At 44.2% G+C, this 576,716-nt stretch overlaps 2 protein-coding genes across 4 annotated transcripts; both read left to right on the top strand.

Moving 5' to 3' along the window:
- The first annotated feature begins 100,254 nt into the window (after window positions 1-100,254).
- EEF1A2 (eukaryotic translation elongation factor 1 alpha 2) lies at window positions 100,255-148,518 on the top strand. Its single transcript, XM_069243205.1, has 8 exons — window positions 100,255-100,382; window positions 123,248-123,454; window positions 124,008-124,187; window positions 126,943-127,239; window positions 140,656-140,806; window positions 144,756-145,012; window positions 146,446-146,680; window positions 148,157-148,518. Exons 2-8 carry the CDS (start codon window positions 123,311-123,313, stop codon window positions 148,282-148,284), a joined length of 1,392 nt encoding a protein of 463 aa, XP_069099306.1. The 5' UTR covers window positions 100,255-100,382; window positions 123,248-123,310; the 3' UTR covers window positions 148,285-148,518.
- A 109,809-nt stretch (window positions 148,519-258,327) lies between these two features.
- KCNQ2 (potassium voltage-gated channel subfamily Q member 2) lies at window positions 258,328-570,744 on the top strand. 3 transcript variants are annotated; one of them, XM_069243202.1, is made up of 17 exons: window positions 258,328-259,822; window positions 407,182-407,272; window positions 415,610-415,736; window positions 422,990-423,165; window positions 440,186-440,311; window positions 448,395-448,505; window positions 455,048-455,143; window positions 480,493-480,587; window positions 487,650-487,673; window positions 494,621-494,689; window positions 501,066-501,095; window positions 535,154-535,383; window positions 538,520-538,625; window positions 540,297-540,428; window positions 543,758-543,844; window positions 554,113-554,236; window positions 557,508-570,744. In XM_069243202.1, the coding sequence occupies exons 1-17, from the start codon at window positions 259,524-259,526 to the stop codon at window positions 558,252-558,254; spliced, it is 2,670 nt and encodes an 889-aa protein (XP_069099303.1). In that variant the 5' UTR covers window positions 258,328-259,523; the 3' UTR covers window positions 558,255-570,744. The 3 variants fall into 3 exon arrangements, with proteins under 3 accessions (XP_069099303.1, XP_069099305.1, XP_069099304.1); XM_069243204.1 differs by lacking the exon at window positions 543,758-543,844 and adding an exon at window positions 524,249-524,302 and having other exon boundaries at window positions 538,496-538,625; XM_069243203.1 differs by lacking the exon at window positions 543,758-543,844 and having other exon boundaries at window positions 535,190-535,383.
- Window positions 570,745-576,716: the final 5,972 nt, after the last annotated feature.

The following is a 576,716-nucleotide window of genomic DNA, read 5'->3' as shown; positions in this document are numbered from 1 at the left end:
TGGTGTTGAGACACATTTATATCGTGCTAGCTTTGTTAATATAGGGAAATAAATTCATTAACTTTGAATGAACTGGTGTGGTTATTCATGGCCGAAAGGTCATGGTTCGCCGAAATGTTTTCTGGATTAATTGTGAAGTGTTATGTTGATCAGGGCATTGCTTATGTTTGTTATTGATTATTGATTTGATTAAATTGACTAATCTCGGGTGAAGAGAGCCCCACTTGGTCAAAAGATTCATCGACCCAAGAGCGTCCAAATACAGGTAATTTATTAGGACGGAACGCTCTACCATAACCAATATGCGTTTAAAGGTCATTTTTTAAAAAATTTACTGATGTGTGCGATTCACACTATATGGCATGCGAGGAGTATCTATTAACAAAGTGTTAGAGCTGTTAACATATTGTTTTTCGCCCAAGCAGGTCATATTAATGCAATTTTAAAAACGTACAGTTTGGGAGGGAATTCACAATTGAACGCTCACATTAAAGAAGTTGGTCAGAGTGCCAGTTTAACACCTGGATGGGTTATTTTGCAGGGTAACTGGAACTTCATGAGACTTTTGAAAGCCACACACAACTTCTGGCAGCCTCTGATTTCTCAACTTCTCGAATGCTAGGATCAGAAGCCCTTCACATGTGAGGAAAGTGAAAAGACCTTTGTCTGCACATTGCACTCTCTGTGCAGCTATGAGGCCTACACCTTCCCCTGAGAGGTTAGCAGAAGAAAGCAAGGCCCCATCTAACTCTGGTTCTCTTACCAGTTCCAGCTCGACAGGCAGAATCCGGCCCTGCTTCGTGAAATTGAAACCTACTCCGCTTTTATAGCAATTGTAGCTGTAGTGAGGCCTCCTCCCCTTGGCACTCTTTTACAGCCTCCCACTGCCACACCAGAGGTGTGAGCCGGCCTCTCTGCTTCTATGTTGCTTTAACTTATTCCTTAGGAGCCAGCAAGCTGGGTCTGTGCAGCCCTCTCTGACATGAAAGGTGTGCCCTGTCCTTGCTCAGTAGCTTCCATTATGCCCTGATCCCAACTTGCACATTAGGGAAGGTGGTAAATCTGCGTATGAATTTACCATTACCGTGTAGTAAATCTGAACCCATATCATGCAAAATGGCAATGAGTCAGGGTTGCATGGTACTGGTGGGGCAGTAAATTTGCCATTATTGTGTGGTTAGTATGCCCCACTACCATGCACTTTTGCTGGTTCAGAGTTGCAATACTGGCAGGGCGTTACATTTACAAAAATTTACTGTTACTGTGTGGTGAATCCTTGCCTGTACCATGCAATTACAAGTAAAGCCCCATGGAATGGGGAATTAATATGTGAGACTAGACTTATCAGTCGTAAAAGCACACAGAATTCCCAATGGGTTTCAGCTTGTCAACAGATTTGCCTTCAAAGTTCATCATTGGCAATGCCATTGTGGTGGGATGCATAATTTTTAGGTCGAGCGTGCACACCCTTTCTTTTCGACCTGTTATAAGTATTCTGTGGGCTTTTAACCACACTCATCTCATGCCCATCACTTTCACCCATTTGTGGGCTTGCCTTTCTAAAATCCCTTGATTTCATTGGTAAATGCTTTACGTTTGTCCCGTTTTAGGGCGGTTTCGTTACCGCCTTGCAGTCTGACCCTGTTACATGGATTATTGCACGATTTCCGATACACTGCAGCATGGGCGAACTATTTTTTTCTTTTGTTTCTCCCCTTCATGCTCCATGGTGGCCATGGCGCTCACAGCGCCGAACACTGTGAACTCCATTTGCAGTATTGAACCGCTGGTCACGTTGTTCACACTGTTACCTATTCAGAGTAATTTTTTTTGGTTCTCCCCTTCAGGCTCTATAGCTTTCACAAAAACACTTGTAATTGATGAATGCTTTACATAAAAAACACAGAAATCCTCAAAGCGGCTCTCCCGCCAATATTCACTGCACTCAGGAAACTCGCCCCATAATGCTTTGCAGGCCATTACTTTTAGAACACATTTTTGCTCATAACCCCTGGACAATAGGACCACCACCAAAACTTTCACTATTGCATGCTCTTTCTGTCTACATCATCTTTGGGTCCCCACACTACGCTGGTGGGGACCCCAAAATAATAACCCCTCCCACCATTCAGTGTTTTTTTTTTTCTCTCTCATTGCTGGAACTTTTGTTTTGCAGATGGGAGTAGTTTGTGTTTTAAGGTTCTTGTTTGTAATATCGTTGTAGTAGGCCTGGTAGCTCAGAAAATGTGTAAGGCCTATGCCCTGTAGGGATTAGATGTATGGTTATAGTGTGTTACTTCCTACTGTATTCTTTTCATGTGGTTATGCTTTCTAGGGGCTAAATATATGGTTACACTACCATGTTTTTTACCAATGCTATTTTCGTTGTGGTGTCCTCTAGGGGCTGTTCTAAGCATTATAGTCAACAAAGCAACTTAGTACAATATTCACGGCACGGAAACTCGCCCTTAATGCTTTGCAGGGTATTACTTTTGGGAAACATTTTTGTTCATAACTCAGCCCGTGGTGGTCCTAGTATATCAGGACCACCTTCAAAACATTCACCATGATGTGCTCTTTCAGTCTACACCATCTCTGGGTCCCAACATTAGGTTAGTGGGGACCCCAAAATAATAACCCCCCTCCCACCAATCAGTGTTTTTTTGTTGTTGTGTTTTTTTTTTCTGCGCTCATGGTTGTAACTTTTGTTTTACAGCTGGGAGTAGTTTGTATTTTACAGGACTTGTTTATAATTTCATTATGGTCGTCCTGCTAGCCCTACAAATCTATAATACACTATGCTCTCGAGGGTTTTAATGTATGGTTACACTGCATTACTTTCTGATGTTCTCTTTTCATGTGGTTATGCCGTCTATTGGCTAATTATATGGTTACATGACCATGGGCCAGATGTATCATTATTACCAATAGCGATTACCAAATTATGATATTTTGCGAAACGCAATTAAGTAATCACTATTGGAATGTATGAAACTCCAGGAGTTTCATTTAGTGATTTGCAAGGGTTCGCAAATGGACCTACCTCATTAATATTCGGGAGGTAGGTCACAATTTTCGACCCATGGCGAACGGCTACAATCACAGGGATGGTGGCCTGCAGGGCTCAGCAGACTATCATGTCTGTGATTGCTTTTCAAAAAAGCAATCTATTTTTAAATGCAGCCTGTTTTCCTTAAAGGAAAATGGGATGCGTTTAAAAAAGAAAAATGAAAAGTTTTATTTTCATTTTTTAAGAGTAGGCAGTGGTCCCTAGGACCACTGCCTGCTCTTAAAAAATGTTTTTGCAAGCATTCACAAAGAGGAAGTGGTCCCTTGGGGACCCCTTCCCCTTTGCAAATGGGTTACCACCAATTTGAAATTGGTTGTAACTGTGATTGTTTTGCAACGGCATTCGCAGTCACAAAACAATCATACATACCTCTGTGATTCATTATTAGGAAGGGACGCCCTTGACACGCCCCTTCCTAGTACCGAATCGGTATGTAATCACAAATCCAATTTGCGATTCGGTAACAAGTTACCGAATCGCAAATTGGATTTGATACATACCAAAATGCAGTTTTTGCAATCACAACCGGCCCATTGGGCCATTTGCGATCTCAAAACTGTTTGATACATCTGGCCCCATGTTTCTTACAGGTGCTATATTTATTGTGGTGTTCTCTAGGGGTTGTTCTGAGCATTATAGTCAACATACTGCAATAGTCACAGGCACCAAAATTCGCCCATAATTCTTTGAAGGGCATTACTTTTTGAAAAACATTCTTGCTCATAACTCAGCCTGTGCTGGTCCTAGGACAATGGGACAACCTTCAAAACACCCACCACAGTGTGCTCTTTCTGTCAACATCATCTGTGGGCCCTCACACTAGGTTAGTGAGGACCACAAAATAATAACTCCTCCCACCATTCAGTGTCTTTTTAAGTGTTCTCATGGATGTAACTTTTGTTTTACAGCTGGGAGTAGTTTGTGTTTTAAATGACTTGTTTGTAATTTTATTGCAGTAAATATAAATTTATGGTTACAGTGCATTATTTTCTAACTTTTTATTTTCATGTGGTTATGTTCTGTAGGAGCTAATTATATGGTTACATGAGCATGTTTCTTACAAATGGATGTTCTCTAGGGGCTGTTCTGGGCATTACAGTCTAATGCCAACGTTTATTTCTGATAAAGGTTTTTTATTGAGTATACATGATAATTGTATATGTTTTGTTAACCTTTCCTTATTGCAATTATGACCATGATTCAGCCCAACTTAACATTCTTATTACACTATGACTGCTTGAATACTCTTGATAGGTTTGGGTGACCCTTCTAGTTTATTTCTTTATTTACTCCTCTGTGGTTGTTTTGTGTCTTTTTTGGGGGGGACTTGTGTTAGCCAGCCAGCACCTCTGATGGTGGGATGGTATTCTATTGGAATTAGTATGGCAGATTTAAATTAGGATGCTAAATGGCAACATTTTCATTTTTGGCTGCAGATAGAGGGAGAAGGTAAATGGAAGGGCTTTAGTTATATGCAGGGCCACTGGAATTATGTGGCAGGAAAAGACCAAATTATGAGGCAGGGTTGGCCAATTTATGTGGCAAGAAACGTCCAGTTCTGAATTTACAAGGCCAATAGCTCTAACTCAAGCAAATGCAAGACCTATTGCATTGTAAATGCTTGTTTCTAAAGCTCTTGTTTAAAAACTATGATTTTTGCTTGATGTCTCTCAATGCAATGATTGAATCTGATGTACTAATGTTAAATACTTCTGCATGTAAAAGAAATTAACTTTTTTTGAATTTGAAGACACTTTATCATATTTGTACATGATATTTATTCCACGATTTATATCCTAACTATTTTTAGGGCTCAGCTCCTGTATGGGCTTTTAGGGGCCAGCCAGGCCCCTGGCTCGGCTCTGACTCTGATCTTCCTGTTAATTTGCTGCCTAGCCTAACTCTACTGCACTAGACAGCTGGGCCCTTATTGCTAGAAGGGTGCATTTTTCCTGTTTGTACCACAGCACACCATTAAGCATGTGTGCTGGGAGCAAACAGGGAAAGTGCCCCCTATAATGAAGAATGCGCTGCCCTCAGGGCAACCACAAACCTATGCTGCCTTGGGGGCAGCAGATTCAAGTGAAATACCTAGCAGCTGTTTAAAAACTACTCCCTGTTTCTCTGTGCAGACAGCAACATGCCTGCACTTTCAAAAGGCGTTAGAGATCCCCTTGCAGGAAGGTGCACTGATTGACTGCACCCTCTTGCTGGGGGATGTGTTGGGGGGTGGGGGGGGGGGGGGGGGGGAATTTCCAGGGGACCCTCTTTCTCCCCTTGAGAGGGCTGCCCTCACTGACAGTGTGCTACCTTTTTGTGATGCACTTTCAGTGCCCCTCCTAAGGGCATGTTTGCCTCTGCGACCACGTCAGTAAAATGGCACAGACGCAGGGGCAATGTGATTCCCTTCTTTGGTATGGGCCACGCCCCCATGCAAATAAAGGAACACCCCCCCCCATGATAGCGATGTTGCTATATGTGCGACAACACTCTCGGTATAACGAAAGGTGTCCTTTTTGTAATTCCAAAGTCCCCTGAGGGCAAGCAAAGTGGACGCACAAGCCTGTTGCACCCCTGGGGTACTTTCTTTAATATGGCCATTGGTCTGCAAACAACATGTTACAACCCGAGACCCCAATCGGTGTTTACAGGTCTTACACATAACAGGTATGTTTAATAAAAAAAGCATAACATATTATAATCATTTTATTAGTATTCCGAATATCCGCCTGTTAAACCTGTTTAACTCATTTTAATTATCAAAACGCTGGCAAGAGCTAAACCAGCTACTCTCAAGAGAGTTAGACCCCCTCGTGCTCGATGTCTTAAGTCAAATCTTTTTTTCTTGTCGGTTATGACGACCTATTTTTTTAACAAAAAATCCTGTAATTCTCCACGTGCTTTAAAACTACCAATATGTTAATTTCCTCTAGATTACCACTTGTTTAAGAAAATATGTGTTGGTCGATGCTACCACCTACTGGCAATTTTCTGTCCCACCAGCAGCCTGTTTGAATATTTAAACCTGTTTGTATGATTACTACCTCCCAGGCAGCTATTGGTAGTAGATATTATAACACGTGTAACTAGCACATACAATACAATGTTTTTTTTCTTCTCTGTTTAATAATAGGTACGATGATTAGCAAAGTCAATTGTATTAATTTGATTGAATTCAGAAGTATGTTTTCAACCTGTGAGGTTGCATAGAGCTTGTACATTGCAAATATGCATAAAACAAAATTACTATCTAATTCATCTAGCATTTCTAAGGCCGTAACCCAAATGGAAAATGATTCTACTGGTACTCAAGTGTATTATCACAAGCACATTGAGCTTGATTTTCATTTAGATGCTTTGACACTGATAAACATGCCACTCAGCAATTATACTATCTCGTGGAATAATTTTCAGAGCCCTGGAAAAAATGACATTTTGCCATTTGTGTGACCACTTTCTCTTACCAATAACACTTTATTTAAGCCATATTTTGTAGTCTGAAACACTGTAGTGCTTTTTTTGTGGAGCTCTATAAATCAGTTGCCTGCAGTAGCCTTAATGTAGCACCACCCCGGCACCCTTCCAATTGCAAGCTCTGATTGTGAAATAACCAACCCTGACAACTTGGCACGGCCATACGAGCTATAGAGTGCTATACAAATCTCTGATAACATGTATGGGATAAAGTACTCCTTACCGTACATTATGAGGCTATTGCAAGTCACCAAGGGGTTCCGTGACCATATAGAGGAACAAGGCTTTTGTAGGGTTATGGAACGCTGAGGTGAGTTGTAATATCCTTTTCTTGTATCGTAGGGGGTTGTTTATCCCATATAATACATGGTCACACGATCCTCCTTCCTACAAAGCGCTTAAATCATTAGTTTCCCATAAAAGAGAGAGAATGTTTGCAAGTATGAAGGATAATAATAACATAAAAAGCTGTTAGATATTTGTTTGAAAAATATCTTAGAATTAGTTTAATACAAATCATTTTTTTTAAAGTTGCAGTTGCTCGGAATGTGTAGAACCACAGCAGAATCCTAACCTTTTTATAGTTATCTGATGAGTGTAAAAAATAAACACGGTACTATAAATATCTCATTTGTACTTCCAATTGCAAGGTAGCAAAACAGCAGAAGAAAGAAAAGCAACATTTCCTTCCTGTTAATTATGCTTCGTGACCTTGCCCTAACTTTCACCTCTACTTCTGGCGGCAGGCATTGTGTTGTCAGAACTTGACTGTAATAAGTTATTACAGTTGAGTTCTGACGCCATGTTTTTTATAATCGGCGACTGGATGCTTCAGAAGTTGCCAATTATAAAAAAGTATTAGAGATAGCTTTTCAGAACAGGGGTTGCAGAATCTCATGTATTATAAATGTTACCGTAAGGATGAGCCAGATGGAAGCAATTTCAAAACAATGACTTTTGCAACAACAGTATTTACCCACTTTGGTATATTGATGAAAGTATTACACTCTGTACACGGATTACAGAGCCTTGTGTTTTGTGCTAATTGTAGTCAAGACCATTCTAAAAACGGACGCGTGTCATCCAAAATGGCTCCCTTCTCTTATGAAGTGTAATGCCTTTATGTGTGAACTGATCTTTTATTACTTCTGCTAACTCTTGAAACTGGTTTTCCAGGCAATGCATTACCCTCATTCATGGCATGCATGACATCACAAGAAATGATGTCAAGCTCTTAAAAAATCAGTTAATAGGTCAAAGGCCTATTTTACAAAGACAACAAATAGACATAATCACAACAGACAAAATCACAACATTTACTTTTTGTATATCACATCTGTTTTTGCAATTGCCACTTATCAGTTTTAACTGAGCTGCTTGAAATGGGTAATAATGACAATACTTTTCAACGTACATATGTGGAGCTTGGAAATTACATGGTTAAATTGCTTTTAGTTTTCTGTTCCTCAAATAAGAGACTAAAGGATTACCTCTCCTGGGCCATTCTCACAGATAAAGGGGAGGATGCCAGTGAAATGGAGGTTTACAAGCATTCTGAGGTTAGTGTTCACAACTCAGGCTGATGGGAATAGAGTCTCCTTTCTAAAAATAGTGGGGTGACATCGTCCACCACATCCATCCCCAACTTTTCCCTGCCCTCACTCCTATAAATCCAAACAAACACATTTTACAGATCAGAACTGAGCTGTGGTTTATGAAGACCTCAGCCTTTGAAGGTATCTGAGAGGGGTCTGGAAAAGATGGGTGTTAGTGGGACTATGCCTAACTGATGTCTGTGGATATAATTGGAAATGGTTGTGGGTAACATACCTGTTATATGTCTTCCACGAGCCCCACCATTGTTTCAGCTGCTCTAAAGGCCCTGGACCTGCAGGTGTGTTTGCTGTCCTTCACCGGGCCTGTCAACTCACATGGTGCTGCTGTGTGTCACACGGTGTCAGCACTCTTCACACCGACATCTGGTCAAGACAGTTCACAACCAGACGAACTTTATGGTAATCTGGAAACCCTTCACATGATAGAAGTCCATCATGTTTCTGAAGGCCTTACACTGTCCTGAGCCATTATAGCTTTTGGAGTATCCACAGGTCACGGTTGACGGCCACAGATACATTTGCCTGCGATGCGGGAAGTATAGCGGATAATGGGAACTCAGCAGAGTCTTTTGACGCATCTCCTGTTCCGTGGTTCCATGTTGTTTGCCCTACAATTTGATTGACTTCCCTGGATGTGAGTTGAAGATCACAAGTCTTTCTTTGTAGCCACAGTCCATCTATAGGCACTTTCATCTTTGGCAACAGATTTTGTGGCCATGGCCAGCGACAGTGGCAGGATTACGGTCTCAGACTCCTGCTTCCATCTTCACCACCCCTCCTAAGACATGGCTGTCAATCTCTTTCTCATGTTCTGCTTCGGATACTGATGGGCGCCCTTCTTTTGCATTTGTTGTAGTACTGACTATTGCTTGTCTCCAGTCAATGGGTGCTTCAGTTGTCGAAACAGGTTACTACATCAAATTCAAGACCCTATTGGTTTGGGACTGTTTCCCGCCATCACTCCACTCCCCTGTCAGGGATTCAGTCTTACTCAGAAATGCCATAACGTTTGTCCCAGTGGGTAGGGAGGTCACGGCATATATTCCATTTGGTTCCTTGTGGAGAACCCCATCAGTCACGTCTATCTGTTCATGAACCTAAATACTGTGAGGGCTGCCATCTCAGTTCTTGAATTCTGGAGGAAGCCAAAAACCTGCCAGGGCAGCTCCCCCTTCTAATCAGCACCAGCACCTCCTGGGTGAAATGAGTGTTCTAAAAGCACACAAAACATAACATAGCATAACATAACATAACATAACATAACATAGCAACGTAGCATAGCATAACATAGCATAGCATAACAGACCAAAACATAGCATTACATAGCATAACATACCATAACATACCATAACATAGCATAACATAGCATATCATAGCATAACATACCACCACATAACATAGCATAGTATAACATAGCATAACATAACATAGCATATCATAGCATAACATAACATAGCATAACATATCATAGCATAGCATAGCATAGCATAGCATAGCATAGCATAGCATAGCATAACATAACTGTCAACAAACATTTGCTTCACCATTCTGATGGCTCACGTTGTTGCTTGAACTAGAAGACACATACTACGAAGTCCTCAGTCGCTGCAGCCACTAGTGATTCATATGTTTTGTGGTGGTGGCATCACTACCAATTTCAGGTACTTCCTTTCAGGGTTTCAAATGGAGGAAGCTTACTGCCAGCTCTCTAAAGCTTTGCTTTGTAGTTACAGAGTCAGCACCTCCTGGGCTTGACTGCCAACCAAGTGCTCTGGGCTTGCATGAACTATCAGAGTGATCAGATCCTGGACCCTTGGACACAGAAGACCTTTTATTGGCCAGAGGCTCATCTCCTCTCTTTCGTGGTGTATCTTCTAGGGATGGAGAATGGACTTGCTCACCACCTCCTCCACCAGTTTGCCCAGTCATTGAAGTACTTCCTTCTTCCGGTAGCGTTCCCAAGATCAGTGCTTGGGAGGACGTCCAAGGGTGAACCTGCGTGCCCCTCTCGAGGATGATCTACGGTGCCTCACTTGTTCAATGGTTCCATGCCACCAGTCTTGGGGGGCTATGCTTTTGTTAGTTGATGGCCTCCAGGTTTCTTCACTGCCTTTCCTCTGGTTCCTTTCCTGTCTTCGCTTTGAGGGAGTTCAGTGGGAATGGGCAACTTGGTGTCAGTGGCTCCAGTTTGGCTCCATCACCCTTGGCTTCCAGACCTGTTGCACGATACCCAGCAATCACCTTGGCTATTGACCCTGCCTCAGTGTCCACTCTCTATTTTCTCTCCTGCTCCCAGTTCTTGTTCAGTGGCATCCCAGCATGGAGATTTGGAAGTTGCAGATTATGTGTCAGCACTTAGATTGCTCCAAGAGGTGGCTCTTTCCATTCAGTAGAACCTTCAGCCATTCACTCTTAAGTCCTGTGTGGAATACTGGTTGCAGTTTTCCTCGTGTTGTTTGTGCAAGTGTGTACACCCCGGCACTGTGACCCTTTGTGGATTCTTGATTTTTTGTGTGGAATTTGTCTTTCCTGGGGTTAGCAACCTCTACTCTTCTGGACCAATGGGCATAATTCCTACTTTTTAAGACCCTTCTTTAGAGGATTTCACCTTTCTGCTACTTGCTTCTCGCCTCCTGTGAAGTTGTAGTCACTAACGCCACCTGGTGCTTTCTCTTGTGCCCTCCTGGGATCTGCCAATGGCTTTGGGGTGGCACCTTTTGTGCCTGTGGCTTACATATCCTGGGAATTCTATTAGGTCCTTTTTCTTGTAGATCTTATCTCAGCTCATGCGGGGAAGTTTGAAGGCTGAGCTCCAGGTGTCTCATGAACTAATAATCTAGTTCTTTCTTGATGAAGTGACTCTGCTGCCAAGCCTCACTTTTCATCTGAAGGTGTCATCCAGTTTTGATGTCATTGAGGATTTTTTCACGCTGCTCTTTTCTTGGGCTTCGATGCTCTCTTTGACGCTTTGGTTCCTCTGGGAAAGTCGTCTGTGGCTACCCTCAACCATTGGCTTACATTTACTTTTCCACTGGCCTGTGCTTCCTCTGGTGCTCCTCTTGATTCTACAGATAGTTGTGGTGAGGGCATCTCATCTGGCTCTGATGCATTGGTTCTGGTTTGATGTGTGAAGTGCACATGTGTATGTAGTTTGGTAGTAAACCTTCATGGCACTGCCGTGCATTGGCTTCTGTGTAGTTCTGTTTTCGTTGTGCTGTTTGACTGTCTGCTACATATTCACAGGTGACAAAAAGATGGCAAAGTGGTACTGTCCTGATTATTTATTGATAATATTCATTACTTTTAGTCCAGCGTCCTTATCAGTCATTTATTCCTTTCCTATGATTTATCTGCCTATCTGTGTCTCTTGCATGGTCTCACAAAAAGGCATGTGCAAGAAGGAACTTATACGAGGAAGGGGAGAGCAAGAATAAATAAAAAAATGAAAAGCATGTTTTTAATTGGGGGGGCAGAGAATTGCCTGCCTCCAAAGCAAGGACTTCCCCCCCATTAGGACTGGTATGAGGAAACCAGGGATATGAGTAATGAAGATTACTAGTAAGACATTGGGTCATTTTACTATATGCATAAATGTATCTGACGCGACCCCAGACCTCCTGTCCTTTCAGGTGCCTGATCGTGTCCTAAAATCATTCCTTTTCCCTTCAGGGAGCTTGAATGTCACACTGCCATTCACTATACCCGATCCTATGAATGGAAAACCACCAGTCCAGACAATCTGCTGTGTAACTCGTCAATGTCCCTTGAAAAACAGTCTGCAGCACACTCTGCCCTGGGAATGTTCAGTGTTTATCAGACAAGGTGCGACGATTTAAAGCACTCCAGGCAAAATAAACATCTGTCTATTGCAGGGGTACTCACAAACATTTTCCCAGGGGCCAAAACGTTTGGCCTGTGATGTGCCCGAGGGCTGCACCTATGCCAGCCGGGTGGCGGTTGGGCGACAGAGTTTGGGCGATTTGCAGTAAAGTAGGTGTAGGCAAAGCAAAGGATATAAATCTAGTGGCTGAATTGAACTATGTGAAACCAGAAAACCTGGGATTAATCCCTACTTCCCCACTTTCCCAAACTGTGTGATCCTACGGAGTTGTTTATTTTCACTCACCCTCCTTTTTCTTCAAAATCACATATAAGAGGACCTCCAAATACATGATTTCAGGGTGTGCATTATACAAAACCTGCTCCTGTGTTTGATTTAATAAACTATAATTCTGTTCATGTATAATAGGAATCCAGGCCACCCAAAAGGTACACATAACTGACTGCCTCTTTGATTCATTATTGACATTGTTGTCAGGTTAGGGGGAAGCATCTATATTTCTAAATTCAAGTTTGAAAACTATCACTTTTAAAATTAAACATTCTCATTGCACTGATATAATAAATTGTACTGAAAAGGTCTGCATGTTAACTCAATACGCCTTTTGAATTTTGAAGCCACTGTAATATTTTTACACTTTTGCAGCAAGATGTTTTAAAAAATGAACTTGTTTATAAAGTGAAACACAGGTCTCCCTAGTTACTTCCTTTAAGACCCATTAAGCTTGAAATAGGTGATTGTCAGTCTACTTAATATCTTTTTTTTTATTTTTAGAGCTGAGTCGAGTAAACAGCAGCCCGATGTTCTTGTCACCCAAGGTGGCCGCATGTAGAGGTCAAGGGGGCCACATGCGGCCTCCGGGCCGTACTTTGAGTATCCAGGGTCTATTGCAGTGGTTCCCAATCTGTGAGCTGCGGCTCCCTGGTGTGCCGTCAAAACTAGCCAGGGGCACCGCACACTTTTTGGAAACCACTCGGAGGTGCTTTGAATCGGTAGCTTTCATCGTGGTATTGTAAATAGAACACCCTGCATTAATTACTGTGACCACCAGAGGGCGCCAAAGTACCATTAATAATATCCCTATGACAAAAGAACAAAAATAGTTTCCAATAAATGATTTTCAGCAACCTGAACGAGAGAATAAAGAAGACAAACTGTAAATAGGGTATGTACAGGTAAATAGAGACAGACATGAGACTCCAGAGCGCCCAGCCTCTGTGACAAATCTGAATGTGGGAACAATGAAACCAGAGTTCATTTCTCTGGCGCTGACAAAGCAAGACAGATACCAGAAAGACATAATGTATGAAGGTGTCTGAGAAGAAAAGAGAATATCCAAGAAAAACTGAAAAATAATAACTGACCCATTCTAGCACAGGAAGGAGATGTCAGAAGCAGCCGCCAGATGAGTTACATCCTTTCACCAGTTTTGTCAAAGGAGGAGATGTGGCCTAGCAGTTAGAACTGGGGAACCAGGCTGGAGTCCTGGCGTCAGCTACCATCTGTGCCTATTTAAAAAATAAAGCCTGACCCTATGTAGTGTCATCTGGTGCTCTTCTAAAGCTCTCTAATGCCCTCATCAGTTTCATCCCAATTATTTTCCAGGCTAAAAATGGTAGTACTCCCGAGGCTGGGATTACGTTCCCCCACCCGCCAAAAAAAAGTAACATAATGGGGAGCCGTGGCCAACACGGCCAATAGGTCAAAGGAGCCGGGGATCAAAAAAGTTTGGGAACCACTGGTCTATTGGAATGCTTCTCACACAGTGTCGAACCTTTTTTTAAATATTTTCAATCGACCACTAGATGGCAATCTAAGGCCATGATACCTCAAGAGGTGGAAGAATGTTATCTGGGGAGTGTGGTTCTATGTGAAAGAGGAGGTGGGGCAGGTATATCTACATTAATAATACATCGTGATATGTTGATCAAAATACTACTATGCAGTCTGAGTACGCCTGTATTTTAATTGTATCCCATACACTGACTGATATGTGCAATTGTCGAGATCTCCATGGAAGGAGTTCTCATGTTTAAGTCTATTTTAATTCTGTAACATGCAAATACGTCACTGTTGCAAGCTAATATCTATTTCCACTTGCATAAAAATAACTTAAACACGGATTATATGTTTTATTGCTGTAGATTGTTTCCCATCTCCCCAGCCCTTGACTGTGATTGATCCGTATATTATATGAAACTTGGTATCACGTCCATGTAAAGTGCCTTGAAACCGGGCAGGCCTAGATTGTGATATGTGAAACTACACACATGCATAAAATAGGAGCATATGAGCCTGACCTGAGATAGCCCCCATCAACCTTAGGTGGGGACTTTGCTCTGAAAACTGAGCTGAGGCCACAGTGGGCTAGGTGAGGGCTGGTGCCAAACCTTCAGCCAGTGCTTAATTTGTAAAAGATTAAGTGGAGGCCCAAACTTTTCATCAGAAGCCCACAGCTGGCACTGTCGGATGTCTGGAGCACCAAATACCAAGGTTATATAGTCTTGATTGTACTTCATGCCTCCTTAATATACCACATCATTCTCCCTGCCTTTTTATTTCACACCTTCAGCCTAGGGCAGGAGTTTGTTTTTTATCATATCCAGGTTAGCAATGTAACTGCAAAAGGTTATTGACAGACCTTGAAAAAAAGGAACAAAAGTTCTAAACCATAAGTTGGAAGAACTAGTGGTAGCACTGGGGCTCAGAAAGACGTTGTGTGGACCAGGACCATCTCAAGTGTGAAATACAGTACAGGGATACTCAAAGTACTGCCCGGGGGCCGCATGCGGCCCTCCTGACCTGTTAATGCGACCCCCAGATGAACAGGCTGCTGAGTACTTGACAGTGCACAAACGTTGAAAGCTGGTAAACAGACAAGCCTTAACTAAAGTGGGTAAACTTGATTTATCCTGGGGACCCTGAACATATGCTGGGAACGTGGCTGCCCCAATCTGTCCCGTGGGGTACCTGTACACTAGCTGGAAGCAATGTATACGATATATGTGTATATATATATATATATATATATATATATATATATATACACACACACACACACACACACACACACACATATATACTTATATATATTTATATTTGTATACAGAATACGATGTGTACGCTGACAGTGTACATTATTAAGGATGCTCCCCAATGTATGTGCATGCAAACGTTGCATATTGATGACTGCTTTGCATATTAAAAATGGCAATAAAGATATCTTTAAAAAAAACTAAAGTGGGTAAAAATTAAATCCTGCACAACTTATCTTTAGGAACTGTTTAACTTTTAAAGACATCTTGCACTAATCATGCAAAAATATGAGAAAATCCATTTACATTTCAGTGTATTTCATTCCCACGCAGTAGCGTTCCACCTCAGTACACCAGATTAAATCACTGCACTGAGGGGCCTATATTAGAAGTTGTAATTTTCAAGCATGAATGTATAAACATTAATGCCCCCTGTCTTGACAATGCCATTAGTGAACCAGGAGGCAAGTCATTGTCCAGCGCACCCTTTGTGTGGCCTACATTTAATTGAAAAAACATTATAGTATGAAATGCAAGAAAAGGTTTTAGAACATTGGAATGCTGGGGGCTCCATTGAAGACAATGGAGTGCTGCGGGCTTTTACTGGCCGCTAAAAGCCCGCAGCGCCAACATTCCAATGTTCGCTTTGTTCACAGCAGCAGCTGTGAACAAAGCCTCACGGAGCCCGAGGGGATTTTAATCCCCTCGGGCTCCGTGAACATTTTTTTTTTTAATAGAACATTCTGCCCTGACTGGCAGAATGTTCTAATAGCCTTAGAACCTGCCGTAGCGGGCTCTACCGGCTATTAAAGTCCCTCTCCCTTGTTAAATGCCCTCGCCTTCGGCTCGGGCATTTAACGCGGGGAGCGGGCCTTTAATAGCCGGTAGAGCCCGCTACGGCGGGTTCTAAGGCTATATTGAACAACACACATCCTGAGCTCAGTCTCTCGATGAGTATCTTTTTCGGTCCGAAGATTCACATCAAATGTTGCTGCTCTGTGTTTAATTCTTGGCACATGAGGTGGGACCGTGGGTGGCAGACAGAAGCCAGGTGAGGCTAAGTTTGTTGTGCACACCATGTACATGCTTCGATTTTCCCCTATGCCCACCTCACAGCGCCCGACCCTCACCCTGCTGGCATAAATGCAGCCCTCGGGCAAGCCACAGACTATACTTTTTGGCCCCAGGGGAAATGTTTGCAAGTACCCATGAAATACACCTAAGCCGATAATGTAGCCCTGGCACTGGTGAGTGGATGTTAATATTAGTTTTGGAGTCTGGACTTGGTTCCTGAAATGGACTTCATATTTAGTAATATTGCTGTCATACGTATATACTCTATTAGTTTTTATGAATCTTTGCCATTTCATTATAATATGTTTATTTTAGTCTTAACCTTTTACATATATAGAATAAATGCAAATATACAGAGTGTAATGTGCTATTTCTTTTTTAACAGAGCATTTCATTGGTTTTGCCTCACAGACATTAAGCATACACACACATCTGTAATGTTGTCAGCACTAAGCCATATAATCCCCTCCATCGCACTTGCCTCACGGATGCTTGACAAAAGCTCTGTAACCTCAGTCTCCTATTCTAAGCCCCCACCACTCGCGGCTCAAATCGGGCCTGACCCCAAAAGGTTTGGATTTCATCCTGCAGTGCCTGGGTCAGTTTGAAAAGTCTTTCCAGGGCAATCTCCCTGTCGTGCACCCAGGTCTGGTTCCAGGAATATATATCTGGATGGGCCAGTGGTGCGTTTGGGTGGGCCAATGTGTGCCAAATTTTCAACAATTCTGGATGTAGCCACCTCGACTCTGGTGCCACTGCACCTGCTGCATCATTGGCAGGTAAACCCCGCCTCCTCATCCCCAGCACACACCTCCGCCTGCAGCTCGCATCAGACATGAGCTAAGGTCATCACTGGGCTGTTTTCTTTTCAGGGGCGTGTCTCAGACAGTAGAAAAATAGGGAAAATCATCTAAAGGTAGTATTTTTCTCCCTATCAGTGCACAAGTAAAACAACTATTATTAAAACAATGCACAATAAAATATATTCTACAGATTTCTCGTTGCACCCTAACTGATAATTAAAGTAAACAAAAGAAAAGTGAAAAAAAAATCATATTTGCTGACATGGAGGAAGCACTTTGGGGCGTATTTATACTCTGTTTGCGCCGAATGTGCGTCAAACATTTTTACGCACATTCGGCGCAAACCGTGCACCATATTAAAACTTTGACGCCCGAGTCCGCGAATGCCAAAATCCCGTTGTGTGCGTCATTTTCTGGATGCAGGAAACCGCCTTGCGTTAATGACATGCAAGGTAGGCGTTCCCGTCCCAAAAAAATACTTAAACTCCTGTGCGCCTTATTTATGCTACCGCGTAAAAATGATGCACGGCCGGGAGGCGGAGTCGGAAAATGACGCACAACCCGATTTGCGTAAAAAAATAACGCCTGGGTCAGGGCAGGTGTTAAAATGGGGCAAACACACCTGTATTTAATGAAACCACACAGAAGCAACAGCAGAGCTCCAATAGGAAGACATGGAGGTGCTTTTCATCCAGCATGCACGCAGACACAGAGCACAGGAACAACAACAGCTGCTTCCACAACACCAGCAGGGACCCCAAAGGCAACGCAGAAGGCAGGAGAGGATATTCCGCACCAGGACAACCCTTATGGGACCCCGCCAACAAGACATCATTCACAGGTACAGGCTGAACTGGCAAGCCATTCAGCAGCTGCTGCACAACATTGAGACACCGTTGGCACCAAGCTTGCAGACACCCCGCACCATTCCACCAGAAACCAAGCTGCTAGCTGTACTACACATGTTGGCAAGTGGCACCTTTCAAACCACTGGCGCCCTGGCTTATGGGATCTCACAGCCATCATTCTCTGCCTTCCTCCCCAAGGTACTGGATGCCATCATCTCACTCACACCCCGCCACATCTGCTTCCCCAACACACAGCAGAAGCAGCTGGAGACAAAACAGGTGTTTTACCTAATTAATGGCTTCCCACACATCCTTGGTGCCATTGACTGCACACATGTACGCTTTGTGCCACCTGCTGCAACTGAACATCTATACCGCAAGAGGAAGCACACACACTCCATCAATGTGCAGCCCATTGTCGATCACCAGGGATTGATCACCAACATCGTGGCAAAGTATCCTGGGAGTCTACATGGTTCATTCATCTTCCGCCACTGCACCATCAATCAACACTTCCAGGATGGACGATATGGAAATGGACTACTTGTTGGTAAGTACAGAAACCTACTTATATACACACTGCACAGCAACCCTCTAGGACACACAACACATACACCACAACATCGACATGTGGACAGGAACACACAGAGGTTGTGACACCGCTAGGCATGTTTCATATCTTCACCCAATGGGAGACACACCTAGGGACAAATGACCGTTCCAAATAACAACTGATGTCACTGCACAGACACAAGGGAACAATTAAAAAACAACACAATGACAAACACATGGCCCCAACTGGCAGTACATCTGGGAAGAAGAAACTTTCAATATCACATCAATAACACTCAATCCAACACCCTTCAAATCAATACGTACTGTGTAATGAGTGTGTAATGTTTTTAGCTGCAGGTCAAACACCATGACACGCATAGCATGATGAGGAGTACAATGAAGGTCATGTTCAATCATTGAGGCCGTTCCAGTATCTCACATCACTCCTGCTCTTACATTGCCCACTACCAAGAAGCAAGTGGACTGTGCGAAGAGCACATCTTGATGGGACAATATTGAAAGTGCACATTCCTACACATAAGCATAGTGACAAATTAACACACACCCAATAGATCTACTACCATATGGACCTTCTGAAACTCTGAATGACAATCTCACAACCAAGTTAGCCATCGGAACCAGCAGATGTTCTGTAGTATAGGAACATGTAACAACCTGAGTCGACTTGGCAAGGGCAGAGAAATAGGTCTGCAGTGAACTTGCCACACATGTGAAACCAGTGTATAGTCAATTGTTAACACGTCAGTGCTCACAACGTATGGAGATGTTTTGCATAATGTCACCTTGCCAAATCAAAGGGTCTCACAGATGCTTAAATTAATCTATTGCATATGTCAAATTGTATGGGATGTCCAGGGTACATAGATGCAACCGTATTACCACCACTGTCGAATTGATTCTGTGTATGCAACTATCATCTCACCCCCAGTTAAGACACAGGGACACCTGTATCACAAGTCACAATGCAAGGGAGTACACACTGTACTGCAACTCTACAAAAATACTGCTGACATCCGGTCAACATCCAAACACCCGTTCAGATAAGGAAACAACCCAATGCTGATGGTACATCCTAGAAGCCTAGGAATCCACACAATAACACAACCACCAATGAGTCACAGACAACACAAGAGAACTACTGCCATACAAGGTGATATTTATGGGGCATGCTACATCAACATGTTCTCACTAATTTTCTCTTTCAGCTGATCAGGGGTATGGGATCCAGCCATGGATTATGACACCATTTGGCAACCCAACCACAGCATCAGAGCGTGCCTATAATGAGGCACATAGGAGGACACGCACCATAGTCGAGAGGACCTTTGGCATCCTGAAGTCAAGATTCATGTGCCTCGACATCACCGGAGGCAGCCTCCTATACTCACCAGAAATGGTCTGCAAAATAATTTTGACCTGTGCCATCCTGCACAACATATGTGTAAGAAGGAACATCCCCCTATATGAACCCGACCCACAAATGCCTGAAGAGGAGGAAGAGGAGGATGCTGGCCATCAACATGAGGGGAACCATCCAAACACAGCAGCAGGATTGCGTCGGAGACAACAGATTGCCCAAACTTTCTTCTGACCCTATTCACCAATCACCACTGTCTAACCATTTGTAAATAAACACCTTTACTAATCACCATATCATGGTCTGGAAATTCATTTTTGCATAACATTATCTCTAACTATCAGCTTCAGAGTGTAGCCTAATGGAGCATTGCTGTAATACCGATTAGGACACAGAACTTTGCTAAACTAGTTAGATGCGTATGAATGTACAGCCACATTCACTCACACTATAAATTACATATATCCTGTACATGTCACATTTGAAGGGCAATAGCAGAGGACCACACCTATTTCACACATACATGTTGGCAACAAGGTTCATTTCAGGATATGGCACACAACAAAGACACCATCAGTCAATAATGGAAAAAAAATCATCATACATAAGGCAGTGGATGTGCTATTGCATTAGTAACTGGAATGTATGACCAGACCCTTGACAGCAGTAACTGTTACATCACCTATCTTTGCAAGGACAATGTGTGACTAGATTTCCATATAAGCAGCAAAGTCATAGCACAAGTGCCCCAGGTATGACAAGCATTGCTCACATGACATCCCCTGCACATGTCAGCCCATGTCCTAAGTCCTGACACACCCATGTTCCCAGTCTCACCCCACCTGTCTTCAGCGGTCCCTGGAACGGTAATATGTGTACCCAGATAATACCTCCTCTACACACGCCCAGACTCACAATCTAAATCCAGTGTGCTTCACCTTTTAGTATGGTATGCCATAGTCATTGTACTTCTGTCTGCATGGACGTCACGTTAAATAATGCACTGGCTTGTAGTTTGTAAGACCTGTTATCACTTGTAGAGTGATTCCCATGTGAAAGGTACTGTTGGCCCTTTGAACTTGAATCTCACATACAGGACTTGTGAGAGACTGATGCTGCACACACCTGTGAGCACATCCATGGAGACCATCCATTTAAACATGCACCACCCTTGCTGATGCTTGGAACGGCATAGAAGCTGCCATTTTATCTATAACACTGTTATGCCTTGCCGTATAAATCAGCTGTGTAACACAGCCCTTTGGTTAATATCTTACCTACCAAAACACACGACAAACACAGTTTTCCATTTCAACTGTCTTGTTCCTCCTTTGACTAGTCTAGGTCTGACCACTGTGTATTTACCTTGTCAACTGTCTGGATCCTGATTGAGCCTGCATCCTGTTAGCCTGACTGGCTCCTGTCTTTGCGTTACCCTAAAGGTTCCTTGTGGCTACATTTGTATCATAGTTGCTTTCCAAAACCTCATATTGCTCCTGGGGTATTGTGTCAGGTGGGTCGACAATGCATACTCAAAAAAATGTATAGCATAATCAGTTTATTTATAGTACCATGGGTGGGAACTTTTCTCCAAATACCCGAATCATGAACTATCACTTGTCTGGGTCTCATGTATGTGTGAGTGATAAATTGTGACAGTCTACCATGGCTGTATGCAGGGATTGGGTATGGTGCCTCCAGCACAACAAACACCGTCAGATAATGTGCATGAAATGTCTACACATGTTAGGACCCTGACAGTCCACACGCTGATTCACATTGCTCCCAACATATTGATGGGGCGTGCGTGGTGAATGGCTGTGAAATTAATCAACACAGAGGCAATGATGTTCCCAGATGCAGTGTGAATTTTAGAGGCCAACCTGTGTACAAATGTTGTGATGACAGCTGCTGGTACAACAATCCTGATATATTAACTGTAACAGCACGCCTAGGTTGCCCTGTTGACAGTCTCATTACATGTCTGCAGTGACAGGGTTGGACCATCCCCATGTGTGTTCTCAAATCCTCATTGGCTTTACTTCTATGGATTTGCGAAGGATACTTCATAGATACAGGAAGTGGCGCCACAGACTCATGACTAGACCTTCACAAAACTGTGACAACATAGATCCTAATAATTATACAGGCGAAACATTGGCCCACACACATGAACCAGACACCTCTGTGCATTTGACCACTGGAAATATGTGAACACATGCTGCTTGGTCTGCTGGTCCTCCACTGCCACAGGAAAGACATGGCTCAATTATATGACCTCAACGGTGGCGTAACAATACAAATGTGGCTTATCTTTGGGTCTCCGTGTCACAAACACATTACCCACATAGTATGTACCCGTGCCTGACTCATGGTGGCTCAACAAACAAGTGCCTAGGAAGTAGTATCCAATATTCCAGGACATGTGATGGCCAAGTTTTGGACCATTGACATGAACAATCATCTGCTATCTATCCAGTGCATCCTTTGTAATTTGTGGTCTTTATGTTACAAAAAAACTATAAAGTGCACACAGGAGTTGTTGCTACATGTTTGACTAACACATGTCCTCTCTCATTTCCACACTGACTTGCATCTGAGTGTTGGACACAATGACTCCACATGCATTCAAGCATATTTGCTACAATGCATCTTGTGATGGTCACACAGTGGGTCAACAACAATAGTAGTAGCCAAATCACACACATTGATATAGGCATTGACTTATTGTACTTATGTGCGTCGCCTTGCCATCCTCTCTTGACGCCAAACATGCCCAAATTGGGTAATATATATTTGTAGGCCACACGTTTGGCCATCTATTGCGTCAGTGAAGAGTGAAAATCCTGTACACCAAGTAGCGGATCATGGTCCGCAGTAGTATGATCTGTCACATGTGCCCATACACCGTAATGCCCAAAGTGGGTGCAATCAGCCTATCTCTGTATTGTCACAAGTGTCATGTACCATTTAAATGGGAAAATGACCCAAACCCAGTTTATGTCAGAAATTTTGACGCATACACGTCAAAAAATGACGCACATGGGTCTAAAAATGATGCTTATGCTTAGACATATGACGCACAATGCCCTGAAACATCCATTGGCCCTGAGCGGTATTTCCCCCACTGTACCCCAGGACATTGGTTAAGTTGGAAACATTTTTTAACCATATGGATGCAGGGTTAAATTTACTCATGTGCGTCAAAAGAAAATGACGTGCAGACTGTAAGCGTCATAATATTTTGACGCATAACAAGAAAAACGCACCGCATTTGAGGCAGGAAGTGATGTAATAGGATATCCTGCTTACAGAATTGGTACAGTGGGTGTACTTTCACTTTCACTTTGCAGTCTGTGATATTTCCTGACTGTGTGGCTGTGTCTAGAATTGTCTCTTTGTGCATTTTGTGATTTTGTCTCCAGTGTGGTCTATAAATTGTCTTTTTGTGTTTCATAACTGTCTGTGGTATCCTGTCTGAGTGTTTTTGTGGTCATTTGTGTTGTCAACATTTGTCTTTGTTGTGTTGGGAGTCTGTTGTGGGTAGTGGTAGTTTGGGTATAGTTGGGCTGTGTTAGTTGTTTTTTTGCCTTTTTCCTGTCCTACTTTCTCTCTATTCTCCTTTTTTCCCATTTATCTCCTCTTTATTTTTCTCACATTATGTTGGGTACTCCTCGTCTGGGCAGGATGGGAGAGAAGGAGCTGGGTGGGTTCATTTGGCTGGTGTGCCATTTCCTACCCCTGATGATTGAGGCAGGTAATCGTGTGATCCAAGGTTATCACACAGAGGCACGGAGGCTACGGTGGGCAAAGGTGTTGCACCATCTGCAGAGGGTATATATAACACACCACGAAATAACCACCAGCTGAAGCACCGCTGGCCTGACCTTGTATCCAGGGAGCAAGATCTGCTGGACCACCTGGGCATTGTGATTGGTGGCCCTGTTGGTGAGTACAAATCAGGGTAAAGTGCATGTTTAAATGCTCTGTAGTGACAGTAGCTGATGTTTTCATATTCTTCTGGCAATGTTTTTGAACATGTGGAATGCTAGTGAAACATACAGGGCCATATTTCTACTTTGTTAGCACCGCAATTGTGAGCTGTTTTAAAGCAAGAGCGGTGTAAACTTAAAAAATGTAATTGTATGTAGTAAGTTTGCGCCACATTTGTGTCAAACAGCAACACAAATGTGGGGCAAAATATGTTTAGATATGGGCCACAGTTGCCTGTGAGGTGTAGAACTTTCCGACACATTACCGTCATTTGTTGACACAACAGCTACACTAACTTTATAAACACAACAGTAGCCAGACTATTAGTGCAGCCTTCACGTCAATTGATGATGGCAATGTGGCACAAACATATGTTTCATGTGTGGTCGGTGAGTGTGTCAGGAAACAGATCAGGGAAATCCTGAAAATTTTCATAAATATTGTGTCCCTCCATTTTTTTCGGATACATGTCTGAACTGGATTTGGACACATACGTAACAAGTTATAGCTGCGCTCAGCTAACATTTTAGACTGATATTTGGAGTTTGTAGTGCCACATTTCAATTAGGGTGGCTGGCAAAAGGTATGCACATGGGTTCATATCTCTATGGTTGGTGCAACTCACCATAGCTGTGGCACATCAATTGAAGAAAATGATACAAATTGAGGAGTAACACTGTCCCTGGCCCTCTGTACATTGTACCTGTGTGTCTAAAATTGGTTTTAGTCACAATGTCTGGGTGACTGGTATTGCTGTCCTCACGGAAAGAGGCTTTGGATGTCTCTCATGTATACACATGATGAGAGGAATACACTCCATGATTTTGTCTGCTCACTAATGAAGGAGCATGTTTGCCACGACATGTTAGTTAGGGCCACTGCATGTGTGCATATATGTGTGTATCACTCACTGGAGTATCCAGATCTGTACATGTTTGCAGTGGTAGGTAGGATACAGTATCATCATGTCTGAGAGGCTTTACTTTCTGAGTTCACATTACACATAGTATTTGTATTTTGAATTGTTGTACAGTGCACAGACATTGAGCACATTTCTCTCTTCCATGCCTTACAGGTGGACCGGCACCCTACACTATTGGAGCGGTGGCTCGATTTGCGGACCCAGACATCTCCAGTAAGTGTTGATATTTATGTTCTGTGTTGTGTTATCTGATGATGTGTGATTGACTCCTGTGTGTTGGACCCATAGCAAGGTGTGATGCGCTGGTCAATCATTTGTTTTGTTCCATGAGTGGAAGATCATTTTATCAGCATATTTGAGTTGGCCGATCCTTATCGTATTGTCATAATTAGGGGTTCTAGGTCAGTCCTGTAGGCACGGCAATGTGAATAGGGATGAGTCATGTGGATAAAACTTGAATCTGAAAAAGTGGCAGTGGACCAGATTAGTGAATTAGTCAGCCAGTCAGACCCTGATTCTCCCAGAATAGGGATGCCAAAGTGTTAGCCACAGACTTCAGCTTCCCTATTCACTAATGGACATGTTTGACTGTGTGTTAAACTTCCTAGCTGCATGTAGCTCCACATGTAGTGCTATGAGTATGAGGCACCTGAGTACAATGGCCTAGGTGTGCATGCAGCACATGGCCAGAGGTGTGCTTGCATCTAACTGTTTGTTGTAAGTCGTGGCTTAATGGTAGTAACTGATGTGGACAAAGGTATGCATTTCCAAAGATAAGTGTTGATGGGATTGTCCAAGGTTTGGGTGTATACTATTTGGAGTTCCTCCTTACCTGTGGTGTGCTGTCCAAACCCATGTACAGCTTTCCAAAGCTTCCTGGGTGTCCTTGTTGTTAGAAATTATTAGTTGATTGTCCACCCCCTCCCTCAGACACAGGCGTAGGGTTGGGAATAGTGTACCTAGGACTGATGATCCAAGTTTGGTACACAGACGTGTAAATCAGTAAATCACTTGTCCAAACCTAGGGTACCCACTCATTATTAGCACATGCTTTCTATACTGGCAAGTCCATTTACAACTCGCAGATCTTGTGGCCCTAGATTGCCATCCAGTATATAGAAATGTATTGGCCTGGCAGTGGTGGAGGATATGCAGCATGATTTTTACCTGACAACTGGCAGAACTATGATGCCAAATTCATTCCAGTTGTTATCCATCTTGTAGGGTTTGGATGTGCTATTTGATGATAAGACATTTGTAGACTGGCTTGCCATGTACTTCCTCAGGGACTGTCAGTGATCTGTATGATGATATGGGCTGTTACAGATACATTAGATGTAATGTCTGATTTACTTCTTGAGCCATTTCACTCAATGCAGTACCTGATGTTTGGTTTTCTATTTGTCCTAACAGCTGAAAATATAACTCCCATCCAGATTCATGAGTTTCAACGCCGGGCAATGCAATACCGCTACATTCTTGATGTTGAGTCTGGGTACTGCAGCATGGCAAGAAGATATCACCATGAAAGAGCCTCCGGAGTGTGGAGGGCATTTGCACAAGGGGGACCCTCCATGTCTACCACAGCCACCACCAACAGCACCACCACCTCCAGCCAGGTGACACCAACAGCAGCTGGAACCTTCGCGGGACCATCAACTGCAACAGCTCCAGCAGCAGTCACAACACCACTTGCCTCGCAGCCTACAGACATTGCCCCGACAAGGGCCCATTCTTCCTCGGCTGGCACCCAGACCACCCCTGCTGCATCCATAGACCCTGCAGCTTTTGCAGAGATGCAAAGGAAATTGGACCGTGTCCTAAGAAAGTCGACAAGACTGCAGCAGGAGGTGGCACAGGTCAACCAGCGGGTGTGTGCCATTAAAAAGACCCTGAGGAGGGCCAACCTGTAGGCATGAATGTGGACATGATTCCCTCCCCTCCCTCCTCTTTCCTGGTTCTTACACTTAGTGGGTTTAGGGGGCTTAGTGTTAGGTTAGTATGGGCTGTTAGTTTAGTTAGTAGTAGTGGGTGGGGGGTGCGGGTTTCAGAATCTTTCTACAGTTTTTTTATTATGTGTGTGGGTCAATGTTGGGGTTTTGGTGTTTAAATAAAAATATATACATATATATTTGTTTAGTATAGGATAGTATGTGTTTAGGTTAGTATATTTTGTCCTCCATGTGTCCCGTCTTATAAGGGGGTTGGGGGTTAAAGTTTAGGTTGTTTCGTTAAATGTGATAAGTAAGTTTAGCTTAGGTTAGTTAGGGACAGTTGTGGGTAATGTTTAGTGAGTAGATTAGATTAGGTAAGGTGTCTTCCCTAGTTTTAACTTCTGTTTTTACTCTTTAATAAATATGTAGGTAACCCTTTACAGTATGTGCCAAATGTTTGTAGATAAGGGCCTTGCCATGAGTGAACAGTGTCTCTTTTGTATTAGCTTTTGTGTCCCATGCTACAACCACATCCCAACTGAGCTGTTACATTGGCAGCTACCCCAAAGCTACTTAGCTAAGATTCAGCCATTCATTGCACCCACCACTCACGGTTACTATGGATCCTAAGGTGTGGTTATTTTGTGATGTATGTTTTCAATGTCACATACTGTGATACCAAAATTGGTATTGGGGACACTGTGTTAAGTCTGCCTGCAACCTGCTATCCAAGCAATTCCTTATAAGGTGAGTGGTAGTATGCTCTCTTGTAGTGTAGTGTACATAACTCATACATATCAATTGTTACAATGTGCAGCATGGTTAATTATTTATATGGAAACTCATACACATCCCTTCATGCAGTTTGGTGTGTGTTAGGTTTAAACTGGGGCAAATGTCAAATATGAATGTTTTCACTTTCAGCAACAATTGAAGGCAGTATTTTCTGGCTTAGACATCCCTTGAGGAAGCGTTATTCTGTCCAACACAGCATTATACTGTATAGTTTCTATTTCCCTCAGATTTAACCCTCAGGAAGGGCAGATGATGGTATGGTCACATACTGTGATACCAGAATTGGTATTGGGGACACTGTGTTAAGTCTGCCTGCAGCCTGCTGTCCAAGCAATTTCTTATAAGGTGAGTGGTAGTATGCTCTCTTGTAGTGTAGTGTACATAACCCATACATATCAATTGTTACAATGAGCAGCATGGTTACTTATTTATATGGAAACTCATACACATCCCTTCATGCAGTTTGGTGTGTGTTAGGTTTAAACTGGGGCAAATGTCAATTATGAATGTTTTCACTTTCGGCAACAATTGAAGGCAGTATTTTCTGGCTTAGACATCCCTTGAGGAAGCGTTATTCTGTCCAACACAGCATTATACTGTATAGTTTCTATTTCCCTCAGATTTAATCCTCAGGAAGGGCAGATGATGGTACAATCGAGGCCACTGTGTATAGTTATCAGCCCACATTATTTCAGGGCAGTTGTATTGACAATCTATAATCATTGACAGGAGCCAAACTTCACTGATCTGCTGCATCACTGTGTAATGTGATCTGTGTCACATTACACAGAGACAATGTGGTTGTGTAAGTGCTATTTATTTTAAAAGTGCTGTAGTGCTGTATGTACATTGTCCATGATTGTGAGTTAATTATTGTGACATCTTCCACTGTGATCAGACACATGTGCAAAAGGACATGTCATTGGACATGCTGGGGTGAAGTGTCAGACAGTGCAGAGGGACAGGATTTGCCAATGAGTTAGTGAAAGACAATCACCAGGCAGGATGACAAGATAAACAGTGGGTTTCAGAACAGTCATTGAGTAGAGTTGTTGTAAGACTGGCATGTTACAAAGCACAGGACCTTGGTAATATGTGGCCATGTGGCAGGGACTAGTGCTACCGGGTACTCTTACGTGTGAAGGTGATCCGTTCCACGTCTTCATCTTCTGATGTGTGTGTAGTCTCCTCTGCCCTTGGTGGTGGTGGTTGTGAAGGGGCAACACACACCTCAGTGTTTGAAGACGTGGAATCAGACATCCCGGTAGCTGCTACCTGTGGTGGTCTTAAGGGCAGTACTGCTGCATGGAGGATCTGCTGGTTCTTAAGAATAGCAGCCAAATCACGGTGGGGGCAGTCAGGTCGGCCCTGAGGGGTTCAATGTTGCATTCATGCACGCGTTGACAGGATTGCTGTTGTAGGTGTTGGGTCAACTGTATTACGGCTGTGCTGATTTCCTTCAACCTTTTTTCTACTTCCTGCAAGATAGTTGTACGCCCTTGCATAGCTGCTGCCTGTTCTTCAGTTGACATCATGCACAAACGCACCACCTCTAGGCTGGCTGCCATATTTTCCCTCCCCACCCGCACCTCCTTGGCCAGCTCCCGCTGTACTCCAATTACAGTTCTCTCAAAGCTGGTGCCAGTGTCATCAGAGTCCTCAGCTGTGTTGGAGCTGGTAGGTCGTACAATTGGAGTGGTGGGTGGGTCCTCTGTGATGGCTGCTAGTTCTGTGCTCCTCCTTGTGACTGAGGGTGGGGTCTGGAGGGTTCCAAGGACCTCTTGGAGGGTCTGCTGGCTGATGTTTGTCAGCTCATCATCCATGTCATCAGGGTAGTCTTGGACAGGCATATCTGCAGGAGAGCCATCGTCCTCTGCAATGAGGTATGGTACAATTAGTGTGTCAGTGTTGTGGGCTTTGTAATGTGACGTGCCTGCCTTCTGATTATTTTCACATTGTGATCTTGGTTCCTGTTCATTGTTCCTATCTTTCAGATTGGCATTCTCCCAGGCCTATGCCCCACCTGCATGTCACACGTATTGTGGTCAGTTAGTGGACTTGTCAGCATCATATACTCTAGGTGTTGGTTCAGGCCAAATAGTGAATTGCCACCTTCTTGTCCTACTCAACCCTCTGTCTACTTCCATTCTCATGGTGAGCCCTAGCACTGGCTGTGGGTGCTCTGATGGCACTACCACCACACGTAACAATCTGGACCTGCCCCAGTCTCTGATCTTTCACATCCACCTATATGTAGTTGAGATGTGGCATATACTATGTATAGCATTGTTATGGCACGATATGGATGTCAGCATTAGTAATGTGTACTGCTGATGTTGGGGAATGTGTGGTACATTGGATTGCACTGATAGTCGTAGCAGTGTCCTATTTCCTCCTCTGACTGTGCTGGTGTATTTCTGTGAACAGTTACATCTGTCCTCCCCCTGAATGCTGTTGTCTGAGCAGTATGACATTTGGGATGTTACACGGTGTCATTGGAGCTATAGTGACCCAGGCACAGGGTGGACCCTGACATATGCAGCATGGGTATGACATTAGTGCTGCGTACCTCCTAATGTTCATGACAATGGGTGAAGTTTGTGACAACTTTTGGCACTCACATTTGACACGATTGGCACATTTGTATTGATTTCAGGGGATTGATAACGTTGTCATCCTGTACCCTCTAATTTGGGTGTTTTTGATCCATGGGGACGTTAATGCCATTAGCTACTTGACCTGCACACACAGCAGAGGTGGTAGTTGCAACTGTTGTCAATGTTACATTCCACTTGCAGGTATGGCCAGAGCTTTTTAATTGGGCCCTAGTTCATGTAGGGAGTATACTGACTGACGTGTGACGGGCTGCCAGTTTTATGTTGTACACTGCCCTCCTGGCCTGGCTTAACCTTTGCAACATCCTTGGCATGGCAGCATACCCCCATGCAAAGGTTGTTGGTGTTGTGTAGTGGTGTGCCCCAGGTTTCCTCAGTACGGGCCATGCCCCCGTGCCGTGCCACTTCACCCATTCCACTCCCCGAATATCATGGCTGGCATGTATTGTGTAGTAGGTATGTCCAAGCCACCCCCCGCTCGGTTGCAGTTAACATTAGTGCATTTTAATTCCCCAGGCAACTTACCCTGCATGTGTGTTGTCTCATGGTAGTCTGCGCTGTCCTGTCCTCGAATCACAGTGACAATCTCCTAAGGGATGACGGCTGCGACCATCTCCTCCATGTGGTCCAGGGCCTCCTGTGGTGCTGGACTCCCACCTCCAGTCTGCAGTGCTGCCTTCCTGTTCCTGGGCATCTTTTCCTGGGCCCTGCGCTTGCAGTCATGCCAGCGTTTCTTGCACTCGACTGTTCTGCGTACTTCTGCCACACTGTTGATCTTGTCAACAATTTGTTGCCATATTGCCTCTCTCCTACTGATTGGCAACTTTGAGGTGACAAACAGTTGGTGCTGGTGTTCCGTCACCTCTTTCACCAGAATTTCCTGTTTCTCTGCACTGAAGCAACACTTTCTTTTCTTCTTCTCCCTCTCCTGGGTCTTTTGTGGGTCCTCCTGGCTGGTTCCTGGTCTGTTGTCATCTTCCTGGGGTCTGTGAAAGCATCTGGGATCCATTTTGGCTCTCCTCTGCACAAATTGCTGTGTTTGCTGCGGATTTTGACGCTATTGCATCAAAAAGGCCACATATCCGGTTTGCGGTGTCGTAAACCGGCTCACAGTAATTTCCGCTGCGTTAACGTCATTTTCCTTTACGACGTGACGCAGCGGTTTGAGTAAAAAAAAATGACTCACACCTGTGGTTTGTGCCGCCGTGCGTCAAAGTATAAATTTGACGCCCGCATGGTGCAAAGAAATGGCGTTAGCCGGCGGTAATATTTTTGACGCAAAACTGCGTCGGTGCAGTTTTGCGTCAAAAAGTATAAATTTGGGCCTTAATGTGCTTTTTCTGTGGCCTCTTTTGCTGTTACTGGGAGGGCCAAAGCTCATGTTTGGGTGGGCCTGGCCCACCTGGCTCACCCGCTAGAACCGTGCTGGCATGCACACATGCCGCCTATATTTTATATAATGTTTTTGTAGGCATCCCCATGCTGCCTAAATGGGGATCTCCAGGCTCAGGCACATGAATGTCATTTAGGGGTCACCAGGGGTCGCAGCTGCCCCTTGAGTTCCCTGGCACTGTCTTTGCGACCCCTGGGCTCAGAGTTGACAAAATCAGTGCCAGGAACACAGGGGCAGCTCGTCCTTATGGACGTTGCGTGACGCTCCACTTCCTTGTTTTCAATCAGTGTTTTATTACACTAATAGTGGATAATGTATTATTTACTATTAGTGTGATATACAAAATGGAGTCCAGTTACCTGCAATATGACTCTCTTTGTAGCTGAGGTAAGCAAAAAACATTTTAAATGTATGTTGTGTGCATGCTTGCGGGCGAGAATGCTTGTGTAAAAGAGAGTTGGTATGATTGAATGTGTGTGTATGTGTAAGCATGTGTGTGTGAGTGAAAGTAAAGATGAAATGGCGTGTGATGCCACATCTGCTACCCCTGGCATTTTGGTGAATTGACGTCCATGCTCATGTAGTGGCCCGCCCCTTTTCCCAACATTCCAGGGCTGGAGAGACCACACGTTTCCATTCTTTCACTATGTCCTTTAGCTACGACTACCTTGAGTAAACTTAGGGTCTCTGGGCAGTCTCCATCCTAGCACCTGCCCCAGACATGTGATCGCCCCCTTCCAAAAGGGAAGGTGTCACTGGCAGGTCCACACTGTTTGTAGTAGATCCCCCTCTCCGGTGCACATCTCAAGTAACGCGGTGATGTTTTTGCTCTCGTTTTTCCTTAGTTGGTAGTATTCAATGTAAACTCATGGAAATTCTTTAACTGAATTAGTCTGAATTGTGAGGCAATTCCCGAGGGAGACGCACACTCCTACCCCCAGTCATACTTTGTCAGGGTCCCCAGGTCTGTGGTCCAAGCTGCCCTCAATTGGCCAAATGTATCTTTCGAATTAAGCACTAGGGAGCAGAATACATTTATTATCTTGTAGGTAGATAGCTTTTCCAGTGAGATCTTTGCCACTAAGGGGCTATAGTCTAGTAGGTCTGTCAGCCCTTGTGATATGGGGTGCACTGGTATGGCGGAGCTGTAAACATCTAAAAAACTGGTTCCAGTGGAGTTCATATTCCTTTTGCAAGTCTGTGAAGCATATGGGCTATGGAGATAGCTACAGTGCCCTACTTTCTGAAGCCTTGCAAGACCACCACCTGTTTTAATGCCATCCCCCACTATAAGGGCAGGTCTCGAGTCAGGTGGTCCTTCCACCCCAGCACTGTGTGGGTGCCTCTTTAAGTCTGCACCACCAGTTGTGTGGCAAGGGAGAGGATCCGAGATAAGCACTGCCATAGAGCAGCTGCAAAAGGGGTATATCCGCCATCACCCATCGTTCAGATGCGAAGGCCGGATCTCCTGTGGTATCAAACCACCATTCATTTAATACTATCAGGTGCGAGGCTCTGTAGTAAAAGATGATATTGGGGGTGCAATACCACCATCGTGCATCAATTATCGCATTAGGATAGGGCTATTCTTTCAGTTAGATAATTCGAGGGGAAGTCCTGCAGGTCCTGCAAAAATCCATCTGTTTTCTTGAAGAAGGAGCGGGATATAGAGAAGGGATAGCTCTGCAACTGATAAAGCAGGCACAGGAGGACTTCCATTTTGTAAATGGATGAGTGGCCCAGGATAGACAGTGGAAACTTGGTCCGGACTCCAAGGTCCCTGCTCAACTGGTCTACTTAGGGCTGAATGTTCCAGTCCCATGCCGTCTGCAGATCTCCTGTAATATAGATACCGAGGTATTTAAAGACTTCTGTTATTATTGGTAGGCCAGTGGCCCCCTCTAGATCCTTTGTGGTAAAATCTATTGGTACACTGAAGATTTTGGTTTATTGACCGTGAACCATGAGAGTCAAACTAAAATATGGAGTATCTTGAGGGCCCAAGGTCCAAATTCTATTTGGTTGTACATAAAAAGCAGAAAGTCATTGCATATAATACTATCCTACCTGAAATGATTAGTGTCTAGTTCAGCCCCTTGACCAGGACATCTACCCACACCCATGTCGCCAAAGGTTTGATTACGATGGCGAATAGTAAGGGCGACACATCGCGTCCCCCTACTGATTTGAAATGCTTTGGAGAGAGAGCCACCCGTAATGTGCTATTTATTACTATTGTTGGTTGTAGAGAGAGGAAACCTCGAGTTGGCCAAGCCCCCCCCTCACCTCCCCCAGTGATGGTAATAAACAGCATATTGTTTAGTGGATTTGCATCTAAGTTTAATGCCATGCTAGATTTCCATGTGCGGTCATTATAAGCAAAGATATTCACACCTATCCACAGCGCATGTATTCAAGCGAGACAGAATCACGAGATTTAACCCTTGTGCGTTTGGTGCCAGTTGTGTTCTACTGTAAACTGATTCTAGAATGGGATCTGTGAATCTATAAGCGCTGGTTTTAGGTACTGCGCCCGTTAAAATGTCCCCTGGTAATAAATGAGAAAACGTGTTTGTGTACGTGTTGTTAACAGCATGTTTTATTGCTCCATAATTAAATTCACTGGCACGTCCTGAATATAATTATGCAGATTGTTATACTTGTATATGCAAAAATTCAGTAACCGTTATTAAAACAGAGAAAACAGTGCTCTCACCGAACTCCTACTAACAACATTTTTATCACCTATTACATTTCCTTTACAAGTTCAGTATTTTTTCAGAAAAGAAGATTTGGCCGAAGTGAAGTTTTGAAGATGCTGACCTGAGCCATATAAACAAACCACCAATCAGAGATATATCTTCTAACATCACATCCATATTCCGATATTTTTTCCGGAAAAGGCAAAAACCTTCCGAGATTATGTGTTTTTGTATTGCTTTTCATGCATACAAATTACCTTGTGCTGGGAGGCTCCATTACATTTTTGTTTTGGTTTGGAGTACTGCAAAATACCCATCTGTTTGGTGTAAACTGGGCAGGAATGTGATGACGGCAGCTGTTATTCCTCTTCTGTTTCTCCACACCTGTTCTGAGACGCTGGCAAATAGCCCAAGTTATTACTAAGTATTTGGAAGTTCAAGCAGTTAGGCCAATGGAATGAAGTGGAAAAAACAAAGGCAAGTGAGTCCAGCTCTGCATGGTAGCTGAGAAGGTGACTGACCTCCCTGAGATTCTTGGCCTACACATCCTTCTTACATGTAGTTGACCCACTCACCATCTCACATCCATACCATGTCCTCTCAACGTGCACCCACCATCTCTACTATGAATGGCCCATCCATCCTCTCACCATTCCTACTGCGATCTGACCCACCCACCATCTCACCTTTGCTACTGTGACTTGAGCTAATCAGATGTATGTGATTGGCTTAGGTCTGTGAACTTACACAATTTCCATCCCTACTGTGACCTGAACCACTCACCATCTCATATTATTTCTGTCACCTGGCAAACTCACCCTCCCTACTGTGACCTGGCACATTCACCACTTCGATAGAACCAAAGAATGGGGGGATTGGGAGGGATAATGGTCCAGTGTAGAGTCTCCCTAACTAGGTACTATGAAACAAAGATCAAGGTACACTGTTCCAAAAAAAGAAAAAGACAGGAGAACGAGAGTAAAGAAGTCCTAATATTTAGGAGCAAAAACCTCACACACCCAAATGGGTGTCATGCTTCATCATCGGCATTGCTCCTCGTCAGACCGGCGCTGCAATGTCTGACGGGCACACCCCAAAGGGGGGCTCTTTGCCGGAGATCTTTTCTCGATGATGCCACGACCCCGAAAGTGGGTTCGAGAAGGTAGAAGAAAAAGGAATACAATAGGATAAAATTGGCTCACAACCCTGATCTCAGAGTAACAGATTTATTAGTCCATACAGGGTATGGGCCAAGATAAAAAACGATAGGGAGAGTGCACCTGAAGCAATGATCAGGTACTCTCAATCATACTTGTTGAAATTTTAGGAAGGTCAGGCACTACCACACCTTTCCTGAAAAGAGGGTCAACATGTTTCGCGTCTCTGTGGTCCAGCTGGATCCCATGACGCTTCTTCAGGACCAAAAACAACATAATCTTCTCCTACCACAAATTGTTGAAATGATAAGGCTCCTATAACTTACAACCGTTAGTTATAATATCTCCAGTCACTTACATAAAGTCTGAGGTAGTATAGAATTTACTAATCCTAAACCTCACAAGTGACTTGCGTTCATTTGTTTGCAGGGCGACGTGTAGGATTAGTAAGTTCTATACTACCTCAGACTTTATGTAAGTAACTGGAGATATTATAACTAACGGTTGTAAGTTATAGGAGCCTGATCATTTCAACAATTTGTGGTAGGAGAAGTTTATGTTGTTTTTGGTCCTGAAGAAGCATCATGGGATCCGGCTGGACCACAGAGACGCGAAACATGTCTACCCTCTTTTCAGGAAAGGTGTGGTAGTGCCTGACCTTCCTAAAATTGCAACAAGTATGATTCAGAGTACCTGATCATGGCTTCAGGTGCACTCCCCTATCGTTTTTAATCTTGGCCCATACCATGTATGGACTAATAAATCTGTTACTCTGAGATCAGGGTTGTGAGCCAATTTTATCCTATTGTATTCCTTTCTCTTCTACCTTCTCAAACCCACTTTCGGGGTCGTGGCATCATCAAGAAAAGATCTCCGGCAAAGAGCACCCCTTTGGGGTGTGCCCGTCAGACATTGCAGTGCCGGTCTGACGAGGAGCAATGCCGATGATGAAGCATGACACCCATTTGGGTGTGTGAAGTTTTTGCTCCTAAATATTAGGACTTCTTTACTCTCGTTCTCCTGTCTTTTTCTTTTTTTGGAACAGTGTACCTTGATGTTTGTTTCATAGTACCTAGTTAGGGAGACTCTACACTGGACCATTATCCCTCCCAATCCCCCCATTCTTTGGTTCTATCTAGTACAGCAGCTTAGCTGTGGGATTCCATTAAAATACCCCGATATGGATAATTTCCAGGGGCTTAGTTTTGATGACGATATTGTGTCTGCTATTTTGCAGACCCCATCAATTTTAGGCAATGATGGTGCTGGACCTTCGGGTCCTTCCAAGGAAGAATAGGACAAATTGTCTTCACTTAAAAGGGACTTGATCAAAACGATCCTACACGGCACAATTATGTCTGAATATCTGAGAGCAAACATAGCCCCTAATGGACTACTGGTTTCTAACATGCCTAGAATCTTCCTACAAGACTTGGGGGGTCATTCTAACCCTGGCGGTAAAAACCGCCAGGGCGAATGACCGCGGTAGCACCGCCAACAGGCTGGCGGTGCACCGCTGGGCATTCTGACCGCGGCGGTTCAGCCGCGGCCAGAAACGGAAAGTCGGCGGTGTACCGCCGACTTTCCGCTGCCCTTGAGAATCCTCCATGGCGGCGGAGCGCGCTCCGCCGCCATGGGGATTCTGACACCCCCTACCGCCATCCTATTCCTGGCGGGTCTCCCGCCAGGAACAGGATGGCGGTAGGGGGTGCCGCGGGGCCCCTGGGGGCCCCTGCAGTGCCCATGCCAATGGCATGGGCACTGCAGGGGCCCCCGTAAGAGGGCCCCAAAAGGAATTTCAGTGTCTGCCGAGCAGACACTGAAATTCGCGACGGGTGCTACTGCACCCGTCGCACTCCAGCAACTCTGCCTGCTCCATTCGGAGCCGGCTCCATCGTTGCTGGGTCTTTCCCGCTGTGCTGGCGGGCGGCCTTTTGGCGGTCGCCCGCCAGCACAGCGGGAAAGGCAGAATGGCCGCCGCGTTCTTGTGACTGCGGTGCGGTCATTTGGCGGTAACCGCATGGCGGGCGGCGACCGCCGCCCGCCGCGGTTAGAATCACCGCCTTGATCTTTAGGAAAGATTGGGCTCAGATTGCATGGAAGTGTACCAGAGATTGGCTTGTTCTTATCATTAACACATCTAAACGTATAGCAGAGTCTATCACTGTTCAGATCAATTTAATGGAAAGCACACTCAAAACAACTGTTTCCATCTCAGCTTTTAAGAGTTGGTTGACGGAGATCAATTCCGAACTCAACAAGACGAAAGAGTTTTTGACTCAACAAAAGATCACTAAATTACAGAAGGACATAACAAAGTTCAGCAGAGAAAGGGTGTATCCTTACATCAAGGAAGCTTTCTCTGTTGATACTCAATCAGTCTCTTCAGACGAGTCATCTACTTCTGTTAAGAAGTCTCGGAAGTATAGCTTCAGCTCCTCCTCAGATGGATGGAGTACTGAAGATGACAGACCTCAACCTTATTTTCACTTCCCTCAGTACCCTCCAGGACAACCCCTAGCATGGCAGCAGCCCTTCCCTTTCTACCAACCACGGCCCAGGCCACCATACATGCCTTTTTTAGGCCGCGGCCGGGGCAGAGGAAGAGGCAGAAAGAGAGGAAGAGGCAGAAGGGTACATTGGGCTCAGGAGGAGCCTCAGATGGTGACCCGAAGCCAAGGGAAGAACCAACCAACTCGGACCTAGTAGTAAACCTGTCATCCAGAACACTCAGTCTGGATGAGACTAGGGTTCTTAATAGAGGTTTGGGCTTTGTGCCCACTCCGAAAGAGGACTTCTTCGTCTCCATTGTGAGCTTTCCCAATTTTTCAGAAAAATTAGACTTCATTTTTTCTTCAAGGACAGACCCCTTGACAATCAACCTGAGGACTCAGGTCTCAAGAAACCGTCCAAGTTCATGCCTCCTTCTGCATCAATGCCCTGCGAAGTTCTGGCATTTGAAAAAGCGATGTTAAATGATCTCTCTAAACTTCGCCCAAGACGTAGCTTTGTTAACATATCCAACAGAGAGAGGGATGCCTTGAAGTCATTGGAAATTGATACCAACATAGTGATCAAACCAGCAGATAAGGGCGGCGCAATAGTTGTTATGAATACAGTGGACTACAGACATGAGTGCTTCCGTTTATTAGGAGATTCCATGTATTAGGTTCAGATTACACAAGATCCTACTGAGAGACTCCAAACAGAGATACGAGGGATGATAGAAGAGGCTTCCAACAACTCGTGGATTTCTCAGAAAGAAGCTGAGTTTTTGGAGATCAAGGGGCATATTTATACTCAGTTTGCGCCGGAATTGCGTCGTTTTTTTTTACGCAATTCCAACGCAAAACTATCCATATTTATACTTTGGTGTTAGACGTGTCTAGCGCCAAAGTCCATGGAGTTTGCGTCATTTTTTAGCGTGGACACCTACTTTGCGTTAATGATATGCAAGGTAGGCGTTCCCGTCTAAAAAATTGACTCCGAGGCATGTGCGCCGTATTTACACTCCCGGGCAAAAATCACGCCCGGGAGTGGGCGGGTCAAAAAAAATGACGTACGCCCGCTTTTGCGCCGTTTTTTAGCGCCTGGACAAGGCAGGCGTTAAGGGACCTGTGGGCTCGGAAGGAGCCCAGAGGTGCCCTCCCATGCCCCCAGGGACACCCCCTGTCACCCTTGCCCACCCCAGGAGGACACCCAAGGCTGGAGGGACCCATCCCAGGCACATTAAGGTAAGTTCCGCTAAGTATTTTTTAATATTTTTTTTGTGGCATAGGGGGGCCTGATTTGTGCCCCCCTACATGCCACTATGCCCAATGACCATGCCCAGGGGACAGAAGTCCCCTGGGCATGGCCATTGGGCAAGGGGGCATGACTCCTGTCTTTGCTAAGACAGGTGTAATTTCTATGGGGGTTGGGAGTCGGAAAAAATGGCGCAAATCGGGTTGAGGCGAAAAATTTGCTTCAGCCTGACTTGCCCCATTTTTTGGCGCCCAAGCTCCATATCCCCCTACGCCGGCGCTGCCTGGTGTACGTCGTTTTTTTCCACGCACACCAGGCAGCGCCGGCGGCTAATGCCGGCTAACGTCATTGATTAAATACGGCGCCCGCATGGCGCTTCAGAATGGCGTTAGCCGGCGCTAATGTTTTTGACACAAAACTGCGTTAGCGCAGTTTTGCGTCAAAAAGTATAAATATGGCCCCAAGAATTCTCGTATTCCCTATTTTTACTGCCTCCCCAAGATTCATAAAGGGAGGACTCCGCCCCCTGGTCGCCCAATTGTGTCAGGGATAGGGTCTGTACTTGAACCTTTATCCACTTTTTGCGACCATTTTCTACAACCTATTGTACACGATTCAGCCACTTATTTGAAGGACACTAAAGATGTCCTCAATTTGATTGAATTAATCAATACGACCGTTCACGTACATGCACTCATTACTTTAGATGTGGAAGCGCCGTATACCAACATACCACAAGAGGCCACACTTAGAGTATTTGGTCGGCTCTTCTCTCTACTAGATCTGAGACAGTCACTCCAATCCACTTCATAATGCATTGTGCCTCTCTTGCCATGAAAGAAAATTATTTTCAATTTGAAGAGCTTATTTTCCATCAGATTCGAGGTACGTCGATGGGGAGTACGTTTGCCCCTAGTTTAGCGTGTTTATACATGTACGACTTTGAGAAGCATTTTATACTGCCTCACACCAACCCTTACTTTGGCAACATTAAATTGTGGCGACGATATATAGACGATATTTTGAAAGTCTGGCATGATCCGCTTTCTGAGGTAGAGGGATTCACTCTTTGGATTAATAGCTTAGATCCCTTCTTGAAATTCACCTCTTCGGTTTCTAGGACTCAGATTCCTTTTCTGGATCTATTGATTACCATAGATGCTGGTAAACTAAAGACCTGTACGTACCACAAACCTACTGATCGAAATCATTTGCTACTCTTTGAGAGTCATCATCCACGAGCACTCAGAGAGAATCTTCCTTATGGTCAATTCCTTCGGCTACGCCGAAATTGTAGTAATCTCTTTTCTTTTGAATCTCAAGCCAAGGATCTCGCTACTAAACTAAGTGAACGTCACTATCCTAGTCGTATGGTTTACACAGCCTACAAGCGGGCTAAACATTGTGATAGGGAGGCACTACTCACGGCGGTCCCTCGTTCCACAGACACGAGATTGACTTGTGTATCCACATTTACTCCTTTGTCAAATTCCATTAAGAAAGCGGTCAACAAACGATGGACCATTCTATGTAGCGGCGGAGAGGACTTTTCGAAACCTCTTTTTGTTTTCAAAAGGACCACTAATATAAAAGATATACTGGTTCACACATGCCCTCGAATGCGTACTGGTCCTCTCAGACAACGAGCCCTCTGGGACCTTCCTCCAGTCGTAGGCCACTTTCCCTGTGGTAGTTGCAATATATGTAACTTAGCGAAACGCACGGACACCCTGGAACTTGAACCAATAGGTACATGGCGATTATTGAGACATACGAACTGCAACACTCGCAATTGTATCTACTTGATTACATGCCCTTGTGAGTTACGCTATGTAGGCATGACTACCAGAGTGGTTAAATTGAGAATCAACGAGCATCGTAGTAATATCAGATGCCGTCGTGCTACAACCAAACTCAGCATACACTACATGGAGGTCAATCATAGTCCAGATGATATGTGGTGGGTGGTTCTTCAGACTAGTTCACCTAAAGGCACGAGATCCCTTTTCGAACTTGAACAACGCTGGGTGTATAGATTGAAAACCCACTTGAGGGGTCTGAATGACTATATCCCCTGGGTTAACCTATCACAGAGATGATTACTCCTGTGGCTCGGGGAAACGTGATCACCTGGTACTGGTTTGGTTGCTAATCTTGGCCTGGCTCTCTCTTTTTGGGCTCAGTACTGTTTTTCTGTCCTTGCTTTTTTATGCCCCCCCCATGTGGTATTACCCATGATTAGGACAGGTGGGACACTAGCGGAGAATCTACTCTGCATTCTGAAGTCTGTGTTTGATCAGCACTCGTTTGAAATTTTTCTAAATTCTGTTTGAGTGCCACAGATGACCACTCATTGTGTGTCTTGTTTCACATTGTCCCTTTTTATGTTATTGTATGTTATTTTCATATTCTTATTTTTATTGTTTTTTGAGGCCCCACTTTTTTGGTCTTTTCAAAAATAATAGGCGGATCTGGCTGCTCAAGTGAGCTGAATGACCACGTAATCTCCAATGTGTGTAGTTTCCATTCTCTTCTTGTCGTAATAATGAGGCCTGTTTCTATTTTCATGATCTGCTCCTTCCGCCGACCGAGATCGTAATGTGTTGCCTAGCAACGTGCACGTCAATACGGTGCTTTCACTTCCGCCACTCTCCTTTTTAAATCCTAAAGACCGCGTCCGTGCCCATTCATACGGGAGCACGGCCAGGGGTAGGTTACCCCGCGCGGTTTGCCACCAACACAAGTAAGTGACTTATGAGGGCCTGGAGACTGTGCGCCTCGAGCGCGCTCCTAGCCCCCCTTTTTGTTTTTGGTTTTTACATGTACTGACACGGCCGTGCCGGTCAAATTTCAATACATCTACATGATGCTCATGGATATGTACGTTTAGGTGTATGCCAACGACTAGCGTTTTTATTTTGAATACCGCGGTCATCTAATGAGCGTTATACATCATATAGTGACCAATACTCTGGAAAGCTTTTCCATACTGTTATCGGATTACTGCGATTATTACAGTTTCATTATTCTGGGCACGTTTACTTATCACTAGATCTGTTGTATATACAGAGGGAGGAGAGTACAGATATTTTTGATTTGTCCCCTTCCTGTTTTTCTGGACCTGTGGGTACTTGTAAATTGCAGATTTACTCTTTGTACCTTTAGATGTATATAACTTCAACCTGGTGGCTTTACTTAAATGTTTTTGAGTCTTTTCAGTACTGATACCCACTTGACCATTGGCTTTGTTTCGATTATACTACAGCCATCAATTCCTGATATGTGTTATAATTAAGGCTGTATCTCTCTCTTTGTCTACTCGACTATTAGTAATTTTGATGGCCGACCAGTGGCCCATGCAATCCCATGAAGCGCGTTCCTCAAATTAGGGGGGTAAGCATTTTTCTCTTTCTTTCGACATACTTACACCAGTATGCCACCTTCCGCACCATCACCTGATTGTTCACAGATTTACACATGTGTGTTGCACAATATCATTAATGAACTGATATTAACTAATTTTTATTGAACCTCACAAGTGACTTGTGTTCATTTGTTTGCAGGGCGACGTGTAGGATTAGTAAATTCTATACTACCTCAGACTTTATGTAAGTAACTGGAGATATTATAACTAACGGTTGTAAGTTATAGGAGCCTTATCATTTCAACAATTTGTGGTAGGAGAAGTTTAAGTTGTTTTTGGTCCTGAAGAAGCATCATGGGATCCGGCTGGACCACAGAGACGCGAAACATGTATACCCTCTTTTCAGGAAAGGTGTGGTAATGCCTGACCTTCCTAAAATTGCAACAAGTATGATTGAGAGTACCTGATCATTGCTTCAGGTGCACTCTCCCTATCGTTTTTAATCTTGGCCCATACCCTGTATGGACTAATAAATCTGTTACTCTGAGATCAGGGTTGTGAGCCAATTTTATCCTATTGTATTCCTTTCTCTTCTACCTTCTCGAACCCACTTTCGGGGTCGTGGCATCATCGAGAAAAGATCTCCGGCAAAGAGCCCCCCTTTGGGGTGAGCCCGTCAGACATTGCAGCGCCGGTCTGACGAGGAGCAATGCCGATGATGAAGCATGATACCCATTTGGGTGTGTGAGGTTTTTGCTCCTAAATATTAGGACTTCTTTACTCTCATTCTCCTGTCTTTTTCTTTTTTTGGAACAGTGTACCTTGATGTTTGTTTCATAGTACCTAGTTAGGGAGACTCTACACTGGACCATTATTCCTCCCAATCCCCCCATTCTTTGGTTCTATCTAGTACAGCAGCTTAGCTGTGGGATTCCATTAAAATACCCCGATATGGATAATTTCCAGGGGCTTAGTTTTGATGACGATATTGTGTCTGCTATTTTGCAGACCCCGTCAATTTTAGGCAATGATGGTGCTGGACCTTCTGGTCCTTCCAAGGAAGAATGGGACAAATTGTCTTCACTTAAAAGGGACTTGGCTACACGGTACAATTATGTCTGAATATCTGAGAGCAAACATAGCCCCTAATGGACTACTGGTTTCTAACATGCCTAGAATCTTCCTACAAGAGTTGATCTTTAGGAAAGATTGGGCTCAGATTGCATGGAAGTGTACCAGAGATTGGCTTGTTCTTATCATTAACACATCTAAACGTATAGCAGAGTCTATCACTGTTCAGATCAATTTAATGGAAAGCACACTCAAAACAACTGTTTCCATCTCAGCTTTTAAGAGTCGGTTGACAGAGATCAATTCCGAACTCAACGAGACGAAAGAGTTTTTGACTCAACAAAAGATCACTAAATTACAGAAGGACATGACAAAGTTCAGCAGAGAAAGGGTGTATCCTTACATCAAGGAAGATTTCTCTGTTGATACTCAATCGTCTCTTCAGACGAGTCATCTACTTCTTTTAAGAAGTCTCGGAAGTATAGCTTCAGCTCCTCCTCAGATGGATGGAGTACTGAAGATGACAGACCTCAACCTTATTTTCACTTCCCTCAGTACCCTCCAGGACAACCCCTAGCATGGCAGCAGCCCTTCCCTTTCTACCAACCACGCCCCATGCCACCATACATGCCTTTTTTAGGCCGTGGCCGGGGCAGAGGAAGAGGCAGAAGGAGAGGAAGAGGCAGAAGGGTACATTGGGCTCAGGAGGAGCCTCAGATGGTGACCCGAAGCCAAGGGAAGAACCAACCAACTCGGACCTAGTAGTAAACCTGTCATCCAGAACACTCAGGGGGTCATTCTGACCCTGGCGGCCGGTGGCCGCCAGGGCCACCGACCACGGGAGCACCGCCAACAGGCTGGCGGTGCTCCCACGAGCATTCTGACCGCGGCGGTTCAGCCGCGGTCAGAAGCGGAAAGTCGGCGGTCCCCCGCTGACTTTCCGCTGCTCGGGGGAATCCTCCATGGCGGCGGAGCGCGCTCCGCCGCCATGGGGATTCTGACACCCCCTACCGCCATCCTGTTCATGGCGGGAAACCCGCCATGAACAGGATGGCGGTAGGGGGTGCCGCGGGGCCCCTGGGGGCCCCTGCAGTGCCCATGCCAATGGCATGGGCACTGCAGGGTCCCCCGTAAGAGGGCCCCGCAAAGTATTTCAGTGTCTGCTTTGCAGACACTGAAATACGCGACGGGTGCAACTGCACCCGTCGCACCCCTGCAACTACGCCGGCTCAATTCTGAGCCGGCGTCCTCGTTGCAGGGGCATTTCCTCTGGGCCGGCGGGCGCTCTTTTGGAGAGCGCCCGCCGGCCCAGAGGAAATGTTTGAATGGCCGCCGCGGTCTTCTGACCGTGGTGCGGTCATTTGGCGGCGGTACCTTGGCGGACGGCCTCCGCCGTCCGCCAAGGTCAGAATCAGGGCCTCAGTCTGGATGAGACTAGGGTTCTTAATAGAGGTTTGGGCTTTGTGCCCACTCCGAAAGAGGACTTCTTCCGTTTCCATTGTGAGCTTTCCCAATTTTTCAGAAAAATTGGACTTCATTTTTTCTTCAAGGACAGACCCCTTGACAATCAACCTGAGGACTCAGGTCTCAAGAAACCGTCCAAGTTCATGTCTCCTTCTGCATCAATGCCCTGCGAAGTTCTGGCATTTGAAAAAGCGGTGTTGAATGATCTCTCTAAACTTTGCCTAGACGTAGCTTTGTTGACATATCCAACAGAGAGAGGGATGCCTTGAAGTCATTGGAAATTGATACCAACATAGTGATCAAACCAGTAGATAAGGGCGGCGCAATAGTTGTTATGAATACAGTGGACTACAGACATGAGTGCTTACGTTTATTAGGAGATTCCACGTATTATGTTCAGATTACACAAGATCCTACTGAGAGACTCCAAACAGAGATACGAGGGATGATAGAAGAGGCTTCCAACAACTCGTGGATTTCTCAGAAAGAAGCTGAGTTTTTGGAGACCAAGAATCCTCGTATTCCCTATTTTTACTGCCTCCCCAAGATTCATAAAGGGAGGACTCCGCCCCCTGGTCGCCCAATTGTGTCAGGGATAGGGTCTGTACTTGAACCTTTATCCACTTTTTGCGACCATTTTCTACAACCTATTGTACGCGATTCAGCCACTTATTTGAAGGACACTAAAGATGTCCTCAATTTGATTGAATTAATCAATACGACCGTTCACGTACATGCACTCATTACTTTAGATGTGGAAGCGCTGTATACCAACATACCACAAGAGGCCACACTTAGAGTAGTTGAGTCGGCTCTTCTCTCTATTAGATCTGAGACAGTCACACCAGTCCACTTCATAATGCATTGTGCCTCTCTTGCCATGAAAGAAAATTATTTTCAATTTGAAGAGCTTATTTTCCATCAGATTCGAGGTACGTCGATGGGGAGTACGTTTGCCCCTAGTTTAGCATGTTTATACATGTACGACTTTGAGAAGCATTTTATACTGCCTCACACCAACCCTTACTTTGGCAACATTAAATTGTGGCGACGATACATAGACGATATTTTGAACGTCTGGCATGGTCCGCTTTCTGAGGTAGAGGGATTCACTCTTTGGATTAATAGCTTAGATCCCTTCTTGAAATTCACCTCTTCGGTTTTTACGACTCAGATTCCTTTTCTGGATCTATTGATTACCATAGATGCTGGTAAACTAAAGACTTGTACGTACCACAAACCTACTAATCGAAATAATTTGCTACTCTTTGAGAGTCATCATCCACGAGCACTCAGAGAGAATCTTCCTTATGGTCAATTCCTTCGGCTACGCCGAAATTGTAGTAATCTCTTTTCTTTTGAATCTCAAGCCAAGGATCTCGCTACTAAACTAAGTGAACGTCACTATCCTAGTCGTATGGTTAACACAGCCTACAAGCGGGCTAAACATTGTGATAGGGAGGCACTACTCACGGCGGTCCCTCGTTCCACAGACACGAGATTGACTTGTGTATCCACATTTACTCCTTTGTCAAATTCCATTAAGAAAGCGGTCAACAAACAATGGACCATTCTATGTAGCGGCGGAGAGGACTTTTCGAAACCTCTTTTTGCTTTCAAAAGGACCACTAATATAAAAGATATACTGGTTCACACACGCCCTCGAATGCGCACTGGTCCTCTCAGACAACGAGCCCTCTGGGACCTTCCTCCAGTCGTAGGCCACTTTCCCTGTGGTAGTTGCAATATATGTAACTTAGCGAAACGCACGGACACCCTGGAACTTGAACCAATAGGTACATGGCGATTATTGAGACATACGAACTGCAACACTCGCAATTGTATCTACTTGATTACACGCCCTTGTGAGTTACGCTATGTAGGCATGACTACCAGAGCAGTTAAACTGAGAATCAACGAGCATCGTAGTAATATCAGATGCCGTCGTGCTACAACCAAACTCAGCATACACTACATGGAGGTCAATCATAGTCCAGATGATATGTGGTGGGTGGTTCTTCAGACTAGTTCACCTAAAGGCACGAGATCCCTTTTCGAACTTGAACAACGCTGGGTGTATAGATTGAAAACCCACTTGAGGGGTCTGAATGACGATATCCCCTGGGTTAACCTATCACAGAGATGATTACTCATGTGGCTCAGGGAAACGTGATCACCTGGTACTGGTTTGGTTGCTAATCTTGGCCTGGCTCTCTCTTTTTGGGCTCAGTACTGTTTTTCTGTCCTTGCTTTTTTATGCCCCCCCATGTGGTATTACCCATGATTAGGACAGGTGGGACACTAGCGGAGAATCTACTCTGCATCCTGAAGTCTGTGTTTGATCAGCACTCGTTTGAGATTTTTCTAAATTCTGTTTGAGTGCCACAGATGACCACTCATTGTGTGTCTTGTTTCACATTGTCCCTTTTTATTTTATTGTATGTTATTTTCATATTCTTATTTTTTATTGTTTTTTACGGCCTCACTTTTTTGGTCTTTTCAAAAACAATAGGCGGATCTGGCTGCTCAAGTGAGCTGAATGACCACGTAATCTCCAATGTGTGTAGTTTCCATTCTCTTCTTGTCGTAATAATGAGGCCTGTTTCTATTTTCATGATCTGCTCCTTCCGCCGACCGAGATCGTAATGTGTTGCCTAGCAACGCGCACGTCAATACGGCGCTTTCACTTCCGCCACTCTCCTTTTTAAATCCTAAAGACCACGTCCGTGCCCATTCATACGGGAGCATGGCCAGGGGTAGGTTACCCCACTCGGTTTGCCACCAACACAAGTAAGTGACTTATGAGGGCCTGGAGACTGTGCGCCTCGAGCGCGCTCCTGGCCCCCCTTTTTGTTTTTGGTTTTTACTTGTACTGACACGGCCGTGCCGGTCAAATTTCAATACATCTACATGATGCTCATGGATATGTACGTTTAGGTGTATGCCAACGACTAGCGTTTTTATTTTGAATACCACGGTCATCTAATGAGCGTTATACATCATATAGTGACCAATACTCTGGAAAGCATTTCCATACTGTTATCGGATTACTGCGATTATTACAGTTTCATTATTCTGGGCACGTTTACTTATCACTAGATCTGTTGTATATACAGAGGGAGGAGAGTACAGATATTTTTGATTTGTCCCCTTCCTGTTTTTCTGGACCTGTGGGTACTTGTAAATTGCAGATTTACTCTTTGTACCTTAAGATGTATATAACTTCAACCTGGTGGCTTTACTTAAATGTTTTTGAGTCTTTTCCGTACTGATACCCACTTGACCATTGGCTTTGTTTCGATTATACTACAGCCATCAATTCCTGATATGTGTTATAATTAAGGCTGTATCTCTCTCTTTGTCTACTCGACTATTAGTAATTTTGACGGCCGACCAGTGGCCAATGCAATCCCATGAAGCGTGTTCCTCAAATTAGGGGGGTAAGCATTTTTCTCTTTCTTTCGACATACTTACACCAGTATGCCACCTTCCGCACCATCACCTGATTGCTCACAGATTTACACATGTGTGTTGCACAATATCATTAATGAACTGATATTAACTAACTTTTATTGAACCTCACAAGTGACTTGTGTTCATTTGTTTGCAGGGCGACGTGTAGGATTAGTAAGTTCTATACTACCTCAGACTTTATGTAAGTGACTGGAGATATTATAACTAACGGTTGTAAGTTATAGGAGCCTTATCATTTCAACAGTTTGTGGTAGGAGAAGTTTATGTTGTTTTTGGTCCTGAAGAAGCGTCATGGGATCCGGCTGGACCACAGAGACGCGAAACATGTCGACCCTCTTTTCAGGAAAGGTGTGGTAGTGGCTGACCTTCCTAAAATTGCACCAAGTATGATTGAGAGTACCTGATCATTGCTTCAGGTGCACTCTACCTATCGTTTTTAATCTTGGCCCATACCCTGTATGGACTAATAAATCTGTTACTCTCAGATCAGGGTTGTGAGCCAATTTTATCCTATTGTATTCCTTTCTCTTCTATCTTCTCGAACCCACTTTCGGGGTCGTGGCATCATTGAGAAAAGATCTCCGGCAAAGAGTCCCCCTTTGGGGTGTGCCCGTCAGACATTGCAGCGCCGGTCTGACGAGGAGCAATGCCGATGATGAAGGATGACACCCATTTGGGTGTGTGAGGTTTTAGCTCCTAAATATTAGGACTTCTTTACTCTCGTTCTCCTGTCTTTTTCTTTTTTTGGAACAATGTACCTTGATGTTTGTTACCTTCACCACTTCACCATTTGTAATATCACCGCACCTGGCCCAATCGCCATCTCACCATTGCTACTCTGACCTGGGACTATCACATCTCACTTCATTCTGTGATCTGACACACTCACAATCCCTTTTCTGACCTAGCTGACTCACTGTCTCACCATCTTCTTCGAACTGAGCAAGTCAATCAGATCCCCTTCTTTGGCCTGAAACACTCGCCTTCCATATTGTGACCTGACCCACTGACCAGCTCACAACCCTTGTATAACATGAGCCAATGACATTTCCACATCCTTCTGTGACCTGACACACCCACCATTCCTACTGTGACGTGCCCCACTCACAAACTCACCATTCTCCTTTGGCATGACCAGTTTACCATGTCACCATCCCTACTCTGAGATGGCCCACTCACTATCTCACATTGTTGCTTTGACCTTTCCTGCTGATACACTCACCATCCCTTATGTGACCTGACCCACCCATCATATCACCTACCCAACTAGGACCTGACCCACTCATCATCTTGCATTGTTGCTGTGACCTGACCCACTCACATCCTTTTGTGGCCAGACACACTCCTCATCCGACTCATTATCTCACTGTCCTTCAGTGACCTTCACCAATCGCATCTTACATTCATCTTTGGCCCTGGCCACTCATCAACTGATAGCTACAGTCAGATTTGACCTACACACAATCTCCCCAAGCGTGCTGGAGTGGCCTGACACACTCTGTCACCCAACGCACTCAGCCTATCCTTATCGTAACTTGAAAAACATGCCATTATACTTTCAACTTGACCTAGTAACAATCACAGCAGCGATGTATTGTGATCTGGCTCTCTCTCCATCCCACTATACTGTGAGCTTACTGTTCACCATTTCACATTTCTACAGTGTTGTGACACAGTCACCGCACACCAACTCCACTGAGACCTGAACCACTCACTACACCACCCTCCCCACCAGGGCCGGCTTTCTGGTGGTCTTTTTTTGGCACCTCCCACCCCATGACCACCTCCTCGGATTCCCGCACTACCACACGGTAAATGTGCCCCTCATCTCTCCATAGCCCCAGCTCACATTTCATTTGTTTTAAAGTGCTTGTAAAGGCTGGCTTTACTAATCCACTCAGCTATCCACATAAAAATATAGTTATGTTCTTTGCAGCAGGCACATTAACCCTCTGTGCTACTTTATGGCAAGTAAAAGCTGCTGCTAGACAAAACGCCCCTTTCTCTCCCTGGCAGGAACATTAATCGCAAGAGGTATCTTGACATTTTAATTGCTTCCTGAAGGCTGGACGCACAAGGAACTTTATAGCAGGAGCTTTTAAATCGCAAGTTTGGAAATTTATTGCTAAACACAGCGGCCCCCTAAGGTCAGTGCCCCCCAATCCACGTCAGCACCTTGTGCGGCCGCACGGGTCGCACCACCCTAAAGCCGGCCCTGCTCCCCACTGTGAACCTGTACTCTTACCATCTGAAATTTGCCACTTCTACTGGAACTGTCGCTCATCCCTATTCTCACCTGACCTGTTCATCATCTCTCAGCCTTACACACTCCTCCATTTCACTACCCCTCCAGTGGCCTGACACACTCAGCATTCCCCCCATCACACCTGTGACCCGTATGTCTCAACATCTAACTTTCTTTCTGCCTGACACACACCCACAGCATTTGTCTGTCTTTCCTGTCGTCTGACACACTTCCCATCCTCATGTTCTGCCTGAGATCCAGACCAGATAAATTCGTACTGTAATTTTACCCCCTTTCCATCCTTACTGCAACCTGACCCACTTACTGGTCCAACACCGGCCTTACCAACTAATCATCCTAAATCCAACATGACTCACCATCTCACCTGCATTGTGACCCACTCACTACTCTTGTTCCAACCTCGCCCACTCACCAACCCTATTGCAACCTGGCCCTCTCACTGGTCTAACACTGACCACACCTTCTCTCATTCCTACTGTAACCAGGTCCACTCTCTACTGTAACACAGACCTTACCCACTCACCATCTGGAATGCAACAATAGCCATTGATCCACACATCATCGTTACTGCAAACTGACCCACTCACTGGTCTAACACTGACCACACCTACTCACCTTCCTACTGTAACCAGGCCCAGTTTCTACTCTAACACCGACCTCAGCCACTCACCATTGCTACTGCTTCCTGGCCCTCTCACTGGTCTAACACCGACCTCACCTACTCACATTCCCAAAACCCAATTTGAGCCACTCACCATCCCTCCTGCAACCCGACCACTCATTCTTCTAACAGACCTCACTTACTCACTAACCCCAGTCCTGTATGAGGCACTCACAGTCAAAAATCCCTGCTGTAAAGACCCACTCACTATGTGTCCTCTTGCAGTCTTACACATGCACCGTTCCTACACCAGCCTGGCACCCTCGTCGTGACTCCCACGGCCTACAGGGCACTGCGGGAATCTGGGCTCCCTTCGCCTCTAAAAGGGGCTTCTCATTTATGCAAAGACAATGGAAGTCAGAGGTCCAAAATCATCATTGGTTCTGTACTTGTCATTCTGCGGGAGGCTCTGAATGATATATCTGTTTCTCTCTCTGCCCAGGTGACAAGATCGCCCTCCCTCACTCCCCGCCTCTGCCACTACCTCTATCTTTCTCTCCCTCCCTCTTAGTATCCCTAGTGCAGGGAAGGAAGCAGGCTGCATTCCTGCTGCTTGAATTATACAATATAGCAATAATCAGGGTTGACTGGGTCCGTCAGGCCTCTGGACCCGGTGCCACTGAACCTGCTTACCAATGGAAGCCACACCCCAGCTTTTCTGTGCTATCGATTTTTGTACCAACTTGCGCGGTGATTTCAATGTTATGAGCCAAGTCAGTTCTTCTGGGACGGATTTTAAGCCAGCCGAGCCGCAGCGGAAAGCTCCAGAAGGTTCGAGAGCGGCGCTATAGATGGGACCTTGCTGGCTGGCGCGCGGAGGCAGTTTTTAGCATCCTAGCTTCGTATTATCCGTTTATTTTTAATCCCTGGCACCCATCTGAAGGTGTCGGTGGCCTCGCGCACACCCCGGGCTATATTCCACCCGTGTCTCACTTCTCCCCTCTTGGCCGCTCCAGCAGAAACGGGAGAGGGTTTAGCAAAGCCTCGAACCGCAGGCAAGGGAGCGAGGGATCACAACTAGCTGGGTGGATGACTCAGTGGGTTCACTTCCTACTGTAAATCTATTTATGACCAGCAGGTCATATGTCCGGGGCTGACGGGGCTTGCTCAGCCTTTGATCCTTCTGAGGTCGATGAAATGGATTTCACCGAGTTGGGTGAGAATAACACCTATTGCCGAAGTGACACACAATTCAGTTTGTGGCGTACACTAGACAAATGGTGATTTTGGGTAGCCAGTATTATTTATTCTTTAGTATAAATATTAAACTGACAACCCTCTTCGACAGCCTTTGACCCCATGCTGGGAGTGAAGACCAGGAGCTGCGCAATGGAGGCAGCTCCGGAAGATGGGTCTCGGGCACTCCTGCTCACGAGGTAGGTCCTAAGTGGCTGCATCACTGGGCTAGTAATGCTAGGCCATTTGCTAAATAGCATCCGGTGACTGTTGTGGAAGCTGTGACATTGACGTTTGCATTCCATTTCCTTCTGCTCTCCCCAGGCTCGGGCTGGCAATCCTACCACTCTGGTAATTTCCCGGTGGGCTGAAGTTTTGGGGTCTGCTTTCGAAGCTGGATGAGCTGCGACAATCAATCCATGAGAGCCTCGGAGATCCCATTCCATTCCCAGAGCACATAACAACACTCCACTCCTGGAAACAACATAACACCCAGTGCATTGCACCGTACACATCCAGCACATCCGGACATTCCAAGATCACTGCTCTCACAGCAGCATCCAGAACAATAAACAGTGACACGCAGATGCACCCTGTATTTGAATGACACTGTAAGACTCAACAGAACCTGTTAGGTAGGATGCAGAGAGCACCCCAGCACGGTTCACACACTCACTAAAGTTGGGTATCGCCAGCATCCCAACATTACCAGCCAAAGCAACCACAACTCATCACCTTAGTCACAGCAAGGCGCATAGAGCCAACACAGCTCGGAGTCATCATTGGCCTCACCAAGCTTAAAACAGCACTGAAGTCCTTACAAGACAACATACCACTTCATAACACCACACACTAAAACCCTCACCCACCAAACACTTCCGAGGTAGTCTGGTTTACAGGGATACTGCGGATCCAACAGATCACCGCACACCTACAGAACACCCTTGACTCGATTACCTTGGCAATGCCCCTACCAATCCTCCCAGATGGCATGTACCTGAATTAGTAAAGACCTCTAGCTATGGAAACCAAACAAGGCTACCCAGGACACAGTTTACCCTTCACATGAAAACACCCCACGACTAATTATTCAAATCAAACAATCAGAAAACAGCCCTGGCATGTGACCGAATCCCCACTAGCATGGCACTAGAGTACTATAACTCATACAAAACTCTAAGGACACACTTATGGCCTCAGAACATAACAAAACTCACATCCACCCCGCGCAGTATGGGAGGAGCATGCAGGCCTCAGAGACAGGGCAGAATACTAGAGAAACGGGCAGGCATGTTTGTGTGGCAGCGATGGAATGCCAGCCAGCACGCACACCAGTGTGAGAAGCTGCAATGCTGGGCAGCTCGAGGAGCTGCACTATTGGTCAGTGGGTGAAGGCGGCACTCGTGCTCAATATGTGGAACTGAAACTGTTGGTCAGTGTGAGGTGCTGTCACGGACAGGGGGTGTGAAATGCTGGCACTCGTCAGTGTGAGAAGCTGGCACTGCAAGATATAAGCTGTCACTACTGGAAGTGCAATTGGTGTATGAGAAGCTGGCACTGAGGGGCAGGGAGGGCAGTATGAGAAGCTAACACTGGCAGCTTGTGGTGAGCTAACACTAGTGAGCAGTGTGAGGATCTGGCACTAAGAAGGTAGGCGAGAAGTTGGTTAAGGAGGGTGGTATGATAGGCGAGCACTTATGGGCAGTGCGAGTAGCTGGCACTAGTGAGTTGTGGGACACAGTAGACCTGGAGTGCGACATGAGGAGCTAACACTGGAGTGCAGTGTGAGAAGCTGGCACTAGTGGGAAGTGAGAAGATTGCACGTGGCAGCGTGAGAAGCTGGAACTACCAGGCTAGGTGAGAAGTTGGAGGTGGAGGGCAATGTGAGAAGCTAACACTAGTGGGCAGTGTGAGAAGCTAGTACTATTCGGCTGGGTGAGAAGGTTATTACAAGGGAAGTATGAGAAGCTAACACCAGTGGGCAGTGTGAGACACTGGCACTAGTTGGGGTGAGAAGTTCGATAAGTGGGCAGTATGAGAAGTTTACACTAGTGGGATGTATGGGAAGGTAACAGCAGTCAGCAGTATTAGCAGATGGCGCCGGTGAGTTGGGTGAGATGTTGGATCTGAGGTTCAAATGAGAAGCTAACACTAGTGGGCAGTGTGAAAAGCTAGTACCTTTTGGCTGGGTGAGAAGTTTATTGCAGGGAAGCTGGCACCAGTGGGCTGGGCGAGAAGATGGATCTGGAGGATTGCATAAGAAGCTAACCCCATTGGGCAGTGTGAGAAGCAAGTACTTGTTGGCAGGGTGGGAAGTTCGATATAAGAGCAGTTTGAGCTGTTAACACTAGTGCCCAGTACGAGAAGCTACTACTACTGGGCAGTGAGAGAAGATAATGTTAGTGAGCAGTGTGAGATGCTGGCACCAGCGGGATTTTGTGACAATTAGGACATTGAGAGCTGTGTGAGAAGTTAACACTAGTGGGCAGTATGAGAGAAGGTATGAGAAGTTAACACTAGTGAGCAGTATGAGAGAAGGTATGAGAAGTTGACACTAGTGAGCAGTATGAGAGAAGGTATGAGAAGTTAACACTGGTGGGCAGTATGAGAGAAGGTATGAGAAGTTAACACTAGTGAGCAGTATGAGAGAAGGTATGAGAAGTTAACACTAGTGGGCAGTATGAGAGAAGGTATGAGAAGTTAACACTAGTGAGCAGTATGAGAGAAGGTATGAGAAGTTAACACTAGTGGGCAGTATGAGAGAAGGTATGAGAAGTTAACACTAGTGAGCAGTATGAGAGAAGTTATGAGAAGTTAACACTAGTGGGCAGTATGAGAGAAGGTATGATAAGTTAACACTAGTGAGCAGTATGAGAGAAGGTATGAGAAGTCAACAGTAGTGAGCAGTATGAGAGAAGCTGTGAGAAGTTAACAATGGTGGGCAGTATGAGATAAGATATGATAAGTTAACACTAGTGGGCAGTATGAGAGAAGGTATGAGAAGTTAACACGAGTGGGCAGTATGAGAGAAGGTATGAGAAGTTAACGCTAGTGGGCAGTTTGAGAGAAGGTTTGAGAAGTTAGTAGTGGGCATTATGAGAGAAGGTGTAAAAAGTTAACACTAGTGAGCAGTATGAGAGAAGGTATGAGAAGTCAACAGTAGTGAGCAGTATGAGAGAAGCTGTGAGAAGTTAACAATGGTGGGCAGTATGAGATAAGATATGAGAAGTTAACACTAGTGGGCAGTATGAGAGAAGGTATGAGAAGTTAACACTAGTGGGCTGTATGAGAAGGTATGAGAAGCTAACATTAGTGGGCAGTATGACAGAAGGTATGAGAAGTTAACACTAGTGGGCAGTATGAGAAGCTAACAGCAGTGGGCTAGGTAAGAAGTTTATTGTGTGGGCAATGTAGGAGGGCAGAACTGCTGACCTAATACACACATACTTACTCTGTAGTGGGTGATTTTGAGTCCCAGTGACCTCAACCCAATTCGCCTCCGGAGCACTAAATTTGAACACTAAGGAGCGGATTTATCACCTCCTTGCGCCACATTAGCGTATTTCTTTTACGCTAATGTGGCCCAACGAGGCCAAAATCGCCTCCCCAAATTTACAAAGCGGGGCAATGTATGTATTATGCCACTTTGTAACCCTTTGTGCTACACTATGACTGGGCCAAGCATAAAGTATGCAAAGGGGACGTTCCCCCATTAGGGGGGCCGAATAAATGGCGCAAAGAAATCTAGGAGATTTCTTTGCGTCATTTTTTTGGCACTTTTAGCACCTGCCCAGAGCAGGCGTTACAATGAGGCACACGGTTATTCATAGTGGGCCTCAATGGGCTTTGCAGGATTAGCATCAACATTGTTTATGCTAATCCTGCAAAGCTCTGAACTAGTGTAACATTTTTTTTATGCTAGTTCCCTAACTATGGTCATGGTGCGCTGTATCTTAGATATGGCGCACACATGGTGGCGTTGGGGAGGGGGCACTTAGGAGCCCTAAATTCTCAAAAACATTCACAGTGACTTAGTCTATTATCAAAATAATGCATCATTTTGTTCTGGAAATGCTAGACGCCAATATGTAATCCCCATAATGATTCAAATGCTGCAGAATGAAGGATGCAAAAACATGACAGACATTTAAGATCAAAAGCTCATGTGCACAGAAAGGTTCTAGCATTGAGGCGGGAGAAGTTGAACTGCTCTGTTTGTAATTTTGACCTACCCTATGTTTCCCTCAATAAATTTAGGGAAGATATAACAGCCCCTAGCGCCACCGGAGCGTCACTTTTCATGACCCTCCGGTGGGGGTAACCTTTGCTCCATTTTTACAAGGAGGTGTAACACCACTTTTTTGTGGCGATATGCCTCCTTGTAAGTATGGGCGTCTCCGACACAGTTTTGTTCGTCAAAGAGGAGTGCAATGGGTGTTCTGCAGTACACATAGAAGAAGCAAAATGCCATGTTTATGTGCAGGAAGGTGTCTCTTCCTGCACATAAACAATCATTCCGAAATGACGCTTTGGTACTTCTTTGTGTGCTGCATTTTGCAGCACACATAAAAGTGCCAAATCGCCATAATAGATTGTTTATGTGCAGGAAGGGACACCTTCCTGCACATAAACAATGTTTACCCTCAATGCAGGCACCCTTGCACTAAGGTGGAAGGATGCCTGCGTTGGCACAAGCAGCATAATTTAGCGCTGGCGCAGGGGGAAATGTAGGGTTATGCCATATTCCTGCAAATATGTAGCATCCCTGAGTTTCAAAAGTGGCGCAGCGCGCCACTCGTATTTTTAGTGCAGCACCGTGCTGCACCACTTTACTCAAATCAGGGCTTTAGAATCTGTGCGTCCCCGGCAGGTGCTACATTATTTTTGAATGATGTTGTGGTGTGGGGGGGGGGATACCCTAGAGTGTGAAGGCTCCATCCATGCAGAGGACATAAATGCCCTCTGGGACAATCTGAAAGTAACAGTGGGAACATGGAGTGTCAGCAGGGCTTCTTCCGGACTTGACCCCGTACATCATGAGATGATGCTACTGAGACGAGAGAAGCTTGGCCTTCAAGGAAATGTGCTAAATTGGATCTTCTTGGATGAAATGGTAACAGTGCCAAGATTCACATTTGCTCTTCGCACCGCACGCCGTGGCACCCCAAAAAGGCTGAATCCTTTCTCCAACCCAGTTCAATGTTTATCTGGTCACTTATCAGACCTGGTCAGATGCTTTAATCCCCCAACGAGTACAGCTCCTCAGAAGACATGCACATCATTCTGAAACTGGGAACCCCTTTGGACACAGGTACATTCAGGCTCAATGAGTGCTTCTGTGCCACTGGTGAATGAATGATGGTAAACCACTTCAAGCACCATGCATCAAAAACTAGGGTAATGGCCTGTGAGCAATGGAACCACCGGGCTCCAGGGATGAGGCAAAGAGAACTGAGCGTCCACCAGCAACGTCAAAGGACTTAACAAACCTTGGATTGATCGTGGACTGAAGCCTTTACTTAATAGCATTTGTTAATGAAATGAAAGGAACTCAATCCAACAAAGCAAATGCTAAGGTGCTTTCTCTCCCATCTAAAGTATAATCAGAAACTACGGACCATAATCACACTTGTAATATCGATGATCAACTATGCAAATGCCCTGCTCTATGCACCCCCTACACCTAATACAAAAACTATAGAGTTCCATAAAACTGAAACCAGGCCATTATTACACCTCCACACAAGGGCACCGATGTCACTGGTGCTCCAAGTATTACACCTGTTGCCAGTAGCCCCACACACTCTGCCTTTAAGATACTTTGCATCATCCACAAACCATCTAAGGGATAGGCCTGCTGTATCAACAAATAAAACTCAAATTGTGCTCCCTAAATAGGACACCGCAATCCAGGTAAGAGCATCTATCTGGGCCCTCGCAGATCACAGCAGATGCTTCCAACAAAGGTTCACAGCAAGTACAACACTTCCCTAACGAACCACTCCTCTGTAGAGCAGTTTACTATGGACTCGAAAATAGGCTTTGGCACCCCGCAGTGGGGTATGAAGTGCTACATGAATGCAAGTGCAATACAGTACCAGTTAAGAAGTGCACCAAATTGTACTCTCACCTCTCACTGGGTGTGCTGTCTGCCCACTTACGCAACACTATCAGATAATTGGTAGTTGGTGGAAGCAAATGTATGATTCAGAGTGGCATGTCTTTTTTGCTACAACTCTACTGTAGAGGCTATTTACGGCCCTTCTATACAAAGTTTTGCAATCCACCATAACTGGCCTCCTTTCAGTCCCCAATAACTTGGTATGTGCATTCCCTCGAGTGTTGTGTGTTATGTGTGGAGTGGCATGTGCCACAGGTCTGTGGGCGCAAGAGGCTATCTGCAAAATGACTGATGACTATTTGGGACACAATTGCCGTGATTTATACTTTTTGGTGCAAAAGTGCACTAACGCAGTTTTGCACCAAAAGGTTTAGCAGTGGATTGCACCATTTCTGTGCACCAGCCGGGCACCATATTTATGGAATGGTGCAAGCCGGTGCAAAGGGTAGGCTGGCGGAAAAAAATGACGTTGGGACTGACGGTATGGAAGAAGGGGGTTTTGCACCAAACAATTACGTTAGGCAGGTTACAGTAACAAAAAAAGACTCTAACCTGCCTAGAGTCATTTTCTGACGCAAACCACATGACTCCTGTCTTAGAAAAGACAGGAGTCATGCCCACCACCCCAATGTCCAGCACAGGGGACCAGGGTCCCCTGTGCATGGCCATTGCACCCAGTGCCATGTAGGGGGGTCCATTTCAGGGCCCCCAACGGGACTTAAAAAAAAAAAATACTTACCTGTACTTACCTATACTAACCTGGGATGGGGTCCCCCATCCTCCGCTGTCCCTTTGGTGTGGCTGGGTGTGTCCCTGGGGAGGGCACCTGTGGGCTTATTCCATGGTGTTCCACCATGGAAATAGGCCCATCGGTCCCCTAACGCCTGCCCTGACCCAGGCGTTAAAAAATGGTGGAAAGCAAGCTTTGCACCATTTTGTGACCCCCTCCTCCCCCCTATGCGTGATTTTTGCACAGGAGGATAAATAAGGCGCTAGGGCCTTAGAGTAATTTTTTGAAGGGGAACGCCTTACTTTGCATCTCATTGACGCAAAGTAGGTTTCCATGTCCAAAAAATGACTTTAACTCCATAAATTTGGTGCTAGACAGGTCTAGCGCCAAAGTATAAATATGGAGTTAGTTTTGCACCAAATTTGTGTCGAAAAAAATTACGCAAATTCGATGCAAAACAAGTATAAATATGCCCCTCTATGCGTCAGCACCCAATATGGAGTTTCTGTGTAGGTGGGCTCCATTCCCAAGACTAGGACAACTGCAGGTATTTTGGATGTCAGGAGACAGTGCATTAGTACAGAGATGATGTTTGAGGTACAGGACATTGAAGATGGACAGGACTCCGCAAGAACCTTGCTACTGACACCTGTCCAGGCTTAGCAGGAAGCAGCACTGCCCAGAGAAGACTAGAGGTAGACATCACAAATCTCAGCTGACATCTGCTGTCTTGGGAGAAGAGGGAGTAGGCACAGTGCCATGGGAACCTTGTATCCTGGCCGGCCAGAGTACTCAAGAGACAACAATGATCATTTTATTCATTTTTAATCAATCCCACTACGGATCATTTCTTTCGGAATTACACAGAGAGCAGTACAGGCGGAGTCACTGCTGGGAGTATGGTTCAGCACTGTACCGGCTGCAAGGAAGCGGGAGACCTCGAGTAAGTGAGTATTAAATACTGATAAAGCGAATGCAAGGAGAGTACGGCCAAGCCTTGTATGATTAAAAAAGAAACACGTCGAATGCTTTCCAGTGAGGATTGTAGCGCAGACTCGGTATTGAATCTTACAAAGTGAGCAGAAGAGTATAAACTCTTTAAATATATCTAAATTTCTTAAAACATGTTGTTTGTGACCATTGCTATTAATGAATCCTACGCTGCTTTAAAAAGTATTTTTTGTGGAATTAGTTACTCACAGAGACTTTTTGGAGAAGGTTCTTGCATGGATTCTTCTTCGCTGGTTTCCATGGGTTTTCAGGGATATTCGGTGTTCGAGATCTTTTTTTGGTGGTGTTCTTTTGTGATGTTAAAGTATGATGCCTAAGTCTTGCTTGTTTGTGGAATCAGATTTAGGATTGCAGAGACCGGGGTGTGTCTACCCCCAATAAGGCATCTGAAGCTAAAATTCAAGATTTAAATGTTTGCAGAGGAAATGGGATATGAGCGAGGCACTGGACAGAGGAGGGATTTTCCTTGTTTTCATGTAAAATTTATAATTCATATTCCCTCAGTGTTTTCAAAATTTACAATAAACTTTCTTTTTCTTTTAACTATTCATATAGCGTTTTTGTGATATTGTTATGTTGTTAGTATCTTATTTTCCCCGTGTTAAACGAAAGTAGAAATCCTAAAATTATAAACTGTCTCTTGTGTTTCAGCAAAAGGGTCGACAAGACAGAATCAGGTGACTTTAAAGCAGTCTAACCGGTAACGTAGAGCTCAATGGCACCAGCATTCATTCTCTTTTGTTCTAAACATTTTATTAGTATTTTTGGTAAAACAATTAAAGCACAAAAACACCAACTGTCGATACACGGAGATGTGGGGAAGTGATACCAGCATTCATGCCAGGGCAGATCAGCCAGACCTTCAGCTGATGCCCCACGGTTGCCCAGCATTTTTTGAGCTACAGGCAAATTGCGTTTTGCCTTTTTACACCTCCCCACCCCTTCATAAACAATCATTTGCAATGCGATAGGTCTCGCTTGAGTTAGAGCTAGTGGCATTGTAAATTAATAACTGGACTTTTCTTGCCACATAAATCGGTTAACCCTGCCTCATAATTTTGTCTTTTTCTGCCATATAATTCCAGTGGCCCTGCATATAACTAAAGCACTTCCATTTACCTTCTTCCTCTATCTGCAGTAAAAAATGATCATAATGCCACACCAAAAACAATACATTATACTACAATCCTAAATCTTAAAATAAAAGTCTCCGAACAGAACCCTGTGTGGCAACAGAATGGACTATGAGACTAGAAAATACCATAAATGGACGTGCAGATGTGTTCAAAGCTACCAGCTTACTGAAAACCGTTCTCTGTGGGCCTTTCTCTCACACTTCTTCATCCACCAAACAGCTCAGTACTGTCTGTGTCCCATAACACGATAACTTCACCTCAGTGGTGATCATGCTTGACATAGAAACACTTCCAACAAAGGATCAAAACAAAGACAACAAAATTTCAATCATATATCATACATAGTTGTAGCATACTACCCATATAGTCAAGCACCTCAGTGCCACACACGTGTTAGTAAGCACTATGCAAATGTTGCAATACCCTGCAATGTAAACGCAGCAAGCTGACATTTGCACAGTGCCCATTTTCTCTGGGCCCTGCCGGTTGCAAGGGAAGTAGCCTACTCTTCCATTAGGAAGCCACGTCTCTTAAGAATGGCACATCCTGATATTGACACGTCCCACACAGCCTCCATGTGCATCTCTCTTCACGTATATGGTATGTATTCCAAGAGCATTTGATAGTGACATGCCCCCAGTGATAGACCAGACTCCCAAGGCATTCTCAGCCCCCCTCATCTGTGCACAGGCCTTCGGCCTGCTCCTCCCTGCCACGTCCCCATGCTTTTTCTTCAGGCAAAAGGGGGACCTGGGGCTCTGCACCGAGGCTCCAGGCACCTATTCCCCGGATATGGATCCTGACACTCGCTGCTGCTCCGGCATGGCGTGGGAGGAAATGAAGAAAAGAGGCTTACTGAGGCATCAGCCAGGAAAAGACAGGACCAGGAGACTCGGAGTTACCCTGCAACAAGAATCACTGAAGAGGGCAGTGATACTGTCACAGGAGAAAATGAAGTGCAGAGGGTGGGTGGGACATCTTTACAATAAGCAGGAGCCTGCTCCAGGAGCCTGATGGTAGGTGTAGTCATGCATGGAGGACAGCTCTGCCAATCAATGAGCAGCAATGTCAACATTCCACACTGGGAACACTAGGAAGAGTAGTTCATGATAGATAGGCATGCTACAAATTACTACAATAATTTTCAGTCTTTGTGGGTGGGTGTTCGTCCTAATCACAACAGACTGATGTACTTTGGGTTAAAGCTCCTTCTGAGGGTTTGGGCGCTGCATGGTAATAACACTTCTCAACATGCTCCTAATGGCCTATGCTCGGCTGTTTAAGATGTCCGGACCAGTATCCTGCTCACAGTGCCTGCTGGGAGATGTGATTATTTATGCCTCGGTATTCCCTAATCGTCTAGATCATAGTTGATGTTTAAATTGTTGGGTATCAGGGCCGCGGCCGCCGTTTGTTGCAAACCACAAACAGTTTTTCGTACATCATGCTGTCAAAAAAAAGTTAGCTCATAACCAGTGGTCAACGCGCATTAAAAAAAGCATGGGAACTGTGATGCAGCTGGCAAATGGGGGTGGGGTGATTGAGTGTGGAGACAGGGAGGAAGCGTGGCTGCTCTGAAACACGCACCCAAAGTGTAAGACGAGCAGGCAAAAAGTCCCCTACAAAAGAGATAAACAAAACAAAGTTTGGTTATATAGTAGTTGTTCCCTGCGCTGAAGAGAAAATGGAGGGACAAAGAGGAAGAACTGACCACTAGCGAGCAAGGATTTTTAAAGTACATTGCAGCCAACAAATGAAATCGCTTTAAACCCATAGATAATTATAATTAAAAGTATACACGAGGTCGAACGCTTACGCTCGACCTAAAAAGGGACATATCATCAGGTTCCTGGTGTGTAGACCCTGCTCAGTGCCCTCGCTGTTCCTGAATGACTATACCGATGATAACTAGCAACTCTAGGCAGAATGGGAAGAGAGTGAAGGAGAAAGATCAGAAGGGTGTTGCCTAGGCCTAGGATGGTGCGACCAGTGCAGATGCACCATGGGCGTAGCTTCAGGGGATGTTTGGGGCGTTACAGCCCCTCCTCTAAGAAATTTATTTTCTGACAAATAGTTGGGTAGAGGTGCTTTCAGTCGCGTATGGAGAGGTGTATGTCGGAGTTCAACAGGAAGTTTTCTATACACAGACATAAACGCACACCCGTTCCCTCTCTGTTTTGAAAGTCCTCCAAAATATTGGTTATTTTACAAAATATGGTGTTTTCTCTCTAGGTAGTCCTGCCAAACTGCATTCCTTTCCCTTTCCACTGCCCCTTGGGCCCCTTTCATGCATCCTGCTTGCCTTATATTGTGTTTAAATATTATATGCCAGCCTGATTGTTGGAAAATCTGAAGCTCCCCCTCCCCCCCACCAATCTTACTGACCAAGCTATGCCCGTGAGCTTCACCTGGCTAACCTTGGTAGGGGGCGTGCATTTAAAAATAACTTATGGGTTTAAAATAAAGTGGACTTCCTTGTGTGTCCAGCAGTTTTTAGGCAACAAAAAAAATGTAAAGATAACTCAGGTGACTAATGTTCCTGCTGTTGAGAGATTGAAAAGTTGTCTAGTGGCAGCTTTTGACTCATCTTAGTAGCGTAGAGGGTTAACGTGTCTGCTGCAAAGAACGTGTACCATGCAGATCACAGAACTGAGTGTGAGAGAACTACGAGTGGTGCTATAAAAATGAAATGTATGTCAGGGAGGGGCTGTGGAGAGATGTGGGCAATGCTGGAGGGTGGTAGTGAGGGAATCCGTGGAGAAGGAGGGCATGGATCGGGAGGGGGTCCCAAAGAAAGAATGTCGCACCACTTGCCACTAGTGCTAAAGCCGGCCTGGTGCTGCCTCTGGGCCTTAATTGGGCACAGGTCAGAGCAGTACAGGCGGAGTCACTGCTGGGAGTATGGTTAAGCACTGTACCGGCTGCAAGGAAGCGGGAGACCTCGAGTAAGTGAGTATTAAATACCGATAAAGCGAATGCAAGGAGAGTACGGCCAAGCCTTTGGCTAATTGGTATCAATGGTGAATGTTGCTGCAATGCACTCTCTTCCAACCAGGCTACCCAGAGGAGAATCCTGGATGCCACAGCAAACCAAAGTGGAGAAGAGCTGAGAAAGCAAGCCAGAAAGAGGCAAGGTAACCCAAGAGATCAGGCACTCAATGCAAGCAGAAGGGACAAGAAGTGCACACGAGGGAAGTGAAATAGGAGGTTAACAACAAGGTGAGGGACATAAGAATGGGTGTGAACTAGTACTAATGAAGAGCCACGACAACCAATGACATTGTCACTGCCAGGCATCCTCTACCAGTCTACCAGCAGATAGTTAATGGATCAAAGACCTCAATTTATAAAGGTTTTCACAAATGCTCCTGCACAATTCTTACTCTGCTCCCATAAGCCTTTACAACATATAGTAGATAGATTGTGCAGTTGTGCTACATGGCGTATTTTGCTTCATGCTGGTGCCCACAATTTTTTTTTTTTGGGGGGGCCAAAATGTCTTCTTTTCTTTTTGCTTTTAATTTTTTTTGTTTCTTCTGTTCCTCATTACCACTGTTTATACATTTGACCCTTGTGAGAGTATGTTAGGCCACAGAATAGTTTGTGCCCATTTCTTGGCATTCTTGTTGAATTTCTTCATCGGATCATTTCAAGTTTATGCCTGACACATGTTCATTCCGCTTCATCAAGAACCGTTCCATCCTATTTCAAATCAATTATATAATCTTTAGATTAATGTCCACGTGCGCATTATGCACACAAAACATTACACATCACATTTGTTTTCGTGCACATGAATTGAACCAACTTTCGTATACTTGGGCAAGAGGATTTTAGCCAAAGAATTTAATGGTGCAATAACAGAACAAATGGTTGGTTGAAACAATGATATTGATGATTGGGGACCACAAACTTTAATCCAAGCAAGAAATATTTTAACTCCCTCTGTAGGTAAGATACATTATTTTAATTTCTATTGTATCCACTGAATTTTCAATTTCTTCAACTACTTGAAAGCTGTGCAAAACAAATATTTGAATACCTATGGATTTTTGTTTTGGGGCCCCGGGACAGGCATATTTTGGTGCCCCAGTTGACCCCCAACTATCATTTTTATTGCCTATTTCTGCTAATTCATATATATCATATGCTGTTCTGAGCAAGCATGGATTTTATTGCCTATTTTCTGCTAATTCAAGCCTGCATCAATATTGAATAATATATCTATATGTATATTATCCAGTGGCAGCGGCTACTGACTAGCAATAGTTAGGATCGTGTTTCCAGTGGAAATGCCTTTATCTGATAGAGAAATCTAGTTGCGAATTCCTTACCTTAGAATTACCCACAGGCATTGGGGTGGATCCAGAGATTTTTCTTCGAGCAGTACCCCTGCATGCCGTTTGGTGGTGTCATTCGACTCTGCGTCCGTCATTGGCACCGTGGTCTCCAGGTATGGCGGCGCGGGTCGTATATAGGCGCCACCCCCGGTGCGCTGATGTCAGTTGTTTTCTGTCCTCTCCAGCCTACGTGCAGATCCGAAGAGAGCTACCCCTACAGTTTTTTTTGACTGGACTTTTGACTTTTTGGCAAAGTTTTTGACTTTTTGGTGTGTCAAGGATGTTGTGACGGAAAACTGGCTTCAAAACCCTGCAACTCCTGTCACTGGATGATGTCGGTGATGGATCTGCACCTCGTGTGTCTGTGGTGTTTGAAGCGCGACCACTACCCGAAGTCGTGCCCCGACTGCCCAGCCATGAAACCTAAAGCTTTAAGGGAGCAGCCGCTAAAGATTTTCACTGTCCGGCACCCAACTCTACATTGCTCCCAGTCTCGGTCGAGAGGAAGGTCCTGAGACTGCTCATGGAGCCATCACCACTCATCGTCATCCCATTCGAAAACGTTGGGACATTCGGGTAAGCACAAAAAGAAGGTAAAGAAGCACAAGAGCTCTTCAACTTCACCCCGTCGGTCGGATGGCATGATATGGGAGACGGAGCGTCCTCACTCTAGGCCCCTGTCTTTGGAGCCTGCTTCTGGGTCAGCTCCACGCCTCACAGAGTTTCCAGAAGCCGCAGCCACCCCTGCCCAATTGAAAGAATTTTACAAAGCCATGCACCTCATCTTTGGGTAGTCCGCCCCTGTCTGAGCGCCTTCGGGCCCCACAGGGTTAGAAGGGGCCTCCTTGGTTTCCGCGCCGGTGGCTTTGGCCTCAGCTCCAGGGGGCACTCATGGATCCGCTTCCGGATGCTGTCCGGACCTGCAGACGACATCGACCCATTCTCATAGCCGACTCCAACATGGAGCTGATTCCGCCTTTGCCGGGGACCTTGCTACCTAGGTTGGATCCTGACCCTTATTCTTATGGTCACAATTTTGGTGAGAGCATGGAGGGGTTGCTGAACCATTTATAATACCAGCTTGAAGACCCTAAGGACTGGGCTCACGAACTAGGCGAAGCCAGCGGTCTAGACACCTCCCCTGACACTGGCATGCTTTCTGCCCCTACAGTGGCTTCGGTGGAGGCAGCGTCTTATTAAGTGGTGGTGCATAGAGCGGCTGAGGTCTTGGGCCTTGAGCTGCCTTCGGTGGCTGTCAGGACTAACTTAATGACTAAGGTGCTTCAGCCTGGGGCTTCCACGTCCGAACCCCTTTTACCCTATAATGAAGCCCTCACTGATGTCCTGCTGTGGACCTGATCCAAACCCAGCAAAATGGCTCTTGTCAATAGGACAATAACCTGCCGAAATAGGCCTGGCCCTAATGACCCAGCTTTCCTGACCCAACACTCTACTCCCGAGAGCTTGGTCATCCAAGCCTCAACATCCCATGGTACATTCGCTTCCTCTCCTCTGGCTAGGAAATCCAGGAGGCTGGATCACCTTGGAAAGAAGTTATTTTCTTCCTCCAGCCTGGCATTGCGGTCCATGAACACCACATGCCTTTTGGGCTGCTACACCTATACATTATGGGACATGGTTGTGCAAGTGCTGCCACAAGTCCCGGAGAAGTCCCGGGCCATTCTCTCCCAAGCTGTTGCTGATGGGAGAGACGCAGCTAAGTTCACAATTAGATGTGGGCTGGATACGATCGACTCTTTTAGGCAGATCAGTCATGTCAACGGTGGCCTTGAGGCGCCATGCCTAGTTAAGGACATCTGGCTTTCCCATGGATGTCCAATCTACCCTGATGGACATGCCCTTTGATGGCACATGCCTCTTCAGAGACAAAGCAGATTCAGTGATTGAGTGCTTTAAGGAGTCCGGGCTATGGCCCGGTCCCTTGGCCTCGCAGTTGCTACCTTCCCCCTTCAGTCTGTTTTCACCACTTTCATGGCTGAGGAAGGGGCACCCAGCCACACGGCCATCCCCAGCCTGCCATTGTGCCATGTATGCTGCCCAGCCTCTGCGTGGCCGGGGACGTGGGATCCAGCGTCCATGTGGATCAGGAAATCAGTGGTCTAGCCAGCCAACAGCCCCTCCCTCATCCACAGCCTCCAAACCCTTCTAGTATGACGCTTCCACACCAAGGACTAGTCAGCGTCAGGATTCGCCATCACCTTCCCCACTGGTACACCATCACGTCAGACAGGTGGGTTTTGAAAATAGCCTGAAGGGGTTACTCCCTCCCCTTCGAGTCTACCCTTCCATCCATGCCATCATCCTACAATCGCATAATGAAGGATCATCTGGCACTTCTCTGCAAGGAGGTTATGGCTCTCTTGGCCACGGGAGCCATAGAGAGGGTCCCTGTAATAGAAGTAGGTCATGGTTGTTATTCCCACTACTTTCTAGTGCCCAAAAAGGACAAGGGTCTCTGACCTATCCAAGACCTCCAGTCCCTCCATCTCTTCTTCAGGAAGGTGAAGTTCAAAATGCTCACTCTGGCTCAGGTCCTATCTGCCCTGGACCCGCAAGACTGGATGATAGTGTCTGACTTGAAGGACGCATATTTCCATATTCCCATCCTGCCTGCCCACAGATGTTACTTGCAGTTCAGGGTAGGTCACAAGCATTTTCAATTTACCATGCTCCCCTTTGGCCTTACCAGAGCCCCTCAGGTGTTCACCTAGGTGATGGCGGTGGTCGCAGCTCATCCGTGCAGGTTGGGGGTTTCAGCCTTCCACTAGCTCAATGACTGGCTGTTGAAGGTGGGCTCCCCCCCAGTCTGTTGTCTCTCACTTCTAGACTATGGCGTACCTTCTGCATTCTCTGGGGTTCACTATAAACGTGCCAAAGTCACACCTAACTTCCTCTCAGATGCTCACTTTCATCAAAGCTGTTCTGGATACAGTGCAGTTTTGGGCCTATTCTCCTGAGCGGCGAGTCCAGGATATCCAGGCTATGATACCAATATTTTGGCCTCTGTCCTGGATTTCGGTTTGAATGACTCTGATTCTTCTGGGCCTCATGGCCTCAGCATCCTGTTGGGTGACACATGGCAGATGGCATATGCGGGCTCTGCAGTGGGACCTGAAGTTTCAGTGGGCGCAGGATCAGGGAAATCTTGCTGACATGGTCCAGATCTCAGAGGGGACTGCGCAAGATCTGCAGTGGTGACTTTCGAACCGCGATTGGGTCAGAGGCAGATCCCTCTCCCTTCCCCAACCTGATCTGACCATTGTGACAGATGGATCAGTCATGGGATGGGGTGGCCACATGGGTGAGGAAGAGATCAGATGTGACTGGTCTCTGGCAGAGTCTGAGCTCAATATCAATCTTTCGGAGCTCAGGGTGATCAGGCTTGCATTGAAACCATTTATTCCTTCTCTCAAAGGGAAAGTGCTGCGGATGTTTGCGGCCCACACCACTGCCATGGGTACTGCGACAAGCAGGGTGGGGTAGGGTTGTGGACCCTTTGTCAGGAGGCTCTGTGCCTCTGGACATAGCTGGAACACCAGGGCATATCCCTGGTGGTTCAACATCTGGAGGGTTCTCATAACGTCAGTGTGTACAAACACATCCGTCAATGCCTGGCTGATCATGAATGGCGGCTCCATTCGGAAGTAGTGCAAGGTCTCTTTCAGCAGTGATGAGATCCTTGAATAGATCTGTTCACCTCCGCAGAGAATGAGCAATGTCAGCTGTTTTGCACGTTGGAGTTTCCAAGGTGGCACTCGCTCTGTGATGCTTTTCATCTCGAGTGGAACTCAGGCCTCAATTACGCCTTTCAGCCATTACCACTTCTTCCCAGAGTTCTCAAGAAGATCAAAACTGACCGGGCCCAAGTCATTCTTGTGGCTCCGGACTGGTCATGAAGAGCACGGGATCCAGAGTTATTGAACTTGGTCATCGATCCTCCTATTAGACAGTCCCTTTGGGAGGATCTTCTGTCGCAGCAGCAGGTGAAAGTTCTGTAGCTGAACTTGTCCAGTCTCTGCCTTCTTGCATGGAGATTGAGCGGCGGCAGGTGACAGCTTTGACCTTCCTCCGAAGTCTTTAATGTTATCTTGGCAACAGGCATCTCTCCACCAAAACGGTATACACCTGTAGTTGAAACAAATTTGTGGCATGGCGTATAGACAAGTCAGTTGACAGCCTTTCTGCCCCTCTTTCTGTGGTCCTTTTGTTTGTTCTTTCTCTGGCCAGTAGGGCTCTGCTCTGGGCACCCTCAAGAGTTATTTGTCTGTCATCTCTGCTTTCCTTTGATTGCCTGACCAACCCTCTCATTGTTGGAAGATTTCTTAAGGGCCTTATCCATCTGTTTCATCCTTCTCCATTCATAATTCCCCAATGGGATTTGAACTTAGTTCTTACTTTTCTGAGGTGTGCCCCTTTTGAGCCTCTGCCCACTTTGCCTGCTTAATCTGAAAGCAGTCTTCCTTGTAGCCATCACCGTTGCCAGCAGAGTGAGTGAGCTGCAGGCTTTTTCTTCGAAGCCACCCTTCATAGCCATCCATCCTGACAAGGTGGTGCTTTGTACTACAACTTCCTTTCTACCTAAGGTGGTCTCACCCTTTGATTAAGGCCAAGTCATCACTTTGCCTACTTTTTAGGCACCCCCACATCCTTCTAAGGAAGAGGAGAATCTCCACTGCCTAGACCCAAAAAGAGCGCTGGCGTTCTATCTTGATAGTACCAAAGAGTCCCAGGTGAATGATCATCTCTTTGTGAGTTATGTGGGTGTGGAGAAAGGTTGGGCTGTGGAGAAGCGAACCATCTCTGGATGGGTTGTTCTTTGCACTAAACTGTGTTACACATTGGCTAAAAAACAACCCCGTAGGGCTTGTGCACTTACTCTACTAGAGCAACAGCTGCAACCACTGCATTAGCATGTGGAGTTCCAGTTCTGGACATCTGCCAGGCAGCAATGTGGGCATCCTTACACACATTTACCAAACACTACTTCTTGGACATTCAGGTCTGTAGTGACGGGTACTTTGCTCATTCGGTCCTGCAGGACTTCCTAGTACAATATTGGTTTGCAGACACTCCTCTGGGGGTGTTAATCCTTGGATATCTGTTCTAAGGTAAGAAATCTGCTACTAGAAGTCTGTATCAGATGAGCAAGTTACTTACCTTGGGTACCAAATTATCTGGTAGAGACATATTTTAGTTGCAGATTGCTTACCGACCCATCCTCCCCATCCTTCTGCAAACTGATTTCTAGGGACATGGACTTCCCTTTCAGGGTGCACTAGGGTCAGTGTTCTTCATGGCTCTCTGCTTCTGGCGTGGAAAGTCATGAAAATAAACTGACGTCAACACCTATATATGACCCGTGGCATCATATCTGGTGACCACGATGCCAACAATGGATGCAGAGTCGACTGATGCCACTTAGCGGCAATCTCCTGATCCAGACTGACACCTGGTGGAAATTCTAAGGTAAGGAATCTGTAACTAGGATATGTGTCTACCAGATAATTTGTTACTCAAGGTAAGTAAATTGTTCTTTGTGTTGCTAATAATTTTGGCACTGTAAACTAATTTCCACAAAATGTTCCAAAAAGGGGCTACTCTTTGACTAGTGTACGCTTGGATTGTTTTGGGTGATCCAACAAGCGCGGGCTGAGAAAAAGGGGGGTGTCCCAAAACGCATTTTCCCCATTCATTTTTCAATAGGAGCATCAGACACAGTTACAGCCCAAACCCCTGAACACATTTGCATCACATTTGTCAGAAAGCTAAATCTTGGTCCAGAAAGAGTGCTTTTTGTGATTTGGTGTATATCTGTTTAGCAGTTTTTGAGCAATTAATGCTTAAAAACTTTGTACATTTCACACTGTGGAGGATCCTCTGAGCTGGCAGATCTCTTGCTAAGATCTGATTACCTGCCACCACATCAACCAGGAAGAGGTGACAGCCATCTTTTGGACCAGAACTCAAGTGAGAGCTTTAAAAAACACAAAAAAGACATAGGGGGCAGGTCAGGCTTTGTGGTGGGGTCCCAGAGGGACCCCTCCTGGTGCCATAAATGTTTTTTTTGTTTTAAATGTTGCCACAGATTCATAGAAGATCCACAAACCTGCAGCAAGATTTAAATTAAAACAATGGTGAGCTCCCTGTTTGTATCAATAAAACCCCGGGGTGGGCAAGGGGCCGGTATTTGTTTTTATTTTGGGGAGTGGTGCCCATTAGCCCCCTCAGAGGCCCCAGGGACCCCATTTCCCAGGGCTGAAGTAAAACAAAAAGGAGGGGGTGCGTGGCCCCCCAGAGTCTAATTATTCCCCAGGGACCACTTCCCCAGGACCAATATGCATTAACTTGGGGAGCAGGGCCAGGCGGCCGCCCCTTCCCCAGCCAAAAAAGCCCACGGGACCCCATCCCCCAGTACCTAAATGAAGGGAGGAGGGCACGCTGCCCCATCCCAGAGCCTAATTAGGACCGGGTGACCACATCCCCTGGGGCTGGTTCAGTGACTGTGTCCTGGGGAGCCCACCCCTGAGACAATGTAGTTTCCCTACCCGAACCATATGTTTACTCCCTTCTGGCCGGATAATTTTTAAATCTCCTGCCTGCCAGGAGCAAATATGCAAGTCTGCTTCCTGCCGGTGGGAGAATTAAGCATGTTTCTGCCGACTAGGAGCAAACTTCTGTTTTGTTTCCCTAATGTGGGCAGGGACACGGAACACATGTTGCACCCATCCAGAAGGAGCAAGCAGAAAACAGCTGCTCCCTCCCAGGGGAGCAATGTTGCCTCCTGCATCATGCAGAGAGTGTGCTTGGGCTGCGAGGGCCCTGGCACTCCCCCCGTCATCCCCAAGGTGGTGGTTAGTGGGTGCACTGGGTGGGCACCAAGGTATCCACCTATAATTTAGAAATGACTTGGGGGATGGTTGTCCCGGGGGGAAAAATAGGTAAATATTCTTTCAAGAAGCCACAACAGTTGATTTTAAGCAAATGACATGGACAATATCAGTAGAGGCATTTGCCGCAAATATCAAGGGGTTGGGTGGGAGGACGTGGACGGGGGAAATAATAATAACAAAAAAGTACCTGTCTTGTCGCTGACACCCGTCTCACTCCTCTTCTCACTCCAGATGGTGTCCCAGCAGTCCCTGAGACACCAGCATAGTCTCCCCACGCAATCCTGGTACTGCTGTCATGCTATACTTAGCATGAGAGCAGCACCAGGATTGGTTTGAGTAGCTTGGTCTGCCGCTCAGACAGTGCATTGAAGTCTGTACTGTTCCTCCAACCTGGCTGTGCAACACAGCCCCGTTGGAGAAACCTGAGTGTGCATGAACGTTTGGCTGGCCTAAGACGTCCAGTCAAACTGCATGCACACTTAAGTTCACTCCACTCCTCCCCCCCCATCCCATGGTCCAGACCAGCCCCTCTCTGCACACACTGGATGCTCCATCAGCTGCAAAATAAAACTATAATAAGATATTTTTTATTTTTCAGCTGCTGGCTCTTAGCCAGTGGGGCAATGCTCCTTCACCATTCTGGAGGAGCTGAGGCTAAATACCAGAGGAGTAAGAGGCTGGAAGAAAGTGTTGAGGCAGTTACCTTCAAAGGGCACTCACTGCATGATTCATGAAAAAGTTGTAAATCGGCATCCATAAATTGGCCTTGACAAATACTCACAATAGTGTGGTTGGAAAGCTGTGCCAGGTACAGGTTTCCAGGCATACTGCTGGAATGTCAGATGACTGCTCCCTCTGGTACCATATCTTCTATGCAGAGTTCTATATAGTGCAAATGTCTGCACCACGGGAATGGTGTCTTCTGTGCAAATGGGTACTTTGTTTTTCTCCCTGCATTGAAAACATTTGTCCCTATGGAGATGGACCCTTCTCCATCCTCCATCGGTTGAGGAGTGGATATTGTCTCCCTACCATCCTGGCAGGAACATTATTTCAGCTCTTGGTTGGAGTATATCTCTGACATTTCCAGGGTGGGAACAATTAGCTCAGTATTTGAGAATGCTAACAAATATAAATGTATCTGGTTGTTGCAAAACATCCAACTCAAACTAAAGCTTGAAATGCCCATTTTCCAACCATTGAGTGGGATTTTTGAAAATGGATTTCTCCACACTCATGGGAGGATGTCTGATCTTGCAAACCATTTATGCAAATCTGGAATCCCTTTGTGGATTACAGAGAGGCATAAAAGAGTACTTTTGTTCCTGAGCTCACATTGGTGTCCAACTTTACCTTTATAAATAGGGAGCTTAATGCAGTGTGTTGTACTTTGAGGCTACTGAGATTGGTTAATGGAAATGCATTGATATTTTTTTAGACTGGTTCGGGGTAAGGCTAACCGGCACTTATTTTTGGGGACCAGAGTTACTTTTCTTCAACAGACATTAATCCACATCAAGAGAGAGAAAAAAACAAAAGAAGGAAAGAAGAGGGAAGGGAGAGATGGGAAAACATTGACAATGGGTGAAAGGAGGGATGAAGAAGACCCTACACCAGTGGTTCCCAACCTTTGACTCCTGAGGATCCCCACTGAATCATTACTGGAGGCGGGGGACCCCCAAGCAACTTGTATGATTTAAATTTCAAACATTAAAACAGTAATTTGCAAAAAATACACAGACAAGTACACACCAAACAAATACTCAAATTACAAAATTATTTTATTTTATTTTGAAAAAATATGCAAAATCAAAACATTTTAATGGGAAGGTTGGCGCTGCATCTTGGGGACTAACTTTTCAATGTTTAGTTTTATTTAGGAAAGCTGAATCCTCAGGTCAGAGTCAACATTTCCCAAGTGATTTCTCTTTTTATTTTTTAGGTATATAAGATCTGAGAATGTTTTTTCACATAAATATGTGCTGGGGAAAGGACGTAAAACCATAAGGGCCTCTAAACTTTCCATAGCTTCTACCACATTAAATTAATTTGTTTTACAGCACCTCTATACCAGTGTACGGTGTCAGAGCACTTTACAGGGGACGACAAGGTGTATGATTCACGTCATCCACACTGGAATGCATTTTATAAGAATGTTTGATCTGGAGAAGCACAAACTCAGCATTCAGAACACAACACAGTGGTTAGCATTGACTTTAATAATAGGAATGTATTTCTATGCAAGTACACCTTTTTTAGCAGTGTAAGGAAAATTAAAGTCTAGGGAAAAAAATAACTTTCTAATTTGTGCTTTGCAGTTTGCATGAAGCTCCGTAATGGCAGTTCATAGCTCATGTGTTAGATTATGATTGTATCTTGTGTACTGCACAATAACAAAAGAATCTGTGACTAAAGCAGTAACCCACTGTGCTATGCACCTAAAATACTGTTCTTTGCTTGATACATGTTCTTTGCAGCAGGCATATTAACCATCTGCGCTGGCGTTGAGTCAAAACTGCCACTAGACCAAACCCCATCTCTCTTGAGCAGGTACATTAATCACTAGAGTAATCTTGACGCTTTTATTTTTGTCCGAAAGCTGCTGGATGTAGAGAAGGTTTACAGTGCTTTAAAAACTGCTGCACACAGGAAAATATAAATATAAAAAAAACATGCAAGTGTTTCCCAGAGGAACCAGCTGGAGAAGTGCCTTCCACCCGGCACAAGCCTGAGGACCCCCTGGGAATGTGTCACAGACCTGTGGGGGTCTGCAGACCACAGGTTGGGAAGCACTGGCCTACACGATTGAAATAAAGAAACATGGAGTGTCTGAGGTAGATTAACAAGGTTTGAGATGGAATCAATACAGTGCAGCCTCGGTAATCAGCACCTCAATAGTCTGCTTCTGAGCAAAACTTCAGACCACTATACTTAGGGGGTCATTATGAGTTCGGCTGGTGGCACCGCCAACCACCGAACCCATTGCTGACATTTGACCGCCAGTGCGGTCAAGCCCCCGCCGGCTTTCTCGAGTTTCCCGCTGGGCCGGTGGGCAGAAACAGTGTTTCTGCCTGTCATCCCAGTGGGAAACAGGGACTTTACATTGACGCTGGCTCCTAATGGAGTCGGCGCCAATGTGGCGGTGCTGCGGGTGCAGCACCACCTGTTGCGCATTTCACTGCCCGTAATTCGGGAAGTGAAATGTGCGACACGGCTGTGCGTGGGGGCCCCTGCACTGCCCATGCCAAGTGCATGGCCAGTGCAGGGGCCCCAAGGGGGCCCTAAGTCCCCCATTCCGCCAGCCTTTCCATGGTGGTGTTAACCGCCATTGAGAGGTTGGCGGAATGGGACTCACAATCCCAAGGGCAGTGCTGTTTGCAGGGCTGCCCTGGCAGATTTGAAATACCAAGACCGCAAGGGAGCCTGGCAGTGGCGGCGTGTCAACAGTGGTGGCTCCGCCACAGTCATAGTTTGGTGGGCAGACTGCCTCTACCGCGGAGGTCTGCCAGGCACTACCGGGGCGGTCTGCCCGCCACCGTGAGTCTGGCGGTGCTTGGACCGCCAGACTCATAATGAGGGCCTTATTCTTTTACAAACTAAGCACTGTGTATGCAGGCCCGATTCTAAAATATAGTCTAAGACAACTATAGTGTCCTAAATTTAGTTTACAAAAATATCGCCTCACTGGAGTTGGTTATAGAAAATTCACACCAGTTGATTGGTTCTTGTTTCAGGTCATAATATTTCTATTATCAGTATTCAAGAATGGCACCCTGCATACTGTTATTAGATGCAGAAAGTTACAGTTATTATTGTAATATCCAACATGTCTACCATGGGACAATACCCATGGGGCGGGTCCCAACTGGTGTCAACATGGGGGACGAAGTTCTTTGCTGCTCATACCTGTGTTGTAATCCAAATAAGGCTTTATCCATAGCCTATTGCTTTTGAAACTTGTCTGGGAGTACTCTTCTGCCAACTTGGAGTAGCAACAAGCCGTTGAGATGATGTTTAATTATTTTTGAGCCCATAAGGCCCTGCTAGGCCATTGTAAAACTAACTTGGCGTATTGTGACGGTTCCTATTTCCAAGCTCCTCTCCTGAACCCAGAGGTTGGCTCCTGTGGATGGTATCAGCAGTGAAAGACATCTTTTGGAGGGAAGAACAGTATATTTGTTTTATGTCATAGTGGGCAAAGTGTCACATTTAAGTTGTGCTGAGTTTTACTGTTATATTTAGCTGATTTTTACAATGAAAAAATACAAAGTGCAAATCTAACCCCCTAAAGTCCAGCATTTTTCCTGATTTTGCTTATATTGTAGTGGAGCAGTAAATGTGTGCCCTCCAAAGTTCAAGACTTTCCCTACTGTTGTTTAGATTGGAAGAAGAGTACATTTAAACCCCTCAAAAGTCCAGGACTTTACCTACTTTTGGCTTAGATTGGAGTGGGAATAGTGAAACTAACCCCCAAAGGCCAACAATTTCCCTACTGTTGCTTGGGAAGGAGTAGGAATAGTAAATCTAGTTGACGCAAAATGTAACACTTTCGCAATCGCTGCTTACATTGGAGAGGGGATAGTAAATCTAACCCCTGCAAAGTCCAACACTTCTGCCTAAAATTGAGTTTGAATAATAAATCTGATTTCTTAGAAGTCCAGCACTTTTGCTAGTTTTGTTTATTTTCCATTAATGTTATTTTTTATTATTGCTTAAATTTTTTCTTTAACCCCTTGCATGTGTTGGACGGCTGGGAGTCATTCGACGCCATGGTGGGCGTGAGTGTAGGACAGCTCCAGCCGTGCTTGCACCCCCAGTGGGGTAGGGCTGACGCTCCCCTTGTGAGCTCTAAACTCCCCACCAGGGATGGCAGCGGAAGCGCTTCCGTTGCCATTCCCAACCCCTTCTTTCCCCTGAGGTGATCTAATGACTGAGTGCAAGGCGCACCAACATCATCAAAACCTGCCGGGACTGTGCTGGAAGGCATTTGGTTCCAGCGTGGCCAGAGGAAAAGGTAAGTATTTTCCTCCGGGGAGAATATGAGGCAAACAAAGAGGCATCTGGGAAAAAGAAAGGGTTTTCCTTTAACCTCAATGTCTCTTTGGAGTGCATTCCTGCTGCATGATTGTGCATGGAACCACGATTGTGCAGCAGGAATGCCCACTAGACACCAGAGATTTGTTTTGCTTTCAGATCTTGTTGTTTTGTCAGTGGCCTCCTGGGCAAGGGTCGATCCCCATTAGGGGACAATATTTTGGCAGTTTCTGCCCCCTTTGGGGGCAGATCGACCACATGTTTTACGACCATCTTCCCCCAAGGCAAGCAGAAGCCAGTAGACACCAGGGATTTCTTTTGCTTGCATATCTTGTTGCTTGGGAGGCAGCCCCTTGGGCAAGGGTCACTCCCCTTTTGAGGTCAATATTTTAGCTGTTTCTGCCCCCTTGGGGGCAGATTGGCCATATGCTTTAGGCCTATCTGCCCCTAAGGAGGGCAAAGGCCACTAGACACCAGGGATTTCTTTGGTTGCAAATCTTGTTGTTTGGGGAGCAGCCCATTAGGCAAGGGTCGCTCCCATTTTGGAGATCAATATTTTGGCTGGTTTTGCCCCCCTTTGGGACAGATCTGCCACATGTTTTAGGCCCATAGTTTCCCAAGCCGGGCAGAAACCACTAGATACCAGGGTTTTATTTTGCTTGCATATCTTGTTGTTTGGGAAGTGGCCTTTGGGCAACGGTCATTCTCCTTCTGGGGGGGCAATATTTTGGCTGTTTCTGGCCCCCTTGGGTGCAAATCAGCCATATGTTTTAGGCCCATTTGTCCCAAAGGGGAGTAGAAGCCACTTGACACAAGGGATTTTTAGCGAATGCGATTCTTGTTGTTTGGGGAGCGGCCCCTTTGGCAAGGGTGGCTCTTCTTTTGGGAGCGTATGTTTTGGCAATTTTTACCACATTGGGGGCAGATTGTCCATTTTGTTAGGTCCCTATGCCCCCCAGGGAACTGGAGTTCAGCTGACAGTCTGTGTGTACTGGCATTTGGCTGGCTGTGCATTTACTGGCATTTGCCTGGCGGTGTGCATAGACTGGCGCTCAGCTGATGGTGTATGTGGAGTGGTATCTGGCTGACGGTGTGTTTTGATGGGCTGGTGATGTGTGTGACTGGCATTTGGATGTTCATAGCGTTTTATTGTGTCAACTGTTTTATTTCTTGTCATCATTTGCATTTGTGATCATGTTTTATTTCTCCTTTTTACTCTAGTGCAAAGCTTTTGAATTCCTTTGCTGTGACTCCTGCTTGCAGTTTCAGCACTGGTAGATCTGCAGTTTGTCTAGTTGCTTGTGTTTGGTAAAAAAGAAAATGTTTGTATTGTTTACTCCACATAAGTGTCACTACCATGCATAAATGCTTTTTTTGCAAATGGTGTAATAATAGCAGCATATTTAGCCTTTGTTTTATTGTATGTGGAACTCTCCTTGGATTTGTGTATGATGTTTATTGTGTTGTCTTGTGTGTAATTTTCTTTTGTTTTCCCTTTCTAATGGGATATTATTGGTGCTTGTTATGTCTGTGCGGAGTAGGTGCCAGTGATCCTGAGTCTAGCTGTTTCTGGCACGTTAGTGGTATCGTATTCAAGTATAAAAGTTTTTGTGGACTTTGTATTGATTTTTCCCTCCAGGTAATTATATGCCAGTTTTTTACTTTCTGTTTGATAAAGCCATAGTTTGTTTACTACTAATTTTACACAGTGTTGGTTATTGTTGACTCATTTGACAAGCTACTTTTATTAGTAAGGATTAAGACTATCCGCAGGATTTCCACTTAGCAGTTTTTTTGGTATGCTTTTCGAATCTTCCTCTAACCATGATTATGAGATTCACTCTGCATCTGAGGCAGAGGAGGAAGTGCAAGATTCTGGTAGTGAATTTTCTGTCCGAGAGGAATCATCTGATGATGAAGCCACTCTCAGTGCGGAAAACGTTTCTCTTTTAGAGGAGGACAGTATGTGCTGATAGTGCAGCAAGAGGCATCTTGATTGCAGCCTATGTCTGAAAGGCTTTCCTTTGGAAGAGCTGAAATCTAGGTTCCCCCAAACATGGTGCAGCCGGGGTTGTCTGCCTTCACTGGTGTCGCAGGGCGTAGAGTGAATACTGAAAGTCATTTTGAGAAAATTTCTTTCAGTTGTTCATGGACGATGTATTTTTGGATGAAATTGTTGACCAGACTCATTTGTATGCTGAACAGTATTTGAGGGACAACAGTGCCAAACTTAAGCCCTGCTTTGAAGCTACCCAGTGGACTCCCACAAATCTGAATGAGTTGGAGAAGTTCTTGGATTTAACTTTGTTGATGGGCTTGATAAGGAAGCTGTCATTGTCTTCATATTGATCTACTAGTTCCTTGATGACAACGGCTATATTTTTCTGCAACCATGAGTCACAATCGGTATTTGTTTCTGCTTCAGATGCTGCATTTTGTTGATTTTGTTTCAGCGATGCCATGAGTTCACCCCGATTGTGATTGTCTTTTGAGATTCAGTCTGTCCTTGATCATGTTGTAAATCGATTTTCAGAGATCTATATTTGTGGGAAACAAATAAATGTGGATAAGTCTTTGGTCCTGTTTAAAGGCCGTTTGGTTTTTAGGCAGTACATTTCTAGCAAGAGGGTACATTATAGAATTAAGATGTATATGCTGCCTGAGAGTAGTACTGGATATGTCTATGATTTCTAGGTGTACACTGGTGGGGATTGCACTGCTGGCCCTCCTGGTTGTCTGTCCACATTTGGATGTAGTGAGAAAATTAGGTGGGATCTTGATAAAGGACTTTTTAACAAAGGTCACCATTTATACGTAGATAACTTCTACACTGGTGTGCAATTATTCAGGGAATTGTTCAAAGTGGAAACTGTTGCTTATGGCACAGTTCGCTCTAACTGAAAAGGCTACCCAAAAAAGCATGTTTGTAAAAAACCTGAGAGGGGGCAGTGAAGTTCTTTGCATAATGATGAACTTCTTGCTTTGAAATTTGCAGACAACAAAGTTGTCTACATGCTGACTACCATTCATGATGAAAGTACTTCACCTGTGGCTGTTTAGGGTCAGGTTGCTGACGTGCCGAAACCCGTGTGCATTTTAGACTAGAGTAAGCACATGGGTGGTGTAGATAGAGTAGATCAGAGGTTGAGATATTACACTGTGGTTCATAAGGTTTACATTTGGTATAAGAAGTTGGCTATCCATTTATTTAATCTAGCAACTTTCAAAGGATTTGTTGCATCCAAAGATTGTTCTTCAGAGTCAAAGATCACATCTGATCAGTTTCTGCAGCCTTTGATAGGCAGCCTTGTCATAGTGGAACATGTTATTGTCCCTAGTGTGGTGTGGTGGAAGTTGTGACTAGATTAAAAGACTGCCACTTTGCTGATTAGAGTCCTCCCACACCCCACAAAAAAAACCATGTAGGAGATGTAGAGTCTGCATCCGAAGAGGTGTGCAGAAAGAGAGCTGTATGTACTGCTCGAGTGTCCTTCTAAAAATGTCCTCTTTTAAATTAAGTTGTATCACACGCAACTGAGTTATTGGGAGAAACTGTGAGCGTGAAAGTGAACTGACTGGTCTGTATCATTTCATATTTTTTTTCTGATTTCACTGTTGCCATTAATGTGATATATTTAGTTAGAGCTGTTGCATTTGTATTTATAGTTTGTACGTACTTCCAATTGGTTTGGGTTTTCTTTTTTGTTAAAATATGTGATGGCAGGGTTTGTGGACTGATGCTTGGCTGGCGGTATGCATGGACTGGTACTCGGCTGGCAGAGTGCGTGGACTGCCACTTGGCTGGTGGTGTTTCTGAGCTGGCGCTTGGCTGGTGGTGTGTGTGAGCTGGAGCTTGGCTGGGAATGTGTGTGAGCTGGCATTTGGCTGGCGGTGGTGGAGCTGGCATTTGGCTGGGAATGTGTGTGAGCTGGCATTTGGCTGGCGGTTGTGTGAGCTGGCATTTGGCTGGCGGTTGTGTGAGCTGGCATTTGGCTGGCGGTGTGTGTGAGCTGGCATTTTGCTGGAGGTTGTGAGAGCTGGCATTTGGCTGACGGTGTGTGTGAGCTGGCATTTGGCTGGCAGTGTATGAGTGGCGGTTTTCTACTAGTCACTACACACTGCTAGCCAAAAGCCAGTCCACACACTCCATCAGCCGCTTTGATTGTTGTGTCAGGCATGTGGTCATATGAAAGTAATGGACCTTTGAATGGCGCTGTCTATTGATGTGAGTGTTGTAATGTGCTGGGCCCACGGCTGGCGGTGTGAATGGTCTCGTGTGTGTCACGTATAAAAATTGTGTGAATGGCTTCTAAAGCGGTTGTTGCCTTGACGCCACTTTACAGCTTATGAGCTGTGAGTCATTGGTTTCCATTTTTTAACCTTTCAATTATTAACAGTGTATTTCATTTCTGTGAAATCTCTTGTTAATAAAATTTTACATTTTGAACCTTCACTCACCCTTGTGCCAAATCCAACCAGTATGTGTGTGTACTTGAGGAATAGATGGTTGTGCAATAATATTTGTCTTTTCTGTCTTTCTCTGCCGGGGTGTACATTGGTGGTCATTATGATGTTGGCAGTGTGGCCCGCCATGCTGGCGGTGTGGGAATACCCGCCAGCCGGCATGGCGGGCCACACTGCCACATAAAGAACACGTTGAGGGCTGTCAAAGGCAGCCCTCTATCACTGCCAGGCTGCCTCAGCGGTGCTGCCCCTCGGATAATGATCCCTAATCCTCCAGCCTTTCCCTGGTGGGGAAACCCTCCAGCGAAAGGCTGGTGGAGGGGGTGCCCCTGCACTGCCCATGCACTTGGCGTGGGCAGTGCAGGGGCCCCTGTGCAGTGCCCCATCGTGCAGGTCACTGCCCGTTTTTTGGGCAGTGATCTGTGCGACGGGTGCAGCTGCACCCGCGGCACAGAGGCACTGGCGGCAGCTCCATGTGGAGCCACCGTCAATGTCCCGGCCAGGCATTCCTCTGGGCCGGCGGCGGGCGGGGATCCAGGGACGCTGGCGGTCATTGTTTTGACTGCCAGCATGAACACAGCGGTTTCGACCGCCGTGTTCATTATGAGGGCCATAATGGTGTATTGCTTTTGTCAATCTGTTATAGTGACAAAAAGTTACAGATGAAAATGCTGTCACAAATGCCTATTTTTTCATATTTACTTTCAATATTTCTTTATTTCAAGTTATTTTTCTTAGGGAAATCTTGAGGGATCTACACATATGACAGCTTGCTGAATTTGAAAGTTTCTCTAGTTTTCAGAAATGTATAGCCTTTCTGAATCACCCATGGATTTTACACTGGTTTCCACCACAAACTGGAAGTAGGTTGAGAGCACAAAAAATAGGGAATATAGGTTACCTTTTAGCATATTCCTGAAAGCTAGCAAGATGGTGACGTTAGTACAGTAAACCATTCATGGTAGCCATTTTTAGGTAAAAAACAGACACTTTTTATCTGGAGCACTGTTTCCCTATATTTTTTTTTTTTTTACTCAAAAATGTGCTATATTTTGTCTATTCTCTCAGTGTCTCAAGGGCAAGTGTGAACTACCACAAATAGCCAAAAAAGGGGTCAGCACTGAGGTGGGAAAGGCCTAGCAGCAAAGGGGTCAATGGTTATTTATTTTATAAAAAATAGTGATTTTTTTTATTTAAATGTCATTGTTTTTATTAATTCTATTTATATTTTGTGATATATATTTTGTTAGTATATGTTTGCAAATTTTTATTTTTATGTTATTGGTGATATTTTTCATGTAATATTTTTTACAGTGTCATAATAGCTTTTTATAGTTTTTTAAAGAATACATGAACACATATGTATAATTTACTCTACTAATGAAGACTATAAAACTATGTATATTTAATAAATTAATTTGTTCTTTACTATATATACATACATGTATGTATGTGTGTACATCTATCTATCTATCTCTCTAATCTCTCTCTCTCTCTCTCTATATATATATATATATATATCACAAAGAAGAAGTCCTGCTGTTCTTCATGCGCTCACCTAGCGAGGTTTGTGCTAAAAAATGGGCACATATATATAAAACCTACTGGCAAGAGCCAGTAGGTAGTTACAGTTAGGACCGTGTTTCCATAGAAAAAGCGTTTTTTTGACTTGCCTATATCTTTGGCTCCATTTTTCGAATCTTCACAAAATGTTCACTTAAAGAACCAAAGGTTACAGGGATGTTAAAGTTAGGTTCTGAATTTACTCGCAAAACACCAGAGAAATTCAGCAGTTATAGTCAGTTATTTCAAGTAACTATAACTCGCGGCCTAAGGTAACTATAACTCGTGCCTCCATCATGCACATATTTTCTTCAATAAATTGACTTCTAATGTTTCATTGATATAGTTAATGACGTTATAAAAGTTGTCATGAGTGCAGTAATATCTGGGGTAATTAGCAGTGCATGGTAAGGGCGCAAGTTATAGTTACCTTAAGGGGGCTTCCCGCATTCACTGTTACTTTCACTTTGGCGAGGTGGTGGTCCCTGGGACTGCAGTGGGGCCGCGAGCCCCGCACTTGTAATTCAGTATTTGCCCGTGGAGGTGGCGGTCCTTGGGGCTGTGAGGGGGCTGCATTGCCCCCTCTGCATTCATTATTACTTTAGCCCCAGAGAGGTGGCGGTCCCCGGGGCTGCACGAGGTGCTGCAAAGCCCCCCCACTTGTAATTCAATATTTGTCCCAGGGAGGTGGTGGTTCCTTGGGCTGCGGGGGGGTCGCTTGGCCCCCGCATGCAAACTGATATTTGCCCTGGGGAGGCGCTGGTCCCTGGAGCTGCAGGGGGACCGCGCAGCCCCCTCGCATTCATTGTAACCTTAGACCCAGGGAGGTGGCGGTCCCCGGGGCTGAAGGAGAGGCCACACCCCTCGCATTCTATATAAATTAAGCCCAGGGGAGGTGGCGGTCCCTGGGGCATAAATAAGTCCAGGAGGGGGGCCCTGTGTGCTCCCCTCTTTTATTTTTAACATATCTCTCGGATCTAGCCCACCCGAGAGCTTTCTTTAAAAAAGTGCAGGAGACTGCTTGTTTTTTTTTTCTTTCTACGCAGATTCGCAAGCTGTTGTAATTTTTCAGTCATTTTGTTTAAGTGCTTTTTTGCCCTGGGTAGGTCCCTCTGGGACCCCAGCACCAGAACTAAGGAGTCAGGGTGTCTCTAACCTGGCCCCTTTTCTTATTTTTTATCTTTCTTTCCTGAACTCGGCTGAAGTTGAGTCCCAAGATGGCTGGCAACACTGCCTTGTTGAAGTGTTGGCAGGCAATCAGATCTTAGCATGCAATCGGAGGATTTGCAGAGCCTTCGTGTCCCTATTAAATGCAAATTTGTTTTTTCTTTAATATTTCAAAAACTACTGTACAGATTTACACCATAAATGGTGGTTTCTGGACCAAGAGCTAGCTTTCGGCTAAATTTGGTGTAAATCTGTCCAGTGGTTTGGCCGCTATTTCTGTTCAAGTCATAGAGTCATAGAGAAGACCGTCAACAAGCAGCTTACCAACTTCCTTGAAGACAACAACCTTCTCGACCCCTCTCAATCCGGATTCCGAGCCAACCACAGCACTGAAACCGCCCTCATCTCAGTCACAGATGACATCAGAACCCTGATGGACAACGGTGAAACAGTCGCCCTCATCCTCCTCGACCTCTCGGCTGCCTTCGACACCGTCTGTCACCGCACCCTAATAACCCGCCTCCGCTCCACCGGGATCCAAGGCCAGGCCCTGGACTGGATCGCCTCCTTCCTCTCCAACCGCTCTCAAAGAGTCTACCTCCCTCCTTTTCGCTCAGACCCCACCGAGATCATTTGCGGCGTCCCACAAGGCTCCTCGCTCAGCCCGATACTCTTCAATGTCTACATGAGCCCCCTCGCCGACATCGTACGCAAACACAGCATCATCATCACCTCCTACGCCGACGACACTCAACTGATACTCTCCCTCACCAAGGACCCTACCAGCGCAAAGACCAACCTGCAAGATGGAATGAAGGACGTCGCAGATTGGATGAAACTCAGCCGTCTGAAACTGAACTCAGACAAAACGGAAGTCCTCATCCTCGGTAACACCCCGACCGCCTGGGACGACTCCTGGTGGCCCACGGCCCTTGGCACCGCAACGACCCCCTCAGACCATGCACGCAACCTCGGCTTCATCTTGGACCCACTTCTCACCATGACCAAACAAGTCAACGCCGTATCCTCCTCCTGCTTCCTCACCCTCCGCATGCTCCGGAAGATCTTCCCCTGGATCCCCGCCGACACCAGAAAGACCGTGACCCACGCCCTCGTCATGAGCCGCCTGGACTACGGCAACACCCTTTACGCTGGGACCACCGCAAAACTCCAGAAACGTCTGCAATGAATTCAAAACGCCTCCGCCCGCCTCATCCTCGACATACCCCGCAACAGCCACATCTCCGCCCACCTGAGACACCTGCACTGGCTTCCCGTCAGCAAAAGGATCACCTTCCGTCTCCTCACCCACGCACACAAAGCCCTCCACAACAAGGGACCAGAATACCTCAACCGTCGCCTCAGCTTCTACGCTCCCACCCGTCTTCTCCGCTCCACCAGCCTCGCTCTCGCCGCCCTCCCTCGCATCCGCCACTCCACGGCGGGTGGGAGGTCCTTCTCCTACCTGGCGGCCAAGACATGGAACACCCTCCCCACCATCCTCAGGACCACCCAGGACCACTCCGCATTCCGGAGACTCCTCAAGACCTGGCTCTTTGAGCAGCAGTAACCCCTTCCCCCTAGCGCCTTGAGACCCGCACGGGTGAGTAGCGCCTTTATAAATGTTAATGATTTGATTTGATTTGATTTGATTTGATTTGATTCAAAATCCCTAAGGAAATTAACATGGAGAAAACACGTTTTGAGACCCCCCTTTTTCTCAGCCCCCCGCTTGATGGATCACCCTGTGGAGGAGGAGGTGAGGAGAGATGAGGTTCTTGGGCATGAAGTCTTGTTGTTTGACCAGAGTGAGGAGTAAATATTCAGGGTGTCAAGGTTCGCAAATACATCCTACATGACCTCACCAGACAGCTTGACCCTACAAGGGGTAATGCTGCAGAGTACAACCGTACCTTGACCACACACACACAAACATCCATGCCCAGGTGCTGATGTCATTGTACTTCTGGCCTCAGGGAGATGTAAGTACACATTGGCCAGGTCAGGTGATGTGCCCCATAGTGCCATGTCACACTCCTGGTATAAATTCCTGCCTTGTTAACCTATAGGAAAATGTCCATCTATTTTGTATTTATTTTGCCGACCCACATGCTGAGCTGCAACATGTGAAGATGGATTTATGTGAACTGGCCACTTTCCCAATGCAAATGAGTTCATTTATGGCACTCCTATTCGGCTTGGCCCACCACCAGCAAAAACAAGCCTTCAGCAAGGATTTGCACTTGCTGTATGTGCAGATACATCCTCAGACAGAAGCAGAATGCCCGGATAATAAACATGATTTATATATGTTAAAGCATTGTGATATCACCCGTATGGCTCCTTGCTAAGTGTTAACATTTATTATGAACACAGGTATGATCACTGACATGCTCAAAAACCTGCCCTTCCATTCAAACCCCCACAGCTGATGGTGTTCATGGAGTCCAGGTGTGGCTCCTGACAATGTTTCTGTACACAGCTACTGCAAGACAGCAGTGTTACAGCTGAGCACACTAAAGGACAAGGTGTGTGGTGTAGGGCACAATTGGCTTCTTAACATGAATTACACACTCCTCAAACCCAATCCTGCCAGATGAACTTTGGTGTAAAAAAAGATGCAACTTTTTCCATCTTGCATTACATTCCTATCAAGAAAGGACTCTAATATGTTGTGACGATATCTCAGTTAAGGAACAGAGAGAAAGATGTTCTGCCTACAACACATGGCCCTGATGAGGACAGAGCGAGTGATCATAGATAGTGAGTGATGTGAGTAAAAACAGAATGATAGAAAAATGGTTGATTGATATGAATTTTATTTTTATGTATTCAAAGGATGTCCAAACCAAAACACCTCTGGGGTTCCAATAGAAGCATCAGACCCGGATGAAACCTGTTAGACTGCATCTCCGGTGAAAAATATCTAGATATTTTGAATATGCATTTGGTGTAGCATAACGAAAAGAAAGCAACCACTAACACAGCAATGCCCCCACTGCTCGGGAATGGCACATGGACCATCCTTAGAAAAAGTCATTGGTTTTCTGCTACCAATGTGCACCAAAGACATCCTTCTGCCCCCACTGGGCCACTGTTGGATTGTGGGGGGGTGGCGGGAGGGACTTTGGCACTAACCTTTAATATTCTGTTGACCTGTACCAACCCCCCTCGCTACATCTTTGGGTCATCAGCATGTCCTCGTGCTAGACCACAGAGTGATTGCTGAAGAGAGGAGAGGAAAGGTATAGGCCAATCACTTCATAAAACACCAAAAGTCCTTCTTGATTTACTACTGTTGATCTTTGACTTTATTTGTTATGTGTGTTTCAGCAAACATGGCCATAACATGTTACTGAGCTTAAGTCACTCCCAGGATTTGCTTTTTCCTGATCTCAAAGGCTTCTTAAACACTCTTCAGTTTCTCATGCTATCTACTTCCCAGTACATGGAGAGCACACTGCCAAGTGTGGAACATGGACCATAGTCTGCTTCAAGCATTCAGCTGTACACGAGAAGATGTGCTTGCAGGTAGCTGGGTTGACATCTTCTCGGTGGTGATAGCTCACATCTTCTCGGCGGTGCTGGTGTTGGTTGACATCTTCTGATGTAGAGTGCTGGGTATCCCACAGTTGTTGTTTGATGCCTCCTCCGTCCAAAATGGCGGTGTGATGTACGGAATAGCTGTAGCTCTGGTAGGAGTGATGTTCTGCAAGTTCAAAGTCACGGTCTCATGCAGATGGCCAACATCATCATGGTCAATATATGGGCATACATGTTGAAGTGGCGTGAACATATCAAGTTTGGTGCATTACATCATACCGATGGTCTGTGGTTTTTCCACATTACAAATTTAAATTAAGTAAGATGGACATTCTTACCCCTCCACTGCTTGCAATTCAACTACTGTATTCCAGTCCCTGTATGAAGGTTAGATTGGCACCTGTTGAGGTAGTTAGCCAGAAAATTAAAATCAGAACAGGGCTTAAGCAGGTCTCCATGTGGAATAGATTTTATGTTTGGGTGTTCTCATACACTAATTTAACTGACTATAACTGTATTTATATATTTAAGGTGTAATTGTTTTCATTAACCAATCAATAATGTATTCAACCATCAAACTGACTACTGTCCACGAGTAAAACACACATATACATGCTTCAGAGTTTCTGACCTAAGCCCTATCAAGCCCTCTGCTGCTCCCTCACATATATCGCCAACATGTAGCGCTTAGGTGTTTTTCATGCCTTTAAATTGTAGGCAGACATGGAGGGAAGAGGCTGCTGAGACAAGAATCCCAGTAAACCCTCACTGTGCTCTGGGTGCATGTTGGTATGTGCTTCCAAGCACTGCGGGTCATGCAACATTACCTAGCCTGCAGTTACGTGTGGCACATGTACACACACTTTGCTTCCATGCTGATATTGTGAACAGACAATCACCATACCCACCACACAGCTTGGGGGCATGGCTGTATGGGGAACATTACATGTGGATAATATACTCCGTTCTACAGTATGTACATGTCCACTATATATGCTACGGAATTAGATGGATGTTGTCTGTACAATTTTCCTCGTGTGCCAATGCTGACATATCTGCTCTTAATCCAACTACAGATTTTGGAGCAAGCTTGAGACCCACAAGGGTCATCGAAGATGTTATGGGCCCTTCCTGACTGGTCCCCGCCTGTGCCACTAATATCCTTGGGTCCACAATGTGTCTCCTTGTTACCACAAAGGACGTCATGTCATCATTTTTGTATCTCATCATTGGTGTCATGGGCGTCTTCGGATGCATTGATGTGGGCCTCGACTCTTGTTCATCTGACCTTCTTGGTGTTCTCTTCGTCTTCTGTGAGCTCCTCCTCAGAGATGTCTGTTTCTTCTTCGTTCTACCTTTTCTTCCTGGATTGGACATCTTGTACCATAGTGCTATACTTTCTCCGCTCCTGCCTCCCGGCGGTTTCCATGAAAACATTCAAATATTCCTGTGAGGAGTGTGATGTCTTCAACACTCGTTGTACACGTTTTCTTTATTTACTGATTTGCTAACCCGGTTATTGCAAACTATGACTATGCACAATTTGCTGCATCCAAATCTCCTTTTTGTGATTCGGTGATTTGGAGAATAACTGTGAGTTCAACACAATTTCGCTAGATCTTTTGTGCACATCTCCCACAATTGTCGAGCTGCTATTTCAGTCATTCAAAATACAAACGTTTGCCTCTACAGACCAGCAGTGCAGTACTTGGGGAAAGGATGGCCAGAATGTGGCATTTGAAAGCCATTCATGGGAAAAATGACAATTATCCTATCTGTAGCTTCAGGCCGTCGCGCGAGCCAGCTGGAAGAACGACACGGACACAGTGATCAGGTACACACGTGGAGTCTGAAAACCGCAGATCCGCCTTTACTTTTATAAGGTGACCCTGCAAGCCCGCCCTCGCGCAGGTAAAGGCAGCAAAGTATAGGAGAGCCCGGGTGGCCCTCTATACTGTCCAGTTTTTCACTGTTTTGCTATTCATCCCTATTTAGGAAAGCAAATCTCAAAAAGCAATTCAGCACCTTACTTTGGTGTCTCTCAGCCCTGTGTAAGTATATGTTACCTATACCAGGGCATTGTAGGCCTCTGTAGTAGAGCAGCATTTCTACTTATATTCATAATATATAGGCATATAGTGGCACTTGAATATATTAGGTAAGATTTTAAGTATAAGATGGCCAACATTGGGCATGAAAATCCTATATTTTACCTTTCACTTAACGTAGTAGGGAACTATGGAAGCCTCACTGGGCATATTCTGAAACGTGAGCATTTGGCAGCAGTATTTGAGCACAAGATGGCCATAGTGAGGCATACGACAATTACAATGTGGTAGACATAATTGGGAAAATTATGGCACATTTTGGTTATATAATGGAAGTGCTTGGGTGTATGATGGCTATAATTGGGTTTTGGTTGAATATGATGGCCTTAATTGGTAATACAGTGGTCACAGCTGGGTTAATGGTGGTATTCGGGCATAAAGTTGGCATGTTTGTTATATCATGGAACTTGGACATATTACAGAAACCTTTAGGAAATGTTGGCCAAATTTAAGTCCAGAAAAAGAAAATTGAGCATCTGGTGGTACTTGGGTATGACAATGCCATACTTTGACACATAATGTCTTCACTGAGGTGTGAGAATGCCATACTTAGTCATACAGTGGAAGTGTCTGGGTGTAGGATGGCCGTATCTGGGCATATGACTGGCAGATCCGAGGATATGGTGTAACTCGGAAATAAATGGTGGCAGACACTGGGCCTGAGATGGTCATACATCTTCATGTGATGGCAGTTTTTGTCATTAAATGGCACCTGCCAGGTGAAGTTTATGCTTGTGAATAAGGTTGCACTTGAGCATAGGATTTCTGAACCTGGGTTTATCGTCAAAGTATGTAGCATAAAAAACAAACATTTGTGTATGCATGCTGTACATGTGCATAATACTATTTAGGATTTTTGGGGGCAGGAAGTTGGGCTGACTAGAACCCACTTCCGGTTTGCAGGTCGGCAGAAACCGCGGTGTGCGGTATAGTTGTTCTGCCTCTTCTAGGGGGATAAAATGAGGGCTGAAACGCGGCCGCGCCGCTGGCGCGCCAAAGGCAAGCCCGTCTGCGCCCGTCCGCGCCGGTACGGGCCTGAGGGCCAGGGACCCTATGTCTTGCACTTCAAAGTACAGGTATACTATTACGGAACTTAAGAATTTGGCAGGCCCCCGATGTATGAACACACTCACTATGGATGTTGCTCATACCTGGAAATGCGCACAGTGTAATTGGAGTGCATTAACTTCTTCTGTGGCGGGAAGGCAGACTACTCAGGGAGTGTGGGGAGGAGGAGGCAACAACATAGTACACGCCTCAGGCAAAAGTACTAGGGACTTTAAATCGACGGGCTCTTTTGCCCTTATTAATGTTAGATCCCTCCCCAAACATAAATTTGAAATTAATGAACTAATTTCCTCCCTGAATATTGACTGCCTTTTCCTGACAGAAACTTGGGCAAGGCCAGACTCTGATCCCGATTTTATTACGGCGGCCCCCATGGGCTTTTCCTTCTATAGAGTGGATAGGAATACAGGCAGAGGAGGAGGCTTGGCTATAATATGTAGATCTGAGCTCACTTGTACCTGGAATAATGCTAGTCATATGCCGGAGGTCTGTGAAATTATGGCATTTAAACTTTCTTTAGGCAAATCTCTTATTTTTGAAGGCTTGTTAATCTATCGACCCCCCGGCCCCACTTCCAAGTTTCTTTCAATTTGGACTTCCTTATTGGAACCGTTAATGATGGCCTCTAAAGCCATCATTCTAGGGGACTTTAATATTCATTTTGATAATATGACGGATCCGCGGGTGGTGGAATTTCTTAATTTGATGGCGGTCCTGGATTGGGTCCCAAAGAATGGGATGGCCACTCATAGAGCCGGCCATACCCTAGATGGGATTTTTGCCCACTCTGAGGTTGAAATTAATCTCCTAACATCCCCATTAGAATGGACGGATCACTCTCTCCTGACATTTAAATTTTTGGTCAGGCAGCAGCCGTCGATATCTACTCCCCAGAACAAATGGTTGAGACCATGGAAAAATATTAAATCAGAACCTTTAGCAATCGCATTAAGGCACAATTGGAATGACCCTAAGGTATCCACTCTACCCCCTCTTGCTAGATTTAATCAGGGCATCATTCAGGCAATGGACTCGCTAGCACCGGCGAGGGCTGCGGCTCCTCGCGTTACAAAAAAACGTAATCAACCTTGGTTCTCTAAAGAGCTTAAAATATTACAAAGAAAATACCGGCAGAAAGAGCGCTGCTGGAAACTTAACCCTCGGGATGAGGAGAGAGCGAAACTTAAATCAGCTCTAAAAATTTACAAAGAAGCTTGTTTGACAGCTAAATCGGATTATTTCACACTTAAAATTAGCGAGGCGGCCAATTCCTCTAAGGAACTATTTAAAACCATCAATGCCCTCACCACCCCCCTAGGCACTTCTAAAGGTGAAAATTCCCAAGACTTTTGCAACAAAGTTGCCAATTTTTTCGAACGTAAAATTCGTAACATCTACTCTAGTTTTGAGTCGGACGATGAATATGTTAACCTATCCTTACGGTCAATTGTGCCCCCATGCCAGGGATTGACACCCCATGGGTCGCTGGATGAGCCACATTTATTATCTAGGTTTAAATTGCCATCTAAAGAGGACATGCACAAGCTTTTACTTGAATGCAAATCTGGCTCCCCTATGGATCCTTGTCCTCCTGCTATCCTGCGACTTGTACCCGACTTAGTGGTACCTATGTTGACCCCTATTTTTCAGGAAGTTCTTATTACAGGTGTGTACCCCAAGGCATCGAAAGAAACTACGATCATTCCTTTAAAAAAGAAGGAAACTGGTAAACCTGACGATTTGACTAATCTATGCCCTATAGCCCTTCTTCCCTTTGCGGCTAAAATTTTAGAAAAACATCTCAATAAAGGATTAGTTGATTTCCTGTCAGCCACTAAGGGCTTAGACAGTGCGCAACATGGTTTTCGGAAATTGCATAGCACGGAATCGGCTCTCATTGCATCTTCCGACACCATACGCAGATTGGTTGATGAGGGCCAAGGGGTCTTTTTGGTTTTGCTAGATTTGTCTGCAGCATTTGATACCATCGCCCCCCATATTCTATTAGATCGTCTGCACCAGGCTGGTGTAAGAGATCAAGCTCTCAAGCTGATTGAATCCTTTCTGTCCGACAGGTGGGCTACGGTTAGTAGTGGTGATTTTAGATCCCCAGCTTATCTGCTGCCGTGTGGGGTCCCTCAGGGCTCGTCACTCAGCCCTACGCTGTTTAATGTGTACGTGGCACCGCTGGCAGAATTAATTCGTACTTTCGGCTTTATTCCCACCTTGTATGCTGATGACACTCAGATCATCATCCCTATCGATAATGATTTGGAAGAAGTGGCTATCCGCTTTAATGCTTGTATGATAGCAGTGAACAATTGGATGAGAGCCAATTGGCTAAAACTCAATTGTGAAAAAACAGAAATCCTGTGTTCGGGATGAAGAGGGATCTCTGGTCTTCCATGTGGTGGCCGAAAGAATGCGGCACCCTCCCGGAGCCAGGATCCACCTCGAAAAACTTAGGGTTATTGTTTGATGACCAACTGTCATTTAAACCGCAGGTTAATCTGATAGTTAAGTCCTGTATGTGGATGCTGAAGAAATTAAAGAAAGTTTTCCCTTTTATTCCACCCTCCTGTAGAATTGCCGCTACTCTGGCTCTAGTCATTTCTAGATTGGACTATGGAAATGCGCTGCTGCTTAACCTGGATAAAGCATCCCTCAACAAGCTACAGGTGATGCAGAACACCGCGGCTAGGCTTGTATTGAAGTTACCTCGTGGGGCCTCTGCTAAGAGCTCCCTCAGAAGCCTTCATTGGCTTCCGGTAGCCCAGCGGCTTTCTTTCAAGGCACTCTGCATCACTCATAAAGCTGTCCATGGGATTGAGCCCAACGTTTTGACCTCCAAGCTACAATTCTATAGGCCTAATAGGCCGTTGCGGTCTGCTTCTGCCTATCGAATTCAAACCTCCCGTACTAAGAAGGCGAAATGGGGAGATAAAGCGTTTACCATCGCGGCCGCCAAAATCTGGAATTCACTCCCGTTGAATCTTAGGCAAGAACATAACCATTTAAGATTTAGGAGATTGGTTAAAACGTGGCTCTTCCCGCAATAACTGGGGAGTCCCTTGGTATATGGATTCTGCCCCACCTCAGTCAGCGCTTCGATGCCCACGGGTTGGAATGCGCTTTACAAATACTCAATACATACATACATAAAAATGTAGGGCTTGACCATATATTGGCATATAGGCCCTCATTCTAACCGCGGCGGGCGGCGGTAGCCGCCCGCCATGCGGTAACCGCCATATGGCCGCTCCGCGGTCAAAAGACCGCTGGGGCCATTTCAACTTTCCTGCTGGGCCGGCGGGCGCTAGCCAAGTTAGTGCCCGCCGGCCCAGCAGGAAAGGGGCCTGCAACACTGAAGCCGGCTCCGAATGGAGCCGGCGGTGTTGCAGGTGTGCGACGGGTGCAGTAGCACCCGTCGCGCTTTTCACTGTCTGCTAGGCAGACAGTGAAAAGCAGGCTGGGGCCCTGTTAGGGGGCCCCAGGACACCCGTTCCCGCCATCCTGTTCCTGGCGGTAAAAACCACCAGAAACAGGGTGGCGGGAAGGGGGTCAGAATCCCCATGGCGCGCTGCTTGCAGCGCCGCCATGGCGGATTTGGGCAACCGGGGGAAATCCGGTGGGAAACCGCCGGACCTGGTTTTCTGATCGCAGCTTTACCGCTGTGGTCAGAATGGCTCAGGAAGCACCGCCAGCCTGTTGGCGGTGCTTCCGTCACCCGCAGCCCTGGTGACCGCCAGGGTCGGAATGAGGGCCATAATGTCATTTCTCAGGCATATGATGGTAGTAATTGTGCATATGTAGATCAAATCTGGGCATATGGTGGGACTCTGACACAAGATGTCTACTCATGAAGCACAGAAATGGCATAACTGGGCATATGGCAACACATGTGAATGAGAATTATGTTTGAGCATTCAATGTCGACTTGTCTTATGGTTGCAGCACTTGGGCACGACCGTCATACATGAGCACATGATGTCTGTTAGCCCATGTTGTCAATACGTGAGCACTTGATAGCACTTGGACAAATGACGGCCATATTTAGACATACAGTGGCAATTTGACATATGGTTGCAGCAACTGGGCAATGGATAGCCAAACTAGAAATGCAAAATGCGCACTTGGACATTTGACAGTCATACTACACCATATGAAGAGCATGCATGTGCATATGGTAGATGCACCCTGACATAACACCACCATATTTGGGCATTTGAAGGGCTAATCTTGGGCATGTGATGATACTTGGGAATATGGTGGCAATACTTGATCCTATGATTGCCAGACATGGGAAGACAAGGGCGCTACTTGGGCATTAAGTGGTGATTGGCACACATGAATGGATAATTTCTGCATGTGGTGGCACTAAGGCTTAAAATTGTAATTTCAGCATATTATGGCCATATTTGGGCACATAGTGGCACTTGGATAAAGATTACTATACTTGCGACTATTACTGCAACTAGCTGTAATCGAGCAAAATATGTCTGAAACTTGAGAAACATTGGTCATGCTTTGGCATGTGCTAACACCGGCATGTGATAACCAAAAAGGGGCATTTCATGGACTTACTGGGGCATATTAGGTATACATTTACCTCACAGCTGTCCATATTAGGCATATAGTTGAAATAATTAGATATAAAATGGCCACACTTGGGCATGTGAAGCCCATTTTTAGGAATATGTTGGCACAAGGTAGAACAGGGCATATATTTGCCATACTTGTGCCTAAACATGTAACACTTCAGAATATGTTGGAAGCTGTTTGGCACATGAAAGCCCACTAGCCTGACCTGGCCATGTTATGACCATTCTTGCGCATCTCTGAGCAGTACTTAGTCATATGAAGGTCAGCCTTGGGTATCATGTGACACATGGATATAGTATGCTGCACTTGGGGCACATTAAGGACAGACTCAGGTATATTGTTACTTGTATGTCTTTGATGGCCATGCATGGGCATGTCAGACCATTAGTGGGCAATTAATGGCTGCACTTTAGGAGACAATGGCAGGACTTCGGAATAAGAGAAGCATACATGGGGCATACAATCACAGTTTTGGAACCAAAGAACCTTATCTAGAGTTTGCAGGTGGGTTCCTCCATCACAAAGTTGATCTGCCATATTAGGAGTACCATAGGATATACTGCACTTGTAATTTGGTGAATCGCATATCGGCCACATTAGTGATGGAATAATTAATCCGTCGAACTTTAAATCAGGCCCATCATGTCTGATCTTCTGAATAAGATGGAAATGTCTTGACATTTAATACCTTATTGTGGGTATCTGATGGCACTTTCTGGAGCTATGATGGCTTTACTTTGGGATATGATGTCAATTGTTGGTCACTGTGTGCCCAATTCACAACAAAAAAAAACATAAAACTCTGCAAACATTTTCTCTTCCACAGTAATGTAGTTTTGTACCTCGGACTTTCTAGCAATTTACACAATTTTCCAATAAATTTTCCAATTGACTTGTGCCACTTTCCAGGCATCCTCCAAGGGAAGTCATGAGACAATTGTATTCACTTTTTTAATAATATACAGAGTATTGTGCTGCACTGGTGCACTGGGAAAAGGCAGTTCATAAGTGCAACAGGCATTGCATGCCATAACTTAAAATCATGATCTGGGCCGCTTGGCCGCATTGCTATGTCTGGTGCATCGGAATTATACACTTCTTCTGTAAATTCACTGAATCACTTTTGACATCGTCATTAGCACCCCTTCAGATGTAGGAGGCAAGCTCTCCATCCATGTTTGGGACATCTGAAAGATGCCAAACTTGCACAATGCACATTGATTTGGTTGTGAGCTTACTGAAAAACAAGTGTGTAGTGCAAACCAAGCATGCATTAAACAAAGGTGTCAATTAAACGCTGACGTTTGAAGTATGTCTTGATAGAAAGCAAAGTTTACATATATCTCGTAGTTGATCTAAATATGACCTACAACACTCAGCCTAATGCAGTGTTTTTTAATCTTAGTACTAATTGGATCTGGCACTTTGAAAATCAACTGAACTCCCTACTGTGGCACGTTCACAGTACTGTAGCCCAGAGACCTTCATACTTTTTAATGCCACGCCCCCCCCGTGAAAAAAATCATCAGAGTCCCACTCCAATTTTTTTACAATTATTCTCTTAATTTGTCAATGTTTACATATGTCCAGACGTATTTAACCATTGCAATTAAGTTTTGTTATTGTTTTAAAAATGGAGACATTACTAACTTGTAAAAGAATCCACAGTGTGATTATTGGGAGTTGAGAGTGTAAGGGTATGTGGAGTCTCTTGCCTTTTCACACATACTCCCAGCTTGGATACAAATGACAAACCATGTTAGAGAAAGGCCCATTTCTGAGCAGTTTACTACGGCTTGTTTTTTCCAGCTTAAAACAAAGCCCTGTTAAAACCATAAAGCTTTTTTTTGCCAGAGCCTCCCCCCCCCCCACCCCCCTCATATCATTGGGATCATTTGAGGCCCCTCTAGGGGAGCCCATCCCAAGTTTGAAGACCCCTGCTCTAGCTCATATTTAGAGTATGTGTGCTCCCTTCTCCTTTTCTTAGTGTCTTACTCCCTCCTGCCCTCTCCATCTTTATCTAGCCACCTCTACCTGTTCTTTTTTTGCCGAACCTGCTAGACAGCGCATGTGCTGTCTGTTGGGAGGACTATTGTGGCTTACCAAGAACATAGGGGATTTGTAGCCATTCCATTTCACTTCATTGGTTGGCTTTCCTTGTCACTCTCATTTGCCAGCTTCTTTTTCATTCGCCAGTTTGCCAATCTTGTGTTGGTCCCTCCCATTGAGCATTGCATCTTTACAATCTCTTCGATTAGCTGGGATTGGTGCCTCCACTGCTTGCTTTTCAAGCACTACTTTTTCTTTGATGTGATGTACTCTACTGTAGTGCGTGTGTTTTTTAACCATCTTTACGCATGTTTCTTCCCCTGCGCTAGTGCTGCTTTCTGTTTCTCCACCGCTTCTCAATACAATATTCCCTTTTGCCATTGCCCGTGTGTGTCTCCCAATTGCTTTCTTCCACCCACACCCTATGTGTTTCTTTCCCCCAAGCCCTGTGTGCTTTCGCACTGACCCTCCCCTGTTGCTTTTGCGTCTCCTCTGGCCCTCCCCAAATATGCTTTTGCATCCCCCCTTCTGTTGCTTTGGTGTTCTCCCCCTCCCATGTGTTGCTTCAGTTTTCACCCCCACACTCCCCTGTTGATTTGCTCCCCCACTGTCCCTCATGTTGCTTCAGCTCTCCACACCCAATCACTTAAAAAATGCTTTTGTCATTTTATTTCCATTTCAGTTACTAATCCAAATCAGATCTTAACTATAAAGGAAAACAAGCATTTGCAATACAGTGGGTCTCGCATTTGCTCGAGTTAAAGCTATTAGTGTTGTGAACTCCTAACCGAGATTTTCTTGCCAAATAAACTGAAAATGAAAAATAAAACAGTTTCACATACCTAACCGGACTTTTCTTGCCACATAAACTGAAAATAAAAAGTAAAACAGTTTCACATAACCTAGCCGATGGCCGCCATGAGCACAAAGCAGACACATGAAAGTAATCAGAAGTTACCTTGCAGTGAAATGGCAAAAGTGCAATTATCAATGTAACTGGCAAAAGTGCAATTATCCATGTAACCGCAAAAGTGCAATTATCCAGGTAACCACAAAAGTGCAAATATCCATGTAACAGGGTTGATATGTTTCAAAGCGCTTGACTACTGCCCAGCGGGATCGCGCTGCCTACTAAATAAAGAGAAAAGGTAGTCCAGAAACCATACCGAAAACATGGACCCTCGTATGTTTTCAGTAGTTGGCCAGTGCGCTCACAGCTGGCTAAGCACCGAAAAAGGCATGAACTATGCATGCCTTTCACTAATTAAATCACGTGAATTTTAGAAGGCAAGCCCATGAACCAACCAAACTGATGGGCGTGACATGGGCGTGGTTAAAATCCCACAGAGACATTACACCAGGGACAGACCGCTTTGCGCTTGACCCCAAAAAGAAACAACCTTGTCATTTTGAAGGCCCGTGGATGTGTGTTGTACATGCCTACAGAATGATACAGACATATTTGTTCCACGTTAACTGCCCTGCACCGATGATGTATAGTCCAGTGGTGTAACAAAAGCCCCCGTGGTAGGGGGGGCGTGCTCCAGGGCGCCCCCTCAACAAAGTACACTGTGCAAAGGCGGCAGGCCCCTGACTGAGTCCAGGTGGGGGGGCCTACAGGGGGGGCTTAGGTTTCGTGACGCCACTGGTGTAGTGTAGCTAAAAAACATTAGCAAAGTCAGTAAGTCACAAAGGCAGAATGTATTGGCTTGGCCATTACTTGTTTACGTTTCATTTTTCCTTCCTCCAGCCCTCTTCACGCGCGCACTGTTACCTTCAGCCTCTTCTCTCCTTCCCGCGCCCTCTCTCTACGCTCCCGTGTTTTATGTCACGTTTCTACTACCCCCATTCACTCACTCCTCTCTTCCCACCTCCTCCAGTCCTGCCTGCTCTTCTCTGTCACTCCTCTGTGCACCCCTGCCCTCCCTCACGACTCCCCCCCCTCCTCTTGGTACCGCAATGCTGTAATGCAGGGCAGGCTGGATGGATGGAGGGAGGGAGGGTGAGGAGAGGGAGGTGTCTGCATTGCGCCGGAGCGGGCCCCCCCTGGCAGGGACATAAAGCGTCAGTTTCGGAGCTGCCGCCCCTGCTGTCTGCAGCCCTGCTCCAGGTGAGAGCTCAGCGGGAAAGGCGGGGGTCTGCGGGAGGGGTGGGGGAGTGGACGTGGGGGAAGGTACTGATCCCGGGACCCCAGAGGTGATGCCAGGGTGGCGGGGCAAAGGTGACCCTGGGAAGGGGGTGGAAAGGGACTCGGGTGAGGGAGGGGGTGTGGTGGGATGGGGGACCTCTGAGGAGAGAGGGGGTAAGCACCCCCAGGGAATATTGGACAGGTGACAGTGCGGGAGAGGAGGGGGAGGCTGGGAGACCCCCTAGGAGTGGGGAGTGTTGATGACAGTGGGAGTGAGGGATGGAGAGTGGGGCGATGAAGGTAGACTAATTAAAACTGAAAAGTGTTGGGGTCAAGCATATATGGACATGCATGGGGCCAGGTGGGGAACGAGACACCTGCCCTAGTAAGGATGTTCTCTAAGTATGCTTTCAAAAAGTACGACTTTTTCGTCACAGTAACTGGCATGATGCCTGGCATAGGGCATGGGGGCTGATGGGGAGGCACCCAGGTGCCTCCTCCCCCTAACTGTACACAGAAAAAAGTAAACATGGCTGCATGAGGGTGGGCGACTTGCTGACGCAGTTTCACTCTGGCTGCCACCTGGATTTAACGGTGCGGCGTGTGAGCCCGGTACTAGTAGCGGCAGCGCACACTTATATCAATCACCCACCCTCCACCCCTTCACCCGACCCCCTCTCCTCGTTACCTAGCGTGCCCCTGGAGCGGGTGAAAGGTGTGACGGGCGGAGTGACCCCCTGCAAAACTGCCCGCTCAGCGAGATGGCACACTTCTAGACCCCCCTCTTGCCCCTCCCATCGTCTGCTTTGCCTCATTCCCCCTCCCCTCCCCCCCCCCCACACACACACACAAAACGCCGTTCTACCCGAAAGCGGGATATTGATGTCTGCAAATAGATGGTAAAGACCCGTGGTGGGCACAGGCTGTGCCCATGGGGGCCACCAGTGAGTTAGCAGCTTTCTCATAGCAACCCAGGGGAGCTGAAACTGGCAGCAGCTGCAGTTGTTTTGAGCACAGTACAAGCTCCACCCACTCTCCTGGGCACTGCCAGCACTCTCCTCTTCTCCGGGCACTAAGGGCGCCCAAGAATATTGCCACTTGAATTACAGGGCCATGCGACAGGGAGGGAGTTATTATAAATGGTGGTACACTCTAGCCATGGCTATGCCCCCCCCCCCCCAACATCTCCCGCCTTACCCCACAAGTGCCCCCAGCTGACAGCTCTGATAAGGTCGGCCTGATAACGTAGGTTGGCAGCAGCTGCTGTTGACAACAGTGCCATCCTCCCTGGGCACAGCAGCCTGGCGAGGGTGATGCAGGAGTTAAGCCGAGGGACATCAGTGCACATTTTGATAAGTGAGTGAGCTCAGGTGCGTGTGGCGGTAAACAACCACTCCGCCCCCCCCACCTCTCCTCCGCCCCCATCGGTGCTTGTGGTATGGCCCGTTTGGGAGGAGAGAGGGGTAGACAAACTTGTCCGCAATAATTGGCTGAAACATAAGTAGACGGGGGTAAGTAGACGAGGGACCAGGGTTTCAGAAGATACTGAGTTGGATCGGTGAGGAGTTGTACTTCACTCACCCCACCTCCCCTTAGCAGCCCCCTCATCTTCAGATGCCCTCAAAATCGCCCCGTTTCCGCACTTTTTTTCTCTTCAAACATATAAAAATAAACCGCCTTTCGATGACTCAGCACTTCTGTGCAGGCTGCCAGATTGGGGCGAGGGGGTCCCCACATTACCCTTCCAAAATGTCCATTTTCAACTTTAGTAGACGAGCACCTCGCTCACCCCAGACTTTCCACCTCCTACTGGAACTAATCCCTCACTGCAGTAGGAATCTCTCAAGACTAGTGTGGGAGTCTATCAGTGGTGTAACGCAAAATGAGGCCCCACCCCCTGCAGAATGTGAAGAGGGGCTCCTGAGTCCCCAATATCTCATAGTTTTTCATTGGCCTTGGGCTGAACTGGGGCTCAGTGAAGGGTTGCGCTGACCCTGAAGTATTGCCCCCAACCCCGAGCTGCGGGGGCTGCAGGCTCCTCTGTTACACCCATGGGTTTTATTTAACTGGGTCTCAAGCCCAACGTATTTCAATTAACTCTGATTATGTCTGACTGAAGAGAATTTGCCTTGAAGTATTGACTAACGCTGTCCTTACATGCACTGGGGCCTTGTGCTGCACTTTTAAGTACAAATAATCAATGGACACATGAATCTAAAACTTCAGTTTGAAGCCCATGAACGTCAGTCATTTCATGTTTATTCTGCATTTCAATTAATGATTATAATTACTTCTTCACAATACACAATAATAAAAGGATTATTTTTCTGAGCCAACACGTTTTGTCCATTGAAATGATAGTTCTTCCTCAGGCAAACAGTAAGGGCCGTATTTATACTTTTTGGCGCACAACTGCGCCAACGAAGTTGTGCGTCAAAAAATTTAACGCCGGCTAACGCCATTCCAAAGCACCATGCGGGCGCCTTATTTATGGAATGACGTTAGCCGGCGGAGCTGCCTAGTGTGCATCAAAAAAAATTACTTACACCAGGCAGCGCCGGCGTAGGGGAAAATGGAGCTTGGGCGTCAAAAAAAGGGGCAAGTCGGTCTGAGGCAAAAAATCTGCCTCAACCCGAGTTGCGCCATTTTTTTTTGACCACCCTCCATTGACATGACTCCTGTCTTAGCAAAGACAGAAGTCATGCCCCCTTGCCCAATGGCCATGCCCAGGGGACTTATGTCCCCTGGGCATGGTCATTGGGCATAGTGGCATGTAGGGGGACACAAATCAGGCCCCCCTATGCCACACAAAAAAACAAAATACTTACCTGAACTTACCTTAAGTTCCCTGGGATGGGTCCCTCCATCCTTGGATGTCCTCCTGGGGTGGGCAAGGGTGGCAGGGGTGTCCCTGGGGGCATGGGAGGGCACCTCTGGGCTCCTTCCGAGCCCACAGGTCCCTTAACGCCTGGAGTGTAAATACGCCCCGTGCCTCGGAGTCATTTTTTAGAAGGGAACGCCTACCTTGCAAATCATTAACGCAAGGAAGGTGTCCACGCTAAAAAATGACGCAAACTCCAAGATCTTTGGCGCTAGACGGGTCTAACGCCAAAGTATAAATATGGAGTTAGTTTTGCGTCGGATTTGCGTAAAAAAAAACGACGCAAATCCGGCGCAAACAGAGTATAAATATGCCCCTAAGTTTCTAAAAGGACTGCAATTAATAATGCCAATTTGGTTGTGGTTTGTTTGCTTGATCAATGTCTTGCAAAAATAACAGAGGTTTCCTGTTGGTTCGATGCGTCAACATGCGATTAGCATGCGTCGATCACGAATGTATGCGGTACACCATTCCGCCACTCTGCCTGGTGTGTCTGAACCATTACTTAGCCAGAAGGCCCACAATACCTAAATACCACTGGACCAACTAGAAAAAGACTGTTTTTTTCACTGCCTTGATACTCTCACATGTGACAAGCAGCGCTCTACAAATCCGCCTTATATTATAAGACAGCGGTTCACAACCTGTGGTCCGGGGACCTCTGGGGGTCCGCGAAGCCTTCTCAGGGGGTCCACGACTGCTTAGAAAATTAACCAATATTAACAGATTAGGCCCCCGGCTTTCAGTAATGACTAAGTGGGGAGTCCCCGGATTCCAATAATGATTCAGTGGGGGTCCCCCGGTTTCTAGTAATGATAAAATTGGGGTCCACAGAAGTCAAAAGGTTGGGAACCACTGTTATAAGATATTAATTAAATAAACAAAGCATAACCAAATGGACATTATAGTTTGGATTTAATACCCTGCCGATTTCAAAACTTACTGTTTGCTTTGAAGAAGTTCTATCATTTCAATGGACGAAACACATTGGCTGACCCCAAAATTATCTTGTTTATTCTGTGGACCTAATTTGAATATATAATTAAGAACTGAGAGGAAACAATGATGAAACGACTCTGACATTTATAACCTTCAGGCAAAAATGCTGCATTCATGCATGCATTGAATTTTAGTAATTGACTGCAGCCCATTGTGTTAATTGAATGTGTTCACGTCCCTGAACTTTTGTTAAGTAATAATGTGAGAATCCTTTGCACCTGATTCCTCGGAGGAGGCTTGGAAGCAACACAGTATTTGAGTGGGACAATATAAATGTACTGGGATTATTGCTACAGCTGCTGTTTCTAACATCGGCATTTAATACTCGTTATGTTCTTTAAGTTGTGCGTAGTGCTTGCAAAGCGCTTTATGTTGAGGCAGTTTCATGGCGCACTAGGAAGGGGGGAATGTGGCACCCATTTACCCACTTGCTATTTTCTGCCTTGCTGTAATCTTATATACTCTAGCTGGCATAATCTATGCCTTTGGTTTTATGTTATGATTATGACATATTTACCGATTTACCGATACCAAATTAATTGGTATTGGTGAAACATAAGCGCTTAGAAGCCCATCAAGCCCAAATCTCGCAAGTGCAGTATCTAAGAATAAAAAGAGAGCTAATAGTTGTTCCGTGGTTTTACTGGCTTCTTTTGAAGAAGGCATGCGCTTGAATACCCCGGGATTTAAGGCACTATACACTGTCTGAAATGTGTCCTGGGTAGATCAGTTGGGTGAGGCCCCTGCTGCAGACCTTCATTTGTCCCAGGTTGTCACAGATGCCAACGTCGACTGGGGTTCCCCTTCTGATGCAACCGGAAAGGGTTGAAATGATCTTTGTACTTTTACCCAGGCATTGTCGAGACACCCACATGGGTTTCAGTTAAGCACGGGCAAAACAAAAAGACAATATTATTGGCATTATTTCATAACGCTTTCGTCATCATTATTTATTCAGTGGTATGCGCATTACTTCTAAATGTATTGTTGTAATCATTTGTATGGGGGGCGGTGGGCTTACCTTTTTGGGGTCCTTATTGGCTGCAATGGCCTGGCACGGTGCCCGCAGACATGGAGGGCACAGATCGAGTTAACGCCCCCTCCTGCCACAGCGCAGTGCCCGCCAGGCTGCGTGACACAGCAACATGATGTGGTAGTGAGGGTGGTGGGGGCGCAGGGCACGTCGCGTTCCTCTTGGGGGGGAGGGAGGGTCCGTAGTGTGGACAGATGGGCACATGGGGCGCAGGTAGGCTGGGGGCACCTTGCTGTACATATTTTTCCGTCGACGTCATGTGTTGTTATTCTGTTGTGGCACGTGATGCCGAGGATGCCGAGCTCGCGATGGATTGTATTTCTTCCAACATTCCCCTCGCATACCCCCACCGCAGTCCTGGTAATGCATATGTGGAAGACAGATAGGGGGACAGAGAGGGAGGGGAAGAGGGTGGCTTTATGACTGAATTAGAAAGATGATCCGGGGAGAAAGTGAGAAGGTGACTCAGTGAGAAGCATCTTGGGAGTAACGTCACCAGACTGCCCCTGGGATAGTTACCTGTTCCCAAATTATGTACATTGCATTACTAGTCTGCTGTGTGCTTTATAAGTACAAATCCAGCACCTTCCAGTGGGAGTGTGTGTGTATGAGGTGGTTGGGGGGGGGGGGGGGGTCGCTGCGGTGTATGGGAAGCGTCACAGGATTCTGCTGCAACGTGACGACATTCTGTTTCTGTACTTCTACCTTCTTTCCTGTATGAAGGTGTAGTGCAGACCAGGCACCGTGCTTTGTCAAGTAACAAGTTTACCTAGATGGACTCTAGCGCCTTGTAGACCCCTGTTGGCGCCTCTCTCTGGTTACAGGCCCAGGAAAGCAGCCCACACCTAGCAGGGCGCAGTCATTAGCCCAACCGTGCAACGACACCCTATCTAGGGCCACTGGATTATGCGGCAATGAAAGTCCAAATTTTGCAACAGGTTTCACTAAATTATGTGGAAAGACAGGCAAAACATGCGACCTACTGCTCCACATTTTGTGATAGCTTTACTTCATAAATGTTAACCCAGTGCAATGGTTTCACCGGATTAGTACCAGTTTAGCATCCAAATATAATAATAAGCAACTGAAGGATGACCAGTCAATCTTTGCCTAGGGACTTTCACTGCATGGGAGCACAGTTCTCTTTGATTTTAGTAACTATTGATCCTTTTGAGGTAGAAGCAATTTTTTTGTTGAAATCCGCAGACTATGCAGCAGATGATGGATTATGTGGCAAATGTGGCCAATCCAAATTTTTGCGGAAAATGACTCATCCGCAGAATTGCTTAGTTCCAGTGACCCTGCCATTGGCCCACGAGAGGAGTGCATCTTCTGCATCCTCGTCCTTTCTTTGGCTTCTCCGCTGAAGTTACTTGTACCAATCCTGAGATGACAAGACCTGTGCCCGGGAAGAATGATGGAAAATACAGACCTGTATAGATACTTCAGCAGGTTTATTCGCTGCCGCAGACACATATGCACCCCTGCATCCTGTATCCTGACAAAAGCTGGCTCAACCGTTGTCCAAAATTGAATATTTTAGTCGTTTTAAACTGAGTGGTAGAAAGACCATTTACATTATCTCGGGGATCCATTTGAGATGCATGAGAGTTTATGTAAAGAAAAAAACACAAATGAAGACACGTTTTCAGTAAATAAACTGCACAGCTCTCCTCTTACTTGAACTACACAACTTGCAAGGGACCTGTCACTCTCAGAAGCTTAGACATCCCTAGAGCAGTAGGTGCAGTTGCACCGGGCCCACGAGCGTAAGGATCCCATTATTCAACAATTAGAGGTTGTTTGTAACTACCGAAAAGAATACTGGAAGGGTTGAGGGGTGAGAATGTGTTCGCATTAGGGCCCAGTGCGCGTCTGCTACTTCACTGGTCATTTTAATTATTACAAAATCATTGTTCTCAGAACACATCTGTTGCCATGACTACTCAACTCCATCGGCCTTGGAAGGAGACAAGCCTCTTCAAGTGGCACCCCAGTATCCCTTTAGGGCAGCCTACCCTTAGGACATCTCGGCGATGGCTTAAGTCTGGGGAGGGAGTCGACCATAGTTGTCAATTTCCCAAATCTTGAGGAAGATGTTATTAGTCCGTGAAACCGAAGGAAGAAGCAAACCGCATGCCCTTTAGGCAGCAGATCATCACCTAGACTGTGCCTTGAGATTGGGCCTTCCTTTGAGAAAATATTTTCTAAGCTGCACTTGAGTCCAATTTGTTGAACTAAAGTCAACCACGAACTTAAACCCCAAAAGTCGGCCTCAAGTTAGATGTAGGGTAGCCCAGTGACAATGCGCCATCTTGTCACCTGTGGATACATTTGATATCAAGATCATCCAAAGAAATAAAAATGGGATGTAATACATAATATAACATGGCATGGGGAATAAGGGCGATATGCCATAAATCAGGTTCTCAGAGAGTGATTTATGTTTGTTTCTGATTCTGATGGTTTTAGCCATTTCACTGAAGAGGGGTCTGTGTCCAGAAACGCGTAGGGATTTTTTAAAAAGTGTACCGTTAATTGAATCCATGCATAATACAAGTGTGGAATTGACGTGTTTTGGAATAGTGAATTATTTTGGCGAAAAACTATTAAATAGGACTTGAAGTTGTTCATGCAGGACTAGTATACCCTTATACACGGCGAAGAGATCACCTCTGATCCATTTGCTTGGTTTTTCAATCTGGTAATCCCACCCAAAACCAAAGTTTCTTTGGCTTCCTGCATTAGTTTCTCAGTGGTGGAAGGTTGGGCTCTGATGGCGACCGCTTCCATCATATCTCTGAACTCGCCCATGAAGCCTTGCCCCGGCAGTTCCATCGCACACAGTCTACCACTGTCCTACTCTAGGGCCTTCCTGACTGCAGTCCACAGGAGAGATGGTGGATGTATGGAACAATTCTAAGAGAGAGATAGAAGGAACAGCAATCAGTTGAGGTCGCGGATGTGTGGGACAGCCTCCAGTAATGTTGGTGGATGAAAGGACAGTCACCAGGAGAGCTAATGAATGTAAAGCAATAGACTCCAGAACAGGATCTGGATTCATGGCACAGTCCCAAAGGAGATAGCGAATAGTCAACTGCAGAGGTGGTGGATGCAGGAGACACCCTGCAGCAGAAGCGTTGGGTGCATGGAACAGTCCCCAGGAGAAATGGAGGTTACATGGAAAAGTCCCAATAAAGGTGGCGGATGCATGTAAGGATCCTTATAGGAGCTGATAGATACAAGGTACAGTTTGCAACAAAGCTTTGAACGGTCCCAACAGAGCTGATGCATGCATGGAACAGTTCCCAGAAGTTTGTGAGGGATGCATGGTACAGTTTGTACCAGAGGGCTGGAACTGTCCCAGCAGAGCTGCTGGAGGCATGGATCCTCCAACCACTCTTCACCCCCTCTCGATTTCCATGGCAGAAGTGGTGGATGCGTGGAACATTCCTCTACAGTTGTGATAGCTACATTGTGCAATCGCGAGCAGAGATGGTCCCTTCATTAAAGAGATATCAGCAAAAGAGTGGGCTATATGGGACAGCCCTCAGAAGAGGCGATTGATGCACCGAACAGTGTCACATGGTCTTAACATTTAACCAGAGTAGTAGTTGAGAAGGAGTATTTTGTAATTGCTTCAGTTATTGCCTAAAGTTTCAGACCTCTAAGGTAAAGACTACTGCCATTGGCTGACCAGAGAGAACAAAAATGCCATAATTGAATGAACCACATAGAAGAATGTCTGGTAAGAGAAAACATTCCAAGAAGCCCAAAAGAAGAATCTTGTTGCAACTCCCAAAGTCAGTCCAGTGGCCCGTTTTAAGTTGGCATCAAACAGAATGTTCAGGGTTGTGGTAACTGATACAGGAGTTGTACACATTGCTAATACCTTAAGACAGATGTCCTGCTAAGCCCATGGTGAAGCTCCAGCTGCCCATGTCTCAGTCTTGCTTGGGTTCATTTTAAGCTTCTTCAGATACATCGATTGATCGAAAGGTTTGAAGGAATTTATCAGACAAACAATGGAATCTGCAATGCTCGTAAACTGTACTTAAGTATCTTCAACTTGGCCATAGCATCTCAGCCTGATTGATCTGAAAAGTTTAGTTAAGGGAAGTAAAAAACATTAAAATGTATGAAAATATAACATTCGCACTTTCAGGACACCGTTGGGTGGAAGTGGAGTCTGGAAATGGTGCAAGGTAGTATTGAAGAATGTTTCATGCCTCAGTCGGCTTGATTAGTGATGATGGACTGCCAATGGTGTCAAATGAGTCTGGCAAGATCAAAATGACAAAAGTCCAACACTACCTCTTTACCTGAAAGCACAGGTCATCAAACATGCACAAGACTCCCTAGTGAGTTCGCCATGAATGTTGGAACCTTGCTTGCACTGAGACCAGAAGGAAGTTCGACTCAATGAAGTATTGCCGTGGTCAATGAGAGCCCGGTATGGAAGTGTAAATGAGAAGCACCCTTTAGCGCGGTAGGGCAGCTGGCCAAGATGATGCCCCGGCAGACTTATTTTTGACTGACATAGATGTCTGGTCTAGATACATCCTTATTCTATCTGATGAAATGGGAGGGTGGAGGGCTCCAAAACCTGACTTGTGGAAAGGTGCTGTTGTTGTACCTATCCATAAAAAGGGTGATTGATCTTTGCCCAGTAATTATAGACCTACCAGTTTATTAGACTGTGTGCAAAAAATCTTCTGCCACTGCTTTCTGGGGAAGATCCAGGATTGGATATCTGACCCTGACATTCTCAGCCCTCTGCAAGCTGGGTTTTGTACAAAAACGTCCACTATTGACCACGTCTTTAGATTCCTGCTCTTATACTGGAAAACTGTCTTAATTGGCAAAGGAAATCTTTATGTTGCTTTTGTGGATCTAAAATCTGCATTTGATTTAGTCCCTTGCAACAAGTTGGGGGAAGTCCTTTTTGACTTGGCAATGCCTCCCCACCTCTTTCCTTACCAATATGTCTCGATGAGGATACCTATGCTCGCGTCAGGTGGGGGAACAGGGGCAGCTTACTCAAGAAATCCCAGTTCAAAGGTGAGTATGACAGGGATGCGTCCTTGCTCCAACTTTATTTTCATTGTATATTAGTGACATTGTCCCCTTTTTTTAACTATGGTGGAGGCAGATGCACCATGTATAGGTGCACGTGAAGTTCCCGTATTGTTGTTTGCAGATGATACTCTCTTAATCTCCAAGACCCCCAGTGGTTTACAGAAACTCTTAAATCAATTTGACGAGTTCTGTCTCTCTCGGGGACTGCAGATCAATACCTCTGAAACTAAACTGATGACGTTCAACCCCCACAAACCATACAAAGGTACAGTAGTTCTTGGAGGCACGCCATTTGAAAAGGTGAAATCTTTTTGTTACCTTGGCTTAACAATATCTGAAAATTTGTCTTGGAAATCCCATATCGCCAAGGTGGCATTGAAGCAAAAACAGTACACTGGGGTTTTAGTCAGGGACTTTAGCACCTCATATACCAAACCAATCTGCCCGGCACTTCAGATCTATGAGACTAAGGTTGTTAGTTCCACTTTGTATGGTGCGGGGCTAGTGGGCTATGTCAAAGCTCAAGAAATATCTGCAGTCGAAAATACCCTTTTAAGGAAACTTGTTTCTCTACCATCAAGTAACCCTCTTTTTCCTCTTTTAAGGGACCTGGGCACAAGGGAATAGGCCCTAAAGCTCGTTTACATCCTCTCCTGTTTTGGAGACGGCTCTGAAGTACTCCGGAGCTTGCCTCATATACCGAAGCCCTCCAAGGGCTGATTGCTCCCTTAGTGTCACCTGGCTTAGATATGTCAAGACTTCACTCTATTCGCTTGGATGGTGCAAGCTTTGGGACTGCCCAACTACTGCTGCCTTTCCCTTGAAGCTTGATTTGAAAAATAAGTATTGGAAGATGGTGGATTCTGAAGAATTTTTTATTTTATTGATCTGAAGGATTCACGTAGCTATGAGGCATTTTGGGATATAATTACGACCCCCAAGGACAGGAAGCTGTACTTCTAATTCCTTGTAGGAACCCTACTAAGATCATTCACTAGCAGTTGGTCATCTCACCAAAGTACGGTCTGCCTAGCTTGTAACGCCCCTATCGAAAATTTGCCCCATGTATGTTTTGTCTGCCCGCCTATGTAATCCCTCGCAGAAAGTGGTTTGCACCTGCCAGCAGGCAGCTGGGTGTCTGTAGGTCTGCCACAGCTCTACAAATTCTTAAATCAAATACGGGCCATGTTTTATTTATTGCTGTAGCTATTGCATTTTGCACAGATTTATAACTTTTAAAATCTCTTATGTACATTTTCTTTTTATGTATATGGTGCCAAAGTACTCTGTGTGCAGTTTTATGTTTAAGTTCTGGGCCCAGTAGTATTTATTATAGTATGTATTGATTTTATCTTTGTTTTAACTTACTTTTTAATGTATATGAAATGTGATGGTTCTCTTCATGTAGGTTTTGTGCTTTTATGGTACTAGTTACCAAAATAAAGCTTACTTGAATGAATGTAAATGAGAAGGGCAGTATGCCTGGAGCAAGTCTCAGCAAGGTATGTTTCAAAGTAGGTTGTGGCTTAAAGCCAGTCTTTTGCAAAACAATCTATGAGAAAAAACAAAGCTTCTGTTTACAGTAGATTATCCACCAGTGGATGTCTGGGTACATGCCCATGGTAAATAGTTGTAATACAGTGCTACAGACACAGTCTGTGTATCACGGATGCTTTTAAGGTGTGTATTATTTTTTTCAGGACATTGGTGAAAATTATGAGGCATTGCAGATTCTTGAATATTGTAGATTGTAGGGGTGGCCCACTTACAGGTGGTTCAACTCACAGTGGAGTTGTAGACATGGCTCTAAGGTTGTATGCCATTGTGCTCTTGTCAGGAATGTGTGTGGTGTATTTTACCACACTATGCATATTTGTCCATAGGGCCTGGTGGAAGGTGTCTTATCAGTGCAATTGCTTACTGTCGACCTCTTGGCTTTTACCTGAAGAAAGGGGAAGCACTGCACTTGCCATTGAATATTACATCTTTATACTGTTGCAAACCATCTGACAACCTAATAGAACACTAGTCATTCATTGGTTTCATCATATTCATAAAGTGCGGCTCATGTGAAGTCTTTGGGAAGTTGATCTCACTGAGGTGTATAGAGTATGGATTCTTTTTTGGAGGGTATTCAAGATTTAAAAAGTGGGTGACCTCATTAAAGGATATGGAGGTATTCTTTTGGTAGGTGGGTGAATGTCAGAAAAAAAGGGCAAAATTCACCAAACATGGGTGACTTGACAGATTTGTCATGTGTCCACAATATAGTCAAAGGTTATGTTCCTTATCAATCCATTGGGGAGAGAAAATTGGGCACAGGTATCCCTTGTTGAATGATTAGACGTCCACAAACCCTTTAGGGCCCTCTCACAATGACTACATTGTCATCAGTGGTGTCATCAATGTCTTTTGAGACGTCATCAATGACGTCATTCAACATATCATGAGTGATGTAATATGTGAGCCCATTAGCAGAGCAAACTGTAACTGGTGAGTTTCAGTTTGTTTGATTTTTCAAACAGTAGTTCTTATTTGATGTCAACCTCTAATTGTAATCTCATTTTAACCTTTGTGCTTTTTCAGTGAATTCGGGGAAGGTGGAAATACAAATGTGGGTTTAATTATGACTTATTGATGCAAAGGGAATGGTTATTTGATAAATGGTTTAATGAAAACTTGCTGATCAGGATCGACCTGTAAATCGAAAAAATGAACTGGAGTGTTAAATAGGTTTTCTGACAGCATTAAATAGTAAAAGTAATAGAAATGGTGAACGTCTCTAGTTCCAGGCATTTCCTCTACATCTCAAAGTTTTAATGACTCAAAGTCTCAAAGTCTTTTCTAGACCAGGATTTCTAGTACCAGATTTTTGCCTGGAGAAAAGGGAAGCACCACACTTGCCATAGGATATTCCATTTTTATTCTGTTGCAAGCAATTGGAAAACATCATAGAAAACCAGTTATTAATTGGTTTCATCATTCTCAGAAAGCTTGTTTTCTGGTCACGGTCTTCTGATTATGACCACCAAATGATACTAATATCTGATGAACTTTTTAATATTTCTTACTTCAAGCCAACGTGTGTCACTTTCTTCAATTTAACTGAAAATCGTATCCCCCGGCTAAAATAAAACCTCTAGGCTGCTATTCTTCACTAAAGCGATGCACTCAGTTACCAAGAGTAACTTGTCGTTTTCCAATGCCAAATTTCTCCAGGCGGTGAAAGTGAATTTTAAGTTCCACTGGAAGTGACAGAAATGTCTTAAATATACGCCCAGATTTATACTTTTTTTAGCGCAGCATTTGCGACGCTTTTTGACGCGAAAGTGGCGCAAACTTACAAAGCACAATTGTATTTTGCAAGTTTGCGCCGCTTTTGTGTCAAAAAATGACGCAAATACGGTGCTAAAAAAAGTATAAATATGGGCACTAGAGTATTGATCGCACCACTGGATAACCTGCTATTGTGGGCCTGAAGAGTTGGATGAATGACTACAATTTAACTAATATATAGGTGAGCAGGTTGAATCTTTTTCTGAGAGGCTTGGCACCTTGTCTCAGTTTTCAAGCGACAACACATTTCCAAACTTTAGAAACCATTCTATGCCTTCTTTTGTGGTGCTCCACACTTCTCTGTCGAATAATTCCTTTGGCAGGAAGGTATTCTCCAGAACTCAGTTTCCTCGGAAAACGTCCGGTTGAATATGGTTGCTTGGATTCCTCTGTAACAGCACCAACTCCCTTGATCCACAAAACCTTTCTAACTTCCCATTCATACGGGAGAAGCTTCACCAGTGGAGGCCAGATAAATGTCCCTTTACCACTGTTTTACGGTTTTATCCCTGTAAGGCATAGCATCCTCCATAAAAGCGCAAGATGCTCAGCTGGTAGAACCACAACACCCATGTCCTGTGGTGCCTGCAAGAAGATAGCTCTTCATTCTGAGACCGGCTTCTCAGTCCCTGAGATCCAGTTCAGATTGGAAGCACAGTCTCCAGTCTTGAATCAGGCAGATAAGAAGTACTGCAGCCAGCAAATCTTTCTTTGCCCTGTGGTCCGGTCAGGTCTCTACAAAGAGTGTGTCAAGCAGGGAATCCTTTTAATGTGAAGTGAAACAAGAGGTTGGAGTCTGAGCCTGACTTCTTCACCTCAAAATACTTCTTGCCTGTGATCATAGTGAATGACAGAGGCAAATGTAGCAGACAGTTGAGTTGAGTTCAGGATATAGGAGAAGAATTTCAGTTGTTATTGACCCCAGAGATACTGACAGACAAAACTCCACGCTAACATTTCAGAGTATTGATTTAGATCCAGTTGCAAAAGACTTATGGTTGCACTAGACAAGAGGTCCTGAGGATAAGGGGAAAGCCAGGCGCAAGAGAAAGTGACAAAGGGCAATAGCTGCTAGGTCACATGACCCTTGCATGCTAGATAACCACAAATTGCAATCGTGATGCGGGGAAGCAGTAAACAAATGATCGCCATAGTATTGGTTACTGAGTAGGAATAAGAGTGAGCTGGTGCTGCCTGGAGGGGTACAACAGTGCGACACTGAGGCTAACATTGGACAGAGGGGCAGGAGGGGCAGGAAGATGTTCACTAAACTGAAGGGACATTTGTTTGTTGAAAAATGGCCCAGTATTGGGCAGACCAGGAAGCACAGTGCAGAATGTTTGGAATTCTCTACAGTGGTGCCAGTCATGCACGTACAAAAGGCAAGGATTGCCTGACCCGAGTGCACCATTTTTCACAAATAACTTCACCATGATGAATGTCGTGAAAAAGTTGTTCAAGAGGGAGAACTGGGTCCAGAGATTGCTATGAATACTGCCATTGCAATGCAGTGGTGGCCAGCAGTTTTAGGAGGGAGTGGGGTGGGCGGGAAGCACACTCACGCTCATTCTTTCACACACACATGCATGCATATCCATTAACAACACTCATCAACATTCAAACATGCACGCACGCACCAGGCATTTGTTTAAAAAGATCACACACACACACACACACACACTTACCTTAAGCCTCGATGGTCCCAGGAGGGTTGGGACTGCTGCCTTCCCTCATTGGCTGACGCAGCAGTCCCAACTTCGTCACAGAGTGGGATAGGGTCAGTGAGACTGCTGTCCCCACCCCACTCTATGACGAGGTGTCACTGATTGACACTCGCTCTGGGCGCTCAGGGCTTAAAACTAAAGCGCCCGGGTCAAAGTCAATGGGTGACGCTTCCCTTGTCACCCGGGGGAGGGCCTCGAGGCACCTTTGCTGAGCCGAGGAGATCACGCCCACAGGAGCTGTGACCTCCTCAGCCCAGCAAAGTTCAGCTCAGGCAACCAGGAGTCTGCGCAAATCGCGCATGTCTGCTCCCGGCTGCCTGACCTGAACATGAAGAGTGTCTGTCAGGCTGACCTTTGTTCAGCCTGACCGGCACTCTTCATGAGGGGCAAGAGGTGGGGGGGGCGTGGCCCTTCCGCCCTAAAGGACGAGCAGCGCCTGTTGCAATAGCTAACCTGGAATATAGTGTTCAGAGGAAAACACACTCCAAGATTGGACGAAGGCATTGGTGATGCTTTACCTTGTGGCTAAAATGTAATTTGTTGGGTCTGGAGGTAGATAGGTACCTCATACCCACACCAGGCTGTTTCTGGAATGCAGGCGAGTGAAGGCACTTCAGTTTGTTGAAGGATCTCTAGCTCCATTGACATGGAGTATGCCGCCAGGTATGAAGAGAGTTCATAGAGAGCTGTACAGGCAGAAGTGTTGGACCGAGATGGGACCAGAGCAGAGAAGGACCAGTGCATTTACATTCATGATGGACGTGGTTGTCGGAGAGCTGAAGCCTTCAAACAATATCTGGTAAAGTGGCGGGACTTGCTCTTCACTCTAGGCGCTTTCAGGATTCAAGTCGTCTGAGGAAGTAGTTTGATAGACTTCTGAAGGGATGGTGTAGAAAGCATGTAAATATGGAGGATTAGAACAAAACTATCACGGAGCTAACTTTAGGAGACATTTTAGTAAGAACAATAGTGGCTTGCTACGGAATGCTCTTATGATTAAATTGCTTAAGTGATACAGGTAATGTAAATATAAGTGGAGAGCTATGGCAGCTCTCCTCCCAGTGTGGGCAGTATCATGGAGGGCAGATAGGTTTTGGGAAACGAAGGGTGAGGCTGGTAGACTTCGTAAAGGATCAATAGGTCAGCAGGGCCAAGAAAATGTAAATTCATAAAACACAGAGAACAAGGTAAAGAAACAGGAAAGGTGGCATGGTAGTCAAATAAGAGGAGTGGCATTTCATTTATGGAGCAGGAGGAGAGTATAATAAACTGTTTATTGGACGGAGATTGATGGTTAGGGTTCTTTTGCGTCACTGTGTCTATAGAAAAGTGACTTTCCTGACAACCATAGAGAGTGTCCAAGTTCTTATTGCTTGTCTGTTATGTGGCCCCTCTGTTTCTTCTTTCAAGGACTTTGTCGTAGGGCGAGAACACATGCTACAGTTCTACCCATTCACTGATTTTGGTCTCCATTGCTTTTGATACTTTGATGTTGTGCCAAGGACAGGGTAGAATGATTGCAGCTGCATGTTTTCTGTGTGTGTGATAGTCATATAGGCTTGTGTAGCTCCCTAAATCGACAGGAAAAAACGACAGTAATATAGTTTGTTTTAAAGCTAACTTGCGTAGGTGCTATGAATTAGCATATGGATAACTGAAATGCATCACATCTCACTCAAGTGTGAGCAGTGATGCTGAGGACTGGACGGTAGAGGTTGAGACAGGACCAGTGGATCTGGAGAAGGTAAGGAGCTTGTAGGCAAGTTAAAGGAATGGTAGGACAAGGAAATTTGAGGCGTGAAGTGCTCAGAACTGGGTAAACGGGAGTATTTGGTCTTTATGGGGCGAGCTGAGAAGGGCAGAATAAACAATGTATCTGTCTGAAATGTAGGGTTGTGCTTAATCTTTACAATGATGGTCTGAGGATGGGTCTTGGTAAGAGGACTTCATGTCGTGACATTGAAGGGGCTTTTTGGCAACTTTAAAGCATTCTTGTGTTACCGTAGCCCATCTCGCATTGGTCTTATATTACATTTATATCATAGCATATTATTTGTACACATGTCCATATACACACGCGTTACAGAGCAATCAGTTGTGTGGTCAGTAACTCAATGATGTTCACAGTTACACAGTTATGCACAACAACACATAGCATTGTAGTAACCTAATATTGAGAATGGTAAAGTGTATAAACGCTCTGAGGCTACAACTTGTGTGATAGCACTTACCAAAATCTTAAATAAACACATTTGAGATACCTACAAACTAACCAAGTTTCGCACTTTAACCATTATTTACCAAATAGCAGTTTGAAACTTTTAAAAATTGTGTAAACTGTAAAACTATCTTGGAACCTCGTATTAACGCTGTGCACACATGTGTTTATGAACACACTCCTGTTTTGCAGCACACCAACTTGTTACTGTTCATACATTTGTACTCCTTAGCAATCGTCTTACTGTACACGATTTTGTTGCTTGAAATACAACCACATCACAACTTACTGCTCTATTAATTTTCACACATTATCACTGCTGTAGATGATACACATATATGCCACTCTTAAGCCATTTCTTACTCGCATGGGATCATTTTCCTCTACACAAGATCGCAGAACTGTTGACTGTTAAGCACAATTGTGTGTTGTGCTACTGCACAAATCGTTGCGTAACTGAGCACAAATATGTATGACTTTCTGGAGATGTGTTTTATTGTATGTATAGCTTTGTTATGCTTTTCACGCCTGACTTCCTGTATCAGTTGCATGTCAGACTATTATATACAGAAATATCACCTGACATAAACATTGTATCCTAAATACCATGTACAAAAATATCGTCCTTTCGTCCCATTAAGTGTATATTTTCTATTATAAACTCCAAGGACATTTATCTCAGACTATATTCTGGCAACGATTTTCCGGTACAATACATCTTTCACTAACATGTATTACAAACTGTTGTGCTATTGTACACTTGGATGTCCTGCTGAACTAAAGTAAAAATATTGATTTTCTCTATGTGAACTACACACTTGTTTAAATATATAAGCATTTGTCACTGTTCACAAGTGTGCTGCTGTACACACATTTTGGGCCTTATCACGAACTTGGCGGATGGGATACTCCATCACAAACGTGACGGATATCCCGCCCACCTTATTGCAAGTTCCATTATATCCTATGGAACTTGTAAGTCGGCGGGAGGGATATTCGTCACATTTTTGACAGAGTATCCCATCCGCCAAAGTCATAATCAGGCCGTTTGTCTTTCTATAGCGAATGGTGCTAGACATTCATTTGTGGCCTTTGACTATATCCTTGTCCATCATTTCCCGGTGCCTCTTTAACGGAACCCCACAGTGGCATACTCTACAAGCAAACTACACGAAAGCCCCCTTCTTCCATCTTCCCTAGACGCTGCATCCCTTTCTGCAATTCCTCCCTCCTTTCATTCTCCCTCCTTCTATCTTCTTTTTAACTTTACCTTTTTATAGTGGTTTTGGTGAGGTAGTTGTGTGCACCATACAAGCATCCAACAGGACACAGCGCATTATCAAATTTACACTGTACATTGTGCTGATTTTTTCAAGAGTAACCAGTGAAGAACCATCGACCCGTGACAAAAGACCTGTAGGGAAGAGAGTGCATAAACAAGTTACTGTGCTGCAGTGGGGCAGTAATGTCAGGTACATCACTAGTGAGTGCAACACTGAAAACCAGCCGGTCACGAGTGACATCGGGTCACTTTACATCAGAAGCCTATATTGTGGTGCACCACGAACAGCTTTCTATTGATCTTTCAAGATCTCCTGTGTCAAGTGTGAGAACTACATAAAGTCATAACCTTTGGCTGAACATTGCATATGCATTATGGTGTTAGTAGACCTGTAGAATCAGGTGTCCTGTGTAGCATGCCAGCATGCCAGTCAAGGCATTTTCACTAAATGGTGAAGCATGCACTGAAATATACATCCCTTCAGCACCACGAACTTTAGTAAGTTTAGTACACACTTATAGTAAGCTACCATGCGATTTGTGAAGCAAGGAAAACACAGGCAGTGATGGGAAAATATGGTCCTATTTGTTGATTCCAGATAATACCCAAAGGTTAGGAACCTTTGACAAGAGAAGAGTGTAAACATCTGGCTCTCAAAACTCCAATCTGTTTGACTTTTTGTCAATGGATTGGGGTGTAAGTAAGCTGTGTATTTCTGCCACCTGAGAATGATTCCTAGATCTGCAATGCATTTCAGATGACTGAATGGAATATCTCTCAGCTGCTCACATTCAAAAAGCCAGCCTGTAAACAACGCCCCTGAAAGAGCCCAAAAAGAGATGGCTCTTCTGATGATGCATGGAAAGTAAGAGCCTTCTACAGGGGCTCCTCATCAAACCTGGAAAGTATAGTGAAGATTCCTTAGTTTCCTGGTGTACCTTCAACTTCACCTAAATAAACTATTTTTCTGCAATGCAAGATCCCTTTTAGTTCATAGCCAAATCGAACCCAGCCTATGCTGAACATGTGTACAGGAATATTCTCACTAAGTTTCACTTTTCAGACCGTTTCAGTGCAGAGTGACTTTGAACACAAAATAATGTTTACTTTAGAGCATATCTTTTGCAAAACCATTTATATGATGTTAAATAACTATTGGTGTATTGTTGCAAATGTCTTAATTTTATACGCACAGTTAGCAAGGCAAAACGTTTTCATCCTTCTCAAGGGTGGACAGTTTTTCATAGGACTTTCTAATGGTGGTGAAGAAAAACTTCACCCATCTCTAGTTACAGCCTGCAGGTGTTGTAGCAGAACCTCGAAGACAATTGTGGTAGCATCCAACCAATGGGCAGGAGAAGAACCTCCTGCGGAATCCACAATGTAGTGTCTATTCCATCAATCAATCACTGTACAATCCATGTACTTCTGGCTGCCTCCAGACACTCTCCCAGCTGTAGCTACATCGATGAGTGTGCATAGGAGTGACCAGTTGCATAGAGGGGTGGATGACTGAGTATACGGACAAAAGGAAAACCAAGACAGTGATACTTGGTGGCTCTATACTCAAGCTTTTATGTCAGTGGAAGGTGAGTGAAGTAGATAATATAATTTTGACTAAAATCGTGGAGGAATGAACTTTGTTTTTCTAAAAAGATCGAAAGCGTATCAGATGTGTTCCTGCCTGCTCATCATTGCTGATTTTTGGTGAAGCAGAATCTACACATAGATTGAAAATGCAGAGAAGGACACCCAGCACGTGTGCTTCATCTCCGTGATCAGACTGGGACAAGTACAATAAAGTGACAACTCTCGCTGTTTGTCAAAATGGGTACAGCCACAAAGGACCGTGTTTGTGGGTAAAGTGCACTCAAATGTCATTCAAGGGGCAACTGGTACAAAAGTTAACCAACACAAGTAGGATGGCCACATCTCAATCAACGTAGATAGATCAGATGTTACCCGTAAAGAAAAATGTATCCAAAAATCCTGTTGACATGCTTAGCAACACATAAGACAATGTCCTTCTCAATTGACCTTGACTGAGGTCAACCTATCGATTAACCCAGAGGCAACTATTGTCACCGTTGCTGCTGCAGTCTTGCTCTTGGTTGGTATAGATTGTCTCTTATTAAACTTGTATACCAATGTTTCAAGTAATGCTTCAGCTAAAAGCTCTTGCTGTTAATTTACATCGGTGTACCATGGGCGTCAGTTTATAAGAGTTACATATTGACTATCACTTTAAAAGATTCTTCCTCAGGTTGCCCTGTTTTTGGAATTTTTCCCTGGCTATAAACTGATAAAAGATATGTTGACTTGTCACTTTGAGACATTTACTCTTGCTGTTCTTTTTTAAAGCTATGGATAGGTCGATGCTCTTTATTCTACCAATTTGGTGATGCCTTGGGCTGGGATATGGCTAGCCCCAGGTGTCCATAGTTCCTTGGTGTGATGCTAGCTCATTCCTACCAAATACACAGATGATGCGGGCCAAGGTGGCAGTGTTTAATATTCAACCCACTTCCTCAGACCGCCCACGTTGAGCCTCCACCCCCTCCCTCTGCAAAACCACAGACCGAGCAAGCAGCAATGTGAGCTGCATCACTGCCTTCACTTTCGCCCTCTTCATTGTCTAGGCATGGGCTGAGTACAAGCTATTTCCTCTGACCACCCCTGAAGTGCTTTCACCCAACCTTCCTCCAAGGAGTGCAGACCGGGCCCACAGTGAGCAATGTAAACTCTCACCGTCCCTTTCACTTTCACCAAAACATTCTGCAAACATTTCCTGGTTTGGGAAAAGTCTGTATTCTGGTATGTCTCTAGAACATTTATTTAATGCATTTGTATTCTGTTGTGTTGAGTCTGTATTAGTCAAGGTTAGAGAGAATCTCTTTGGCTCAATTTGTGGCCTTGGCCAAAATGATGGACACTGAAATCTGCCACATGCAGCAGAAAGTTCATGACTGAGTCATGACTCTCTCATACACACAAAAGACAAGCTGAAATCACCTGTCTGTCCATGCTTACGTGTTAGACCAAGAGGAAGCTGGGGCTTGATGAAGCCTGTCACCAGATTGTCTGGTATCCTGGCATGCTAAAATCAAGAATAAAAGTCTAGTTTCATCTTTATCCTAAGGCGATGAGGGGGATTATAATCTCAATCCATTTCCTTGTCTCAATTTTCAGCCGGTGTTATAGATGTAAAATAGACCTCCAAGGTTTGTCTACGTATCACCTTATAAACATCCTATAAGCATTCAGCAAGCGTGCTACTGCTGTAGCTCTACTACAAAGTGAGGTGACAGTATATCAGCTAAAGCACTCTTTAGGTTTATACTAAATTCATTGCTTATTCACTTTGATTTGCATTGAAGGTATAAAAATGGCTACGTTCGAAAATGGCGGAGGCTAGTGAGTAGGGTGTTTCAGACTGTGATCAAGCTATCAAAGTAATTCTCATCAGCCACCCTTGATCCTACACTTGTTCACTGCAGACCTAGAGGTGGGTTATCAGATTGGTGCTGAGGGGTCAGTACCCATGGAATAGTCATTCCGTTGGGTCTCATAAGCTTTTCTCTCCAGCCCAAACAAAGTGACATGGAAGGCGATGCCACTTCTATTACCTGAGCACTCAAATATCCCAGTCATTGCAGATTCAGTGTGTGACAAGTTCCTGCTGCAAAAATGCATGGGACAGTATCTGGCTTGATGGTGATTTTTTCAACAGAATCGTATGTGAAATGAAATCCTCAATTGTTTTTAAATACAAGCCTTACTCAAGGAAGAATGTATTTAACTTTTTAATCACAGCAAATTAAGGTTGACAATGCACTTCTTAAGTGGCCACCAAAAGTATTCTGAATGGCGTAGTGCAACTCTTGGTGCAGGGTAGCACCCAACTTCCTGTTTATGAATACATAGGATGTGGGTAGATAGCCACCTTATGAGTTGTACTACATCTGTTTCAGGTAGTGTTGCTGCAGTCTTAGCTCCCCTATCAAGGTATTCCCAAGAAACATTTTACAACACACAGTGGTTTACAACAGGGCACAAAGCCCAGATGAAGTTACTCTGGATTTAACTTGGAGTATTTGAGAATGGAAACAACAGCTAACTTTCCTCTTTGATTATCTAGTTGGAGTCACCATTTGACTGCTAAATAATGCCTGGAAGTTTATGAGATTGTTGCATTTTCTGACGCATCTTGATGTCCTCCTGCATAGTCGTATTGATCTCTTCAATTTAATGTCTACTTATCAAAACCTGTTTATGCTTGCTTTGTCATTCTCCAGCTGTTCCCAAAGTTTGGTACTTGAAGATCCAGAAGACCGGTAGAGCCGGGAAAAGGGGACAAGATGGGGAAGGAAAAGACCCACATTAACATCGTAGTTATCGGGCATGTGGATTCTGGCAAGTCCACCACCACAGGCCACCTCATCTATAAATGTGGGGGCATCGACAAGAGGACCATCGAGAAGTTTGAGAAGGAAGCTGCTGAGGTGAGGTTCGGCAGTCACAAATAGCCCCGTCCTCTTGTGTGATTTCCCCTCTTTACAAAGTGCTACAGGAAGACAGAAGCATGGCCTCTCAAGCGTCAAGCATCAAAATTAGGGAAAAAAGTTACAACCAAATAAATGGAAGTTATATCAGGTGCTTGGGGGGGCGTCTGTCACTGTAACAATCTGAGTCAGGTGCTATAACGAGCGGTATGAAGACCCCCATTTGAAGGAGGCGGGTTTCCAATACATTCCAGGTTCTAGGTGTTTCAAACATTGGGCATTAGGGTCGTTCTAAGTTCTAGGTTTTACTAGAAGGGATATTGTATATTTTTGAACTGAGAAATTGAGTATTTTGGCATTTCTGCTTACAGATTTGTTGTAATAATGGTAGTATTGTGAGAGTAATTTGTTTTTCTGAACCATTCAGATATTTCACAGAGGGTGCTCCATACGGAAGTCTTAATATTTGCCACATCACATCAGTAATATCAGAAAATGAAAATAATTTTGTGTCTTGATCTGAGTCTCCTGTGTCTTTCTAATTGGCCTTTAGATGGGGAAAGGCTCCTTCAAGTACGCCTGGGTGCTGGACAAGCTAAAAGCCGAACGCGAAAGAGGCATCACCATTGACATCTCCCTATGGAAATTTGAGACCACCAAGTACTACATTACAATTATTGATGCCCCCGGCCATAGAGACTTCATCAAGAACATGATCACTGGCACTTCCCAGGTGAGACACTGAAGAGACTGCAGGAGGGTGTTACTATGAATTATACTGCACTGGCCAGGTAATTAGTGTTAAATTATGTCATATTTATCTACTTGTACATACTTATATGGTACTAAAGGTGAGGTGGGGTTTAGATGAGTGATTGGTTGAGCTCTGGAACTTGCTGGACTCCAGTAGCTGAGCTATTGTTTGACTGATTGGTTTGTTAGTTCTTCAGCAGTGGTTATTACTGAAGATGGGTTGTGGAGGTGTCAGGTGTCAGGTGGATCCCAGGGTAAATATAATGTATGCTTTGAAGTAGTGAACGTAAGCCTGGAGGCTTAGTGGTAGATTGAGCTAAGATTAGATCCAAGTGTATATAGTTGAAGCTATATAAGCTTTGGTGATGTTTGGGGTGCCAGATGATAGACTACAATGATTGTAAATGTAATTGTAATTATATAGCGCTTACTACCTCTGACAATTGCATTGAAGCGATTTTCAGCGAGCAGCACGCTACCCCAGAACCCAAAAGGATTAGTGGTGGATTAGTATGGGGAAATATAAGTTAAATTGAATGGTGGACATATACATCTGTTAGCTGGATTGAATAGAATAATGGAGGGATAGAAGAAGGAAGACTCTAGAAAGTTTTAATTGGGAGATCTTAGTAGTAAGATGAGGTTTGGGATGAGTAAAAGGAGAGATGGAGGAGGGAAGAGCCTGTAAAAGTGATTAGGGAGAACATATTAGTAAAATGAGGTTTGGGATGAGTCAAAGGAGAGATACACAAGAGAAGAATTTAGTAGGTTGTTTGGGAGATCATATTAGTAAACTGAGGTTTGGGGTGAGCCAGGAGGAGTAGAGGAGGGAAGAGTCTAGGAAGGGTTATTTGGAGATCATAGTAGTAGAACCAGGTTTGGGATGACTCAGAGAGTGGAGATAGAGGACAGATTGAGAGAGGTATAGGGTTAGAGAGTGGTGTACTGGAGAGAGTGTTTTGTTTTCTCTTGTACAGTAGGACCAAAGTAATAAATATATAGATACATGATTACATAGAAAGGCAATATATGTATAAGGTAGAATATATATTGATATTTAAAGGTGTATAAACACAGAATTCAAGTGTTGCAGTATTTGAAGGTAACTTATTTGTATATTTTTATAGCTCCATGTTTTTTAAAACATTTTTATCTTTTCCTCAGTATTTAAAGGATTTCTTGAAGGTTTTTTGGGATTCACAGGTTGAGCATTAGTCTACCATCCATCGGTTAGGCCCAAAACCATCCCGCTAGTACCATCCCTTCCCTCCTCTTGGGTGATGTTGATCTGGTGCCCTGCCCTTCCCTCCGCGAAGACCTCCTTTCACTTATGTGGTTGCAGTGTTTGGAATCCAGCCCTCCCACACCACTTTCCTTGACAACTTTAATGCTTGCTATAGCTTCCCGGTGTTTCTCACTTCTTGCTTGTCTTGTTTACCAGCCTAATTGCTGGGGAGTTGGGAGGTTCGCATGTAAATATAGAAATTTCTCCTAGCTGAAAAACTACTCCTACAAGTAACTTTTTCGTTTTGTAGCATGTTTTCTTCTTAATTTGCATGCTGGACATTGATTACGTAGAGGTACTGTCCCCTCCTGTGAGGATCGGTTGAAAGGATTTTGAGGATGATTATAAAGCTGGAATTGTTCTACAATAATAAATAGTGGAGGCGGAACAGTACGGATGACATGGTTGTCAGAGTTAAGACTAAACTAGAGTGATTATTGGTGGATTTGATAATGATTTACAAATAGCTGTAGTGAAGTTTAAGAGGTAATGCAGTGTAATTAGTAAGGTCAGAGCTGGGCTTAGCAAACCTTTGTGGGAGGTGAAGTTAAAATAGGAACACCTGTTGGCATTAGAGTTAGATAGGAGAAGTGTTTTGGCGCCAGTTAGCGGAGCTGATGTTCACATTCATTGGTAAATAGAGGTCCTGGGAATGTGCAGCAGTGGGGATTGCTGAGGCTGGAACTTATTACTGCTTGAAGCTGCAGATATGATCCTGGAAGGGGATGCAAGCATCATTGGATGCTTTGGGCTGTCTACTTCAGTGAGCGGCTGAAACTATTCTAGGCTTCAACAATGTTTAATACATTTTTTGTTAAGCTGTAGATGTGACTAGAGGAGCTGATGATAGGTATTATCTGTAAAAGACACAGCCGGGGAAGAAATGCAGTCCTTATAGGGAGTGGGGTCGGCTGCTCTGGTGATTTAGAGTGTCGTAGGTTTTTTGCATTAGTAGTTTGTGGAGTTAGGGTAGAGCCGCTGTGATGACACTCTGTTGCCGAAGTATTGCTCAAGAGATTTGGATTGTATTAAATTGGTAATACTATTGTTGGGGGTAGGCTGCACTGTTCATTGGTAGAGCTAGTGTTGAGCTGCAGTGGTAATGAGCTGACATAGAACAATAGTTAACTGATTGTTGATAGTCGTTGCATTTTGCTGCAATGAGTAGGGTAGGCTCCTTTAAACCGGATTATGGACTGGATGAAAAAGGAGAGGTGGGCAGAGTTGAAATTGGGATATTACATGTATCCTGACCGTCTGTTTAGAGAGTTTATGGGCATGTCAATTGATCTTTTTTGGCTTGGACATAGGTGCTCAAGAGCTCAGGTGTGTGTCCTCTTTTAGGAACTCAGATTCTTTTGTAGTTTGGGGATCCTAACATGCATGCATTGTTGCAGCTTTTCCCACGAGTAGAGTTAATGATCTATTCTTCTCTGTTGTGTGCACCCAGGCAGACTGTGCAGTTTTGATAGTTGCTGCGGGCGTTGGTGAATTTGAAGCCGGCATCTCTAAGAACGGCCAGACCCGTGAGCACGCCCTCCTGGCCTACACCTTGGGAGTCAAGCAGCTCATTGTGGGCGTCAACAAGATGGACTCCACAGAGCCCCCATATAGCGAGAAACGCTATGATGAGATTGTCAAGGAAGTCAGCGCCTACATCAAGAAAATTGGCTATAACCCCGCCACTGTACCCTTTGTGCCCGTCTCCGGGTGGCATGGGGACAACATGCTGGAGCCCTCACCCAATGTGAGTACTGAATTTATTGGTTCCTTGATTAATGTTTGTTCTCCACTTTAATGAATATGTTGAATATTTCTTTCATACAAGTCTACCATTACTGATATCTGGGTTCATGTGCTGAAAATGCTGAATTGCTCTAGTACTAAAGAAGTTATGATTTTTCCAAAACACTCCCTTGGACCTGGTCATGACTACCTGTAGCCGAAATACTGGTATATGTACTTAAGAGGGAATTGTCATGTATATATTTTGGAAGTTCACATCTTGAGATCACTCCTGACTCCAGGAACCTTTGTTGATAACTTAATTATTGTATTTCTGCTCTTTCAGTCCCAACTTTAGTACTCCGATAACGTATAAATGTGGCTATTGGTGACCATTCTGAAGAAGTTGTTAGTTTAAAGCATGTTTCCTGTTATTTTTAGCTCTTTTGTAATATTAAAATGGGTTTCTAAAAACACATCGAAGCAAGAGTAACTCAATATTTTCCTTGCATAGGTGTCAATAGACCACAAAGAAATCAACCTGAGCTTGCAGTCATCTGGCTCTGGTTCACTTAAATTGCACAAAATTTGCCCTGCATCTTGAGCTTATCTAGACATAGACAAATGGTAGAAAATAATATTCAAGCTTTTTTTAAACCGAAACAAAATGGTGGCCTTCCACAGTAAATCAAAATTCATAACAGATGAATATTTGACAAATATTTCACATGCAGAACTCCACAAAACCATGATGAACACGCTTAATGAGGAAGCTGTTATACAGCCCACTTCATTAAATATCCGAACATCTGCAACTGAGGTCTAACGGATCTACATTCGCTCTCCTCATGGGTATTAGGACAAATACATCTGTACACATTCTACCAGCTGTGCACTCACTCTAACAAATGTACATTCTCACTGCTCCATGTAGAGTCTGACCCACAACCTGACAGTCAGACCAAAAATGTACATATTCTGAAACAAATGTACATATTAATAGTTCTTACAAACCCTCGCTGTCACAGGAGTCAAATAAACATGTACACAGTGAGTGCACCGTGAAATAAATCGAATTTGGTCAGATTTGCTCAGGGAGAATAGATGTGGTAAGAACAAATATATATTCTGACCCGAGAGCTGAGTACTAGCCACACAAACTTTAGTCAGTCACTCTTCCACAGGATAGGGGACATTGCACATAACTCATTAGCAGAAAAATCATTATTTTCAGCATTGACACACTGGTATTATTTCATGACCAACTATGATTGGTGAAAGCATGCTCAGAAAGCGTCAATGTAGCAGAAACCCTCACAAGCAGGAGATCATCTTTACAACCTGCTCTACCAACTACTGTCACTACAGTTGAGTGCTCCAACAAGCTCCAACACTAATGCAGACATCTTTAACAAACAATGACCACAGCATTACCTCTTTAAATAGCATCCAGAAATCACTGTGGCTGACCTCTTCAACAATGTCCATCAATAATGCAGGACAACCTCTATGACCAAGTCCAATATAAACTAAACCCTAAACTTTGGACAAAATCCAACATTAGCTACTGCCTGTTCTATGTAACCGTCTAAAAAAAGAACCCCTTGAATTAAGTTCTTCCTCAGTTACAGCACAAAGTGCACAGCAAAGTCTAACAATAACAAAACATGCCATCTTCAATAATAAACTATGAATAACAATAGCGAAATCACATCAATAAGGACCAACAATACCTATTCCATGAAGAAAGCCCAACAATAACTACAGGACATCTCTTTCAATAGCGGTCAACAATGGTGACAGCCCTAACCAGATAGTCCAGCAGTAGCAATGTGTAACCCCTTAACATAAAAAATAGGCAATGCACATACTATTTGATAAAGTCTAGCAGTGTTTACTAGACACTTTCTTCACTACAGTTCAACTCTCCCAAACTTAGCCAATGAATGATAATGTTTAATGGCAGACTGGCTCTGAACAACCCAGCTCCATGCACTGCACAATAGTAACAGTCAAGCACAGCAGCTTCCACGGCCAAAAGTTACCCCCAACTACCATTTCAACAGATTACTTTAAGAATGTTGTTAGATATTGGTTTACTAGTTGACTGAAGTGTAAGCCCTGGTCAAGCAGCCACCACAGTCCTAGTCAGGTTAAGGGACAGGCATACCCCAAATTAACCTGTGCAATTAACCTGTGCTCATCCACCTGGTAGCTTGACACAAGGCAGTCAGGCATAACTTAGAGGCAATGTGTGACGAACGTGTGCAACACTTAAACAAATAAGGTTAGGAAAATAGAGCTTAATTTAATGAAAAAAACAAGGCCAAAACAACAAAAATGCAATCAGTAGAACCGGAGTTATGAATTGTTTAAAAAAACTGCAATATAGTGTCTAAAATCATGAAGTCATGCCTATCTGGTTGCTTGCCAGGATGCAGCACATGTCTGATACAGTCCCAGACTAGTCCAGCTGAAGTTTTACCTTCTCAAGTCTAGTGTCACGAGTCCTGTTCATGTGGAATAAGCAGCTGAGACCAAGGACAGTATTGCTGGTGATGGTCTCCGTGGTGCGAGGAACAGGCCAGGCATTGTGGATGGGTGGGCTGGAGCCTTGCACTGGCGATCCACGTGGGCAGACAATGCTTGCTGTGTGAAGAGACGAACTTGCAGCGGTCAGTGCGAGCGGTGCAGTTCTGGTGCAAACAGGCCTGTTTGCTGCCACAAAGAGCCCATAAGTTTGACTTTAAGAGGTTGAGAGCCCCACAAACGGCCCAGGACCTTAGAGGTAACTCTTACTCTTAAGGATTAGGAATCCATTGAATGCCGGGCCAGGACATGTGGGGAGTCTGTTATGTCCCTGAGTTCAAGGTGGACATGCAGGTCCAGTTCTTATTCCCCAGCCAAGAGGTCAGCAGGCAGCATTCAGCACAGCATGTCAATAGTTCCTTTTAGAGCAGCAGTCCAGCAGAGTGGCAGTCCTTTCAGAAGCACAGCAGCCCTTTTTTCTGGCAGAGTATCCACAGGCCCAGAAGTGTAATCAAGTGATGGTGTCTGCGGTTCTCCTTTTATACGCAGTTGTGCCTTTGTAGTGGGCAGAAGATTCTAGAGGCATGCTTTTAAAGTGCACATATGCGTTGCCTTGCCTGCCCTGAATTCACACTAATTATAGGGGGTATGCAGCCCTTTGTGTGGAGACAGGACACCACTTATTCAGGTGTAAGTGATGCTGGGCCCAGCTCCTCCCTCCCATCTGACCAGTGATGGCCCATTACGTCACAACTAAACTTCCATTGTATGTGGCTGTTTAGAAGGAATACACAAAGCCAAACTGCTAACTACGCCCAGTCTTGTGACCAGAAACAGGCTGCATGCATGAAATGGCTAAGGCAAGGAAATTCCAACTTTATAAAAGTGGAATATTGTAATTTTAAATCCGACTTCACCATGAGTTAGAATTTTAAATTAGGATTCCAGTCGCCAACCTTGCATGGTTTATTTCTTCGGATTTGGGAGTTACACTTATATAATGTAATAAAGAAACTCCAAAGTTATGCTATGGAAGAGATAGGCCTTGCAGTAGTTTAAAATCAAATTTAAGAGTTTTTCACTACCAGGACTTTTAAAACTTCAAAGTACATTTTAGATTCACTGCACTCTGCCCTTGGGACTATCTAGGGTCTACCTTAGGGGTGAGTCGTGCCAGGAAAAGAGTTTATTTTGCCAGGTTGACATGGCAAGATAAAACTGTAAAAACCAAGCTCTGCAATGGCAGGCCTAAGACATGTTTAAAGGGTTACCTAAGTTGGTAGCACAACTAGTGCTGCAGGCCCACCAGTAGCATTTAATTTAAAGGCTCTGGGCATAAGTAGTGCACTGTACTTGGGACTTATAAGTAAATTAAATATGCCAATTGGGTGTAATCCAATGTTATCGTGATTTATGGACAGAGCATAAGCACTTTGGCAAGGGTTAGTCCTAAGGGATAAGGTCAACAAAAACAAATTCAGCAAAAAGTAGGAGGAGGATGGCAAAATGTTTGGGGTGACCCTGCAGAAAAAGCCATTTCGAACACAACCCCCCTCCAGGCTAAAGCCAGGGTTGACTAATCACTACCTTGATGGAGTTCTGTGCTTAGGTGATAGAACGTGGACAGGGTTGCAGGGTGACTTTGTCAGTTTTAAGCCTCTGTGAACCAGTGGCGGCTGGTTAATTTTCAGTGGTGGGGCGTACATTGTTTCCTTGAATTGCAACAGAGACTATTGAGAGAGCTTGACTACCGTTAATGGATTTAGTGGGGGATATTTGAATGAGAATAATTTGTCAGTGATGTCACCAGGAGTTCCCCAAAATATTTAATTAATTATTCATCTATTACACAAATATAAACACACACAAGCACGCGTAAAGATTAAACCCCATATGCACAAAGGATGACGCAGCTCTCGAGCTGAGCCTGACATCTGACTATGAGCCAGCTCATTCTGTAAGACGTGAGCCTGAAATGAGTTACTGTGATTTAGGTGATTCAGTGCCAGTCTGTAGTCTAGGAAATTCCAGTCACCAGTGGTAGAGAGAGAGACTCGAGTGACTTCTGGAGCTTCTGTTTAAAAAATTCAGTTTAGAAATCCTCAGTTCTAGGCCTCAAAGTCTGCCACAAGCAAAACAAAGATGGTCTCACAATCCCAGCAGCCTGTTTGGAGTACTCCAGCATGATCAAGCAACTTGAGGAGGGACAGCTCTCTGCAGTTTAGCATTTCACATGTTCACTGTACTTCTCGAGTTGAAGATTTCCTAAAGTAGTTACTAGGCACCTTCTGCTTCCAGCATCTCAATTGTAAGGTGAGTGGAGCACAGATTCAGACTAGCTCCACCCGGTTGCCACCCATTCCAGTTTTAGATGTACTGGCCCGTCTTGTCCCTTTCCATTTTTATGCTGATGAGAGTCTAACTCCACTCTGGGTCATCATAATAAACTACCCCAGACAAACCTTTGCTTCGATACTAGAAAAAGCCATGCTCACAAACCTGACGACATATGGCTGGCATGCGCCTCGAGGGCGAACAAGAGCTCACCCAGCACATGCACACTTGAAACAGAGGACTTAAAAAAACAGCTTCTCTAACACTGTGGAGGTCCCTCCAGTGGTTTGTCTCTTGGTACAGACCAGATCAACCTGCCTGTGCTTCCTACACCAGGGCTTTGCCAGCCTCGGCTCTTGTCTCCTCGGCGGCCAGTTGGGCCAGCTGCAGCCTGAGGTCCCTCTCAGCCTGCCTGTCCTTCAGCTCCACAGGCAACATGGTTTGCCAAGAGACACTGCTTCTGGATTGAATCTAGCAGGGAACTCCCTCTATTTGGGTTATCCCTTCTCCTCTGGAGCCTTTGCCAAGTCCTTTTTCTCCTCTTCATCATCCTCCTTCTCGTCCTTCTCACGGCCATCGCCCTATTGGTCCTCCGGTTTTGAGCCCAGGTAAAACCAGGGTTCTGCATTCTCTAGCATGGCGAAGTAGTGCTCCTTAGACTCTCCCCAGAGTCATCACCATCCTGGTCCACTGGTAGGAGCCCCAACCGGTGGGTTTCCTCAAAGGCACGCAGGGCTGTCTGAAGCTCCAGTTTAGTGAACCTCCTGCTCACAGCCAGACCCCTCTGCTTGCAGAACTCCTCCAGGTCACTTGTACTGTACAGTGACAGGCAGGACAAATCTGATTCCATTTTGGCAAGGTATCACAGGTGCAACAACAAAAGAGTCCAAGTGTATAAAGGTGAAGCAGAAGTCAAATTTGGAAAAATTACCAAATGAGAGAACAGCGAGAACGTGAAACAACTTGTAAGGGTCTCAAATATGTGATGGTAGCGTACACCCAATCACTGTATGGCACTGCATAAACAGTCCCATCCCACTACTTTCGCCATTGTTAGAAACTGGGTTACTAGTTGACTGGTGTGTGAGCCCTGGTCAAGCAGCAATCACAATCCTGCTCAGGGTAAGGCACAAGCAAACCTCAAATTATCCTGTGCTCAACCCCCTGGTAGCTTGGTATAGAGCAGTTAGGCTTACCCTTGAGAGAATGTGTGAAGTATTTGTTCAAGACCAAAAGTTTGGGGTGACCCAGCAGAAAGGGCCATTTCCAACAAATGTTAATCGGCTGTTTTGGTGAGGGGGAGCTTTTCATTTATATCAGCCTTCATGGTAGTCCAGCTTTTCACTGTAAACCCATTCAGAACTAAAGCTCAAGCTTGGCAGTATTGCAGGTCAACATCAGAGTCCAAACATCACTAGAAGCACCAGGCACCCCCTAAAGCCAAATCCTATGTGGCCATTGCCAATGTGTAGAACACTGCATTTTAGCCACTCTCAGATCAGCCAGTCACAGGCAGTGCCCACCCCATTAAATCCACCAGGTAATGCTACAATACTGCCCATACTATATCTGTACAGCCACCTTCAACATTCATCCATTGCTTAATTTTAGGGTCACATATGTTTTATTGACCACAGCTCATATCCCAGCCTGTTCAATGTTTTCACACGGAACAACCATATCCAAACCTCACAGTCACTGCAACCAATTACCACTGACTTTCCCAGCTACTGCCCCAAACAAACTCTTCCCCTAATTGTACGTCCATTGCAATCTAGCTGACGCACTAGCCAAACAATTTAACTCTAAAGTCAAATTTATTTCACCATCACAACAACTTTTGGCAAAGTACTTGAGCATGATTTAGGCTCCACGAAGAATCACAAGAAATGCCTTAATCACAATTCTATCCCTAGCCCATTCTAACACTTTAAATTATTAAAACAAGGCATCATACCCCTAACTTCATCAACTGTTTACCACTTAAAATGTTTCCCGTTTCTACGAACCATCTCTGCAGATGAAAGCCATCCAACTTTCAACAACACTTCTTATTTGTTAATCACTTCTACATTGCAATAATCCTTCTCCATGTAAGGAGCTCAGAGAGGACACCCATGTACCACCCATGTAACGCCCCATTGACGCAAAGTAATGCAAACCAGCGTTTCGCACTGCTTTACGTAACTTTTCCATACAAACCAACACAAATACCAATTTCCGTTGGTTTGTGAATCCCCAAAAAGGTTTATTGTGGGTTTAGCTTTAAAAAAGTAACTCTAACCCAATGCTAAACCTTTGTGAATTTGGGCCAAAGTCTCAAAAAATAATGTTGATCTGGTAGGTAAATTGCTGTGTTTTAAGATACAGCTGTGGTGAACGTATGTGTAGATTGCACATACTTTTCACGCCACCTATGTTCCAAAAGTCAACTATCTGACTCAAATGAGATAAATTGGACAAGCTTTTTTTAAAAATATTGTAAACCAGGAAAGTAAAAGATCTTTGCCGGCCCATTGCTTCTACATCCTTCAGACATTGGTCAATCTTCCTAAACTGAGATTGCACGGATTCAGCGTACACAGATTACTACTATCCAGCTCAGCACTGAGAAGACCCCTTAGATTATCATGAGGAGCAAAAGACAAGCTAGACATGTTTAGCAGCATCTGCCATGTGTGAGAGGCATATTGGGCCAATTCTTGGAGGGAGCGTGCCTATGGGTATCATGCCAACATAAAACACTGTCTTACGTTGCGTTTCTTTCATGGGGTTTAGCAAGGAGTCATGGAAGACTGTAACCCTACATAAAACAAGGAGGAAATACTTTACTCCATGGAACTTTACAAGTAGAAATGCATTGGGACTTGAGAAATACTTATAAAATGTTGATAATGCAAAGTTGAAGCTACTAGTCTTTTGAGTAAGTTCTTATTGTTATGTATTATTATGTAGGTTAAAGGATAAAATTACCCCTATATAGCAAAAGCTGTTCTGGCTCCTTACTCCAGCACTGAATAAGCAGGTGGTCAGGTACTCTTTGTCACTCCACAGCCGAAGGTTTTAGCGTGTGCCATGGCTGACTTGCTATCAGGTTGATGTCAGATATAAATTTGGATGACCAGTTATTAAGCATTGAAATCCCAGTTGCTTACAAGCAACTGCCAATTCACACATCTAAGGGTCCCAGTTTTTCTGGACAGGAACCTGTCCTCATTGAAGGCAACCGTAACCCATGTGTTAAGGTGCAGCTCTTGTATAACTATCAACACGTGCATATTGGTGCCCAATGTGCTTAGCCCTTGCCAGAGTTTAGAATGGCTGACACAAATTTACTTGTATTCAGCAACGAGACTTTTAGCAGTGGATGTTGAGTTGTTATTCTGTTTTGTATGCTTAGTTCTAGGGGACAGTAGCAACTTTAACTATGGGTGCAATGGGGATGCACGTTGGATGTTACCCCTTTCTGTTAAATGTTGCGGTAAATAAGTTTGAGTATTTCCAGTGGATCCACAGATCACTGGAGGGAAATCATAAGGTGGGATGGAACAAGAATCACAGGGCAGTGTGGCACAACTTTTCCAAGATGCCTGGACAGTGTGCGAAACAAAACCAAAGAGCCACCACATATCCTACAGACAATGTCACACTAAAAGGAGCTACTGAGAGAGAAGCCATCCTAAGGCTACAATGTTTCAATAAGTATATATGTTCAAATCGTAAAAAGAAGCTTGAAAGCTACTTGTGGCTGTGATGTGGGGCACTTAACCTGCCACAAGGCCATCCAAATTCTATTGGAGCTCGAGAACTTCTCAGGACTCTAACTACTCTTGTCACCTGACACCCGAGGGTGTTGGGGAATGTGTGATAATACTTCCTGAAGGGCGTTGTTATTGAGAAATATCTGTGATAAGACAACAGACGAGAGCCAAGGGTAAATTGCACCAGTTTTGTGGCAATGTTCCCTGAATTGAGGCTACCAGAAATCATCAACAAATTAGATGTGTGCGCGCTGCTCATCAACCACTGTTTGCCTTAAGAATTCTCAGCAAATGCGATGAAAAGCTGGTAGAACAATTCTGTTGAAAGTTTAAAATCCATCAAAAAATTGGAAGAGTTTGCTCTGAAAATAGTCCTAAAAAAACGACAGAAATTAAACAAAAGTGTCACCAAACATAAAAAACAATGACATCTCTGCCAAGTGTGTAACTGAACGTGAGTGACTTGGGAAGAGGTAGGATATCCGCGGGTCATGTGATTTTGACATTAAACTACTAATCATTCCATGGAGTACATTACACTAATGTTATGAGCACCAAAGGGGGTGCTAGCCTTTTAAATCCCAGTTTCACTAGGGAGTGAACAATAGCATTCATTTTCTATGTGTCCTCCATTTGGATATGTTTACTTGGTCACTGTATGGAAAGAAATGGAGAGGCCCAAGTGTATTTTGCACTTTACATACATGGCATAGCTCAGCCTGTTGCAAAGAGATAATTTCTAATGTACTCTGAGCCTGTGGAGATGTATATAGTACAGCATGCTGTGTGGGATACGGATCAGACTGAATTACAGGGACCAGGGCATGATGCAGAAGGCACGATGAGCACATATAACTGGGCTACCATTAGATAGTACAGTGTGAGATTTTTGAATTTTCACAGTGCCTATATTTTCCAATGGTGGAGTATGTGACCAGAATCCAACCCTTTTCTGGTCAGATGCCAAAGTTTGTGTGGAAGCCCAGATCTGCAGGTGCAAAGGTCAGAAATGAATTCACTAGACCAATCTGAACACCCCATCACTTTTGTGCATGAATTAAGATGCGACAGCGTGACAGATATTTATTTACTCATGTGTACATAGGATGGCATATGAAATTTGAGCCAGTATTGGGCTTTACAGAAGAATGAATCTCCAAAAAGCCCAATAGTCAATTATATCTAATTGATACACATTTCTTGACCACCATTTATGCAGCTAGTCTACACTAGCATAATATTCGAAATAATCCAGATTTTGCTGCCATGTACTTTCCAATGACAGTATATCAACCAATCACACCCTTCTATGTTTTTGAAACCATGCCACATCCTTGTACTGAGCCTTCTACTGCTGTAGACACAGTCTGGGGTCCTTATACAAGATCATTAATTGTCATCAGATGTTTCTCAATGCTGTGCGGCTGGGTTAGACTATTCTAAAACGCAGGTCACTGGGACTGTTCCAGTTTTTCTAGTGTTTTGTTTGGAATGTGGACCAGAACACGGGGAAAGCAAGGAAAACGCACGCAGGGAATCAGGATGTTGTACCTGGGAAGCATCCATGGCTGATACCTTATGGCCACAAACCATGTCTGGCGTGCCATCCCCCCTTTGGGCCTTAAAACAGGATTACAAATGGGGTGCTAATTGTGCTAGATATAGGTATTTGCTCCCACAAAGTGCGTGACGTAAAAGTTTGGTAGCAAATAGGGCACATTTGCTATGTGGGTACACTGGAATGGGGAATAACATTCTCATAGTAATTTCTAAAATGTAAAACGTGGAATTTGGATTAAATTGCGCCCACATTTAGCATCCCTGGCATAAACGGGCATCACATGTGGCTTCTTTGACAAGAAACGAGGAGAAAAATGACACATTCCAAAGGCACCAAAAAGCTTAGCTCCAGCGATGATCGCGGCACTTAGGGCCAGATGTAGGAAGACGGCAAATTGCAAGTCGCAATTTGCTATTCAGAACGGTGTCTCAGACACCGTCTGCGAGTCGCTATGGGGTCGCAAAGACCAACCTCATTAATATTAATGAGGTGGGTCGCAATTTGCGCCCCCATAGCGACTATGGGCACTCACGGGGATGGAGGCCTGCTGGAGACAGCAGACCACCATGTCTGTGACTGCTTTTAAATAAAGCAGTTTTTTTTTTTCAAAGTGTAGCCCGTTTTCCTTAAAGGAAAACGAGCTGCACTTAGAAAAAAAAAACGAAACGTTTAGTTTCGGATTTTTTCAGGGCAGGTAGTGGTCCCTTGGACCACTGCCTGCTCTGAAAAAATATTTTTGGGTCCACTCACAAAGGGGAAGGGGTCCCATGGGGACCCCTTCCAGTTTGCGAGTGGGTTACCATCCACTTCAAGTGGATGGTAACTGCGACTCCATTTGCGAACGCGTACGCGGTCGCAAATGGAATTGCATACCACTGTGAGTCGCAAATAGGAAGGGAACACCCCTTCCTATTTGCGAGTCGGAAATGCATTTTGCGAGTCGGTTCCGACTCGCAAAATGCATTTCTGCATAGCAAACAACCGTTTGCGACTCGCAAACGGCGATTTTCGCCGTTTGCGACTCGTAAACTGTTTGCTACATCTGGCCCTTAGCTACAACAGCCAAGGCATGAAAGAAAGGAGACAGCAGGCAGAGACTGTGAAATGCAGCAGCCGCTTACTAGCACAGGAAAGCACTCTGGCTACGGAAACCTGACAGGACACATTAGGAAGGAAGAGCGTGGGATTCAAAGGAACAAACTGCTGCAGCGCAGAGCTCAAGGATGGATGCACAAAGTGCTTCAGGCTATTACTGCTGATTGGCAGAGCCAGGCGGAAGGATGCCAGGGCAATGTCACAGGAGACAGCTGTACAAGGCCAGCCAAAAGTGCAAGCGAGTACTCACCTTCACAGGCCTTTAGAAGGAGAAACAAAGCAAGAGAGGGATTTCTTTTCAAAGTGAATCTATCAAAGGTAGTGATGAATAAGAGACTTAATCGAGTTGGTTTTGAGCAGAGAGAGGGGCATTAAGAGGCACGATGTTTACAGGATCTTTTTAGAAACTCTTGTTGGCGACATGACCCATTTGCCAACAAAATGTTCTGAAAAAGTAGGTCCAAATTACACAAGTACATGATATACAAGAAGCCATAGATAGTGGCAATACGGCCTTTTCTGTAGTGAATTCACGATTTCAACAATGTAAGGTAGTAAATATGTGGTAATGCAGTCCTTAAAAGCTGCGGGAATGGGGATGAGGAACTAATTCATATTACCACGGATGCCGACTAGAAGGTGCTGGTGATGTGCATATGTTTGGTACCTGTTACGCATTGCTTCCGTTCTGGACTGATGTAGAAAGAGTGGAATCTCCTCTTGCTCATTTTGACTTAGTAATTCCTCCTAGGAGTAATATGTTGAGCTATGATGACAACATAGTGCACTAACCCGTGTCTACTATTGTCACTGCTATGACCGTCGCCGGGATTTTTATTGCATCCCATAGCGCCAAAAGTGGTGACACTCTGCAGCGCTTCTTTGAGTTTGAACTGGCGGTACAGAGGGTCAAAGGTTTTGTTGGCCGGAAACTACTTTGTTGGCTGGAAACTACTTTTGAGAACCTGGGCACTTCCATTGGATAGACAAAGCCTATGATGGGCGGTGCTAAATGGGTAGAGATAATTATATCTTTATTTTACTATTGATGATAATCAAATTCTATGTATATCAGTCTGTATTAACGTTCTTAAATATGTACGTGTTAATTGCCCCTCATAAAAAATAAATAATAGAAAAAAAGTAATAACAGAGCATTAATAATTTAGACCAGTAGTATGCAGTCATTTATTTTCTATTTCTACCAAACAAGACATAAACCCTCTAAGCATATCATTGCCAAACATCAATAAACAAACTTTGCCACATCCCAACTCTTACTGCTAAATCAGCATTTAAATAGGATAGCGTCCTCATAAAGCCACATTTTTGGGAATAGCCCAACTTTCACCAACTACTCCAACCACCACTACAAACCCACCATCCCTAAATCCACCAAAACTGCCACAACCAAACCACCACCAACACCAGCTCTGTTCTATCATTAGAATGCACCAGATATAATAAAGAGATCTGACATAGATCAGGCCCTGAGGGACCTCTGTGGGATGACAGGAACTAAAGCAACATCACCATATACCAGTGCTCAGCAACCACCACAATCCCCTAACACATTCAAAACTCTCGTATGTCTCAACACTCGCCATCTCCATCACATTGGTTTTTTAAGGATCCATCAAAGTTCAGGTTAGTACGCCCAGCATGTGCTACTATCCTCAAGCAGTCTCACTTTCCCTGTGTCTGTGTAGGCTCCTATCAACGCAGGCAATCTCCTACTTAGTTCACCAACCATATTTATACACTACTGTCTCCAGCTCCACTAATTGCCCTAACATGTTAGTTTTTTCTGGCTCCATCATCCCAAACCACACATCACCATCTCTGCAGCACCACCAATCACACCTCGCTTCCTTTGTAATCCTGACTTCATCACTCACAACTCCAGCTTAACATCCCACCAATAGTTGCAGCCCAATCTCTCTTAATCTCTATTTGATGATACATACAGAATAATCTCTTTCTACTTCTAACAATCGTAGCCTTTCTTCCAGCTAGCCAAAGAGAACTATGATTCTCCCTAATAGCCCTCTTTACTTCAGAAAGCTACATTTAGCCCCACAAGGACTGCTCCTGGTTGGTTCACATATGGTGGGTCACAATTATACAGGTGAAGTCTCATGTGCCATTTTTTTTATAGATGCCATGGTTCAAAGGCTGGAAGGTGGAGCGCAAGGAGGGTAATGCCAGTGGCGTGTCCCTGCTGGAGGCTCTGGACACCATCCTGCCACCCTCTCGCCCAACAGACAAGCCTCTGCGCCTCCCACTCCAGGATGTCTACAAGATTGGAGGTAGAGCTGTCACTTAACTCCCTAATACAGCCTAGAATGCCTGTTTTGGTGGAACACAACCCACGGTGCTCCTGGAATTGTGGATGCTTGGAAAGAAACTGAGCAAGGGCACAGAGGGAGTGTGGAGATTAGGCCTCCCAAACCATATCAAATATTTCACTTTGCGATCATTTGTTGGAATCACTTTCACATTCAGAAAGTAAAATATGAAATATATGCAATTAATGTATATTTTAGTGTATTCATTCTGATTAAAAGTTACATAAAACGCTGAACAAGTGCAAGGCAGAACAACAGAGTGAAACTGAGATAAGTAGAATTCCTACCTAATAGTTACTGAAAATCCGGCACTCTGGGCCAGATTTACATGGTCCTAGCGCCTCCTTGCACCACATTAGTGTCGTTTTTTTACGCTAATGTGGCTCACGGAGGCAATTTTCATTGCGTCATATTTACAAATTGGCAGAATGCATGCATTACTCCACTTTTCGACCCCTTACGCCACATTATGCCTGCATAAGGCATAATGTATGCAAGGGGGGCGTTCTGGTGATAAGAGGCCCACAAAAATGGCGCAGTGAAGTCTACAAGATATCACTGCTCCATTTTTGGCATCACTTTTAACGCCTGCTCAAAGCAGGCGTTAAAGTGGCGCACCCATTTTAATCAATGGGCCTCCTTGCACTTTGATGCACTAGCGTCAACATTTCTGACGATAGTGCAGCAAAGCGCCACAATAGTGCCAAAAGTTGATGCTATTGGCCTAATGTGTTCCATGGTGCGCCGTATTTTGAATACAGTGCACAAATTGTGTCGTTAGGTGGGGCCAGGGTGATGCAAGAAGACTAGTGCTTCAACACCGATACGCCATTTCTTGTAAATATGCCCCTCTGATTGAACATTCACAATACCAGCTCTACTGTAGTGGCAAGACAAATCCTGCTAAGTGATATTTATGTGTGTCCTCCTAAAAAAGGTTCCTAGTACCAACATTATGGCCCTCATTCCGACCCTGGCGGTCATAGACCGCCAGGGTCGCGAATGACGGAAGCACCGCCAACAGGCTGGCGGTGCTTCATTCGTCATTTCGACCGCGGCGGTACAGCCGCGGTCGCCCAGCTGGGTCCGGCGGTTTCCCGCCGGTTTTCCCCCGGCTGGGAGAATCCTCCAGGGCAGCGCTGCAAGCAGCGCTGCCTTGGGGATTCTGACCCCCTTCCCGCCAGCCTGTTTCTGGCGGTTTTCACCGCCAGGAAGAGGCTGGCGGGAACGGGTGTCCTGGGGCCCCTGGGGGCCCCTGCACTGCCCATGCCGCTGGCATGGGCAGTGCAGGGGTCCCCTAACAGGGTCCCAGCCTGCTTTTCACTGTCTGCCTAGCAGACAGTGAAAAGCGCGACGGGTGCAACTGCACCCGTCGCACACCTGCAACACCGCCGGCTCCATTCGGAGCCGGCTTCAATGTTGCAGGCCCCCTTCCCGCTGGCCCAGCGGGAAGGTCGGAATGCCGCCAGCGGTCTTTTGACCGCGGAGCGGTCAAATGGCGGTTCCCGCCAGGCGGGGTCAGAATGACCCCCTATATGTCTCCGTAGAAGAAGCTTGTAACACCTTCTCCAACCATCACAGTCCTGTCCACCGTCAACTAGATTGTTGCATGTCTTACCAAGTCTCGCTCACGTGATCCTCATTATAACACATGGGATTCTCTAAACCCTCTGTAAATGCCATACTCTAATTTCTTTATAATTAGCAACTTGTGATAACCCGTCGCTGATTATATATAAAAGACGTTAGAACTCAACTGTAATACATTACTGAAGTTCAGTTCTGATGTCATAATGCCTGCTGCCACAGCCGAGTGAGGTTATGGAGCAAAATCAAAGCAGCTGTTTAAAGCAACAAACAGAACGTTGCTTTTACTACTTCGGCTCTATTTTAAAAGCTTACAATGACAAGAAGGGGTAACATGTTTATTTTTTGACCTCCTTGGATAGTTAGGGAAAAGTTAGAATCTTTCTGCATGTTTCTACACATTCCAAGCTACAGCAGCTTCTATTTTTTTGCAACAAATATCTAACTGGTTTTTGATGTGTTTAATTTTGCATTAGATGTTTTATTTTTATTCTTCATGTTTACAAACATGCTCTCTCTTTCATATGAAAGTGCTACCCACCAAGGTTTTATGTGGTTTGTTGGAAAAGTGATGGTGTCATCATATATTGTACTGGATAAAGTACCCCGGTGTACAAAATTAGGATATTGCAAGGAAATCTGCCTTCAGCTTCATTCTTCTATATGGTTATGGAGCTCCTAGGTGACTTACAGTATCTTTATAATGTATGGCAGGGGGTAGGTTAGCCCATATATAAGCATCATCACTTATCCCAGCACCAGCCCCCTGTACAAATTAGTATCATAGGATGTACCACCAGCACAGCGCACCAACCCCTTTCCACAGTGCTGGATCATGACTAGGCCCAGGAGCACATTTTTATGTAAGTGTAATCTCTTGTAGTTCCTGATTACTGTGCTACATTGTGCTTACCAGTTCTCACCACTCCTACACAGGCTGTATATAATTCCCTCACAGCAAAGTTGATGCAAAATGTTAAACTGGATGTGTGTTGTGTGCACTGCACTAGCAATGTTCACCGTGCGATTCACAACATCAGTACAGTGGAAAGTAGTGAGGGAAAGGTTCACTGGGTCATTTATACTCGCAAAGAAATGGAAGAATAGGGATCTTGTGATGAAAAGTTGCGGGGGAGCCCAAATTTTTATATAGATGTCCTTCCAGGTGCAGCACACCAAGAACCAGTAGTTCTTGCGGGCACATGAGGGTTAGAGCTTGTTTGCAATGAGTGATCCAACCCGGTCAGAGTACTCACACATTAAAAGAGATGTATGGGTTTTCTAATCAAGGGGAACGCAGTGCAGTCATGTGTTGCTTCAGATAAATTAAAAGTCCCACTTCAGTCCAAAGTTAAGGTCCCAGAGAAGTTGGTGTGCACGAAAATGGAACTGCAAGCCTAAAAAAAACTTGTGGCTAGAGTTTCAAAAATAACCAACAGGACTCAGCACCTTTTAAGTAGAAGAAAGGAAGAAGGCGTAGCATGACACACACATATAGAATAAAAGGGTAAGGTGCATATTTAAGAACCCGTAGCGCCATTACAACACCACATTAGCATAATTTTTTTACGCTAATGTGGTAAAAGGATAAAAACGTTGCAACATATTTACTTTGTAACCCTTTACACTACATTATGCCTGCGCCAGGAATAAAGTGTGCAAGGGTGGCGTTTCCCTGTTAGGGGAGCCCAAAAAATGGCGCAAGTGTCCTTTTTGCAGCACTTTTAGCGCCTGCTCAGAGCAGGCATTAAAAGGTGGTCTGCCATTGAATAGAATGGGCTGCTGTGTACTCAGCAGGAGTAGTGACAACATTTTAGCGCACTCCTGCAGAGTACATCAATAGCATAAAAGAATGACGCTAATGCCCTGTACCCTGCGCCATGGTGTACCGTATTTTAAATACGGCACACACATGGTGGCTGTAGGGGGGGGGCACTAAAAGACGTAAGAAAAGTGGCGCTGCACTGTGTGTGCTGCCACTTTTCTTAAATATGCCCCTAAATACTTTATGTAACTTAATTTTTCAACGGAAGAGTATATTGAGGTTGCAATGCAAAACAGGGTCATAGTGTGGGAATTTATGAGTGGCATCAGAAAACATCATTTCCCCAGGCAGTGCAGTAAAGCAATGCAACAGCTACTTAACAAATATGAATACTGCTGCCCTCAAACACCACATCTTTATGACAAAGAAAGATTGAAATGACTACTTGGTTTCCTTTGCCCTCTTGCTCAGGAGTAGGAGTCAAATAATCTTTGAAATTATAAGTTTTGCACTTAAATTGTACTTCAGTCATGTGCGTCCATGTTCTCCACCCAACAGGGATTGGTACGGTGCCCGTGGGCCGCGTGGAGACTGGCGTTCTAAGGCCAGGTATGGTGGTGACCTTTGCCCCCGTGAACATCACCACAGAGGTGAAGTCAGTGGAGATGCATCACGAGGCTCTGAGCGAAGCACTTCCTGGAGACAACGTGGGCTTCAACGTAAAAAATGTGTCCGTGAAGGATATCCGCAGAGGAAACGTCTGCGGTGACAGCAAGTCTGACCCACCCCAGGAAGCAGCCCAGTTCACTTCCCAGGTGAGGATTGGAGAGGGAATGGATAGGTACCATAAAATGAGGCGAAGGTAGAAGATAAACTGGAATTAGAGGGGAAGACCAGGCTATACAGAGGAAGGTAGAGAAAAAGCAGGCTTATAGGCGGGAGAGGGATACAAATATCAGGAGGTGGAAAAGAGGAGGAGTGGACATAAGGTACAGGTTGGGAGCGAATAGTGGGAGCAAAGTTGGTCGCAGAAGAACAAAAGTAGGAAATGAAGAGTAAAGAAGAATTGAAGCATTTTGAAACGTAGCAAAGATGAAAGTTGGAATTAAAAATAAATTAGTAGCGAAGAGTCTGCGATGAAGAGGATGGAGCAGAGTACGAAGTGGAATGTATGATGGAACAACAAATGCTGGAACCACGCATGCCTAAACAATGCGGTAGGAACATCGACTGCGTTGTTACCATGAATGCCTTTACCACGCATGCCTTAACAATGATTTTTCATTCTAAAGGCATTTGTGGGACGGCATGCATGGTTCCAGCATGAGACCCCCACCTGCCCTAACGCCCAAAAGTACCTCACCCTTAAAACTAAAAGTACCCGACCCCCCACCCCCAAAACTAAAACAACCCCGACCCCCCACCCCACCCCTAAAGCTGAAACTACCCCCACCCCAACCCCACCCCTAAAACTTAAACTACCCTGACCCCCACCCCGCCCTTTAAAACTAAAACTACCCCGACCCCCCACCCCGCCCCTAAAATCTAAAACAACCCTGACCCCCACCTCCCAATACTAAAACAACCCTGACCCCCACCACTAAAAACAAAACTGCCCAGACCCCCCACACCTGCCCCTAAAACTAAAACTACCCTACCCTCAACCACCGCCCCTAAAAACTAAAACAACCCCGACCCCCACCATGCCCCTAAAACTAAAACTACTCTGCCCCACCACCCCTAAAACTAAAACTACCTCGACCCCCCACACCACCCCTCCCCTAGAAATATAATACAACCCCGACCCCCCGACCCCCTAAAACTAAACCTAGCCCGACCCCAACCTCACCCCAGCCCTAAAACGAAAACAACCCCGACCCCCGCCCCTAAAAATAAACCTACCCCGACCCTTTAAAAATCAGAACTACCCAACCCCCCATCCCAACCCTAAAAAAACTAAACTACCCCCCTAAAAACTACCCCCAACCCTGCACCAGCCCCACTTACCTGACTGCGTCCTCTCCCGATGCTGACTCCCTTTTTCAGTGCCTTAACCACGCATGTGTGTTGTTCAGCACGTGCATGAAAAATAAAGTTGTTGTTCACTCAAGTGTTGTTACTCTTGCGTTGTTCACGACTTCGTTGCTCCGGAGTCGTGCTTCTGGGTGTTTCCAGATGAAGTGATGTAAGCACAAAATGAAGAAGCTGATTGAGAGATGTTATAACCCTTTCGTTCCTCCTTGTGCAGGTCATCATTCTTAACCATCCTGGACAGATCAGTGCTGGGTATTCCCCCGTCATCGACTGCCACACTGCCCACATCGCCTGCAAGTTTGCAGAGTTGAAGGAGAAGATTGACCGCCGATCTGGCAAAAAGCTGGAGGACAACCCTAAGTCTCTGAAGTCGGGTGATGCGGCCATCGTAGAAATGATCCCTGGGAAGCCCATGTGTGTGGAGAGCTTCTCCCAGTACCCTCCCCTTGGTGAGGCAATTTGAAGTGTTTAAACTTCCTCTTCCTTCACCTTTATGGTGTCTATCACTATGGTAATTCACTCCTTGCTTAAGTGTGTCAGACTGTGGAGCAACCAGAAGCTTCTGTGCTGTGAGCACTGTGACTGAGAGTAGAACCAACAACTAGTGACTTCTCCATGGTTGTATGTCACTATACTGAGACTGAAAATATTAGCCTACAAAATATTTCCTCCATTACACCGACTTAACCACTAAATTGCAGGGTACGTTATGGTACATTAACCTACCTTAGTTGGTAGGTAGATGTAGTTGTTGCAATATTTTTGTCATGCATTGTTACACAATTAATATTATGAGGGTATACTGTTTCAATCATAGTGGCTAAAACATCCCATGTATGATTTTATTACACTTACTTTCATGTAAGTCCATTATCAGCTAGTTGTGCCTTTCTACTGTACAGCATGAAAGTTTACTAACACAGCATAGACCAAAGTTTGTGTTTTGTATACCACATGCTGTATTGAATCGCCTTAAAATACAGAGGCTCCTGTTCTGTGAAAGGGAACTGGTTGAGGATACTGGATGCTTAAGCCCTCCATCGCAGTGCACGCTCTTGACCTTGTCTGACCATGGACCTTTTCATGTGCTCAAAGCTCCTCCACTGTCCATCCTTCTGCCAGTGATTGTCTCTGCAAGAGCTCTAAACTTCTTTTTTCTATGTGCACCTGGATCCTCTCAGTATTCATTTTCCCAAATCTTCTCGCATTGTCCTGTCATAGGACACCAGCTCCCTAGACTAAGAATTGACTTAAACTTGGAATGGCTCCTTCTCTCACGTGTTTTGGCTGCTCAAGAGCCAAGATAGTCTTTTGCTTTAACTAAAATCTGACTGTCAATTACATTCAGAGATTCTTTTTTTGAAATCTGTTTTTTTGCAGTGCCCCATAACTATAGACAGATGTCACACATTTCTAGCTGTCATTTAGGCCTACTTGCATATATATAGTGGACAATCCCTGTGTTGTGTCCACCATCAACATTCTGTCCTGCTAGGTGTGTAGGTCTAACCCACTTCCTGCTATCTGCTGCCTTATTTCCTCTCTTCTGCCACCCATACTAATTGCCTTTTTGCCCCATCTTTCCATTATTTTTCCTCTTCCCTCCCTGACTTCTATGCTCTCACTAGCTGGTTACTGTTGTCACCGTCCATTGCTTTCTGCTAACCCATTCTCTGTATTGTTCTATGCTACTTCCATATTTTCTCTCTGCCTCTTATAGCTTCATGGGTTTTTTCCGTTCCCAGTTTCTGTTTACTTTTGTCCTTGAATCCAACATGTGGTTGTCTCTAGTGCCACAACGTCCACCTTCTGATGTCCTCCATTTCAATTTTCCGTCAACTATAATTTCTACCTGCTGTCCTTTGATCTCTGCATTTCCTGTCCCCCTCTAATGTTTTTAACTTCCTCTTATTCTCAACCCCTAGGGCGCTTCGCTGTACGTGACATGAGGCAGACCGTCGCGGTTGGTGTCATCAAGAGTGTTGAGAAGAAGGCTGGTGGTGCTGGAAAAGTCACCAAGTCAGCCCAGAAGGCTCAGAAGGCCTCTAAATGAATCGCGGGGCACATGCGCGCAGTGCACCAAGCGTGCCCGCCCCCGGGACTCCACCCCCTCATACCTGAGGCGCATGTGTGCCTGTCTGCTTGTAAGCGCTCACATGTCAATGATTGGTTGCTCACCATTAAAGTCCAGTGGAAGTTCTTCAAAAGGAAAAGCATGTGCCGGCGTCTACCAGGCCTCACACCCCCTACCATTAAATCTGGTGCAGTGTCAGCAGCGTGACACCAATGTGTGCCTGTCTTTGTTTTGTCCAAAGTTTGAATGGAGAGTAAGGTGCTGCCCATTAAGTGAATATATATAACCTGTAGCTATCTCACAACAGAAAATTCAGCTGCACATAGTATCGTCTTTTATTCTATTTTTTCTATGAGTGTAGTCGAAAGCTTACATGTATATTACAGCAGCTTCCTTCTTTTGGAGGTAAACAACTGAGTACACACATAATGCCAAGGTACCCACACCGCATCCGTGTCTAAAATACAATTAATTGATTTAGCTATTTTAACAGCTTTTTTAATAGAAACATTTTTTATTAGTTTCTTTGTATTAACAAGAATGAAAACAGCAGCTCCTGTGAGGTACACAGCATATGCGCAGTGCAACCTAGTTTCCTGCTCCCATCCCCCATCTTTATATATGGGCAAGCACGTGGGTCCGAACAGTCTCAGCTTCAGCCATCTAAGCCATAGTATGCCCACCATTTCCTCCAGATTTTCTCATATTTACGTGGGCATCCCATGTCCATTTATATCATTTCCTCCATTTTGGTACGCAAGTCTATGCCATTTGTCCATGCTGTTATGGATGGCGCTGCCTGGGAGTTCCACTGCCCGACTCTGTCTCTTTTGGCCACCATGGTACCTAGTTCCACCAGAGTCCTATCTCCTCTGCCCCCTCCCCCCACATAGTCCAGTATGCCAAGTAGCTCAATCCTAGGGTGTTCCTCAATATGTATCTCCACCACACTAGATAAAGTAGTTGTGACGGAGTTAAAAAATGTGTGTATAACAGGAGATGACCACACCATATGGTAGAAGTCCCCCTTGGACTTTGGCACCTATAGCAGGGGGGTAATTGCGGGTTCCAGCCTCCAGCCTTCCATAGCTAGAGGGGTGTAAGGTATGCCTGATGAAGATACTTAAACTGCACTGGTAGGAGCCTTGCTGATATCGCAGGGTCACGGGGTGCCATGCATGCATCTTGTCAATCAGCTTCATCCAGTGCTCCTACCCCCCATTTCTGCTTCTGGGACCCAACATGTCAGGGGGATTCGATACTAGGGTTTTGTATATCTGTGAGATCCCTCCTCTCTCAAGATGGCCTATAAGCAAGCGCTACTCTAGTGGACTACACTCTGGGACGTCGTCTATGTTTCCATGGTATTCATATAAAGCATGGAGAAGCTGTAGGTACCAGAAAAATTGGGCATCAAGCATTTGGAAGTTCATCCTCAGGTCTTGAAATATCTTGCTATGAGCTCACTCCCATACATCTCCCAACCTCGACATCCCTATATAGTCCTAACCTTTGACGCCTTCTAAGTTTGTTACATGGGCCATCAATTGGTCCTCCCAAAAGGGAGTTTCAAGTGTAAGTATGTGGTCCCAGCCTATCCATCTCAGCGCCATTCTCCAGGAGGGACCGCTCACCCCACTATGCTGGATCTCCCCACCCCCAATGCACCCATTCATTTATGTTGTTGGGCCGCCCAAATGGTAAAGTTGAGCATCCACCATGTGAGGCCGCTGTCATTCACAGAGTGGACGAACTTGCCGGAAGCCACTCTCGGGGATTACATGCCCATATAAATCTGCTCCCCATGGCCACTATAGCACTGAACTAAACCTGTGGAATATGGAGGGCATAGTTCTGAAGGACATACAGTAGCCTCAAGAGGATCATCATTTTAAAAAGGGCTATCCTACTCATGAGATTGAGGGGGAACTTATCCAACCACGCCATGTCTTCCCGGGCCCTCTGCATCAGGAGACAGAGGTTGAGCCTCCACGTGAGGCCCAGTTTCCAGGACATATGAATTGTGAAATAGAGAAAGTTAAAGTAGTATACCAGGAACAGCAGGTGCCAAGTTTTATCTTGGCGGTCACCCTGCATGGGCACTAAGAGGAACTTGTCCCAAGAAACCCTTTTAATTGGCGTAGAGGGCTATCTGGGTCTCCATCACAAGGCCACAGCCAAAGCCCCTGACCTGTGCATCACTCCGGATCCAGTCTTCCAGCGGTTCGATAGCCAATGCAAAGAGGAGTGTGAGTAGGGGACAGTCCTGCCTAATGGGAAACCTAGTAGACAAAATCCCATTGATATGCACCTGAGCCTGACGAACAACATAGAAGACCCCGACACAGGTTGGGTATTTGGGCCCAAACCCCATCTTGGTAAGGGTTTTGTCTAAGAACGATCAGTTTACTGTATCAATGTTTATAAGTAGAAGGGATGCTGGGCCACCCAAGGCCTTAATGCGAGCTAGCGCTAGGTGCACTCTCCGGATACAGGGGCATGTTTATACTTGGTTTTATTTTAGCGTCAGTTATTTTGATCCTAAAATGGCACAAACTTAACTCCATATTTATATTTTGATGCTAGACCATCAAGCATCAAAATATTGGAGTTTGTTTCATTTTCTGGATGAGCGAACCCACCTTGCGTCAATGAGATGCAAGGCAGGGGTTCCCGTGTAAAAAATGAAGCTAAGCCCTTAGTGCCATATTTATCCCCCATGCAAAAATAACGCACAGGTGGGAGGTGGACCCAAATAATGATGCTAAATCTGCTTAACGTTATTGTTTAACGCCCGGGTCAGTCCAGGCGTTAGGGTACCAGTGGACCCATTTCCATGGCCAAACACCATGGAATAGACCCACAGATGCCCGTCCCAAGCCCCAGGAACACCCCCACCCCGACCAGAGGGATGCCATAGGATGGGGGACCCCATCCTGGGAGAGTTCTGATAAGTATTTTTTTCTTCCTGTGCCACTGGGGACCTCTTACATGGGGCCCCCTGCCTGGCACTGGGTGTTATGGCCTTGCCCAGGGCACACTGGTCCCTTGGGCTGGCCATTGGCGTGGTGGACATGATTCCTGGACAGGAGTAATTTTTGGGTGGTAGTGCATCAGAAAATGATGCCTCCCCCCCCCCGGCTAGCGTCTTTTCTTTAGACGCTAGCCTGTCCTATGCGCCACCGTGCACCATTCCAAAAATATTGCACCTGGCTGGAGCTATGGAATGGTGCTTGCAGGCGCTGTGGATCTTGCCACAAAACTACGTTTGCGCAGTTTTGCGGCAAAATCCATAAATATGGGCCAAAGTGTCTAGTGCTGTGGCATGGCATAAAGCCGTATTGGTCCGAGTGGACCAGATGTGGAATGAATGCAGTAGGTGACTGGCTAGGAGTTTTGCATATATTTTAACCTCCATGATACTAAAGTGGATGCGCCTATCCAATGCACATTGGTTCTGTGGCTACCCGGCTTGGGCAGGATGACCAGTATTGCCAGGTTTATGTCAGGAGGGAAATGGCCTCTGGGGCTTGCTGCACTAAATAAGTGCAGAAGGGGCAGGAGGATGTCTGGCTGGAGCTTCAGATAGTATTCTACCGGGCAACCATCCAGTCCTGGTGTCTTCCCAGAGTTTAGGTCTGTCAAGGCATCACCACCTCAAGTGTAAGTGCTTCTTCTAAGGTTATTCTGTCTGCTGCAGTCAGGTGAGACACCAGGATGTCCACAACCAAGAGGGCATACGATTCGCGATCTTGGCATGCCTGGACCGCATATATCCTTTTGTAGTATTGAGCAAATACAGCTGCAATCCACATCCCACAATATTGGACACTACTCTAATCTCCGTGTCCTTGGTGGTCAACCAGTATAAAAGCTTTCTCGATGTGTTCCCCCACTCAGATACCCTCCCAATGGAGGCCATCAGGCACTTGCGGGCTTCCTACAGGGATAGCTGGTGCAGGGTTGTTCTATTGAGCGCCAGCTGGCATTGCATCAGACCTGTCAGCTTACTCGGGTTCCACACTTGTCATGCTAGTATCGAGGTCTCTAGATCTGTAATTCGGCTCCGCTTTTCACAGTCCATTCCTCTAGCATACGATTGGGTGCTATCTCTAATTTAGGCTTTTCATGTACCCCACAGTAGTCCAGTCGATCCCGCATAACCCTGATTTAGGTTCAGAAAGACTTTGAACTCATCAGACAGACACTCCGCAAAGTGTTCATCAGACAGGGGCCAGGCATTAAGATACTACACTGGCCGGTCCCCTGTGTATGGGGTACAAAAGTGACTCAGTAACGTGGCATGGTCTGATATCCCACAAGGGAGTATATATGACCCTGTAATGTGTAGAAGATCGGAGGCCAGGGGACAGATAATCTACCTATGCAAGACAATGACTTATGTGCTGCTGATGCACAACTGTATTCCTGTCTCTCCGGATTCCAAATGCGCCATGAGTTGCTGAGTCCTAGCTTGGTCAAACACTCCACTGTCCCCTTACCCTGCCTAGAGGGCCATTCCCAAGATCTATTCCAAACTTATTGACCCTTGACATCCTTAAAGTCCCCCCCCCCACCTCAACAATTCTTTCCCCAGGAGGCAAGGCAGCTATCAGATCCCTAAGGGTTGACGGGGTGGATGGGTGTGTGGCCAGTGGAACATATACACTGAATATATTATATGGAGTACCTTCCATAGATCCTAAAAGGGTCAAGTACAGGCCCTGATCATCCAAGTAACAGTGGTTACCACCAGGTGTAGTGCCCTATGCAAGATGGGGACTCCCCAGGAACGGCATGCATATCCAACATGTTACACTCTGTCCTAGCCCCTATGGACTAGGAAATGCCAATGATGTCCCTGCAAGTGGGTTGCCTGGAGCAGCAAGATCTTTGGATTATGCTTTTGGACAAATTGTATCACTTCCCCCTCCTATTGCAATCTAGCAAACCATTGTTATTCAAAGTCATGACCGAAATCACCCCCATGGTGTTGGTTGTGAAGTGACATAGTGTATCCTGTGTGAGGATTCTGAGCCCCCTAACCGTGAAGTCTCATTGGGGCCCAGCCCTGCAATGCCATAGGACTGAGCATAGAGGCAAGGAAGGGCCAATCAATGTGCTCAGTTTTAGTGAGGAACCAAACACAACAAACAATCTGGTAAATTGCAACATACAAACAACTCCTATGCCCCCCAAACTTCCCACCCTATACTTCCCACCCAGAAGAAGAGTCTGTCACCCATTCCCAACTTAAACATGAAATAACTAGGGGTTGGTAAGCTTAAATGGTCTGAGCGGATCAACCATCCACCGTCCACTGTTAAACCTTGTCTAGCAATATCATTGTACGATTGTGAGGTGCTGGCATGTCAAAAATGTCTCAGTCATCAGTAGATATTCATCCTGGGCTGGTGCCCTTTTCTGTGGTGTAGTTCAGCTGGTTCACGGGCCAGTCGGCCGCTGGTTGAGCCCTTCACCCCCCTTTGAAATCCATTGAGGCCTCCACTTCCGATTTCCTCCCTTGTCTCCGACATGACCATTTCCAGTGACACTTCACCTTCACGCCCTCCAGCTTGGGGCCTTTTGTGTTAGACAGAGTGACTGACTGCCATTGCGGTGGTTGATTCACAGTTGGGAGCCGCTGCTCAGTGAGCGCGGCCCAGGCCTCCTTGGGAGTATCAAAAAACACAACCTTGGAGTTATGAATTACCTGCAATCTGGCGGGGTAGCATATAGGACACATGCATAGCGCATAGCTTCTGTAAAGTATTTTACTTATATGTTTATATATGTGTGAAACATCAAAACGCATTGAAGAGTCCTCTGCTGTAAAAGGAATAAAACTTGCATACCACGAACTTCCTCACATTGGCGTGACTTTCTGCAAATTCATTGATAAGTAGTTGTTTTGATATCCAAATGAAAACTTCCCAATGAAGTTGCAGAAAAGTCACAGTACTCAGAGGAAGTTTGTGTATGCAAGTTTTATTCCATTTACAGTGGAGGGCACATCAACATGTTTCAGCATTTCACATGCCTTTGTCACGACGCTGATCATTAGTAACATGGTGCATTATGTGCAAACAAATTAGTGCTGACAAACAATAAACAAAGAAAAAGGACAAAGTCTGGACTGGCTTATTCAGCGCCATCTTGGAGTGGCTTTATGCACTTTTCGTATATATCATACAAGCACTTAGTACAATTCATTAAACAAATACACACATTACCGCAACTTATCATGCTTCTAATTGAATATTTCATTAATACATAAAGCCTCCACAATGCAACCTAGCATTTGAATTCTTAAACAACTGTGATATTTTTCAAACTTAATGAGTGACACGAATGTCTGATATATTGCTAGAGAATCACATTGAATTCACATTTATGAGTACACCCTGAGCTTTCCGAAATCGCACCCCAATGGGCCATGTACAATGAAAAAATATATATAATTAAAAAGAAAAATCCAAAATCAACTTTTTATATGCCTTGTAGACATTTCTCACTATGCCGCAGTGGACAAATTACATTCAGACTCTTCAGAATAACCAAGCCTAACATTAATCATTTTACTAATGTTATTGTAGGAAGGAAACCAAAAATAGAGCTGTGTCTGAACATTAGTTATGCAGGCAACTGAAATATATTAATTCACAATTCAAATAAAAAAAATCAATCAACTAAATCCTCACTTCACAACATATTCAGCCCCAGTGGGCTATAAATACTTTTACAAATTTCCAATTAGTGTACCATCAAACATAAGAACTATTTGTAACTAGCATCTAAAACAGCAGTAGAGGTAGCCTAACCTAAATTATGATTCAATTCCCTAATATGTAGGCAGATGCGCTGACCTTTGGTAGGGCACACAGCACTTGTAGTGATGAATTTTCATAATAGTGTTGCACTGTCTATCTTTCAGTGTGGTGACTTCTGACGTTGCTTCTATAAAAAAAAAACATATACATAAAGAAAACTATTAAAATGGTTGAACCCAATACGATCTTGAAATTGCAGCTTACGTTATTGAAGGAGTCAGAGGTGGACATATAGCTCTTCATCAAAGTTCGAACCAAACGTTTCTGTGCTATCCATTTCCAGGATGTACTTGAATTCCAACCTCCTGAGCTCCATTTCTCTGTCCCCTGCTCTCAATTTTCTAGGTACACAGTCAATGGCACTGTAAGTGAGTAATGTATATGATCCTCATTATGTATCTGCTGAAAATGGCAAACTACAGGATATTTGATATACATGTTTTTAATTGACCATTTGTGTACAGGCAGTATGGTTCCCCGGATATACACTTTCGACAAGGGCAAGACAGGGCACAGACAGCAAACTTAGGGCCAGATGTAGGAAGCCTTTTGCATGGTGCAAACTGCAAAAATCGCAGTTTGCGCCATGCAAACAGCCTAACGCGATGCTCATTCACAATTTGCGAGTCGATTACCGACTCGCAAATTGTGAATGCGACTCGCAAATAGGAAGGGGTGTTCCCTTCCTGTTTGCGACTCGCATCGCAATGCAGAATTGCTTTGTGACCGCGAATGCGGTCGCAAAGCAATTCGCAGTTACCACCAGTGTCACACTGGTGGTAACTCATTCCCAAATGGTTTCGTAATTTTTTTCATTTTGCAACTCGTTTTCCTTTAAGGAAAACGGGCTGCAAAATGAAAAAAAAAAACTGCTTTATTTAAAAAGCAGTCACAGACATGGAGGTCTGCTGACTTCAGCAGGCCACCATCCATGTGAGTGCAGGGACTCGCTATGGGGTCGCAGAATGCAACCCACCTCATTAATATTTATGAGGTGGGTCTTTGCGACCCCATAGCGAGTCGCAGACGGTGTCTGAGACAACGTTCTGCATCCCATATTGCGACTCGGAAATACTCGCAATTTCAGAGTCGCAATATCGGACTTTGCTACATGTGGCCCTTAGTTCTTTGTGAGACTGAGAAGCAATGCAGATCTTTTAGAGAGGGTGAGATCTGATTCAGTAAATTTTAGTTGAGGCAAAGGTAGAGTGCTTGATTTTTCAGCCTCCTTATGAAATTGTCTCTCTCGTGAGGTCTCCTGTCTAGACACAGTTGCAATAATTGACTCGGTGTCACAAAAGCTCTGGTCAGTTCAATAAGTTGTGTTATAGAGAGCAAAGGACGCATTCTTCTTCTCTGAAACAAGATATAGAAATTGGTGTATTTATACCCTCAGACATTTGACAATAGATTTACCTCTAACCATATTCTTAGATTGTTTTGTTACATGTTCTACCAATGAGATGGCTCTGAGTCAAATTGGCTAGGTTAATGGCATCTGTTCCCTAGGGATCCTCCAGTTTTGAGAATTTTTGTTGTTTTGCTTCAATCCTGACAACATCATTAAAGGGATTGAGAGGCACATTTAAAGCAACAGTTCATTTGAGTATAATAAAGGAACAAAAGTGAGGTCAGATCATCCAGTTCAAAAATAAAATAAAACTTTCCTGAAGTCTTAACCTAAATATGGATAAAACCTCAACATAAATCACGTATAAGCACTTAAAATGCATACTTATGTATTTAATAGTTCTGAAGAGGACATCCAAAGTCAACTTTAAGGTCCAACAATCCAGAATTGCATATTCATGTGCTAAGTGTGTACTTTTATAAATAATCCTTAAGGAGCTTTCCTCAATATGACTTTTGTAAAAGTTTAAAATGATAATGTAGGCAGTGGACCAGTGCAACAGGCAAGGCTAAGAGGTAGCAGTTACGTGTTGCGGGTCGGAAAGGGGCTGTGCCTGGAAAAGGGCTGTATTTGTGAAGTTTAGAGCACCAAACCTTTCCCTCTAACACACCTACCCCGGGCATCCACCCTAGGGGGTCAAGAGATTAAAGTGGTCTTTCCACAGCGTCATCACTGTTTATTCCAGTTAGTTTCTGGAAAGGCTCTAGGACCAAAACTCTATCTCCTCCCCTTGACCCACTGCTCCAGGGTGCTTCCTGTGCGTTGACCATTCTGAGTGGATTTCTCATTGCACTTGCTTTGTGATTTAAGAGCCGTTCTGATGGAGCTGGCTCTCTATTGCTCCTTATTGGGTTCCATAAAGACTTTTTTGGTGCTTTAAGTTCTCCTCCAATGAGCGTATCCTATTTCACTACGTGGATGAATCTATGTAGTTACCTCTTTGTGGCTACAATGTGTGGGCCCTCTGTCGGTCCTGGGTGGCTTCCACGTAGCACTTTTAGTGAATGAACAGTGTCTCAAATGGGTGGGCGACATTAGGCAAAGCGTTGTTCTATTGCTTATTTCATATCTCATGCATCTCATCCAACATGTCTGATACAAATCACAGTGCCTCACAACCTCATCAGAGGTTTATATTGTTATATACATATTTTTGTTAAATCACCCAGGAAACCCTTTAGCTGTTGCAATGGAAACAGATCAAGAGGGTTCAACCTACAGACACACCATGGTCACTTCTAGTGAGCAGGCCACAGAGGTGATTGGGCTCCCAGTTCAGAAGTATGAGATGCTGCAGGTCTGATTCCTCCTCTTCTTGGGTTTCATCCAGAATACATCACCAGGTCATGCGATGTTCTGAGGTGAGCGACCACATGGCCATATTCAAAGGGTCTCCCTAGCGAGCAGACGGTGATTGAATAGTGTCCGAAGAAAGACACTCATCCCAATCAAAATTATAGGAACTGTTGCAGGCTAAAATCTGTTTTATATAGACAATGTGGGGCATCATACTGGAGGCATCATCATTTTCCCTATATAAGACAACTGGGAACATCCCCTCCTCCCGGGGCCAGGACATTGTATAAAGAGAGAGGGGGGGAGATGGCCAAAACAGATATTGTAACTTGCAACCTATGGGCTTCCCAACTTACTGAGGCCCACCGGCTTATGAACAAAAGGAGAAGTGAAGATTCATGTTGCCATCTTTTGATTTCTTTTTTCTACTGTTCCACAACAAATGAAGCCGCAGAAGTAGGGTCTTCCCACTCTGGGAGACAGTCCTTCTATTGTTCAACACCCCATTAGAGTCCATCATTTTACACCCATTTTGGTGGCGAGGCACATGCAAAATTAGTCTTGGTTGTCCTCCAACAGGGCTGTCCTGACTGAACCATCAGGTTGTCCAATACAAAGCAAAGTGTGGGATGTAATAGATGAAATAATCTTTACTCCTGGTTATCACTTGTGCCATATTTCTATCCATCATTTTTTGCCTACTGTGACACTTTAGACAGAGACCAGCCATAAGCAAATCACCAGTGGTTGAGATTAATTGAAGCATTCTTTTGATCACTTTGCTGAATGTTGCTTGGAATGCCATAATTAATAAAAACTCCCTAATATACTACACATCTCATTGGCCAAAGCTGAGAAATAATCTTCAACAGTGTTCAATTAAATATAAGACGCAGCTGCATCACAGTACAGAAAGAGTTAACACTTCAATTGATCAGCCTGCTATAGGAACCTTTGAATCTTCACGCATGGCTAGCCATTACATATATTTGACAGCTACTGAGGGAGGAGATTGGGAGGAGAGAGGGGTCTTGCTGGGGGATGGAAAGCGGTGAGGAGGAGGAGGATGGGACATGGGAAGTCTGCAAGAGAAGGGTGTAGAGCTGACTGCAATAACGCTGATGATTATATGCGTGCCACAGACTGCAAGCTACCGTTTAGAGGCTCATAGGTGCTCAAAATGAGAGGGTCAATAGAAAACCCATAAATAAACACATCAAAATGCAGCTATGAACAGAGGAGAGTGGATACTAAACGATCATTCTGGATATTAAGCCAGTCTTCGCTTCAAGGTGCACTTTTTTAACTTTCCTACCCACTATGGGAACACACATGGGCCCTTACAACGCGTAGCAGAAAGTTGCTGCGAGGAATACCCAGCGACCTGAACACACAATTCCGGCTGCTATCTCCACACCAAATTATGAGGGTTCTAAGTTTTCCTCCAGAAAGGGGAATAACTACTTTGACCAAGTAATACTTAATCCTTATCCATAGATGCTAAGGTTTGAGATTGCTTATGTGCGACATTTACATAATTTAAGTGTCATTATGAGAGACATTTTAATGACTATGGGCCTCATTCCGACCCTGGCGGTCTGTGACCGCCAGGGCGGAGGGCAGCGGAAGCACCGCCAACTGCTTCCTGGGCTATTCTGACCGCGGCGGTAAAGCCGAGGTCAGAAAAGGGGAACCGGCGGTTTCCGGCGGTTTCCCGGCGGTTTTCCGCCGTTTTTTTCGCCGGTTTTCCCCTGGCCCAGTGAATCCTCCATGGCGGCGCTGCTTGCAGCGCCGCCATGGGGATTCCGACCCCCTTCCCGCCAGCCTGTTTCTGGCGGTTTTCACCGCCAGAACCAGGATGGCGGGAACGGGTGTCGTGGGGCCCCCTAACAGGGCCCCATACACATTTTCACTGTCTGCTTTGCAGACAGTGAAAATCGCGACGGGTGCCACTGCACCCGTCTCACCCCTGCAACTCCGCCGGCTCCATTCGGAGCCGGCTTCCTCGTTGCAGGGGCTTTCCCGCTGAGCCGGCGGGCGGCCTTTTGGCGGTCGCCCGCCGGCCCAGCGAGAAAGTTGGAATGGCCGCCGCGGTCTTGTGACCGCAGGGCGGTCATTCGGCGGTAACCGCATGGCGGGCGGCGGTCGTCAGAATGACCGCCTATGTGTGCCACTCTCTGAGCAAATTCAAGCAATGAAGTCCAGGGAAGCATATAAATCTCAGGATTTGCACCCATTTGAGCAAGGAGAAACTCTAAGATCTTGAAACTGCTGCAAAGCACCAGCTCATTCCAATATCCCTGACGTTTGAGGGGAAAATAAGATTCCTCACCCCGAGATGCGAGTTTAATGGTTAGTTCCTGTTAGGTAACAGGACTGTTAATAAATTAGTTTGAGGCTCGCGACTCCTGGTTAGAAAGCACAGGCAATAAAGTGTGTGTGTGTTTCTACTGATTGTGTGATATCCGACCCATGCCCTTTTTCATACACACACTACAACAAATTGGTGAAGAGGGCAGGGCTCGAGCCCCGTGCCTATTGCCGTCTTGCCGCTTCTGTGCCTGCTGGCACACAACTCTCTGTAAGAGTATGAGTGAGTCACGGTGCTGTTTGAGCCCTGTAATCTGCTCCGTTTTGAATTAATGGCTGCCGGCGTCCCTCTCTGAGGATGTCTGCTGGCTGGACGTCCAGGCAAGCTACCCCGTCTTCTCCTGGCTCCTGGGGTGAGCGTGCCTACAATAAGCCTAGACATCCCAAGGGCACTTTGACTCCTGTAACCTGCAGTCTTCTCTCTCCTGGCAGGCCTGTTTTCCATCAGGTATTTTGTTTTGTTCCTGCCCCCCTCCAGCTGCGAGGGGTGGCATTCCAGTGCCTTTTCCTGCCACAGACTATCTACTTGGCCACATGGTACACTTTATGGATCCAGCATGAGATTGCATGCTGTGTGTGACTCACGCTCATGGGGAGGAGATTTGAACATTCCTGTCCAGAACAGACTACTTTCTTTGGCGGTGAGCATGAGGCCCTTTCTATGTAGTCAACACATCCTACCCACCATGTGTTGGGAACCTTTTGCACACTTTGTGTTGTCCATGGGCTGCTGTGTCACTGGCACTTTTGCCCCAAACCATTTAGACACTCCGGTGTAATTTTGACTGACTCCATTATGGTGTCAGTCCCCGCACTTGAGCCATTTGTGATTGATGGGCCCCCATCTGCTCAAGCAGCATGTTGGAAAGAATGAGTTAAGCATTTGGAAACTTATTTTACGGGTGTAGCTTTCGACAATGATAGATGACGTACCATGCTGCTACATCTAGGAGGAGTGGCAATTCACAAACTGGGGAAATCCATTGTAGAAGCCGGCCTGCTTTTTACATAGGCTATTTTGAAACAAGCGCTCACCTCACATTTTGAGCCTTCAGCAAATCCCGATTATAAATGTTTTTTGCTATGTCAAACCAGACAACTCTCGAAGAGTCTATGGACACTCTTCATGCCTGTTCGAAAGATTTAGCCAGTACCTGCACATTCCTGGATGCTGATGACGAGATTCAAGCACAGTTCATCCAAGGCTGTTTTTCTGTCAAGCTGTGTGAGAACATCTTACAAGTCCCAGGTATGTCCATAGCTGATATGCTAACAATGAGACGCTCCAAAGAACTCTTTAAACTGCCCACTGCACACATGTAAGCAGCACTCCAGCTTCAAGTAAAGACTGAGCCTGTCAGTGTGATGTCAGAAAGACCTTCGGAAAAGAAAAAGAACTGCTCCAAGAATGTGTCAACCCCGAAGACATGTTATGGATGTGGAGGTTCCTATCCACATCAAGAACTTTGCTCAGCACAGGGAAAGAGATGTTCGGCAAGTGGTAAATTCAATCACTTCCCCAAGGTATGCCGCTCATCTGCACCTTCAAAAACTCTCAAACCCAAGTCAGTCAACATTATGCAGACACCAGGAATCCCAGAGGATGAAGAGGATATGGACGATGATGACATGAAGGGAGCTGTCCATGTTATACATGCTATGCAACCTGCTGTTTACCCCAAGAGATGCATCCTGAAATATACCATTTTACTAGAAGGTCATCCACTCCCAGCCCTCATTGACACAGGAGCATCAATCAATATTTTGGCGCAATCAGTCCTAAGGACTCTTCCCATTCAACCAACGCTGCAGAATAATTCCACCTAGGTTTATGGCTTTGGTTCTTCAACACCACTCCCACTGGCAGAGGTTTTTACCACAGAAATTGCTCATGATTTGCACTTGACACATGCCAAGGTATATGTCATTAAGGGTGGATCTGGAATGTTACTGAGTTGTTGAATGGCAGAAAGCCTCCAGTTAGTGGTTTTCACCTTCACTGTCCATCTAGAGAGTGCGGAGGATCTGGTGGCCAAGTTTTCCCAGCTGTTTCTTTGAGACATTATAGGGTGACATTCTACCTGCCCCCCAAAATAGAAGAAGAATTGAGGAATCTTGAACAAGCATATATCATTGAATGGGTTGATGGCCTGATGCCCTGGGTGTCTCCTATTGTAGTGGCTCATAAACTCAAGCAGCCAGGAGGGGTCAGGTTTTGCGTTGACATGCGTTTACCTAATCTGACCATCCAGCATGGACGACATCTGACTCCCACGGTTGATGATATTGTGACTCAGTGAACTGAGGTGGTTTTCAAAGATGGACCTTCAAGCCAGGTATCATCAATTTACGCTGGATCCAGAATCACAAGATATCACAATGTTCTGCACTCATGTGGATTTGAGAAGGTACAAACACATCTGTTTTGGGGTGTCCAGGTCAGCTGAAGTCTTTCAAGACACAATCAAAGGAATGCTGGCTGGCCTGACAATGTCCTCAATGTCAGTGACAACATTCTTGTGCACGTCGCCTCTCTTGCAAAGCACCTTCAGAGGTTGAGAGCAACTTTCCAAAGACTGAAAGACAATGGTCTCACTTTCCAAAGAGAAAAGTGCGAGTTTCTCTAAACAGAAATGGCTTTTTTTGGATTCTGCTTCTCGGTGGAGGGGGTCAGACCTGATCCTGCAAATGTATAGGACATTCAATCTGCACTAGCTCCTTCCAGTGTCACATGTGTACACAGCTGCTTGGGGATGGTCACCTGTTGCGGCCGTTTCATAAAAAACCTGACCATTCTCACCATTCCGCTTTGAGAACTGACTGAAGCTAACACAGTGTGAAACTGTGGACCTGCCCAGGAAGAGGCACTTCAGGCAACAAAGCAAGCTCTGTCAACCAACACTACTTTGGTGAACTCTGATCCAAGTTGTGAATCTGAACATTCAGTAGATGCGAGTCCCACTGGCATTAAGTAATCCATTAGTTCAAAAAACATACAGAGCTGCACACCTACTAGCTGACCAAGTAAATGAATGCAAATGAATGAACAAATAAGCAAAGAACACAAGAAAATGAAAAATAACATGAATGAAAATGAATGACTGAAATGGAAAATAAATTCATGAATAAAAATGAATGATTCAGAATGGAAAGATAAATGATTGAATAATGAATTCCAGAAAATGGATAAAACAATGAAAAAATTGTGTTTTAATATAAAAAGAGATGGAACAACTTTGTGAACTAAGGGCCAGATGTACGTAGGTAAAATTTTGCGAATCGGAAATAGCGACTCCATGCGAACCGCTATTTCTGACTCGCAAACCAAATGCAATTAAGACTTGCGATACCAAATTGCAAGTCGCAGATGTGTCGCACCTAATTTTGTGACCTCCGTTTTTAGCGATATCGCAATTTGCAACCTCGCTAAAAGCGAGCTCCCAATTTGCGCGAAGGGTGTGGTCCGATGTCGCAAATTGCGACTGCCTCGCAAATTGCCTGCAGGTGCAGCATAACAGTTGGGAAACCCACTTCCTGGCTCTTGGTGATGACATCAGAACCAGGAAGTCACCAAATAGAACTGGGAGGAGGGAGGAGCACACCCAGCCCAAACTGCAGAGCCACACCCAGGGGAGAGGAGCTGTAGCAACCATGGAGGAGACAGGCAGGAGGAGAAAACTAAAATTCTCAGACAAGAAGTTGGAGGGCCTTACGGAGGAGTGCTGCTTGCACCATGACCAACTCTTCGGCAAGGCAGCAATGAGTGTCCCTGACACTCAGAAGAAAAGAATTTGGCAACAAATTTAAGAAAAAATCAATGCCATTGGGGTAAGCCACCGCACCCTAGAGGAAATCCGGAAAAGGTGGTATGACCTTCGCTCCAGGACCAAGGAGAGGGTTGCGGAGCCCATGAGGGAAATGAGGGGCACCGGAGGAGGCCCATCCACCGTACCACCACCCACAGCCCTGGAAACCATGGTGGAGATGACACTGGAGCCAGAGGCCGTACTGGGCATGGGAGAAGTGGACAGTTCAGCCCCTGGAACATCCAAAAGTGAGTACCATGAGATATGCTTTGACACCCACAAATGCAGTATACACACTATCCCAGTACACAGCAGCAGGCACCACCAGACTAGCTCTATTCCAGTCTAGCAACCTCTAGAATAGTGCATTATGGGCAATGTAGTACAGTGGTTCAGATAAAGGCAAATGTTTATTATGAGGCATAAAACATATGTGCGAGACTGACAGTGTATCCCCTATGTCCCACAGGTCTCCCACAAGGCACCCCCAGCAGCGAACACATGCAGGGAGAGGAACATGGGCCAGACCCACAGCAGGAGGCTGCCAGTGACACAGAAGGGCCCAGCAGAACACCACCACCCATGGAAATGCCACCAGAGTCCATGGAAGATCCTGCACAGGACATGGAGGCTGCAGGGGTAGCACCAGGGCCCAACCCCACAGAGAGGCACACAGAGCCAGCAGCAGGAGAAGTGCGCAGAGGTCGGCGCAGAGTGCAGTCTGTGTACCGGGATGATGTCGCAGACGTAGAGTTTGCGGGACTGGAGGCATCACTGGTTCAGGGTCAGCGCCTGCAAAACAGACAGTTGCGGTCAATAAATAGGAATCTCAATAGACTGCAGACCACTATGACCCATGGGATGGCAAATGTGGACAGTCAGTTCCAACACATGAACCAACATCTGGGGAACCTGACACAGGCAATCGAACATTTGGTCAGGGAACTTGTGGCAGACAGGGCACAGGCACGGCACAGGGAGTGCAACACTGCCGCCCGGTTTGACAGACTAGCAGCATCCATTGGGCGCCTTGCTACTAACACCACATGCCTGTCAAGGTGTACTGCCAGCCTGCAGGTTGAACTAGGTCATTTCGCAGGGGATGTGGCACGGGGACTTGGCTGCATCAGCCATGGGGTAGACATATTGGAGACCAGGCAGCCTGCAAGGGGCACAGGGGATACCCCGCAGGACAGCGAGGAGGGCTCGACCATCGGCAGTGTGTCTGCCACTGATTCCTGTGTGCTGCGGAGTAGCAGTGCACGGCAGGGGTCAGGGGACCCACCAGGATTGAGCCATGGTGGCCGCAGTAGGAGGAGGCTGTGAGCCACCAAAATGTACTCTTAATAAGGCACATGCAATTAATGTGTTTGATATGACTTTTCACAATTCAAGACTGTGGCATACAGCACAATTCAAATTTTTTCATAGTTTAGAAAAAAAAAAGGTTTTGTTTGCTTGACTACACAACTGGGCTATGTGTGTCTGACATTAGTGAGTGTGGTCACGGTTGCCACGTACCTGCCAAAGTATTGGGTTGCAAGGTGGTTCCGTCTCTGTCTGCCCTCATTTGCGATGCTTCTATCCCCAGGCTGTCGGTGTGGTAGCTCTTGCTCCTCATCCTCCGTGTCTGTGTCTTCAGGGGTGAGATGTAGCCCACGTCTGATGGCAATGTTGTGTAGGATGGCACAGGCGGCAACTATCTTGCATGCTGTTTCTGGGGCATACTGGAGTGCACCTCCACTTTTGTGGAGGCATCTGAATCTTGCCTTTAACAAGCCAAAGGTCCTCTCCACTACAGTTCTGGCCTGCCGATGTGCACTGTTATATCGCCTCTCGTTCTGATTGCCAGGTGTTAGGTACGGGGTGAGTATCCATGGTCTAAGGGCATATGCACTGTCACCTGTTTGACAAAAAAGGCGAATTTAGAAGGGCATCAATGGGTTACACAGTGACCTGTATGTATGGCTTCAGAGTGTAGTCAGCAATATCTAATAGATATCCGTCTCCAAACTCCCCACGTTCTAGGCGTTGGTGTATCCCACTGTGCCTGAATATGTATGAGTCATGTGTACTCCCTGGATATTTAGCTACAATGTCAGTAATGGCATTATGTGCAGCACATACCATCTGGATGTTTAGTGAGTGGGTACATTTCCTATTGCGGAACACATATTCCAGTTGTGCAGGTGGGCAAATTTGTATATGTGTCCCGTACACACACCCTATTACATGGGGGAAGTTTACAATTCTGTAGAAGTCCAACTTGGTGCTGTTAATTTCTGCCTCATTCCTGGGTAGGTATATATATATGGACATGTGTGTGAGTATGGCATCTAGGAAACATCTGAAGAATTGTGAGAGTGCACTTTGGGATACCCCACCTGCCACAGCAATCACCCCCTGATAGCTACCCGAGGCCAAGAGGTGCAGTGAGCATTGCACTTGCACATGTGTAGGGATGGCGCTGCCGCGCATTGTCTGTCGTTCAAGCTGAGGATTCAGTAGTTCAATTAATTCTAAGATTACAACACTGCTCAGTCTTTATTTGTCATATGTCTCCTCCTCAGTTGGTTGAAATAGTGTCTGCCTGGTTCAGTATATCGACTCCTGTCTCTGCCTCCTCTTCCTCTTCTGGGCAGCCTGGACTCTTCTCCTCCATGCTATCACGTACAGTTCAGCCATTTTGAGTCACCCAGATGCCTTCTGGGTCTCCTTTTATACTTTGGTTCTGGTTACCACCTGCTCTGAATCAGTGGTAATCTGGATGTGCAAAAAGGGCTTTTTGCGACTAGTCGCAATTTGCGACTGGCTTTTGCATATGGTTTGCGATTCGCAATTTGCGACTTCCTGTTTGCGGGTCGCAAAATCAGGTCACAATTTTTGCGAGTCGGTGCTGTGTCGCATCGCTATTTGCATTTCGGAAATGGGATTTTTGCATCCCATTTCGGATTTTGCAAGGTCGCAAATAGCGATTCGGGCAATTTGCAACTCGCAAAACTTTGCTACATCTGGCCCTAAGTCCCCTCCAGGGGCAGTGATAGGACAGACGGAGGGGATGAGGATTTTTTTTTTTATTTTAAACTTTCTTTTGCCCACAAAGTTTAACGTTCTCCGCAGACGGAAAGAAGGTGGTAAAATGGTAGAACCGGAGCTTTTGATTGTGGTCATGAAATTAGCATAGCTTTCGAAAGCTGAGAGGATTTAAATACTAGCCACTTCCTCTCTGGCTTGGGCTAATTCTATGATTATACGTAAGTAATCCCATTACTGCTTCCTCTTTCCATTTCTCACATTAGGTGTCCACACTCTGAAGATAGGCATCCTGCTGCCCAGGTAGACCAAAAAACATAAACTCCTCCCTCTAGAGATCTGCCTAAAAATGACCACCCTACCTAAAAATCAACTGAGTCAATTGCCAAAGCAGCCTGACATCGAAGTCATGAACACAGCATGGAGGGTAGGAGTGGGGTAAGGACACAGGGGCGTAACAAAGGTCGCCCCCAGCCCCCATGGTTTGTGGGGGGGAGGGGCTGCGAGCTCCAGGGGGCACCTCAGCACAGCACCTGGCCTGAGTCAGTCCATAGGGGTGCCCCCTCCATGTTGTTTGCAGGGGGGCCCTCTCCAGTTTCGTCACGCCACTGTAAGGACAGGGATGCAGAAATAGATATTGAGTAATGGGATTACCATTAAGTAATCAATGCGTTACCGCCACATTACTTTCCCATCCAAGTCCTTATGTGATGAGGTTGTATGAAAGCAGGTAGGACTGTCATTCACCACTCACCAATGTATCCAGTCTGAAAAAGCAAGGTCCAGTCTCAAAGGTGCACAGAACAAACCCAGAATATAAGCAAAGCCCCACTTGCCAGAGCAAGCCAACAAGTGCTAAACGTCTAAACACCTAGCATCACAGCCACAGTCCCTAGAGGTGTCCCTAAAATTATGGGACTTGCAAAGAAATGACTCACAGGAGCAGTTGTGGCTTGCTGCGCGGTGAAGGGGTAGGGCTCGCGGCAGGGTGAAAGGAATAAAGATTGTATTTAACAACAAAAAAACTTAACGGCTGCTCCTTCTTTCTAGTCACATGATGCCCAGGCTCCCAGCCTGCCTGGCAGCCAATTCTGACGCTGCTCAAAGCAGTGTTAGGATTGGCTGGAGCGCCCAGCCAGGGCACTCTCAGGCGGACTGGGAGCCTGTGTATGCTCTCTCCAGCCCAGGAACACAGTGGCAGGCTGGAGAAAGCGCAGTGCGCATGGGTGTCTGGCCGGCCTGAGACGGCCAGCCAAACATACATGCGCACTGAGGGGAGTGCACAGTGTATTCCTCTTCATCCCCGTCAGCCCCAATGCCCTTCCCCTTTAACAATGAAACAATAATAAACATGTTTTATTATTGTCTTGATGTTAAAGGTTTGCAGCGGCTGCTGCTGGCAGAGGGGCGGCGCTCCTCCGCTATAGTGGAGGAGTCGCCGCTGCACAGGAGGCAGCAAGCGTGCCAAGGAAGCTAATGGCAGTAGGGATGGAACCAGAAAGGACCAAACATCATCATTATGAAAATCGTCCAGCAAAGCAAAACTCCCCAGCTCAGCCGAAAACGACAGGCCACAGAAAAAAATGTCACCAAATCTCACCAACGAGGAGGCAGGAACGTTAACAGCAAATGAGAAGCCTCAGATTTGACACAGGAGACAGAATCTCCCAAACCAATACTAGCCCCAAGTCCCTCGAGTTAGATGGTGCAAACAGGCACCATGCCACACCCAAAATAGGGCAGAAGAGCACAATGGCCCAAGCAAATGGAAGCCAGATGCGGAGCCAAGGGTCACCAACAAGGAAGCAAATCAGTGGCAAACACACTGAAGGCAAAGACCCAGCCTGGAGGAACATGCATGTCAGGTTGGAAAAAACAAGAGCACCCGAGGGAATTTACACCCTACCCGTGGTGCAGGCGTCTGAAGGATTAAGTAGAAAAGGGGCATAAAAGGCAGCCCATATCATCCCATGCACAAAGAAGCAAACAGCAACAGGATAAGAAGGAAGGTCAAAAATAAGCAAGAACTAGCCAAGCCACCCCAAAGTCCCAAACTCCCAACATCTGCGGACTGGGCAAGGCCATAATGCAGAAGTGGAACAACCATCCAACATACAAAGGATGCAAGTGCCGACGCCCAAGAACTAAGACACAAATACACAAATCCATATAAATGAATGTGAGAGACCAGGTATGAACCCAACAGCTGTAAATCAGAATTCAGTAAGGCAATTTCAGTCACACAAACAAATATACAACTCACCTAGCATGTCAGGAAGAGCAAGGAACACATCAAAGCACAGATAACGTGTCAAGGGTAACACAAGGCCAGCCAACCCACAGGGAATGAAGGGAGCGACCCCCGCAGGACCAAAGACACCACCCAAGATAAGGCCAAATCCCAACAAGAAGCACATGGGACAAACCACCATCAGAGAGCATGCCAAAGAAAGAGGATGAGGGTAAAATCCACTAAAAATAAATATGGCCCATCAGAAGCACCAAAGAGAAACAGTGGATGTCACAGCACCCACAGTCCAGAATTGAGAGAGCAACATTAAGCCTGGGCAGAGGGGCTGCTAGTGGCACGATGAACACATAGCCAGTAACCACAAAATGTGAATCCAAGAGAGAACGAAAGTAGCACACCCAGAGGACACCAAGAAGGAATAGAGAAACCTAAGGAAAAGAGGGTAGATGTGCCACTGTGACTAAAAATTAAAACCCCTTCACAGCAGTCACAAAACGAAGGAGGAAACAAACTACCCTCAAAACCCCAAGCCCAGATATCGTAGGGTGGGACAAAGCCCAAGCAAGAAGACTGACCCCCAAACAGCAAAATGGGAGTAGCCAATCGTAAGCAACCTAGGGAAATCATAGACCAACCCACAACCACCAAGCGGTACAGGTAGCAAATGGAGACTCTAACAGTGTCAACCATGCTACACCAGGACACAAGCGCTCAGTTCTCAGGTACGCATACATCACAGGGAACATCCACCTAGAGGAAAAGAAAATGATTGTGGGGGGAGAAATGCCAAACTAGAAGGGGTAAACTCACGCAGAGTAGGGGGAGCTTCCTTGCAATAAGTGCCCTGGATTCAAAAGGCAGAAGGCGATGCACATTCAGAATAAGAAAGGTGATGAGAGTCAGGCAGTTAGGCCCATGAAGACTGAATCAAGGCACCTGGCCCACAAGGTGAAGCACCAAGCCCAGCCTTTTCCTCCGTCATGGATTGTAACCTCACTCTTACCTCCATGTCCATAAGGGAGGCAGGGAAGGACAGCCAAACATCAGAACCAGACCTAAAAAGTCCTCCAAAAATTCCAGCAAAGAGGTAGAGACATAGAGGAAGCCATGTGGCAGTAAATCTGGGAAAATATCTCATAAGTCCCAAGTGCACCAGGGAGACTAGGTGGAAGGACATGAACAGCCCACACACAGGCAGAAGCCCAATGTGTGAGATACACACCAGTCCACCAGTGAAAGAGGCTCCAGGCTCATACACTGAGCATGCATATTAAAGCTCGAAGCCTACTGGTGCACCCGAGAAAGGCAGGCCAAACCACAACTCGTGCTGGATAGCAAACAAGCTCAATAAAGAGAAAGGGATAAACAAAGCCATTGAACAGGGAGGCAGGTCAACACCGTAAGCATATCACACATCACAATCCCAAGCCCAGCAGACAGCAGAAGCCCAAAACTGGCCCACACCTCAGGACAAAGGAGGGCACTGATCTGTCCATTAGTGTAGGGGGCCCGTTGGAGCCCACCAGGAAGGTACACCTCAGCCCAAAGTCCAGAATGGAGGGTCCACACCCACTTCCCCCAGTACAGCGGAGGAATAGACAGACACACAGTGGTATATAGCATTGCCACACAGAACAAACCCAACATCAGCCCCCAAGCACATTAGGTAGGAATGAAGCTTGCCAAACATCATAAGAACACAACACCAACAGGCGGGCAGATAAAAATACAAGGTGATATACTTATTTGTACTTTGTGGAATTGTGGTCCTTCTGATACACATGTCCCTGTGATGATGCCTATGGGTGAAGCCAGGGTGCTTCTGAAAGTTGTCCATGCAAGAGGCTTTGAGGGGGCCTCTTACTAATGTTTTGTACCAGGATTGCATCACTTATGTGATGCAAATTTGAGTCAAAGTGTTTGAGAAAGATTTACTATCCAACGTAATTCTGGTTTTGCTTCAGATAGTAACCCAAAGTAACAAAAAGTTGCGCTATGCACAGCTTTGAATTACTTTGAATTACTTTGCACCAAAGGGCCATTTCTTGGACGGTGCATTCACGTTCCCATGCAACCACCCATGGGTTTGAAGCAAATCCCTATCTACAAACATTGATAGATCTGGATGTTCACCAAAATCTTATGCCTCCTCGAGGCAGGTGTAAGGAAAATGTTTTCATTTCTTATCATATGTCCACATTTCATGTGTGCTACATTGTACAGGATACATACAAAGTGGGAAAACTCCTTAGAGCACAGTTTTTGTACCTGCAGGGACATCTTCCAGAACAAAACCTGTGCTTCAGAGAAAGCACACACCTTATACAAGATTGCTGCAAAAACTGCTCCAGCGCTGAAGAAGAGAAAAAATGCACCATGTAAAGAATAGTAAATCTGGGCCATGATGCCAGGTGGATAAATACGGTCTATCCTCTCCCAGCCTGAGTTGCACTGTGGAAGGTGCTGTGTTCCAATGCATTGGCCCAGCAGGCCCTTTCTAAAGAGCTGACTGGGTATGAAGAATTTGGTGCACCTCTTTGTGTGCAGATGGAGAAGGCTGCAATGGCCTGGTGACAGGCCTTTTCCCAGTGGTTGGGATCAGTGAAATGTTCTACGGGCAGGTGGGTTGTGACGAGGGAGAGTTTCTTTTTGCCAAAATAGTGGGGTGTCAGAAACCATGGCATGGTTTGGGCAGACCTTTATTCCATGCACTACATAACCCACAGCATGTCAGAATGTGGCTATGGAACTGATCCAGAGAAGTCACATGTGTACCTACGGGACATGTCTTGACAGCTGAGGCTGGGTACTTGATGTGCATATTGGTGAGGTGCCACCTCATGTCCTCTTTTCATCTCAGTCTGATTCCACCAGGGGCACTCTACATACAGGCCACCTAGAGACTCATGTATGAGGTTTCTGGCACAGGGCAACTCTGCAAGGATTCTTGCTGTGCTGCCCTACATCAGAAGAACAGGGCAGGAATGCAGGGTATCTATGAGATATGGTGCATTCCTGTCCTTTTCCCCTGTGCTGGCACACAAAGGGCAGCCATGGCCAACTCAAACATCCTTGCACCATTGTGTATGGCTGTCTGCATTGCAGGGAGGATTGTTTTGTGCAGGAAGGGACACCTTCTAGCAGAAAGACAATCATGAGAGGCGTTTTCCTCTACGTATGTTGCAGAGTGCAGCACACATAGAAAAAAGAAAAACAAAGAGAACTAAAGGTATTTCTCCTTGTTGCGCCTTCCTTACGCCTCCCCTGGGAGGCGTAGGCTTTTGATGCATTCCCACGTTTACAAAATCTCTTAAATCTGGGAATGTGTTAAATGCCACGGGTGTTACGTGGAGACACCTACTGTAACACCCATGGCACCCCTCCCTATTGAAGGGTGAGGCAATGCATAGACTTGTGCTGTGTTGCCTCAGTCCATATCTACAAGGCCATGAAAAGCAATGCAGGGTGGCTTTAGGTGGACATGTAGATATGTCCCTGCAGTGTGCACTGTTGGACTGTGACTAAATGTGACGTTCCGATGGTGCACGTAAATAAGCCTCCAAGTGTGTAAGCTTCTTAGAAGTCGTGCAGACCTGCAAGGAAGGGAGCCTGGTTCAGTGCGATGTTCTTCAGGGAGATCATGTGAATAGTATCCAGAAGGAATCACCAGGTTTCCACATTCCAAACAGGATTTCACTGTAACCTTAAGTCCAATCAAAAATTCCCCACAGAGCACGAAGTACAATATTGTCTCACATTCCAAAAAGGCCATCAGTTTTCTCAGGTTGGAACTAGTATTCAAAAAGAGTGCAAGACTGAAGCTTGCTGCATCGCAACACAGAAGATGCTCTAGTTAGTTTGATACCGAGCTCTGTGTTCACCCCAGGCCGCTGTTGCACCCGCCCCTTTTGAGCGAAACTTCATCATCTGAACCTTGGATTCTACAGTTCATTGGGAGGATTTTCCACCAGTTTGACTTTTAATTCCAGTTCCACAGTCCTTCACTGTAGACACCTGCTTCATCCAGATGAATTCATCATGTAAAGACAGACTGGTCAAAGAACGGCTATAGAAACCCTTACCCCGGGCAAGCCAAACAAAGGTATTTAGAGTCATTGTTTCACCCAGCCCTTAGCAGGCTGCAACATCAATGTCCCCAAAGCCTAAGCTAGACTGGCTATAGAAAGGCTATAGAAACCCTTACCCCGGGCAAGCTGGGTGTCTAATCTCCTGATTCTGGTCACCTGATCCCAGTGCTTAATTTGTAAATAAAAAGGTGCCGGTGCCCAAAGCCCTCCTCTTAAACACGCGGCTTCTGCACTTAAATGTGTGAGCACGGAATACTGAGGCATGGTAATACTGAAGCCATTGGAGGCCTCTTCTATCCATTAAAGCCACTTCCTGCCCCTTCAGCTCCCTCTTGCAGCTTTCTGCTTTCTTCCTTTGTGACGCTTTTTCGTTTTTCCATTCCTCCGTCTTTCCCACATGTGTCTTTTGCTCGCAGCAAATGCTTGAGGCTGAAGAATAAGCCCCGGCCCTCAAAAATAAGTGCCTGTGCTCAGCACCGGGAACAACAAGCACAAATTAAGCACTGCCTGATCCATGAGTGTCGTGTAAGACCACAAAGTTTCTCGGGAAATGACAAAAACAGTCCTCTTTAATGGAGAGAAGAACGGACTCACCACGCATCCTTTACCTTGGTTTTACCAAAGTTTCTTTTGGGTCTTATTGTCACATGTTTCTTCTGCACATCCAGCTACAATCGTCCAATAACAATTCTGGTCCTACTGGCTTATGCTTTCTTAGAGAATGTGCATTGATGCTGACCGTGCTCGCATGCAATCAATTCTCACCAAACGGAAGATCACACCTAGACTAATCCAAACGGTGGATGGAACATCAATATCCCCTGAACCAATATAGGAAATGACTGCACCTTTATCTCTTAGTGCCCCCTCACATATAAAGGGGCTCATTTAGACTTTGGCAGACAGGGTATGCTGACAAAAACATAGCGGTGTACTCCGATAAACTTGTGGTGCGCACAATCTATTTAGGTTAAAGGATCAAAATGAAGAACTCGGTAGTGTTCCCTGGACTGTGTTGCCCAATATTGGCTAAACTTTTTTGTCCTATTGCAGAGCCTCGGAAAGTGGGCAAAACCCCTATAGCCACAGTGGCAGAATGCTTGAAAGAGGAAAACAGAGCACACAGAGACTTGTGTAGTGGTTCTTCATATGAGTGAGATAAATCTCATGTCCTTAGTGATGCACATAGGCCAGTTATTTACATTGTTCGTACCCTGATTTATGTCAGTGCTCTTTTATATGAAAAATACTTTAGCCTCAGGTTTGTTTAAGGTACAAGCGACTTCGGCCAACATGTTCACCCCCTAAATATCACGCAGGCCTGGGGCTTTCTCAAGGCTGTGTAACATGTAACAGCTACTTCTATCCTCAGGTCAGACACATTCCACCCCAGGAAATCTATCAAAAACATACAAAAAGGAGGACTACAAAGAATAAAACAAAACTTCAGCAAAATGGACTCATTGAGAACCACAGTTAATGAACATTTTGTTTTAAACCACCGCTGGCACCACTAGTCTAAACATGTGACCGATAGCCTGCCATCACTCAAGGGACCTCAAGCCATCCATCTTATTTAGGGCGGACAACCTTTTGGGTCTCAGGCACGTTCCCTGGTTAGTCCATGCTGCACCTGATGACATTCGCGGTGATTCACGGTTAGTGGCCTCATACTTACTGTCCCCTCTCCATCTATTGGCTGATAAGTTGCATCTACCTCCTCTGGTCGGTGAAGCTACGTCATACTGTTGGACTTTTTGGTTCTACCACGAACTAGGTAGCTCAAGTGAGTGTTCCAACTTTCTCTGCAGTTACCCCCAGATTAGGTTCCCTTCATTTTTCTTAAGTCTATACACGAAGGGCCATATTCATCATCAGTGTTGTAACAAAACTGGAGGAGCTGCAAAGAACCGGGAGGGACCCACCTACAGACTCACTCAGAAGTTCTCATGCCAGGATTCTGCTGAAGCCCCCCCTCCCTTCGAGCTCAGGACCTCCTTCCACTGTGGGGGCCTTTGTAATGCCACTGTTTATAATGGTTTTGTGTCCACCTTGCGCCCCGCAAGGGTGACGTGAATTCTAGAATTACATCTACCAAGCCGCGAAGGCCACCTTGCGTGGCCCTGCGTGGTTTGGTAAATGTGGAGTAACACAAGGCAGCACAAGTCACTGCCTTGCGTTAATCTGCCCCAAGGAGGCGTGGGTGATCCATTAGTGGTAGATCTTGAAATGTGTCAAAATACTACGCCTCTCCAGGGGAGGCTTACCAATGTATATGTTTATTTCTTCTTTTTTCGTCTTTCTACATGTGCTACATTCTGCAGCATATACAGAGAAAGGGAAAAGCCCCAGATGATTGCTTTTCTACAGGATTGTTGTTCCTGAACAAAAAAAGTCCTGGCTACAACGCACTCACCATAGTGCAAGGGAGCCTGCATTGGCGCTAGGCAGCAGTTTGTGCGCCAGCGCAGGAAGAGAGGAGGAAAGGGCCCTACAATGTTAAACTCACCCTCTGTCTTTCATGCAGTGCCGCGCAGCAAGGTGGCTTGATGCACTGCGTGAATAGTTGAAAAATATGCCCTGCATTGGGCAAACCTCTAAAAGGAGACGCCTGGCTTAACCTAGGTGTGTGGTACTTGTTAACTCCAATGCTGTGACAATCACTAGCTACGAAGTATGCATGTTTACAGAAGAAACATCTTAATTAGAGCCCAGTTACCCTCTGAAACAAGAACTGACCATAGAAACCTAAGTCCTTTCAGGGAATGCAATGTAGAAAGAATCATTAGGCATGTTTATGGCTAAAAAATGTAATAGATGATGCTCTCGGCACGGTGAAGTGCTTCTGACACGAAATGCCATGACTACCCTCTTTTTCTTCCTAATTGGAGTTATACAATGGTGTCTACAGAGGCGATAGGATGCTCTGTTCAAATAGAGAAGGTAGCCCTGGAGGAGATGCAGAGCAAGGTTCCTTTATCTTTCCAATGCTTCATTTGATTTAAGCTGCTCAACTTTGATTCGGCCCTGCCATCATGTGGTCAGTAGGAAGAACTGCAACACACGTACAAGGGAGTAGCTGGATGCTAAGTGTATGAAGACATTATTTAAATACCTGAATCATATGTTTTCCAGATGGCTTTGTCTGTCAGAGGGGTCAGTTCTCATCATCTGAGTCAAATCTTGTTCGCGAAACTTTGGTACACTCATAAATGTACATTCATGGTGAATAGTGCATCCATTTATGACTGCAGGAAGTTCGCAAAAGGCATTCTAGCAGGCCTAAATATATTTGTTACTGCAGACGCGGACCAGGTGTTATTTGCCTTGTATGTTTGGGAACACCCACAAACATCTATGTTTGTGAGCATTTATGCCTGTAAGGAATTAACAAAACTCTCTATAGCAGCCTTAAATGTACTTACTACAGCACATGCATCTGCCATGACTGCAGGGAAAGGCGCAGTAGTGAATCCCACTGAAGCAGAGGGGAGTGGTTTTTAAAAGAAGTGTTTTGTCTTGTATGTTTGTGGATGTCCACTAATGTATGTTTATGAGCATTCATGAACTGAAATCTGACCCTTGTTTCCCAAATGGTCGGATATTTAGTTCAGCCAAGGACGGGATTAATTATCCTTTAAAGATGGAAAGGGCAGTGGACCTCGGTGAAGTACCTGGGAGTATGGAGAGGCGAAGATACTACTGACCTCTGGCGAGAAAACTATGGGCGAGCTTGCAAGTAGCTAAAGAAATGGTTCCCAGGATGGTCTAGGCTCCCAATATCGCTGGATGGGAAGGTGGCTACAGCAAAAATGGTGATTCTGCCTAAATTTCTTTATCTTTTCGTCAATACCCCCATGCCTCTGATGAGGGCCTCCTTAATTGAGTCACATCCCTCCTGACAACACTTGTTTGGGGTGGGGGGCAGCCTAGCCTGTCGTGGGAAGTCCGGATGCTACTGTTTGACCAGAGTTGTGTTGGTCACAGTTGGTGCTTCCGACTTCGAGCTCTAGCACATTCGCCGTTTGCACATTCGTGGATCCATTTGGAACTGCACGGCCCCCCCATAGCCACAGAGTCGGACAGTACTGCCCCCCTGCCCTTTGAACACTGTTGTGTGTATCGCAATGAGGTGCCCGATGGGCAGTTTGGACACTGTGGCTTGAACTGTTGGGGCGTGGGAAGGGTGACCAGATTTTGAGGAGCAAAAACCGAGACAAGTCAGACATAAAAGAAGGACTAAATACTTCACTCTCACTTTTATATCTGGCCTGTCCCGTTTTCTGCGTAGCTTTGTAAATGTGTGCCTATACATGTTTTATATATATATATATATATATATATATATATATATATATATATATATATATATATATATATATATATATATATATATATATATATATATACACACACACACACATATACCACACACATTTACAAGACTACATATATAAAATTAGCTATGGGTTGACCTCCCACCCTGCACCCCCAACCCGCTCCCACCCACCTCTCTCTGCTCCCCACTCCGTCTCTCTGCTGGGAGCAGACAGGGGCCTGTGTTGCCTGACAGTAACAGATACATCACTTAAATTATTCCATACTGTGTAGGCGTTTGTGAAAGGAGAGCATACCTGTAACTTATGCTTCCCTAGATGATCTGACCTTTGTCCCAAAACCTGGGACATTTATTTAATGATCTAACCTTTGTCCCAAACACTGGGACATTTATTTAAAATTAAGAAAAGCGTCGGGACACTGGGACAGTCGTCTAAAAAACGGTAGTGTCCGGGGAAATCCGGGACGCCTGGTCACCCATGCCGCATGGAAGGGACTCTGCAGTAGGGCCCGTCTACCTTTTCTTTATTCAACCGAGCTGCCTCTAACGAGAAACCCGACTATGGGGGTTATTACAACTTTGGAGGAGGTGTTAATCCGTCCCAAAAGTGACAGTAAAGTGCCGTATTACGAGTCCATTATATCCTATGGAACTCGTAATATGGCTGTGGTATATCCGTCACTTTACCGTCACTTTTGGGACGGATTAACACCTCCTCCAAAGTTTTAATAACCCCCTATATCTCCTTCACTAGGCGGGTGTGCATGTGACTAAGAGTTAGAGAGGACCTCTAGCCAGGTGGCTCCCTTGTTCAGCTACATGACATTCAAACAAACACCGCATGTATGCCCTTAGACGTCTTCTTGTATCAAAGGCTGTGCAGTGAAGTAGACAGGTGCACCCCACTTTTCACTGAGAACCTGTCAGATTCCATGGCTTAGGCGACTCCGGACACCCCTCATCCCTGAAGCGACAGATTACAAGACTAGACACTACCATGCAGGCCATAGCCCCAAGTACCATGCTGTGGGCACACGGTGGGTGGCAGCGTGAGCTCGGCACTGACATCCCAGAGCAGTATTGGCACTATTGCTGCGCCCACACATGTATACTCTCCCCTAATTATTGGCTACATTTTATACAACTTAAATTCCTATATAGGTTACTTCGCACCCCTTTTCAGCTACACCGCATGGGCCCTAGAGAGGACACTAGGGGGCTTATTTAAAAGCCCCATGGCGCAGGTCAGCGCAGCAAATGACCCTGCTGCAGTGCCCTGCACCACAGGGAAAGGGAAGAAATGCGCCGTATCTACAAGATACGGCGTATTTCTGTCCTCTCCCCCTGTGCTGGTGCACAATGCGTTGCCTAGCGCCGACACAGGCACCCTTGCACCATGGTGCAATGATGCCTGCATTACAGTCAGGATTGTTTCTGTGCAAGAAGGGACATCTTACTGCACAAAACAAAATCCATGGAGCCTTTTTCTTCTTTCTATGTGTGCTGCAGAATGCAGGAAAATATGAGGTGAAATAAAGATATTTCTCCTCATTGCGCCTCCCAGGTTTACGATACCTTGTAAATCTGGGAATGTGCCAGAACCTAAGGGTGTTGCATGGGAAAACCCACCGCAACACCCATGGCACGCCTCCGTGACACAGTATGAGGCAATGCAGTGACCTGCGCTGCGTTGCCTTAACCATCTCTACAGGGGCATGAAAAGCCATACAAAGTGACTTTGTGTGGACTTTTACATATGAGCCTTCACAATGCGCTGCTTCTGCATCACAAAAATTGACGCACCAGCAGCGCAGAGAGCTTGTAAAAAGCCACTAGATGCGCATGATGCCGGGAGGAGCAGGCTGGATTCCTGCACCTGGCTTGGTGTAGTGGAGTACTGGAACTGGCTACTCAGGATGCTAAAAGATGTAATGGCTACTGCAATACCACCGCTGCCCCTGGTGGCTGTCCCTGGATATGCAAAATTTCACTGCACTGCAATGTTGCTAATACTAGCAAAGAGGTGGGTCGCTGTGTATTGGGGTTGTTCTTCTGTGCCCACCGTCTGGAGCTGGTTAACTGATGTCGCCTTTTGCCAGGAGCAGCTAGAGGACTACTGGTACCTCATGTTGGCACCCAGAGAACTGAGGGATATATGGGCTCCTTTCCAATTATATGTAATGACCAGACCTGATGATCGAGCAGCAGGGCGAAGCAATAATGGTGAACTTTACCTTGATGCACTGTACTGACAGTTGAATGCAGCCACCCCCTTCCCATTGTGCCCAGATAAAGGTCCACTGTACATCTCCTTACCAGAGACCTTTAACCTGAAACTTCCCCTGCCACTTGAGCCTCCTTTTGCCCTATAACATACCAAACCACAACCTCTGACCCATTGTTGTAACTTCAAAGAGTAGATGTCTATGAAGAATATATGTTTTTTGCTGTACAATGTACTGAAAATGGCAATAAAAAATATTTCAAAAAGCATGGGAAGAGAACTGATCCTCCTCAGGTGTGGAATGGATATACTGAAAGCAGTGCTTAATCTGTGCTTGTTGTTTTCGGTGCAGGGCACCAGCACTTATTTTTCTATCACAGTTTTGGCATTTTTCTCAAAGGTAGCCAATTTTCCCTATTTTTTGTGCTCTCAACCTACTTCCAGTTTGTGGTGGAAACCAGGGTGAAACCAACGGGTGGTCCAGAAAAACTATAGATTTCTGACACAATTCTGAATCCAGTAAGCAGTCATATGTGTAGGTTCCTCAAGGTTTTGCTGAGGAAAATAACTGTTGAAAGAAAACAAATATTGAAAACGAGTATGAAAAAATGGGCGTTTGTGACAACATTTTCATCTGTAACTTTTTGTCCCAATGGTTGATTGACAAAAGCAATATACCATTATGCCTGCTATTCCCTTCTAGGTGTCAGAATATATAGGGTTTGAGGCTTCTTCAAGAACCCAAGGTACCCAGAGCCAACAACTGAGCTGCACCATACAATGGTTTTTCATTGAATACGAAGTATAGACCAATTCTTATAGCGAAATAGGCACATGGATCTCCAACCTTTTCTGTACCGAGAACTACTTTTGATCAGTGAAAGTCATCATGAGAAACTGAAGGCTAAACAACTCGCACATTGTTACCAGATGCCCGACGCCCAGCTTCACTGACTTTAAGCCTACTGTCACAAACCCAGATACTATAGTTTGAGAAAAATACTTTGACTAGGGGCACTATGACGGAGCTGCCATGTTTCAGTGACAGCATCGTCTTTGGGGATGTATGAATGTGTGCATATGATGGGGTATATGTGTATTGGCATCAAAGCCTGTGCTGTATGTACTTGTGGCACAGGAATACTTTTTGCCATATGTGGCACTGTTACACATATAACACAAACATACAAACATTTTTAAATAGGAGAAATTTAAAGTGGAAAATTTTTCATAATGTGAACATTTTTACTGCACTTTAAATTTGTCCCATTTAAAAAATGACTGTATTTTTCAGTTAAAAACATGGCATGGCGTTCTACTGGGAACTAGGAGCAAGAGGCCTGCTGTTTGTTAATGGAACACTTTGAAAAAAGCTGAGAAAATTAAAATTAAAATGAAAAGTTGACTTAATTATTAGGTAACATTTCATTCAAATTTTCTCTGATTTAAAAGCATTGAGAAACATCATTTTGTTCGCACCTCCAATACTGAGTTCACAAGGACTTTTATATAAGAGTTAAATACTTTAGTGCTTCAATTCTTCACCTCTGTGCCCTGGGTCATAAATTTGAGTCCTGCACTGCTCCTTATCAGTTGGAGATACCTGATGTAGCACATTCTTCCACCGAAAACTGACCCTTTTTTCCAAAATAGGCAGCTAGAGATTTTAGACAATAGCCGGTAACTAGGGAAACCAGCCAACCTGTGCATTTTTGAAAACTAGACATCTAGAAGTATCCAGGACGGGCTGACTTGTGTTTCTCTAATCTATCTATCTATCTATCTATAGAGAGATCACTTTTTTTATAGATGTGTGGTTTTCCTGGTGGCCGATCGTTGACCCCAGGGAAACAACACTTGTATGAAAAAAATTATTAGCCTCCAAAGGGGGTCGGTCCTTCTCACGGGCCTACCCTCTGTCAATTTTGCTACTTTATTTAGGCACTTTAAGTTTAAATTGTTTTTTAATTACATTTAACCCCTGTGGAGGGAGATGGCGCCCCCTGCAGGGGAAAACCAACAGTTTTATTGAAATATAAATGCCCCTGAAGGGGGGTCCGGACCACTTCCATGAGGGCCAATTCCTTAGAACAAATCCATTGTGGTCTAGTGGGTTTTCCTGGCCATGGATCAGAGACTTTCCCCTTTCAAACAAGACCTCCCTGAAAGCTGGAGGCCGTTTTAGCCTTTTTTCCACACCGGAGTAGAGAGCAGTCTTACCTTACCTGCTGTGTCTCTGCTCCAGTTGGGAACAATTGTGATGTCAGCGCACCTTGTGGCACACTGATGTCACACATGGGTGTGAGGGGGCCGGGAAGAGAAGCGGAAGCGATTCCGGATCTCCCACCCTTAGAGGGTGGAGGAGAATTCTCCAGTGTTTTGCCCAAGATAATTATTTTAAACCCTTTCTGATGACGGCCAATGACCATCACCTGCACAAATTGGGATATTATTAATAATATTATTATTATCATTATGATTATTAGTATTACTTTTCTTGTTTTCATTCCCATCCCTCCAGTTTTAGCTTTTCTCTCTTCATTTCCTTCTTTTACCTCTTTATAGCCACTACCTTCTGTCTTAATTATTCTTTCTTATTTGTCTTTATTTCTCTTCACACAGTTTCTCCATTTTGCTTTTTTTTTTCTCTCTCCCATTCCTCACTATACAGTTGTTATTTTCTACCACTCCTCTTTTTTATCTACTAATCTAACTTCCCTTCCTCTTCCTGTTTTCCTTTTTCATTAGCTGTCACTCATTTCACTTTCTTTCTTCGCTCATTTCCTTCCCTTTTCTCTCTTCTTCTTCCTTCTCCTTTCTATTTGTCCTCATTCCCTCCCTCTCTCTTCTCCAATTTTCTCCAGCCTAGTTCCATTCATTTTGTTTTCTGCCCTCATCCCTTATGACTCTTACTTCTTTTGCTGTCATTTTCTTTCCCCCAATTATTCATATCATTCCTGTATTTCTCCTTTTTATATTCTCCACTATTATTTCATTTTCAATTTATTTTACTTCTTTCTTGATTTCTTTATTTTATCTTCACACAGTCTCATTCATGTTATTAAATGTGTCAACAATTACACAGAGCACATAATAAAGGTGCCTGCTTTGTGGTTTCTACAGGAAGGTGCTGTTATTATCCACATGAACTCTCAGAATAATGAAAGTTTGAGATCACCTAACTTTCAGATGTGAAGGATCTCTATGTTTTCCCTTAGATTAGACTACTCCTAAATCTGTTAAGAAATCTGACAAATTCCCACCCAGTATGTCTTTCCTCCCCTCCAACACATTACTTTTTTTCTCTCCCTTCCTCCCCTTTAATCCTGACAACTCATCGTCTTTCCACGCTTATGTTTGACCTGCATATGTCTCATTTCTTCTTTCATCTCTGCTTTTCACTGCCATTAAAGTTCCTTTTAACTCCTTCAATAAACTGCACTAATACTGCCAACCTTGACCTTTGGCCCTAATAAGGAAAGGTTATTTCAAATTTTAAAAACATGTATTTCATTCTATAACCTATGTCTTAAAACTAACCCTAAATTTTAACTGATTTGCAATAAGTAAATAAGATTAAGTTAATTAATCTTCTAATGTAGTACATTAACCTTACATCCATCCTGCCATCACATCCTTATAACCTCACTAAACATTTTACACATACAGTATCACAGAACATCACCTAGATCCTTCCCCAGCAGAACTTTGTTTCCAATGTACAATACAAATGGCAAAATGTATTTTTATCAACATCCCTTTGATATTTAACACAATTACACTGTATCCTTAATAAACGTTAAAGCTCTCCATAGATTAGCTCTGCAAAGTATGCACTGGGTCATGAGCTGAAAGGGCGAGGTATAAATTGTGACACTTGCTAAAGCCCTGTTGGGTTACTTCTGGAAGGCTTGCTGTGACACGATGGAATCAATCATACCTGACCAGTAGCTATGAAAGTTTGTTATTTGCTGGGCTTTGTGAGGGTCATGTAGGAAAAGAAACCTCAAATAACAATAGTAATATTCTCCAATAAACCACACGTTGCAACAAGGTGATAGACACAAAAAGAGACAATGATCAGCCAGGATGAGGCCTACAAATGGCGGAATGGGCCAAATTAGGTTACATGAGATCTTTGGTACTTGGAGGCACCAAGGACTTGAACACAGATAATCTAATATTAAATCAGCATCTCTGGGCAGCCAGAGTCAGTCTCACATTAAGCAAAGGCCTCTGGATTGCAGAGTGGAAAGAGGACTAGTGAATTGCTTGGTCTATCCAGTCCTCTGGAAGGGCAGAAAATGTGTGTGTGGTGTTGCAGCAACTCAAAAATCTCAGGGAGGTTATTAAAATGATGCCAGACTGTGTCAGAGACAGTAACACATCAGGATAATGACTCAAAAAAGTTGTTGGGCTAGCTACAGTTATCCACATGTTACGTCTTAATTAATGAAGGTTAATGAAGATATGTAGAGGCAGTGATGTATGAAGGCTATATTTGTGGAATGAGGATGTGGTCTGTTCAGGTGCACAGAGATGTCGGGTCAATACTTGACTCCAACATGTTTTGCTCTTGGTAAAAAATGACAAGGCTTTGTCACGTTTCTATTTTGGTGTAGATGGCACGGAACTAATCCTACACTTACAAACTCCACGAGAAAAACAGAAACGTGAGGTGAGCAGTATTAGAATCTCATTGTGTTGGAGAGCGCTCCATATAAAGGAGCTGCTCTGCACCTAAAACTTGGGAACTACCCAGGCTTTTCTTAGTTCCCTATACTGAGTGCTCCCTTGTTTTTTGACAAAGCTATGCCTCTCTGACAAGCTCTCATAAGAGCGAAACGCTTGTGTCATAGCCTACCTTTATTCTTTCCAGGCTGGCTTGGATGTTTGACCAATCCAAAGCTGTAATACTTCACCTGGGATGGTCAAAGACTTTTGTCATTTTTCAACCTGGTGTAGATGGCACTAGCCAATACCATCATTAAAGACTTTGATGGAAAAATGGCAAAAGCATCTCACTTTTCTAGCTCTTTGTGATGTATGCTGAAAAACTCTGTTACAAAAACAGACACTTGAGGTCAGCAGTTTCAGAGTGTCGGTGGTGTAGAGTGTTCGAAATATGGTGGTTATTGTGGCATATTGGGATATATGTCAGGATATATAAGTATATAAATTGTGTAAGTTGAATTGAAAGGTAATAGGATGCTTAAAGAATGTCCTAAAAATGGTAAAATGAAATGTGGGATAATGTGCAAAAAGTGATTTCAAAATGAGTGACTTAAATTAATTTATGTCAAGGGCATATGCTGGTATGCAGTGTTGGGCCTTCTGTGGTACACAAGATTCATGTGACATGAGATCGTATAGCACAGGTGGGAATAGAACTGAAATTTAATGCAATGTTGTCCTAGAAAAATGGTTAAGTGTAATGTGGAACAAAGTGCAAACAAGTGAGCAAAGTATGAGCAAGAAAAAAGTACTTATCTCTTCAGGATTTGTGAGAAGAGTGTCATAAGTAAATGCAAAATAATCGTGGACGACTTGTTCTGAAATGGAAAATGGGAGGTTAGCAGACTAGTTGTTTTTAGCTGCACGTTTTTTTGGTTGAGGGGTGCCTTTAAATGGATGCTCTATGCACTTGCACTTTATGACCCTGTTGAAGGCTACAGCCGAAACTTGTTGGTCAAGTTCTTTGCTGCACTAAAATAAAAGTACAATAAAGGATCTCAAAAATACTGTAGCTGTGCTGAAGGTTTTGTTCTTCCATTCAATTGAGGATTATGTGGAGTGGGGAGATGACAGAATGTGTTATGATGTGAAGTGAGGTGACTATACCACACTCAGCGAGTACCCGGAAGTTAGACGGAACACCTATTCTGGCCCTGGGTGTCTGTAAGAAGAAGCTTTTAGGAGCTCTGCACCCGGCGTACATCGGAGACACTTCCAGATAGAGTTGGAGGATGTGAGAGAGCAATCAGTGAGTGGGGATGGCTGGGAGGGGAAGGGAGGATGTGACTATTTGCGCCTCTGAGGGAACAAGATAGGTTAATGGATCCCATCCTGATCACTCTAAACCCACGCTGCATCAGAAAAACAGCATGGGACCTGGTGTAGCATTCATTCTGGTGGTGTGTTAAAAGTTTACAACAAAAGGGCGTCAGAAGATGCTGACAGTTAGAATTCCACAGTTCCAAGCTCAGTTTTTTCTATAATCCAGCCAAGATGTGGGGCCATATCGTCTGGGAGTATTTGAAGGATTATAAAATTGCAGGATTGAGAGAGTCACTAGGTCTGCTAAAATAAAATAAAAAAATAACAATAATCTAGCAATGGTGGAATCACTCAGATTGAACCAGGGAGAGGTAAATCAGAATCTTGCCCTTTAAAAAAAAGTGGTAGAAAGGAGTGCAAAACGTGAACTGAAGGCCAAGAGACTGTTTGTGGCCCAGGACATCAATAAGGAGGCCAATGACAGAACACGAGAGAGGATGGGAGTAACACCTATGAAATTTGTAATAAATAAGTGGTGGAAAGTGACCACATTGAAAAACAATATAGAATGTGGACGGGGGGACAGGGGACTACGTATTTTCGTGCTCCCCACGCTTAATGACGTTGACCCAGACCTATTAAAGCAGTGGCAACTGGATATGACGGAATGCTTAATGAAGCTGATGAACACACTGATTACGCAAGCGGGGCATGGAACGACTAAAGTAATGGAATGAATCAAAGAATTAGAGCAGCTGTTATAACCAATGGTAGAGACTAAGGGGGTACAAAATGCTTTAATGACCATGGAAAAGAAATTAGAAAAACATGAGTCAGAAGTGGAAATGAAGAAAGCTAGAAAGTTCAACTGGGATAATGTAGATGACGCAACAGGTAGGATTTACACGTTTGCGAGGAAGTTTGATCATCTATATAACAGACATGCCATGGAGAAGAAAATGGAACTAGAGAAAGCCCCGCCAAGCATTGATAGCTCAGAACTGAGTTTGTGGGGCCAAGGACCAACAACCTCAATGTACAAACTAGATTTTTTCACGGAGCTGAGGATATTCCAGGTAGAGACAAGGAGCCCGGAACAAAGGCAATGTTCCCCCACAAAAGCAAGAACAAGGAGGTCATAAGTTAGCTGGAAGAGGACGAGGACGAGGGACAATAAGAGAAAGAAAGGTGTAGATGATGTAATGGATAACAATTTAGTGGTGAACCTTTCAATCAAGAAATTGAATGAAAATCACATTAAACTGTTAAATAGCCGATTATCATTCTGTCTTAATGTCAAGATGGATTTGGTGAATGCCAGAACTGACCTGTATAAATTCTCAAGAACACAGAAAGATAAAAAACAATTTGCACAGAAAAGGCATCAACGAGATGACATAAAGAAATGGAAATGAGGTATCTGAATTGTCAACTAAAGATTTAATGCACTTGAGATCCATTATATCTTTAGAAATGGAAACAGGTGAATCAATAATTTCAGAGAATTTGGATGATGTGGAAGACATTCAATTATGTGAGTACATGGAGTACATGGAAGTCTTCACAGGGAAAGCTGGAGAGAGTGGATGCAAATCTAAGTCCGAATTCTGCCCCCAACTACCTTCAGGAAATAAAATAAACATTTTTAAGAACTAGTGAGTGTAGTCTTACATAGGTTGTACCAAAAACAACATAAGAACAACAAGCAGCAATCCTGGAATATGACAAAAGATGACTGGGAAGCATTAAAGGACCTCCAAACTGTTAGGAATAAATCATTAAAGCATCAGATAATTGAGTTAATATTGTGATCCTAAGCAAGGAGAAATATATAGCAGAGGTTAAAATGCAGTTGAAACCTAGGGAGCACTACATAAAGCTCCCCAGAGATTCTACAAGAGAATACATGGAGAGATTCCATTTCAAGTTATCAAGGTGGCATGATGAAAGACTATTGGATGATAATACACATATATAAAAACCACCACCCAGTAAAACCTTTAATTTACTTTCTACCCAAAGTTCACAAGGATCTGGTCAACCCACCTGGGTGGCCCATTGTTAGTTCAATTGGTGCTCTATTTGAGAATACTTCAAGATTCATTGATATATTCCCTTTTCCTTATGTGATGACATTGCCTTTCTACTTGAGAGATTCCCAAGATTTCCTAAATAAAATTGAGGGGATACCATGGAAATCCAATTATTTGATGGTCACAGTGAATGTAGTCTCTCTTTATACATCTGTCCAGCATTCAGATGGGATGAAAGCCTGTGAGTATTTTATGAGATCCCGATCAGTCTTGAAACACTCAAAAATGATCTTGGAGAGGGTGGAGTATTTGTCTTCAACATGCTATCTTTTTGTTCAATGGTGAGTGTTTCCTTCAAAAACAAGGAACCACCATAGGTAAATCATTTGCACCAACCTATGCAAATCTCACCATGGGTTGGTGGAAGCGAAGACTGTATAGAGTGACTGTAACCAAGATATGACAGATAATGTTATCGTATGGGTTTGCTACATTGATGACTTATTCATCATATAGCAAGGTAGCAGAGAAGACCTGGAAGAATGCATCTACTCGTTGAACAACAATACCCAAAAACTCAGATTTACTTTCGAGGTAAGTAATAATGAAACCAATTATTTGGACATCGGGATATATATTAAAGATGGTAAGCTCTGTATAAGAATCCATAGAAAAATCACAAGCATTAATAGCATCCTTCATGCTAATAGTGTCTATCCACAGGCTCTGAAATGGAGTGTCCTGTACGGGAAGTTCCTTCGAGCCTGGAGAAACTGTTCCGAAACAGATGAATTTACTAAGTAAGCAATGGATATGTATCAGCGTTTTGTGAAGATAGGATATCCCGAAGGAGTTCTAGAGGATGCTCTCAATGGAGCTAAAAGAAAAAGAAGGGAGGAACTACTACTAGTAAAAATGAAAGCTGTAGCTGAGAGAACAGGAAAAGGAGTAATACAATATATAATGGATTTTGGTATGACACGTAGAGAAGTCAAAGATCTGGTGAGACAGAACTGGAAGGTTCTTAAAATGGACGATACTCTCAAATATTTGTTACCAGAACATCCCAGTATTACTTATGAAAAAAAAACCTTCATTGGGAGACAGACTGACTAACAGCTATATGACACCTGAAAACACAAAGAAATCTGGGGCATCAAGTTGGTTAACCAGACATCAAAAAGGTTTTTTAGAAATGTCAAAAGTGTAAAGCTTGCCCACATGCAATGGATAAAACAGATTTTGAAATACTAATGGGAAGAATCAGTAACCTCAAAGAATGGATTACGTGTGACACAACTTTTGTAGTGTATGTTCTAGAATACCCCTGTGGTAAAACATATGCGGACAGCACAGCTAATAAGCTAAAACTCCAAATTTTGCAGCATTTGCGAGCAATTAAGAACAGAGACCCATAGTGTGTCCAAGCATCTCTGGGAAATGCACAATGGGAACGCATTAAGTATGACTTTTATGGAATTCAAAATGTGACAAAGAAGCCTTGTGGTGGGAATAGGGAATTCGACCTATGAATAATGGAATCTAGATGGATTATCTTATTGGGGACAGAATACCCATGGGGACTAAACTCATATGCTGAGTTACATGTGGCCTATGAGAAGATCTGGAGGAACATTTGGAGACTATGGGGGGGTTATAGGTTGACATCTCGAAGTTCCCCGATCGCTGTTTGATTTGTTTGCTAGATGGAATCTTGTTGAGGGGGGAGATTTAGAGGATCTTTGAGTAGTAATTTTCGTATCAGTTGATGTTGTCCTTTTTAACCAGCCTGAGCACAAGCACTTTTTGCAAACCTGGTCTTACATGAATTGTACAAAATTGTGTTTGAGAGAGAGTCTTTGCTCTCAGACTCATGATTTCATTAAGGAAATGTATAATTCACAGTTAAATTATTTAAATACTTAAATAGCATGATACACCTTTATTGGCAAATTTGCACTAGTTTGCCCTCTTTTTGCACAGTTGTTATGTAGAGGTTTGCACTTTACACACAGCACATTCATCAGACACTTAAACTGGCCTGGGATAAGAATTGTTTGAAGAGGGTGTATACCATTATGCGTTATTTTGCACAGAGGGAACCTTTGCCCTTGATTTTAAGATTATATCCGGGAAACCTCTACTTTACAGTTAAAGAATTTAAACATCAAGATGCACACTTAATTGTGGATTTGTACTTTTTTGCTCTGTATTGCACATTTGAGAAACAGTGGTGGTACTTTACATACAGTACTCTCAAGTGCTCTATGTGTAGCACTTTAATTAGGTATTTATAAAGTGACCTGGGGCAAGAATTGTAAATAATTGTTTTTGTAACACCATGTGTTAATTTGCACACATGCATATGCAGCACTTTATGGAGATACTGGTGTACCTTATGGAAGATCTACATGGACATATGATGGTGTACCACAGTATGCTCAATAGTGCACACATCAGAGAAATGTGAGATAAGAGTACAGATCATATATGTACGTTTCCTTGAAAATTTAATAGAGTTTTGTAAATAGAGAATATGTGACAACCTTGGTAAGGATGTGAATTGACAAGAGACAATCTGTAATTCTATGTGCTGTTTTACACATATGCACACAAAGCACTTTATAGAAATATTTGAATACTTTGTTGGGGACTTACAAGGATATATGATATCTTGGACTTTCTTTTACTTATTGCAGCATATTGGGATATATGTGAGGATATATAAATATATATGACAAAAGACTTTCATCTAGAAAGTAAATGTTAACGGGACGTTATAGTTAGGTGAAAATGTCAGTTAAAACATACTGGTGGTCATTATGAACACAGCGGTAAACGCCGCCCCGCCAGTGGTTGCGGTAACTACAACAAGCTGGTGGTCCACTCCGCCAAATAATGAGGCACATGAGAAACAAGCAGCGGTCCATCCACACACCGCCATCATTATAGTGCCGATGAGGACGGAGAGCCCACAGGCTGGCGGAAAGGAACTACCCACCCACCACATTATGAAGCACAAGACCGCCGTCAGTTCAGGGGCGGGACCACCGCCACACAAAGCGTGGCGAAAACTAACAAAATAAAAGGAAACACTCACCGGAGGCACACAGAACATGGAGAGAGAGAGTTGGAAATAATGCCAGTGCTGCTCCTTGCCATATACCTCCACGAACGTGACCGCAGACGAAGATGACGATGGTAAGTACTGCAACCTAGTACACATGGGAAGAAAGGGCACAGCTACACAACCACCCCACCCACCATGCAACGCACTCCCCACCATCCCACACCATACACATCAAAACAATATTTACTTACCCGACACAAGGCAACAAAGACCTGCACCAATGTACACACATGTGCACACCACACCCTCACAGTGAAACGATGAAACAATGTCACCATTATGTGCCAACAGCACTACTGGGCACTGACATTTATTAACTGCAAAAACGTATTGTCCAAATAAGGCCATTGGCCAGTCCATAAGAAAATCCCAGAAGGGCCAAAATAGGCCAGACTTGACTCCCACATGTGCACAGGGCACTTCACCTGAAGGGGGCATCAATGGGCAGCCAGGCACCTCAGGGAACAGGGTCAGGGGATGGCGGGGTGGGGACTTTCATCTGGAAAGGGGGGCTTGGGCTTAGGTTTGGGAGGCGGAGGGGGTTTGGGCTTGCTTTTGGAAGGTGGAGGAGTGGGCTTGGGCCGGGGGGGGAGGCAGAGGGACCTTGGGCAACACAGGGCTTTTTCCTCCCTGGGGAACGGGCCCAGGAATGGGAAGGGCGGACTGGGGTGGGCTTGGATATGGAAGGAGTGGACTGGGCAAGGAGATGGGCACGCTTAGGGATGAGACGGGGTGGGTCAGTGGGTTCAAACAGGTCAACACGGGAGAGGAAAAGCTTCTTAGGGGCAGTCGGGGGGGATTTGGAGGAAGGTCTCGGAGTGGGGGGAGTGCTAGTACCAGTTGTAGGTGTGCCAGATGTGGATGCAGGTGCCTGTATGGTATACTGATGTGTGGTGGATGTGTGTTGTGTTCATGTCTGCGAATGTTTGAGTGTTTTGGGAGGAGGTGGGGTGGACACAGTGGGACAAGACAGGCTGCCAGTGTTTTGGATGTTGACTGGGTGTCTGCAGGTCTGGTGAGTGTGCTGCAAGTGTCTGACAAAGTAGTTGTGGTGAGTGCAGGTGTGGTGTTTGGGGTGCATATCTGGATGTCAGATGTTGTGGTGACTGCAAGAATGAGGACACACAGAGCAGAAAAACAGACATCAGTATGTGTGCACCTAATACAGATGAAATGTCGTCCCCTATGGAACGGACATTTTTGAAAGCCATGTCATCAACACACATACAGTACATGCTAGACAGTCTACGGCTGGGCAGTCACATATCGAACATACATGAATACAGGCATCTGCCACAATCACACACATCCAAGGATGACAGCCGTCAACTCACCTGCTCTTCTGGTCGCCCATACAACTTGGCATACAGGGGTAGGACCCCATCCACCAGCTTCTCCAGTTCCTCGGTGGTGAAGGACGGGGCCCGTTCCCCTGTGACTTGCGCCATCTCAGAGACCAGAGTCAGGACACAGCAGCACACGCAGAGGAGTACTGCCCTGACCGGGAATCAGGAGTCAAGCGGCAAGGGTCTGACGACATGGCGTACATTCCGCGGCAGTGTGCGCCGTCACCACCAGTAACGATCAAGATAGGCCCAGGTTCCCCATTCACAACCATGTAATCCAATGATTGGGTGCACGGCAGTGAACACTACCTTCCACTGTGACGACTACCACCAGCAGCATGATGTCACTTCCACTCCCTCAAACCTGGATGGCAGGAGGCTTCTATCTTGCTACCACCACGTTATCATAGCCTGGCCAAGGGCCTCATTCAGGGCCTCCTAGTCTATGACATTAGTCGCTTGCTTACATGAGTTTCTGTTCCTCACATGCACCCATCTTTGAAAATGTGTCAACACTGGTATGCCTTTTAAACAGAGTTGACTCTGCACACATTCGTCTGATGGTGTGCCACATACTTAGTGTTTGTGTGTGTAACCTACGTGTCGCACATTAATTGAAACAGTAACATCATGTGTTGCAGGTGTATGAGTGCCCGTCATATGTATTCTTTCCTCCCCCATAGGTACAGACCCACGTGGCGAGTGAGGGACCCATCTGTGTACAGACCTCTGGTTGATTTGGAAATGATAGATGAACGTCACATCATTGTCACCTACAGACTCAATCATGCTACAATCCATGACCTCTGTGCTTTACTGAATCCTGTACTGAGACCAGCTAATTGGAATCAGCATGCCATCCCTACTGAAGTGCAAGTGCTATTGGTACTCCATTTTTTGGCTACAGGCTCATTCCAGGTGACAGTGGGCATGGGTGCAGGGGTCTCACATCCAATGTTTAGCCTCATCCAAATTCCTGGATGCATTCATCCAACACCTGCAGACATATGTCCAGTTCCCCCAAAGGGCTGAGCTGCCTGCCATCAAGTCTGGATTTTCTGCCTTTGCTAACATCCCACATGTGATAGGTGCCATTGATGGAACCCACATAGCTCTCATACCCCCAAGAGTGAATGAACAGGTGTACAGGAATCGAAAGAACTTCCATTCCATGAATATACAATTGGTGTTTACTGCTGACCAGTACATATCACATGTAAATGCCAGGTTCCCAGGCTCAGTCCACGATTCCTTTGTCCTGTGAAACAGCAGTGTACCACACTTGATGGGACAACTACAAGGGTACAGAGGAAGGCACATAGGTGAGTGTGTATGACAATGGTTCTGTACATAGGTGTCAGCCAGCCAATATGTATGTGCAGTCAGTTCATTATGGTCCTGTTTACGCCCACTATTGCAGGTGATTCTGGCTACCCCAACTTGCAATGGCTCCTGACACCAATGAGGAATCCCAGGACAGATGCAGACAGGAATTATAATGAGGCCTATGGACATACTAGGAGGGTGATTGAGCTCACTATAGGTCTCCTGAAGGCTAGGTTTCGTTGCCTCCATCTCTCTGGGGGATCCCTGTGTTATGTCCCTGACAAGGTGTGTAAGATAGTGATGGCCTGCTGCATGCTGCACAACTTGGCTGTGGGGAAAGCTATCCCCCTTCTGGAAGAGGAGGGTGCTGTCCAACCAGCCCAGCAACCTCAGAGAGGGGATGAGAGTGATGTTGAGAAAGAAGAGGGGGAAGATCTTAACTACAGGACCCAGCTGATCCACCTATACTTCCAGTGTCCCTAAGGTATTGTTCAATGAAGCTGTTGTCTTCACTGCATAATTTCAGTCTGACTCATGTAATTGGTAATCTGGTGTCTATTTTTATTGGCACTGTTAACTGAGTAGTAAAGTGGCATGTGCCAGGTGACCCAATATTATGTATAGTGTGACTTACTTCAGACACTACAGTGTGTTGGATTCCCTCCTGTAATAAAGGTATGATTATGAAATGGACTTCCTATTGCATACACACTCACAATTTGAACTAATGACGAGGGACATACAATTTGAGTGCATATTTGTTTTTATTAAGTGACACACATTTTTAATATTGTTGTTCAGTGATAAGGAGGCACATGGTGCATATCCATACTCAGGTGCATGTGCTCAGCTGTTGGTGGCACTGGGTTTTGGTCCATGTGTCCATTGGTAGATGGTGTGTTGGTAGTGGCAGGTCAATAAGGTACCACAGTGGCACACTAGGGAGACAGTTCAGGGCAGAGTCACTTCTTAGCGGGGGCCTTGGTCTTGGCTGGTGTTCCAGTGCCATGTCTGGGTCTGAAGGCACGTTTGCGTGACTGGATCTGGGCTGCAGGGCAAGGGGTGCTGGTCTCCTGGGTGTCCTCTGGCAGTGCCACCAGTCCCGTAGCTGCTGCAGATGTAGATGGCAGGGCAGTGTCCTTGCTAGTGGTAGGGGCTTGCAGGTGGGTGGAGGACTCAGGCTGGCTTTGGTACTGGTGCTGCAGCACCACTTTGATGGTGGCCATGGTGGTATTGAGCTGTTTCCATTGCTCCATGGCCTCTTGGTGGTATGCTATCTGCAGCCTTTGATTCTGCTCCACGGTGGCCAGGATCTGGCCCATCCGGTCGTGAGTCTGGTGGTATGCTCCCAGGACCTCAGATATCACCTCCTGGGCTGCTGCATCCATCCTTTGGCTTCCCCCCTGGGCCACTGATGCCCTACCACTGACCCTTGCCCCCGTGCCTGTCCCCTGCACAGGTCTAGCAGTCCCACTTGCACTGGGGCCTTCATCATCCTGCCTGTTGGTGGGTGGAGACTCTGGTCTCTGTACATGTGGGCCACCAGTCTGTGCCTGGGAGACACTGGTGTGGGTCGTTTGGCCAGAGCTGATGTTGGTGGCTGGGTGGTAGGGCTGTCAGTGGTATCCCGGGTGAGGCTGCTGGAGGGTGACAGTCCAGGACTGTGTGACGGGCCAGGGTATTCCTCACTTTCCATATATCAATCTCCAGTCTCCTGAGTGGGGCATCTGTCTCCGTGTGAGGCACTGGCACTCCTTCGCCTTTCCGTCCGGGTGGCATGGGTGGTGGTGCCTGTGGGGGGGAAATGGACATGTATGTATCGTGTACTAGTTCGGAAATTGATGCACAGCTCTGCCCCATTTTGTGCTTTGATTCCCCTGTCGTGGCATGCAGGGTCCTTTTGTGTACTTATCTTTGCATTTTGTGTGGGAGGGTGGAGGTGTATTGTAGGTGTTGTAGTGCCACTGTGATTCCTTGCAGGGGTAGGTGACTGTGCACAGGGGGCAGAATGGGGGCCTGTTTGTCGGATTGTGGGAATGCAGGGTCACTGGATGTGGGTGTTGTGGCCTGGATGGGGATGGGGTCCTGGTGGTAGTGAGAGGGGTGGGGTGCTGCATGCACTATAGGTGGGTGACTGTTAAAGCACTGTAGTTGACTTACCTGAGTCTAGTCCTTTCTTTAGGGCATGCGTTATAGTTACTTGAGACAACTATAACTGGTTAATTTCTGTGAATTTATTTGAGTAAAACAGTATGTTTTAACTGACATTTTTATGTAACTATAACGTCCCTTTCAACTTTGATTTTTCAGTGAATTTATTTTTTTTAAATTATAAATTAAGATTTAATTATAGCTTCTAACTACATCACTTTACCCTTTGTTTTTATCAGTGAACTTCTATGTTTAAATTTTTTTTAAAGTAAGATGTTCATTGCCGTGAGCAATGGCTTTGTCCATGCACAGCATGTGGTTGGGCACTCAACCCCCTTTTATTATTTTGTTTTAGCTCTGTGGATCCACGGATCCACCACGACACCCCTGGAGATTCACTGTGGATCAGCGGATCCGGAGAGAATCCCCAAGAATGTCCCATGGACCCTTCAAAAAAAGCACTTATTTTTAAATCTGGCCAACTCCAGTCAAGGATACAGTTAAGGGTTTCATTACAAACTAATATTCAGAGTCATGCAGACAATACCCAAGACGAAACTATAAAGGTACAATATCACCACGGGTTGACCAATGTGTCGGAATAAGTTTAATTAAACTAACATTAACAAGACTAAACACTGAATAATAACTATACAAAATATCAGCAAAGTAATTTGATATTTTGAAACAATCGATGTTCAGTTCTTTTAACTATAAAGGCAATCCAAAAGTCAACTAAGGGGCATATTTATACTCTGTTTGTGCTGAATTAGCGTAATTTTTAAAGCTAATTGAGCACAAACTTAACTCCATATTTATATTTTGATGGTAGACTAGTCTAGCGTCAAAATATTGGGGTTAAAGTCATTTATTTGATGTGTGAAACCACCTTACGTCAATGAGATGCAAGATGGGCATTTCCATCTAATAAATGACTCTGAGGCCCATATTTATACTTTTTGATGCAAAACTGAGCAAAAGTAGTTTTGCGTCAAAAAGTATAGCGCCAGCTTGCGTGATTCCAGGGCGCCAGAGGGGCGCCATATTTATGGAAACCCGCAATCCGGTGCAAAGGGTGGGCTAGGGTAAAAAAAAATGATGTTAGCCAGGTGGGGTGGCGGTTTGGGAGAATGTTGTTTTGCGCCAAAAAATTACGTTAGGCTGGTTAGAGTCAAATAAGATGACTCTAACCAGCCTAGCGCCGTTTCTTGACGCAATACCATCCATACCACATGACTCCTGTCTTAGAAAAGACAGGAGTCATACCCACCACCCCAATGGCCAGCCCAAGGGACAAGGGTCCCCTGAGGATGGCCATTGCACCCTGTGTCATGTAGGGGGGCCCACTTCAGGGCCCCCAATGGCACTTTAAAAATATTCTCAAATACTTACCTCTACTTACCTATACTTACCTGGGATGGGGTCCCCCATCCCCTGGTGTCCCTCTGTTGTGGGTGTGGGTGTTCCTGGGGCATGGGGTAGGCACCCGTGGGCTCTTTCCATGGTGTTTGACCATGGAAATGGGCCCACAGGTCCCCTAATGCCTGCCCAGACCCAGGAGTTAAATAATGGTGCTAAGCAGGCTTAGCACCATTATTTAGGCCCGCCTCCCTCCCGTGCGTCATTTTTGCACGGAAGGATAAATAAGGTGCTCAGGCAAATTTCACATCCTCGTTGACCTACATGTTCCAGCCTCAAGGTTACTTTCTCATGCTCACTATGGGTAAAACAATAGACATCTATTTCCAAGCTAGCATTTCATGGGAATGGAATCTAAAATAAACATGACATTAGCAAGAATGACTAAACATTTTTCTCCACATTTAGGAAAAAGGGCCTTGTAGACCTCAGATAGGTTTAACTAAAACAATTCAATGGCACCTTAATTTATGTCAAGTAAGGCACATATAATAGCATTTGTCACATTTGCATGTAACATTTAAAACAATTCTCACTTGATTGTTTTAGTGCAAACTATTAGTTGACATTGGGGATTGAACTAATACATGAAGTTTATGAAGGTTATACATGAAGTTTTAAGGCTATAACACATTACTTTGTATCTACCATGCACCTTAATATAGGCTTTCAGTGCACCATATTACAATCAATCTATTAACAAAATGCAAAGATTGTCATGTAAATATTATTACTGTGACTTCAAAGGTAGCAATAAGATTTCTGCTATATCATATCTTATTTTACATTGTTTTTTAGGACTTGGGGAACGGGTCCCAAGTCCTAAGGTGGCAGCCACATTTTTACCTTCAGGTAGCGACCATCCAACCACAAAGCGTGGTTGAGCACACGGAATATCCATACATGTTAAGCCTTAATTTCTCAAAAAATGCTGGACAGGTTTACAAGTCACAAAAAGCACACTTTCTGGACCAAGATCAAGGTTTCTGCTCAAATTTGGTGTTATTCTGTTCAGCAGTTTTTGCGGTATGGTGAAAACATGTTTTGGGATCCCTTTATCTTGGCCCGTGCTTGACGCATCACCTCAAGACTTTCCAGAAAGATACTGAGGTGGATGAGACCACATTTCCATAGGAAAAGCATTTTTGGTTTGCTTATACTTTGACGTATCTTCAGAAAACTCTCCTAAAAAGTCTCACCCACCTCAGCTCCTTCCTGGAAAGTTTTGGGGTGATCAGTCAAGCGAGGGCCGAGAAAAGGAGGGTCTCAAAACATGTTTTCCTGATTCATTGTTTTTATTGGCAACGTTAACTGCGAAATTGCAAAAACTGCTAAATGGAATTATATTGAATTCTGAAAAATGCTAGATTTTGGTCCAGGAAGTGTGTTTTTTCGTTTAGTGTAATCTATTCAGTAGTTTTTGAGCAATTACGATAAAAAACTTTCTATATGTCATGCCACAGAGGATCTGCAGTGTTATAGATCATGAGATAAGATCTGATTGGCTGCTGCCACCTCGAACAAAGAAATGGTGACAGACATTTTAGGATTCTGGCACACAATCAGCTGTACCTTAGAAAAAATTTACAAAACGTCATATGGGGGCCAGGGTAGGAATATCCTGCCCCTCTAGTCCTAGTGGCAGTACAGCAAACTCTCACAGGTTCTTCAGGTCAGTGGTAGAATACAATGAAAATGTGCACTTTTTGAAAAAATGCCAACAGGATGGACCAGGACCCGAAGGTTGGTGAGTTGTTATTTTTGGGGTGAAGAGGGTGTGTGCCCCTCTCCCTGATCCAATTTTGGCCTTGGGGACCCCATCAGGTCCTGCCATTCTTTTTAAAGATGTGGAGGGGGACATGCTTCAACCCGTCCCCAGGTTGATTTCGGCCCTTGTGAGAAAGTAGCCTCTTTCCAGCATGGCTATCCACACTTTTGTCCTGTTTGTGAGTGTGTGTCAGTGTGTTTTTACTGTGTCACTGGAATCCTGCTAACCAGGACCCCAGTGCTCATAGTAAAAACCCTATATGTCAGTGTGTTTTGCCTGTCTGACTGGGATTCTGCTAGCCAAGACCCCAGTGCTCATAGTTTGTGGCCTAATGTGTGTGTTGTCAGTAGTGCTTGACTGTGTCACTGAGGCTCTGCTAACCAGAACCTCAGTGCTTATACTCTCTCTGCTTTTACATTTCTCACTATGGGCTAGTGACTTCATTTGCCAATTTCAATTGGCACACTGGACGCCCCCTATAAGTCCCTAGTATATCGTACCTAAGTACCCAGGGCATTGGGGTTCCAGGAGATCCTTATGGGCTGCAGCATTTGTTTTGCCACCCATAAGGAGCTCAGACAAACCCTTTCACAGGACTGCCATTGCAGCCTGCTTGAAATAGTGCACACACTATTTCACAGCCATTGTCACTGTACTTAAATAACTTATAAGTCACCTATATGTCTAGCCTTCATTTACTGAAGGCTAGGTGCATAGTTACTAAGTGTGAGGGCACCCTTGCACAAGCAAAGGTGGGGAAGGGTAGCCTCCCCCAGCCTCTGGAAATGCTTTGAAGGGCACAGATGGTGCCCTCCTTGCATAAACACGTCTACACCGGTTCAGGGACCCCCACTACCTGCTCTGGTGCGAAACTGGACAAAGGAAAGGGGAGTGACCACTCCCCTGTCCATCACCACCCTAGGGGTGGTGCCCAGAGCTCCTCCAGTGTATCCCAGACTTCAGTCATCTTGTTTTCCAAAGTGTGGGGACACTCTGGAGGCCTCTGAGTTGCCAGTGCCAGCAGGCGACAACAGAGACCCCTCCTGATAGGTCCATACCTGATAAAGTAGCCAATCCCCCTCTCGGGGCTATTTAGTGTCTCTCCTGTCGGTTTCTGTTCAGATTCTACTTGTAAGTTTCCAGCAGGAATCCTCTGCAACTACTACTTCATCCTCTGACCTCGGATCGACCGCAGACTGCTCCAGGAACCGCTGTAACAGCAACAAAGTATTCAGAAGGGCTACTTTTCCTCTGCAACTTCAGCTCCAGCCAGCGACTGCAACAGTTTCCACGGTGTGCAAGCTCTGGGGACTCCCTGTCTTCACCCTGCACCAGAAGGACAGAAGAAATCTCCTGTGGAGTGACGGAGTAACTTCCCTGCTCGTGCAGGCACCTTCTAAGTCAACGACCGATTCTCTTGGACTCCTCTTATGGCGACGAGCATGCTCCTTAGAACAGAGGTGGTAGACCCCTTTGGCACAGACTGTCCTGAAGTCCAGCTGTCCCACTTTGGAGGAGGTAAGACCTTGCCTTCCCCGAGAATGACAGTACCCCTGTGCACCACGTCTTCTTCACCTCCTGAGGCCTCTGTGCACTATTTGCAAAATTCCTTCATGCACAGGCTGGCCTAGGTCCCCAGCACTCTAGCCTGCAACGCTCAACTCGCTGAGTTGGTCCCCGGCAGCGTGGGACCTTCCTTTGTAGTGCTGCACCAACTGCAATTTGCACCTCCTTTGTACCCATGTCCTGGGACTCCTGTGGGTGCTGTCTGGTGTTCTGAGGTCTCTCTAAAGTGCTGAGAGCCCCCTCTTCCTCCTCACACAGAGTTGAGGCCCCCAGGTCCCTTCTGGGTCCAGACAGCGCCATTTTGACACAAAACGCAACTTTGCCGAAACCAAGGCTTGTTGGATGAATCCAGCACTAAAACTCGCCTGCATCCAACATCTCTTCGTGGGACATCCATTGCATCATGCAGGAACCCGCTGACATCTTCCTTGGGTGCATTTCTGCGGTCTTCGTCCAACCAGGGACTCTTCTTTTGCACCCTCTTCTGGGTTGGCAGGGGCTCCTGTCCTTCCTGGAACTTCTTCTGACTTCTGGACTTGGTCCACTTCTTTTGAAGGTCCTCAGGTCCAGGAATCCACCATTTGTTGTTTGCAGTCTTGCTTGGTTCTTGCAATAACTGTAATCACGACATGTAGTGTGTCCCAAGGAAACTTGCAGTACTTTACTCATACTTTCCTGGGCTCAGAGGTGGGGTAATTTACTTACTGTATTCTTACTCTCCCCATGATTCTCTACACACTACACTTGTCTAGGGGGGAATTTGTGGTTCGCATTCCACTTTCTTAGTATATGGTTTGTGGTGCCCCTAGACCTATTTTCTCCCATTGCGTTCTATAGAATTTCCTATTGTTTGCACTATCCTATGTCTAATAACTTACCTTATTTTGGTGTCTAGTGTATATATTGTGTGTAATACTTACCTCCAGAAGGAATCTTGCCTCTAAGATATTCTTGCCCTTATGTCACCCAAATAAACTACCTTTATTTTTGGTAACACTGAGTATTGTCTTTACTTGTGTATAAGTACTGTTTAACAATAATTGGTATTGCAGGAGCTTTGCATGTCTCCTAGTTCAGCCTAAGCTGCTCTGCTATAGCTACCTCTATCAGCCTAAGCTGCTAGAACACTACCACATTTCACTAATAAGGGATAACTGGACCTGGTGTAAGGTGTAAGTATCCAAGGTACCCACTACAAACCAGGCCAGCCTCCTACATTGGTGGTGCAGCGGTGAGATAAGTACTTGCAATTGCTTTACAACTGTTGCTAGTCCTTTTCACAAGAAAAGCTTGCTCCAAAGTTAGAGCTATACATAATCTATACCTAGAAGTAATTTCTAACTTTCTAAAAAGTTCTTTAAACTTTGCAAACGTTTTACAAAGTTTCTGAAAAGTTTTTCTTCTTTTCTCTACAAAGTTAGCTCTGTTAGTCTACTAACCTTTCTGTTACACCTGTTGGCATTGGCCTTGCCACCTTGGCTGCGTGTCCCCTTAACATGGATAAGTACAGGCAGTCAATCTTAATAAATGGTGTTGTGGCCCAGGCCTACAGGGACACAGGTGCCAGTATCACTTTGGTGACTGAAAACTTTGTGTCACCTGCACAACACCACCTTGGACAGAAGTACCAGGTTACTGATGTCAATAACTCCACTCAGTCTCTCCCCTTAGCTGTAGTTCAACTTAGTTGGGGTGGAGTTACTGGCCCTAAGCAGGTGGTGGTATCACCTAGCGTACCTGTAGATTGTCTCTTAGGGAATGACCTAGAGGCCTCTGGTTGGGCTGAGGTAGAGTTTAGGACCCATGCATCCTTCCTGTGTATCCCGGAGGAATTGCTTCCTCTCATTTCTGGTGAAATGAAAAAGCAAAGGAGAGAAAAAGCCTTGAACTCTCAGGATCCCACTCAACCAACAGGTAAGAAGGGTATCAAAGTATCCCTTCCACACCCTGCCACTGAGGATACCATTCCTGTGGTGGGAGAAACCTCTCCTGGTGTGGAACCTGTACCAAGGGAGCCATCTGCTACCACAGCTGGACTCCCAGAGGTAAAAGTACCTCTCTGTGGAACTACTGCTCCAGATGTGCAAAATTGCACCATTTTAGTAAATATGGAGCATCTCTCCAGCCCTCCCAGAGAAACTTTAGTGCAGCAGCCCTGGGCTGCCTCTAAACACTTAGGACAGCAGCCCTCTCCTAGTGTGGAGCTTATAGAACAGCAGCCCTGCTCTGCTCCAACTCAAGCGAAACGGCAACCCTGTTCTCTCTTACAGCCACATGGACAAAGTCTTTGCCCAGCTATGGCTTTGTTGAGACAGCATCCCTGTCTAGCAGTCTCTTCATTTGACATAGGCCTAGTGGACCAATCCCACTGCCGAACTTTAAAACACACTAATAGGAACTCTGAGAATTTACATTCACACTGTTGGTTAGGTAAAAATCTCCTAACAGGGTGGTTTACATCCCCTCACGGAAGTAACCATACAGTGGATGATAAAGGGAGTAACCACTCTATTGTAGATCTACTCTCCACTTATCACCACTTAGACAATAAAGCCTCAACTGGCCAAGGTTAGCCTCATTGTCCTTTGTTTGGGGGGGTTATGTGAGAAAGTAGCCTATTTCTAGCATGGTTACCACCACTTGTGGCCTGTTTGTGAGTGTGTGTCAGTGTGTTTTTACTGTGTCACTGGGATCCTGCTAGCCAGAACCCCATTGATCATAGTGAAAAACCTATATGTCAGTGTGTTTTGCCTGTCTCACTGAGATCCTGCTAGCCAGGACCCCAGTTCTCATAGTCTGTGGCCTAATGTGTGTGTTGTCAGTAGTGCCTGGCTGTGTCACTGAGGCCCTGCTAACCAGAACCTCGGTGCTTATGCTCTCTCTGCTTTTAAATTTGTCACTATAGGCTAGTGACTTCATTTACCAATTTCATTTGGCACACTGGACCTCCCCTTATAAGTCCCTAGTATATGGTACCTAAGAACCCATTGGGGTTCCAGGAGATCCTTATGGTCTGCAGCATTTATTTTGCCACCCATAAGGAGCTCAGACAAAGCCTTTCACAGGATTATCACTGCAGCCTGCGTGAAATAGTGCATACACTATTCACAGCCATTTTCACTGCACTTAAGTAACTTATAAGTCACCTATATGTCTAACCTTCATTTACTGAATGCTAGGTGCAAAGTTACTAAGTGTGAAGGCACCCTTGCACTAACAAAGGTGCCCCCACGCAGTCCAGGGCCAAATCCCCAGACTTTGTGAGTGCGGGGACACCATTACACACGTGCACTACATATAGGTCAATACCTATATTTAGCTTCACAATGGTAACCCCGAATATGGCCATGTAAGGTGTCTAAGATCATGGAATTGTCCCCCCATTCCAAATCTGGCATTGGGGAGCCAATTCCAGGCAACCTGGGGGCTCCACAGTGGACCCCCAGTACTGCCAAACCAGCTCTCTGAGGCTTGCACTGCAGCTACAGCTGCTGCCACCTCACAGACAGGGTTCAGCCCTCCTGGGGTCTGAGCAGCCCAGTCCCAGGAAGGCAGAACAAAGCATTTCCTTTGGGAGGAGGGTGTTACACTTTCTCCCTTTGGAAATAGGTGTTACAGGCTGGGGAGGGCTAGCCTCTCCCAGCCTCTGGAAATGCTTTGAAGGGCACAGATGGTGCCCTCCTTGGATAAGCCAGTCTACACCGGTTCAGGGACCCCAACTCCCTTCTCTGGCACAAAACTGGACTAAGGAAAGGGGAATGACCACTCCTCTGTCCATCACCACCCCAGCGGTGGTGCCCAGAGCTCCTCCAGAGTGTCCCAGACTTCAGCCATCTTGTTTTCCAAGGTGTGGGGACACTCTGGAGGCCTCTGAGTTGCCAGTGCCAGTAGGTGACGTTGGAGACCCCTCTTGGTAGGTCCATACCTGATAAGGTAGCCAACCCCCCTGTCAGGGGTATTTAAGGTCTATCCTGTGGGTTTCTCCTCAGATTCAACTTGCAAGTTTCCAGCAGGAATGCTCTGCAACCACTACTTCATCCTCTGACCTCAGATCGACCGCAGACTGCTCCAGGAACCGCTGTAACAGCAACAAAGTATCCAGAAGGGCTACTTTTCCCCTGCAACTTCAGCTCCAGCCAGCAACTGCAACAGTTTCCATGGTGTGAATGATCTGGGGACTCCCTCTCTTCACCCTGCACCAGAAGGACCGAAGAAATCTCCCGCGGAGTGACGGAGTCACTTCCCTGCTCACGCAGGCATCTGCTAAGTCAATGACCAGTTCTCTTGGACTCCTCTCCTGGCGACGAGCGTGCTCCTTGGAACACAGGTCGTAGACCCCTTCGACACAGACTGTCCTGAGGTCCAGCTGTCCCAATTAGGAGGAGGAAGGACATTGCCTTCCCTGAGAACGACAGTACCTCTGTGCACCACGTCTTCTTCACCTCTTGAGGCCTCTGTGCACTATTTGCAAAATTCCTTTGTGCACAGCCTGGCCCAGGTCCCCAGCACTCTACCCAGTGACGCTCAACTCTCTGACTTGTTCTCCAGCGGCGTGGGACCTTACTTTGTAGTGCTGCACCAACTGCAATTTGCACCTCCTTTGTACCTGTGTCCTGGGACTCACCTGGGTGCTGTCTGGTATTCTGAGGGTTCTCTAAAGTGCTGAAAGCCCCCTCTTCTTCCTCACAGAGAGTGGAGGCCCCCAGGTCCCTCCTGGGTCCAGACAGCGCCATTTTGACGCAAAATGCAACTTTGCCGGATCCTAGGCTTCTTGGACGAATCCAGCGCCAAAACTCACCTGCATCCAACATCTCTTCATGGGACATCCATTACATCATGCAGGAACCCGCTGACATCTTCCTTGGGTGCATTTCTGCAGTCTTCGTCCAACCAGGGACTCTTCTTTTGCACCCTCTTCTGGGTTGGCAGGGGCTCCTGTCCTTCCTGGAACCTTTTCCAACTTCTGGACTTGGTCCTCTTCCTTTGCAGGTCTTCAGGTCCAGGAATCCACCATTTGTTGTTTGCAGTCTTGCTTGGTTCTTGCAATAACTGTAATCACGAATTGTAGTGTGTCCTAAGGAAACTTCCAGTACTTTACTCCTACTTTCCTGGGCTCTGGGGTGGGGTGATTTACTTACCTTTACTGTATTCTTACTTCCCTAACGATTCTCTACACACTACACTTGTCTAGGGGGGAATTTGTGGTTTGCATTCTACTTTCTCAGTATATGGTTTGTGTTGCCCCTAGACCTATTTTCTCCCATTGCATTCTATAGGATTTCCTATTGTTTGCACTATCCTATGTCTAATTACTTACCTTATTTTGGTATCTAGTGTATATATTGTGTATAATACTTACCTCGAGAAGGAGTCTTGCCTCTAAGATATTCTTGGCCTTGTGTCACCCAAATAAACTGCCTTTAGTTTTGGTAACACTGAGTATTGTCTTTACATGTGTATAAGTACTGTGTAACTGTGAGTGGTATTGCAAGAGCTTTGCATGTCTCCTAGTTCATCATAAGCTGCTCTGCTATAGCTACCTCTATCAGCCTAAGCTGCTAGAACACTACTACATTTCACTAATAAGGGATAACTGGACCTGGTGTAAGGTGTAATTACCCGAGGTACCCACTACAAACCAGGCCAGCCTCCTACAGCCCTGAGCCGCACTATGGCCCTCTACTAGGGCCTGTATGTGTGTTTTTACCTATATATATCTATATATGTATGTATATATATATATAATAATATATATATATATATATATATATATATATATATATATATATGTATATATATATAATATGCAAAAAAGAATAGAGAACTCTGGGTAGTCCCCAAGTTTAGGTGGAGAGCAGCTCTAATAGGGAGCACCCTGAAACACCAGCGACACTCTAGATTTGCTCACCTCAAATGTCTGTTTATCTAGCAAAGTCTTTAAGCATTGGATCAGCACAGTGCTATCCACACCGAGCTAGATAGTGACAAAGTCTTTTGCCATTTGTACAGCAAAGTTGTACAAATTCCGTCCAGTGGTTTTGGTGTTACCGCTGATCAAAATCCCTATGGAAAAATGAATTGGGAAAACGTGTTTTGGGACCCCCCTTTTTCTTGGCCCCCGCTCGAAGGATCACCCTGAAACTTTCCTGGCAGCAGCTGATGTGAGCGTGAAAGGTTTTTGGAAAATGTTGTGATGATACAGCAAAGTGCACCAAAGTTATATATATACATATAACATGCATATAAATATATTTACTTAGAAAACCAAAGGTTATAGGGACGTTATAGTTAGGAAATAGAATTTAAAAAACCCACAGAAATCGATATAAACAAAACAAGGGTTACAGGGACGTTATAGTTAGGCTGACATTTTAAACATACCAACCCATAGAAATTCACTATGTTAGAGTTATCTCACATAACTATAACTCGTGCCGTAAGTTAACTATAACCCGCCCCCCGCCATGCACAGTTTTTTCCTCAAAAATGTACTGTAAATATTACATTGATATTATCAAGGATATTATCAGAGATGTCATGAGTGCCGTAATTTGTGGGGTAATGAGCAGTGCATGGTGAGGGTGCGAGTTATAGTTACTATTTAGATAGCCAACATCGTGCATCTAAATTTGGTAGCCATCTTTGAATGGTAAACAACAAAGCACCTTATACTATGCTTATACTTATACATTCTAAGATGTCTGCACTATTTATAACCAGAGATAATGCGGAACACAGTGTACTGCAAATAAAAGGAGCAACAAGAGCATCATGGTTGCAGTCTCTAGGAAGCTACTAGGCAATCTAAAGATCAAATTAAAAAAGGAAGGAAAGAAATTAATTAGTACCTTTCAAAGGAGAAAATCAAAAACTAATCAGCTGAAGCAACCAACAGCAAAATCCCTTGTCTGAAATGGTACTGTTTGAGACTCCAAGTATTCAAATAGCACAAATAGCAGTCTGCAGGCTTTAACATAGTGCAAGTAGTTCAATAGCAATCCACCCTTCACTGACTATTGCCTACAACAAATGCTTTTCACAATACTTACTTCAGGCCTACTGCCTCTATTGTAACTTTTCTTAATAAACAAATCAGACCTATGGTATCGGACAATGTTTTCCAATTATCCAATCAAGCATAAAGCCTGACTTAAGTAAATCAATCAATCAATCACTGCATTTGTAAAGCGCGCTACATACCCGCAAGGGTCTCAAGGCGCTGGGGAGGGGGGGTGCTACTGGTCGAAGAGCCAGGTCTTGAGGAGTCTTCTGAAGGCCAGCAGGTCCTGGGTCTGTCGTAGGATGGTGGGGAGAGTGTTCCAGGTCTTGGCGGCGAGGTAGGAGAAGGATCTGCCACCGGCGGTGGTTTTTCGGATGCGGGGGACTGTGGCGAGGGCGAGGTTGGCTGAGCGGAGGCTTCGGGTGGGGGTGTGGAAGCTGAGTCGGTTGTTGAGGTAGGTGGGTCCGGTGTTGTGCAGTGCTTTGTGTGCGTGGATCAGGAGCTTGAAGGTGATCCTTTTGTTGACGGGGAGCCAGTGCAGGCCTCTCAGGTGGAATGTGATGTGGCTGCGGCGGGGGACATCGAGGATGAGTCGGGACGAGGCGTTCTGGATGCGTTGGAGTCATCTCAGGAGCTTGTTTGTAGTTCCTGAGTAGAGGGCGTTCCCGTAGTCGAGTCTGTTGGTGATGAGGGCCTGGGTAACGGTTTTTCTCGTGTCGAGGGGGATCCATTTGAAGATCCTGTGGAGCATGCGGAGGGTGTTGAAGCAGGACGCGGAGACGGCGTTGACTTGCCTGGTCATAGAGAGAGTGGAGTCGAGGATGAGCCCCAGGTTGCGTGCGTGGTCCGTGGGTTCCGGGGCTGTGCCTAGTGACGTGGGCCACCAAGAGTCGTCGCAGGCTGATGGGGTGGGTCTGACAATGAGGACCTCCGTCTTGTCTGAGTTCAGCTTCAGTCTGCTTTCCTTCATCCAGTCGGCTATGGCCTTCATTCCTTGGTGGAGGTTAGCTTTGCCGGTGTGGGGATCTTCGGTGAGGGATATGATCAGCTGGGTGTCGTCGGCGTAGGAGATGATGTTGAGGTTGTGTTGTCGTGCGACGTGGGCGAGGGGGGCCATGTAGATATTGAACAGTGTTGGGCTGAGGGAGGATCCCTGTGGGACGCCGCAGATGATCTCAGTGGTTTTGGAGCGGAAGGGTGGGAGGCGGACGCTCTGGGTTCTGCTGGAGAGGAAGGATGTGGTCCAGGCCAGGGCCTTCTCTTGGATACCGGCGTCATGGAGGCATGCTGATAGGGTGCGGTGGCAGACCATGTCAAAGGCTGCTGCTAGGTCCAGGAGGATGAGGGCGGCTGTTTCTCCTTTGTCCATCAGGGTCCGGATGTCATCAGTGGCGGCGATGAGGGCGGTCTCAGTGCTGTGGTTACTGCGAAAACCAGATTGGGACGGGTCCAGGATGTTGTTGACTTCGAGGTAGCGGGTCAGCTGTTTGTTGACAATCTTCTTGGTCACTTTTGCCGGGAAAGGGAGCAGGGAGATGGGACGGAAGTTCTTGAGGTCCTTGGGGTCCGCCTTGGGCTTCTTCAGAAGGGCGTTGATCTCGGCGTGCTTCCAGCTTTCTGGGAAGGTTGCTGTCTCGAAGGAACAGTTGATTGTTTTCCGGAGGTGGGGCGCGATGGCTGCGCTGGCTTTGTTGAAGACGTGGTGAGGGCAGGGGTCCGATGGGGATCCGGAGTGGATGGAGTTCATGGTTTCGATGGTGTCTTCGTCACTGACGCTGGACCAGACGGTCAGGCGACTGGTGCGAGTGGTAGTCGCAGGGGTGGTGGACTCGGTGGTGGGTGCGGGGGGTCGGGGTTGAAGCTGTCGTGGATGTCGGTGATCTTGCGGTGGAAGAAGGTGGCCAGGGAGTCGCACAGGTCTTGAGATGGCGGGATGTCGTTGGTGATGGAGCTGGGGTTGGAGAGTTCTTTCACAATGCTGAAGAGCTCTATGGTGTTGTGTGCGTTGTTGTCTAGGTGGTCCTTGAAGACGGTCTTCTTGGCGGTCCTGATGAGTTGGTGATGTCTGCGGGTGGCGCTCTTGAGGGCTGTGTGGTTGTCTGGTGTTCGGTCGTGGAGCCATTTCTACTCCAGCTTCCGACAGGTGTGCTTGGAGATCCGGAGGTCCTCGGTGAACCAGGCGGCTTTCTTGTTGGTGTGGTTGGTTGTAAAGGTCTTGAGAGGGGCGAGGGTGTTGGCGCAGTCGTTGATCCACTGTGTGAGGTTGGTCGCGGCAGTGTCTGGGTCGGTGGGTGGTCTCAGGGCGAGGGTGGTAGTTAGTTGGTCCCCGGTGACCTTGCTCCAGCAGCGGCGTGGTAGCTGTTGGGTGCGGTGGTGTGTGGTGGGTTTTCTGAAGGTGAAGTGGACGCATCTGTGGTCGGTCCAGTGTGGTTCGGTGGTGTGGTTGAAGGAGACGTGGGGGCTTGCGGAGAAGATGGGGTTGAGCGTGTGTCCAGCGGCGTGAGTGGGTGTCGTTACTAGCTGTTTGAGTCCGAGGTTGGCGAGGTTGTCGATCAGGGCGGTGGAGTTGGCGTCGTTGTTGTTCTCGAGGTGGAAGTTCAGGTCCCCGAGGAGGATGTAGTCCGTGGAAGCGAGGGCGTGGGTGCTGATGAGGTCAGCAATGGTGTCACTGAACTGTGGGCGGGGTCCGGGAGGTCTGTAGATGAGAGTTCCTCTGAGGGTGGTGTTGGGGTCGGTGTGGATCTGGAAGTGCATGTGCTCGGCGGTGGTGAGGGTGTCATCGGTGTTCGTTGAGATTTTGATGGAGTCTTTGTGGATGATGGCGATTCCTCCTCCCACTCCGTTAGTGCGGTCTCTGCGGGAGATCTTGTAGCCCTGTGGGATGGCTATGGCAAAGTCTGGTGCTGAGGTGGCGTTCAGCCAGGTCTCCGTCAGGAAGGCGACGTCAGGGGCAGTGGAGTCTAGGAGGTCCCAAAGTTCGATGGCATGCTTGCGAGCGGAGCGGGTGTTGAGGAGGATGCAGCGGAGGTGGTTCGGTTCTCTGGCTGGTGGTGTGGAGGGTTGGATGCTGGTGAATCTGCAGTTCCGGCAGGTGAAAGGCCCCTGGGTACGGTTCGGGGTGGCCCGGTAGCAGGGGTGGTCTCGTCTGGTGTTGAGTGCGTGGAGGGTGCTTGCGTCGTAGTGCAGTCTGGCGTTGCGGGGGGTGCGGGTTCCAGGGGTTCTGGTGCTGGGTGCGGTCCAGGCGCGGACGGGCGCAGACGGGCGCAGACGGGCTTACCTTAGGCACGCCTTCGGCGCGCCAGCGGTGCGCCCGCTTCGCGGCCTCCATATGAGGGCAGAGGGAGGGAGGAGCATCTGGGAGGTGGGAGCGGGCGGCCAATGGGAGTGAAGGGGGCGGGGCAGCAGGGGCTCAGCAGCAAGGGAAAAAACCCAGGGAAAAACCCAGGGGAAAACCCGGGGAAAAAATGGCGGTAAAAGATGGCGGGAGAGGGACAACAGAGCACAGGGGTACAGAAAGCAAAACACAGGGGCACAGAATGAAAAAAACAAGTGGCACAGAAGCACAAGCTCAGGGGAATAGAAAAGAGGGAGCGAGTAGTCAGGCGGCAAAAGCGGCAATGGAGGTTCAACCCACAGGGGGCTGCGTGGCAGATGGGGGGAGCGACTTGCCTGGTGACAGGGTCAAAGGTCGCTCTCTACCACCGCTTCGCGGCCTCCATATGAGGGCAGAGGGAGGGAGGAGCAGCTGGGAGGTGGGAGCGGGGCGGCCAATGGGAGTGAAGGGGGCGGGGCAGCAGGGGCTCAGCAGCAAGGGAAAAACCTGGGGAAAAACCCAGGGGAAAACCCGGGGAAAAAATGGCGGGAAAAGACGGCGGGAGAGGGACAACAGAGCACAGGGGTACAGAAAGCAAAACACAGGGGCACAGAATGAAAAAAACAAGTGGCACAGAAGCACAAGCTCAGGGGAATAGAAAAAAGGGAGCAAGTAGTCAGGCGGCAAAAGCGGCAACGGAGGTTCAACCCACAGGGGGCTGCGTGGCAGATGGGGGGAGCGACCTGCCTGGTGACAGGGTCAAAGGTCGCTCTAAGTGATAGGACTTTTTTTTTACATGTTCTTACTGCATACAAATTAGGGTTGCATAACAGAACCACGCATGACCTAACAACGCGGTCTGAACCACGACCGTGTTTTTACCACCCATGCCTTTACCACGCATGTCTTTACAATAAGTTTTTTTTGTAAAAGCATGCTTAGTAAAGGTATATGTGGTAATGCCATGCGTGGTTGTGTGATACAAACCTCCCAGACCCCATTGCTCAGGCCCTAAACCCTAAAACCTACCCTGTCCTAAAAACTAGCCCACCCTGTCCTAAGAACTTTCCCGACCGCCTGCCCCCACCCTCAACCCTAAAACCTACACTGCCCAGTCCTAATAACTACCCTGATCCCCCAACCTAAGCCCTAAAAGCTACCCTGCCCTGTCCTAAAACCTACCCCACCCTGTCCTAAAAAATACCCTGACCCACCGCCCCTGCCCTCAACCCTAAAACCTACCCTGTCCTAAAAACTACCCCACCCTGTCCTAAAACTACCCCGACCCCCCGCCCCTGTTGCGGAGCCATTTTAGTTACATCTCCATGCGCATTAAGTTTAATACACTAGGCCGCTGTGCCGCTGTGCACCTTCACCTAGAGCAGCAGCGCCCTCTCACCTAGATATGTTTTATTCGGCTTCACTTATTTTCCTTACAATAGCCAGTTTCACAGTCTTGTTTTAGTTCATGTTTATCCTATTGTTTAGCCTAGCCCAACACCGTGTTCTCAAACATGACATTCTTGTTCACTCTGTGTTTCCGTCAAGGCTATAGTTTTGTACGTTGTCGGTGAACGTGGTAGAAGTTATGTCTCCAACACTCGTAGACATTACATGTCCTTACGTAGGAACATTTCTGCAGGACGTTAGCTGGGTTATTATAAAAACACTTGCTAGTCCCGGCACAGATCAAGAGGGAGATTCCAGCCAGGGAACCACGACTGTGAGCTGAACGCTGAATGCTTTGCCGCAGATGCTAACGCAAACTACAGGCCTTTGCTCAGGTATGAGGGTCGATGTCATCCTGGGGAATCCTGAAAGGCAGAGTTAGAGCTTACCACGCTGTGCTCAAATTATAATTTAGACTGGAGGTTGTCCACTTATATTAGTAACAAGATGATAGCATTATTCTTGTGCTTCACTCTCCTGGTCACCATTTTAATATTGTCATGTTGTATCATTCTGGTTATTGCAGCTCACGCTTTGCTATCTAAGATGCAGTCGTTTTATTAAACCAATCTTAAAACTTATACTGCTTTTTCTTGTCATGTATATATGAGACCGAAGTGTGTGTGAGAGAACCGGTTGAGACCTGAGTGACAACGACTTCCCTGAGAAGTATAAGAAGTCATGCGCTCGGCTGCCCAATCATCTCTATCCCGTGATGGAGACGAGGCACTGCTAGTTAGCCGGAGCAAAACCCGGATTTGGAGCGGCAGGTGTCACCCGTAGTGGGTCAGACTCAGTCTCCCACACCGCGGGCGATCTTGCTGCTCAAAATCCAGTAGTCTCATTAGGATAATGAGAGCCTACGAGACACCCCAAACCCTAAAACCTACCCTGTCCTAAAAACTATTCCACCCTGTCCTAAAAACTACCGACCCCGCCCTAAACCCTAAAACCTATCCTGTCATAAAAACTACGCCGACCCGCTACCCTAAACCCTAAAAGCTACCCTGCCCTGTCCTAAAACATACCCCGCCCTGTCCTGAAAAGTACCCCAACCTCCCAACCCCACCCTAAATCCTAAAACCTACCCTGTCCTAAACCTACCCGACCCCTGCCCTAAGACCTAAAACCTACCCTGCCCTAGAAACGACCCCACCCTGTTCTAAAAACTACCCGACCCCACACTAAAGCCTAAAACCTACTACCCCGACCCTCACCCTAAACCCTAAAAGCTAGCATACCCTGTCCTAAAACCTACCTCGCCCTGTCCTAAAAAGTACCCCACCCCACCCTAAAACGTACCCTGTCCTAAAAACTATGCCACCCTGTCCTAAAAACTACCCCATCCCCCCGCCCTAAACCCTTAAAATTACCCTGTCCTAAAAACTACCCCACTATATCCTAAAAACGACCCCAAGTCCCCATCCCACCCTAAATCCTAAAACCTACCCTGCCCTGTCCTAAAAACTACGATGACCCCCGCCTCAAACCATAAAACCTACCCCACTCTGTCCTAAAACCTGCCCCGTCCTGTCCTAAAAAGTACCCAGACCCCCGCCCTGAACCCTAAAACCTACCCCCCTTGTCCTAAAAACTACCCCGGCCCCACCCTGAACGTTAAAGCGTACCCTGTCTTAAAAACTACCCTGCCCTGTCCTAAAAACTACCCCACCCCTCGCCCCCACCCTGAACCCTAATACCTACCCCGCCCTATCCTAAAAACTACCTTACCCCTTGACCCGCCCTAAACCCTAAAACCTACCCTGTCCTAAAAACGACCCCACCCTGTCCTAAAAACTACACCAACCCCGGGCCCCACCCTAAACCCTGAAACCTACCATGCCCTGTCCTAGAAACTACCCCAACCCCCTGCCCTAAACCCTAAAATGTACCCTGTCTTAAAAACTACCCTGATCACCCACCCCTGCCCTACATCCTACCCTACCATGTCCTATAAACGACCCGACCCCCCTAAACCCTATAACCTACCCTGCCTTGTCCTAAAAACGACCCAGACCCCTGTCCTAACCCCTAAAACCTACCCCACCCTGTCCTAAAAACTACCCTGTCCTGTCCTAAAAACTACCCAGACCCCCTGCCCTGACACCTAAAACCTAACCCACCCTGTCCTAAAAACTTCCCCAACCCCCACCCCGCCCTGAACCCTAAAACCTACCCCACCCTGTCCTAAAAACTACCCCAAACTACCCGGCCCCCTTCCCTAAACTTCAAAACCTACCCCGCCTTATCCTTAAAAATACCCCAGCCCGCCCCAGCCCCACTTACCTGGCCACTGCGTTCCTCTCCTGGCTGTTCCTGCTGTGTGGCTGAACCATGAATATGCGGGGTGCATTAACCACGCACTTGCATGGTTCAGGCACATGCGTGATTCAGGCTACGCTACGCTTTGCTCTAGCCGTGTAGAAAAGGCAGTTTCGAACAAATTAAGCCTATTTGTGCGTTAAACATGACAGCTTATCCTTTAGAATGTGTATGTGGAAGGCTTAGGGCCTAAGAAACTAATTGGAATGTGATAGCGTATGCGAGATAGCCATAATATTTCATAAACAGGCTGACATTAGCTGTGATATCAAAGATGAGATTATTATTATAATTTTGTTATTTTGTATTTTTAGGAAGCTACATGTGTAACATTGCAAGGTCACCCAGTGAGCACAGACCTATTGTGGAAGGAAGCCTGTTTTGATACAATTGCCTGCCTTTCCTATGCCTCTAACTGAGGCCTTGTTCAGGCAGTAGTATAGTTGCAAGAAGATGCAAACATAACTCCCTCCCCCTCCCAAAGAGAATAACTGAGAAAGAAAGTGTAAAGAGACCAATAAATTAGGGAGGGGCAGACACGAAAACTGGCTGCTTTGGGAAAGCTGAAAATCGCCTGCAAGGCTTCCTGGAGGCACGCAGGGATTATTACTGGGAATAAATATAGAACTTGGCAGCGCTAAATATTTACCGAAAACTATAATTGGGATGTTGACGAAAATATAGGTATAAAGATAGGTAAAGGGTAAACTAATTAATGCAGACAGTAGAAATAAGCGATATAAAATGGTATAAATGTTTCTAATATTCATTTTATTTTATATAATGGCTACTGAAATAAAAATAGCAGTCCTCATCATTATTCATTATAAACATTTTCTGTGCTGACTGTACACAATAACTAACCATTATAAGCACCTACGGGCGTATTTAAGAGCCACAAGTGCCTCGTTGCGCCACTTTAGCGTATTTTTTTTGCACTAATGTGTCCCAACAAGGCCAAAATCACTGTGCCACATTTACAAAGTGGCGCAATGCATGCACTTTGCGCCACTTTTTTAACCCCTTGTGCCACATTATGCCTGTTCTAGGCATAATGTATGCAAGGGGGCATTCCCCCGATAAGGGGGGGGGGGGCATAAAAATGGTGCACAGAAATCTAAAAGATTTCTTTGCATTATTTTTAACTGCAGTTTTAACGCCTGCTTTGCAGGATTAGTGTCAAACCTTTTGACACTAATCCTGCAAAGCATCAAACTAGCATCAAAAATGTTGACGCTAGTTCCCTAACTACAGCCATGGTGTGCCATATGTTAAATGCAGCGCACAGATGGTGGCGTTAGGGGGCCGGTAAGGGGCGCAAGAAAAGTGGCGCTGCACGCCGTGCCACTTTTCTTAAATTTGCCCCCAAGTCCTGTGAGTATCTACTGCTTTCAAGGATCAGCAAAGGTGTGTTCGGATCTGCAAATAACCCCTGTAGGTAAGAGTACCCCTGACAGAGGTTTATGACTCACAACACTCTGAATTTAGATGGACCTAACTTCTTATGGAGCAGAGCGAGTGACGCCTGTGAAGCAATTACCCCCTTGAGGCTAAAGAAATCTAGTGAGATGTGCCCCACATTTAGGGAGGTTCATGGTAAGCTTTTATCGTTGGCTTGTCCCCACAAACAACTTATGCCTACAGCGTTAAACATAAACTATCGCACAAGACAGCCATTAGTCATACAGTCATAAAATTTCAAATATGTACAAAACTCCATTGGAGGAAAACCTGCATACAAAACATCCAAAAAGGTGCAAAAACGATTATCACAGTGCAAACCTTCTACCGTATTAAGAATATTATTTCACTATAGGCAAAACAGGCACTTTTTCAGTGGAAACACATTCCTTATATCCAGGCCCATAGCCATAAGTATATTCTTACCATGCCATGGCTCTCAACACTGACCAAACATTAAAGTTCTGCTCTACAAGTGTATTCTTTCACAAATACTGGTTGCACCACTAAATATCGACACCCCCCAGAATACTGTGGTACAAGAATATCAAGGATAACATACTGAAAAGTTAATTTTAATGGGGAAGTATACATTTACTATTACAAACTCCACATCTACATACCTTGAAGATACATGTATTGCTTAGGTACATATATGTAAATAAAAAATACACTTACTTGTCGACATTTTAGAGTGAATATGTTCTGTCCTCAATATTCAGTGCCTTTGATAGTCAGGTGCACACTATGTGATTCTTTGTGAAGGAAGACATGGCTTTTTGAAAGCTACTTATTAAAGCATACTCAATTAACTTTTCACAATCCAGTTTTAAATTCTATCAATTAGATGGGATTTAAAGTAGAAGGGTCTAATGTTGTAAAGTAGGCGTATTCACAACTTTAGTACTCTCTAAACTCTTCAAGCTATGTGCAATGCAAAGCTTATCTAGTTCTTTTTTTTAAAGAAAAATAAGCTGGCCTCAACTCAGAGCCCTCCCTCCCACATCCCTTGTTAGATGTCGATTTTCCACACTCACAATTTTTTGTTGGAGGGTGTCCTATCAAGGATATTCTACATAAGGAAATCATCACGCATGGTAAGCGCAAAAGGATAAATCTTACCTCACATGAACCTAGGAAATTTCAAGATTCATAAGGTGTGGAATTTTTTAATTTCGACCAAATTCTGAGTTGGAGTTTTAATTTAACTTGCCACTACTTTAAAATAAATTGCAGAGAGCTTGGAGTATATTCATTAAGAACGTTTTGCAAAATTAGTGCAAAAGTGTGTTTTAAACAATTTAGGGCTACCACAATGGTCAAAACTAAATAGTATTTAAATGTCATTTTACAGAGGATGTTGGAATGTCTCACAATGAATTTCGCTATAAGACTGTGGCAAAATATGGATAGTTCAGTTATATTTGATGCAAAGCACTAGTCAAAACTGCATGGACTTGAAGCAGTCCCTGACATTGGCATGCACCCCTAATAGTTGGAGGCAGGTTGTGCGAAAGGTGTATAATGAAAGGACTAAAGGTGTGGGGGGTGTGTAGGACTGAAGGAGACTGGACCGTTGGTCCCAGCTCAAGGAACGCTGGCTAAGCGTATTGTTTCCGGATCGGAATAAAGGAGGGGGGAGAGGGAAGATGAATGTGGTTGAAGCTGTGTCACTGAGAGGAAGTTCCCTTTTACCGACTAGGTGGTCTCACACACTTTATAGTGTCATGCTTCCTCATTTGACCACCTAGCCCCACGCAGGTGAGATGGTACTACCTGGGCGGACTCAACCTCGTTGTTAAAAGGACTACTGAGGGGGTGCTGAAATTGAATTTTAACTGGATAGATACAGGGATCCAGATAGGGTGTAAATAGATAAAATTACCTTGCAAGTCACCTATTACGATTAGAAAGCAATTTTTATGTAGGTTTATGCAGGTAAGGCTAAACATTAGGCTAAGGACTCAGTTGAGATTAATGGCTCAAGGAGTCTAAGATCAGGGACCAACATGTTTCTGCCCTCACTGTGATTTGGAAGGTCTGGGGCATTCGTCAGGGTCAAGGATCTCCTAAAGGGAGAAGCATGGTAGCATGCTTAAAGGTAAGTGGAGAAAATTGGGCCTACCTGAACAGTTGGTTCTCTGAGGGTAGGCCTGAGTGCGGGAATAAAAAACAGTGGTGAAATTCAAGACAACATAATCTGCGTGACAACCTTCAACCCAGCATCCAACATAATAAAAAAGATAATTAAAGAAGACTGGAAAATTTTAACTTCAGGAGGCCTCCCCTTTCAAACTCCACTGAACGCCTTCAACAAAGCTAAAAGTATCCGCAACACAGTCATCCATACTAGACCAAGGGACAAGCCCTCAGGCAACAGACAAGGTACTCTATGGGGGCTACCACCACCGAGAGGCCATTTTCCTTGTGGGAACTGCAGTGTCTGCCAGTTCACCAAAAAAAACCTCATGGTAGATTTGGGTCTACAGACGCCGTGGGAACTGAAGAATCTCACTAACTGTAACAGCAAGAATGTTATTTACATGGTAAAATGTCCTTGCGGTTGTTGAATATTGGAATGACCACCAGAAGAGTCGGCACTCGCATCTGTGAGCACAGAAGCACAATCAGATGCAAAAGAGATGCCACTTGACTAACTGAACATTATATCACCAACAACCACGATCCTAACGACAGTGAGTGGTGCATCATTGATCAACTTGTTCACCCGACTACGAACCTCAAGCAGAAACTACTGTTCTACGAACAGCGATCGGTGTGGAGATTGCGCACCAACATCGTTGGACTAAAATGACAATATCCAATGGTCAACACTAGGATAAAAAACTTTCTACTATGATTTCCTTCTGACCCTCTGTACTACTCTGGCCACAATCTATTTGATCGTGGGTCATCTTGTTCATTCCACTGCTGATAGCGCACTAGATGGTACCTACCTGGAGTACACCCAGTTGTTTGGTGTTCAGTCCCGGGTCAATGGAGCAACCAAGAGTAGCAACGGTCTACCCCACGTCCGGGTTTGACACATCTTGATTTATTGAGGCCGACCAGCCTTCTTTTTTTCCCACCTTCCCTTTCTTTTTCCCCCTCTGTTTGCTTTCTCTCTCCTCTCATTTTTCCTGTTTCCCCTTTCTCTCTCTCTCTCCTCCTCCCTGGTCTCTTTTTAGCAGGCCCCCCCACTGCAGACCCGTCCATGGATGTGAAACATGGCCCCTCCAGGAGCCGGAAGACAGCCGGCTTCTTGTTTGCCCATTTGCTACACTAATAAGAAGCCTCTGAGCCCTTGCCCATTGGGCCCGCCTTCGCCTTTTTTAGGCATCACTCAAGAGCCGGCATACCGCCGGCAGTATTATCTTTTAGAAGTCCCTACCATCGGAACTCCATTTCCCAGAAGCCCCGGGTGCCGGGTCATCACAACACCTCAGGTCTCCCTGGAGCCAGTAATCATTGCACGTGCTGGCCGTGCACCGCCCCAGCTGCACCCAATCTCCCCTCCCACCATGAGCTCTGAGGCATGATATGAACCGGCAATATACAGCATCAGCTGGCTTCAATATAAAATTTTCTAGCTGTCGCGTCTAGAATTTTCAATTCTATTAAGGACACGGAGGCGAGGATTATGCTTCTCTTTCTATGCTTTTAATATTCAGCAGCCAATAGGAAAGGTTATACAAACAAAACTACAAATCCCATGAACCCCAAGGGACACAACTACAACCATAGAGACCAACCCTATAAAACCCTCATGACTCAGTGTCTCTTCCTCTTTCTTTGCAAATATAGATACAGTTAATTCACTGATGCTCAAAGTTATACAAACGAAAAACCTCAAGTCCAGAATCATGAACAAAACATCCAACCGGAACGAAGCAGAAGATCACAGAGGAAGGAGGAAAAACGGGTTCCAAGGAGAAAATCCTGGGAGAAATCCTGACGAAGCTCACAGCATCATTTTTCTTCTTGACCTAAGACAAGCACAGAACACATAGCCATAAAAACGGTCTTATCGTTATAAAAACATTATCATCTAAAAGAAATATTACATTTTTTTTTTTTTTTTTTTTTTTATTTATTATTTTTTTTTATGCATTTTTAAAACAACTTGAAATTCAGGGAGGGTAGAAACAAATAGTCAATTCAAACAGCACATTGTATAATATACTTTGTATAATTGAACTTTTCTGCCAGGGAGGGATAATCCTCGCCTCCGTGTCCTTAATAGAATTGAAAATTCTAGACGCGACAGCTAGAAAATTTTATATTCTATGTCAGGACCGGAGGCTCTGATTATGCTAGTTTAAAGTTTAGACATTACCACAGAAGCTACATCCAAAATGGGTTTGTAATAAAACCTCTTAAATGTGGAATCCGAAGACCAGTCTGCAGCGTTTAAAATGTCCTCAAGACGAGAACCTAAAGAGAAAGATTTTTATGCCATAGCACCTCTCACTGAGTGAGCACCAAATTTGGAGACATCAATACCTGCCTCTGCTAAAATCCATTTTACCCACCGAGCCAAGGTTGCAGAAGCAACTGGTCGAAAAGGCTTTTGAAGGGAAATAAGCAATTGACCTGTCATATCAGTACGAAATTCTGCCGTATTCACCTCGTAGTCCTTCAGACATTGCACAACGCAGAGTTTCTGATTATCGGGGAAGGCTGGGTAAGATACTACCCTTGTATTGCATTTAGTTCTTCTGGAAATAATAAAGGAGACACCCTCCGGAGAAAAACTTCTCCCTGCCAAATCTAAGGCTCTAACATCAGACACTCGTTTACATGATACAAGACAGAGTAAAAAGGTAAGTTTTGCCGACAGCTGTTTTCTGGAAAGATACTTATTGGAAGGCCAGGAATCTAGAAATTGTAGAACACCGTTAACATCCCAAAGATGAGAATACTTGGGGCGAGGAGGATTCAACATTCTGATACCTCGAAGCAGTTTACAAACCATAGGCAACTGACCGATAGGTCTACCTTCGACAAACACATGACCAGCCGAAATGGCCGAACGAAAATTGTTGATGAGGTTATAAGCCATACCTGAGGCGGCTAATGAAGCTAGAAAATTCAAAATCATGGAGCAATCGGCAGAAAGGGGATCTGAACCCCGTGAAGAACACCAACTACACCAACGTCGCCAGGCTGAGGAATAGCGTTTATGAGTGTTGGGGGCCCAGGCCTGGTTGATGAATTCCTGAGCTTCGCTCGAAAGGCCTGGGAGGTTCCAATTTTGCCTGAAAGACGCCAGGCCAGGAGAGACAGTTGGCCCGATAAGATCAAGGGATGGGGCGATCTCCCTGGGTCTAGAAGGAGGTCCCAAGACCAAGGTAAGAGGAAGGGGGGAGCACAAGTCAGCTCCATGATGATGGGAAACCAAGGTTGCGTTCTCCAAAAAGGAGCAATCAACACTAATTCCGCCTCTTGTCTCCGAAGATGTGCTAGGACCCTGGGGATCATTACAAAGGGAGGAAACGCATAATTCAGAGAGAGAGACCAATCCTGGAGAAAAGCGTCTGACGCTCTCGCTCCCGGGTCCGGACGCCAACTGAAATAAGACGGAAGTTGTGTGTTCAGTCAGGAGGCAAATAGATCTATTGAACAAGGGCCCCACATCCGCATAATCGTCTTGAAGACTCGAGGATGTAATCTCCAATCGCTGGCATCCCTCAGATGATGGGAATGCCAATCCGCTATAACATTCCGTTGACCCGGAAGGTACTCTGCTGACACCGAAATTTGGTTCTGGAGACAGAAGTGCCAAAAATCCTTGGCGATCTCCGTCAGGATCTGAGACCGGGTTCCCCCTAGTTTGTTCACATATCGCACTGCTGATACATTGTCCATCCGAAGAAGGATGCAACATTTCGCTCTGCCTGCAGAAAAACTGCGGATGGCAAAGGAACCCGCTAAGAGCTCCAGGCAGTTGATATGCATTGTAAGTTCCTCCTGGGACCAACGACCCCCGGTGGAGAGGGGACCGCAGCGAGCACCCCAACCCCAACGGCTGGCATCCGCCTCTATGGTCAGGTCTGGAGAACATGGAAAAATGGCTCTGCCGTTCCATGCCTCCATGTGGTTTAACCACCAAGAGATCTCGAGTCTCGCTTCTTCTGATAGAGGAACTAATTGGGAGTAGGCCAGACCTTTGTTCAAGTGAAGGCTCTTCAGACGCTGGAGGGCTCTGTAATGCAGAGGACCCGGAAAGATCGCCTGGATAGAAGACGCTAGCAGACCCACTATATGGGCTAGGAATCTCAATGATACAGTCGTTTTGGACAATGCAAGTCTCAATTCTTTCTTGATCCTCTTCACTTTCACTTGTGGGAGAATCAGTTGAGCAGAGGGAGAATCCACCAGGAATCCTAGGAATTCTATTGATTGAGACGGGGACAGTATGGATTTCTGGACATTGATCACAAAACCCAGATCTTGAAGGAGAGAAATCGCCCATTCGAGATGTAACATGAGCGTCTGATGGCATTGGGACATGATTATGATGTCGTCCAGGTAGATGATGAGACGAACACCCCTGGCTCTCAGATATTCCACCACCGGTCTCATCAACTTCGTGAAGCACCACGGAGCCGACGATAGGCCGAAAGGGAGAACTTTGAATTTGAATATCCTCCCCTCCCAGCGGAATTGTAGGAAACGTCTGTGAGGGGGAAAGATGGGGATGGACAAGTAAGCATCTTTGAGGTCCAAGCGGACCATCCAATCTCCTGTTCGAAGGATGTCTCGAAGTAAATGGATCCCCTCCATTTTGAAATGTCGGTAGAGGATCCATTGGTTGAATTCTTTCAAGTTGAGGACCAATCTTGATCCGCCTCCCTTTTTGTCTACCAAAAAGATGGGGCTTACAAAACCCCTGGGATGTAAAGTGGCTTCTTCTATCGCCTCTTTTGACAGGAGAGCAATAATTTCTTTGTGTATAAAAGACCGATCTGAGAGGGAAAAATACATTGTGTTTGTGGGAAGATTCTGGCTGGGGGATTGAAAAAATTCTATCTTGAAACCGAGAATGGTCTCGAGTATCCACGGATCGTTTGATATCTTTAGCCAATTGTGATAGAAAAGTCGAGTGCGCCCCCCCAAAGAAATTTCCTCCCAAGGAATGATTCTCACCTGTAGAGGAGGAGTCTTGAATGGCGGCAGCTGCCCCTCTGAATCTTCCTCTGCGGAAGCGGCCGCGGAAGGACCTTCTTGAGGGATAGAAGGTGGAGGGCTGATCTTGGTAACCACCTCTGCCTTGATGGCCCTGGAAGCCATCCCCAGTGGGGTTGTGAAATCTCCAGCCGAACGATCGCCCTCTGAAGCGTCCGGCCCGGGAAAAAAGAGGGCGAAGAGCTTTCCTAATAGAGCCCTGTGCTTTATCCAGGCTGGAAAAGGTAGCAACGAATTCGGAGAGTTCTTTTAAGAAGGGGGCTCCAAATAAAAGACCTTGGGCCGCTGGGCCCGCTTCCGAAGATGCCAGGTCAGCTAACTTGGGATCCATTTTCATCAGAATGGATCTGCGGCGTTCATTGGAAATGGCGCAATTGGTATTGCCCAGAATGCAGATTGCTCTTTGAGACCATCCAATGAGAGTATCCGAGTCTATCGGGACATTGGATTCTTTCGCTTGGTAAGCGAGTTCCAGGATCTTGGTCAAGGGGCCTGTTAAATCCAAAAGTTTATCTTGACAGGATTTCCAGGCCCTGTCGATTCCCTTCTTAGGGTCTTTAGTGTACCTTTTGAGGTAAGTAATCAAGGAGGGGTCTATTTCTGGAGTTTCTGATATTTTGTCTGGGAGGTCAGGTCTTGGGCACTCAGAGCGGAGGCGAGCTCTTACCTCCTTATCGAATTCTTGGCGCAGGTGATTTTTTACGTAATCTGAGACCTCCGGGGGAGGAATCCAAGCAGAGGATTTGGGGTGAATGATCTTCCCCGGTTCAAATGTTAAGAGTTAAGGTTGTTTAGCCCCGGAGGTATGGTGGGATTTAGCTTTGCGCTTACGAGGTTGTGAATCCTCCATAGGAGGGCTGTGAGATGAGCTACCATCCGAGTCCTCCGAGGGGTCTGAGGGAGGATCAGTTGACATGCTAAAAGGGTGCTCCGTCATTAAAGATGACGTTAATTTCTCGAATGCCTCGGCGTGAATGGATTTTGCGGGAGGATTGGGTTGTCCTTCAAACATGCTTCCTTTGGGGGGAAGCCATCCCTGCTGTTGTGCAAACCCAAAAAGGTGGTGTTTCAGAGGGGTGATTGCCTTGGCTAGGGCATCATTCACTGTCTGGCGCACGCCTGCGTCCAGAGCTTGGGCCAGATCTTGTTCGAAGGAGCCTGGATGGACTTCCTCATAGAAGTAATTTTCATCACCCTCAAGCTCTTCTTCATACATAATACCTTCAAGGTAAAGGACCCACCAAAGCACTGGTGAAGAGGGGGAGCTTATCAGTGTATGTAAATATAAATATATAAAAGAGTATGAACATACACTAATCTGACCCCAATGCAGGTGAGACCAAAAAGAGAGAGAGATTTTTAAATGTGGAGGGAGCAACTGCACCAAGCTCTAGATGAAAACACCTGAATTATAATTTTACAACCCTGCAGACACTTTCTGACAGGGCGTTCAGGGGGAGCACAGGGCTATGACATAGAAATGCCCAAACTTTCTATAACGAAGTTTTCAGTGCCCAGAAGAGGGTTTTGGGGCACTCACAGCCCAACAGCAAGCGTGCGAGTCGATCGGCAAGTCCTTGAAACAGAAGGAGAAATGCCGGTCGGCTCGCGCGCCCTTCGTTCGAATTAGAAATAGAAATAGGACTGCGCGACGAGGTCGCGCAGTCCTGCTCCCCGATACCGGCTCCCACTCCACAGCAACTGCGGGCAGCAAGCCGCCCTTCGGCAGTAAGGTGCGCGTTAGTGCGCGTTAGTAAATTATGTATAAACAACTTCAATCAACAATATTATAAGTAACAAATCGCGCTAAGGCAAAAAGCGACTTAACTGGCTGCGCAGCAGCAAAGAAAGAGGAAGAGACACTGAGTCATGAGGGTTTTATAGGGTTGGTCTCTATGGTTGTAGTTGTGTCCCTTGGGGTTCATGGGATTTGTAGTTTTGTTTGTATAACCTTTCCTTTTGGCTGCTGAATATTAAAAGCATGGAAAGAGAAGCATAATCAGAGCCTCCGGTCCTGACATAGAATTACTAGCAGCTCTTTAAATACTACCCGCGCCCGCAACCTCTTACACAAGCAGCTGGGACACGGAGCACAGGTACTTCATTTGGGACATTCCTTTGGAGTGGTAAGTGTTCTTACTCTTCCTTCCTCCTACTCCCTCCGTTTTCGGGGGGCCCTCTCTGGCAATTTCTTGCTATTTAGCAACCTTTCAAGGTTTCTTTTATGAGCAAATTACTTTATGGTTTCACCCAGCTGGCTTTTCTTTATGCGTTACCCTAAATACAGCACCTATAACCAGCACGGGTGGACGCCTTCACTGGGGACCGCACCCGGTCCAGCCACTCGATAGAATATTTGATCTATTTGACATTTAGCACCTGCACACAGCATTGTGCCCCTGGGCTGAGCGCCCTGTGTGTACATAAATTTTTCCCCTAATTTTACGCTGTCCAGCTTCTCCATGCACAGTCTTCCAGCTACTGTTTCACTAGGTTTTTAATTTAATCCCCCAACAGAGTGTGACTACAAGGAATCCCCTTTCCGTATCCTCCCAGGCCAGAGGAAAATCGCCTTGTGGCTTAGGGAACTAACTGTTCAGGTAGGCCCAATTATCTTCACTTACCTTTAAGCATGCCACCATGCTTCTCCCTTTAGGGGATCCTTGACCCTGATGAATGCCCCAGACCTTCTAGCTCACAGTGAGGGCAGAAACATGTTGGTCCCTGATCTTAGACTCCTTGAGTCATTAATCTCAACTGAGTCCTTAGCCTAATTTTTAGCCTTACCTGCATAAACCTACATTAAAATTGTTTCCTAATCGTAATAGGTGACTCGCAAGGTAATTTTATCTATTTACACACTATCTGGATCCCTGTATCTATCCAGTTAAAATTCAATTTCAGCACTCCTTCAGTAGTTCTTTTAACAATGAGGTTGACCGCCCAGGTACTACTATCTTACCTGGGTGGGGCTAGGTGGTCAAATGAAGAAGCATGACAATATAAAGTGTGTGAGACCACCTAGTCCGTAAAGGGAACTCCCTCTCAGTGAAACAGCTTCAACCACATTCATCTTCCCCCACCCCCCCATCCTTTATTCCGATCAGGAAACTATACGCTTAACCAGCGTTCCTTGAGCTGGGCCCAACGGTCCAGTCTCCTTCAGTCCTGCACCCACACCTTTAGTGGCTTGTTGACTTCTCATTCTAATCGGGAGTTAGTGTGGGGTTGAACCACTCCCGTTACTCTCTTTTTGTGTTTCAAAAGTATGACAAAAAGAGACATTTGTTTACCAACAACCAGCAAGACAGGTACGCATGGTTAATGACAGGAGTTTGTGAGCACTTTGGATGGGTCCATTTGAGGCCTCTGGCCAGGCTGAGGACACTAGTTTTGTCTCTAGTTGAAGAAGCCATGGACTAGCAAGCTGCAGTACTGCCTCGAAAGTTCTGAGTATGCTTTCACTATTTGCATCTAGCTTCCTGCTCTGTGACAACGTATCTGTTTGAAGCTGTTTGCATGTCTGCATCCACTTTGGATGCTATAGCGTTGTCGATTTCCATAATTAAGGACATTTTCCACTCTTTAACTTGCAGTAAACTTCTTGCATAAAATCCTCACGTATGTGGCTAACACTGCTTGGACAAGCATGCACTTTTCTGAGTGGTGAATGTGAAATCATGGAAGTCTGCCATTTCTACTAGAAATATAAAACATTTACTTGCAGAACGATTGTTCAGCTTCACTACGGGTGCAGATAAAAGTCAAGCTTCATGTTAAATTCCACATAGACAGAGCTTATACCCTGGGGACAAAAATACTGCCTACCTCTGCATGGCCTAAGGTACATGAGGCCCTTTCGCCAATGTCAAGAGAAGTAATACAAGCATTTGTAATGCAACAGGTCTCGCGTTTGCTCGTGTTAGAGCTAATAGAGTTGTAAACTCCTAACCGGACTTTTCACTCGTCATGAAACCTATCAGCAAAAGTGCAATAACCGGAAAAAGTACAATTAAGTGTGTAACAGGGTTGATATTATGTAAAGCGCTCGACTTCTGCCAAGCGAGATCGCACTGGGAAAATAGAGAAAAAGTAGTCCACGAACCGGACGGAAAACAGCGAGCCTCGTATGTTTTCTGTACTTGGTCGATGCGCTCAAGGAGGGCTATCCACCGGAAAAGGCATGACGTATGCGTGCCTTCCACTAATGAATTCAAGCAGATTCTAACAGGGAAGCCCACGAGCCAATGAAAGACACAGACGTGACATGGACGGGGCTCCAAGCCCTTTTTAATTCTTAAAGCGCAGGCTCGACCCTAAAAGCTAGTGGTCAGCATGGGCACAAACCTTTATTTGATACCGGATCTGTAAAACAGAGTACTATTTACATAATGAAAACACACTAGGTTGCATCCTCAGCTATCTTGGATACCAACATTCTCATATTCATAATCTCCAAGCTTGACTAAGCCAACAGTGTATACCTTGACAGACCTGCATTCATCATATGCAAAATACAGCTCATCCAAAATGCTGCTGCAAGACTTCTCAGCCTTCACCCAAGAGACACATGACTCCATTCTTGCAATCACTCCACTGTCTATATTTAACAAGAAGGGCAATATTTAGGGTACTTTGCATTGTTTACAGGGCCTCCAGTGAAAAGTGTTGATGCACCTAGAAGCTAAATTCACGCAATACAAACAAATCAGGACATTGCACTACAGACTATCATACAGCCTTACCATACAAAATTTGTAGGAGGCACTACTTTCTAAGTGCAAGCTGCTGAGCTCTGGAACTCACTAGCAGCTAGCATTCAAAGCATCCAGGAGCCTATATTTTTCAGACGATAGTTGAAGGCATGGATATTTACAAGACAAGTACAGCATCTGCATCCCAGCCACATAATCTGGAAAGACAGTTGCACCCTCAATCTTTAGCTTACAACCCACTGGTTGGAAACAACCCAACCAGCAAACTACTTTCACTAACAGGTAAGATAAGACAGGCTGACCTATGCTTTGCCAGGTTCTTACACAATTATGTATGTTCATGCATAACATTTCTGGCCCACACATATACTAATGCCATAAAACCCAGCGGTCAGCAGCCAGCTGTAATTTACTCTTACATTCAATTAAGGTATTTTGCTATGAGGGTTGTCCATCACCAATACTGTGCAGCCAATAAACCAGCCATCTCTAAATTAATGGACATGGATTAAGTGTAGAGATCTGTCACATACTGCGGATCAAGTGGAGGACTTTAATCCAGTCCATGACTGCAGGTCCTAAATATCTATACACTTCTTTCATCTCACAATGACTTTCAGATATTAGATGATAGTAACAATGCACATCCCTGCAGATCTTGCAACATCTCTCTCTATCAGTGCCAGCTCTGGCCCAGAACTATACACTATGGGCAGATTTACTAAGATTTTGAGCCATTGTTGAGTCACTTTTGTGGTGCAGCTCTGAAGAAGAATCATTTTTGGTATTTACTAAGATATGCTAACCCGCTTTGACTGGCTTTGTGTGGTAAATGCAAAGTAATGCAAGCACTGCCTTTAGTTACCTTGTATTCGGAAGACGCTCCATGTGTGGAGCATGGGCATTCCCATGCATCCACCTATAGATTTTGGTGCATTCTGCAGCACACATAGAAGGAGGAATATGCCCTTAAGGATTATTTTTGTGCAGGAAGCTGCTAATTCCTGTACAAAAACAGTTGTGCCCTACAGCAGGCACCCTTGCACCATAAGGCAAGAGTGCCTGCATTGGAGCAAGGCAGCACACAGTTCTCCAGCACTAGGAGACAGCAGAGATGCCCTCTTTCGTTGTAAATATGTTGCATTCCAGCTGCTTCCCTTTCAAGCAACTCAGAGCAGCAAGTTGCCTTGCTGTGTTGCTTTGCTTAAAATGTAAGTAAATCTGCCTCAATATTTCTGATTGGACAACCCAATGCAGTAACCATCTGGCAGACTATAATCATATAATACCATAAAGGGACCTGCAGAGCTTTTCAAAGCTCCAGTGTAGTGAAAAACCATAAACTGCACATCTGTGTCTCATCATCCACCATACTACTACAAGCTGTGTCCCATAACACCATTACCACACCCTGGTGGCTATCACGCATGGCACAGAACCACTTCACACATAGGATCACAAAACTAAGACAACACCCTTCCAGGCACACACCACCCCATGGGATGCAGCCTGTTGCCTATGTAGGCAAGCACTTCAACAAATGACACCAAAATGACAAACAAAATGACAAAAATCCAATACGGAGAGCCAGCCATATGAATTTTTAAAATTCTAAGTAAAAATAGATCGAAGAAGCACAATGTGCCAAAGATAGTCAATGGCCATGGTAGAACAGGATCTAGACACAATTTTACACAGATCAGGATGGAGTCTGGGTGGGATACATCAACCAGGTTTGTCCTGGTCAAACATTTTACCTTCTAACTTTAGTTGTTTAGGTTCCAATCCACTGCAGGGGGTACATGACTAAAAGCCCCCCAGGACATCAGGGGAGGCAAATAGAGACTAACAAGGTGTCAGGCAGAGGCCAAACAGCAGGATCCCTGTCCAATTGCCACTGCTCAGCTGGGCAAATGCTGACCTCTAGTAGCTTGTTGTGTCCCTGTAGCTTTAACAGGAGGTCCCCCTTATGAACACTGTAGTCCACTTCATTGTCTTGGGTACCCGAGAGAGGGCAGCAGAAGCCTTTTAAGGTTCTTCTCAGGTATCTAACTGCATATTTAGTCCTCTTTTGATCTTCCAACTGTCCAATATTGTTCTGTAGTTGGTGCCAGTAGATGCCACATTTATGCCTGGCATGAACTAGTATGTGGGAATGACACCTAGGCAGCCCTAACCAACAGGGTAGATGTTCCTGGGGCCAACAGTACCCACTCTGGCCATTTTGAAGTTGGTGGATGTCTTTGGCTGCAATTAACTTTGGCTCTGGGCACTGGAGATGTGTATGAGGAATCTATTCTGATAATCATAGTGTCATGTCACATCTAACACTAAAATCCAGTTTGAGGCAGGTTCATCAACAGCCAGGCAGTGGATACACAAGAATTGTCTTGTGCCCTGTTCTGGCCCTTTCAAGTACTTCTCAAGTGTTATATGTGAAAACCCAGCAGACATGTCATGCAGGGTTCAACACTTCAATAGTGTCTGACACTGTAATGTCAAAAAGGATGCTCATAGCTCCAACATCCATATGCTGTCAGGTTCCAAGGGATTTATCTCTACCCATTCATTATATTTAGGCAATTTCTGCCCCCCTTGGGGGCAGATTGGCCTATTTTTATGCAGCCAATCTGCCCCCAAGGGGAACAGAACCACTGGACACCAGGGAGTTTTTTTTATGTGAATTTCACGCACGGGGGCGACCCCTTAGGCAAGGGTTGTTCCCCTGGGGGGCAAATTTATTTTAGGCAGATCAGCTTATTTTAATTAGGCCGATCTGCCCCCAAGGGGGGCAGAAACCACTAGGCGCCGGGGATTTTTTTGGTTTTGTTGTTGTTTTACAGATGGTGAGCGATCCCTTAGACAAGGGTCGCTCCCCTGGAGGGGCAAATTGTATTTAGGCCATTTCTGCCCCCAAGGGGGGGCAGAAAGCCCACCAGAGGCCAGGGAAGTTTTTTTTCCAAAAATAAGAGGGTGGGGGGTATGGCCATACCCCCACCCCAAATAAATGGGGCCAAAGTTGTTCTGCCCACTAGTGGGCAGATGGGCAATTACCCCTGATCCACACCCCGGGGGGGGGGGCAGAAAGTCTACTAGATGCCAGGGAATTTAAAAAAAACTAAAAATATTGGGGTGGTGGCTACCAACCATTATGGGCCTGGTTACGCCCCCACCTCAACTGAAGGGGGTAACGGTCTTTCAGCTCTCCCCCGCACTCTAAAACATCTTATCCCACAACAAGCAAGAAGACATTTGATTATTTTGGGTTTTAGTTTTACATTTGGGCCATGAGAACTTGGCTTACTCTCAAAATCCTCTTACTTGGAATGGTGAGGGCTGCACTTTACGGACTTTGGGACGCTGCCATGTAGAAAAATCCACAAGACCTAGACTAAACATCTGGGTGATTCCAGGGTGGAGTGTTTCACATGCACCCGCACCATTTTTGTTTCACATGCACCCGCACCATTTTTGTACCCACAATCCCCTGCAAACCTCCAACTTTGCTGGAAATCACACATTTTTCCCACATTTTTTGATGGAACCTTCCGGAATTTGCAGGAATCCACAAAATTCCTACCACCCAGCATTGTCTCATCTATACCGATAAAAATTCTGCTACACTTGTCAGCCTAAAAATGTTTTTTTGCAAACTGCCCTTTTGGACCCCCTTTGTTCCCCCTCAGTATCAACATGTTTTGGCTCTTCCTTTTCACAAGCACTTGGCCCACCTACACAAATGAGGTATCATTTTTACCGGGAGACTGAGGGGAACATTGGGTGGTATGAAATGTGTCCCAGTGCGGTGATCCCACACAGAAATGTGGGGAAAATGTGATTTTATAGCTAAATTTGAGGTTTGCTGAGGATTCTGGGTAAGAAAACATTGGGGGATCAACGCAAGTCACACCTCACTGGACTCCCTTGGGTGTCTAGTTTTCAGAAATGTCTGGGTTTGGTAGGTTTCCCTAAAAGGCTGCTGAGCCCAGGACCAAAAACGCAGGTGCCCCCCTGCAAAAACAGGTAGTTTTGTATTTGATAATTTTGATGTGTCCAGATCGTGTTTTGGGGCATTTCCTTTCGTGGGCGCTAGGCCTACCCATACAAGTGAGGTACCATTTTTATCGGGAGACTTGGGGGAACGCTGGGTGGAAGGAAATTTGTGGCTCCTCTCAGATTCCAGAACTTTCTGTCACCGAAATGAGAGGAAAAAGTGTTTTTTTGGCCAAATTGTGAGGTTTGCAAAGGATTCTGGGTAACAGAACCTGGTCATCGTGGATTTCCAGAGGTGTCTAGTTTTCAAAAATGTGCTGGTTTGCTAGGTTTCCCCAGGTGCCGGCTGAGCTAGAGGGCAAAATCCACAGGTAGGCACTTTGTAAAAAACACCTCTGTTTTCTGTGAACAAATGTGATGTGTCCACGTTGTGTTTTGGGCCATTTCCTTTCGTGGGCACTAGGCCTACCCACACAAGTGAGGTACCATTTTTATCGGGAGACTTGGGGGAACGCTGGGTGGAAGGAAATTTGTGGCTCCTCTCAGATTCCAGAACTTTCTGTCACCGAAATGAGAGGGAAAAGTGTTTTTTTGGTCAACTTTTGAGGTTTGCAAAGGATTCTGGGTAACAGAACCTGGTCAGAGCCCCACAAGTCACCCCATCTTGGATTGCCCTAGGTGTCTAGTTTTAAAAAATGTGCTGGTTTGCTAGGTTTCCCCAGGTGCCGGCTGAGCTAGAAGCCAAAATCCACAGGTAGGCACTTTGCAAAAAACACCTCTGTTTTCTGTGAAAAAATGTGATGTGTCCACGTTGTGTTTTGGCCCATTTCCTTTCGTGGGCGCTAGGCCTACCCACACAAGTGAGGTACCATTTTTATCGGGAGACTTGGGGGAACACAGAATAGCAAAACAAGTGTTATTGCCACTTGTCTTTCTCTACATTTTTTCCTTCCAAATGTAAGGCAGTGTGTAAAAAAGACGTCTATTTGAGAAATGCCCTGTAATTCACATGCTAGTATGGGCACCCCGGAATTCAGAGATGTGCAAATAACCACTGCTTCTCAACACCTTATCTTGTGGCCATTTTGGAAATACAAAGGTTTTCTTGATACCTATTTTTCACTTTTTATATTTCAGCAAATGAATTGCTGTATACCCGGTATAGAATAAAAAACCATTGCAAGGTGCAGCTCATTTATTGGCTCTGGGTACCTAGAGTTCTTGATGAACCTACAAGCCCTATATATCCCCGCAACCAGAAGAGTCCAGCTGGCATGCCGGTATATTGCTTTCAAAAATCTGACATCGCTGGAAAAATTTACAGAGTAAAACGTGGAGAAAAATGGCTGTTTTTTTCTCCTCAATTTCAATATTTTTTTATTTCAGCTGTTATTTTCTGTAGGAAACACTTGTAGGATCTACACAAATGACCCCTTGATGAATTCAGAATTTTGTCTACTTTTCAGAAATGTTATCTTTCAGGGATCCAGCATTGGTTTCTCACCCATTTTGGTCACTAACTGGAAGGAGGCTGAAAGCACAAAAAATAGTAAAAATGGGGTATGTCCCAGTAAAATGTCAAAATTGTATTGAAAAATGGGTTTTTCCAATTCAAGTCTGCCTGTTTCTGAAAGCTGGGAAGATGGTGATCTTGCCACCGCAAACCCTTTGTTGATGTCATTTTCAGGGATAAAACAACGAGCTGCCTTCTGCAGCCCTTTTTTCCCTTTCTTTAAAAAAAAAAAAAAAAATGTCACTGTATTTTGGCTAATTTCTTGGTCTCCTTCAGTGGAACCCACAAAGTCTGGGTACCTCTAGAATCCCTAGGATGTTGGAAAAAAAGGACACAAATTTGGCGTGGGTAGCTTATGTGAACAAAAAGTTATGAAGGCCTAAGCGCAAACTGCCCCAAATAGCCAAAAAAAGGCTCGGCACAGGAGGGGGAAAAGGCCTGGCAGCGAAGGGGTTAAGCTTTTGCATCAGGTTTCTCAACCCTTTGGATGCCTGCGCTGCCCTTTTTGACATTTTCAAAAAGGGATGGAGGATGGAAGACATTAAAATGATCCTCCCCTCCCCTGAAAATATTTCTGTGGGTGCCCATGGTTATGGTTACACGAAAAACTACTTATTTCTGTCAGTCATACACTTTATTATGTAGGACATTCCATACTAAAATTTTATTATTATTAAATACATAATATAAATCTTGTCTTAACTACAAATGAACAACATATGCAGCTATATCAACTGGTTATTTTAAATTCATCTCAACTCACGTGAAAGATGGAAAGTCTCAGCAAACTGTTAAAAGACAGGCTAGGTTTAGCACATCCTATATACTCACACTAAAATTTTCAAGTGCCGACCCTGTTGGTGTGCACTGAGGACAATGAATGTTTGTGTTGCTCAGCAACTGTACTGCTCAGCAATTGTGATGGTGAAATCATGAAAGTGTGCTGCTGTAATGTTTTAGGTAGAGGGTTGCTTATTACTTCATGCTGACAAGATATTGTGTTTGCAATATTAAACTTTTGTGTAACAAACCAGTCCATAGTGTGAGTTGTATTCACAATTTCATTTTAATTGTACGAGTTATGTTAGCACGCCTGACTACAATACACATGGGGCCCGATCCACACATTGCATTTTGTAGAACGTAAAGTAGTAATGCATAGTTACATACTAAAAATGCAAGTCACAAAACTACAAGTGTAAATCTCCACCTCTGTATTTATATATATTCTTTTTAAAAAGTTGAAATAACTTATTTTAATGTGACAGTTTTTCCTATGATGTTCCATTTTAGGTCCCTCCCTCCATTATTTTCTATGGCAGGGTTTTGCAGTAACAGTGTTTGGCCATGTGAGGCGCTGGTTTTACAAGTTGCGATTTTTGGAGGTAGTACCTTATACTCATAAATCTGACTCCACCCCCAGTTTCAGGGAATGAAGACATGTAAGGTGTAAATTACTCACAAATGTAAGTTACCTTCGTGAAGTGCTCTGACAGTGTCCTGCTGACACGGGGCAGCATGCAAGGCCAGTAAAGTGTGTATAAGATGACACGGGTCACCCACATCTGCATGGGTCACCCACATCTGCTTGTCTGGAACCCATCTATGGCACAATATCTGTTATTCTTAGCTTTGGTGCAACACAAATCCATGGCAGGCTGTTGACGGGTGCTGTTCAGCTGCAGAGTACCACTATAAGACTATAATTATGGAGAGCTTATTTCTGAGTGCAGTATTTGTTTATCACAAGGGTTATCTTGTCTTGTGTTTTTCTTTTTTCAATAACGCATCATTTTGATATCCTCACTGCTCTTGGCACAGTACTTCTGCTGTGGCTCAGTGTTCCATAATGGAATAATATCTGTAATTTCATGTACTGTGCACAAAATGTTCCTAGTGGAAATACAATTTTCTTCGAGCTGGCGAGGACTAATGCAGTAGGGTCACTGTGCAGCATTGAATTAATACATAAAAGCTCATTCATATAGCTTTATCCAAGTTTTGGGAAATTTGATTGAAGGCAACCTCTATACTGAGGGCTGAGAACTAGTACATCCCTATCAACAGAAGTATGCATTTAGGATGAGAGGATGGAGGGAAAGAAGAAGAGAGGAAGGAAAGAAGGAGGAAGGAAGGAACGTATGCCAGTCTTTGGCTCCTCCGTTGATGCACAGGCAATGTAGGTGACAAGGTTTATGGACAGGGTATAATACAGTGGTGGCTGGTAGTTTTAGGAGGGAGGGGGACGGGAAGCACACTCACACTCATTCATTCACACGGACATCCATCCATTCACAACACTCATCAACATTCAAACATACACTCACGCACCAAACATTCGTTTCAAAAACACACACACACACTTACCTTCAGCTCGGAGGTCCTAGGAGGGTTGGGACTGCTGCATTCCCTCTCTGGCTGACCAGCCAATGTGGGAAGGCAGCAGTCCCAACTTCCTCACAGGGTGGGATGGGGTCAGTGAGACTTCTGACCCCGCCCCACTCAGTGATGAGGTGTCACTGATTGACACTCGTCCTGGGCACTTCAGGGCTTAAACCTGAAGCGCCCAGGTCGAAGTCAATCGGTGACGCTTCCCCTTGTCACCGAGGGGAAGGGCCTTGAAGCACCTTTGCTGAGCTGAGGAGGTCACGCCCACAGGAGCAAAGTTCAGCTCAGGCAGCCAGGAGCCTGCGCAAATCGCACATGTCTCGCTCCTGGCTGCCTGAGCTGAACATGAAGAGTGTCTGTCAGGCTGACCTTTACTCAGCCTGACAGGCACTCTTCATGAGGGGCAAAAGGCGGGGGGCATGGCCCCTCCACCCTAAAGGACGGGCAGCGACTGGTATAACAATAGCTAGACTGGCAAATCTCACCATTCAGGAATCAGACAGGGACAGAAAGACTCATTTCACATATTTTTTTTATTACAATCATTGCTGAGAAAGTTCTATCCAAATATTCACCAGACGTACTGGCACAATGGATTGCAATATGCTGTATGTGGCCTCAAGTGGGATGGGGCACCAAGGGAGATATCTCTACCTCCCGAGAGGCTCTATGGGACCTAAGTTTGGAAGAAACAACCATGAGAGGTGTGCATACCTCCCAGTACCCTTTATGGTGGGGCCTCCAGGGAGATGAGATAACCATGGCAGATACATTCACCTCCCTGTGAACGGTATGAGGTCTCCTGGGGTTGAGATAATCAGGAGAGGTATGCACACCTCCTGCTAATGTCTATGGGGTCTCCAGTGAGATGATAAAACAATGGCAGATTCGTGCACCTCCCTGTGAACTTTATGGGGTCTCCTGAGGATGGGACAACCATGGAAAAACTACAGCTGCCAAATAATCATCAGTAGTTTAATAGAGTACCATCTGTCACATTGGACTTGCAGCCACAGCATTCCAAGAATGATTGTCAAGTGCAGGGCACTGATTGCTGATGAAAAGGAAATGCATTGTTAGTATTAGGCTTTGTCTAGTGATACGTCTAGAAAGTAGGGATGAGCCACGACTCGGAAAATCGATTAGCTTTGTTTTCAATTCCAAAGAAAGCATTACAGATGATAGCAAAGTGAGTTTGCATAATGGTCAACAGAAAATTACTTCCACAACCTATCACTTAGCAATAACAATCACAATCGAATATGTTGAGTAGTGAGGTTATGTGAGAGGGTACACTAGTTAAGAATTTACTTGATTTTTTCACCCAACCGTTCCCCCTTAGGTACTGGCTGATATTTTACTTTCCTGACCTTTCCGCCTAGGGTCTCTTCTTTGAGAAAAGCTGAAGCTATTCTTATAAAACCTTTCCCTCTTACTTGGGATCAGTGAGCATTTAAGAGTTCCTAATGGAATGGATTCTCTATCACGGTCCAGGGAACGGAATTACACACTTTGGAGAACCTGAAAATGTTGTTGTCTGCATTTTTTGCCTTTTTTAATTTCTGCCATTTAACAAATTGCAGTATCATTTGATCAACCACATTTCCTTATTCTTTCGGTAGCCCAGTTAGCTTAAAATAGCCATTAGCTCCTTTTATAGCTAAGGGTGATTTGCAGATAGCAAACCATTTTATGGTGGCAACTACATGCCTGAAGTGAAACGTACTACTCATGAGATCTGTTGTAAATGGCCCTTTCCAAGGGTCATCCCCAAACCTTTTGCCTTACTACTTCCTTTTTTACTGAATTAGTTTTTGTTGGCTTTAGCACTCTTGGTACGCTACCAGTGCCAACCAGTGCTGAAGTACATGTGCTCTCTGCTTAAAACATGGTAACAATGGCTTATACCCAACTGGCATATTTAATTTACTTATATGTCCCTAGTAAAGTGTACTGCATGTGCCAGGACATGTAAATTAAATGCTACTAGTAGGCCTTCAGCATTGATTGTACCACCCAGTTAAGTAGCCCTTTAAACATGCCTCAGGTCTGCCATTGCAAAACCTGTGAGTGTAAACTACCATGTCGACCTGGAAAAATAAACCTCTTTCCAGACTCATAAATTCCTTTTTAACAAATATATGAATCCCCTAGGATAGGCCCTGGACAGCACAGAAGGCAGGGTGCAATTTATTTAAAAGGTCTGGCATGAACTTCTAGGTTTACATGTCTTGGTAGTGAAAACTCTTACATTCATGGTTAACTACTGCAAGGCCTCTCTCTCCAATAGGATAACACTGGAGTTGCCTTTTATATTTGATATGTGCAGCTTTTATATGGGAAAAGTTAACCCTTTCAAGTTTGGTGTCTCTGGAATCCTAATTTAAAATCCTAACTTATGTTGAAGTCGGATTTTAAGTTACAATTCTGAAAATGCCACTTTTAGAAAGTTAGCATTTTCTTGCCATTTAGTGCCTGCAGCCTGTCTCTGGTCACATTGCCGGGTCTAGTTGGCAGCTTGGATTTATGTATTCTTCCCAAATAGCAACATTAGGAGCTTAGGTGTGACTTACTGGGCCATTACTGGCAGGATGGAAGGGAGGAGCTGAACTCAGCCTCACTTACACCTGAATAGGTTATATCCTTCCTCCACACAAAGGGCTGCGTAGACCCTGTAGTTGGTCTGGAACCTCGGCTGGGAACACAGGGCATCAGTGGACTTCAAAGGCATGTTGCCACTTCAGAAGGCACAATTGTGTATAAAAGAAGGACCTCAGACACCACCATTTCAGTACACTTCTGGACATGTTGATATTCTTACAGGAAGAAGGACTGCTGGGCTTCTGAAAGGATTGCCACTCTGCTGGACTGCTGCTATGAAGGACTGCTGCCCTGCAGTGTTGACCTGCTGTCTGCTGGTCCCATGCTGGAGTAAGAAGGAATGGAGCTGTATCTCTTGACTTCAGAAGCTACAATGGCTCCAGGGCTCGTTGGTTGGTCTCCTGATCAGAAGCCTCAGAATTATAACAGTTTTCCAACAACCTTTAACCTAGCAACTGAACTCTACCATCTGTGAGTCCTGCCCTCCCAAGTAGTGCCACCCCAGTTATGGAGCCTTGGAAATTGTTTGGCTAGATACTAGGTAGGGACAGTAGGAATAAATCAATTTCTCACAAGATCTCATTAACTTTGTTTGATATCCAGGATTTATTCCTGTATGAGAAGACGTGTAAATAAATCCCTAGTTTGTAACTGATCCAGTAAAACTCAGTCCCAGCGCTGTGAGACAGGAAGGCTGAGATTCACTAAATGTTTACTCTGGTGTACGCACCAGAAAAAGCGGACCATACCAATGCTAACAGCAGGGATAATTATTTTATTGCACTAAGTTATTTTGCACTGAAAGTTGAAATTACTCTGCTACCTAGTGAAAGAAAAGAGGCTAAGGAAGACCCTTCTCCACAAAATAAATGAAAGATGTTTAAAGATTGTTTTGAAAGAATATACAAAACTACTCTGGGCTTTTGTTTGGCCCACAATAACACGAATTTCACCCATGATTTGGATCATAATGATGGTGGTATTCCTTGAGAGAATGGTGCATGGAGAATATTTTCAGATATAGAGACGCCAGTTGTAATATTTAAAATGTTAGACAAGCAAAATGAAATATGTGGAGTCATTAGAGAAGTGTCTTGAGGAAGAATCGTACCACCCGCTCTAAGATGGTATCTAAGAGGAGGAATTAGAGCATCAAATTCTAGGATCTCCAAAGCTCAATACACTTTTCATCTTGATTTAGATAACATCGAAGGATTTGCCTCCAAGCCCTTTTACCAATAAATGAGACAGAAACACTCTAAAAAAAATTTACTCATATAATTACAGACACATGCTTCAATGTACAGCATTGATCTTCATCTCACAGCAAAAAATCACCAGCAACTGCAAGAACCACTGTGCTGACTGATGTCTACATATATTGAAAGCAACAAGAATAAACCAACACCAACAATGGAAAGAGTGCTCTGTTACAGTAATTGGGAGTAAGCCCAAGTTTGAAGAAGAATTATTTTATTTTATGTCACTGTGATACCGAACTGATGATAAGGATATTTTTATATTCTAATAGCAACACACCTCATTTGTGTGTTTATTCCTAGGCACACAGTGAGCTGTTGGCTTGCTTTGTTAGATTCATATGCTGAGAAAGATTATGCAATATGGATTGTAACTATACCAGTAAATTCCATGTGGAGATCTGAAATTGGCAAATTGGAGGGTAAAATAGTTTATTCCCACTATGCTGTTTTCCAGAATATTTTATATTTTTTAAATGATACTCGTCAGCAGGCAATATGTGCAGGTTTTGCTAATTTAAATTAATCACTAATACTTTTAATACAGAAAGAGAATTATTCTCACTTCCCAAATGGAAATTAAGCAACCGCATTGAGTAATGGTAAAATACAGTATTAATTGCTAATGGTACTTATAAATGTGTGTCTCCTGAAGCTGAGAACACTTATGTTTGAAATTCATAAACAAATGAATGCTATAATAGATTTGCTAACCAAGCAACAGTAGAATTAGCTAATGAAGCAGAGCATAGGTATAAAAGAATGCATATTGACATATAGGCAAACCTTATCAAGTGAGTAAATGATTTTTCATTAAATGCTGTGGAGAAACACATGGAAACATTGTAGGAAATGTGAATGTTTATGTTTTTCCTAAAAATGAAAAACAACTAAAAAGTATGAAATGTGACTTGATTGCGTTGACTTTAATTGCTACAACACACCACAATGACGAGGCTTTTAAAACAATCATAGAAATAGGTGCGGAAAATATTCAGAGAACATATAAAGGAAAAGGCATTGATTTGAAAATGATAATATATTTAATTTTAGAAATTACTCAAATTGCTTTCAATATTATGAAAAACACGTAAGATAGCTAGAGACATACAATATTTGCATTTCAGACTTTTCTGCAGGGAATGTAATTGAACAGAATTCCATTGAATCTAGTTAATGATGCTAAAATATTTCATTTATATACCCTGAATATTCATCAGAAAATGGTGAGCAGGATACACATAACTTGTCACAGTACAGAAGTTTAAATTATTATCATATACTCTGTGAAACTGAATACTAAATGGGTGATACATGGACTTATTATAGTACCTAATTCACAATTTGAACGGTGTCTTATGAATACACACAACTAGGAAACTCATTCTTGAAATATACTTAGGAAATTCCATATTCATCAAATTATTATTTTTTTATATCTAGAAAAAATGTAGAAAAATCTGTATTTTCAAATGCAAAAGACTGTTCAAATCCATTGGAAACATCATTCATGTCAACAAATATTTCTTATGATGAATGTAATGCAACACTGTCCCTTTAATTTTTGTTTTTTCAGTGAATACACACAAACACACACATACACACACACACATATATATCTATAAAAAGAGAGCATGCGAAAGAGGGAGAGATACATGTGTGTTGTCCTTTCCTCCGAAACGTGAGCAACATTCATTATACTCTTGGTGCTGAGGAGGGCTAACCGGGTGTGCCTCCCCAAACTGGGAGCTTCACAACAGCACGGGTCACCTCTTTTTTGGTCTCTTGCTGTTTCTACCTTTAAGGTGTTTTATCACAAACCAATTGTGGAAGTGGTGTCAGAGGTGGTGAATAAACTTTAAACTACCAATATCCGAAGCTTCCAGTCCTGCCATACAATTAAACATTTTCTAGCTAATGAGTCTAGAATTTTTGATTCTATTAAGAACACAGAGGTGAGGATTATCCCACCCTACAAATAAAATTATGCTAAGCATGTAATTTCAAATATATATTCTATATTACAAATAGTTGTTAATTGTTGGTGAAATTACCCGTCCCTATGTAAGTACAGATATCAGTCTTTGTTTGTTATCTTCATCAGGGGCAACCACTACCTCTTGAAATCAGTCCGACTCTGACGTGTTGCTAAAGTTCAAGAATTGCGGCCTTCAGCGGCAGTCTGCAGAAGAGGTTGGCTGAATCTGCGGCTGTCAGTTCTCCCAGGATCAGATGGAGCGGTGCAGTTGTTTTAGAGCTGACATCCTGTTCTTATGGTTCTGTGGCAAAGAAAGAGGACAGACTCTGATGTGGGGACCTTATATATTATTGAGGGAAGGGTCATGATTGGATGACAATGTGTATTCATGGGATATGTACTTGAAGGTTTTGTGGTTTTACATGGCTGCTGTTTTTGCCAGTAAACGAAAGAGCAAGCATAATCTTAAACCTTCTCCGTTCCTGCCACTGAAGTGTATGCTTGGAGGCAGTTAATTTAGAGGTGCCTTGGCTGTGCTCTGCACTAACTCCTACCCCTTCAAGTCCCTGCCTCCTCCTCACATAGTGAAAACGTTTGAAAAGTTGGCAGGTCTACATCCTGCATCCAGGAAGGAGCGTTATGGGGCTCACTGAGCACCCAGTAAGCTGTAGCTACGCAGCAATTCAGTCATGTGAGTATGCACCAGCACAATGATTCCAGCTGTAGCAAGGACCTCCAAGTTGGCTTCTGTTAAAAAATAAAAACTTTGAGAGTTTTACCCTTTGCGAAGATTGCAACTGCTTCTAAAAATATAATATTGCTAAGAGACAAGCATTACCACTTCAAACAGCAGCATCCATGTATCTATTAGTGCCTAGTCTATTAAAGCTGTGTAGGAGAGCCCATATGCTCCCATGCCCCTGTACCCTTCAACTGTACTGTTATTTCCTCATCCAACAGGATCGTTATCTTTTGGGTTCTTTTTCACCAAGATTCCTATTTTCTGCCTCCCTGTTCCCTGGGAGTCTCTATTCTTTAGAGTGGCTGATCTACGCTAGCAGGGATGGGTGGTGTTTGGATGGATGGATCGATGGATGCAGAACTGACAGACAGATAAATATGTATGTGCCCAGCCAGGAATAAATTAGCTGAACAAGGCTTAGATTTGCTGTCTACAGCCTTAGAGAGATAGCTCTGCAGTCTGCAGCAAGTGGAGGGTAGCTTTGCAGTCTGCCGTAAGGCATGGGATACCTTTGCTGACTGTAAAATGTGGAGGACAGCTCTACTGTCCGTGACAACTGAGCATTTGGCCTATGACAGTTTATTTCATGTCCCACTGCTGGTGTGTTACTGCACCTCTACTCAGAAGGTCTTCAGGGACACACACGCCTTCCTGACCCTTTCAGCAATCTCCTTGCTCTCTCTTAGCTTTGCCTTCTACAAAGCCAAAAGTTAGGGGAGAGCTAGGAGAAGTAGTTCAGAGGAGTGAGACCCAGGGAGAATCAGTTGCTTTTTTGGGGAGATCAGGGACATCAACGATTAAAAGACAGGCCCTCACTGGGTGTTGAGAGCCAAGCCTGAAGAAATCCAAAAAATAGATGGGTGGATTGAAGAGATGAGTGGGTTGAAGAAATGGGTGGATTGTTTCAACTGATCTCATCTGCTGGCAAATACTTGTGCCGCATTCTAGTCTGTTCAACCTCCTAGGCCAGGTCCAGAGAGAAACACAAGCATTCACAGTCCAGTTTCAGCTTTTTTGGCCACATCAGTTGTAGTAATCAACACTCTTCGGCAGCAGGCATGTAGAGAATATCCTTTATTAAAATACAGCAGGTTGAAACACATCCATTTATGATCATAGCTAACGGCAATCTGCGGTATACGTTCTCAATTCCTCCCCATCACTCCACCCACACAGTTCTATAACAAGTCGCGTGCAAGTGTAATGCACGCGCTATAAATACCACATATCCCTTCCCTTTAATAACAACCAATTTATGCAACAAAATTAGCTCTAAGCACAATCATTACAGATCATAAAAATATATATATTTTTTCTTTAAATGTCTAACACAAAATTCCAATACTTCTTTGGCAAACCTACCACCCTTCCGATACGCGTAGCCACCAGAGGCAATTCCTCTTGGTTATTAACACAAGAGGGGTTCGGCACTTGTCCCTGTGTTTCTTGAGCTGGTGACAACTCATTATGGATGACTGAAGGTGTGGAACTTGCCCTCGTAGATCATGCTTCCTAGATTGTTCTTGTACGGTTTGCAGATGCTTATAATCACTCTCCACCTCTGGCCATGGCATTCAAAATCAGCACACAATTTTTCCCGTACATTCATACCAGAACGCTTCACTTTGTCACTACAATTGGCCAATTTATCACAATGCCTTATCTTCCCATCACTCAACAATGCTGAACGTATGACATTTTTTTTTACTTGAAGTGGATCAGAGCATTTGCTGTCCCCCTTCGTTTTACACGTCAATTTTACTTTGACCCAATCTCCTGGCTTAAGTTTGACTTCCATAGTCTTATGACTATGATCATAATACTTCCTATATGCCTCCTGTGCTTTCAAAATATTGCTTTTGACCATGGCAGGGGACTACTTACTCTGAATCTTAAGTTTTAACCACGCTATGTTATCTTTAGTGAACGGTCCTCTACCCCTTAAAAGTTTGAATGGACTATACCCTGTCATAGTCAGTGTGATTCTATAAGCCCACATCATGCATGCAAATTCCTTTTCCCAATCCTTCCCTGCACCAATGGCTGCCTGAATACAACCCATTATCACAGGGTTGGAGCGCTCCACAGCACCATTCCCTGCTGGATGATAGACAGGAGTATGTTTTTTCTTAATTCCATTCCTGGATAGAAACTCCTTCCGTTTCTCAGACACAAATTGAGGCCCATTGTCACTCAAGATAGATCTGGGTATGCCCTCTCTCAAAAACACACCCAATACAAACGAAATCAGAGTGGATGAGTCACTCTTCTCACACACTTTGTATTCAGGCCACTTAGAATAAAGATCTAACAATACAATCACATACTTGGCATCATCATAGTAGCTATCTACAGAGTTTGATATAAGACCTAAAATATAAATTGGTACAGCCTCCCACAGACTCTCCGGGCACGAACTTACACCTAAAGCTGGTCTAAATACTTTCAAAGACTTGTCTGCATTAGCACACACCACGCAATTCCACCCTTTCAACATCTGCATCCATACCAGGCCACCAATATGACATTTTCACTCTTTCCTTTGACTTGGCAATTCCCAGGTGACATTCATGAGTTATTGCAAGAATTGTCTCTCAAAGCACTTCAGGTGGTACCATTTTCTCTCTTCTAATGAGGAAATTGTCGTCATTAATGGTCAATTCATTCCTGACCTCCCACCATTTGACAAGATTTTGGGTCAGTTTATTCTTATAAGGCCACCCACTATGGACACACCCCATAATGTTTTGCAAAACTTCATCACTATTGTAAGCAGAAATCCATTCCATCTCATTAACAACACCACTCTCCAAGTTGGCCCGATCATCTTCAACAATATCGACAATGGCGACACTATATTCATTCCACTCACAATGTTCCGTTCCTTGGAAAGGTAGTGGAGAACGGCTTAAGTAATCTACCAGCTTATTCCTTATGCCTGGAAGATATTCATAAACATAATCCAATAATCGTGACGGTAATCTAGCTATGCGAGGCGTAGCCTTTCTAATGCCTTGAGAAGTTAAAACCTTCACCAAATATTTATGATCTGTCCTCAACACAAAATCCGATCCCCACATGTAGTGCCTACATTTCTCCATACCCCAAACTGCCACCAGCACTTCTTTTTCAATAACCGAGAATTTCTCTTCTGAAGGGGACAAGGCACGCAAGGCAAAAGCAGTGACATTTTCAGACCCTTCATCCGACGCTTATGTAAGCACTGCTCCAAGGCCTTTCCCACTAGCGTCAACCGTGAGTATACTCTGCTCTTGGCTGTCAAATCCTTGTAGGGGAAGAGCTGAACAGATTTCTTTTTTGATATGCTCAAAATCCTTATTCAACTCAGCATTCCACACAAATTCCTGTCTCTCTTTTACCAACTGTCTCAAAAGGTAAGTCTTGGTGGAAAAATGTTCCACGAATCTTGCAAAGAATTCAACTAAACCCAAAAAGGATCTAACATCATCTTTAGAATTTGGAGCAGGAGCATCTCTAACTGCTGATAAGATCCTTTCCTTTGGAAGGATACCCTGTTTAATCACTACATGACCCAAATATGTAATGGATTCCTTAGCAATCTTGCACTTACTCAATTCTGCCGTAAGCTCATTCTCTGCAAACCTTCCCATAACCAACATCAGTCTGGTGTCATGTTCAGACTTATCCTTCCCCAGGATGAGTATGTCGTCTTGGAAATAAGTGACCCCAGCAATGTCACCTAATAACCTGTGCATAAGTCGTTGGAAAACTGCTGCAGCAGAAGCCAAACCGAATGGCATGCAAACAAATCTATAACACCCAAAAGGTGTTATAAATTATGTCAATTTTCTACTTGACGGATGTAAACAGATTTGATGGTACGCTGACTTGAGATCTATAGTGGAAACCCATTGACAACCCTTTGATTTAGTTAAAAGCTCTTCCATCTTGGTTAGGGGAAACTTATCAACTACAATACACTTGTTAGGCTCCCTCACTCCACACGAAGCCTAATCTGCCCATTGGCTTTACGAGCCACATCTAAGGGTGCTAACCATTCTGCACTTTCAATGGGCTCTATTATACAATTTTTTTCCAATCTGTCTAATTCCTTCATGACGGCGTCCCTCACACTTACAGGAATGTTCCTTACTTTGTGGGAAACAGGCGTAACCCCATCTTTAACTACAATTTTGTGCTTAAACTTCAACAGTTCACCCACTTTGCCAGAAAACACTTGCAGGAATTTTTCCAGTAACTCCACCTCTAGGAGTTTTCCAGGTTCTTCCAAGGATAGTACTTGTGTGACACTATTAGGATTTAAGACGACTCCCAATGCTCCTTGGTCCTTCCATCCTAAGACAGAAGGTCCTTTCTCTGCTACCAACAAAGTACCAGTGCCTTCCTGCTTTTGAACTCAAACATCAAATCCACTGAACCCACCATAGGAATCTTTTCTCCTGTAAAAGTAACAGGCTGTACACCCGATGGTGATAGACCACTTCCATATAAATTAGCAAACTTCTCATTCCAAACATCATTACAGATAATTGTGAACGGTGACGCAGAATCAGCCACCACTTGTATCTGAACTCCTCCGATTTTTATATCACAAACAGGCTTACTCCGCAACTCAATGAAATTGTCTATACTTAGGATGCAATCAACATCATCTGACTCATACTCTTCAACATGGCTTTCTTGTTCTACATCCACACACTTCCCAGTAGACTCATTCGTCCTTTTTTTACACACCTTGGCGAAATGCCCTAACACACCACAAAAACCACATTTTGAGTTAGTCGCTGGTCAGCACTTGTCTCTCTCATAATGTCCCTTGTTGCCACCTCTATAATAGGTAACCTTCCCTTGCTGACTTTTCTTTGTGCCCAGTTTATGTGCAGTGTTATTGTTACTGGTCATTTTTTTCCTTCATCCATCACCTTGCACACCAAGTCACCATCTTTTCCATTAATTAATGCTGCTTTAGCACAGCGTCTAGACAACTCTACCTTCTTAACAATAGTGATAATTTAATTCAAGGGAGCGTCTCCACAAACCAAATGTTTCTCTCGTACTCCAGTATTGTTAGAATGCCTAATAACTTGATCCCAGATCAGTTCATCATGTAGCTGCCTGAACCTGCAAGTAATTGCCATTTTTTTAGAGCAGAAACAGACTCATCTTTGCCTTGCTTACGTTGAAAAAAATGGTATCTGTCCACAGCAGCACACACAACCAGTTGGTAATGTGTGTCTAAGTCTTCCAATGCATGCCTGAAGACATCTGTATCTTCACTCGCTCTCTCTTTTTTTCCATCTGAGTGAATACTCTCTGTCCTTCAGGACCCAAACAATGTAAAAAAAATCATTTTTTCCTAACACTGGAGAACACTTCTTCTCTGTCATCTTCAATTGCAGCTATGTAATTCAAAAAATAGTCTTTCCAATTACTTCATTTCATATAAGGTTCCCCCGCTTTAGGAAGGGAGGGAAAAGGAAGGGTGAGCGAAAATGTCTGTGCACATATTCTCACAATGAATTAACAATTTCCTTTCTCTTGGACTGTGGAAATGTTTATATTATGCACAATATAAGAAGGTGCACACAAACAAAATTAATAGTAACAAAGATTACAAGGCAACAGTTGTTGGCAATTTAAAAAAATACTAAATAAGTTAAATTCTATAGCTGTATGACTTAATAGAGATGAGGAAAAAAAATTTTAAATTCTTTAAATAATTACAAAATCTCCTATTTCAATCAATGTAGTTGTTACGATAATAAAGTAACCATCCAATATGGCATCAGTTTGCATAAAACGTTGCTGAGTTAAATGCCTGACTAAAATATGTCTGCCACATCTAAAGCCCCTCCTTTATTGCCATTGCCGACTCCATCCAATATGGCGGTACATGTAGTAACAAGTCTCCGCGTCCAGAACCTGTGCTGAAATATGCCGCCACAGCTCAAATCCAGCCGTTAATTGCTCGATCCAGCAGCTGGAGCAATGTCCCAAAAATGCCGTGCAGTAACACTGCAACAGTACCTGAGTGGCCTCCTACTGGAAAGCTGCTTGACAGGGAGGTGAAGGTCAGCCACAGGTCCCAGACCAGCTCTGCATCCACTCTGTTGTACTGCACAATGATCCCTCCGTAGTACAGCACATATGTTGTCCTGCTCCAACGTGGATCCAAAGTTTCTCTGCTCATTGCCAAATTTATGTAGGAATCAACACACTTTGGCGGCAGGTATGTAGAGAATATCCTTTATTAAAATAGAGCAGGTCGGGACACATCCATTTATGATCATGGCTAACGGCAATCTGCTATATATGTTCTCAATTCCTCCCCACCATTCCACCCACACGGTTCTATAACAAGTCGTGTGCAAGTGTAATGCATGTGCTATAAATACCACATCAGTGATATGCAACTTGAGTTCAATGTCACAGCGTGCCATGTCTGGGCATATCTGTCTCACTTAGAAAACAAATTGTGGGTCAAATGCTTGAATAAATCTTAGCTATTGGTAAGTAAAAAACAAGTTCTGACACATAGAGGGCCACAGCTGTATAAGCCAAGCTGCCAGGGCTCTTATGTTAGGGTGCCGGTGTGGCAGCTCAGATGAATTTGTAATTGTATACACAACGAGCATAGTCATCATTCAGGTGTAATCATGGATAACAGACACTACTGATAATGTGTCCTTAAGGTTGTGCTTTCCCTTTACTAGCCCTGGAAACATCTGGAACGAAAAATAACCAGGGCCTCTAAGGGCCATAATGGCTGTCTGAAGTTTCCTCTACTTGGACCAAATGTATCATGCATTTTTGTGGTCGCAAACGGCCTGATTTGTCCATTTGCGACTGTGAAAAGGCACTTTTGTAGGTATGAATCCAACTTACGATTCAGTAACATGTTACCGAATCTCAATTTGGAATTGCAAATACATACCAATTTAGTATTAGGAAGGGGCGTGTTTAGGGCATCCCTTCCTACTACCGAATCGCAGTGGTATGTAGGAATGTTCTGTGACTGAAATGCGGTTGCAAAACATTCACATTTTACCACCTACTAGAAGTGGGTGGTAACTTATTTGCACACAGAAGGACTCCTTCCCCTTTACGACTGGAATCGAACATGTTTTTCAAAGAGCAGGCCATGGTCACACAGACCATTGCCTACTATTAAACAATGAAAAGAAAACTTTTCATTTTTCTTTTTTTAAACGCATCCTGTTTTCCTTTCAGGAAAACAGGCTGCATTAAAAAAAACTGAAAAGCAATTACAGGCCTGGTGGTCGGCTGACCGAAGCACGCCACTATCCCTGTGATTTTAGTGTTCCCTAATGGGTTGCAAATTGCGACCAACCTCAATAATATTAATGAGATAGGTCGATTTGCAACCCATTAGGAAACGCTAAATGAAACTCGAGTTTCACGCATTCAAATAGCAATTACCTAATTGCGATGCACAGAGAATCGCAATTAGGGAATCGCTATTTGAAATAATTGTACATCTGGCCCCTAGTTCTCGCCGTAAGCCTGCACACTAGGCAATTAGTGATCAAATAGTTCATGATGTCGATTAAGCTGTCAGTTTGAAGGATCAATGTATATGCAAATGAGAGTTGTGGGTCTATTGCAGGAGGTTAAGCATGGGGTAAGGTGTGCAAAGCATTGTCTATTTTACTCCAGGCTTTCTGAAAAAACAGATGCTACCAGCACTAAAGTGCTAGTCTGGAGTGCTAGGGTCTCTCTCTCACACACACAAACACCCATGCACACACACACACATGCGCACACACACACATGCAGACATGTGCGCGCTCACAAACACACCTTACTTACTCTAGTGGCCACGATTCTTCAGACTCTGGGTCTGTTGTGCATGTGTCTAGAGAGGTGCGGCACCTGAAAGAATTAGACATGTTAGAAGCCACTAGAAAAACAGATTGTGAGGTCTCTGCAATGTTCTCAGTAATTATGGTTTTACCACTCTTGACGCTTTTCGTTCTGATGCTGTATAATTTCTAGGTTTTGATACAAACAATGTTATTTCTAGCTCAAACACAAAGAAGCTACCAAAACAAATGATTTACAAATGATATAGTGCAGCGATAGACACTTTCCAGAGGTCACCTGGTGGCATTTGTGTTGCAGATTTCTGTATTCAGGTATTCTTTTACCAATGAAATGGGGTATCTGCCTAAGTCATTTTATGGACGGGGATGGAATTTATACTGAAGCCTGAAACAAATTCTGACAAATGAATGCAGTCCAGTCAAGGGTTTTTTCTCTTGGAAATATTTGTTTCCTTATTTATTCAAATTAATGTTTCACCACAGCCACTGTTCTCAAAACAGCAATGTCAAGAGGGCAGTCCGAGCTCAGCAAAATCTTAAGCAGTTTGCTTCGCTTTTTTAGGACTTGATGCAGGGCTGTGTTTTGCTTCAGTAATGACCGAACTGAAACACTCATGGAATGTGCTTCTTAGTCTAAAGAAGACATTTATTACTTCACTTCCATGGTTCGTAAAAGGGTTAGCATGCTGAAAGCGCACGTTTAAAAATGGTCACAGCAATGAAATGAAAACATGTACAAATGATTCTCCACTGCAATATACACAGCAAATATATGTATCTATATTATAATGTAAAGCAAATAATGAATTAAAAAATAGGCATCAACATGAGGCATGGGCACACTTGCTTCATCTCCCTCCTACCAGCATCAGATCGCCAGATCCCAGAATCGATCGAAGGGAGACAGAGATCAATGATCCTCAGAGGAAGGATGACACACCCAAGTGTCCTGGGCATGTCTGAGATCTGAATCACTCTCGGTCCCTGGTCCATCTGGTCCATCTGGTCTTGGCCTCTTATACTTTGACCAAACAAGAGAGGAAAATTCTAGAACCTCCCTCTCATTGCAGAAGTTTATTATTCAAAAAATGCTGATTGCTTTAGGCCAGCTTTGAAAAGAACACCTTGGGACTTGGCCACAATCCCAAGGTGCCCCTGCAAAACAAGACCATTCCCTGCCATCTTAGTACATTTTTATCAGCCTAAGCCCTTGGTGGGAAAGAGCACGAAAAATAAAAACATGAGTACATTGTACAACGTGGAAAATTACTTACAGCTTTTAACGTGGAAGTGGCTAATGCTAAAATAAACTCAATAGGCAAAATGAAACTGGTGGTCACTAATGTGACAGTGTGCTGCTAGGCTAAGTGCAACATGGAGTCAATGGTCAAAACACCAATATCATTACAGGCTGGAACCCTCAGCAGCCCCAGCAAATTCAGACTGATAGGGAACATAGCAGGCGAGCCTGACCACTATAATAGGGCTTTCCCCTCAAAGGGAATTTAGAAAAAATTGCACAAACTGTGCATTCTACAACACTTTCATTTATAAATAACATTTTTCATTATATATCCACTCTTAGTAGTTTTAAACCATAGTAAATGATGACCTTAAAGAGCACTAGGACACAACAATCTTTATTGGGGCTCGTCAACGATTCCCTCACCATCACCCTGTAACGGTGCCAATCATCTCTCCATCGGACCTCTCTCACATGCACTTCATTTGTTTTATAGCGCCTCTCTTATCAGGGATGGGTGTTGGAACACTTTATATCACACACACATACAGCGACAATGAATCATACATGTGTAAATCAGTGTATAGAAAATGTCATATAAGACAAAGGGGGGTGCAAGGTGTAGGATTCACATGTCATCCATACTGGTAGGCATTTTTTAAGAGTTCTTGGTCTGGGGAAGCACAAACTCAGGATTTAGAGCAGAGCACAATGGTTAGGGTTGACTTTACTAATAACAATTTATTTTTACACATATACACATGTTTAGCAAAAATAGAATAATCAAATACTGGGAAAAAACATACTTCTCTAGCCTGTACCATGCAGTTTGCATGCAGCTGTTTGATGGCAGTTCATTGCTCACTGTGTTAGATTATGACTGGAACTTATGAACTGCACAGTAACTAAAGAATCTATCTGACAAAAGCAGTACCCACTGAGCATTGTACATAAAATATTGTTCTGTAATCTGCATAGTAGTACACTTTCTTTGCAGGAGGCATATTAACCTTCTGCGCTACCTTAGGTGAGTCAAAACTGCTGCTGAACAAAACTCTGATCTCCCTCCATCAGGTACATTAATCACCAGAGTTATCTTGGAACTTTCATTGTTGCCTAAAAATTGTTGGATATACAATGAACTTGGCAGTGCTTTCAAAATTGCTGCACTGCTACAAAACTGGTGCCCCAGTCCTACCCTTCCAGCCTCTATCCAGTATGTCTAGCTTGGCCTTAGTTTGATGTTTTGAATACCACAATGCACCAGGTGAAAAACGTACATGATACATATGTAACTCAAGATACTGTTTTATATGGCTGCTTATTAAAGGATTCTAGAGCCCCCTTGTGTTGACAGAGAGTAAACGTAAAACTGAACTCCAGTTCACATAAATAACCAGTCACGGCTTGCCCTGCAGTAAAGGGGTGGGGAGATGCGGCGCATGGCTAGCAGGGGGTGGTGGGGGGGTGGGGGACACAAAGCACAACAATACATTTTTGAATGAAAAAAAAAAAACTTACCTTGATGCACCGCTCTGCTCTGCTCCTCTGCCTCCAGTTGCAGGCACAGGCTACCAGCCTGCCCTTCGTCCAATCCTAATTCTGATTTCATGCTGCTGGCGGCATGAAAGCAGCATCAGAGTGCTGGGTTGGAGAGATCCCAGTGCGCATGTGTGTTTGGCCAGCCCAAGACGGCTGGCCAAACATACATGCGCACTGAGAGGAGTGCTGTGCACTCCCCCTTTGTCCCTGTCATGCCCATGTCCCCACCCCTTTTACAATAAAACAATAATAAACATAGGCCTAGATTTCTTGCTCTCCACCACCGCCAACTATCGAAACCATGTGTGCTCCATGTTTACAATTCACTGCACCATGGACCTCGTTTCCACAATAGCGCTATAATTAATTATGCTAACGTGGTGCTTTGCTGGATTGCTGCCATAAATTATGGTGCTAATGTTGCAAAGCACTAGAGAGGCCCATAGCAGGCATTAAAAATGATGGAAAAAATGTTACAGTGAAATCTTGAAGATTTCACTGCACCATTTTTGCGGCCTCCCTGCGTGCGAATGCCCCCCTTTGCATACATTATACCTGGCACAAGTATAATGTGGTATAAGGAGTTACAAATTGGCACAATGCTAGCATTGCCTCACTTGTAAATATGGCGAAGGAAAATAGCCTCCTTAACGCCACATTAGTGTAAAAAAATTACACTAGTGTGGCGTTAAAAGGTGCTAGGGTCTTGTACATCTGGCCCATAGTTTATTATTGTTTTAGTGTAAAAGGTTTGCTGCTGCTGGCGGGGGAGCCGCCACTGAAAATAACTGGGACTCGCAGAATAAAAAACACAGTTTAATACATGAAGTGTGCATGTGTAGACATGTTGTCCTTTGAGTGCACCCTTGTATGCTTTTCACTAACTAAGTCACTCTGTGAGTGAGAAAGGAAAGTGTTGATGAATGGTGTTCCCTCTGCTTCCATACAAGACTAAACAACTAATCTATCTGGAGAATGTATGCACTTTTATTTAAGAAGCCTTTCTCCTACCACTGCAGTCCCTTTATCAATGTGCTTTAAAAAGCAAAACAGTGTAATACTGTCCTCCCTTAATATACCATATGGTGCCACATATTTCTTATGGTAAACAGCCTTTACCAAGCAGTCAGAAACATGCAATACCAGTAGCACGCATTCAATACTGCACAATGCCTTTACCAGCATTCCCTTCACAATGTAGTTTTTACTACAAATGTGCCTTTATCACACTTGCCTTTACAATGGAAGGTAAGTACATTTAAGGTATGTGTGTGTGTGTGCATGTGTGTGTGTGCGTGTGTGTGTTTGTGTGTATTAGAATTAGGGGCTATAGGTGTGTAGGGGTACTGGGTGGTAGGATGTTTTTAGGGATAAGGGATAAGTAATGGGATTGTGTGGTGAGAGTGTTTTAGGACTTATGGGTGGGTAAGGGTATGGGGTGGCAAGGGCACTTTGAGGGATTGGTAAGGGTGTTGGGCGGTAAGGTTATTTTAAGGGTTTAGTGGTGGGTAGGGGTGTTGGTTGGCAATGGTGTTTTAGGCTTAAGGGATGAGTAGCGATATAGGGTGGCAAGGGTGTTTTTATAGGTTAGGAGTGGCTAAGGGTACTGGGTCCTAGGGGTGTTTTTAAGATTTAGTGGTGGTTAAGGGTACTGGGTGGTAAGGGTGTCCCTATGGTTTGGGGTGTATAAGGGTGTTGGGTAGTAAGGGTGTTTATAGGGTTTGTGGGTGGGTAGGGGTGTTGGGTTGTAAGGGTATTGTTAGGGTTTAAGGGTGGGTAGGGGTATATGGTGGTAAGAGTGTTTTTAGAGTTTAGGAGTGGGCAAGGGCATTGGGTGGTAATGATGTTTTTGGGGTTTAGTGGAGGGTGAGGGTATAGGGTGGTAAGGGTGTTCTAAGGTTTATAGGGAGGGTAAAGGTTTAGGGTAGTAAGGGTGTTTTTGGAGTTTAGGTGTGGACAGGCATATTGGTGGTAAGGGTGCTTTTAGAGTTTAGAAGTGGGTAGGATCTTTGAGAGGTAAGGGTGTTTTTATGGTTAGTGGTGGATAGGGGTATAGGGTGATAAGGGTATTTTTAAAGTTTAAGAATGTGTAATTGTAATGGGTGTTAAGGGTGTTTTGGGGATTTAGGTGTGGATGAGGGTATAGGGTGGTAAGAGTGTTTGGGGGTTTATAGGCTGGGTACATGTATAGGGTAGTAAATATTTTTTAGGGTTTAGGGTGAGTAGGTATATTGAGTGGTAAGGGTGTTTCTACGGTTTAAGGTGGGTAAGGGTATATGGTGGTAAGGTTGGTTGTAGGGTTTAGGGGTGGTTAGGAGTATTGGGCGGTAAGGGTGCTTTTAGGGATTAGAGATGGGTAAGGGCATTAAGTAGTAAGGGTGTTTTGGGGGTTTAGGAGTGGGTTGGGGTATGGGCTGGTGAAGGGAATTAAATAATGCGGGCTTGAGGGTGCCTCCAATTATTTTTAAAGTGATATATATATTTTTACACACACACACACACACACATATAAAAGTCTCACCTCTATATGCTTACCTTGTGTTGTAAAGGCATGCGTGGTAAAGATATCTATCTGATTAGTAAAATATGTTGCAAAGGCAATGTGTGCTATCGGCATTGTGTGGTAATGGGTGGATGATAAAGGCATACGTTAGAAATGCATGTATGGTTCCGACATACACCATTTCTTTCTGGTCACCTGATTAGGACCCGTATGTCCCCAGTTTAGCCCCAGCTATAGAACATCCCCAATGAAACACTGACAAATTATATCTTGACTGTGAGTGGAACATTTTATTAAAACAAAGGAAGTAAACATTATCGAACGTGAAGCTACTGAGTCAACAATAAGTGAAATATTGTGAAAACGTGAAAACATAATTAAAAACAGATAGGGAAATCAATCATTGAGAGCAACATCAGACTGGTGAATAAATCAGACCGAACATACTATCCCCCTAGCAGCACCAAGGCACCTCCTACATTCCTAAAAGCCATTGGACCACATAGGTGAAACCACACACCTGCAGCTGTGTGGGGCGGTCCCCACCTTTCTGTCCCTTGTCCTCATGCCTGAGGTTCCGCCCCACCAAACACCAAGCTGCCATAGGGGCTGCGGTGAGGTGGCCAGGAGCTGAAGCCTCGTGCCCACCCCTGGGATCTGGGCACCCTAGCCAGCTGGTGTGTACATCCGCTGGTTGGTTCAGGACTGCTTGACCCTAGCCTTAGTGTTGTCCCAGGGATCCCGCCTTAGGGACCCTCTGCTGCCTAGGGGTGAATTTAGTAGTTGATATCCTGCTCCAATATAGGGGTGAGAGAGTGGGTGATGCCAATCACCTCTTCCCGCCGTCGCTGCACCCACCGCCAAAAAGGCAGAGGCCAAGGGGGCACCTAAGTACCCCCCAACCAGCACGGTTGCGGGCAAAAATGATGCGCCTCCATGCGACTCCTATTTCTTTCCACCCCCTTGTCTCACGAGGAACGAGGGAGGAGGCAGATTGGCCAGCCTAACGCGGAGGCAGCACCCTGGCCAGGGCCACAGTGGCCCCGGGTCTAAACGCTGCACCCCCGATTGGGGTGGAGCTCCGTCGAATCCAGTGCTTAATTAGTCAATAAAAAGGTGCTGGTGCTCAAAGCCCTCCGCTTAAACACACGGCTGCTGCAATTAAATGTGCGAACACGGAGTACTGAGGCAGCGTAATCCTGAGGCCATCTCTGACCTCTTCAATCTATTTACAGCCACTCCCTGCCCCTTCAGCTCACACCTGCAGCTTTCTGCTTTCTCTCATTGCAACGCTTTTTCGTTTTTCTCTTCCTCCATCTTTCCTAAACGTGTCTTTTGCTTGCAGCAAATGCTTGAGGCAGAAGACTAAGCGCCGGCCCTGTAAGTGCTGGTGCTCAGCACTGGAAACAAAAAGCACAAATTAAGCACTGGTCCAATCAAATTTGGTCCTCCGCTGCTACATAATTACAGTGTCCCTGGGGATAACCAATGAGTGGGTGACCAAAGAGTGGACAGGGATATCTTGCAGCTGATCAAGAAGAGCAAGTGAAAACTGCCATTGGCAGGACACATTTAACTTAAATGTTTTATTTTAGTTCAACATACTATGTAGTTCAGTGTGATGAAAGATAAATATATGGGGTTAAATGATGCCCTGGGCAGGGCCCAGCTTGGTCAGTATGATTGAGGGGGTGGTGTTAGCTTCAGAATTCCCGACAATCACGCTATTAAAATACATTATAGGACAAGCAGGGTGCATGTCAGGGGCTTAAGAGGCAGTGGAAAGGGAGAGGAATGCAGATTGATAGGAGCGCTAAGCGAGAGAAAGTGCATTATTTTGTGAAATAACCAACATTTTTTAAGTCTTTCTTGACAGAGAGAAGGAGAGAGTGTTTACTTGTGTCTGTGTGTAAGAAGTCCTGGTGCAATCCGACACGCACCATACCCGACTGAAAGCACCTGCGTATAACCATTTATCACAAAATACATTTATTCGGTGGGTGCAACACCCCACACCAGCCCTGAAGGTACGCCCCCGACCCTGGGGGATATTACATGTGGGATTTTAGGGGGTCATGGGTAAGTGTATGGGAGCTTAACACGTGGTATTCATCAACCTAGGGTCTTGGATAGCGTTAATGGAGATCTGTGGGTATTTTCTGGTTATTGTAGAGTCACAGGTAATTGTAGGCGGCTACTTAAGGTAGGTTATGCAGTGATCAATAAATGAATGTGCATTACACGAGGGTCACGTGATGCCTCGTGTAGTGCCAATGTACCGATAAAGGGGTAGTGATGCAGGGCCCTGGGTGAAACGTGGCTTAATATGAGGTGATGTCTAAAGATGCGGGAAAACCCGTGTCAAATGTAAATGTATGCGTGATGAATGTAAATGTATTGGGGTAATGAACGCTCAAAGGTGAATGCGACGGGGGTTACTCAAGGGCAGGTTACTGCACATATTGTCTCAGAGGGAGGGGGAGGGGCGATGGCCAGCCCTTGGGACCCCTCTACGCCAAGAAGTGCGCGTGCCTGGGGTGGACTCATTCACTATCAAGTGTCTCGGGCAGCAGAGGGGGAGTCTCCGCCCGCGGGCGGGGGGGAACCTCACTCGGCAAGGAGGGGGCGGGGAGCAGACGGAGGAAGCCTGGCGGAGAGCAGGAGGCGGAGAGAGAGCTGAGGAGCGGCGGCGGCTGCTGAGCACTGCGGAACACTGCAGCATCCCCCTCCCGGGCCCCCACCCGGACCCCCTCTCCCAGCCCGGCCATGACTGCCCCGGGAGGGTCGCGTTTCCCCTGCATGGAGCCCCACTGCACCCAGCACAGGCGGGCGTCCTGACCCCACCTCCAGTATTAGCCCCCCCGCTACCTACATCCCTATTGTAGCATCCAGCCTCCTCCCGTGCTCCCACATTCGTCATCCCAACGCACCGACACCTTTTCTACTTTCTACCCTTCACCCTATTTCGTCTCCACCATCCCACGCCACGTCCAGCCCTACATCTCTCACCATCTGCAGCCGCTGCACCTGCAAGACGAGCTCCCGGCGGTGTTCCCACCCCTCCACCTGTGCCCCGCGTACACCTTCCCTCCCCCCGCCCCGTGTCTCCTTCGGTTCTAGAAGACAGGAACTCCGCTTGCGTCGTTCAGACCTCCTTTCATACTCACCCCGTATTTCGGCTACTCCCCTGGGCCCTATCCCCAATCCCCTCGTACCTTTCCCACCGCTGCCCCAAGCACCCTCCAGCGGCCTTTGTACGTCACAGACTCCGTTCTTCCCACAACAGCCCCCCCATCCATGTATCCCCCATTATCTTTCCCAGGTACTGCCCTTTCTAAATTCTATACGTCTCAGCTCCCGTCCACTCTAGTATTAAACCCACGAGGCCCCCATCCTCCCCTCACCGCCCTCCCACCCCCTGCTTTTTTCTCACCCTGGCCCTATCCAGCTCCGTCCGTCTCAGTCCCCGCTTCTTTCCGGGACATTTACTTTTAATCCCTTGACCACCCCGTCCATCGATTCGAAGCCCTGTGACCGAGTACCCTCGCGGTTTAGCGCCAAGAACTGTGCACTCAAAATATAACCGTTATAATAACTACCTCTCTGCTGTTCTTCAAACTCCTACTCTAAGCCCCTCCAGATCACTTTCCTATGCGCCCTCACATGCTCTTCTCGCTATCTAACCTCCATTTCCCCAAGTCCTCCCTGCCCATTACCTACCCCCTCTCCAGTTAAACTCTTTTCTATTACCCAGGCACCCCCTCCCTCTCCACTAGGATGGTCCAGAAGTCACGCAATGGTGGGGTCTACCCTGGCCCTGCCGTCCCTGGGGAGAAGAAAGTGGGCTTTGTAGGACTGGACCCTGGGGCCCAAGACTCCACGCGGGATGGTGCCCTGCTCATCGCGGGCTCGGACGGCCTCAAACGTGGGGGCATCCTGAGCAAACCTCGGGGCTCTGGAGTGGCGGGCACTGGAAGACCCCCCAAGAGGAACGCGCTCTACCGCAAGCTCCAGAACTTCTTGTACAACGTTCTAGAGAGACCCCGCGGTTGGGCTTTCATCTACCACGCCTACGTGTGAGTATAAAACGCTCTGAGCTTCTAGCTATCTTGACGTTTTGTGATTATACATAGCAGTGGTGTAACAAAACTTGAGGGGGTTCCCCCTGCACATTACGTGGAGGGTGGGGGGGGGGGGGGTCCCTCCGGAGTCACTCAGGAACTCTCAGGCCAAGGCAGTGTGCTAAGAGGACCCTCTGAAGCTCAGGGCCCCCCCCCGCGCGGGCTGCGGGGGTCTTTGTTACACCACTGATATATACCTTTGAGGTCATGGTGGACCACATGCATCTGTTGGTTTCATTATTATATCCATGATTTATCCACTATGCAGTGAGCGTTTGGTGGTTGAGAGAAAGCCCCCATTTTGTGATGTTGGGTCTCTGTTGTCTAGGTGGGCGCATTGTGTGCTCTATAGACTTCCACGAGATGTCTATGGAGGTAGAGAGACCAGTCTGTACTGGACTAGAGGGATCAGCCCAAGGCCTTTTCTCACTCATACATGCGATTGAGTCAATGGACCTGACTGGAGAAGCCAGTGGAGGTTCGGTGGTGCTCTGTAGATGAAGAGACTTATGAGGTCAGGAGGTCTGTAGCGCAGGACTCCAGACTGGGCCTTGGGGAGCTTTGTTGGGTGTGTAGTGAGCTCAATGACTGCTTTTGGGTGCTGTCTCTGGGGCCTGCAGGCACCAGCCACTTGGTGATAATGGTTTCTTGACTGTCTTGTGCATGACCAAAGACATTATCTTGGGACAGCCGTCTTCCCACTAGGCACTTGCTGGCACCCTCTATTTGTCAGTTTAGTGAGGATTCACTTGGTAGATTTAAGCCTTAGACTTTTTTTCTCGGTGGTACAGAAACTATCAGTGCACGTGTCTTCGCTGAGTTCCTGGAGACAGTCGTTCACTCCTCAACTTTAAATGAATATTACTTTCCTATAAAATATGTGCAAGTCATCGAGGGAGGCATTAACTTCATTGACACGCTACCTTCTGCCTTTGTTTCTACCTTTTGTTTGGAAACCGTTCGACAGTTTTGTTTACACCGAGGTGATTGATAATTTGTGATGCCATACTTTCCCTGTCTCACAACACAGGCGTGTTAGTCTGTAAACAGGCCAGACTTGTATTTCCTCCCCATCACTTCCCAAACCGCTTACAAATCCGCTAGAGGACTGACTCATATATTCCAGTCAATTACATCACAAACTTCTTTTAATCCTGTAACAGTCCGAGTCATACAATCCATGTCTACGATATCACAGACATCTTGAAACCTGCCAGCAGTCCGAGTCATACAATCCATGTCTATGACATCACAGATATCTTGAAACCTGCCAGCAGTCCGAGACATACAATCCATGTCTACGACATCACAGATATCTTGAAACCTGCCAGCAGTCCGAGACATACAATCCATGTCTACGACATCACAGACATCTTGAAACCTGCCAGCAGTCCGAGTCATACAATCCATGTCTATGACATCACAGATATCTTGAAACCTGCCAGCAGTCCGAGTCATACAATCCATGTCTGACATCACAGATATCTTGAAACCTGCCAGCAGTCCGAGACATACAATCCATGTCTACGACATCACAGACATCTTGAAACCTGCCAGCAGTCCGAGTCATACAATCCATGTCTACGACATCACAGACATCTTGAAACCTGCCAGCAGTCCGAGTCATACAATCCATGTCTACGACATCACAGACATCTTGAAACCTGCCAGCAGTCCGAGTCATACAATCCATGTCTGACATCACAGATATCTTGAAACCTGCCAGCAGTCCGAGTCATACAATCCATGTCTGACATCACAGATATCTTGAAACCTGCCAGCAGTCCGAGTCATACAATCCATGTCTGACATCACAGATATCTTGAAACCTGCCAGCAGTCCGAGTCATACAATCCATGTCTGACATCACAGACATCTTGAAACCTGCCAGCAGTCCGAGTCATACAATCCATGTCTACGACATCACAGACATCTTGAAACCTGCCAGCAGTCCGAATCATACAATCCATGTCTACGACATCACACACATCTTGAAACCTGCCAGCAGTCCGAGACATACAATCCATGTCTACGACATCACAGACATCTTGAAACCTGCCAGCAGTCCGAGTCATACAATCCATGTCTGACATCACAGATATCTTGAAACCTGCCAGCAGTCCGAGACATACAATCCGTGTCTACGACATCACAGATATCTTGAAACCTGCCAGCAGTCCGAATCATACAATCCATGTCTACGACATCACACACATCTTGAAACCTGCCAGCAGTCCGAGACATACAATCCATGTCTACGACATCACAGACATCTTGAAACCTGCCAGCAGTCCGAGACATACAATCCATGTCTGACATCACAGATATCTTGAAACCTGCCAGCAGTCCGAGTCATACAATCCATGTCTATGACATCACAACCATCTTTAAACCTTTAAATAGGTCAGGTCAAAGAATCACTGTCTACGACATAGCAGATATCTTGTAAACCTGTGAAGAGGCCGAGTCCTACAATTCCGTAGATGGCATAGAAGCATCTTGTAAACCAACAAACAGACCCAGTCGTACAATCCTGCCTACATCTTGTAAACAAGTAAACCTATTGATTCATATAACTCCCCAAATCCCATCGTTATGCTATGTCACACAGCTTACAAGCATGAAAGCACGGCGATTCAAACTATCCTTGTCCATTAAATACACCAAAAGCACTCTGGGGGTAAATACACAAGTCCATTTTAGGCACTCCTTCATAGAGGCGCCCCACCCATTTGAGATATAGAAACAGACCGTTTCATAGTACTTGAACGTGTGGAGAGGGAATAGGGTTAGATGTTTGCATTCCACGTATACAACATAAAATGCAGTCATTACTTTTTGAAATATGCCTCTCAGACGAAGACATCACAGGCAGCTTGTAAGAATGTGCACACATCGATTGACACATTCCATGGCTAATGCATAGCAAACAGCCTGTAAATATGTACACAGGCCTAACTCATACATTCCATGACCAAAGCATCGCAAACAGCCTGTAAATATGTACACAGGCCTAACTCATACATTCCATGACTAAAGCATCACAAACAGCCTGTAAATATGTACACAGGCCTAACTCATACATTCCATGACTAAAGCATCACAAACAGCCTGTAAATATGTACACAGGTCTAACTCATACATTCCATGACTAAAGCATCACAAACAGCCTGTAAATATGTACACAGGCCTAACTCATACATTCCATGACTAAAGCATCGCAAATAGCCTGTAACTATGTACACAGGTCTAACTCATACATTCCATGACTAAAGCATCGCAAACAGCCTTTAAATGTGTACACAGGTCTAACTCACTCATTCCACGGCTATAACATCGCAAAAGCCTGTAAATGTGTACAGGGGTCTAACTCATACATTCCATGACTAAAGCATCGCAAACAGCCTGTAAATATGTACACAGGTCTAACTCATACATTCCATGACTAAAGCATCGCAAAAGCCTGCAAATGTGTACACAGGTCTAACTCATACATTCCATGACTAAAGCATCGCAAAAGCCTACAAATGTGTACACAGGTCTAACTCATACATTTCAGACTGAAGCATCACAAACAGCCTGTAAATATGTACACATGTCTAACTCATACATTCCATGACTAAAGCATCGCAAACAGCTGGTAACTATGTACACAGGTCTAGTTCACACACTCCACGACTAGAACACCATAAACAGCCTGTAAATATGTACACAGGTCTAACTCATACATTCCATGGCTATAACATCGCAAACAGCCTGTAAATGTGCACACAGGTCTAACTCACACATTCCACGGCTATAACAGCTCTAACTCACACATTCCACGGCTATAACATCGCAAACAGCCTGTAAATATGTACACAGGTCTAACTCACACATTCCACGACTAGCATCGCAAACGGCCTGTAAATATGTACACAGGTCTAACTCACACATTCCACGACTAAAGCATCGCAAACAGCCTGTAAATATGTACACAGGTCTAACTCATACATTCCACGACTAAAGCATCGCAAACGGCCTGTAAATATGTACACGGGTCTAACTCATACATTCCATGACTAAAGCATCGCAAACGGCCTGTAAATATGTACACAGGTCTAACTCACACAATCCACGGATATAACATCGCAAACAGCCTGTAAATGTGTACACAGGTCTAACTCACACATTCCACGGCTATAACATCGCAACAGCCTGTAAATATGTACACAGGTCTAGCTTATACATTCCATGAATATAACACCACAAACAGCCTGTAAATATGTGCACAGGTCGAACTCACACATTCCACGGCTATAACATCGCAACAGCCTGTAAATATGTACACAGGTCTAGCTTATACATTCCATGAATATAACACCACAAACAGCCTGTAAATATGTGCACAGGTCGAACTCATATATCCATGGCTATAACACACTAATCCACCTTGAATTTTGTACACAGGCATAACTCACAAATTCCATGACTATAACATTGCAAACGGCCTATAAGTATGTAAACATGTCTACCTCATACATTCGATTTCTATAGCATTACAAGCAGCCTCTAAGTATGTAATCATGTCTGACTCATACATTCCATGTCCTTAACATCAGAAACAACCTGTAAGAATGTACATAGATCTAACTCACACCTTCCATGACAATGACATCACAGATAACTTGTAAGAGTCTGCACAGGTTGACTCATACTTCCATAACTATAACATTGAAAACTGCCTGTAAGCATGTAAACAGGTCTAATCACACATTCCATTACTATAGCATAGCAAGTAGCCTGTGTGTATGCAAACTTTCCATGACTATAGGATAGCACACAGCCTGTAAGTATGTACAAAGGTCTAACTCATATATTCCATGTATATAACATCGCAAATAGCCTATAAGTATGCACACATGTCTAACTCATACATTCCAAGACTATAATATTACAAACAGCCTGTAAGTATGTAAACATGTTTAATTCATAGAGTCCATGACTATAACAACACAGCTTGTATGTACACATGTCCAACTCATACATTCCATGTCTATAACAACGCTAAACCGCCTGTAAGAATGTAAAAATGTCTAACTCATACATTCCATGACTATATCATCACAGATAGGTTGTAAGTGCATACACTTCTAACTCATACATTCCATGTCTACAACATCGTAAACAGCCTACAAGTATCTGCACATATCTAACTCATACATTCCATGGCCATGACATCGCAAACAGCCTGTTATTATGTAAACATGCCTAATTAATTCATTCCAGGTCTATAACATTACATTCAGCCTGTAAGTATGTACACATGTCTAACTTATACATTCCATGTCTATAACATCGTAAACAGCCTGTAAGTAGGTACACATATCTAATTCATACATTCCATGACCATAACAGCACAGCCAGTTAATATGCAAACATGCCTAATACATACCTTCCATGACTATAACATAGCATGCACCGTGTAAGCATGTAACTCATACATTCCATGACCATTAAATCGCAAACAGACTTTAATTATGTAAAGTGGTCTAACTCATACATTCCTTTACTATAACATTGTGTGCAGGTTGTAAGTGTATACACATGTCTAACTCATACACTCCATGTCTATAACATCACAGTCTGTATGTACACATGTTTAACTCATACATTCCTTCACTACAATATCGCAAACAGCCTGTTTGTACACATGTCTACGTAAGTATGCAGACATGTTTAACTCATACATTCCTTGACCATAACATTGGAAACAGCCTCTAAGTATGTAGACATGCCTAACTCATACATTCCATGTTTGTAACATCTTAAATAGCCTGTAAGTCTGTACTCACGTATACCTCATATATTCCATGCAAAAAACAAAGGAGAACTCTGGGAAGTTCCCAATTTTAGGTGGAGAGTCGCACTAGTAAGGAGCACTCTGCAACACCAGCAACTGCTAGAGCGGCTCTCCACCTAAAATTGGGAACTTCCCAGAGTTCTCCTTTGTTTTTTTGCATAATTTATGCGTCACTCTAACCCTGAAAGGGCCTTGGTTTTCTCATATATTCCATGACCCTAGGATTGCAAACAGCCTGTATGTACACGTCTTAATCCTACACTCCATGTCTATAACATCGCAAACAGCGTGCAAGTATGTAAACAGGCCCAGCTCACATATTCGGTCCACGTCATTACAAAGATCATTGCACTTGTAAATAGGCCCGACTCCCACATCCTGTTTGTATCCCATCACAAACCGCCCTGATCCCTATAGGAAATGCTGTAAGTGGCATCTCAGATGGTTTGCACTGCGGCTTTGCTATCAATGGTGTAGTGGCTGCAGGACCCGGGGGCTGAGGGGCACGCTGCACCCCAGTTACAGCAGCTAGCGCCTTTACAATAACACTTCGGATTATGGGGTTGGAGACATCCTTGCTTGCACCTGACCCATTTGGACTCCTTCTACGATCCTCGGGTATATGTGCATGTAAAGAGGTCAAACTGACATTCTACCTTTATGACAGGTCACATGGCTCATGGCCCTATATAACAAGTCCGACGTGCACAGTCTGTCCCGGGCATCACTTTTAGAAGCTGCAGACACGTTTAGGTAATACACGTGCTATGCATCACATCACAAACAGCTTGTAAACCTTAAGTAAGGTGGAACCATGCATTAATTTGCCACTGACATCATAAACAGCGTGAAGCCTGTGACGTCACATACGTGTCGGTGTTCTTGTCTATGATTGGTCAGCATGTAACAGCATATTTTGAAATGAATGTCTTGAGTCAATGCTGTAGGCTCGAAAACAGGAGCGACTCGAGGATTTCTCGTGTATGACATCACAAAAAACATGTACGTATGTAAACTGGTTGGACTTTTACATACCCCGACGAATTCATAAAACAGAACTGGTGAGCCTGCCAGCATTCAAGACTGATGGGTCCTGTCTGTGATGTCACTCAAAATTCGGAAGTTCGTACATAGGTTATTGACTTTACACTCCTGCTATGTCGTGACAAGGACGGGTGCAGCGGTACAAGGGCTGAGTACTTCTCCGTCCTCTGATATCAGAGAAAGCTGGTAAGCTTTGGAAGAGGCGGGCTGGTAGAATTACTGCCAATGTTATCAAGACAACAGCATATTACAAACTGAACCTATTGCATAAAAACAAACGGAAAGGGCGCCGACACATCCATTTCTGCCTTTGACATTCTATAAATCTTGAAAGCGTGTAAAGATCTCTCCTGGAAGGCTTACATGCCTCTGACATCCAGCGCGTCAACCGGTAAAGTTCCATTCACATAATCCAGGTTTGTGTCGGTATAAACAGTCAGTTAGCTTTAAAAAGTACGAGCTCTTATATTTCCTGGTATGACATGAAAACATCGATTATGCCTGGAATCATGTCCGGTTCATACATGATCTATGACGTCACAGGCAGCGCGCAATCCTGTAAAAAGGCATGGCTCATTTATGACGAGACAGTCGGTCTGTCTTGTACATTCTCCCTTTCAGTGACTTAATATTTCATAAACAAAGCAGACTCTTACCATTTCCTGTCTGTCGCATCACAGGCACCTTGTAATTCTATAAACAGGAAGTATACCTTAGTTTTTATGACGCCACCTGCATGTAATAAAAAACAAGCGTTTGAAACGTTCGAGTCTATTACTTCACGGGTGATTGTCATGACGTGACGGGCCGGTCTCGTACGTTCCCTGTGTGGCCTCAAATCAGTTCGTAATCTGCATGCAGGTTTAGTATATGTTCTCGTTTCATTGACTTCACGGGCAGTTTGTACTCATCTGTAGAGGGACGATGTATACATTCGAGTTTATTACTTCACAGGATGATTGCCAGCCAGTAAATAGATAAACATAGATACCACTAATTCCTTTTGGGTTCCGGAGTAGCGTGCTACTCGCCGAAAAGCGCTTCGACGCGTAGTAAGCCCTATATAAATATTACAATATACAATCTGCTCTATCGATTGCGGCCTCAAGACTGTGAACAGATCTCATTGTGGGCACTCCCCTATTGTCAAATCACTCATGTATTCCTACACCTCAGCGGTAAGTGCCAGCCTACAGGCCCGCTCTCATTCACCATGCCAACCTCTCCCTGCCCCACGCTCTTCCTTCTGTACCTATCCACCGATGCCCACAATTCCACCCCCTTCCCCCCCGCGCCTGCATGTCCTGTTTACTCCCTGCACACGGGCTAACCAGCAGGGCTCGCAGTCTGCAGGAGCTGGGGGCCGCGCAAGCGCAGTGAGGCAGCCTAGCCCATCCTCTCAAAACCTTTCAGCAGTCCTCAACACTGAGGCGTCGCGCAACCCCAGGCGCTCAAAGGCCACAGAACAAGACAGACCTGCTTTATAAATAACAGCAACATAACTTACCACGCAGTTGACCTACAGGATCAGAAACTGCGTGTACCGCACACAGCCTTATACTTAGTGCTCAATTTGTAAATTAAAACGTGCCGGTGCCCAAAGCTCTCCTCTGAAACACTCGGCTTCTGCAAATAAATGTGAGAGCGCAGAATACTGAGGCAGCGTAATCCTGAAGACATTTCGTGCCTCTTCAAGCCATTTACAGCCACTCCCTGCCCCTTCAGATCACTCTTGCAGCTTTCCAATTTCTCAATTTGAGACGCTTTTTCGTTTTTTATCTCCCTCAGCCGTTCCCATATGTGTCATTTACTCGCAATAAATGCTTGAGGCAGAAAAATAAGTGGCAGCCCCCAAAAATAAGTGTTGGTACCCCTTCCCCCCCCACCCGCCCTGCTGCATCGGAAACCACCTGCTCCAATTAAGCACTGCTTATGCTACATCTATCGCCATGATAGATTGGAGAAGATGTAAACTATCCGTATTCTCGCATAGCACCTGTGTGATTTCACAGTTTGTTAGTTTGAAAAAAAATCTGTGGACATTCCCTGTCGTTGATTCATGCATTATTCGTCTGGGACTTGCCCGGAAGTTTATCCGCATGGTCCGACTGGAGGAGGGGGCGAAATCAGCCCTGCAAAATGCTCAAACTAGCCCGCTCCCCTTGTCTCCTCGCACAACCTCTCTCTAGCCATCCATTCGCTCTCTCCCTCTTTCTCCACTCTCCTCTCTTCCTCATGGCTCTCTACCTACCTCCCCCGCCCTCTCTTGCAGCCTCCCTGTATTGTTTTAAATGCTGAAAGTGACAGAGGTACCGGGAGAGGGTCTTGGCTTTCAAAACCGGCCTCCAAGTACTCCAGCCCGCCGGTGAAATGTCAGCTGGAATAAAAGGCCTGTCCGGCCCAGCCTGCAGACAGGTTTGACTCGTACATTTTCTACCTATGGCGGAAGTAAACTCTACATGCACACTCACACATTACGTGTCTGTGACGTCACAGTCTGACCTAGAAAGAGGCTGCAATCATATATTCGTTATCTATGACATTGCAAGCACCATATGAGTTTGCAAACAGGTCTGACGTATGCATTGTCTTCTGAGGCCACTGGAACGGTTTGCAAGTGTGTAAACGTGCCCATGTCACGCATTCCGTCTATGACGTCACACACAGCTCGGAAGTTTGCAGAACGAGTTTAATTCTTGTGATTCCCTGTCTGTAACATCACAAACTGTGTAAGCTTGGAAGCAAAGCGACTTTAACTGTCTGTGGCATCACAGAATGCAAGTCACACCTACATTTTGATTTTAGAGCATTTTATATAGTCTGTAATTTGTAAACAGGCCCCACATTCTGACTATGACGTAATCACCAGCTTGTGACATCAGAAGCACCTGGAAAGACCAAAAGCAAACCTTTCTTCCCTACAGGAACACCAACAACTCTTGCTTCCCTGCTAACAGTGCTTTCAGTGCCCCTCATCCATATGCATGCGCTACAGAATGAAGCTCTGCCATTGGCTGGGATTCTGCGACCGAAACTCGTGCATGAGCTCATGTCCAAATGTTGTGCAAAATAATTTAGAAAACCTTTAGTGATTATTGCTGAAATTCTGCAAGTTTTACCTGGCAAATTGTAAGGGACCAGCTATCCGGACATGCCACATAATCCACCTACCTCATAACGCACTAAACTATGTATGAAGTCAAAAGAATCTGAAAAGTCTTTTACATCTATGTAGCCAAATATGGACAGGCTGCCTCAGCAGCATTAAAAGCCAAACAAAACAACCAAAGAAGCAATAACATGTATCCCATGCCCACAGGGAACAACGCTCAACTTTTCATTCTACTCTTCATACATCCTCACTCAGGCAGCATCCTATCTCAAGAACCTACTCCCGCCACACTCTTAAACCCTGCACGAAGAGCGACTTGACTTCATAGCTGGTGATTAGTCTCTGTCATACCTTGCTAATGAATTATCCTCTCCTTGCAGTCCATCCTAGATGCCTGAATTTGTCTGAGTGTAGCCGGTTCTGTGGCAAGCCTGTCCGCCTTACTCTGTCCTATACTTCAGCAACCTAAGCATGTCTTTCCTCTCAAAGCGCAGTCTCGCCCTCAGTGTCTGGCAGTAGCTCGCCTTATCTATCCTATCCGCTCCTCTGTGTTTGACTCACCGCTTACCACAAATCACAAACTCCCTTTCTCTGTGGCCTCTCTGCGCTACCTAAAATCGCCCTCAAGCCCGTTCCCTCATCACATTTTCAACTTTCATCAACTCTCATTGGGGGCAAAGATGTTGCCCAATGGGTACAGACCTTGGACACTCAGCCCATCATGTAATCCCCCTGTGCCCCAAAAAACAAATGTGTTGCATGTGAATAATCCCTATTTGATGTGCTAGATCCTGTAGACTGGCTCCCATTACCCATTCACCCAATTAACGTACATCTCTGTTGACTCCTAAATAGGTTAGCGCTATATGAAAAACCATACGTACAGTCTGCTACAAGACATGAGAGGAAAATCCTCTTAATTTTTTCCCAAGAGCACAAGCCAAAAACCTAATAGCTAACAACGTATATATGCATGCATGTTTTATTATGATTTTTGTTGTGGAAAACATGAGGCTGGCAGGACGCTTAAATCTTCCTATAGGCCACACCTAAAAATACCATTGCTTTGGAACACTGCAGTAACTTCTACGTTGACATGGGCATATGGAATTACCATACGTTGCCGAGATGTCACTGACTCTGCTCAAGCCTTACACAACTTTCAGAAGGAATTGGCATGATATGTGACTCACTTTGCCCCAGCTCAACCAGCCTTTCGGATACACTCGCCTAACACACACTGACAGTCACAGCACTTCCTGTCTTTCTGACGTATATTCCTGAAGAGTCTGCCTCTGTCCCCAACCCTTATGGCTTTCATTGAAACTATCCTGACTTGTAAATAGCTCAGGCCCTGTCGGCCTTTTTGAAGCATCCCTCTATTACATCACTGACTCTCCAGCTTTGTGGACCTTTGAGAGGCGCCACCTTGCCATGTGATTTGCTGCCTTTGCCCTGTCAACCTTTCATAGGCATGCCAACCCGCCATGTGATTGTCTGTCTCCGCTCTATCAACCTTTTAAGCTGCAGACTTCATGTGACTGACTTCACTCCAGCTTTCCCGGCCTTCCAGTCTGCACCTTGCGATATACCGTTCCTTCTGGACGGTCACGACTGTGGTGCGCCCTGTGGGCGACGTTGCTCACGTGGCTGATAAACACACATCTGAGCAGTGTCCCGTCCTCCATCACCGTGCAGCTTCCTGTCTCCATAGCAATGCTCTGCAGCTTCATGGACCAGCCTGGGCTCAACGTCACTTGTAAACTCTGCCTGTCTGTCTCCCGCTTTGGGAACAGGGAGGAAGCCCAGTCGGCGACAAACATGACCACGGGTGCCTCTGCCTGGCCCCAGGTTCTCTCCCTTTCCCGAGACAATAGAAGCAGAAATCGGAAGTCTGTGTGGGCAGAGATGCCCTCGCAGCGTGGTTATCATTGTTCCTCCAAGCAAAAAGGGGCGGATGGGCGGGAGTCTGAGGGGGAGGGGGACGGAGGGCGTCTGCAGGACAGCCTGGTAAACAGAGAGAACAAAAGATCGACTGCCACTGATGGATTTTACTCCGTTTTTCTTATATTTCACTGCTCAGCACCTCAATATGTTATCACATTCTGCAATCTTTGTCTCGATGTCAGTTTTGTATGCAACCCAATGCCACAATATGTTTACTTTTCTTATTATCCCCCAAATTAGTTATATTTTAATGCCCTGCATCCCAATACAATATTGATATTTCGAGATTTATCCCTCGGATAGATTTCATAATTTCTAATATGCCCCCGACCAAGTCCTTTTTTGTTAGTGACAATATCGGAGGAGAGACTAGGGGCGTTGATGAAATGTTCACCTCGGAAACACGCGATTGCCACAAGCCCCCCCCCCCCCCCACGACCACAGGCGCATCTATCGCTTATATATACTCTGTTTCTTTCTCACAAACACACACACTCACACTCTCTCTTACGGATACACAAACTTGCATGCACATTTTTGAGAGTTTGTGTGTGTATGAGAGTCTGTGTGTGTACATAGATTCATTAAAAAAATAAAGGTAAATTATGGATTATGACTCAGCAAACACAAACCCGTGAAATGATTCACATTTTCCAGTTTTGGTGTGCCACACACAAACTCAGAGCATAACTCACGTTTCCCAACATGATGTATGCACTCATTGTCAACGGTGCACCACAAATGGCTGTCTGGCAACAGCTACACATGGCAGGTGACGTGAGCTATAATGTGCGCTTTGTGTCTTGTATACCAGGAAAGGAGAATTTCATCGGTTTTACGGGTTTGTATTCGCTACACCACTCCTTTAACTGTAATTTCTTCGATGAATTGCTTGGAATTTTTATGACATTCTTTATTCATTGGGTTTGTTTCCATTTAACATCTGCATCAATGATTCTAGTGCACAAGGGACACATAATCCCAACAGCTGTTGTTGGCCGTCGTAGCAGCCACTGTCCACAGAGCACAACCTTAGGCCTTTGGCTGTGCACAGCAGAGGTTTGGTGCTTGTCTACAGCACCACAGCCTGAAGCTCAGCCACTGGACTTTGCCTTTAGCCAGGCCCTGCAGCCGACCTGCCATGGGCAGTCGTGCAAAGCATTACATTTATTTGTTAGAGACATACTCTTTGTATTTTGTGGGTGAGTCTAAAAAGAACATTTTCAATTTTTTGGGGGGGTTGGTGTGGATGTAGTTATGGAAGGAGTAGTGATTGGAGTTAACTGTGGTGCCAAATGGCCACTTTTGCATTATTTTTTTTCTCACGGAGCTTCTGGAAAAGGTATTCCATCTTCTCATTCCCTAATCTTATTCTGTTCACCACACCAGATGTGCACTTTGCACTCCATGCACCACAGAGGGGAAACCTTCAGGTGGAGGTTCACCTCCTCCTCTTGACAAGTCAGCATCTATCCCAGAATGCTTTACTGCTCTAGACCTCTCCTTCTGGCGCCTCAGGTACTCTCTCTCATGCTTCGACCTGAAATGTCTTCACATGGCCTAAGGATTCTAATCCTTGCAAGCCTCTCCTGAGCTTTTGCTTTCTAAGACTGCAGGTAACCATCTGTGTGTTTAGTTTCTTTTCGTCTAGCGAGTAGCTGAAAGACTCTCAAACCATGGAGTCTTTCTTAGTCTTCCCCTGCTCCACCGTCTTCCTACTGCAGGCCACCTTTTCATCTCCGCAGTACCTGCCGATGCTGGCCCTACCACCCCTGATTGTACCGTCGCTGCCATCTGGTCTCTGGAATTGAGCAGTCTCTTTCCCAATAAGTGTTCAGACCAGCTGCTCTTTTCAAAATTGTTGATAATCATCCTATTGCCTAGAAAATAGCTTGTTTAGTTGTGTTGAAAGGTCGCCTGGACACTCAACCAATTAGAAGTTCAGAAAGCTCTTCAAAATGTAAAATTGTTTGTGGATGTCCATGGACTTCTTGGGAAGTACAGCTCTAGGTGCAAGGCATTCCGGGTCTGTGGACACACCAGAGAGGATGCTGACTCTGGGCTCTCAAAAGAAGTTGAGATCCAAATCAATGTCCCCATATGAAGTATATGTAGTGACTGGGCACATGTAAGTGGGTCATTTTATGTAGGTGAAGTTGTGTTTTAACATCTTATGTACCACCCAAATGTTCTAATAGTCCATTGTCTTTTTTGTAGAGATTACAGGCTTAACAAACACAAAATGTCACATTACTCACAGCTGCAAAACCTATGTTCCGGGCTCTTAACACCTACGATAATGCTTCTAGTCAGTGGCCTCAACAAATAGACGGGGGACTAGAGGCACCATCATAGGTATGCTGAATATTGAGTCTTGTTTTTCTCAAAAACTGTTCAACGGATTTAGACCAAACTAACATAAGCAAAGTTTCTAAGTAAAGTCCTACTTTCATGACAAGTTTGGTGTAAACCCACTCAGCTGCTTTTGCTGTAGAGGCAAACAACTTTTTATTTGTAAGCTAAAATGGGAAACATTTTTGTTGCTGTCTCCCTCTGGAACAGCACTTTTTTGGTATAGCAGCCCTTAGGTGGGTCTGCTAAGGGAGTGCGAAATTTGGTGCAGATCTATCCAGTGGAACCAAAGTTACAGGCAGATCCAAAGGTTTGGCTGAACTATAACTACAAAATGGCACATGCTTGAATGTTTTTATTGCACGAAATACAGTAGTTTAAACCCATATTTCACAGGACACCATAAAATATGGAAAATATATCACGATTCCCTGTGAATTACGGATTTCTTCGTCATAATGACAGCCCGCAAATCACTCTTTCAAGTCAACTCTGACTCAAGCATTTCTAAATTTTGCTGCATGTTCTCTGGCAGTATTAATTTGACACATTTCAGCCAGAAACAACAATATCTACAAACTATGTGGCAAATACAGTAAATATATAATGAAGCAGCATTTTTGCTGTCACCTGAATCACACAGATCTAGTGGGTCTTACCGTAGACCATTATTTTATCTACCACTTACTCATGAAAGGTAAACTGGTACCTCTGTACGCAGTCCTCAGTAGGTTCTCGTGACATCATAAACACAAAGGCTAGGTCCACAAACAGCCAGAACCATAGACAGTAAGGACCACAGCCTTCCAGGACTATAGGCTACAAGGACTGCTATGTTAAAACAACCACTGCATGCCAGGACCAAACACTGTCAGAATCAGAGACTACAAACTACAGGGACTGAAGGAACCACAGACTACCAGATCAAGCACTTCAAAGGCCAGATACTGCTAGTGTCACGGTTTAGGGCGGGTCTGATCAGGACTCTGGTTGGGACACCCCTTGAGGTCACCGAATATCCTAAAGAGGTCGTATATTGGGGAAGAAGAGCAGCTAAAGGCATACACGGAAAGGACAGCTATGAACAGGCACAGGAAAGTAAAAGCAGAGCAGCCCTTGTGGGAACAAACAGGAAACAGATTACTAATGGACAAACACGCTGGGGTTGTACACAGGGTAAGGCGCAGAACCTCCCACAGTGACAGGGAATGTCAATGCCTCTGTGCAGTTTGCTCTTACAGATAGTCACCCCACCAGCCCCATAGAAAGGAGGCAGCAGAAGTGATTCTGTCTCTGGACCCTAGAGCACAGACAAGGAAAGTACTTACACTCTTGTGGGTCCAGCTGGAAACAGTGGCGATTCCTGAGAAAACAGCAATAGCACACTGTCACTGTTAGGCACGAAAGACAATGTATAACACTGGACAAGGATGGGGCTGGAATTGCCTCCTGGAAACCAGGAGTCAACCCCAGAACAAAGGAGAACACTTATACACTGGTGAAGACTGATAGAACACTTACCAGACACAAATAACCAAGAAGAAACAGAAACAGAAGGGAACAAACTAAGAGGCAGAGACAAGAACTAGGAACAGGCTCAGGCTGAAGTAAAGGCGGGACTAAGACTTGAAAACAGGGCGCAAACTTCTGAATGGGACAAACAGAGACAGGACTGGGAAACTGAGAGCAGGCTCTGGCTGGAAAAGGCAAGGACAGGGCTGGAATACAGGGAGTAGGAAATGAGCAGTAAACAGGACTGGGAAACAGAGAGAAGGTTCAGGCTGAAACAAGGAAGGAGCAGGGCAGAGAAACAGGGAGCAGGCTCTGGAAGAAACAAACAGGTACAAGGCTAAAAGATAGGGAGCAGACTCTAGCTGGAACAATCAGGAGGAGGGCAGAGAAACAGGAAACAGGATCAAGCTGGAACAGAACAGGAACAAAATTGGAACACCATCCGACAAAAGGTCTGTAACACAAAGGAATCGAAGTCCAATGCATGACGGGGATCTTGAGGAAATGGCTGCTTATAAGCAGGTCCAAGCTGGGCTGCACAGGAGAGGTCTCAGGTGTGTGTAGTTTCAGACACTTGCAAGTCCTGGAGGAGAGGATCCGGTGAAAAGGAGCAACTGGACATCTCCGATAGAAAACAATGGGAAACAGAATCCGGGCTTTCCTGACTACCAGGCTGTACATTATGGGATTTGCAGTCCCAGGAAGCAAATGTAGTTCTACACAAGGTTACCATGGAGAAAAGAGAAACAAGCAGGAGTCAGCAAGGGACTCTAGATAAGTGTTTAAGGTGGTTCCCAAGCTTTCGACAGTCCCCTTACAGCGCCCCCTAGAAATGGGACGACAGAGTCGTAACAGCTAGCACTACAGAGGCAGGACCAAAAGGTAAAGGGCCATCGAGCTACTTGAACCAAGTCTACAAGATAACAGACCGAAGACGAACCTATATGTTCCTTGGCCACTGTGTTAATTGTCTCACCAGGTGCAATACAAAAATGAGAGCACACACATAGTACTAGGTCCGCAAACTGTTGGCTACACAAACTTGCGGACAAGCAGAACTCTAGATCCAGAGGCTTTTGTCTATACACATTAGCAGACACACAGACAACCGGGCACAATGGATGCAAATCCCCAGCCTTGTCTTATTGTCTGACATTGTCCCACTGCAGCAAGAAGTGTTAGGATAATCGAAAGGCCATTGAGACCTTGAGTGATGTGCGAATACTCTTATTGCTGACTTTGCAAACTAAATCGCGGATCTTGCGACATGGAGGGAGTGCCACATTTTTCCTATGCAGAATCGATTTCAGGCAGCCCTGCTATCTGGCTTTCCTGCTTAAATTACAAAGCAGATAAACATAAAAAGTGGACATGAGTGTTTCCGGGTAATGAGAACCTGGACTGTGATCCTTTCTGAGGTGGTGCAAGACGTGTATGGTGGGCTTCCAGATGCTGAGACCCAGGTCCATAAGTCTGACATACTGGTTCAAGTTTCCAAGCACCAAGTCAAAGTGTGATTAGGAGCTATTTAAGGAGTTTAAGAATACAAGGAAAAGTCATTCCATTCCAGCCATGTGTTAGTGTGACTCATGGGCTGTGCTGTGTGGATTTGTTGCTGGGACTGCTGGATGATTGAGCATGGTTTTGGCATCTGCTTGGATTTTAATCTATAATTAAGTAAAACCAGTACCAGTGGGTGCTCATCCATTCATGCTTTAATGCTCAATTGGGAGGTCTCTAGTACCTGAGTGGGTGTCATTCTGTAATAGAAGTAATTCTATTGTCTGTCCTGAAGAAGCCAGCCATCCGCAAATGGGGTTTCCGAAAAATATCAGTGGTAACCATAATATTGGAGGGAAATGGAAGTGTTGTGACTGCCAACATAGTCTATATGCAATTGATTTTTTTTTTTTTGTATGTGTTCCAATTGACCTGGGATTTTTTTAACCCCCAGTTGCATGTTAGAATAGCAAGTAAAAAATCTGTCCTACAAAATATTGTGACCAGAATACTTACTACAGTTGGTGAAGATAAGAATAAACAGGTAAATGTTGATTTATTATTCCTAACTCCACACCTATGTTCATTGAAGATATTTGTATTTTCTTGGCACTTGTAAATGGAGTTAAGTATGGTAAACTATACTTATCTGTCTATACTCACCTTCATGATATGTTCACCGATACTCTTGTTCAGTGTTTTTGAAGCACAATATTAATAGCTCGATATGCTGGTAGGATAGCATATGGTTTGAGTGTAGTTGGTGTTTCTCTCTGTTTTGTATTTCAGACTTTATACCACTGAAATAATACTTAATTCTGTTTCCAGCATGCTGCCTGCTAATTATGGTGTTTATAAAATGCATTTGATCTCTTGGATGCCGTTGGATCTTTCGGATACAGTTAGGGATTGACATGAGTGATGATAAATAGTTTGAAACATCAATCATTTTTATGCCATAGTGAGTTTTGGTTGTATAATGATTTGTGGCCAGAGTTACTGAATTGTGAAATTTCTCAATATGTTTTTTTCATTTGAAAATATTAGGGCTTATTAACGAAGACGTTTTAGAGTACTTCAAGTTGTATTCCTGTTGTCGTACCCTTTCACATACTTTTATGCTACTTTCTAAATTGGCCATGACATCTAACATGGGAATATTCAGGGAGTACTCATATACAATTCTTACAGATACAAGGGACCGTGCCCTTTTTTTTGCCCTTTTTGATAGTACGATGTTTCAATTCACAAAGACACAAAAGAATACTCAGATATTACTACTTCCCATACTCATAAATGCTTTTGTGAATCAGTCCCATTGTTGCATATGTATATGCCTTTATCTGTAAGACACAGCTACTACCAGGCATACAGCCTTGCCCAGTTCTCTTTTGCAACCAGAGAGACTGTGATGTTGGTCTGCTCATAGAGACTTCACTCTGTGAGGTTAACCGGAGACGATGCTACATGAGATGAGCCCACGGGCTTTGTAAGCAGAATCAATAATGGGCGACCTTGTTATTTAGTCTTTCAGCCTGAAGTACAAAGCGGACATGCATGCAAAGTGCTCATTTGTGAATCCAGATAAGGATAACAAGATCTGTGAAAAAAAAACAAGATTTAAAGGAAAAGGAAGAGAGAGAGAAAGAGAGCAAGAGAATGAGAGGAGCCGGGGGGGGCAAGGATGGTTAGGTGGAGGGAGAACAAGAGAGGCAGAACTTTGGAGGGAGAGAGGCAGAGTACTTTTAATGGTGAGTTTGTTTAAAACATTTTTAATGGTGAGAGAGTGTTACAGGGAAAAAATGAGTTTATATTATATTTAATTGAAATAAATTAACTTTATGTACATTTTTATTATTATAGGTTAGGTGTACAATTATCAGTAGGGTTATAGCCATGAAAGGGGGCCTTTCATACTAGATCTAGGGAACAACAGAGTAGACGGCTTGCTACCTTTCCATAACTGTGGAATTTGGGGTCTTTTGGTTCTGGTTTCGTGGGGTCTGTCTTATTTTTAGAACTACAAACTGGGCCACGTGCACCCCTGCCAAGCCTGACTCTCAGGGTAACAAGGGTGAGCAGTCCAGATAGCAGAACAAGTCATCATGGTCCCTCTATCAACCTCTTCCAGATAGACTGTAGACCTGCAGGACCTAGGGAATGCCGATTGCTTCCTGAATTTCTTCTCTTCGGGAACTCTTACCAGCACTGGGGATGAATTGCTCATCGCTCCTCTTGGACTGTCGAGCCTCCTGCAGGGTTGGCAGGCTTTTTCCATCACAGGCAGACTGGATTCCTGGGGCTTCAGGAAAGGTATACAGTTCGTCTGGGAATAGGTCATTCTTAGATGATGTTCCCTCATCGCTGATAGATTAGCTGTCAGGCAGTTACCAGCCCTGGTTACAGAGCAGCCATCTGACTACTTTGCAGAGAACCCCATTCCTTAACCATAGAGGAATGGAACTCAATCAAAAAAGTCGGGTCCTACGATTATACAGAAGAATGAGACAGAGATGTGCATCCACCATCTGCACTTTCAGAACTTGTTTGGGGTGTTTCTCCTTCAAGTGTTCTTTCCAGACTGTTCTCCAGACATAACATTTCTGTAGAGAGATTCTTCTCACAAAAGGGTTGTCCCCAGCCTGGAGAAACAAAATAACAAAGAGGTTTCTGATGCTGACTGTCATTAGACACCTGAACGTTTAATCTGAGAAACACAAAAGGCTGGGGCTCGCCCATCATCCCTTCTATTCACCAAATGGCAGTTCAGGAAGACTAATCAGCAAATGCCTAATTCTTGCACAGCAAATGCCTAATTGAACTTCTGAAGGATTCTTCTCTCTTATGGTCCCAACAGACAAGCAACCCAGAATGGATCCCACTGGTTTCAGTGTTTACACACTTCAAACAACATGAAGTAGTGCAACCATTCTACATATATACACATGCATTTGTACATGCAGGGTTGTCAGCGCAGGGTCTGGGCGTGACATGTATGCAAAACTTTACACGAGAGGGCTTGTAGGCATCACCCTCTCACTTTGAACAGGTTAAAAGGCCCGCCAATACTATGGATTAAATAACGGTTTGCTGCCACTGACTTTCACATTACATGTTCAAATAGACACAGATGGTGGTCTTGTGTCTGTTGGAAGAGTGCACCTTCTGCTGCACCCCTGACCACAGGGGCAGGCCTTGGGTATCAAGGTCAATTTCGGAGCTAGGTCTCAGTGCATACATAGCATTTCTTGTCTGCTGGGACCAAAGGCAGGGTACCAGTTTTAAGTGCAGCTGGGGTACTCCGGCTGTGGTGCACATCTGTTTACAATGCAGAGTACATTCCATGCTCAAAGGCTCTTTAATATTTTTACTGACAAGCTATTAAAAACAACACTGTGTCCAGGATCACCTGGGAAACAGTCATGTCCTTGAGGCCCAGCTGAATTGTTGAGTATTACTTTTAACGAGAACTCGAATGGGCAATGGTAGTGTGTCCCTAATGAACGAAAAAAGCCCAGGCTCCAAGGCGGACTGTCTGAAAAGGTGGAAGCCCAGGATGGGTGATACAGTCAAGAAGTGTGTTTGCAAAGCATTCAACCTTTGATAGTGTATGTCCTTATTACCTTTTCTTCCCAGTGAGAGTCCCTGCAACCACAAAGCACCATGCACCACTGTAGCTGGTGGATCAACGTTCACCAGAATTCACAATAAATATTTTTATAGTATCCTACCAAGGTGTAATCAACGGGTGGAGGGCAAATAAAGAAACTTAGAAGGGATCTAACGAAAGAAAAAATACGTTTTCTGGACTCAATATCATTAAAAGCGTGCTCTGATCAAAGCTCTAGCCTGAAGACCAAGGAAGCAGAGTCACTCCCAGGTGCTTAATTTTTAAAATAATTAGTGCCAAATGCCAGGGTTGCCGAATGCCAATGCAATTTTGCCTACTGCAGCCACAACTATATATTTCATGCTCCTTTATCTCTCTTCTGCAGTTTTTCATCCCTGCTTTCTCCCGGCTTTCTCTTCCCTATTTCTTCCTTGTCTTCCATTTGTTTTCTTGGTCTGGTCAAAGTTTGATGCTGAAAAATAAGTCCCGGTCCTCAAAAATGAGTGTTGATGGGCCTCATTTGCAACCACTGGCTCAAATTAAGCACTGCCCACTTCACTCGAATGGCGACAAGATTGGACGGATACTGGCCAATAAGCAGGAGATTCAATTTAGGCTGATCTCTGCAAGGAACACCTCAATCTTTTGAAGGGTCACTTTGATGCAATTTTGATGCAACCATAAGTTATCGGCATTTAAACAGTGCGCCAGACCGCATGTGAAGGAGTCAGTAATCTGAGTGCTCCTCCACATTAATCTGTACATTTAACATTTATCTTAGTGATACTTAAAACATGTTACATTGCTTTTTTAGGTCTGGCCTAGTCACAGGTTTACATTTCTCGCCAGCCTCACATTTTCAAAAACTTCATAATAAAAATACATAACTTTATACGTACATAGAAGGGCTTTCAACTTGCAGTCAACCCTCTTCTCCATTGATCTGTTTGAGCGTCATTCATCGCCACCACACTAAACTGCCTAAGGTAATGGGTCTACACACTATGAGCTCTCTTCACTTGATGGCATTTTGCTCTTGAACATTTGCATAGCCATCAAAAAAGTAATCGATTTCAATGCTTGCGCTGGTTGGCCTATCTCATCTTTTATATCTGCTTTCAGTCCTTGTTTTTTAATGTATTTTTGAAAAGCATTATCTTTTTACTTTTCTTTTTTTGCAAACATAGGCTTGCTTACTTTAGAAGTCAGCTCTTTTGCTTTTTATTATGTTTATAATATTTTTGAAATAAAGAAATATTCCAGGCTTGCCAAGCCCAGAACTATTTATTGGCCCTGCAAATTCCTGCTGACATATGCAGCGCTAATTGAATATGAACTTTATAAGAGGTAGGCTTTTTAGAGACGTTTACTCTCTCAGTGAAGCTGTTTTTCTTGTTATACCAGGGATATCCCTGTTTTTCTTTTTTAGTTCCTCAAGGACTGCACAGTTACTCGAGGAATGACCATGCTATATTGCTCAGAAGGCCATGGTCGCTCCTGAAAAAGCTGAGTACATTACAGAACCTATAAGTCTTGGTTAGGCAGTCACATGTTCCTCACTACAGTTCTCTGCCCTGGTATAACTCATCTCCTACGACCATTAAGACCCTCCCTGACTCTCAGGACAAAATAAAATATTACTTTGCCAGTTGAGCTCCCAATATCTTTTTAAGCCTCAGTTGATAGTAAGTTTCTCCTAACCCTTTGTGTTATCAAGGGGGTTGGGGTTGAGGGGGGTGGGTAGATGATAATCATTCATTCTAAAGAACCTTCATAGTTGTCAGTAGTAGAACCGGAAACATTTCAAGGTAAGGCAGTGGGTGAGTGTTAATCCATTGTACTGAGTATGTACATTGACACCCATGGCAGTGACCCAGGGAACTACAGAATGAACCCCAAGCCTCTCAACTGTTTGTTGCCACATTTTATATTAAAAATATAGCCATAAGTGGTGTCCATATGCCTGGGGGTCTTGTTGTAAGTGAGTAGACTACGGTCCAGGAGCCATACTAATCCCTTTGGGGACATTGATAGTACCAATTTATCACTCCGTGCTTGTGATTAAATAAAGCCAACTCTACAAACCAGGGTTTTTGGAAACATCAATAAAATCGGGTCTTTGTAAGGACAGAATCCACACTTCTTGCATAGTGACAATAACAGACACATTTGATTAGGACTGAAACTGCAAGCATTAGCATGGGTATGTTATTTGGGGTTGTCTTTGTCAGGTTCACTATCTGCAGATACCCTGGACCTTTGACACTGAGGCTTGTCCATATCACCTTCATTTGCTGTTTTGTGCGTTTCTGTGTTAGTGCCCATGTCACCCCGTCCCTATGTTTTCATGTTCTTATGCTTTTGTGTGCGACTCTCAATCCCTGACAGTGTCTATGCCATCAATCCCTTTGTCTATCTTGCTCTGTTCTAGTGCCCCATGTTGTTTTGCCCCGGTCTTGCTGTCTCCCAGAATGTGCCTGTGTTTGTGAAAACAGAGGTCTGTCTCACCCCACGTCTGGGTCTCTCCATGTGAATGTCACTTTATGTTTATGTTTCCTTGTGTCTCCGTCTTCCTATAGCCATGCCTCGTCATTTCAGCGTTCCCCATCTCCCAGTATCTCCATCTCCTGCTCCCCATCTCTGCTTCTCCCACCTCTGTGTCTTTGATTGTCTTTATCTCCATGTTTTAAGGTCTATATTTATTCCCATGTCTCCAGGATGGGATAACTCCTCTTTTTTTTTTTTTTTTTTTTTAGGTCTGGTCTCTGTAGGGTGACCAGGCGTCTCGGATTTTCCGGGACAGTCCCGGTTTTTTCACCAGCTGTCCTGGCAAATTTCGGTAAATTTAGCTCCTGTCCCGGTTTTTAGAGGTGGTCGACTGAAAATGGTGGGAGGTGATTTTTTTGGTTTTCCAAAGCAGAAATGGTTAGCAGGTGATATCAGAAAGCAATTTAATTAACAGGCATTAATTACACTGGCTTCAAAAATCGCTGTTTATTTATATTCTTAGTGCCTCTTCTGTAATTATATGCTGATGAGCGCTGCTATTCTGTGCGCTCAGCTGAAGTAAACATATAGTCCTTCTTCTATTTTGTGAAATGTCCTGGTTTTGGCTGTAAATTTCTGGTCACCCTAGGTCTCTGCGTGTTTCAACAAGCTATTGTTTTTCCCAAAAATGTATACATAACATGCATACGTAGAAAGGAGCTTGATCAGTGGGCTTCATTCATTGGAGTGTTGAATTGTCATTCATATTTTGCCTCCGCCCACCAGAACATACATCATGTGTAGGGACTAGATCTTGAGCATCAAAAACCAGGACATTTTGCAAAAAATAGAGGAAAGATTAAATTTTTACATCAACGGAGCGTCGCATAATGAGGGCTATCATCAACATCAGAACGCAGAAGAGGCACAAGAAAATAAATAAAATGTTATTTTTTAAACCCAGCATCATACCTGTTAATTAAATCACTTACTTATAGCAACTGCTATCTAGACATGCTTTGGAACACCCCAAAAAGTGCTTCTCACTATTTTTAGTCGACCCCCCTCTAAAAACTGTCACATAAGCCAAACTTGCTGAAATCCGCCATGACAGTTAGTAGAAAATCCAGGACATCTGGTCACCCTAATCATGTGGCAATGGGTCCACTCACTGTTCCCATTGGCTCCCTTTACTTTAAGCGACTGCGCAAAGTCTAAGCACATTGAAGACATCTGCCTGAAAGTAGTAGCTTTTCAAATAGTTACAATGCTGGTTCAAAGTGTGCTTTTCTATATATTTTATACTTTTTATATTAACGTAAATATCGCCTATTTGTTTTGTCTGAACTTGGGGTGTCCAATTAGATGGGGAGTTATTTTCAATGTCCTTTAAAACGCTGTTATGAAATAACTAACTGAAATTGTAGCAGCCTAGGATTTAATTGCTTGAATAGGAAATACTTCATTCTTATCTGCTTCACTAATGATAAAACTATGATGTGGAATATTCGTTACCTAAAACAGCACTAGTAAAATGGCCACTTCAGTGATTTAAAAAAAAAAAAAAATGTCTCTTGTAAACATATGACAGCCACCTCTAGCTGCAGCATGCTTTCTTTTTTTAAGTTTTAAGGCATATGCTTGAAATTATTTTTTTCAAAGGAACCATCGCACAAGCTCTTACCTCGCCAGACGAGTTTTCGTTGCTCAATGCTTGTTACTCTTTTTTTAATAACTGGCTGTCTGGACGATCAGTTCACAGTTCGTCTCTTCCAGTTCATTCAGGTACACCATATACCTTAACCAGCCAGAGTGCAGAGCCAAGGGACCCATAAGCAAACTTATAACTGCTCTCCCCTCGACAACATTGGCAGCATAACAAAAACATGTATCAGGGCTGGCGGATTCTCATAGAGACCTAACAATCAAACCCCAAGGCAGACTCCTTTGGTTACCAATCATGTGAGATAAACCCCTGCAGACATCCTTCCAAAACGTATTTATACCAGCACAATGCCAATCCCACAACACCCATACAGATTTAGGGAAGCGTCTGAGAAGAATGAATCTATTCTCTTATGTTTCACTTGGGGTAATGTACCCCTGGTGTACAAATTGATATTGCATTAAAGTAACTTAATAGTTCCTTGGCTCTTTTTTGGTCTTTAAGTAGGTAGCAGGACACTGCACACCTATCATGGCGTTCTCTAGCTGCGCGTCCCAATGATGCCTGGAACGTCTCACTGTAGGGGACCCTACACCCACCTGGTTTGCATACATATTAGTCACTAAGGGCCAGATGTAGGAAGCCGTTTGCATGGTGCAAACTGCGAAAATTGCAGTTTGCGCCATGCAAACGGCCTAACGCGATGCACATTCACAAATTGCGAGTCGGTACCGACTCGCAATTTGTGAATGCGACTCGCAAATAGGAAGGGATGTTCCCTTCCTATTTGCGACTCGCATCACAATTCAGAATTGCTTTGTGACCGCGAATGCGGTTGCAAAGCAACTCGCAGTTACCACCAGTGCCACACTGGTGACCACCAGTGTCACACTGGTGGTAACTCATTCGCAAAAGGGAAGGGGTCACCATGGGACCCCTTCCCCTTTGTGAATGTTGCCCAGAATGGTTTTTCAGAGCAGGCAGTGGTCCAATGGTTTCGGTATTGTTTTCATTTTGCAACTCGTTTTCCTTTAAGGAAAACGGGCTGCAAAATGAAAAAAAAAACTGCTTTACTTAAAAAGCAGTCACAGACATGGAGGTCTGCTGACTTCAGCAGGCCACCATCCCTGTGAGTGCAGGGAATCGCTATGGGGTCGCAAAATGCGACCCACCTCATTAATATTAATGAGGTGGGTCTTTGCAACCCCATAGCGATTTGCAGAAGGTGTCTGAGACACCGTTCTGCATCCGATTTTGCGACTTGCAAATTGCAAGTCGCTCAGACTTGCAATTTGCAAGTCGCAAAATCGGATATTGCTATAAGCTCTTTGGGTCTGCAGCTGCCTTAACCCATTGTACCAATGCCTTTCTTTAGGAACCCTGGAGAAGTCAGAAAACTTTGTCTGGAATGAGTGGCACAGGTATAAGTAATAAAGCGTAGTCAATGGAGTGATTGTATCTTTCTTTGTCAATTGCTCTAACACCATAACAGTGGCATCAGTAAACAGATACCCATCTCTCTTGATGCTCAATACCTCAAACTTGCCAATGCATTTGCTCTCAAACATGATCTCCAGACACTGAATTATAGCAACAAAACACAATGGAGAAAAGAAAGTGTGTTTCGTTAACTGATGCTGTCAATAAGTCAAGTGACTGGGATGAATAAAACCTCTAGGGCCTTTATACTGACTAAGAATCACTGATCCTCGATGCATTGGATAGTCTTTGCCCTGTCTATACTCACGTGTGCGAAGTTGGGTACCGGGTGATCCCAAAAAATGCATATTAAGAGATGCGTCAGTGTCGATCCCCGTAGTGGAGGCGATGCGTTGATCTTCTCCACACAACAACAGTGATAGGTAAAGATGATTTGAGATCTGGGACGTCCACAGAGTGAAGTAAGGCATTAAGGGCCAGATGTAGCAAAGCGTTTGCGAGTCGCAAACAGCGAAAAACACCATTTGCGAGTCGCAAAAGCCTCACCGGAATGAAGAAATGCATTTTGCGAGTCAGATCCGACTCGCAAAATGCATTTCCGACTCGCAAATAGGAAGGGGTGTCCCCTTCCTATTTGCGACTCGCAATGCTATGCAATTCCATTTGCGACCGCGAAAGCGGTCGAAAATGGACTCGCAGTTACCATCCACTTGAAGTGGATGGTAACCCAGTCGCAAACGGGAAGGGGTCCCCATGGGACCCCTTCCCCTTTGTGACTGGACATGAAAATATTTTTTCAGAGCAGGCAGTGGTGCATGGGACCACTACCTGCCCTGAAAAAATCTGAAGCAAAATGTTTCGTTTTTTTTTCAAAGTGCAGCTCGTTTTCCTTTAAGGAAAAGGGGCTACACTTTGAAAAAAAAAAAGACTGCTTTATTTAAAAGCAGTCACGGACATGGTGGTCTGCTGTCTCCAGCAGGACACCATCCCCGTGAGTGCCCAGACTTGCTATGGGGTCTCAAATTGCGACCCACCTCATTAATATTAATGAGGTGGGTCTTTGCGACCCCATAGTGAGTCGCAGAAGGTGTCTGAGACACCTTTCTGCATTCCAAATTGCGAGTTGCAATTTGCGAGTCGCTGGGACTCGCACATTGCAAGTCGCAATTTGGAGTTTTGCTACATCTGGCCCTAAATCTTTTTTTGTCTGAAGTTCCCCAGTTGGTGGTGCCAAATTAAAGGAAAGTGCTCCGATGGCAGTATTCTATTTTGCTTTAAATTCTAACAATTTTTTCCCTCACAACTGAATTCAGTTTGACAGTGCTGGGCCTGTAATACAAATAGGGTGCAGTGTCCTTGTTTACGCCACAGCACACCTTGAAGCATGTGTGCTAGGTGCAAACAGGGACAGCGAGTCCTATTACAATGAATACGCAGTTGCAAGCTCACAATGGTGCAGCTGCTTCAAAGCCACTCTGTGTTTTTCCTTGCAGGCAGCAACCTCTCTATTTTTCTGTGGTTGCATGAGAACCCCTTCCATGTTTAAACTACATCTTTACACAGGATAGTCAAAGGTCCTCTTTCTCATTTTGTGTGAACAGAACCATCCAAAATGTTTAAGCATTTCGTCTTAACCCAAAGCACTTGTGGTTTGATTTGAAGTTCTCCTGTGAAACGTTGTCATATCACCCACATCCCATGTCATAGTTGCACTGAAAACATCTTTCTATTTGTTGCTTGAATAGAGCCTTGTTTAAAATCTTGATTTTGTTACGTTATGATACTTGAAATTTCTAAATTGGAAAATTCACCCCAAATCATTTGGTGCTAGTGAGATCATAGAAGGAGTGAGTGAGCAAGCATCTGATCCAGAACACGGTTACTCAAGGACGTGCTTGAAAAGTCATGTCTTTAGCGCTTTCATTAAGAGGGTCAATTTCATAATAGAGCAGATGCCTAAGGGGAGGGCATTCCACTCCCTGGGAGTGAGTACTGAAAAACTTGATCCACTCCCCCTAAATTTCTTGAAGCTAGGCACCACCAAGGTGTTAGCTGATGCTGGACGAAGAGATCTTTTGGGAGAATGTATTAACACCCCATCTTTCAGAAACTTTGGAGCCACTCCCTTTAGACAGTTGAAGACTAAACAGTAGATTTTAAAAATAATACACAGTTTGATAGGAAGTTAGTGTAGACTCTTAAGATATGAGGTGATGTGTGTCCCATTGGGTAATGTAAACATCAGTCTGGACATCGTATTGTGAACTAGCTGCATCCTCCATAGTTCATTATCGGCGAGGCCAAGGCACATGCTGTTCACATAGTCTAGTTTTGCGCCAGTGACAGCTACCGTAACAGTCTTCACGACATCCAGAGTCAGGTAGGTTTGAATCTTTTTGATGTTCGTTAATATGAACATACATTCAGAAATCACTAAACTCATCAGTGGCCTGAATGATAAATCGTGGTCAATACTGACCCCAAGGCTCTTTACCACTGGTTTCAGGACCGGAAACAGTCCCGTATTTGGAGGTCAGAAAATATTGATCCATAGCTCGGGATTTTTACTTAACACCACAAGTTCAGTTTTTGCCGCATTTAGTTTAAGGTGATTTTGTCTCGTCCATCTACTGATTACACACATCATGTTTCCAAACTAGTTTTGAACATTTTCCGGGAGTCAAGTTAGAGTAGGTTCTGACAATCATCTGTATAATTAAATATCCTGCACGCTATCTCCATTAATTCCTTTATAAGAGGCTGGATATATATGTCTTTAAAAAATGGGGGATAATGAAGACCCCTGTGGAACCCAACACTCAATCTTAAGATGTGCTGCTTTAAAAGATTTGAGTTGGACTCCCTGGATCCTGTTTTCCATATGCATGTATCCTCCTTTAGCATGCACTTGTCCTTCGTGTACTATGAACAGAATATATGACCCAATAACTAGCCAAATAGATATGACTGGCTTGGTCTGTTCAAGCTCTAAAGATACCCGAATCACTTTGTAGTAATGCATTCTGACCCATAAACACCCCCTAACAAGTTTTGAATTTTCAGAAAAGATGACCATATTATTTTTGATCTTCATCTTTAAATTTTAATGTGTTATACCTTCTGGACTCAGCCCCTCTTCTCCCTTCACTCTGAAGCTCCGCAATGATATAACGCGAAAGAGATCTGCGCTCTGTCGCTTCACCAAAAATGCAAGCATACTGTGTTTTGGTTGAGGGGTTCTGGACATTTGTAACTTTAGATGAGGCGAATGAAACATTCAGCAGTATGAATCGGGAAGTCAACAACTTCTGTAGATTGCATTGTCCACAAAATATATCTTCCTGCTGTGATGCATTATAAATATACCTACACTCCCTCACATGCACCATGTTTTCCTTAGATGTTTCCTAAACCTCGTCCCTTAACTGTGTGAAATAAAATACATTTCTTTAGAAAGTGCAATGCTGTGCTAACCTCTCCCACAATTCAACTTTTTTCACACATGTATGCCCTCTACACAGCAATGCAAGGCATCTCTTTGATAGGAACTGGATCCCAGAGAGTCGGAGTCTTGGCAAGAACTGGGCTTTCTCATGAAAGCAATTGAGAAGTCCTTGATGATACAGATAATGTACATTTCTCTGATGCCGAGCTAGCCATTTGTGAATCCTCGTTTACAAGTACCAATACGTAAAAGAGGCTGAATATATCAGAGGCAGAAGTACAGTGTAGGTCCAGATATAACACGGCAAAGTGGCCACGATGAAGCAACATGGCACTATTGTTGGATTCGATTTAAATCAACAAAAAACATAAGAAGGATAAACAAGTTGACAACTCCCTAAGTCCAGATGGGCACTCTTGCAAAGCTCATCTCTTGTTCTGCCTTGTGTCTTAAAAAAACCTGAGAAAGAAGGATTGTGTTTGGCACATCTTCAGACTACTGACTGCTAGTTTTTTGAAACAGAAACATGTAAACACAAAACTTTAGGCACATACAGGAAAGTACAATAACATGACCTCAACCACTTTAGGGAGGAGATTCTGTGGCTTCGCATCTTAAAATGACAACAGAATCTCTGCACGAGCCCTTCTGAAGATTGAAAGTGAATGAAAGTGCCATTTGATGACGAGGACTGTAGCGGTGCCTACACGGAGCAATGCCGACTATATTTCCCGAATCCAAACCAAAATTGTAAGAAATGTATAAAGGAAATAACCCAATAATCAATTTTCTAAACGATAAACAATGTTGGGAACAATAAGTGAAACTCGGTGAGTGCCGGTGTGATGCCATTGAAGCCTACTGGGATCCAAACGTGCCCACGAGTCGTACCTGAGGCATGAGCTGCTGAAATCAAGTGAAATCATTTGTGCATAGTCATGAGCTAAGGTTGCATACAGCACACCTTTCGGAGAAGGTAAGCACTTGTGCTTTGTGTGAGTGAAGGAATCACTGACCTGATCTCTGGGCGCAAAAGCATGCGGGGTGAACCATTCCCATCACATGCTTTGTTTAGGACCAATCTGTCAATCATATTTTCACTTCACGGGTTTTTTTGGAAATTAAAATGCAGGGTTTCTTTTACTGTCCCTCGTGTCCTCTTCCACTAATACTAAAAGTAGTTTTCCGTCCTTGACACATCAACGTTTGCCTACTCCTATAGCCCAAACCTAAACATGGTCCAACCCAGTCCATCCGATTTGCAGTTGATCAAATTTGAGAATAGGGCACAACCTGGGTTGTAGTTCCTTATGTGTGTTGCACTCCAGGCACATCTTCGAGTACACTCTTTACGCAGGCAACCGAGCGATGGATGAGCACCTGTCATGCATGACTATGCTGAGATGTATCCGCAAAGTGTGTCATTAATGCAAAATGTGTTGGTATGACTTAGCGTTGATCAGTGCTAAATTTGTAAAGAAATAAATGAAGGGGCACAAGGTACTTCATGGCAGACCACTTCAGGTTGTGTAACCTGCCCACGCTTCCAAATGCCACGGACACTGCAACTTTATAACCAACGCACATAAATAAATGTGGCCAATTGGATTAGTGCATGTCACTAAAGCTGTAAAAACGACATGGACGAGATTTTGTTATTTCAATTTACATGTATATCGTATTTGTAAACAATCTGTGGATGAGCTTTTCTCAAAAATAGACTGAAAGCGCCACTAGGCACCTTGAGCTGCCATCGTAGCACATATCCTAAAAAAATTAAGAAATCATGGTCAGTATTGAATGGCAATTTATTGCTTCTAATTTGAAAACAAATCTAAGCCTTAATCAATTATATCATTCTTTGGAAATATTCAAGCATTTCTTTGAGGTTCTGAGTCCTCTGTACCACAGAACAATGCACATATACTAGTATAATATCACGCCATCTGGCACAAAGAGTGATTGACTCGAACTGGGGTCTCTAGATTGTCTAGTGGCAAGACACACGCCGTGCTGTAATACACCTGAGATACACATAGTAACAGTCATTTGAGGACATAAATGTTCCTTCCTTGGCCGCATGGGTAGGATTTCATTATACATTTTCTAATTGAATAGAGTCAGATCCTCTGATAATGGTTGCCATGAGTGTAAATTTGTATAATCTTTCCAAGCTTTTTCCCTCGGGGATCTGTAATCAATTTATACAGTACTTACAAGTTTTACAACACTGAGACTTTGACCGTAATAGACTAGAGTGACAGAAAGTAAAAGTCATTTCAGGAGATAAAAGTTCCTTCCCTGCCCGCATGGGTACGATTTTATTACACATTTGCTAACTTAATAGGGTCAGATTTTTTGATAATGCTTGCCATGGATGTACATTTGTATTATCTTTCCAAGCTTTGTCCCTTAGAGATTTGCAATCAATTTGCGCTTACGAGCTTTATAACACTGAAACTTACATATACTGTGTTCTACGTTGCACAAAATAGTTTCAAGTTAGCAGAAGCATCTACAATATGGCAACGTAGACCACAGTATGTGTATGATGGACCAGGGTAGACAAGATAGACTGCAAAGACTTGATGCTCCAACTGTAATTGGTGGACTAGTCTAGAGCATGTATATTGTCACCTCGAAGGACTGTGGCTGCACGATGAACAATGCCCACTATAGATGGTAAACTAGTCAGATGCATTGCTTGGCTACCTTGCAAGTAGCAGCAGCTTGGGTGCACAAATTCAAAAGTGAGCCATGGCTGCAAGTGTCTGCTTGGTTGGTATGGCAAAAACAGGCTGCTGAAGCTTAGAGCAGAGTTTCTGTTTTATGGGCTCATTACAAAAACGTGCATGGACGCTGCTTGTGTATTGCTGACGTTTGGTGAACTGGTTGGACAATGTATTGTCTACATTTGGTGAACTGGTCTGGCAAATAGGTTGGATTTGAGCGGTCTGCATTTGGTGGACTGATTAGGAAATTGTGAAATTTATGCCGATTCTCATGGACCTCATCTTTTAATACTTGGAGGAGTCTAGCAAATGCGGACTGAAACCACAGTAGTTATATGGTGTATTGGAGACATAATTGTGGGTTTGTTTAATCTTCGGTAGGCGGGCCTAGATGTCAACCATAGTCTCTTACTTCTACAGTCAGACTTCAGCAGAGAACCTTGCCCACCACATATGGACCATTTATGTGACTGACATCAGTTGATATTTAGTGGAACTTGCTAGTAATTTTGGGATGACACAGTTGACCAGATGGACAGATGCCCGGAGTTGCTGCTTGAGGCTATGTTACATACATGCTGCACATAATGTAATATCACATATCACATTAACTTCCAGCATTGATGCACACATGACAGAACATGCCACGAATCACAGATTTGTAAGCAGGCCAAATTTGTACATTGTCATTGAACATATTTTAAGAATGTATACACTTCACCTAAAAAAGCATGTGGATAGTGGGCATTAATTTACAAAGCTATGGTTGCCATGCATCATTAGCTCCCACAGTGCAGTGCTCACTACCACACACAGAGCAACCTTGATAATATTTTTACAAGAGCAAATCTTAAAAGTATGTGTGCCGCCGAACTAGTGATCTGTTGGTCTGCTGAAAAAAATTGTCATCTGAGCATTGACATGTCCACGAAGACCTTTCAGGTCAGTTGGATAAAACTCTACTTCCTTTGCTGACCGGGACGGACATGGCTGATCTCTTACTTTATGGGTAATAATAGGTTAACATTGGACATCTAATTCCAATAATATGGAAAGACAATCAATTTAAAAACAATATAAGCCCTGAAGAAGTCCTTTTGTTTAGGACGAAACGCGTTGGCTGATTGCATGTTTATGCAAGAAAAAGCAATAATAAAAAAATTAAGATGGTTAAAAGACAACGTTGTGTTGCTGGACTTTACTGACTTTGCGCAGTGGTGCACTATCCATATCTTTCAGTTGGATAAAACTCTAGATTTGTAACTTCCTAGACTACCAAAGAGAACATGTTTTAGATGCATGGTTGGAAATGTGAGGATCATGGACAATCCAACATGCTATGCTTAGAGGTTGACAATGTATACGTGCATGAACAGCAGAGGCGTTCGTGCAGACGGTATGGCAGCTGTTCGGTTTTGATGCTTCACAGCTGTGCTGCTGGCTAACTACACAAAGGAACTCTGGCAAGACCTCTTAATTACAATGGTTCCAGTAGTAGCAGTTACCAGCCTAATCTGAATCTTGAGACACCACACATCTCTACTTTGGCCCAGACATTTTGTCTGTTGAAAACAGCTGACATATCCATGTGAAGTTATAGGGTGAAAAGGGGAGTTCAAGGGTCATTCAAACCCGGAATTACACATTTTCCAATAATTCCTCATTTCTTATTGGATCCTCTGGGTCCTGCTTGTAATGGAATGGATTTTCGACACCCACCGTGTTAACAGTTCTCACGTTTTTGAAAACCTCAGGTGGGGAAAAGACGGCCAATTTACCAGGACAATCATTTTGAGGACCAAAGTGTTATGAGGCGATAGTTTCATCCGTTGAACTATGTGCCTGGTGGTGTTAGAAATTCCAAATACGGGATTATCTGGACTAAATATGATGAGTTCTGGTAAAACCGAGTGATGAAGACAGCCCTACATGGACACGTCAAGAGAGTGGGCAAGCAGGAGAGCAAAGGAGCTGGCTTTTTTAATATAGGTAGTGGCTGATATTGTAAGAACAAACATGTGCAGCTAAGTATGTGGTGGGAAGTTATTTCTGGATACGTGGTTGGCCCAGAATGAAGCCAGTTATTTGCATATACACATGCCCTATCGCTCTTCATTTTGTCAAAATGTAACAACAATATATTTAATACTAACGAAAGTCTCCACGTAGCACTGGTCTTTAGTTTCCAACTGCTGTATTTGTTGCCCGGCAACAATACCTATGCACCTAGAAATTTTTACAATTGATTGCTATATTGAGCTCCTCATATGGACATCACAGTGACACATCGTTGCCAGGATTTATTATTTTCTGAAAGTACTCAAGCAGGGCTATCAAAGCTTATACATTCAGACGTGGACATCTTAGCATTAACTCATCATGACTAGATCTCCTAAGTAGAAATGAGTTGGAGACTGCTCTTGAAGTAGTACAAGTTTGGCCATGATGATTGGGCTGGTTCAGACTTTGCTGGACTCTTCCAAGACATTGATGAGGGGCTGAGTGGGACAGAGACACCTGGCTTGAATGTTCAAGTAGACTAGCCCTACCAACCCAACATGTAGTTGGTGACATGGTCCAACAATGGACGAGCTTTAGTGACCGTACCATGTATTAGTAAATTTAAAGTGCTGAGCCCAATGCGATATAATTTATTGCCACTTTAAGAAGCACCAATCAGAACCATGCATGTTTCATTCAAAATTCACATTGCTTCCAGGTAAGGAGGGAACAATGCAAGGGGAAAGGGGATGTGGAGAGCTATCCGAAATAATATATCTGCTGGTCACTATGTACGTCTGTATGTGTGCGTGCAGCATAACGCTGGTGCCATAGCTTTTTATTTACAAATCCAAGGTGGTAGATGCCACTGGGATTGATACATTTAAAAAAATAATAATATTTGAGAGAAAGGCTCTGGACTTGCTGGACATGAAGTGTTACCTAAATTACTGACATCCTCTTGAGGAGATGACTACTGATGTAGGTTTAATTTGTACTTTACAATTGATTCAAACCACTAACATAACTCAGTTTAACTTAGAATCTAGACTTCATTCTCGAAATAGTGGCTAAAACCAAATTACTCTGCCAACATAATTTGAACCTTTTATGTTCTTACTTTGATAAATCTATGTGCAAATGTACCCTATGGGGTCTTCCGTGTTGTCCCGCGCCTTGGTTCTTTCACACTTATCCTGCACATGCTGCATTTCCTTTCCAGTCATCCCTGACATACTTCCTAAACTGTAGACAAACTGGCCTTGTGTTTCATACGACCCCTTTGTCATACATAAACTTTATAGACCTGATGAAATTGAAAACCGATCCTTGACTGAAGCATCACATGTAATTTTAGTACCACATGTTCTGTATCTCAAAAATCATCTGTATCACAAACTGAATTTGTGTATCTTATAAACTTTTTGTCCAAAATCACCTTTATGCCTCAGGTGACCTTTGTAGCATGAGTACCTCGTGTGATCTCCGAGCCTCAGATGACTTGCGTTACACAGATTGAATTTAGCTCTAGAGAAGAAGCTAGTGTTAGGGGTCAAATTGTCACAAATTACCTTCTTGTCTCGGAGGATGTTGTTTTCACTGTCCTATCATCAGGAGCTAAACATGTTCTTTTTTCTCCTAGGGACAACCTCAGTGTTAAGGGGAGAGATGGACTGGGGCTCGTGTACCAGGTCTTTCAAGGTTCCCTTTTTCCCCACCAACATATCTACCCCGGCTTCCCTTCTCTTTCCACTGTTCAACTTCTGCAGCCACAAAAGCTCTTAGGGTCTTGTGCAGACTGCACTTCTCACTTGTTAACAGGGCCACCATTGTGGGTGCCCCGGCCAACCGAGGGTACCCATACTGTGAGCATGGGTGAGGACAGGGCACCTTCAGTTCATTTTGTATGGGCACGCAATGAGGTGCACCTCACATCTACAAGAACAGAAAATGTCATTCGAACTGAATCATTACAGCAATTTATGAATAACATTTTTTTTACTTTTATGAAATGCACTTTATGTTGACTTTTAAGAAATAATTTATATGTGTAATGATCTCTACCCCAAATGCGAAGTTCTCCACACCCCAAAATCCCACTCAAGTGGTGAGAAAGTGGAACATACAAGGCATGGTAAACCTTGGATGTTTGCAAATGCTCACAAACGTGGATGGGCTCTTCTCCTTCTCCTTTCCACCATAAAATACTGGTTGGCTGGAATTGTATTCCAGCCAAGGGCTGGCGTGAATCCTTTCAAAGGTGGAGTGTGGGGGAAAGGGTTTCTCCCAAAGAAAACATATTTTGTCATAAAAAAAAAACCAAAAAGGATGTCGCACAAGGCATCTTATATCCCCCCGTACCAGGTTCTCTACATAGTGGGATTAATTTCCTGCTGGGAAAGTCACATGACCTGCACAGGAATATGGGTGCAAAGCTGCACCTTCCCTGAATATTCCTGGGAATGTTTAAGAATTCAAGAAGGTAGTAAAGCTACAATTGTACGTAGACGTATCAGTCACAGCTCGCTGCACTTTGAAGGGGCAAGGTGGCACATGGGGTGGGAGTGTGTGGTGAAGAGGGAGCAAACACATTACATTCCGAAATAAAATAAAAAAATAAAAACTTACCTTTGCGCCACACCACCACTCCTCCATCTCCTCAGCAGGCACAGGCTCTGAGACTGCCCTGCGGCCTATCCTAACGCTGCTCAGAGCAGCGTTAGGATTGGCTGGGAGCTCCCAGCCAGGGCACTCCCAAGCAGACTAGGAGCCTGTGTCTGCTCTCTCCAGTTCTGCAACACAGTGCTGGGCTGGAGAGGGCACAGTGCGCATGTGTGTTTTGCCGGCCCAAGACGCCATCCCCATCATCCCACATGGCCGCCCCTTTCACAACAAAAGGATAATAAACATAGTTTACTATCCTTTCATTGTAAACGGTTTGCAGCGTCTGCTGCTTGCGTTGGGTGAAGCTCCTCCACCATAGCGGAGGAGCCGCCGATGAGACGTATATCTGAGAGTGAACATTTACCACTCAATTTGTGAATCTGGCCCCAAATGTTTTCTTTCATGTGACTGTTTTTCAGTTAATAGATATTTTTCGCTGTCAAGAAACATTTACTGGCCAGTTAAAATATTTAAACAAAATCATGATTGGTTAACATTTGTTGATGAAATATAGAGGCTCTTTAATTAAATTGGTATGTGTGTTACAGAAACTGAATAATAAATGTGAGTGCCTACAAAGAAGAGGAGGAGTTTGGACGTTTCTAAATAGCTTTCGGTATATTTGAAAAAGCCTTCTAACTTGTACCTTGAATGTTAAAAGCTCTCTGTTGGTATTTGTGATTCTGAGGTAGGTATCATCGGGTTTACTAGAAAAACGTACAGTTTAACATCAAAGTGCCATACAAAGGAGCCTGGAGACCCAGGTTACAATTCAAGCTTTATAACTTTAGCAAATTGTGTAACCCAAAGCAAAATGTTGTACGTCACAGTTGCTGGTTTTATGACACTACATCGTTGTCGTTAATATTGACCTACACATATATTGCATCCACTACATCGCCTACTCCTACACATGCATGGTAAATATGTTTCCTATATGCTTAACTTCACATCTGCTCACACCATACTTACTTTACAATGCTGTGGTTCAATTGATGTAGGGGGTGCTGTATTTATGTTAAGCCCTATCATACATGTTATGGGACATAATGCATGTGATATTGGGAGAGGAATCTGTTACTCTACCAGAAAACACATTAATTCATGAATGTGATGTACATCAGGCTTCGCAAACTGCTGAGGCTCAGATGTTCAGATATACCATGAGGCAATGGGCCAGATGTAGAATGCGTTTTGCATGGCGCAAACTGCGAAAATCGCAGTTTGCGCCATGCAAAATGCGCATCGCGATGCATATTCCCATTTTGCGAGTCGGTACCAACTCGCAAAATGGGAATGCGACTCGCAAATAGGAAGGGGTTTTCCCTACCTATTTGCGACTCGCACCGCGATGCAGAATTGCTTTGTGACCGCGAACGCGGTCGCAAAGCAATTTGCAGTTACCACCAGTGTCACACTGGTGGTAACCCATTCGCAAAAGGGAAGGGGTCCCCATGGGACCCCTTCCCCTTTTGTAAATGTCGCTATTAATGTTTTTTCAGAGCAGGCAGTGGTCCAATGGACCACTGCCTACTCTGAAAAAACAAAAACAAATTGTTTCGTTATTTTTTTGTATTGCAACTCGTTTTCGTTTAAGGAAAACGGGCTGCAATACAAAAAAAAAAAAATGCCTTATTTAAAAAGCAGTCACAGACATGGAGGTCTGCTGTCTCCAGCAGGCCACCATCCCTGTGAGTGCAGGGAATCTCAATGGGGCCGCAAAAAGCGACCCACCTCATTAATATTAATGAGGTAGGTCTTTGCGTCCCCATTGAGATTCGCAGAAGGTGTCTGAGACACCATTCTGTATACGATTTAGCGAATCGGAAATTGTGAGTCGCACAGACTTGCAATTTCTGATTCGCTAAATCAATTTTTGCTACATGTGGCCCAATATGACTTGCAACACTGCACTCAGTATGATTACTAGTTTTAATGTGTGCCAGGCGTGTTAGGTCCCTTTTGTTACTTTGTTGCAATTTCAATAAAAACTATTGAGGGACAAACATCCTGTCCCATAGGACCTTAATGTAGCAAGTGCAGTTTTTTAATCAACGAGAATGAGATATCATTGCATCTTGATGCTGTAACCTGATTTCTCTACATCCCGCTCTGCCACCAATCCTCCCATCCCCGACTTCCAAGCCCTACGATTGGTCCTCAAATTCTCATTGGAATCTGCCCATCTACTGCTGAGGTGTGAACATGTCCTGCCGAGGAGTGCACATTTCCTGCTGAGGGGCGCACCTGTCTTGCTGAGGCGCTAACGCCTTGGCGAGGTATGCGCATGTCCTGCTGCTAGACGTATCCGGCTCTTTGGGAGATGATGGAAGGAGAGCAGTCGGCCAGTCAGCAGAAACCTGACCCAGCCGGGCTTTCTGCGTCAGCAATGCCTAATGCAGGCGGCGGCCTCCTTCTTCATCCGCTGAAAGCCTCAAATAAATGAAATGCTTCTTAATTAAAGCTGGTTTTGTATTTCTGTTTCCATATCCATTTTCTCGCTGGATTAAGAGAAAAAAGAAAAGAAAAAAATATTAATTAAAACCACAATTTCATCTTCGTCTGGCTGGTCCCTGCTGGTTTAAGAGCTTGTGGCGCTGATTATTAGTAAGTGGCCTGTCTCCTACGCCTGGCTCACTACAGATCTCTCATGATTGCTTTCAGCCTCAGCAGTGCCAAACGCGTGCTGAAACTACACGCAACATAGGGGGAGAATAGCGACTCTCTGCTCCCCATCCAACATATTGGGCACATTTCGCAACCAAAAACCTTAGTCACAGCAGTCCAAACATTAGATACTCTGCTCACACTTTGAAATCTTGCCCCTTCCCAGATCACACTTTGGGTTCCACACACCTCTAACCCACACTTTGTTTTCAAGGCTTTTCCTACAGTGTACGTTTTGGATTTATGACTCCTTAACTCACTCTTTGTTTTCACAGCTCCTCCGGCCCACATTATTGCCTCATGACTCCTCCAAGGAGCCTTTGGATTTCTTATTCCTCCAACCAGCACCTTGAGTTTGTGACACTTCCAGACGACCTCTTAGGTACCCGTCTTCTTTAGCTGGCACTTTGAGTTCAAGACTCCCTCATCGCTCACTTTGGGTTGATGAGTTCTCCATCCCACACTTTGGATTCATGACTCCTCCATTCTCCACTTTGGGTTTTTGGGTTCTGCAGATCATAGTTTAGTTCATGATTCATGCATCAAATAATTTTAATTCATGACTTCTCAACACAATTTGAGTTCATGACTCCTTGACTCCGCCATTTGGCTCCATACCTCCTCTCATCCATACTTCCGAACTCCCCGGCCCATATTTTGGTTTCTTATTTTTCAAGCCACTTAAAAGACTTGTCTCTTTTAGCCCTCACAGATTCCTGAAGTCTTGAGTTTGTATTTCAGTCCCAAATGCCCACACACTGGATTCCTCACATTCCTGATAGGATGATGTCTTTGTCACAAGCTGACAACTAATTTTCAGTGTTGCATTGTATCGGTCTGACCTACAGGTCAGCCTGGCCTTCTATATAGACTGCTAGTTATGGATTTACAGTGGATAACCAATAAATTCTGGCAAACTCTCCCTACAGGTAAAGCTAAAAGTCCTTAAAATACAAATACCGAAAATGGGACGCTGAAATAATTTTGAAAGCCTGTATATAGAAATGCAGGTTTTGTTCTGTTATTGCTGACATTTAAAGCACACGTTAACATTACGGCTGGTGTTAGTCCTTGAGTCAAGACACAGGTCTGGGGTTAATATGAGGTTTAACACTAGGCTTTAATTAAGGTTAGGGTTAGTTATATGGTGAGTTGCCTCAAAGTTACCAAACTTATCAATAGCCTTTGGTTCAGTGCTTTCAAGTGAGTGAGTGGACTAGATTTATAGCTCGTTCATCGCATTTGTGTTTTTTTTGTTGATTTTCCCCACTTTTTGATTACTTTTTCAATTGCTAATAAAAGCTATTGCAACCATGCCTTAGATATTTACTGCTTTGTAGTTTGTTTTCTATATAATTACTTTGCTTTGTTATGTTCTCTATGCAGGCATTTGGGGAATTTTAAATATAGGGCCAGTTATCCATTAGCAGAGCATAGGCTAGGTTCTCTGCAAACCTGGCGAACTAGCAGACTGCCTATTAATATATAATTGACCCCCAATGTTTGAACACAAAGGTATTCAGCAGAAGAGAATATTTTTGTGAGTCTTTTATTTATGTTTTCTGGTTTGAGAGTATTACCCTTCTTCGTCCCAAAGTACTGTAATAGTTTGGCTGTAGAACAGCACAGAGACTCAGCAGAACTATTCAAGACTCTGCAGCCAGAATTACTCAAGTTCCCCACACCCCACTCACATCACACTACACCTGAAAAGCTCCACTAGCTCTTGATTCACAAACAAACACAATTCAAAATGCTTACCCACACTTTCAAGACCCTACATAACACTAGCAAAGCATACTGCAGGAATTGCATCTGCTTTCACAAACCTTCCAGACACCTCCATTCATCCAGACGTGTACTTGCACACATCCCATGCACAAGAAAAAACAGATCCAGAGGTCGAGCCTTCTTCGTTGCTCTTAAAGCGTGGAAAGACCTGCTCCTACGCATAACATCCTCCTCCTCACTTCTTGAATTCTGCAAGAAGCTGAATACCAGGCTTTATGAGGTTGTCCACGAGGTACCAGGCTTGGCTAGGCTCACACCTGCTCCTGGATGATAGTGTGCTCTACAAATCAACATAACATAACACAACACAACACAACACAACATAACATGTAATTGGTTCATATTTAACAATCCAAAGCTAAAGAGTTTGGAGTGGAACTTAACAAGCATTTGTGGTTAATGGACAGGACCTTATCATAATTCTGTCCTTGAGTAATGGCAGCTTTAGATGTTTATCAGCTTCTGGAGTATCATCCCTTTATCTTAAGTTCTGAAATCGGTCTTATAGCCAACCTTTGACCATTATACAGTTTGCAATCCAATTCTTCTTGTCAGGTAGATATAAAACGTTTGAATTATCTGAGCTCCAGTTCATTTTGGTGGCTTGAATTGTGGTCATGAGTGTTTTGTGCATGCAATTGAGTAAGAATAAGTGTGCCAAGCTTGCTCTAAGACTTTGTAGACCATTTGAGAGCGGAATAAACACCCTCAAATATTATGCAGTATGTTCTACCTACTGGCCCAGAAGGACTTTCAATCCTAGCACTTTGGATGTAAGATGGAACTTCAGAGTTTCCTTGGCTCTTCAGTAGGTGTTGTGAGCAGGAAGGTCTGGTCTAAATCTTTGGATCTGGTGTGGTTGCTGGCATGCAATTAATGAAGGTGAATGGCACATCAGAGGCATTTCTTTTCCATAGTTATGGCTTTAATGCATATGCAGGTATGGAAAACTATTCAGATGAACAATTATAGTGAAAACCAGTGGGCTCTGGCACTAAACATTCTAGAGATATAACACAAATATGTTTGACACAAAAGTAGCAACCTCCTTGCCTAATAGTGCACTGATACTCAATGCTAACAAGAAGGGGTCTCACACAGTCCAATAGTTACCCAATGCACCACTATTAATTGATTGACGTTATTTACAATGTTCTCAGGTATGTGTACCAAGAGGAATGGCTCATTGTCATCAAACAGGCCAGTACTGTTCTAAGGGCTTCCAGGAACCTGACTAACTCCAGAGCTGACACCATTGAAATAATTAACAATGGCAGGCTTATGAAAGCATGTGGGAGATAAGAAAATCTGCCTCTGTTTTTGGAGAGAGCTGTCATTTTATCTGTCCGATTTCTCAATTCCCTCGGATTGTCTTTTTCCCACAACCCTGGGGGGTAGAGAAAGAAACCAATGCTGGAAAAGATAGGTTGTCTTGGCAGTATTTTTTCCCTTTCTCTGTAAGGATGCTCTGGTACTCCATGGTTCCTAACTATCACTACTTATCTGGCGGTTGGCGTTAGAAGAACCAGGTAGGCAAAATGGTAAAGCCCCTGGATCTCTGAGGTTCCCAGTCAAGATGTACTGGTGTCATCTAGAGTCTCTGGCAACATAGTGGTCATCGAATACAAAACCATCCTGTACCTCAGTTCCTGTTGGTCATTGGAAAATGTATGATTACCCCGCATTCCCTGTGTGTTGCCCAGGCTGTGGATAGGTTTATGTACATTTTCAAGGTTGTATCTTGTTTTTAGTTGTTTGCAGAGAACTTTGTCATTCGCCTAGTCAAATTCCATGTGCTGCAACAACATGGGGGCTGGGATTGCAAGGAAGACAGGGTACCTCAGTGACTCCCCACATAAGCAGTTAACTACTTATGAACAATAATGCTGATGCAAAGGAGCACTGGTGCTGGACCAGAAAATACCATTATTGGGTATATTCAACCATGGGACACTCTTGCAGCACAAACCCCGCAATGATGCTAAACAAGTCAGAGTGGATTTTCTGTAAGAAGAGGCTCACGTCTGGATCCTTTCTGCTGAAGAGACGTGGATCACTGGATCCCCTTGAAGTTCCTGGGTTCATGGGTATTTGATAGAGGTTGGCTTTGCCCTCGAGGCTACTTCACACCACAAATGGCTCAAGTCTGTTGTGCTTGTACTGAAGGAAACCACATAGATGTTGAGAAGTATGGCAAGCAAACGGACAGGCAGACCAGTCATGATCAAGGGTAAAACTTTTTTCAGCTTTCTCCTAGCTGGAAAGTGAATGGACACTACCTGATCAGTACTATGGGAACCACCTGTCAAGCATTCTCTAGTCCTCAAAAGATACAAAGTCCAAGCCAGTATTTATGCAAAGCTGAAAAGCACAAATCCCAATGTGTAAGTGTTTTTATTTTATATTAATTGCTGGTGTTTAATCATGAAAGGGAGCTTTTTTACTGATTACGTTTTCGGAAAACTAGGAAGGCGTTGGCTTGAAAAGGTTAGCATGGTTGCAAGGTGTGTGTGTTCAGCATAGCTCTAAGGCAGTGCAAACCAACTCCCCATTGTACTGTCTTGTGAATTAGAAAAGAGGGAACCCTTTTGCTTCCCGATGGACTCCTTAGAACTGTGATTTAAGTAGTATGGTGTGGTTAATAGACTTCATGTTTAGAATGTTGAATCTGCACTTGCAAGCAGAAAAATAAAGATGTGTAAGACCAAGCTCCGTGTGTGGCATGTTCATTTACGAGTACCTAGGCTAGGAAGGATGCTGCACTTACATGGTCATGTATTTTCTTTTCTCTCAGAGGCTGAAAGGTGGAGGGACACATACGTGTGGTGGCTCCCCTGGTTGTGTTCAACAACCAATGCAGTCACTCATCTGCTCTAGCAGGGATTTAATTAATTTGGCCTATTGTCACACACCACACAGTTGATAGAGTGGAGTGGTAGGGTTTTTACAGGAAATTGCAAGAATTTAAATGAGGGCTAAAATGCACCACTCTCTCTATAATTGAAGGTTTCCTGCGCTTTGCAAAATTACGGTGCTGTTGTTCATGGCCGCGGGTCATTAGCAACACATAGGCTAGTTCAGTTATGAAATGTCTCATACACCCCCGCTCTAGCTTCATACATACCCCATTACAGACCCTCAGTAGTCTTCCTTGTCCCATTGGATGGATGGTTATCAGGGCACGCTTCCAGCTGGCCTTTCGCGCTGCTCCCAGAGAAAACAAATGGGAGGAGATGCTGCCAGTGTGTCCAACCTACACCTAATTGTGTTGGCTGGTTATCCAATTTACTAAGCTCTGGGAAAATATTTTAAGACCTCAAACAGCTCATCTATATTTATAAATCCTTAATTACATTTTCTCTAGGCTGCAATTTGTCTGTTGATGACTAGGCAGAGAGGGTGGCGGGTTGGGTGCAGGCAAACATGTTGGAGATCAGAAGGAAAAATCAGAATCATACCTTCTGCATCTCTCTGTTGACTAGGTTGTGGCATTAATGGTCTTTCTAGGTGTGTGTTTGTGACTGATTTTGTGTGTGTGTGTGTGTGCATATGTGTGTTTGTGTGCATCTATGTCTGTGCGTATGGTAGAAACATTAAGATTGGTGTTTACATACTTGATTCTTTTGTATTCATGACACATGAGAAATGTTTGCTAACAAGAGAAGTCCTCTGCTTGGATGTCTAGTGGAAATGTCATCAGACACCCTTTGGCGGCTGATGATGTTAGTGGTTGGACCCCCTTGCCCTACCTCGAAACCATCTACAGCTTCCGATTTGCTGCTGATGTTCTCAGGCAGGGGCAACAGAACACATGACGTCAGCCAATCCCTCTTGGTAGCATTCCAACCCAACACTCTTCCCTTGTAGACAGAGGCCTGCCTTATGCAAATCCGTATGTCGATGGCCTTGCAACACATGACACACTTAATCAACCCCCTCTCAACATCCCGAGTTAATCTGGTTAGGGGATATTCTAGATGACGTATTATCAAAATAAAAACGTCTTGAAGAAGCAGGACTGAAAGAGGGAGAGAAGCGCTATGGCTCTCTTAAAAATGTTTTCCTAAGTACAGATTTTGATTGCAGGATTGAGAAGGTTATAGAAGCAATCCATTGATCAAGTTTATCGGCCCGGTCTGTTTATTATCACAGGTTATGGCAAAGGCAATAGATATAGCTTATTTATTGTGAACAGTTTATGGTAAAGCTGATATTCCTTTAAAGACAGTTTGTCATTATCCTGTGTTAAAGCTCGTAGATGGGAATTTTACTACTGGGAATCTTTCGGATTACCATAGAAGGCAAGGTTTTGAAATTACCAACCACAATTGACAAACCAATTGGGTTGAAAATGTGCACTTTCACTATCTTTGTTATGCCGTTTTAAGAAGGGTTATATATTGTTTTGCTAACTGTAATTATGCACATATTTATGACTTTATGATGGTATACTGGGAGTTAGTTACCTTGTGGAAAAGATTGTGTGGAATACAGTAGATGTGAATATGTGTCTGGTGACAAGCCAGGGATAAACCCTATAGGCATGATAAGTTAATTGGAAAAAGTTATGTCAGAGGCCATAGGTTGGATTAAAATATTATGAACATTTACGACAAATGCATTGCAAGTGCACAAGGACTGGCTTGTTTATTGGCAAAGTCATATGTTAAAGCCAATAGGTCTTAAAGGGTATATTGCTTGTGTTAATGTCTTTAGTCAGGTATATTGTTATATACAATTTCTTTGCTGTGCATTCCATCTGCATTGTGCTGTACCTGGAGGGGGTGGGCAACCTTTACAATAAAACGAAGTCACTTGGAATGGCATTGTTCATTGTGTATAATTGTTTTACAATTCCAAGATGGCACCTATTATTAGAAACTTTATGTTGGCCACATTGAAACAGTACTACAGTGATACGCTATTGACTTTAGTCTTTTAAGATGAATGTATGACGGAACAACTAAGGCGAGAACCACGCATGCCTGAACAACGCGGTCGGAACAATGACTGCGTTGTTTCCACTCATGACTTTACCACGCATTTCTTTACAATGATTTTTCGTTGTAAAAGCATGCCTAGTAAAGGTATGTGTGGAACGGCATGCGTGGTTCTAGCATGGCACCCTCCCAAAAGACATAACTACCTGACCCTCGCCCTAAAAACACAAGAACCCCGACTCCCCCCACCTGCCATAAAAACACAAGTACCCGACCCCACACCACCCGCCCTAAAAACACAAGTACCCCTACCACCCCACCCACCCTAAAAACATAACTACCCTGGCCTGCCCTAAAAACACAAGTACCCGACCCCCCACCTGCCCTAAAACACAACTACTCTGACCACCCCACGCGCCCTAGAAACACAACTATCCCATCCCCCCACCACCAGGCCTAAAAACTTAATTACCGGACCACCCACCCCTTAATAAAAAAACAGCATCACCCGCCCTAAACACATAACTACACGACCCCCACCACCCGCTCTAAAAACATAACTACCCGACCCCTGCCCTAAAAACACAACTACCCCGGCCCCCACCCACCCTAAAAACACTACCCAGCCCCCCACTCACACTAAAAACACTACTACCCCGACCCCCCACCTGCCCTAAAAACACATAACTATCCCGACTCCCCACTCGCCCTAAAAACATAACTACCCCCACCCTCCCACCCGCCATAAAAACACAAGTACCCTGACCCCCCAACCCACCCTAAAAACACAAGTACCCCGACCCCCCGATCTGTTGTAAAAACATAACTACCTGGCCCCCCACCCTAAAAACACAAGTACCCGACCCCCCTCCTGCCCTAAGAACACAACTACCCCTACCCGCATCTGCCCTAAAAACACAACTACCCCGACCCCCCACACCCTGACCAAAAACATAACTACCCCGACCCCCCAACCCCACCCCTTAATAAAAAAACAGCACCACCGCCCTAAAAATATAACTACCATACCCCCACCACCGGCTCTAAAAACACAACTACCCCTGCCCCCACCCACCCTAAAAACACTACACAGCCCCCACTCACACTAAAAACACTACTACCCCGACCCCCCACCCACCCTAAAAATACATAACTATCCCGACCCCCCACCCGCCCTAAAAAAATATAACTACCCCAAACCCCACCCCCTTAAAAAAAAAAGGCACTACCCTCCCGAAAAACATAACTACCCTACCCCTCCCTAAAATGCAACTACCCCGACCCCCCCCACCACTGGCCCTAAAAACACAACTACCCCGACCCCCCCACCCACCGTAAAAACATAACTACCCCACCCCTCACCCGCCCTAAAAACACAAGTACTCTGACCCCCCAGCACTCGCCCTAAAAACACAACTTCCCCGACCCTCCACCCACCATAAAAACACAAGTACCCTGACCCCCCACCACCTGGCCTAAAAACACTACTACCGGGACCCCCCTGCCCACCCTGAAAGCATAACTCACCCCACCCGCCTAAAAACATAACTACCCTGACACCCCCCCACCCGCCATAAAAACATAACGACCCTGAACTCCGCCATAAAAAACATAACTACCCCAACCCCCACCCCTTTAAAAAAACAGCCCAACTCCCCCAACCCTGCCCTAGCCCCACTTACCTGACAGCGTCCTCTTCCAATGCGCTTTCCCTTCTCTGCCTTAACTACGCATGTGCGTTGTTCAGCACATGCATGGTGAAGGCAGAGAAAAAGCCCTGTGTTGTTCCGGCAAGGTCGTTCCGCTCGCGATGTAAACAACGTTGTTGTTCTGGAGTCGTTGTTCCGGACGTTTCCCTTTTAAGAATGTTGATCAGTGCAATGCTTACTCAGCGGACACCTTGGTATGCTATTTTACGGACTATGGCCCTCATTCTGACCTTGGCGGGCGGCGGAGGCCGCCCGCCAAAGTCCCGCCGTCAGGTTACCGTTCCGCGGTCGAAAGACCGCGGCGGTAATTCTGACTTTCCCGCTGGGCTGGCGGGCGGTCGCCTTCAGGCCGCCCGCCAGCCCAGCGGGAAAGAGGCTTCCACGATGAAGCCGGCTCGGAATCGAGCCGGCGGAGTGGAAGCTGTGCGACGGGTGCAGTTGCACCCGTCGCGTATTTCACTGTCTGCGCAGCAGACAGTGAAATACATTTAGGGGCCCTCTTACGGGGGCCCCTGCAATGCCCATGCCAGTGGCATGGGCACTGCAGGGGCCCCCAGGGGCCCCGCGACCCCCCCTACCGCCATCCGGATCCCGGCGGTCGGACCGCCGGGATCTGGATGGCGGTAGGGGGGGTCGGAATCCCCTCGGCGGCGCGGCAAGCTGCGCCGCCTTGGAGGATTCAATGGGGCGGCGGTACACTGGCGGGAGCCCGCCAGTGTTGCCGGTCCGACCGCGGCTTTACCGCCGCGGTCGGAATCCCCATTGGACCACCGCCGGCCTGTCGGCGGTGCTCCCGCGGTCCTCCGCCCTGGCGGTCTTTGACCGCCAGGGTCAGAATGACCGCCTATATCATTGTTTTTACTGCTCCAAAATTCATAACCCATTGCTTCTAAAAGTGGCAGGTAGTTTCAAACTTTAAAACAACAATACACTATATACACTACACTACATTGCAGGGCAACTGCCTGATGCTGCGTTTAGTTTTAATTTTGTATCGCAATCAACTTGGATTCATTTATTTTATTTTCTCATGCTTTTTGAGTTTGTGTCTCTAGTCTGTACTGGATAGGTAGATAACCAGTGAATGCAAGAGTGAGTGGGTGGAGGAATGGATGTATGAGCACACTGATAGGTTACAGAGTAAATGTATGATGACTACTGGGTACAGTTTTGATTGGCTTATTAGAAAATGGAATGCTTGGGCAGTGAACCTCTGCTCTTTAGAAACGTGTTGCTTTGAGACCGGCCTCTATCAGAATTCTGGCTAAAGCCCCTCCTTTTACTACAGAGTCTCACTAGTCATTTATTGCCTCCTAAGTTATTTTACTCTAACATGTGATTTTATTGTATTCTGATATACTAGTTTCATCTTACTACTGTGCTCTGTGGAAGCTCATAATTTCCAAACTTCCTGCCCTCACAATCCCAATCCATGTTCCTGCTCAGAACAGCAGATAAGGCAATCATGGTGACTCTAGTGGTAAATCATGAGGTGTGTCCACCAGACACCAGCTCGGAGTCAGAAAATGTTATCAAAACCATTTTTACAAAATATGGTAAAACTGATGTAAGGAAGCCTAAAGATCTTCGAGTAGACCCCGAGCAGATTCTGGAAGAAGTAGATTCTCCTGTGTTATTAAGAATAGAGAATTTTACCCACTGAAACGTTAAAACAGTCCTCTGCTAGCTCCTGACCAGTGCTTAATTTGTGCTTGTTGTTTCCGGTGCTAAGCACCAGCACTTATTTTTCAGGGCCGGTGCCTATTCTGCTGCCTCAAGCATTTGCTGCGAGCAAAAGACACATATGGGAAAAACTGAGGAAGAAAAAAACCAAAAAGCGTCACGAAGGGAGAAAGCAGAAAGCTGCAGGTGTGAGCTGAAATGGCAGGGAGTGGCTATAAATAGATTGAAGAGGCCCGAGATGGCTTCAGGATTACTTTGCCTCAGTATTCAGTGTTCCCACATTTAGTTACAGCAGCCACGTGTTTAAGAAGAGGGCTTCGGGCACCTCCACATTTTTATTTACAAATTAAGCACTGCTCCTGACTAAGGGTCAACCTAGCATCCTCTTTCTCCTGGTGCATGGTCTGAAACAGAAAAAAGTGACCGGAGAATCTTCAAAATTAACGACCAGACTGAATAGGTGTGAAAATAGATGTGATACTTTTGATCTGGATGAATATTTGGGGGAGATGAACCATGTAGAAACCACTCCAATGCGCCCGCAGAGCCATGTTGTGTCTCTCACAAACAAGTTTACAGATCTTCTTCTGTGTATTTAAGTTTCTGGCTCCTGGACAATACAACGGGGAAAAGGCACAACACTTTAGCAGAAGCAGACCTTGGGAGTGCCATACAAAAGTCTAAATGGGCCACATTTTAGATATTTGAAGAATTACAAATAGGCTTATACGTGTCAGTGGCTCTCACTGTCCTTTATATATAGAATCCCAAAATGGTGGCCTTGTGGAATGATAGGGCCCACAGGTCAAACAAGTATCCTGATTCTAGTTTTAAAGCTGAGAGGAGCCCTGGAAATAAAACATAATTGGTGGAAAATACCTAACCCATGGACATATCCACGGGAATAGCAGTTCAGGATTGTGAAGCCAAGGCTGAAAAGTGCAGGAAGAGATAATCCGATAGGAAGACAGTACAACTAGCTTGGTTATGAAAAACTCTATGGGAAGAAGCTAAGAATCGTGCAGCTAAGGAAATAAATTCCCTGATCCAAAGTTCATTATGTGTGTCCCATCACAATAGACACTGCGAAGCAGCATCAGTCAGAATGAGGGCTTCGGGATGGGCTGATAGTGAAGCTCCATTGTAGTTCATCCCGCTGTAGAGTGCAAAGTCGTCTCTTAACTCTGATCAGTTAAATCGTACTGTGCTCCTGAAGGGATGTATGTCAGAATATAGCATACATAATTATAGTTTGACATAAATATTGTGTCCCAAATATCGTTTACAAAAATGCTGTCCCACCAGGTGTGGATTTCCTATAATTAAATCCAATGGGTTGATATTTGTGTAGATGATATTTGGACACAGTATTCTGACCATGATATTCTCATATAACTCTTCCGGAAGATTGCCTGCTCAAATTTGTCCTGAGCCTCTTTTGTTTTCCATTTTATAGCGAATTAATCAATTTCTGTTATTAAGATGATGAGAAATAACTGCATTTAAACATGTATTCTGTAACCTGATTATTAAGGTCAAGGCTGATTTCCTGGTGCTGATCTTCATTTATGGATACAGGGTTTATGTTGGCATAAATTACGAAGGCTTAGTCTACAAACTTAGTGCAGAGTTGGACCCTTTCTAGATAGCGAGAACACCGAACATACTTAAAAATTAAGATTTGTTTTTAAATGTTGCTCCTAAAATAGAAAGTCGGGTACAGGGTCTGAAAATTTTAATTTCTACTGTGGCCTGTTCTTAGAACAGGAATCTGCTTAGCCTGCATTGAGAGGGACAAACTAGCCAGGCACACATTTGGCATAGGACAATTCCTATTTCTCCTAAGTCGGGTAACATATGTCTCACTTGGCCATAGTTTTGTGGAACGTGTATGTAATTAGTCGATGTTGGGACCTATTCAACATTGCTGATAACTTGCCTGACAGCACCATGCTCATCCAACTGGCTACTTGGCTAAGGGCGCTCCCATCTTTCAACGGCTACAAAACATAGTAAAGGGCATTCCAAGGCTAGTAGCCATTTTCTCTAAATGATATGATGAGTTTTTTGCAGCCAGAATTGTATGCAATTCCCATGCCACAGTGTTTGGCCAATACATCATATTCTTGTGTGCTCCTCTTGGCTAAAATCTCGTGCAAAGCCTGACACTGCATGATTAATGGGAGCTTTGAAGGAGATGCACCACAACTCCATACTTTTTGTCCCTGGCTCTGCTGCTAATCTCACTGAATACTTTTGTGTTTTGAACAGGAGGGATTTGTGTGCTGGTTTTAAAGTCATGGCATGAGATGATGGTGGTCACTTCACTATTGCTTTCTCCCTTACAGTGGATTAATCAATGGTGGCTAGAAATTCCGTCAAAATGCTCAATTATGAAGTATGTTATCAGTAATAAGCAGAAGATGGAAAATAATGATAATGTATTGGGTAATATGGCTGAGATGGATATTGCAATGAGAAGGAAGCTATAAATTGCTAGAATCCATTAGACGGATGCACTCAGGCACTTCAGTTCCGAAATCCATTCCTTCTATTGTCAATGCAGGATCAACATTTTCAGATGGTTGGCTTATGTCCATAAAAGTAGTAGATGCTGTTTCCAAAAATTACTTTGCTGATATAAACTATCCAGCTACACAGCTAATTTACTGGTTTTTAAAATGCAGAAAGTATTATTAAAAAAGGCCTAAGACAAGAAAAAAAACAGTGAGTTAGTTGACCTTGGTTTTCTATCTAGAAAATAATGGTCCTGGTTTGGAAGGGTGTCTCCTCCACGCAGTCTATTCTTTACCTTAATGTGACAGAAGAATTTGGGATTTTACACTTCATGTGCTTGTTTGTGCTGTCACTCACTGTAATAACTGCTACTGAACAAGTTGTCATTGGCCATTGGCCAACTTGCAGACGAAAGCTAGGCCAAGCCAAAAATAATCAGAATTACAGAAACTCTTCAATAGTAAAGTGGACAGACCAGCAGTGATGCCTAGGACGGTAGTTCTCCTCTTCGTGGCTCATAGTGGCCTTATGCTGGTTCCTCCAGGGAGCTCAAGCATCACAAGCTGGTCTTTCTGCTTACGGGATGATCTTTCAGTTGAACAGTGAGAACAATTTTTAAGGACCATCTAACAATAACCTACATTAAGGGCTGAGTCTCATTAACTAACTTGATACCAGACCAGATTTAATTCCATCCCATCCTTTGGTATCTTGTGTAGAAGTTGATAGTGAATGGAGGGAGAAATCTTAATGTCGCTTTTATTGACTTCTAAGAGCTATCTAAGAGATTGGTGCGGGTGGCCCTTGTTGAGCAATTGTCCCCCATAGGATTCTAGTCAGGATTGTTAAATTTCATGAAGCAGATAAAAAGCTCAGCTTTGACCCACATACAGGTGGTTGCCAAGGTGAATTGAGAACTATAGGGGGTTAAAACAGGAGTGCTTCTCTGTGCATACATGAACTTCCAGCAGCCTGTAACCTACGTCCAGAGCAGCCCTCCAAAGATTGGGGGGTATATCATTAACAGGGTATTATACGCAGAGGATGTGGTGATTCTGGGCAGATAAAGGTTTGTGCTGCAATGTCAAATAGGTAGCTTAGCTTTGTTCTGGAGGTCCAAACATGTGACAATTAGTAACCAGAAAACCCCAAGAGTTGAATTTCTGGGAACAAAAGTGGGCATTTTTCATGGTTCTTGGGAACTGAAAAGCTGCTGACAGGCTTCGATTACAAGGAAGCGGGAATTTTAGGTTCTTGAAGCTTGTTTTGGCCAGACCACAGTGACATGACCTCATGCAGCTTTTGGGAAACCAGACGGGTACTTGTCAAATTTAATTCAGCCAATATGGGCCTATCCTGTTGCTCCACTTAAAAGGGCTTACCAATATAAAATTGCCCCCGGCCCTGTTTCATTATGTAACCGCAAAGCTGCGTTTTCAGGTTACCTTTTATTGCTTGATGTGCCGGCACTCCAAAAGTGCCTTTTCCCTTACAAGAGGCATGGTTATTCAAAGTCTCCACATCGGGTCAGGGCGGTAGACTCTAAATATGAATGCAAAGTATAACACTGTTTGCAAACTTGTTGCAGAGAGGTGAACTCTGGAACTGCCTCCCTGTCAAGTGTCACTCATCAGGGGTTAAATTAATGCATTTGCCGGATCACTGCCTATAAATAGCTGTCACCCAATTCAGAGACACTTTGCAGGAGTCACGGCTGGCGACTGGGCAAAGAGGTGAGGAATAAAAGAAAAATTTAAAAAAAAAAAAAAAAGTGCCGCTCTCTGCCGCATTCCAGGCACAGGCTCCGAGCCTGCCCTGCAGCCAGTCATGACGCTGCTCAGAGCAGCATTATGATTGGCTGGAGCGCCTTGGCTGGGCATTCCAATGCAGACTAGGAGCCTGGGCCTGCTCTCTCCAACCCGGCAGCACAGCGCCGGGTTGGAGAGAGCCCTGTGCGCATGTGGCCTGAGACGGCCAGCCAAACATACATGCACACTGAGGGGAGTGCTCTGTGCACTCCCAGTTCACGGTAATGTAACCTGCCTTCACATGTGGCTGCTAGGCATGGCTTAGACCTTGCTCTGGGCCACACAGTAAAGATGGGATCTGACTCTGACTTGAGGTACATGTCCAGGCCAACCCACTGGTCAATTATTGGCCTTACTTTGTTGTGTGGACAGTCGAGGAATCATAACACTTTCAGGAACATATGAGCGCTGGCAAGTCCCGGCAGGGGATGATAGGAGAGTAGCAGTGTTGCCTGAGCATGGGGCGACAAGGCGTCCTCGATTTGCTTGGACAGTTATCAGCTATCCCAGCAGATTTCACTAAATTCAGGACATCACCCCATTTGTAGAGAAAGTTGACTGAGCACGGAGGGATGCAAGCTTTTATGTGTTCCACTGCAGCATTAGGTACCAGCGTTTCTGGAAATCGATTTAATTAACACAGATGGCACTCTGTGTGAAAGTTGCCTTTAATGCCTTTAATGTGGGCCCCTTTGTGCCTCGTTGCCTGTGTTTTCTATGCTAGTGAGCGCTCTCAGTAAGTCATTCTGGGGCATTTGGCTGAAATGAATTTGTAGTCCTACTTTAATGTTCATGAAATGTCCCAATTTTTAGTTTTCAGAGTCTTGTCACCCTACCTGGATGGTGAAGCTGAGGCAGTCTCGGCCAGGGACAGTTATGAGTAGAATCCAGTCAGGGACCCCTCTAATAAATGTATTTTCAGATGAATAGTTGGGTACAGGTGCTTTCAGTTGGGTATGGTGAGGTGTCTGTCAGGTTTCACCTGGGATATTTGTGTGCACACACTGACAAAAACACACACTTTCTCGCATCTCTGTTTTGAAAGCCCTTAAAGATGGTGACTATTTTCAAAATATTGTACCTCACTTAGTACTCCTACCAATCCGCATGCCTGTTACTTTCCACTGTCTCTTAAGCTTCTCTCATGTCATGTAATTTAACATTACAGGTTGGCTTGATTGCTGGGAAATCTGAAGCTCACCCCCCTCAAATCTTACTGACCAAATTACGCGCCTGGGCCCAGTCTCTGTAATGGTTAGCGTGGTGGTGCCATGTCTGCTGGTTGGATTCAGAAGACAAAGCCTTCACCTCTCACCCTCAACCATTCCTGGTTAAAAACGTGAAAATCTTTTAGTGCTATGGAGAATATTCCGACTGGGTGGGTGCAGTGGCGTACCAATGGTGCACTGGCCCCCATGCAATTAAAGAAAATGGCACTCTAACTGTTTGTTAGGTTGTAAAATACAACTTTATCAAATGTTAATTGGCTCCTCTGGCTTCTGGGTCTGGTGCCACTGCACCTGCTGCACCACTAGTAGCTACGCCCTGGGCGGGATCAACTTTAAATTAATTTGTCTTCATTGGACAAGTGCAGTGCACATTTTCAACTAAAAAGACTTGTGCACCTTGCCCCCGTGGAGAATAAATCTGAGAAAAGTCCAGTTAGGGCAGCATTTGGCATCTCACATTGCAGGTGGTGAAAAATAAATGTGGACGAGTGAAACAGTGGTGGAGACAAAAGAAAGTGGAGTGAGATGGATGAGAAAAATAGAGCGAGTGGTCAAGGGAGATGGGAGGAGAGAAAAAAGTAATGGTAGGATAAATGAAGGTGAGCGAAGAGAAGAAGGTCCAAACTAGAAGGATGAGATTAGAGAGGAAAATACAAAAACGAGTAGGGACAGCAAAGCAAGTTAGAGAGAGAGGCAAATGGTGGACTAAAAGATAGTAGTAAGAGGGTGAAAGAGGAAGTGATGAGTGAGGAGACAGAGAGGCAACATTGAAAAAAAGCGTTTCCAGGAGAAGAGATAGGCAAAGGGAGAAGGAAGATGGAGCAGACAGTAGAGATCAACAAAAAATGGGCTGATGGCAAAGAGGAAGGGAGACAATAGACATCGTCAACTGCATTGTGGGGAATAATGTTAATAATACTAAAGCTGCTTAGTACAAGTATACATTTGTGAACGCTAGCTTTGACTATTTGAACTTTACAGTTGACAAGAAATCATTAGACCTGTAGTTGCCTTGCAAAGCATCCCTGCTTGTCAGTCTGCATTCGTCATACGTACCAGACCAGTTCCATGTCAGTCTATATTTAGCATAACTTCCAGACCTGCAACCTGTCAGTCCCTATTTGGCACATGTACCAGGCCCCTTGTTCAGCAGGCTTTTATTTAAATTGCTCTTGGCTCTCCAAGTCTGTCTCCTTCGGGTGAAATATACTGAGGCTGATAGGAACCAAGGCAGTTGTGAATAGAACCGTAATGGAGGTTTTAACCTTGCTCGTGTTTTTTTTCTGTGTCCTGAACTTGATGTCATTGAAAAGTGTTTGCCATGTCTACTGTTTCTGTCAATCTCGGTTAAACAAGTTGAACGCCCAATGAGTTTTATTTTCTCTTTCAGCCCACCATTAACTGTGTGGGCAATGGCGTGCTACTTGAAGGAAACTACAAAGGTTTAAATATTAATAGTGCCTAAATGCTATTTTACTAATATTTTTCGAACATTTATATAGATGGTACAGTCTAACAGTCACGGCACATGGGAGGGAAAAGGAGCAGGGCGGCGCGGCACATGGTGGGGAGGGTGGGGGAGGGACCCAAAAAAAAGAAAACATCAAACGTACCTTTTTCCCGCGCCGCTTCATCTGCTCCTTTCCCGTCGCAGGCTGAAGGCACAGGCTCCCAGCCTTCCCTGAGGCCAATCTTGACACTGCTCAAAGCAGCGTTAGGACTGGCTGGGAGCGCCCAGCTAGGCCGCTCCCAGGCAGACTGCGAGCCTGTGTATGCTCCCTCAAGCCTGGCAACATAGTGCCGGGTTGGAGAGACCCCACTGTGCATGTATGTTTGGCCGGCCCGAGACGGCAGGCCAAACATACAATGGCAGTGCACTCCCTCTCTGTCCATGTCACCCCGTGGCCCCACCCACTTTTATAGACACAACATAATAAACCAAGTTTATTATGTTGTTTCTAATAAAGCTTTGCAGCTCCTGCTGCTGGCGGGTGCCACGATCCTTTGCCCTAGTGGAGGAGCTGCCCCTGCAGTCTAATAAACTCAGATCCATATTTCTTAAAGTTTTACAATGCTAAGTGATGCATACATGATGTTGGTGGACTTTGACATGCTCATAGATTTTTGTGATGAATGTTGATGAACACAGGACATAGACAGGGATTACCCTACAAACTCAATGTATCCCTATGTAATAGAATTGTATACACAACAAAATTCCCTAATAGGTAAAGATTTGAGTTTAATTCCTCCGCAATAGCTGGATTAATTGCTATTGAAAAATATTATTTGGTCATCCAATATTTAACATGTATCTTCGCATGCATTAACTGGCATTCCTTAAAGCCTGGATGTTTAAGTCCAATGCAAGCATTTCTATGACTAAGTGAATCAGAAACAAGAATGTACTAGATATTAGTGAACATTTATTTGACATTAATAAAAGATGCTAAAGATAATAAGGAAGGCTGCACCACAGCAAGGAGCTTTGAAATTAATAAGGTGATAAAGGCAGAAGGGGAGTTCTTGACTTTGGCACCTGCAATGGGATATTACTGGTTTGTATTTCTAATTATTGGGCACTAAAATAGAATTGCCAACTGATTTTGCACTCCAGCCCCTGAAAAATAAAGTTTGAGTTCTGTCTCTGCGGTTGGACTTTAGAAGATTGTGGCGATTTTTAGATTTATAGTTCGGACCTTGGCAGGGTCAACTGCCCTAGCCAAGTGGCCTCTTTCTGCTCTTCTTCCAATCTTGGTAGGGCCACAATTCCTCCTTGTGGGGGCAATCTGGTGCCTCTCTTCCAGTGGCCTCCTAATAGGCTAATTAACAATGGCTTGGCCAAGAACCAGGCTTTTATAATACAACTCTGTAAACACAGTTTGTACACGACATCCCTCAAACTGTCTCACACAGTAACCACCATCATCCACAACATTCAGTCTGGCTCCAAACTCTCCACCCTCAAGCATCACTTTAGAGCCCTCCCACATCTGAGTTTAAAGAAGGATGCAATCCCAGACAGAAGGTTTTCATCCAAATTCTAGGTAGCATCAATGGATGCAAATAATAACAGCCTTGAGATGATTGGTTTCATGGTTTATAGTTCCATAGAAGCATGCAAATCATATTTCATAACTAACTAACTCATTCACTCACTCACCCTAGTAACTTTTGAAATCCTGCATTGTCCAAATACGGTACAGGCAGATTTCACTAGACTAAAACTTACCAAACAGGTGTCGAAGAATGCATTTATCACAGAAAATAGTCTGTGATTCCCCCATACAAGTCATAGCTCAAATATACATTTCAACACAATCAGTTTTAGCAACACCCAGTTTTAGATCACGTGACAGAATTCTTACCAAGAAAACAAGCAGGTGCCTAACTGAGTTTATGAGAATTAGTTGATGGCCTTCGTAAGTAATTAAAACGTAAACAATGTCAACTGAGTAAGGTGCCTTTCAACTTTTGCTGCAATGTTTCAGGTGGAGGCAAGTCAGACTTGGCCAAGAATATCAACCAATAAGAGAGCATTAATAATAATTAATACAACTTAGGGTATTTTATACCCCACCCTCCATAGTTGCTTTTCAATCACGAACAAAGGTCACACCATGCAAAACACATATTAAGTTGTATACGAGTCTTTAATGCTTTGTCATAGAGGGCTATAGGTACACCACTGAACTCTGATTATAGTGCATACTCCATCCATCCTTAGCAGCCAATAGAAAACCCAGAACAAGTGCTCTTGTAGTCCATTGGGCAACCAAGTGAGTGTTTATTAGCTCAAGAGCAGTAGCAGACAAATTAGCCACCTCTTCCTATACTTTAGCAACTCAATGAATTCTCATAGATAGATAGAAACACCCCAAAACTCTGGACCAGGACAGTGAAGAACCGAGCAGTCTCTGAAAGGCCTCCTTTCCTTTTCTCTCCTCCCAGGCAGGAGGGTGTGTGACAAAATGTCCTCTGGCGGGCACAACATATGCTGTATTATAGGAACCAGAAGCACTCCTATGGGTGAACTGCACACTGAATGGGAAATTAGTTAATGATTGTCGATTGCATCTCTGTGCCTCACGAAGATGCTTCTATTCCCTTCTTCATAAACCTGTGTGCCTGCTGCTCAGATCATATCACTTAAAATTACTCGTGCAGTACCATGGTACAGGTGGGCACGTTTGGTAGCAGTGTTTTGGGATCAGTCGTTTTACCATTCTCGTCATGCCACAAGCAACCCAAATGCTCTGACATTCATGTCTTATCCAAACCATTTGTTGTTTTACCTTTTGGTGCTTGCAATTGTCAATCAGCTAATTCTTGTAGAGTGGGCAAGAGAGGGCATGCATTTTGAGATACATTCAATGCCACAAAGTAGTAGAGGGATAAAACCGCATTTCTAGCAACTGTTGCATTACAGTTTTAACCATCATGGACAGATCGATGAGCAGCGTACATAGCAACAGGTACTTTTCATCGCATTTGGAGGACATCAAGCAAACCTTAGATATTAGACACATTTTTGATCAGCGTCCTTGCAGCTGTGAGAAACCTTCATTGGATCCTGTGAAACCCAACGCCATGGGCAACCCTAAATACGCAGTGATAAAATATAGTCGGTAGTAAAGATATTTGCAATTTTGTGAGCAGGTAGAATGCAAGGTAAGGTAAGAGCAATCATTTCAGCTACTTGGGCTGGACTTAATTGTGATCAAAATTGACAAAAGTTTCAACAGTGTACCCAGCATCCGCTTTTGGTTCATTCTAAGATAAGGACCATGAACATAATGTACAAGGTAGGCAGTTCCCCATGAAGGGAGGTGGGAAATAATGAAGCTGGACATGGTACCAGAGTAATGTAGGAAGACAAGAATATTAGTATTTTATCCTAAGTTATTCTGGACGTCAAAATGTGTTTTAGTTATTACTAGCAGCGTGGCTACTGCACGAAGCACAACAACGATGAGCGAAATCACCAGAACACTGTTTCAGCAGTGTCCACAACAGCAAAATGATGGTCAACTATCCTTCAGTCAATTTAAGAAATCATCAGGAGTTTCACCTTTGCTTTGTTTACAGCTGGTAATTTAATCCCAGTCTGTTATACTAGGACTGGCCTCCCTAATAACATTCAACAAAGCATCTCAAGGAGTGATTAAAGCAGCATCCTCCTTAGTAAACAGTTTTGACTAATTGACTTTACTAACCAACCTTTCTCTGACTTCTCCGAGCAGAGGAACACTTAACAAATACTTTACACAAGCTCAGCTGGCAGTATAGCATTTGGAAACTATTTGCAATTATTTCCTGAATTTCTAGAGATTTTATTGAATATTGGGGAACTGTTTGGTAATATTCAAAAGATGAAACGGGTACCACAGGGCGTGAATGGTAACTTGACCACCTTCTCCAGAGCTGTAAGACTGTCACAAGGAAAGGCGTGCGTCAGGTTTAACATGGAAGACAAGACTAGAGTCATCATAGTTATCATCACTTAGGGATTTAGTCCATATGTTTGGTTGGGGCAAACATTCTTGTAAACGAGCCATTCATTGTCCCAAAAGTTTCAGACTGTTGTTAGTTTCACGCCTGACCGTCTGACCATGCGTTTTGGACTGTCGGAGCACCAGTGAAGATTATGTCAGTAATGGGGTTAAAAAGGGTGTTTTTGTGTCAGAACCACTTCTAGTTCTGATGGCTGGCACACTACTGTCAGTCAAAGTTTGCTTCAGTGCAGCTCGTACTCTGCAGGAACAAGGGTCCCTTGATTGTAATGCAACAACATAAAAGGATAAATCGAAATCTCGGAGCGGTATCCTAATGGACAATTTAGTACATTCATTCAATCAAAATAGGAAAACAATGTAGTGGAAAACAGCCACGAGGCAAAACAAGAAAGACTTCAATGCTCAGGCATTATAAAAATGATTTGCACAACACTTTGAGATAATAAAATAATGATAACTACACACCAGGAAGATTATAAAAGACTTCCATGCTCAGACATTGCACAAGTGACTCAAATAGCGAAGTAGCAGAGTCATTCATTCACAGTACCTATGCTCATGCCAACTGATATAGACATCTGACAATGTCTAGTCGAGGTACTTTGGTCGACAACGTTTCGATCCCTTAAGCAATTTTCTGGATCGGTGCATCTCATGTCACATGCCTCTTCTCCTTTTCTGCTTGCGCTCCAACATCATGCCCATTGGGCAGTGCAGTTCCGTTTCCGGGTACTATCAATTGAATTCCCCCATAATTTCCTGCAGGACTGGAAATGTCAGTCTGTCTATTAAATCCTTCATCCTTGTCTTTAGTTGTTTTGAGAATATCAGTGGCCATTTATGCACATAGATGTTGGGGAGGCAGTGCATTGGGGGTACAATCATTCCTTCTAGCCTTTATATGGTTAATATGGTATCTCAGTTTGTCGTGGACCATCCTCAAGAAAGGACTTGTTGTGTAACCATTAGAACACATTAACCAGTCCTCTATAGATATGTGCTTCTGCTGTTAAGCTGGCACATAATGTGGGGAGGGGGCATTCTATATGTGGGCTTACTCTGTTTAATTACTTCTCTCTTTTCCAAGCCCTTACTCACAACTAAAGAAAACACTTGCGTTGTCTGCCACCTTCTATGGCAGCTCATGTCTGTGTAGGGGGTGAGAAGGTTGGGTAACGGAGAGGTGAGGTTACGATAGCTCTTCTCGTTGGCAGGTTGGAGAGTTTTATCCATTCCTGCCCTTCCAGTCTGAACATCCCTGCTCACAGCCCATTGTGGCCTCCAGAGGGTCTGGGCAGCAGAACCAGCATTCCTCTCTCACTCACTAGTCCAGTAGAGTATGCACTGACTATCTAAGGAACCACGGCAGCCCTCCCCAACACTTCTGTCCTAGTAGCAATGATTTCACACACATCTATCTCATACTTCTTCATACTGCCCCTTTCCATTCATTACATCCCACCATCACTTACCCAGACTACTTGTCTGTAATTAAAATAATAAAATGCCTAATGTGTAATCAATAGGCGTAATAAGATTCAAGTTTTAAAATGAAATTCCACCCGACTGACTCGCCTGAGCCGAACACTATGTGATGCATCCCCGGAGGTCTGGTCACCTGTAATCACTTTATCTGACCAAGCACAGGCGGCTTCCTCTCAAAATAACACGATGGTCAAAGACTCTGTTCCGCGTTTTGGTTGAGTTTGAAAGTATTCAAATAAAGAAAAGAATACAACCAGTAGGGGAATCCGCGTGCCTAGCAGAGTGCATGAGAATTAGAAAAATGTCAACATTTTCAGCTGAGCAAGGTGGTTTTCAATTGTTTTTGTCTGGAGTGCAGGGGCACAGCCCATCTTAGGCTCAGAGGTTACGCCTTCGGTTAGCTAGGTTAGCATGAGCGAGGCGGCATGACAGTAGAAGGTGATAGTTGAGCTAAAACGGGCAACTTTACACAGTAAAATTAGCAGGTCTCTTAAACGAGTTTATTTCAAAAAGTAAATTACACAAACTGCTCTTTGCTTAGAGGGTGGTACTGTTCAAATAGAAAAGTTCCTGCTAGAGATACGTGCAGGTATAAAACCATGAAATGCCACAAATAAACTTGTGTAGGGTTAATTTGCCCAGAGGTAGACTAGAAATCTAGAAAGACAAAGCACACAATAGAGGAGGTATGCACAGAACTCTTTTAACACACGGTGGCACCCTTCTCCCCTCCTGCTTATTTGGTAGCTTCATGACCGAATATATTTATTGTTAGAGCTGTCCTAAGTGAACAGGATTGGTGACTCAGTAATTTATTTTACTATAGCCTGGAACACTGCAAAATGTATCTAAATACCAGAGGATGGGTGGATGGCCGCTGGGGGCAGCTGCATCTGTGCGTGTAGGTGTGCGTGCGTGTGTGTGTGCGTGTAGGTGTGCGTGCGTGCGCATGTGGAATATGGTATGACTTTATAGCCCAGACCAATGAAATTATATGATTTCCCAATTGCAGTGTTTTTCTCATAATTGTGGTTTTTCTGCATTTTTCACATAATCTAACCTCTTTTGCAAATGTAAATAAAAAAAGTTTCCAACTCAATGAATAACCCGTTGCTAACATGCTGCATACAGAAAGCAGTGCGGTTCCTGCCACCTTCCAAAACCTACCTCGTCATGTTCCTTCTCTTCACTGCAAATTCAGGCATTGAAGAGGTGAGACATTCCACCAGATCGTCTAATATATTACAGTACCAACAGTGATTCATTTTTCACAAGAAAACATTTTGTTTCACTGTTGAAATCAGTTCACATTTATAAAACAATAGTTCAACAGCACATTTCAAATGCGACATTCTCACACATTGTTACGGCATGATGTGTTAAAGTGCTTCCGATTGAGGCATACATGTAACAACTAGATAATGTACCATACAGTTCTGCTGTGCTGTTCATTGTTGTAAACTGACCAGGCGCTATCGGGACATACATACGTGACACTCTTGTTGGTGTAAAAGGTCATTTTATTAGAACAGGATTTAAACACAAACAATACTTCCAAACATTTAACTGTATATCTTTTAAAGCAGACTTTAACTTTTACAACTTCCTCGCCTCCATTTTCTCCACAAATGTCTCCCTTCAATTTTCCTGCCGTATATGCTCCCCTATTCCGCCCATGCCTTCCTTGCCTGTAGCCTACCCCTCCCAGCTCTGATGCTTCACCTCCTTGTTTTCCCCCTGGAAGGGTGGACAAACCCGCACCTGGCTCTCCACCCTCCCCCATCTCCTGCTACCTCTTCACAACTCACCTGTCCTAAATGACTGTTGACCCCCCCTACCTGACCTAACTAGCCTGCCTAACTAAATCCTTTCCTCCCCCTGTTTTCCTAAGCTGGGTGGGTGGGTGGTCACTAATTAAACTCCTTCCCTCCTAAGTCGGCGCGCAAAAGGGCCGACCCCACCCTCCACCCCCCTTATAAACCTACTCTAATCCCCGACCCCACTTACCAACCATCCAATCGGGCGCTTTGCGCGCCACTTCCCCAGTCCCGAATCCACCCGCGGAGAGACTAGACTGCGTCTCTCTCTCCGCGGGTCCCTTCATCGGGACATACATACGTGACACTCTTGTTGGTGTAAAAGGTCATTTTATTAGAACAGGATTTAAACACAAACAATACTTCCAAACATTTAAATGTATATCTTTTAAAGCAGACTTTAACTTTTACAACTTCCTCGCCTCCATTTTCTCCACAAATGTCTCCCTTCAATTTTCCTGCCGTATATGCTCCCCTATTCCGCCCATGCCTTCCTTGCCTGTAGCCTACCCCTCCCCGCTCTGATGCTTAACCTCCTTGTTTTCCCCCTGGAAGGGTGGACAAACCCGCACCTGGCTCTCCACCCTCCCCCATCTCCTGCCACCCAGGGAAACCCGTGAGGCGTTTCGCTGGCCCACCCCCTTTTATTTTCGGGTACACAAATTTGTACCCCATATGCTTTCCAGCATTAGTCTCAGTTCTGTGATATAGTACACGTTACCTATCTGTGATAGATGCACCCCGTCATCACGGAATAAAGCTTGCTCTTGTTCTTTTATGTCCCTGTGTCTTAAAACCTTGATCCCTTGAGCCCAACAAAAAACTCTCATAGCTCTGTTCAGTTTCTTTCGAGCCCGCTCAATGGCTCCATGATTGATCGCCCCCCTCCATGCCCTTCTTGGCACAAATTCGGTCCAAACCAAGCTTGTCCCGCATAGCTTCCGTTTCAAGAGCTCCAGATCCCTCTGCATCAATTGTATCAAAGTGAGCCCCGATAGCTTCACTAAATCATTCTCACCCAGGTGAATCAATAAAAGATCTGGGCATCCCCACTGCGGCAAGTTACCCGTGATAAATGGGAGCAGACTCCCCCACCTCATACCACTCTTGCCCCACCAACGCACTTCATGGCTTCTGCTGGGCAGTCCCAAAGATCTGCCGTAAATTTGCTTCTCTGCAAATTTCGCCGCCCAATGAACGAACGAATGGCCGACCAACCACGTCGTCATCTTTTCCTTCTCTGGCCCGGCCACACAGCCTGCAAAGAAAAAACATTGTAACCACTGTCTTGATAAACTAACCACAACTCCCCCCCCCCCCCAACCTGTTCGTTCTACACTTTGACATACCGCTCACAGCATCTAGACTTCCATCTCCCTATGGATTTGATCTTAGCCCAATCCCAGCCAATATGCGCTGCCTCCGTCGCTGCGCCAATTCTGAATGAGTGTGTTCCATAATCTCCTGCGCGCCGCCCTATCCTTATAAGGGTCATTCTCATCACTTGTAACAATTGATAACTAGTTAGCTTTTTCCCCGACACATGCATAAAAACCCCTGATTCACCTGCCCCTGGCCACCTTGTTTTGAAACTGACCCATTCTTTTACCGGGCAAGCCGCTTCGACTCCTCCTTTCTCAAGCCATATCCACTTGCCCTTACCCCGCTGATCCGTTTTGGACCGTCTTAACCATATCCCCAACCTGTCTTTGTGCATGCATACCTCTTTTCTCCTTACTCCAATATCCTTACCCACCCCCAACAACTCTGATACTCTAAATGCACCAAAAAACATCCACAACATGCATAAACGAAATAAACCCACCTCATCTTCGTCCCTACAACAACTTGGTAACACCTGTGTCATCTCTACTAACATTTCGAATGTAATGGGCTCTCTTGCTGGTCTATCCCCACTCATTCTAACCCTGCTCCATCCCTTCAGCATTTTACCCAATAAATCACTGTGTGCTGGGTCATATCCAAAAAACAGTTTTCTGTAAAAAGACACTCCAGCCAGTTTTCCACCAATTGTCGCCGGAGATAAACCCTCCCTGATCAGAAACAACACGAAACGTCTGGTCCGTGCCTCCAGTACCGGCAGGCTTTGCTCCCAAAAATTGCCCCCAAACTGTTCAAAAGATTGAAACTCCAACCATGCCAGTCTGTAATTACGCCGCGTGGATACAGCTAATGACATCTCCACCAGCCCCGTGATCATCATGCCCCCCATTCCCAGATGTCTGCCGGGACCACAGTCTTGTTCTGATCTGCTCCTGGGGCCAATTCGCGAAAACGCCGCCACTGTGAACGAGATAGGGAGTCTGCAATCTCGTTGTAAATCCCTGGTATATGTGCAGCTTTAAATATGACATTCAAAGATAAGCATAAAAGCATAAACTGCCGCAACAAGCGCAACACTCTGATGTCCCTTGCTCTCTGTCTATTCACCAGCTCTACCACTGCCATGTTGTCTATTTGAAAAATCACTGTCCTGTTGGCTAATTCCTGTCCCCACACTGCTAGTGCCACTAAAAGGGGAAAGAACTCCAAGAACGCTATGCTTCTCCCTTGCTGCCTCCAGGATGTCAGCCAAGACTCCGCACACCACCTCCCATCCCAGTATAATCCAAACCCCGACGCTCCTGCCGCGTCCGAGAAAATTTGCACCTGCCATATTGTGTCTGACTCACCAAAAGACATTGGTACTCCGTTGAACCTTCTCAGAAAAATCTCCCATATTCTAATGTCTTCTCGTAATGTCAATGACACCCGTATCTTGTGGTGCGGAAGTACGGCACCTGACATGGAAAGTCCCAACCGCCTGCAAAAAGTCCTACCTCCCCTAACTACCCTGCATGCAAAATTGAGGTAACCTAACAGCTTTTGAGCTGTCCGCAAATCCATCTTGCGCATAGTGCGCACCACTGCCCAGAAATCCAGTATCTCCCCTACTTTTGTCGTTGGCAACCTAGCGACCAACGTCCTCGTGTCTAGCTCAATGCCTAAAAAGGTTAGGATCGGCGCGGGGCCTTCTGTTTTCTCCGGGGCCAGAGGCACACCCGCCTGTTGTGCTAGCTTCTGAAACGTGTCCAGGGCCCGCCCACAAACCCCAGATGCCGCCGTTCCTACGAATAAAAAATCGTCCAAGTAATGCGTCACCCACCTATGCCCGCTTGTCTTCACAAAAACCCACTGCAAAAAGGTGCTGAACGTCTCAAAAAGGGCGCATGATATTGAGCAACCCATGGGCAACACTCTGTCCACGTAGATGTTGCCATCCAGCTGCATGCCCAAGAGGTCAAAGTCTGCTGGATGAATAGGAAGCAATCTAAAAGCTGATTGAATATCACATTTTGCCATTTCCGCCATCGTACCGCACTTTAGGACCAGCTTTATCGCATCATCGACTGACGCGTAAATTACCTTAGAGTCCTCTTGGGCAATGAAATCATTGACTGACGCCCCTTCGGGCCATGACAGATGGTGAATCAAACGAAATTCTTCCTGCGCCTTCTTGGGTACCACTCCCAATGGTGATATCATTAGAGCGTCACTGGGCCACTTGTAAAATGGGCCTGCTATTCTGCCTAACCCTACCTCTTTTGCTATTTTGTCCCGCACAATCTGCGGATGCTCTTTGGCTGACCGCAAATTGTCAGCCCATCTCCTTTGACGGGGGCCTTGGTAACCTAATCTAAAACCTTCCCTAAAACCCCATTCCAATAGCCGTGCCTTATCCACATCTGGGTATATGCGCAACCATGGCTGCAGAAATTCCAGTCTAACTGGTGTAGGCCCCTTTTGGCGCAGGAGCGCCATGTGCCCCTCTCCCTCTAGAAGCCCTCCACTGTTCCGCTGGGCTGGACAATGAGAAACATTGTGTGACTGGATGACGAACCCCGCACTTGGAGCAGTCCTGCTTGAACCTACATTGTGCTCTGGAACAAAAACCTTTGTTAAAGTTCCAGCAAGCCCCCGCGGTTGCCCCCGCTGTCTTAGTTGAATTGCCCGCCCCTCCATGGGCGGGGCGCGCTTGAAAGGGCTTGTAGGTCACCGGCAGTCCGCTCGCCGTGTGAGTGGACGCCGCTGTCTGTGCTGATGCCATCCATTGCATCCACAGTTCGGAGTCCACGTCACACCATGGTTTTTCCGGGTTAACACTTACCCGGGCCCTGAACTCCTCGTCGTAACTGAGCCACGCGAAGCCCCCAAAATGCATTTGAGCCTTTCTAATTATATCCATGTATTTAAACAGGGCGATAGCCCTGTCTGGGTATTTCTCGCAGTATATACTTGCGAATATCAAAAAGGCCGACGTCCAGTTATCCATTGTTATGGGGACCCGGGGCCTGCGTGCTAGCTCCCATTCTTCCTCTTTGGACCCCTCCTTCGCCTGTATGTCCCTATGTAATAGTTTAAACACATCTACGTATTCGTGTTTCCATATCTTACTCTTTGTCTTCTCTGCCACATGTGAACCCAGTGGCATGGCTAAACCCATGTACGGCAGCCTCTTCTTGTGACTTCCCCCCTCCTTATCTTCTACCGTTTTTTCCCCTTTATCCTCTTTTCCTGCCGTGGCCGTATCTATCGTGGCGGTACCCTCTTTCTCTTTATTCTCGCCCGCCTTTTGCGTATTGCTATTGCCTGTTATCTCCAACACTGACCCGTCACCTACTCCGATGGACCTACTCGTGTTAGCCTCCCTTATTGTCCCCCCCCCTCACCCCAGACTGACCACCATTTCTTACCTCCAGCGGTGTCCCCCAGGTTCTTTGGCACTCCTTTCCAGCTCCTGCCACGCTGCATGACTTGCCTACTCCCAGTGGGGCCTTCCAAAGGAGCTGTAGCCTGTAAAACAGAGCACGAAGAAGAGGTTGCGCCGCTCTTGCGCCCTCGCCCGCCACCCTTTTTCACAGCGCTCACCTCCCAATCACGTATTTCGCCATCCTCCCATTCATCCCCTTCCTCCTCGTAATCCAATTCCAACTCATCATCTCCTTCCCACTGGCCCTTGTGTTGGCCCACATCTCTCACATTGGTTGATGTACTCTCGTTTGCCTCCCTGCCCGCAGAAGGCGTGTCCTCGTGACGGTGTCGTTGGTCCCTCGGTGTGGAGAAGGCCGCCGTAGACCCCTCCAGTGCTTCGTGCCAACGCGTTTGGGCCGTCTTGCGCCCAGTCGGCGTGTACCGCCTCTTGCCAACCTCTGTCGTTGACATTGTTGCCTTGTTGTCCCCGTGACCGTCTGCGTCACTGGGTTTCCCCGCGCCAACTAACCCTTCGGCCGCTCTAGCCTCTTGCCCCTGTTCTCCTCTTACCCGTGGTACCCATACCCAGGTTCCGCTCTCTTGCCCTGGCTGCCGCATACCTGGTTGCCCTCTGGCCTCTCTGGTTTTAGGAGTTGTCTCGCTGTAGGCGCTCGCCTCTTCCCTGTCTTTGCACAGCTGTGCCCACCTGGCCTCCGTCTCTAATACCACCCTGCGCTGTTCCTTGATTCTGGCCTCTAAATCCCAGGTATCTGCCTGTTCCCAGTTCCCTTGTGTGTGCGAACTCTGGCTCACCACGTCCCTTGTTTCCTGTGGTGTCTTAACTTCCCCCCCCTGGCCTGGCGGGGCGCCGTCTTGGCCCTCCCCGGCCCTCCCCTGTTTTTCCCGGCGTACTTGCCTCTTTTCTTAAGTGGCGCCCCAAACCAACCTGGGTTGGGGGCCTCCCCTCTGTGATATGACAAATCTAGGGGGGCGCAAACCCCGCTGGTCCCCGGTATGGGCTGCTCTGCCTCCCTGCCTTGTCCTTCAAACCCGGCCCCCCCCGCCGCCTGCCCGCCCGGGCCTGCGGGGTCAAAACCTGCCTGCGCGCTGTCCGGGCCCATGACCTGGGAAGCTTGTGTCTCTTCGCCGAACATCAGCGGGCTCTGAGCACTGCGAAGTGATTGAGCCGACGTGCCCTGACCGGGGGGTATAGGCCCTTCATCCTTCTCCCCGTCGGACTCCTGTGACTCACAGGCCGCTACTGCGTCCGCGACCCTGCCAGATGCCACCCTGGTGGGGCGTGCCATCCCGACCCAAGCCTGGTCTAAAACCCCTGGCCTGAGCAGATCTGCCCTGCCTGCTTCACCCAGTACACGTAGTGCGGCCCTCACTGCCTCTGCGTCGTGGCCTGTGGCCATACCGACAGCCGGCACTATCAGCTGCCGATCTAATGTGATCCTATTCTCCTTGCCCGGGCTCTGGATGGATATATATATGGTCTATATATTTAACCTTAAGTGTGTATTTTATATTGATTTATTTTTATTTATTTATTATTATTTATATATATATATATATTTTTTTTTTAGGGGCCTGTCCTGCCCTGGCACTCGTGCTCAATGTTTCCCCCAGTGACCCACCTGCTTGGGGGGGTGGCAAAGGGGGTCTAAAGCCGAAAATTACCCAATTCCTGAAAAAGAAGAAAAAAAAAAAATATATATTTGTTTTTTTTACCGAGGGGCCCTCGCCGCCCTGTGCGCTTTTGCTGCGTGTTCTGGGGGCCCTCCGCGGGGGTGTGGGGTCGCCGCTACGCCGCGGGGCCTGCAGTAGCTGGCCTACAATACGCGGCCTCTTGGTGTTGCCCGTGGTCCAGGGGGCCGCCTCGTGCCGCCGCGCGCGCTCTCTCCGCGCATTGGAAATTAAAAATTGCCCGCGGGCCGGCTCCCTCTGATGCGGCGCTGCCCCTATGGGCTTCCCCCGCCTCCCGGCTACGCATGAAACGAGACAAAACGAAAATTGCCCTCTGGCCGCCCCCCCCTTTCTCCGATGCCCTCCTCTCTCCGTTGGCCGCGTCCCGGTGCCCTGGCAACCGCGTAACCCCACGCAGCTGAAAAGGCCTAGCTGACCTATCTGCGAAACCTCCTTACCTCGCCTCACTAATTAAACTCCTTCCCTCCTAAGTCGGCACGCAAAAGGGCCGACCACACCCTCCACCCCCCTTATAAACCTACTCTAATCCCCGCCCCCACTTACCAACCATCCAATCGGGCGCCTTGCGTGCCACTTCCCCCGTCCCGAATCCACCCGCGGAGAGACTAGACTGCGTCTCTCTCTCCGCGGGTCCCTTCATATAAAGAGAATTGCCTAGCACATTTAAGATACCCCTAGTTTTGTTCTTAGTAACCTACACATTCATTTATCTTCTGATATTGTTTTCTCTAGATCTAGCCAATGCTACAGTGTGACACTCCACCAGTAGAAAACATCGTACCAACAATTATTACGGAAAGTATAAAGCTACGTGAAGTGGTATAGATTGCAGTATGAAAGGTTAGGAAAAAGCTACATTTGTATATGGTATAACAGTGGTTTATAAACAAAGAGACCAAACACATTTCACTTTTAATCAAGCATAATGATCTACTCAAAGGCACAGTGTTTTTGAAATACTATGTAGTATAAATATGCATATACGAGGAGAACATGTGTGGCAAAAAAATCATTGCAAAAAGGAGCGGTGATTATTGTGGAGTGGAACCAGTTGTGTGCAGACCCTGCACTGCACAGAGGAGGGAGTGAGCACAACTGTTTTTCACAGGTGCTGAATGCCACCAACAGATGGAAAGGGGTGAGAATGGAGACCGGTAATTATAGTTTAGAAGGTGACACTTTGAGTGACCACAGTTTCACAGGAGTAGACTTTGCATACCAAGAGAGCGGGGGACTTTGAGGCATATTTACAAGCCCCTTGCGCCTCCTTGCTCCACATTAGCGTCATTTATTTTTACGTTAATGTGGCGTTAAGGAGGCATTTTCCCTGCACCATATTTACAAAGTGGTGCAATGCAAGCATTGCACCACTTTGTAATCCTTTGAGCCAAACTATGCCTGCGCCAGGCATAATGTATGTGAGGGGGTGTCCATAATCTGCAAGATTTTACTGCACCATTCTTAGCTTCATTTTTAACGCCTGCCTTAGGCAGGCATTAAAGTAATGCTCCCATTGCATTCAATGGGCCTCCCTTGACATTGGTGGATTAGCACCATCATTTTTGGCACTAATCCACGAAAGCGGCACAACAGCGTCAACATTTTTAACGCTATTGGCCTAACATGCACCATAGTGCGCTGCATTGTAAATATGGTGCACACATGGTGTCATTAGGGGGGCGCAAGAAACGTGGCACATCATCTATGATGCCCACTTTCTTGTAAATATGCCCTTTGCTAGGCACTGAGGATGTAGATTGTTAAGGAACAGAGGCTCAAAGGTTTTTGAGAAGAAATGGAGTAGGCAAGTTGATGATTGCAGGTGTTGAGAAACACCCATAGGTTTCCTGGGGCAGTGGAATAACTACAACAGACTTGAAACATAATGAGTAGGAGTCATAGTTAGACAGTAGTTAAAAAGTAAATTGAGGCAGGGTTCCTTTCCCATGCACGTGTCATATTACACAAGAGGGATCTGAAGCAGTTGTATGAACACTCTGACCAACATTGATTCCTGCATGTATCAATGCATCATCCCAACCTGTGCGTCCAGAAGAAGTCCCACTATGCAGCCTAAAAGCTACAGTCTAGCAGCAAGATACCCTCCTGTGTGAGTTGTGTGCTATACAAATGCACATAACATAAAATAACCTAACATAGCATAACCTAAAAGACATAATATAACATAACGTAACAATCCTATATGTTAAGAATTGAGTCTCTAGTTGGCAGAGGTAAGCACCATGTCCCAGCAGGGATCACAGTCCTAGTTAGGGTAAGTCAGTTACACACCATAAATAAACCTGCACTTACCCTCTCACACAGAGAAGGTAGGCTTAACTTAAAAGGTAATGTGTAATGTACTTGTGTTACACTTGAAACAGTAACACAGTGAAAACACCACAAAAGACTCCACAACAAGGTAGGAAATTAGATTATATTTTTGAGATTAAAACAAGACCTAAATGACAAAAATCCAATAAGTAGAAGTCACAATATGAATTTTTAATGAATGTCTACAAATGTAGTGCTTAGAAGCTTAAAGCAGTAACCAGAGGTATCTGGTCATGCTATACCAGGGTAAATCCAAAAGTTCAGGCTGACCGCCATGGAGTGTGGGCTGACTATAGAAACCACCCTTGTCCCACTGAAAAAGTACCTTGTGTGGAGGGTTGTGATGATGTTGAAGATCCAATGCAAGAAGCCGAGGGAATGATGCAAAAGCGATGCATCAGTTCTGATCTGTGCAGTCAGGGATCTGTCATCGTCAAGCCGTGCAGTCATGGATGCTATTTGCTGGGGCAGCGATGTGGTGTCAAACCCTTTATGATGAAGGTGACGCATCGCAGTTGAGTCGCACAAGACAGCGATGTGATGTCTTTGTCCTCAGCGCAGTAGTGATGCTTCAGAGTGGAGGGAAGGTGTGTCGGTTACAATCGGTGCAACAATGGCAATGCATGTTTTTTAGCAGAAAAGAGCTGAATAACCCACTTCCAAGTGCCCAGGGTTAGATTGGCACTACTTGGCAGGGCAGGACTCGCAGTTGGCAGAGTCCAGAGGCTGTAGCAGGGTTGAGTGAAGTCTTTACTGTCCCTGTGATGTCAGATCAGGAGGCAAGCCAGCAAGCCCTTGGAGTAACTTTGGTTCTGGGGATATAGAGATGCAGGTCCAGTCCTTATTACTCCCAGACAAGGAGGGCAGCAGGTAGCAGAGCAGGCACAGAAAAGTCCAGCAGAGCCCAGAATAGTGACAGACCTTTCAGCAGCACAGTAGTCCTTCTTCTTGGCAGAATGTCCTCTGGTCCAGAAGTGTACTGACTCGGTAGGGCCAGAAGTCCCGTTTGTATACCGATTGATGCCTTTGAAGTGAAGGAGACTTCAAAGAGAGGCCTTTGAAGTACACAAAGCCACTGCCCTTTATGCCCTGGCTCCAGGCCTAATGCAGGAGGTTATGCAGCTCTTTGTGTAAGGGCAGACACAATCCATTCAGGTGCAAGTGTCAGCTCCTCCTTCCGATCCTGCCCAGGATGACCCGTCAAAATGTTAATGGCCCATCAGGATGTGGATGGTCCATCAAGCACACCTAAACTCCCTTTGTGTGTGGCTGTCTAGAGAGAATGCACAAAGTCCAGCTGTCACCCACCCCAGCCATGCATTTAGAGATATGCAGAGGCACTAGATGATTTAGGGTAAGAAAATGCCAACTTTATATAAGTGGCATTTTCAGAATTACATTTTAAAATCCAACTTCACCATTAGTTGGGATTTTAAATTGTGATTCCAGGAATACCAAACTTGGGCGGTCTGTCTCTTGTCAATTGGAAATTACACTTATAAAATGTAATAAGGCAATCCCAATGTTAATCTATGGGAGAGATAGGCCTTTCAGCAGTGAAAAACAAATGTAAGAGTTTTTCACTACCTGGATGTTGGACCTGGCTTTTTGACAGGGACATCCCCAAACTTTTTGCCTCCTTCCTCCTATTTTTTCTGACCTGTTGTTGTTGGCTTTTGACCTCTGGGCACTTTACCACTGCTAACCAGTGCTAAAGTGCATATGCTCTCTGTGTAAATTGTACTACTGATTGGTTTATCCAGGATTTACTATTTAATTTACTTGTAAGTCCCTGGTAGTGTGCACTACATGTGCCTAGGGCAGGTAGATTAAATGCTACTAGTGGGCATGCAGCACTGGTTGTGCCACCCACCTCAGTAGCCCCTTAACCTTGTCTCAGGCCTGCCATTGCAAGGCCTGTGTGTGCAGTTTCACTGCCACTTCGACTTGGCATTTAAAGGTACTTGCCAAGCCTAGAACTCCCCTTTTTCTATACATAAGTGACCCCTAATGTGTGCCCTAGGTAACCCCTAGAGCAGGGTGCTGTGTGGGTAAAAGGCAGGACATGTACTTGTAAGGTTATATGTCCTGGTAGTGTAAAGCTCCTAAATTCGTTTTTACACTACTGTGAGGCCTGCTCCCTTCATAGGCTAACATTGGGGCTGCTCTCATACATTGTTGAAGTGGCAGCTGCTGATCTGAAAGGAGCAGGAAGGTCATATTTAGTATGGCCAGAATGGTAATATAAAACCCTGCTGACTGGTGAAGTCGGATTTAATATTACTATTCTAGAAATGCCACTTTTAGAAAGTGAGCATTTCTTTGCACTAAAACCTTGTTGTGCCCTTCAATCCACGTCTGGCTAGGTTTAGTTGACAGCTCCTTGTGCATTCACTCAGACACACCCCAAACACAGGGTACTCAGCCTCACTTGCATACATCTGCATTTTGAATGGGTCTTCCTGGGCTGGGAGGGTGGAGGGCCTGCCCTCACACAAAGGACTGCCACACCCCCTACTGGGACTCTGGCAGACAGGATTGAACTGAAAGGGGGCTTGGTGCATTTCTGAGACACTCTTTGAAGTCACCCCCACTTCAAAGGCAGAACTTAGTATAAAACAGGGCCTCTGCCCTACCTCATCAGACACTTGCTGGAGAAGAAACCTGAACCAGAAACTACATCCTGCCAAGAAGAACTGCCTGGCTGCTCAAAGGACTCACCTGTCTGCTTTTCTACAAAGGACTGCTGCCTTGCTGTTGGCCTGCTGCCTTGCTGAACTGCCTGGCTGCTCAAAGGACTCACCTGTCTGCTTTTCTACAAAGGACTGCTGCCTTGCTGTTGGCTTGCTGCCTTGCTGAACTCTTGTCTGGCTGTAAAAGTGCTCTCCAAGGGCTTGGATAGAGCTTGCCTCCTGTTCCCTGAAGTCTCAGGACCAAAAAGACTTCTCTCTTCCTCTTGGACGCTCCGTGCGCCGAACTTTTCGACGCACAGCTTGTTCCGCGGCAAGAAAAACGCCGCACACCGACGCTGATCGACGCGACGTCTTCGGGACGACCGAAATTTTGACGCACGGCCTCGCAAGGACAACGCCGCCCGACTTCCCGGGAGAAATCGACGCAACGCCTGCCGTGAGATCGAAATTTTGATGCACGGCCTCGCAAGGACAACGCCGCCCGACTTCCCAGGAGAAATCGACGCGACGCCTGCCGTGAGATCAAAACTTTGACGCACGGCCTCGCAAGGACAACGCCGCCCGACTCCGCAGGAGAAATCGACGCGACGCCTGCCGTGAGATCGAAACTTCGACACGCAGCCCCGCAGAACGACGCGCAGCCGGAAAACAAGCAGGAAAATCCACGCACAGACCCGGGACATCTGGTACTCCCCGCAAACCACAGTAAGAGACTGTCCGCGTGCCGGAAAACGACGCACGACTCCCCGCGTGGAAAATAACAACGCAAGTCCGTGTGTGCTGAGGAGAAATCGACGCACACACCAGTTTTCCACGTACCTCTTCTCCTGTGGCCCTCTGAGGAGATTTTCCACCAGAAACCAGGTACTTTGTGTTTGAAAGAGACTTTGTTTACTTTCTAAAGACTTAAGACACTTTATATCACTTTTCCGTGATATCTTTACAAATTCGTATTGCAACTTTGATTGTTTTGACCTGAAGATACCCAGATAAATATTATACCACTGTGTGGTGTATTTTTGTGGTGTTATGCTATGGTGTTGTATGATTTATTGCACAAATGCTTTACACATTGCCTTCTAAGTTAAGCCTGACTGCTCGTGCCAAGCTACCGGAGGGTGAGCACAGGCTGATTTTGGATTGTGTGTGACTTACCCTGTCTAGAGTGAGGGTTCTTGCTTGGACAGAGGGCAACCTGACTGCCAACCAAAAACCCCATTTCTAACACTGGACTTATAAAACTAAAATGTCCATGTCCAACATTTTAAATACACTGCACCCTGCCTTTGGGGCTGTCCAGGGCCTACCTTAAAATAGCATATTATGGCATAGCATAACATAACAAAGCACATCATAGCATATCATAACACAGTAAAGCATAACGACCACATAACATAGCATAGTACAGCCTATCATAGCATAACACAACATAACATAACATAACTCCTGCCTACAGTAGGCTCACGCAAACATCACTGATAGAATTAGATTTCGGCAGATGGGATGTCTGTCACTGTTGTGATGGAGTAACCCGTCCGTCAATATCTGAATCAGGCCCAGAGTACGGCTTCTAAAGAACAGTTGGATTCATCCCGGCAGGGTGATGCTCTGTCACAGTCATGTCTTTTAGGTCTGACTAAAGAATGCTTCAGCTTGCTCATGCTAAAAACATAAAAATATTATTAAAATAATAACATAAGAAGAGGACCGTGGCCATGTCTGTTGTTTATTCCATCAATCGTATGTGGCTCTCCCGGGTACCTGGCGCATGCCTCCATCAAACGAAAGTTCACTATTTAGCATTCAGATTTTAAAATAGTAAATAATAAGTAAAAGAAGTGCGCACAGCAGATCTCCCTGAATTAGATGGTAATTACTTTATGCAGCCACAATCTCATACAAATTAGCTTCATCACTGGCGTGTTCAACACCATACACAGTGGCTGCTTGAGAGCCGCCTGCACCTGGCAGTCTAATGCTGTGATTCATGCCGCAAGTTTCTTTTTCTATTTCCAAAGCTCCTGACATCCTATCACAGGACGAGTTTTCTATCCTTATAACATACACTATTGGATCTGCTGTAATCTTGTCAGTTTTAGTTAGTGTTTTGCAAGACAAATTGTTCTAATGCTGAATAGCATTTATTATTCATTTTATTTATTAGAAATCTGATTCTGTTTTGCAAAGCCATGTGTGTTGATGCTCAACTTATACTCTATGTTGGTGGCGACATGTTGCTCATCAACTCTGTATATTCATCCTGCATATTGAAAACCTTCCCTACCACTGTAACCTTCATGACTTATGCTGTTTGGTGTATTACTGTCAATGCACAGGTGACTTTCTGCATTTTGTTTTACGTCTTGGTACAGCTCGTTAAATCACCTTGGGTGGGGTCAACACTTTCCATTAAAATACATAAATAAATATAGCTATACCTTTTGGCTTTGCTAATGCTTGTTCTGAAGGATACCCCTCTAACTGGTGTGGCAATAACCCTTTGCATAAATCACCATCACCCTTTATGCTGAGCTGAGATTGCCTGTACCTTTCTGCGCTCTAACTTTTCTCATGTCAGGAATCATGAGAGTGTCCATTACTCACCCGCCAACCCTCAGTTGGTTGAGTGATTAATCAGATGCAGGGCCTTGGCTTCAAGGAGAGAATTACTGTTCAGCATCCTCTGGCCAGGATGTCTTCCCCCTGGGAGGAGATTAAAGATGAATGACTTGCACCCTTCTGGCTTGGATAAATATTTCACTGCCTGCTCGACTGCCTTGTCCCTACTCTGAGACCCAGTTCACAGATGGGGGTCTCCTCACTATATTAAGATTCCTTGCACTGTACTTACTTCAGCTGTCATTGCACACTAGCATTCTAGATGTACAGTGAGGGCCCGATTAACAAAGGAAAACTTACACCAAAAGTATAAATTTAAACCAAAAGTCTAAGTTTAGACCAAAAGTCTAGTCCTAAAGTCTAACTTTGCTAGTAGTAAAGCTAGACTTTTGGTCTAAGATTAGACTTTGGTCTTAACTTAAAAGTCTAACTTACCACAAGTAAAGTTAGGCTTTAGGTCTAAACTTGGACTTTTGGTCTAAGTTTGCCTTTGTGAATCTGGACCTGAGCGTCTAGTCATCATGAGCACACACTGATGCCACCTTTTAAAGTGCACCTGTCACAAATGTCAAGTTGCTCAGCAGCCACTTTCAAAGGATCATATAATTTTTAAAAACAGAAACGTTCACACAAAAACCTCTCTTGCAAGATAGGAAGATGCAACTATCAAAATAGCAGCAGTTTGTTCTCTAGGCCACACTCCTTAAAACCTTCTAATTAATTATGTATGAGGTAAAATGTATGTTATCACAGCCCTGGATTTAGTTTGCACCTACATCCATTCGCTTTCATGAAGCCTAAAAGTCTAACATGAAACTGGTTATGTATCACAGCGCATTAATATTTACTTTGGATGCACTTGGGGATTCATGTCACAAAGACCGCCGTGTGTAGCTCTGAGCGTTTAAGCTTTAACCTACAGCATTCTGGAACCTGTAGTCTTGATTGACATCAAACGAGCTTCTTGGAAAAATGTAATGGGTTATAAAGCATTGCAGAAGGATGGACCGCCCTTGGAAAACTGCTGGCCTGTTAATTTGGTGCATACTTACCCATATATATGCTAATGTTGGTCACAATGGATAGAAATGAAAAAAAAACGACATTCTGCTTCTAGTATTTCAAACGGAAATAATCATTAATCCACACTCCACTCTGGGGAGGCGGACTGAGGCGTAGAGAGCGCATCAATGATTCATGCAATGAAATGCAAATGCGCAAGTCTCCCAAGCCACGGTATGGATTTCTAAACTATAGCCGTTGCCATACATGCCAACATTTTAGAGCCGGCAAGTGGGAGATTTGAAAAAAATAGTTGGGAGAATGTGTTTTCCCATTTACCTGCCTGAATTGGGTCTATTGGCATGTATGGTGTCCGACAATCAGCATTTCATTTTGGCAGTTTAATACTATATGGGAAAGAAAAACAGAGTTCTAAACCCCGTTTTGTATGCATTATGTAAAACTGCCAAAAATAAAATGCCAAGGCTTGTCACACGCTCTAAGCTCTCCCTCCTACAATGAATTACAAAGCGTTAACCCTTGATGTCAGAGGTAATTCTTGAAGGGGGAGATGGGAGTGGGCGTAGCAGGCATCAACATTTCTATTGCTTTGTTTCCAACAGATCATGATTCAGCAATCCAAATCGGGTTTCTGTATGAAGGAATCGGGAGACGGGAGTCTAGCCTTGAAATCAGTAGTCTCCCGTCTGAATCAGGAAGGTTGGCAAGTTTGCGTTGCGGAAAGACAAACGCACCTCTCAAGATGACCGCAGTCGCATTCTAGAGAATCTGTGTGGTCTAAAGGAGTCTACCTCAACCGTCTTCACCTACCTGCTCTCATGGACACATTCCAATCCATGTTTGGTCCCTGAGTTTCTTGAGGGTGAAAGTGACGCATGTTAAGGTAAACACAGTGGTGAGCAGGCACTGAGAGCTCAGGCCAGACTCAAGCTAAATGCGTGACTCCGGCTCAGCTCGAAGTCCTATTGAAACGTCAGCCCAAAGCGAGCCGAGCTTTTAGGTGGCTTCTGCCTTCCCCCCTCGCTCTACCGTTACACACAGAGTTGAAAGCAAAGCAATAACATTTGTGGTAAAAAGAGGAGATAAATAAAAACCTATTTAGAGACTGATTTTTTTAGATGGAACCAAATAATGGATGAATCCCACCTTCTTTGTAATACCAAATTGAGTGATGTTAGCCAAATCTTTTATTTCCCCAATCCTCGTTTTTTCATGGACGTCATTTAGGGGTCGCCAGGGGTTGCATCGGCGACCCCTGGCTTGCCCCCTGCGACTCCTGACACTGATTTTGCGAGCCCTGGCCTCAGAGGTGGTAAAATCAGTGCCAGGAAGACATAGGCTGCTTGTCCTTAGTGCTTCATTATTCACTATTATTGTAATAAAAATAATGTACAATTAGCTGGATAAGACCTTCTCTGGCAGCTGTGGCAAGTTAAAAAAAAAAATGATTTAAAATGTATTTTGTGTGCATGCTTGCAGGTTAGTGTGTGCAGAGGCGTAACAAAACTCGAGTGGCCCCCCCCCTACAAAATTCATGAGGGGACCCTCCACACAGGGCAGGCTTTAGCTGTGGTGTGCCAGGTGTCTTTTTTGACCCCCCATGACCTCCTTCTCCACAATCCCCTCACTACCACTCTCCAAGGGTGCCCTTCACCTCTCCATAGCTCCTCTCTAACATACATTTATTTTTCTTTTTTGAAGCGCTACTTATAGCTCTTTCACAGTTTTGTGATCTGCAGGGTACACTTTCTTTGCAGCAGGCACATTATCCCTCTGTTCTACTTTATGATTAGTGAAAACTGCACAAGACAACATTTGGATCTCTCACCAGCAGTCACATTAGTCATCAGAGTTATCTTGACATTTCTATTGTTGTCTCAAAACTGCTGGATGTACAAGCAAGTTCAGTGCTTCTAAACCCATAAGTTATTTTTAAACTCAACACCTGGAACAAACTGAGTGCACTGGTGGCACAGTCCAATAGCTAGCCCTGCCTCCACAGTCCAGACCCACTCAGGAGCTCTCAGGCCAGAGGCCTGTGCACAGTGCCTGGGGGAGCCCCCTGGAGCTCGGGTGCCCCCTACATCGTAGGGGTTTGTGGCGGCTATTGTTACGCCATTGAGTGTGTGTTTACATGGGAGAGAGAGTGTGTGTGAATGTGAATGGGTGTGTAAGTGTAAATGGGTGTGTGTGTATATGTAAGCACGTGTGTGTGAGTGAAATTGAAGTTCAAAGGGTGTGAGATATCACTTCCACTACCTCTGGCATTTTGGTGAATAGGAGTTCATATCCTTTTTCTTCACTAATGCATATAAAATCACATCCAAATATGTGAGTTCAGAATACAAATGTACACAAAAGACTATATTGTATCTATAAGAATCTAGATCACATAGAGGGTGCACATGACAATCGTCTTGCTTTGTAGTTCACTAATAGCATTATTACTAGGGAGGGAGCAGGAACAGTTAACGTGAGACATGTATGATTTACATAGTAACATTTTCAGGGTTTGGCTCGGGCGTGGGCTCTTAGGGCCAAGCGAGTCCCTTGGCTCTGCTCTGTCTCAGCTCTCCTGTTAATTAGCTGGCTCGCCCACTTCTAGGTAAACATTAGCACGTGATCTAAAAGTGTGCTCCGGAAACGGAAGCACCTGGATAGTTTAGGGTAAGGGAGGATGTGAAAAGGATGTTTTGTCTTTTTTTAATTCAAGTGAAACCAAATACAGCCTAAATGGGGAATTTCTAAAAAAAAAAAGCAAAATAAATACAGCACATATTTGCACTGACAGTGCAAAATATAGAAGATCCTAAGTCGCACCAGATGAAAACAAGCCTCCTTCCCTGGAGTGCAGATGGCACAACACTGACTGTGGCCTTGCAAAGAGATCTTCCATTCTAGTAATGTTGGTGCTTTCCTTCCTTAGGAGGCAACAGTGTTTCACTTGGACCATCCAGAATTGACCCAAAAAGTAGGATGAGCATTACGTGCTCAATCGTCTGTTGATAAAGCCGCTGCTTCAGATAACACTCACAGTTCCCTCCTTATTTTCTGCAAGTTAGTACATCTGACATTTGCACATTGGTGATGTTTTTGGATTGACAACATATTTGGGGATTTGTGGTAAGCAGTTGTTGGGGGACTTCTCCTCTCTGACTTAAAAGGCAGTAGAATGACATGCTGACGTAGTGAACTTTTTTACGGTTACTGCCAGCTTCCTCCAGGGTTTCTGATTTCCAAGTCTGGAGTGCGGGAGAGGAACAAGCTCGTCAGGAGGTTTTAACTAGGACATTAGCCAACAAAGCAAGAATTGGTGTGAGGAACTCTTCTCCCATACACCAGATACCCGGAGCATGGAGGCCAACTGTTAAACGGTGGAGTTGTGGTTAAAAGTGGATACGTTGGTTCACGAGCATCTGGAGCCATGATCTGGGTGGCATTGACGGCAAAAAAGTATGATATGTGAGCTTAATCCAATCGGACAATTCCCAAACCTTCGAGGTTATGGTTGCCACATTTTCAAGAGAAATATACCTGCCATTTGTTATTGTTTTTAGATTATACAATGGCCTGGATGTGATGTCAAAAAGGAGTGTTAAGAAAATCACATGTATTCATTTGTAGCATGACTTATCTGACTTTATTTACTCTAAATATTAGTCGGGGGTATTATAGAACACATTTATAAGTGTTTTCTGTTTATATATGCTGTTTGAAGTTTTTAGGTGATTTTGCTTATGTTTGTACCAGCTGGGCAGGGGCATATTAGGGACTTGGGGGCCCTGGGTTAAGTGTAATTTGGGGGCCCCTGTTCCACAGCTTTCAAGTTATGATCCAATTTAAGCTCTTTCATGCCCTCTTTGGCCAGGTCAATGACAATGCACAGACACATGTCCAAATTCTAAATGTGTTTACATTTAACATTCAGGGACAGTGACCTGTGTTTTCAATATTGTAACATACCAGCAACTCACCAACATTACTGCAAATAACCTCAGTGAGGCCCTATCATTTCTCACATTTGAGGTACTGTTTTGATTTAGAAGAAACATTTTTATGGATGTTGCATGAAACATAAACACAATATTTCTCTGCAAAAAATGTCTGTAATAGTCCCACATTACCCACATTTTAAATAAAAAAAGGAAAAGGGTATTTGAAGCTATTGGTTTAAGAATTATTCAAGGTAATCGGCGGAAGACCTACAGAACAGAGCTGGCTCTATCCGGGGGGGCCCTCAAAGGCTGGGGCCCAAGCCACAGCCCACTTTGCCCTTGCCTTAAAATGTCTCTGCAGCTGGGACATTAAAACACTGGTGTTGCCGGTAGAAAACAGGTGAGGTGACAACCCTATTTGAAGTTCTCCTCATGGATATGTAACATTTCTTTGCCTGACATCCCCTCTCCTGCCATCTCTTCTCAGGTTTATCTGCACCTACCTTCTCTCCAGAGGATGTGTTTATCCTTATTTTCACAGTTTCCTCCTCTTCGTCTCCTCCTTTTATCTGTTTTCATGAGCCTTATGCTTTACATTTTTTGTAAAATATTTTAAATAATTTGAAGGCTTGAAGTATCACTTGTTATATCTCTTAATGCAACCCTTTGCATAGTGTTATGTTTTAATTAATCAAGGGAACTGTTAACCCTGACCCTAAACTTAACCCATAGCCAAACTAAGGGGCAGATTTATATTTTTTGACGCAAAACTGAGTTAACAGTTTTGCCTGAAAAAGTATAGCGCCGGCTAGTGCCATTCCAAGACGCAGGCCGGGCGCCATATTTATGGAATGGCGCTAGCCGGCACTAATGCCTTGTAAGAGTCCTTGGAAAGGATGCTAACAGGGCTGGGGAGGCATAGGGGGAACCGGGGCTTGTGCGCCGAATTATGGCACTACACTGTTTAGAGGCAAAAAAATTGCCTTTAAGCAGTTTAGCACCATTATCTGGCACACAACCCCCATGGACATGGCTCCTGTCTTAGTAAAGACAGGAGCCATGCCCACCACCCCAATAGCCATGCCCAGGGGACAAATGTCCCCTTGGCATGGCCATTGGGACCAGCGAAGTGCATGGAGCCCAAGTCAGGGCCCCCTAGTGGTGTTGGGAAAAAAATAAAAATATTCACCTCGACTTACCTGGGATGGGTCCCCCATCCTTAGGTGTCCTCCTGGTGTGGGTAGGGGTTGGTGGGGGTGTCCCTGGGCCAGGGAAGGGCACCTGTGGGCAATTTCCAGGGTCTCTGACCATGGAAATATGCCTACATGTCCCCTTACGCCTGCCCATACCCAGGTGTTCAATAATGGCGCTAAGCGAGCTTAGTGCCATTATTTAAGGCCCCCATCCCCCCGTGCTGGATTTCAGCACAGGGGGATAAATATGGCGCAAAGGCCATATCGTCCTTTTCTGGACGGGAACGCCTACCTTGCATATCATTGACGCAAGGTAGGTTTTCCCCTCCAGAAAACGATGTTAACTCCATTACTTTGGTGCTAGACATGTCTAGCACCAAAGAATAAAGATGGAGTTAGGTTTGCACTGAATTAGCGTAAAAAAAAAAATGACACTAATTCATCACAAACCAAGTATAAATATGGGCCTTAGATCCAAACCTAAATCTCCTGAATTATCACTCGCCTTAAAATATCCCCATAAATCCTATCCATAACTCCCATTGTTTGAAAATACAAATGCTCATGAGGAAATGGTATGACGTGGTAATGCTGGCAAGCACACAGCATGCTCTCATCTCACACAAGATACCATCATGTAAGAGTCTATGTCTGTAGAGGTGGGCTGGCCTACAGGGAAATTAGGGCTTTTTCGTTTTAATTGATGCTTTTGACGTCTTTATTGCAATGGTATAAAAAAACGTGACTGCCCCCCTGCAAGATATGCTGAAGTGGCCGTCCACACTCACATCAGTAAGGGTGGGGGAGCCCCTCAAGTATGGGTACCGCCCTGGCTCATAGGAGACGGGAAGAGTCAGTAACATGTTAGCCTGGTGACTTTTTGTGCTCCCTAGTCCTCTTAAAGATAACATAATTGTGGTTCCCCTATTTACCTTCAGACTAGTCTTTTTCCTACAGTTTCTGGATAAAGGTCACCCCTAAAATACTAACCACACCCACCTTTCTTCCTTAAAATGTGACCTGCTCCGTATTGTAATAAAAGTTGTATTGGACTAACAGCAGCCTGGTGTAATTGGTACTTTAAAGTGGAGATGGAACAGGCCAAAGAAAGCAGATGGTGCACCCTCAATGACTTCGACTAAGAATCACTAAAATTCAATATGACTTATACCATTGTCAGTACATCAACCTCTCAGCATGACTCAAGTTTCTAAAGCACCAGAGCTGCAGCCAGAATAGTAATTTGTCTGGAACGACAAGTCGAGGAACTAGCCGTAGTCTCTGCAACAACCATGTTCGTAGTAATGGTCAGTCTAATGTAAAGTGGGTGGAAGCCATGACATAGGGAGGGGCGGATTTCGGTCTGGCTGAAAGGAATGCAGCTCTAGGAGGGATGAGCCTAATGACATAGTATAAATATTCATGTGAATATTTGGACATGGATTGACAAGTAGTTAACACCACCAATTATATATGAATATGAGGTCACTGGATGAAGAACACATTTGACTAGGTTTTTAAAGCTGTGTCATTTCCTTAATAGGCTTAGTCACATGGCAATGTGTGTATGCGCGTGCCTACGTGGGCACGTTTATATGTGTACGTTTGGAAAACCTGCCTCGGAGAACCAAATGTTTCACCTTCCGACTACAGTCAAGTGGCATAAAAAAATAACAGTTAATAGGCTTAGGTTTTTATGTAACAGTCAAAGTTTGAAGATGTGTAGATCAGCCTTTGATCAGTTAAGCTGTCAATTGCAGGGACAAAATCTTTCATAAGGTACGCCTTTATCTAAGAGTGCCCAAGCACTGGGACAGATCTTACATGGGATAAATGTCTATTCTTGGAAAAGGATGTTCAGGGACAGCCCAGGATTACATGGTGTCCCACTAAGGACTATCAGGGCATCCTTCAAACCAACCTGAGGATCACAATCTGCTGAGAAATATATATGAACACTTTCTCATCGTGTTTGCTGAAATCCGCCTAGAAGATCAAAACTAGGTGGTATGAATGTGCCTGACTGGAAGAAGCAACTAAATATTGTACCGCCTTAACTTTCGTCTGGGTGGTCCTGATAATAGATTTCATGCTCTCATATACCATGCACACTGCTACCTTTTATTGTCCGTCCCACTATGCATTTGCAAGCGCTCCTGAGGTGACATGCAATTAGTATTATACAAAACTCCTAAAACTCCTGATTAATTAATTAATTAATTAATTAAAGAACTGGCTTCTGCACCTTCCAACTGCCTGGCAAACCCTTTGGTCATCCATGCAAACCCCCCCTGGCAGGATGCTTCTGCAATTTTTATGGTAGTTGTTTTTGCTCTGGCATACCCAGATGCTATAGAATTGATGATGTTTCGAAGCTTACTGGTTTTCGGGTGTAGAGGTCCTGCCATTCCAATGAGTCTAAGTTGTTTTACCTCTTACCATGGTGGGGGTGCTGGGCTCCATGCATACCTTCCCGATTTTGAATTACTTCAAAGAGAATAGATTTTCAGTGAATTCAAGCAGGTGTCTAAGTTGGCGCAAGGATGTCACAAGTATTCCTGTTTAATAGGACACGTAGGGATGGGAGAGGCAGTACTATAAGGAATGCATCTCAATCTTCTTCCTGCTGCATTTCAAGAGTGCTGGATACATTGATTTACCTTTTGACTACTGTTGTTGAATAGGAGGTCGCAGAGAAATGTTGAGTTCATTGAGACTAGAACATGGACAATGGAACATTCAAATGATCTTTGCCAGCAGACATTATATCCAGCATGTGATATTTTATATAGGGGGAGTGTAGGAGGCTGGACTGGCTTGTAGTGAGTACCAAGGGGTACTTGCACCTTGCACCAGGCCCAGTTATCCCTTATTAGTGTATAGGGTGTCTAGCAGCTTAGGCTGATAGATAATGGTAGCTTAGCAGAGCAGCTTAGGCTGAACTAGGAGACGTGTGAAGCTACTACAGTACCACCTAGTGTCATATGCACAATATCATAAGAAAACACAATACACAGTTATACTAAAAATAAAGGTACTTTATTTTTTATGACAATATGCCAAAGTATCTTAGAGTGTACCCTCAGTGAGAGGATAGGAAATATACACAAGATATATATACACAATAGCAAAAATATGCAGTATAGTCTTAGAAAACAGTGTAAACAATGTATAGTTACAATAGGATGCAATGGGGAAACATAGGGATAGGGGCAACACAAACCATATACTCCAAAAGTGGAATGTGAACCACGAATGGACCCCAAACCTATGTGACCTTGTAGAGGGTCGCTGGGACTATTAGAAAATAGTGAGAGTTAGAAAAATAACCCTCCCCAAGACCCTGAAAAGTGAGTGCAAAGTGCTCTAAAGTTCCCCTAAGGACAAAGAAGTCGTGTTAGAGGAATAATGCAGGAAAGACACAAACCAGCAATGCAACAACTGTGGATTTCCAATCTAGGGTACCTGTGGAACAAGGGGACCAAGTCCAAAAGTCACAAGCAAGTCGGAGATGGGCAGATGCCCAGGAAATGCCAGCTGCGGGTGCAAAGAAGCTTCTACTGGACAGAAGAAGCTGAGGTTTCTGCAGGAACAAAAAGGGCTAGAGACTTCCCCTTTGGTGGACGGACCCCTCTCGCCGTGGAGAGTCGTGCAGAAGTGTTTTCCCGCCGAAAGAACGCCAACAAGCCTTGCTAGCTGCAAATCGTGCAGTTAGCGTTTTTGGACGCTGCTGAGGCCCAGGAGGGACCAGGAGGTCGCACATTGGACCAGCAGAGAGAGGGGACGTCGAGCAAGACAAGGAGCCCTCTCTGAAGCCGGTAGCACCCGGAGAAGTGCCAGAAACAGGCACTACGAGGATGCGTGAAACGGTGCTCGCCGAAGTTGCACAAAGGAGTCCCACGTCGCCGGAGACCAACTTAGAAAGTCGTGCAATGCAGGTTAGAGTGCCGTGGACCCAGGCTTGGCTGTGCACAAAGGATTTCCGCCGGAAGTGCACAGGGGCCGGAGTAGCTGCAAAGTCGCGGTTCCCAGCAATGCAGCCCAGCGAGGTGAGGCAAGGACTTACCTCCACCAAACTTGGACTGAAGAGTCACTGGACTGTGGGGGTCACTTGGACAGCGTCGCTGGATTCGAGGGACCTCGTTCGTCGTGCTGAGAGGAGACCCAAGAGACCGGTAATGCAGCTTTTTGGTGCCTGCGGTTGCAGGGGGAAGATTCCGTCGACCCACGGGAGATTTCTTCGGAGCTTCTGGTGCAGAGAGGAGGCAGACTACCCCCACAGCATGCACAAGCAGGAAAACAGTCGAGAAGGCGGCAGGATCAGCGTTACAGAGTTGCAGTAGTCGTCTTTGCTACTATGTTGCAGGTTTGCAGGCTTCCAGCGCGGTCAGCAGTCGATTCCTTATCAGAAGGTGAAGAGAGAGATGCAGAGGAACTCGGATGAGCTCTTGCATTCGTTATCTAAAGTTTCCCCAGAGACAGAGACCCTAAATAGCCAGAAAAGAGGGTTTGGCTACCTAGGAGAGAGGATAGGCTAGCAACACCTGAAGGAGCCTATCACAAGGAGTCTCTGACGTCACCTGGTGGCACTGGCCACTCAGAGCAGTCCAGTGTGCCAGCAGCACCTCTGTTTCCAAGATGGCAGAGGTCTGGAGCACACTGGAGGAGCTCTGGACAACTCCCAGGGGAGGTGCAGGTCAGGGGAGTGGTCACTCCCCTTTCCTTTGTCCAGTTTCGCGCCAGAGCAGGGGCTAAGGGGTCCCTGAACCGGTGTAGACTGGCTTATGCAGAATTGGGCACATCTGTGCCCAACAAAGCATTTCCAGAGGCTGGGGGAGGCTACTCCTCCCCTGCCTTCACACCATTTTCCAAAGGGAGTGGGTGTCACACCCTCTCTCAGAGGAAGTTCTTTGTTCTGCCATCCTGGGCCAGGCCTGGCTGGACCCCAGGAGGGCAGATGCCTGTCTGAGGGGTTGGCAGCAGCAGCAGCTGCGGTGAAACCCCAGGAAGGGCAGTTTGGCAGTACCAGGGTCTGTGCTACAGACCACTGGGATCATGGGATTGTGCCAACTATGCCAGGATGGCATAGAGGGGGCAATTCCATGATCATAGACATGTTACATGGCCATATTCGGAGTTACCATTGTGAAGCTACATATAGGTAGTGACCTATATGTAGTACACGCGTGTAATGGTGTCCCCGCACTCACAAAGTTCAGGGAATTGGCTCTGAACAATGTGGGGGCACCTTGGCTAGTGCCAGGGTGCCCTCACACTAAGTAACTTTGCACCTAACCTTTACCAGGTAAAGGTTAGACATATAGGTGACTTATAAGTTACTTAAGTGCAGTGTAAAATGGCTGTGAAATAACGTGGACGTTATTTCACTCAGGCTGCAGTGGCAGGCCTGTGTAAGAATTGTCAGAGCTCCCGATGGGTGGCAAAAGAAATGCTGCAGCCCATAGGGATCTCCTGGAACCCCAATACCCTGGGTACCTCAGTACCATATACTAGGGAATTATAAGGGTGTTCCAGTAAGCCAATGTAAATTGGTAAAAATGGTCACTAGCCTGTCAGTGACAATTTGGAAAGAAATGAGAGAGCATAACCACTGAGGTTCTGATTAGCAGAGCCTCAGTGAGACAGTTAGTCACTACACAGGTAACACATTCAGGCACACTTATGAGCACTGGGGCCCTGGGTTACCAGGGTCCCAGTGACACATACAACTAAAACAACATATATACAGTGAAAAATGGGGGTAACATGCCAGGCAAGATGGTACTTTCCTACACAACCCCCCCCCCCCAAACGAAGGACAATAAGACTAGCCATGACCTGATGAGTCTTCATTGTCTAAGTGGAAATATCTGGAGAGTCCATCTGCATTGGAGTGGCTACTCCCAGGTCTATGTTCCACTGTATAGTCCATTCCTTGTAGGGATATGAACCACCTCAACAATTTAGGATTTTCACCTTTCATTTGTTTTAGCCAAAGTAGAGGTTTGTGGTCTGTCTGTACAATGAAGTGAGTGCCAAACAGGTATGGCCTCAACTTCTTCAGAGCCCAGACCACAGCAAAGGCCTCCCTCACAATGGCAGACCAACGCTTTTCTCTAGGGGTCAACCTCCTACTAATAAAAGCAACAGGTTGATCCTGGCCCTCAGAATTAAGTTGTGATAGGACTGCCCCTACTCCTAATTCAGATGCATCAGTTTGGACATAGAATTTTTTAGAGTAACAAGAGCTTTTCAGGACAGGTGCAGAGCACATGGCCTGCTTCAGCTCCTCAAAAGCTTTCTGACAGTTTGCTGTCCATAATACCTTTTTAGGCATTTTCTTGGATGTGAGGTCATTAAGAGGGGCTGCAATGGAGCCATAGTTCTTAATGAACCTCCTGTAATACCCAGTGAGGCCTAGGAAGGCTCTCACCTGAGTCTGAGTGGTAGGGGGAACCCAATCAATAATTGTTTGGATTTTCCCCTGTAGTGGTGCAATCTGTTCCCCACCAACAAGGTGTCCCAGATAAACCACCTTACCCTGCCCTATCTGGCACTTTGAAGCCTTGATAGTGAGGCCTGCCTTTTGCAGGGCCTCCAAAACGTTCCATAGGTGGACCAGGTGATCATCCCAGCTGGAGCTAAAGACAGCTATATCGTCCAAATATGCTGCACTGAAAGCTTCCAGCCCTTGCAGGACTGTGTTCACCAACCTCTGAAAAGTGGCAGGTGCATTTTTCAAACCAAAAGGCATTACAGTAAACTGGTAATGTCCTCCAATGGTTGAAAATGCAGTCTTAGGTTTAGCATCTTCTGACAATTTGATCTGCCAATACCCTGCAGTCAAATCAAAAGTGCTTAGATACTTGGCAGATGCCAGTGTATCTATGAGCTCATCTGCCCTGGGTATAGGGTGAGCATCAGTTTTGGTTACCAAGTTGAGACCTCTATAGTCTACACAAAACCGCATTTCCTTCTTTCCATCTTTGGAATGGGGTTTTGGTACCAGTACCACAGGAGAAGCCCATGGACTGTCAGAGTGCTCAACCACTCCTAGTTCTAACATTTTCTGGACCTCTTGCTTTATGCAGTCCCTGACATGGTCAGGCTGCCTATAGATCTTACTTTTGACAGGTAAACTGTCTCCAGTATCTATAGTGTGCTCACACCAAGAAGTGGTACCTGGCACAGTAGAGAAGAGTTCAGAGAATTGATCTAGGAGATTTATGCAATTGTCTTTCTGCTCAGCAGTAAGACAATCAGCCAAAACTACACCTTCCACAAGAGCATCTTGTTCTGTGGAAGAGAAGAGATCAGGTAGAGGATCACTGTCTTCTTCCTGTCCCTCATCAGTTCCCATGAGCAGGGTGAGATCAGCCCTGTCATAGTAGGGTTTCAGGCGGTTGACATGGAGCACCCTAAGGGGACTCCTGGCAGTGCCTAAGTCAACTAAATAGGTGACTTCTCCCTTCTTTTCAACAATTGTGTGGGGACCACTCCATTTGTCTTGGAGTGCTCTTGGGGCCACAGGCTCCAAGACCCACACTTTCTGCCCTGGTTGGTACTGAACCAAAACAGCCTTCTGATCAGGCCATTGCTTCTGGAGCTCTTGGCTGGCCTGAAGGTTTTTACTGGCCTTCTTCATGTACTCAGCCATCCTTGATCTGAGGCCAAGTACATAATCCACAATATCCTGCTTAGGAGCTTTTAAAGGTTGTTCCCAACCCTCCTTTACAAGTGTGAGTGGACCCCTAACAGGGTGTCCAAAAAGAAGTTCAAAGGGGCTGAAGCCCACTCCTTTCTGGGGTACCTCCCTGTAGGCAAAAAGGAGGCATGGTAGAAGGATATCCCATCTCCTGCGGAGTTTTTCAGGGAGACCCATAATCATGCCTTTGAGAGTTTTATTAAATCTCTCCACCAGTCCATTTGTTTGTGGATGATAGGGTGTTGTGAACTTGTACGTTACACCACACTCCTTCCACATGGCCTTTAAGTATGCAGACATGAAATTGCTTCCCCTGTCTGATACTACTTCCTTTGGGAAGCCCACCTTGGAAAATATTTGCTGTAGTGGTCCTTAAAGGAATAGCTTCAGGATATCTTGTGGCATGGTCCACTACCACCAAGATAAATCTATTGCCTGAAGCAGTAGGAGGGTCAAGGGGGCCAACTATGTCAACCCCTACCCTTTTAAAGGGAACCCCAACCACAGGCAGTGGAATAAGGGGTGCCTTTGGGGTGCCACCTGTCTTGCCACTGGCTTGACAGGTTTCACAGGACTTACAAAATTCCTTTGTGTCCTCAGACATCCTAGGCCAATGAAACAGGGGAACAAGCCTGTCCCAAGTTTTCATTTGTCCTAGGTGCCCAGCTAAGGGAATGTCATGTGCCAGTGTTAGGAGGAACTTTCTGTACTCCTGAGGAATCACTAATCTCCTGGCAGCTCCAGGTTTAGGATCCCTATGCTCAGTGTACAAGAGGTTGTCCTCCCAGTAAACTCTGTGAGAGTCACTGACATCCCCATTAGCCTGTTTGACAGCTTGCTGTCTGAGACCCTCTAATGTGGGACAGGTTTGCTGTGCCACACTCAGCTCCTCTCTGGCAGGCCCCCCTTCACCCAAAAGCTCAGCAGTGTCTGCTTCAAGCTCCTCTGGTGTAGGTTCTGCACAGGGAGGGAATTCTTCTTCCTCAGAAGTAGAATCCACTGTAGAGGGAGGGATAGTAGGAAGTGGTTTGCTTCTACTAGCCCTAGCTTTAGGGAGCACTTGGTCCATTGTTCCAGGATCCAAGCTTCCCTGTCCTTTTTGCTTTTTGGCCTGAGCCCTTGTCAAAGCAAAAATATGCCCTGGGATGCCCAGCATTGCTGCATGGGCCTCCAACTCCACATCTGACCAAGCTGATGTCTCCAAATCATTCCCTAATAGACAGTCTACAGGTAAATCTGAAGCTACCACAACTTTCTTTGGACCAGTAACCCCCCCCAGTTGAGATTAACAACAGCCATGGGGTGGCTAAGTGTGTTGTTGTGAGCATCGGTTACTTGGTACTGGGGACCAAGTAGGTGTTGTTCAGGGTGGACCAGTTTCTCTATGACCATAGTCACACTGGCACCAGTGTCCCTGTAGGCCTGAACCTCAACACCATTTATTAGGGGTAGTTGCTTGTACTTATCCATATTAAGGGGACAAGCAACTAAGGTGGCTAAATCAATAGCCCCCTCAGAGATTAACACAGCATCTGTGGCCTCCCTAACAAGGCCAACCCCAACTAAGTTACCAATAGTGAGCCCAGCTACTCCCTTGGATTGGCTATTAGTAGGTTTGCTCCCACCACCACTGCTATTAGTAGGGACACTTGGGGTAGCAGTAGGGGTTGTAGTGGTAGGAGCATTGGTGCTTTTCTTTGGACAACTGGGATCTGTTGTCCAATGGCCTTTTATTTTACATAAATAGCACCATGGTTTCTTTTCCTTGTTCTGATTAAAAGAGGATTTGGGCCTACCACCCCCACCAGAGTGTTTTTGTGGGTCTGATGAAGACTCATTTTTAGATTTGTCCCCACCCTTGTCAGAAGACTTACCATCCTTCTTTTTGTTGCCATCTTTGTCACCCCCTGTATGAACTTTTCTGTTCACCCTTGTTCTGACCCATTTGTCTGCCTTCTTTCCCAATTCTTGGGGAGAGGTCAGATCAGAGTCCACCAAGTACTGGTGCAACAAATCAGACACACAATTATTAAGAATGTGCTCTCTCAGGATCAAGTTATACAGGCTGTCATAATCAGTAACTTTACTGCCATGTAACCACCCCTCCAAGGCCTTCACTGAATGGTCAATGAAATCAACCCAGTCTTGTGAAGACTCCTTTTTGGTCTCTCTGAACTTTATCCTGTACTGTTCAGTGGTTAAGCCATAACCATCCAGGAGTGCATTCTTAAGAACTTGGAAATTATTAGCATCATTTTCTTTCACAGTAAGGAGCCTATCCCTACCTTTTCCACTAAATGATAGCCATAGGATAGCAGCCCACTGCCTTTGAGGGACATCCTGTACAACACAGGCCCTCTCAAGTGCAGCAAACCACTTGTTAATGTCATCCCCCTCCTTGTAAGGGGGAACTATCTTGTGCAGATTCCTGGAATCATGCTCTTTTGCAGGATGACTATGGGGAATACTGCTGCTGCCACCATGGGTTTCTAAACCCAGTTTCTGTCTCTCCTTCTCTACTTCTAAAGTCTGTCTATCCAAATCCAGCTGTTGCTTCTTGAGCTTCAGTCTGGTTTGTTCCACTCTCAATCTATTGAGTTCCCTTTCTAACAATCTGTCATCAGGGTGGGTGGGAGGGACATGCCTTGAAACAGAAGTATGGTGAGAATGGACAGAAGGAGACCTGTCCCTTACAGAAGCCACCCTAACAGCTTGGCTAACAGAAACATCACTACCAGTATGGTGAGAATAAATGCTTTTGCTATGATGTGAGACAACACTATTTCTATGGTGTGGCTCATCATCATTACCAACTATGCTAGACTGTCTAGTAATGGGCAGGCTAGGAAGTTTCTTTCCTGAATCTTTTCCTGGGGGAGTCCCTGGATCAGATTGAGAACCATTAGCTACTTTTTCTACAGATTGGGCACTTATGGCCTTATCCTGTACTCTAAGCATGTTAATTAACAGTTCTAAGGAAGGATTCTTCCCTACACTCAAACCTCTCTCTATGCAGAGATTCCTTGCTCCTTTCCAGCTAAGGTGATCATATGCAAGTTTGGACAGATCAACATTTTGGCCTGTGCCAGACATTTTTAGAGAGAGTTAAAGTGATAGTAAAAGATAAAAAGTTTGTCAGAGCTTTTAGAAAGACAGAGAAAAAAAACTTTTTAAACTTTGTAGAACTTTTTAGAAAGTTAGAAGTACTTTTCAGCACTTAGAAAAGAGTGAAAAGAGGAAATGCTAAACTTTTTGGCTATGTGTATATACACTGACCTTGTTTTGTATATTTTTCTCTTATGAAAAGTACAATGACAAGAGTGGTAAGTAGTCTCAAAGCACTTATCCCACCACTGCACAACCAATGCAGGAGGCTGGACTGGCTTGTAGTGAGTACCAAGGGGTACTTGCACCTTGCACCAGGCCCAGTTATCCCTTATTAGTGTATAGGGTGTCTAGCAGCTTAGGCTGATAGATAATGGTAGCTTAGCAGAGCAGCTTAGGCTGAACTAGGAGACGTGTGAAGCTACTACAGTACCACCTAGTGTCATATGCACAATATCATAAGAAAACACAATACACAGTTATACTAAAAATAAAGGTACTTTATTTTTTATGACAATATGCCAAAGTATCTTAGAGTGTACCCTCAGTGAGAGGATAGGAAATATACACAAGATATATATACACAATAGCAAAAATATGCAGTATAGTCTTAGAAAACAGTGCAAACAATGTATAGTTACAATAGGATGCAATGGGGAAACATAGGGATAGGGGCAACACAAACCATATACTCCAAAAGTGGAATGCGAACCACGAATGGACCCCAAACCTATATGACCTTGTAGAGGGTCGCTGGGACTATTAGAAAATAGTGGGAGTTAGAAAAATAACCCTCCCCAAGACCCTGAAAAGTGAGTGCAAAGTGCACTAAAGTTCCCCTAAGGACAAAGAAGTCGTGTTAGAGGAATAATGCAGGAAAGACACAAACCAGCAATGCAACAACTGTGGATTTCCAATCTAGGGTACCTGTGGAACAAGGGGACCAAGTCCAAAAGTCACAAGCAAGTCGGAGATGGGCAGATGACCAGGAAATGCCAGCTGCGGGTGCAAAGAAGCTTCTACTGGACAGAAGAAGCTGAGGTTTCTGCAGGAACGAAAAGGGCTAGAGACTTCCCCTTTGGTGGACGGATCCCTCTCGCCGTGGAGAGTCGTGCAGAAGTGTTTTCCCGCCGAAAGAACGCCAACAAGCCTTGCTAGCTGCAAATCGTGCGGTTAGTGTTTTTGGACGCTGCTGAGGCCCAGGAGGGACCAGGAGGTCGCAAATTGGACCAGCAGAGAGAGGGGACGTCGAGCAAGACAAGGAGCCCTCTCTGAAGCCGGTAGCACCCGGAGAAGTGCCAGAAACAGGCACTACAAGGATGCGTGAAACGGTGCTCGCCGAAGTTGCACAAAGGAGTCCCACGTCGCCGGAGACCAACTTAGAAAGTCGTGCAATGCAGGTTAGAGTGCCGTGGACCCAGGCTTGGCTGTGCACAAAGGATTTCCGCCGGAAGTGCACAGGGGCCGGAGTAGCTGCAAAGTCGCGGTTCCCAGCAATGCAGCCCAGCGAGGTGAGGCAAGGACTTACCTCCACCAAACTTGGACTGAAGAGTCACTGGACTGTGGGGGTCACTTGGACAGCGTCGCTGGATTCGAGGGACCTCGCTCGTCGTGCTGAGAGGAGACCCAAGGGACCGGTAATGCAGCTTTTTGGTGCCTGCGGTTGCAGGGGGAAGATTCCGTCGACCCACGGGAGATTTCTTCGGAGCTTCTGGTGCCGAGAGGAGGCAGACTACCCCCACAGCATGCACAAGCAGGAAAACAGTCGAGAAGGCGGCAGGATCAGCGTTACAGAGTTGCAGTAGTCATCTTTGCTACTATGTTGCAGGTTTGCAGGCTTCCAGCGCGGTCAGCAGTCGATTCCTTATCAGAAGGTGAAGAGAGAGATGCAGAGGAACTCGGATGAGCTCTTGCATTCGTTATCTAAAGTTTCCCCAGAGACAGAGACCCTAAATAGCCAGAAAAGAGGGTTTGGCTACCTAGGAGAGAGGATAGGCTAGCAACACCTGAAGGAGCCTATCACAAGGAGTCTCTGACGTCACCTGGTGGCACTGGCCACTCAGAGCAGTCCAGTGTGCCAGCAGCACCTCTGTTTCCAAGATGGCAGAGGTCTGGAGCACACTGGAGGAGCTCTGGACACCTCCCAGGGGAGGTGCAGGTCAGGGGAGTGGTCACTCCCCTTTCCTTTGTCCAGTTTCGCGCCAGAGCAGGGGCTAAGGGGTCCCTGAACCGGTGTAGACTGGCTTATGCAGAATTGGGCACATCTGTGCCCAACAAAGCATTTCCAGAGGCTGGGGGAGGCTACTCCTCCCCTGCCTTCACACCATTTTCCAAAGGGAGAGGGTGTCACACCCTCTCTCAGAGGAAGTTATTTGTTCTGCCATCCTGGGCCAGGCCTGGCTGGACCCCAGGAGGGCAGATGCCTGTCTGAGGGGTTGGCAGCAGCTGCGGTGAAACCCCAGGAAGGGCAGTTTGGCAGTACCAGGGTCTGTGCTACAGACCACTGGGATCATGGGATTGTGCCAACTATGCCAGGATGGCATAGAGGGGGCAATTCCATGATCATAGACATGTTACATGGCCATATTCGGAGTTACCATTGTGAAGCTACATATAGGTAGTGACCTATATGTAGTACACGCGTGTAATGGTGTCCCCGCACTCACAAAGTTCAGGGAATTGGCTCTGAACAATGTGGGGGCACCTTGGCTAGTGCCAGGGTGCCCTCACACTAAGTAACTTTGCACCTAACCTTTACCAGGTAAAGGTTAGACATATAGGTGACTTATAAGTTACTTAAGTGCAGTGTAAAATGGCTGTGAAATAACGTGGACGTTATTTCACTCAGGCTGCAGTGGCAGGCCTGTGTAAGAATTGTCAGAGCTCCCTATGGGTGGCAAAAGAAATGCTGCAGCCCATAGGGATCTCCTGGAACCCCAATACCCTGGGTACCTCAGTACCATATATTAGGGAATTATAAGGGTGTTCCAGTAAGCCAATGTAAATTGGTAAAAATGGTCACTAGCCTATCAGTGACAATTTGGAAAGAAATGAGAGAGCATAACCACTGAGGTTCTGATTAGCAGAGCCTCAGTGAGACAGTTAGTCACTACACAGGTAACACATTCAGGCACACTTATGAGCACTGGGGCCCTGGGTTACCAGGGTCCCAGTGACACATACAACTAAAACAACATATATACAGTGAAAAATGGGGGTAACATGCCAGGCAAGATGGTACTTTCCTACAGGGAGCCCTTTACATTCACCAACAAATTAAACACTTCTAGATTAGTTCATAGGAAAAAAGGATTTGGGATCTACAGACCACATTTTGAAACCTCCCCAGGACCACTAAATCCAATTCATACATTAATAGAGTGCCTAAACCGAGGGGACTCAAGCTTCTGGTTCTAACTTAGTATGAGGTGCAATTAAATCTAAAACCATGTGTGCTAAATGAGCCAATATTAATGGACTCAGCTTATACAAATTTGCATAAACTTTGGGAATCAACTAGCATGAATGAGAGAACAACGAGCAGTTTCTGTAGTATGTAGATAAAGTTCCCAGAGAGGCCATTGCATCTAAAAGCCTTCTAGGCTCGGAAATTGTAAATCACTTGAAAGTAACAGGAGAGGTCATGAAAGATACAGAATGCACTCCCTATTCCAGCTCAGGGAGGGTGTGAGAGGAATGAAGACTAGATCAATTCAACCCTAGGGCTTTAAGTGGAGAGAGCCTTTCGACCATCTATCTATCTATCTATCTATCTATCTATCTATCTATCTATCTATCTATCTATCTATCTATCTATCTATCTATCTATCTGTGACATTACAAATATAGCAATACGTTTAAGAACTGACATTACCATCTGATTAAAACTGCAATAGACATGTTGAAAAAGAGTTGATGCTGGCTTATTTAAAGTGTGGCAGTCCTGCTAGAACTACAGATGCTATCACATAAATAATATATCAGCCTTTTTAGATGCCCTGTTGTTTTTGAATAAAATGAATGGCTACTGGCTTCTGATCCCTCTTTGTGTAGTACAAAGAGTGATGAGACGTTAATTACTCTGTAATATTATTTTGATTTGTATTTCATTGATTTACCGATTTTTTTTATTGTATTTATACTTCAACAAATCAACTGTTACTTTTAACTAGGGTTGAGTTCTCCTTTAGCTCACAGAATCAATTGTCGAATCTACCCGTCTGGCTCCCTAAGGCACTGATGGCTTACTAAGGGGGGGCAGGGCAGCAGTTTTAGGGCGCCATTTGCCAGAAGCACCAGGTTACTGTGAAAGTCTGAAAAAGGGCCTTGAGTGATGGAAATCTTTTCTGCATTCTTAGAGCCCTTTTCTCATCTGCGACTCGTAGGGGTAAAGTTGTGCGAGCCCTTGGCAGCTGGACCCAGCATCATTTCATGCATGGGGCTCGATAATTTACGTAACGTGTGGTAGCCCTTGGTGGAAGGTGACAGTCAGTGCTTAATTTGTAAATAACAAGGTGCCGGTGCTCAAAGTTCTCCTCTTAAGCACGCGGCTGCTGCATTTAAATGTGGTAACACGGAATACTGAGGCAGCGTAATCCTGAAGCCATCTCGGGCATCTTCAATCCCTATAAAGCCACTCCCTGTCTCTTCAGCCCACTGTTGCAGCTTTCAGCTTTCTCCCATTGTGACGCTTTTTCGTTTTTCTCTTCCTCTGTCTTTCCCATGTGTGTCTTTTGCTCGCAGCAAATGCTTGAGGCAGAAGAATAAGCCCCGGCCCTCAACAATAAGTACCGGTGCCCCACACCGGAAACAACTAGCACAAATTAAGCACTGTTGACAGTGCATTGTGAACCAAAAAGGACGAACGTGTGTAAGGCTCAAGAAGACAAAAGAAAACCCGATCAGGGAACACCCACCATTACTCGGTGTCAACTAGTTTCTGACCAGTTTCTGACCAGTTAAGTAAAGCGTTAAATACAGTAGGTGGTGCTATAATAGCCGTTGGGAGGAGTCTTGTTTCAAGGAGTAATATCGTTTTCAGACTTGTTTCAAGGAGAAAATGTTTCTAGGATCTCTTACGTGCTGCGACTGCAAGAGATGCTGTATCAATGTTCAGTGGGTGACTTTAGAGACCATATCGAGCTAGTATCTAGGATGCTTTTTGTATGCAGGGGCTTACTTTGCATACAGTTCTACGCATAAACGTCCATGCTCACGATGCACTTACCCCATTTTCATCAAGAACTACTCACATTAAGCCTGGAAAATACTTATAAATGTCACCCTGTCGTAGTACTTGCATTCCATGGTGCAAATGTAGGACGACATCACTCAAAACTCAAGATACAATGGGGGGTTTCTTGGATAACCCCATAAGGATAGTACCAATCCAGGCTGTGCACCAAAGTCTGCAGGATTTTTGCTTCCAGAGACTTTTTGGCAGAATCTATCACAGAGGACACACAACTTTGAGTCAGGTTTGCTCTAACGGTGCTTGGGAAAGGCGGGAGCCGATGCAAGGATATTACTAATCAATAGAATATTTAGTGGGCAAATGATACATCCAGACTTCCAGCGATTTTGAAAGGTATCAGACAGGAAGAGGCACAAATATAACATCAGAGCTCCTAGATGCCGTATATTACAACCCTCCAAGCACTAGGTAAATAGTCTTGTCTCTTAGCAACTAAGGCCATTCCTGCAGAGTGGCTCTAGTGAACCTGGAAACAACCTTTAATCCAAAAAGCATACAAGCAAACAAAATAGTTGAGAAGTTCAGAAAATGGTTCACAAGTTCTGATAATGTTAAAAGTCAGTAGGTTTCGTATTGGAATTAAATTGGAAAATATTCCTTCTGTAGTTGTGGGCATTTCAATTTTCTACATAAAGCAGCACTACATGTTTCTGTTTCAGATTTCTACCCACCTTTAATGCAGCATCAAATGGACAATTCTCGTTTGACTTCACTTTTTGGCATCTCAGTTTTTCATGCCATTCCTCCTACAGATATCAAAGAGGCTCCCCTATTACTTCATATAATTCTGTTCATTGTCAGAGTGTGTGTTCTTCCAAACCTCTGACATCGGACGGTCAAAACCGTTCTCTGTATTGGTGTCTGAAATCTGTTGACCATCTCCCAGGAATCAAACCCTACCATCGTCAATCCTAATTCACCCAGAGAGTCCTAGAGTGCCCTCCAGCTGTAGGTTCTGCATTTAGATGAGAATTTCCAGACAGCGATACACAAATACACAAATAAATACTCTGTTGCCTAGTCTTAAAAGGGAAGATCCCCCATTTTCTTCAAAACTCTTGCTTTGAAAGTAGCATATTACAAGGAATTCTGGGAAGGACACATACAAACACAATAAACTAAATTATCAAAACAATTCCAAAATCAATATATTAAAAAAGGTAATTTATTTTTACGTTTATTTTTATAATAAAATCCAACTATCATAATATATTGCCTTTGGCATCTAATAGTGTGTTAGCTCAAGGCAAGGAGAAAGAACTATATCATAATCCAATTCAAGCCTTGTAAGTTCAGTGTCACATAGTGCAGCATTCAGAGTTCGATGTTTGCAGCCAGCCTGTGTTTCGTGGGTGTCCCCACTTCTTCAGGGCTGTAAATCTAAAGCAGGCTCCTTATTTATCATTCTCAAGTGTCCAAACGTGACAAGACGTCACCCTCTTAGGAAGATAGTTTTCCAATCTTTCATCTATGTTGACTTATAGCTTCCTAACATTCTTAAATCAAAATACTCAAAAACTCAGGTGTGAAATCTATCGTTTCATAAAAACATGGTCAGTCTCAAAATCAGGAAGATAGCAGCAAGGATGAGTGCCTTCCGATAGGTATGGGTTTCCCCACGTCCAGTTGATGTTGAATTGATTGTCTTCAGGCCAAGTTTTCAGAGTGTAACTCATTCCCCATTCCCTGAAGACCTTAGATCCAGAGCAAGAGGTGTCAATGAAAAGACGGCAAATCAGTCACAAGGGGAGAAAGCAGCAACCTGTACGAGTGAGATAAAGGGGTTGTGAGTGGAAAGATGGAGAAGCTTGTCAAAGATATAGCACATATAGGCCAGGAAAGAAAATACATCCAAGGGTACCAGGCTTTGTTATGGACATAATGCTACCACATTTTTGACCAGGTAATGGGATGCCTGCTGCTAAAAGAGATGGGCAGGGATACAGGTGAAGGGACATGGACCACATGTTGAAAGAAGATTAAAGAGGCTGGTGGTGGATTCCAGACTATTTAGCATTGGTATTCGGCACGCCATGACTGAGGAGAGCTTTGGGCACTGCCACGTATCCTTCTACAATTTAAGCACTGTCAATGGGCTATGAGTTGAATGTGAAGAGACACATTGGAGGAAAGCAAAGCATGAGAAACTTTAAAGTCCCAGTGTGCATGGTACTGCAGGCTTCCGATGCTACACAAATAACTGAAAGGGCAAGTTCCTATATTGTATACAAGAAGCAGTATCTAAAGTTACATCACATAAAGAGCCTGCCTAGAAACAGGACTTCACTATGACATTAGTGAAGCTACTCTGCAGTGAATGTTTGTCAATTATAGTTGAAACTTCTGAGGAGTGAGCCACAATATAAAAGTCTCAATCCCCAACAAAGTCCAAAAAGTGGATTTCCTGAGCATTCCATGTCCTGAGTGAGGAAGCCATTACTTGCTCACTCTGCTTCTTCGTTATGCATAATATTCACATTAACGCAGCTGTTGTTTTGATGGCATGCTGTTCCCTCATTTTCATTTCCTCCGTAGTTGACAGGGCACAGGGGTAATGTAAGCGCTTAGGATGGCACCATGCCCGCCTTCACTCTCTCACCTACCCACTTCCTCCTGTACAAGTGGTGCTTGGGATGGCATTGTGCTCTCCAGGAGCAGCTCCATGGTTACTGAGGCTGGAGAACATCTGTGCCACAGCATCGTTGGCACAGCCTGGTCCTCTGGGCATATTTTACAGCCCACTGAAGGCTTTCTGTGTTGCCAGCCCTCGCTGCTGGGTCCACCCCCACTGAAAGAAGCCTCGTGCTGTACATGTGCCTAGCATGCTGCAGGAACGTGGCGCCTTGGCTGGTATACCCTCTGCATGCCTCCCAGCGTCGTTTCATTTTCAGCTGAGACATGATTTCTAAACGTTTCACTCCATCTTTCAAAAACCCATGCTCCGCATTTTTGGTACAATGAACTGAATCCCTTGATAAATATTAATCATTCTTGCACGTATATGTATGTTATGTAAGTGGTATTTAAATAGCGCAAACCTAGCATAAAAGCAGCGGGATGCTGCACGTAGTCAAGGGCAAAGACAGTCAACATTTGCTTGAAGGGGCAGCAGGGACTCCTCCGTTAGGGCGGAGGCGCGTCACCACCCCCGCGCACCAGCAGCAGCCGCTGCAAATCCTTTAACAAACAAAACGATAATAAGCCACGTTTATTATTGTTTTGTTTGTTAAAGGGGTGGGGCTTTGGGGATGAAGAGGACGAGGGGAGTGCACTTTGCACTCTCCTCAGTGCGCATGTGTGTTTGGCAGGCCGTCTCAGGCCGGCCAAACATACATGCACAGTAGGATCTCTCCAGCCTGCCACTGTGTTGCTGGGCTGGAGCGAGCAGGTACAGGCTCCCATTCTGCCTAGGAGCACCCTGGCGGGGCGCTTCCAGCCAATCCTGACGCTCCTCTGAGCAGCGTCAGGATTGGCCACAGGGCAGCCTGGGTGCCTGTGCCTGCAGTGAAGGGAAAAAGAGAAGCAACATGGCGGCGGATCAATTACGTTTAAAAAAAAAAAGGTTTCAATTAAATTTTAGTACCCCACCCCTGCGTGCCGCACTCGCCCGCCCTCTGTGAGCACAGCGATCCATGGCTGTAAAGGGGTAGCTGATTTCTAAGACTGAAAATGTATTGTTACTGACCATGAAGTAGTGTTCTATAAAGAGTTGCACCTTTTGTGGTTTCCTAAACTGGAGAGGCGTTGATGTGGTCCTGATGGATGTAGGGATGTTGGTCTAGATCCTGAGTGGTAAAATGGAGAAGCTCATCAAAGATATGGCACATACAGGCCAGGAAAGAAAATAAATCCACGCTTTGTTATAGACATTGCACTACCACATTTTTGGCCAGGTTAATGGGATGCCTGCTGTTGAAGGTGACGGGCAGGAATGCAGGTGAAGCGACTAGGTCCAGAAGTATGTGCAGAGGTGAAAGAGGGTTGAAAGACAGTGAACGGTTGCATGCATTTATTTATTTTATTTCAGTTACGGATTTTGTAAAGTGCCAGAAACCATCTGTCAGCGAAAAAGCAATGAACAACAGTCTTGGAAAGGTTAGCCGGCAATTAGCCATCAACAGAGTATGATTGGCTGATGGAAATCTGCTTGTGTGTGTGATTGGTTGAAGGTGGTATAGCCTTTGAAAACAATCAAGAGGGTCAATAGAGTCCAAATACTGACATGGCAGAGTGGGACAGTAACCAATTTTAGGCGTATAATTAGCTAGACCTCCACAGCAAAGATCCTTGCATATGGACGGACCGTCCTCCACATATCAACTAGAAAAGAAGTCGTGAATGTATTATCACTGGAGTGGAGAAAAAGATGCAGGTGGACCTAGGCCCAGGGTTGCCACGGCCTCCAGCTGAAACTTTCAAAAGCTATTTGAGGGAAGATGCATCTGTTAAAATTGAATGTCAGACTAATAAGCCACGGACAGCCCTGGTTTTTCCGCGTAGCGAAGTGACGCTGCTTTTATTTCTCCTCCTTCATCCAGAGCGCCCAATAAAAACAGCGTCGGGCTTTTAGCTTTCAAGCCCGGGCTCTACGAGTTTGCATGCCACTCACAGCAGTTACCCCCCCTTTCATAACTCGTCACAGGGTGGGGCGGGGCCAGCAAGATTCACTGACCAAACCCCACCCTGTGACGAGACGTGAAGGGGTGAGTTCATGAAGTTTCACAGTTCGCGCTTGATTTAGTGTATTTCTGAGTACATTCATGCACAGCATGTCAGCATGCATGAGAAGCCGAGATCCCATCCTGAGCAACTTAGGAAAAAAAGAGGAGAGTTTTACTTGTGAAGTAGGAAAGGGCCTGGAACATTTGTCATACAGTATAAATGTGACTGAGAAAAACACTATTTGAGGTGAGAGATTTACAAACTTTCATTCTGGAGGTCTTAGTTTAGTGAAGATCAGAAAGGATTAAAACAGGATGTGTTAGTCTCTGTGATTACCACATGAAAAGCTGTAAAAATGTTAAATACGAACAAAGGTGTGGTGTAACGTAACCTTTATGAGAAAGAGGAACAGATCAGCAGCTGCCTCAAAAAAACTAAGTAAGTTTGGAGAAAGAAGTAAAAATCTGTTTCTTCTCTCGTTTCTTTTTATTTTCCTTTCTAACTGCTTTCTTCTTTGCAGTACTAATGGGGTCAGTGCAAAACTCTTTACTGTCACAACTACATGTGGTTGTTTTATCTCCATTGCAGGTAATATGTGCTTATTGTTCTGGCAGTGGGCATCGAGATGTGACCTGCAGGGAGGATAAAACATGCACTAACAAGGCAGCTTAGTGTAACCTTTTACTAGTGTAACTGCCGGTCACTCATTGAGTGGTTTGGTGTGTTTGTGTGAACGGGCGAGACATTGAATATGGGGGGTTGACTGTGAGCATAGGTAAATGTGACGACTGGTTATATGAATTATGTGAATGCCAGTGGAAAGCTTGATGCAAGTGGGTGAATGTGAGTATGTAGGTGAATGATGCAAGGTGGGAGAAAGTTAAGTCGTTGTTGAATGGTGTTGGTAGGGGAATTATGTTGAGTGAGTAACTGGGTGGGTGTCTGTGGGGAGGATAACATAGGTAGATGAAGGCTTGTTAAAACACAATTAATTGACTGAAATGCAACCTGCTACCTCCAATAACATATTTCAAACACTGAAAATACAACAGTGAGAGGGTATGGCAATGTGAATAAAGGTGAATGAGTGGTAAAGGTAGCTTGCTGAGAATCTATGATTGAGTGTGTGAATAAGTATGATTGAGTGGGTGAACAGCAGAATGGGCGAGTATGTGGAAGGGAGTATATAGTTCAGTGGGGGAATGAGAGTGTATAGTTGGATGGATAAATGTGAGTTGATGAGAAAGTGTGCTGAACATATGCAAGGAATATTGGTGAATGTTTAAAGGGAATCCGGTCAGTCAGAGGACTCTTGCCTCATAGCTGGGTTCCAAGGCTCATTCGACTAATGCATCCACTAAGCCTTCTGACAGGTCTGATGATCTGTATTTGATCCCATGAGTTCAACTCCAGTGCTCCACTCAACCTTTCATCCTCTGAAGGTCGAAAAAAAGAAAACTATTGAGTTGTGTAAAAATGAACATGTTCACCCTCTCTTCCCTGCCAGATGCTCCCTGAGAAGATCAGGTTTCCTCAACTGCATGATGTAATTCTGTGTATGGACTTCCGCCCCACCACTTTTTGGAATCACCAGCCGCCACTGCGAATTGGCAAATCGTACCCGCTTTGATTAGTGTTCTGATACATACGACAAAAGTGATATGTTATGGGTCATTTACAGAGGTCAGCATTTATTTATTGGCTATTATGTCCAGTTTATTTTGTGACACCGGATGCCAAAGGCTTGGGAAACTGGAAGGCTCGCCAGCTTTCACCTTCAAGTCTGAGATTTAATTGAAGGAAATTCCAAAGATCAGAAATCTGTGTAAGAAGGATGGTCTGTCCCATTTATTTTCCAAAATGTGGTTCTGCATAGCAAACACATGACGCAGGTTGAAAAAACATTGGTAACAATGTGGAATATAACACTTCAAATTTGAGACGAAGAAAGAATGATGTTATGTTGACTGCTTTATGTGCAATACACTAAAATCACCCATTGATGGTTGCCTGAAACTAACTTGGTGAGACCAGGGTAGGTGAAATGTGTTCCTTGAGACTCAGAGGAAGAGTTCTTTGTGCTACAACACTTTCGTAGTACTGCAACACAGCCAGGAGATAGTCTGCATAGCCAAGATGGGTGCTTGCACCATAGACAAAATGTGTGATCACAAAGGCAAGGCATGACTGAACTACATGACTTTGGGTGTAAGTAATAAGAGGACCATTTATCTACGTTGGCTATTTAGGAAATTAAAGAAAGATCTGCATCAATATATAGTCCTAAAACATATGATTTTTTAATTGTGTCTGGAGTAGGGCAAAGTGCATCACCTAGCCAGATCTTAGCAGGTCAGGGAATAGACTCATCACCTACTGTCAGGATGTCGGTTTTCTAACTGTTCAGCTTCACTTTGTTCATCAACCAATCTATTACACATAGCTATTTGGTGAAGTTTTCTCTTGATATTACCAGGTAAGTGGCTGAGTTTCAACAAACATTGGTAAGGGGCTGAGTTTCAACAAACATTGAGTGTTGGTGGCATAATTGTTAAGATGGACAACCACGGATTCTACTGGGTGCATCAAAGGAAAGGCATATACCTTGAAGGAAGGCATGGACAACATGGATCACTGTGGCGCACCCCAAAGAACATGTGTTCTTTTTCTAAAAAAAAAAGATACTATCCGTCCTGGAAAGTGTAATGTTTAGCATTTCTCATTAAGTGTCATGGCACCTATGTGCCTGCTCCCAATAATCAGAAAGGTGACTGAGCTCTTTGAATTGGCAAATGTCTTTACCGTCCTTTATTTGACTTGGTTAATAACTAGATCAAACTGTATCCTTATTCATGCAATCAATAGGCCACATGGATATAGCAAATTCTCTCTCTCTTTCTCTGTGTAATTAATGTTATTCTGATCTGCCAATATTCTATTTGGGCCCCAGATATTTAAATGGAATATATGGTTGGTGCATTGTGTTTAAGATCTTTCCATGTATTTGCCCTATATTCGGAGACACGGTTCGAATATACGGGAAGGTAAAGCGCTCTGAAGGTCACCCTTTCTTGCATGGTAAGTCAGAGTAGGCTTCCAATTGTTCTGTCGCCAGGAAGCATATTATGTACCAGCAGTGAAAGAGGCTGGATCTTCTGGGAATTTTCACGTCATAGTACTCACCCTGATAAGGGCAAAGAAAGGATTTATAAGGAGAAGCGTTTCTCTATGCAGTGGTTGGATCCAAAAATTGACGCATCACAGCTTGATTATAGCAGTTGAATCCAGGTCATGAGATTTGGGGGCACCCCAAAGCTGTGAGTACAGTGTGTTTATGACAGACCTGTGTCCTCACCCTAATGAAAGTTATGTGTTGTGACTAACAGCGGATCTGTCTTCTAGTTCCCATGAATTACTTGGCCAATGTGTGGTTGCCATCAGGCTGTCTCATTGATAAGATTTCCCCCTCAAATATATTTCCACATCCTTATGCATTAAACAGAGGAGGAGGTGGGTGGGACGTAGAGCGTCGTGGACATATATCCATCAATGTTGACTTTTATTGTTTGGAGTAATACATTCTCAGGAACTTAGCTCTTCAGGTCTTGAGACTTGGTAGGCAAGGGTGTTTTGGATGCATCCTTATTATAGGTGCAGAGGTTTAATGGTCATACATCTCAGAGTCTAGTGATGACTTAGCACAGCATTTCCAGAGACCTCCATAGCCTAGGCGGCAGCTGGTGTGGGATTTGAGGGATTTTATGCTCAAATTCAAATACTTACAGAAGTAGTAAGGCTATGTTACATTTAATTGCCACATGAAATAGGCCACAAGTGGGACAGAGTTTTATCCACCGTCCCTGCTTCTATGGTGCCCTGCTAGCCTGAATTCTTGCTCTCCCCAGCCTTCTGTTGACTATGAGCTGAAAGTGTTGTAGTCAGGAAGCCACTCAACAATTCTGTCTCTCACGGCAACCCTCGGTCGGCCTCCTTTCACATTGCCTTTAACTTGGATTTAAGCATTGCTGAATTTTTCTGGTATTTTTACCAGCCGCCAAGCTGCCTAGGCCTATTTTAAGGCTATGTTATTATTGTTGTCATGTTAGTTATCAGATTTATGTTTGTGTTATTGTTTGCCACGCCTTTAGGCTGGCTCCCTGGCTTTTGTTTGTACACTACAAATAATAACCAATAGAGTATTTTGTTTCTCTTTCCTCCTACTAGTGTGCTGATCACCATTTTAGGTCGAGCGCGCAAGCGCTTTGACCTGTTGTAAGTCTTGTGGGCTTTTAACCATGCCCACCGCATGCCCATCACTTTCACTCGTTTGTGGGCTTGGCTTTCATAAATCCTTTGTTATTGGTAAATGCTTTACATTTGTCCCTCCTAGGGGCGGTTTTGTTACCACCTTGGACACCGACCCTGTTACATGGATAATTGAACGTTTGGCAATTCGTTTGACTGTGAGCAAACTTCTTTTTTCCTTTGTGTCTCCTTCATGTTCATGGTGGCCATGGTGCTTTGAATCGGCTCGCTTATGTCAACTGTTTTAGTTTTCATTTTCAATTTATGTGGCAAGAAACATCCAGTTATGGATTCTACAACTCCAATAGCTCTAACTTGAGCAAACACGAGACCCATTGCGTTGCAAATGCTTGTTTGGAATTGCAGTGGACACAATGGTGTGTTGGTGGGGGTGGGTTTTCTGTGTCACTGTTTTATTTCCTCACTTCATCTGTCCCTCACAACCCCAAACACGATGTGTAGCCTGTCCCTGCCCATTACTGAACCCTGCTTCTACTGTTGTGTGTGACTGGCTCCATCTTCACCTCATCTGTCCCTGCCACACCCTTCACTCAGACTGTCCCTTCCCCTTCATGCTCTTCTTAGCCACTTTGTTGTGTCAGCTATCATCGTGCATTGTTATGTTCTCTACCTTTCCTTGTCTATCTCCTTTAGCACATCAGACTCCGCACATTCTAACTAATCCTGAGTACCACAAACATCTATACGAGCTTTTTCTCCTCCCCTCTTTCCTCCATATTTCTTTTCATTCTGTGGCCATGCCTCCCCATGATGTCTCTCTTCACCTATTCTACCCTGACATTCTGTAAGCAGACTTTCTCCTCTTTGAACCACAGAACTGACAGAACATTGATAGAAACCATGGCCATGCACACTTTCTCACCCAAGCCTTCACAATTGTGCATTGATTACTCCAAGCAGAAGTGTCTTTTGAAGTCCTTTTCTTGGCCCTTGAGCTGTTACACTCCATCTTACTAGAAAAGTAAATGTTTTACCACCTGGAGATAAGATGTCAAAAGAGATCTCCCGACCAGTTATCTGCAGGAGTGAAAGTTTACAGATTTTGAGCTAACATTACTGGCCAAGAGAGAGACTGTGCTCAAGGACGTGAGGATTTCATTCAGTGAGCAAGACCATGCTGGGGGTGTTGAATGACTTCAGTTGCCCTGTTAAGTGAGAGCTGAAGTGTGAGATTCCTGAGTGTGCTTCAACTGAGCGAAGACTCATATTCAGTGAGTGACACTTTGGGCCAGATGTAGGAAATACCGGCTTTGCGACTCGCAATTTGCAAGTCGCAAAGCCGGATGCAGGATGGTGTCCCTGACACCATCTGCGAGTCTCAAAGGCCCACCTCATTAATATTAATGAGGTGGGTTTCAATTTGCGACCCCCTTGCGAGTCTCAGCACTCACAGGGGTGGTGGCCTGCTGGAGACAGCAGACCACCATGTCTGTGACTGCTTTTAAATAAAGCAGTTTTTTTTCTTTTTCTAATGCAGCTCGTTTTCCTTAAAGGAAAACGAGATGCATTACAAACTAAAAAATGAAACGTGTCAGTTTCATTTGCTGAAAAAAAAAATTCAGGGCCATTCATAAAGGGGAAGGGGTCCCCTGGGGACCTCTTCCCTTTTGCGAATGGGTTACCACCAGTGTGACACTGGTGGTAACTGCGAATTGCTTTGCGACCGCGTTCGCGGTAACAAAGCAATTCTGCATTGCAAAGCGACTCGCAATTAGGAAGGGGAACATCCCTTCCTATTTGCGACTCGCATTCTCATTTTGCGAGTCGGTAACCAGGTTACTGACTTGCAAAATGGGAATGGGCATCGCGATGTGGCTTTTGCGCCTCACAAACAGCGATTTTCGCTTTTTGCGAGGCGCAAAAGCCTTGCTACATCAGGCCCTTTGTTCCTAAAGGTGAAAGTCCCATCAAGTGAAAGAGTCTGCACACGAAGGCGTGAGGCTCTCTTTCAGTGAGAGGCTGAGAGCCAAAGTGTTGTACTGACACCCACTGAATGCAGTTGTGTTTCACGGTGTGAGACTTGCACTAGATGAATGAAAGTTTTCCACCAAGAAGTTAGATTTAAAAAACACTGGGCTAAAATTGTGACCCATTAAGTAAGTATGTGCTTTAATATGTTACATTCACATCAAATTATTGGAGTTGCATATGTTCCTCTTTGATGTCTCGCTGCCCTTTGTTCCACCCTCCCCCCGACCCTCTAGTGCATGCTCTTTTGTTAAGCACTGGCCCACTGAACCTCTGTGCTCCATTAGCTCCTGTCCTGCTAATGCATTGTCTGCCTCTAGCAGATTTTTCCTTCTATATACAGGACTTCAAATGGATGAAGTATTCCAAGTCACTTCATCTTATAGATTTTCTGCCTCTACTACACACAGAACATAAGTAAGCTAATATGTCACAACACATTACAGCATACTCCAAAGTCAGAATTTCACTTTTTTGAAGTGGTAATCAGTTCATCGTTTGCAGTCATCCCGTTGAAGGAATGAAATATATACCAAAACTTACGCTTGTTTTTTATCGCCTGAAAAGTGATAGTCCCTACAGACATGTCTGAAAGGATTGCTCTAATACCTCAGCTGAACCATCTGCTCAGCCGCCTTGTTTATGGCTTTTACATCTACATTGTACAAAAAACACATTTACTACACAAAGGTTTGAGCAGGAGGGTGCAGCTACAAGATGAAAAACAGTACTTACATGCTAAAAGTTTCAGTTTATCAATGTTACCAGCACTTGACTCATCACCATACAAAACTGAGCAGGTAGGTAGTACTTAGAGCTGATACATACCTTTTCTTACAATTGGCTGCCTCTTGAAACTACTGCGTCCCTTACCATTGGAATTATTTGCCATCCTATCCATGCCCTACTGGTTCTATTCAGTCCCTCTAATCCCGTTTTGAAGATGATCAATCCTACAGAGACCTGAAGTTCTTCTCTATTCTGGATCTCCTAGACCTTTGAATACTTCTACCTCAGTGGCCTTACCACCTCTCACCCATCGACTAGCCAGTCTGCAAGCATACATGGCCAACCATTCAGCTCCCTTTGTATCCAGTGTATCCAAAACCTATAAAATAAACAATAACAATTTTACAACTTGACATTCCTTCCGGTCCACCATTTTTCCTAACATCACATAAATCCTGATTACCTGAAGAATGAAATGCGCTGCACTTGGTAAGCATCCCCAATAATGAACCTGCATCAGGATTGAGGGCCTGATTTAGTTCTTGGCGTTAACAGTCCCGCTGTTGGTTTTCCATCAGAAAACCCATTCACCGGCATGGCGGTCTGCCCGCCTTATTTAGAGGTTGGTGGTCGCCGTAGGTGAAAGACCGCCCATGTGCCACCTACTCCTCCAGGAATCTCCAACTGAGTCGATTGTTCGATTGGAAATAGTGGATGGTGGTGGGACTACAGCCACCCTTACCCCCAAGCAGATTTTGATGTGCCTTACTGCCAAGCCAACTATGGTGGTCCGACCTCTACACCTGAGTTGGCACATTTGAAGTGAAATGAGGTAAAAACCTACCTTTTTTCCAGATTCCACTTCTGTTTTTTACTGGGCATGACTGGACAAGACCTTCTGTCACTGCTGCCACTAGATCACGGAAAAAACATAACCCACCGTTGCGGGACTAGAAGGTAGGAAACCCGCATTGCCAGTGTACATTGTGTGGTCACTGCACATGATCTCAGGACCACTGCAGTCATGTACAAGTCACTGTATTTTTTTAAAATTACTATGACATGCATAAGTCGGGTAAACAATGGTGTTACACATGCATGGGGACACACTATTACAAGACACATATTGCACACATACACAACTGTCATTTTGGTGTCATTATTTATTCCCAAATGAATGTTGCCACCACAATAATGTTACAATCGCACCTGTCAACTATGTCCATGTATGCATATTGCAAGGGGACTTGTACCTGTAATATTGTGCTGCCAGTTGTATATGTGAGTCAGTACATGTATGTGAGATTGGATTGCTTGTTTGAGGTGGAGGGAGCTGGATTGGGTGATGTGCTTGTGTCAGTATGTGTGCCACTTGCATATGGGTCTGATATTGTTATGTATGTTTGTTGATATGTTGTGTTGCTGTGTGCAACATTCAGGTGAGTGTTGTTGCTGTGTGGTTGTTGTTGTTGTGATGTGTGTTATTGTGCCTTTGTGTGAGTGAGTTTGTGTAGATGAGTGTGTAGTTGTGTTGGTTGTTGTGGTTGTGTCGTGTGTGGGTGCAGTGTAAATAGTGTTTGTATGTTGTGTTATAGATGTACAGCAAAGTGTGCATTCGGCATGTACGTGTTGTGGTGAAATGGCAATGGATAATAGTGTGTATGTGTTGTGTCATGTGTTGTGCAGGTGGTCACATATGGCTAAGGTACAGTGTGTGTGTGTGTGTGTGTGTGTGTGACTTACCTCTCTTCCATAGCCACTGCCATTGTACAATGTTCATTGGGTCCTGCAACGGCCTCCCTTTGTCAACAATTCACCACCAGAACACCAACTGCAGCACTGTAACATCTAAATATGGTTGGTGGGAACCCGCCAGCCTGACGGTTAGTAAGAGCACTCCCTCATGTAGGTCATGGTTCAGCCGCAATACATCTAAATACGGCAGTCGGATTACGTTCACTTGACGGAGTACTTGGGTCAAGATCTAAATCAGACCCTGAGTTTCTGTAACTGGGTGGAAAACTCATTTGGTAGTCCCCAGTGAAATGAACCACCCAAGCATGGTTATCCAGTTATCCTGCCTCGTGACCCACTCCTATAACCAAACTGGCTATTCTACCACCTGATGGCCATAACAGCCTCCTGCATTATTGAGAATACTAGAAAGGTCGCCTTTCTCCAAGGAGGAAATATTAATAGAAATTAACTACTTTGCATTATTGAAATAATTACCTCAATGCCTAATGATACATGATAGAGTGTATACATTTTGGTTTAATAAATCCGGTCTTGAAATCTTAGCTGAAAACATGCTGACCTGAATGTATAGGATGGATTTGCTCCTGACCTTCAGAAATGGGTAATAGTTTTAGTTAGGCTCTGTATGGCCGCCTACAAGTGAATGATGTCTATGAGGTGTCTCCATACATTATAGTGTCCATAAGGACCTTGTAGTAATATGACTTTTACATAGTGATTTGGTGGCTTGAGGGAGGGAAACATTGATGTTATGAAAAAGATGGGGCTTATCTGTGCCTGAACACACAAAAAATGAAAGAGAACACTATGGCCCTCATTAAAATATTGGCAGTAAGTGCCACCTAAAGCCGCGGCGACGGCTGCAAAAAGACTGTCGCCACAGCTAACATCCGTCCACCATAATATGACCACAGCTGGATTTCCGCCACAAGAAGGGTGGAAATCTGGCTGTGGCCATGCTGGCAGACGGTGTTAGGATCCCGTCCCGTTCCCTGTCGGAGTACCCCCTGGAATCAGGTAAATTGGGTTTTTGACGGGGAGGAGGTGGGGGGTGTTGTGTGTGGAGGGTGTGCATGAATGTGTGAGTGTGTGCGTGAATGCAAATGTGTGTGTAGTGTTGTTTGTGTGCGTGTATGCATGTGTGAGAATGTGTGTATGAATGGAAATGTGAATGCATGTCTGCGTGTCAGGGTGAATGTGGTACGGATGTGTGCATGAATGAATGGATGCATGCGTGTACGAATGCGTGTATGTCTGTGTGAGTGAGTGTGTGTATGAGTGGTGCGTGTCTACGTGTGTGTGTAGAGGATTGAAAGGGGGGAGCATGGATGGAGAGGGGGTGGGGGCGTCTGGGGAATGTTTGGGGGGAGGGGCCTCCTATCAGTGACAGGGAAGGAATTCCCTGTCACTGATAGGGCCTACCGCCATGGTTTTCGTGGCATTACGAATGCCACGGAAACCATGGCAGTAGGCCTGAGGCGGTACAATAGCGGCAGCCGGGCTGGAGATTCTTATCTCCAGCCAGCGGCTGCTACCACCATGGTGGTTGGTGGGGTACATTGCCGGGGTTGACTTCAGCCAACCCGCCAATGTCATAATGTGGTGGCATGTACCGCCAGCCTGTTGGCGGTACCACCGCCACATTACCACCGACCGCTGGGGGTCAAAATGACCCCCTATCTGTCTTCAGAAATGCAAAACGTTACTTGTGAGCCAGTAATCCTGATGTGGCTGGTAGAACAAGTTGGTAGTCTCAGCGAGATTACAAGTCCTGTGGATGATAACAATTATAATCACAATGATCTTCAACTTTAATACATTTCTTATTTCAGTCAAACTAGTTACATGTGTTGCCAATTGTACAGTTTAAAAGGAAAACAAAGTAAAGTAAACTTCAAAATCCTGCAGTTTTTGAGTGTAATCTCTTCGTATTCAATCATTTAGGCATTTGGAACTACACCTGTGCACTCCACATATCCACTGTAATAACCCCACCTAACAACTCAGCACACCACAACACATACAGCACACTTCTCACCCAACAAATACCATTCATACATTGTAATTTTAGCTGCTTTTTTCATCTCAGCTTAGAAAGCTGCACTTCTTTCTTGGCAGACCTATTGATTCTAATGCAAATCTATAGTTAGAGTGGGTTTTGGACAACCTCTTGCTCACACCTGGATGGCTTTGTTGACTATCTTAGGTGTCTGCTCTTGATTTAATTCCTTTCTTCCCTATTCTTGTGTTTGCCCCATCCAGTTCCATTTTGGTATTGCAGCGTTCTCATTGGATGAGTTGTGTCAGTACTTAATTTTTTTAAACAAATATGTGCCAGGGCTCTCATCAGGAGACCACTGCAGCTTGCACCACCCATTGCCGCTGCCACTGTTGCCAATGATAGTAACAACAGAACTACTAAGCATCACACTCCTACAAGTGTGACAATTCAGACTATTACACGCTCCCAAAGCTGTAAGAATGGCTTGAGTGACAGGTAATAGTCATTCTTATGTATATTGAATTAATACTTAACTGTTGTTGTGCTCATCTCTAAATTGGACAGTGCTACCCTGTGGCAGACCATCACAGGCACCGTTGTTGACAGTTAAGTGCTGGTGTGGAGCACGGGAAACCACCAGCTCAAATTAAGCACTGAGTTGTATCCTTGCACTTCTAACTTACCTAGATTCTTTTTTAGGTCCCTCCTACCAGACAATTTTTAGTTGCCTGTCGATTGAAGCATTTTGAGGACCATACCCAAAACGTACTGTGAGCTTAGAGCCCGCCCATTGATTATAAATGGTTGGCTTTATTGTCACTCTCATTTGCTTGGTCCTATTTGATGGCTTGCCTTCCTCGGCTAATGTTTCTTCCTTCCCAGGATCATAGTTTCTTTGATCGGCTGACTTGTAACCTTTCACTTCTCACATGTAGTAAACTTCGTTCTTTCCGTGTGCCATGACGGTGCATGTGTTTTCTGGCTCTCTCCCTTGTGTGGGTCTGCCACCCATGCTGTGTTTTGTTCCCTCATCATTTCCCCAAGCTTGTCCATTGCTTTCCCCAACCCTCTCAGCCTTTTTGTCAATTTTTTTGTCTTGGGCTCCCTAAATGTAGCCTCAAGTGCATTTATTACTCTCTCGCACGCTGGCCACTCCCTATAACTCCACCCTATCCCTCTCCTCAAACGACAGCCTCTCCATTGCTTCCCAAACTCCTTACAGTCCGTATCTATCCATCAATCTATCTGTCTGTCTGTCTGTCTGTCTGTCTGTCCGTCTGTCTATCTATTTGTGTTTCTAAACAATCAAATTAAAAAAATGTTCCCTGTCTGGCTGCTGCTGCCGCCAGCAGCCTCGCTCCTCTTCTCTCCCGATGGTGATGGTGTCCCAGCAGTCCCTGGGACACAAGCTCAGACTCCCCACATGATCCTGATGCTGCTCTTATGCCATAGCTAGCATGAGAGCAGCACCAGGATTGGTCTGAGTGGCTTTGTCTGCCGCTCAGACAGTGAATTTGAGTCTGTGCTGTTTCTCCAACCCGGCTGTGCAACAGAGCCAGGCTGGAGAAACCTAAGTGCGCATGTCAGTTTGGTCAGCCTAAGAAGGCTGGCCAGACTGACACACGGACTTAAGTGCACGCCACTCCACTCCTCCTCCCCCTCCCATGGCCCAAGCCCGCTCCTCCTTGCACATGCTGGCTCCGCCAGCAGCTTAAAAATAAAACAATGATAAAATATTGCTTCATGTTTCCGCTGCTAGCTTGTAGCCAGTGGGGCGATTCTCCTTCGCCATTGCGGAGGAACCGCCTCTGGTTTTGAAGCACTTCGTAGCTGAGAGGCTCGGATCAAAAAGGAGTTCTGCAACCTTCTTTATTAGTTTCAAATAGAGCATGGCTATTATAATGAAACAATTAGCGAGTACATGCTGTTTGCAGAGCACTTACAAATTAAACAGCAATGTGGGCAAGCAAGGATGACGCTTAGCAGAACCAGCCAGCAATTAAAAATACTCTATGGGGCGACTGGGAGGCTCCAGCAACCACATGCCTAGAAAAGGCATTCTATAAAGTGTATTCAGAAGGGTACTGGGGCTGTAATATTATTCAGGGTATGCCAAGATGAACAGACAATTTTACAGGTCTATTTCTAGGTTTAGTCAGATATTGTTACATGTATTTTTCCTGACCAGCTCTTGCCATTTTTTACGTCCCCAGTAACAGGCATTGGATATTTAAATCTTCCCATCAGCAAATTTTATATTTTACCCAGTAAGACATATTGCCATTTTCACATGATCAGTGGCAAATATTAAATGTTTCACAGGCCTAATGCACATGCACGACAAATTCAGCCTCCCCAAACACCCATACAAAGCATTACCCAACACAGGCCCTGCCTATGCTAGCCGGACTTTCACTAGCAAATGTAGCCCTGATATACAAAAATAGAGCTGTAAGTCACACACTCGGACATCTCCCCCAAAGCATGGAACGATCTCTCACAACACATCAGAGACTCCTCTTCCTCCCTGAGTTCTACAAGAAGCCGAAGAACTGATTCTTAAAACAATCTCAACTGGGAGATGCCCATCTACCCAATTGCAAAGTGCCTGGATACTCTCACGGTTGATCTGCGAGCTATACAAATTGACATAACATGACAACTTTTTCCCGTTTCATGTGCCCAGTAACATGCAATGCACATTTCTGCCTTCCCATCAATAAATGTACCCAGTTTACACATTAAAAAATATTGCTGATCTCACATACTCATTTCCAGATATTGCCAATATCACATGCCCAGTAGCAGATATTGCCAATATCACATGCCCAGTAGCAGATATTGCCAATATCATGTCCTCTGGCATATATTGCCATTTTCCACAAGCCCATCGTTTGATGTTTCTTTCACGTGGGTTTATTTATTATTGACGGTCATTTTTTATATAACTGGTCAATAACCAGGGCTCAGGTGACATAGCACTTTCCAAGATGTCGTTTTATGAGCAGCAAGAGAAATGAGACACTTTACAATATCAGCAGCATTTAAGGTACAGTGGTATTTTTAGGAGCTACAACCAGGTTGAGTCTAGTTTAGGCTATGAAAGCAGGTCACGTGAGGTGCGCTTGGGAGTGTGGTTAGAAGTCCCTCTTAAAGCTGGGCACTGACATGGCAAATCTGACGAGCACCGTTAGGACATTCCCAACTTTGGTGCATTTTGTTTTAAGAAATATTGCTTGAGGGCAGAGATCTCTCAAAATCTGTGTGTGCGCCACTTGAGCAAAACGTGTTTTCATAAGATTCTGTTTCTACCAGAAATTTGGAGTTCTGGTGACGGCCATTCTGTTCAGAAGTTGGGCTGGAACCGTGCCAAGCTGCTCTGAAACCAGATACAAGTATGAGGCTGCAGCCAGGCCCCCCAGCTGCCCAACTCCACATGGCACTGAAGGGCAGAGCCAGGCCTCGGTGTTTAGGTGTAATCTCTGCATGGCCTCCAGCCTGACCGGAGACGGACAAGGGGCGATAAAACTCTGCTTTTGTACACAAACGTTCACTTTGCCGACAAAGCACGTAAGATTGAAGCATGAGTGTAGTCTGCATGGATGCTGCGTCTAACCTGCATCTTTGATTAATTTGCATCCAGGTGTCGCTGATTCAGACTTTCTTCTTATAAATGAGTCTGTCTATCTTCTTTACAGCACATAAAGATTAAAACAAAAACGTAATTTTAATATGAAGAATTGTGAATTATGTGCTCCAGAATGAAGGTTCATCTGCCAACAGGGGGGCATGTGTGGGTAGGGGCGTATCGGAGGCCCCCCCAGCCACTGCTGTGTAGGGGGCCCCAAGTATTTCGGAGATCCCCCTTTGCACAGAAGGACAATGAATATCTGTAAGATATAGGAATTCAGGGCCCCCTCGTCCCATTCTGCTGGGGACCCTGTCATTTTGTGTTAGGCAACTGCTTTCGGATGTATTGTGTTTGATGTGTGTTGGGGTGCGAATGTGGGGATTAGTAGAGAATGCGTTCAGTTTTGATTTAGGAGGTCGACAATGTACATTACTTGAAAGTTCAATTGTTTTTGAAGTGGGATATCTTTTTATGGTTGGGTCTGCTGAAGGGCTGTCAGGATGTTTCTGCAGAGGGTGGTTGGTTGTCCATTGGTCATGGGTGTAAAGTGTTCTTTATCTATGTATCGTAATAGCCCTATGTAATAATGACGCAATGTTTTGTGCTTGAGGGTTGATTGGGTTTGAGGTGCCTGGTGCTGAGGTGCCTGCCAATGCTGTTGGTTTGGCAACATTTTACCAACTTCATAGGCTCGGAGCAGTGATTCACACTTGAGGGTGTAAAGATACTGTCAGACTTATGCTGCCTGAGGATAATCATTTGGAAGTGAATCTGGAACAAAGGTATGGGACAACATTGCTGAGGGAGAGGCACGGAGCACTACAATACATGGAGCCTATACTGGGTGCTTCTGGTAATTACATTGGTGTAATAATCTATTACGGTCTGTGAGCATCTGCGTGCATGGCCCGAAATGCCAATTTCAAAATGAGAGTACTTTGCGTCACATTTCTAATTTCTTCCATGTATTTTGTGTTTTTCCTCGTTTATACATTCAGCAGATAAAACTATACCCTTTTTTGCATTATACAGATTTTTTTTTGCACAGGTCACTGACACAGATGTCAATGCCAAATTGTCTTCACTGGTGAAAAATTGCCCTGACCCCGGGCAACACTAACCAGTATTCATTGTGCGTGTTCTGACCCCTAGGAGGTGGAAGAGAAAGCTTGGGTGGAGCTGCCAGTAGGACTGTGGAGGAGGAAGTAGCACAAAGCCCCCCCCCCCCCCCCCCCCCCCCCCCCCCCCCAGGAAGAGAGGGATCAGCAGTCAAGTTGCAGAACCCGCGAAGAGACTTTGATGGACTATTTTGACAGTCACATCAGATGGAGGGTAGAACAGATCACATCTTGGACAGGAGTTGTAGACAGAAGTCAGTCATAATGTCTCTGCAGGAGAGAAGCTCACTGGGTTGCCAGTTAGACAAGGGAAGAGGAATATTTTGTAGGAAGAAAAGACAGACGAAGTCCCTATAACGAGGGAGGGTGCTTGTATGATAGGAGAGCGGTTTATGATGTCACTGAAGGAAAGACAGGCGGAATTATGTTTCTAAAGGGAAAGAGATTACAAATATTTCAGAAATGTTGACCTACTGCGAAAATCAGAGCAAATCTGCTTTGCCCTATTTTGATATATGTGTAATAGGGAGTGGAGTAAACTGTGATTCAGTCAATGTTACATTTTTTGCACCTGGGCGAAAAAAAGGATTAACAGTTCACGGAAGTAATGCTGAACATATATCACACCCTGCTGCTTATGGATGGATATTTCTACGTCTTTAATAGACATTTGAATCGAATAATCTTTTTTTGCCCGATGTGTTACTGTAGCTCAAACTATAGTTCGGTGTTGTCATGAAAGGGAAAAGGGAGAGTGAGGATTGTGACCTCAGTAAAGGGAAAGAAAGGGGGATTGTGATGTCACTGGAGGGAAACAAGGGGGATTATGATGTCACTAAAGGGAAAGAGGGAGGATTGTGATGTCACTAAAGAGAAAGAGGTAATAGATATATCAGTAAAAGGAGAGCCTTAAGGATTATGATGTTTCCACAGGGAACGAGGGGAGCATTAATGCAATTAAAGCAGAAGGCTATGATGTCACTATAACGAGGGATGTGCAATATCAATAAATGAGTCATTGAATGTCATGTTTTATTATGAAAATATAAGGCTTATGACATATAAGGTGTCTGAATTGTTATGTCGCTGTCATCCGGCACATCAGATATGCCATAAATACAATGTAGGATCTTATGTGGACTTGGAAGTATTTCACTTGCAGTACGTCCTTCAGAATAACCTGAGACCCTAACCAGAGGGTGTCTGAAGAAGAGACACTGTTGTAGGAAGTATCCCTCAAAGGGGTGAGGTGGTTGCTTTCAACGTTAATAGCAGTGAATGTGGTGCAGAAGACTTTGTGAGTATCTCAGTGCAGGATGTTGGGCAAGGGTTGTCGCTGAAGGCCATGCCCAGTCGCGACAGGATGTGTGGGAGGATGGGCTGCAGCCTATCTGATCTCAGCACAGCTAACAGCTGTGTGCTGCAAGGGTGGTGTATACAGGGCCAGCCTTAGAGCCAACAGTGCATAGACAAAGGGGAGGTGCAGGGGGGCTGAACTTAACAAAGGGTAATGAAGTACATAGTGAAAAAGCACAATTCACAGAAAAAAACGTTGTTACTACTAAGCTATACATTCGTCTGCTCTTAAGATGTTAATGCATGTTTAAAACCAACCTCAGAAACTCCATCACAAAAGAAATCAGAGTTAAAGTGAAGTTATGTTTACTTGCTAAAATCAAAAACTTCTGAAATTGTAGAGTTATGTTAGATGAGCAACTCATAACTCACGCCAATCAAACCAAACATCTCACCCCAAACGCAATGCTCATTACCTCACACTATTTATACGTATAAATAATACAACTTATTCACACATTAAATAACAAGACATATCCAAACGAAAAATCTATACTGTATCAATAGTGATGTCATTGATAATGTCAGTGTTAACTTCATATGTAATGTTTCCAGTGATGTCATCCATTTTATTAGTGACGTCATCTATCGTATCATACGCTGGATAATGAGCATTACATTTATGGGGCAAATTATAGTTTGCAGCACTGGGGAACGAGTTGTGTTTGCTTAGCTAACTATAAGCAGCCAAATTCAGGTGGGGTTTATATTTTGTTTATTAACCATAATCTATCTATCCACCCTTCCATCCATCCTTCTAGGTATACATATATTTGTTCAAATACTGTGTAACAGGGACGAGTGACAATACATCATAGAAGCATAGGTAAATCCAGTGGGTCTGATGTTTGCGGTTCTCTGTTGGGTTTGCCAATGCTTACATTGTTTGTGGGTGGTTTTTGTATGAAGGAACGAACCATATGAAAACAAGCATGGTCTAAAGTCCAAAATATCTATCTATCTATCTATCTATCTATCTATCTATCTATCTATCTATCTATCTATCTATCTATCTATCTATCTATCTATCGCTCTCTCTCTCTCTATGTATATATATGTTCAATGGCATGTGTAGCTGCAGATACACATGCTTTGCACATCCCGCCATCTAGTGTTGGGCTCGGAGTGTTACAAGTTGTTTTTCTTCGAAGAAGTCTTTTTCGAGTCACTAGATCGAGGGACTCCTCCCCTTTCGGCTCCATTGCGCATGGGCGTCGACTCCATCTTAGATTGTTTTTTTTCCGCCATCGGGTTCGGACGTGTTCCTTTTCCCTCCGTGTTTCGGTTCGGAAAGATAGTTAGAATCTCTGAAAATTCGTCGGTATTGTTTGCGTTCGGTATCGGGTTAGTTACAACAGATCGACACCGACTTTTGAAGAGCTCCGGTGGCCCTTCGGGTTTTTTTTCGATCCCCCGTCGGGGCCTGGTCAGCCCGACCACGTGTCTCTTCAAGGCTGATGGAACGGACCCCATTCCGCTTCTGCCCCAAATGCCACAACAAGTATCCGTATACAGATCAGCACCTGGTCTGTAACTTGTGTTTGTCTCCAGAACACAAAGAAGATACTTGTGAAGCCTGTCGAGCGTTTCGGTCGAGGAAGACACTAAGAGACCGAAGAGCAAGAAGACTGCAAATGGCGTCGGCGCAGACAGGACAAAGACACTTGGAGGAGGAAGAAGAAACCTTCTCCATCCAGGACTCGGAAGAGCTCGATCCTGAAGAGACGCCTAAAACCGTGAGTAAGACGTCAACACACAAAACTCACGAGAAGACCACAAAATCCCAGGGGACGCCACCGCCAGCAGGCCATGGCTTAACCCGAAAAATAGGTGACCGACCATCGGCACCGAAAAAGGGCACGCATGTGTCGAAGTCATCCGACTCCGGTCGAGATACCGGCACACAACAAACTCGAGCCCGAGACAGCGGGACCGAGCAAGTTCGACACCGAGAGGGCGGCACCGAAACAAGTCGGCACCGAGAGACCGGGACGCCGAAAATAAAGAAGGTGTCGTCGGAGCCGAAAAAGGCTACCGAAAAGATTTCCATTCCGAAACATCCAGCCTCGGAACCGAAATCAGGTTCCTACACAGAGGAACAGGGACTGTCCTCCCAAATGCAAGGACATAAGTTCGGACAAGAACTACAGTCAACGGAGCCAGACTACACTCAGAGAAGGCTCCACATCCAAAAGGACACAGGGAAGATAAGTACTCTTCCCCCAATTAGGATGAAAAGAAGACTTGCCTTTCAAGAAAAGGACAAACAGCCACAGGCAAAGGTGGCAAAACAAACAACACAGCCACCATCCCCACCACCATCAACGCACACATCACCGGTAGCCACTCCACCACTGATGCAATCCCCAACTCATACTGGAATGAGTCAGGATGATCCCGACGCATGGGATCTTTATGATGCGCCAGTGTCAGATAACAGCCCAGACTGTTACCCAGTGAGGCCATCGCCACCTGAGGACAGTACAGCTTATACACAGGTGGTGTCAAGACAGATGCATTTCATAACGTCACCTTGCACGCAGAACCTATCGAGGATGACTTTTTGTTTAATACACTATCCTCTACTCATACCCAATACCAAAGCTTACCTATGCTACCCGGAATGCTAAAACACTCCAAACAGGTGTTTCAGGAGCCTGTGAAGGGCAGGGCCATAACTCCAAGAGTAGAAAAAAAGTACAAGTCACCGCCAACATACCCTGTATATATCACGCAGCAATTAACACCAGACTCTGTGGTAGTAGGGGCAGCTCGCAAAAAAGCAAACTCTGACACCTCAGGAGATGCACCACCTCCAGACAAGGAGAGTCGCAAGTTCAACGCTGCGGGGAAAAGGGTTGCAGCACAAGCTGCCAACCAATGGCGTATTGCCAACTCACAGGCACTGCTGGCAAGATATGATAGGGCTCATTGGGACGAAATGCAACATTTCATTGAACACTTACCCAAGGAGTTCCAGAAGAGGGCACAACAAGTGGTGGAGGAAGGACAAAGTATCTCAAATAATCAGATATGGTCAGCAATGGATGCAGCAGATACAGCTGCTAGGACAGTAAATACAGCAGTAACCATAAGGAGACACGCATGGTTGCGTACATCAGGATTCAAGCCGGAAATACAACAAGCCGTGCTTAATATGCCTTTTAACGGACAGCAGTTGTTTGGGCCAGAGGTGGACACTGCTATCGAAAAACTTAAAAAAGACACTGATACGGCCAAAGCTATGGGCGCACTCTACTCCCCACAGAGCAGAGGCACATTTCGCAAAACGCAGTTTAGAGGGGGGTTTCGAGGACAAACTACAGAACCCACAACCTCACAAACAAGGCCCACTTATCAGAGCCAATATCAGCGGGGAAGTTTTTGGGGACAATATAGAGGGGGACAATTCCAAAAGAGTAGAGGGAAGTTCCAAAGTCCCAAAACTCCTCAAAACAAGCAGTGACTTCCACGTCACAAATCCCCAACACCTAACACCTGTGGGGGGAAGACTAACCAAGTTTTACAAACATTGGGAGGAAATAACAACAGGCACTTGGGTCCTAGCAATTATCCAGCATGGTTATTGCATAGAATTTCTCAAATTCCCTCCAAACGTCCCACCGAAAACACACAATATGTCAAAACAACACATGGATCTACTAGGACTAGAGGTCCAAGCGTTGCTACAAAAAGGAGCAATAGAATTAGTACCAATTCAACAGAAAGGAACAGGAGTTTACTCTCTGTACTTTCTCATACCCAAAAAGGACAAGACTCTAAGACCCATATTAGATCTCAGAACATTAAATACCTTCATCAAATCAGATCACTTTCACATGGTGACATTACAGGACGTAATCCCACTGCTCAAACAACAAGACTACAGGACAACACTAGACCTAAAGGATGCATACTTCCATATACTGATACATCCTTCACACAGAAAGTACTTAAGGTTTGTATTCCAAGGGGTACATTACCAATTCAAAGTGTTGCCATTCGGGATAACAACTGCGCCAAGAGTTTTTACAAAATGTCTGGCAGTAGTAGCTGCTCATATCAGAAGGCAGCAAATACATGTGTTCCCGTACCTAGACGATTGATTAATTAAAACCAACACGCAAGAACGGTGTTCACAACACACAAAGTATGTCATAGAAACCCTCCACAAACTAGGTTTCTCACTCAACTACACAAAGTCACACCTTCAGTCGTGTCAAACACAGCAATACTTAGGGGCGACAATCAACACAATAAAAGGGATTGCCACTCCAAGTCCGCAAAGAGTACAGGCATTTCACAATGTAATACAGGCCATGTATCCAAAACAAAAGATACATGTCAAGATGGTGATGAAACTACTACAAATCCGGGAACGCAGCCGCAGGGGTAGGTGCTGCTCTGAATGCCGGCCATCACACAAATTTATTGTGAACCGGGCAACAGGCCTGCGTGATCCCATGAAGCCCCTTTTTCTAATTGAGATGGGCGACTAATAGGAAAGGAAAGCCAGTCCGGTTTACCTCCAGTAAGTGACTGATGACGTTCTGACTGTGAGCGCTAGATCGTAGGAGCTGGAAATTTGTTTTGCCTTTGTTTTCAGTTGGAGATATCCAATGATTAAGTAGGTCCTGAAGAAGCGTCAGGGGATCCTGTTGGACCATAAGAGACGCGAAACATGTCGACCGCATATTGACCTTATATTGAGGGATTTCGGATAATCACCGTTTTCCTCTATCCTGTTTTTTATGTGAGTGTCTGAGCATTATCTCTTGTTTCACTCCGTTGTTACTTTTTTAACCTTGACCATTTCCCAACAGCAAATAATAAACAATTTAGTGAGGGTCTTGAGCCAATTTTACTTTTTCTTCTTGTTTTTCCTCCCTCGTTTTTGGACCCATACTTGGCTCCGCGGCATCATCGCTAACAAAAAGATCTCCGGCAAAGAGCCCCCCCTCGGGGGGTGCCCGTCAGGCATTGCAGTGCCGGCCTGACGAGGAGCTGTCCGATGATGAAGCATGACACCAAATATGGTGTGTAAGGACTTTTGCTCCTGACTATCAGGACTCCCTTTCTTTTTCCTCCCGCTAGTTTTTGGAACAGTGTATTATATTATATTATCAGATGAAACTACTAGGCATGATGTCCTCATGCATAGCCATTGTCCCAAACACAAGATTGCACATGCAGCCCTTACAACAGTGCCTAGCATCAAAATGGTCACAGGCACAGGGTCAACTTCTAGATCTAGTGTTAATAGACCGCCAAACATACACCTCGCTTCAATGGTGGAACAATATAAATTTAAACCAAGGGCGGCCTTTCCAAGACCCAGTGCCTCAATACGTAATAACAACAGATGCCTCCATGATAGGGTGGGGAGCACACCTCAACCAACACAGCATCCAAGGACAATGGGACACTCAGCAGAGACAGTTTCACATAAATCACTTAGAACTACTGGCAGTGTTTCTAGCGTTGAAAGCATTTCAACCTATAATAAGACACAAACACATTCTTGTCAAAACAGACAACATGACAACGATGTATTATCTGAACAAACAAGGAGGAAAACACTCAACACAGTTGTGTCTCCTGGCACAAAGAATATGGCATTGGGCGATTCACAACCACATTCGCCTAATAGCACAGTATATTCCAGGGATTCAGAATCAGTTAGCAGACAATCTCTCTCGGGATCACAAGCAGATCCACGAATGGGAGATTCACCCCCAAATAATAAACACCTACTTCCAAAGATGGGGAACACCACAAATAGACCTATTTGCAACAAAAGAAAACGCAAAATGCCAAAACTTCGCATCCAGATACCCACAGGATCAGTCTCAGGGCAATACATTATAGATGAATTGGTCAGGGATATTTGCATACGCTTTTGCCCCTCTCCCACTCCTTCCATATCTGGTAAACAAATTGAGTCAAAACAAACTCAAACTCATACTAATAGCACCAACTTGGGCAAGACAACCTTGGTATGCAACACTACTAGACCTTTCAGTAGTGCCTCATGTCAAACTACTAAACAGACCAGATCTGTTAACCCAACACAAACAACAGATCAGACACCCAAATTCAACATCGCTGAATCTAGCAATTTGGCTCCTGAAGTCTTAGAATTCCGACATCTGGACCTCACACAGGAATGTATGGAGGTCATAAAACAAGCTAGGAAACCAACCACAAGACATTGCTATGCAAATAAATGGAAAAGATGTGTTTATTACTGCCATAATAAACAAATACAACCCTTACACGCATCTGCTAAACACATCGTCAGCTACCTACTGCACTTACAAAAGTCAAAGCTAGCTTTTTCATCTATTAAAATTCATCTCACCGCTATTTCAGCTTATCTGCAAATTACGCATTCAACATCACTATTTAGGATCCCAGTCATAAAAGCTTTTATGGAGGGTCTCAAAAGAATTATCCCACCAAGGACGCCACCAGTTCCTTCGTGGAACCTTAACATTGTCTTAACACGGCTCATGGGTCCACCGTTTGAACCCATGCACTCATGTGAAATACAATACTTAACATGGAAAGTAGCATTTCTAATTGCCATCACATCTCTAAGAAGAGTAAGTGAGATACAAGCATTTACCATACAAGAACCCTTTATTCAAATAAACAAGCTTAAAGTAGTTTTACGAACAAATCCTAAGTTCTTACCAAAAGTCATATCACCGTTCCACTTGAATCAAACAGTAGAACTACCAGTGTTCTTTCCAGAGCCAGATTCTGTAGCTGAAAGAGCACTACATACATTAGACATCAAAAGAGCGTTAATGTACTACATTGACAGAACAAAACAAATTCGAAAAACGAAACAATTGTTCGTTGCTTTCCAAAAACCTCATACAGGAAACCCAATATCCAAACAAGGCATTGCTAGATGGATAGTTAAATGCATTCAAACCTGTTATCTCAAAGCAAAAAGAGAACTGCCTATAACACCAAAGGCACACTCAACTAGAAAGAAAGGTGCTACCATGGCCTTTCTAGGAAACATTCCAATGACTGAAATATGTAAGGCAGCCACATGGTCTACGCCTCATACGTTTACCAAACACTACTGCGTGGATGTGTTAACAGCACAACAAGCCACAGTAGGACAAGCAGTACTACGAACTTTGTTCCAAACAACTTCAACTCCTACAGACTGAACCACGCTTTTGGGAGGATAACTGCTTACTAGTCTATGCAAAGCATGTGTATCTGCAGCTACACATGCCATCGAACGGAAAATGTCACTTACCCAGTGTACATCTGTTCGTGGCATGAGACGCTGCAGATTCACATGCGCCCGCCCGCCTCCCCGGGAGCCTGTAGCCGTTTGAAGTTGATCTTGAACATTTGTAAATTTGTAAATATATCACTTTAAACCACATTATGTACATTCATACTTACTCCATTGCATGGGCACTATTACTATAATACACAACTCCTACCTCACCCTCTGCTGGGTAAACAATCTAAGATGGAGTCGACGCCCATGCGCAATGGAGCCGAAAGGGGAGGAGTCCCTCGATCTCGTGACTCGAAAAAGACTTCTTAGAAGAAAAACAACTTGTAACACTCCGAGCCCAACACTAGATGGCGGGATGTGCAAAGCATGTGAATCTGCAGCGTCTCATGCCACGAACAAATGTACACTGGGTAAGTGACATTTTCCATATATATATATATATATATATATATCTATATATAATAATCATATAAAAATCACACGTTGCTACAGTAGTCCTTGGAACAGAAGGAGACTACTTGTTGCACGGATGTGCATATTGTGCAAGAGCAGAAAGCCCTCACTCACAGTCAGATATGCCAAAGGCTGATCTAGGTTAACCTTGTGCCCCATGTTGTTCTGTCATTGGCGGAAGTTAAACATGACGGAAGTTAAACATGAACGACACTACATTAGAAGAATTGATAAAAAGGGATGCCATAAAGCATGTTTAGGTAAATATGTATAGTATACATTATTAAAAACAAAAGGCCTTTGCTAATAACAGACCTAAAAGCTTGGCAAAGCCAGTTGGTCTAGCCCTTGGGATCTAGTGACTTTGCCACCACCTTTTGGCAATGCAGTACATCTGCAAGATGCTGCGTGGCGTGGTCAAAAGAAACACAATTCTCAAATGTGCATGGTGATGCATGTGCATGCTTGTGTGATTCTTGCACTCACACAATGACATAGCACCTTTTTTTGTTTTATCGATAGGTAAATAAAAAAATTAAACAATTAAAAAGGATTTTTTTAAGACAGAGGGGCCAGTGGCAAAAAAATATATAATCAAAAAAAGTTAAATAATTATAAAAAAAAGAATGTGGGGATGTAGGGTGTGGGACAACGAATGAGCGGGTGCCAGGAAGCAATAAGAAGTGGGGGAGGGAAAAGCAGCACATGATGGAGAGCAACATGGCGGTTGGAGGATAAGCATATATGCGAGAAAGAAGCATATAGCGCTAGGAGGGGTAGTTTGTTGGGGGACAGAAGAGTGCAAGAGAGAGCTCGCAACATGAGGTAGACAGCAACCCAGAGTATGCAGTGGATATATGGATGTGGGGGATGACACAAGTGAGAAAGCTGGAAAACACATGGGGGCTAAATTTAAAGAAAGTGGCACCGCACCAAGTTCAGTGCCACATTCCTTGTGCCCCTTAGCGTCCCCCTACCACCACGATATGTGCACCGTATTTAAAATACGGAGCACCATGGCGCCGAGTAGGGGGCAATAGTGTAATTTTTGTTTACGCTATTGATGTACTCTGCAGGAGAAGCACCAAAATGTTGGGCCTACTCCTGCTGAGTACATAGGGGCCCATTGTATTCAATGCCAAGCCCCCTTTTAATGCCTGCTCTGAGCAGGTGTTAAAAGTACCGAAAAAAATGGCGCAAGGAAATCTTTTAGATTTCCTTGTCCCATGTTTTCGGCCCCCCTAACGGGGGAACGCTGCCTTTGCATACATTATGTCTGGCGCAGGCATAATGTAGCGCAAAGGGTTACAAAGTGGCGCAATGCATGCATTGCGTCACTTTGTAAATAGGGCGTGGCTTTTTTGGCCATCTAACGTCACATTAGTGTAGAAACAATTATGCTAATATGTTGTTAGGATAGCGCTAGGGGCTCTTAAATAAGCCCCATGGATTCTTATGGAGTGCTAAAGCCAAAAGAAAAAAAAAGACGTTTCCTAAAACTGAGCAGTGGAATTATACAAGTCAGCCAAGCCAAAGGATGGTAAAGAGGCTATTCAGCACAGGGGGGCAAACATAAGATAGAAATAGATGGGTAATAAAGCCATCAAATTAGAAGCAAGCAAATGAGAGTGTATGTAAAGCCAGCCAATGATAGGCAATCGGAGGGCTGTAAGCTGACTATAAGTTCCTGGTAAGCCCTCTGTAGGTCTTTCTTGCACTGTCTGAAAGGCGAGACCTACAAAGGACGACATTCTTGTTAATGGGGGTCTTCTCGCTTAGCTACATTTTCTAAATGAAGCTATGTGGACATTTATTTGCAAGACTTAAAAAAAATAATTGTGATCCAGATTTGATTGAATGAAAAAAGCTGCGCACTATCACTGCGGGGAGCTCCAATGACAATCAGCTACTGTCATTATCACACCCTGTCAGACAAAAGGATGAACACCATTCATTTTCATGTTCAGAATTGGAAACCACTTAACTTTTGGCCTCCTAGGTTAGAGGTCATGTGAATCAATGGAGAACCTAAATGCCAGAAATTATCCAGCTAGCAGCGGACTTATTTTGGGGCGAGAGTAAGTGGTACTTTGCAAGATGGAGCATTTGGTAAGGGCCATTATTTTCTGCCAGGCATCACAAGAGACATTAGAACTTCCATTCCCTGAGCAACAACTTCACCAGTGCTTAATTTGTGCTCGTTGTTTCTGGTGCGGAGCACCCGCACTTATTTTTGAGGGCCGGGGCTTATTTTTCTGCCTCAAACATTTGCTGCGAGCAAAAGACACAAATGGGAAAGACGGAGGAAGGATAAAACAAAGAAGCGTCACAAAGGCAGAAAGTAGAAAGCTGCAAGAGTGAGCTGAAGGGCCAGGGAGTGGCTTTATATGGAATGTAGAGGCCCGAGATGGCGTCAGGATAACGCTGCCTCAGTTTTCCGTGTTCCCACATTTAATTGCAGCAGCACCGTGTTTAAGAGGAAGGCTTTGGGCACCGGCAGGTTTTTATTTACAAATTAAGCACTGAACTTCATCACATGCAGTATATGTGGGTCAAACACTTTCAACACTTAAACTATATAAAAACAACATTTTGAGTTACAAGTACCATTTGTTTTGCACAGGCAGTCGGATGACGCAGTGTATCGCCTTGCAAAGCGGTACAAATGGTTGCACCAACCACCTGCCTAGCAACCTCCAAAAAGGACCACAAGTTTCTCCTATTTAACAGACATCTTAGCTAATTTCACTTCCGACCAGACTTAAGTCCGCTTTCCACCGAGCCCGGATCTACATTTGTTATTTGATTCAACCATTAAAATCGATGCTCTAACTGTGTTTGTCCTATGCCAAATTGTTGTATCCGTCTCCTGAGTAACTCCTGTACTCATCCACTGATGTAAACGTCCGAGCTTTACTTCTATCACTGTAGCTCTCTGTAACCCTGTATCCTGTGTTTTGTAAAGCTCTCTGACGCCTTCGGGCCATGTCCGCGCAATATAAAATCGCAATATTAAAAATAATAAAAATAAAATCTTTCACATGCAAAGGGTATTTTGTGCCGAAAGTTGATGCGAGTGCTGTGCCAAAATCACTAACACCCCTTGACTTCAAATTAAAATCAGATGCACTAAAATACCTTCACCTGAGTTTGTATGAAATCCTAACTCCAAATGAAACCAGGTGTACACAAGAGGCATGCAAAGTATTGTGTGATATTCTCAGGTGGAATGTTTAATTTCAGTAAAATTATAAATTTACGTGGCTCACCCTTCATCGCACTGAAATTTATACTGCAGTGTGTAGCTAGAGTGTAAAGCTCACAAAAGTCACAACTGGTTTGCTATTGTGTCCCTGGGTCATGCATATTATCCGGCTCTAACAGATTTATTTCTGTCTGTGTGGGTGATGTTGCCATTCACACATGACTCTTTATTCTTTTTCATCACATGCAGCGTTGCTTGAGGTTTAGTAAGTTTGGGTCGAATTATCTATTCTTTGACTAAGTGCATTCTGGGATTTGTAGTCTTTGCTTGCTTCATTTGACCTAACTGGAAGATGAGTCACATCTGCTCGCAATACCACGCATTATGAAATATCAGAACTGGATGTTTAATGTAGCCAGTGCTTAATCTGTAAATAAAAACGTGCTGGTGCTCAAAGCTCTCCTCTGAAACACGGGGCTGCTGCAATTAAATGTGTGAGCATGCAATACTGAGGTAGCGGAATCCTAAAGCCATCTCGGGCCTCTTTAATCCATTTACAGCCACTCCCTGCCCCTACAGCTCACTCTTGCAGCTTTCTGCTTCCTCCCTTTGTGACGCTTTTTCGTTTTCCCTTCCTCCATCTTTCCTATATGGGACTTTGGCTAGCAGTAAATGCATGAGGCAGAAAAATGGTACTGGCCCTCAAAAATAAGTGCCGGTGCCCCGCCCTGGAAACCTCCAGCTCAAATTAAGCACTGAATGTAGCCTATTGTCTCAGAGTGAAGTGAACACCCTGGTAAAGTTTAAAATATTGTTAGGGACAGCTATCTGTGTCCTCTCATCTGGCCTGTGTATACGGTCCACTCTGATGTACAACATTTGTGGTACCTAACCATACACAGATCTATGGCCCCATTGAAGTAAATAATAGAAAATCTATATGGGTGGGATAAGTTTTGGAATGCAGTTCTAGAACACAATATTTTTTAAAAGGACATTCTTACGATCATGCAAACTTTAATTTGCTGCATGTGTCTCTTTGGTGCTGCATCTGTTAAAACTCCAGCTGCAGTATATGTTTGTATGTTTGATATCTTCCTCTGCACCTGTCAGAGGGCTAACGTTTTAAAAGTTTTCATGCACCTAAGTTCAACTTAGGTAGTTCAAATCCATCATTTACAAACGCAAAATTCATTACAGTCCATAAGACTCAGGAACAGTGGAATTTAACCTGCAAATGTGATTTCATCACATAGAAATTGTCAGGATGGGGATTTCCATGTGAGGTAGTGTGGGATTGGGAGCAAACCTGTTTGGTCCTTCTGCAAAAGTTGGTGCACATGTACAAACTCACATGTATGATTGTAGTTCATTTTTTTTCTTGAAAAGACTACAAATTGCCTCTTGTCATCGGTTAGAGCAGTAGTACTCAAAGTCCGAGTCGCTGGCTGCCTGGCAGTCCTTTCCTTGAGACCCGCAGACCATCCTTTGGGAACCTGTTAAACTGCAGCAGAGAAATAAAGTTGCCCGAGTTGTGTTTTATTTCTATTGCTGCTAACCAAGCAACATCGTTTTGTGATTCTGTGCTGTTTCTATAGTTTTTTTTTAGCAGGGCTGCCCTGCTCACATAACAAAATGAAATGACTAAAGAAACGAACCCCATAACCAGAAAACAAACAAACAAAGTGTTACATGGGTATATTTGTCTGCGTTCTTGTGGGTATTGGCTTTGTTTCTACATCTAGTTCAGCTTGTATTATTAGCAAGGCAACCCTGCTCATAGGTGAAACCTTGGCTGGGCAGACTGCAAGTGCAATAAAGGGGTATGGGAACTATGAACAGGATGATAATAGGGCAGGGTTAGTAAGTGCAAGGAGAGGGTCAGGAGGTAGCTAAAAAGGAAAACAATGTTCTGTCTGTAAATATTTTCTTGGTCTTTAACCTACAGGTAACTGCATATAAAATGTAAAGCACACACCGTAAATGAAAAATGAATGCAGGTTAAACTAATATCTGGAAATACATTGTTTTGATGGGAAAGGACAATTTAATCTCTACCGACTTCAGTATAAATATATGGTCATTACTTTAACGCTACTTGATGCACTGGGGAATAGAAATGTGTATTTATAGTGTTATTGGGTCCCATCCTGTGACAGTAAGCACTGTGAACATATGTCATTTGTTCTTAAATGTATTACAGACAGTATAATATAGGCTATAAAACGTTTTAAAAATGTGTGGGTTACTCACAGTAGGAGACAGGCTGCTGCAAAGTGTGAAAAAAGACTTGACAGAAAATATCTTCTACTAATCTTTTGAAAAAGTGCATGTTTTTCTTTTGTCCCCATAAACATCCACGTCACCCTATCTCCCTCGGCAGGCACCAGCATAGATGTGGCCCTTGGGCACTCCCCATACTTTACTTTTTGATCCCCGAGAAAATGTGAGTACACATGGGCTAAAGTAAATGTGTTTTAAGGCAGATTCAGGAAAGTGGGAGGTTGTCCCCATGGAGAAAGTTGCCAAATTGGAAGAGTGAAAATAATTCCAATGTGGGTGACACCATCCAAGTAAGGGTGAGTCAGGAAGTATAAATGTCCAAATGCTCCCCATTGACTACAGTGGTGCCACCCAGCCTGCAAACATCTTCCACCCTCCAAGCAAAACCAAATGTACTACCCACTGCCTTTAGTAGACTCAATCACCACAAACACCAGACTTCATCCTCCCTGGAGGCAAAATAGGTTGAGTAGTATCCAGTCTGGCAATGTCAAAATGATTCACCCGCGATATGAGGGTGACTTGAGAGGCAATAAAGCTCTAGCTACTTCTGCGCTTTCACAACCTCCTACATGCCAACTGTTGAAAACAAGTGAGAGAGGTTCTGAGAAAAAAATCATAGAAAGTTATTTACCAATTAATTTGCATTAGTATTGGAGGAACCTTCAAGCACAAGAAAGCAAAAATAACATTATTTTAAGTTGAACAATTTGAAGTCTCCAGCTGAAATCAGGAGATTTTTGTATGTAAGCAACTTCAAGTTAGTCAGGGCTTGTGCCTTAGTTTCAGCCTCCAGCAGAGTGCCACAGCTTCCCAAGTCTATGCTTGAGTAGTTCATCCATGTTAGAAATTGGGTCCTAGCGGGCAGAGGTATTTACCCTGACCAAGTAGGGACCACAATCCTCGTCAGGGTAAGCTAGATACACACTTGATATCCTGTGCTCACCCTCTGGAAGCTTGTCACAGAGCAGTTAGGCATATCTAAAGAGACAATGTGTAAAGTATTTGTGCAACACACACACACAGTAACACAATGAAAACACCACTCAAAAACTCCACACAGGTTTAGAACAATAGACAATAGTTTTATGAATAAATCAATACAAAAACGACAAAAATCCAATCAGTAGAAGCCGAGTTATGAATTTTTAAAAATAAACTAAATGTAGTGCTTAGAAGTCAATAGCGCTAAAAGGTTATTTGAGGTTGCGCTAGACCATGGTAAATCCAAAGTTCAGGCCGAGCATGACACAAGGTGGGCTGACTATAGAACCCTCCCTGGATCAGCTGAGAAAGAACCTTGGATGAAATAAGCGTCAACGTCGAGGACTAGATACGTGGAGCAGAGGAGGAAGTGCATTGTTGTCTATTGAGGAGATGTAGGCGATGTGTCAGTTCTGAGCTGCGCAGCATTGAGGATGCGTCAAAGGTTAGGTAGTGTTGGGCGTTGAGGCAATGGCATCAAAGTGCTGGGTTGAAACGATACGTCAGCGCTGAGCTGCGCAAGGTTGAAAATGCGTTGAAATCTGGGGACTATTCATCATGCAGTTGGCAACGTGGTGTCTGTGGCTTGGGCATCCATGGTGAGGCGTCAGCATCGAGTGAATTGCGATGCACCATCGTAGATGCGTTGGTTTTCTTGAGTTGCAGCACAGATACTCACTTCCAAGGTTCCAGGACTGCATTAGCACCACTTGCAGAGCAGGACTCAGAGTCCAGGTGCTGGTTGCAGATCACAGGCAGTCTTTGATGTCCCTAAGACTGCAGGAGAAGGGGGGCAAGCCAAAAAGCCCCTGGAGTCACTCTGGGTTCAGATGAGAGGAGGTCCGGTCCTTCCTCAACAGGGCAGAGATCAGCAGGCAGCAGGATAACTCATCAAAGCAGAGAGCAGTCCTCTTAGGAAAGCAGACCAACAGAGTTGGGCAGTCTAAAGGCATGGGACTCCTTGCAGCACAGTAGTCCTTACTCCTGGCAGGGTTTTTTCACAGGTCCATTAGTATACTAACGTGGTATGGTAAGAGGCGCAGTACTTATACCCAAAAGTGCTTTTGAAGTGGGGTGACTTCAAAGAAGTGCACAGGGGGCCTATCTTCCTAACCCTGGCTCCAAACTACCCGCTGGGGGTAATCAGCCTTCTGTGTGGGGAGAGGCAGTCATTAGTCAGGTATAAGCGTCGGCAACCTCTCCCTCTTCCTGCCCAGGAAGAGCCCTCAGAATGCAGATGAGTACCCTATCACACCCACCCTTCTTCTGTTTGTGGCTGTCTAGAGGGAATGCACAAAGTGTGCCTGTCACCTACCCCAGGAGACAGGCTGCAAGGCACACAGAGCACTAAAAGCAGAGAAAAAAGAGGCATTTCTAAAAATAGTAATTTTAAATCCAACTTTACCACTAAAGAGGATTTACCATTATTAATCCAAAAATATGAAACAAATCAGGAATTACATCTTAAAAGTATATTAAGAGATTCCCAAGGCTAGCCTATGAGAGGAGTAGGAATGACAGTAATGAAAGACAAATGTAGCTGTTTGTCACTACCAGGGCATGTAAAACTTAAAATGTCCTACCTTTACCTTACACAACACCTTGCAATGAGGGCTACCTGCGGCCAACCCTTGGGTGACATATGTATAATAAAAGAGGAGTTTAAGACTTGGTAAGTAGTTTAAAATGGCATTAAACTGCACATAAAGGCTCTGCGATGGCGAGCCTGAGACAGGTTTGAAAGGTTACTTTTGTGGGTGGCACAACCAGTGCTGCAGGCCCACTAGTAGCATTTAATGTACAGGCCTCGCATATATGGTATACCACTTTACAAGGGACATACAAGTACATTAAATATGCCTATTCTGTACACACCAATGTTATCATGTTTTAGGGGAGAAGTACGTGCACTTTATCACTGGTCAGCAATGGTAAAGTGCCCAGAGTCCTAAGGGCAACAAAATGAGTTCAGAAAAAGAGGAGGAGGAAGGCAAAAGGATTGTGGTGACCCTTCAGAAAGGGCCATTTTCCAACAATCCAGTCCAAGATTTTTCTTTGCATTCTGGGGCTCGTAGTCCTAATTTTATAATGGAATAAATAGACCGCAAAAGTTTTTAAAAAAACGTGCCCTGCCTTTTCCACCTGGGGTACCGAGCCATCTATTGCTTTTTCTCTACATTTCAAAAATGTTAATATTTTTTTTGCTCCAATATTAAAACATTAAAAATGTAAGTGAGTGGCTTTATGTATGCTTCCCATTAAGCCCCTTAGCGTTAGTATGCTAGCATTGTTTCCGAAACGTTCAAGGAGGGGTGTGTTAAGAATGGTCCAATCACCGTCTGCCGTTCCTTATGTAAAACGGCGCTGAAGAGGTACAGGAAAACACTTGTGTTTCCAGATGCATCCATTAGCTGGCACGGAGCAGCCTTCCCAGCCTTTTATTGAGTCAGCGATCGATAGGTGTAAGGGCGCAGAGAGCTCTGAGCTCAGCGCTCCTTCCGACGTGAGTGCTGTCGTTAGCAGAGAGAAGGTCGTGGAACTGGGGCCGGCTGATCAATACGAGGCCACGGCCGCCAACTGAGTGGCAATAAAATGGCTGCTCGTACCTGTGCACTACCGTGATGGAAAGGGAGGACATACTTACACCAGAGTACACTCTCCGCAGGGCACCAACTTTCCTGTGTTTTATAAGAACACAAGGTTCCACTTTCGAAACGTTATCCCAGACGAATAACACAACGTACGAGAAAGCCTCTATAATTTAATTTGAACTTCTGATTAAAAAATTTAAAATACGTGAATTATTTGATTTCCTTACAAACCTTTCTCAAGTTGCAAAAATATATATGTAGATTCTCCCCAGTTTGAGTATGACTGCATCACTAAGGGATCATTTAGGGTTTGGCTGAACAGGAGAACTACTGTAAATTGGCACATACATGCCAGTAGACCTGGTTCAGATTGGAGACTCCTGATTTTTTAAGCTCAAACTCAAAATGCCTTAATTTTAGCTGTCTCCTGCCTGAGACTGCCTGTGCTCAATACTAATCAATGGTAAAAATCCATTCTCCTGATTTGTTTTTCAAGTCTCCCACTTACTTTTTCTATAATATTTCCATATAAGTTGGGGGTTCTCGCACTTCATCAAGTCCCAGGCTTACACCACCTCATTTTGCGGCCAAGGAACCACCTGGTTTGTGACCGCGGAACCTCAGCTGGCTTTGCATCAGAAACCTTCAGTCAGCAGCCTGTATGCCACAGGGCAGCTAGGTAGTGAACTTTGGATGATCTAATTTCACCTGTCTTGCCTATGACACCATCCTTGCAGGAAACGGGAGGAAGGGCCAAGTGTAGGGAACAAACCTCTCACTTTTTGGATGTTTGTTTCTGAGAAACCAATAGATGTAATTCCATGGGGCCCTGCCCCTGCCTACAAGTTAGACGTTTTTCATCAAAATTTACCAGAGCACTCTCAACAGGGTGAGGCCCTCCACCAGGCTGAGCTCAAAACTACAATTTTAATCCTTTTTATTTTGATGAAATGTTGACTCAATGAGGGTGAAATCTCATTCCTTATCATCAAAGACACTGGGTTTCCAGTTGTGCTCTTTTGATTTACAATCTATTCTGGCTGTTATAATATTGTTTGATTCCATTGAACTAATTAGGGCAACACATATGATAACAATAATTTGTAAATGAAAGTCCCTGGACCACATGTGACCTAATGAGGTGGCCACCAATCACTCAATGTTGTTGGAAGCGAAGATGCAACCTTAACTTTACTGACACTACTCAAAGACCATGGAACACAGCTGTTTTACAGAATCACCACAGTTGACTACAAGAGAGTGTCAGATTGCAACAAACTGAGAAAAGCTATTGTGGTGACCAGAAACTTACAACGCACCAGCAATATATGTGAAATCAACAGTTAGTTTCCATCCTACTGTCTCTGTTTCTAACAAATGCTATCTAAACGATTGGTGACTACTTAAAGATGTCTAGTTCACTGAAAAGTAGCTTATGTGTGTCTCTTTCTGATTTTACTGTGCTGAATTTCTGGTTTGTGGTGGACTATTATTTTGGTGGATATGGGGCATGAAGGCAGGTGAAAGTGTGCATTTAGTTTAGTTGTTTCTGTGGTTTCAGTTGAAAGTATGTGCCAGTGTCTACCTGCCCCTTAGAGCGCAGAGTATTTTTTGCTGTCTTAGGCTATTTCCAAAAGGGTGTCAGAAGGTTTATCAACGTGGCATGTTTCTGAGTTAGGCTGTGGTCTGTAGTTATGTGGATGATGTTTTTGTGGAGGTGTTGTTTTTGGTTTTGTGGTGTGCATGTGATGAATGGGGTAAAAATGGAAGATTAATTTGCAGTGGCGATTTGGTGGCAAATTACATTGGAGGGGTGCAACACACACACACACAAAAACTACACATAACACACTGCTATAACTACACATAACTCACTAATTTAACTACACATACACACTCATATAAATATAAAAACAATCACTTACCTTACTCGATGTCAGCAGCTCGTCCATGTTGTTCTAAAGCACTTCCTCTGAATGCAAAGGCCACAGCTAACTCCCTCAACCAACCAAGACGCTGTTTTCATACTATTAAACAGCATGAAATAAGCGTCTTCATCGGCTTGAGTGGGCCGCCCCACACTCCAAAATGAATTGTAGGCCTGAGCCTGCTCCCCAACCCAGCTGTCCAAGACAGACGGGTTGAAGAGGTTTGAATTGTCAGTTTGGCTGTAGCAATGTAGCCGGCCAAACTAACATGCGCATTTCAAACTGAAGTGGCCACTCCTCAGTACTGCCAATCATTGGCAGCAGTGATGCACTGTCCTCACCCCACTCTCGCACTCTGCTGGCAGAAAGCTTGGAAAATAAAATCGCAAAAAAATATTTCTATTGCCATTTATTTTACGCCTCCTGCACAGCAGTGTGTGGGAGGAGGAGAGTTCGGGTGACGCTTCTCTGCTCCCACTGAGGAACTGTCGCTGTGAATTTGTAATACTTATGATGACATACCGTAGCAGTGAGGGGCACATACTCTGCCCATTTTCGAAGTTTAAGTGTTACCAGGCTTACTCAGCCTAGTTGGACTGGCATCTAGGGCAACCAGGCAGTGCCTAATGGGCGGGCCTGATAGATCAGTGTGTAGGCCATTTTTTGGCTATCGGTAGGCCTGTTTTACGGTCTGCTGGGTCGCTTTTACTGTTAATTTTGCTGATATTAAAACAAACATTCCCTGCAGCAAGCTCAAATCCATGCAGAATCCATACTTTGCAAAACATGTATATAGCTTGTCTTTAGAAGTTCAGAACTGCCACGATTTGCAAATGCAGCCACTTTTAAGCTACCTAGGGCCATATGTACTAAAGCATTTTCCCATCGACACAGAATGGGTAAAACCCTTTGATACATCTGGCCCCTAATTCACTATTGGGTTGCACTTTTATTATGGTCTCTGAGCCACCTTTATGTCCCAGTCCTAACCTGGCTTACTATGAAGAGCATATCACTGTAGACCTGAAGGACACAGGGGCTAGTCTACGGTCCTATGCACTGTATGGTAGAGCTCCAGGGACAAAGCCCTTGAGCCAACTGTGGGACCTAATATACCAAATCCATCTGGTTTAATCTGAGACTAAACAAAAACAGCCTCATTTTACAAGTCAAACTGAGATGGAAGATGCGGGCCACAAGCTTGTCCATGTACTGAAACGTACCTGTGGAACAGACCACGGCAAAGCAAACAAACCTCTGCCTATTCCCTTACAATTCTTTTTAACAGTAACAATGGGTAAAGGGCCCCAAGGGTCCACTTTCATTTTACAAATGGGTTATCACCCCGACTTGGGATATATTAACTTTTCAATGGTTTGCACCTGCTATTTCAGTCCTAAAGGAGTGATACATACGGGTAGAAATTGCTGATTGGAAAGGACACCTACAACACACCCCTCCCAAATAACGTTTCCTTAACTATTTCTAAGTCCACTTTAGGATTCAGAAAAAAGAGACTGACTTCTAAAATGGGTTCAGTGCATTGGAGAAAGCATTTTTGCAGTCACAAACTCAGAATCAGTGCTTTTGTGACTTTAAAAATGTTTTGTACATCTGGCCCTAGGTTTAGTAAATCTTTCTCTTTATAAATAGAAAAGACTGAGAATTTTATATTGTTTTCATCTTGTGTGCAGTTGTGGTGCTTATCTAAAAGTACCTTCCACAAACTTTCAGAGGTGCATTTTACTCAGCCTCTTGCAGAAGGGAAATTAAACATTCAAATTGGATCCATAATTTTTTCTGCTTATGCAGCATGATTCCAACTTTATTTGACAGGTAATCTAAGTTGGCCTTGCACGCTCTAGATCCATTATACTATGAAGTTTATTCTTTCTCTTCCGATTCCACGTACGCCATCCCAAAGGCAAGAAGCATTCTTCAAACTGAACATTTAAATGGAACTGAAAATGTAAATTTTTTATGTACCTTTAAATACATGTAGGCTGCTAATAAGTGCTTGCAATTCTACGCTCGATAGGTCTAGTGAGACACAGAGATATAGCATAAGATGATTTTTCTAAGATCTTACAATATGACTAAATCAGAAAGTTGGAACTGAAACTTAGGTCTCCTGTCTCCAATGCTGGCATCATAGCCACAGTTTTACAACAATTGGTCTCTAATTGTGCTTTCAAATTCCCTGAATGCAATTTCCTCTAGAGTGTCTACGCAAGATTTGCCCGAAATACCCAACAGTGATTGTCCATAAAATTTGCAAATCGATTTATTTGAATGAATTAACGGAATTACACAACATTTTTTTGTTTATAACAAACTCTACTGTTTATGAAAGTTAGAAATACAATAATTTAAACAATTACACTTAAACACCCTTTTAACACCAGTAGGCTCACCCCTACAGAATAGCTATTGCTTGAGTCAGCTATAGAGAGCTGTACGTAACATTTAATATGATTGGTAATCTAAGAAAGTGTTATATAACTGTCAATTCAACAATAAATCCTTCTGGAAAAAATTGTAGTCCTCCTACAGGTGCCTTGTTACGCGGTTTTCACTTGTGTGGGACTTGGCCATTTATTTACACCATAGGGAAAACAATTCTTCACAGATCAATTCATACTAGAATCCCAATGCAGCTTTGCTTCATAACACAAGATATTGCCAGCTGCAGCAACCAATCTATTATCCCGCTGACACGGCTGCAGGGTGGCTCTACTCTTCAAGGGCGACCTAATGACCTGGAAACCAAGGTGCTGTAGGTGCTACAAAAGCAGTGACATCTTGACTTTAGTTTCTTGGTCACTGCCCAGAAGTTGATCCCTTTTCATCTGACATTGTATGTTTTGCTCTCCATCAGGGCAAATGGAATTATGAGTAGGGGTGGATCAAATTATGTGGCAGTGTTGACTAAATTAGGCGGCTAGAAGAGGAAAATTATTCAGCTATACAATAGGGCAGTCACACTTTGCAAAGTGCCTTCCACAGCACAGCAACAAGTGTTGCCTTATTTTTAGTAACTTTTGAACTCCTTGGAAAAAAAATTGAAACATTTGTTTGTGTTGAAATCTGCAGTTTACGTGGAAGATGATGGACCACGTGGCAAATGTAGCAAATCGATAACTATGCAAAAAACATCCCGGCCATAATTCCAGGGACCCTGCTCATCATCTTCTCTTCTGCCTCTAGCAGAATACTGCTTCCTAGAGCAGGGATTCAGAACGCTGGAAATTGATACAGTAGCAAGTGCAGATTTAGGATTTATATTGTCTGAAAATTGAGTGACTGTATTAAAATGTAATTCACTAATGTCTATCCAGGCTTTTGTATTGCGGAGGTATGATTTAGATGTTCCTGCTTTATTAATAAGACAAATACAACAGTAAACCACAGGAGTTACCTCCCACAGAGTTTAATATCTATAATTTCTTCATTATCTTAGAAAGTATAATATGTATGACTGTGGCTCCTGGTTTTATGGTATTTTTTAACATTTCCTCCTGTATTTATCCATATGTATTTTTGGCCATATTATTGTTTTTTATCTATGTTTATATTGTATTTTAGGAATAAAAGGAGTTATACAATGGTATATTCCCACATTTATTTAACTCTTACTTATTTAACTCTTGGATGTGCATTTGTATGTGGATGCCTGTCGTGTTTTAGCAAATAGGCAGCCACATATAACAAAACAGTATGCCCACAGGTGCATCTTAGAGGTATACTATAAATATATGTTAACATATACGCCTTTATTTAAGGAAATATCATCCTGTTTTTTAACTCCCCAGGCTGTGTATCTGCTCAGCTTTCGCCTCAAATTCATGAAAGGCAGCATGGAGAGCCTCTAACAAAAAGCTCTTAAAAATTAATACTGATGGGACACATGTTGTTTTCTGTATGTACTTATCTGTAAAAATCAATTAAAATGAAAAACTGTGACCCTTATTTCTGACAAATGCTGATAAGCTTACTACATTAAGAATAAAACAAAGATTGAGTTTGCACATGGATATAATCATATGATCAGCATGCGTAATAACTGCCTCTTTATTCACACAGCATGGTTCTTTAGTGAATTATAGGGAAAACATTTTCTTTCTACTTCTCTTTCGATTACATTTTCCTAAATCATTGTACTTAATAGTCAACAGATTTATGAGTTGTTCTTTACCTTATAGAATGTGTATCTGTTTAAGGTCCAAATGTCTAGGCTTTCCACAGAAATGACAGTGCCTGTTCATATATTATCCTCCGTCTAATTTCAAGGACAATATTCAACTGCTTGATATTGGATCAATTCCAAAGCGTCCATAGTGTATGATTTAATGTCTGTTACTGGGTAAAAGGGTATAGCAATGATTACATAATATCCAAGTTCTCACTCATATGTAAGTGTGTATTGCTCATACTATGCAAGTGTACCATATAGAACATAGGCCCTCATTACAACCTCAGCGGTCTTTACAAAAGACCGCCGAGGCTGCGAGAGCCAGAATACTGCCAGTGTTGGCGGTATTTCTGGCTCCCTATTACGACTTTTCCACGGGGCCAGCGGTCGGTAAAAGAGTTACCGTCCGCAGGCCAGCGGAAAAGTCACATCAACATAGAGCCGGCCGCAATGCTGATTTGCAGCAGGTGCAGTAGCACCCGTCGGGCATTTCAAATGCGTGACGGGGCTATGCCTGGGGGCCCCTGCACTGCCCATGCCAAGTACATGGGCAGTGCAGAAGCCCCCAGGGGCACCCCAAGTCCCCCTTACCGCCAGCCTTTCCATGGCTTGCGCTGCTGCCCTGGGGATTATGACCGTATAGTGGAGGGGCTGACGGTAATGCCGTGACTATTGCGCCACGGTCATAATAGGTAGCGGAACACCACCAGCCTGTTGGCGGTGTTACTGCCAGCTTACCGCCGGCCGCAAGGGTCATAATGAGGCCCATAGTGTATGCCATCGAGAGCCACAAGGGTATAAAAGGTCACTTACTTTTATTACACCCAATGAACTTCTATTATTTGTTATCTTCATCTGTGCTACAACATTTAGGGTTTACAGTAAAGTAAACTATATCTACTTGCTAGGGCCTTTTCAAAAAGGCATTTATTCTACAGCATGTAAAATAGTACTCTTGTAGTAATCTTTTGACTTCTCTTACATGTCTTTGCAGATTGGTCCCAAAGCATCTAACATGGGAATAACATTGTAGTATTCGGGGAATATTCATATACAATTTATACAAATGGAAGGGATTGTACCCGTTTTTCCACTTTTACTGTTGGGAGTTGATTATTTTGGGGCCATTCCCAAAGGAATGTTAATGTACATTAATGAGTATTTCTGTTGAATTACATCCCCTATTCATAAATGCTATGAAAGGCCACTTAATTATCCACTGGCCTTGCAAGGGTAGTGTTAGATTTAACTCATGATGGCTGAGCAGTGTTTCATCTCTATCAATCAATTTAAGTATTGATATAGTAGAGTGAGGATGATAAATATTGTAATTCGCTCAATGTCTTCAGAAATGACTGGTAAGCTTTTCTGCCTCAATTGTCAGTTTTCCCCTTACTTTAACTGTGCAGTCATCCAAATAGACTAACAATTTTAATTGGTGGAATTCTGCATGGTAGTTCTGCACATGCACATAAATTGTAGCATTGACAAAGGTCTACCCATTCTGGTCCAGTGGATTATCCAATGGACTGGAGTATTCAACAGTGGGTCTCATGGCCCGACCCTTGACAGATTTTCGAGATCTTTCCAGAGTTTTATATTTTCATATATAATGAACCTAGATGGGAATCAGTTACAAATTATGGTCCTGATTTAGAGGTTGGCACATGGGGTTACAAAATGTGATAGATATTCCATCCACCTTCTTACGGTTCCATGATCGCCTACCTCCTGTGGACATCATAATACAATGGGTGGGATATCCTTCATGTGTGTGACGGAGTAACTTGTCTGCCAAACTCTATCTCAGGTCCTATGTGGTTATTCTGTAAATCTGATGTGATTATGAGCATTACCAGAGCCACCTTTGGACAACTCCACCTTTCTTCCAGAATTTGGAGATTACTGAATCGTTTGGAAATACATTACCTGAATTGGCTCTTAGAATTTCCATTCAACTTTAGTCACAGAATTCATATAACTTTAACATTTGTCTTTCTTGTTTTTATTTTGCAGTTTCCTCCTGGTGTTTTCCTGTCTGGTGCTGTCTGTCTTTTCTACCATTAAGGAGTATGAGAAGAGTTCTGAAGGGGCACTCTATATCCTGGTAAGCTATATTCATATAATATTTAAAAATAGATCTGAGTGAGAAGTGAGTGGATACATGCTGTAGGTCTGTGAGAGTTTGGTGAATTTATTTATAAATATTTATAAATTAGGACATTGAAACTTTTATTTTCTATATTGTTTTAATTTTCAAAAAATAATTTAGAACAAAAAAATAGGAATTATAAATATTTGTGACAACATTTTATTACGTTTGATAACACAGCATGTTGGCATTTGCCATTTATTATTAAGGTATTAGCTTTCCTAAGTCGGGGAGGAGGTGATTAAATCAATGATGGTTTCCTTACTTTGGTTGTTAAAGAACCCTTTCTCGTTTGGGAATAAAGAGGATTCACTTTCTAATTCCTGACTCATTTGGTCACCGACCAATAACAAAGAATCTTTAGTACTCAATGTGTTGTCTGCTTTTTAGCAATTCTAATAAGGTGTGTGAAGAAATTGTAGAAGATGTTGCATGTTTTAATATATTTTTTGCGAAATGCTTGTACATTTCTACAGTACTTTTTATGAGAGCAGGAATAGCATAATTGTATTTCAAATTATTCCACAACATCCCATGGTGCTAAACAGTGGTGGCTGATTGCTTTTGAAAGTGGTGGGGCGATCAGGCAGATATATCGACTGCAGGAATGCCCATAGGCGAGTTGCGGCTGAAGACAATACGAGCTTCTCACAGTGCCTACCACCGCCTGGCAGTGTGTTAAACTAAATAAAAAAATATAATAAATAAAAAATATACTTACCTATTCTTCTCCAGTCCCTCAGTCTGTGGCAAAAAGGCGTCAAGGGGTCTCTGAGCCACCTATCCTAACCAATTCAGATGTTACTCTCATGCTGTTCACCAGCATCAGTGAAATGCCTAGATTGGATGGAGTGGGCTGGCTCAGTGCTCCTAGAGGCACTGGTGCCCTGTGCCTGGTCTCCACCCAGCTGTCTAAGACACCTCAGGTTGGAGAGGTTTAAAATGCGCATGTCTGGCTGGCTGTTGCAAGAAATCCAGCCAAAGTGACATGCACACTTTAAACTTTAAGTGTGCACTACTCCTCCTCCCCTGCTGCCAGTAACAGTAATGACCCTGCCCCAACACTTGGTGTAGTCTGGCTGGCTGCACTGAAAAATAAAACGGTAATAAAATAATTTTATTATCATTTTTTTTTTCATGTTTGCTGCGCTGGCAGCAGGGTGGCCGGTGCTCTTCTGCCCTAATGGAGGCACCACCTCTGGTGCTAAAATCACATTCTTTGAGATGTCTACCAACCACTGAAGGTGTGCCGCAAAATACTTTACTTCACTCCTTTCATGTGTGGCCGCTCACGTGATACTCAGATAATATCGCAATATGTTAATTTAGTTCAGGACTTGTGCCACTCGGTCACAACAGTGACGGATATACCTTCCACCAAAATTTAAATCCCATTATAGCCTATGGGATTTAGATTTCAACAGATGGGATACACGTCACCGTTGTGATGGAGTAACCCATTCGCCCAGTACTAAATCAGGCCGTTATTATTCTGCCATTTAGTGGTGATGGGAAGTGGTGATGGGTGTTCCTTTAGGATGCTGGGGGTCTACCCCCTCCCAATCTGCATCCTTTAAAATAAACATTTGTAGCTGAACAAATATTTGATTTATAATACATTATGGTCACCGTCTGATAGCACAAATGCTATGTATGTACGTCATTCTCTGAATTACATTTTGATGGAGGACTTATCTCTGAACAGCCCCCAAGTTCTAATAACAGTGGCATCTGGAAACTATCAGCCTTGTTGCACAGATGCATTGTAATCCATGGCGGTTTTCGGCGTAGGTAAGCCTGAGGAAAGCCAACATGCGAATTGTAGCCAGAGCCTACCCTTTTGTACAGCGGCGGCTGCTGCAAATCTCAAGGGGAGGGATGGGGGAGATGGGTACGGGGAGTGGGGGGGAGTAAAATAATATATTTTTCAAAAACGTACCTGCTCCCGCCGCCCATCTCAATCCTCTTCCTAAGATTGCGCTAGTGTCCCAGCAGTCCCTGGTATACCAGCACAGGCTCCCCAGCAGTCCTGTTGCTCCTCTCATGCTATCCCTAGCATGAGAGTAGCACCAGAATTGGTCAGAGTGGCTTGTTCTACCGTTCAGTCAGTGCTCTGGGGTCTGTGCTGTTTTTTCCAACTTGGCTGTAACACATCCGGGTTGGCGAAACCTAAGTGCACATGTCAGTTTGGCCGGCCTAAGATGGCGGGCTAAACTGACATGTGCACTTAGTGCACACTGACTACACTCCCCCTCCTCCCCCCGCCCGTGGACCAGCCCCACCCCTCCCTGCACCTGATGGCTAAAATATTGTTTTATATTTCAACTGCTGGCTCAGCCTGTGGGGCGACGCTTCTTCGCCATCGGGAATGAGCCGCTCCTGCTTTCCTACTCAGCAGAGGTTAAGTGCATGCAAGTGTGCGTGATGAGACCCTTCTGGCAATTCCCCATAATTCCTTCAGGGCAGGCCTCACTGTGCTTGGGTGCTACTCTCTTCCTTCAGTTCAGTGTAACAGCGAAAATGTCATGGAACAGACCGAATACAGACCTCTCAGAAGGGTCGCGCACCTTTAGATCAGGGGTGTAACGTGTCGGGTCGTGGATAAGCACCAATAACCACACCGACACAAGATGTGGTGAGTGGCAGTAACTTTTATTCACTCTGCTCCGTAGCGTTGGGTAAAGACTCTTTCTCGCTCCTCATATTTAAAGATTCTCCCTACGTCACCCAGGGTGCACCTGTTTGATCCCGGTTATAACAGAGGATGAGCCACAAAGCCCCTGCAGGATATGGGTGAGATGGACCGGCCGTTGCTCTGACGTCGACACTACATCACGGAGGCTCCTGCAGCCCCCGTGGTGCGCAGGAGGTGGGGCTCCCCAGGGTTTCTGGTTTTGGAACGGGCGCCCAAACCCTCTAAGCCCTGCCATTGATTGCCCTGCAGAATGCGTGCAATTAAATGGAATTTAGAAACAGCTTAAAACTGGGGAAAGCCACTCCCCTTTACCAAGCAGACCCCTGCAAGGTAGGGGGTGCCAAACCATTTGGGGGGGGCTCATTGATCCCATTCTCCGGTGGTGTGGCTATCATTTTGCGTTACACCACTGCTTTAGGTGTCCTATCAGTCTGCCCTGCAGCAGGTACTTCAATTCTAAAAGCACACTACACTGCTGATTAGAAGAACGATTGAGGGCCAGATGTGGCAAAGCTTTTGCAGATCGCAAACAGCGAATTTTGCTGTTTGCGACGTGGAAAAACCACATTGCGATGCCCAATCCCCGTTTTGCGAGTCGGTAACCTGGTTACGGACTCGCAAAACGGGACTGCGAGTCGCAATTAGGAAGGGGTGTTCCCCTTCCTAATTGCGAGTCGCAGTGTGATGCTGCATTGCTTTGTGACCGCGAACGCGGTCGCAAAGCAGTCACAGGGTCCCCATGGGACCCTTTCCCCTTTGTGAATGGCATGGGAAACATTTTTTCAGAGCAGGCAGTGGTCCTCTGTCCTTTAAGGAAAACGGGCTGCATTACAAGCAAAAAAAACTGCTTTATTTAAAAGCAGTCACAGACATGGTGGTCTGCTGTCTCCAGCAGGCCACCATCCCTGTGAGTGCTGCGAGTCGCAAGGGGGTCGCAAATTGCGACCCACCTCATTAATATTAATGAGGTGGGCCTTTGCGAGCCCCTTGTGATTCGCAAATCAGGAATTTCGTACATCTGGCCCTAAATGCTTTACATTCTGAAAACCTTCTGGAATTAAATAACTGGATCGCTAGAGGAAATGACACCCTTCATCCCCGTTAGTATTTACTCACACACACAACATATAAATTGTGAAGGTAGAAGGCATATGTGCAGTAGGCGCTAGTACATACAAACGGAACAGACGTGACCTTTTCCTATAAATCCAGTGATGCCATTTATCAATCCAATGGCATTCTCTGGTTACTCTGTGCCCCACTGCTGTCACAGATCACCAGCAGTGACTGCTGCAGTGGAAAGTTTGTTAGTATAAGGGGGAGGTCTGTTAATGTGAAGGGGGACTGCAAACCACGTGACAGAGGTCAAGGGCAGTTAGGGTCCTACATAAATATGCAGTGGGGCATTAAATGTCTTCTTTAATGTCTGGTCTCATTGTGCAGTTTGTATTCAAAAGGCTTTTGAAGACAAAATGCGTACATTTACTCAAACCTTTATTTTTTTAAAGCAGTCGCAGACATGGTGGTCTGCTGACTTTCAAAGGCATCCCTGTAACTGTAGCCACTCGTAGTATGTATTAATTGGGCACCTATCTCATTAATATTAACGAGATAGGTCAAATTCAGTGCCTTAAATGGGAAAAAAATATGTTCAGGTACTCAATAAAATCAGCGATGGGTGTGGTAATGGGTGGGGTTAGGGGCGGGGCTAAATTCGAGAGACGATGATACATGAGACACTTATACTATTGAGCATTCATACTGCCCTTGATGGTAGTCTTAAATTGACCATATGTGCAGATTCCCTCCGTACATGCGGTGCACAGGATTTAACAGCTAGCATGATATCATGATCTTCAGAAATATGTATGCAGCCCATTTCATGGGAAAGATTAGATTGGATAATCGTCTCAATGCCTCAAGAGATTCAATACCAATTTACCACCTTTTGAACTGCACATAATAAGCAGCAGAATCTTGATGATAATTTCTACCCACTGTTATGTCTTCTTGGCTGCCCTCTGTGTTATGTTGATCAAGTATTTTATGATCCGCGGTTCAGTGAGTGGTTGAATTCGGCCCAACAGCATGTGAAATCGTCTTGTCACTGTGTGATCTTGACCCATGCTGTGTTGTGTTAGGCTAGTAACGAGTGGAAATGGCTCAAAACAGTTTGCTTTTAAGCCATACTTATCTGATCTTGAGTCACTGCTGTGATTTAGGCCAGTTCTAATACTGAACCTTCGATATCTTGTGCCAGTGATATGGGGTCTTAGCTCACCCCTGTCTGATTGTGGCTCAGCCACTTTAGATCTTTCCTGGGTGCTTTTTTCTACACAGAGGACAGATAATGAGAAAATCATGGTGAGCTGATGAAGAGCAGCTCTTAGGGCCTGATTTAGAACTTGCCAGAGCGGTTACTCCATTACAACGATGACAGATATCTTGTTTGCAGAAATGTAAATTCCATTGGATATAATGGGATTTCGATTTCGGTGGATGGGCTATCCGTCACCGTTGTGATGGAGTAACCCCTCCACCAAGTTCTTAGTGAGGTCCTAAGATACTAATGACATGCTTGCAAAACCTCGTGATTGAGACAGGGAAGTTACAATTATGTTTCAACTTTCTCACACTTCCTTTATTCTGATGAAAGCTAAGAAGAAAATACAATTTTGCAATGTGTATGACTCTAAAACTATTAGGTATGCCCAGTATGTTGCCATGTATAGAGTAGAGTGTGTAATGTGAATGGTCATGGGCCTTCCACCTATCTTCGCCTACCATCAAAGGAAATTGAGGGTGCAGCTTCTGGAGAGCAGTTTCAACACACACTCACCCAACTAGGTAATACCAATTCATACCTGTGCAATCCTGGAACTCCCCTTCCCCCACCCTCCTTCAGCACCATAGTTTTCAAAGAGTCATCATTTTAAGGGCTCAGCCTCATTTCCTCTTAAACACAAGGGGCATATTCATGAGGCCCATTGCATTTATATGAACTGTCCACACCAGACAATGCAAAAGGATCCTTGGAACAAATTTGACTGATTTTGAACGGTGCGCACTGGCCATCACTGCGTGTGATATTAGACCTGGACAGTGGTGTAGGTCAGTGTTATGTGATCCCAGCACTGTGGTATATTGGGTATCGATAGGGCAGCATGCAAATTTATGCTTTTGCCATATATTAGACAAGTGCTGTGTCATATTGGGAGTGCACTTTGTGATACTAGGCCCAATTGTTGTGATACTGCCACAACGTTGAGTGATCATTTTCTATTTAGATGGACTTAGACAGCACTGTGTAGTGAGATAAGTGCTACTAAATCACCAACATTATGTACAGGGAATTGACCGTACATCTCATTAAGGGGGGCAGATTTAAGAGCTCCTAATGCGTCCTCGTGCCACATTAGCATCATTTTTGTATGCTAATGTTGCCCAACAAGGCCAAAATCACTGCCCCAAATTTACAAAGTGGCTCAATGCGTACATCGCGCCACTTTCTAACCCTATATTATGCCTGCGCCAGGCATAATGTATTCAAAGGGTTCGTGGCCCCATTAGGCGGCACACCATTGTTCATAATGGACCTCAATGGGCTTTGCAGGATTAGGGCCAAAACGTTTTACGCTAATCCTGCAAAGCTCCGAACTAGTGTCAAAGAATTTGATGCTAGTTCCCCTAACTACCGCCATGGTGCGCGGTATCTTAGATACGGCGCACACATGGTGGCGTTACGGGGGAGTAAGGGGCACAAGAAAAGTGGCGCTGCACTGGGTGCAGCGCCACTTTTCATAAATCAGGCCCTAAGTGATAACCAGCTTCGCTGAGAAGTAGATTTGATTGCTCCTGATGTAGAGGCATGCGTATCTTCAACGCAAGACATACATGCTTTATACAGTTATCCGGCTGTAGTGATTGTTTTAATAATTGTTATGAAGTTTCAGTACGACTGGCATAATTCTGAGTTGGTTTATTAAATTAACTGAAAATGCCTCTAGTTCTCTTCCCCGGCTGCTGGATTTGACAGCATCAGACAGGGTGGACCAAAACGCCTTAGGAGGTCCATACTGGATGTAGCTGCACACTGTAAGTAAGGTGTGATAGGGATGCTTTTCAGGGGCCATCCTTTCTTTACAACGTGAAATGTCAGAGGCCTTTTAACTTTACATATGGTAACAAAGAGAGGTGTGAAGACCTGCTGGGAATAGGCCCTAAATCACAATGGAAGCCTCTAATCCATGAATGCAGCCAAGCCATCTACCTCATCGGGTTAATAGGTGGTGTGTCCTGGAAACTGATCGGCATAACAGCATTATTAATTACTTCAGTACCAGTTCATATATCAAACACAAGCGAAATGTATTATTAATAAAATTGATTAACTCGTTACACAACATGAAGGCCAAACACAATGATATGTTAATATTTCCTGGTTTTGTAATATTTGCAGGCAGATTCTTAATGCCATAGTCTTATATGCTTGCATTTGGCTGTAAATTTATATATTCTTGAGTGCACACACAGAAAGAAACAAGCAGAGTGTGCACACAAAACATTCCACGAATTTCCTTTAAAATACCTGCGGAGTGACGCGCATTCTCCACCTCTATCACTCGCTTTTCTCTCACACACAAGCAGGCAAACCCCCACACATCAGCAGCCACTCACTCTAAAAACTCAGATGGGATTAAAGCTATTTTACACCCTTAAACTCCCGTGGTTTTCTTAATTGCCGCTGTCAGCCGGGTCCCTGGATTCCGGTGTGTGCACAAATGCACACAATAATGTGAATGTGATTGACAGTGCAGGGCCTGAATGGACCCTGCGCTGTCAAACACACTATGCTAGTGAACACCCGGGCAATATGCAAATAAGCTTCTGCTGAATAGTTTAGCAGTGCCTCAGCTTGGGCTGCAGAGGCGCTTTGGTTGTCAGACAGCCTCGTGCTTAGCAGCACTAACAGCAATGAGCCTCTACCATTCAGGAGTACCGGTACTCAAAGTGATAAAAAGAAGAACTGCTGGTACTCAATACCTGCGAGTACCTGGCCATTTAAAGCACTGGTCGAATTAGCGATACATTACCAATCTGTGTTTTGGAAACTGACTTATTAGTGCATAGGTTGGTTTGCAAAATACAAATGCATTTGGTAAAAGTTGGTGGACAAACTGAGACCACTTTTTCTCAAAGGATTTTAATACGTAGGACCCTCAATGAAGTAAAGTTCCTGTCTGAAATCTAATGTGATCAGGTCATAATTTCAAATTCCACCAGGGTCAATTCAACCCTCCTTTGTCAAGAGCTTGGTAAAATATTTACCACTTAATTAAGTTCTAGCAACTAATATTAAGAAAGAACTTGTAGAAAGAGGTTGAAGTACAACATTAAAAATACGTTTCTATTATTTATTTAAGAATCCCTGGAAGGGCTCAATGGGTGCACTGAACATCTGTGTATCATAAATTATTCTAATTGCTTTTTAGACTTGGTAGTTTCTCTTGTAGTGTTCCACCATTTTGCCCCTCGCCAGGAAAGGATGTTGCTATGCAGTGGCGTGTGTTGACATGTCCCCCGCTTCTTCCCCGTAGGAGATCGTGACCATTGTGGTGTTCGGCGTGGAGTACTTCGTGAGGATCTGGGCGGCTGGATGCTGCTGTCGGTACCGAGGCTGGAGGGGTCGTCTCAAGTTTGCCCGTAAACCGTTCTGTGTCATCGGTAAGGGTTTTTTAAAATCTGAGACTGCCCAGTGACTGGACAAAGGGAAGTAGGGGGCGTAAGATTCAGGTACGCATTCCTTATCCTAATCATTGCCGTCTGCCCTATCTTCTTTGCTTTGGATTATAAGGGCATATTGGAACTACGCTGGTTCTAATGCTTTTCTGTGATACTTGAGTGAGTTCCATCATTTTATGCATATGTGACCTAGAATCCATATTGTACCTTTACTATTAGTACCACAAGTCTGTGAAGGCCACTCAATTCTGTTTCCATCTCTTGCCTTGAGGAGACATTCTGCAGCCATTTGGTAGAATCCCATTTCCTTCTTTGAAGACACACTAGTGTCTTAGTTAGGTCCAGCGCTTTGGAGAAAAGGCATTACTCTTGTCTGTATGGTAGCAGAGGCTGAAATGGGCAGGATCCATAAGGAGCCACTTCTTCATGTTTTTTGATTTCACAAGAGCAGCTTCCATAACTTTTATTTAAAAAAAAACATTTCTGAACTGTTAATGATGACCGAAAGTGAGGGGAGGGGTCTCCTGCTCTGTGAAGCTGAGGTAGGAACAGAGAGCTAAAGAAGAAATAAACCTTTTGCCAGTGTGCCTACTATCTAAAAGAAATGTAAATGTAAGCCATTGGTTAATCAGTAAATGTAAAGACTTCTTGGGAGCCAGTATCCGCTTTAATTTGTGAGTCAATTGAGGCTTAAGGGTGACAAAGATACATTCGGGTGTCTATCCTTTTAATGGACATTTATAAAAAATGTTTGCACTAGATAAAGTCTAAAATCGTATTACTAAACTATGGATTATGAAAGTAATTGTTTTAACTTAAGCACGAAATCTAATTTTTGGACATTTTGCTGCAGCCTATTTTACTGCGTGTAATACAGTTTTAAAATAATACAGTTACCTGAAGGTGAAAGATTAACAAAATAGTTAAAGAAAATGTTGGTCTTTTTAGCCATGTCTTTGATCCTTTTGTAATCTGGAGTCAACTGGCCCCCATGTAAACAATTAGTTAGATGGGTAGCACAGTAAAAATGAGAAACTCCTCTTGACAAACAAATGTTCTCTTCAAAGTGCTCCACTGCTTCTTGGAGTTGAATTTATGATATTTCAAGGAACCCTGGGCAAGCAACAGCCGCAATCCCTTGCAGGGCAAACCACAAAAAGTCACAAAATTAACCCTTGCTTAACCCTGGGTAGCTTGGCACAAAAATAAGTCAAGCTTAACTTAAACGCAATGTGTAAAGTATATATGTAGCACACAAACAGTAATAAAGTAGAAACACAACACAGGAAAAATCCCAATCCAATCTAGAAAAATAGAGTCAATTTTACTAAACTATTTGACAACTGCACAACAAAAATCCAATCAGTAGAACCGGACTTATCAATTTTTTAAGTTTTAAGTGAAATCTAGTTCCTAAAAGATCGAAACATCAACTGTGGACACTTAGTCACGCAAGGCCGGGTGAAAGTCATAAATTGAGGCCACACATGATGGAGTGAGGTTTGGATACAAGAAGTGGATTGGGCCCAGTGACCTTAAAAATATTTTGAGAGAAAAATGTCTTAGAAGGTAGAAGTCTGGTGGAGCCAGGTTGGAAGAGTGTCCGAGGTGGGAGCATCTTCCTCAGCGGATGGCCATGGAGCGGAGCTGCAGAGAAAATGTTTACCTTCGTACTTAGTTGTCGAAATGGAAATCAAAAATCTCCAGCTGGAAGAAGCAGAAGGCTGCAGCCGAAGACAGTTTTGCTGCTACGGAGAAGAGTGTAGCGGGAGAAGCCGCAAAGTCAATCCCACTGGCGATGCACCTTGGGTGGGTAGAGAAGCAGATTGGTCACCATCTCCTGGTTCTCAGAGATTTTTTTGGGCAAAGTCTGCAGTTTCCGAAATTGGCCACCTGGGCACCTTTAGCCCCACAACCAAGGGTCGAGGAGTGGATGGAGACCTCTTGTGAGTTCAGGACTCACTCAGGGTCTAGGTGCCGATTCAAGATGGTGAGAGCCTGTTATGTCCCTATTGTTCCGAACTGGAGGCCAGCAAACTAGGCCTTGGACTCCCTACACTTAGTCCAGGGTGCAAGTGTAGATGCAGGGCTCAAGAGCAGGGCTGGCTTCTGAGGGTCACGAGGGCTCTGAGGCTGGATCTAGGCAGCAAATGATTCCTTCCAGGTACAGTAGCAGTCTGGCAGAGTGCACAGCAGGACACAGCAGCAGGCAGTCCCTGAAAGTCCTCTCGCAGGTCCATAGTGAACTGAAGAGTGGGTCTGAATGTCCTATTTTTATACCCTGGTGGCCCACTCCTGGAAGATGGGAAAAGTTTCTGCAAAGGCTCTTTGAAGCACTTGGAGTTTCCTGACACCACTTCCCTGGCTCCATGCTGGCTGCAGTGACAATACAAGGTCTTTAACCCTATTGTGAGGAGATGGGGCTCAGCCTATTCAGGTACAAGTGGGGCTGTGCTCAGCTCCACCCCCCAATTTCTGCCAATTGATGGCCCATTGAAGCATATCTAATCTCACTATTGACTGTCTGGGACTAATTCACAACGTCTAACTGCCTGCTACACCCAGTCATGTGACCCAGGACAGGCTGCATGCACAATGAGCTATGGGCAGGAAAATGCCAATTTTCTAGAACTGACATTTTCAAAATTGTAATGAAACATCTAACTTTACCACTAAAAAGTGCTTATCATTACAATTCCCTAGGTACCACCAAACATGACACATCTACCTCCTCTTCTTTTGAAATTACAGCTTTTTAATAAATGGAATAAGGACTTCCCGATGTTATCGTATGGGGGCACGCCTCATAGTAGTGAAAAATTACTGTGGGAATTTTTCACTCCCAGGACATACACAACTTTAAATGACATGTCCTACCTTTTAATTACACAGCATCCTGCCCTAAGGGTTACCTAGTGCCTATGATTCCAACATGTTTGATACCAAACATGCCTAGGTTTGGAGTTACCATTATGTAGCTGGACATAGGTAGTGCCCTATGTCCAGTACATGGGTAAATGGCATCCCCACACTCACCAAGTCCAGGAAAATGGATCTGGACTTTGTGGGGACACCTCTGCCAGTGCAGGGGTGCTCTCACACACAGGTACCTGCACCCTGCCCTCTGGGCTGAGAGGGCATAACATAGGGGTGACTTATTGTGACCTGGTGCAGTGATCTGTAGTGATAACGGGTGCATACACCCAGTTCATGCAGACTGCAATGGCAGGCCTGCAGAACCCTTTGCATGGGCTCCCTATGGGTGGCAGAATAGCTGCTGCAGCCCATAGGGATCCCCTGGAACCCCAATGCCCTGGGTACCTGGGTACCATATACTAGGGGCTTACATGGGGGCACCAGCATGCCATTTGTGGGATAAAATACAGAGTTTGGGAGAGAGCATTATCACTGGGGTCCTGGTGAGCAGGATCCCAGTGAACACAGTCAAACACACTGACGTCTGGCAGAAAAAGGGGGGTAACCATGCCAAGGAAGAGGGTACTTTCCTACAGTATACCATTTTACAATGAACTTACAAGTAAACTAAATTTGCCCATTGGATATAAGCCAATCAAACCATGTTGTTAGGGAGCGAGCACCTGCACGTTAGCACTGGTTAGCAGTGGTAACGTGCACAAAGGCCTATGGCCAACAACAACTAATTCAGCAAAAAGCGGAGGGAAAAAGGCACAAAGTATGGGGGTGACCCTGCAGGACGGGCTCGGTCCAACCCTACCCAATTCTTAAATCACAGGTGCAGGGGTGTGGAATTTATTAAAATATCTACTTGTCCAGTGGACAGGTTGCTTCTCAAATCTACTTGTCCTGTAAAAAGATCTACTTGTCCCTTTGGTGCCATGTAGTGTGGCGACAAATTATGGCAGCAATCTCATTATGTAAGTGCTCTGATAATAGCCTCTCTGATTATGCCAGGGCTACTACCATAGTAGGGCTTAAATACTTGCAGTTTCAATCCCTACTGTAACAATTTCCTTATTTTGCCACCTTTCTGCAGATCTGCATACTGGGGCTGGAGGAAGCAGTAAGCAATAGTTCTAGGGCTGGAATGCCTTTGAGTCTGCAAACCTACTAACCTGCATGTTTTAAAGATTTTTACCAGCTTCTCTCTAATATTTTCCCATAATAAGAAAGGTTGGACATTTACTCCTGACAATGGCAGAATTAGAACTTCTTCCAGTGTTGGGAAGAAAGTGGCTGGAGGGAAAATGAACTTGCAAATGCTCAATAGATTTTTACATGAGCAAATCTACACATCGTATTTACCCATGCTAAAATACAGTTCACAAATATTTTATAGGGTACAACATATACCATGGGTGCACTTTTGTGACTTTCTTTAAGAATTTGGGGCCAGGTGTAGGTAGGTTCAGATTTGCGACCTGCAAATTGCGAGTCGCAAATCCGAATGTAGGATGGTGTCCCTGACACCATCTGTGATTCGCAAGGGCTTCGCAAATGCCCACCTCATGAATAATCATGAGGTGGGTCGCAATTTGCGACCCCCTCGCGAATGGCGGCCCTCACAGGGATGGTGGCCTGCTGGAGACAGCAGACCACCATGTCTGTGACTGCTTTTCAATAAAGCAGTTTTTTTTTTTGTAATGCAGCCCGTTTTCCTTAAAGGAAAACGAGATGCATAACAAAAATGAAAAATGAAATGTTTTCGTTTCATTTTTTCAGAGCAGGCAGTGGTCCACAGGACCACTGCCTGCTCTGAAAAAATGTTTACAGTGACATTCACAATGGGGAAGGGGTCCCATGTGGATCCCTTCCCTTTTGCGAAAGTGTTAGCACCCATTTGAAATGGGTGCAAACTGCGATTGGTTTGCACCCGCGTTCGCGGTCACAAAACAATCCTACATTGCACTGCGAGTCGCAATTAGGAAGGGAACACCCCTTACTAATTGCGAGTCGCAAACCCGTTTTGCGATTCGGTAACCAGGTTACCGAATCGCAAAACTGGGTTTGTGCATCGCAGTGTGCTTTTTGCATGTCGCAAACAGCGAAAGTCGCTGTTTGCGACATGCAAAAAGCTACCTACATGTGGGTCTTGGTCCCTAATTAGGTCTGGTGTTAACAAAGACATTTTGTTTTTATTAAACTTCTATTTCTCTCTCTTTCGGCCGGCTTTACTGTGAGTGATCGCATTCTGCTCTTCCACAAGGAGCATATTGCCACACAAAGTAGTTTTGTTCAGTGTCAGGAACTACAGTGGCAATCAGTGACGTAACTAAACTGGAGGGTGCCCCTTTGTAAAGAACATGGAGGAGCCCCCTCTCCAGACTCACTCAGGGCAGGTGCTGTGCTGAAGGGGCCCCATGGAGGGCGGCTGCGGGGCCTTTGTTATGCCGCTGGTGTGCTTTTAGAGAGTTCAAAAACTTTTTTGGGGGGGTTTGCCAGTGTTTGTTACAATGTTGAGGGCCTGGTAGCTCCCACAACAATAAAGTGTTACAAAAGCCATGTCAAAACAAGACACGCATTGATGAAACTAAAAGACTTATAAAAATATGTCAGATCAGTTGGCTTTGTCAGTGTTTGTTTATTTTCATGCTTCCCATAATCGTGTTGAAAATGGTTACACTGATTTTCCATTAGAAATATTTTTGGGAAATACTAGCATGCATCAACACATTTTACCAAATGACACTTCATTTGCATATAATCAGAGAGCATTCTGGGAGCATTAAACTTAGCCTCATAGTCTAAACTTTTCAAACATGTGTATACAGGTTTTTTTTTTTTTGTACTGGAACCAACGTCAGTAGTGAAGTGTGACCTTAAAACATTTATTTACAGCACTCACACTAATAATGAAGACTTTCAAATAATGAACCATAAATACAAGTTCGAACAGCATTATCTTTTGGAAACACATTAACTCAACTGCAGAGAGTTCCACTCTCTGTAATCAGGCAGCTAAAGGGTTTGTGCTGCAGGGGGTTGGGCCTACTTGTCCCAAGGACAAAGTAAACATAAAAACTTGTAGCCCTTGACCTCAAACAAGATGTCCCGGGCGTCGGGCGATAGGAATTCCACATCCCTGCAGGTGTTTGAGAGACCTCTGGCAGTGGACTAGGCAGGGGTACCACCATCTGATTGCCACCAACCCTTCCTCCATCTTGTAAATGGAAGGTGGGTGGAGGGTGGTTTTATTGAGGATGGCAACTGTTACTCTATGCCAACGTTGAAAGTGGCAGATATTCCTCTACAGATTTTTTAATTTCTGGAGTTCTTTTTATACACCACACAGATACCTAAATGCTTGGATAGATTTGAATGAGTTAAAAATGAATTTATTATTCCAAATACTGTTTTTCCTGAACTGATACCTCCACATGACCCTCTACCCTCTGACCCACACTGTCGCCCTCTGCATGTTGTATTATCATGTTCTCTATTCCCTACAAGATTATTATTGGGAAATTTCAGGCTCCCACTACTCATTCTCACTGTCCAAGCTACACCCCTGATCCTCACACTTGCCACTACCTAGCAACCTGAATTAATCATTCATATTAGTCCGTGATCCATTCTGTATCTCCAAGCTGAGGGAAGGCCTCAATGTAATAGAACCTAAAAATACATATTGCAAAACAGGAACTGTAATCCCTTGTGTCATAAACTCTTTCAAGTTAAACTGCTACAGTGTGGTTACCAGTGTTGGTCCCTAGAAATAATGCCTGGCCCAGAAAGACCCATATAAACTCCCCAAGATATGTATAGGGCACATCTAAATCCCACTACACACATGCACTCACACACACACACGCACACTCATACACACACATGTGCACACACGCTCACACATACACACACCGTCATCTCGCATTTCAGCACACTCACTCACCTCATCATACACTTGCATGCAATTACTCTTTTATTTCTCTACAGCTCTCCATTGAAATGCATTGAGCAAAATTTGTTTTTTGGAGAGACGCAAAGGAAAGAAAGATTTTCATCATGAATACATGACCAAACGTACTGGCTTTGCTTACTCTAACTTTAGTTTTAGGCTTTCTTGTTCTTCCCTTGTGAATAGAGGTCCTTGGTGCCAGGGTGGACCTTTGGCTATGGTCGCTGCATGGCTTTGGTCAAGCAGTGGAGTCCTCTATAATGAACAAGTATTTCCACCACAAAGCCACAAAAAGTAAGAAAGATGAACATAAAGTTGACTAACCTGGTATCTATCCCTCTGACTCCTCCTCCCGCTGCAGATATCATGGTGCTCATCGCCTCCGTTGCAGTGCTGGCTGCTGGATCACAGGGCAATGTCTTTGCCACATCTGCCCTCCGAAGTTTGCGGTTCCTTCAGATTTTACGTATGATCCGCATGGACCGACGAGGTGGTACCTGGAAGCTTCTGGGCTCTGTGGTTTATGCCCACAGCAAGGTATGTGCAGCACTTGATAAGAAGCAATGAAATGTCAATGTGACTGGTGTAGTCAATACTGTAAGTCAGTGGTTCCTAACCTTTTGACTTCTGTGGACCCCCACTTTATTATTACTGGAATCTGGGACCCCCACTGAATCAATATTGGGATCTGGAGGAAGCCGGGGACCCCGGCCTAACACTGTTGATGATTTGAATCACAAAACAATACACAAAAAATACAGAAACAACCATTCATGAAACACATGCGCAAATAATAAAACATTTTATTTAATTTGCAAAGAAAATAAAAATTAAAAAATAATTTTCATTGGAAGATTGGAGCTTTTCTAAATTCAGTTGAAGCCACACAGTATACACACTATATTAATTTTGATGCACCTGAACTGCTCCCACGAATCAATTTGCAGATACTAATTACATTTTTAGACTACAGTTTCAAATTCCTTTACATTTAAAGTTCATTTAAACATTTTCAACTGTACATTTAGCCACTTTATTTGTGTACACTTTAATAATCTGTTAATATTAGTTAATGTTCTAAACAGTCACAGACTCCCTGAGGATGCTTTGTGGATCCCCAGGGGGCCTGGGAACCAGTGCTGTAAGGAAAAAGTAAGATAGGGCTGTGACTTTTATATATGCGTAGGTACTTCTACCCACCTTTGTGAAGGATAAAAAGTCCTCACCATTTTCCCACATTCTCTCCTTTTTAAATAAAAAAAGAAATGTCTGATTAATTGGTGCATGTGTGAGTGATTTATTGTGACCTTCACAAATTTTACGAAAAAATTACAAACAAATTCACAAAGGATGCAGAGCGCTACAGAAATTCACGCTTTTTTTGAAGATCGTATTTTTCACATCATTTTTCATGCAAGTTTAATGTGATGTCTTTTTCCAGCACAAATGTTGAGTCACTCGGAAAGAAAAGCTAAGCAAGATATGCACTTGCTTAAAAAACATGCTTGTGATAAAACTATCCTTAGATATAGGCAAGGACAATTGGAAAACTCCAGTAGCTATAAAAAGGCCAATAATTGTAAGCATCTATGACTTCGCTCACGACATAAAAACTTGGCAACAGCAGTGCACGTTTCCATCGTACACAGAACTGGGGTAGCACTTGACCATCAGGCTCCTTTGTAAACATTAAACAAGTAAAATGCACACGGAACAACTCTACCTGATGCCACAGACTGGCAGAGGGTAAGGTACAGGTGATGCCTGTCTGAAAAGACTTACAGACATAAAAACATGAAAAGGAGACAGGGAGCTTTGCCCAGAATAGCTCCTCGTTTCCGCCTTACAAGGTCAATCTAGATCACTCCACTGGCTGGAGAGAGCTCCTTGAGGAGTACAACAACCTCATTATACAGGAAAGCTGGGCCTTCTTGTAGAAAGGTTGTCACTATTGAGAGATACTCTATGGAGAGGATGGAGTGTGTAGCCTGGAAGAGCCCTCGGTCTGATGCTGTGTATTGAGGAATCTACACAGCGGAGAAGCTGTGTCCTCTGCTGATATTCAATATGTCTGGAATACTACTCCACATGTGCACTATGCTTTATCCCACGTAAGCACTCCTGCGTGCAGGATCGATCATAAAAAAAACTGCAGTGTTTCGGAATTCCTTTTGCTACAACAAGTAGAGCTCAAGGGACCCACATTCTTCCCACCCAGTGGGAGGAAGTTTGTCCACTCCCCAATGGGCCTCCAGAGAAAACTGGCCTGTTTGATTTTTCCCTGGTAATTGAAGGATGGTCCACTTTTGTAATCTAATGTGACATGGATTTGTAGAGCACGAACCTTGTCACCCATGAGGGTATCCAGGAGCTGAGTAGGAGCAAGTTATGCAAGTAGGATCGTTCACAGTGAAGTTAGACAATATATGGATAGACGGATAGAGAGAGATAGAATGTTAATAAAATAAAAGGTCTTGGTTAATGCCAGACCAAATTAGGGGCCCAATTTTTGAAGAAATTGACAAAAGTGCACCCACAGTGTATGTCTTTTCATTAGTGCAAATCTACGTACTTCAATAATTCACAATAATTTACAGATGTAGACCAGGAATTCATACTCCAAGAAAATATTTGTGAACTGCATTTTTGCATGAGCAACTATGCATGTGTAGATTTGCTCATGCCAAAAACATGTTTACAAGTTCACTTTTCCTTTAACCACATTTTTCCTAACCCTGGAAGAAGTTTTACTTCTCACCCTTGTCAGGAGTATATTTCCAACCGTTTTCAGTATGGGAATTGATTAGAGAAGACGTGGTGAAAACCCTTAAAACATATAAGTTAGTAGGTTTAAACAGACTCGAAAGGCCATTCCAACCCTGGAACTATTGCTTACTGCTACCTCTAGCCCCTGTATGTAGATTTGCAGAAAAGTGGCAAAATAAGGAATTTTCTAGTATTCAAGCCCTACTATAGTATTCACTCTGGCATAATCAGAGCAGCTATTATCAGCGCTCAAATATAATAAGATTGCTGGCAAATTTGTCATCACACTACATGGTACCAAAGGGACAAGTAGATTTTTTTTACAACACAAGTAGATTTATGAGGCAACCTGTCCCATTGACAAGTAGCTATTTTATTAAATTCCACACCCCTGCTAAGTGGAATGTGTGTGTTGAGTATGCACAATGCGAAACGATAAAGCCTTTCCACTAAATTTGCAGTTCACAGTAGTCAGTAGGATGGCTTAGTGAGTTCAATGTTCCTGACTTCTGGGTGATCTGCAAGTTACAAGTTTGAATCTTTGTAAGGAAAACCCAGCCTGTCATCCTTCAAAGCTCGAGAGTGACAAAATCTGTTAGTCACATCTTTAGGCCATAAATATCTGTGGAAAATAGCTGTGCATAGTTGTTTGTAATAATATGACTTGATGCCCCCTTTACTTTTCCAAGCACATCTTAAGTGCTGTTATCCTCTCACTATTGTTCTGGATAAATTATGGTTGTGTGGCATTTTCCGTAAAACAGAGCCCCTGTTATATCATGACATCCAGGGTACCAATGAACAATGTCACTTTACACCTCTATGCCCTCGGAAACACTCATGTTACTAATGGTGAAACTCTTAGCATTCAAGTGTGTAAAGGGATGCAAATGCTCAACAAATCTGTATTCATTCACTCAGTATTTTATACCAAACCCTGATGTTTGACACAAGTTATATCCCCCTCAAGTCCACTTATCACTCACATGCACCATAAAAAGGCCTGGCTGGATTATTTTCAGGCCTTGGCAATAACCATGTGCCTCTATAAGGCTTCTCCAACGAGTAGCTTGTGACCTACTGGTAGGTCCTTAGCTACCTGTAAGTAGCTCTCCTGTATGCAGTCAAACCTACTGAATTAGAAGCTTTTGCTTGGCTGGAATAATTTGCATATACTAAAATTGAGTGTGTGTTCATACTGAAAATGTGTTTGTTTATTTTCAGAACTCATGAGCTGATATTTTAAGGAAAATGGTTGAATTTTCAAAATGTATCTAAAGCTGATATCTGAGTGATAAACTGTGTGGCATTGAGGAGACTTTTTCCAAATGTAGTATCTTGGTTACAGATACATTGCAGCTACGACTTATGCATTACCCATGAAGAGGCATTTCATACTGGAAAAGCTTTTTTTTACATTACTACTGGCAACCATGCCTGATGCACTACGGTGATCACTTGTAACAAACTGGGAGAAACCTTGAAAATGGTGGCCACTAATGTAACACTGTCTGATGTGGACACTGTTACACTGCTAATAATATTAGTAGCTCTGGATGAGTTTCGTTGGACTTAATTAGCTCTCTATACAGAAAAGGTTGGATACCACTGCTGTATAGATTATCTTAAATTACTCCAAACCGTGGGGCGGTGAAGTCAAATCCGATATGCCTTTTAGCATTTAAACCTTATAGTGATGGAGTCATAAAGCAAAACACTAGGAACTGCATCGCAGGGCCTGCTGGGCTGATGTGCTTTGGCCCCTCTAACACCTAAAGCTGTGGCTAGCGAACCGCTTCTTTTACACATTTCTAGGTGTCTCAGTTACTCTTAACTGATGGCCTTTATTCTCTGCAACACCTGCCTCTCAGCTTATTACACCATTGAACTGGATGCATATGCAAAAGCCTGACATCTTAATTATTTTATTCATTGATGGAACACCAAAATATCATCACAAATAAAGAAGATTAAACATTCAAAAAATGGACAGGCTGTCTATTAGTCACAAAGATGGCCACCTCTCCTTAATAATTGTTAAACTTAGATAAGACTGTATAGACATGAACACGCACACACTAGTAATCTATATGCAAAACATATACCAAAGATCTGTAGCCACAAGCTTCTAGGCACTTACACATAACTATTGAAGGGATAGATACACTGCATTATGCTGCATTTGTGCTGACTGGGTTCTCAACTACTGTACTGTCTCTGCGTGTGACCTTCAATTTTCAGTGTGGTCTCTACTGTGAGTGTTGCAGTAATTATAAGTTGGAAATACTACACCCAGTGTTACCAATGAAGTATGTATGTGTTATAGTATTAAATCAGGGTCAAGGGTTAAGCTTCTACAGCCCCCTACCTCTCACTAGACTGAGGCTGAGACAGCTATACTATTAAGAGCACTCAGGTGCATGATTTAGAATCTTCATCTGATGGATCTTTTTAAGTTGACTAAGACGCCAAGGGAGTTAGAAAAAATAAAACAATTCAATACTTATGAAGCCCATTTGGCCCCACAATAAGGACCAGGAATCAGTGATTGAAGTTAAGTAATTTTATTACCAATTAGCCCATCAGTCCAGTTGATATGCATATCTGGAGAATATTAAAAAGTTACACGATTACAGCTGGCAAGCTGAAATATCTCAATAGGTTCTGGCTCAATAGGGTAAGATACAAAATAATCACAGCCACAGCAGTACAGAAACTGAGAATCAGAAATAGGTGTTCCTTAATGTTAGAAATTGGGTTTTTGGTTGGCAGTCAGGTTACCCTCTGTCCAAGCAAAAGCCCTCACTCTAGTCAGGGTAAGTCACGCACTATCCAAGATTATCCTGTGCCCACCCTCTGGTAGCTTGGCACGAGCAGTCAGGCTTAACTTAGAAGGCAATGTGTAAAGTATTTGTGCAATAAATCATACAATACCACCATATAGCACCACAAAAATACACCACACAGTGTTTAGAAAAATATATAATATTTATCAGGATAATTGTAGGTCAATAAGAAATAAAGTTGCAGTAGAAAATTGTAGAAATATCACAGGGAGGTGATATAAAGTGTCTTAAGTCTTTAGAATACAAACAAAGTCTCTTTCAAGCACAAGTACCTGGTTGGGAGTGGAAAAATCTCCTCAGAGGGCCAAAAGCGAAGAGGTGCGTGGAAAAAGGTGTGTGTGCGTCGATTTCTCCCCAGCACACACGGACTTGCGTCGTTATTTTCCACGCGGGGAAGTCGGCGTCGGTTTCCGGCGCGCGGACAGTCTCTTTCTGTGGATCGCAGGGATTACCAGATGTCCCGGGTCTGTGCGTGGATTTTCCTGCTTGTTCTCCGGCTGCGCGTCGGTCTGCGGGGCTGAGCGTCGAAGTTACGATCTCACGGCAGGCGTCGCGTCGATTTCTCCTCTAGACTTCGATCTGCGGGGCTGCGCATTGAAATTACGATCTCACGGCAGGCGTCGCGTCGATTTCTCCTCTAGCGGTCGGGAGGCGTTGTCCTTGCGAGGCCGTGCGTCGGATCTTCGATCGTCCCGAGAGCGTCGCGTCGATCAGCGTCGGAGTGCGGCGTTTTTCTCGCCGCGAAACAAGCTGTGCGTCGAAATTTTCGGCGCATGGAGCGTCCAAGTAAAAGAGGGAAGTCTTTTTGGTCCTGAGACTTCAAGGAACAGGAGGCAAGCTCTATCCAAGCCCTTGGAGAGCACTTTCACAGCCAGACAAGAGTTCAGCAAGGCAGCAGGGCAACAGCAAGGCAGCAGTCCTTTGTAGAAAGCAGGCAGGTGAGTCCTTTGAGCAGCCAGGCAGTTCTTCTTGGCAGGATGTAGGTTCTGGTTCAGGTTTCTTCTCCAGCAAGTGTCTGATGAGGTAGGGCAGAGGCCCTGTTTTATACCCAAATGTGCCTTTGAAGTGGGGGAGACTTCAAAGAGTGGCTAAGAAGTGCACCAGGTCCCCTTTCAGTTTAATCCTGTCTGCCAGGGTCCCAGTAGGGGGTGTGGCAGTCCTTTGTGTGAGAGCAGGCCCTCCACCCTCCCAGCTCAGGAAGACCCATTCAAAATGCAGATGTATGCAAGTGAGGCTGAGTACCCTGTGTTTGGGGTGTGTCTGAGTGAATGCACAAGGAGCTGTCAACCAAGCCCAGCCAGACGTGGATTGTAAGGCACAGAAGGATTTAAGAGCAAAGAAATGCTCACTTTCTAAAAGTGGCAATTCTAGAATAGTAATATTAAATCCGACTTCACCAGTCAGTAGGACTTTGTATTACCATTCTGGCCATACTAAATATGACCTTCCTGCTCCTTTCAGATCAGCAGCTGCCACTTCAACAGTGTATGAGGGCAGCCCTAATGTTAGCCTATGAAGGGAGCAGGCCTCACAGTAGTGTGAAAACGAATTTAGGAGTTTTACACTACCAGGACATATAACTACACAGGTACATGTCCTGCCTTTTACCTACACAGCACCCTGCCCTAGGGGTTACCTAGAGCACACATTAAGGGTGACTTATATGTAGAGAAAGGGGAGTTCTAGGCTTGGCAAGTACTTTTAAGTGCCAAGTCGAGGTGGCAGTGAAACTGCACACACAGGCCTTGCAATGGCAGGCCTGAGACAAGAAAAAGGGGCTACTTAAGTGGGTGGCACAACCAGTGCTGCAGGCCCACTAGTAGCATTTAATTTACCAGCCCTATGCACATAAAGTGCACCTTACTAGGGACTTATAAGTAAATTAATAGTCCAATCAGGTATGATTCAAGGTTACCATGTTTTAAGGGAGAGAGCATATGTACTTTAGCACTGGTTAGCAGTGGTAAAGTGCGCAGAGTCTATAAACCAGCAAAAACAGTGTCCAAAAAGTGGAGGGAGGCAGGCAAAAAGTTAGGGGTGACTACCCTAAGGCTGTCAGGTCTAACATGTGTCCCCCCCAGCTGAAAGTGGGGAGAGCTACCCGACCTCCTGGGAGCTCTCATCGCTAAGGCGGAAGTACCTGGAGAGACCATCAGCATTGGCGTGGTCAACCCCTGGGCGATGTTCCACCGTAAAGTCCATCCCCTGTAGGGAAATGGACCACCTCAAGAGTTTTGGATTCTCACCCCTCATCTGCATGAGCCATCTGAGGGGCCTGTGGTCTGTCTGAACCCGGAAGTGAGTCCCAAACAGGTAGGGTCTTAGCTTCTTCAGTGCCCAGACCACACCAAAAGCTTCTCGTTCAATAGCACTCCACCTCTGTTCCCGTGGTAAAAGCCTTCTGCTAATAAAGACTACTGGTTGATCTCTGCCCTCCTCATTTAGCTGTGCTAGGACTGCCCCTATGCCATGCTCTGAAGCGTCTGTCTGCACGATAAATTCCTGGGAGTAGTCAGGGGCCATGAGTACGGGGGCCGTGCACATGGCTTCCTTCAGGGCGTCAAAGGCTTTCTGACAAGCCTCTGTCCAATTCACCAACCTAGGTTGTTTCTTGGAAGTGAGTTCTGTCAAGGGTGTTACAATGGTACCAAAGCCCTTGACAAATCGGCGGTAGTATCCTGTGAGGCCTAGAAAGGCTCTCACTTCAGTCTGCGTTCGGGGTGGTTGCCAGGCCTTGATAGTTTCAATCTTGGCCTGGAGTGGCTGCACCTTGCCACCTCCCACTAGGTGTCCCAAGTACACCACGGAACCCTGCCCAATCTGGCACTTACTGGCCTTGATGGTCAGGCCTGCCTGTTGCAGGGCCTGAAGCACCTCCTTGAGGTGAAGCAGGTGTTCCTCCCAGCTGGAACTGTAGACAGCTATGTCATCCAGGGAGGCTGCACAGAAGGCATCCTTGCCAGCTAGGACCCCGTTGACCAACCGTTGGAAGGTAGCGGGGGCATTTTTCAACCCAAACGGCATCACCCGGAACTGGTAATGGCCATCTGGGGTTGAAAATGCGGATCTTTCCTTGGCCCCCTCAGTTAGGGCGATCTGCCAGTACCCTGAAGTAAGATCAAACGTACTCAGGAACTTGGCAGCGCCTAGCCTGTCCACGAGCTCATCAGCTCGGGGGATGGGGTGAGCATCAGTCCGTGTGACTGAGTTGAGACCCCCGTAGTCCACACAGAACCGGAGTTCTGGCTTCGCACCTGGGGCAGTAGCCTTAGGGACCAATACCACTGGGCTGGCCCAGGGACTACTGGATTTCTCAATAACCCCTAGAGTCAACATCTTGGAGACCTCCTCCTTGATGCTGGCCTTCACCTTATCCGACAACCTGTAAATTTTGTTTTTCACAGGGAGACTGTCACCAGTGTCAATATCATGAACACAGAGGTGGGTCAGTCCAGGAGTAAGGGAGAACAGGGGGGAGAACTGCTCCAAAAGCTCATAGCAGTCTCCTTTCTGATTTAGAGTCAGGGAGTCAGACAGAATGACCCCGCTTACTGACCCATCACCTTCTTGGGCAGAGAGGAGGTTGGGGAGAGGTTCACTCTCCTCTTCCGTTCCTTCATCTGTGACCAGAAGCATGTTGATCTCCGACCTCTCAAAATGAGCTTTTAGTCGGTTCACATGGAGCACCCTTAGGGGATTCCTAGGGGTTTTGAGGTCCACTAGGTAAGTGGCCTCCCCTTTCCGCTCCTTTACTTCAAATGGGCCAGACCAGCGGTCCTGGAGAGCTCTGGGCTCTACTGGCTCCATTACCCACACTTTGTCTCCAGGTTGAAACTCTACCAGGGTGGCCTTCTGGTCATACCATTGTTTCATCACCTCTTGACTGGCCTCAAGGTTATCTTGGGCTTCTTTCCAGAAGCGGGTCATCTGGTTGCGGAGGGCCAACATATAGCTGACCACATCCTGAGGGGGTGTCTTTGGAGCTTTCTCCAATCCCTCCTGGACAATGCTTAAGGGTCCCCTGACAGGGTACCCGTAGAGAAGTTCAAAGGGACTGAACCCTACCCCTCTCTGGGGGACCTCTCTGTAAGCAAAGAGAAGGCACAGTAAGAGGACATCCCACTTACGCCTCATGGCCTCAGGGAGGCCACCAATCATGCCTTTCAGGGTCTTGTTGAATCTCTCCACAAGACCATTCGACTGGGGGTGATAGGGTGTGGTGAACTTGTAAGTTACACCACACGCATCCCACAGAGACTTCATGTATGCAGACATGAAGTTAGTGCCTCTGTCAGACACTATTTCCTTGGGGAATCCCACACGGGTAAATATCCCCATCAGGGTTCTGGCCACCACCTGTGCAGTTACTGTCCTCAGAGGGATTGCCTCTGGGTAACGGGTGGCATGGTCCACCAAAACCAGGATGAACCTGTTGCCTAAGGCAGTTTTGGGGTCCAAGGGACCAACAATGTCGATGCCCACCCTTTCAAAGGGGGTGCCAACGACAGGAAGTGGAATCAGGGGGGTTTTAACCCTTTTTCCTGCTTTACCACTGGCCTGGCAGGTAGGACAGGATCTGCAGAACTTGTCTGAGTGTGTCCTCATTTTGGGCCAATAAAAGTGGGTGACAAGCCTGTTAAAGGTCTTGCCCTGCCCCAAATGTCCTGCCAGGGGAATGTCGTGAGCCAGACCCAGTAGGAAGGTTCGGTAACATTGGGGGACCACCAGCATACGTGCTGCCCCAAAGCCCGGAACCTTAGGCTCACTGTAGAGGAGATCATTCTCCCAATATAGGTGGTGATCGCCAGAGGCGTCGCCTGCTGCCTGGTTTGAGGCTTGTTTCCTCAAACTTTCCAGAGTGGGACATTCTTTCTGCGCCTTGCAGAATTCCTCCCTGGTGGGTCCACCCTCAACTTGCCAGCCAGCAAGCTCAGGTAAGTCACCTAGGGCGGCAATGTCTTCCCCAGTTGGCTCGGGAGCCTCCTCCTCAGGAGCCCCGTCAGCCACTGTGGGAACAGCTGGGGCCGGTTTCCCGCACCCCTGGTCCCTCCTCCTGGCAGCTCTCTGGGCCATCGTTCCAGGCTCCAGATGCCCTTGACTTCCCTCTCGTTCAGCCATGGACCGTGTGGTCATGCAGACCCACTCAGGTAACCCTAACATCTCCAGGTGAGACCTGAGCTCCACTTCTTTCCAAGCAGTGTGCTCAAGGTCATTGCCTAACAGACAATCTACAGGCATGGCAGGACTCACAGCTACCTTCAGAGTACCAGAGACCCCCCCCCACTCAAAGGGAACCAGAGCCACCGGTAGGTGACTCTCGCGATTGTCAGCGACTCTGACCTGGTGGAATGTATTAGGTACTATCTGCTCTGTTGACACCAGCTGACTCTTGATAGTAGTCATACTGGCTCCTGTGTCACGCAGAGCCTCCACCCTTTGCCCATCAATGGTGACCCACTGCCGGTACTTGGAAGTATTTCGGGGCATGTGGGCCTTGGGCACCATTTCTCCTTCTCCCAGGGACACTAGGGAAATCTCTACCTGCTCCCCAAAGCTAGTTGGGTCCATCTCCCCCGAGTGCTACACTAATCAACCCAGGTGCCTGTCCAGTAGTGGACGGTGCCCTCTTGGGGCACTGTGGATCGCCTTTGTAGTGACCATACTGGTAACACTCCAGGCATTTGGGGCTAGATTTCCCTGACTTGTCAAATGTCCCTGGCTTTTTCCCAAATTTGGAAAAGGAAGGGTTGCCACCCCCTCCCTGGGAATTCTTTTGGGGGCCTTTAGAGAGTTCCTTATCTGTAAATTTATCTCCCCCCTCTTTCTTCTGTTGGGAACCCTGACCACCTTTGTGGGAGTCCCCCCCAGGTACCTTTTTGGACACTCTGGTGCTAACCCAGAGGTCCGCCTCCTCAGCAAGCTTCCTGGGATCAGTCAGCTTACTATCCACTAGGTGCTGGCGCAAATCTGTATAAGTAACATTAAGCATATGCTCTCTCAGAATCAAGTCATATAACCCTTTATAATCTGCTACTTTGTTGCCCCGCACCCATCCATTCAGTGCCTTACTGGAGAAATCAAAGAAATCTACCCATGTTTGTGTGGTTTGTTTGGTGCTGTCCCTGAACCTCTGACGGTATCCCTCAGGGGTCAGCCCAAACTTGGCAAGTAAAGTGGCTTTCTGAAGTGGGTATGTGTTTTGATCCGGTGGATCCAATGTGAGAAGTGTGTCCCTCCCCAATGGCGGCACATAACCCCACATAGCTACCCCCCATTGCCCTTCAGGAACCTCATGAGCCCTTAGTGCAACTTCATAAGCAGCTAACCATTTATCTATGTCATCTCCCACCACAAAACTGGGCACCACATTTTTGGGTATACGAACCTTCTTTTCTCCAGCAGGTCCTGTCTGTATGCTGCCACCATTATTGCTGGATTCAGACTGTCTTGCCTTGATCTCCAGCTCCTTGAGACTCAGTTCATGAGCCAACAATAGTTTCTTTTCAGCCAAAGCTCTTTCAGCTTCCACTTGTTTGGCTGCTCTTTCCGCTTCCGCTTGTTTGGCTGCCCTCTCAGCTTCTGCTTGAATTTGTTTGGCTGTTCTTTCAGCTTCAATCTGTTTGGCTGCTCTTTCAGCCTCAGCTTGTTTGGCTTCTCTCTCTGCCCTCCTCTCCTCCTGTTGAGCCTCAATTTTCAGTTTTGCCATTTGCAATTGGAACTCCCTTTCCTCTCTCCTTTCCTCTGCGGTCAGGCTTTGCATGGAGACACTGCTCCCTGGTCTGGAAGGGTGCACAATTGCAGTGGTAACACCATCTACCGATAGTGAAAATTCCTCTGAGGGACCATGTTCTGGCTCCTCTTCCTCATCATCCTCTAAATGGGCTTCTGCCCAGGCCCTCAGCGCCACTTGAAAGTCCTCCTTTCTGGAGGCCCCTTGGGTGGGTACCCTCAATGCCCTGCAGAATCCTCTTGGTTGTTTGACCGTATATGCATCCAACTGGACTAGGTCAAAGTCCCCTGTCTGAGACCCAGTCAGAGACATGTTGAGTGAGGATTTAGTTTTTGAAAATTGTCAGGAAAAGAATCGGATTTTCAAGAAGAGATAAAAACCAAGTTGACCTTCAACTGTGGGTAGGTAGTGAAATACTTAGCTACTGTATGTCACTGCACAAATACAAGTCCTATCCTCACCGCTGATCACCAATGTTAGAAATGGGGTTTTTGGTTGGCAGTCAGGTTACCCTCTGTCCAAGCAAAAGCCCTCACTCTAGTCAGGGTAAGTCACGCACTATCCAAGATTATCCTGTGCCCACCCTCTGGTAGCTTGGCACGAGCAGTCAGGCTTAACTTAGAAGGCAATGTGTAAAGTATTTGTGCAATAAATCATACAATACCACCATATAGCACCACAAAAATACACCACACAGTGTTTAGAAAAATATATAATATTTATCAGGATAATTGTAGGTCAATAAGAAATAAAGTTGCAGTAGAAAATTGTAGAAATATCACAGGGAGGTGATATAAAGTGTCTTAAGTCTTTAGAATACAAACAAAGTCTCTTTCAAGCACAAGTACCTGGTTGGGAGTGGAAAAATCTCCTCAGAGGGCCACAAGCGAAGAGGTGCGTGGAAAAAGGTGTGTGTGCGTCGATTTCTCCCCAGCACACACGGACTTGCGTCGTTATTTTCCACGCGTGGAAGTCGGCGTCGGTTTCCGGCGCTCGGACAGTCTCTTTTTGTGGATCGCGGGGATTACCAGATGTCCCGGGTCTGTGCGTGGATTTTCCTGCTTGTTCTCCGGCTGCGCGTCGGTCTGCGGGGCTGCGCGTCGAAGTTACGATCTCACGGCAGGCGTCGCGTCGATTTCTCCTCTAGACTTCGATCTGCGGGGCTGCGCGTTGAAATTATGATCTCACGGCAGGCGTCGCGTCGATTTCTCCTCTAGCGGTCGGGTGGCGTTGTCCTTGCGAGGCCGTGCGTCGGATCTTCGATCATCCTGAGAGCGTCGCGTCGATCAGCGTCGGAGTGCGGCGTTTTTCTCGCCGCGAAACAAGCTGTGCGTCGAAATTTTCGGCGCACGGAGCGTCCAAGTAAAAGAGGGAAGTCTTTTTGGTCCTGAGACTTCAAGGAACAGGAGGCAAGCTCTATCCAAGCCCTTGGAGAGCACTTTCACAGCCAGACAAGAGTTCAGCAAGGCAGCAGGGCAACAGCAAGGCAGCAGTCCTTTGTAGAAAGCAGGCAGGTGAGTCCTTTGAGCAGCCAGGCAGTTCTTCTTGGCAGGATGTAGGTTCTGGTTCAGGTTTCTTCTCCAGCAAGTGTCTGATGAGGTAGGGCAGAGGCCCTGTTTTATACCCAAATGTGCCTTTGAAGTGGGGGAGACTTCAAAGAGTGGCTAAGAAGTGCACCAGGTCCCCTTTCAGTTTAATCCTGTCTGCCAGGGTCCCAGTAGGGGGTGTGGCAGTCCTTTGTGTGAGAGCAGGCCCTCCACCCTACCAGCCCAGGAAGACCCATTCAAAATGCAGATGTATGCAAGTGAGGCTGAGTACCCTGTGTTTGGGGTGTGTCTGAGTGAATGCACAAGGAGCTGTCAACCAAGCCCAGCCAGACGTGGATTGTAAGGCACAGAAGGATTTAAGTGCAAAGAAATGCTCACTTTCTAAAAGTGGCAATTCTAGAATAGTAATATTAAATCCGACTTCACCAGTCAGTAGGACTTTGTATTACCATTCTGGCCATACTAAATATGACCTTCCTGCTCCTTTCAGATCAGCAGCTGCCACTTCAACAGTGTATGAGGGCAGCCCTAATGTTAGCCTATGAAGGGAGCAGGCCTCACAGTAGTGTGAAAACGAATTTAGGAGTTTTACACTACCAGGACATATAACTACACAGGTACATGTCCTGCCTTTTACCTACACAGCACCCTGCCCTAGGGGTTACCTAGAGCACACATTAAGGGTGACTTATATGTAGAGAAAGGGGAGTTCTAGGATTGGCAAGTACTTTTAAATGCCAAGTCGAGGTGGCAGTGAAACTGCACACACAGGCCTTGCAATGGCAGGCCTGAGACAAGAAAAAGGGGCTACTTAAGTGGGTGGCACAACCAGTGCTGCAGGCCCACTAGTAGCATTTAATTTACCAGCCCTATGCACATAAAGTGCACCTTACTAGGGACTTATAAGTAAATTAATAGTCCAATCAGGTATGATTCAAGGTTACCATGTTTTAAGGGAGAGAGCATATGTACTTTAGCACTGGTTACCAGTGGTAAAGTGCGCAGAGTCTATAAACCAGCAAAAACAGTGTCCAAAAAGTGGAGGGAGGCAGGCAAAAAGTTAGGGGTGACTACCCTAAGGCTGTGAGGTCTAACACTTAAAGAAACTCAGATTCTGTCTTCCAAACATAAATAGGTTCTAAAGTCATGTAATCAAGGTTCTAAGTTTAGAATAAGGGTGGTTTATAGAGCGAGTCTCAAGGACATTTGGAAATGCGAGGCGGTGTCAGCATAGTACAGACTCCAGTAGAAGTTTTCCAGAATTAGAATAATTGTTTGACATGAAGCTTTACATTTGCAAGTATAAAGGAAGCAGGGATGTCTGTACCCATCAAAGTATAAGGGAATCTGCTCTAACGTCTGCCAGAATGAGCACTAATTAAAACAAACAGAAACTGCAGCAACAATCGTATCTCTTCCCACCCCACCAGGAACCATTGATTTCACTTCTGGTGGTGTGCATTTGCAACATCACCTGAATTTCCCATCCCACAGAATTTGGACAGTTACTGCAACTTTGAGCATTCCTCGTTCCTGATATACATTGAATAGGAGGCTTCATCTGCTCATTAGCTCTTCACATTGCTTGCCAAGATTTCTCTTCTCCGGCCTTACTATCAATCAACTAATACATACAATAATACTCCTTTCTTCAGCTAATGAAATCATGAGAATGCACCTGCAAAAGAAAGAACACACTAACCAAGCAAAATACAGTTGAAAATGAAGGCGTTTTGTCAGGGTAACTTTAACTAAATATTTAACATGCATTTTGAATAGATTATTATTCATGCACACATATAACTCTCAAAATAAACGCAGAACATAAACAAAAGAACTGCATGTTTCTTCTACAAATACAACTTAAAGTGTAAGTATGAACATGACTAATGAATAGATGAAAGCAATTTAAATCAACAATAGTGCACACGTTTCTAAAGCTTCAGTTTCTCAATAGTTACATTTAATTTCATAAATGTTTCGCACATGTTAATATTATGTAACTCACAGTAAAGATAATTTAAAGAATTAATGCAAAATTGCACAGTGATAACATGTAAAGGATGGAGTTTAAATTGTGTTACTCCACCATCAACGTCTCATTAGGGGTAGTAGACGCTGAATAAATACCGTTTACACAGCAACTACAGTATAATGCATGTTTCTTTAACATGAATAGTAACACTGCATGGGCTGTATGCCCTATAACCCTGTGCCTTCCCCAAGGGCATCCTCCACTTTCACGACCACCTTATGTGGATGCCTTCAGACCTAGACCATTGCAACGGAGAGTTTGTACTCGGGGGCAAGACTGAGTTAATTAAGCACCCCAGCAACATTCATTGCTTCTTTGTTTCACTAACCCTTATGTTTCTTCTGAAGTCTGCGAACACTGGAGCACTCTTTTATAATTCATGCTGCATTGTGTTTATTTTTGATAAAGTGAATCATTTATTATAATATATATTTTCAGTAATGCTCTAGATTCAGTCCACATTCCTTCTCCTTCACCTCAGAGGTTTTTACATACCCGAGTGTTGGACGTGCACATCTAACAACAGGTATAAACTCAATGAAATGCACTTATTGTCTCCCCTGCTCCTTTTGACTCCCTGACTCTGTCTCCTCTGGGTCAGTCATCACAAGTGAGGCAGATGCAAAGGAAACGTTTTTCAGGTGCATGTCCTCATGACTCATGTCTGCATATCTGATAGGCTTTTGAGAGTTAGCACATCTCATGCAGTGTTTTTACCATTAGGTAGTTCCCTGCTGCCTCCTAGCATCTGCCAGATAATGCTCCTTTCAGATATGCCATGGGTGTCCTAAACACACCAAGGTGATCATTAAGACCATGGGGCAGCTTGTTTGTGAGTCCAGCAGGGGCATGGAGGCAATGGCCTGACCAACTTGATGGTAGACCTCCAGTCATATTTCAAGAATGTCTGTGCTGGTAGAGGACCCATTGACAGCACTGCACGTCCACAGAGTGCTGGCTGTGTTTTAACTTGCCTAGATGGGAAATTTAATTTATTGAGTGTAAGATTGGCTCCTCAGCACACAAAGCAAATGTACCTGGTGAAGCAGAAGTTTTGTCTCTGAGAGCAAGGGGTCCAGCCTACATTTTCCTTCCTGGTGACCAAAATGGCTTGGAAACTGAGTTACTGTCTTCCCAGCCTCAAGGATGAGATGCCCGTCATTGTGACCTGGTGGTCCCTTGGCAGATGGGCAGCGAGCTGTGAGGTTTATGCGATTAGAGCCAGCAGACACTTCACTGGGGGTAGACACAGTGCTTCATCCAACTCTAAATAGAGCGGAGGGACTATAATTTTGAACGGGCAGACCACCATCAAATTATGGCGGTGCTCCTGTGCTGGTAATATCTAAATGAATCCCTAAGTCTTTCTGAAATACAAAAATGGAACAGCTTCTCTTGAAGTTCTGCCCACTATTTTATGTACAGATGCACGAGCTGCAGAAAGTTCCAGATCTTAAGAACAAAAATGCAGAGCTGTTCATCTGTGCCTCTAGGGTGTAAGTGGAGGATACGGACACCCATGCTTGGTTTATTTAGTGCTTATTTGTGAGTGTTTAGAGTGTGAGCATTAATGTAGAAAAGGTTTGAGTGCTATTTATTGTTTTCTCTCTCATGACCTCTTATTCTCTTGCAGGAGCTGATCACCGCCTGGTACATTGGCTTTCTGTGCCTTATCCTGGCTTCTTTCCTGGTGTACCTTGCAGAGAAGGGAGAGAATGATCACTTCGACACCTATGCAGATGCCCTTTGGTGGGGCCTGGTGAGTAAGCTTGCTCGAGCAGTCAATCATGAGCTTCATGACTTCACACTCTAGCAAACACACTCCCCTCAGTGGATTATCTGTTGCCTGAAGGTCCTGTTGTGGTATGTTCATCTCTAGACTCTTCATAACACTTGCATTAGTATAGTCCCCCAATACACTGCCTTCCGTAGCAATCTAGAACACCTTACTTGAAGGACGGTTATGGCCCAAGGAGGAAAGCAGGAACAGTTTGTGCACACCTCATCCAGAAATAGTAGTGAATGGTGACATTTAAGAGTTGGCACCTTGATTTTGCAGAAATATGTACGGAAAGTGGAGTTACTTGAGAAAAAAGCTAAAAGTTTAAGGATGAAATAGTTGAAAGTTGGCTACCTAGATCTATGTCCTTAACACTTTCTTTCTAGTTATGCTGTTAAATTCTTTCCTCAGTGCCTTTACATCACACACTGTAATGACCTCAACAACTCTCACCATGGGTCTCACCTTAAAGAACTCTACTCTTTAGTAGTAATGAGAATATCCTCCTCAGTGGTCCTTGAGACTCTGTTGCTAATTGCGGCAAAGAAGATAGCATCCACAGAGATACCCCACTTGGGTACATGAAGTTACAGTACAAATCTTCATTATATTCATAACATCAGAAGCCACACAGCACCGCTTCAGAAACCCCTGTCTTCCTCAACGCCTTTGCCCAACCGTCATCCTTACCGCATACTCTCTCGTTCTAGAATTCCACATAAACAGGGAAGCACACTGTAAGAATGCCACACACCTTCCCATTTTTAAAGCAAATTAAGAATTAACAACAACAAAAATAAACAATATTAACTAAAATGCATAACCAAAGTTACTGCATCTGATACAATGTTCTCTTTAAACCTTGAAAGTATGTTTAGATCTACAATTCATAGTATACAATGTAATCTTTAAATCTTGATGTAATTTTATGAAATTGACAGCACTTTTTCAAGACTTGGACTATATCCAAATATCTTCAAATCCTATATATTATCAAACCTGTGATCAACATAGTCAGATGTTTTTAAACTAGACTCACTGCCAGAAACACCTATTGCATAAACATCCAAGAACACATTGCTGCAGTCATCTTTTTTTATCAAATGTAACCACTCCATATTCTCAGCTTGCTCATGCTTTTTTTGTACATACTCATTATATAGTGAAACACTGCCAAGATTCCACACTGAGCCATCCTGTGCCATCACAGCATTATTAAGACATTTTTGGCCTCATTACAACTTTGGAGGAAGGTGTTAATCCGTCCCAAATGTGACGGCTATACCACCAGCCGTATTACGAGTCCATTATATCCTATGGAATTCGTAATACGGCTGGTGGTATATCCGTCACATTTGGGATGGATTAACACCTCCTCCAAAGTTGTAATCAGGCCCTTAATGACTCTTACAGGATTTGACCACCTTGATATGAAATCAGAATCAGAAGGATGTGAAATCTAACACAGTCCCCAACACTTAAAGTACATTTGCTAACTCGCTCCTTTCTTTGATACATAATTCTTTTCATCTTGCCCGTCTACACATCAATAGCTTTTTTAATATTGTTGTTGTCAATCTCAAAATCATTTCTGCATTTTTTTAACCACCACAGCATCAGCTTAGAACAAGCTTTTGGCCTTTTTAAAAAACTCAAAAGGAGATTTTAATGAGACTGAATTTGGTGTAGTTCTATAGGTAGGTAATGTTGCCTGTAATCCTTTTTTTCCAGTTGAGACCCTTCTTGGTTGCCAACTGAATGAATTCATTTGACTCTTTCAACATGATCATTAGCTTTGTAGTGAAACACTGAAATTATTTTCTGCTGAATACCACACTTAAAAAAATAAATCCTCTTTATTTGTATTTATAAATTCGGGAGCATTATCTGACTGCAGAACACAATGCCCTTTCCAAGTTGGTGGTGAGAGAAGGTGAGAGTAATTATTGGAGTCCACGCTTGTACTCTCCCTACTAAATATCAATCACATAAAAAGCAAACCTAGCTCTTCTTCGTGCTGTCATGTGTGAGAGCAACCGAATCCCTTTGGGTGGCTAATTACCCGGTTCTGGATGATTTCAGTATCATGAGTTTTTGAAGTCAGGACCTAAAGGGTATTTATAAAAATATATATATGAGATGGCCTCACACAGTCCCTGGGTGTCACGCTTCATCCTCGACCATCCTGGAATTTTTACAATTTATCTGGATCCCTTCCTCCGTTCCTTTGATTATCCCTGCAGATTCTCTCAGTATACAACGAGGGCCCATCCGCCACTAGAAGATTCTGTGGCAAGTGCGGGATGGCCGACGATGAATCATGACACCCAGTGGGTCTGTGGGGCCGTCCCGTATATTTTTATATAAATATCCTCTAGGTCCTGCCTAGAAAAATTGGGATTCTCAAATCATCCATAACTGGTTAATGACCTGCACAAAAGGGTCAGTTGCTCTCACACATAAGAGCACCAAGAAGGGGGTATGCTTGCTTTTTGTGTGATTGACCATTATATGACACCACAACTTCCGGAATACCTTTTCTGCAAAATAGTTAATCCAAACATTCCACAATAACATCTGACATGACCTTACCAACCATCCTAACCGCCAGCCATTTGGAAAAATAATCACCCACTACCATTCCATAGCACTCTTGCTTGTTATAACCAAAAATGGACCAACAATGTAAATTCCTAATTTCTACTAAGGACCTCTAGGCAGCTTGACAGGTATGGATGTTGACATAATTGCCTTAGCTGATTTATCACTGCAAGAACACAGCTTATGTGATCTCACCCATTTATCTACCATCAAATAGATGCCAACACCACCAATATTGTTCTTGCAAATGCCTCCTGGTTCGAGATCCCAAATGCCCTTCATGAACACATTGGATCAATGCAGATCTTAACCTAAAAGGAGAACCACTTGGTCTCCCCTGTGAACCACATTACTCTCAATCCCCATCTCATCTGACATTTTTTAAAGTTCTACAACAACATCCCATTCATGAGGCCAGCCCTCAAGTACATATCTTTGTACATTAAGTAAAGTTATGTCTCCACTGGCTTCCTCAAACCATCTTTTATCTAAAATAACTGGACACCCAACATCATTTTATTCTAAATCAGTAATATTAGCAAAATTGTAAACCACCTGTCACTCAGCATAATCTTACACGTTAGCCATATCCTCAACAATGAGTAACCTGTACATGCAATCCGCATGTACATTCTTCTTCCCAAGCACATATTCCATTTTGCACTGAAAAGTATGTATTTTAGAAGCTAATCTTGCCAGCCCTGCATTTATGGATCTTCCACCTTTAGGAGACAGTATATTAATCAATGGCTTTAATCCATTCTTGTGGTAAATGTTTTACCCCATAAAAACATCCATTAATGTTCACCTCCCTAAACGATAATTCTCTTTCAATGACAGAATAATGCCAGTCAGCATTCTTCAATGTCCTGGAACCATATGACACAATCCATTCCCTTTTCCGGTCTTTTTGCATAAGAACAGCACCAACTCTATAGTTACTAGCATCCACACTAATCACACATTCTTTCCCTGCCTGAAATGGTTTAAGACATGGAGCAGCTCCAGTTTCTTTCTTTAAAGATTGAAATTATTTTAAATGCAAAGGTACCCAAACATGGTTTGCATTCTTCTTAAGTATGGATCTTAGACAGTCCACTTTATTGGAATAAATTTGAAAACATTTAAAGTAAAACACCGTTAACCCTAGAAAAACCACTAGCTGTTCTTTGGGCACAGGATCTTGAGCATTCACAATAGCAGAAACATGACAGCATTTAGTTTCTATACTCACATCAGAAATAATATAACCCAGCTATTTAATGTTGTGTTTGCACAATTTACTTGTAGATACTTTCAAATTCAAACGTTTGTCTTGAAGAGATCTTAAAACATTCTTAACATTCTCATCATGATCTGCCATATCTTTGCCAAAACCCAAATTATCCTGTGTCCTGTGACATTTGCCAGTGTTTTTTCCATCAGTATTTAAAAGACAGAAGCCGCATTAGCGAAGACAGAAGCACCATTAGCTAACCCAAAGGCCATTCAACAATAATGAAACATTCCTTCTAGAGTAATAAACGTGGTGAAGTATTTGGGCTCTTTGCTCAGCTGAACCTGATTATATAGGGGGTCTAGATCAACAGTAGAAAAAGTAGATGCCCCACCAATGTACATACTATTGCATGTTAATTGGGTAAGGGATGAGAATCTACCCAAATTGTTTCATTAAGGCTATGTAGGTCCATACTTAATCTCAAATCTGAACTTTAAACAGAAATAACTACAGGAGAAACCAAAGGAGAGGACTTAACGGGTTCAACTATTTTCTCCCTTACATAAATTGTTCAATATTTCCTTCAGTTTGCCTCTATACGACATGGGAACATTTCTTATGCAAAGTTTGACTGGAATAGCATTATGTTTTAGAACACTCTGGTGCTTGAATCATTTGTATTCACCTAACTTCTCACTGAAAACAGTTATTTAAAGTGTTTTTGAATTCTTTACCAAACACATCTTTACAGTCTCCAACATTGTGATGAATGGTTGATGAATCACCACTAACTGAAGAGGCTCCATAAACAGGTGGGTGAGCTTTGGGTTCCAATTTGATTCCCATTTCTTCCTGATGCAGCAATCCTTGTAAAGACTGACCATGCTCAGCAACATAAATCTTGCCTCAAATATATCTCCCCCAAAACTCTTGTTAGCCCAGAAATATTCTGACAACTTTATTTTATGTCTAGTGTACCCACCCAGTGAAACATCAGGAGCAAGCAATATTTTATCACCCCAAAGTTTTTTCACAATCTCCTTACTCAAAATAGTGTACCAAACACACGAGTCAACAAATAGATTAGCAGGTTTTCCATCAATGTTAACTGTAAATAAAGGAAAATACCTTTTTTTATTGTAACAGTCATTGACACAAAGTATAGCATTGGGATTTTGTTCAAATTTTTCAATGAGTTCACATTCATGCCCATCATCATCAGATACAATTTTAACTTTCCTCTAATCTAAACTTCAACACACCCGGCCAAAATGTCCCTTTTTCCTACACTTAGCACAAACTTTGTCCAATGCAGGACACTTCTTAAAAGTCACAAAATGTGATGGATTACCACACCTGTAACAAGGCAAAGTGCTATTCCTTTTCTTACTTTGAGGTGCATCGATAATTTTCTTAAACCTGTCACCATTCTGTTTCTTAGTAAGTTAATTGACTTGAGGTTTGAATTCATTTCCTATTTCATGAACAAAATATACGGAATGCTCTACTCCTTTAGATATTTCTGTGGCAACATTCAACAACATATCAGCAGATATCCCTAGGCACACTTGTATTTTTTACTATTGGCTTTCATTAAAATCTCATCACAAAATGCTTGCTCATAGTTTTATGTGCTCAAAATCACACATAGAAACTAAAATCCTTAATGAAGAGACACAGTCAACAATGGATTCAGTGTCACCTTGCTTTCTTGAATAACATTTAATCATTTCCTTTACAACATTGTTTTTTCTGCCTTACCGTATATTGATCTGTTTAGAAGCATACTAATAAACATTGGTATCACCAGGTCTTTTGAGCTGTGATACATTTTAAAATTCTTTTAATTGAAATCCACCTAAGAAGTGTTTTAATAACACTAGTTTCCTCTCTGGTTCACGTGTATCTCCTTCTAATACTTCAACATGTGCAAGAAAAACACCTACCCATGCCTCCCAGGCCATAGGTGGTTACCCTCATGTAGATAAAAATGATAACGGTGGAACAATACTTGACATTGTCAAAACCTGCAACTTCAACAAATGATTAGATTACAATAAGGAAAGATACCACAAAACAAACACAAATAAAATAGTCACCGTCATCCAGAAGCCTTTTGTGTAAAACAAATAGAATAGTAACTGTTGTCTACATCAAGATTAATTCAGAGAAAGAGGTTTAGCTAATCAAATTCACAAAATGATAACTCTCAATATAAATTGGCAGCCGATAGATGTAGATTTACAAAAGCTGAAGAAATGTGATCAGTAAAATCAGAATAGTGCAAAATGGCTGCCAGGAATGAGCTTGGAAACACAAAGCAATGTAATCTGCAAAGCCTGTAGAAAAACTGAATACCAAATGGCTACGAAAGGTGATGCCAACACGTGACATTGCGTGGATAAACGTATAAGACATTACCTAATGAAGTAAAGTATGTTGAACAGCCCACTACAAAATGGCCGCCTTAAATAATTCCAGTGCCAACTTCACACAATATTGCACGAGATCGCTCTCGTAAAAGACTAAGGGCCATATGTACGAACACATTTTCCCATAGACACAGAATGGGCAAAACTGTTTGGTACATCTGGCCCTAAATTCATTAGAAATAAAGCGAAACCACCCTCTTCAAAATGGCTGCCAGGAATGACGTAATCCCCGAGCATAGCTCTGTTAATCTCGCTGGAGAACACAGGTATGAAATAAAAATCCTACCTGAAAATCCAGAGTTCATTGTATAAATAATTGCCCTCGCTAACTTTACTAAAATGTTGGTGTTTCCAAATAGAAACCTTAGTGACCCTCTGAAACGCGTTCTTCCTTACCTCAAAGGCCATGTATACCATTCTTTGGCCGTAGCCATCTAGAATGCACACTCAATGGCCCTCTAATAAATGATCTTCAGTGACCACATAGAAAACTACCCAGAGGCCCTCGAAAACATACTTTTCCATGACCATCTCAGATCCTCTCTAGAGCACTTAATTTGGAACATCCTTCCAATAGCCATCCAGAGGACTGTTAGTGGCCTCCAGGTATAATCTCATCTTCATCGAAGAGACTCTTGTCTTACACTCTTAAAAGGCCGGCAAATTGTTGTTTTTATTTATAACTTGTAATAAAATTGGTTTAAAAAGCAATTGATCAGAGTGATGTTCTGGGTCACCGACGGACAGGTTATGGCTGAGTCCGCAAGAGAGAGCTGGGGAACTGTGTCCCTGATTCACAAAGGTAAACATACACTTTTCTGTAAGTTTCTTACATTTAGGTATTCCCAAACTATGTGCAGAGTTTTACGACTCTACACTCCCTATACTTATATGTGCGGAGCTCTCTGCCCCAATTTACAGAGTCTCCAGCGGTGGAGAACTTCAGACACCTGAGTGTAGGGAATGCAGCGTCATAAAGTTATCTTCGTTTGTGAGTTCTTAGAAGTTTGATTTGTGAATAGCACTATGTATTTGAAGCTGGAATTTATTTCCTCTACCCTCTCATTCAAATGTAAAATGAGTATATGAAATTTAGAATTTCGTTAAATTTTCCGAGCCCAGAGTTTCAGACCTCAGTATGGCACACACACAAACAAACCTTTTCAAAATTGGAAGAACTCCTGATATCAAGACATAGTGGCCGCACAGTTTTATTACTTCTGTTGGACTTGTCTGCAACGTTTGGCGTTGTTGGGCATACCTTAAATCAACTGTTTATCCAAGAGATCTGGAATCAAAGTTAAAAAACTCTTAGTTCAAATGCTCACACCAGGTTAACCTTTCACCACACTGCATGCCACGTGTTTGTGGATGACTGAGTTCCATTTGGAGAGTAGTGCTTGGTTTATGTAATGCACCCGCCTCAACTTTACGCCTTCTCACCCTAGCAAATGAGCCTGTTGCCCCTGGGCCCCCATTGTTATCTCTACAGTAGACACCACGTGCATTTGTCACTGCCTAAACGGATGAGACATACCATAGATGTGGTGGGATGTAAACTAAAGGGATGTCTACAGGAAGAAGACAGTGAAGAGCACTTGTACTGCTGAGAAAGCAGAGATTGGCCACTGGAGGACCAGCATGCCTTTAGAAATGCTAAATGTGCTCTTCACAAAATCTTGTTTTGTGTGACCAACGCATAATATTCTTTTTTCCGGTAGTACTGTTGTGGTCACATTGTACTGGCACAAGCCAGATGCAGAAGCAGTATGCTTTAAGGTTTCAGAAGTGTTTTTTTGTCTCTCTTCAGATAACACTCACCACCATTGGCTATGGAGACAAGTACCCGCGGACTTGGAATGGACGGCTTCTGGCGGCCACCTTCACCCTTATAGGAGTGTCCTTCTTCGCTCTACCAGCGGTAAGTCCATCTGTCTTTAAAAAAAAAATCTTGATTAAGGTAGAGCTACTCAATGGCCATGGATGGTGTGGAGGTATCCTCCCGGTAGGTCTGATGACACTGAGGATAGTCATGGGCAGCAGAGACCAACAGGAGAGTGAAACCCCACCCCTCTTGGACAACTGATTAGGCTGAGAAGAGTATTATTGCATCACAAGGCACAGATGCCATTTTGGCTAATTTGTCAAACAATGATGATGGCGATGCACAGGCCGTCAACATAATCTTCTTGCTACTGGGAAGCTATCTGTCATGTAGCAATGTGGCCTTTATGGCTGGTTTTTCATAGTACCTGGAAATATTGACCTAAAACTTATAGAACCCACAATATTGACCCCCCAAAATTGTCAAAGTAGGTACTCAGGAAAGTGTAGATTAACTATTCTAACACGACGACTCTTCATGAGCGACTGGCGGGAGAGGGCAAACAGTAAAACACAGGGGAAGCTTGTAAAAGGGGTGATGGATTTCAGCACATGGGGTATCATTGGGTGCCATGTGTATTTGCTGGCATTAAAAATCAGTAAGGTGGGTTGACACCAGATTATTCCTAGCTGCACGCAGGAAGCAGCACCACAGCCACATTGTGGTGTCGTTGAGAGACTATAAAGCTCCTCCTCTGGTTTGGGGAGTTATTTCTGGTTTTAACATCAGAACGGGGACAATCTGCAGTGTCGGAATGATAAACCTCTGGGGAAAATTCTTCTCCTAAATCCTGGGGCAGATATCAGGCAGAGGAGTGCGCAGGGACTGAAAGGGAACCTAGTAAAGTAAAGGACTAAGGCAAAGGGATCGCTCCATCCAGAGGGCGAGGTTAGGGAAAAACAGGGAGAAAGGTGGCACATCACTCCAAAGATAGGAGTGAAATGGGAAAGAAAGGATGTGTTTGGAAAACAGTGAGAACAGGCGGTCTCGTGGAGCCAACATCAGCAAGGGGGACATGGCATCTGCATACAACCTGAGCAGAGGGGCTGAGGTTGTAGGAGTGGCTGAGGCGCAAAACAAAATCTGGTGATTGAATTAAATGGGAAAGATTGAAAACTAGGAAACTGGCATTTGGCTGAGTGAAAAGGGTGTTTAAACACAAGTGACATATGCATAGTGTGAGACACCAGGAAAGGAGTGTAAAGTATGTTCAAGGGGACCTCAAATGGAGCTTTACTCGGAAGCTGGTGGCCGGTTCAATTAAACTTTGGTGCACCGTATCCCAAGGCCAGTAGATTTAATCCACAACCAGACACTCCCTTCTCTTTTTCTCACATTTGCAGGTTCATCCTTTCTGTTTTTGACAGTTGTGCAGGTGTTTTCTTCCTCCGTCCTACGATCTGTGTGCTTTTCTCTGTCTGCAACTCAATAAATATCTGCTACGTTAAAATATGTGCTAGTCCCCCAAAACAATTGCTTGGGGCACCCCCACCGACAGCCATCAGCTAATATTAAGCACTGCCCGATTCAGTTTACAATCTGCTATACTGCCTTCAATGATAACACCACCAGTAGTTCCTTTTTCATATGCCCCATAAATTAAAGTGGTGTGATTCACATGTATTTCTTGTGAATTTAAGTTTAGCTTGGCTCCTGCAGTTGCAAATGGCAGAGCCTAATTCGCCGAACAGGATTTTCTAACATTTATGCCCGCAGCAGAAACTTATGCTTCTCATAGGAATGGTAAACTTTCCTCAATCAAGTATCATGTTAGAGCTTAGGGGTGAGAATCTGAGTGATACCATGGGAGAAGCTGGCACAGTAGACATTGTCAGGGTAGGAAAACCAACAAAGTTGTTAATTTATAGGTTTGTATCCCATGATGATCCTGACAATTGTAGCCCATGTCTTAACTACTGTACATAGCTAAACTACTAGAGAAGGCAATCAACCACACAGATACATACACACTTGGAACAGCATAACCTTCTTCGACCTACTCACGCAGAGTTCCATCCAGGATACTTTACTGATCCAGGCATCATCTTAGTAACTTACGATGTTAGAATGCTTGCACATAGTGGTGGTTCAAAACTAGTCATCTTTTTGGAACTATACACTGCATTATATATAATCAACCACCTAATCGTACTTAAACTGCTTCCATTTTACCAGCTAAGTATAAAAACCTTGAATTGGCTAGAATCCCTTTTAACCAACATAGCCCAACAAATTCAAATGGACTCTGTTTTCACCCCCTTGGGCTGGGGTTTTCCACATGGCTCTTTCTTGTCCCCACTTTTTTATTGTGTATGTTCAGCCTCTCACTAAATTTCTATGGCAGTTTCATGAAGCGGAGTATTTTTTTACTGATTACTCCCACATTATTATCAAATATAAGGATGATTCATGCAATCCCAGTCTAGCATTGCCTGCATCGTGACTACAGTCCCTGACTTGAGGAATTAAAACTCCTTGAAACAGAACCCTTTAAATCAGAGATCTTGCCTTTCACTAACAAGCTTAATTGTTGGGACAACTTGGTCTCTACCGAACTCTGGACTCTTAAGACCTTAATTTGGGCTTCATTCTGGACTCTGAGTTTAACCTTGACTGTCAGATCAGTAATGTTGCTCCAACCTGTTTCTGGTCTAATGTCTAAATCTGTTAACAGCCTGAAAAAATGTCATAACTTCTCACTAAAGTCAATTTTTATTCTCAAGATGTTTGACTCATCTCGAGTCTTATTCATCAACCTTACTGGTTACTGAGTGAGATTTTTTTTTAATTTTAACATTTAATGCATACTGGTCAGATTTTACCATGTCAAAGCCCCCAAGTTCATGCAAAACAAATTTTTAAAAATGTGTTTCTTTCCCAAACCTCAGATCTTCGAAAAAAGCTGCTTTCAAAGTTCCCTGCTTCGGTTACATTACATAGGATGGCAGACCATTTAGAATACAGGTTGCTCCCTTTTGGAACTCGATTCTTTTTTTGATTCAAGCCCGAACCTCAATATTAAGGTTCAGGAAAGCTTTTAAGACCTGGATCTAAACTCTAATAATTTAATGTCTGGTCCCGGCTGGTGCACAAACTATTCTTTGCTTTTCAACGCCAAGAGAGTCTTCTGGAATATAAGTTAAATTCAAATGCAAAGTTCACTATGTGTTACTTCGGTTTTATGTGATGCACTGGAGTTGTTGCCTTAGTACAAACCTGACCTAGTGCAAAGTTATACCTTCCGTCCAGAAAATCCCTGGATGTTACCTCTTACCAAAGCACTGCTTTGAGTCCAGACCTATAAAAACATGGGTGTCCTTTTGAAGACAACATTTAAAAACAAAATGTACATGCATGTCTCTATTACCTTCAGTGTTGAATTTCCACTTGTGGTAAATAGTTCTAGACCTAATATTTCAAAATTTCAATTTAAGGAAACATTGACAAAGCTATCGTTTGGATTATCTATGGTGAAAAGTTTTTCTTATGACTAAGTCAAATGACACACAAAATTAACTGAGCAGCAAGTGTGCAGGTCTTCCTCTCACACAGAAAAGGAACAGCAGTGGCAATAGCTGAACAATATTTCCTCCCGCATTACAGCTTCAGCAACAGTGAAAAAAATCAGCTTTCACACTGAGAATGGGCATAGCACGTTCAGGAGAAATTAAAAGTTCACTCACCCCTAGACAGCAGCAAAGCAAAATGCGCACCTACACTCTACACAAAAAGGACAGCAGCATATCATGCCTTGTTCACACACACGACATGAAACAAGAACAGCATTGGCAATGGCATGCATGCTTCTGTGTAAAAACGTGGAGACAGCCAATCACAGAAGGGCAAGATTCCCTGAACAAACAACGGGTTCTACTCAGCCCACTCATGTATGAGTGGGGTGAGTAGAAGCCTTTGTTGGTGAGGGGTGTCTATGTAGAGACAGCCAATCACAGCAGTGCATGATTCCCTCACCAACATTCTATTCAGTCCACTCATGTGATTGGCTGTCTCTACTTTTGTCCACAGATAAGAGGCTTCACTTTCACAAAGAACAGGTAGAGCTTGAGATGAGCAGCAACATTGAACAATGCATAACACACGGGTGCATGTTAAGCCAATTCAGGTTGGATTTCAAATTGCCTTTATTTTCTGGCAACCCCATTTGGCATTCGGGACTTTGGTGCTGCATGCCCACGTCCCCCTGAAGTAAGTTTCTTTTTTGTGGCCATAGAGACAGCAAATTGTGCTTACATGTCAACAGACCCGATTCAGGCGGAAGACAGGACTTTTAATGCTACAAAGGCTTTATTTTTAGCTGCCTCCCACCAAAAATTGCCACTTTTACAATGTTGGTCAATGGGGAAAATAAATTCCTCAGATTGTTTTCCACTGCGTCCTGCCTCCCTATTCCAAAATACTGGCATGTATTGCATGTTCCTTCACTGTTTCTTTTAGAAGGAACCAGCCTCCTGGCAACCAGGAAGACAAGTCTGGTGCTCCATGTCTTAGAAACTGGAGGAGGTTTGCTACTCTATGCCTAGTCTCTGGAAGAAAAGAAACCACAACAGCTCACGCAGGGGGGTTCTGATTTGGTCCCAATAACCAGCCAGCATACATTTGCTGCAAGAGGACTTGACTGTACGTCATAATGAACCGGGTGAAAACATGCAAATATCAGAGAATCTCAATAGGGAAGATTATTAGGCTCACGGGTGGATCAGACTATCAGGTCCCTCCTTGTTTTTTCCACAATGTGGTGCATGTGGTAGACTGGAACATAATGCATCTCACTGTGATATCAGTGTAGTGACATACTCTCAAAAGACTAGACAAGCAACACCCCCAGAATAGCCTGGTGCATTTTGTTGGTTCTTGGGCAGAGTCTAGGCCATTGAGTGGCTGGGGCTTAACGCGAGTCAGGCCCACCATATCCACAATGGCATCAATATGGCAGCCCCACAGTGCCATGACGCACAGCAATGCAAATACTTTTTTGCAGGGTGTGGCATGCAGTTAATCATATCCCTGCCTCTTATGCTTTCATCTCAAAACACCACAGCAGCAGGTTACCACAGCGCCACCGTGCAGCAAACTGTAAAACTATATTGATCTGAATATAGCAAAATGTAAAAATATATTGATCCTTAACTGAGTAAACAGGTGGAGTAGGTGAATGCTCCCCCTAGCTGCTAAGCGTGGTACTGAAACAGAATCAAAAGGCCATTAGAAGTATACTCTAATTTTATTTAATTTCGAAAACCAGTCTATCTCCAAAAGCAGGGAGACTGCAGCCACTGTAAAGAACAGTGAAGAAATGACTCCTGCGGAATCTATGACACACATTAAAAAATAACCCCCCCCACACACACACACTTTTTTCAACCTGTCCAAGCAATAATGCCAACACCTCTACTGGTTGCCTGTATGAAAAAATATATTTCTACCTGTGCCATAGGCCCGTTAGGTTATTGAACCATTATCTGGTTTCTGCTACATTTATCGTAAAGAAAGGCGAGTCCCAGTTCAAGATTCCATGCTCTGGAATATCCTCCCAATCTACATCAGTGTGCATGCTACTATCAGGGGCAGCTCCTCAGCTAAAGCAGAGGAGCGTTGCCCCACTGAATTTTTACAATTAAAATAACGTACGCTATTTTATTAGCATTTTATTTTTATTGGGATTAAGGGGTGGGTCTGGACTGGAGGGAGGGGGCCGGAGAAGGACTATGCACCACAATGTGGCCCGTGTTGGGCCGGTCAAACAGACATGCGTACTTTGCATGTTCTTTACCCGGCTGTATTGCACAGCCGAGTGAAGAACATGCACATGTACCCACTTCCAGTCTGAGCGTCGAAGCAGGCCGCTCAGACCAATCAGGACGATGCTGTCATGCTGGTGACAGCAGCGTCGTGATTGGCTGGAAGCTTGTGTGCACCGGGGAACAGGAAGAGGATGAGGACAGAGGGTAGATGAACGCATCTCCCCTTGAAGGTAAGTGTTTTAAAAAAAAAATATTATTGTTATTTTCTTTTTTTTAAACCTCCCCCTGTCCTGTGGAGCCCCGTCCCACTTCGCCACCCCCATTCAGTGGCAGCCGCCACCGGCTACTATTCATGTGTCATGATATGTATTGAAACCTTCCTATTGCTCCAGCCCCTATCTTCTCATTGGATGATCTATGGCAAACGCAATATGTACTTTCTAATGATGGGGTCCTGTATATGTAAATGATTCTGTTTACAGTGTGCGAGCTACTAATCAGTTACTGAACAAACAAAGATAAACAGGGTGGTTCATGGCATCATTTAGTTGTCCTGGAATCCCAAGAGGCCTTTCCTTGTGGACAGTCACCTAGATTTAGTAAAAGCTCTCATCTCCCTTCTTAAGGTAAGTCAGATTTTTTTTGTGATGTGAATGTAGGTGACCAACTTTCCTTCAGTTCATGCCAATCAATTCTCACCGATGGTTGATGAACCAGAGGTATGAAGTTCACTTCCATCTGTTAGAGTCTAACTCCCATCTGTTGGAATTCACTTCCTGTCATTGGTCATCTGTAACACTCGTCACTTTCTTGTAGGGCATCCTAGGCTCCGGGTTTGCCCTGAAGGTCCAGGAGCAGCATCGTCAGAAACACTTTGAGAAGAGGCGAAACCCAGCAGCAGGACTGATCCAGGTAAGCACTTGACAGAAATAAGTTTATTAATGATTATAATTGTAAAGCAAACTTTACAGTCATCTTGCTTGGTTGTTGGACTCCACGGTGGGGTTAAGCGGTGTCAAGTGTGTACACGCTACAGAGAGAAGCTCTGCCTTCCTCCGTGCACTATCGCAAGGTGTCAGCCAACAGGAGTTGTCATCTATAAAATAGATACTTGCTCAGAGAGCAAGATACTTTACAAATCTACTTGTATTGTGAAAATGCCATTGCTATTTTTGTACCAGGAAGAGAGGTGATAATCGATGGCAGTCTTCGTGTTATGTCCGAGATCGGATAATATCCTTCTGGTGGTGCCATAGCTCATATTATGGCGGGGTTTGGATTCCAACAAGCTCTGATTATCCCGCGCCCTGAATATAGCAAAGATCTGTGGATGTCAGATCTTTGAATATTCACAGACTCCGTGAACGCAGAGGCTAAGGAGCTCTATTTAGGTCACCTTACTGATGGCGGAGCTCTGAACATACCAGCACTTTCATTATTTCCATTATTCTAACGGTATCATAGCCCATTTTCTTACTTTACTTTCTGAAGAAGTTTCTCGGAGATGCTCTGGCATATTTAATGTAAAGTGTTCAGTGGATATTGCAAAATAAAAGATATTGAAAATATTACTGCAAATAAACCAAGATTATACCTGTGTTCCAGTTCCTTGGTAGACACCTGAGGACCAAGGAGACTGCCCATAGTTTGACCTCCTCCACTTTACCACATCGTGTAATGTTGCTGGTGCAGCCCCCTTCATCTGAATGCGCCTCAGTTCCCTTGTTTGCTATAGTTGTGAGCGTACACCGACCTCTACAGTTTATAGATAGAGGGATTCTGAATGTTTTGCCAGTTAAGATATCTTAGGCCTACGTTTTTTTAAGTTAGTTACTCATGTAAGTTTGACTCACACATAAAAGTTGGTTTCGCCTTTACTCACATGAATATTTCTGTGGGAGTATATTTACTCACTGGTGCTGTAGTGGGCATATAGTGCCCCTCCATGACTAGAACGCCCTGTGTATTTCTGCCCATGCACACACTTACACCTTTATGGGTATTTACCAAAGTTGTTTCCAGTCTCTTCCCACCTCTGCAAAGGTTGGAAAATTATTCCTGACAAGGGAAGAAATGGACAGGAGAAGGGGAAAGAAAACACCGCCTGAAAGGTGGCCGTGTAAGAGATTGAGGCGGTCATTCTGACCCTGGCGGTAAAAACCGCCAGGGCCGTGGTCCGCGGGAGCACCGCCAACAGGCTGGCGGTGCTCCTTTGGGCATTCTGGCCAGAAACGGAAAGTCGGCGGTCTCCCGCCGGCTTTCCGCTGCCCAGGGGAATCCTCCATGGCGGCGCAGCTTGCTGCGCCGCCATGGGGATTCCGACCCCCATACCGCCTCCGGTTTCGCCTGCCAGGAACAGGATGGCGGTATGGGGTGTCGTGGGGCCCCTGCAGTGCCCATGCCAATGGCATGGGCACTGCAGGGGCCCCCGTAAGAGGGCCCCACTTAGAATTTCAGTGTCTGCTTAGCAGACACTGAAATTCGCGACGGGTGCTACTGCACCCTTCGCACCCCTTCCACTCCGCCGGCTCCATTCGGAGCCGGCTTCCTCGTGGAAGGGTGTTTCCCGCTGGGCTGGCGGGCGGCCTTTTGGCGGTCACCCGCCAGCCCAGTGGGAAACCCAGAATGACCGCCGCCCGCCAAGCTCAGAATCACCCCCTGAGTTTCCCCGCAAGGAAATCATTTTTCCAGCATAGAAAAAAGAAATAAGAGTTAATACATGTATTTGCACTCACTGGGTAGATTTTCGGATGATACACCTTCCTTTCAATGTTCCTCGCATGAATGTTGGAATTGACAGAAGTTTGCTCAAAGTACACTTGGCAAATCTGTGACCAGTGACTGTAGATTTCCAGGCGTACTTCTTAAACTTTTGTGAATTACTGAAAGACATAAATATACACCCATAGTAAGGCATATAACCGTGTTTGTACCTTTGCATTCTTCTTTAAAGATAGGCCCCAATGTATATTTCTTCACATTGCCTATTATGATTTTACATTGAATCAAATTGCTAAAATATTTGCATGCATTAAACATGTGTTTAAATTATGCCTTAGAAAAATAGCTTGTCAAGTTGTCTTAAGATATTGTAGGTTAGTTTACTAAAGCATCTGCAACTTTCATGAGCTGCAAATATTTTTGATTATATTTTATTTTGAAAACATCCAGCAACCAAACAGTGCCAATTTTATTTCCAGTCCTTTGAAACTATTAATAGTAGGTGAGGTGTTTACTTTATAAAGAATGTTTGTTTCAGATGTTCAGAGCATGTGCTGGGCTCCAGTAAACCCCTGCTATCAGACCAGCCTGATGAATAATATTTAAAGACTGCTCTAGGCACAAGTATAACTAGGGAGTTTTTAGCAGCAGCTGATTTTTGGCGTGACCGGTGTATGTGCAGCAGGAAACAGGTCAAGTGCCTGATCTCTGCACACATGGCAAACAGATCCCCATAATACCTCTGCCCTAGTCAGCTTTTCAACTAGACAGAGAAGCAGGGATTTCTAGCACCTAAACTGGGAGAAGAATGGTCATTTATCTCCACAAGTAGTGCATGTTTTTACATGTACTCAAGGAACATGATGGAGGCATAGAAAATAACTGCAAACATTTATATATTTTGACAATATGTGTACCCAGTTCCATTTTGTAATCACTGTTAGCAATGAAATCTGAGCTTGGGCTTACTTTAGCAGTGCAGGCTTTGCAATAATGGTCTATACATTTAAAATCATTGAACAATTTATTGATACAGACACATATGTTGGACAACAGGTCCTATATCATATAACCATACTATCCCTATGGATAGGTATCAGCTCTTCTATCACATGGGAGTCCTGTGGGTTAAAGGGATGACTTAAGGCTTCCTGGGTAGGTTGATCTGGACAGCTGATGTGTTCCTCATCCACTGGTGTTGGCGGAAGCAAGGGAAGCCCACTGCAGTAGAGCTCTGCAGTAAGCGAGCACTGGGATGATGGAAGGAATACAGAGGGATGGAGGTCAGCAGTAAGTAAATGTGTCCGTACAAAGAGCAGGCTTTGCATCCGCATTCAAGGCCTTCTCCTGTGCCGCCCGGGCCCAGCAATGCCGCAGGCGCACGGATGGCCTCTTTTTCTGCGGTGCCCCTGGGGAGGCGTGAATCCGGCTCTGCTAATTTCCCACCGCTATTGACGCTGGTGCAGTGGTCTCTGCGGTGCTCCAAGGAAATGACTCGCTCTTGGGAAGCAATTTGTGCAAAAGAGCGAGAGCCTGGATTGATTTTGCTCTACTGAACGAGAAACTGTGAAAACAGCATCCAGCCTGATGAGGCAGGTCCATGAGCGCCAGGGAAGACCTGCTGCGCGGCCGTGATGCTCTGTGCGACCTCCGTGGCAGAGCTGGGGGTCGGAGCTAAAGGCTAGATTTACATCTCTAGGGATAAGTTGAGAATTTGAGCTGATGGTAACCAAAATCAGTTCCCAAGTATAAGGTCACGGAATGGGTTTTAGGATGTTTAAATGCGCAAAACTACAACCCTTGTTGGGTCGTAGTATCACACCCTAAAGCTTCACATTGACTTCTCAGAATTACTGCAAAAAATTATTCTAGCTAGAGGCTCATTGTGAACTAAGGTTACTAATCTTGTCTGAAGCCATTCTGTGTCTGACGGGACCTTGCACCGCTGCTGACCATGTCACACCTGTTCTGTGTCTGATGGGACCTTGCACCGCTGCTGCCCGTGTCACACCTGTTCGGTGTCTGACGAGACCTTGAACCGCTGCGGCCTGTGTCACATCTCTTCTGTGTCTGACGGGACCTTGCACCGCTGCTGCCCGTGTTACACCTGTTCTGTGTCTGACGGGACCTTGCACCGCTGCTGACCATGTCACACCTGTTCTGTGTCTGATGGGACCTTGCACCGCTGCTGCCCGTGTCACACCTGTTCGGTGTCTGACGAGACCTTGAACCGCTGCGGCCTGTGTCACATCTCTTCTGTGTCTGACGGGACCTTGCACCGCTGCTGCCCGTGTTACACCTGTTCTGTGTCTGACGGGACCTTGCACCGCTGCTGACCATGTCACACCTGTTCTGTGTCTGACGGGACCTTGCACCGCTGCTGCCCATGTCACACCTGTTCTGTGTCTGACGGGACCTTGCACCCGCTGCTGCCCATGTTACACCTGTTCTGTGTGACGGGACCTTGCACCGCTGCGGCCTGTGTTACACCTGTTCTGTGTCTGACGGGACCTTGCACCGCTGCTGCCCATGTCACACCTGTTCTGTGTCTGATGGGACCTTGCACCGCTGCTGCCCGTGTCACACCTGTTCGGTGTCTGACGAGACCTTGAACCGCTGCGGCCTGTGTCACATCTCTTCTGTGTCTGACGGGACCTTGCACCGCTGCTGCCCGTGTTACACCTGTTCTGTGTCTGACGGGACCTTGCACCGCTGCTGACCATGTCACACCTGTTCTGTGTCTGACGGGACCTTGCACCGCTGCTGCCCATGTCACACCTGTTCTGTGTCTGACGGGACCTTGCACCCGCTGCTGCCCATGTTACACCTGTTCTGTGTGACGGGACCTTGCACCGCTGCGGCCTGTGTTACACCTGTTCTGTGTCTGACGGGACCTTGCACCGCTGCTGCCTGTGTCACACCTGTTCTGTGTCTGACGAGACCTTGCACCCGCTGCTGCCCATGTTACACCTGTTCTGTGTGACGGGACCTTGCACCGCTGCGGCCTGTGTTACACCTGTTCTGTGTCTGACGAGACCTTGAACCGCTGCGGCCTGTGTCACATCTCTTCTGTGTCTGACGGGACCTTGCACCGCTGCTGCCCGTGTCACACCTGTGCTGCTGCCCGTGTCACACCTGTTCTGTGTCTGACGGGACCTTGCACCGCTGCTGACCATGTCACACCTGTTCTGTGTCTGATGGGACCTTGCACCGCTGCTGCCCGTGTCACGCCTGTTCTGTGTCTGACGGGACCTTGCACCGCTGCTGCCCGTGTCACACCTGTTCTGTGTCTGACGGGACCTTGCACCGCTGCTGCCTGTGTCACACCTGTTCTGTGTCTGACGGGACCTTGCACCGCTGCTGACCGTGTCACACCTGTTCTGTGTCTGACGGGACCTTGCACCGCTGCTGACCATGTCACACCTGTTCTGTGTCTGACGGGACCTTGCACCGCTGCTGCCTGTGTCACACCTGTTCTGTGTGACGGGACCTTGCACCGCTGCTGCCCGTGTCACTCCTGTTCTGTGTCTGACGGGACCTTGCACCGCTGCTGCCCGTGTCACTCCTGTTCTGTGTCTGACGGGACCTTGCACCGCTGCTGCCCGTGTCACACCTGTTCTGTGTCTGACGGGACCTTGCACCGCTGCTGCCCGTGTCACACCTGTTCTGTGTCTGACGGGACCTTGCACCGCTGCTGCCTGTGTCACACCTGTTCTGTGTCTGACGGGACTTTGACCGCTGCTGCCTGTGTCACACCTGTTCTGTGTCTGACGGGACCTTGCACCGCTGCTGCCCGTGTCACACCTGTTCTGTGTCTGACGGGACCTTGCACCACTGCTGCCCATGTCACACCTGTTCTGTGTCTGACGGGACCTTGCACCGCTGCTGACCATGTCACACCTGTTCTGTGTCTGACGGAACCTTGCACCGCTGCTGCCTGTGTCACACCTGTTCTGTGTCTGACAAGACCTTGAACCGCTGCGGCCCGTGTCACATCTGTTCTGTGTCTGACGGGACCTTGCACCGCTGCTGCCCGTGTCACACCTGTTCTGTGTGATGGGTCCTTGCACCGCTGCGGCCTGTGTCACACCTGTTCTGTGTCTGACGGGACCTTGCACCCGCTGCTGCCCATGTTACACCTGTTCTGTGTGACGGGACCTTGCACCGCTGCGGCCTGTGTTACACCTGTTCTGTGTCTGACGGGACCTTGCACCGCTGCTGCCTGTGTCACACCTGTTCTGTGTCTGACGAGACCTTGCACCGCTGCTGCCCTTGTCACACCTGTTCTGTGTCTGACGAGACCTTGCACCGCTGCTGTTGCCCGTGTTAATCCTGTTCTGTGTGTGAAGGAACCTTGCACTTGTGCTGCCCATGATAAACCTGTTCTGTGTGTGATGGGACCTTGCACTGCTGCTGCCCGTGTCACACCTGTTCTGTGTCTGACGGGACCTTGCACCGCTGCTGCCCGTGTCACACCTGTTCTGTGTGTGACGGGACCTTGCACCGCTGCTGCCCGTGTTACACCTGTTCTGTGTCTGATGGGACCTTGCACCACTGCTGCCTGTGTCACACCTGTTCTGTGTCTGACGGGACCTTGCACCGCTGCTGCCCGTGTCACACCTGTTCTGTGTCTGACGGGACCTTGCACCGCTGCTGCCCGTGTCACACCTGTTCTGTGTCTGACGGGACCTTGCACCGCTGCTGCCCGTGTCACACCTGTTCTGTGTCTGACGGGACCTTGCACCGCTGCTGCCCGTGTCACACCTGTTCTGTGTCTGACGGGACCTTGCACCGCTGCTGCCCATGATAAACCTGTTCTGTGTGTGATGGAACCTTGCACTGGTGCTGACCATGATAAACCTGTTCTGTGTGTGATGGGACCTTGCACCGGTGCTGCCCATGATAAACCTATTCTGTGTGTGATGGAACCTTGCACTGGTGCTCCCCATGATAAACCTGTTCTGTGTGTGATGGAACCTTGCACCAGTGCTGCCCATGATGAACCTGTTCTGTGTGTGATGGAACCTTGCACCAGTGCTGCCCATGATAAACCTGTTCTCTGTGTGATGGAACCTTGCGCCGGTGCTGTCCATGATAAACCTGTTCTGTGTGTGATGGAACCTTGCACCGGTGCTGCCCATGATGAACCTGTTCTGTGTGTGATAGAACCTTGCGCCGGTGCTGCCCATGATAAACCTGTTCTGTGTGTGATGGGACCTTGCACAGCTGCTGTCCATGATAAACCTGCTCTGTGTGTGATGGAACCTTGCACTGGTGCTGCCCATGATAAACCTGTTCTGTGTGTGACGGGACCTTGCACTGCTGTTGCCGTTGTTAAATGTGTTCTCTGTCTGTTGGGACCTTGCACTGCTCCTGCCCATGGTAAACCTGTTCTGTGCATGACAGGACCTTGCACCAGTGGTGTAACGAAACTGGTCGGGGTCCCGCCTAAAAAGAACATAGACGGGGCCCCCCCTCTGGATTCACTCAGGCCAGGTGCCTGGCTGAGGGGGGCCTCCTGGTCCGTGGGGGTCTCCTGGAACTCAGGGGCTTCATGGACCTTTGTTACACGATTGCCTTGCACTGCTGCTGCTGCCCGTGTAAAACTGTTTTATGTGTGATGGAACCTTGCACTGGTCCTGCCCATGATAAAGCTGTTCTGTGTGTGACGGGACCTTGCTCTGGTGCTTCCCATGATAAACCTGTTCTGTGTGTGACGGGACCTTGCACTGGTGCTGCCCATGATAAACCTGTTCTGTGTGTGATGGAACCTTGCACCGGTGCTGCCCATGATAAACCTGTTCTGTGTGTGATGGGACCTTGCACTGGTGCTGCCCATGATAAACCTGTTCTGTGTGTGACGGGACCTTGCACCGGTACTGCCCATGATAAACCTGTTCTGTGTGTGATGGGACCTTGCACTGGTGCTGCCCATGATAAACCTGTTCTGTGTGTGACGGGACCTTGCACCGGTGCTGCCCATGATAAACCTGTTCTGTGTGTGACGGGACCTTGCACCGGTGCTGCCCATGATAAATCTGTTCTGTGTGTGACGGGACCTTGCACTTGTGCTGCCCATGTTAAACCTGTTCTGTGTGTGACGGGACCTTGCACTGGTGCTGCCCATGTTAAACCTGTTCTGTGTGTGATGGGACCTTGCACCGGTGCTGCCCATGTTAAACCTGTTCTGTGTGTGATGGAACCTTGCACCGGTGCTGCCCATGATAAACCTGTTCACGGGACCTTGCACTGGTGCTGCCCATGATAAACCTCTTCTGTGTGTGAGGGGACCTTGCACTGGTGCTGCCCATGATAAACCTGTTCTGTGTGTGATGGAACCTTGCACCGGTGCTGCCCATGATAAACCTGTTCTGTGTGTGATGGGACCTTGCACTGGTGCTGACCATGATAAACCTGTTCTGTGTGTGACGGGACCTTGCACTGGTGCTGCCCATGATAAACCTGTTTTTCTTGTGGAACCTCACACCAGTGACATCAAAATGTAGAGGGGAGCCCGGCAATGTTAAGTGAGACCTCGCAAGCCACCACCCAATCCTCTTGCCCTTACAAATCCTCAGAGAACCAAGCTTATACAGTGTACACCGACCCATAGAGCAGGATTTAAACTACAGAGCTGACCCTCTGGTGAAACAGAACACACTGGCTGGGTAACTTTGATCACATTCATTATTATCAGTTCTGCTGTAGTTGTCGAGTCCATTAACACAGGGCCTTTACCACAATCACTCTTTGTCTCCTTTTTATCATCTTTCTCGTCTCTGTTCTCAAACAATATAACAAACGTGAAGGGCTCTCCTTATACTGCAGATTATTTCCTGCCTGTATACTGGCCTTCTAAAAACATAAACATCTGCTAAACACTGTGCTGTCCAATGCAAAGAGCAGTACCTGGGTGGCCAGTATACTTGTGCTCATCATGGGCTGCAGCGCGCATGTCTAGAGTACACGTGAACAGTGTCATATGAACATGAACATGTGCTGCTGTGACTTGTATTTTGTGTTCCTGGCCTATGCTCTCATTCCATCCAGTTCTATCTGATGCCCATGTTGCTTCATTGACAGACTTTAAAACAAGTGAAACATCTTCAGGGCTAACACAATTGTAATAGTGAATCTCTCCAAAGACACAATGAATGACCCCGGGGGGCATTGCTGCTACCCTAAAATTGGAACAGTAGCCCTGAGTTAACAGGTATGCCTAACATCAGCCAGCTCTGAAAGTGGGTCTTTCTCGGTGAAATTGCATTTTCTGTTTGGTGCAGATGCGTACACCCATTGTCCTTTTCTCCAGTGGCAACTGGTGAACTGTGAAAGTGGTAGGGCGTAAATCCCTTCCCTACATTACACCAAGCAAGTCGGTGGAGCGCGATGAACCTCCTCCTTGGGTGTTTTGGTGGAGTAAACCCCCTGAGAATTTTTTATTAAAAAAAAAACAAAAAAACAAGCCCAATGGTTCACTGAGAAGCAGTGCTTAATTTGTAAATAAAGAAGTGCTGCTGCTGAAAGCTCTCCTCAGAAACACACGTCTGCTGTGGTTAAATGTGCGAGCACGGAATACAGAGGCAGCATAATCCTAAAGCCATGTCGGGCCTCTTTAATCCATGTACAGCCACTCCCTGCCCCTTCATCTCACCCTTACAGCTTTCTGTTTCCTCTCTTTGTGAAACTTATTCGTTTTTCTCTTCCTCCGTCTTTCCCATGTGTGTATTTTGTTCGCAGTAATGCTTGAGGCAGAAAAATAAGCGCTGGCCCTCAAAAATAAGTGCCGGATCCCCACATCGGAAACCACCGGCTCAAATTAAGCAAAATTTAACAAAATATCCAGAGGTTTCAAAGGGGAACTAATGAAATGTTTTATTGTTTTAGTGTTGTGTCAATCATGCAGCCAAAACTCACCTTTCCCAGGGGTTCAAGGGATTTTATCTTCCCTAAGAAAAGTTGAAAAGTATTATGTCAAACCGTGCATTTTTCACTAGTCAGCAACAGACATTCTCTGCCTACCAATTTCGACTAATTCCGTGTAAAAGTTCCTGCACTAAGCTGGGGAAATTCTGAGCTGTACATAAGAAGTTTAGACACCTCAGACACGAGAAACAGGTGCATAGCTCTGTGCTGAGTCAGTGCGCCTGATCATGATGGGGCCCCATTTCTGTGTATGAGGGGGGCTTGAACTGTTGCACCTGATCATTATACAACCCAGTTCTGTGAATGAGGGGGGCTTGCATTGTTGCACCCGATCAAGATGCGGCCCCAGTTCTGTGAATGAGGGGGGCTTGCACCTGATCATTATACAGCCCAGTTCTGTGCATGAGGGGGGCTTGCACTGTGGCACTCGATCAAGATGCGGCCCCAGTTCTGTGTATGAGGGGGGGGCTTGCACTGTGGCACTCGATCAAGATGCGGCCCCAGTTCTGTGTATGAGGGGGGCTTGCACTGTTGCACCTGATCATTATACAACCCAGTTCTGTAAATGAGGGGGGCTTGCATTGTTGCACCCGATCAAGATGCGGCCCCAGTTCTGTGAATGAGGGGGGCTTGCACCTGATCATTATACAGCCCAGTTCTGTGCATGAGGGGGGCTTGCACTGTGGCACTCGATCAAGATGCGGCCCCAGTTCTGTGTATGAGGGGGGCTTGCACTGTTGCACCTGATCATGATGCGGCCCCAGTTCTGTGTATGAGGGGGGCTTGCACTGTTGCACCTGATCATGATGCGGCCCCAGTTCTGTGTATGAGGGGGGCTTGCACTGTTGCACCTGATCATGATGCGGCCCCAGTTCTGTGTATGAGGGGGGGGCTTGCATTGCTGCACCTGATCATGATGCGGCCCCAGTTCTGTGTATGAGGGGGGCTTGCACTGTTGCACCTGATCATGATGTGGCCCCAGTTCTGTGTATGAGGGGGGCTTGCACTGTTGCACCTGATCCTGATGCTGCCCCAATTCTGTGTGTGAGGGGGGCTTGCACTGTTGCAACTGATCATTACACAGCCCAGTCTGTGTATGAGGGGGCTTGCACTGTTGCAACTGATCACTATAAAGCCCAGTCTGTGTATGAGGGGGCTTGCACTGTTTCATCCGGACCCTGATGCTGCCCCAGTTCTGTGTGTGAGGGGGGGCTTGCACTGTTTCACCTGATCCTGATGCTGCCCCAGTTCTGTGTGTGAGGCGGGCTTGCACTTTTGTACCTTACCATAATGCGGCCCAAGTTCTTTGTGTGGAGCTGGGGGGCTCTTGCACTTTTGTACCTGATCAAGTTGCAGCCCCAGTTCTGTGTGTGAGGGGGGCTTCCACTGTTGCACCTGATCATGCTGCAACCACAGGTCTCTGTGTTAGGGGGGCTTGCCCTGTTGCACCTCATCATGATGCGGATCCAGGTCTGTGTGTTAAGGGGGGCTTGTACTTTTGCACCTGATCATGATTCGGCCCCAGTGCTGTGTTTCGGGGGGGGGGTGTGGGCTTGCACTGTTGCACATGATGATTATACAGCCTAGGTATAGGTGTGAGGGGGGCTTGCACTGTTGCTCCATATCATTATTCAGCCCAGTCCTGTGTATGAGTGGCGCTTGCACTGTGGCAACTGATCATTATATGGTCCAGTTATATGTGTGAGGGGGGCTTGCACTGTTACACCTGCTTATGGTGCAGCCCCCAGTTCTGTTTGTTGGGCAGACTTCCACTGTTGCACCTGATCATTTTACAGCCCAGTATGTGTATGAGATGGGTTTGCACTGTTACATCGGATCATTATGTGGCCCAAGTTCTGTGTGTGAGGGGGGCTTGCACTGTTACTCCTGATCATGGTGCGGCCCAGTTCTGAGGGGGACTTGCACTGTTGCCCTTGATCATGATGCAGCCCAGTTTTATGTGTGAGGGGGGCTTGGACTGTTGCACCTGATCAATATACAGCCCAGTTCTGCTGATCAACATACAGCCCAATTCTGTGTGTGAGGGGACTTGCACTAATACACCTAATCATGATACAGCCCCAGTTCTTTGTGTGTGTCAGGCTTCCACTATTGCACCTGATCATGATTCTGCCCCAGTTCTGTGTGTGAGGGGGGCTTGCACTGTTGCCCCAGATCATGATGCAACCCAGTTCTGTGTATGAGGGGGGTTTGCACTATTACACCTGATCATGATGCTGCCCCAGGATTTCCTGAGAGAGGGACTTGCACTGTTGCACCTGATCATTATACAGCCAGTTCTGTGTGTGAGGGGGTGTGCACTGTTGCACCTGACCATGATGCTACCCCAGGATTTCCTGAGAGAGGGGCTTGCACTGTTGCACCTGATCATGATATGGGCTCAGTGTCTGTGTGTGAGGGGCTTGCACCATTCTTGCACCATTCTAACTCATACTGTTCCATTTAATTAACATTTTAATAGTTAATGTCTGCCATCTTAAACAATAGTACAATTGTGGTTCACATTTTTCATGTAATGCACTTTGTTACAACACTGCAGCCACTGACTCCTCCAAGTCTCATGATTTCTTCCTCTTGATATTTGAGGTTTTTTTATCATTAGTTCGCTGAAAAAACATTGAGATTTTTAGTGTTATTGATCTGTTCTCCAAGGTAGGAATGACACAACCACGCTATTTATGTATCCTCCTATTGCCTATAATTCGGACTGGTTGTGTCATAGAAGCATTTGTAGGTAATACTATGCAAAGGTATTTTTTCTTTTTTTCTATTTTTTCTTCCCTGCCACACTGCCAGCTCTTCAAGAGCAAGTACAGTTATTTTCAAACCCGTGATTGAGCCAGAGAGCATTGAAGTCACAGACACCAGACATGTGAACAAATTTCCAAAGTACATGTTGAGAATGGCTAAGCATGAGACCGTGCTTCAAGAACTACACGTGTGGGTCAGACTTACATCACAGTATGGAATTCACACTAAATGACTGAGATTGTGTATTGGGGTGTGGGACTTACACCAATTGTGTGACACCAGGGCAATGAGAGAGCCTCTGGGCATCATTTAAAGTTTGGTGGAGGGGTTACTCTGTCACGAACATGACGAATATCCCTGTACCCCATATCACACGTGCATAATATCCTATGGCACATGTAATAATGCGGACAAGATAGACTCTGCATTTCCAAACTCTAACCCAGGCCCTGCAATCTTAGAGTTGAAACCAAATGAGCAAGGCTCTGCACTAGACCGCAAGACTCACACCATACAAGTGTGACCGCGAAGTAGAGTGTGAGAGCGTGTGCACCAAGCAGGGGAACCCATGCACCCCGAGACATGCTCCAAGTGTAGAAGTCACACCAAATGTGTGGGACCTTAAATGTTCACCCAATGAGACAGACAGTGCACCCTCCTATAGGACTCACACAGAGGAAGTGAGACTTTGCTTCAAGGTGTGGAACTCACTCTAAATGAGTGAGACTGTACATAGGACTCGAAATGCTCATCCAGTGAGAGCGACAGTTCAACAAACAATTAGACTCATCCCCAGTGAGGGAGACTGTGCTCCAGATGTGGAATTGAGACTGTGCTCCAAGATGTGGCACTAACTGTAAGTGATTTCTACTGAGGACCAAGGTGTTGGACTCCCCTGTATATGTCTTTCCTGTGTGTTGCACTCTTGTGTGTTGTATTTGATCAGTTCTCTCTTGCTATGTAGTGTTTTGCTTCATGGGCTTCTTGTGGCTAACACAATATGGCAGATTTCATCTTCCAGACTCACTAACTGAAGCACCTCAATATGATAGATTAGCAGTACGTAGACAAGACAACACAGATTGTCAAGGATTTTATCTATCATCAGGGTACTCTTCATGGACATCCTGACCGGAAGATGTCAAACGGGTGGCGGTGGGTTGATTACTTGCATTGCCATATGGCAGATCCAGCTTTCCTAATTTTACAACTCAATTGACAACAACAAAATGTTTTCTACAGTACTCTGAGGAAGGGACTCGCTCTGGTGAAGCAACCTGTGTAAATCATTGAGATTCTTGACTGCTTTTCATCCAATGATCGAGTGATCGTGAAAGCAATATCCTCTCCCACAGGGATTGCATTGGAGTACAAGTGCAATCCAGCTAAAGGTCGTGGGACATGCGGTGCTGGCGTCAAGTTGCAGGATCTCCTTGAGGGAAGAAGGAGAGAGAGATATGCGCACCTACACTTCTTGAGCTGGATGACTGGTGGTTGTAAGTTTTATGGTCCAGAAAAACAGCTGCTTGGCAGGTTCAGCTTTAGTCCAGGTCTGAAGGCATGCCACTGCCCCAGGGGTAATATTAATCTTCTGAATACTTTGGGTACATGTTGGAAATGGCCCTTTCTGCAGGGTCATCCCCAAATGTTTTGCCTTCCTCCTCCTATTTTTACTGGATTTGTTTTTTGTTGGCTTTAGGACTCTGTGCACTTTACCACTGCTAACAGTGCTAAAGTGCTCTCTCATTAAAACATGGTATAACCCCCAAATGGTGTATTTAATTTACTTCTAAGTCTCTAGTCAAGTGCACCACATGTGCCCAGGGCCTGTAAATGAAATGCTGCTAGTGGGCTTTCAACACTGATTGTGTCCCCCACGTAAGTAGCCATGTAAACAAGTCTCAGGCCTGCCAGTGCAGAGCCATTGTGTGCAGTTTTGAACTGCCATTTTGACCTGGCAAAATAAACCTTTTGCCAGGCACAAATTTTCTGTTTCAATACATACATGTTACCCCTAAGGTAGGGCCTAGGCAGCCCCATGGGCAGGGTGCAGTGTATGTTTATTTTCAAAATGACCTAGTGGTGAAAAACTCCTATATTTGGTTTTAATACTGCAAGGCCTATCTCTGCCTTATGATAAAATTGGAGCTACTTTATTATACCTTATAAATGTAATGTTCAAAAGGGGCGAGATAACCCCCCCCCAAGTTAAGTGTCTCTGGAACCATAGTTTTAGATCCTAACTTATGGTGTAGTCAGATACTAAATTGCAATTCTGAAAATGCCACTTTTAGGAAGTTGGCATTTTCTTGCCCTAGCTATTTGGTGCGTGCATCCGTCTCTGATCACTTGTCTGGGGTGGGGCTTCTAGACAGCCACACACAATGGTAGTTTAGGTGTGATTGATGGGCCTTTATGGACCATTCTGGGTAGGATGGGAGGGAGGAGCTGGGCACAGCCTCACTTACAACTAAATAGGGTGTGTCCTGTCCACACACAAAGGACTGCATAACCACCTGTAGTGAGTCCGTAGCCAGGGCAGGTGGGCAGGGACTCTGTGAATTTCAAAAGGCATGTCTTTGAAGTGTTCCCCACTTCAAAGGTCCAACTGGGTATAAGTATAAGTACTGGACATCTGACATCACCATTTCAGAACACTTCTGTCGCGCCGCGGCAACCGCAACCCGAGCTGAGCAATCGGCTCAGGTTGCGGCTGAAGCCGTGGTCCATGTTCTCGGAGGCTGCCCCTTTTGTCTTGTATTTTCTCGCACGAGGCCCTAAAGTGGGCATTGGGCCTCGGCATGTTCTGGGTGCGGCGCACCCTCGAAATTAGGAGTGGGCACCTCCTCCCCCCAACCCCTCACTTACCTGGTGCAGCCTGTTCTTTTCTTCTTTTCTTCTTTTCTCTTCTTTCGTTCCTTTTTTACACTTAGAAGCCATGTTCTTCTTTATCCCAGCATACCTTACTTCTACCCTTTTTTCCCTGCATGCTTCAGAACCCTTTTCCAAAATGGCACCTTTCTCCATATTCTCCTATGGTCCATCCCCAGTCCAACATAGTGTATTTTTATTTCCTGTCTGTCATTTCCTGTTTTAAGGTATATAAGGAGTGTGATTCTTGCTGCAACACTTCCTTTGGTGGTGATCACGCTCCGGTTGTTTTTCTCCAGCTTTTTTCTTCGCCTGTTCCAGTTTCTTCCAGTATTGTTTTTCTTGTTGGAAGACTTACTTTTTGCTTATTTTTTGTTCCAGGGAGTTCCAGCCATAGAGGTTTTTCCCTTTGGGGTTTTTTCCTCTGGGACTCCTTCTGGAGGGCACGGACTGCCTTTTGGCGTTCCATCGTCAGCAGCTCCGTGGCTACCAGAAAGGGCCGCCCTTACCTTGGTCAAGGTAGAACCTACAAGGATCGAGACCACTCTGCAGTTCCAGTTGGCCTGAGTCATAAACGACGAGTATCCCATGACAACTTCTGGACCTGTGGATACTCTGCCACGAAGAATGACTGCAGTGCTTTGGAAGGACTGACACTCTGCTGGACTGCTGTTTTCAGGGATTCCTTCTCTGCTGTGATGCCCTTCTGGCCTGCTCCCCTCTGCCTGGGTGAGAAGGACTGGACCTGCATCACTTGACCCCAGAACCAGAGTGACTCCAAGGGCTAGTCAGCTGGCCTCCTTTTTCTGAAGTCTCAGGGGCATAGAAGACTTCACACCAACCTGGTTCTGCAACTAGATTCTGCCATCTATGAGTCTACCCTGCTAAGTGGTACCACTCCAGTCCTGGACCCTTGGAAGTGGGCCTAAGGTGTTGCTCCAGTGGAACCGATGGATCCTCTGCCGTGGGAGCAGAACTAATGCATCACCACTGCTGTATGAGTTGGAACCAACGCAACAGATTTGCATCACCGCATCAAGAGTCCGACGCATCTCCTTCAGAACTTCCACTGTGCAAAACTTTCCCTGGCACCAGTTTCTCGCATCTCTCATCAACGGCAGCCTCAACAACAATGTTGCAGCTCCCCATTGCAGCCTTAGGGCTCATCGGAACTGACTCATTTTCTCAGCTGTGCCTTCGCAATGCAAGCCCCGTCGACGGGATCCTTGATGATGTAACAGGACCTCACATAACAGCCTTGTTGCATCTTGGAACAAATGCATCACCTTAGCTGCATGATGCATCTGTGTTTCGGACCTACCAAACACTCTGCAACCAGGATTTAAGGTATTTTGTTTAGCGGGCCTAACTGGGTCCTGCCTTCCGGACAGCCTGAACCTTTACTTTGTCCCGATCCGGCATGACCAGATAACCACGGTTGGCACTCCTTGCTCCTAAGTGCTATTTTACAGTTTAAAAAATCATAACTCATGTTCTACTTATTGGATTTTGGTCATGTTTTATTTATTAAATTTAGATCTATTTTAACTTGGTGTGGAATCTTTGTGTGTGGTGTTTTCACTGTTTTATTGTTTAAGGTGTTGCACAAATACTTTACACATTGCCTCTAAGTTAAGGCTGACTTTTCTGTGCCAAGCTACTTAGGGGTGACCACAGGTTAATTTGGGTTTGCTTGACACTTACCCTGACTAAGATTGTTTGTTAATGCTTGACCAGGGCTCATCCCACAGTCAGCCCACAACCTCGATTTCTAACATTATATACATCACCCTCTAAAGCATCATTAAGCGTTCTAATTCTACTCTTCCCAGTACTTTGGGTGAGGTAGTTTGCACTGATGCTGTCTGTGATGAAACTCTTCTAAGAGAGTGTTAGACCTGACACACTGAGGTAGTGGACCTCCATACTGTTTTTGCATTTTTCTAGGAGGTTTTGTTGATTCTCTTTAAGTGGCTTATGGGTCCTGGGCACTTCTCCTCCTGTGCAGTACAGTGTGAAAGTGCACATAACCTTCCTACATCTACTAGGAAGTGGCAGTAGCCAATATGTGCACACTTGCACAATGGTGTTTTCATATATACTGAGCCTGGCACAACTTGTCAGTGTGTGCACACTTGCTCAGTGGTCGTATATATATGCCGAGCCTGTCACAGCAGGCCTGTGTGGGTGCACTTGCACCTTTTAGGTGTTCCTAAAATTGTATCCAGCCTGCCCCTCCAGGCTTGTGCATGCACAAGGCGCATGCACCCAGGGAGTGCAGAATACCCATGTGAGTTCTCACTGCCCATGAGAGCTGCGCTGCCCATAGGTTAACATGGGGGAAAGTTTATAATTGATCCTGGCTGCAATAGTGGGTTCCAGTGGAGCAGCCTAATGATTTTTACTATCATTGGGTTCACAATGACAAACCCCCTTCTCATGGTAAAGGTGGGTTTGTCAATAATACCCATGAAATGCCACTTCTAGAAAGTGGGCATTTCTATGTTCTAAAAAATCTATTTGTGTCTCTTTTAATTCAGCTTCATTCCACTGGAAGTGGGGCCAAGCACATCTGTGCATTCCCCAGCAACAGCCATAAAACTTAGGCAACTGGAACGATGGACCTCTGCCATTTGAGGGCTTGGTTGGATAGACTGGAGGGAGAGGCTCTGACACTTGGCCTCTCAGAGCCAGATCATGGCACCACTAAAGATAAAGATCTGCATTCCACAGCCCCATGGCAGACAGGACTGAAATTTAAGGGAGACATCTGTGGTTCAAAGGGGACCCTATGAACCACCCCCCCACTTCAAAGGCACACTTGAGTATAACTACGAGTACCACCCTTCAGCAACTTAGAGATGCACTAGCAGGGGCATGGGAACGGTATCGGTGGTCCACGTGGTGCATACTGCTGGAGGAATCTGTTGTATACAGGAGTATCTACTATCCTTGGAAGGGATCTGCACACCCTTCCTGCATCGTTGCTGGCCTGGGCAGATTCCCTTCTGCAGTGTGGCACTCTGCTGTGTGCTCTCCAAGGGCCTGTTGGTTTGCCCCCTGTTTTTTCTGCAGGTCTTGGGGACATCAAAGACCTCCTGCGAGGGACCTATATCATCTACTGTTGTCATCTGGAGAGCGGTGACCTCCTCCGTGCCTACATCTTATGCTGGACTCCACCTGGTGGCAGCGGTGTGAGCATAGAAGGACTATTGCTCCTGGAGACCGGAATTACCTGGTTTGGAACCTTCAAAGTATTGCCCGCACGTAAGGACTGTGGCCCTTCTTCATGGGCCTCTGCACGCATAAGCGTCTTGTTTGTTGTGAGCGGATTCACCGGTCGTGGGACCCTGCATGGCCCGCTTTTGTCAAGTGCATCGTATTTTTCTCGTGCGACACCCGACTGCATGCTCATTATGTGTGGTGTCCGATTCATAGTTTGTGACCCTTGGAGGTGCATCCAGACCAGTGCCACATCTTACCTCGTGTGGCACCGCTGAACTTTTGTCTTTGTGTGTGACTGGATTGTCTGGTGCGACTCAAGTCATCGCTCACCAGACCTTATGCCTCATTCCAGGGAGGTACAGAATTGTAGTCCTTTGGGGGTAACTGGACTGTCTGGTGAGACCCAAGTCATCACTCACCAGACGTTGTGCCTCATTCCAGGGAAGTACAGCATCGAAGTTCTTCGGGTTATTGTCCGGAATTGTCTAGTGCGACTCAAGTCATCGCACACCAGACTGGTGCCTCATTCCAGTGAGGTACTGCATTGGAAAGCTTTTTTAATGTGTGATCGAATTGTCTGGGGTGACCCAAGTCATCGCACCTCAGAAGTTGTGCCTCATTCCAAGGAGGTACAGCATTGAGCACTTTGCATGTGTGATCAGAATCATCTGTGTGACTCAAGTCATTGTGCACCAGATGTTGTGCCTTCTTCCCAGGAGGTGTGCACCTGGTAACTCTTTGTGTGCAAACTGAATTGTTGGGGAGTCTCACGTCATCACACCCCAGACGTTGTGCCTCCTTCCCGGGAGGTGCGGAATTGGTAACTATTTGGGTATTACCTGGCTGGGCTAGGGCTACTGTGACTAGCGTGTGGCCCCAGCAACCCTCCCCCTGTACTTTGCAGACCTCTGAGTGTACCTCCTGAGTGGTGCCCAAGCCTCCATGTGTTAACTGTTGCCTGATCAGCCGTTATCTCTCTCTTCCCCTCACCTTGTCCCGAGGTCACGAGCAGCCTAAAATGGGGGTGGGGGGGAGAGATTGCTTTCATCTTCAGCTTGTGGGGGGAGCTGGGTAGCAGGAACTGGTTGGCGGGCATAGGGCGGTTTGGGGCCCAGGGTGTCTGCAAACACAGTGACATTAACCAGCCAGATATCAGTGCCCTGCATTAGGGTGGTAGGAGTGGACGAGTGCATGAAACTGTGGCACCGTGTAGCATTGTAGCAGTGCGGAGTGAATGTAAGGGAATGAGTGTGGGTGATCGATAAAACAATAAGGTGGTGTTGCGGTACATGTTATTACTTGCCAGAGGCCTCTTACGGTTGACACTGGGTTTTACTCGGGAAGTGCTGCAAGTCTCTGTATGTACATATTGCTGCTAGCGTTGTGAACTGGGGTGCACCCTGCAATAGTGTGTTATTGAATTGGGGTAATCGTTATGGTGGGTCTCGTGCTGAGAATGTTTGGCACTGCATGAGGGTGCTGGGAGGGAAAGTATTATTTTTCTCATGTGTACATACGGTTTATGGAGTTTAACACAGTTGGGCCTAGTATTGCGAGTAATATTGCTGAATGTGATTTATGCCCAGATTTACATGATAATCATGCTGTGTTGAATACAAATTATATTTACGTACACCTCATGTGAAGTCTCTTTCGTGACGCTCAGTGTAATTGCTGTGTGGAAGTGCTGTGCCATTGTTTTACACACGGCCCCTGTGATTAGCTTGACTGCTCTGTGCCGAGCTACCCGAGGGTGAGCGCAGGTTACACAGTGAGTGTTATCATCCGCCCCTGACAGGAATGGGAGGTTCTGCCTGGCTGTGGCCTCGCCTCAGCCAACCAGAACATTCCGCCTCCAACAGGGAGTGAAGCTTGCTCTGCTGCCCGAGCTTGACGAGCACCCCGTCTGATGGAGTCGTACACTGTTGGTGCCCATGCTCCAGCCATCCTTTGTACAGGTATTAGTGAGCCTGGACGTACTGCTGATCAACGTGCACATGTTTTGTATGTGTGTGGAGTTGACCTCACACTGCAGCTGCCCATGCTGTCTACCCTATTTTTGAGAATATGTTCTTCGCAAGATAGTGAAAGGACTTATTGTTTCTGTGACCCCGATTATAAACTGGGGATGTAAGGGTATTCTTCCCAATATACCTGGCCTGGTGTTCCCTCACCTGGATTTTCCATGTAGAGGAACAATGGACTTGATTTTACCAGCGAAAAATGGAGCAAATAAAATCGCATGAGGTGCAGCTTGGTCTGATTTCCAACCTCCGCCTGACCCCCTTACTGGCACATTAAGAGAGCATAATGCTCCCTCTGTCAGCTCACACCTCTGCTTTCCTTTGTCATCTTTCCAACCCCCTCGCACATGCCACACGCCCTCTACTGCCCCTCCACCCCCGGCTTCCATTTGCCACTTGTAACTTGTTTATAGCATGTGCCAATTGGGGCCTGGCAAAATCTGGAAAAATACTCATAACAGTTAAATGTATGATTGGAAACATTTTCTCTGGACACAGAGTATCCCAGCTTATAAATCCGCCATCTTGTAATCAGAGTCTCCCTGTTGTTAATGTTTGAAGTTGCCACCATCCGCACGCTTTTGATTTCTCTCCCTTCTGCCATGAATGTAGAATTTTTCCCCAAAATCCTTGAAGTTGAATTGTTCACTACTCTCTTCAAGTTGCATTCATGGGAAGTTCTCAAGTCGATTACTTCTCCCTCTCCACAGTGTGAGATCTGAATGAACAGGGCAATCATGTCATTGACTTCAGAAGCCTCAGCATACCACCTGGCAACAGCATGTGGAGAACTGAATTTCGTGATATGCCCAGAATCACCCAAGTTTCAAAGAACTGCGGCATCTGGGTTTCAAACCATGGTGCTTATGTTGCTTCATGTTTAAAATATTAGGTTAATCTTTTTCTTGTATTGGACTATTTTAGTTCCTAGCCAATGCATGGAAGCTACTGCTTCTATTTCTGTCAACCAGGCAGTGCTCTAGATGCCTGGATTAAACTTCACCATTGATATAACGTGTCCATCCTCATCATTTTACCCAGGACATTGCTCCAAGTAAATCCCTGCATTTTCTTATGGCGAGGTACGTGTGCTTGCAGCACTATGCCATGAAGGTGAATTGCATGGGTCACAATAGACTAGGGGTCTCCAAAGAGTCGTTTGGGAGCTGCTGGTAACACACCAATACCCTGGAAGTAGGAGCTACTGGTAACACACCAGTACCCCGGAAGTAGGAGCTACTGGTAACACACAAGTACCCTGAAAGTAGCTCCCTGAAGTGCTGCCCAGCATAGTCAACAAAATTCAGAAGTTCTAGCCATGTTGAAAATGGCAATTCTATAGATTTACAAATCCATGGAATGCCACCAAATTCCCCGCTGTCTCCACTATCAGTTTATCAAAGTCACGTGGAGCTTGTTTACTTAGCCACATTCAATTGATCACGCTGGACTTGTGCAAATTGGGACACAAAACTCGTGCCAGCTATAACTAGTGGATTTGCTCATGTGTGAGACTGCTGGACGCAGGATGGAGGTATTTGATAAGAGCATCTTCAGCCCTTGTAGCCAGGGAGAGAAGTGGCAGGATTGAGAATGGCAATAGGTGATAGCCTTCTTTGTTTCAGATAGGTGGAGTGGTGTGTACATGTATGTATCCGTATTTGTTTAAATGTTTCACTATGCATATGTGTACTGTTGTATATGCGATGTGTATGTGGCTAGTGTTGCAACCCTCGTCGGAAGACACTGTCTCACTTTAGAAGCCACTCCTGGTGCTGGGGAACCCCAAATGTATATGGTGTCCCCAATATGAGGGATTCACCACAGGGATTCACCACTAGCACAATTATGATTGTAACTGATATAATATTGGCACTGGCATAATAGTGATAAATCTTGACATATGTTGCATATCCTTGGACATGGCATAATGATCGCTATCCTTGTCATATTTGGAGTATGCATGGACTAATTATGGCTTTCTATCACATAATTGTGGCCATCCATGAATAATAATATCCATGACTGATATGTTGTGGTGGTTCTTAGCATTACAGTGGAGAGATTTGGCTCAATCTCAGTTGTGGCCCTGACATAATTGTAGGCACCCTTGGCATAATGCTGACCTCTTTGTCACTATGGTGGGTGTCATGGGCATGGGATGGCAATATCTGGGCAAGTAGAGCAGAATATTGCAATGCAGTGCATTTCTCCTGGGGAAATCATAGGCTGACATTTAGGGACCATATATGAAAATTGATTTTTCAGGCAAAAATGTATTATTTTCAAAAAAAGACAAGATATTCTCTGTTTGCATATTTGATAAAAATGACATGTATTTCGAGAAACTGATATGCAGATGTTTGACAACAAAATGATAAAGAATTCAAAACATATTTAAAGCTGTTCTTTTCATGATACTTCAAACATAGTTGAGGATCTTTTCAGCACTCAATATTTCTTTTCTCCTGTGGCTATAATTTCGTTAGACATATGAAGACGTTTCTAATTCATAAAGTGTGATACTGCTATTAATTACCATGTCTTAAGCATTGGAGTGCTTGGTATTTTACTGCAATATCATGTTTTAAACATCATCAGTATCATTAAATATTGTATCCAGAAAGTGAACTACCACAATATTGTGAAAGTAAGTATTTATAGGTAAGCTTAAATACATTTACGTTCTTAACACCACATTTATATATCTGAAAAAGATATGCATCTTCAAATTATGTAGATGTGGAATTGATAAGATGAACGTTTTTTATACCTATAAATAAGTATTTTTACAATATTGTAATAGTCAATATTCTGGATATGATATTGAGCCTTGATGGTATTTTATCACGTGATATTGTGACCTGCATGTGGGTGGTCACCACTACTAATCGTGCAAGGTGTGGTCACCATTGTGATTGCACTCGATGTGGTCACTAATGTGGGAGTGGTCGAAGCCATTAGTAGCTCAGGACTATTTTCAATGATCAGAAGGAGCTCTCCTCTTAGAAAAGGTCCAAGACCTCTGCCATAGACATGTGTAGGGCACTTTCTTACTTAGCCGTGATTGAATGCCAGTTTGGAGCCCTGCAGCATTTTATCGGGAGCCCATCAATAAGGGATTCCGGTGTTCACTGATCTTTGTCATCACTCCTACCCACTACTGGGCTGACCATGAACAAAGGAGAAGCAAGACCACTCAGGGCCAAAAGAGGATTCGGGAAAGTTTCTGGCAACCTTGCAGACAGATCTAATATTATCTTTCCAGAAGAGTAGTACTGCCTGACAACCTTTGTTGTTTTAGCCTTTAATCTCATATTGACTGCAAATGAGACTTTTGCACCATGTATGTATGTTTTTGTGATAGGAATAGAAGGGTGGCTGTTCAATAACTTGGTTTTCGAGTGCAGCCCCTTGTCCAGTACTATTAATTGATTGTGAGGGACATGGTCCCTGCAACAGCACCACAAATGTTCTGCATTTGGCACAGTTGTTCCAGCCAGCACATAAAAGCCTGGTTTGGAGAATGTCAGAAACTGAGACGACTTCAGAACTGGTTGTGACAGCAGGATGAAACTTTGCTCAATCTGTAAAACAAAAAAATGGACAAGGGTTTATGTTTTCCTTAGAAACTGTTGCAGAAGTTACTGAATGCCAGGATTGCTGAATACCCAAGCTGCCTAGTTCTGATTTCACCTCATGCCTCTTTCTTCACTCCTTGCATTTCCTGTCTCCCTACCATAATATTGTTTCATTCCTCTTTTCTCTCTTGTCACTGTTTACCTATCTTTCTTTTCCTCTATCTTTCCGTTAAATGTTTTTCTCTCTTCCTCTGGGTCTCAATCTAATAGTGAAACACCTTGCTCTCTCTAATGTAGTGCATATCCCTTTTAGAGTTTCTGTTGTGGAATGCTAACATGCAAGAGTGGAAGGTAGAATGTGGAGGAGAGCAGGCAGAGAGGGAGCTGGTGATGGATGCTTGGTTTGGCTGTGATCTTCTCCTTTGAGGGTTAAACCAGTAAAGTTAATTCAAGAAACCAGTAGTGATCCTTGTGTGAAAATAGTACACAGTTGTTACACTGGTGACAAACGTTTTGGGAGATGAGAGGTCTCAACATCTAGGCGAGCATAGGTTTGATACACAGAATCCTTGGCTCCACATGAAACCTCATGTGATCTTTGAGCAAAAAGAGTACCCAGTTGTTACATTATCTTTCACCTTTGTTACTTGTATGGATTTCTCTTTCACTTGCCCTGGGTCAAAGAGTGATGATGCAAAATAAGTCCTTGAACCCCAAAATGAGTGCTGGTGCCTGCCACTTGCAGCCAACCGAGCAACTTAAGCACTGATGGGATGGTACTGGTGTGTAACATTCCTCCATCCCCTGCTCTGCCTTAGAGTAAAGCTCAATTCCATTCTTTTTTTTTTTAGTCAGATCCAAAGTGGGAGCAAGATTTTTGTATAGGTGGAAGATATTGATGAAGATGGGATTTCTGCATTCCACCCACACCAGATCTTTGAGACTGAAGCATGCTCCAGTGTTGTCAATGCATATTTGTTATCCAACCAATAACAACAAAGTTTCAAGGTTCGACCAACATTGAGATATTTGGTAGTGCTTAATGCATATGGTTGTAAATATCAGGAGATTTATGTGGACAAATGTGATAAATACAATCTTTTTCTGGTACACAGTCTTCTTTTTCTCACCCAATCCTCAGGCTGCCTGGAGATTCTATGCGACCAACCTCTCCCGCACGGACTTGCACTCCACCTGGCAGTACTACGAGCGGACAGTAACCGTGCCGATGTACAGGTAAAGTCTAACTCTGCCATGTCCTACTTGTGCCCACCAATTAACCCTTGATTTGAGAACATGGGATTCTACAGTTGTTTTGTCTCACAATGAGGCTGGGTAGGTCCTTGCCTGCAGTACAGATGACAGTCAATTTTGTGAATTGCATATACAGACTCAGTGGAGCTTTGAATTAAATGCCCACAGATAATTCTTAGCTTGGAATGGCACTTGGAAGAAGTAGATATGAAAGCTAACAGACTGTGAATGACAATATTGCTGCACAGGCCAGTAACCCATTGGCCTGTATAGCATACCTCTGCCTTTTTGCTAGACATGCTACACAACTACCACATACATACACACATACATTCTTTGCATTATTTGATTGGTCACATTTGTCTTATATTTTTGTTCAATCACAGTTATTTTTTTGCATTCCATTTTACTTTACATTTTAATGTGTTTATTTCTGGTTCTATTTTATATAATTTGTTTTAAGAAATTCCATGATGTTAATTTTCTCTTCTTTTTTGTTGTTGCCTTGTTTCTGTATTTTCCACCTTTTCTTTCTATGTGCCACTCCACTTTCATTACTTGTAGCATTCATTGTGCAGTGGCTGATTGCAACTTGTGGAGACCACAGCAGCTTTGAAGACTAGGTAATGTCATGTCTCCTCGTGCCATGTCTGTGTGCTTTAATCTTAGAGCACTGCTATGCCAATGAGTGCTGTACTGACAGGTCTCATATTTTTTGAATTGTCAAACCTTTCAGGCATTTCTCACTTCAATAGTTACTTCATCCACGGTGACCAAGACGATGTAGTGTGATGTGTGTTTAATGATTTAAAAATTAATCTCTGGTCTTTTTGTATTGTCAATATGTCTTTTGAGAACTTCATATATCTGGAGCCCTACAAAATTTTGTTGCATCCACCATTGCTCACTCTGTTGTCCCCCACTAGTCTGAAGGGAGGAAAAACTCCCACCATCTTACATTGTTTTCTCCTTTTACATTTTGCACCACCCACTACTTTCTGCTACAGCCATTTGCTCACTGCTCAAACACGTCGCTTACTATCTACTCCGGGACTTCTTGTGCTAACCCTTAATTCCTGCTCCATCATTTCACTTTGTGCTTCTGGCCTTCACGTCATGCTTCTGCCCTTTACAGCCAGGCTATATTACTTCTTTCACTTTTCGCTTTTCACTCATCCTATTCCTTCCTTATTTCCTACCTTAATACTCCGGCGTCCTTTCCTTTGCTACAGCCATTCACGTCAGACGAAACTCCGTCATCTGCTGCTTCTTACTCTTGCCTACTCCACCTACCTAACTTTCCGATCCATGTACTTCTCAGGTCCAGCCTATCCTGCTCGGACACCCTCAGTGTTTGGCCTCTTCTTACACCATCTGCCTCACTTGAGGATACACCCCCATTTGCCACCAAACTATTTTCGTCTGCCACTTAACTCTCTCTTTCACACCCCTCCTTCTTCCCCTCCTGCCCATCTTTGTAGTTTCGCAGTCTTTTCCCATGCTTTCCAAGCGTCCTGAACTTTATCTTAGGCCTGGATTAGGAGCCCTTTGTTGAAATGCAGCACCTGCATCTTCTGCTTTCATAGGCATTGTTGTCACAAGAATTTCAAACCACTATTTTCTTTAAACTACTGATGAATACAACTGATAAAATCTGATAAACAGGGATCCACAGGATATCATTATCAGATGTGATAAATATTGCTGCAGTACTGAGAGATTCTCAATCAAGACCACTGTGTCCTTCTCCTGACACTGCCTGTTTCAGGTTCTGGGGTGAACGCTCAGTGACTGTATATTATTCTTGTAACATGAAGTGACTCCACTCCTGTCTCTGACAAAATGACCCACAGGATGTTCACTGTCCTTCGAGGGCGTAGGTTGAATCTATGCCAGAATCAGTGTTTTACTTACCGTGTAAGGACTCTATTTCACGAGGAGAAACATATTATAATCTATCAACATTTTACTTCAATTTTCATGCAAGCTCTAATCCTGATAAACAGTGGATGTTTCCTCCAGGCAGAGGATATGACATCTGGTAGACAGAATCAACTGTATGTAAAAAGTTGCATGGTCCCATAGTTCATCTATTGTAAATGTTAGCTGAAAGTAGGTTGGAAAAGGTAATGTGTGCAAACATTAGACATGTGTATTTATGTGTTTTTGAAAATAAACTACTATTCTGAATGTTACTCACATTTTACCCTAACCATTCAATGTGGCTCTCTCTCCTTGATAGGGTGAAAAGAAGTGAAGCTTTTCTTTCTCAGGATCTTGACGTTCCAGAATGAGCAGTCATCCCTTTCTAGCGTTACCCTAGCTTTAGGGTAGATTTGATTAATGCATACTTTGGAATGATGAGAACATCAAGGGTGCATTCCCTGGTCAATAGTGCATGCTGCCTTTAGATTCATCTGCATACCTTCCAGTGGTATCCTTCCCTTGAAGATAGTACTTTGTCTCATCACTACTGCTTTACTTTATCTCACTATCCCCTTTACAAACTCACATGTGTAGTCTGGAGTGACACTTGTTTCAGATTCTTCCAAGAAGATAAAGGATTGCGAAACAGGTGTTCAAAATTTGTTTTCGCCTTTTAACTACAGAATTGAGTTTGGTGTAGACGTTTGGACTTCCTCCATCTTCCATTTCCATTATCAATTGCTCAAAAAGATAGACAGGATCCACAGATTGAATTAAGGAATGTGTGTGCGAGGAAATATCCTCCATGCATTGATTGTCTCTTGTGAACCCATCTAAGTCATTCATACTCTTCTAATAGATACTTTAATATCATACACTACCAGTGTACCTAAGCAAAGTTCTCCTGTATTGGGTTATCTACAGAGCAAAGCTGCTGCAAATAAACAATCTTGAAAATTGTCTGTATTAACCAGTAATTATTTTATGGTGAAGGAAAAGTTTAAAAGTTGTTCAATACTGTGATCTCCACAATTAACCAGGAGGGGAAGGATCAGGTGTTTATGTTTGAGTGGTGGGGGTGGGCTTTACCCGCACGAGATGTTGCAATGTGAAATGCAAAATTCATAACACAGGGTTTGCTATGCCCACATAGTTAATAGAAACATTGAAGTACTCTGGTTCTATTTGTTTTCCTGAGTTTTTCCAGAATATGTGCATGGTTGAAAGAAAGTACTTCATTTTGCTCCCACACGCTCTGTGCCGCTTTGTTTAGTTTGGGGTGAGCATATGTATCCGTTGCTCTCCTCTCACATTTACTGACCAAGGGGTTTTCAATGTTTTAACTACTGTTGCAGTCACGCTCTGTATGACTCTGAATGTTGCTGAAGCAAAAATGGTGGAGCCTAGAGGGTTATCAGATAACATTTCCAGCTGGCATTTTATAATCAAATCACTTATCTTTAAAATTAAGGTTTTCTTTAAGCTCATCAATGTTACTGCCAAAGAGCGAGACTACCTTGCACACCGTACACCCATGTGAATCAAATCTTGTCCAGGATGGTCCAGAGAAAACAAAATTAAGCCTGGAGGAAACAGGGCATGATTGACAAAATTAATGTTGCAGACATGCAACTGATGTTCAGTCCCGGAAATTGAAGAAACAGAGGATCCGGAATCTTAGAATATTAAAACCAAAGGCACACACTTCTAGACATTGATGATGATGGACAGTGAAGTCCTCCATCAGCTAGAGTGTACAGCAAAAGCATTCTTGGAATTAAGTTACAATTGTTTGGTGTGAATGCTATCCCAGACCACACCTAGAGCATTGACAAAAAAGTATAGGTAAAACAACAGTGTAAACTAAATGGGATTATAAACTGAAACAAAGCATGGTACGCTGCTTCAACAGTGGCAGCTAATGCTGGCTTGAACTACATATTGGCACTTTGAAGTTTACAATTTCAAACCTTCCATCAAGAAGAAACAAAGAGAGAAGCAAAAACAGATGGATGCATTCAAGAGAAAACAAGGAGAAACAGCTACCAAATTTGTGAGATTACGAATTAGGCTTGGCCTAGACGATGAAGAGAATATTTAGATAGGAGGATAGAAAAGAAATACTTTTGGATTGCATCCATCGCAAAGTAAAAGAATATTTTACAACCAACTCTCTACACATGTGAATCATGGGATTTAGGAAGAAACACGAAGCCTAACTGCGATAGAAAGGTATTTTATTCAGATTATCGCAAATCCTCCCTTTTCTAAAAGTGCACAACATGTGTGAAAAAGGACACTGTAAACAATGCACATATGAAGAAGAGACTACACCCATATTCACAAACTCTGTGTGCGCCAAAATTAACAATTCATGGGGTTCAGGAAAATTTACATTTCATGAGGATCACAAGATAAATCCTCAAAGGTTAAACAGTTATCCTTGATTCTGAGGAAATTCTTTTTACAACCTTGTCATGGGGGAAGTGGGAAATGTATGGTGGATGAGCACTGAGCGAGTGCCAGTCGGGGGTAGGGTAATAGAGCAGGGGCAGGTAAGGCATCTGGGTGTTAGGATGGGGTGGTTGTGGCCTTCCTTGGGGTAGCATTGTTGGCTCTCAAATCATAATGAAGGGAATTTGCTGGATCCAAGCTGTGCCTTTATCAGCCCCTGCCCCTCACCATTCATGAATTGACCGGGTAAAGATCTGCTATATTTTTTAAACCAGAAATTTTGGGACCAAAAACACCAGACCACTCTTAGTTTGCAAGGGCAGTGTCTCCCTGGTCAACACATATTATGGGGATTATGTATGAACTACACGTAGTGCTTACCCTTCCAGCAGCTTATACTTGGGGCTTATGTGTTAACTACAGGTAGTCCTTAGTGTTCCAGACGGTCACTTGTTGTAAGTTCGGAAACAAGTAGTGCTCACACACACACAGAAAACCAACATAAAAAAGACCAACCCTGCTGGCAGAGGAAACCAGAAAACAAATATTGTTCAATTGTCACAAGAATGTGGAGAAACAAGAACGGCTCCTTCACCAAAGGAAATACTCAAACAGATGGTCTCCAACCCGAACAAGAGCTCAGGGCATTATTGCTGCAAGAGTAGTTTGAGAACTGATAATCATTACCTACGGATGAGGCACAATGGCTTGGATTACCTACATATATGAAGAAAGCAAAGTGTGAGAAATGTTCAAACAGGGAAACAAATATTCAGGGGATGTAAACTGGATTAGGATGAGAAGGTTTCTGTGGGACAGTTGTAAGAAGAAATACATGTGCTCAGATCCTTCCATAAGTAGAGTACACACTATTTATTCATGGGTTTTGTATTGTGCTGTAAGACAACTTTGGACCATTTGTTGTCATTTGCGTGAGTAGCTCATCCTGATAGGCTCAGTACTAGGCTGTTTAAGGCGCAACAAGGATGGCTACTGTTGATCCAGTTCTTGCAAATGAGCTGCTGAAGCTGCTTGCTCTTTCTGTTCTTTTCTGTAGTGCAGGTTATGTGTAGGATTCAGAAACACAGTGAACTCCTACCATGATCCAAAATGTATCTTCAAGTCTTCTAACCGTGGGGCATGTCCACACAGACCCCATGGAATACTGACACCAAGAACTAGGGCATAAGTGCATTATGACACAATCTAGACCTAATATTAGGCTTAAGTACAACTGGGACGCCACATTTGCACAACAATGCTCCCTTAAAACTCAAAGGTGTGGGATAATTGCATGAAGCACAATCATAGTTCACTGTGCACATGTGTGTACAGCAACTGGATCAGAAGTACATAGGAAACACCCCATTTCTCAGAGCGCATACACAAGGCTTGAGGCCAAACTCTAAATGCACAAAGTCACACTGCATGTGACCCACCCATCAAACCGCAAGGTCTTTTAGTGCATTACAGTCACAATGGTAGCATTCTTTAGGACACGTACACCACCCACATGGTCAGGTACTGGGGTACAAGTGCACTTGGTTACCCTGGGGGCCCTGTGCCCCTTAGAACATGAGAAACCAGAGCAGGAGTGCATGGGTTGGCCTCCGCATTGCCCTTTAAAAACACTCACTAGTCTATTGACTGCACCCAGAACAAGCACATGGACAGTGAGTGAGGTTCTGTTGATTTGACCTAACCTTTTCTTTGTCTGCATTTACGGAGCCAAACCATCACTTTGCCCATTAGGAAAATTATTATTAAGATAAATATTATTTTAGTATTAGGATTAAAAAGATTACTAAACTGTTAATAAATTCTTTGAAATAGTGTATCTTTCTTGAATATAGTTATGGTTATTTTAATTGAAAAGATAATTTAAATAAAATTAAGGGCTAGAGTTAATATTAAAATAATTTCAAAGAATGAAATAAAAATATATTTAATACCATAATAAAATAATGTTGATATGAGGGCTAGAACAAGGTTTTAATTATTTTAGTTCAATTTAAATTAGAGTTGGGGAGAGAATTAATTTACGCAATACAAGTTAATTGAATGAGTCAAATTACTGAAATCGAATTGATGATAAATGTTCATCTAGTGAGAAAATAACTATAAGAATATTATTAGATTTAATTTAAATAAGTAGATTAAAATAGGTTAGAGTTGGAATAAATGCACTATAACAAACAAAAATATTAAATTATGTATGTTTAGGTCTTGCCTCGAGTTAGTGCTAGAAAAATGTAAATTCATTTAACTAAAGAGAAAATCTACCAGGTGGAATGAAGTAAAGGGACAAAGTAAAGGTCATTTCAATGTTATGGATAGAGAATAGGGAGCAAAGTAAAATTAAGTCAAAGTGAAAATGGAGAAGGAAATGTATTGGAAGTAAAGATAATCGAAATGAAGACATACAACCCCAGTCAGTAGATTCTGATTGCCTGTAAATATATCTGAAAGTTTTTAAAACTTCTCCCAAAATAAATAATGATGCACCAACTCACTGTCCTCAATAGCAGAAATCCTTTACAATTTACTTTTAGCTTATTCTTGAAAGCCTTTCCTTTTTACCCTTAATATGCTTTCTAATTTTATTTTCTTTATTTTCCCCACCTTTTATTGTTCTCTTCTTTTTTCTTCTCCTGGTTAAAAAAGCTCACAGGCCTACGGTGCCTCCAGGTATGATCTGCATGTTGGTGTGTACATGGTGTTTGTGGTGTCGTGTTTTCTTCAGCTGCAGCACCATAGGCTCAACCTCCACCCTCTCCCCATTTCTGGTTTATTTCCATGCATCCACATCTGTCTACTAGGCATTGCCCAACCTGTGAATCAAGTCTGGGTGTGTGAAGTGTTTGCTAAAATGTTCCTAGTGGCAACTTCAGGACGGGTGATGTTCAAGTGCATCACATACGTGGCATGCATATATTGGGCATATTTAGGGGCAGAGATATTGTCCACCATATAGTATCTTTAAAACTTAGCTTCATCACAAAGTTTAACTTAATCACATTTTTCAATTGTTGCATTGAACTTTCTAGTGCAGTAGAGCACCCAAATACACCTAAGGAATAGATATATTCATAGACATATTGTACTCTCATAGATGTTTTTAAGGTGTGAATTAGGCCGGTGCAAAATTTAACTTACACTGTAAAATTTTGAAAATTTCTGAATTTCTCAAATTTCCCAAAAATCTATAGTATGCACTTTGGATGTCATTTTTTTCTAAAATGTGAATGTACTGTTTTTGAAAAAAGCCTCCCAAGAGATCAGTGAGAGAATGAATTTCACAGAAAATGTCTTACCAATAAATATTTTGTACTGGAACCAGTCTCTAGCTAGTGTCTAAAGACACTTGCTTAAAAAAAGTCACATAGGATACCATAAAAGCACATTTCTCTATGAAAGCATAATTTTGCTGCTAAATTTTAATTGAATTTGAATTTCTTAGAAAAAATTACAGAACTTTGAAAATTCTTAGTTTGAATGTAATTCACCAAAATGACTAGATCTAACATTGTTTCATATCATTCAAGAGTGGCTAATCTGGTCTTGTTTTTCCTTGGCATTCAGGTTCTTATAGTTAAATTTTCCCCATCAAAGAGCTATGGCCTTCTTAATGTACTAAGGTTAGATTACAAACCAGTTGGTGTTTCTTACTTGCTTACTGGTTTTCAACTCAACCGGTATTTTAAGATATAAAAATAAGTTGCAGGGGTTACATTAACTCTTAATATGTATGCGACTCCCGGAACTCCTGCTCTATTAATATGTATGTGACTCCCTGTAAATAGCTGGGATGCAAAGATGCAGGCCTTTGTGTTTTGGTTCAAAGGCATAATTGTCCCTTAAAAGGAGAGGGCATACTTAAAGAAAAAACCCAGTGAATGATATTGGAGACAGCATGAGGCAGTCCACTGTCTGCTCTCCCCAGTTGTCCATCTCTGGTGGATCACAGGGCACTCCCAGCTAGTATACCATCAGATTACAGAATGAGAAATGTAAAAAGGAAAGAAGGCTGGAGGCCTTTTCCATCGATTCTTCCAGGATCTGGAACAACATCCCAGTATGCATCAGGATCGCCCTAACGCTGCTCCAGTTTAGGAAAGACTTGAAGACGCACCTCTTCGAAGAACAGTACATTGCAATGCAGTAACAGTCCACAAGCTAGCTACCTTTCCTATCACTTGTAGACTTTATGGTTATCTTTGACCCTGTACAGGTTTGTGTTGTAGTACCACAACTTACTTACATACATACATACACAAGCCTACATTCAGAAGGTGGAAACTATCGACAAAAAAACAGTTTTCATGTTACAAATGAATACAACTCCCTTTTGGGACCTGGTATTTGATCAGTAGTTCACAATTGCAATTTATTGATACATTCCATAGCGAATCCCAAAGGAGACGGATATGCCTTGTATTTAATGACTATCCTTTGCGATTCTTAATGGGTCACAAAGTGTACCTTGCCAGTCAGGAAGACATTTCTGATTTGCAGTGTGACCTTTGTCCATTCAAAGTTTTCTTTTGTGGTTGCAAAGCTTCCTATTTTGTAAATCACAGGCTTTGCAACCACTGACACGTTTCATGTATCAGACTTTACGGCATAATTCAAATCGCAGCGCAAACTGGGTGAGCTGTCCTCGATTGATAAGCAGCATCTTGCTCTGTTTTGAGTTGTGGATAATAAAAATAGGTCACTTGCAACCTTTGTTGACACATAGCTGATACAGAGCCAGTAGAATGCATTTTAAATTGGTCTCCACAGGGTAATGGGGCAAATAGGTATCCAATCCAGAAAAGCATGATTGCTGAGTACAGCACATTTTAACAAAATCTACTTTACCAAAGCACACTTTTGATATGTAAAGCAAGCATTGTATTTGGGCAGCTTTGGAAGAGGGGGGTGGCAGACGGGACCACAGTTACTCTTGAAGCAAATGTCCAGTAGGATCTCAGTATGGCACCAAATCTTTCTGGCCTAAATATTGTCTGACACAAATATAGTGTCCTAAATATTGTTTACAAAAATAGCACCCTTTTGCAGTTAACTAGAGAACATCCACACTCCAGCAAGAGATCTATGTATAAATTATACTTAGACCCCTATATTTATGTCAGTCAATATTTTTGTTATCCATATTCTGACACACAACCAGAATGTCATATCCATCTGTTTAGTTGCATCTGCACATGGGACGAGGTTTCAGAAAATTCTTTGGAAGAGTTCAGCCTTCATTGATGTCTGAGGTTGGCACTGCCTTTCCCTTCTGTCTTCATCCCTTTTCCCCTCTTTAACCAATTTGTTGATCCTTTTGGCTGCGAGTTGCTTCTCTGTTATTTCTCTTCATACAGTTGTGATTTGCTAACGTGGAAGAGTAAAAAATTCCTTGTCCTGATGTGTTGCTCAATTTTCTGCCTACTCAGCCATCTTGTAGGCCATGGAACAACTACCTAATCTTTTCTTCTGATTTTCTCCACAACCACCATTCTGTACATTTAAAGTCACCGTCTTGTTTTGATTAGGCTTGTAACTGTGTGGTGCCAAATATCTTCTCCTTGGTTGGTAAGGAACTGCACGTGCCCCAAAGGTTTTTTGGAAAAGTCAGTGAAGAGCTCTTTGATTACTATTATCTACCTGTGGGTCTTAGGAGTGGATTCATAGTGTGTTAGTCATTCTTGTGAAAGACTGTTATAGGAAAAGTATATTCCATCTGAAAGCATACAATACAGAGATGAAGAAATTAAAAGCAAACGTATTTACTATATGGTTAACTTCTATGTGTTCTTTTTTTTTCAGTACATGTGAAGGTAGTGTCTTGTATAGAATATACTTGGTGGATGTTCACTTTAGCTTACCTCTAGAGCTATACGCTAGGAAAACCTGAGCTTGTTTTTTGTCCTATCTTCTAAAATGTCAAGGTCTGTTGTTAGGTCATTTTCAGTGGCAGCTGCTAGATTGTGGAATATATTGCCATCCCATCACTGGGTTTAAGGAAAGCTATTGGAAGAAAATACACAGAGAACATAGCTGTTAACCCTGCAACAAGTTCTGGGTAAAACAGCAAATGTTCTCATGCAAAGTATATGCAGTTTTAGTAAAAATTTGTCAAAATACACTTGGGAAGTCATCAATGTGAAAATAGTACCTGAGGTATGTCTTCATATATAAAGGTCATGTGAGATGCCTGTTCAATGTATTTCCTTATGTTTTTAAGTAATAAGGGATACCTGGCTCATGCAGCTCATGCTATAGTGGGACGCATCCAGTGTTGCAGTTCCCACAAGACATTTTCAGCTTGAACCAGTCTCCTGGGTTCAAACCTTATGCAGAAGAACATCAGCAAGCAAGAACAAAATTACACAAAATACACAATCCCAACAATCATGACTTGTGCAAGGTTTTGCTCGGGTAATACTGACTTCACCCACACCAACTTGTAACCTGCTGCAAGGATTGCCACAATGCAGCTTGTGTGAACCAAATAAAATTAACATACAATAGTATAACTCATGCTGTTATTCATAAGATTAGCTCTACTTAGGTAAAATTACTTTGTGGCTCCAGATGAGGGGCTGTTTGTTTCAGTCTTGTGGTTTCTTTCAGCGGATCTTAGTCTTCTAGTTATTGGAACCTGTTCCATGGATTGAACCAAGATCACAAATATTAGAAAGTATTACTTTTCATAATAAAAGCCTGTGATTGGACGATGGTGACAGGTGGTATGGACCAAGTTCACACTTGCGTGTAAGATAGCAAGTACATCAACCCTCTCTCCATTCATCTGCAGCCCTTACCAAAAGAAATGCCTGGGGGGACTCAGTAGAGATTTCAGTATTGTGTTCCTTCCACATCTTGGATTCCTAAACAACCTAGCTAATTAGCATCAACTTCTTTAGGGGTTTGTGGTGACCTGGAGATGTTCCACGCTTGGTCCCCTATCCTTCAACCCTTCATCTAATATATAAAGCCTACTGCTGCCCTTGTATTGCTGATATGAAGAATTACCTCTGCCAACCTAACTAATAAAGATGTTTGTACTTTGTTGATTAAGTTATCTTGCTCCCGGTACTTTTTAGTGTAGAGCTGGGTGTGATAATATGATGTAAATTATATGATAGCGAGGGTGTGCGTACAGAGTACTCACTCTCTCTTCCACCATATGACAAATGCCGGTGAGATCAATAACTGAGAGCAAAAGGCTATTTTAGGTGCCATCCCACTAGGTGCACGTGGGTCTCAAAAATAGTAGAAATAATGCATCTTATGCCTTCTTTACCTGGAGTGTCAGGTGGCCCATCTTTCTATCAATATGCACGTGCACGTGATTGACTAGAAAAGAACAATGAAAAGGCAACAGACCAATCTCAATATATTAACTCTTATTCTTTGTTTAAACACACATCCCTACAATTAAACGAAACTGTTGTCATTACCCTGGCATTATCCAAGACCTTTTGATTTTACTAAAATTATATATCTAATATGCCTACATGTAAGAGCTTTACCTTTTCATCCGTCTATTTGTGTCATTCACATTCTTCGTATGCCCACTACACCCTACTGCGTGGAACAGTGTGGTTAGTACCTTCAGCCAGTTTGCATACTGGGGAGAATACTTCATACTGGGATAGAAGGAATACTGGGTGAGAAAACTGTACTCTGGACATGAAGGCTGCATACTAGGTGTGAAGGTAGAGTACTGAGTGTGAACCTGGAATATGGAGTGTGAAGATCACATACTGGTTATGAAGACTGCACAAGGGTAGAAACAATACCACTCTGAGGAGAATACTGCGTACTCTGGTGGAATAACTTGGAAAAATACTCTATACCTGGGGCATTAAGTGCAACTTGTGCATGAAGACTGCCTACTAGGGAACAAGATTGCATTCTGGGAAGAACAAAGCATAGCGAGTGAGAACACTGTATATGGGGAAGACTGCATACTGCGTGGCACTGTGTGGCATAGTAAATTTGGAGTAACACAAGGTGAGGCAAGTCACTTCCTTGTGTTTTTCTGCCCTGGAAGGCATATGGGTGGAGCGTGGGTGTTCCCACCCATCCACCCATGGATTTTGGCGCATTTCCAGATTAACTGTTAATGCGTCAAAATGCTGCCTTCCCGGGGGAGGCGTGATAAGGAGAATTATGTTTTTTTCTCCTCATTTTTTCCTACGTGTGCTGCATTCTGCAATGCACATAGAAAAAGGAAAACGCCTCAGAGGATTGTTTTTGTGCAGGAAAGTGTCCCTCCCTGCACACAAACAATCCTGCATGCAACACAAGCACCCTTGCACCATGACTCAAGATTGCCTATGTTGGTGCTAAGCTGCACTCAGTGTGCCAGTGTAGATAGCATGAATACGCATATCTTGGAGGATATGGCGCATTCCTGCTGTCTCAATTTGACGCACCACAGCAAGTTGTCTTGCAACTGCGTCAAATGTTATTAAATCCGCCCCTGAGTGTATATCAGGGAAGAATACCGCATGCTGAGGGTGAAGGCTATGTACAGGGGAGGTGAATGTATTATTATTTGGCCACTGTTTACTGAGAGAGAAGAATGAAAAGTGGGGGAGAAGATTACATCCTGAAGAACTGAAGATTTCATAGTGGGGAATATGACTTGCTTCAGAGGGAGGAGAATGCTACCTGCAAATGAAGACTGCATTCCAGAGGAAGGAATTACTACGTGCTGAAGAAGAGAACATTCTGTAATGGTGGATAATACTTCCCGGGGTGAATACACTGCCTATGAGTGGAAAGGCTGCATAATGATGCAGGAGCTTGCACACTCAGAAAGAGAAGAAGAAGAAGGCTGCATACTGGGGATGAATAATTGTTGGTGGGACATAAAGCACATCCTGGGGTAGATGACAGCACACCAGGCTGGATGTTTGCCATGCCGGGAGAGATAATACACAATGGGGGTGTGAAATCAGCCTACTAGGTGAGAAAACTGTTTACTGCATTAAGGAAGAGAAAAGGTCTAATGGAGGGAGAATAATTTATATTGATGAAGACAATGTTAAACTCCCAAGAAGAAAAGTTTGTCCATTGAGAGAAACATTCATGCCTAGGAGAAAATAGTTTAAACTGAGAAAGAGAGCACTGCATAGTGCAGGGGCATAGACTCTATAGAGTTCTTCATAATGAGGAACAGAATACTCTACTGCTACTTGTTTTGTGAGGGATTTACAGGTCCCTGTGATCTGATGTCCTCTGTAGACACTCAACCGTTTACTTCAGAGTTGTGTGCATCATGGTGAGGCACCCTTTCCTGTGATTTGGCCTTTGGTAATCCGTCCTTTTGCAGATGAAAAAGAGGATGAGGAGCAAGTAATCTTGATCAGTGTGGGCTATCGTCCTCTGATCGTGGGTTGAGTGGCACCCTGCGGAGGTGCCAGAGGTGTTCATTGCTTGAACTTAAGTTACATGACTGCTGTGGACCTCATGGCTCATGAAAGGTAAAGTGAACCACTTTTGGGTTATTTCCACTTCCACTCAACCTCGGATGCTGAACAGCTGCCACCAGTAGTCACGTAGCTCCTGACCTCTAGACTGCGCCAATACATTGCATGATGTTTTTCTCTCTCTTTTCTTACCCATCTCAGGCTCATCCCACCGCTCAACCAGCTGGACCTCCTGAGGAACCTCAAGAGCAAGTCAGGACTCACATTCAGGTCAGGTGAAACTGTAGCCACCTGGGCTAGTTTGGTTGGGGATGGTGGGACCAAGGCCAGAGTAAGGCGAAAATGGGAAAATTGGGATGGTCCTACCCAAAACCAAGGAGCAGAATTTCTGTACATGCGGAGGGGTGTATTCAAACTGGCCTGGGTTTAAAGAGCTCCTACTTCGATTGCCAGATACCCAGATGCTCTTGGATAGTCTTTAACTTTACTGGGAAATAAGTGAGACCAGGTCTCTAGCTTCAGTTCTCTAGCGGCCATGAGTGCTGAATCTGAAGCAAGTTATAGTGTGAATATAGTTGCAGTGACCAATAAGGCAAACATCCTTGTGCATTTAAAGCAATTGCAAATAGTTCCATAATGTACATTGAAGGATGAAATTGAAGGGGCCATTATTTGTTGTTTGGATTTACAGGGCACATTATTTTTAAACAAATGCCATGTTCCCCCTTTCAACAGACAGATTGATTTATCTTAGATACCTGTGCTGGAGTGATTCCTTGGCTGTCCTTACGGTCTTTTCCTGCCCAGTTCTGAGCTTCGAACCCCAATCCTCCTTCTACTGATCTTTGAGTTTTGTTTGCAGAAGGAAATTGGGTTGGTGCTGTTGGCCACCATGAGCATCTTGAGAGCATGAAGCACAAGAAATGGTTTGTTTGTGAGCGTATGTCCTTGGCCCTGTGCTGTAATTTTTGGTGAGCCCCCACTGATTTTTGAATTCCTTATGCAGGAGCGCTTGTTAATTCCCAGGTGCCACCACGAGTTAGATGTGTATGAGTGATGGTCTATGAACTTTTCTGCATTATTGAGTTCCATTACACCCATGAGCAGCTGCAAACATGATCAGGGACTGTTGAGCCTGCAGAGGTTGAAGCACAGACTCCTCCCTGACAGTGTGTAGTATTTTCCTCATTTGGTGTCTTCTATCATACATGAGTGGTGCTGGGATGAGCCCATGAAGCTTCTTCATCCTTATGTGGTATTTATTATCTTTTGGGTTAGGCATGGATAAGGTTTGAGGTGGACTGAGGTATTTATGATGTTTTTGATCATAACTGGGCAAAATCACTTATTAAAGCATGGCTTACAAAATTAAGAAGAGTTGAGTTTTGTAGGAATATCTTCTGCAAGTGTTGTGAATGATCTGTGTTTCCCATGGGGAAGGGTGCTGTGGTTTGCTTATTGGCCTGTTTCCAGATCTTGGTTTTGATGTTGTCCGTTGAACCAGCAGTGACCTGTGTGAAGGGCTCTGCCTGGTTCACCATTGCGTCCACTTTCCCACAAATAAAGCTTTATTCATCTAAGGATATAGCAGTGCTTATATTACGTCTGTATGTATCATCCAATGTCAGTAGTCCATAGGGCATAACTTGGTTCAGTTGAAACAATTTATATAGTGATTTTTCTTTGAAGAGAAACACAAACCATTGTGTGGTGACAAGTTTATTTAATTCTCATGTTTCATCGCCTAAAACTTTCTGCCCTCCAGGATCAATGTACTGGGGGGAAAGTCATGGTTTCCAATTTGAGGCCTATTATTTTCAAGTAGGAAATATCTTGCACCAGTCACTGCCTGACACCCCAGAGGCACTGTCATTTACAAAACAAGTCTTATGACCTGTTGTATTTAGGGTTTAGGGTCAATGCTATTTTTACATTATGTTGTGGTAATTATTTGTATAGTCTTTTTTTAATGGCCAACAGTATTTTCTTTTCATGTATACTGAAAAGAATGCACCTATGATTCCTGTTCTTTGCCACTTGGCTAAATACCTAGCCTACTGACTAAACCCCAGAGGCATTCGTATTTTAATAGGGTTTTCGACTGTCTGTACAGAGCATCTAAAAGTGCTTTTGGCGTCTGTTTCCAGGACACAAGTCAGAGGTGGGAGCGGATGGGCTGAGCTCCCCTCACAAATTTTAGAGAGGCACATCACCTCCATAGCTTGTGGGTGAAGGAGGCTCAAATGTGTCCTTTTATTAGAAACCGCAACTCGTGACGTCACATTGTTGGTGCCATGTTGTTCGTGCCATGCGACTGTTCCATTGCATTAACTTTCAGGGTGTCAGCATTGTGTACATATATTTACATTAATATGTGTCATATTAATATGCGTCATATTAATATGCGTCAATATGTGTAGCAACCCTTGTTCCTCAGCTTTATTTTAAGGCATGTCTAGTAAAGTGAGAGATATGATGAGGCCATGACATTGATTCCAGTAACGTACCCTCCGTGTGACGTCATTGTGCGCTGTTTACGCTATTCAACCCCCCACTGTTTATTTTAGGAAGTGTGCCTTTCTGCCCCCCACACCCCACTCTCCCATGTCGCCTACCGGTGGAAGGACGGGCAGTGGCATTGCCCCCCTGTTATGGGCCCCAGTGCAAGGAAGGAAATTGCCCCATCTCCACCCACCCCCAGATTCTGTTTGACTTGACTTACAAAATACATTCTCAATCAGGGTTCAGACCTCTGGGCCTCGGTTCCACTGCACCTGCTACGCTCCAGTGGCCAGGGGATGGGGCAAGCTACATGAATTTGTATTAGGAAATACCACACGTAATCAAGGTTCAGGGTATGTTACACTCTGCTCAGGGGAGGGTGGGGTAGAATGGATGTCCTTCTGGCTGCATGTGGTAAACTGATTAAATGAATGCCACAACCCTCTGAACAGCAGGAAAACGCAAAAAAAAATATCGCTCATTCTGAGGAAACAAGTCCATCCTTTCTACCCCCACCTAGCCTTGCATCTCTTAGTTACTTTTCCTAGTTGTAGGTACCACACTTGGGGCCAGATTTATTGAAAAGTGTCACAGTGCGGTTCTGCACCGAAATTGGCATTGCCGCGCTGCGCCACTTTAGAAATGCAGGGATGCGCCGTATTTAACTGAATACGGTGCACCCCTGTGATTTCCCCTGTGCTGGTGCTAAATTTAGCTGCCAACGCAGGCATCCTTGCACCGCGCAGCACCACACGCACAATGCAGCACACACTGAAGTGCCAAAGTGTCCTGTTCAAATAATTGTTTATGAGCAAGAAGGGATACCTTCCCGCACATAAACAGTAATTTCTGGCATTTTGCTCTTTCTATGAGTGCTGCAGAATGCAGCAGGCATAGGAAAAGCACATAACGAGGAGGAATAAAAGTAATCCTCCTTGTTGTGCCTTGCTAACGCCACCCCTGGGGGTGGCGTTAGATTTTAGCACTACCTCTGGTTTACGAAATTTCACAAATCTGAGGCAGCGTCAAAATGCAATGGAAGTTGCTGTGGCACGCCCACAGCAACACCCATTCCACGCCCCGTCAATGCACAGTGCTGAGTGGGAAGGAGCCGTATTTACAAGGTGGCGTTAAGCCACAAAAAGTGGCTTAATGCCACCTTGTAAATACAGCGCAGTGCTTAGCGCCATAGGAGGGTCACAAAAAGTGACGCTCCTGTGGCGCTAGGGGCCTATAAATTCAGCCCTTGGTTTTCGATTGCGGTTCTACCTTCACCTTGTAATAAAGACACCTGTACCTGCTCAAGCACAGCTCTGTCATCTCTCTGCGGCTGAGAACAGATAGCTGTTGTCAAGTGGATTTTACCCGCCTTATGCTTCCTTCCTTTTTATGAGCGTGCATATCCTTTTCTCTAGCATTTCTGAAGAGATGCTTTCCAAAGACCTGGTATCAGCTACGTGGTTGCTGTGGTTTCTCTGGTTGCTAATGCACCTTTGGTTGCCAGGCAACCTTTCTCTAGCATCAGCCTTTGTTGCCTGTCTGTCACATGTTTGTGCTGTTTTTTGAGTCCTAGAGATTAATTGCACTTGCGAGGCCGTGTTGAAGATAGTGTGAGAGGAAGAGGCCTCACTAAACTGGTCCCAGGTGGTGCATAAACACAAAGCAAAGGTCGTAGAGGTCCCTGTACCCATTATGAAGGATCACAAGGTGTTTCACTGTATCTCTTGTGCCAGATTTCTTGCTAAACTTGCAGTTCTTTGAAGCCGCTTCTTGTGGGACAAAACTGCAGCGTTCAATGACTGTCACTTCAACGATGCAACCTCTAGTGAGGGCATCCTGTGGAATTAGAACCTTTAAGCCTTATCATTAGCCTCTGCCTAGAGACGCAGAATTTGTCCTCAGGCTTGCTGCAAGGTGTCACAAGGGCAATGCAATACTAAAGTCAGGTTTACCAGGCAACACAAGGTCACCTTACGTGGCCCTGTGTTGCTTGAGTAACGCAAGGCAGAGCAAGTCACTGGCATGCATTACTCTGCCCCGGGAAAGTGTTCTGTGGATGGAGTGTGGGTGCTCCCATGCATTCTCCCTTCTTATATTTACCAATACTGGTAAACCTGGGAATGTGTCAAAATGCTATACCTTCTCACGGGAGGTGCAACAGGGAGAAATGTATTTATTTCTTCCTGTTGTTTCCTCTTTCTAAGTGTGCTGCATTCTGCACCACACTTAGAATGAGGAAAACCTCAGAGGATTGTTTTACATTTAGGAAGGTGCCCCTTCCTGCACACACAATCCTGCCTGCAATGCAGGTACCCTTGCACCATGGCGCACGGATGCCTGTGTCAGTGCTAGGCAGCAGATTGTGCAGCAGCACAGAGGGCAGGAATATACCATACATTGATAAATATGGAGCATTCCTGCTCTCTCCCTTTCACGCAGAGCAGCAAGTTGTCTCACTGTGTTGTGTTGTGTGAAAGTTTGACAAATCTGGCCCTTAGTCTCTAAAGACTCTTTGGTAAGAGTTTCAATCCACCCTGTAGATATAGGGCCTTTTTGTAAAGTTTGAGATATGGGCCACAAAACTACTGGAGTGAAGCAAGCATTGCCTTCTCCAGCCCTGCAACAACCAGCTTGTCAATCTGCGTCAGAGGGAACTTTCATAGAAAGTGTTCCAGGGCGAGAGCACTTTGGCAAAAATACAGTGCCAGGCTGGTTGCCATGTCATGGTAGATTGGTCTGCATCTTTTTTGCAGACTGAAACCCCCCAAAAGAGCTTTGGTTCTGCAAAATAAAGCTTCCCTGATGCTATTGGAGTTTTCTCCTGGTGCAGTCGGGGTAATAATTGCTTTTCCACATTCACAACCACCATGCCTTTAAGGCAGGTGAGTAACTGGGAAATTCAGGTTCTGAACACCCACCCCTACATAAGATTGGTCTTCAAAAGCTGCTAAGCCATTGGTTCTGTGGTGCATGGATCACAGGCAAAGGGTTTCTGATAATAGCTAACTGAGACACTGTCATTGTGAACTATGCAGTTCCCCTGCTGCTGTCTCTATTTGAGGCAGGATAATTGCATGCTGGGTGGATGGGGCATCAGCTGATTGTTGTCAGAAGCCTTACTTCCACCCAAATATAAATGAGAATACATAACTTTTATCCACTTTATCGTAGTAATGCTTAAGTCCTCTATTGTAGCAGTCTTTGACCACCATATTGTATCAATTGTCACATATCCCACAGAATTAAAGTCCAGCTACCATATAGCAGAAGTGCATATACATCCTACATGCAACAGATCCACCGTCACGTAGGGGGCAGTGCTGAAGCAATCTACACAAGGAGTGTGTACATCTGTCAGTATTGTGTGAGAATAGTGTCCTATTACAGCAGCGATTAATGAATCTTATATACTTATGTGGTGCATTACATTGTGGCGTGGTGAGAGCACCACCAGAAATAAGTGGTTCCCCACTGCACCAAACTCTTGGCTTTATCGCATCATTTAGAGTTAGGGAAAACAATGTGTTTGCATATGCAATACCTCCACTAGCTTCACCGGAGAAACCATTGGCATGAAAGCTCATCTGCCATAGGCCCATCATATCAGAGTGACAGTTCGTCCACCTTATTCAGTGCAGGCAATCATCACTGATTTTCTCTGCCCAGGTCAGTCATATGTTGTTAGGGAAAATGTGCAGTGTCCTCCGCAAGGAGGGAGAAATCTCCCTCCATGCCGGAGCCGGTGGATTTTGTGATTTCAGGAAACAAACTCCCACTTCTGGAGTTTGTTGCCTGAAACACCCAAAAACTATGCCAATGAGGTCTAATAAACTTGTGAACTTCTTTGCAAAGTTTAATGCGATCAGTCAAGCCAGGCCAGTGGCAGTTTCACCGAAGAAAAGCTGGGGTTTGCTAAATTCTGTGAGCTGTCTTGCACCATGGAGGAGAGGCCAAGGCCTCTACTGACCTGCCAGGGTTAGCAATTCTAGAACTGGTCCCACTCATAGCCTCCTACCACCCTTCACCACCTCTTTGATCTACTGCTTCACGCTATCAGAGATGTCATTGTCTTTACATTGGGTGGGGCTTTGTTTAACTCATGGCAATGCTGCTAACATTCTGTACTATTGCTTCTTCTTTTAAGGAAAGAGCAGCAGCCTGAGCCATCTCCCAGGTAGGAATCTTTGCTAATATTCCATCATCATCCATCCATGTCCTGTGCTAAGACACCACAAAATTCCATATACTCCTTGCTAATATGTCACAACATTCCAATCATACATTAGGACTGTGCTAAAATATTTCATCCTATCCCATCTTTGAAATAGTCCGTCATATTCCATCCACCTCATGTTAATATTTAGCAAAATTCCATTCATCTTTTGCTAACATTTTAACATATTTCATCCAAGTTCTATTCAGAAGCAAAACAACTTGGAATAACTACTACTTAAAACGTTGGTTTGGTAATATTGAATTTAAAATAATATTTATATGTGCTGTTTAATGAAACTTATAAACAAGATACCTCAGAATGAATAATGCATTAAACAATTTTGCAAACTTTAAAATGAGTTGTTAATGTTGATTTGTTGGTTAGACTCAAAATAATTATTGGGGTAGCATATGGACACCTCACTCGCCTTCCACCATTCTGCTGCACATGTGACTCCTTTCTTTGTCATCCAATAGTGCCTAAGCTTGCACTGAAATAGAATCAGGCAATGGCACTCTGACTCCTTTCTCCTGTTTGGGTTGGAAGTACATGTACCCTGCATACAAATAACACAGCCACAGGTCGATTCTTCTCATACATTTCCCCCTAAGCATGGAACAACCTCACACAATACTTCAGAGTGTCCTCATCACTTCTTGAGTTCCGCAAGAATCTGATGGCCTGGTTCTTTGAATAATTGCACTCGGAACACAACAACCTACTCACTTGTGAAGCGCCTGGATATACCCACGGGTGATTAGCATGCTATACCAATAGACATATCATTATAACAGGCTGTGTTATACTGTGGTGGCCTCACTACACCCTCTCATGCTCTCTATACAAGCATCGCAGTCAAGGCAAGGACTGAGGAATGGTGCTGGCAACAGTTAGGTTCATGGTCAAAATCACATTAACTTGAGATGCCCTCATATGGATACCTCACACCCATCTGGGCTGTCAATATGTGTAGGTTGACTATGAGAATGGCAGACCAGGACTTACAGTGACCAAATAATGGATGGAATACATGTAAGTTAGGGCAGGACTCTCTACATTCCACTGTTAATCATGCATCGAGAGCCTACAATTAGAAACAGAGGTGGGGATGTGACTTCTGTCTTATTTAGAGTACACAAAAGGCTCCACACCAGATGGCTGCCATGTTAACAAGCTTCCATGCACCAGGATGTGATTACACCTCCTGTTTTTGCTCTCCTTGCGTTTTTCTCACACCGCAGCTGCTGGAACCCCAGCAATACTTCACTTGTACCGTCCCTACTTAGCGATTAAGATGATCAGTCATTATCTACAAAACAATACATATGAAATGACACAGGTTTCCTATTGTTATTCTAATTCTACTAAGCCAACCTTTTAAAACTGTTACTTCTAGGAATGTTTTGCAAATGTTTTTTTTCCAGCATAGTAGTAGCGAAATCCATCTCTCAATTTCTCTGTAATGCTATATCCGTTCCCTTATATAGTATTCTATCCATCCCTTGCAATCATACCATAATATTCAGATCTTCCTTGTGGTGGAGATGCCTCTCACCAGCCATCTCCAGACCACCTTCCTAGGAAGATCGAGTGATTAACCGCTCACCTGAGTAGTGATAAATTAGAGGTGACTTGGAGTAGCAAATCTCTGCACAATGACCACATCTTTGTTTCCTTTACAAAGTTGGGCTTGAGTCTCGCAATAAAATGTTACTTTGCACCTCAGAATAACAGCAGATCAATTATTTACAAAGGTCATGAAGTGAATCACTTATGTTGCACCGATTAGTAGACGTTTAGTATATAAAGTTACAGGCACACACAGATGAATACTTAAGAACCCTGGTTACAGAGTTACAGATAGTGAACTTCACTTGGTTTCTTCCAAATTGGATAAAAAGTATAGTCGTTACAGGATATCTTCAAGTGTGGGCAAGGATACTTGTGTATGCATGTTGAAGGGAGAGGGAGCATAATCTTGCAGAGATTGGAAATATAAGTTCCTGAAACAGGTCGGTTGAAGTCAGTTGAAGTGCCACAGAGGGAAGTCTATTCTGTCGCATTTGTCCGGTTGCTTTGGATTCTGCATCTAATGGTTCCTTGCAAATTCAGAGACCTTGGTTGCTCTGATTGGCTGCCTCTCTTTGCTATTTAAGTAGGTTTTCATCCAAATCTTTGTGCAGGGGTCTCAAACGTCTGTCTCCTGACACACATATTAAAAATGTTGGTTAAATGGAACAAGTGCTAATCCTTAATGCAAACTCATTTCTTATGGTGCAGACCCTCTCCGTCCTATAAAAAGCGGAAAAGGATCATAGATTTGAGCAAACTAATGAAAATGCAAACCCATATGCAATAGTGATGCACAGAATGAACAGGGACAATTTTAAGGCACTTCCATGACCATAACTTAATATACAAACAAAGAATAATGCACAATAAAGGAGTCCTTTGAGTTGCTCACTTTGGCATTTCCACAGTAATCCGTAGGGACTGACCATCCTACACATGAGCTTTGTAGTCAGTTTTATCTCCTGTTCTCAGAGGTGAAGAGGAAGAGAAAGACAGGGATAGAAAGACAGGAGAATGCAGTACACCACAATTCAACACGAGAAATTGCAATTCCTTACAAAATAGAACAAGTCCTTACACAATTTGATAATAGCGAGATACACAATACAATAAGGAAAAATCACTGTACAATATAATATGTCGATATGAGATGATTAAATACAGCTTAGTGCTATGGAATACAATATAAGATAATGTGTGGAAAAGCCATCTACTACTTGACAATAAACTAAGAGACGACACAACAAGCAAATACATTATAAAACATATGACAATATGAGATGACAAACCAGCATGAAATTAATCAGTGCTACACAATAAAATACAAGCAAATATGAAACAAGTGTGTGCAGTATTTAACAATAAAGCATACATCAAGACAATAAGCAAAACACATTACAAGACTTTACAACAAAACGAGACAATATAAGATAACATGAAACATGTGTTACACAGTAAAATATAATATGAAACAAGTGCTTGCAATACTCATTTATAAAGTGTGAGACAATATCATGATATAGTCCACAATGCAAGGCAGTAAGAAACAATAAAATACAATGCCACACAATACAATACAATACACTACAATGCAATACAAAACATTACAACACAGTACAATACAATACAAGTTAAAACAGTCCAAATCAATACAACACTCCTCAATGCACTGAAATCCAAAGCAGGATAACATAAGATATATCCTTGCACTATTTGGCAGTACAGCCGAAGACAATATAATAAGCATTAACACAATACGAAAAAATATGAGACAGTATATTAAAATCTGCAAAGAATCAACAATATTTCATACAATGAAAGGTTGTAAAAGACCACTTCAATCACTGCTTGAGCATACAGTGCCAGACAATACAGTGTGATACTATACGATAAGGCAATATAAGATAATATGAGAATTGTAACTCAACATAAGATAATCCAAGAGAAATCCTTGTAATTTTGACAGTAATGTGCTGTACAATATATTAAGCTATAATACAATAAGGCATACACCAATATGTGAGATTATAAGGAAGGATAACAAAGAGTAATCCAATGAACTACAATTCATACTGAATTATTTGCATCACTAAAGAAACATTTGTTGCATAAAGTGAATTGTAAATAAGAGTTTTAGTTTTCAGGTGCTCATCAGACATTACTTTAAAATGCAAATAAGGACCAAAACTGGAAGTGGGTACCAGAGATAAATACAATGTGAATAGTGTGATATCCTCCTCTTACATGAGCTTCTCAAATACACTGGTCCTTTTTTCACAGCATTCAGGAAGCCCAAGCCCACCTTATATGTTCAACTAAGAATGCTATGTAGGAGCTAGTGCCTCCTTTATGAGAGAGCTCATCTTTTAGGGGAAACATGCTGCATTTAAGGCCCTGTTTCTTGCTGCCTGTATCTTGTACCATCCCCCCCTTTAGTCCCCCACCGTCTGTCATCCTTAACAACATCTTATTGCACATACCTTGGCATTAGCCACTTTAGTCATATTTCTCTGTTGACTTTAACACCCACTAATTTTAATTTTTGTGTTAAATGTTTAACTGACCTGACATCTGTGCATTGTACAGTTGGTTACATCAAAGGTCAGGGGCCAACATTTGTTCAATAAAGAATATCTCATCAAAAAGCCACTCAAAAATCTAATAGTGTTAGTTGGAGTCTCAGAAATAAATATTAAGAGATCTGAGAGACCTTGCAGCCGTATCAGTAATATGACTACTTGGCAACTTGGCACCTACAAGAGAGACCCAACAAACCAGACACTAAAAAACATGGTTTATATCCTGGAATACATAGAAGGTGTTAAGCATAGAGACATTTACCTTGAGATGATATTAGCAGTATGCACTGATTCAGTTAATTATGCTTTTTTCTTTCGGCTCACATTACCAGTGACCTGGTTGGGGGATGCAATAGTTATCAGGGTCGGATTAGCCTATAGGGCAGTTAGGCAGTGCCCGAGGAGTTGGGTTGACAGGTCGGCAGGTAGGATGTTGTTTGTCTGTTTGTGGGCCGGTTTTATGGTCTTTTGGGACAGTTTTTACTAGTGATTTCCCAGTTGCTAAAACAAACACTGGGGCATATTTACAAGTGGCTTGCACTTTCGGTGCATCACTTTTTGTGCAGGCTGCAGACTCATATCTACAATGTCATGCAAGGCCACTTTGCGTGGCTTTTCGTGGACTTGTAGATAAGAAGTAAGGCAACACAGCACAAGTCTCTGTATTGCCTTACTCTGCGTCAAAGAGACATGACATGGCAGGTGCATGGGTGTTCCCATGCAACCCTCATGGATTTTGACACATTCACAGATTTACAAGGTTTTGTGAACCTGGGAATGCATCGAAAGCCTACGGCTCCCCAGGGGAGGAGTAATGAGAGAAATACCTTTATTTCTCTTAGTTTTTTCTTCTTTCTATGTGTGCTGCATTCCGTAGCACACATAGAAGAAGGAAAGTGCCTTCATTGATTGTTTTTGTGCAGGAAGGTGTTCCTTCCTGCACAAAAAAAATCTTTCCTATAATGCAGACACCCTTGCACCATGGCGCAAGGCAGCCAATTGTGCACCAGTGCAGTGGAAGAGGACAAGAATGCCCCATATCTCAGAGATACGTCCCATTCTTGCCCTTTTCTTTTGACTCAGGGGAGTACAGCAAAGTGACTTGCTGTGCTGTCCTCTGTCAAAATCTAGTAAATAAGCCTTTCTGTCTGCTAGTAGCCCAAATCCATGCAGTATTTGCTACTTTTCAAAACAATCATACAGCGTGTCTTTACAAGGTCTAAAGTGCCCAGTTCACACACATGGGCAACTTTTTTAGATAGCTAATTCACTAACGGGGGCCACTTTTATTTTGGTGTGTGTGCCTATTTTCTGTTCCAGTTCGACCCTGATTGTTATGTCCAGGGAACCATTTATAACATGCATGATAATTATCTCCTATTCGGGGCTGAGACCTGCAAAATGAAGCATAACATGCAGCTTTGGTGCTTCCGGCGCTAAAAAATGCATGTGGCAGTATTTTCCACATATTTCACATTTTTAATTTCGGCAGGTTAGACAGGCTGAAATTAAATCAGGGGGATGGATTTTATCACACCCAGTTACCGGGTGCAGTAAGCTCCAACAAATGTATTATTGAACCCTTGCACAAAAGGATTTTAGCGTAGGGAGCCACAATATCCTGCTCTGCCCCCTCCTAATGAGGGTCTTGATATCGAGCCTCTTGTTTGTTAGGACCAGCATGACTTGAGTGGGGTTTGGGGGAGGTTTACCAGTGTATTTGACACACAGAGAGTTGATGTTGATCTCCTACTGACAGAGTCAGCCTTTTTTTCTTACTTTGGGCTTCATTTACGAGGCCCTGTGGCACCAGAGCATCTTTTGTTTTGATACTCCAGTGGTGCAGTGTCCCGGCTTATATTTACAAGGCCACAAAAATCCACCTTGCATGACTTTTCATGGTCTTGTAAATATGGAGCCCTTTTGCGCATAACACTGTGTGAAAGGGGCGTTTCATGGGGGTTGCTGTGGGTGTTACCACGCATCACCCATGGAATCCAATGGAATCCACCACATACCCAGATTTTAAAGTCTGGGAATGTGTTAGACTCCTTCACCAGGGGTGGCATTAACGTGGCGCAACGGGGAAAATTACCAATCTGCAGCACACGTAGAAAGAGGAAAACACTATGCACGAACGTGTACTCTCCTGCACATAAACAATCATCCCTGCAATGCAGGCACCTTTGCACCATGGTGCAAGGGTGCCTGCGTTGGCGCTAGGCAGCAAATTGTCTGCCAGCGCAGGGGGCAAAGATACAGCGCGGTGCAGCAAAAAGGCCTGCGGCGTTGCCATGCGCCAAAATTTAGTAATTGAGGCCCAGAGTCTTCGCACACTTCAGTAGGACCTAAGAAGTGGGTGTTTGAGGGCGTGTAATTTTGTCATTTACTAGGAATGTGTAGAGAAGGGAAATAGTACAGATGTGAAGCTGTTAAGCCTGATGCACTGTATGTGAGTAGCAGTTTAAACTTCGACTCGTGTACAAATGATCTTTTGTTAGATCTGTTTGTATAACGCACAGCATCTGCCATAATTATTTACAAAGCCACTCGGTGGCTGGACCACTTTATCTCCAAGTGCCTCAGTTATTCTAGCTACCAATATTGTCAGCACTCACAGGCATTTTCAACACACCTCTATAGTTATTAAGTAAAACATGTGGACATTCACGTTCATGATATATGCTGTCGATATATTTGCTTTCCTACACTCTTTTAAGGTTAGGAGACATAGAAATGAGCTTCACTGTGGGTTTCTGTTATTTTCAAGGATTTCATGTACAAATGTACATTCTGAAATCAACAACCCCTCAAGCCTGCTGGACTTAAGCACAGGAGCAGATCTCGTACCCTTTCTTACTAAGCAAGACATGAAGCGAGTCTAGGATGAAGGTGATACATTAATTTAGGCACTAGATGGCAGCATAGCTTAATAAATCTCATTTGAAGTCCTATGGCAAAATGATATTCCTGCACTGCAAGGCTCATCTTTTTAATATGAACGGCACGGCCGCTCTGATTTAGTAGCGCAAAGCAGCGGAAAGTGATAGCTGTAACAGATGCCCAGATTGAACATACTATCAAGCAATGCAAAGCGGCAAGTGAACATGCTATGCTGCATTGCGTGAAAGGGAGAGAGCAAAACTGCGCCATTTTACTAAGATATGTACCACATTCTCTCCTTGCACTGTCGCTCTTGTGACAGTCTAGAGTCAATGCACGCACCCTTGCGCTATGACACAAGGGTGACTATGTTGAGGTTAGAATGGTTTGTGTAGAAATTATAGTGTCCATCACAAAAACTATTCTTGGAGGCTTGCTCCAATTTGTATGTGTTCTGCAGGATGCACATGCATGCAAAGAGAACGGAACAAGGATCACAGCCTTCAGAAAATCTTGGGTTTGCACAAAAAAATACGTGAGTGGATGCATAGGAATGTCCGTGCTCCACCAGTGCAATGCGTTGCTGCCACAAAGTACCGTCAAGAGTTTAAAAAAAAAAGAAATCAACCTATGCGTGCCTTTGTAAATCTCGTAAAACATTTGAGGCATATTTATCATTATATAACGCAGCACTGCGAGGCACCTTGCTCCATTGCATGATAGGGAAACAGCATAAATGCACCATATTTATCATTGTATGGCATAGTCCTAGCTTTTCCCAGCGCTGGAGCACAATGTGCTGCCTAAAACCAACACAGGCACATTTGCACCATGGAGCAAGCTGTGCCTGTGTTGTAAGTACGATTGCTTTTGTGGAGGTAGGGTCACCTTCATGCACAAAAGCAATCCTCTGAGGAATATTTCTCTTCCTATTTGCGCTGCAGAATGCACACACACAAAGAGGAGATAGAGGAGAAAAGGAGGATATAAACATATTTCTTCTCATTACACCTCATCTGGGGAGTTGTGGGTTTTTGACACATGGCCATGTCTACCACTTCTGGTAAATCTGGGAATGCACCATATTCCATGGGTGGATGTGTGGGAACCCCACGCTCCACCCATGGAACCCCTTCCCAGGGCAGAGTAACGCAACGCATTGATTTGCACTTCATTGCATTACTTTAGATTTATCAAGTTAGGCAAGGCCACGCAAGACTTGCCTGGCTTGATAAATCTGCCTTAAGAGTTGCATCGCTGTTGCATCACGTTGCGTGATACAAGAGCACCGCAACTCCTTTGATAAATATGGCCTATTGTGGCTGCACCAAAAATGTGGCACACTTAAAAAACAACGTGGTAGTAAATCTGGGCAGTAGTATCTACCACAAAAATGTGTTTGAACATTAAAGTGCCCTTTTCTCAGCACAAAAAAACCTCTTTGCAATGCTTTGTATTCAGGGGTATTACTGGAGTGGATCAGCACATACATCTATCGATATTGATGCAAAATACCATTTACTAAGATAGCCAGCCTGGACTCTGTATCAAAAACTAATGCGTACTTGAAGCATGCACAAACAAGGAAAAATGTGTTAATGTCTCCCAGCAACTGACACATTGCTTGTGTGCCGGTGTGCAAGGCACACATTAGATGAATCTGAACCGTCTGCGTTTGTTTATGCATAGGAACTTGTACTATAAGAGTCTGCTGGAAACCAAAATAAAGGGGTCCCTGGACTAATAACAAGAGAGTACCAGGGAATGAAATATATTCGTACTACAAAACGCCTCTCTTTTGTTTGTTGTCTTAAACAGAAACAACTATACTCACAGATAAGAAAAATACATTTATCTTATTATAATTTTTATTGAAAATAATACAAAAAAACTGTTAAGAACTCAACAAAAGACATGAAAAAGACACACAACAAAGACATTACTTAGATAATTCACATAAGACAACAAATGTAACAGCTTCCAAACCTAGCAAAACATATACATATTGTATCAATGTACAAAATTTGCAAATCCAAATTTAATTCCATAGTTCAATATTCTCCACCTGTTTTGCTTATTGGAGTCATTAAATGTGTATATACTCAATCAAATATTTCAGCACTGTTCTTCAACCTAATCTCAATGAATTGCGAAACTCCTATATCCGCTTCAATAGTGATGGCCACATAGTTAAAAAATAATTTGTCTGTTTATGACAACAAACAAAAGAGAGGCATTTTGTAGTACGACTATAAGAGTCTGCTTCCAATGGAGATTTTGTGCAACAACACTTATTCATCTCTGCGGTGCACCACGGTGGGAGGCTAGTGCTTCGCGCAAGGCAACCTATCTGTGCACCAGATGACCTTAGAAGCAAAGTGCCTGTAGGGAGACCCTCCCACCTGGATCCAGTCAGAGGCCCGCTGCCTGTGCACAGTGTACTGTGCTGAGGAGGCCCCCTGGAGCTCGGGCCCCCCCGCACTGCGGGCGCTGCGGGGGCCTTTGTTATGCCCCTGCTGTAGTATTGCATATGAATGCACATGAAATTCTCCTATCCTATCTAGGAAGCCTTTTTTAAATAAATTATTTAGATCTGTATTTTACATATGCACCACAATAACGTATGCTCAAACATGGGCTGATGTATATTATCATATTTAAATGATTATAATTGACAAAAAATACTTATGGATGCGTAGGCGTGCCTACAAATACGATGAAAAGCAAGCATTTCTAAATCATCTGTTCACCTTAAACCAAAAGCCCATGATAAATAGATTCTGATTCTCATTAATTCCCTTCAAAGATTTCTGGTTGTACAGCCCTTGATCCATATTTTATGTGTATGCAAATCCGTGATCACTGAAAGATTATTCTTGCTCAGATCAAAGTTTCAATCTTTAAACATTCGGACATGTCCTGATGTGATCAGGGCCCGTTTATCAGGCTCAGATCCCCAAATTCTAGACACTTTCTTAAAATGTATGTTCATCACCTGTAATAAAATTGAAATTGCCCGTGCTAGACAGTAGCAAGTTGGCCTGGCTCAGTATAATTGCTCAGAATTTAATTAGTTTAGGGCACCTCCTGTTTAATGCATTTTCTTGTCGCTATGTGTATTGATTGCAATAATTGTAATAAATTAGGCAATAAATTACTTGTACTGATAATTATTGTCATGTAATATGAAACAATACTAACAATAGTGCACATATAATAAATAAACATAACAATATATGCCATTAAAAATACGAATTAAATCATGTTGTTCTGGACAACCATGATTAAACTAATTGCCATGTTCACAATCAGCAGACGTGCATTTATCACAATCAGTCTAGGAGATAGAGACACCGTTGTAATACCTTAGGAATAATCTTGTTCTGGCCTCCCTCATTCATATCATGTCGACTGTGTTTTCTGGTTTCTGGTTTTGTATCATATACCAAGAGACTAAATTAACCTATTGGCGGGACAGGTCCCATATCCCATTCAATTATACTCAGAAGTCCATGGCCTCTTCCTGTTAAAGGACGGAAGATAGGAATGTATACTTGGCAGTGTGGAATACATCCTTTCCAGAAGTTAGGCCTACATTTACTTCAGTTTAACAGTTTAGCACTGTGCATGTGTATCTTTACAATGGTACTTAAATCAATCATTTGTGTAGTGGGTGTGTCTAGTCAAATCTTAAGCAGATTGGTGTCTTCAGATCTAATCATTATATGATTCCAAATCACAAAAGACATGCTAACGCTAAGGGCCAGCCCCTATATAAATACCTGTGTGAGATTACCTAATTTAGTTGTAACATGTTGATGAAACTCATTCACTCTTAAGTTAAAACCTTTGCTTTCTTTTTAAGCACAACGAAGTAAACTTTGAAGTCTTAGAGTTGTTTTAGATACTTTGAGGTACTATTTACAGTAGAGCTTCATCACAGCATCCTGAATATTGATGTGCCAGGTATATTTGGACCTTCATCTACTTGTCCACAAGGGAAAGATCAAATAAGTTTTACTGAGGCATCCTCCCAACTACTGGCTCTTGGGAGAAGAATGTTTGCAAACCCACTCAAGCCAAAAGTCCTTGAAATGATGTAGAAATGAACTTCCTGCTGCACTGGTGAATCCACGTGTAAGTGAGGAGAAGGCACACTTGAACTTTCAACAATGACATTCAGTATTTCTAGGCCATATTTGAATTAGAGGCTATCATAGCACATCTATGCCACATGATAGTATACATTGAGATCTGCCACTGCAAGCTCACTCATAATGTATGGTTTACCTAATTCCCCCCAGCCCTAACGCTCTACCCAATGCAGAATAATCTGAGCATCATGATGTTAAAATTAGGAGGAGAAACATTGGAAGGTGAACATAGGGACATTTGAAGCAGAAATACCCTCTTTTCAAAGGGTTTTGTCCACATAAGTTGTATTTAGTTGCATGAATTCCAACATTCATGGATACAAACCATCATAAGGGATTTAATTTAAGTGTGCCACCTTGGTGCAGCGAGGGGAATGCAGCTTGTTTGTTGCTGAAACAAAGCTCAGTTAAATGGTGATGTGGTAATGTATCTAAGGGTCCAATTTAAACGTGGGTTGTCAGAACATCCTCCACCAGGGCAATGGAGCAAATTACTCCATCGCCCTGGCTGAACGGTCCGTTGGCCTGGTGGGCATTGCTAATATTGATAGAAACTGCTGTCATGACATTTCCTGCCAATGCATTATAACTTTGCCAGATGTCTTTGGAAAATATGACTGAGCTCCTCGGCAATGTTACCATTTTTTTTATCTTCAAAAAGAAAATCCCAAAGTGGGATTTTGTTTTCATAAATAAATAATATTGCCCCCCTTGATGTGAGAGTTTTCTCCCTTGGCGAGGGGGGCATTGAGCACTTTTCAGTACCGCTTACTGCCATTTTTGTTTTCTGGCAATGACGGCGACTGTATGACAGTTATATGTTCACCCATCTAAATTAAATGGGTAGACACATATCCAGCACACAAACAGCAACTCAGCAAAAACACAACAGAAGAGAAATCGAACACAAATTTAGAAAAATAGTAATCTTATATAATAATAATAATTTATTATAATTTATTTTTATATGTTAATAAACATTTGACACCAAAACAACAAAAATCCAATCAGTAGAATCGGAAAAATGTTATTTCCAAGATTTAAGGTAAGTATAGCACCTTAAAGCACCAATCACTGTTATGTGTTCACGCGAGACACTTGGGTCCCTGTAGCTCAGACCAGGAGGTCAGTCAGCTGACCAGTGGAGTCACTTCAGCCTGGGATGAAGGGTGCAGGTCTGGTCTTTCTTCTCAGGCTCGCAGGCCACAAGCAGCAGGGTAGTCCTCTGGCAGCAGGGCAGTCCTTTCTCTGTAGTTTCCATAGGGCCAGGAGTGTCCTGAAGAGTGGGCCTTCGGGTCCCATTTTAAAAATCTGTGTCCCTTTTGAAGTAAGAGAAGCTGCTAGAGTTTTCCCCCTACAGAAAAGGTTGGCATTCCCTGCCTCCCTCCACTTTCTCCAGTTTGTCTAGTGGTACAATCCAAAAGAGTGAAGTCCTTTGTGTATAAGCTGGGCCAGTGCCTTTGAAGCGCAAGTGTGTTAGGTGACAGTTCTCCTCCCACATCGAGCCAGGATGGCATATCCTGCCAACACCCAGACCCTCTATTGTGATACTGTCTTCAAGGAATACACAGAAGCCAGTTTTCAGCTACAGCTAGTCATCTGACACAGGACACAGGCTGTAGGAATCAAATGGTTGGAAAGGAAAATGCCATCTTTCTAAAAGTGACATATTCAGAATTCTGACTTTAAATCAACATGATTTTTCCAGTAAAGATGATTTTAAATAAAAATCCATCAGACACCAAACATGAACTTACTATCTGTTCACAAACAAAAGTTATCACTTTTTTGAATGTGATAAGCTAACACAACGCCATCCTATGGAAGAGGTAGGCATTGAAATAGTGAAAAATGAATTTAGGAGTTTTTCATTAACAGTACATGTCATACGTAAAAGTTCAACTTTTTAAAACCACTGCATCTTATCTTATGGGCTGTTTTGGGCCTACCCTATTGGTGTCATATGTATTAAAAAAGGAGGGTGTAGGCCTGTCAAAAGGTTTATTTTCCTAGGTCAAAATGACAGTTTAAAACTGCACACATAGGCTGCCATGAGAGACCTGTGTCATGTTTTGAAGGGATTTTTAAGAGGGTTGCGCAATAAGTGTTGCAGGCCCACTAGTAGCATCTAATTTACAGGCCCAAGCTACCTGTAATATCACTTTACTAGGGACGTATAAGTAAATACAATGTGCCAATTGGGTGTAAACCTTTTTTCACCACGTTTAAAGGAAAGAGAACAAGCACTTTAACCTTGGTTAGCAGTGGTAAAGTGTGCAGAGTCCTAAGGCTAACAAAAACAAATTCAGCAAAATAGGAGGGAGTGAAGGCAAAACATTTGTGTGTGACCCTGAAGAGGCGGCCAGGCCCAACATTAACATAACATAACACAGCATAACATGACATAACGTAACATAATGTAACTTATCATAACAAATTGTCACATACTGTAACATAGCATAACATATGATATGTAATCATCATAAACTGGTCAGTTTGGCATATTAAGAAATCTGATGTCCAAGAATGCAGTGTTTAATACTTTGATGTGCAATTTTTATTATAGCGTTAAACATCAGTAAAGTCTGTTTCCATGGATTAAGCAATCACTTTTTGAGTGGGTGAAGATGAGATAAAAGAATTTTCATTTTCAGACTCTGTGTTAAATAATTTTCTCGTGTGTGTGTGTGGTACATGCTGTGATGCTTTATTATAACTTTCAAATTAAGTATAATTCTGCAGCTTGATTGAATTGTAATTTTCGTACACTGTTTTATCTGATATTATAATTATAATTCAAACATTATTTTTTAATTGATACTTGTACTCATGGAGAAATTTGAACACAAATAAAATGCTTGCCACTTGGCAAAGTGGTCCCTAGAAAAACAGTAAGCACCCCAATGGTGTGAGAGAAAGACGAACTCAGTTATCCCATAACTCACATATGTCACATCATCATGATGCACAGTCCTAGAAGTGACATTCTCTATAAACAGCTACATAGCTTCAATAACAAGGATTATGTTGCTATGAGCCCTTGTGACTGTATAGACATTACCAATAAAAAGGTTTTGGGTAAATTTCAGACTTCAAATAGACCTCTTGTGTGTGTATGCAAGATAATTGTCTACTGCAAATGTGGGACACAAGTGAGGTTTTTCAAATAGCGTTTGGGTATAGATGTTCTATTGATAACCGCAAACTGGCCAACATTTTTGTAAACAATATTCAGCACACAATATTTATGTCAGACGATATTCTGGCACTGATATTTTGGTACCATATCCTTGAAATTGTATCTTTGACCCTGCTAATACAGCACAAGAAATCATCCAAAGTGATGTGGTTCTGAACAATATTGTTTAATTCTCCTTTTAAAAACATAACATAAAAGTATAAGATATTCTAGGGGTATTATGCAATGAACATACCAATCTTTTATGTGCTCTTCTGTTATGGTGTTCTCTAGGTGTATCAGTGGTGCTCATCAACATTACTGAGTTTTCAAATGTTATTTTCTTTACTTTTTAATAATCCAAGGCAGTGTTTATTATTAACGCCTTGCTGCTTGAAATATGAGCTGCATCTTGTTAATATGTGTAATACATTTCTGTTAATTAAAAACTGGCCTTACAGTGCTCTATCACTCTTCGATATAAATAATTCTATGAATCAGATTTTCTTCTACAATAACATAAACCAGTAGCGTAATATTTTTTTACTCTGTTGATTGTTTCATCTACTAAAAAATATGGGCCTAATTAAGAGTTTGGCGGACGGGAAAATCTGTCTGAAAACTCCCGATAGGGTGGCTGCCGCCTTCGTGGCAACCACCCCGCCAGAGTAATTAAGAGTTTCCCGCTAGGTCCGCGGGCAGAAAGCTCAGTTTCCACCCACAGGCCTAGTGGGAAACAGACTACAGTGTTGTCTCTGGCTTGTAATCAAGCCAGTGGCAATGCTGTAGCCCGCAGGGTGCGCCAGCACCCTCTCAATGTTCATTGTCTGCAAAAGACCAACCACAGCACTGAGACTGCATTGATCGGTGCTTCAGACGACATCTGTCTCCTGCTTGACAGGAGAATCCACCTTTCTCATCATCCTCGAGCTTTCCGCCGCCTTCAACAGGGTTCCCCACCACACACTCATCCGTTGCCTGCGCCAGATAGGAACTACCTGCGACACACTCAAATGGATGGAATCCTTCATCACAGGACGCACCCAGAAAGTTTGCCTCAACCCTTCACATCTCACACCAAGCATAACATCTGCAGCATGCCCCAGGGCTTATTACTCAGCCCCACGCTCTTCAACTTCTACATGACCCCCTTCGACAACATCATCAGTTCGCACAACATCAACATCATCTCCTACGTTGATACCCACTTCATCCTATCACTCTCCACTGACCCAACTTCAACCAGGAGGAATTTCCACAACTGCATGAAGAGCATCGCAGCATGGATGAAGGACAACTGCCTAAAGGTGAACATAGAGAAGACCAAAGTTCTTATCATGGGGAAACACTCCGCCCTCGGAACTCATGCATAGGCTCCATAAGCCCTCCATATCCAAGGGCCCGCCTCCCTGAGCCAGCGCCTGCACTTCCACCACCCCAGCAGGAAACTCCCATCTGCACACCAGGCCCTCACACAGACCCCTCGCACCCACCACTGCCACGCTGGAGGACGCTCCTTCTCCTATCTCGCCGCCAAAGCCTGGAACGCCCTCCCTGTCCAGCTCCGCACCGCCCCTTCACCCAGAGATTTCAAGAGAGGGCTCAAAAACTTGGCATCCTCAGTGCCTGGATACCCTCGCGAGTGACAAGTCGCGCTTTATAAATGATTGATTGATTGATAGCATATAAAGTAAAATTAAACTAAATCATTTAACATAGTTCTAATATAAATAAATATAATTAAAAAAATATATAAAGCATGTTTGCTATTCAATTATAAAATATTGTAACCTTTTTGCATTTATCAATTAATATGTTACATTTTAATAAAATAAAAATAAAATGTTTATTCTACACATCACTTTGATAAATATAAATGAACAATAAAAATAAAAATTCTACGATTCCGTTTTAAATACATATCTCTAAATGACTTACTTTTAATTAGGTGTATACATCCCTTTTAATAATTACTAACCCATAGTAAAAATATATATTTTAATTTAAGGAGGGATTTTTATTTTATTTTAAAAATCAGCAAATTAAATTTAATTTAATTCATAGACCAAAACTAATTAAGGATGGAATTCTAAGAATTCTAAATCAAGTTAATAGTGTTGTAGCCAATCACAATTCTAGTGCTCTGGCACTGTTTTTTTCTTTTGCTCTATTATCAAAAAAAAAATATATATATATATATATTTATATTTAATATATAATAAATATATAAAATTAACCTGCAGTAATATTTGACATAAAAATATTTGGGCTAACGTTTTCAATGTTTAATAAACTTTTTTTAGTTGTCCCTATACTTTATAGTACTGGAGTTTCTGTCTTGACTCGGACTCTCCCAATGATAAACTATAGGGAGAAGTAAAAAAGTTAAATAAAAAAAATATTAGTAAGAGAATAAAAATATTTTGAATGTTAAATATTATTGTAAACTCATTTTATATATTTGTTAATTGAAGAAGACTGAAAAAATGCAATATTGCCTTTTACTTAATTTTGAATTACATTTTCAATTACTTTTATTATATTAAATTGAATGAACATTATTTTGCTGTAGTTCAAATTAAAAAATAAATTCCCACCTCAAGTAAAAATATTATTTTTTATATGCAATCATAAATATTATAAGTGGTTTATAGAATTAATAACATGTAGTTTACATATATTTTGTGTAATCAGACGTTAATGTTATATCAAAGAGGTTATACATTTTTTATAATTAATAAGTATGTTTTCATTTCATACATATATTTTGCAATAAATCATATTTATAATTGTAACCACTTAAAATAATTTACTTTAATTTGAAGGCATTTATGATTGGTTTTTATTTTAAGTCTGTAGCTCCAATATTTTCTGTAAGAGGGTGTTGCAGTACCAGTGGTTGGCCATGTCCGGTGATGAGGGTACTTCAATCCAGTCATTTACTATTGTTTTGGGTCCCTTTTTGGCTGTAGTAAGTTTAGAAGGGAAATTTGTGAATAGCAGTGGGCTTACTCTTCTGAGAACGGATGCATGTGCCTCCTTAAACCCTTCCTTACATCTCCCTTCCTCCTTACATTTGGAAGTAAATATTCTCAATTTCCCAACTACTCCATTCCCGCCTACATTTACTACTAAAATGTATACATAAATATGTGGATGCCACACAGTTGGCATTTTGTTGTACGGTGGTAAAACTATTGTAGAATTACAAAATATAGTAAAAAATGCATTTTGTCAATAGCCCACTAAGGTAGTAGAAAAATGGGAAAATGTGAGTTTTGAGACGTGTTAAGAATTGGACCTTTGACTTTTCAATTATATGGAAATTGTTGTGTACTTTGATGGTAGCAAACCTTCACACCACGTGAAATAGCTTCATAGTAGAGTTGGTTGCTGCGCAATGTTAGCAACATGGATGGTGTGGTTATTGGATTTGTGTTGTCTTATAATGAAATAGTGAAATTCCCAGACCCACCCTGTTGGTCTGAATTATAGGTAGAGTTAGGACAATGCCTGACATGTATTTCACCTCCTTGTCCTTAATGGCTTTTCAACGGGCAGTCCTAAGAGCAGATATCACCGCTTCACGATATATCAGTCATTGTTACATGAGCATGTATGGGTACACCAAGAAATTACTTCTGATCAAAAGCACAACACAATGCTTCAATCTACTACTGAAAGCAAGACATTATTCCCGGCTGCACCAGATTATTTTTCTCACATTTATCCGGTCCCTGTATGAACAAGCATTGACAAAGTCACCATGCTTTGCATTGGCTGCCAACATTTGGCTTCACCAGTGTTTTTGAATGTTTTTGTAAAACTCTTTAAAGGAGATACTTTTTGTGTGTAATTGCATATGGTGCAAGAGCAGAATGGTGTCACTCACAGAGAGGTAAGCCAATGGCTGATGTGGGCTGACCATGTGCATTATGCTGTATGCTGTGGTGGGCAGAACAACAATGTGAATGACAAATTGACAGACAAATGAATGAAGATAGCTGGAGACGAAGTCCTGATAAGTAAGTAAATTTCACATATAATATTAATAAATTAAAAAAGAGCTTGTCTCACGCTGGATCTAAAAATGTTTGCATCACTCGCCATCGAGCTTTATTTGTTCAGGGCAAAGAGTTTCTCTAATTGATGAACATGTTTAGACACAAATTCACAAAAGTCTTTCTGCAGCTGTATGTTACCAAAATACATCATTATAGCCCAACATAATATGCAGAATGAGTCAGCTTTAGCAAATTCAAGTGCCTCATTCTAATTTAGGGTTGTTGAATTTATGACTGGAAATTTCAAACGTGCACTGACGATGCATCCCCAAAATTCAGTTCAAGAAATGACTTGCCAGTATCACACTCTCTTACAGAAAACAAGTGCAGTGTTATAAAACGTGTGCATACTTAATAAAAAAATGTCATTTTAGTTTGAAATGCTATTTTTCCTGCGAGAATCTAAGATGGATAGAGTTTTAAGAAGCACACTCTTGTGTAATCCAGAAAAACTGATGTATTGTTCATTAAGGCAAAGATTTACCATTGATTAACACTGGTGCTCGCTTGACGCATACTGGTGCAAATGGCAAGTTGAATAACACGTGACATTTCCACTCGCACCATGCATTTTTTTTTAAAATACATATTTTACACAACTTACCCATAAGTAACTGTATGAACATAGAAATTTGTATTGGAGGTTATCCTCAAGTGCACAATTTTACAAAGACACCACTTGCTCACAGTTGCACCATACGGTAATGCGTCGTGTCATACTAAAACTGACTTTTTGGCAAGAGTGCCGCTGATGTCATCATTGGTGACTGGCTTTTGTGCAACACAGTGGTGTAGAATTTCACGTATGTCTGCACTGGTTGATTTTTAGCAAATCTGCACCATTGTGTTACAAACATCTTAAATAACCCCCACACGCTGTAACATACCTTCTGATACAAAATAACAAACATCTAAAATATCCTACACACATTAGGCCTTTGTAGCATAAAGTCTGATACAAAATAATGCATATCTAAACTAACTTTCACTCATCAGATCATTCTAATGTACATTTTTATGCAAAAGAATGCACATTTAAAATAACCTACACACATTAGAACTTTGTAACAAATCTTCTGATACAAAGCATTGCATATCTAAAATATCTTTCATATAACATTTTAGAACATTGTAACAAACCTTTTGTTATGAAATAATGCACAACTTGAAACCTACACACATTAGAACATTGAATCATACTTTTTGTTACAAAATAATGCACATCTAATCTAACACCTTAAACATTGTAACATAGCTTCTGATACTAAATAATTGTCTGTAAGGCAGATTTCCAGCTTTGAGCCTCAACCAAGGTAGATTAATGACTTGTGCAACCACATTAATATAAGTTATCTTTTACCACAAATTATGCTTCGGTGCCCTTTAACAGGAATGTCCTGTTATCAGCAGCGGCTCCCAAGCAATGGCAAAGGAGCATCGCCCCACTGGCTAAGAGCCAGCAGATGAAAAATAAAACAATATTTTATTATTGTTTTATTTTTCAGCTGCTGGCTCAGGCAGCGGGTGCAGGGAGGGGTGGAGCTGGGCCATGGCGGGGGGAGGAGACGTGAAGTGCACTTAAGTGTGCATGGCACTTTGGCCGGCCGTCTTAGGCCAGCCAAACTGACATGCGTACTTAGGATTCTCTAAACCTAGCTATATTGCACACCTAGATTGGAGAAATAGCACATACTCCAATGCACTGTCTGTGCGGCAGACCAAGCCGCTCAGACCAAACCCGGTGCGGCTCTCATGCTAAGCATAGAATGAGAGCAGCACCAGGATTGCATCTGGAGCCTGTGCTGATGTCCTAGGAACTGCTGGGACACCATCAGGAGTGAGAAAAGGAGCGAGGCTGCCGGCAGTGGCAGGACAGGTACGATTTTTTAAATATTTGTATTTCCCCTTTCCCTGTATACCCCTCTCCTCCCCATCCCCCCCCCCTTTGAGATTTGAAACTGCAGCCACTGGCTGTAATGTTACCCTTTTAAATATTATCACTGAAATAAATCAGAAATGAAAAAGCTGGATGAGTAAGCGAAGATGACACATCGAATGTCAAATTATTTTCAAAAATGAAAACCAGTCTGAAAATAATTTCTGCAGTTCTTGCCATTGACTTTTACCCTTTTACTGTTCGTTCCCATGTGTTCCTTATATAGCAATGCATGAGAAAACATATTTTTCCTTGTTGGTTGCTGCTTCCAGAGGGAACCGTGATATTCAACTTGTGTTTTTTCATTGCGGTACTATGAATCTTTTTCACTGCTCTGTTTTCAGTGCATTGAACAACTGGGTTTTGAAGTTTGTGCCTGCATTGATTGCAATGTGCTGCATACCCCAAACGGAGGAGCCGCCCCTAGGCTCCTGGTTTTATGGTATTTATTTTTTTAACATTTCCGTCTGTATTTATCCACATTATTTTTTGGTGATCTTACCAGTATTTATCCATATTTATTTTGTGTTTTGTGAATAAATGAAGTGGAAACTCTATTATTTTTATGAATAAACAAACACTCATACTTTGCTGACAGTGGAGTTTCAGAAGAATTTACATCCAAATATAAAAAAATTGCCCCTCCATGAAAACATTAGAAAATATATATCCAAACATATTTTAAGACATGCAGTCATTTAGAGAAATCTCATACCGTTCTAGAACTCCCCATGCTGTCAATCTGCAGCAGCACTGACATCTATTTCATAAATAACAGCAGGGAAAGTCAATCAAAAGGAGCACAGTTTTCTGTATTTTTCCTCTTTTAATAATACAGACAGGAAATACACTTTTTTGTGACTTCATGTATCTGTAAACATCAGCGAAAAGGGACAATTGGGAGCCTTACGCATAATATAAAATTGTTCTTCTGATAGCTCTTAATAACTGTGAGTGTAGCTACCCTACCTCTGAGTTGTGTATGATTGCACAGACAACTTGAACCTCACTCTAGTTGCAGATAGCATCACTTGGAACGGCTCGTTAAAATGAACCACATTGTTAAAAGCTGCTTACCTAAGATTCATTGCATTTTTTTTTAGATCCCATGATTTCTGATGTAGCTCCATGGAAGAGAAAAAAATGCAGACTCCCCAGATATTGAGAATCGGACCTGTTTTAATTAATTGTAGTGGTAACATGCAGTGTTATCTGCTGTTTAGTGCACCACTTAGTGAAGGCACAGGGCCGTAACTCTTGATAAAGCCTTGAGTGGTTTTGATGCTCCTCCTATTTATCAACAGTGGTAATAAATATCCTCTTACTCAATGGAGAATTGTTTACCTAGTCCATGGCATATTGTTTTGTTGTGCTGATTGCCGCAGTAAACAATGCACAATGCGGAAGTGGCCGGACTAGAATCACTTTCACATGCTTTAGCATGCATTCTGACCACCATAATAAAGTCACATGTATAAGTCTGTAGATTTATTTTCACAGTTACCAGTGCTTAATTTGTAAAAAGAAAGAGTGCTGGAGCTGAACCTTTGCTCAGAAGCCTGTGACTGGTGCAATTAAACGTCAACACACCGAATACCAAGGTGTTGTAGGTTTAAATCCATTTTTAGTCTCTTTATACCAGTACCAGACACTCCCTGTCCCTTTTTCTTTCTCTTTCCAGTTCCTCCTCTCTCCCATTGTGATAGTTTTGCTTTCTCTTTCTTCCTCATTCCGATATATGTATTTCCCTCTCTTGCCCTAGGAAATATCAGATGCAGAAAAATAAGTGCTGGTCCACAGAAATAAGCGCTTTAGGCCCCACCAGCAACCATCTGCTCAAATGAAGCAATGATAGGTACCCTAAATCATAGATGGTGCAAAGTCAATCAGCACCACCTTTTCCACTTAGTGCAACAATCCTTAGACTTTAGAGGCAAGCGGAGTGAGGCAACTGCAGAACAATCAGCAAATGACTCATCCACCCACCTCTCTGTTTCCCCAACTCATGAAGATCTGATGAAACCCTGACAGTAGAGCTTTAGTTGGCTCCGCCAAGGGAAACTGTTTCTCAGCTGTCCAACAGCACAGGTCCACCAGCTTAACAGTGCAGCCAGGCCCGCCGTATTTATGGCGGTGCCACTGATGCTGTCTTGACTGGTGGCACACAAAAGGCTTGGCAATTGTGAACAGTAAAAAGAAACAATGACCTCCATACTCTGGAAGGAAATTCCCAGTGTGCAGTGGACATTGCTTTTTTTGTGCAAAAACAAATCCCACCTGTGGAAGTTTATTTCTGCAAAACATAAAATACTGACCACACCACCGTGACATGGAAAGCTGGTGGTATTGCATTCTCACAATAAGCAACTCTGAGAAAATTCCACAGTGATGGAGAAATTTAAACAAGGACAAATGGACCCTGTTTCCTCATTAATGGACAGCTGGGTTGTAGAGGGTTAAATAACCACTTATGCTGTAGGATGTTTACACACAATGTTTATTCTATCAACGCCCATGCAACAACACCTTACATAGGATACCCCCGTCCTTTCTACACAGTAATTCTGCTCCTCACATACCCAAGAAGAAGACATACACCTTTCCCTCCTTCCAGTGAACCTGGTGAAGTGGTTCCCTTGGTCTGTTTTTGGAGACAGTGAGTTTGGTGTGAGATGTTTTCAGTGTTAAAGGATTCATTTAGACATTTGTTGCAGGGACTAATGTGTACTCTCCCCTCATTTTCAGTAAGGGCAAAGCGTGCCGAGATGCCCTGTGCAGCTGCTGCGGTGGAGATACTAGGTACCATGGGAGACGTTGCCTGGACTAATCCTGCACTGCACGCGTTGACTTCCCATTTCTACTGCCTCCTCCCTGTACTCTCACCATCCATGCCCTTCTCTGCTCAGTAGAGGTGACAGGCAGCTTGAAAGCTCTGCAGCTCCAATTGGCAGGCCTGTGAGGTCAAGGGAATTATTTGGTTAAATTCCAGGTGCATGAAGAGCATCAGCAAAAACTCTCAAGTCACTGAAATCCATGTGGTCTGAACATAAAAGGAAATTGACATATCGCCCAAAGAGGGAATTTTCTCTTTCTCGATAGAGATTTTAAACATTTCTGTTTTTCCAGAATACATGTGCTTCACTACCGTGTCATTCCACCACCCTATATTTCTAGTGTTATAAACTTCATCTAGGTCTCACTCAATTAATCAAAACTAGCCTAGCACTTTTAAATTAATTAGATCTCATTCATTTTCGGTCACAATCCCAAGGCACTTTAACTTATTCAAAGTCATTTCTGCATCACCTACCACTTGCTCACCAATGAGGTCTTACACAATTCTTTTTACTGATGTGTTTATTACAGAGCTCCACTCATTTCCACACACTGAAATCCTGCACTTTAAAACACACAGTAGTTTTCACACAATTACCATCAGGCGTTTTTTTAAGGCCTGACCCATTCCTAACTCACTGGCCTTAAGCGTATCAAAAAAATGCTTGACTTTTTTCCATACATTTTGACTCATTTTGTTAAATAGGGTTCTCAGCTTTAACCAATCAATGGCTCAATAGAGTTGCATGAAATATGTCCCATACCCCTACCCTACCACAGTAGATCTAACCCAATAAATATATATATTATAGTGTGCTTCACTAATTTTAATACCTAATACCACTACATCCATACATTTCAGTACATTTTCCATTCCATTCAGTGCTACAGAATGCTCTCCACTTGTTTAAAATGTCAACTATTCACATTCTTCAGCGGAAGCAATCTCATGCCTACACAGTCTAAGCTTCAATGATGTCTCATTTATTTCTACATCCCTACACATCCATATGAAATGTTACTGGTTTGATGTATGGGTGGGTGGAATGGTTCATTCTGCCTGTGGAATTGGCGTAATTGCGGCCACTCCGCATTACTCTTTAACATGGACTTCTGGCCAAATTCCACCAATCGCCACATGGCTACGTTTTTCTCTCACAAGGATACAGAAAATGCAAGCGTCCCCTATTTTAATTTTCTAATGTGGGTGGTTATGAGCGGTCTCGGCCAGAGGGATGGCACTTGAGTAAACTTGAGTCAAGTAGAGTTTTTCCTCGAGTGGCAGCAAAATCAACTCGAATGGATGCATGCTCTTGACCAAAGCATGGTGCCATTTGCCCTGATTTTTCAGTGCTGCTTGCGCTGCTAAATTGCAGAGCAAGCTGCATATTTTCTGCCTGTTGGCGGAACTCTGCTGAATCTTGAAGCAGAGTTTTTATGTAACTTGCTGGGAAGTTCTGCCCACCTCTATTTTCATGCACACCAGCTATATCACATTACTTTCAATACCTGTATCCCATGTGCTTTATTGGAGCTTCTCTCTGCTTTATATACACTTTATTAGAGTTCCTCCCTCCTTTTTTCACTTTTTCATGTGCTTTATTTGAGCTTCTCTCCTTTTTGGTACACAACTAGCTCATGCAATTTATTGGAATTTCTGTTATCGCTGTCACTACAGAGCTCAGTACATTCTATCACAAATTCTACTTCTCTTGTAAGAAATCCATTTCTAAGTATTTCATTATATACTGCCAATGCTCAATGATGGGCTGGATAATGCAAACTTCTAAACATCTGGGCTGACATTCAACCACAGGTGACATTTCAAGAAAAGATCAATTTGGCCAATAAAAGTGAATTATGGTCTTTCCTGAAAATTATTGTAGCTGCAGCATTTTCCAAATAAGTCAAGTTTGCTTTCTAAGTCACCTCTACTAGGCATGGAAGCTGGCTGAGAACTAACCCCTCATCTCCTATAACCAATCAAAATCAGTTTTTGTTTCTTTAAACAGATGCATACCTATACTAAACAACTTGGGGCAGTGCAATGGGTTTTGGCAGATAATTCAAATGTATGTAGAAGGGCCAAATTTTGTAGCAGGAAAGTGAAGAGTTGAGGAGTTGCGATTGTCCCACAGAGTCTAAAAATGTGCTATGATATAGGTTTGCAGTTCTGTCCAGCTCAGCCTTTCAGCTGGGAAAACAATTACTACTTGAAGGAAGTGAAATTTAAAAGTCTGAGAAAGGTTACGTGTGAGTGATTGGGATTCTAAACCCATTGGAGAGGGAGGAACTCAAGAAAGGAGATCTGTAGGTTCTACCTGATGCCATTAGGGTGGACGATTAAAAAGACACTGTCATAATGTATACTTAACTACATTTGGGTGGGTGAAGTCTAAGGACATTGTAGTTGGTAAATCCCTATTTTAGCAAGATTGGAGTCTGAGAACGTTATGATGGGTCTTGTCTTGGATAAGCCAAAAGGTTTTAGATCACATTTTGTCCTCCAAAATGACATAGGTGAAGACCTATGAAAGAGAGGTAGGTCATCTCAAATGGTACTGAGAGAGAAGAAATCTAAAGACATTGTTGTAGGTCAACTTTAGACACATTGGAGTGAGTTGTCTCTTGGGACATAGAAGTAGGTCATGTTGAAGAACATTGAGGTTATTCCTTTCTAAGGATACAAGGGTGAGCCATACCTAAAACATTGCAGTGGGTCATGTTTAATTATATTGAGCTGGAATAAGTGGGAGAGTGCCCTTTCAAAAGCTCTGGAATGTTGGGAAATCTCCTTATGGATAAAGCAATTACTGCACTTATCGCAATGTCAGATAGGGTAAAGATGAACATTTTGAGCCATTTACAAAACAAAGGTTGATTTTGTTACCTGTATAGGTACTGTGGTGGGAGACAGAATTATACTGCTCTAAACTGCCCCACTTTCCCCGTTGTAGGCTAAAAGCTTATAGACAAAACACCCCTGTAAAAACATCATAAAACCTTCAAACATGTCATTGCTAGTACAAAAATCAAGTAATGAATATAGAAACATATTACCATCTCTAATACAATCTATAATCAAAGTGGACATATTTTACAGAATGTGAATTTGTTTTAACCTGCATATTAGTTCATAAAACCTTTCACCATAACTTTACTTCAAAGTGTGCCCTTATCCTGTTGAATGCTTTTTGGGCTCTCTACTATTACAAATTGCATTATTGTAAAATTCCTAACAAACTAAGGCCCTCATCATGACATTGGCGGTAAGGACCGCCTACTGCTGCGGTATCGGCTGCCAAAAGACTGCCACCGGGTGGCGGAAATCCATCTGTGGCCATGCCGGCGGATGGCGGCAAGGTTGAGCTGCTGCCACCAACACCGACACGCCAGTAGACCGCCACCAGCCGTATTATGACAAATAATACTGCCTGGCGGTGTTCTGCTGGTGGTCGCTGCTGGTGGCAGCAGCACCCCGTCCTGTCTCCTGCCGGAGGACCCCCTGGACACAGGTAAGTGGGTGCTCTGACAGGGTAGGGGGGCGGGGGGTGTTGTGTGTGTGTGAGGGGGGTTGTGTGTGTATGTTTGTATGTGCATGAAATGCGGGTGTGTGTTGCAGGTGTGCATGTATGGAGGTAATTCCGCCGGCGGTACAATGGCGGCGCTGGGCTGGAGATGTATATCTCAAGCCCCTCGGCTGTTACCGCTGTGTCGGTAGGAGTGGTACATTGGCAGTTTGGCTTCAGCCAAAACTGCCAATGTCATAATGTGGCGGTTAGTACCGCCAGCCTGTTGGTGGTATTACCGCTACATTATCGCAGACCACCATGGTCGTCATGAGGGCCTGATTGTCATTGCATAATACTCTCAATCAATACTTTTTATAGCATGGCCAGAATCAAAGTCTTCTTCCGGGGATTGTGTTATTTCTGTAGACAATGATATACTCTGCTTGTAAGCAAACAAAAGTTAGAAATGTGAAACACAAACACTTGAGCCAATGCTGACTTGTGGAGTGTCAGGATTGGTTTAGAGCAGTGCTTCCCAACCTGTGGTCCAGGGACCCCTGGGGGTCCCCAAAACCTCTTCAGGGGGTCAGCGACTCCTTCAAAAATTAAATAATCTTTTCAGATTAGGTCCCAGCTTTAAGTAATGATTCAGTAGGGGGGTCTCCGGATTCCAATAATGATTCAGTGGGGGTCCCCGAGTTCTAGTAGTGAATATGTGGGGATTCACAGAAGTCAAAAGGTTGGGGACCACTGGTTTATAGGTTTTAATCCTGGTTGTTCCAAACAAAGGAACTAACCACTGTTCTGTAACCTTTCAAAAGTTAGACAGAAGAACCAAAAGTTGACCTCTGCCTCTACCACTTCCATGCAAACATTGCAAGCAGATGAGGCAGAGCATAATCGTCCCTTCATTTGGTAAATTATGCCATTGTAAGCATTCTGAAATGCAGCTTAATAAAAAGTTAACTTTGCTTTATGGTTCCAAACCAGCTCAAATGCAGGTCACTTTGCGAAGTAGCCTTACAGACTAAAAATTATTCAACAGGGTTTTACCACATGGCCATCTTCATAATTGTACCAGGGTATTTCCAGTGATAAAATAAAGCTGTGACCAGAAAGCAGAATACTTATGTTACATTGCATCAAGTACTTACTGATTCCAGAGTAGATGCTTCCATTTAGGCGAGTCCTTGAGTTCAGCTGGCTCATGCAGATAATGATCTTAAGCAAGGAAACTGTAGCGCTTGAGCCAATATCGCGAGGGGTTAACCTTTAGGTTAGAAGTGTGACACAATGCCCCAAACCTGTATATGGAGGATGTCAAGGGGCAGTGAGAAGAAGGCCAAGAAGCCATTTCAAAAATGTCTTCTGCAAAGTGTTTGATTGAAGTTATGTACATGACTCCATATCCCAGCCCCATGTACCTAAAAACAAAAATCAAAATACAGTACAGATCAAAACAAGGAAATTACTGTATAACCTTCTTGTAATCCCATGTTATTTACATGAAGCATGCAAATACATCAGCCCTTCAGCAGTAACACACGTATGGTGGCCTTTGTTATTTATATGAGGCAACATGCAAATTTATCAGCCATTCAGCAGTAAAAAATATATTGCGGTATTTGAATCTTAGCAAAAATTTGACAGCATTTTATGAAGAATAGTATTAGCCTTTCTAAAACAAACAGACCACATAATTATTTTCTAAAGTGTGCATAGTTGTTTGCAAATGAAGACAAAACACATAAAAAGGGCTTTAAGAGTATTACTCTTCAGTTTTAGATTTAAGTTTTAATCATGTGGGATGTATTGTCTCACCACTGGATGGAAGGTTGATAGGGTTAATGTTTAGAAAATAATCTAGAGAGTACTGATTCGTTCAGACTGACAATCTTCAGCCAAATTAAAAACCCCACAAAAATCCAGAGCAGTTATTATGTGTTAATGTTCCTGTTTTTTAAGTTCGTGGTAAGATATACCCAGCACGTATGGAAACCTCCTGGCTCCTACAAATATAAGATTTGTAAAAACAATATATGTTCAAGACACTTTCATATAAATAAGTGAATGAATGATTCCATATTGGTAGTAAGTAAAAATGTAGGATAATCCTTGCAGGTAATGTTTAAGCATAGACAGTCATGGATAAAATTATCCCGGAAAGTTATGTATAATAATTTATTGCAGTGTCAAAGACTTCCAAAGCTACCTCGTCCAAGTTATTATTCATGATTTCTGCAACCTTTTGGATTAATATTTTTTATCTTCTTGTTATGCAATCACCTACCCTTTTTATATTCCTAGAATCGGAGGTTTCAATACAATTATTTACTTTACCCATCATTAGTAATTACTAATAGAATTTAAAAACTGAGGTGTGTTGTCTGAAAGTAGAGTCAGAAACTATAATGGGGTCAAAACCTGTTTGAACATGTAATTGTGATATGTTGTTGGGTGTGAGCATGTGAAGTATAGCTGTGTTTGACATTCATTTTTGTGACACCATTAATGTATTTTTTATGTAGCTCTGGAGGTAACTTAATAGTAGAACGCAATAGTACATACATCCTTTTGATAATTAGTGATGAGGAATAAAATAAACATTATGGGGGTCAGTACGGGTTTGGCAGTCTGAGGTCTGCCAAACCCGCGGTGGTGGTCGGACCGCCGCAGTCCTGGTGGTCCAATAGCCAGATTACAACCCTGGTGGTCGGACAACCACTAGGATCGCAGATCCCGATAGGTTGGTGGTGGTCAGATTCATGGTCAGCCACGGCAGTGCCCATGACAGTATCGCTGTCCTGATCACAAATCCACTTTCACCGCCATGGAAAGGCAGGCAGAAAGCCAGTGCTGCTGGCCAGAGGGGGCCCCTGCACTGCCCATTGAATGGGCAGTACAGGGGCTACCCTGCCAGCACCCTCCGAATGTGCATTGTGTGCTTTGCAGACAGTGCACATTCCAAGGGTGCTGGTGTCTCTGAAGGGAGCTGAGGCCAATGCTGCCACATTTGTTCTGCCGGACTGACAGGCAGAAACATCATAATACAATGTTTCAGTTGGTCAGCCTGGTGGAAACATTGTAATATGACGGGGGTGAGGCCACCGGTATGACGGCAGCCTCACCCCCGCAGGTTTGGCGGTCCAATGGTCGGACCACCAAACTCGTTCTGAGCCCCTTAGTTTTGCATAATATAAAAAAAACAAAATTATGTAAAATAACTAGGATGGTCATTTCTCTGAAATAAGGAAGGAATAAAATAAATCAGTTGCAGAGATAATTGCACAGTCAGGCCCTGTAACTGTTGTCTTAGAATTTTCTTGCATTGGTGCTTTAGGTCAATGTAGATAGACTAAGACGAGTGAGTGCCAACTTTAGGACAGTTTACTGTGACTGTGGCCACAGGTTACACCAGCTTTCTGAGGCTTAATTTGAATACATATATTGGAAAGAAGGAGATGTAAACATTGTGCTATCAAAGGTCTTTTACTGTGCTGATAGTTAACCGTGAAACATTCTCACTTAAAGATAGCAATGTCACATTTCATTTCATCATTCCATTTAAGTCCATCCAGAGTGAAATCTTAAATAGGGATTGTATCAATTGGTACCGCATTTTGATAAAAAATAAATGAAAAGAATGCTAAATGAAATATAATACCATTATTTAGACATTAGGGTCAGTGAGTAATTTTGTCAATCTACTCTCCAAGTCTGCCCTTATTTGTTCTTCTCCTGCCTGTGGATCACACTAGAATACCCAGATTTTAACATTTGGAAGAGACTATAAGTTTGATTTAGAGTTTGGTGGATGGGTTGCTCCGTCACAAACATGACGGATAGTTCATCTGCCGTATTACCATCTCCATAGGCTATAATGGAATCGAGTTATCCATCACGTTTGTGACAGAATAATCCCCTCTGCCAAACTGTAATTCAGGCCCTTGGTGTCAATTGTGTTGAGTATACAATCAGTCTTTTATGGACACTGCACATAACATAACTGTGATCAAAGGTCATAAGGTGGAGAGGATTGGCAGGTGCTTGCTCTACTATTGCCATTGTTCAAAACCTATGCATGTTACTCTAATCTCATTAGGAATCTACTTCACTTAACCATGAGCCATCCATGTGTATGCATGTAAAGCTTACACTCTTGCTATGTGAAGTGTCAATGTGACAGACATTGGCTAGCTAGCAAATCACGTGCTGTAAGCTACCCATATCATTTACCTGACCTTATTTGAAAAACTTAGAAATGTTGGTCCTTTTTTCTTAACTATCATAAACAGTTTATATTTCAAAATAGTATTGACAGTTTTAGTATTAGCTCTTTGCACCTTTTCATTTTAGCATTTATTTAGGTCACACAAATTCTAGTGTGGGACAAATGCTAGCTTGGGTGTTATCACGTGTTAGGAGTGACGTGATGATGAATGACCTAAGGATGTATTGCTTCTTTATTTCTTGCATGACTGTCCAGTCAAAGGAGAATGTTTTTCCCTGTCTCCTGGAATGTCAAGATGCATGCCTGACTGCCACAATCTCACTTCCTTCACACTTTCTTTTTCTTCTTCCACTCTGGGGGCATGGGATGCTTCCCTCCTCCTCCTCCAACGACCCTTCAAAATCTGCATTGAATTTTATGCTTCCAGTAGGGCTGGCGCACGATGAATAGGGTGGTCTGGAATGCGAGAATGGGAGAAGAGAGTGTAATGGATATAGATTAATTCTAAGTCAGTCAGTGACGACTATTAGATCCTCTACAATTTTCAACAGTGATCACTTGGACAACCTCAGCACACTCCAGTAATGAAACAAGAAACCAGTCATTATTATTAAGCACTTGCATGGATGTGTCACAACTCATTATTAGGAGTGGGCAAAATTACAAACATTTTCAGCTTTTACTACACATAATTCCCAAGAGAATTCCGGGTATTATGTAAATTATTCTTGGATGGTGGTCTGAATGAACATTGTACAGAGGGTAGGCCCTCACACACAAAAAGGATGTATGACATAAGCTGAATGTTTTTTCCATTTAGATTCTAGAATGCTGCTTTTGCACCCCATCCAGCCGTGGCACACATCCAGTTTCACAATTCCAATAGGCATTTTCTGCTTGCATCAAGTCTTCCACTAGCGTTAATTACACAAATGGTGTACATACAATGGAACAGAAATGACTTGAAATGCACGCAACCCAATAATTGAGATTTCCACGGGATCACACTTAGACCAGATTTAAGCTATTGTTGCTGAGGCTGTAGACCCTCCCTTAAAGAGGTGCTCAGAGGATATATGAAGCCAGTCACCGTATCTCATACCCATAGCATTTAACCTGCTGGCTGCCCTCTATTCCCATGTCATCACCGCTAGTAAGATGGTCTTTCAATTATGTGTAAGTGCAAGTCTTGTGACTGATGCCTGATCACTAAAGTTCTGGCGTTTGTCCCCTACTCAAAGGAAATCAAAGAAATCCAAAGTGGATTCAATCAAAAATACAAATAGATTCAAGGAGATCAAGGATTATGGAAACCATAGTGCATAATCATGGCCATGTCCGGGGATCAGGAACGATGTCCACACTGTCTGATGTCCTGTTTGCTACATTGCGACTCACTAACTGTCCACACCTTTAATGAGCTGAACATACTTTCCTTCTAATTCCACATTCCATACATTGAAATTGAGCATAGGTCTCTAGTTTTCCAGTGAAGTATAGAACGATAGCTACTTAAGATGGTGTCGTGTTTCCTTGACTGGTGCTTTCTCAACAGATAATTTCATCTCAGTGTGCTTTGTATCAAATTTAAAGTAACCTCAGCCAGGAAGGTTTATCTGCAATATTGTGCCATCTTGTAACAACTCAAGTGGATCTGATGTGATATATATGAAGTTGCCATAGTATAATGTAAATATGTTTCACGATGAACATCCAAATGAAATTGATAACAAGTCGTTGTAGAGGTAAAAGACACCCAGCTATTAAGAACTTACATTTATTCTCAAAATATCCTCCACTAGTCTTAGGGCCTGATGTAGGGTTTCACGAAGGGGGCTACTCCATCACAAACATGACGCTGTATCCTGTCTGCCAAATCTAAATCAGGCACCTAGTTTTTGCCAAGATGTTTCCCTGTTGTACTTCATTAATGTTTTTCTTTTTCTTCCTCGTGTTCCTCATAGGGCCTTCAATTACCTCCCCCACATTCTTATGATCAGTTATTATCAAGGGGTTAGTTAGTGCTTGGAATTATCTGACTTTCTGTGGCCGACAGTGAGGGTAGAACAGGGCTGTGACAACTCTTGCCAGCTTTACTTCTCCTCCCTGGCTTGGACGGTTCTTATTACCGTTGACTTCCTGCTGCAGCAATCTGTGTGCAACTTTCAGATCACAGGCTTCAGTCTTAGTAAGTCCATTAAGTCTTTTTTCCATTTCAAGGTTGACTAGAAGTCTACTATTGAGTTTGCATACAATAACCCCTAATATGTAAGTAGTAATGAGCTACTCACTTTAGTTTCAATTATGTTGCCACAGAATCAATATGCTAATTGCAAACTTGCAATATGGGGTACTGTGCATTATGGTTATTTGTAGTTGTACCATTAATGCACATTTCTGAATTTCAGAACTTGGAAATGCTACTTGCATTCCCTCCCTTGTCTCCATACTCAGGTACACAAACTAAAATTTGCACAAGGCGTTACGGGGCATAAAATAGTGCAGGCAAACACCTGGTGCAATTAGAGCTTGAGTCATAATCCTGATTCGAGGCAGGTGGTGTTTGCACTTGAACTGGAATTTGTACATGGACTAGACCAAGGGCCTTTGTGATTCATGAAATATGAAACCTGAAAACTTTTACTATTTCAAAATTATCAGCGAAATCAGGAGTTTCATCTAGGACACAGATCTTCTAAGCAGTCCAAATGTTACTTTAAATTTGTTTCAATTTGAGCAATTTACATATTGATTTTAATACTGGTGACAGTATTCATTAATATATTGTTAGAAAATCTGAGTACACCATTTTAACATGTGGGGAGAAAAACAATGCAAACAAAGTCAGAACATTCTATTATTGGAATCTCATATTAAATGTTCCAGTCTTACTTGAAAGCTCTTCTGATTCAATCACAATGCAGCATACAACCAGTCTCTGGGTTCTGCAACTGTTCTGTTAAGCTGTCACCCTTCTGCTTGATTTTGCCATGGCTGCGTTTTTGTTGGCAATGCAGTACTTTTTTGGTCATACCCCTTGTGGAAATCACTTTCTTTTCTTTCTCTGGACAGTCAGAAGGTCAGTTTGAAGGACCGTGTCTTTTCCAGTCCCCGCGGCATGGGCGCAAAAGGGAAGGGCTCTCCTCAGGCACAAGCCCAGGTCATGCGCAGATCTCCCAGCATGGAGCAAAATCCAGATGACAGCCCTAGCAAAGTACCCAAGAGTTGGAGCTTTGGAGACCGTTGTCGCACGCGACAGGCATTCCGGATCAAGGGAGCTGGGTCCCGGCAAAACTCTGAGGGTGAGCGATGGGGAAGCAGAGAACATTTGCACAAGTGTGAATGTGACTCTGTGCAGTTTCTTAAGTATTTGTTTTCTTTTGTGGGTATTTATGTTTTTGTCTCTAGTTCTGAGTGTGTCAAGTTGTGAGCATCAGAGTGAATAGGCCCAGAGCAAGCGAAAGTTTTTAAACACGAGAGGCCCAATTTGTGGCTTAACTTGACTGTAGACTCCTTGACTGCATGTGGATCCAGTTGAAGGGCTCTCAGATGTAAAGGTTATAAGTGTATATTTTTAATGGTGTGTGGGGTTTGAAGGTGTGCATGTTATTTGGGTGTATGTGTGTGTGTTTTTACACCCTGTTCTGACTGCATTGAACTCAGAGTCTGAGAGGTTCTACATAAGACCTATTCTGGGAGTGCCTACAGCTTGCACTTCTGGGCTTCATAAAATGCATTTGGACTCACTAATGTGTGCTGATGAAGAATGTCACTCTCTGGGGTCTCTACAAGTATTCGTGACCATAGTTGTGTGTATGAGGATATGACACAAAGAACACTTTCTTTTCTACTGGTTTAACCATTTAAAATGCATCTTTAGCCCCTTTATTCCCACCATGATGCAAAGTGACAGTTACAGCGGTCACTGATTTAGGCCCTTCATGCCTGTCCCACCCTATGAATTCCACATAATCACAATTCCAGAGAATTTGCAGTGTCACACCATCCTGTGCATCCAAGATCCCCTCCTGCATTCCTCTCTGACCTGTTTTCTGTGTGTCCTTCCAGGATAGCGAATGCCAGGCTCTTCCCTTTACAGTACTTTCCCTGTTCCTCCATCTCCCGTGCATTCCCTGCACTGCCGTATGATTCTTCCATGTGTATCTTAGATGGTGTCTCCTTCTGCAAATTCCCTTCCTGTCTGTTCCTTGTGCCTCCACATCCTTTGTTTGCCTTCTCCGCCTCTTCCTGTGAGCCCCTTTTACCTCCCCATTCTGCACCTTCCCAGCATTTCTCACATGCTTGGTCCAATTTCTCTATTTCCCAAGACCAATATACCAGTCAAATCTTTCTTCAAGATAATGTAGCTACAGATTGGTAATGTCACTAGGTGATAACATAGCTATATGGTAAATGAACAGATAAACACACAGGGCCTGATTCACAAAGGGACGTTTGACTTGTAAAGATATGAGTGTGGTCTCTGCACTCGTGGCAGATTCTCTGCACTCGTGGAGGAATCCGTGCACGGTGCACTGCACGGAGTGCGCTGTGCAGGGATTCCATCACAAGTGCAGAGATTCAGCCTCCGGTGGAGACTCCACACTTGTAATTTTACGAGTTTTAAGTCCCTTTGTGAATCAGGCACATACTTAAGTGCCTTTTTTAGACTGCTGTTTTTCAGGTAAGTGTTTAATGGTTGATTGATCTCCATGTCTGATGTCACCAGGAATGGATCTGTTGGTCACCTGCATCTCCTTTGTACTTTGATCTTTCAGTTGCGGATCAGTGCACACTCTCTCTGATCTTTTGTCCAGATGTCTTTTGGTCTCACTCTCATAGCCACAGGAGGGCATGTTTCAGATTTTTTTAAATTTGTTAGAATTTATAAAGTTCATCATTGAAGCCTAATAACAGTGAAGCAAAGGAACAAACCACACATTCAAAATGTCTTTCAGCATAGGAGACTATCTAAATAACTATGCATTATGCAACATAAAAAAACCTTTATTGCAGTTATGTAAAGCCATTCCAACAAATGCATATTTACAAAAGGATAGACAGCTTTTAAGAATTGGTATAATCATCCCATGCACATACACCGAGACTATAACATTTGATAACTCACACTAGGTTGGCTGGTCAGCTGCTTGTCAGCTGAGCCTTTATTAGGGTATATTTATGTATTAATTCACTGAAAAAACAAAGATTACAGCGACGTTATAGTTAGGGTCAGAGTTTACACGCACATAACCACAGAAATTCAGCTGTTATAGTCCGAGTTATTTCTATGCTATGGGTGTAGTAAGGTCTTCCTTAAAGGAAAGCAGTCATACCTGCATAGCAGATGGACACTGCAGGTCCTTTAGGGATCATGGCTTTTTCAGTGAAGAGTTAAAATATAAATTGATCAGAGCTTTGCCCAGCTTAACTTACCAAGGAATACTCTTTAGATATCTCCTTCCATTGCCATCACTTCTGTATCATCCAGAGGGCCTAATGGACTTTTGTGTGCAAGATCATAAATCTGGCTTCAAAGGCCCTTGCCTGTTTCTGAAGAGAGAACTCCATGCAAACATGCACTGAACTGTGGCTTCTTACAAATCAAATAATGGTCTGTAGGGATGGCATTGGATGGTGCCTGCTAACCAGAGGTCTTCCAAGAGGCGAGCTGGAGGACACAGGGTGGAAGAGACTTTGAGAGGCTCAGGACTAGAACCACAAATCTACAGGCAGTCTGGACATACATATGTAAAATGCAACCCAGGTCATTTCCTTGCAAATCACTGGCATACCGGGCTGTTAGCCCATATGAATTCATTCGTTTGCGTGCTTGGGCTGTGTTTCGAAGCTGATAGTCTATGTTTTGTGGTTTTTCGGTGGATGTATAAAGAAACAATGCGTTCAGCTAAGAGGTGCAACTAGCGGTACATTTATTTCTGGGGGTGCTATCTACCTGAATGTGTGTGAGTTCTTGTCAAAAATGTCTCTGCCACAAGCACCGTTTTTTAATCATATGCTGTAGTATTTTGTTGATGTGGTGTCGGGTGGGAAGGGTTGTACCAAGTGTTGTGTAAGGAACAAAGTGGCCAGGCTGAAGGTGTATCCAGGTGAGTCTGTGGCCTCCCACTACTTGGGCATGAGTTAAGGTATCCTTCTGCTTTGGATATTGATGAATTTCATTTCAGGAACACTGCAGCCGTCTTCAACTCTGTCATGCCAAAGGAAAGTCTGGCCTGGTAAGATGGCAGCTCTTGGTTGCCTCTTTGGAGTATGTCTTCCTCCAGCAACATGAGGGTTTCTGTAGTGTTCCGTCACTGTCCCTGTTTTGTTTTTTCTGTCCGGGGGGAGCTGAAGGCATCAGTCCCATTACTGACATGGTCCTTTCTGGACTGTTCTGCTATCTCTATTAAGGGACCTTGTCTTTGCACCTAGAAGCAAGCCTTCCTGGTGAGGATGTTCCAGAAGAGAACAAAAGTTGTAACTGCGAGTTTGTGACAGAAGATCTGACCCCTGGACTCAAAGCTTCGATCCGGGCCGTGTGGTAAGATCTGGGAGATGGGCATGGGAGAAGAGAAAGGGCCTTAAGTGCCTTCTACCACATCCAAGCATGTAGTAGCTGCTTAGAATCCAAGAAAGTTTGTATAGCTGTGAGATGTTTCCCTCGTTTGTAGGTGTGCATGTACTTGAGTGCATTTTTGTCAGTGCTTGTCCTCAGTATGTAGTTAAGATTGTTAGATACCAGACTAGTTCTTCCCTCAAATCTATTACTTAGTTGAAAGCACGGCACCACTGTTGTGAATTCACTTGACTTTTTTGTTTCTATATATAAACTGTGAGCAGTCAGTCTGAGAGGAGGCACTGCTCGACTGCGAATGCGTATCATGCATGAATTACAGGTGCATTGCTTCTAAGGCTGTGATTTAGGGAACAGTGAGCATTTCTAACAGTCTATAACCATCTTGGTCACAAATATTCCAAAAGTGCTTTGGTAACTAATTATGTAAACTGGTCAGTATTGCTCATCAAGTTCGGTGCCCTTTAAGCTGATTTAATAAAGCAAGAAGTTTCCCCAAAATAGTATAGAGGTACTGTATGAGGAAATTCTAATACCATATTGTTTTTTCGCTGCTAAGGTAGTGATTGCCTATTCTGAATTCTTGAGCTCAAAACGGTGTGGTAATGTGGTGATACCTCTGGTTTTACCTGTTCCGAGCTTCAAACCTGGGAATTTTGTACATTTTTCCCATACACATTTTACCAGGTTTAACTTTGACAAAATTGTGCAAGGAAAGCTGCCATGAGTTTGCATAATTTGCATAGAGTGTGTAATCCCGATTTAGGTGCAAATTCCCTTGTGCGTTCTAGTCCAAATTCCTGACCCAGCTGTAATTAGGACACAAGTGGTTTGTGATGCATGTATGACTTTATTGGATATTGCATGCATCGCTTGAGTTAGTGTTTGAAGACAAAGACTGTGGAGGATTATGTTATTTGATGGGTTCTGGATGATGTGTTTAACTGCCTAAACTGGGAGATCAGCTCATAAAAGAAATCAACCAAGTGATAATATATAGCCTGGTTTGACACTCTATGTATTTGTCAACCATGTTTTTGCTTGAGTGATATTGGATTCTTGAAAGAATTGGTCTCACTTGCCTCATGTACTACATGTATAGGTTGACTGGGTGCCTCTGTACTGTCTCCATATCTCTTAAATAATTCTCTTCAAAGATTGAAATATATTTTTACACAGTTTGGAAGTACACCTCACTTAGTTTTAAATCAAATTCTGAATAGTCAGGAATACAATGCCCCAGAGATTCAGTAGACTGGAAGCTGGACAGTTTCTGTTGAAGTAAAATAGTATTGTTTCACATTTTTGAGACAATATAATGTATCGGGCTCGTAGGTTTTTGCAATCGAAGGATTTAGAATTGTTTTTTTGGACTGAAATGGCTTCTTTATGTGACCAGAAAACTCACAACTGAGGTAAGTCTGGGGATTAGCAGGTGCCTTTGAATGTCTAGCACTACTGGAAATGAGGCAAAGGTAGGTTTATGTGCTGGCCTGTCAGAAATGTTCCCCATCCGCTATCCTTCTTAGACTCTAAGCATAAGCACATACATTCAAGCTATGCTGTCCCTTATTCCTGCATTATGCATTCTCAGAAGGTGGAGCAGCAGTGATTGTTAATTTCTGTTATTTTCACCAGTGTCATGCGGTTCCTGGTCTCCAAGCGAAAGTTTAAAGAGAGCTTGCGGCCTTACGATGTTATGGATGTGATTGAGCAGTACTCGGCTGGACATCTGGATATGCTTTCCCGGATCAAGAATCTTCAATCCAGGCAAGAGGCTCCCCCTGTCTGAAGATCTTTTCTAATTACCTCTGTTTTCATATGAGTGCCTGCTCAGGGATTCAGTCTTATTAGGGGCTCTAGGGATATTTGTAGCCAATTGTGCCAATATTGTGAACTGAGAACACCAGTATGAGCTCCACCCAATTATAATAAGAACATTCCTTTAGAAAGAAATAACTTTTCGTGTTGGTTAGGATTATTGTCCTACTTCAACTTCATTTTTTTTCTTTATTAGGGGCAAATTTATATATCTTAAGAATTAAATATTGTGTAAGTCTTTTTCTACAATTTCCATCATATATATCTAATATATTTTTATATATGTAAATATATTTCAGCATTTCCTATACGTTCAATAAATATATTTCTATCCATTGCTGTATTTCTCACTATTAAATTAATAACATATATCTCAGTATACACAGGTATACCCTATACTCCTATTATCTTTCATTACTGTCATCATGAGACACATATAACATCAACTTTGATAACTGATAATATATTTTCTTATTTTGTTTTACAATTGTTATCTTAAGTCTTCTTAAAAAGTAAATATATAATTGTTTGTTGACTTAGAAAAGACAGCACTTCAACCACAGCCTTTAGCTCTAAGCAAGAAGGAACTATAGAGAACATAGACGCTTCCTCTATTTTTTGCGCAGAAAATCTGCCAATGAAATGCAGAATAAAGCAAAGCATTAAAACTACTGTGGCAGGTGGGATTAGTTTCTACTAATCTATGGAAATTTCATTTCAAAGAACTGATATTGTTTCTTTGATGTAATATCGTACCAGGTAATACAGCTACCTTAGAACTTCAGGAGGTCTTTTTCAGATAATAAAAACGAAAAAGGAGAGAGGTAAGAAACTGGGTAAATATAGCACATTAAAGGAAGCCACAGCCAAGTGGAAATTATGGCAGCTGCAGACCATGGAAGCTCCATTGATTCAGATGTTGAGAATACTCGCCTTGGGCGAGACCATAGAATAATTGATACTGCACATTAAATGATATTTAACATAACCACACCATTAATGCTGCTTAGTCAGAGGAGTGCAGGTGCCAGAGTCGTCGTCGATGAATCTACTTATAGGCCTATAGTGAGCAAAACATGTAGTGTGTTGCTAGTAGCATATTTGTGCATGATTACATTTCTCTGCCACACAAGTCTCCCTATGGCCATATATTCTATATGTATCCAAAAGTGTTCTCTGTGTTTACCAAAGTGTCTGCAAATGTCTACTTTGTTCACAAATGAGCTCAGGATTGGAGATGTTCTTCCATGAGAAAGTTGGAATTCATAAAGGACCATTGATCTAAAGGACGGAGCAGTGTACTAGAGTGACTGTCATGTCAGGAAAGGAGGAACAAAAAGGAGGCTAAAGTCTGCAAGTTGGTAAACATGATGACAGTAATTGAGGTGGATTTATTTCCAAATATAAGATGGCAATTCTCAATTTCTTTTATTTAAGGGTGTAGAGTTTGATGGCACTTACAGAGAAGAAACTGCTCCCATTCAAGATTGATGAGAATGAAGGGCAGTCAGACCAGCCGTAGAAGTGGAACTTACACCTTAGGCACGCATGTTTGAAAAAGATTATTCGAATGATGCCAGGCAAACAAGAACTGATGTTGTAGTCCAAAGAATAATGAGAATGGTCAAAAAGAATACCAGAAAATTAGGAGTGTTAAATTACATTTTAAGTCTGTGAGGTCAAACAAATTATGAGGTTCTCAAATAATGCCACAGCTCAATGTAGGGTAATTCTGGTGTACATTGGCATTGCACAGTGGGTGTAGGATGTAATTGAGCATTGAACAGGAACAGGCAGTGTAATCTCCCCGTTGTCAGAGTTGTAGCTTGACTGTGTAGAGTAATTGATCATTGAGCTGTTGACCTGTAATTAAATTGAAGCAAACATTGTACAGTGGTTGTGCAGTGGAATTAGCCTTTGCACAATGTGCTGTGTAATTATGCACTTTCTGGTGGACATTCAGAGAGATGATAGTCCAGTGCTACAATTAGTAGTTACTCCTACATAGAATTAATATATAATTATGGGCGTACAATGTCTCTGGCAAACGTTCAGTGTAGTAAGACGTTTACGTTTGCTAGGTGGTGTAAATCTAACAAAATCCTGCAGTGTTCAATCAATGTGCAGTTCACTGATAAAACAAATGAGTAGCACAGTAAGTATGGAGTTTTATTTGTGTATCAATAAGCATTGTGCAGTAGCTGTGTTGAAAGTTAAGAGTAGTTAGTCATTGGGCAGCTTAGGCACCACAGGATGAGGACAATAAGGGCCACATGTACAAAGCATTTTTCTTGTTAAAAAACGGGCGGATTCACAGAATCGGCCTGTTTGGAACTGAAAAATCCTTATTGGGCTGTACAAAGCCCAAATTGTGATTCAGTAACTTGTTGAGCGGCGTCCCTTCCTAATACTAAATCAGAAAGGAATGTACAGATGTTTTGCAGCCAAAATATGGTCGCAAAACATTTGCCGTTTAGTTAAGAATAGCAATGGCACGATAAAAATAGTAATGGCAAGAAAATGTCAAGTTAAGAATAATGCTGGTAAGTAGATGAGAAGCTAAGTATATTAACGGTAAGTAGAGGTGGAATTCTGAATATTAAATAGTTACCTTAAGGATGTAGTAGATGCAATATTTTTGTAGGTTGATCTGGTTGACGATGATATAGTAACATACAATCCACCATTCAGTCCTTCTTTTCTCAGGTCGAGCTGTCTGCAATGCTTATTCTGAATTAAACCTTGGAAAGTGGGCATGTGTAGACACCCTAGTCTCATTAGTGATGTCATGTTGTTCAATTTGCATTGTTTTTTATGGTGTAAGTGTTTGTTTCCATCTCTCTTCTTGCAATTTGCTCCTTCTAAAATGCCAACCCCAGTCAAGTTTCGCTTCGGCACCACCGGATGGCACTTCCGCCTGCTGTTTCAAGAATATATGTTGCCTCATATCTCTTTCTAGAAGCAGGATATCGCAATATATATGTATGTTTGAAAATATATTCCAGTGCATGCTGCAAAAACATATTTCCGAATTGCTTTGGTTTTTACCCACACAGTTGGTCTAGGAGCGAGGGTCTGACCAAAATATAAAAACATGGCGACCAAGGCAAAGAATCGGAAAGTGGTATTGTCTGTGTTCTGTTTAAGTGGAATATATTTCCTTCTTTCCCACTGATATCTGGGCCCTTGTATTTCTCCGACTTACCCTTTCACCCACACCTGCACAAAGTGGCTGCTTTACATATTTTGCTGGTGTCTTTTCTATTTACTTTTGTCAGGATAGATTTGATTGTTGGGCCCCCACTCCCTTCAACTCCCCGGCATAAGAAGTTTGCAAGCAAAGGATCACCCCAGTACACGCCTAGGTCAGGCTTCTTCTCACCACTGGCGTCTTGTATGGGCCGTTATTTCTTTTTCTGCCCCTTTGCTTTTGATCTGCACCCCTTTTCCCCCTACAAGTCACCTGACAGCCTTTATTCCTTTTTGATTAACAACTAGTTCTTGTTGTTGGATCTACTTTGTAACCTCCAACTTTGGAGTGGCTGCACCTGACTAAGCATGCCTTCACAGCCTATAGAGTTACTTGACTTGAGCCTTATTTGCCTGATGCCTTTGAAAGGGCTTGACAGTTTGGGAAGAATCAGTCACATGTCAATGTATGCTTGGCATGTGGATGGATCTCACCCATTCTGGCCTCAAGGGGCATCAACAACCCATTAAATTAGAAGACTAACCTACAGGCCACATTGAAGATTACAAAAAAGTGATGGATAGAATGCTTCAATGAATCTCAGCCTCTGGTAATTACTCATGACTGTATCCTAGTCCATTGTTTTTTTGCACACTATCCCACCATAGTTTGGACTTAGCCAGATGCAAATCAGCCTTGACCCTGCTCCAATTAAAACACTTCACCCTGAAATGCCAAGCCAGACTCTCCCTGAACTGGAACACAAGCTGCCCAGGATCAGGTTTGCCCTTATTAGGGCTCATCAGCCAGGCATATCTTGGGCCCAGAGGCGCAGTGTGCATGTCTTCCAGTCTCTAACTAAAGACGTACTTCATAGAGCTCAGAGAATGTGTTCATTTCTCTATATAAGCAAGTGTCAATAGCAAAGTATGTTTGCTTTATTGTATGAATCTCTAAAATACAAATGTGCTATATGAAAAAACATCTCCAACAGGGAGGTCACCCCACATTGACTTTCACATGGACAGGGAACAAGGATATAGCCACATTACCATTGGTAGAACCCCTGCATCTATAAATTTATTTCAACATTGTACCCTGTTGCACTTTTTGTCAAAACCACAAAACTTTAAACAAAATATATCCCATTTGGTTTTATGTATCGTAATACATTTTTTTTCATTAGAAAATCCACTCACTAGATATAATCTATTTTTTCAAATTCATATATTATTTGATCTAGTACACTTGTATAAAAAACATATCTAAAAACAGACCACTGAACCCTCTCCCCACTCACATGCATACCCTATTCAGCCAGTAAAACACCCTTTAGCTACATAACAAAGCTTACTATTACTTGTATGCATAAAATTCATAAATATTGGTGGTGATAGCCAATAGAAATAAGTAGGATTTTGTTAAAAAAAAATATTTACTATGTGTGAAATAGAAAATTATATCTTTCATACCAATTTTTGTGGTCTTCTCAAATTTACTATCCGGATGCAGTGCTTTTTTCCAATGTTAATCGGTAAACTCAAATCATTAAAAACAAATGTACACAAGTGTTGTGGATGTGAACTAAAGAGGAAGCAAAATAGCCTACTGCTGGGAGTAGTTCAAATATCTACAATCTTATTTTTCACCAGCCTTGTTCCATTGAACGACATTCATATAAGAACATCCTGTAGATCTTTATAGAGTGTCATAGCATCTGTCAATATCAGTCTTTGATATTCAACATAGAGGATTACAAGGGTCCTTCGTTCCCCTTTGTGTGCCAAACTTCCTGTGCTGTCATAGCACATACATTGCCACTTCAACTATTGATTATTAGAAGCTTGGCTCCATTTAGAAGGTTCCTAACAGTCCAACACACACACACACACACTGGAAAGTGAAAATGAAACCTAGTAACTGAAGACAGTCTGACAAATAGTTAAAGGCCTCTACTGAAAAAGCTGTCACATATATTGGAAAAGCCCTAAATTGTACAAATCCCCAGGCTAGTCAGGTGCCTTGGAGGAAGGGGGTTGTGCAGAGCTGCCGGGATGATGCTACCAAACCGCTGGTGCGCATTTTTCCGCCGCTTGGCAGTTTCTTTCATTTTTGCTCTATTTCTGCTTTGTTTGATGAACCAATTTGGGTTTTACTATTTTGGATTTGATTCTGTCTTTTGAATGCTGATTGATTATCAAATATTTTGCCTTCTGAAAAAAATAAAGAAATAAAAGTATCTGCATGGGAGCATGAAGCATGTAAGAGACGGGGGAATGCGCTGAGCCTGAGGTAGTTGGGAGGGTAATGGGGCATGGCCCTGCCAAGTGTAAATGGGAGGAGGCCGGATGCCTAAAGCATTTGCATCTTCCACCTTTTCTAAGTCCAGCCTACATTTCAGATCAGCCGTCTCTGCTTTAAAAGGGCTCATTGTCTTAAAAGAGGAGCACAGTGGGAGTGTGTGTTTCAGGCATCTTGGGCAATGACCATAAACACCAACACATGTTGGGCCCATATGTAGGACAATTCTGGTCTTCTAACTAGGCTAAAGCTTTGCTTGTAAATGCAACTGATCTGTAATGACTCACTGGCCATATTGAAAGGAAAAAGGAAGGGTGGACATTTGGGGAACTGGTGGGCTCTGACCTCTTCCTGGTACGGTAAACACTATTCTTGTATGCTACCACATTCTTCATATAACCCCTACGTTACACCAGTTCAAAAGCAGCTCTCAATATTGTTTCGCTCTTTTATTGTTATTCTTAGTGCAAATATAGATGGACCCAGATTGGTGGCCTCTTTCTAAGATTTTAGCTAATAAGAGCAGATGATTTTCATGCATGTCTTTTGGTAATACTGCTTGTAGTTACATGTATTCAATATTAAACTGTTTGGGGCAATATCAGTAAATTATGACCCCATGTGAAGATGTGGGATCTAGGCAAAAGATTTTCCTGTTGCACTTACTTTGAAAGTATTTTCCCAAAAAAGATTTATCCAGATGTGGCTAAACAAACCAGGAAAAGTATTCAGGCTTTTTAAGATTCTTAATATCTTTCCTCCTAATTTGTCTTTTTATACATCTGTATTTTTCTTCAGCATTGTAGACTAATGGCCTGAGTTAAAGTTTGGTGGAAAGGATTTTCTGCCATGCATGGGGCGGAGTACTATGTCCTCCAAACTGATGGTTTGCCGCTCAATTTACAATCTGTAGATTTTTTGTTTTGCAGAAACAGACTCTAACTTTGGGGTTTTGTTTTGTAAGACAAATATGTTTGCTGAGAAGCCGCATCAACCATGGTGACTTATTAGCAAACATTTAATGCCTTCACAGAAGCTCCTTTGACAATGACACTGCTGAAGGCATGGAGACCTCTGTCAGACAGGTGGAGATCTCTAAATGTGTTGTGTGGTAGTCTTCCATTCTTTAAATCATGCCCTAAGATCCTTTCCATCAAACACAAGGTTGGCAGTATTTGAAGTACCTGACGGGACCACACCCTCTTTTATGATCAAGCCAAACACTCCCTGATGTCTGACCAAAAAAGTCTCATCCTTGAAGTCGCAAAAGCTTTTCAACTGGAGGGCCAGACCCAGATGACACTAACCACAACGTGATGTCAGTTATTGTCTTGCTTTCCCTGCATCAAGGGGAGTTAAGACACATGATCATTGGATACTTTTCCCCCTACAGTTAGGACCCAGGAGTAACAGTCAGGAATTGCATATCAATGAAGTGTTGTAGGTTTTTGAAATAAATGTGCCATCTTGGTATGGTAACCCAGTTCCTCCTCATTTCTGTCCCACAATGTCATGATCCAGGATGGGAAACTAAGGTCCTTATTAAGAATGGGTTTGTGCTTTTGACTCATGCGCAAATCCCTATGTATGCAGGGGTCGAAAGTCTGAGTTGTGTTGTAGTTACTGCCCCCGGCAATTACTAGATGTGTTAAATATCTCATGCTTTAATACATTTTGGCAAGCCAAATCTGCCGGTATTTAACAGGGGAAAACAGTACAGTATTTACTGTGACATGCAGAATTTGGAGTGGTCATCACCAAATTCCACATTATTCCTCAAAGATCCAGAATAAGTGATTTTTATAGCACCTGATAATTTCCTGAACCCGAGGAGACCTGTTTTATCAGTTGCGATGAATGGCCCCTACTACAGTAAGTGACATTGATTGTTGACGTTGCTGCCCTACATCCATAGTGTGAAGTTGCTAGAAGGAAAGTGGCCCATTATGATTCTGTCCCAAGAATGGATTTTTCACAAAATAACTTTGAGTAGTGAGTTCAGTCAGTGTCCGGATCCTAAACTCCTAAAAATGAGCCAATTACAACATTGATTTAGACAATGACACATTTGTTTCCACCCTTATGGATATAGCAACACACCACTGATATTTTTTCTACAGAAGTGAGGAGCGAGGAAGTATCCACTCAGACCATCAATGTGACTATCTGTGATCGCGGAAGAGAGGATACAAGACGTGATGCAGGATGTCCAACACAATTTGGATGTGTTTGTGTATGTGAGGTTTTCTTGGGAGATACACTGTTGATGGTACACCCTTAGGGTCTTTTCTAGTCTATGGAAATAGAAAGAAGGCTTAAAATATGAGTAGCTGTAGCTATTTTGATAAAATTATATTTCCCTAGGACAGTCTGAAAACTTTTAATAAGTGCCAAGATCCTGCTTTCCAATTCTTTTAATTAACATTACCCAATTAGCACCATTGTTTGAAGATGATCCAGGAGGATAAGGTTTCATATTATATCTTGGTGAATGTATGTACAGTTTAAGGAAGGTGATGTGCATGTCACTGAGAAAGAGATGGTTAAGTCAGATTGCCCCACAAAAGCTGAGGAATAGACAATGAATTGTCACAAGCCTCTGTTTTTTAAATATGTGTCTTCAGCATGAGCTACTTGCAAGGGGTTTTGCCATCTTCACAAACCTTAAACAAACTCTGATGGAGCCTGTTCCATGATTAAAAAGTGTTGCATTTTGATACTGCGTTACATTGTGTAGTTGTGGTGTTACTGTGTCATTCTCTTGTGTTGGTTTTGTGTAGCTGTCTTATGTGGTGTTGTGTCACATTATCTTGCTGCTCTAGTATTGTGTTGGTACTACTCTGTTTTGTTGTTTAGTACTGTTGTTTCTGTGTTTGTGAATATTGTGTTGTGTTGAGTTATCATCTTGGCATCTCAATCAATTATTGTGCATGCTGTTTTTTTATTGTGGAAGTGTGTTGTTTTGTGTTGCATTGTTGAACAACGTTATTTTGTTGTTGTGTTATTTTGTGATGTGCTGTTGCAGCTAGGTTAGGAAGCAAAGGTAAATGGGCATCAGAGCGGTTAGCCTTTTTATATTTTGACCGGGAAATAAATTCACTTGAATTGTGAATCTGATTGGGTCAGGTGTGTTTTAATTGCAATTTTGATGTAATCCGCTCAGCAGTTTTTACTAAACCACAGAGCAATAATTCAAATGGAATTTTAAAATGGAGACTGCCGATTTAAAAAAAAAAACAAATTGAAACTAAAACCATTACTAAAACAGCACGAGATTAAAAACACAAGTGTACAAACGTTTCTATTGAAAGACTGCTCAATAACCTTTTCTTATACAGATATCTTGAAAAATACCCCACTTAGTTAGGGAGAACCATTAAAAGTACTTATTCTGAGTTAGGATCTATCTTTATTCCAGGTTTAGCTTACTTCTTTTGTGAAGGTTTTTCTGTAGCAAAAGGGAAAACATTATCGGGGACTTGAAATAGAGAAAATAATATTTTTAAATGACCCTAATTACTTTTTATGCTCGTGACCAATGGACAAGAAATGCAAAATGAAGAACCTGATTTGGGCGATCTGAAGTCTTTGCCCTATGTTGGGCAGCTTAGTGAAACAGGCTCAGTGTTATTAGCACATTAAAACTCACTTTGCCCATGGAAGTCTCATTTTAGAGTAACTATTATTTCTAGTACTCCAGAGAGAGCAAGAGGTAAAGAGAGGGAAGACGAGATGGATTATACATTCGAACAAAGACACTTACAGAGTCATATGCTTGCTCTTTGAAATTGCCCATGTTCATCAATAGCTTTTTCCTGGATTGTGGCTCCTTAGATACCATGACCATTGGAAATAGCTCATTTGAAATACTTGTATCTTATGGTCAGGCACATTGATAGATGCTTGGTCACCGAAAATAATGAAACTTACATGTCCTTTATACGAAGGTTTGTTATGAATAGGTGAGAAGTTATCTTGAAAAGTCAGGTGTTAGTTAGGAGTACAAGTGCAAGTCAAACCTACTCACCGGAAAACCTTTGTGAATTTGACCACATCAAACTTAAGAGGAAGATTAAGCCAGTAAAACCGTGAAGCCTTATTTTAGGCAATTTCTGGTTCAGATTGTCTTAAAATCCTTAAATAGGTGGGTACTTTAGCTGAGTTGAAAATGAAGTAACAGCATTGTCAGCATTTAAAGGGATTGCGGTGGCAGCATTGTTCTGTGATTTTTTCTGATATTTGAAGTGTCATTGATAGATGCATTTTTACCATAATAGCTACATGTCTACGTGATTTAAGCCTTTTTTCTCAGATTAGGATATATTCCTAGAGTGCAGGCTTGAGTTGAGTCTCTTAAACACAGACAGATGCACAGATGCTTGCACTAATGTGCTCACACGTTCAGATGCACACACTAATATGCATCCACACACAACCATGCACACACTCATTCGCAATGGGTCGCAATATCTTACATCTGTCCCTCTATAATCATTTTCTGCAGCATTGATCAACAGGTTCTTTTCTCAAATGTTACTTTGCCTTGTTTTGACTCACATGGTAGTGATGAGTCAGTATCTTGCATCTGTTTCCAGGATGGTTGCTCCCTGGTCAGGGATACTGAAGATCTGTATCTTACGTTGCTTCCTATGAGGTCATATATTAAGTCATTGTAGGTTAGCAGCCTTTAGAGAGAGGTGTTACAGCAGGTGACATCTTTCTTGGGCTGTACGAACAAGGCCAGAAGAGACACTGAGGATGGAGATGTTAGCTCCAAGAGTCCTGTGAAGTCACTTCAATATTTCTAGGCATTGATTTGCAGATGAGTTCAAGTCCAAAGAAGGTTTTTTTTCTGAGGAAAACAAGGACAACATAACATGGGTCATAATCCTACGTCATTGGATGGGTATGATTTCAGAATCAACACGTTTTATCACTTCTATGGTTGTCTTCAAGTCCTGAGGTGAGATGGATCTTGCCTTGATTTTGAAGAGGAGATACTCTAATTTTCACTTACACACTTGGGAAATATTATGCAAAGCACACACTTTCTCTATTTGCTCCATGGCACACCTTTCAAGAGATGCTCCGGGTGCAAACAGGGAGAGTTCTGTATTACAATGAATGGGATGCCGCCAGGCGCTGTAAACTCCTGCTGCCCTGCTTGTAGGGCATTCAGGGAAATACGGAGAGGCTGCATCAAACCGGCTCTATTTGTTTCTGTGCTGGTGGCATTTAATCTGCACTTTACAGAGGGGTTGGAGATCCCTCTGTGGGTGGGTCTAGTGAGTGACTGCACCCACCTGCAGGGGGATGTCTGGGGGGATCCATGGGACCCCCTTTTAACCCTCCAGAGGGCAGCCTTCAGGAGGTGCACTGACCATGTTTTTCTGGCACACTCTATGTGCGCCCCCTAAGGGACTGTCTCCATCTGTGCCGGTGTCTATAATATATCATGGGTGCAAAGAAAAAGAGATTTCCTCCTCTGCATGGAGCTATGTTACTATGCAAGCGAGAGAACACCCTCTCATGATAGCGCTAGTGCTACATTGTGTGCTATCGCTATCAGTATTACGGAAAGGGCCGCACATGTATCTGTGGCCCCTTCTATAATACCATTGCGCCCCTCAGGCATTAAAGTGGGATCACACACCTATTGTGCCTCCAGGGTGCAATGTATACCACAGCCCCTTGAAGTCTGATGGAAGTGATCACTTTCTGCTATACATTCTGTTTCCATGAATATCTTACACTCTACATTTTGCTCTTTTTCCTTCATTCTCTAAATCTTGTCTTACTTTTATTTTGAATACATTCTACACTTTTTATTCCTCATGCTTTTTATGTCTGTTCTTTCATGTGCTCTTTATCCTTTTTGCTCTGGGTGTTAATTCCTTCTCTCCTTCTTCCCTTTTCTATTTTTGTTCTTTGCTACTTTCTTTCCTTTCTTTTGTTGCTTTTATCTTTATTCTTCTGTTTGTTTTTTTGTGCTATTTCTTTTTCGCTGATGCTTTGTTTGTTTGTTTGTTTTGGTTCTCTCGTTTCCTTTCTGGTCATTCCTCCTCTCTGTGCCACCATCTCTGCTTCCCTCGGCTACTCTAGTTTGCCGTACGACTCAGGTCTTTCTTTTAGCTCTTCATAATTATACTAGACTTACGGCCTGAGTTAGAGTTTGGAGGAGGAGTTACTCCGTCACAACGGTGATGGATATCCCGCCACCGAAATATAAATCCCATTGGATATAATTGGATTTATATTCCAGCAGTCTTGATATCGGTCACCATTGTGATGGAAGAACCCCTCTGCCAAACTCTAAATCAGGCCCTTAGTTTTCTTAGAAAGGAGTTCAGTCTCCTCCTGACTCATTACCCTTTTTCTTTGCCATTTTGCCACACGTCTCTGCATGTTCAACTTCCATATCGTCTTCAGACGTATATGCGCCTATCATGCCTCTGTGCACCAGGTCCTGCTTGTATACTGCAGTCTCTACTTCTCTGTACAACTTTCATCACTAGTGGAATCCCTACAAGCCTAACTGCCTGCATGATTCTCTTTCTGCTTAGAAACTCGTGCTGCCCACGTGCACCCTTAGATACATATGTGCTTTCATCAAGTCTGTGTGCAACGCCCTGTACCTGGGTGCACACAGCCCTGCATTGTCTGTTTCTTCCTGCATACTGCTTTCTTACACCTATAATATGCCTATAGCTCACCTGCTATACTGCCATTGAAAGTTGCATTGTCTCCAATGAAACTGACAGCCTGCCTGTTATGGCAATGACTCTACATTGTTCTGAGGCTAATGAATTGGTAGCTTAGGGAGTTACCTCCCTCTCTGGATAGAGAGACATATTTTAAGAACCACTTGAGACTTGTTGTTGCAAGGTCTTTGTGGTCAATCCATGCCTATGCTTTCAGTGCTGATCTACCTGTTTCCTTCCGCATACATGCCTATGCGGACTGTTCAGACATGCCTATACTGTGTTTATTCAGCCAGGCCATCCTGTCCGTATAGTGTGGATTAACCATTATATGCATATAATATAGATGGCCTTCCCCGCTTGTGCATACATTGCAGATTTGCTTGTCTATAGTGCTCATTCCTGCCAGTGTCTTTCGGCTCAGTCTATGCAGATGCATCTTTGCATGCAGTGTAGGTCAACCTCTCTGTGCACACACTGCAGACCTGCTTGTCTCTGCTTGTGCATACAGTGCAGACCTTCCCATCCCGGTACATATACAGTTGAGACCTGCTTGCCTCTGTGAATATGGCACTGATCTGTCTGTGCTTGTGCACACAGAGCAGACCTACCCATTAGGCCTCTTCCAACCTGTATCACTGCATAAGGAAAGGATGTAGGACCGTTCATTGTCAGATGTGTATAGAATGCTGCAATAGAATAGTATCAAAATCATAGCTTCTTGAGGTCTTAGATAGAAGCATAGAAACTAAAGAGGGGTACATGCCTGTCGCCCAAAATGTGCCTCCATTGTTATAAATATCCTGCAAGCACTGTTGTGTGGGTTTTAAGTACTGAGTCATTTAAGGTATATAATGGATACACAATATAGCAGCTAATGGAGTACACTTAGAAATGACTTTGAAACTGTGGCCCACAAGCTGTGAAAATTATATTTTGATGCTGGTTTTGACGTAGGTCAGCCATTTGTTTGAAATGCCCAGTGCTCACCCTGAGCCGTGCAGCCATGCCAGTCCTGAGGTTTCTCATGCATGATCTGTGACAGTTGTGAGCTATGCCACACATGGGATGTGAAAACCCAGACATCTGGTTTCATACTTTGGATAATGGTGGATTGACCCTCAACGTTAATGAAATAAGCAGCCCTTACCAATCGGGTGTAGCACTGATGTTACCGGGAGCACCAATATATTAGATGTGTTTCCATCTTCCAGGCCCCCTACTGTGTCCTGAGGTGGCATCCTCAACATGTTTAGACAGGAGTACACCCGGGGTGGTGAGGGGTGGTTTGGGGGTTTTGGGAAGATGGCGAATGGAGGCTTCAGGGCAATAATTTGGGGCACTGATCTTTCCTGGAGCCTGGCCGGCAGGGTTTTGTCTCTTCAAAGACCTTTACTAACTAGACTTTGGGCCTTTCTCGGGTGTCTTGTGCTCCTGCCAGAGTTGACCAAATCGTTGGACGAGGTGTGCCGATTACAGACAAGGACCGTACCAAAGGGGCAGGAGAGGGAGAACTGCCCGAAGACCCCAGCATGATGGGACGGCTCGGGAAGGTTGAGAAGCAGGTACTGTACTGCGATATCTTTGTACACCCCCCATTGTTCCCAAACTTTTGTTGAGTCGACCCATGGATCTTCAGCACTTCATAAAGTTACAGAGTTCTTTCAGCATTTAATGTGCATCCTCAAAGGATCACCTTGACTTCCTTATAAATAACCCATAAATCCCCCGATACCACTTCCCCATGTCATAATTAACCTCTGAATGGGAGAGAAAACAAAGTCGATGGATTTCTGAAAGAAATTCAAAAATCTACATCCTCAAGTTTACACTTTTGTTTGTGTGAAGATTTCCAAACATCTGGGATTTGGAAAGCTGTTACAGTGGCAACGTTCCTGTAGCAAGTCCGAAATCTACTGTGCTTTTCTGATTTTTGGTCATGCAAAAACATTTCTGCTGTGTAATTAATTGTTCATATTGTACAATTACGCTTTGTATTAGTGCAATTGCACTTATAGTTATTTCCTTTTTGCCAGGTTAAAAATATTTTCTCTAGGAGAAAGCCTCCTACAACCCTACACAACCCCACACATTTAGTTTCTTTAGTGGAGTTTGGTTTTTAATTTATTCACATCCAGGAGAAAGGAGTTAATCCTGCCTTTTACAGTAGTAAACCATTTCCATAGTTGGAAAGGACTGAGTTAAAGTTTGTAAATACCTACAAATTGATGTGCGAGTGCACAATCCTTCCAAGGCATTCCTGTCTAAAAACGTAATTCTCCATCAATGGAAACAGATTTAGGACCTCATTATGAATTTGGTAGTCGGAATCAGCCAACCGCAAAACCTGTGGGGAAGAGGCTTCTGTCATACCAGCGATCTCCCTCCAAGTCGTATTATGATGTTTCCGCCAGTCAAACCGGTGGAATCAGTGCCATGGCATTGGCCTCAGCACCCTCGGAATGCGCACTGTCTGCAGGGTGCTGGCAGGGTGGCCCCCACACTGCCTATGCCATTTGCATGGGGAGTGCTGGGTCCCACTTGTGCCCCCAGCACTGGCTTTCTGCCAGCCTTTTCATGGCGAGGACCCCAATACTGGCAGAAAGAGGACTTGTGATCCGCATGGGGGCACTGAACTCAGCGCAGCCGTGGCTGACCACGACTTACCGCTGCCACCCCTTCGGGATTTATGATCCTGGCGGTGGCGGCGGCCCCCAGGCGGTACGACTGTCAGGGTCGAAATCTGGCAGGCGGACCACCAGGAGTGTGGCGGTCCGACCGTCTCTGTGAGTTTGGCAGTACTTGGACCACCAAACTAGTGATAGGGCCCTTAGTCCCATGTAATACTAGCCATGATAGGGTAATATTATGTGTGAGTGAGTCAATTTATATTTCCAAAGTCGCATTTTGCAAATCGTAAATGTGAATCTTTACTCATAAATTAACTCATTTTCAGTTGTCAATTGAACTTGCGCATATAATTGGCTGTGAAATTTACCTCCCAAAAAGCACAAAAGCAGAGGGATTTAAAGAAAGCGTCCTACCAAGCCCGTCTCCTAAAAAACGGGTGAACGATAGAGGCACACGTGGCTCTAAAATGTGATAAGATATCAGAATATTAGGAATACTCATGACTTCCAGACATATCTTTTTCTTCTGGAAGAATCCCATGCCATAGGATTTGGCCAAGGTCCTGGGTTTTTGGGCTATGTTGCTGTTTTAACCACAATCCCAACAACTTATCCCCTGCCTAGTGTTCAAAATCACTACCTAAAAGAAGTGATGAAAAATAAAAAAAATAAAAAAATACTTATTACTTTGGTGGACTCTCACCCACTGTAGTAGTGGCATGCTTGATCATCAGGTCTCATCCTGATCCCTAAAAACCAGGACGGGATCAACTGTATTTCAGGGCGCACTTAAGCATTAGGTAATAGGACCATTATATCCTTACTCTCCTTTTTGTAAGTTAATTTTAACCATACCCACACAACAGTTACTAATGGGAGACTGAGGTTGGCTTGAGGTATTTTGTATCTTTTTAGGTACCCCGGCTAGTATAAATATTCAAATTGCTTCCTGAAATACAGTCAAGCCTTTCCTGGTTTTTAGGGACCAGGATGAGACCCGATGATGAAGCATGGAACTACTACACTGGGTGAGGATCTACCAAAGAAATAAGGAATTTTTCCTTTTTTCTTTTTCATCACTAACAAGGCAGGGAATATATTTTTGTGATTGTTGGTTCTAACAGGGAGACTGTACCTTTCTTGCATTATGAGGTTCTCCCTTCCCTTCCGAGGCATTTTATCTTGTTGGATTCTGACAAGTTTGATTGGCTTGCACATTTGTCACCTGGTAGGGCGAGCTGTTTTTCCTCTTGGCAGTGTTGGGATGGTCTTAAGATGATCGTCTTGTGATGATGAGTGATATATAGATTGTACATTCCAATCCATTTCTCTGGGTTTTTCTCTACCCTCATTTTACATCTAAGCTGCCGGTCCCTGTACAACATCAATACTGATGGACAGTGAAGTTCTTTTTTGCTCCATAGCTATGGCTCAATTGTGAGGCGGGCCTTCTAAGCCATGGAAGATAGATCCAATGAGAAGACTAGAGGTTTTGAAATTCACCCCAATAAGATCTTACATATAATCCTGGCTGGTCTTTCTTATGAATAGAATTCAGATCACATGCTCCAGGAACTGTAATACTGTGTTTTGCCTTTTTGCCATGTTTAGAGAACTCCAATAACAATAGGCAACCTGGAGCCCAGAGGGCTCACATACAAGAAATAACTACTCTGCTCCTTTGGCGTTACTAGTATTCCAGTATTCAGGCACTCCCATGAGAAGGCTGGTTTCTTCTGTCTATTAGGGAAACAGGGTTCCCTAGCAACAAATTATTCACTGCTGTCCAAGCAAAAGCTACCATATTTTATGTTTCAGGCCCTTTAACAAAATATCTGGTGGTTCTGATCTGCCAGGAAAGACTGCTTATTCCTTTCCTTATTGTTTCTGTCCATATTTCCCCAAATGCCAGGGTCGGGACACTAGTGGAGTTTATACTAGATTGTGATGGGGTTAAGTGGTTGAGGCAGACCAACCAAACATTTGTCAAAACCAAATGACAAATGTCTAGAATTAAGGAAGTGGGATCAATGCATAGTTTACCCAAAGTAAAGAGGTTCACTTCCATGAAAAATGTGAGAAATTCTGCTTCCTACCATGTGAGACAGAAGAGTCTCTAAACCTTGCATAACCTAGTGAAATTGTGTTTAGCATAGCTGCTATATTGATATGCACATAATTTGTTTTGTTGTTTTGTTGTTAACAGGTGCTCTCTATGGAGAAGAAGCTGGACTTCCTGGTAAATATCTACATGCAGCGGATGGGCATCCCACCCACTGAGGCCGAGGCCTACTTTGGCTCCAAGGAGCCAGCTCCACCATATCACAGCCCAGAAGACAGCCGGGAGCACCTGGACAAGAACGGTTGCATCACAAAAATCATCCGCTCCAGCAGCTCTCTGGGGCAGAAAAACTTCTCGGCGGTGCCACCAGCAGAGGGTGTATATGGGACCTCCTGCCCCCCATCCACCTCTTGGCAGCAGCAGCCACTGTCACAGCCTTACCACCGTCATAGTCATGGCTCCTCCCCAGTTGGGGACCCCACCTCGTTGGTACGCATCCCACCTCCACCAACTCATGAACGCTCCTTGTCAGCTAACAGCGGGGTTAACCGGCTTGGGGTGGAGCACCCCACAAGGAATGAGGATGGGTCACTCAAGCAACAAGAGGGGGTCTTGCGGGACAGTGACACTTCCATCTCTATTCCATCAGTGGACCACGAGGAGCTCAACCGCTCCTTTAGCGGCTTCAGCATCTCCCAATCAAAGGAAAACCTGGAAGCCCTGAACAATGGCTGTTTCGCAAGTGTGGCACCATGCCCCAAAATTAGACCCTACATCGCTGAGGGTGAATCGGACACAGACTCAGAACTGTGCACACCATGTGGACCCCCACCCAGGTCAGCAACGGGTGAGGGAACTTATGCTGACATAGGGTGGCCACATACCAAATAACTTACAGTGGCCAACCTCTGCCTATTGCACAAGAACGTACAGACTCTGCGGAAAAAAGGTCAAGCCTGGTTCTGACTGAGGTTCCACCTCAGCACGAAGCGCTCTTATCTTTTTAAAGGACTGATTCAAGGTACAACATATTCAACAGAAAAAGACCCATTGTTCACTTACTTCAAATAATATCCTTCACTAGCCTCGTCAATACTATGAGGGCAACAAACATCCTCAAGTCTATGAAACCACACCTTCGGATTTCACTGATGTGCACATAGGGCTCTGTGACACAATTTGGGGTTCACAGTGAGCTGGTGGGAAATGTTTTAGAGTTCACTGGTGGCATCATTGATTTGATCAGTTAATCACTGTTGGGGAATATTGCTATTACTGTTGCTGCACAGCTTGCTTGTGTTTAGCTTTTCTCCATTGTTTTGCTATGTTGGAAAGTTCCCTTTCAATTTTTACAACCTAAAATATACAGATTACCATCCTATCCACCAAGGATTAAATAAGAAAAATTCAGCCACTCAAGCCTGGCTCAACCTCTCTCCCTGCCAGGCCTGTGACCTGCTGTGTAAAATGTAGGCAGCATGTTTTTCCTTCATCTTCACATTTATACACACATGGGGGGAGGAGGTGGTTCCTTGCAGGGGTGGGACTTGGAATACAGATGCTGAATGAGAAGCTGAGCACCACTCCTACCTAATCCAACAGTGCAAACCAAGGCATTTAATGCTGCAACATGTCTCCTCTGGTGATTTCAAAACTCGTAATCTGCTATGATATTACAGAACCTCCACACAAGAGCTGGTAACCTGCTCCTTTCAAATGCTTCCAGGTAAACTTGGGGTCTGATTCACAAACTGACCTGGTGAGTGAATTTACACTTTTGAGTAAACTACTACTTTTCAGTATTCACAAACTTCACTTTACTTTTCATTTTTCAATAGTTTATGCTTGTGTCGTAGCTTATACTTCTGTAGTAAGTCCAGCTCTACACATGGCCAACCCGGGTACTCCAAAACCCTCCCTAAGAAAATAATGGAAGTAGGGACTTAAATTAAAAACCCATATGAAATAATGCTAAAATAAATACAATTATTTAAAAAAAGATATACTGAATAGTTGTAAACAAACTCACTCAAAAGCCTAATCTTACTCAAAAATTACCTTTGTGAATCAGGCCAATGGTGTTCACGTTGTGATAAAGCCACTTTACTGGGTGTGCATGCGTAGTATGGCACAGAAGAAGCGCGTGGGTTGGAAGATGTAAGCAACTGGTATTTGAGGTCTTCAAGAGGATGGCACTTGAAGTCTTGAAGAAAGTGGATGAGTCAGTCACATATATGGCTGATATCTTTGACAAGGGATGGACAAAATCAATACATTTCAGGCTGGCATCTTGGAAGTCTGCTCAAGCGCAGAAGTCGGTCACACTTTAGGATAACAACCCTGAAGGAAATAATCTGTTTTTTCACCCACGTACTTCTCCAATACTGAATATTCTCCCTTATTTTTTTTTACATATGACATATGGGCACCAGGAGGCCAAGTGTTTGGCAAATGCTGCACAGTACATATACCCAGTAACCGTTGCACTACTGAATATTGACACCAAACAATATTGAGATAAAATAATATAATAATATAGAGGACATAATATGAAGGGGTAAATTTTATCAAAAGATTAATGCATAAGGGGAAATATAGATTTACTACTTCTAACTCCACATGTGCATACCTTAAAGAATATGTACCACATAGGCACTTATGCGTGGTTAGGCATTGAAAATCTAGACTTACCTATTGATATTTTGTATGCATCCACACACCAAAGACACAGGCCTTTATCACTAACAAGCCTCCACAGCAGAAGTGTGACTGTGCATCTCAGGGGAAGGGTACTTCTCTGTTACTAATAAACCATCCACAGCACTGGCCTAATGCACTGAATCTGAGCCCCTAGGATATGGGAGCTTCTGTTTTAATGACAAACCCTCCCAAGCATCAGACCCTAGTGCATTGCATCTGCCCACCTCGGACACTTCTGTATCACCAACAATCATAACCTCACCAGGGCCTATTGTAGTGGGCCTCCACACCTCCAAAGCAGAGAACCTCTCTATCAGTAACAAAGCACCCCTCTAACCACAGCCTGGCGCTGTATGTCTGCACAACTTCAAGGCAGAGAGCCTCTGCGCAGGGCCTTATACATAGATCAACAGCACCTCAGAGCAATGGAGCTTCTCAACCACTACACCCATCTTGAAGAACCCTGGTTTCTATAGTGTGGGTATGTGGTGGGTTCCAAGGTTCAGATTTTATTATCTGTTCATAGAGAACACGTGCCACTGCAGAATTCACTGTGATTTGATGGTGGGGCTGAAGGAAGTTGCATTTAATGTGGCAAATAGTTTTCACCAATATCTCAGATTAAATGTGAATGTAGCTGACAATCATGTATCTGTCCACTAAAGTAATGTTTCTCCATTTTTGCGCAGCAAGGATTTTGGGTAGGGAGGCGGGCGAATAGAAATTGGTATGTGGAAGTAAGAGAGAAATAGCTGGACAGTGGACACAAAGGAGTTGGTTCCCAAACTTTGTTGTAGTAAAAAGAAACTGCATCTGGCAGAAAAAGGTTAAATGTACTCATCTGCAAATCATGCATGTCCAGCAACTCTACGCACAGCTGGCACCCTCGCTTGACTAAATTGAATTTATACTTTTGGATATGACATACATATGAGTTAAAGAGTAAATACTAAAGCCATATACGAGTGCCTAAATTATGCTAGGTATGTGCACATTACACAATCATGTTTCAAAAGCACTTGGAGAGTGGATTTGGCATGACAACTCTTTCAGTTGCCCAGGACCTCCAGCATGAATTTGGTTCCCAGCCGCACTAGAATTGGGCGGGTTCCTGAAGGCTAGAGCCAGATGACTGGCTCTAGTTCGGCCTGATGGCCCCTTGGACTCTTGAGTCAAAAATGGACTGAGCTAAGCCGTGAGTGAGCCACTGACTTCTCCACCTAATGGGGTGAGTGAGGAAAGGGGAGTGAAGGAAACTGGGGCCTTATTTACAATGGTTTGGCACATGGCAGCACCGCAAACCTTCTTACTGTGCTGCCCTGAACTAAAAGAAAAGGGCAGGAATGCAACGTATCTATAAGATACTGCACATTCCTAGCCTATTCCACAGCGCTGGAGCACAATTGGCTGCAATGCACCAAAGCAGACACCCTTGGACCATGGTGCAAGGGTGTCTGCGTTGTACGGATGAATGTTTTTGTGCAGGAAGGGACATCTTCCTGCACAAAAACAAATAATGGAGGTGATTTCCTCTACACAGAAAAGAGGAAAAGAGAAGGAGTAATAGTGTTATTTCTCCTCGTTGTACCTCCCTTACGCCTCCCCTGGAGAGGCGTAGGCTTTTGACGCATTCCCAGGTTTACAGCATGTTGTAATTCTGGGAATGTCTCAAATGCCATGGGTGTCATGTGATGTTGCAGTGGCGTACAGGGACTTGTAAATAAGCCCCTGGATTAGTGAGCAGAAGAAAGGGCATAGGAGGATGAACGGTACTAAGAAAGATGAAGGAAAAAAAGGAATACAGGTGTTAAGGGAGTAAGAAAGGATAGGAAATTCTGCATTGGAAGCAGTGAGAAATGGGCAGTAGTAGAACGAGAAGAGGTAGGAAAGACATGCATGAAAGAAGCGTGAGACTGCAACGGGCTGGTGTGACAGGGCTGGTGCAGGGTCAATAGTGTAATGTGACTGAGACTGCCTGCATTACCTGCCCATCAGGGGCATCAGCCTCTCACAGCATGTCCATAGCCACCAATGTGTCAATAGAGCTGACCCCCAGCTTCTTCTCCAAGCCACCACAGCTTCTCAAAAGAGGATCATGAGTTTACTGGCTCGGCTCGTGCTTCAGCCCCTGGCTGGCTGTTCCCTTAGTTGACTCCCTGGCTTAAACCTTCCCTTAAATTCTCTGGCTTGCCCGCCACTAACTTTAGAGAACGTTGGGGCTTTCACAAATATTTTAGATGGACTCCATTCACTGATCCTAGCACCCAACTTAAACCTAGAAGGATCTTGTGTCAGTACGTAGAGTGAAGCGACCCAATCGATCTGATATTTACAAGATGATTGTGGAACCTTTGAGGAAAAACTAGGACATTTCCAAAATCTTTTATGCTGTTGCATTTCCTCACTGTGCACCTGCTTACATGTATGTGCATTACACCTCTGGCAAGTTATGAAAATAGGTGTAGTTCACCATTATGTAAATGCACCTCTTACTCAATGCACAGGCTGTGTATGATTTAACTCAAATAATCAATGTTGTAGGGCCAAATAGGAATTGGGATTGTTTTTACTCAATTCAGGACAAATCTTAAGCACCAAATCCTTATACTGAGACATTTGTGTGGTACTGCACCTCATCAGTCCTTGTTAGTGTATTTACGTCTTGTCATTCTGTCAGATCACGAATGTATATCGAGTGATGCACTGTATTCCGTTAACATGGAAAGGAAAGGGACGAGCTATACACCCCTACACCATACAGGGGTTAGTAGTGGCGAGGAGAGGGTGAGGGGGACACTAAAACGTAAATTGCTTCAAAAGTCAATAAGTCACCAAAGTGGGGACACAAGGCCAGAAGTAGTTGCTTTGCAAAGTCAGTGGCCACACGAGTGACGACCACAGAAAAACTAGCTGTCTGAATTAAAACCTTCAGTGATTGTTATAATTGCATTATGAATTATTACAGTTTCAAATAAATCCACTAAGGGGTATTCTTCATCTCGTCACTGAATTAGGAAGTATCTGCCTCTTTCCTGATTTACTTAAAGGATTAAATCCAGACATTTATTTGAGAAAGTTTTGGGGAGATCCGAGTTTCAATCCTCATCACATTCTCACTGACATTTAAGAATATTTAGGCCTTGATTTAGAGTTTGGCAGATGGGTTACTCTGTCACACGTGATGGCTATCCTGTTCCCTGGATTACAATTTCCATTGGAAATAATGGAATCGCAATATGGCGGACGGGATATCTGTCACGTTTGTGACGGGGTAACCCCTCCACCAAACTCTAAATCAGGCCCTTGGTCTGGAAGGTGGGGGCAGCCATCTTGGTTAAGGCTGAGCATCCAAGCCACATTTGGTTGAGCCAATGCAGGTTTGGATGAGATGTGGCAGTGCCACACTTCCTGTACAGAGTGCACTCTGGTTGGAAGCCACGAGCAGAGATTATCATATATAACCGAACACCAATTCCTCATGCTCCGAATGTACAGGAAGGTCCGCCTCTGCCATGGGAGTTCGACCCTATTATATACGGTGGGTTACATCTCTATGATCACTGTTTTGTAAAATACAAGTTATCTTCTGCACGCTGATTAAGCAAAACAGCATAGAAAAGCCATGAGCAGATTGAGAAGATAGGAAGATCCTATCACAAAAATGAAAGTGGAGTTGTCCTTTAAGATGCGTTAGATTTTTTCTAGTTGACATGCCTTGCTCCCCTCATTCCTCACTGTCCGTTCAATATTTGGTATATCATAAGCAGCTCATCCCCTGTCTGATGTATAGGGACACATTTGTTTTCATCAATGTATAGGGATCAAGGTTCCCCAGCCCTGATTCCTGAGAGTTACCAGCTAGGACTTAAGGTACCAGCTGAAATTTTACTGAAGTCTAAGAGCCCCATTCCTGAGGTGTCCCTCAATATTCATGCTGTCTGCCTCTTAACATAAGATTAATGTCAAACTACATAGTGATCCTTTTATCAATCTGCAATTTGAAAATTGTTCAATTGTTCCTCTGGAAGCCCTGGTGGTGATATACATGTCTTTGTCACATCTTTAAATATCTCTTTGATGGTCAATGAAATGTGGGTGAAGGGCACAAGGCAGTTTGGGCATCAGCTTCTTTCTGGTAATGGAATTTGGAAGGGACTTAGCTGAATGATAGCCATGTTTTTCCGATGAATGCTTCGGATTGAAGGAGAGGATGGAAACTGTCCATTACCCTCAGATCTATACCCATATCAATGTGGACAAAGCTCAGCTGTGCTTTTGTGATCCTGGATGATAGGTTATGCTTTTTTGATTTTTCTCTGCTGTACTTTTCTCATTTTGCCTTTCTTTCGAAAACAGACGTTCTGTCAGTGCAGCACCACACTGTTGTTTTGTGCTCATGAGTCATGATGAATTCATACTTTCCACCTCTTTGGTCGGGATCATTTTTGGTACTACTCAGCTCTCTTGTGGTGCCCTTGTCTGGTTCCTCACGTCATTGGATTGCATTATGCTTTTATTGGTCATGCCATTCAAATGGTCTCTCAGTTCATCCCCTCTATCCTTCCATTGTGTGGGGGATGGGGCGTTCATCCGGTGAATTGGACAGACCGACCACCCTATATAAAGTTTTCCTCATTGTTCCCACCACAGTGTTACCACCTTTCAGAAGTCTTTCAATGGAGAGAGGGTGGGTGGCTTGTGGAAGAGTCGTTCTATGACTAACTACCACTTCTAGTTGTTTGATGGAAAGTAGAAGCTGATTTTTTACTGTTCCAGTAAATAAGAAGTGTTGTAGATGAAGTGGTGTCAGGAAGGATTTCTTGCAGCGTTTTTCTGAATCTGGGGTGCATATTGGCTCCCTTATTATTTAATTGATACTTTAGTGATCTTGCCAAGAAACCATCCATGACTAAACTTATTTTACCCGAAGGAGTTCACACAAGTTTTCTTCACGTTTATCATATTGGCATGTTACTTCCTCAATGTTCCTCTCTATTGAAGATCACCTTACCACTTTCCTAGAATTTTATTCTCCCCCTGACATTGCTGTCCTGTTTTCTGTTCATCTCTCTGCTCCCATCTCCACATCTCATCCTTTCCACTCTCTACTCAATCATATCTTCATCTTTAGCCATTTCTGGTATTTGAACGTCAGAGGGCTGGGTAGAGTGCTATCATAGGAGCCTGGTGGAGTGATGTTGAGGCAAATGTAGAGCTCTCTTGGTGGTGTGGTATTAGGCCTCTGCTGCCTTTCTGAGGAGGGCTCTAGTGACATTGTAGAACTTCAAAGGAAGCGTAATGGGCATGCTATAAAATTCGCACAGCTCTCCACTGTCATCCATGTTGTCCGTCTATCGTACACCAAGAAGTGTCTTGTGGTCTGGGCATCCATAGGACCACCCTGCAATACCAGGGTCCACCTATGACATTCTCAAGTCATACCCAGTATACTCATATAACACTACCAGGACCTCTTTCTAGTGATATCTACTCAACCTTTATTTGACATCCTCAAGAAGATCTTGTGGCAGCCTCATGACTTTCCTTTAGGAATGTAAGACCCATAATAAGTCATCCTTAACACCCTTTAGTGACATCCTTAGGCCTTCCTATAACACCCACAAGATCCTCATATAACATCCATGGGGCACTCTGATGACATTATGAAGACTTTCCAGTGACATTATCACACCCTCGATTTCTTCCTTGAAACCCTCATGCAGCATTCTTATGGGTGCCACTGGGTTCTTTGGGAGATCCCTTATGACATCCTTACTGGGTATCCTGCAGCAATCTATGACATTTTTATGCCCCCCATACTCCCTTTATGGAGCCTCTGCAAGATCACCTGGGCACTGGCTCTTAAAACCTAACCAGGGTCTCTGCTGAAAATCGCCTAGCAGTCAATTTCATTTACTGTCCCCATGTTGCAAATGATATTCAGGTGTCTTTTTCCCTTTAAAGTTTACTATTACAGTAGGCAAAGGTAAAAAAAACATATTGGCTTGAAATAAGAGCAAAAGTGAAAATTACCCAAATGAAAAAAGAGATACATTATCAAAAATGCAGACACTAATAAATGTTAGTAATTATGTTAAAATTCCTCAATAAATAAAATAAATCCTCACTTGTGAAACGGAAAGGCCAATCAATTACATTAAAAGAAAATTGAAGAATTCGACTTAGTGGAATTCTAGATATGAACTGCAGATCCCCACATATGTATTGGCTATCTCGTGCCTGAAGAAATTACATCCTCTCCGGGCTCACTAAAAATAACAGTTCTGAATCCATCCTTCTAGACACCCTATAGACTCACTCGTTTGTAGGTCTGGTATTAGCCAGACATTGTGTTGCAATAGAAATATGTCATCCTGACATTCTTAGATGTGCTTTCAGTCAGACCTCTTCAGCCATTCGTCTGCTGTAGTGTCCTTCAGATTTGGCTTATGTCTGCTACATCATACGGCATGGGGCACAGGATCAAACTATTTCAGACCTCGGATTACCTGACTGTGAGTGATGGCACTCTGCTCTTTCACAAAGTGCATATCCGCAAAATAAATAGTCGTCTTTAGTGGTAAGGGCTACTAGTGCAGTGCATGCTTTTACATTTAAAAAAATCATTTTGGCTTTTGGATAGTGCTTATTTTCATAACATGTATGCCTTCGTAGCAAACGCATTCCTAAACAAAATAAACACCAGCAAAGCTAGATCTGTTGGTTTTGCCAATGCCTGTTCCTATTCCTAAGAGTACAGAATCAGCCCATCAATCTTTCTTAAGCATGTGGATTTTGTTTAATTGATATTTTATTTAACTTACAACTTTCGTATGCATTTTCAGGTACTTGTCCATGACCATTCCACGCCAAACAACAATCTAATTGAAAAGAACATTAACTGTCCAGCATTCCATGAACATATCTACTAGTCCTTTGACACTTTTTTCCTTATATTCTTAAACAGCAGTTTTTCCATTCTTCACCTGCTTTGTAGGACATTCTATGTGCTTCCTTTAATGATATATGATCCAAGTTTTCTTTAGCTAAACTTAATGTTCTGTGTGTTTCTTCTTCCCTCTCAAATAGTCAGTTTTAATGCCCAATGTCCTCCTCTGTCCTCCACCAATACCTTGCTATGTGTTACTGGGGACTTCCATCCTTTCTTTTAATTTCAATCTGATTCCATAGCCAAAACTGTTCCCCATAGAAAACGTCCATTAATCACTTGCAACATTGTTCATTTCTGTCCTTTATTTCTCTTTCCCAGTCTCCTTTCATCTTTCAACCCAAATTTCTCTCTTCAAGTTCTTCAAGCCCTTTCCCTCTTTTTCTTGCCCTTATTGTCATTTCTTAACCTTTCTGAGGCGCATTTCTTTTGGATGCCTGTTTCAACTGCCCAGACGTGGCTCCTCCGTTGGGGCAGAGGAGCGTCGACCCCCCCGCCAGCAGCAACCGTTGCAAATCCTTTTACATGGAAAAGATAATAAACTCTGGCCCTGATTTATACTTTTTGGTGCAAAACTGTCCCAATGCAGTTTTGCACCAAAAAGTTTAGTACCGGCTTGCACCATTTCTGAGCACCAGCCAGGCACCCTATTTAGGGAATGGTGCAAAGGCTAGGCTAGCATTAAAAAAAATTACGTTAGCCGGATGGGGCTGGCGGTATGGGAGAAAGGGGTTTTGCAACAAAAAATGACGTTAGGCAGGTTAGAGTAAAAAAGAAAATACTCTATCCAGCCTAGCTTCATTTTCTGACGCAAAACCATCCATACCACATGACTCCTCTCTTATAAAAGACAGGAGTCATGCCCACCACCCCAATGGCCTGCACAGGGGACCAGGGTCCACTGAGCAAGGTCACTGCACCCAGTGCCATGTAGGGGGCCCATTTCAGGGCCCCCAATGGCACTTAAAAAAAAAATACTTACCTGTACTTACCTATACTTACCTGGGATGGGGTCCCCCATCCTCTGCTGTCCCTCTGGTGTGGGTGGGGGTGTCCCTTGGGCTGGGGGAGGGCACCTGTGGGCTTAGTCCATGGTGTTCCACCATGGATATAGGCCCACAGGTCCCCTAATGTGTGCCCTGACCCAGGCATTAAATAATGGTGCAAAGCAAGCTTTGCACCATTATTTGACCCCTCCCGCCCCCCATGTGTGGTTTTAGCATGGTAGGATAAATAAGGCGCCTGGGCCTTTGAGTCATTTTTTGCCCAGGAACGCCTACCTTGCATCTCATTGACACAAGGTAGTTTTCCACAAGCAAAAAATTACTTTAACTCCAATATTTTGGAGCTAGACACGTCTAGCACCACAATATAAATATGGAGTTAAGTTTGCACCAAATTTGCTTAAACAAATTATGCAAATCCGACACAGCGTATAAATATGCCCCTCTGTTTATTATCCTTTCGATGTAAAAGGGGTGGGGATTTGGGGGTGACGAGCTGAGGGGAGTGCACTATCCTCAGAGTGCATTTGCGTTTGGCCGGCCGTCTTGGGCCGGCAAAACACACTTGAGCACAGGGCTCTCTCCAGCCCAGCAACACAGTTGCTGGGCTGGAGAGAGCCTGCACATGCTCCCAGTCTACCTGGGAGCACCCTGGCTAGGTGCTCCCAGCCAATCCTGGCGCTGCTCTGAGCAACTTCAGGATTGGCGCAGGGCAGGCTGGGAGCCTGTGCCTGCAGCAGCAATGGGAGAGGAGTGGCATGGGAGCAAAGCAGGTCAGTGGTTTTTTTTTTTGTGAATTAATTTTCTCCCACGCCCTCTGCACCCTCCCCCCGCATCCCATGCACCACCCAGCCCCAGCGATGCGAGCCACTCCTGCAACTACCATCATTTCTTCCCTCCCTTCCTCATTTACTCTTTGAGTACTTGTCGTTTTGAAGCTCCATTTATCCCTGATCCTGTCCCACAAGTCAAAGTAATCTGTGCATTGGACTTGGAGACCAATAAATTCCCATAAGGGTGATTTATTCAGTGATGTCATCAGTGATGTCATCAAAGATAAAGTTGTAATAAATGTTACAAAAACGGAACATTTGCAAAATAAAAAGTAAGTTTATGTGAATCAGCTCATACAGGGCAGTTTTTATGCCTACTGGTTACAGCATTATTTTAAGTGTACAATTAACTCTCTCAGTTAATCCATTGGATTTGGGGTGATGATCTTCTTTTCTTTTTCCTTTATTTTATTTGCGCTTCAGTCCTCACTGCAATTATTTGGACAATCTGATTAACAATTCGTGCCTTCATTTTTATATTTCTGAAGAGACTCATCACCAGCTTGTAAATAACTCTTGTGAGCTTCTCACTTTCTCGTCACAGACTATCTCTAATGGTTCCAGAGAAATATGGAAAATGTATCATTACAATTCAATACCCTAAAGAAGTAGGCTTAAATGTTTTGTGACCAATCGTTGTGAAGTAAAGCACAGATGATAAAATCTGTTTTCCCCAAAGTCTTAGTTTATTTTTTCGGGCTGCAAATTCCTTGTTCTTGCCATATTTTCTAGGGTGAGTGTTTTGGCACTCCTGAGGTCCACACTTCCACGTGTTTCTAGAAGTGTATTCTTTTTATTTGTTGAGAGGTCTCCTTCACCTCGAAGATCTGGCATTGACGTAGATGTGTGTTTGCCATATGTGAGAAAACCTAGGTTTGAATGACAGATTTTTTCTTTCACAGTTTCTGTGAATTTCAACTTTGCTTTATGCTCCAGTATGCCATGTGTATGGCGTGCTGTAAGTGTTGAATCGTTACAAAGACATGCAATGCATACATGGCATCCATGTATATTCAATGCTGGACAGAAGGGGCAATGATGCCTTTTATTGCTTTGAGAGGGGTACATGCAGAAAAACATGTAACAGGCTGGTAGTGCATTTGACGGAGAGATGATTCCATGCATGAACTTATGATTTTGAATGAGCAGCAAACTGGCAATTTATTTTGCTCAAAGGTGCAGCCTGGCATGCAGAGGTAATGCTGGAGGACCTGTGGTACTGATGATTTGTTTTCCACTAGGGTAGACATGTACATAACTGAGGACACATGGACACCAGTCATTTAACGGCCTCCAACAGGTAGTCATGGTTATAGCAATGGAATAGGAAGGGCTTCCTTCACTCATTAGTACAGCCAATCATGGCTCTGCAGTACAGATGTGTTTGGCTAGGAAGTTACATCAATTCACATGCGTGTAACACTGGCGTACCAGTGCTTCTGAGCACTTTCAGCTGCAGGCAAGCATATATATTCGTGATAGGAGACTCTGGGGTTCTGGTAGGGGCTTTCACTCAAAGGGATGAGGGATGCACTGGTGTTCTAGTATTTCTTTCACTCTGTATGGCAGCCATGCATGTATGTGCAGCACGGAATGCATTGCGGTCATATTTGTTTGTTTCACATTGAGGTACAGCCAGGCACCCACATGCAATGGAGGAGCATAGGTGTGATGCTGACTTCTTTACTCCAAAGTGCAGACATGCATGTGCATGCAATGCGTGAGGTTAAGCGGTACAGCTGTCTGCTTCAACTTGCAGTGTTTGTAGCATGCATTTTCTCAAACAGGTGAATGTCAGGAATTAAATGATACAATGTCCAGCATTTATTCTGGAATCTGTGCCTCTCTTACAACCTCTGTCACCATGAATAATAAACTGACTGCACATCTTTTACTCAGAAGTCTTGTATCTTTCTTTTCATTGTTCTTCCTTACCTGGGATTGGTATTGGTGAATGACAGTGTGTCCTGCTGTTTCCCCACATAGGTACTGACTTCTGCTCACGATTCTTGCAGTGGTGCTGGAACAATTTTCAGAGTAAGGGTGTTGCCTTCAATGTTACATCATTGAAGTCAAAGGGATTATGAAAATTCCAAGCAGAACACAAAGACAGTAGTGACTGCAAGCTGGAAAAAGTGGTGGGGCAGCGCAGAGACAATAATAAAACAAGCATTTGCAATGCAATGGGTCTTGTGTTTGCTGAGTTAGTGCTATTAGAGTTGTGTATTCCTAACTGGACTTTTCTTGCCACTTAAATTGAAAATGAAAAGTAAAACAGCTTACATAAGCCAGCTGATTCAAAGCGCGATGGCCTCCATGAGCATGAGGGGGAAGGAGAGACACAAAAGGAAAAAGAAGTTTGCTCGCAGTGAAACGTATCGGCAAAAGTGCAATTATCCATGTAACAGGGTCGATGGCCAAGGCAGTAACAAAACTGCCCCAAGGAGGGACAAACGTAAAGCATTTATTAATGAGAACAAAGGATTTTTGAAAGGCAAGACCACAAACGAGTGAAAGTGATGGGCGTGCAGTGGGTGTGGTTAAAAGACCACAATTCTTACAACAGGTCAAAGTGCTTGTGCGCTTGACCTAAAAAGAAAAGAAAACTTACCTGTCGCACTCAGCCTCGGTGTTCTCCAAGTCTTGCTTCTGATGCACAGGCTCCCAGGCTTCCCTGTGCCAATCCGGATGCTGCTCCCATGCCGGTATTACCCAGCATGAGAGAAGAATGGGGATTGAACGAAGCAGGGTGGTTTTATGCTACAACAGGGAGTGGGAGCCTGTGCCTGGTATTTTCCCCTCAACAAACCTCGAGTTATCTAATTGCGCATGTCGGTTTGGCCATCCTAAGACAACCGGCCAATCAGGCAAGCACACTTGCAGTGCCTTATACCCACCACTCCTGCTGCTGTCGAGGGATGTCCCCACACTCAAGACTCGGCTCTGGCTCCATCACGTAAAATAAAATGAGAATAAAGCAGTTTTATTAATTGCTTTATTACGATTTTATTTTACATATCTTCATCTTCTGGCTTCATCAGTGGGGTGACACTCCTCCGTGATAACTGAGGAGTCGCCCCAGCACAAAGAGTGGTAAGGGCGTACTAAGCAGGCGGTGGTGCATTTTGGAGCACACTCACAAATAAATTAAGAAGTATGATTTGGTTGAGCACTGACATTTGCAGACATCACACTTTCCATTGAAATGACCCCTCAAATTGACAAGAGGTACAGTTTTACTAATAAATCAATATAGCGTATAAACGATAACGTGTGGAGAACGAGTTTCAGGAATATTAATTATTTGCACAGAAACTATGCCTTGATTTGTTTTTATTCTATTGAAGTATTTTCTTTACATCTCACTTCAGAATGACCTAAAAATGTGCTTCATTTGTGCTTACCTCACTGCTGATTTATTCTAAAATGTTTGTATAGTTCATTCACAAGTATTTAAATTGGTGGGTGTTATATAAAATGGCATCTTACAGCCTTTCCTTTCCCACTTGCTGTAGCGAAGTAAGATTGCCAAATAGCTCCCTTTTGTAAATTATCTCACTTTGCAGTAGAGAAAGTAAACACTTATCTCCAGGTTACAAGTATAAGCAGCAGTTTGTTGTAAGACAGACTGACTTCTGACCTCTGTCATACATCCACAGCAAATGTGACAAGATAACAACAAAACTTGAAGGCATCTTTGTTTCCTCACTTACCTTCTGAACTCCAGCATTGTTATTTTGAGGGTGTTGCAGCACAGGCAGCACCCTTACTCCCAGTGCCTATGGGTCCTTGCTGGTTTTTATGGCCTTGGAAGCAGTGCTTAGTTTCTAAAACATAAACAAAAGCACAGGGACCTTCTTAGGAGCCCACTTCTAAATGCCAGCTTTGCCAAATATGAAGACTGCAGCTCTTGCTTCTTTCTTCCTCCACTCTACACTTACTGTCTCTTTGTATCACTCTTACAGGCTCTTTTTCACCCCTCCCTTCTACCTTTGTCTCTGTTTTCCTATTGTTCTCATCCTCTTTCTTTTTAATTCTGACCTTCTTTTTCTTGCTTTGTGTCAAAGTCTAATGATGAAAAAAGCACTCCTGGTCTCTCAAAATGAGTGCTAGTGTCCACCACATGAAACACCCATCACAAATTAGGGACTGCTTGAAAGACACCTGAGAAATCACATTTTCTGGGCAGATCCTAATGAGCTAGGAGGTATGAACACAGCAAAGACACTGTTTTCTTTCACTGGCCTGAATTTCTTTAAGTCTTTCAACTCTTCCACTGATAATGTTCTAGGTGCTAAAATACACTTTTTCATCAGGTGTACTTTAAGTGTCAATGTCTGGCTTGTAGGGTACACTGATCTGTAACTCTGTCTGATTTGTTTCGAATTGACCGGCTATAGTGAAAGCGTTGGGGACACACCACTTCTGGTGTCCGACAGGTTCCTAGCTAGTTTAGACCTGCTTCACTGTAGGTGTTCTGATTTCTCACTATTGCCATAAAGCAGTGCTTAATTTGTGCTTGTTGTTTCCGGTGCTGAGCACCGGCACTTATTTGTGAGGGCCGGGGCTTATTCTTCTGCCTCAAGCATTTGCTGCGAGCAAAAGAAACATATGGGAAAGACGGAGGAAGGGAAAAACGAAAAAGCGTCACAATGGGAGAAAGTTGAAAGTTGCAGGATGAGCTGAAGGGGCAGGGGGGCGGTAAATGGATTGAAGAGGCCCAAGATGGCTTCAGGATTACGCTGCCTCAGTATTCAGTGCTGGCAGATTTAATTACAACAGCCTCGTGTTTAAGAGAAGGGCTTTGAGCACCGGCACCTCTTTATTTACAAATTAAGCACTGCCATAAAGGTAAAAACTCATTTGTAAAGCTAACTTGTGTAGGTCAGTTTTAAGGTGCAGCCGCACCCTCTTATCATCCTGTTAACAAATGTTGTCCCTCGCAGGCATTTCAGTGCATCTCAGGTTCACTATGCGACGGCTGAACGAGGGACACTTGAGGCACCCTGCCAGGCTGTTCCAAGGCTGCCTCTGTTTGTATGTAAAGCAGGTATATGTACATCTGGTGCAGTTTGTATTACTGTCCACGTCCTCCTTCCTCGTACCAGTCTTGACAGAATGAGCATCCCTACTCCTATGCATAGCCTTCGCCCAGTGATAATAAAAAGTCATGTGTGCCCCTCCCATTATGGTCACCGCTTTGCACCAGAATGTTTTTATTTACAAATTAAGCACTGCTCCCTACCTCCTTCTGCCCCTCCCACCACCTCCACAAGAGAGAAGGGAAGGAACGTTGGACTGGGATGAGGAAGACTATGACTCAGATTAATTAAGATTACCGGTATGTAATCAAGGCATTGGTTATGTAGACCATCCAACAACATAATACTTGCACTTCTCTGGTTTTGCCCCTCTCCACTTTCCCATTCTTCGAAGTAAGGACCTCTTAAACTGAATTTGAAAATCCTCTGAAAAGAAAGCATTTTTACAGAATTTAGATCTGCCATCCTTAGAAAAACCACTAGTGGTGTGATACGAATAGAGCAGAGATCTTGCAACTGGGACTCCCTCTGAGGTCTGAATTGATCTGTAGGGAGAGCAGGGACAGGCTCTGGCCAAGAGGAGCATTTATTATGCCTCCTAGGGAAGTGGTTCCCAACCTTTTCACTCCTGAGGACCCCCACTGAATCACTACTGGAAGCGGGGGCTGACCTGAATGAGGGGGCACTGGCCTCAGGGGGCACTGTGTTTAGCAGTAAACTTACAGTTTAAAAGCACCTGTTGAAAAGTTCCTTGTGCGTCCAGCCTTCGAGAAGCATTAAAATGCCAAGATAACTCTTGTGATTAATGTTCTTGCTAGAGAGAGAGAGATTGGAGTTTTGTCCAGTGGCAATTTTGACTCGATATAAAGCAGCACAGAGGGTTAATATGCCTGCTGTAAAGAGAACTATGTTTTAAGTGGAGCGCTGAATGGGTTAGTAAAGCCTGCCTTTATAAACGCTTTGAAACAAATGAAATGTATATGAGAGGGGCTATGGAGAGAGAGGGGCACTTTTGCCGGGTGACAGTGAGGGAATCTGAGGAGATGGTCATGGAGTGCGTAGGCGGCAAAAACAATTGCTGCACCGGGCACCACCAGTGCTAAAGCCGGCCCTGAGCGGGGGACCCCCAAGCAATTTGAAGGATTTAAATTACAAACAATAAAAGTCATTTGCAAAAAATACACAAAAAATACACACCAAACAAATACTTGCATTACTAAAGATATAATGATTTGATATTGAAAAAACATGCAAAAATAGAAACCTTTTAATGGGAAGGTACATTAATCACCAGAGTTATCTTGATGCCCGAAAGCTGCTGGTTGTATAAGGGACTTTGCAGTGCTTTTAAAAGTGCTGCATTAAAGAAGTAATGTATATAAAAGCACACGTGTTTCTGTGAGAGATCCCAGCTACAGTGGTGCCTTCCTGCTGGCCCAGGCCTTCGGACCCCATGGAAAAGTTTCATGGATCCCTGAGGGGCCACGGACCACAGGTTGGGAACCACTGTCCGAGGGAACAGAGACAAACATCCTGCTTAAATCCGTGCTGCGTTTTTAGTGAAAGAAGTGAACCACTCTGTTATGGGCCACAGTGATATATTTTTCTACTAATGTCCTGGAGTGGAAATAGGTGTCAATGCCTGAGACAGGAAGATGGAGGAGTCCAAATAACCCACACTGTGAATACTTTCACACATTTTGGTAGTCCTAGATGCCACCAGTGTGTGGGCAATCATGTATTTGATTGCATTTTAAAAAAGGATAACTGAACATTACTGTGTTGTTTGAATTGTTGAACTCATTCAGAGCTCTCAGTTTCATAGATTAGTTTGTCAGAAAATATGTTTGTCATTTTTTAGGCTTGTTGTGATTTTGTTTAGTACAAATGTGATGTGATGTTAAAAAGTATGAGGTCTACTGAAATACAGAGCAATTCATATAAGGAGTTGCACTGAAGCAATTTGTGAAGAAATTAATTACTCATGAACTGTTACAGTTGCAGTAAAGAGCTTCGTTAAAGCACTGCGCAATGAAATGTGTTGCCATAAAAATGACTAAATTGACCATAATGCACTGAAAGTTGGGCATTTGAGTCACGGATCGATGCAGCTGTGATATATAAGATGGATGCAAACGCCATCACCACAAGGTCCAAAATGCAGTGGGAGATCAGAAAGACAGTAAGGATTATTCAAGCCTAGAAACACGTGAAAGACGATAATACTGGTTGTTCGAAGCTCAGCCACAGTATGTGTTTTCATGCTTTATAGATTTGGCAGTGTGTATGTTGGAAAGAGTAGTAAGGGACCCCCAAACACTCAGGCAATGTTAGGTTGTAATCTGAAAGGCTTCTCCACCTAAGAAGGTATAGCCATATGATCCACTTGCAGCTCTAAATTTCCAATATGGTAGCTAAAAACAAACATTTGTTAGACAGCTTTAAAAAGCAATTATTGATGGAATATTGCCATACTTCAGAATCTGACATGACTCAGAAGCACATCAACTATGGGAAAATTACAAGTAAGTGTTGTGTCACACTGTGTTATTTCTGCTTACAGAACTACAGCTGGAATGGCAAAGCACCTTTAGGCCCGCGTCCAAGGGTCCAGAACTTGAGTGGCACCCCTCGAGGGGCAGGACTCCCAGCAGGGAGAGTCCAGGTGCGGGGTTCAAGATGGTTGGAGACTTTTCTGTCCCTGAGCCTCTAATCAGGAGGCCAGCCAACTAACTCTTTGAGTCCTTCTGGTGGTCCTGGGTTCCAAATGCAGATCCAGTCCTTCTAACTCAGACAGCAGGCCAAAAGGGTAGCAGAGTAATAGT

The sequence above is a fragment of the Pleurodeles waltl genome, chromosome 7, assembly GCF_031143425.1.
Source record: "Pleurodeles waltl isolate 20211129_DDA chromosome 7, aPleWal1.hap1.20221129, whole genome shotgun sequence".
Taxonomy (NCBI): domain Eukaryota; kingdom Metazoa; phylum Chordata; class Amphibia; order Caudata; family Salamandridae; genus Pleurodeles; species Pleurodeles waltl.
This window is presented reverse-complemented; position numbering and strand designations above follow the sequence as displayed.

Coding starts and splice junctions, on each gene's coding strand:
- KCNQ2 (XM_069243202.1), top strand. CDS start 259,524: ATGGTCCAGAAGTCACGCAATGGTGGGGTCTACCCTGGCCCTGCCGTC. Junction 480,588..487,649: donor GTAACCGTGCCGATGTACAG/GTAAAGTCTAAC, acceptor TGGTTAAAAAAG/CTCACAGGCCTACGGTGCCT. Junction 501,096..535,153: donor CAGCCTGAGCCATCTCCCAG/GTAGGAATCTTT, acceptor TTCTCTGGACAG/TCAGAAGGTCAGTTTGAAGG.
- EEF1A2 (XM_069243205.1), top strand. CDS start 123,311: ATGGGGAAGGAAAAGACCCACATTAACATCGTAGTTATCGGGCATGTG. Junction 123,455..124,007: donor TTGAGAAGGAAGCTGCTGAG/GTGAGGTTCGGC, acceptor ATTGGCCTTTAG/ATGGGGAAAGGCTCCTTCAA. Junction 146,681..148,156: donor CTCCCAGTACCCTCCCCTTG/GTGAGGCAATTT, acceptor CTCAACCCCTAG/GGCGCTTCGCTGTACGTGAC.